Source organism: Delphinus delphis, chromosome 1 (assembly GCF_949987515.2).
Source record: "Delphinus delphis chromosome 1, mDelDel1.2, whole genome shotgun sequence".
In the NCBI taxonomy this organism is placed as follows: Eukaryota; Metazoa; Chordata; class Mammalia; order Artiodactyla; family Delphinidae; genus Delphinus; species Delphinus delphis.
This window is the reverse complement of record NC_082683.1, coordinates 97,594,546-98,171,261: the sequence shown is the minus strand read 5'-3', so window position 1 is coordinate 98,171,261 and position 576,716 is coordinate 97,594,546. Positions and strand designations below refer to the sequence as shown.

The window sequence follows — 576,716 nt, the reverse complement described above, 5'->3', positions numbered from 1 at the left end:
CCATAAGTTTATTCACCAAATATTTACTTAGCACTTACTGTATGCCAAGCACTGTTATGGCCCTTGGGGATTCAACAACGTATAAGACAAATCCATGTTCTTACAGACTTATGAGACATTGTTGTAAGACACTGACAAGAAAATATAATATATATGATAAGTCAGGTGTCAATAAGTGCTTCTAAATTATTATACCTCCAAAATATTTCTCCAGTTCTGCTGCTACTTTCCATATCCACTGCCACCCCTTCAGTCTAAACCACTTCAGACTCTTGCTTGCAGGTCTCCTAACTACAGTCTCTGTAGCCAAAGATTATTCTGTTCCAATCCTTTTTCCATGCAGCAGCCGTTGTGAGGGGAGGATTGTGTGCCTCCACTGCTGAAACATTTCAATGATTCCCACCATACTTGGAATGACCCCAGACTCCTTACCTGGAGGGACCTGTGTGAGCACTGGGCACACTCTCCTCCTCAGCTACCAATTCCCTGCCTATGCTTGGGCCCCCCTGGCCATGCAGTTCCTTACAGGGTCAGTTTCCTGCCTTAGGACCTTTATCTGTCCCTCGGCCTGGCTGACTTCTAATCACCCTTCAGATCTTAACCTAGTTAACCTTTCCCTAAAATGGCACCTCCTTGGAGAGCCCTTTCCTCATCCTTCAATCTAAATTGTGTCCCTCTCTTACTTTCCCTTACAGGAACTTCTTTTCCTTTATATAGCAAGCTACTAGTTAAAATTATTATTTTATATAATATCCAGGTGTCTAATGTCTGTTTCTCCCATTACACTTTCCCCACTACACTGCAACTTCCAAGAAGTCAGAATCTTGTCTGTTTTGCTCACCAGCGGTGTAACAGTTCCTGGCATATTGTTAGTGCTTAGCAAATGTGTAGCTGTTGAATGAATTATGAGTTACTGTACCTTTCATCTCTGACATCTGCCCCCAAACTCATCACATATTCCAGGTTCATGCTTCCTCTTTTATGCACAGGCATATTAAAAGCTCTATCTATACTTAAATTATTCCCTACCTAATCGGGTGCAGTTATTCTCAAATTCCTCCATCCATTCTTCCATTTAATCATTATTTATTGAGCACCTCCTAATTACAAGACACTGCACCAGGCAGTATGTAAGACTAAAAGATGAATAAGACATGGTCTTTTTCCTTAAGACATTTACAACTGAAAAGGGGATTTAAGAAGTTATCCAGTAGTCATAGTGGGGGAAAATGGGTGCTATGTGCCGTGATTAGCATAGTCAGTGGTGATGGAGGTGCAGAAGAGGTAGATAATATTTCCAACTAGACATTTCAGGAAAGCTTTCATGGAGAAGGTGGCATTTGAGCTGGTTCTTGAAGGGTGGGCAGGATGTAGACATCCAGAGGAGGCATGTTAGATGAAGAAATAGAGTAAACGATGTGCAGAAGCAGAAAACACAAGGAGTATAGTGGTATTCATGAGGGACCCACAACCTAGGTGATCTGTGAGGAAGCTATGGATGGCAAAGATGGGGCAGGTGATATTTTGTTCTTTATTTGATACCTACAGGGGAATCAGCAAGGATTGTTGGACAGGGGAATAAAATAACAGTTAGGAGGGAGTACTGGAAAGAACTGACTGCCCGAATGGTTTTAAGTTAAGTTGATTTTTATTATTCAACCAAGAGATAAAACAGAAGGGCAGGAAGAGTTCATGGAAAAAAGATATTTATGTGGTTGGAGTGGAGAGGGAATCTCTTGTGGAGGAAGTGGTTTATCCCTTTGCCTTCAAACTGGGACACTGACTTATGGACATAAAAGGAATGAAACTCAAAGTTATGGCAGCTACTCTAATCCTTGGACTGAGAGGCCACAAATTCTACAGCTGGACTCTATTTTGCTAAGCTGCTATAAAAATACAACAGACTGGGTGGCTTAAGCAACAGAAATTTACTTCTCACAGTTCTGGAGGCTGGGAAGTCCAAGCTCAAGATGCCAGCTGATTTGGTTCTTGGTGATCTTCCTGGCTTGCAGAAGTCTTCTTGCTGTGTCCTGACATGACTGTTCCTTGGTGTGTGCACATGGAAGAAGAGAGATCTCTCTTTCTCTTCTTACAAGGACACCAATCCTATTAGATTAGAACCTCACTCTTGTGACGTCATCTAATCTTAATTATCTTCTAAACGTCCTGTTTTTAAACATAGTCACGTTGGGGATTATGGCTTCAACATATGAATTTGTGGGTATATAGGTCCATAGCCTGGGGCAAATCAGCCTCCATTCCTTTAGAATCAACGACTATTCAGATTTCTAATTCTGTGGTTTCTAAGTTGTTTCAACGAGCATTAGGCATCCTAAGGAGAACATCCTAAGGAGAACATTCTTGGAACCTCCCTCAAGGGACAAAGTACAGGTGGACTCTATCTCTTTTCTCTATCAAGCCTTCACATAAGATTTCCTCCAAAGAAAGGATTATGCTGTTAAAAAAAAACAACTACTAAGAAACCCCTGATCTAGTTCGATCTAGTTTGATCTTGTTTTACCAGAGAAAAAGAGGGTCCTGAGATTCAGAAAGATAAAGAGACTTGCTCACAGTCACACAGCAAGGGAGGGACAGGTTCTAGTAGCAAATGAGCAGAACCAGAATCCTGTGCATGGACTGCTAGTCCAGATTTTGTCCATTGTTCCTCTTAGATTCCTCCAAGTCCAAGAGAGGAGGCCATGGATGCCCCCAGTGTGGGCATGACTAATGGAGGATCTTCCCGGCATAGAGTGGTTGCTTACTGCTGATCTCATCCAGAAGGGGAACTAGTGCCCTGGGACTCCAACAGGACGCTGGTCTTATATATGCTCTTCCTTCCCCACTTCGTCTGCATGCCCAGACTTGTATAATGAGTTGACAGGGGCTATGGACTATTAAATAATTTAGGTGTTTTTCTTAACCAAGTGTGCCCAGAAAATTGTGCTGTAGATGCCTATTTTGCTCTATTTGCTGTCTGTCAGCCACCCAGAGGAATCAGAGGAGGAATCTGGAGTGGGGAGAGACAGATACTTTCTATATAGGGAGAGGTTGATGTGCTGAGTATTTTCAGATCAGCTCTAATCCCTTTTGACGTAAAGATACAAAATGAAGACAAAGAACAAAGCTGTTGGGACAAAGGAGGAAACTGTCTGGAGCTCCTTCTGAGTTCAGAATGTCCAGACTTGCGGTGCCAAAGTTATTTTTGTGGAAAAAATTGATTTAAAAAAAATTCCATTTCCCTTCTGTCTAAAGGGGAGTGTGAGAGAGTGGCAAAGAGCTCCATGCTTGGTCATCCCTCGTCCCTGAAATAGGGGCCCCTTTATTTCCCTTCATCCATGGGGACATATCAACCAAAGCTTCACACTGCTGCTTTGAGATACTAGCCATCCAGATGACTAAATGCTTTCCCTCTGGATCATCTCTCTTTCATTATTCACTCATCATCATTCAAGTCTCAGTTTAAATGTTTTCTCTTCAGAGAGGCATTTCCTGACCACCTTGTCTCCCTCATTGTTATTCTCAACACGACACTCTTCCTTTCCTTCAGAGCACTTAACCCAGGGTATAATTATATATTTATATGTTTGACCTTTGCCTCTCCCAGACTCTAAGCTCCACTCAGGGGCGGTGATAAACACCAGTGTATTACAAGTACTTGATCAGTATCTGGTACATCATAGGTACTCAGTGAATATTTACTGAATAAATGAGTGGTCTATTTGTTTTGTTGTTTTGTTTTTTCTTGTTTTGTTGAGGATCAACTCCCTGTGTCTTTACGTTACATTCAATAATCTTAGTAGACATGGATTTTCAGCTCAGAGCCAAGAAAGTGAAGGGGTGTGAGAAATGATTTCAGTCTGTAATTGGTCAGTGAAAGATCAAATCTTGGACTGGACTTCCTGTGACAAATTCATTCATTTAATCTCTCAGCAAATGTTTATCGATCAAATACTATATTACTTGCACTGTAAGAGTGCAAGGGATATAGCATGAATAAGATAGAAATGGTCTCTGTCCTCATGGAGCAGATAGAAAAAAGTCAACCAAAATCTGCAAGCTGTTGAGAACATAAGTAGGATGATGAGCTAGAGTGGGGACAAGCTACATTGAGAGGGGGCCAAAGAATGCTGCTTTATACCAAAACCTGGGGTGGGGGGGTGGTGAGAATGCACAAGCTATGTAAAACACAGGCAGAGGAAACAACAAATGCAAGAGCCTGAAGGTGGGAATGTACTTAGCATGGTGGAGAGATAGAAAGGAGACAAGAATGGTCAGAGAAGAGTAAGCAAGGAGGAGCATGGATGGAGATGAGAATGGCCACAGAGAGCTCAGAAACCATGAGAACAATTCTGGATGTTGTTATAAGAGCAACAGTAAGCCATTGGAAGATTTTAAACAGAGGAGTGACATGATTTGCTTTATATTTTAGAAAGGTTGCTCAGTGGAGACTGGATTAGAGAAGGACAAGATAGAACCAAGGTGACAAGTGAATCTATTGCAATAGTCAATGAGAGAAGAGATAGGGGCTTGACCTTGGGTGATGGCAGTGAGAATGAAGAGAAATGGACACTTGAGATTTATTGGAGGTAGAACTGACAGGTTTTAGTGATGGATTGAATGTAGAGTGAGGGAGAGGGAGAAATCCAGATGACTCTAGTATGACAAATGGCCCTTTTCTTGAAGTCATGCATCTTTTCAATTTGCTACTGACTTGACCCACCCTGCTTTCCATCATTATAAACCATTAAGGCTTTCACTTTCCATCCTTGGCATCACTTAGGCTCCATATTTAGCATCTTAATTCAATAATGTGCAATCTGTATGGCTCATATCTTGATGTTCACAGCTCATTGAGCCTCTTTAAAGGGTCTGCAACACGCATGAATTAAACATGGTGGGCAAACTGAGAGAGGCTCTAAGTGGCAGACATCCTTACTCTCTTAGCCAAATGTTCTGAGCAGAATCCAGGTGGGGCTTATGACTGCAAGGTAATGCTGATGGCCACTGTCTCCGGAAAAATGGAGAAAGTAAAATGTCTCAAGGAGCGAAAGATATGGGGAAATGATATGGATATGGGGAAAGACAAAGTCTGAAATACCAGGGACTGACAGTCAAGCATCTTGACCAATTTTTTTATACTGGGCTGGGTGAGGTGATCAGTGTTTTATTAAGCCAGACTGTGTACATGTATAGACACAGAGCCAAAGGGAAGGGAAAGAGAGGGAGCTGGGTGGGGAGAAATGAGACTAGGAATGGGAATAAGAGTGGCCACCATTTGCTGAATTCTTACTGTTTGTCTTATGTTGAGCTAAACCCTTCAGGCAATATATACCATTTAATCCTCCCAGCACCCCTGTGAAGATTATCTCCATTTTACAGATGAGAAAACTGAGACTTAAGGAGGTTTAGAGAACTTGCTTACAGACGATCTGCTAATAACTGATAGAACAAGGAATTAAACCCAGATTAGTATGACTGCAAATCCTGTACACTTAACTGTACTACACTGCCTTCTTCAAACTGAGAAGGACTAGATGGAAGGCAGAGGAGGGGGCAGGTGGAGGGAGGGAGAAAAAGCCAAAAGAACAAATGTACTTGATCTTGCAAAAAAGTAGTTGACTAAAATGAAGGAGAATCTAACCTGAAGGAAAAAAAGTAGATTAGTATATGACATGAGAGTGGATCAAATCTTATGAAAGTTCAGATGGATGCGGTGTGTTAGCTGCCTCCCACTCTATTTCCCTGCTGGTGGTAGGCTCATAACTTCTGTCTTTATTGCCATTTCTGTTCTCAGCCATGAAACTCTCTATCTTGAGATGAGCCAATAGCCTCTGACACTTCTGACCCATGCTGGGAATGGAAGAGCTGGGGAGGAGAGCAGTCTGAATGTTGATTCCTGAGTGAAGGAAGTTCATGCTAGATGAAATATCCCAAAGGATCAGAGTTGTGCTGTAATTATCTGATATTTATAACTTGGCACAAAACTATTCATATTAGATATTCAATTTCTCTGTTCTTGCTCCACGTTTTCAAAGAAATTCCCCTGGCATCATGGTGGCTCCTGGAACCCAGAGCACATTCCAGGAAAAGGTTGTTTTACTACTCAAAGAAAGAGGACTAGACTAAATGGAGGCTCGAAACTTCTGCATCTGTGATCTGGGTTCATTGCTCTCAGTCTATTAACAAATATTTATTGAGACCCAATTTAATGGTAATTAATTGATTAGTCTATATTAGTCTATTGTATAATCACTAGTACCTTTGATATTGATGCAATGCCCTGTACTAGATAGCATAGCTACACACAGTGAACTGGACAGATACAGACCCTGTCCTCGTGAAGCTTACAGAGTACTGGGTAGATGAATATTGAATAAAAAATTACAATTGCCAAGGAGCACCGTAGTACAGAAGAAATATAAGCATTCCGACATTCTAACATCAGAAGGCCTCAGTTTGTGCCTTTAAGCAGCTCTTTGACCATGGGTAAGTAATTTTTAATCACAGTGAGCCTTAGTGTCCTCATCTGCAAAATGGAGGCCACTCATTCACGCAATGAATATTTATTGAACAGCTCTGGGATTACTTTGGCTTGAGAGACATGAGAAGGCTTCGCTGGAAATGGTCTTTGAGCTGAGACTTGACTGATGTAAAGGCATGAGTCATGTGGAGGTTGGCAGTGGGGGCAGGTATTCCAGATGAAAGGAATGGGCTTGCAAGGGCTGTGAGAAGGGAATGAACGCAACACTGTCCTCCCCAGCCCAGAGGTAGAATGCTATGAACTGCTGATCCAAGAGTGATTTATTTTTGTCTAGTCCTCAACATTTTAAGATAGGGTTTTTATTCTGAATCTCAAGCCCTATCCTCAAGGAGCTTCCTTGATAATTAGAGAGGGAACATCTAGAATCTTTAGAGAAGAATTTAAGGTGATAGATAGCAAAGTGCCAAGTGGTGGAACTGAGAGAGAATGTGTGTGAAAGGTTAAGGTTTGCTGGGGAAGGCAGGTCAGTGTGGGAAGGGATAGGTATCCCTTTGTCATGGAGGTTAACTACCCCAAATGATGACTGTGGTCTGCACCAGAAACGCCCCAAGCAGTGGAAACCGCTAATACTGCACAAACACGTGCAGCTCCACCCTCCTCTGTTACTAACCCTGCCCTTGGAGTGGAATGGTCATGTTGTTGCCATGGTTTGGGCATCCTATGGAGACACTGGCCTTGGTGAAAACCTTTATGGGGTATCAGGAAACACAGGCTGGAACCAGAAAGAAGTAGGAGGGAGAAAGAGAAGATTTGAGGGGGCCAAAGAAGCAGCATCCAATAAATAGGAGACTCACTTGGTTAGGCTCTTGTGGGTCAGAGCCCAAGTTCTCTCCTTCCTCCTGCCCTCCCCAGAGCACTCAGGACTATAGATGACATGGTTCATGGAACTGGCTTTTTAATTCTGGCTTCATTTCAACTCCGAGAGTGGATTTTTTTGCTGTAACCTGTGTGAGGGACCATATGGGCATTTCAAACATCCCATGCCCAAAACCCAATAAATACAAATGAAAACAAGTCAGCTCAAAATATGTTCTCTCTGTCTCTTGCAGGCTGGGCTCATTGGTAACAGCTGCAGGAGAGGTGAGGCGTCCCACACTGCTGCCCAATTGGGTGTCCCCCAAGCTCCTCCTGCAGTGGCAATTCTTTGATCACACTGGCACTTTCTCTGAAGGGACCTACTCCACCCAAGGTGGCCTTCTCACCTCTGGAAGGAGGCCAGGAAGGCTGCAGTCTTTGCCTCAGTGTCAGGCACTCGAGTTTTTCTCAGCGGTGTTATGATGAGTTCCCCCTCCAGTGGCTTGTGGCCCAATTGCCCAGGGAGGAAGAAGCAGACCCTTCCCATCCTCAGTAAAACAGAACCCTCTGTTGTAGATGTAATGGCTTCATGAGGAGAGTGGCCTTGTCTCTTGGTGAGTATAGTTGTCCAGGGCAGGGGGAGGGGGAAGATTTGGGTCTGATGCATAGACTGTTAGTTCTCAGTAGAGAAAATCTCAGTTCACAGATGAACCAAGGTGGGGGGGGAACCTTCCTGACATAAATTATACATAAAACCAGACAATACAGGGAAGAGTGGAATCAGCTTCCCTGTGAAACTGCAACTGGAGAACTGTTTATTTATTGGTGCTACTGCTTGGATTCAAAGAGATGGACAAATTGACCTCTAGATCAACCCACACATACTTATTGAGCACCTACTATTTGCCAAGTACTCTCCATCCTAAGTCTATTTTTCCTAGAGCTGTGCTATTCCTCTAGAGCAGGGTCTGCAAAATACAACCCCTGGGCAAAATCCAGCTACCTGTTATTGGAACACAGCCATGCCCATTCATTTACCTATTGTTTGTATCTGCTTTCACACTACACAGGCTGAGTGGAATAGTGTGACAGATACCCTATGGCCTGCAGAGCTGAAAATACTTATGATTTTGCCCTTTAAAGAAAAACTTTGCCATCTCTGCTCTCAAGTCTTATGTCCTGACAAGGAATTCACAGTGAGGTTAGCTGGGAGAGGTGGTTAGGAGGGGAGAAGGGAAGTGATATGCATTGAATGGGATATTTGCATAGTAGTTCAGCCACAAGCCCTGGAATCAAACAGACCTGGCTTCAAATCCCGGCTCCGTCACTTCCTAGCTGTGGGTTGCGGGCAAGTTATTTAGCCTAGCTTCTATGTATCTCAGATTCCGCATCTGTGAAATGGCTCTGACAACTGTACTTATCTCACAGGGTGGTCAAGAGGATTGGGGTGATTAACGTAAACACTGCCTAATAATAAATGCTCCGTAGAGAGAAGCTGTTATTTTTTATGACTGATGCAGTGTTTCAGGAAGTAGACTAAACACATCAAGTATATTAGCTCAGTTAATTCTTACATTGCCCCTATGAGGAAGGTATTACTATTTCCACTTTTCAGGCAGGGATCTGTAGCACAGAACATTGCCTTAGGTCACGGGGACCATAGGTGACAAATTGGGCAATGTGAACCTACATCCTGTGGATCCCTCAGGAGAAAAAAATGGTAGAGAAGCTCCAGGAAACACAGCAGGGGCTGGGTAGGGGCCCAGGAGAGCCAAACCTCCCCTTAGAGCTCATGTTAGCACCAGTCCCAGCTCAGAGAGGAAACTGTGATGACCTTTCCTGGCTAGGCTCTGAGGAGTGGGGTTTCTCAGAGGAGGAAGACAGGATGCGCCCACCAGCCTGTGGAGGAAATGGGCCTCTGGGTATTTCATTTTGAGAAATGGATCCGTGGTGACCCTTGTGTCAGGGAGTTGACAAGGTCTGCTTTGGGACATGGGATGGAATTGTATGGCTTCCTCTATTTCCTGTCACCCTCACCTTTAATTTCCACCCATGGTCTCTTCATGTCACCTTGGGACTGGACAGGAAGTGCCTGGGTTGAGAAGGGGAGAGTAGGGCTGAGATTAGTATGGGGTTTAATAGGCACAATGGGTGGAGAGTGAGGGAGGGGAGGGTGGTGAAGCTACCAGTTGGTGTCTTGAGGCAAAATCATGCCTATTTTAAGGCAAACTCCAGAAGCTTCATTCAGTTACCTGGGTCATTTGATGTCACCTGGACTGGATCAATATATCTTCCTGGAGAATTCAGAGGAGAAAAATCTATGTGGGACTTGCTCTGTAGGGAGATCGTGTTGGTGCCAGAGGGACAGCTCCGTGAGGAGAGTGTTAAGTGCTCAGGCACTGATGTCTCTGCTGTCTCCCTGGCCAGAGCCTGCCCCTACCAGTAAGGTGGGGCTAGTGACGTGGGGGGAGAGTGAATGAGTGGGAAACCATCATACATTCACACACAAAAGATCCAGCACTTCCTGAGCTCCTATGGTGTGCCAGGCTGCATGTTAGACACTAGTTTTAAGACTAACGGGACACCATGACTGTCCTTGAGGGACAAGCTTTGGGTTTGCTTTGCCGGCGGAGTCAGCTCTGAGGGAGATGCCAGCTTCCAGGGCCACTGGCAGAGCAGGGATGTAGACATGACTCCTTTGCCAGCTCCCTCTCTGATGCTTTATGGGATGATAAAAGGGATATATTGTTTCTCTAAAACTGGCTCACACCGCCCCAGGCCCAGCTCCTAGGGTACGACACAGCACCCAAGCCTGAAGACTGAGTCATCAGGGTTGCTTAGTCTCACATGATTTTTTTTCTGTCTCTTTGTTCCTCATCTCCTTTTTTTTTTTTTTTCACCCACAAGTTAGGGGGACTTCATTAAGCTAATCAAAAAGGCACTGGGGAAAAACGATGACAGAAAACCCCTTGGGCTTTCACAAGTGCCGCAGGGTGAGCCCTGGCTTTGCTCTCCTTTCCCACAGCCCAAGCTGCCTCTGGTCCTGTGGCTGTGATAGCGGGAGGGGTGCGGTGGGAGGAGAGGCAGCAACAAGGATGTGAGGGTGGGGAGAAAATACCCTTTCCAAGGAGCTGAGCTAAAGCCCACACTGCCAGGCCCTCAGGCCTCTCCACACCCCTACATGTCCTCCTTCTAGTTGTTCCACTCATGCTATCTTCTATTAAACTGCAAATATTACAGTCTGAAAATTGCTGGTTTGCTTTGGAAGAAGCATGCGCATATGGAGCTGTTGACTCTGGACCTTTATAAAAGGGATGCCATAGGGACTTCCCTGGTGGCGCAGTGGTTAAGAGTCTGCCTGCCAATACAGCCAAGATAAATAAATAAAATAAATTTATTAAAAAAAAAAGAATGGGACAGAAACATGAACCCTATATATATATATATATATATGGGATGCCATAGATTCCTTTTCCAGTATGTGGTCCACCCAGGCATCAGGACAGGTCTTTCTTCTATCTAGTTCAAGACTTTTTTGTTGTTGCTGCTGTCCAAAGCCACAGATCTATTGGAGGGAAGAATGGAACAGATATTTGGGATCATGATCATTAATCTTCCTTGGAAACAACTCAAGAGGGCTTCTCCAGCCTGAGAATCTGCTCCAGGCCTAATATGACAAACTTTGTTCTGCGGTGGCTCAGTTTGTAATGCAACTCATATCCTGGGTCCTGTGGGGTATGCAGAGGAAGGAGGTGCAGTCCTTGTCCTGGGACGGCTGGAGGCAGGGAGAGTGTGGGCTCAGGGCTGACGTGGAGGCTGTATCCAGCTTCTTGATGCCTGAGCACAGAACGTATTTTCTTTCTCTCCAGCCTAAGGCTCCTCCTGGGAGAGAACGACAGCTCTCTGTCTTTCAGTCCTTCCCTTCCACCCGCCCTTAGAGCACCAACTATTTGGCATTTGACCCTCGAGGCAGGCAGTTGCTGGAGTGCTTCTCTACCCATGGAGGAGCCCATACCCACTCCAGGTCTCTGCTGGCTAGGTTACCAGAAGAGAGCTGTGTTCAACATAAGAATTAATTAATGTTTGGAAAGTCCAAGACTAAACATTCTCAGCCTCCCTTAGTGGTCACTCTTTTCTAAGGAGGAAGAGAGAGAGAGAGAGAGAGAGAGAGAGAGAGAGAGAGAGAGAGAGAGAACACAGGACAAAGCTATAAATTACTATGTGTTATTTAAAGTAAGGTACTCAGACACTAGGCACTACACTGTAATTTCCCCCCAGCATTTTATTATGAAAAATTTTAAACACACATTAAAGTTGAACACCTGTATACCCACTACCCAAATTCTATTATTAGCATTGCAGTATACTTGTCCTAGCACCTAATCATTGATTTCTCCATTCATCTAGCCATACATCAAACCATCTCTGCTCCAACCCCAGACCACAGACCAAGTGAATCAGAAACTCTGGAGGTGGGCTGAACAATCTGTTTTTAACAAACCAGGTGATTCGAATCCCTGCTCAAATTTAAAAACCACTCAGATTTTTTGATGCATTTCAAGGTAAATTGGAGATACTGGTACACTTCCCCCAAATATATTTTTAATAGATTTTATTAATGAATTTATTTATCTGTTTATTTATTTATTGGCTGTGTTGGGTCTTCATTGCTGCACGAGGTCTTTCTCTAGTTGCAACGAGTGGGGGCTACTCTTCATTGCAGTGCAAGGGCTTCTCATTGCCATGGCTTCTCTTGTTGCGGAGCTTTAGTAGTTGTGGCACGCAGACTTCAGTAGTTGTGGCTCACGGGCTCTAAAGCACAGGCTCAGTAGTTGTGGCACACAGGCTTAGTTGCTCTGCGGCATGTGGGATCTTCCCGGACCAGGGATCGAACCAGTGTCCTCTGCATTGGCAGGTGGATTCTTAACCACTGTGCCACGAGGAAAGCCCCTTCCCACAAATATTTCATTCAATAAATATTTATTGAGCACTTACCAGGCGCAAGGCACTATTCTTAATGCTAGGGGCATGTTCTTTCACAGCTGATAGACTCAAGATAGCTATCATTAAGTTGAGAGAGACAGAGGAGAGTGAGAGGAAGGGAGGAAGGAAGGGAGAGGGAGAGAGGCATATGAGTAAGTAAAGCAGAGTTGAAAACTTTTCATGTGTTTATTGGCACATTCAACTGACCAGCAACGGACTAGAAGCAAATAAAACATAAGCCCATTAAGTTTTTGAGGGATTTGTACTATTAAGAGATTTCACAATGTTTGCCAAGTGGGACTTAGGAATTTGTTACATGTCAGGAACTGCTGTGTGTCTTTCATTCCTCCTTTTCACTGGGCATGATTACTGCAATTACATGGTCCTTGTTCTAGCCCTGCGTATAGCATGGAGGCTGCTCTCCAGGGTGCTGAAATCTGAGCCCATCACTCTCTGCCAAGGATGCACGCAGCACAAAGCAACCCTAGCTGTTGGGTAGACATTTGGGGCCCCAAGCAAAATTTCAAAAATGACCTTCTTGGATTTTAAAAAGAATAATTGCTCTCCAGATTCTGTCAGTACAAATAGGGAAAAGGAAAGAGAAAGGGAATGAGAGAATGAGAGACTGAAAGTGGGTTTCATTGTGCTACTTTGCTGCTTCACACCAGTTCAGGAAAATAATTAGACCTAAATAAGTAGGATGATCTGAGTCGCTGAGTGGTGTTCCCTGTAAATTTAAAGAGTTTAGCTGAATTGATTTTGATATGCAAGTGAAATGCTTTGTGACTAGAAGAGTGGTTTTTATTAAAGCGTGTTCTCTGGATAGCAGCATCATCATCACCTGAAAAGCAGTTATAAATGCAAATTCTCAGCTCCCACTCCATACCAACTGAATCAGGAACTCTGGAAGTGGGGGGGGGGGGTCCCAAACCTGTTTTAACAAGCCCTCCACGTGATTTTAGGGCTTACTAAAGTTAAAAATCTTCTGCATCTAGACCAATGGTTCTCATTTCTGGCTGCACATTAGAATCACATGGAGCTTTATAAAATATGGAGGCTAGGTTCTACTGCCTTTCCCCTCCCAAAAGAAAATTGAGGCAGAGTTTGTGGGGATGATGTTCAGTCTTTCATATGTTTTAAAATGTCCACAGGTGGTTCTAATGTACGGCCAGTATTGAATCACTGCCTTAAAATTTTAGAGAACACCTAGAAATATCCACTGAGTAATAGGAAGGTACAACTCCCAAAAACATGACCTCTAGCAATCAACCTTGGACTTCCGGTCCCTGAAACCTTTCTGGGGTTCCTTGAAGACTAACTAGACCTATCATGGCAGCATGAAGACATCTCACTGATATGAAGTAGGAGGATACTGAGGATATTTGCATAAAATTGATATAAATAAGTGGAGTTTTGCTATCATAGATTATAAGGCCTAATTTATGGCATTGTTTAGATTGACACAATCATATTACAAATCTCTGATGAGGACAACCACATTTTGGTTCCTTTCTGATTTCCCTCCCAGTCTCCCTCAGTTCCCTGATTCTGGGTGGATAGGGAGACAGAGCCATGTGGAGTAGAAGTCATGAAAAAAAAGATGTTAAAACTTTTCTAAGCTATCCTGAGGAGTGAGAATTGGGAGCTCTCAGCACATCACCTCTCCACTATTAACAGTTTATAGTTGGATCTCTAGTGGGACAGGATAAAAGGGAAAAAATATGTATGGCTGTGCTTTGTAAGGTGCAAAGTATTATAGAAATTCAAGGCAGAAATGCAATGTTTTTCTTCTTAAATTAATAATGATGCAGGTGGGCGTCCTTCAGCAGTATAGTCTGATTCTAGAGGAATGTGAATGCTGCATGTTGACTGAAGCATCTTGGCAGCGTTTCTGTTAGAGTCCTTGGGAACTGTGGACTCAGTGGAATGTTTAATATTTAAGACCAGCCAGTGTTACATCTACTGGTACTTTCTCTGAGTTTTATAAAATGATCCAGATCTGAGGTCCTGTAAAATCCTATCAGAATACATCTTTTTTTTAAGGGCACCATAAAATGGTATTTTAGAAGGAATTAGGACAGGTTTGGGCCATTTTGGGGGCAATACAGCTAAAATGCTTTTCATCTACTTTTCATCTGTCGCGCTTGTTTTTCCCTTAATTCTCAGAGACACTTTTAATCAGTGTTTTAGAAACTGGATGTCATTTAAAGAAGTTGAGATTTCAATCATAGCAGGGATGTTGGAAATTTTTTTTTAAATAAATTCATTTCATTTCACTTTGAATAGATGCCAGAAGGTATTTTTTCATTCTAGTGCAAAGCTATCTGATAGGCATTGAAAACTTCTCTCTTCCAAAGTTGTTTCTGGATCTTTCACACTATTCCCCTGCATTATTTACCATGATGGGCACCCAACATAACATTAGCCTGGCAAATATAGGGCACAGGGTGGGAGCTAGGGTTGGGGAGGTAATTACCCAGCCCATCATGAAAACTGTGCCTGAGTTAAACAGGAAAGTTGAGCTCCTTCTTTAGGCATCATTCAAATTGGAAGAGATTTCAGGTCATTTAATTTGTAAGCTTTGGATCACTCTAGGTTAGAGGTTAGCTTGGTAGTGTAACAATTTTCTCTGCACTACTACTAAATGCAATGGAGGGAAAAGGTAATGGGGTAGTATAGAGCATATCTAAGGCTGGCTCTTGGCATTATTATGAAAGAGAATTCTATCCCTCCCATCCTTGTCCTTATTCCTTGCTTGTTGGTGCCTTTCGGTATCTTCTATCTCAGGGCCAAGACTAGGGTGAGGCAAGCACTGTCCCTAGGGTAAAAATTTTAAGGAATCACTCACTCTCAGGTTGAAGTGACAACTGTGTCTTTACATGAAACTGAGAATGGCTGTCTCCTTAAATTTTGAACCCTGGGCACCATTCTTGCCTTATCCTAGTCCAGGCTCTGCTCCATCCTCTTTAAACACCCAGTGTTTACATACTAGCTAAGACAAGGAAGCAACCTAAATATCCATTGAAAGATGAATGGATAAATAAAATGTGGTATATACATACAATGGAATATCATTCAGCCTTAAAAAAGAAGGAAACCCTGCCATTTGTGACAACATGGATGAACCTGGGGGCATTATGCAAAATAAAAGAAGCCGGACACAGAAGGACAATTACTACATGATACCACTTATATGAAGAATTTAAAATAGTCAAACTCATAGAAGTAGAGACTGGAATGGTGGTTTCCAGGGGCTGGAGGGAGGGGCAAATGGGGAGGTATTAGTCAGAGGGAACCAAGTTTTAGTTATGAAAGGTGAATAAGTCCTAGAGATACACTGTACAGCATAGTGCCTGCAGTTAACAATACTGTACTGTATACTTAAAAATTTGTGGGACTTCCCTTGTGGTCCAGTTGTTAAGACTCCACCTTCCAATGCAGGGGGTGTGGGTTCAATCCCAGGTCAGGGAACTAGGAGCCGGCATGCCATGCGATGTGACCAAAAATTTTAAAAATTTGCTAAGAGGGTAGATCTTATGTGTTTTCACAAAGTACATACATAAATAAAGAGGATGGGGAAAATTTTGGGGGTGATGGATATTTTTATAGCATAGATTGTGGTGATGGTTTCATGGGTGTATACTTATCTCCAAACTCATCAAGTTTATACATTAAATATGTGCAGCTTATTGTCTGTCAATCATACCTTAATAAAGTGTGTTTTTTTTTTTAAAGAAGAAAGCACAGCGTATATATTATGGAACAAAAGATTCCATTGACTAAAGGGAAGGATTCATGGAAGTAATGGAAGATAAATTTGGAAAGAAATGTTGGGGTTATATTGTGAAGGGCTCTGAATAAAGGCTTTGAATGCCATTCTAAGAACTATGAACTTCAGGTCACAGAGAAAGATATAACTGGGTTGAGTGTATTTAATTTGAGGAACATGGAAAAGGTCCCATCTACCTATAATATCCCTCCATTTAGCCCAATAAGTTTTAATTTGAGTTTCCAATAGGGATTAATGCATTTGGAGTAACAGGTGCTGGGGATTGGACAGCTCCTGAATATAAACATTTATTCGTGCTTTAGTGTAAACTAGTAAAATTGTTCCTTGTAATAACTCACGAAAATCAGGCAATTTGTGCTATATTGGTAAAAAAATGCCACTGTCCATGGAGGGCAGACTTTGAGAGCATCCTCCAGTATGGCAATCAGGGCGACAGACTAGCACCAAGAAATGATTAACAGCACAGGAAGCAGCCATGGAATAGTATGTATCAAAGATGATAACTAATTTACAATTTAGAAATCAACTTCACCTCCATTATTTCATTTTATCCCCCCAACAGCTCCAATAGAGAGATGAGGCAGTGGTTATTTTTATCAATAAGGACACTGAACATCACAGAGCTTTATGCCCAAAGGTCACCAGGTCTCTAGAATCCAAGTGTTCTTTTCACCACTCTGCAAAGCTCACCTATTTCACATTCTTGCCAAAGCTCAGCCCTTCAGGGAATTAAACCTTTGGTTTTTCTATTAAACGCTATCATGTATCTGAGATTACAACCCTCAAAGCCATGAACAATGACAGATCTGTGCATGACAATACCAAGGCAGCTCAGCTGGTCCTCGTCTTGACCTTTTATCTTTGAACTTCTATTTATGTTCTATTTGTCAGTGGATTTTCAGAATAAATGGAGTAGAGAGAAGGGATATGGGTAGTTACAGAGATTGAAAGACTATTATTATTTTTATTAAAATGCAGACTATTTAATGTTACAATTATTGCTTAGACATGTTGCTGGCACTTTTAGGGAGAGAACTCTGAGCCAAACCATTGTTAGAGTCCTTCTTGTGTGGTTATTAATACTGCATGACTGATATGCTCATTCCCCTCAAACTCCCAGAACCTCGTTTCCTATTGAGTCTCCATTTGACTCTTCTCCCCATGGAGACCCCTGCTTCCCGAGACTGGAGCCTGGAGCCAGAAACAGATGCTTGGGGACCTCACTGCAACCCCAAGGGAGATGTCTGAAAGCTTGGGGCTGGTGTGGCCAGAAAGGAAGCCTTTTGTTAAACTTATTCTTGCTCACAGGGAGGCAGAGAAAGGGACCTGCCAAAACAGAGAGAAAACATGACTCACTCTTTTTTTTTTCATTTTTTTAACATCTTTATTGGAGTATAATTGCTTTACAATGTTGTGTTAGTTTTTGCTGTATAACAAAGTGAATCAGCTATACATATACTTATATCCCCATATCCCCTCTCTCTTACTTCTCTCTCCCACCCTCCCTATCCCACCCCTCTAGGCGGTCACAAAGCACCGAGCTGATCTCCCTGTGCTATGCAGCTGCTTCCCACTAGCTATCTACTTTACATTTGGTAGTGTATATATGTCCATGCTACTCTCTCACTTTGTCCCAGCTTACCCTTCCCCCTCCCTGCATCCTCAAGTCCATTCTCTACATCTGCATCTTTATCCCTGTCCTGCCCCTAGGTTCATCAGAACCATTTTTTTCTTAGATTCCATATATATGTGTTAGCATATGGTATTTGTTTTTCGCTTTCTGACTTACTTCACTCTGTATGACAGATTCTAGGTCCATCCACCTCACTACAAATAACTCAATTTCTTTTCTTTTTATGGCTGAGTAATATTCCAATGACTCACTTTTATAATAACAGAGTTGACAGATCATTTGCATCCGGGTTATCTCATCAAGTTTTCGGGACAACCTAAGGAGGCAGGCAGAGCAGACAGCACCTTGAGGAAACCGAGTTTGAGAGAAGCCAAGTACCTCTCCCAAAGCCATCTGGCTGGAGAATGTCGAGGCTAGTGCATGAACTTAGAGTGCGTGAGACCAGGTCCAAAGTGCTTTTTGCCACACCACCCTACTCTCTAGGGAGTGGAACACTTTCCAGACCCACAGAGCACTCTTGTCCAATTTCAAACCCCTTTGACCATTTCCTTTTTAGAACATTGGCAGGATACACGTTTAGTTCTAAGCTTAAATATCCAGTTATGGTGTCACTATTTCCAAGAAGTTCTCCTTCTTGACCTTGACCAGCTTGGGTTTATATGCTCCTTCACTGGACTCTCACCTAACCTTTACCTTGATGACATCACTTATTACTTATTCATTTATTTATCGTTTGTTTATTTACTTATCACTTGTTTGTTTACTTGGTCTCAGCTGCTAAGCTGTGAGCTGGTCTAGATCTGGGTCTTATTCATTGTCTCTCCAACATAGTTGGTGGGCAATACAATTTGAACTGAATGCCCTTGTCCAAGTCCTTTGTCCCTGCATGAAGTTAATCCCTCTCTTTTATTCTTGACACTTTTATGTCTCCTACTCCCCACTCTCAAGAAAGGATCTTATGCTCCCACTCGCCCTGAGCTTTGAGTGACTGAGAAGCTGAGTGCAGAACCCTTCCTTGAAGTGTCTGCCTTTTAAAAATCAATTCCCAGCTTTGCAGGATATCCAGAGCTGGGAATCCAGCAGGCGTTTTTTGGTGGTGGTGATGGTAGGGATGTATTGTTGAGAGAATGCTGTTGTTCTTCTGATATATCACTGCAATGCAAAGTGGCTGGGTAAAGGAGGAGCGTGTGTCTCTGAGACCATCAGTCTCTTATCTGTGAGAGTATGTGGGGTACATCTATTGGAACATGAAGTGTATGCGTGTGTGTGAGTGTGAGTAGGCCTCCGTGCACCCTTGAGCTCCTAGAACAAGAAGAAAAAAGAGAGAAGATGAATCACATATTCTATTTCTCCTCCAGAGGCAAAGCCATCAAAGAAGGGGCCCCAGAGGGAAGAAGCCTAATATAGTTGGAGCCAGTCACCTTCTCCCTTCTCTGCCTTTTCTCTCTTCTGAAACATCTGAGAAGAACCTGGCCAGCCCTCATGCCTGTCTGTAATTTAGGAATGCATAAATCAGGCCACCATCAGGCTTCTGGATGGATCCAATAAGCTTCCTCAGTGTAGAGGGCAACGTGGGCACAGAGCAGGCTGGAGGAAAGGACTGCACCAATAAGCAAGGGCAGAGAGCGCAGCATGCCGTTCATTCAGTCTCCAAAACACCATGAAAGTTTAATGCCCACAAATGTGTGCTCAGGGCACTCAGTCTCCTGTCCTTCTGGATGTACACGCTCTTTTAGTCAGAAACACACTTGTTCATTATTGGTTCAACCACCCTTTGGGGGTGTGCCTACCCCTGCCAGGATCTGGGAGGGATACTTCATGGCGGGGATTTGCTGGATAGCTCCAGGACCACCTCCGCACCCTGCTTCCTGATGCTGATCTCAACCTGGCTTAGGTTATAAGCTCCTAAGGGCAGGACCTAGGTCCTAATCATCTCTGTCTCTCTCTAAATGTCTCCAGCGATACTTTGCCCATAGGTCTTGCATACACATTTCTTGAACAAATAAATAAGTTATTAAGAGATGGAGTGCAAGCTAAGACCTCTAACTTTAAGAAGTTTAGAGTCTATTGAGGGAGAAAATACTTAAAAAGACTTCCAAGACCTCTTCCAATTTTGTGATTCTGTCTTTTATGAAATATCTACAATACAATGCAGAATGAAACACATTCCATGTGAGTATATATATTATCACAAGAGAGAAGAAACTCAGCTTAGATTCAACCAATTACTGAATATCTGCTATTTGTCCAGCTGTATTCCAGGCACTTCTGAATTATTGCCTCATTTCAATTTGACAATAATTGTCTTATTCAGAGTGCAATATAGCTTAATGATAATAGCAGGTACTGTTTATTGAGAGTTGCTCTGTGCCAGGCAAATGCTGAACACTGTGTATGAATGATCTCACTTAATTCCCAAAAACAAGTCTCTAACTAGGGTATTATTTTTCTCTTTTAGCCATGAGGAGGCAGAGGCTGAAGGAAAGTAAGTGATGTGTCCAAAAGACACGATGTTACTGGCCGCCTTGGGGCTTGAACGCCATCTGTTTGACATCAGTATCTGGGCTTTTAATCACTTTGGCTGTGATATGTATGGGCTCTGAGAACATGTCCTGTGTTTGATTCTTGGCCCATCACTTTCTGGCTTTGTGATCTTGGGAACCTCCTGCTCTCTGAGCTTCAATTCCCTGATTTGCAAAACAGGGATAGTAAACACTGCCTCAGAAGATTGTTGTAAGGATTAAATGGGATAATCTATGTACATGCCTGTCACATAGTAGGTGCCAATGTATGTTAGTTCTCTTCTATTTAAAAATAAGGTAACAAAAAAATGAACCAACAAATAAGTACTTGTCCCTCAAACCTGCCCTGTTGGATCACCCTTCCCTGCTCCGGGCCACATCCTATAGCTTTTTCCAGTCACTTTCAGATATTGGAAGTTTTATTTTCAGGTATTAAAAAGTCCAGGAGGATCTAAGTCAATACTTTCATTTCACATCTAATTTGAGCTTTTCTCTTTCTTCCCTGCCTGTGCTCAGTAGCCAGTGGAGGTGAGAGGGTGGTTGTTTATTTCTTTAAGTTCCCTGTTGCATCACATCCCACCTACTGGCTACTGCCTGCGGCTCCTCTAGGGCTGGGACTGGAGAAGAAATAAGAGGAAAGGCACATCTGACTCCATTGATGCTGCTGTATTTTGGTAGCAGGGTCCTCCACATGCTCTGTGGGCATCCAAATGCTGGCTCTTGCCCTCATGGAGTGCTTTTGAGGGTTCTTCAAAGGTTTCCCAGAAGGTGGTCCTCCTACACTGGGGTCTCTGGATGACCTCCAATGACTTCCCCTAAACTCCTTCTCCAGTGTCACCCCCCCCACCCACCCCAGTCTCTGTGCTGGAGTCACTTCACTGCAGCAAGCCATCCTCTAGGGCAGATCCCCTTCAGGACAACTCAAGTCCAGCTCCTACCGTGACATCCATTTATCCCAGGGAAGGCTCCACCAGAATCAGGACACTCAGGCTTTCATACAAGTGGCTCCAGCTTGCCCCTTGCCTTCTGACTTTGCTAGGTGAGCATCAGATGCCAGTCTCCCATCTCTATGGCCCTCAAGCTCTCCAGGTTCTCCAGAAATTCTTGCCCTGCTTTGCTCCTGTCCCATGGAGCAAAGATTCCCTTCTCCCGTTTACAGTACCTTCTAGAAGTGAGTCTCTTTAAGGCTGAGATGAGGGGGCAACAATCAGGACCCCTTCCTAGGCCAACAGCTTCCAGTGAATTCCCTGTTTGACCATTCTTAATTAACCTCCAGCCTTCTCTTCTATCTGAGATTGAGGTGGGTGATGGTGAAGGTCACAAGTTGGATTTCCCTATTTCTTGGTAAGCCCTGCAGATGATATGTGTCTAATCACCTTCTTTAGAATGTTTGGGGACTTAGTCATCATTTTTCTCAGCTTTGGGACCTCAGTCTAAATGCCAAAACAATAAAAAATATTTCTATTTAACATACAGTTGCAATTCTCTCTCCTATGTACATTGTACACAGTGTTCAAAGTCCAATGGTATTCCAAGAGTAATAACAGAAAAGAACAATTGCCTCTCCCATCCATCCTGTCTCCATGTCCCTCTTCCCAAAAGCAACCACTTCCAACATTTTCTGCAATTTATTTTGATAATTATGTCCTTATTTCTCAATAACATACATGTGTGATTATTTCTCGATTTCTGAATTTTAGGTATTATCGTTGTCTTCCTAACGTAGGAGAGGAGAATTCAGATCTTCCACTGTGCTCACTCCTTGCACCCACCCCTACCACAAATGTTTCCTTTCCCCCACCTTCCTAATACGGTTATTTGACATTTTTTGGTTTAAATAGTGTATCTGTTATTGTTGCTATGTAAATGTTAACAGTTTAAGACACATATTGTACTGATTATATTTCTGTTCTTGAATAACTTGTTTTCCCCTAGAATAAATCTTTGCTCATTTACTTCTTTGCTTAGTGTGTAATATGTAAATAATTCATTTTCAAACTCCTGACCAAACTATCAAATTCCTCTCGATAAAGTTGAACACATGAAATAATCTGTCTGTTTCATTTTTTTTTTTCTGGGAAAAAATACCTTAAAAGACTCCAGCCATCCTATTCCCTCTGGACTGGCTGCTCTCTAGGGCCTACTATACTGCTATTATCTTCGGAGTTCCTTTCAATGAGAAATCAAGCCTTTCAACTGTGTTGGAGGTTCTCTTTCCTGATTTATCTTTCTCTTTCTTGTGTTTTGTTTTTGTTTATTCATTTTGGTGGAGTGCATCCTTCAGGAGAAAATTCTTAATAAGTAAAGTTTTTCAGACCTTGTTAAAAATGTCAGATAGAATAAGAAAAAGTTTGGTTGGGTATTGAATTCTAGGTTAGAAACAATTCTTTTCCATCAGAATTTTAAAGGTGTTGGTTTACCATTTTGATATCTGACTTTTATGTTTATTTTTTCCTCCTCTTTATATTTGTCATTTTATCTTCATCTTCTCTTTATCTTTGTTATTCTGAAATTATGTGTCTTGATATGGTTCTTTTAAAATTCATTATAGTAAGCATGCTCTATGTCCTCTCATTTTTCCTCTGGAATATTTATTAGCTGGATATTGGATCTCTAACTGATCCTTCACTTTTTTTTTTCAGTCAGTTTATTAAAACTGTTATTTCTGTTCTTATATTTTTAATTTACAAAACTTCTCTTATGGTTTTTAAATTTTTTTATAGTACTCTGCTCTGTTCCGTGGATGTAATACCTTCTCTTTTAGGAAATTATAGTTAACTTTTTTTGTTGTTTTCTACATTGTCTATTTTCTTAAAGTTTACTGTTTCCATCTGTTTCTTTGGAGTCTGTCTTCTAGTGTTTAGACTCTCAGTTAATCTTCAGGTTTTCAGGAAGATGACTCAGTCCTGCCCTCAACTGTGCCTGGTGTCTCCAAATCCAAAGGCTTACTTAAACTTCTCCTTTGAATAAACTTTACTCAAGGCTTACACAGGGTGCTGGAGGTGTAGTTTCTTGGCATCTTGGACTGCGGGTAGATCTGAGGTTCTGGACTTCTTATGAACTAATTTAAATATCCTCCTGTCTTTACCCCGATCCCTCACACTTGCCTTGAGAGGTACCTGGAAGCTGCCTATTCTTGAATCTTTTTGTGGTTTTGTGTTGATGTCTCAGCTTGATTTCCTCAGAAACATTGCCTTTATGTACTGTATTCTACAGACAATACAATCCCGGGGATGCAGGAGTAAGGAAAATGGGAGGGAGGCAGAGAAGGAGGGAGAGTCAATGTAAACATGCTTTGCTGTGCTGGCCACCACTTGGTTCAAGGGCAATTGATCCCTCAGTCTTACAAGACTGACTTTTAAATATGAACGAGTACACTTTAGGACGATCTAGCTGAAGGTGGGAAGAGAGAGGAATGTATCCACTAGTCCCTTGCTCCTTCTGGTCCAAGTTTCACCCCATAGGGGGTTAAATTCCCTGCAGCTCGGAGTTGCTTCTGATGGGCCCTGAGCCAGTCCCGTAGCATGAGTGGGAAAGCTCCAGGGGGGCAGCCTGAGGAGTATAGTGCGGTCGTGAGAGGAGGTGCTGTTGGATTGTGCCTGAATGAATTTGCTTGGATCTCACGTACAGCTAGTCATGGCGCACTGGATGGTGAGGAACAGTGGTGAAAGGCAAGACCAAGACATTGAATAGGCATCTGATACAGGCGGGGACGAGCTTGCCTCTCACTATCCTCCTCACTACAGGAGTTTAGGTTTCTCTGCTCTGCTACATCAACTATCTCTTTTCCATCTGCTTTCCAGTTTCTAAAATTATGTCGATATTTCTCACTTGCTGTGCTCTCTACTTCCATGTTTTTGTCCATGTAGACTTATATTTTTAAAATAATTTTCAATAATTTTAGAAAATTTAGTTTTGAGAAGAAATAGATATAAACTTGAGTGTTTATTCTGTCACAAATCAAGGTCCATAGCCACGTATGTGGAATGATTTTTATGAGCATCTTGGCCTCCTCTACCCATCCTCCATTCATTCTGATACTTAAATTTCCATATTTTTTACTTTTTGTCCCTGATTTGAAAGTAGTCATTTTTGTCTATGTGTGGTGGGGTTCGTCACTGAGTTTTCTTGGTCACCTGCTCCATTAGAGAAGGTAACATCTCTTTCAGATATGTGGTAGGGGATTCTAAAAGGCATTCTGAGACAGTGGGACTTTAGCTATGACTCAAGGGGTGCATGTGATTTCCACAGAGGAAAATGGGATGTGGAGGCTGGTAGGACTTGCCAGCATAAAGAAGAGAAAAGTGTAAAGATGGAGAAGTAGGAAAGGGTGCAGTTTGTTCAAAGACTGGCAAGTAGCTTTGACTGACTGGTGTTTGGGGAATTGCAGGATATGCAGTTGGAGAGGTTGCTTGTGGAGGGCCTGAAATGTCAGGTAAAGGAGTTGGGACTGTTCTGTATGCAATGTGAGTTTTGGAGCAGACCCAATCCTATCAATACTTTGGGAGGATTAACCCAGCCGTCATGGGCTGGGAGCTAGAAGAGAAAGATCTGGAGGCTGTGAACATCTTGAGGAATGTGGTAAAGATTTTGAAGAGAAACTGGGAGACAGACCTGGAAGACACTCACAGAAGGCTTAAAGTTTTGCTGAGCCATTCTAAGCCCTGAGGGTCAGCTTGCGTGTGCTCTCTTCATATGACCAACTTCCTCTCATCCTTCAAGAGTCGATTCAAAGGTCACCTCCTCCAGAAAGCTTTCACTGGCACCCCTCCCTAGGCTGACTCAGGGGTCCCACCTCTGCACTGCCATGATCACCGACTGGGCTTGGATCCACTGTAACACTTCTTAGATTATACTGTAGGTGTTGAAGTTGTCTGAAAGTTCCTTGTGCACAGGGCCTCTGTTTTATTCAACTATGTGTCCCTGAAGATTAGCACAAAGTCTTGCCCATAGTAGATGCTCAATAGATGTTTGTTGAGTTAATGAATGAATAAGTCAAAGGATGCCCTGTTAAAATGTGTTTCCTGACTTTCTCTGGCAAAGGTCCAGCTTGGAGCAGCATTCAGGAGCTGGCGTGGTGGTTCTGAGGAGATCAAGGCATTGGGGCTTTAAAACGTCAGAGGGGGCAGTGTTAAAACAGACGCTCAACATCATTAATCATTAGAGAAATGCAAATCAAAACTACAATGAGATATCATCTCACACCGATCAGAATGGCCATCATAAAAAAATCTAGAAACAAATGCTGGAGAGGGTGTGGAGAAAAGGGAACACTCTTGCACTGCTGGTGGGAATGTGAATTGGTACAGCCACTGTGGAGAACAGTATGGAGGTTCCTTAAAAAACTACAAATAGAACTACCATACGACCCAGCAATCCCACTACAGGGCATATACCCTGAGAAAACCATAATTCAAAAAGAGTCATGTACCAAAACGTTCATTGCAGCTCTATTTGCAATAGCCCGGAGATGGAAACAACCTAAGCGTCCATCATCGGATGAATGGATAAAGAAGATGTGGCACATATATACAATGGAATATTACTCAGCCATAAAAAGAAATGAAATTGAGTTATTTGTAGTGAGATGGATGGACCTAGAGTCTGTCATACAGAGTGAATAAGTCAGAAAGAGAAAGACAAATACCGTATGCTAACACATTTATATGGAATCTAAGAAAAAACAATGTCATGAAGAACCTAGGGGTAAGACAGGAATAAAGACACAGACCTACTAGAGAATGGACTTGAGGATATGGGGAGGGGAAGGGTAAGCTGCGAAGAAGTGAGAGAGTGGCATGGACATATATACACTACTAAACGTAAAATAGATAGCTAGTGGGAAGCAGCCGCATAGCACAGGGAGATCAGCTCGGTGCTTTGTGATCACCTAGAGGGGTGGGATAGGGAGGGTGGGAGGGAGGGAGATGTGAGGGGGAAGGGATATGGGAACATATGTGTGTGTGTGACTGATTCACTTTGTTGTGAAGCAGAAACTAGCACACGACTGTAAAGCAATTATACTCCAATAAAGATGTAAAAAAACCCCAACAAAACAGACTCCACGGACTCAGTCTAGATCAAGAGGTACTCCTCACAGGCAAAGACGATAGTTGTAATTCTCAATAGCATTTATTGATTACAAGGGAGTATTTCTGTTCCTTGTGTCGTGAGCCTCATGACGTCCTCTGAGGTATGGAGGACGTGTATCATCATATCCACTTTACAGGTGAATCAGTTGAGACTCAGGTCACACAGGAATAATAAATATCAGAGTTAGAACTCAATCTCATGTATCCAACTTCTCATTCAAGTCTCTTTCAGCTTTGTCACACACACACCTGACACACTCACACACTTGGAAGATGCACGGGTGAGCACATACAACCCTGTACTCACAGAAGGGCACACAGATACATAGACCCTGAGACCGGGGGCTGTAACAAGTTATTGCATTCTGGATCTTCCAAAACCCCATGTCTCTCAGGCTGTCAGGCTGCATAAGCTTCCGGAGAAAGAGGGAGGAAAAATCAAATAATCTCCTTGACAGCTCCCATTATGTGAAATATGAGGTGAAACAGAATGAAATAAAATCGGGAATGAGATGACAGGGTTTTTCTATCTGACGGAAAATGTTCGAAAGCCATTGGCCAGATCGCCACCCATTCATCACCCGCCTCAGCTGGTGCAGACCCTCTCTGCAGGTCTCTTCCCCACCAGAGAGAGAGTCTTTTCAGAAAAGGGGTGCTCCTGCCAAATCAGTTCAGAAAAGCACTTGTGTCATGGGTGGGTTTCAGGCCTCCTATCCACTAGTTTTCCAACTCCACCCACTAAGTTCCCATTCCAGCATGACCCTGTTCCCAACAGCTCCTCTTACTAGTTCCTATTTCCTATACAGTCGCCACATTCCCAGAGCAACTCTGCATTTCCAGACTTTATTCTCCTATTCCCAGCAAGCCCCCCCCCCCATTCTAGAACATTCAATCATCAACAGCAGCCCATTCCTTGGATCACCCTTCATTTCTAGATCATCCCATATTCCAAGCCCTTTCTCTCATTCTTAACTCTGGCTCCCATTTTCAGGACAGCCCCCCATCCTCAAGATCTAGTACCCAGTTCAAGGAGCACAGCATAGGTTTCCCAGGTCACTCTCCCCGGCCCCGGCCCCGGCCCATCATGAGCCCAGCCCTGGTTTGTGGGAACTTTGGTGGGTTTCCTGGTCACCACAGCTTCCCTCCTGCAAGCCATCTCTTCCCTTTGCCATCATCCCCCACCCCCTGAGGGATGGAGAACCATAGAGCAGCTTGCAAGGCCTAGGGTATGGGGGGCAGTAAGCCACCGAGAATTAAAACAAGTCCAAAAAAATCAGCTCATGCCTCACGAAAAGCTCTTCTAATTTTCTAAAGCTTTGAAGAGGCTATGAAGAGGCTTGGTACTCATTTCTCCGCCTTCTCCTCCCCCTGCCAACCAGGGCAGACAGGAGTCATTGCCACTTGCCATTAGGACTAGATATGAGAATTAGCTTCCCCACCTCCAGCTTCCCTCTTTAATCCCTGTTTCTCATATCAATCCTAATCATCCTTCCTGGGGGCCATTTTTATTCCATTATTTACCAGCTAAAAAAAGTCCATACTGGTCTCTAACGCTCTCCTTCTAGATCTTTCTTCCTGTATCACAAAACATCCACTCTCCACCATCTGACTACTCTCTTCTGATGTTGGGAGGCCTGCCTCTTATCCTCATCTCTTGCACACTAGCACTGTGACTTTGGGAAAGTCACTAAGTCTCTGTGTTCTCACTTAAATTGAGAGGTAATAACCCTTGCCTTTGAGAGAGTGTGTCTGAAAGTGCTGAGCCTGCGGTGCCCAGTGACAGGCCTGTCCTCCTCTCCTTGTCTGTGCCATTCCAGCCCGGGCCAGGCAGCTCCCTGCTTCCAATACCTGGCTTGCTCTCTCCTGGCTTCATGCTTCGCCATTGAGAAAGAGGAAACTGCTCAAACCACCTCAAGAGAAACAAGGGCTTTCAGGAAGGATACGCAGGTGTCTCCGAGGGCCCAGGGGGATGAGGGAATGGCGGGGCCTGGAGGCCAGGGCCCACAAGCCCTCTCCCCATCTGTCTGTGCTCTGTGCTGTGTTGCCTCCTCTCTCCCATTCTACCCTGCCACCCCTGTCGCTCCCTGCAGACAGGCTTTCCTGGCGCAGCGTGCATGCAGCTGAAATGGCCTTCCAGGCTCGCTCCCCACGCTCCCTCAGCCCTGGTGCCGAAAACCAACGAATCCCTGAGTCTCAGCTCCAAACCTGTGGGAGAGAGAATCTGACCAATGTCACGTGTCCCGTTGGCCTCCTGTCCCTCCAGCCACTCTCCCGTCCTTTGCAGGGTTATCCGCCTTCAGCCTCTTCTGCTCTCCTCCTGTGCCATCTCCCCGGGTGACCTGGGGGGAGCATGGCCGCTCCCATATCTTCAGTGACCACACTGATGATCCCAGACCGCTCACCTGAACTCAAGACCCACAAATCTAGTGGTCTGCTTGACTGCTTCATTCTTTGTCTCAAAGGCACTTCTAATTTCATACGTGCCAAGCAAAGCTCATGTTCTTTCCACCCGCCCTGCCGCCACCCTCTCGCCATCCAGTTGGGTGCTTTTCCAGTGTTCCACACGTCATTATCCATCCAGGGTCGGCACTCTGTCATCCTTGTCACTGTCCCTTCCTTTACTCCCTATATCTAACCCACCAACAAATTTATAGATTTTACTTCCCGAATATCTCTTGATTTAGTCCTCCTCTTTCCATCTTTCTTGACACCTTCCTTGTTCAAGTTCCCATTATCTCTTGACTAGATAACTACTACAGCTTCTTGACTAGTGTCCTCAGAGCCACTTTTGGCCTTTCTCTCATATTCTGGGCATTCTCTGTATTGGGCCGGAAAGAACTTAAAAAAAAAAAAAGGAAATCTGATCAGATCCTTGCTTAGAATCCCTTAATAAATTCCTCATGAGTTTAGAATAGCTGTAATTATCCTAAATAAAATTATAATTTATCAAGTATCCTTAAATCAAAAATCTTAAATCCTTGACTTGCTGCCTTTTCTGGCCGGCCTGTCGCTCCAACTTCATCTTTTGGGGGCCTCTCTTTACTCTTTGCTCTCTTTCCATTCCTGCCACACTGGTTTTCTTTTAGTTCAGCCACTGAGAGCAAACTTGATGGGAAAAAAATTTCTGGGCAGCCACTCATGATGGTATATTTTTAAACCATCCATGCCTTGTATTGGTTTCCTCTCCTCCTTTGCCATTCCGTGGCCTTGTTTTCAATTTCTTAAAAGTGGCAAGCTCTCTCCAATGTTGGGCCTCTACTTGGAAAATTATACCCTCCTACCCCATTATGTTAATTTTTTGAATGTATGTATGTATATATGTATTTATTTATTTATTTTGTTGATTGCAGTATTTTATTTTATTGAGGTATAGTTCATTTATAATATTGTGTTAGTTTCAGGTGCATGGCAAAGTGATTCAGGTATATATATTCAATTCTTTTCCATTATTGGTTATTACAAGATATGAATATACTCCCCTGTGCTATACAGTAAGTCCTTGTTGTTTATCTATTTTATGTATAGAAGTGTATATCTGTTGATCTCAAACTCCTAATTTATCCCTCCCCCACCCCATTATGTTTAAATCCTACTCAGTCCTCTGCTTTCAGCTAAAATAGTGCTTCTTCGAGGAAAGACTTTCTCGATCCCCCCAGTCAACTTTGTCAAGCACTCTCAGCATCTTGCCCTATAACGGTCTTCCAGCGCATTCAAGTATCACAGTTGAATTTTATAATTTCATCACCATTTGATTAATATCATTCTCTACTAGAATGTAGTTTAGAGGAAAAGATGTCATGTCTATTAGTTCTCATTGTATCCTCACTGCCTAGCACTGTGTCTTGCATTACTAGGAATTCAATAAAAATGAGCTGCATGCATGAATGTCCCAGCTTGGGCTAGGTCCATGCCTGGTCTCTTCACCTGGAGCTATAGAGTTTAGAATCTACGGGACGGTGGACCGAAGTCTATCAATTTCCCATGGGCAATAGGTACTGACAAGGGCTGGGAAGTTACCCTCTAAATCATTGGATGCCATACACGTTGGGGGTTTTAAAGGTATTAGAGTCTGGGTATCTCTCTAGATTTTCAAGATGCATAAAATAGCCAATATGAGAATAAAGGGAATATGATAGAAATTGGACTTTAAGAAGAGGACTCATTATTCTTTATGTCCATTGGCACAATGAAGGTTCATTCTCTCATTCAACAAATATTTATTGAGCAGCTACTGTAACCTGGCATATAGTAGAAATCTGCAGAGACGCGCACCGCAATGAAGAATAGTCCCCGCTCGCTGCAACTAGAGAAAGCCAGTGTGCAGCAACAAAGACCCAATGTAGCCAAAAAAAGAAAAAAAATAATTAATTAAAATAAAAAGAAATCTGCAGCAAGCAGGATGCATCTAGATACTATTTGGTATAATTTTTTCCCCACAATTCTGGATCTGTCAAGATTTCCCAATTTGTCAGCCTGACAGTTAAGAATATATTTTTCTTATGAACTCATTTTCTTCTGAGAGTCACCCATCTCTCTCCAATAACACCTCCAACCCTATAAATGCACCCTGCTGCACTGCCAGGTCCCACATTCTGAGCAGCAGAGACAAGGGTGAAACTGCCACTAACTTAAATTTCAGGCTGAAAACACATCCCCTATAAGCCCTCACTCAGGGATTCTCTAGTAGTCTGGGTGGAGGGCGCTTTCCACCAGAGTCACCAAATTTGCATGCCTGAGGAAGGAAGGAAGGAAGGAAGGAAGGGAGGGAGGGAGGGAGGGAGGGAGGGAAGAGGGAAAGGAAGGCAAGAAGGCAGGTTTCTTTATTTCTGACCCAGGCTGAGCTGTCCCCACACCTCTACTCACTCTCATAATTGTGATTCCTATAATAAACCTTCCTTTAGAGTGAAGTTGCTCAGAGCGTGTGGCTTTTCTTTTCTACAGTCGTGTCTCATTTGTCTTCCCCGTCTGAGGTGAACATCTGTTGAACCAAACTGATAACAATAGGAGAGCTGTTACTGACACAGAGCAGGGGGCATCATCCATCCAGATGCTTAGGAGCTTAGTCCTGGGGATATTTCCTGGATGACGAGGAAGAAAGAGCCAAGTGGGCAGTCTGGGTGATGGGCTGGGAGGAATTCTTAGCTGCTCAGCCCATTAGCTCTTGCTGCTTCCCCTTTTGCTTGTCACCCTCCATTTGTTTTCCCTTTGTCTTTAGTCAATTCATATTACTCTGCCTTCCTATCCAGGCGTGATGTTACCTGGTACCGTTCCAATTTCGAACCTGCCTGCATATTAATCTTGACAATGCACCTGTGGTTTCACTCATTCTTACTTCAGCTGCTAATCCAAATGATCCTGTCTGAGCAATGTATTGGTTTGCACCAGGGGAGCTGACAGGGTCTTGGCACCACCTGCCCTTTGCAACTTTTCTCTTGGAAACTCTTTCTCAGTGTGGTGCCCAGACACCTAAACTGGAATCTCCTGGAAGGCGGTGGTTTGCGGAGTGTGTGGAGGTCTCCACCCCACAGACCAAGGGAATGTGAGTATCTAGGCTGGGGCTCAAGTCTCTGATTTTAACAAGCTTCCCAAGTAATTCTGATGCAGCCTAGGTTTGCCAACCACTTGGATTGAGAAAATGCTGCAGCGTGATGTAGCGAGGGTGTTGCCAACATCGTCACCCTTGACATTTTGTGCAGGATAACTCTTTGTTGTAGGGGACTGTCCTGTGCACTGTAGGATATTTAGCGGCATCCCTGGCCTCTACCCACTAGATGCCAGTAGCACCCTTTCCCACAGTTAGGACCACCAAAATTGTTTCTTGACATTGCCAAGTGTTCCCTGCAGGGCAAAATCACCCTCAGTTGAGAACCTCTGATGTAGAGGAGAGAGCAGAGGATCTGCAGTTGGACCAAAAGAGTTTGAATCCGGGCTCTACCACTGACTGGCTGAGAAGTTTTGGGCAACCTACTTTGCTTCTCTTTGTTTCTCTTACTTCGCTTCCCAGGAGCCTGGGATTCCTTATCTCCAAGAAGAGGAAGATGATAATACTGGTCTCAAAGCACTGCTGGGATTACTACTGTGAGTACACAGCAAAGATAACTTTCTATCTTTCCTCCTGGAGAGGATAGTAGCTCTAGCTGGCTGGATGTTTGGAGGTGGGTTGAGACAGGAAACCTCTCCCTTCCAGGGACAAGGAAGCATCAACTGGTGGAATAGAAGAATTACTAAGCAGACTGAAGGTAGCTGTAGTCTTGGGGGGAAGAGCAGAGATCAGAGAGGGAGACAAACGCTGAAGAAGTCCTTAGGTATGCCCAGGCACCTGGTGTTGACCTCCTGCCCCACTGGGTCTGGGGGTCAAGGCCATGATCCAAATCACTGCCTGTGTGTGCTCTGCAGCTCTGTGGCATCTTTGACCGACTCTGTGGCCTGCTGTGTGCTCCCAAGTTGCTGATGGTCTGCAGGCCCCTGGTCTCTGCCTGTGTTTCTCCCTCTCCCTCCTCCGCCTGCCCATCTGGGACCATGCAGGTGCAGACCTCAGGGCTCCTGAAGCCCCTGCCCTGCTGGCCTTCAGCCTGTGGAGCACAGGAAGGTTGCATTGTAAGAAGTGTATTTTTAGCTGCCCTGGCCCCTGATGCCTATTTTTAGCACACAGCAGAGGGCTGGACTGCTTGGCTGTGCTCAGCGGGAGGATGGCAACTGGCTCTTGACTGTCACGCTGCTCTGCCAGCCCAGCCAAGCTGGCTCAGCTTCAGACGAGATAATTACAGTAGTAAATTCTGGATTTCTCAGCTCAAGCTTCACCAAGGCGGTGGTGATTACCATTCAAGGGAGTTCATTTTCCCTGCATAGGATTTGAAACCCTCTGATACCATAGTGCTCCAAGTCTAAGGAATGGAAAAGGAGTCTAGGCTTGCAGGAAATATTGAAGAGCAAAGAAGGGAGACAGAGATAGAAATGGAGACTCAGACAGAGACCCAGGCACCCTGGAGGAGAGAGCGAGAGAGCTAAAAGCAGAGACCAACTGAGAAAGACCAAAGTAGGAGAAGGTTTAGTGATGGATCTGTGGGGACAGAGGCACAGACCAAAAGAGAAGAGAGCAACAGAAAAAGAGAGAGAAGAGAGCAAATACACAGCTGCAATGGCCAGGCTTATTGAAGGTTTCCAGCGTGCTGGGTACGGTTCTGAAATCCTTACTGCATATCTCTTGAAATGTTTACACCACAATACCTGGGTCGTCATTACTGGTTTTTCTCAGGAGCCAGTGAATGGTTAAGCATCTTGCCCAGCATGACACGGAGTGAGTTGTGGAGCCGGGATTTGAGCCCATGGCTGACCTCAGAGCCCACACTTAGCTAGCATGTTCACTGGATGGAACAGGGACATGCAGACGCGGGATAGAGGACTGGGGGCAAGATACACATCAGACTGCTACAGTCTGCTGAGCCCTTTGAGGCTAATACCTTGTCTGTTTCCCCGGGAAGACAGCTCTCCGAAATGGGTGGCGTTGATTCAGGTGTCAGGACTGAATTACAGCACTTCCCCCAAAGTGCGTGTCACGCGGATCGGGTCGCTGTGCCACTGCCGAGGCTGCCTGACAAGTTTCACATCAGCCACCAGCTGATCACAGTTCAGCCATTTCTCTGTTTGGAAATACCATCTCCCAGCATGTCATTAAGCTAATTGAACGGGTCAACTTTTCTGAGGACGGGGGTGGGGGCTGAGGGGAGGGAGAGATAATAGCTTTGGATTCGCTTATTGTCGTTAACATCCTGATCTGACACTGCGCACTGCTCTCCTTTGGAACCACCAGATCCCCCAGCCCGGGGCCAAGCGTGCAGATGATAAATACTCTGCATGGAGAGGAGTTATTCCTGCTAGTGATCTTCGCTGCAGAAAATCTCAGCCCCTGCTGGGAGACCCCCAGTTCATCTTTCTACATGTGTTGAGGCTTCAACCAACAGAGGCAACCAAAAAGCCATTTCCAACAACAAGGGCCTGCCCGACTAGACAGCAGCCCTAAGTCATTCTTCCTATTCCTGGCTCCCCCCGCCTCCTACCCCCCATAGCCATCCATCTCCTGAGCAGGTGGAGTTTTTTACAGAAGCTGTGGCTACTCCTGTCTGTGTGGCCCCTGATTGCCTCTGACCCCCTAAGGAAGAGATCCATGGGGTTATATTATGTTCTATTGTATTTCCTTATATCATATTTCTAAATCAGAATATATGAAGGGTCAGGTCGGTGCTTACGGTGCGATGTCAGGTAGGGTAGGCAGAGAATGGAGACCAGAGCCTCTACTGATCTGTAAGCGTGTTGGGAGAGGGAGAATGCGGAGATCACTTTTGAGGCCTGATGTGCTGGCAAAACAGCTGTGTCATTTGTTGCTCTTGTGGGACCCTTTGCCGACTTGGTGTCACTACCAACAAGGGCAGATGCATTCTAGAACTCCTGCCCTTAGGGACGTGACAGAGGCAGGATATGTGAAGCTGGAGTCCCATCTGCTCAAGCGATTGCCAAGGCACAGTGAACTGGTTATTGAAACATTAAACCACTTCCATACTAGTTGGTAAATAGTATAAATGGCTGAGACCATAAACCTCTATTTGCTGTTGCCCAGAGTTGGCCACAATGGTGGAGGGCAAATATGGGGGACTCCCAACAACTGCAGAGAAAACCAAAACCATGGGCTATACACAGTCTTTTCTGCCTCCTCCAGAGTGGCCCAGCGTTGATGGGACACTGGAACAGGGGCAAGGTAGGCAGGGCTGGTGGCAGCATGGTCAGTGGGACCTACAATGCATGCCAGGAACTGGGCCATGTGGGAAGCACCGGCTTCAGGCGTGCACCCAACCGTGGTGTGACTCCTGCACGAAGTTCCCAACACTGGGGACCTCCTGACTAGCAATTGAATAGGAAAATCACTGGAAGAGTTTGACGTAGTCCCTACATCTGATCATAGTCAGGGCCATCATTTAGCTAGTGACAGCTGCATCAAACAAAATATCACACCAGCAATGTTTAAAAATCAAAAAACAAATAGGATATTATTGACGTGGTCTGATGAGTGGCCTGCAGTACAACTTGCACCACTTAGTAGGTGGTTTTAATTAGAGAACAACAGGGAATAGATCTAAGATGTTTTTATTTATATACTGACATATGCATTGATTTATATTACTATACTGGCAATCCAGGTATATACACTGCAAGTCCAGGAATAGTTTCAAGGTCCAAACAGCCAACACAAACCCAGTGCCCTGAGACTGCAGCAAGCAGGAAGCAGGGCCCCAGAGAAGGCAGTCACACTCAGAGAAGGCTTCCCTCGAGTCAGGTTTGGAAGGTCAGCAAGAACTTTCTGGGGCCGAATGTTGTGTATGTGGGGACGAGGGAGCAGGCACTTGGCACAGGGCACCTCCCCCTCCTAGAGGGCAGAGCTTGGAACGTTCAGGCTTTGGGCCCAGCTAGTGACTACACTTGACCTCCAGTGGCTCTTTGAAATCGGAGAAAGAAAAGCCTCCTTTGAATCCTTGAAAAGCTGGGAACAATTAGAGCTGTTACTGCCACCGTAAAGAAGGAAATGGGAAGAGGGGGATAGTGAGAGAGTTCTTAATTAATAGTTTCTTGTGGCTTACTCCTGCTTTGATCACGAGGCTGGTATTTCCGCAGTCTATTACAAACTTCATTAAGTTTATTTGCCTGCTAGGTGCTGCCTTTCCTCCTGTCCCATCCTGTCAAAGATAAATTACTCCAGTGGCTCAGCTAAGCATTGCTACAGACTGGGTGCTGGTGGAGGACACAGGAAGGGAAGCCAGGGTGCAGCCCTGCCAGGGGAAACCAGCAAGTCAAAAGGTTCTCCCGAGTCCGCCTTTTACCACCAAGATGGTGCGACTCATTCAAAGCCAGGCTACCGAGCAGAATTGAATTCAAGGTGCTTTCACACACCCGTGAGGTTTTTCCTGTAGTTAAAAGTGAACCAGATAATGTGGGCCCAAGACTGTACCCAGGCTGGCTAGATGGTAGAGCAAGAAATTTATCATGACAATCATGGGATCTCAGCCCTGGAAAGGATCAGAAAGGTCACCTCCTCCAGCCACTCATCCGAAGAAGCTGGAGTCCCATCTGCTCAAGCGATTGCCAAGACTACACTTGAACTCCTCTCCAGTGACAGGGAGCTCGTTATTCCAGAGGTAGCTCATTCCATCCTCAGACAGCTCTTACTGAGTCCAAAATCTGTTCCCTCTAACTTCAGGCTTGTGGTCCTACTGCTCTCAATTGAGTCAATATGTTAAAAAAGATAAAAACTAAAATATCTTCCACAAACCTTATTACATTTGAAGAGAGAGAGTCTGTTGTTCCAGGAGTTTTCTCTTAAATCTGGCTAAGAAGCCCCAATTTCTTCACCAGTTCTTCACGTGATGTAAGTCATATCTCCTTAAATATGTCACTCCGAGTGTTGACAAAATACTCTGAGTGTGGCTGGACCAACACAGGGCATTGGTTTTTGTGTCAGCCGTATTATCCTGTAAATGAGCCTTCTGAGACTGACACGTGGACCAATAATACTATGCTATAAGGTGTGCTTATTTATCGGAGCCAGGAAATAGCTTAACAGCATTGGTAAGGATAGTATTGTATGTTACTGATGCTGATAGCAGATAAACAAACCTCAGAAAACTTAATGAAGTTTGTAATAGACTGTAGAAATATCAGCGTCGTGATCAAAGCAGGAATAAGCCACAAGAAACTATTAATTAAGAACTCTCTCACTATCTCCCTCTTTCCCACTTCCTTCTTTATGGTGCCAGTTTAACTAGGGGATTGTGGTATAGTAAACTGATGATCATTTTCAATGGTTTTAAATTATATTAATTAATCTATTAATTGATTATGTTTAAAAGAATGATTTTAGGAATGTGCCAAATCTGTTCAAACCAGAATTAACAGGTAACTTGTTTGCCATCAGGAAAATCACCCAAATAATAAGCTATTAAATGCATGTTAACATATAATAATTGGGTAAAGAATAACTAAGCAATTAATTAATATTTAATGAAATTCATAGCAAATTAGATAGAAAGACTTATTAAATGCCAATTAGCCATATTAGCTACTGACACCTAAGTGATTCAACATACTAATGCTAATTAATTTATTTCTTACAAGCTTAATGGCTTAACAAAAAATGTATTTATATATTTAGAGAGTCTTTTTTTTTTTAATTTTTTATTTAGAGATTCTTAAAGTCACCAGACGGCCAGCAATAAAAGTGGCTGTCTGCGTGGCCGTTTGGAAAAGGAGATCAGGGAAATCAATTAGTGTTTAATTTGGGACCTAGTCTCAGCATCGTTTTTTACTGTATTCTTCTTGGAGAATTGTTTTAGAGAGGAAGAGTGTGCAGAGAGTTTATGCGGAGGTGATCCCAGAGAGCAGTGTGAGGGAATGGGAGAGCGAGTTGGAGAAGGGACAGAGCCTATAACCATTGCCTTAATGGGCAGGTTTCTGCTGAGAGCAACCAAAGCTCACTCTGCATGGGACCCTCAGAGAGCTCATATGAAATAAGAGTCAGCGTTATATCCCTAAGGGACGAGAAAGCTCTTCTTAACGCTGACTCCCATCTTAGGTTCTGTTTGCCTGGTTCTGTCTGGTGGTTCTGTCTGTCTGACCCACTACTATTATGCTGTGTAAGTTTAATGTGAATATTCTTTGAGGGCATCCATTTATTCAGTCACTAAAATGTTTAGAACCCAGCTGCCGGGAAGCCTAGAATGTCTTGGCTACAGAACCCTCTGAACAGGAGTCCCTCAGGCTGCCAGCACTCTTCATCCTGTTCTCATTCATCCCAGAGTGGCTTTCTCCACATCAGGAACATGGCCTTGAGCTCCAACTGTGGCATGTTTGAGCTCCAAGCCACCAGGACAAAATGGTTCAGAAGTGCTCTCTGTTCTAAGTCTGAAAACCCGGGGAACTGACCCAGGACCAACTTGGGTCAAATGCCCACACCTGGACCAACCCAGGGCACCAGCACCACTGTGGCCACAGTCCCAGGAGAAGAGCAGTGGGGGCTGGCTAGTTAATACATTTGTGTAATTCTTGGCATTGAAAAAAACTGCCTTCCAGAATAAGAAATCTTTTTAGTGAGTTAATCAGTTTGGACTCTACAAATATTGTATTCCGTTGGTCTCATCATTCTTAACTCTGCATGAGTTGTTTGCACTAGTTTCTTTACTTATGTGTTGAATTCTCACAGCGACCCCATATGATGTCAGTATTTTTATTCCCAATTAACAGATAAGGATACTGAAGCTCTGAGATTGAGTAAATTGCCTAAGGTTTTCACCCAATCTGTGAATGGTAGAGTCTATCTTCAAACCCAGCTTTGCCTGACCTCAAAGTCCATATTCATTTATTCATTCATGCATTTGTTCATTCATTCATTCGACAGTACTATATAATAGGCACTGTGCTGTGACCTAAAGATACAAAAGACCTTGACACTGTCCCCGTCTTCAAGGGGTTACAGAAGAGCCCCAACAGTGGGAAAAGTGCTAGGGTAGAGATCGACATGGGGTCAATATGTGGACATAGGAAGGACACTGAAGCCAGTCAAGGGTGGAGGTCACCCAGAGGTGGTGACACCCAAGTACAGATCTAAACAATAAGGAGGTGCCCAGCAGGCAAAAGGGTGTGGTAAATGTATTTTAGGCAGAGAGAACAGCTTCAACCAAAGCCTGGGAGAGAAAGCAAGCAAGTGATCTTGTTGAGAGCTTGGAGGGAAGACGGGGGGAAGCTCAGATATTGAGAGAGGAGAATGCGGAGGTAAGATTATAAAGGGCCTTGAAGGTCTTGGTAAGGAGTTGGACCCATGTTTGTGTCACTTCATCAAAGGGCCTTTGACTCAGTTCTGGCTTCTGGCCTGAAGGATATAGTTGGTTGGTAGGATTGTAGAAGTCGACACAGGAGTAGAGGACTTCTCCCTGAATTTGTAAACCCCCTTCTTCATGTGGGAAAAATGGTCTTTAAGATGCCATCCACTGCAGATGCCCTGTATGACCACACATACGTACAGGGAAAGTATAGGGGAAAACAAGAGGGTGCTGTATAAGGGCAACAACAAACTTTGGTACAAGTCTAGGCTCTGCTATTTACCAAATGTGACATTGGGCAAATTTCTTAAGCTCTTTCTTATCCGTAAAATAGAAGACTGGGCAGGGCTATTATGAGAATTAGGTTAGAAATGTAAAAGTACCTGACCCCTGGCAATAAACTCAATAGACTTTAGTCGCCTTTTCACAACCTTTCCAGCATTCGGAAATCACGATGCGTACACACCAATGATTGTCTACATATATAACAGGAAAACTATACAACTGCATCTTTAAACATTAGAAGACAATAATTGTTTTCCTATTAAGCCTGTTCTCCGGGCTCCAGGTTAAATATTACTCCCCCCCTCACCAAGTCAGTCTTCATATGACATGCTTTCTAGACCCTTACCATGCTGAACATCTTCTGAATAATTTCTAGTTGGTAGTTGTTCCCCCCACAGGTGTCTTGGCTGCAGCTGGACCAGAGTCTGGATGTAGCTCGAGGAGAACAGAGCACAGCCAGGCCATCACAGCCCTTGTTCCGAGTTCCACATTCCTACTGGAGTGGCCTCTGCTACCTTCTCAGCAGCTACATCTAAGTGGAAGTACACGTGGAATTTGTGACCAACTCTAACTTGCTTGTCCACCTTGCCTCCCCTCCTCCCACCACCCTGGGTCTTGCTCATTTAACCTACGAAACTGCCAGGCTCTGAGGAGAGGATCAGTGTTGTTCAATGTGGCAACAGCTCCATGCCAGTGCACAGTGTTGGGCTTTAACGTAACGTGGAGCCAGTGTGGTGTTGTGGAAAGTGAATCAAACATCGAATCAGCTGGATCTGTGTTCAATGTCAGCTTTGAAATATAGGTCATAAAACCATAGGCAATTTAGTTAACATCTTTGAGGCTTAATTTTGCCATCTAAAAATAAATATAGTAGGATTGTTGTAAGAATTAAACAGGTTGTGGATGGAAAATTTCTGGCACATGTAGGCATTCAAGAAGTCTTTGCCTTTCTCTGTACTTTGCCTTAGGCTCTGGGATACAAAGCTGAGGCTCAGTTTCTCACCTAGAAGGAAAATAGACCTAAATTTAATAAAATGTACTAGGTATGGTGAAAGAGGTCAGCACAGGGAGCTGTAGGCTTGACCTGTAGCAGGTTCTTAGTAAGCTTTGGACGAACAAATAACTATTTCTGCCATCAATCCAGGTATCCCAAATATTGTACTTAAACAATTAGTTTTGAAGAAATCTAAAAGTAGGGCTTGGATTTCCCTGGCGGTCCAGGGGTTAAGACTCCTTGCTTCCATTGCAAGGGGCATGGGTTCGATACCTGGCCAGGGAACTAAGATCCTGCATGCCGCATGGTGTGGCCCAAAAAAAAAAAAAAAAAAAAAAAAAGGTAGGGCTTAAGATTTAACAGGTTAAATTGATCCAATTGGTTTTAACCATGTTCCATCCTGTTAGAATATTTTTAGAGTCATTATTCTATCATATAATACATTTCTATTGCATTCAGATTTGTGTCACCTAAAGGTCTGGCATCTCATTCAATTTATTACAAACATGTTGACCAGGATGGCACAGGAGAGAGACCTGTGGCAACCCACTAGAGACTTCCCTCCAGGATGTTTCTTTGTGCCTAGGATATCTGGGCATTGAAAAAGCTACTGGAAAAACTCTCTGCAGATGCTGTTAGAAGTCCTTTCAGGGGCCCCAGCCTGGTGTATGGCCAAGCAGCCATAACTTCTAAGCAATGGTAACCTTCAGTCAGCCTCCTGGTTAAACCGTAAGTCAAAGGGGCTGGACATGCCTCCTCCAGTTGCCATCAACTTTCAGAGAACGTTGTACACTCCATCTTTTCCTGATCCACTTGTCACACTGCTGCTAGAGGGATCCGTAATTAAACTGACTATGTCACTTACTTGCTTAAAACCCTTCTGGAGTGGATTGCCTGAAACATGAACTCCAAGCTTCTTAAACAGTACAAAAGGCCCTCCAGGGCTTAGCTCCTGTATATTTCTCTGTCGTATTTCCTGACACTCCATTCTTCATAATTTAAGCTCCTGAAATCCTTAATTAGTCACTTACCCACATACATCTCAATATTCTATTGCCACACTTTTGTTCATGCATCCTTCTGCATGGGATGCCTTCCCCTCTGCCTGCCCCCTTTGCCTTGTCTCTTCCACTCAGTTTTCCAAATCAGGGGAAAATTCCTTTGCCCACCACCTGAATCTGGGACTGCATTAGATGGCTCTTTTAGTATCTCCTATACTCCTAATAGAGCATAATCTATTATTGATGCACTTAGTACACTGATGCTAACCATTTGTCCTACTAGACTCAAAGCACCTTGCATTGAAGGACCATGTTTCAGTTATCTGAGAATTTCCAGCTACTATCTTCAGACCCAGTACATGGTCGATGTGCAATACATAATTGTTGAAGTGTACGTATGTTCTCAGAGCATTTTTACTAAGTTCTAATTATTTTTTTGAGAATTGGAATAGAGAGAATTTTTAGGTGGAAACAGGCCTAGAGAGGTTGAGTGACTTGCCCAAGTTCTCCCAGCTGGGATTAGAGTTTAACTTGACCTCCTAAGCCATAATGTCCACCAATAGCAGTACTGCCTTCTTGCCTCTGTAATATCCAGAACTTATCCAGAACCGCATGTATTTATGTCCCTGGCTTACCTGGGAATGCTCAGGTACTATTTTGGAGAGTGGAAGTGAATTTACATAAATGACGGGCCACTGAGTTTTTTTCTGGCAAGGGTGTTTTCACCCAAATGGAGTATTCCTGGAGACATTTTGCCTTATCCTACTGGAATGTGTCTTATTAGTAAGATTTTAGACACTCTGGCAACTGGCATAGGAAATACCACCAAGAAATGGATCTTTCAGTGACTGTGAAATCACACAGTATAGGTAACTGTCTTCTCCAGCTACCTGTAGAGAAATTCTAGGTAGTTTTGCGGAGCTGGAGTCATGCTAAGTCTAAAGGTTGGAGAACATGTTGGAGGACTGACAAGGGGGACGAGAAGGATGAGCTGGGGAGGAGAGAGCCCTGGTATATGGCCTTTTAGAGTGAAAGTCAAAGGTGGCACCCATTCCTCCCAAAGATTTACAGAAAAGATGGGCTACAGACGAAACCTCATACCCGTTTAATGTAGGCTGCACCACAGATCTCTTAAGGATACCGAGCACAAATGAATTGCCCTCTATGGAGCAACGGTTGCCACGCAGACAGAATATTTATGAGGTGGCCCCTTGCATCTTCAAGACAGGCTTTGAATTCAGGATTTTTTTCCATGGCAGAGCTTTTGATTACAGCCTGGGGCTGCTTCTAACTTTGTCACTGAAGGCAGCTTTAGTCCTGCTTGTCCCCTCGCTCTGATGTAAATCAGGAACAGAAGGCTGCCCTGGGAGCAGCTGGCCATCACCTTCTAGTAGGAAGCAGAGTTCAGAGCCCATGGACTCCTGGCCAGGAGAGTTCAGATGCTCAGCCTTATGTGGAGGATGCCAGGCAGAAATGAAGTCTGAAGAGAGAGTGAGGTGAAAAGAGCACAGGGCAGAGCCTGTGTCGATCACTCAAAACCAAAGGCATTATATGGGATGCTGCACTTGTATCTTCAGGCTGGCAAAGGCACCTCAGGGACTGGCTATAACATGAAGACAGATTGTTGGAGAGTAGCTTCTCTCTCTGTGTCTGCACCCTACCTCACCCACAAACCTCAGTGGTTGCCCAGTCCCCTGGTCTCCTGAGAGGTGAGTCACCCTCATGTCATAATTCAGGTGCTTATCTCCACGTCTTGTATGCTGAATTTCTCCCAGCAGGAAACGTCTCTGGGACTTACAAGTCCTGCTGGCAGTGCCCCGGGAGGCAGCTGGAGTGGGAGCTCACCCTTATTCAGCCTTGTTCCCTCCTATTTCAGCTTAGCTTCTCAGGGCTGCCTTACTTTTGTGCCCTCCAATCCCACTCCCATCCCCCCAACAAAACTTGGAAATGGATGGGGTCTTCCTGCTCAGGACCTGGGATAGCTCCAAACCCATCCAGCCTCCTTAGAAACGCAGTTACTTCCTAGGGTGGCATTCCTACTTGATGGGGCTCCTAGACTGTGTTTTAGGCACCCCCTCCCCCAATATGTGCCCTGCTTACCAAGGGCACACGGCTGGAGTCTTCCTTGCCCTGCACTCCCAAGTCTTGTCTGAACATGGCCCATGGGGCCCAGGAAGCAGTGTGATTTTATGATTAAGGAAAGAATCTTCTATCCTATCATTCCCTCTCCCCTACTATTTACTCTTTACTGCTTCACTCTGCCTCAGTTTCCCTGATAAGCTTGGCCAACAGCCTCTCACAGGCTTAGATTCTACAGATTATAGGTTGGGTGTGAAATGTACTCGTTATCGTTTTGGAAGGAGTAGGAAGAGGTGGAAAGTGCAGTCATGGCTTGACATGATTAAACACTTCCCAGGACAGGACAAATGGGCAGTCAACCCCGATGTCTTTTTTAAGGCCCCTCCTTCCCTGCCTATGGGCAGAACAGGGTTCACACATTCCAAAGGCAAAATGTGTCGCACCTCCTATGTTGGGGACACATGTGTGGAGATGGAAAGATGCTAAGGAGAGAGAAGGGCAAGTGGCAGAGTGAGAAACAGGTTTCCAGGCTCAGAACTGGTCTGCAAATGCCTTCAGGTCACAGAAGAATGAAAAGGGAATGTTGCAGGGCAGGGGGCGGGAGGGTCTGAGCCCCTAGAATCCCACTCGTGGTCTTGCCTAATGTATATTGGCTGAGCGCCCTACACATGCTGTACACACGTTGTCTCCCATGATCCTGACAAAGACTGTTGAGAAAGGCATCATCATGCCCAGGTGCTGGTGGCTTAGCAGGGAGGAGTGAGAGGTGATTTTAAGAAACATCAGTATAACGATAACAAGCCCCTCACCTTCGTAGAGCCTTTGCAATTTACAAAGCACTTTTATATCTTTTTTTCCCATCCTCATGACAGCCCTGAGAAATACTCAGGGAAGGCACGTCCATGTCCATCTTACAGATTTAACTATGCATTTCTTGAATCCCACTGTACTGGATGCAGAAGAATATTTCCTCTTCTAAGAGTCTGTGGTTTAGGTGATGTTTTCCACAGAGTAGGCAGGGTAAATCCTACAACAATGATTAATCGGGCACAATGTCCAAAACTTCAGACTGCTGTTAGGGCCTCACATCCCAAGAAAGGCTGGAAAACTGAAGTTAAATAAAGTCAAAGCATGGAAATCGGCCCCTCACATTTCTCTAAGCAATCTCAATTACAGCCTTATGCAATACTTCCCCCAAACACCTGATATAGTACGCAGACTCAGAAAGATAAAGGGCGTCACCGAAAGATGCACAGCTACTTGTGGCTGGGAGGACAAAAACGCAGGTCTTTCGTATCCTGGTGCAATCATTTTTCCGTTCTGACACTGTGTTTCCTGAATGGTCAGGGGCCCTTATACTGACCAAGGCCCAATGTCCTTAGGATAGTGACTTTTGTCCTGTTAGGGGCAGTTTTAGTTATTGTGCTTCTCCCTTTATTCCTTTCCCCGCCTTATCCACTGCTACTGCCTCCACAGATGGCCGGGGTCCTCGTGATGCCCCAGTTTGCCTTGAGCCCTTCCTAAGCTGCCTCAGCAGGCATCCTTCTCAGGCAGGCTACGGGCCCTGGGTTCGGCTCTCTGAGAATGCACAGATGTTGGTGCTGGGGTCTAGGGCCTGACCCACCGGCAGCCACAGTCAATGCTGAGGTCTGAGTTTGGGTCTTAAAGAGGCATGTACTTCTGCCAACCCTGCCTTCCTCCACTATAATTAAGCTTGGGGACCAGAGCTTTCAGGGCCTTATAGATGCATATCATCTATGGTCAGAGATTTCTAAAGGATTTTATTGCTTCGTGTTTGTTTCTGCTCATCATTACTGGGTTTTAAGACTCCAGATGTCTTTGGGGCTCAACCCTTGATTGTGAGTGGGAGCAAAGTAAAAATGAGACAGACTGCTTAGGGAGGACGGGGGGCAATTAAGGATTAAGATGAGTAAGTGGGGAAGACAGACATCTTACCCTCTTGTCAGGGCTAAATTAAACATCTGCCTTGCCTGATGACTCTTGTAGCATTCTAGAGAAGAGCGAGAGGGGTGGGAGAGAAGATGTTTTGTCATTAGTAGGACTATTGTAACAGTTTTCAGCGAATCCTCAGGCATTTTAGGAAGGCGATCATGGAATCTGCAAACTGTGATAATCATGCTCTTGCTTTTCAATATTTACTACCTTTACCTACTTTGGTAAATTATTTAACCTTTCAGTGACTTGTTTCCTTATCTGTAGAATGGGTATAATGATGGTGCCACCCCCAATGGTATCAATAACCAAAGGGTTATTGTATGAATTAAGCAAGACCGGAAAAGCACCTGAAGCAGGGCCTAAACTACAGTAAGCATACGATAAAATTTTAGTTATTTTTTTTATTATTTGCACATCATGTTTTATTTAATTAGCTAGGGCTTTCAAACAGTGATACGTAACCGTGGTGATAACAGGAATCCTTATACTGTTTCTGAAACTTAGTGGGGCTTTATCTAAGACATTATAATCAAGTATGATGTTGACTATTAGTGTGAGACGAAAAGAAAAAAGAAGCTTTCTGAATCTTCTTAGGGTGTATCTTCCATCCTTTGGAGCACATATGACTAACCAAGGCCTCCTGTATATCAGCTGCCTCTTGCTCACACAGTTTAATCAGCATGATGTCATCAATGGAATGGATCAATGTGATGTTCTGTGGCATGACCGGAATTTTCCAGATCTCCTTGGACTATATTATGACAGAAGGTAGCAGAGTAAAATAGGCCAGGGCAAAACTGAAAATTAATATGGTCTGTTCCATGGAAGTGTGAACTGTTTCTGATTCTCTTTCTTTGTTGAGGCAGACGAGAATGTATTTGCCATATACATTCATTTGTATTCTTTTTTAGATTCTACATATAAGTGATATCATACAGTATTTGTCAGACTCACAGATATAGAGAACAAGCTAGTGGCTACCAGTGGGGAGGGGGGTGGTCAGATAGGGGGAGGGGGGTGGTCAGATAGGGGTAGGGGATTAAGAGACAAAAACTACTATGTGTAAAGTAGATAAGCAACAAGGATATAATGTACAGCACAGGGAATTATAGCCATAAGCTTGTAATAATTTTAAGTGGAATATAATCTATAAAAATATCATATACCTGAAACTAATATAATATTGTAAATCAACTATACTTAAAACAGAAAGAATGCATTTGCCAAATCAGTGGGCGCATACTCCGTGCCTGAGACCTTAGTACTCTGCTCTGGTAAAGACATTTGACACAGCAGCTGGGGCTGGGTCTACCACTTGGGTGAGCCTGTGGGAGTCCACAGTCATTCTCTAGGATGCATCCAGTTTCTCCCGGGGTCAGACCGGAGAGTTAAATAGAAATATGAAAGGCACTACCATGCTTGCATCAGTTAATCTTTGCCATTCCTCCAGGGATGCTATCTTATTTCTTATTTACTATGTTGGCCAAAAGGGAGCGGTTTCAAAGACTTCCACTTGGTCCTCCCCTGATATTAGCTCTTACCTCATAGGCCAGGAACCCACTGTGGAAATTACTCCAACTGCCAGTTACATCAATCCCAATGATACACTCGGTGATCTGGGAAATGACCACCAGGTGGGCCTACGTACCTCCCAACTCATACATGATGAAGGTACGGAGCTGACTTGGCTTAGGACAGGGTTACCTCCCAATAAACCCATCATCAGTTGAAAATATCATAAGTCAAAAATGCACTTAAAACCCCTAACCTACAGAATATCATAGCTTAGCCTAGCCTACCTTAAATGTGCTCAGTCCACTTACATTAGCCCATTGTTGGGCCAAATCATCTAACACAAAGACTGTTTTATAATAGAGTGTTGAATATCTCACATACAGGCATATCTTGTTTTATTGTGCTTCACTTTAATGCACTTGGCAGATACTGTGTTTTTTACAAACTGAAGGTCTGTGGTAATCCTCCATTGGGCAAGTACCAGTGCCATTTTTCTGACAGCATTTGCTCACTCTGTGTCTCTGTGTCAGACTTTGGTAATTGTTGCAATATTTCAAACTTTATTATTATTATAATATTTGTTATGGTGATCTTTGACCAGAGATCTTTGATGTTACTTTTGCAAAAAGATAATGACTTGCTGAAGGCTCAGATGTTGGTTAGCATTATTTAGCCACAAAGTATTTTAAAATTAAAGTATGCACATTGTTTTTTTAGACATAATGCTATTGCACACTTAATAGACTACAGTATAGTATAAACATAACTTTTATGTGCACTGGAAAACCAAAAAAACTGTGATACACTTTATTGTGATACTTGCTTTATTGCAATATCTAGAACCAAACCCACAATATCACTGAGGTATGTCTGTAATCTATTGAATACTGTACTGAAAACAAAAAACAGAATGATTATAAGGGTACAGAATGGGTGCAACTGTATCATTTGTTTACCCTCATGTGGCCGACTGGGGCCTGTGTCTCACTGCTGCTGGCCAGCATCATGTGAGAATGTGGTACCATGGATCACGAGCATGGTAAAAGATCAAAATTCAAAGTGTGGTTTCTACTAAATGCGTATTGCTTTTGCACTGTTGTAAAGTCAAAAAGTTGTCAGTTGAACCATGGTAAGTCAGGGACCATCTGTATAGCTCTGGGTGTCATTGTTAACTTGGACCTAGTGTCCAGTGGTCCTCGAAGTGTCTGGGTATTTACAATTTTCCACAGTGTAGATACTCAAGTAAATGTCTATGGGTCCTTTTGGGGGAAGGACTGAGGGAGTCTTCAAGGGGCTGATTTTTTTTTTTTTTTACAGTACGCGGGGCTCTCACTGCTGTGGCCTCTGCCGTTGCAGAGCACAGGCTCCGGACGGCAGGCTCAGCGGCCATGGCTCACGGGCGCAGCCGCTCTGCGGCACAGGGGATCCTCCCGGACCGGGACACGAACCCGTGTCCCCTGCATCGGCAGGCAGACTCTCAACCACTGCGCCACTGGGGAAGCCCGAGGGAGTCTTTATGGCATATACTTACCATGTTGTTATAGGCTCCTTCATCCTGGGGTCCCGCCCACATCATCAGAGAATTTCCAGATCTGAAATTTGGCTCTGCAGGGAATCATGACATTTGACTGGAGCAACTGACCTCCTCCTCCTCCTGATAGCAGTTCTTACCTCCTTTTGATCGCGTATGTTAAGCAGAGCCCTTCTGGCTGCCCACCTGTGCTGCCTCTAGGAACACCATGTTTTGTACTCTCTACATGTAGGATGCTTTAGCTGCCACCCCGACTGTGCCAGTCATTATAGTAACTGCAACTTTCTGGCTTCTGGTGGTTAAACACTGTCACCTAATTCTATTGCTTGGACTGAGGGTACTTGGAGGACATCACCCTCACTGCTAATCAACCAAGCTCTATGACTTCTTCTCCTACCATTAGCCCTGGCCTGCAGAGGGGAGCCACAACTGAACTTTAGAGTGACGTAGGCACCCCTATCACAAGTACACCCCTGATGGCCTGAGCCCTCCCAAGTCATATAATCCTTAAGTGGGTCTTCTGGCCTCACTTCCCTAAGTCTTTTATCCTTGCTTCCATCTGCCACAGCAGATGCATTTCAACTTGCTCAGTGTGGGCCTTCACTTTTTTCTAAGCTTCTAAGAGTCCCCCTAGTAGATAGTTTGTCCTGTCCCCTGGAGTCCTCACCAGGGTGTTAAATTTCATTTCCTGAGAGAGTGCCCCAAAGTCAACATATCTTTGTGCATCCAGCCTTATGTCCCCTTGAGCATGCATCCTAAAAATTCAACCCTGTGGGTACTTCCTCGATTCCTGCCTGAACACGTTAGCTGATTCTCATGGCTCCTTCAGAGTACAATCTCTTTCCTCCCTTCTCGGGCCCATCATTTCCCCAGCTGGTCATGCTGAGATTTACCCTTAGTTATCAGAATGGCAGCCAGGAGGAAGTAGGGACAGCTCTTGAAGGGTGGCCTTGTTGCCTTGCATGAGAGAGGCCTCTGCAATATCTTCCCATGTGGGGGAAGTCCCAGCTCTAAATAGGGAAAGGGGGCCACTCTGAGGGTTAAAGGGAGGCTGCAGAGACACAGTCTTCTAAGGTGTCTACCTAAATGCCTCAGTGTCCCAGGTTTTCCCAGGAAGGGCCTTAACCTCAGCATAACAGAACTGCCTTGGCCGAGCCATTAAATTGTCTTTGAAACCACATGACCCTAACTACGAGCTCCTGAGTTGGACCCATTCTCCCACTGTAGAAGATAAGGGCCTCTACCAAAGAAACCCCTGGTTCTCAAACTGAGTTTTTAAGGGTTAACCCTCAGGTATGCCGAGTGCCTCTGTAGGACAACAATGCAGCTTTGTAATAACCAGCCGATCCCACTGATCTTGTATGCCTTGCTCCTCTGCACCCTTTAGATGCCAGGATGTTCCTCTCCCTTGAGATGTTTTCCCAGGTCAGCACTGTGAAATTTTTAACAATGGAGCCCTTACCTTGTGCGAAGAGCTATCCACGGCTCCACATACCACCCAACAGGGACCTCCCTTCTCTCTGAGTAGTGAGAGAGCCAGTTTCAAAGCCCTATCTCAGCCCATTTTCTTGGACCACTTCTGGACTCAACTGTGTCATTTGGATGCCAACATGGGTTAGAAGTGCAACAGATTAATTGAAGGAATGCTCCTGAAAGACACAGTGAAGGAAGATCTGGAGTAGGCAGGAAAAGTCTTCAAACCATGATGCAGATGGGACCCTGTGAAGGAAGAGGAAGGAACGGAGACCAGCTAGGAAGAGCCTGAGGCTGGGGCGCAGCTCCGAGAAAGTCTCCACCAGTGCAACGGGACATTTGGGGCAGATTGCTCCATACTGGGCAGAAATGGCCACGCCCTAGGATTCCCTCTGTGCTCAGTGATGGGCTGGGCACTGCCCAGGGAGAGCACAACCTTGGCTCAAACAAAGCAGGAGCCTGAAGGTGCTGGCTGGAGGCTGCGGCCAGCTCTCAGAGATGCAACTCAACTGCCACTACCATGACATGACAAAATCCCCAAGTCATATGCTTGTGACTATGTGAGTGTATATATGCATGACGATCTAGAAATATACATACCAAGTACTTAGCAGAAGTTACCTCTCAGGAAGGGAGTAAAGATAGGAGAATTGAAAGGAGGACTTACACATTTTATTCCATATATTTTTGTATTGCTTTAATTTTTGTAATAATTTATTCTCATGGCAATAATTTGTGTGGCTAAAAATAAATAAAAATATAAACTTAACCTCTGAGGCCTCTTAAATCCTTCTTTTATATCAGCTTTGACTTATATTAACATCCCACCTTTGCTTTTTGAAATTTGGCATTTATGTGATATATCTTTACTAACCCTTTTACTTTTCATCTTTCTGAGCTAGTGTGTTTTAGGTGTTTCTCTTGAGTTTAAAAATTTTAAACTTGTGGTTTTTCATCTTTTGAAAAAGATTTTAAGATCTATTTATTATTGTTTTGATAACATCTCTTTGGGTTTACTGCTATCATTTTGTTTTATGCTATAACAGTTGAGTTCCTATTTGTACACAACAGAAACCTAATCTACCTAACGTGGCAGAAAAAGTACATGTTGTGGGATGACTGGAAAGACAGAGAACCAGGCTTAGAGAATAAGCAGGAACTATGGAAGGCAAGGCAGAGCTGAGATCATGAGATCATACCCTGGGGACATGCAGGACACTGTCGCTGTATCCCTGTTACTGCCACCCCTGGACAGCACTGTTTTTGGTCACTCTTACTGCTGGACTCTTGACTTCATATGCTACCCCCAAACAATCTCTGACATTACCTGCACTTTGTGCCACTCTTCAGATTTCAGAGCAAGGGGTTGTAGCATCTGACTGCCTGAGCCCAAGATTCAAGCCTGGCCAGGTACCAGGGAAAGGATGCTCTGATCCCTTCAGCTTCCATCACAGGAACCAGAGCCCAGCCAGATGCTAAGCAGCCAGGAAAAATGAACATCCACCGCGTATGCTTAGGTTGTTTAAGACTTCCTTTCCCATCTTTTGGTATTTGTACTTTTTTTCCATTTGCTCTTAAAAAGTCATCTCCAGTGTTTGAAGGCGTAGGTACCTCATTGAATACTCTTAAATTTCTAAAATGTGCTTTTCATTTTTATGCTTTCTGTCCTTTTACTTTTATATCTCACTGAATGCTTTACATCAACTGTGGAACATTATCTTTAGGTGTCTCCCCTCTTTAAGACTAAAATTCTAACATTCTCTTATTCATTCCCCTTCCCAATTCATTTCAACTCGCCTGCCTATGGTGTTCTTTAGTCCTTTCTCATTTTCACCTCTTTTCCCTTTGCCTCTAAATTCTATGAGTGTTTCTCAAATTTGTCCTTCGCTTTTTACAATTAAAAAAAAAATCCATGTTTTTACTACCTCCAAAGTAGACTCTAATTCTTCTAGTATACATTTTTACCTTCCTTCAAATTTTCCAGATATCATTCATCTCTGGTTTAATTGTATTTTTAAATTTTTATTTCACTGTGTACTGAGTTTTGTTCATGTTTCTTAGAGGCATTGTATTCTTGCATTCTATTAAAAATGTCAGATCATTTCTGTAAATTTTCTTCTGTGTCTTGTGGTATATCGTTTTTAGAGGTGTAAGAGGCAGAGTGACTAAATGTTTGGTTGTGACACAAATTATTTGGATATGGCAGTGGTGGGTTTTAATTCTCTGTCTTGATGAAAAGATCATAAGTCTTATATGATTACAGATTAAATAGAATCATAAATCACTAATTTGATTTTTGATGTACATTTGATAATTTTATCATGTTTCTAACAGAAAAAATTTTTATCTGCTCTCCCTTTGCCCTCCTTACCTCCCACCTGGGCCCCAGAGCTCTGCACGTCTTTACCAGTAAGCCTCTCTCTGAGCCTTCTGGGTGGTATTCCTTTTCCCTTTCCCTTAAGCTCGCTATCAGCCATAGTCTTTCACTCACCTTGAGCAAAGCAAGGTCTCCCAGGCTTGGTGTATTCCCACAGGCAGGGTGTGTGGACCATCTCGGCCTCCTTTCTGTGCACTGGGGCAAGTCAGTGGACAGATCCATGTACATGATGTCCAGTTTGATTCTCAGTGACATAGCTTCTCCGCCTCCTATTTCTGGTTCTGACAGGCTGTACTAGCAGACATACTAGGTCTTGCTTCTTTACAGTTTAGGTGAGACTCCACCACGACCCCTTCCTGCCCACCAAGGTGATTTAGAATGTCTCTTTCCATAAACTCATTCATACTAGTAATTATTTGCTTCATGCTTGGTTTGTCCCCTTAGACGGGCAAGGTAGGGGGGAACTGGCAGGGTAGGGTCCTTAGCTATTTTGTTAACTACTGTATCCCCAGTTAGCACAGAGCCTGGCAATACTATACACATAATAAATATTTATCGAATGAATGACTGGATGGAAAATTGCAATTAGCGGTATGTACAGCTGCCAAGATTTTTCCTGTTGTTGCTTCCAACTACAGCTTTTTTTTTTATGTGTACTAATAGTATCAGTTAGGAAGCAGAGAATGACAAATACATCATGTTCTCCAAACTCTTGAGGTCCTCTCCGTTTTGTGAGTGTATTAGGGTAGACTATATTCTATAGCAAACAACTCAAAAATCTCAGTTTATTAATATAATATAGTTAAAGATCATTTTTCTTTCTTTCTTTTTTTTTTTTTTTTATGCGGTACACGGGCCTCTCACTGTTGTGGCCTCTCCCGTTGCAGAGCACAGTCTCCGGACGCGCAGGCCCAGCGGCCATGGCTCACAGGCCCAGCCGCTCCGCGGCATGTGGGATCCTCCCGGACCGGGGCACGAACCCGCGTCCCCTGCATCGGCAGGGGGACTCCCAGCCACTGCGCCACCAGGGAAGCCCAAGATCACTTTTCAGTCACATCCCAGTTCAATTTGCATTGGTGTCGGAAGTGGGGCAGGGGCTAGGTCTCCTACTCATAGAAGGACTTGGACGCCTTCTATCTTGTGTCTCCACCCTCTTCATTCAGTCAGAGGTTGGAGGAGAAGAGCATGGAGGACTGTGCTTGAGAGGTTTGTACGGGCCAGTCCTGAGGTGGCCCACATCACTCTGCTCTTATTCCATTGACCGGAACTCAGACATGTGGCTGCATCCATCTGCAAGGAAGGCTGGAAAATAGAGTCTATCTGTGGACCTGGAAAAAGAGGTGAGCACCAGCAGGCTCTGCCACAATGAGGCAAAACAGAGGTGTGATATGAGGTTTAACCTGGAAAGGGTTTTACATTCCAATTCTGCTTGCCTCATAGAAAGCAGGGATTCCCTCCAGATTCTGTCTTTAAGCCATCCATCAATCTTTGTTTTCAACATTGTGAATTTTTACCCTTATCTATGTTTCCATGATATTTTAGTGGGGAAGTTGATAAAGGCTTCACTGGGGAATGTTATATGCGATTTTCAACTGGAAGGTCTCTTTGAATCCTCTCCGGTAGATGTTTTATTTTATGTTATTTTGTTTTGGACCTAAATGAAAAATTGAACATTTATTTCCCCTAAGATTCATTTTGTCAGAGTCAGGCCATCATTTCAGCCTGTCAAGACTTCTTTGTATTTTTATACTATCCCCAAGGATAGTGTTGGAGTTTCTCCAGGAGGCTGCAACCCGTATAACCCAGATCATTCTTTTGGGGGCAGAGGGAGATGAGTGAGTGAGGTAGAGAGGGCTGGTCTCTCCTTTATGACTTGGTGGCTGGCTGACCAAAGTACTTGTAACAGCTCTTCCAGCCTAAAACTAAGCTGTCCACTGCCCTCTCCTGCATGGTTCATTTGATTGCTTGGTGACATTGTTAAAGGGCTGCAAGAGGGAAGGAATCCCAGGTAGGAAAAGCAGCATGAAAATATCAGTCACTGTGCCTTAAGGGCCAGCCTGTGCCCCTTCTCCCTCCTTTTTTCTACCCATGGCTGCACTAAGGTCAAGTTTCTGGGATTATTTATTTATCTCTGCTTAGATGGGGAAGACTGTGGTCCTTGCCCTGAAGGTTCTGGTTGGACAGCAAGTACATCTAAATTGGGAAATCAAAGCTAGGTGTGATGGTTACTTTTGTGTGTCAGCTTAGTGAGGCCATGGAACCCAGATATTTGGTCAAACACTAGTTTACATGTTTTTGTGAAGGTACTTTTTAGATAAGATTAACTTTTAAATGTTAGACTTTGAATAAAACAGATTATCCTCCGTAATGTGGACGAGTCTCATCCAATCAGTTGAAAGTCCTAAGAGGAAGGAGACTGACCTTCCCTAATGAAGAGGGCTTTCTGTCAGCAGATGGTCTTTGGACTCTAGCTATAACATCAAACTCTCCCCTGGGTCTCCAGCCTGCTGATCTACCCTGCAGATTTTGGAATTGCCAGCCTTCAAAATCACATAACCCAATTCCTCAAAATCTCTTCCTTTGTCTCTCTCTCTCTCTCTCAACTTCCCCCCACCCCCATTCCCTACTGGTTCTGTTTCTTGGAGAATCCTAATATACTACACAATCGCCATGACCTCTTCTCTAGAGACAGAGACAAGAGTACCATCTCAAGACATCCCTCTTACTCTTCCCCCCACCTGTTTTTCCTTAGATCCTCCACCGCCCATCCTCCTCCATTTCATCATCTTTGTCATCACCCTGACCATTTTTGAAATACCTTTGATGTGTCAGATATTGCAAGGTGTTTATATGTATTATACAATTTGTTCCTCACAATAATCTTATGAGATAGAAATTATTATTATCCTCATTCTGCAGAGGAGGAAAGCATGGTCCAGGGAAGAAAAATGATTTGCCCAAGGTCATGTAGCTACTGAGTAAAAAAAATAATTTTCAAAACCTGAAATGTTTAATGCCAAAGCCCTCATTGAATAATCACAGTACTATGATATCTATTAGAAATTCTATTGTACAGGTATTACATGAATTAAAACTTAACATGCAGTGACCTTCAGAAGCTAAGTGTCCACCAGGGCCAGGGTTTAGAGAGTATCCGAGACACAGAGAAGTTAATGCAGCCAAGGGTAAAGAGCAGTCTATGGAGTTGGTCAGATCCGGGGTCAAGTTCCTGCTCCATCACACTTACTATCTGTATGAACTTGGACAAGTTTCTTAACTTCCATGTTCTCCGTTTCCTCTTTGGTAAAATGGAAATAACACTACTTATCCATGTGGTTTGTTGAGGATTAATTGAGATAAAGTTTGCAAAATACATGTTTCTAGCAATCTTCTAATTATAGCCTCTCAATAAAAAAAAGCAAACATTTATTTAAAAAAGGAAAAAGAAATTTGGGATTGACATGTACACACTGCTATATTTAAAAAAAGATAACCAACAAAGACCTACTGTATAGCACAGGGAACTCTGCTCAATGTTATGTGGCAGCCTGGGTGGGAGGGGAGTCTGGGGGAGAATGGATACATGTATACATATGGCTGAGTCACTTTGCTCTGCACCTGAAACTATCACAACATTGTTAATCAGCTATACTCCAATATAAAATAAAAAGTTTAAAAAAAAAAGAAGGAAAAAGGACAATCGAAGAAAGAAAAGCAAAAGCCATAGATGAAAAAAACTCAATGACCAAGAGCACAATGTCTATGAGAGCTCTGCTTCTGCTTTTGAGGTTCAGGGTCAATGACTCATTCAATCACTTGCTGCCAGGAGACTTTTCAGCAGTGCCCAGATGAGCACCAAGGCAGGAGAGAGGAGGCAACAGCCAGTCGAGGTTGTTCTGACCCTTCAAGTGGTAACATTCTTGATATGATTTTGTTGTCACTTCGTCCTTGTCTCTGACTCTAAAGTCACTTTCAAGATAACTCTCTCCTTGCCCCATGCTTTATAGCTTTGACCCTCAGTAGAAGGAGGGGAGGAAAACAGCTCTGAAAACAGCATTTCCTCTGTTGCTGCAAATCATTAGAAAAATCTACAAGAGAGACAGTCAGGGAGATAGATGAATGACGGCTAAAAGACCCGGTTGCCCTTCTTTTGGTCTGAGGAAGGAAGATAATGCATTCTGGCAACATCAAAGCCCTTACTGAAGGATTCTAAGCACTTAACTTCATTAAAATCTCACCACCAATTCTATTCCATCCCGGGGCTGCTCATGAAGGGGAAGAGTCATTTACAAACCTGAGCCAGTGTGAACTACCCTGGCTCCCACTGGAGAAGATATAAGTGGCTTGTGTCAGCTGGGTGGTCTTACAGAAAACCCAATCTCATAGTCAAAGTCTCTGTAATTCAGTCCCAATTACTCCATGGTGCCTCACTGCACCAGCCAGCTGCACAGATTGTCCTGCGTTTGGTGAATTACCCATCTCCCTCCAAAGAGCCACACTAAAGGAATTTGACTCCATTTACCATATGGTGCCTCTTTTGCTGAGAAATGATTTCTAAATTGGACCCACTTATTTCTCATGCAACCTTGAGGACCCAGCCAGAGCCCAAAGAGGGAAGCACTGGCAGAAATTCTCATGCTTATAGATGAAGATCTTTGCACCTGAGCCAGTACCCCATGACCAGATTGGAGGTGCGTAAGTATGTTCACGTCACTCTGACCAACGAGCAGTCTGTTAGGTGTCTGGTGACTTTGAACTTTGGCTGATTGCCTTGGGTTGGTGGTTCTTCCAAAGGACAGGACAGTACTTTTAGCCTCAATAGGCAATGAGACAAAAGTTAAGTGTGTTTTTTGTTTGTTTGTTATTTTCTCAGAGGAGCCGGGCAGCACCCAAGCTATGCACTAGGATCTTAGGAAAACCTTGAATATTCCTTTTTCCTCTCAACCTGACTGGTTTCTCCAAAGGGTAGGATTATATCAGATTTGCAGCTGGATACAGGATACAGAAAGAAAAAAAGAAAAGAAAAAAGCTATCCACAGGATGGATCAAGTTTAGCTTAGCATGTCTTAAGGGGAAAAGCATGAAATCAGGACTCAGGACTCAGAGGTGCAGAGTGAGTTCCAGACCCACTAGTCTAATGCTGTGAGGCCTCAGACCGGATGTCTAAACTCTCTTAACCTTAGTTTCTTTATCTGTAAAATGGGGAAAACTATACTGGCTTCACAGAGTGGTGAGGAAAAAATGCACTTTGTGAAATGAGCTTTGTAAATGCTAACATGCTTTACAAATGGAAGTTATTTTTGGTTAAAAAGAAACATTAGACCAAAGCTTTATTTGCTAGATTCCTCTTATTTCTCCTGATCCCAGCTGTTTAGAGCAAATCTCTTGGTCCTGAAGTCAAATGTCAGAAAAGTTTCCCATTGTGCTCTATGACTTGCAAAACAAATTCTTCAAGTGAAAGAGGCCCATTCTTTTTTTGTCTCTAGGGTCTACATACAGAGAAGCGATAACTCCAATTAATAGGGGTGCATGAAGTTTTGCAGTTTAAGAATCAGTTTTCACAACTGATTGTGTGCCTCCTACGTGTGCCTCACAGCAATACTAGGGCAAAGCTTTTGTATGGATGCATGCCCATTTTATAAACAAAGACACTGGACTCAGAATCATACAACATTTAAATGGCAGATCCAGGACCTGAATACAAGTCTTCTTACCACAAACCCTAGTCTTCCTAGTACTGTCCTCCACACTACACTGACTCCCTGTGATCATATTTAGGTAGTAGGTCAGAGGCGGACTCGGGTGAGGGTACTGAAGGGTTTGTACAAATCAGCGGTACTGTGTTAGAAAAATCCGCCATCTTGAGGGAGCATCAGCTGCACATCCTAGTAGTTAATGTTTTACCCAACCAGGAGTCACATTAAAGGGTGAACACAGATTTTGCTCTCAGGGAACTCACATATATTACACAAGACTAAGTTCTAGTCAACAAGGGCCTCCATAAAACTATGGTCTCAGATTGTGTTTCTTGGTGGCGGCACTGATTACCATTGGGTGGGAAAAGGAGCTGGATGAATCCAGGAGTCTTCCTGGCTGAGGTAGCCCTTGAAAGAAGGGCAGGTGGAGTGACATTCTATAACTCAGGATGAGTAGGATTCAAAGAAATGGACTGGAAGTGGAGACATGACAGTATGTGTTTACCCTATCTACAGCCTCTGGATTTTTCTATTCCATTATAACTATAATATAAACTTGAAATAGACCCAGTAACTATAAGCAAATATTTATATAATGCGCTAGTACATAATGTGCTTGCAAAGCACTTTGATTTTTGTTATTTTTCAAAATTTAATCTTCACAGAAATTTTGTCAAGTAGTGTCTTCATGTGGGTTTCCCAGAGAGCAGAGCTGAGATGAAGACTCATGCAATACCTACTCATTAGGGCATCAAGCCCAGGGAGCAACAATGAGGGAAACGGGAGCTGCCAGGGAAAGAGAGAGCACCAGTATATGGATACAGTATTAGGCTGGCAGCTGTAACCTGTCACTGATGGTTCGATTTCATGGCATAGCTCTCAGGAAGCTGCATAAATTACATCTCAGAATTGTCAATCTGGGAGGAAAAAGGGAAAAGAACTTATCCACTGACTCCTTTCTCCATCTAGTCAAAGATTTGCCCCTTGGTGTATTAACTCTACCCCTAACCAATGCACTGTGTTGAGTCATCTATGAACCTGGATGAGTTTTTTCCTCCTCCATCAGTTGTCATAGGGTAACCCCCATGAGGCTATTGGTTTGAGTTGAGGAAGAGACATCAGTGCACTGGAGGTAAATGATATGGAACTCTGGGCCACATTTCCATGTGACTTTTTTAGGCCTTTTGAGCTAGCTTGATTCTAAAAATATAATTTCTATTAGACAATTGATTGTTGCTGTGTTCACCTGACCTTATGGCTTGGTGGATATGATAATTTTCAGCTCATAATGGGTAGCTCAGGTCACATAATCACTTGATAATCAAAGGTCAGGCATTTAGTTTCTGCTAGAATCCAGTTAGCATACTCGGAGCTCTTTTTCAAGTGGAAAGTAGATCTCTGCTATAGAGGTTATTGCCTTTTGTCAGAACCTTAGGTTCTGCACTTTAATTTTCCTGTTGAAGTTTGTCTATAGGAGCAACCTTGTCCACCACGGATGTCTTGAACACCATTGGATCTGCTGAGTCATACATCCCCAATGACAGGTAGGTTATTCTGCCACTGGGGCTGCTATAGAGCTCTCTTGCTCTTGGCCCCTATTTAAAACTACCAGCCTTCTGAGTCATCCAAAATTTTGGTCAGAGCATTATTCCCTAGTGTGGTATTTTATACCCTAAAATCCAAAGAAATCTACCAGCACTGGCCTTTTTCAATGGTAAGAGGTGCAAAGTGCAGCAACTTGACCTTTACCTTACAGAGAATGTCCTGGTACGCCCCAAGCCACTGGATTCATAAAACTTTACCAATACATCAGGACCTTGAATATTCCTATGGTTTACCTCTCACCTGTTAGTATGCACATGTTTTGCCAGGACATCTAGAATAGTTGCTTCTTCCTGCCCACTGAGTCCAGTTAGGAAGATCTCATTAATATTGAACCAGAATAATGTTTTGTGGAATTTTAATATAATCAAGATCTCTGTGGACTCTATTGTGATGGAGAGTTAACATAGCCCTGGAGAAAGACAATGAATGCCTATTGCTGTCTCTGTCATATGTAGATAACCACTTTGATCCTCTTATTGATGAGGATTGAGAACTATGTATTTGCCAGCTCCATAGCTGCATACCAAGTATCAAAGGCTGTGTAAGTCTGCCTCGAGAAAGATATCACATCCAGCACAGCAACTATGATTGGGATTACCCCTTACCTAGGGTAGTCCACCGTCAAATGCCTATATTCATCTGTTTTTTGCTGGGACCACCCAGGTAAACTAAATGAAGATATGATGAGACCATCACTCCTACATCTTTTAAACTTTTTTCTTTTTTTTTTTTTTTTTGTGGTACGCGGGCCTCTCACTGTTGTGACCTCTCCCGTTGCGGAGCACAGGCTCCGGACGCGCAGGCTCAGCGTCCATCGCTCACGGGTCCAGCCGCTCCGCGGCATGCGGATCTTCCCGGACCAGGGCACGAACCCGTGTCCCCTGCATCGGCAGGCGGACTCTCAAGCACTGCGCCACCAGGGAAGCCCTCTTTTAAACTTTTGATAATGACACTAACCTCTGCAATTTCTTCTGGCCTATGTTTCTGATTACTATTTTGGTCAGTGCAGAAAGTAGGGAGTTGGTCAATTTCAGAGGTTTCCCACTTGGCCATTGCTAGTATAATGATCCCTACTTCATAGGTCAGGGAACAAATGTGAGGGTTCAGCCAGCTGCTAAGTATAGCTATCCCAATTACACTCTTGGAGACCAGGGATATAACCATAGAATGGGTCTGCTGACCCAGCGGAAACATTTTGAGATGGACTAGGGCCAGGATTCTGTTTATTACCTGGCTTCCATGAGAGCTCTCTAACTTTGGGACTACAGTGGCATTTCATGTCCCATGGGTCAGTGTTAGAACCCATATAGGACAGATCTTGAAAAGTCAGGGTCTTCACTTTTCCCTAGTGTATATATACTCTAGCAAAAGGCCACATGTCCCCATGGGGAAGAATCAGAGAAATATTTACCCCATGCACTTGCAGTGGCGTTGCATGGTTCTTACTCAAGGAGACCCAGTCTTATCTTCAATCAGTTGGCTCTGTGTCTGTGTCCTGCCTTAGATCAAGAAAGTAAATAGGGACCATGATTTTCCATTTTGATGGCTTAATGACAGCTTTCTGCTCACCAGCTCTTGAACATTTTTTATACACAAGTTAAGAAATGCTCCAGAAGACTTAGGAGCACTATGATATATTAGCCACTGCCCGCTGGTACGCTGAAGCCAGTTCATATCAGTTCACAGAAACCAATTGTGCATATCTCTTCTCAACTCCATGTTCAATGAAGTCAGATTGGTAGCTTGAAAATGGCCACGATGGGAGTATTTCCCCCATGGAAATTGGCAAACGCTACAAGTAAGGTTTTTGTTTTTCTTCAGAGAGTTGGTTGTTAAACATTTACCAGCATATCACCACCATTGCCATAGATCCCTAATGTTCAAAGCACCTTGATTTCTACTCTGACCTTGCTGCCCAATACAATAATAATTATGTCCACCATGCCTCTGATGGTTAAGAGCAGCCACCTAACTTTCACCATTCCTTTATCCTATCAAATCCATTGATACTAGGAATCCAGTTCTTTGGCAGCATCTCCCACCAGCAATTTTAGTTCATAGAGGAAAACCACTGCTAAGCTCTCCAAAGATGCTAGTGTCTCCCTCATCCAAGCATTCCTTAGCACCTTAGTGAAGGGGCTGTCCTCTAGGCCATCCTGGAGGACATGGTCAGGTGGTAGTTCCTCGGGTCTTATAAAAGACATCTCTTCTAACATTCCTGCTTTCTTGATCTCTTGTGATCCTTTCTTTTCAATACCACACCAAGGGAGTTCCAAAATCTTCACCTAATTTACTGTAGGCCATTATCATGTCCAAGTTAAGGAGTCATCCCAAGAGATTGTGAGAATAGGCTCTAGGTGACCTCTTTAGAATATAGGTGAGATCCTCCAAGTCAAAAAATATTTCCTATATAGTCTTCTATTTACTCCCCTCCCACAAAGATTTATTTCTATACATGTTACTCTGGTACGTATTATCAAGGTTCTATAATTCCTTCAGCATGTAACCTGTTTCCTCCCAGATCAGAGACTGTACTTCACTCCTCAAGCTGTGCTGAGATCTGATCCTGGTTATCTTCTTGAAGGCATTGAGGGGTAGCAGAAGATTTTGAAGAAAACAGTCATCATTTTGTAAAAGAAGTACCTGCCTCCAGTGAAGTCATTACAAGATCTCCAGGCAAGAAGGGGCTGTTCTCCCCGGCAAGGGAGAAGGAACTAGTTTTGACAAATTGCAAGGTTCAGAGGAATCTGAGAGTTCAAGATTCTCAGACCTGTTCACTCAAACATCCCTAATCCAGGTTTCACAATCCCTCTCTTTTCCTACCTGAGCCCTGACTCTAATGTAGGACAGTAGAAGTTGGGCATTTATTATTGAAAGTTATAACAAGGTTTCCAGTGCAGTTAACAAAAGTCACCTCACTCCATATAATTATCAATGCTCCTACACTTTTCCAGTACCACAGCCCTCACATATTTCAATACCTCATCCTGCACTTTACCTCAATTAACATGAAGTATAAGTTTTGTATTTTTATACCATTGTACGCCACAGGTTATCACTACCCTCGCCACTATTAACAATGGGGTCTTTATTGCCATCAGACTCTGAGGAATCCACCTCCAAAATCCCATCCTGAAGGTCTAATTTCTAGAGGCAAATTTCTACTCCTGATACCAACAGTCTTAGCCTGCGTTAAGAAAACAGAAACTGAAAGTAGAAAGTAGAGATGGATGAAAAGTTTTATGTACTATTACTTTTTTAGGAAGTTCAATTCCAGGGAGCAAGAATGAGATCAAGAAGGGTGAAGCAGGGAAGAGGAGAGTTACTATGAGGATATGTTATCAACTGGCTGCTACCAAGTGTGACGAATTGACTTCACAGAATAGTCCTCTGAGAAGCCATGTAAGTGACGTCTTAACAACATTCATCCAGAGAGAACTGGGGAAGAATTTACCTACATACTCCATCTCCTAGTGGTCAAGGTTTTACCCTTTGGGGCCCTAACTCCCCTGCATTTCTGGCTTGCATCTGTGTGTGTGCCAAGCAGGGTCCTGAGATGTTCCACTCTACAATGTCAACAGGACAGCCCTAAGGTGGGTGGCAAGAGCTGTGCAGCAGGGACGTGAGGCAGGGCACTATCAGGTTGTGCCTATGTGAAGTCAGGTAGAGTCATGTAAACTTGGAAGCTTCAGTGGTACATGAGACAAGGGACAAGTGAGGCCAAGGTGATCTGAATTGGTGTGTAAGGGGGTCTGATACAATAGGTGGACTGGACTGTAAGCTCCTTAAGGGCAGAGATCATGTCTTATTCATGTTAAAATCCCTAACAGGATTCCTGGCACATAGTTTTATTAATCAATAAATATCTGTTAGTATCAGTTAAGTGAGTGACATTATAGTCTCCATTTCCCCAGTGTTATTGAGATACAATTGACGTACATCACTGTGTAACTTTAAAGTGTACAGCATAATGGTTTGACTTACACATATTGTGAAATGATTACTGCAGTGAGTTTAGTTAGCATTCATCATCTCATATAGATACCGTAAAAAGAGAAAGCAAGAAAGAGAAAAAAACATTTTGTGATGAGAATTTTCTCCATTTTACAGATGCAGAAAACTAGGCTCAGATGGGGCCACCAACTTTTCCAAATTGAAAATATTTGGTAGATAGAGGAGCAGAGGCATGAACTCCGGATTTCCTCTTAGCCACGCTGAAGTTAATCAACTCTCAATCAGCCCCTCAATGGTTATTCCTTGGGAGAATTAAAATTTCATTTGGCTTTCCCGTCAGCTCCTTCCAGAACTCAAATAAGCATTGGAAGGTAAATTGGCAACCGGCCATTATTACACATGATGTTTTCCAAAACACAAGACTCTCCCAGTCAAAGGGCCTGAGAGCAAACATAATGCACTTTAGTTCAGTCCCTACAAACCAAGAAAGACCTGGGCTGACTGCGTTTATGTGGCCTCCAAACAAGGGATTGTTCCTGCAGGGCTGACTTCGTGCCCCTCGCTGCCCTTCAGATGCCCACCTGACCGCATTTTCCTCTCTTTGTGGTGGCGGAACCACAGGCTACTCTCTCTTTTCAATGACCTCATGAGCATGCATGGACTTAAACATTTCCCAAGACCTGGCAGGGGAGAGGCAGCACCTACTTCTTAATAAACTCCAACTGTCATTGGAGATGAAAGATGAGTCTGCAAAAGCTTGGAGCATCCCAACTTCCCAGCTTGCCAAGTGCAGGGGGGGAAGAGGGCAGGAATCAGGAGGGAAGTACTCTCCAGGACAGGTTCCTGTGGACCCAGCAGGAGAGTCAGCTGCCTCTTCCTTCCTCCCTCCTCCTCCTTCCCCTAAATGCTCCCTCAGTGACATTACCGTGTCTACAATAGAGCGAGACTCTTTAGCCATCTTTTTTCCCAGCAAGACAATGTGGTGTGTGGTCTGGGGTGCAACACATTGCTCTTTGCAGCAAGTGGTAGGTGAACAGTATTTTCCAAGTCGGATGTGACAGTACCATAAGTAGGAACAGCTTTCCCAGAGCCCCCAAACACTTTGTCCTCCTGAACTGGGAGGATCAGCATCCTCCCATATAGATGTCCAGCAGATTCCATTTTACCTGCTTACTGGACCTCACCATTCATACCTGAAGCTCAGTAAAATGATGGGCTTTCATTTTTGTAACTACCATGCTGGTCACAGGTTAAGTGTTTAGGAATCTGTACATGTAACTATTTAAATGCTCAGGATACTAAGCTCTCTCTATGCCTTTTTCCTCCCTCAACCCCAAACGCCCTTACACCAAGCAGCTGGTACGAATAACTGTTGTTTCCAGAGTTTTGAAAGGATAGGGCACTCTGCTAAGCATTTTACAGATAACATTTCATTTCACCTTCACAATAATCCTATTTGGTAAATTGTTTTTGTCAGTCATAAGAAGGAGATGTTTGAAGCCCAGAGAGCTGAGTGATTTACACCATGTCATTCAGTCAGAAAGTGGCAAACTCAAGCTTCGATTCACGTCTGCAGATTCTATATCTTATTCTCTTCCCACAACCACAACTCTACCTTTTAGGCAAATTAATAAATGAATAAACGCTAACTGAACACCAAATATGTACCAAGCTCTGAGCTAGGAAGTGTCACATAGTATTCTCATCCGCCTGACAACAATCTTGTTTTACGAGGGAGGAAAATGAAATCCTGGTTTGTTAGCAATGGACAGAACTGAGATTTGGATCCTGTTTGACTAAAAGATCTTTCTTTTTCTTCCCTTTTTTCTGTTTCTTTTTTCCCTCCCTCCCTCCCTCCCTCTCTCCCTTCCTTCCTTTCCTCATTCCTCAATTAATCTTGTATCAATTTGGCTAAGATTAGAATTTTATCTTAGTATTATTAAGAGATAACTTATGCATTGTGCCTAGCACAGTATTTGGCACAAGGAGGCGCTTTAATGTTACTTCCCACCTCACCCCACCTTCACATCACCTAGAGAAGTTTTATCACTACTTTCTCTCTGGTCCCCCGCGAGTAGAAAAGGGACAGCTCTGTTCTAGCTATACAAGGGACAGAGAGCTGTCTCCCCAACTTGGCTGGTATTTCCTCTGCCTGGAGAGCTAGGCCTTGCAGATGGTATAGCTGCGCCCTTTCAGGGACACTTAGAAGAGCTGAGGCATCCTGTCAGTACCGGGCTCCTTTCTGCTACTTTCTGAATAATTAATGAAAAGGGAAACTTTGCAGGATCTCCATACACAGGCTTTGTTTTCCCTTCTTTCTTGTTTTGCAAAGAAAGGCCCCTGCTCAGCTTTTAAGCCCATGGAAAACTTAACAAACACTTGCTGCAAACCACCTTGCTTTTTACCCACATTAAATAGCCTCCCCCACTCTGGAGATTTGTGTTACAATCCCTGCAAACGAACAGCAGACGAGGCAGGATATTGCGTCTCATTAAGTTTCTTTGCTGTGTCAGTCCTCTTTCCCAGAGGGGGATGTAATACTCTCTTCATAATACGCAGCCCCTCTCACAAGTTGGTAGCTTTCTTCTCTCAACTTATATTCTTGGCTAAGAATGTGTTCACAGGGATTTCAAAAAAGCCTAACCAAATACCTGTTTACTGACTTTCTCAGAGCATTTCTGAGATGCACCAAGATGTGTCTGCTTCCTCTTGCTAATGATGTTCAGGCTGAGCACCTTCCCCAGTGCTTGGCAGTGGTGGGGGCAGTGGGGGAGTGCAGCTCTGCCCTACTTCATTTGCCCCGGCCTGACCCTCGTTCTCTGGTCTGTGTCCTGTCCCCATCAGAGCTGGTGGTGTCCGCCCAGTCTTTGGCCCAGATGCCTCCTCTGAATCTGCTCCCCAGATCAAGACCCAATGTGGGAGATAGCCTCATCCACCAGAGGGCAGACAACAGAAGCAAGAAGAACTACAATCCTGCAGCCTATGGAACGAAAACAACATTCACAGAAAGATAGACAAGATGAAAAGGCAAAGGGCTATGTACCAGATGAAGGAACAAGATAAAACCCCTGAAAAAGAGTTAAATAAAGTGGAGATAGGCAACCTTCCAGAAAAAGAATTCAGAATAATGATAGTGAAGATGATCTAGGACCTCAGAAAAAGAATGGAGGCAAAGATCGAGAAGATGCAAGAAATGTTTAACAAAGATCTAGAAGAATTAAAGAACAAACAAACAGAGATGAACAATACAATAACTGAAATGAAAACTACACTAGAAGGAATCAATAGTAGAATAACTGAGGCAGAAGAATGGATAAGTGACTTGGAAGACAGAATGGTGGAATGCACTGCTGTGGAACAGAATAAAGAAAAAAGAATGAAAAGAAATGAAGACAGCTTAAGAGACCTCTGGGACAACATTAAATGCAACAACATTCACATTATAGGGGTCCCAGAAGGAGAAGAGAGAGAGAAAGGACCCGAGAAAATATTTGAAGAGATTATAGTAGAAAACTACCCTAAAATGGGAAAGGAAATAGCCACCCAAGTCCAGGAAGAACAGAGAGTCCCGTACAGGATAAACCCAAGGAGAAACATGCGAGGCACATAGTATGCAATTGGCAAAAGTCAAAGACAAAGAAAAATTATTGAAAGAAGCAAGAGAAAAATAGCAAATAACATACAAGGGAACTCCCATAAGGTTAACAGCTGATTTCTCAGCAGAAACTCTACAAGCCAGAAGGGAGTGGCATGATATACTTAAAGTGATGAAAGGGAAGAACCTACAACCAAGATTACTCCACCCAGCAAGGATCTCATTCAGATTGAATGGAGAAATCAAAAGCTTTACAGACAAGCGAAAGCTAAGAGAATTCAGCACCACCAAACCAGCTCTACAACAAATGCTAAAGGAACTTCTCTAAGTGGGAAACACAAGAGAAGAAAAGGACCTACAAAAACAAACCCAAAACAATTAAGAAAATAGTAATAGGAACATACATATTGATAATTACCTTAAACATGAATGGATTAATTGTTCCAACCAAAAGACACAAGCTTGCTGAATGGATAATGGACAAGTCCCAAATATATGCTATCTACAAGAGACCCACTTCAGACCTAGGGACACAAACAGACTGAAAGTGAGGGGATGGAAAAAGATATTCCATGCAAATGGAAATCAAAAGACAGCTGGAGTAGCAATACATATATCAGATAAAATAGACTTTAAAATAAAGAATATTACAAGAGACAAAGAAGGACACTACATAATGATCAAGGCATCAATCCAAGAAGAAGCTATAATAATTATAAATATATATGTACCCAACAGAGGAGCACCTCAATACATAAGGCAAATGCTAACAGCTCTAAAAAAGGAAATCGACAGTAACACAATAATAGTGAGGGACTTTAACACCTCACTTACACCAATGGACAGATCATCCAAACATAAAATTAACAAAAGCTTTAAATGACACAATAGACCAGATAGATTTAATTGATATTTATAGGACATTCCATCCGAAAACAGCAGATTACATTTTTTTTCTCAAGTGCACATGGAACAGTCTACAGGATAGATCACATCTTGGGTCACAAATCAAGCCTCAGTAAATTTAACAAAATTGAAATCATATCAAGCATCTTTTCTGACCACAACGCTATGAGATTAAAAATCAATTACAGGGAAAAAACGTAAAAAACACAAACACATGGAGGCTAAACATTACTAAATAACCAAGAGATCACTGAAGAAATCAAAGAGGAAATCAAAAAATACCTAGAGACAAATGACAATGAAAACACGATGATCCAAAACCTATGGGATGCAGCAAATGGAGTTCTAAGAGGGAAGTTTATAGCAATACAAGCCTACCTTAAGAAACAAGAAAAATCTCAAATAAACAACCTAACCTTACACCTAAAGGAACTAGAGAAAGAAGAACGAACAAAACCCAAAGTTAGTAGAAGGAAAGAAATCATAAAGATCGAGCAGAAATAAATGAAAAAGAAACAAAGAAAACAATAGCAAAGACCAATAAAACTAAAAGCTGATAAAGATAAACAAAATTGATAAACCATTAGCCAGACTTATCAAGAAAAAGAGGGAGAGGACTCAAATCAAGAAAATTAGAAATGAGAAAGGAGAAGTTACAACAGACACCGCAGAAATACACAGCATCCTAAGAGACTACTACAAGCAACTCTATGCCAATAAAATGGACAACCTGGAAGAAACAGACAAATTCTTAGAAAGGTATAGAAAATATCAACAGACCAATCACAAGTAATGAAATTGAAACTGTGATTAAAAACCTTTGAACAGAGACTTCCGGGAAGATGGCGGAAGAGTAAGACTCGGAGATCACCTTCCTCTCCACAGATACATCAGAAATACATCTACGCGTGGAACAACTCCTACGGAGCACCTACTGAACGCTGGCAGAAGACCTAAGACCTCCCAAAAGGCAAGGAACCCCCCACGTACCTGGTTAGGGCAAAAGAAAAAACTAAACAGAGACAAAAGGATAGGGACGGGTCCTGCACCAGCGGGAGAGAGCTGTGAAGGAGGAAAAGTGTCCACACACTAGGAAGCCCCTTCGCGGGTGGAGACTTCGGGAGGCGGAGTGGGGGAGCTTGGGAGCCGCGGAGGAGAGCACAGCAACAGGGGTGCGGAGGGCAAAGCGGACAGATTCCAGCGCAGAGGATCGGGCCGACCGGCACTCACCAGCCGAGAGGCTTGTCTGCTCGCCCGCCGGGGCGGGCGGGACTGGGAGCTGAGGCTCCGGCTTTTGTCGGAGCGCCGGGAGAGGACTGAGGTTGGCAGCGTGAACACAGCCTGCAGGGCGTTGGTGCGCCGCGGCTGGCCGGGAGAGAGTCCGGGGAGGGGTCTGGACCTGCCGAAGAGGCAAGAGACTTTTACGTCCCTCTTTGTTTCCTGGTGCACGAGGAGAGGGGATTAAGAACGCTGCTTGAGAGAGCTCCGGGGACGGGCGCGAGCCGCGGCTAGGAGTGCGGAGCCCAGAGACGGACGTGGGACGCTAGGGCCGCTGCTGCCGCCGCCAGGAGGCCTGTGTGCGAGCACAGGTCACTAGCCACACGCCCTTCCGGGGAGCCTGTGCAGCCCGCCACTGCCAGGGTCTCGGGATCCAGGGACGGCTCCCCCGGGAGAACGCACGGCGCGCCTCAGGCTGCAACGTCACGCCGGCCTCTGCCGCTGCAGGCCCGCCCCGCACTCCGTGACCCTCCCTACCCCGCGGCCTGGGTGAGCCAGAGCCTCCGAATCAGCGGCTCCTTTAACCCCGTCCTGTCTGAGCAAAGAACAGACGGCCTCCAGCGACCTACATGCACAGGCGGGGCCAAATCCAAAGCTGAGCCCCTGGGAACTGTGAGAACAAAGAAGAGAAAGGGAAATCTCTCCCAGCAGCCTCAGAAGCAGCGGATTAAAGCTCCACAATCAACTTGATATACCCTGCATCTGTGGAATACCTGAATAGACAACGAATCATCCCAAATTAAGGAGCCCTGTGGATGAAAGGCTCTTGGTGCTGCAGCCAGGAGTCAGTGCTGTGCCTCTGAGGTGGGAGAGCCAACTTCAGGACACTGGTCCACAAGAGGCCTCCCAGCTGCACATAATATCAAACAGCAAAAATCTCCGAGAGATCTCCATCTCAACGCCAGCACCCAGCTTCACTCAACGACCAGCAAGCTACAGTGCTGGACATCCTATGCCAAACAACTAGCAAGACAGGAACACAACCCCACCCGTTAGCAGAGAGGCTGCCCAAAATCATAATAAGTCTACAGACGCCCCAAAACACACCACCAGACGTGGACCTGCCCACCAGAAAGACAAGATCCAGCCTCATCCACCAGAACACAGGCACTAGTACCCTCCACCAGGAAGCCTACACAACCCACTGAACCAACCTTAGCCACTGGGGACAGACACAAAAAATAACAGGAACTACGAACCTTCAGCCTGAAAAAAAGGAGACCCCAAACACAGTAAGATAAGCAAAATGAAAAGACAGAAAAACACACAGCAGATGAAGGAGCAAGATAAAAACCCACCAGACCTAACAAATGAAGAGGAAATAGGCAGTCTACCTGAAAGAGAATTCAGAATAATGATAGTAAGGTTGATCCGAAATCTTGGAGATAGAATGGACAATAGAATGGACAAATTGCAAGAATCAGTTAACAAGGACCTAGAAGAACTAAAGATGAAACAAGCAACGATGAACAACACAATAAATGAAATTAAAAGTACTCTAGATGGGATCAATAGCAGAATAACTGAGGCAGAAGAACGGATAAGTGACCTGGAAGATAAAACAGTGGAAATGACTACTGTAGAGCAGAATAAAGAAAAAAGAATGAAAAGAACTGAGGACAGTCTCAGAGACCTCTGGGACAACATTAAGCACACCAACATTCGAATTATAGGGGTTCCAGAAGAAGAAGAGAAAAAGAAAGGGACTGAGAAAGTATTTGAAGAGATTATAGTTGAAAACTTCCCTAATATGGGAAAGGAAATAGTTAATCAAGTCCAGGAAGCACAGAGAGTCCCATACAGGATAAATCCAAGGAGAAATACGCCAAGACACATATTAATCAAACTGTCAAAAACTAAATACAAAGAAAACATATTAAAAGCAGCAAGGGAAAAACAACAAATAACACACAAGGGAATCCCCATAAGGTTAACAGCTGATCTTTCAGCAGAAACTCTGCAAGCCAGAAGGGAGTGGCAGGACATATTGAAAGTGTTGAAGGAGAAAAACCTGCAACCAAGATTACTCTACCCAGCAAGGATCTCATTCAGATTTGATGGAGAAATTAAAACCTTTACAGACAAGCAAAAGCTGAGAGAGTTCAGCACCACCAAACCAGCTCTACAACAACTGCTAAAGGAACTTCTCTAGGCAAGAAACATAAAAGAAGGAAAGGACCTACAATAACGAACCCAAAACACTTAAGAAAATGGGAATAGGAACACACATATCGATAATTACCTTAAATGTAAATGGACTAAATGCTCCCACCAAAAGACACAGATTGGCTGAATGGATACAAAAACAAGACACATACATTTGCTGTCTACAAGAGACCCACTTCAGACCTAGAGACACATACAGACTGAAAGTAAGGGGATGGAAAAAGGTATTTCATGCAAATGGAAACCAAAAGAAAGCTGGAGTAGCAATTCTCATATCAGACAAAATAGACTTTAAAACAAAGACTATTAGAAGAGACAAAGAAGGACACTACATAATGATCAAGGGATCGATCCAAGACGAAGATATAACAATTGTAAATATTTATGCACCCAACATAGGTGCACCTCAATACATAAGGCAAATACTGACAACCATAAAAGGGGAAATCGACAGTAACACATTCATAGTAGGGGACTTTAACACCCCACTTTCACCAATGGACAGATCATCCAAAATGAAAATAAATAAGGAAACACAAGCTTTAAATGATACATTAAACGAGATGGAGTTAATTGATATTTATAGGACATTCCATCCAAAAACAACAGAATACACATTTTTCTCAAGTGCTCATGGAACATTCTCCAGGATAGATCATATCTTGGGTCACAAATCAAGCCTTGGTAAATTTAAGAAAATTGAAATTGTATCAAGTATCTTTTCTGACCACAACGCCATGAGACTAGATATCAATTACAGGAAAAGATCTGTAAAAAATACAAACACATGGAGGCTAAACAATACACTACTTAATAATGAAGTGATCACTGAAGAAATCAAAGAGGAAATCAAAAAATACCTAGAAACAAATGACAATGGAGGCACAACGACCCAAAACCTGTGGGATGCAGCAAAAGCAGTTCTAAGGGGGAAGTTTATAGCAATACAAGCCCACCTTAAGAAGCAGGAAACATCTCGAATAAACAACCTAACCTTGCACCTCAAGCAATTAGAGAAAGAAGAACAAAAAAACCCCAAAGCTAGCAGAAGGAGAGAAATCATAAAAATCAGATCAGAAATAAATGAAAAAGAAATGAAGGAAACAATAGCAAAGATCAATAAAACTAAAAGCTGGTTCTTTGAGAAGATAAACAAAATAGATAAACCACTAGCCAGACTCATCAAGAAAAAAAGGGAGAAGACTCAGATCAATAGAATTAGAAATGAAAAAGGAGAAGTAACAACTGACACTGCAGAAATAAAAGAGATCATGAGAGATTACTACAAGCAACTCTATGCCAATAAAATGGACAATCTGGAAGAAATGGACAAATTCTTAGAAATGCACAACGTGCCAAGACTGAATCAGGAAGAAATAGACAATATGAACAGACCAATCACAAGCACTGAAATTGAAACTGTGACTAAAAATCTTCCAACAAAGAAAAGCCCAGGACCAGATGGCTTCACAGGCGAATTCTATCAAACATTTAGAGAAGAGCTAACACCTATCCTTCTCAAACTCTTCCAAAATATAGCAGAGGGAGGACCACTCCCAAACTCCTTCTACGAGGCCACCATCACCTTGATACCAAAACCAGACAAGGATGTCACAAAGAAAGAAAACTACAGGCCAATATCACTGATGAACATAGATGCAAAAATCCTCAACAAAATACTAGCAAACAGAATCCAACAGCACATTAAAAGGATCATACACCATGATCAAGTGGGGTTTATTCCAGGAATGCAAGGATTCTTCAATATATGCAAATCTATCAATGTGATAAACCATATTAACAAACTGAAGGAGAAAAACCATATGATCATCTCAATAGATGCAGAGAAAGCTTTTGACAAAATTCAACACCCATTTATGATAAAAACCCTGCAGAAAGTAGGCATAGAGGGAACTTTCCTCAACATAATAAAGGCCATATATGACAAGCCCACAGCAAACATCATCCTCAATGGTGAAAAACTGAAAGCATTTCCACTAAGATCAGGAACAAGACAAGGTTGCCCACTCTCACCACTCTTATTCAACATAGTTTTGGAAGTTTTAGCCACAGCAATCAGAGAAGAAAAGGAAATAAAAGGAATCCAAATCGGAAAAGAAGAAGTAAAGCTGTCACTGTTTGCAGATGACATGATCCTATACATAGAGAACCCTGAAGATGCTACCAGAAAACTACTAGAGCTAATCAATGAATTTGGTAAAGTGGCAGGATACAAAATTAATGCACAGAAATCTCTGGCATTCCTATATACTAATGATGAAAAATCTGAACGTGAAATCAAGAAAACACTCCCATTTACCATTGCAACAAAAAGAATAAAATATCTAGGAATAAACCTACCTAAGGACACAAAAGATCTGTATGCAGAAAATTATAAGACACTGATGAAAGAAATTAAAGATGATACAAATAGATGGAGAGATATACCATGTTCTTCGATTGGAAGAATCAACATTGTGAAAATGACTCTACTACCCAAAGCAATCTATAGATTCAATGCAATCCCTATGAAACTACCACTGGCATTTTTCACAGAACTAGAACAAAAAATTTTGCAATTTGTATGGAAACACAAAAGACCCCGAATAGCCAAAGCAATCTTGAGAACGAAAGAAGGAACTGGAGGAATCAGGCTCCCTGACTTCAGACTATACTACAAAGCTACAGTTATCAAGACGGTATGGTACTAGCACAAAAACAGAAAGATAGATCAATGGAACAGGATAGAAAGCCCAGAGATAAACCCATGCACATATGGTCACCTTATCTTTGATAAAGGTGGCAGGAATGTACAGTGGAGAAAGGACAGCCTCTTCAATAAGTGGTGCTGGGAAAACTGGACAGGTACATGTAAAAGTATGAGATTAGATCACTCCCTAACACCATACACAAAAATAAGCTCAAATGGATTAAAGACCTAAATGTAAGGCCAGAAACTATCAAACTCTTAGAGGAAAACATAGGCAGAACACTCTATGACATAAATCACAGCAAGGTCCTTTTTGACCCACCTCCTAGAGAAATGGAAATAAAAACAAAAGTAAACAAATGGGACCTAATGAAACTTAAAAGCTTTTGCGCTGCAAAGGAAACCATAAAGAAGACCAAAAGACAACCCTCAGAATGGGAGAAAATATTTGCAAATGAAGCAACTGACAAAGGATTAATCTCCAAAATTTATAAGCAGCTCATGCAGCTTAATAACAAAAAAACAAACAACCCAATCCAAAAATGGGCAGAAGACCTAAATAGACATTTCTCCAAAGAAGATATACAGAGTGCCAACAAACACATGAAAGAATGCTCAACATCACTAATCATTAGAGAAATGCAAATCAAAACTACAATGAGATATCATCTCACACCAGTCAGAATGGCCATCATCAAAAAATCTAGAAACAATAAATGCTGGAGAGGGTGTGGAGAAAAGGGAACCCTCTTACACTGTTGGTGGGAATGTAAATTGATACAGCCACTGTGGAGAACAGTATGGAGGTTCCTTAAAAAGCTACAAATAGAACTACCATATGACCCAGCAATCCCACTACTGGGCATATACCCTGAGGAAACCATAATTCAAAAAGAGTCATGTACCAAAATGTTCACTACAGCTCTATTTACAATAGCCCAGAGATGGAAACAACCTAAGTGTCCATCATTGGATGAATGGATAAAGAAGATGTGGCACATATATACAATGGAATATTACTCAGCCATAAAAAGAGACGAAATTGAGCTATTTGTAATGAGGTGGATAGACCTAGAGTCTGTCATACAGAGTGAAGTAAGTCAGAAAGAGAGAGACAAATACCGTATGCTAACACATATATATGGAATTAAAAAAAAAAATGACATGAGAAACCTAGGGGTGAAACAGGAATAAAGACACAGACTTACTAGAGAATGGACTTGAGGCTATGGGGAGGGGGAAGGGTAAACGGTGACAAAGCGATAAAGAGGCATGGACATATATACACTACCAAACGTAAGGTAGATAGCTAGTGGGAAGTAGCCGCATAGCACAGGGAGATCAGCTCAGTGCTTTGTGACCGCCTGGAGGGGTGGGATAGGGAGGGTGGGAGGGAGGGAGATGCAAGCGGGAAGAGATATGGGAATATATGTATATATATAACTGATTCATTTTGTTGTGAAGCTGAAACTAACATACCATTGTAAAGCAATTATACTCCAATAAAGATGTTAAAAAAAAAAAAAATCTTTGAACAAACAAAAGTCCAGGACCAGATGGCTTCACAGGTGAATTCTATCAAACGTTTACAGAAGAGCTAACACTCATCTTTCTCAAACTCTTCCAAAAAATTGCAGAGGAAAGAACACTCCCAAACTCATTCTATGAGGCCACCATCATCCTGATACCAAAACCAGACAAAGACACTACAAAATAAGATTACAGACCAATATCACTGAAGAATAGAGATGCAAAAATCCTCAACAAAATACTAGCAAACAGAATCCAACAACACATTAAAAGGATCATACACCAGGATCAAGTGGGATTAATCTTAGGGGTGCAAGGATTCTTCAATACACGCAAATCAATCAATGTGATACACCATATTAACAAATTGAAGAATAAAAATCACATGATCATCTCAATAGATGCAGAAAAAGCTTTTGACAAAATTCAACACCAATTTATGATAAAAATTTATGAGGGAACTTACTTCAACATAATAAAGGCCATATGTGACAAACCCACAGACAACATCGTTCTCAATGGTGAAAAACTGAAACTATTTCCACTAAGATCAGGAGCAAGACAAGGTTACCCACTCTCACCACTATTATTCAATATAGTTTTGGAAGTCCTAGCCATGGCAATCAGAGAAGAAAAAGAAATAAAAAGAATACAAATTGGAAAAGAAGAAATAAAACTGGCACTGTTTGCAAATGACATGATACTATACTACAGAATCCTAAAGATGCCACCAGAAAACTACTAGAGCTAATCAGTGAATTTGGTAAAGTTGCAGGATACAAGATTAGTGCACAGAAATCTCTTGCATTCCTATACACTAATGATGAAAAATCTGAAAGAGAAATTAAGGAAACACTCCCATTTACCACTGCAACAAAAAGAGTAAAATACCTAGGAATAAACCTACCTAGAGAGACAAAAGACCTGTATACAGAAAACTATAAGACACTGATGAAAGAAATTAAAGATGATACCAACAGATGGAGAGATATACCATGTTCTTGGATTGGAAGAATCAATATTGTGAAAATGAGTATACTACCCAAAGCAATCTACAGATTCAGTGCAATCCTTATCAAATTACCAATGGCATTTTTTACAGAACTAGAAAAAAAAATCTTAAAATTTGTATGGAGACACAAGAGACCCCAAATAGCCAAAGCAGTCTTGAGGGAGAAAAACAGAGCTGGAGGAATCAGACTCCCTGACTTCAGACTATACTACAAAGCTACAGTAATCAAGACAGTATGGTACTGGCACAAAAGCAGAAATATAGATCAATGGAACAGGATAGAAAGCCCAGAGATAAACCCACGCACCTATGGTCAACTAATCTATGACAAAGGAGGCAAGGATATACAATGGAGAAAAGACAGCCTCTTCAATAAGTGGTGCTGGGAAAACTGGACAGCTACATGTAAAAGAATGAAATTAGAACACTCCCTAACGCCATACACAAAAATAAACTCAAAATGGATTAGAGACCTAAATGTAAGACTCAGACACTATAAAACTCCTAGAGGAAAACATAGGAAGAACACTCTTTGACATAAATCATAGCAAGATCTTTTTTGATCCACCTCCTATAGTAATGGAAATAAAAATAAACAAATGGGACCTAATGAAACTTAAAAGCTTTTGCACAGCAAAGGAAACTACAAACAAGACGAAAAGACAACCCTCAGAATGGGAGTAAGTATTTGCAAACGAATCAATGGACAAAGGATTAATCTCCAAAATATATAAACATCTCATGCAGCTCAATATTAAAAAAACAAACAACCCAATCCAAAAATGGGCAGAAGACCTAAACAGACATTTCTCCAAAGAAGACATACAGATGGCCAAGAAGCACATGAAAAGCTGCTCAACATCACTAATTATCAGAGAAATGCAAACCAAAAGCACAGTGAGATATCACCTCGCACCAGTTAGAATGGGCATCATCAGAAAATCTACAAACAACAAATGCTGGAGAGGGTGTGGAGAAAAGGGAACCCTCTTGCACTGTTTGTGGGAGTGTAAATTGATATAGCCACTATGGAGAACAATATGGAGGTTCCTTAAAAAACTAAAAATAGAATTACCATATGACCCAGCAATCCCACTACTGGGCACATACCCAGAGAAAACCATAATTCAAAAAGACACATGCACCCCAATGTTCATTGCAGCTCTATTTACTATAGCCAGGTCATGGAAGCAACCTAAATGCCCATCGACAGATGAGTGGATAAAGAAGTTGTGGTATATATATACAATGGAATATTACTCAGCCATAAAAAGGAACGAAATTGGGTCATTTGTAGAGACGTGGATGAATCTAGAGACTGTCATACAGAGTGAAGTAAGTCAGAAAGAGAAAAACAAATATTGTATGTTAACACATATATATGGAACCTAGAAAAATGGTACAGATGAACTGGTTTGCAGGGCAGAAATTGAGACACAGATGTAGAGAACAAACGTATGGACACCAAGGGGAGAAAGCGTTGGGGGGTGAGGGTGGTGGTGTGATGAATTGGGAGATTGGGATTGACATGTATACACTAATACGTATAAAATGGATAAATAATATGAACCTGCTGTGTAAAAAAAATAAATAAAATAAAAGTCAAAAATTGAAGAAAACAAAGACCCAATGTGGGTCTCCACACTTGACTTTGGAATCTCACCAGCTCTTTGTCCAATCCTTTGGGCATCTCTGGCCTTGCCATTCCCCCAGACTGTTCTATATGTCTTTGTTGAGAATGTAAAAAGGCCTTTTCTGATGTGGGTCTCCCAAGTTCTGAGACTGATCGGTTTTGATGAATTTTATGATGCTAATTATTGGACCCTGGTTTTGGGATGTCCCCAGGAGTAATAAAATAATTCACTTATATAGCTCAGGCACTCTTCTAAGTGCTTTATTCATTTAATCCTATAATAACCCTATAATGTAGGTAATATTATTCTCCTTATCTTAAAGATGAGGAAACTGAGACACAGAGAGATTAAATTACTTTCCCAATGCCACATAAACTAGGAAGTTATAAACCTAAGACTATAATCCAGTCACTCTCATGCTTTTTTTTTGCGGCACGCGGGCCTCTCATTGTCGTGGCCTCTCCCGTTGCGGAGCACAGGCTTCGGACGCACAGGCTCAGTGGCCATGGCTCACGGGCCCAGCTGCTCCGCGTCATGTAGGATCTTCCCAGACCGGGGCACGAACCCATGTCCCCTGCACCGGCAGGCGGACTGTCAACCACTGCGCCACCAGGGAAGCCCCCACTCTCATGCTTTTAACCATGATATCAAACGTCTCTGAGCCAGTGGGTACCTGAGGTTAAGCTGAGCAATGGGCCCTGGAGAAGGGAGTCTCTGATTTGCTTTGCCTGGCCTTTAGGGTCCATGCATGAACCCCATCCACTCTCATGTCAACATCCTCATTTTTCCTCACTCCCATTGCAGAGATTCTGCTCCAGCCAAGAGATCCTGCTCCTTGTCCACCATTACAACCACACCACTCCCTCTGCCATTCTGTGTTTGTTCAACTGCCACCTCTTTCCTTGAATGCCTTCTTCCTCTACCCCAATTGAAATCCTACCTTACTTTCCTTCGAAAATCATTTCTAAATCTTATCTGCCCCAGGAAGACATCCTTGTTTTACTCCATCCTTCCCATTTCCTGATTCAAATTCATTTGTTGCTCTTCTTGGGGGTTCAGGAGGAAAGCCAACGGAGTGTTTTCTAGGTAGATGACACTGGAGACCTCACCAGAGAGAAGCTTGATCCAAGGCGGGACATCCTCTTTAAAGGCCCAGGAGTCTATTCTTCTACCACCTTATCCACTGCTCCATTCTTCTATGAATGAGGCACTGTGTTAAGATTGGGGGGATGCTAATTTAATAAGATTCAGTCTTTTCCCTAGGCATACTTGCAGACTAGCATTGGGTTGATGTATAGATACATAAATAATTACAATGCAAGAAGCAAGTTGCCAATGTCTCAACAGAGACATCTAGTGCTTGAAGGTCCTGAGATGGAATAGATCACCTAGGTGGGAGCAAGGAAGGAAGGCCAAATGGCAGAGGTGGCATTTGAGTTTGACTTTGAGGGATGTGTTCATTTTGAAGACAAGATTTTCAAGGCTAAGGGACAATATAAAAATGGCAATGCAGAAGGAATATTTGGGATTCGATAAGGGAATCTGTGTGAATTAACATGAGAAATAAGACTGGAAGTGTAAATTGTGGTCAAAATAGAAAGAACTTTATGTATTAGATAGCATACTTTAAAATCACAGCTATTAGAGAATAAAGAGTTGGGATTTTATACTGCACACAAAGGTGGGGAGAGAAACAATCAGAAATCACCCTCTTAGCCATGTAGAAGAGTTGAGGTGTTATACAGTTATTGTGGAGACGAACAGGCCTTTGTAGAAATCTAGGAAGGGGATCATGGCCTAAGCAAAGGCAATGTCAGTGGGAATGGACAGGAAAGGATGAATGTGAGAGGCCTTTCACTGGTAGGTTAAATGAAATTTTCCATCTGAGTAGATACAGAAAGGAAAGGAGTAAAGAAGAGTCCAGGACAATAGCAGATTTAGGCAATTAGGAAGAAATGGAGATTTTGGTAGATGAGAGTGGGTTGGAAAAGACTGATAATGAGATCAGTTGGCACCTGTTGAGATCTGTGCCAAAAGAACCTCTAGTAGAGTTGCTGGCACACAATTTGGGATTGTGGCAAAAGTTGGGGCAGTGTAGTCTGGTGGTCCCTGTCAGAGAGGGGTACTTGGGGCCATTAAGGGTTTGGATCTCTGCTGCTACTTCCTACCCAAGCCAAGGACAGGTAGTTCCTGATCCACTTCTCATTCAGGTGAAAGCCCATGTGGTCCACAAGCACCACTGCCTCAGTTTAATGATTTATCTTTTTTTCCCAAGGTCAGCCTGACCTCTCTGTCAGGATTCTGGACCACAGAGGAAGATGTTCCTGGATAGAGATACTGATATGTGGTCTTTCCTCCAGCTCCCATTCACACTGTTTTTCTTAATGTTATTCACAGAGTGACTTTTCCAATGTATCAGAAAAAAGAATACCTCCCTAATTGCTCTCTGTTTTTTATTAACTAAATCCAGAACCCTGCCTCTTCACCAGAAAAGTGTAGAATTAGGAAGATCTGTTTGCCTCTCCATTGACATTGCTGATCTTGACACTGATTGGAGTGAGAGACTTCCTCTTTAAGCTATTGTCCCATAATAAGGTAAAAATGATATTGATTTTCTAAACTTGCTCTGTTGGGAATAAATTTTTGACAAATGTTCATCCTTGTTGAGCATTACTCACTCCTCTGCCTTTCTAGAAGAGTCTTTCTGTGTTTTTGGCAACTTTGGGGAGTGTCACTAAATTGTCTAGGAGTGGAGGAGAACCAGAATGGGAAAGAACGAGGAAACTAGGTGGGGGGAAACCTACCTATTTTCTTTTCAACAATAATTGTAAACATTTTAGAGTTAGCCATCATTCATGAAGAACACTCACAGATATTAGTTCTTTTGATCCTCAACCTATGAGGAGAAATGATCAGTTCAGTCCAAAAGCATTTACTGACCATCTACTATTAGAAGCCAGAAAATTAAAAGCTCAGGAAACATGAAAGCAAATAAGACACAGAATAAGACCCATAAAGAGCCCATAGCGCCAGTAGGAAAGACAGATAAGTAATAAGAAAAAAAATGCAATCCCATGAGATAAATAAAATAGTTCAAGTATGTACAAGGTTTAGAACCAGAACAAAGACTCTTCTGTCTGGTATAAGGCAGAGAGTCCACAAAGGATGGGCTTCTTAGTAAGATTTCTTTTTTTAACATCTTTATTGGAGTATAATTGCTTTACAATGGTGTGTTAGTTTCTGCTTTATAACAAAGTGAATCAGCTATACATATACATATATCCCCATATCTCTTCCCTCTTGCATCTCCCTCCCTCCCACCCTCCCTATCCCACCCCTCTAGGTGGTCACAAAGCTTCAAGCTGATCTCCCTGTGCTATGCGGCTACTTCCGACCAGCTATCTAATTTACATTTGGTAGTATATATAAGTCCATGCTACTCTCTCACTTCATCCCAGCTTACCCTTCACCCTCCCCATGTCCTCAAGTCCATTCTCTGAGTGTTTATTCCTATCCTGCCCCTAGGTTCTTTTTTTTTTTTTTAGATTCAATATGTATGTGTTAGCATACAGTATTTGTTTTTCTCTTTCTGACATACTTCACTCTGTATGACAGCTTCTAGGTCCGTCCACCTTACTGCAAATAACTCAGTTTCATTCCTTTTTATGGCTAAGTACTATTCCATTGTATATATGTGCCACATCTTCTTTATCCATTCATTTGTTGATGGACACTTAGGTTGCTTCCATGTCCTGGTTATTGTAAATAGTGCTTCAATGAACATTGCCAATAATGGAAGTGCTTCAAAAGGAAAGTACGAATGATTTTCAAATAAGAGTTAGTTTGGTAATTATTGTGTAGGTGGATGACCTTAACACTGCATCTCTTGGCTTTTCCCTAATCTCCTTCATAGCTCAGTTAAAAATTAACCCTGGTTAAATATGTTACCCCAAAAGCCAATTGAGCACAGTCTAACACTCCATGGATCGATAATTGGAAGTTTCCCTCCCAACACACACACACATTGTAGCCGTTCCCTGGCCTTCACAGATCTCCTATTCCCAGTGGAGGCTCTTTCTAGAGATCAAATCTATTTTGAACACTGAGAAATTAATTTGTCACAACCAGAGAATATCTCAATTTATATTGATTTCCTTCCCAAAGGGTTAGGGGGGGTTCTGTATCTTCCTGGAAAATGTCACCAATTCCAAGCCAGAGAGTGAAGTTAGTTTGACTTTGTTACCCTCTCTCACTCTTGTTTCTTTTTTTGGCAGCTAGATTCTCTTCTCTCCTTCAGGATGCTACCTCCTGATCTCCAACTTTCACTTGCCATGAAAACTCACTTTCAGTATAGGATCTGAAATTACATTAGTCACTTGCACCTTAATGTAAGTCTAAGGAACTGTGTTTACGCTCTAGGGGACATGGTTACATAACGACTTCCTTTTTAGTTGTAGGCCTTGATCTCTGTTAGAAGGATTGGACATTCAGAAGCAGGAGACAGTTCTGGGGACCAAAACTTTTCTTAGCACATGAGCATCTCCTCTAACTATGTTTATGGCTGATTTTGCCTGGAACTGTGGCTCCTACCTGTGATGGGGGCAAATGAAGGTCACTGGGGTCACTCACATCGCAACCGTAAAAAGGAAGACTCAGCCACTGTGAACACTTGTCCTTCCTTTATCCTGCTCTTGTTCTGACCTCCCAGATCTTCCAGAACTAGGGCAGAGCTCCCAGGCACTTTTCTGGGGTGAGAGCTCAGCAATGATCAGAACCTTTGAAGATTCCTCTCTCTGTCATCTTGCTAGTTTTCCTTCTTCACAGTTCTTTGTTAATGGAAAATGGATGTAATCTAGCATACATACATGGAAACAAATACAATTCTTTGTTAGCAGAAACATGGCCTTATTTTATTGCTTTCTCGAAAACCCTCATGAGCACCCTTTTCTTCTGTCTCCTCACTGAAGCCAGTGGCTGTTGGATGACTCTGGCCCCTTAATTGTTCCTGAGCACCTCTGGATGCCTATAATTCAGGTGTTGGGACAGTGTCTTTGTGTAGACTGTTTTATTCAAGCTTCATCTTCAGGAAAACAACTGTGTCTTGGAAAAGTCCCATATCTCTAACCTTGTTCTATGCATACTTCACCAAAGGATGAGAAATTGGAATTGGCACCACGTGGATTACGTACGTACGTAAGATCCCACCAAGCTGCTCATGCTGTACTGCAAGCACTTGCTACTCTGCTACTCTGGCCCTAGGAAAATCAATTGCACTTGACACAAGAATCAGTTGCCCCTGAGAGCACGATTTCTTTAAAAGTTTCAGAGACTCCAGTGGCAAGACCGTGGAGCTTTGAGGTCTGGGTGCAGCTCCTGGGATGTTGTGATTCAGCATTCCTCAGATAAAAACTTCACCAAATGCTAAAATCAACATTTGAAAGAGAATCTTGGTTATATTGAAACTTTACTTTGCCCTCAAATATTACTTGTCTCTGTTATTGAAGGAGACTCTAGCACTAGAGCAGCCAAAACTGAGGGAGGAGCTGCACCAAAAGGGGGGAACTTGGAGAAGCACACTCACACAGTGAAGTAAAGTTTTTTGTATATTTTTTTCCTGATTATATAAGCAGTGTATTGATATATGCCCACTGAGGAAATTTTGGAAGTAAAGAAAGGCGCGAAGAAGAAAATTAAAATTACTCATCATTCCATCTACCCAGAACATTCTGGTGTATTTCCTTTAATCCATTTGTATATTTTACAAAATGGAGGTATATCACAGGTATCGTTTTATATCCTGATTTTTGCAATTTATATTATACTATGAATGGAACCAGTTTGATGATAAAGCCTCAAGTTCATCAGGGTATAAACCTGGAATATTTTAACTTTTCCAATAATTGTTACTACCATGTTATGTCAAATTTTCTTCTCCCACTGGGGAGAAGGCAGCCGTGACAACTGCTTGATCTGACTCTATAACTTTCAGTCACATTTGGTTATTAAAACTGTTTAATTTCCACTATTAAGCCTAATATTTTACATTAAAAATTTCAATCTCATATTTGATTGATTCAAAACTCCTATCCCCAAGGGACTGGCTAGATGTGCAGTGTGTACTGGAAAGGATAGTACAGAGGGGCAGAGGGCATAGTCTGTTCCTTCCCGTATATCCCCTCCCTCTTCTCTGCCCTTACCCCTCCTGTATAGGGATATATGCAGGGGAGAAAAAGGAAAAAAACTTCCTAGGTGACTGCCTTTGGCAAGTTGCTGCCCCTTCCTACTGGTCACCACCACTATTCTAGCTCTTTGTCATTTGGTCAATATAGATGGGCAGGGAACCCAACATTCCTATGAGGGGTCTATCCCCATGGTACCCCTTTTGCCTCCAAGTTCAGCATACCTACCATGCTCATACACTTCCATGGCCCTACTGTGTGGCGTTTGAGCATAGGAGATATATGGAGGGCACTCAAGGAAGTAGTTCTTTTCCCCTCATCACTTGACAATACCACAATACTACCCCTCAACCCCCCCCTCAGTGCTCTCCTCCCGGCTATGGCAGAACCTAGGATTGAGCCCTCAGGCCCTCCTTCTCGGATATGTCCCCAATAGTTATAAACGATTCTCCTGGGACCCACTCTTTTAGCTTGAAGGTGGTGATAAGTTGCATTTTCTCCATCTCTTCTTCCATGAGGAGGAAAAGAGTGGATAAACTCTCTTGACAAACTATACTCCTTAAAAAAGGTGACTCTATTTTATTTTTCCATGATAAAAAGCCACCAAATCAGTTCAACTTTTGTCAGTTCTGTCAGTATGGGGAGTCTCAAGATTAAGGATCAGATCTCTGTTAAACTCAGCCCCTATAATATTTAATTATTTTGTTTTCAACAGTTTTCTGTCTCTGCTTTAAACTGCACTGTTCCCAAGGTAAAGTTCTCAATCAGTACCAGCCTATCATTACAACGGCACTTTGTAAACATCTTTTTATGGCTGTGTTTCCTTCCATTTTATAGATTACCACATACTTAAAACATTTAAGTTGTGTGTATATGTGTGTGTGTATGAGTGTATGTATATATATAGTCGATACTTGAATAACACAGGCTTGAACTGTGCAGGTCCACTTATACATGGATTTTTTTTTCTATAGTAAATACTACAGTACTGCAGGATTTGCGGTTGGTTGAATCTGCAATGTGGAACTGCAGATTCCAAGGAACTGCATAGAAGGAGGACTGACTACAAGTTATACATGGATTTTCAACCGTGAGGAGTAACTGCATGCCTAAACCCCCCTGCCTCCCACCCCCGTGTTGTTCAATGATCAACGTGTGTGCATGCGTGCACACACACACACACACACACACGCACACACACACACATATTTGGAATGAGGAGATTAAGGTTGTAGGCCTGGCCACATAATTTACTGGTAGACCACAGAATTTATGAACGTTCTTAGTTGTAAGCAACAGAAACTAACTCTGGCTAATTAATCTAAAAAGGTACTGAGTAATATACAACATCAAACAGTCGAACAATTAAATCATAGGAAATTAGTTTAGATGCTGGGAAGCTTCGGGTATCTGGATAGCAGAAATGAATGGAGGTACCTCTTTAGGGTACTGCCAGTACTATGACTCAGACCCAACTACTTTTAATTCATGTATTACTCAACTCAAGATTCTGATTCCTAGGAAATAGAATCTGATTGACTTCACTTGGTTTCATGTGATCAAACACAGCGAGGACGGGAGGGCCGGTGAAGGACTTTGACTCACAGTACCAAAATGACAAAGAGAAAGACGATACTGATATTAAAATCATGGAAAGAGATCCTGAACAGGCCATATTTTTATAATACAGTATTTTTATATTAAAAGCAATGCTGTAATGAACATCTTTGTTCACATTTTGTATAATTTTCTTAGGATTATAGTTAACAGTTATTAAACACACATTATATGTTGGCATTTTATTAAGCACTTTCAAAGCTTTATCTAATTTAGTTCTCATAGGATATAAGTACTATTACTATTGGTAGATTGATATACAGAGTTTATTTGTTTATTCAACAATAATATTGAGCCCCTACATATGCTAGGCACTGTTCTCAGTGTTCTTATTCATCCCTACCTGCTCTGACAGTGGTGCACTGCACCAGTACTGAAATTTGCCTTATGACAGCAGTGGCTGGCTGGAAGCAGGACAGGGCAATCTCCCCCTCTCCTTGGCAGGTTGAGCAAATCCCTAGGATGCCAATGCACTAGACTGAGGCCCCAGGTGCTCTCTTCTTTCCAGGAATAGAGTAAAAAGTTAGGCTATGCCAAAAGTTATCAGAAAAAGATCCAGGAGCCCCTTGCATTGTGTCAAGGTCCTTGAAGAGCCAGAAAAATATAAGTACTTTCCAAGGTGCTGAAAATAGCAGCAGTCACTGTGTAGGCACAAAGGATTAGTGACCCTGTATTTGATTATCACTTGATTTTCTGAAGAGTCAGCAGTATAGATGTATGATCTTCCAATCACAGTTTAATTAAAGGAGGGAACTGAGTTCCTGAATTTCCACCCTTTCTCTTGTCCCTGGGACAGGATGTTATTAAGCTGCAGAAGTAGCATTCATGTTATCTGTGGAGAGACCCATACTTCCTGGAGGAGGGGGGAGTAGAGAGTAGGAAAGGGCCCTTAGGATATCTGAATCCTTGGTTAGTATTGTGTTAGTCATAGGTGTGTTAGGGGTGAAAGAGAGTGGGAGGAATGACACAGGTACTAGATACCCTGGGTAATCTTTTCTTTCTATTTATTCAACACCAATGCTTTGTCTTCTTCTTCTAGGAAAACAGTAGGATTTGGACAAGAGACAGACATAATAGCAATTAAAAATTTGGGTATAGAGTCTTATCATCTTTAGTTTGATTTCCATAACCCATATAGGGATCACTTAGGGTTGGGTGTGGCTCTAAGCAAGAGAAAAAAAACAGTCATGGGCTAACCGGGGGGTTCATTTTTCCTCACATGAGTCTAGAGGTAGACAGTGCAGGGCTGATGATGCAGGGCTCAAGAATGTCATTTAAGGCCCAGGTTCCTTTTATCTTCCTGATATGGCTCCTTATCATATGTTTTTCATCCTTGGGGTTGCAAGATGGGTGCTGCAGCTCCAGGCTTCACATCCATGTTCCAGGCAGGAAGAATACGTGAGGGGCATGGTAGCTAAGTCTGTCTCTTAAAAAAATGTTTCCATAGATTCACCCAGGAACTTTGGCCTACATCTTTTTGAGCAGACTCTCTTACTGCAAGAGAAAGTGAAAGATGATATTTTAGTTTTCTAATCTCTATAGTCGAGGAAGGCAAGGGAGGAGCTGGATGTAAATGCCTCATTAACTGTGTGACCTATAAAATCACTTTTAAGGGCTTCCCTGGTGGCGCAGTGGTTGAGAATCCGCCTGCCGATGCAGGGGACGCGCGTTCGTGCCCCGGTCCGGGAAGATCCCACATGCCGCGGAGCGGCTGGGCCCGTGAGCCATGGCCGCTGAGCCTGCGCGTCCGGAGCCTGTGCTCCGCAACGGGAGAGGCCACAGTGGTGTGAGGCCTGCGTACCGCAAAAACAAACAAACAAACAAAAAAAATCACTTTTAAGCATGCCCGTATAAAGTGAGGGTGATGTTGCCTACCTTGTAGAGTTGTTTTGATGTTTCCTACCTTGTAGAATGGAGGTAATGTATGATAAATCCTTATCACGGTGCCTGGCATGTCATAAGCTCTCTACAAACTTTTAAGAAAGAAACAGTATGCTATATCTATGTTCATAGATATATATAGCATGGAGAGAAAGAAATATACAATTCAGAATAGGGTCACAGCCTCTCACCCTAGGATTTCTCACTTAGCTGGGAGCTCGGCTGAATTCTGGGAATTTATAATCCCTGTGGATAGCAGCTGGCAAGGATGAAGAGACTCCCAGCAATCTCAGTCCCCTCTGCAGTTTTAGCTACTCTACACAGAATATTTAAGAATGCACCCAATTTGGCATGATGTTTGTGCTGACCTGTCTCACTATCATGATCGTGACCCTGAAGAGCTTCAAGTAAATAAAAATTTGGTTAATGCCTATGGATGTGGAATTGGTGGATCTGGAGGCGTGATCTGGCTCTGCTACTGACTACCATTGTGACCTTGGGGTAAACCTCAAGGACTTCAGTTTACTTACCTGTAAATTGAGGACATAACAACTCTTACCCACTACAGAGGATTTTGGAGATCAAATGAGGCCATATATGCTAAATCGCTTGGTAAAATATAGGTGTACAAATAAAAAACGGCTTTAGAACACACGGGTGCAGCTGGAGTGTGCATGGAATAAGGCGGGGGCTTCGTGACTCTCATCTGTGAGAAGACTTTTTCCGTTGTTTTGTTTTTGTTTTTGTTTTTTTTTGCGGTATGCGGGCCTCTCACTGTTGTGGCCTCTCCCGTTACAGAGCACAGGCTCCGGACGCACAGGCTCAGCGGCCATGGCTCACGGGCCCAGCCGCTCCGCGGCATGTGGGATCCTACCGGACCGGGGCACGAACCCGTGTCCCCTGCATCGACAGGTGGACTCTCAACCACTGCGCCACCAGGGAAGCCCGAGAAGACTCTTTCTTCTGTTAGTATATTCATCAGAAGAGGCTCAACCATTCCCATCACCTCCAGACTCTGGGCACAAGGGCCCAGACTAGGCGAAAACACCAAGTGGACAGTTTGTCTTCATCCCCCTCCTCCCATTCTGGGACCACCCTTCTGCTGCTCCAGGACATCTGTGTTCTCCAACTCTCCCCAGCATATCAAACCCAGCTCCCGTGTGCTTGGCAAGAGGACAAGTATGGCTACAGGAACAGGTAAGAGAAACTGATTTTGTTGAGCCCTAACACATGCTGGGCACTCTGCTGGGTGTCTTATATATCTTAAGTTTCAGTACCCTCTTTTCAAATATATATTTATACACATATACATAATTTTTTTAAATGAGAAAAATGAAGCTCTTTTTTAAAAACGTTAAGCAACTTGCCCATGGTTACAAAGCTAGTAAGTGGCCAAGTGAGATTGAAATCTAGCTCTTCAGCTAAAAAGATCAGAAAGCATAAACTGAGGAACAGTTTCCCCAGTTTGTTATTTTAGAGCTGCCGATTCTAAGGGTTAAAAGCACTGAGGTGACTTGCCCAAGGTCACACAATGACATTAGCAGGGCTAGAACCGGATTCCAGATGTCTGAATGGCCAAACTAATAATTTTCCTACTGTGTGATCATGCAGTGCTGACATCAGCTGAGGGATGGGATTGGAGCCTCAGGGCACCAGGGCCACTTACCCGCCAGAAATCACAGGCTGGGTGGTGGTTCCTATCAGACTAAATATTGACAGAGTCTCTTTTGCTCCCTTTGAAAATACATGTCTTCAGAGAGAGCCCTACCTAGCCTTGCTTCAGCTTTCAGTGAGGGTCTGGGGCGGGGTGTATGGGAGGAGGAGGTGGAGAGAAAGGGGAATAGAAGAGAAATGAAAAGCAAGAGAGAACAAAACAAGGCAAGGGGAAAAAATCAATGTCTGCTTGTAAGCAGGTGGGAGCTGTGGTTGTGATGAATATTTACCGGGTAGCGGTCTAATGATTTTAGAAATGTTTTTCTGACTGTACTGAGTGCTTGTGGGATTGTTTTTCAAGAAATAAAATACATTAAAACTCAGTCATTAAGAGCTTAAAGGAGGAGAGAACACAGGCTCCGAACGCATTAGCACACCCTGTAGTTAAGTAAGGGCCTCATTCCTAATGCATTTCTAATTTATTCTGTTTTGTAAAATAAAACTTTAAACTGCTCCTTGTACTATCAAATTTGTAATCATCTCCAGAGCCCGTCCCTAGCCACGGTGCTCTAGCGAGCTGCGGGGTGGTCACAGCTGAGTTGAAGTCTAAGTGCCCTCCTGCCCTGAGCTTTCGGGTAGCTCTGCCCAGCTCAACTCTTTGCAGGAGCTCAGCCCAGTTTCTCCTTGCGGGGAAAGTCGTCCAGCACTGTGGGGTTGCTGCCGGAGAGGGGAGGATAGAATTTCAGGCTGAAGGTAGAGCACAGTAGCTTAGTCCATTAGAAAATCTGTGGGTATAGGGAGAAACTGAGACCCCGGGTTGAGGGACCTCTAATGTACGAATTCACCTTCTCTGAGGACTTTGGAGACCTAGGAGAGCTCCCTGCCTGAGAAGAAAGAAAGGGGGGCACAGACTCCAGAAACCTAAAATGCATTAGCTCATCTAGTCATCTCAACAGCCCTAGGAAATAGGCATTCATTTCCTTATTAGCCTGATGGGAGAACACGGCTTGGAATAGCTAAGTCACTTGTTCAAGGTCAGACTGTCTGATAGGAGGTGACAGGGTTTACCTTCTGATTCAGGTTAGGTTGACTCCTGAGCCAGGCTTGGGGTAGGAGTGGGGGGAGCAGAAGAAATAATAAGGATCAGATAAGGATCCTTTTCAGTTAATAGAGTGAATTTTGAGCTAGAGCTAAAACTTGCTTTACCTCCTAAAGAAGACAGGAAAGCTGCTTGCCTGAAGTACCCCTGACCAAGACAATTTGGACTTCTCTTCTTACCTTTCTTCCTTACCTAGTTTCTTCCTATAAATCTGCTCCCTCTTTCTTTCAAGTCTTCTCAAATGTCTCCTTGTCGGTGAGGTCTTCACTGACCACTCATACAAAAAAGCCCTCCTACCACCGCCCTCCACAGAGGGTAAACAAGTAAAGCTGAACGCCGTTGCCAATCCCGTTAAAGCAGGCCTGCTTCTTTAGCCTAAGGGAAGATGAGTCATTTCACAAAGATCCAAGTTTATTTTTCTAAATGGCCACTTGTTTTGAGCCATTAAAGACAGCCCCTTGATGCTCACTGTTCCCCAAACTGCACCCCACTCCAGACACTCGGGATTTTCTTCATCTTCATCACTGAGGTTGATGATTCTCTTGATTCTAGAGGACTTCATCATGTGGTTCTCTAAATTATGTATTCACTCAACAAACAATTACTGAGAGCCTGTCAAAAAATAAAATAAAGTAAAATAACATGTGTCTTTGTACGAAAAAAAAAAATTTACTTGTCTATTTGTTTATTTTCACTCTCCCCGTTAGACTGTGAGCTCTGTGTGGGCAAAGATTTCATCTTTTTTGTTATGTCTAGAAGAGTGTCCGGCATCTAGTAAATGCTCAATAAATAATTGCTGAATAAATAAATGAAATTCCTAACTCTTGGACCCATCTCTTTCACTACAATAACTGGTGGCCATTTGTGGGTGACAGTAACTGATCTGTACCAGCTTGAGAAGATTGTACCAGAAGTTGATACTTCAAGGACAAACACCCTCAAAGTAATCATAGGTTCTCTGAATTCACAAGATGCCTCAAGGATGAGCCAAACTAATTCTCTCATTTTAGAAAGGAGGAAGCAGCCCAGAGAGGTAAAGCGATGAGCCCAAAGTCACACAGCTTGTCCACCCAGGTCTTATGCCCACTCAGATTCTCTCTCTCAGATTCACCAAGCAAGCTGCCACTGGGGTGAGGACCCTAATCTCTGATGGCATCTGAGGCATTTTCAGAGATCTGCACATCCTCCAGTCTTTGTGGGAAGCCTGGGTCAGTTCTCCAGTTGAGATAGGTTGTCAGGTTAGGAGGGGTGAGGGGCTGAGACCCTTGCTGAACCAGGAAAAAATATCCAGGCACTGCAGCTGTATGCCTGCTCTTCATATCTGCTTGCTAACACTACCTTACAGTTCACGCTCCTGGCTGGCTGTGACCACAGGTACCTAGGAAGCTGTCTTCTTGGTATGATTTCTAAGGCTCTTGGAAAGACCCCTTACTCCATAACTGCTTTTCCATAGAGGCTGAAAATCATTCAACAGAACACAAATTCTGCTACAACCATGATGAGAGCAAGGCACCTTCTTTCCTCTGGGAGAAGGAGGAACACACTGACTTGAAGTCACTCAAAGTGATTGGAAGATCACATAGTGATTCTCTAGGAAGGGACCTGTAAGCATGTTACACTGTACAGGGACGGGAAGACACTTCTCTTCCACTGCAAACCTGCTGCTCACCCCGGGTCCCCAGTTCTCCCTCTCCTGCCTCTCCAGACAGTCTGCTGCTCTGTCTCCCCTCCCCACCTTGGGTACCCAAGACAGGGTGGTGACCCAGGTGACCCCTGGCTGTCTCAGAGGAGCCACTTCCCTGGGAAGAGATTTCTGGATTTGCAATTAACTATGAGGAAGAAACACATTCATTAAACATTTATATGTGTCCAACATTATGTTGGCTGATTCCACATAGTTTTTCAACCACAGAAGGCAAATGAGATTATTCAAATTAAAGGATGAGAAATCCTAGGCTCGGAACAGTACATAAACTTGAGCTGGTGGACTCAGACCTGGCCAATCCAGGCAGCTCTGATCCTTAAGCAAAGGGACTGCCTCTTTACCAAACTGACCACAGCGACTGGGTGGTATGGTGGCCCAGCAGAACCACTCTATCCTGGACAGTCTCCCAGGGAGTCACCCCAGTGAGCATCCTTCAAGGAGCCAACCTGCAGGCCACAGGGAGGAGCGTTGCCAAGAAAATTCTCTGAAGCAAAAGCAATGACCACCCCCAGCTTGTTGCTGTCAGGGTGATGCATGAGGACAGCTCAGGGCACTGCAAAACCACCCTCTGATCTGTGGAAGATGCATACTAATGGATCAGATTACCAGGCCTAAGCTAATTGCTGTTTTTAATCTTCATTATTAAGGAGAAAGCAGTGGGTAGACCCTCAGAGTTTCTTTTCCCCACACCAGGAGGTGAACATCAGACTCAGTGGGGCTAAGTCCAGTACTGGTGGCCTTGTCCTCTTGCTTCAGCACCACCCGGACTTTTCTCCTAGGATAAGGCAAGAAGCTTACTCCTCACTTTTCATGAAAAATATATTTTCTATTTCTCTTGATAGCCCTCCTCCTCCTGCTACCTCTTGTATTTCTCAGCTTGGCTCACACTTTATTTTCAGGATACCGTTACCAACAAATCACTTTTTGTTTCCCAGGGCAACTTGCTGAACACAAATTTGTTGATTAAATAACCCACAAGCACACGATGTTGGTCGTAATTGGGTGGGGAAAACAGCCTCCGCTAACAGTCAGCTCTGGGACCTGTGCCGGCCCGCTGGGAAATGCAGCCCGTTAGAATGTCAGGCCTCTCAGCTCAGGAGTCTAGCCTTGTGAGTTCAATTGCTCCACCAAAGGAAGAAAATCATAAATTTGGAAAAAATACAACTTATAGTAGAGACAACCAGGGAAGGATGACTAGAGGACATTGTATGGCAATGAGTAAGGAAGGTCTGGGGTGTAGTAGGAAGTAGTTATGAGAGGATGAGGGACTTAATGAGATCAAAAAGAAAGTCCTTGATGAACTCAACTCAGATTGAAAAGTAATAATAGAATACCCAGGTCAGGTGAATCTATCTGTAAATCAGCTTGTCTATTTTTCGGGCTCTGTGTAATATTACCTCTAATTCAGCACAGTCAGCCAGGATTCCCCTCTATCCTGAGACAGTATTGAGGAGGGGGATCTCCTGGAATCACAAGAGACTATCTGGTCTAATGGTCTAGTTCATCTTGAGAGAAAATGAAGGCCTATGGAGACGAAGTGAGTTGTATGTCATAGAACTATCCTGTGGCAAAGATGGAGCTGGAGTCTGCGTTTCTGAACTTTAAGTTTGGATACGTTTAATAAATGCAGCCACCTATTCACGTACTTATCCATCCATCATCCATCCATCCATCCTCCATCCATCAATCCATCCACCCATCCACCTACCCATTCATCCATTCTTCTATCCATCCTTCCATCCATCCATCCATCCGTCCATCCATTCATCTATCCAACCATCCAACAACCCAAGAATCCTTTCCTAAACTTCAAGAGCTAGAGTTCTAACGTACTCTGAATCAAGATTTATGATTGGATTGTTGTTATTTTATATTTGGCACTAAATTATGTTTATAATCTCCTGACCACTTATTCAGTGTGAACCCAGGGCACCTCCCAAAAGGAACTTCTACCCATAAAAAGATGAATGGATAAATAAGATGTGGTCTATCCATACAATGAAACATTACTTAGGCATAAAAAGAAATGAAGTTCTGGTCCATGTTATCATGTGGGTGAACCTTGAAGACATTATGCTAAGTGAAAGAAGTCAGATATGAAAGATTATATGTTGTATGATTCCACTTATATGAAATATTCAGAGTAGGTGAATCCGTAGAGATAGGATACACATTGGTCGTCGCCAGGGGATAGGGGAGGAGAGAATGAGGAGGGACTGTTGAATGGGTACAAGATTTTCTTTTGGGGTGATAAAACACATTCTGGAACTTACTGTAGCAGGTGGTTGCACAACATTGTGAAGGTACTGAATGTCACTGAAATGTACACTGTAAAATAGTTAATCTTATGTTATGTGAATTTCACCTCTAATTTTTAAAAAAGGACTTTTGATTCCTAGGCTCTGGGCTTGGGTGTGGAACGGGCACGAGAAGGCAGTACGTCCCCGAGGCTACAACGAGGAAGCGCTATGTGACCACCTCTGTACCTCACAAACAGGGTCACTGATTTTCCCACAGAAAGGGCACCCTAAAACCAAAAGGGCCTGCCTCTACAGGATCCTGACATCTGTGAGCCCTGTGGCCCAGACCCCAGCAGAGGGATTTGGTGGACTCTTCCCAGCATGTGCCCAGAGCTCCCATCATAGCCTCACCAGAGGGTAGGCTACAGTAGGCAAAGCGACGAGGGGGCCACAGACCCTGAATTTAAAACAGAAATCTGAATTTTAAGACTCTCAACAGCTTTAGTTGCTGTCACTATTTTTAATAGATTTTTATCTCTTATGTATTCAGTTATTATCATTGTCACCAGCACATGGGGGAAATTTCAACGTGCCTGTTAAAAACGTCAAGTTTATTAGATGCTCACTCAAAGCTCAGTTAATTTTGTTGTTTTGTTCTCTACTCCCCCCTACTTTTATTTAATTAATTTATTTCTTGGTGTGTGTGCATGGCTAATCTAAACATATGGCCAAATTTTCTCCACTGGTTTTAAAATACTTTAATGAATTCTGCAGTGGCTTGTAACAGGAATGAGTGCTGATGGCGGGGGAGGGGATACTGGTTAGTACTGCCCAGGATGACACCTGCTGGGCCTACCCCTGGTGAGAACAATTCTCTCCTCTCCAGTCCGTATAAACTGCAAGGCTCTTGGCTTTGAGATTTTGGTTTCCATTTTCTTTTTGTTTGGGGGAATTACTTCCTCTTCCTGACAAATTGTCTCTTCAGAGAGTTCAGATGAGTCATCATTGACCTTGGGCCTCCAGAGAGACTCTCTATTTAATCTACACACTCATCCTCTTTGGATGGTGACTTCTTCCTCATTGCTTTTCTGGTACAGGATTAAAAAAATAAATAAAAGCAAAGAAACCACTGAGAGTGAAGAGGTTCAGGAAATGCTGTTTCCCTGCTTTGGCTCAACTGCCAAAGGATGTATTAAACACTTCTGGGTGCCAAAGGATCAGCCAGCTTGTGCGGGCATGGAAAAAGATCCAGTGGTCAGCTGTCACACCTGTCACTCCTTCACCAGCCAGGGTCAGAGGGAGCTGGGGGTGCACCAGGCACCTTTCTCAAGAAGCTTCCTAAGCACTTAAGTCCACCCACTGTAAGGCTGATAGCTCTGATATCTGCTCTGCATCCTGCAAAGGCCAAGCAATCCTTAGTGCATTAGTGTGGAAGAGTGAACTCCCAAGACAAGCTCCAGGAGAGGAAGTCGGTGACTTTAAGATGATTCATCAGATGCCAATCTCTACTATAAGGTCTCCCTGGAAATCATGGTAAACACACTTATTTTATTTTATTTTTAAAGCTTTTTATTTTATATTGGAGTATAGCCGATTAACAATGTTGTGATAGTTTCAGGTGCACAGCAAAGGGACTCAGCCATGCATATACATGTATCCATTCAAACACACTTATTTTATATCCCATGTCAGATAATGGTAATGTCTGAAATATTTCAAGTTCTGACTCTGCTATCTATTGTTTATGCTGGATTTCACTCATAGTGCTCTGTTTCCTTGTGTGTTTTATAATTTTTGTTGGTAACTTCATGTTCCTTGAAACTTCATCTGGGGAAGTTCTGAAGCCTCAAGTGAAATTACATTCTTCCAGAGAAAATTTGTGTTGGTATCTGCCAGGCACTTGGGAGCTATACCAAGCCAATGACATTTGAAATTCAAATTTCTGCCTAAAGATTTGGACCACAGACTCAAATGAATAGTTATGAATCTCAGGGGAGAATTTTTTCCCTCTTATCAACATTAAGACTTACAAGTCTCCTTACTTTTCTCTTCCGTATAGTGGGTTTATTTTATGTTTAAATAATTTTTATTTTAAAGTAGTTTTATATTTACAGAATAGTTTCAAAAACAATACAGAGAGTTCTCATATACCCTGTACCCATTTTCCCTTTTCGTTAACATATTTATATGGTAGGGACATTTGTCAAAATTAATGAACCAATATTGATAGATTATTATTAACTAAAGTTCATGTTTTATTTCTACTATCTTAGTCTTTACCTATCGACCTCTTTCTGTTCCGGGATCTCATCCAGGACACCATATTACATTTAGTCATCAATGTCTCTTTAGCCTCCTTTGTCTGTGATGGTTTCTCAGATTCTCCTTGTTTTTGATGATCTTAACCTTTTTGAAGAGTACTGGTCAGGTATTTCGTAGAATGTTCCTCTACTGGGATTTGTCTGATGACTTTTTTTCATATTTAACCTGGAGTTTGGGGTTTGGAAGAGGAAGACCGTGGAATGGTCTTATTTTTCATTCATTCTTTCACTTAGGCTATAGCCCTTTGTGGTCTCACTTTTATGCGGTCTTTCTAGGTAGATTGCTCACCGTGGGTGAGCCCTAGGCTGTATGTCCTGATTGCTGAGTCCTCAGCAGCCACCAAGACAGAAGCTTAGAGTCCCCAGGGGGTGGCAGATATTCCGGCTCAGGCTCTCGCTTCCCTCCCAGGATGGTGATTTTCACTTTGGTTTTGGCCAGAGTGACCCGCAGAATCCTCACTTTTTTAAAACTAGTTCAGCAACTCGCATAGTAAAGTGCTCTTATATAATTTATCCAGGTTTTGCTGTTGTTTTCACTGGGAGAGTTATTCAGGAGCTCATACTGCTGGAAGTGAAAGTTGAGAGACGTCTGATCCTACATAAAGCTGCAGCCTCATCTCTCAGCAATCTCAGTTTCCATTTACTCAATGAACTTCTACTGAGCATGTATTAGGGGCCAGCATTTTGTTAGGCGCCAGAGAACAACTGATGTACAGCCTCTGTCTTTATGCAGCTGACAGTCTAGCAGGCAAGCAGCATGTGCTGGAGCAGCACAGTGGAGAAGCCATAGGGACAGCGTGGGTGGAGCACAGAGAGCAAGGCAGAGAATGCTGAGAGAGAGAACGCCAGAGCAGTAGGGAGGGATCAGGCCAGCAAAGCCTTGTAGGTCATGCTAGAACTGTTAGATTTGGTCCTAAGAGCACTGGGAAGCCACTGAGGATGTCTGGATCCCAAAGTGTGACAATGACCCAAGGGGCTTTTAAAAAGATCTCTCTGGGTTCTGGAGAGGGTATATTGGACTTTGGGTTGAAAAACTAGTGACAGGGCTGTTACAGCAGCCCAGATGACATAGTGAAAATGGTAAAAGTGGACTTGAAGAGAAATATTTAGGAAGTAGAATGTACAGGACTTCGTGATGGTTTGAACGTGGGGAATCAAGAACAGAGAGGATCAAGGATGATGCCCGGTCTCTGAATAGAGCAATTGGAAGGACAGTGACATCACTACTCAAGAAGAGAACTCTAGGGACAGGGGTGCAGGTTTGTTGGGGAACCAGGGTGTTCAGCTAGTAACACATTTACTCTAAGGTGCCTTTGAGGCATCTAGAAGGAGGCATGACATAGGTGGAGGTTGAGGTCAACAACGCAGAGACGAGGTCTGAGCCAGTCACAGAAATGTGAGAATCCTGCTGAGGTCCTGGGGCTGAGGGAATGGGAGGAAGAGAGACGGGTGAGTCAGAGTGAAGGACAGGGGAGGGAACACTTGCCCAGAGAGGGGGCACAGGGGACCGGGGTTCATAGGACTCTTCCTCATGGTCCCTCCAAATGCTGAGAGAGTGTGCATTTTGGTCTCAAATGTACATGACATGATATGACTTACAAAGCCCTCGCTGGGATGTGATCTTACTGGAAGCTGGTCATTTTTTCCTCCTGTTGGCACCAATCTTCTGCCTGGCTTTCTCTGTTATAGTCATGATATTTCTCCTTTTAGTCTAATGTACCATAAACCTTCTTGCCTCAGGACCTGTGCCTTAGGAAACTAAGGCCACAAGAAATTAAGAGAGCTCCTCAGGCAGAGCCATGTAGCCTGGATCTGATGCCAAACCTTCTGGCTTTTCTATTATACCTGGGAGCACCCTTGAATCCTCTTCCCTTTAGCAAGGTGAGCTGATCAACTGCTGAATTTAGACAATTGGCTCCTTCAGGGAGAGGTTGAGAACTGGTGTTGGGGGGTTGGGTGGGGGGGATGGAGTGGGACTCCTGGCATTGCCAAAGTCTGGGCAAGGTGGGAGGGGTGGTAGGAGGCCGTGGGTTGGGCCTAGGGAGGAAGAGTATGTATCTTCATGTGTGTGGGGGGTTGGGGGTAGGGGTGGAGAAGGGGTGGGGTGGGTGATTTTGGACAGATGGTCAGAGGTCTCCAGAGACAAAATTTGTCTCTCTGATCCTTTTCCATGGACAGAGTGCACCAGGTCAGAAGGTACCTATGCCATGAGTCAGTTCCAAGGACCTGGGAAGCAGCCTTGACTTGATAGGGTAGACACTCAAAGCAGGGAATCAAGGCCAAATGCCCCTCTGGAAGTGTCTCCCACATTGAATTCCACTCTGATGGAATCACATGATCTACTTGAGCATTTAGGTGTATAAAAACTGACAAAAGGCCTTCTGAGCAATTGTGGAAAGTGGGTCTGTATTCCCTGGGTGGTCCCCCTGCAGCTCACGGAAGAGGCTGGGCAGGAAGTGAGCTCTGCAAACACAGGGCAAATGCCCACCTCCATCCTATCCTCCCATCCTCACGAGACCCACCATTCTGACCCCTCAGAGTCTAGGCTGGTCCATTCACTCAAAAGATACTTGTTGAGCAGCTGTTATATGCCAGGCACTATGGGATGCAGAGGTGATCCAAACATGAGTCTTTCCCTCTAGGAGACTAGAAGAAGGAATAAGACAAGAACCCCAGTGGAGAACAGAATGTGAGAGGCACCAAAAAAGGAGATACAGAGGAGCTCCAACGAAGTTTAAGAAAATTTCAGACCCTCTCTCCCTCCCTTCTTTTGTTCAACAAATATTGCTTGCACTTTGGTGGGTGCAGATGTATGGTGAACAAAAGCGTGGGCTTGGCGTGAGCCACAACTACTGAAGGCCGCATGCCTAGAGCTCGTGCTCTGCAACAAGAGAAGCCACAACAATAAGAAGCCCATGCACCGCAACGAAGAGTAGACCCTGCTCGCTGCAGCTAGAGAAAGCCCACGCACAGAGACGAAGACCCAACACAGCCACAAATAAAAAGCAAATAAATTAAAAAAAAAAAAAAAAGTGTGAGCTTGGGCCAGACTGCCTACAATTTATTCCTGGCTCCTTCTCCCGCCACTTCTAGCTGAGTGACAACAGGTAAGTTACTTATTGTCTCCATGTCTCAGTCTTCTCATTTGGAAATTGAAGGTAATAATAGCATCGACCCTATGGGATTAATGTGGGGATTAAATGAGTTAATATATGTCAAGTGCTTAGAATGTTTCCTGGCACACAGCCACCCTCAGAGACTGATGTGAGCTAAGATGATGACAGCTGTGACTACAGTGATGCTGGTGGCGTGACAGGCACTAGGGGTGCAGCCAGGAGGACAGCGGATAGAGAGGTAAGGTCCATGTTCCCACTGTTTCCAGACTGAGGCAAAGGAAGGAGAGAGAAATGGGAACCAGGGAAAGTCTTCACGGAGAATCTGGCTTTGAACTGAACAGGCTCTGGAGCCATATGATGGAGTCCCAGCATGTTTCAAGCCAGAGCAAATGTTTGGAGGTGGAAAGGAGGAAGTAAGTGTACAGAGAGTGTTGCCTGGGATCCTGTCAAGGTATCATGCAGAAATAGGCCAAGGTGTTAGGAACTTACTCCATAGCCCAAGCCTGTCCCTTCCCTAGGCCCTTTTCACACAGCAGGGACAGACTATTAGTGATACAGTCAAAGAGCCAATTCTTCATCTGGGACAACTGGTTTAGGACTCACCCTCTTCCAAGTCAGCAAGCATCAGCTTAGCTTGGAGGTAACACACTCTGAAAGTGACTGACCCTGCACCCCACCCTGGCAAGCCCAACAAAGAAAGAGACCCGGAGCCCCTGCGGCAACTCTGCATGCCCACACCCCCTTTCCTGTGGGTTGTCTGAGGCGAGAAGTCCCTCTTCACCACGTGAACCATCCGGCTTCACCCGGGGTGCCCCATCCAGCAGGAGAAGGCCTGGATTTCTCAACATCTAAAGGCCTGTTTCTCTACTGTGGCCCGGGTTTGGGATGGCATCAGGCTGTGGGCTCACACTGGACTGTGTAGGCACCCTGGCTTCACCATGTGCTGTCTTGAGCAAGCCTCTTTGAGCTTCAGTTGCCTCCGTAGAAAGCAGAGATAATAATAACACCGCACAGGCCAGCTCTGAATGTCAAATGAACAAACACATATGGAGAACGTGGTGCTGAATAGATGCTCAGTCCATGCTGCTTTCTTTCCCTTCCTCTGGGCTCTCAGCCTCCTGGAAGGCTAAACTTGCCACCTAAATCACCCTTCACTTTCAGACCTGGACATCAGTGGGGGACAAGGGACTGTGGGCTCTCGGAAAAGAAAGAAAACAGCCAGCCATTACATCACCTCTCCTTCTCCCTCCAGGAGGCCTGCCAGGGTGGTCGCGTGAGGTGTGTCGGGGTAAGATCTACCCGGGGTGAAATGGCCGAGTGGGGAACACTGAGCCCTACCTCTCCCCTCTGGGGCCCAGGCCCAGGTTTGTTTGTTCTGCTCTTCCTTGGAATCAGGAAGAGATCTAGATGGTTATTTAACCTTGAGGATTAGCTGATTGGAGGGTTTACTCGGCTACCCCTCCCAAGGGCAGTTCTGTTCAATAGAGCAAACCATCCTAAGGTGGAGTAAACACCAGTGTGGGTTCTGAAGGCCTTCTTGTGGAAGGGCATTTGGCATCAGGAGGGCACAGAGGACTGTCCGGGTCTCCTGAGGGTCCCTGGGGTTGAGGACTTCCTACACCTGGAAAGGGGGCTGCCAAGGGTCCTGCCCTCTGACTTCCAGCCCCATCTCCTCCAGACCTACTTCCTGCCTGGAGGACCCTCCCAGACCTCCCACCACAGGGAAGAAGCTGCCGGGGGCCCAGCAGCTGCACTCTAAAATCTACAGCCAACTTTGCATCCAGGCACATTGCTCCCAGGCCGCACCTGCCCAAGGGCCAAGCCCAGCAGAGATACTGAGGCAGACCCATTGCCGGGAGCCAGGTGACTCCTTTATCAGTGGCTTCGGCTCAAGGACTCCCCAGTGGCTTTTCCAAACCATCCTTAGACTGCTTGGCCGTCCACCTGGCCAGGTGGACTCTCTCTCTCTCATTCCCTTGATGTCAGACTACATCACCACCTGACAACTCTCCCCAGTTGGCTTAGGATTCACCCTCTTCCAAGTCAGCAAGCATCAGCTTAGCTTGGAGGTAACACACTCCACTATCACCATGGCTTTCTTTCGTATAAGCATTTTCCCTAACAAAATCCTTCCACCTTTAATCTCAGGAGACCCAGACTAACACAACCCCCCATCCCTTTTCCAGCAGTGTCCTGTTAATGCTGTATATCTAAACCCAACCGTCTTTAAACATTCTCTAGTAGCTGGGCCTGATTGAAAGGCTCTGACCAGGTATAACTGGGAGGTAACATCTTCTAAAGTATTTGCAAGGGTCTCAGCCAAAAACCAGGTACAGTAGAAGAATGTTTATCCAGCATGTGCAGACCTCACCTACCTTTGATAAATAACATTCCAGCAGTTTAGAAATGTTCATTTCTACAGCACACCATGCTCTAAAAACCCAAAGAAAAATAAAACCGAACATATTTTGGCCTATGTTACCTCATTTAAGAAGTGATATAAAGTATGATGGGAAATAAAATAATTTGATGGGTGTATGTGCTTTGTCAAACCTATTACATAATATAAACATATGGTATAAGTGGATGAAACATCATTTGAGAATAATACCACGCTCCCTGTTGTGAGTCCCCAAGAGGCCTCCTGCTATATGGTTTCTTCCAAGGGAACCAGAGGTTGAGTCTAGAAGCAGTTAGAAGGTCGACATGGGTGAGGGGCGGGCTTCTAGGATGGAAGCCAGAGATGGTCTTGGGGAGGGCAGGGCTGTGGGGGGGGATGTAACTGAGCCCAGAGCAGCCCCTAGACACAGAGCTGCAGCCCCAGCCCCGTGCTCTGTGGAGCAGCCTGCAGGTGAATAGGTACATCCAGGGAACACACAGTAAAGACCGAGGCCAAAGGCCGTCTCTTCCTCAGAGCCCCCGATCTTCCAGCTCCAAGTGCTCCACGCTGCCCCCAGTTCACTACCTGGGCCTTGCATGGCAGGGGCCACTCTCTCGTGCTCTGTGGCTCTCTAGATCTGGCTTTTCTCTGATGCTCAACACCTCCTCAGGGGCCAGGACTATGACTGGGCCATCACTCAGGGCTCAGCACCGCGACTCCTGGGGAGCAGCGCACACAGCACACAGGCGAGCCCACTCCCAGCACACAATGCAAAATCCCCCTGACAGCTCTCTCCGGATTTGCACCTGCCGCCGTCGGCCCTTGTTCTGCCTTTTGGAAACCCGGAGACAACTTTAATATCATGAATGGAATGTTATTTGGTCTTATAAGTTGTATTTTTTTTCTTCCAGCTTTGTGTTGTAATATATTGTCTGGTGAATCCTTGGACGTGGATGACATTCAGACCCATTCAGACTAATGAACTGTTGTTTGCAAATGGTCCAGTTGCATCTCGTTTAGTGAGTGGGTCCTATCCTAATAGACTCTTAAGATGGACATTTGATTCTTCAGCAGGGAGAACAGTACTGACAGCCTTCCATTTCTGTTTTCTGCTTTTGCTCCTGGAGGCTTCTTGACCCTGTACCAAAGCTCAGGAAACTCAGTGATGAAATCTGGCTTGGGGTAATTGTTGGAAAAGTCTGCCCTCCAGTTAGCACCCCGGCACTTGGGAGGGAATCCTGAGAAAAGGTACTCCCTCTCTCTCTCCTGCAACAACCTGGAGATGCAGATGGGTGACGAGCTGCCTATGCTTCTAAATGTTGAGATTCCATCAAGAACTTAAGTACAAGAACCTATTACTTTATGAAACAGGACTGCTCTAAAAAGTTACATATAAATCTGATTGTGTTCAGGAGGAGAGATGGGCAGATTTGGTCAAATTGGATTTTAAATGTATTAGAGGCTCTGAGTATTTGAGAGAACCTGAGGGTGATGCTTAGAAGAGAGAGGAATCTTATGGAGAGAAAATAACCAACACTGAAAATTCTACTTGGTTCATTTGCTCATTCACTTAACCACAGAATGAACCTTTGTAGGACACCAACTGTGTCCTCGGCCTTATTCCAGTGACTAGTGAGACAAAGACAAATGAGCCACCTGCTGTATTTTTTAAGGCAGGGAATGTGCTCAAGACACAGTGGAGCCTGAGTCCCAGAATGCCTATGTTTATGCCAGGCGTGAGCATCCATTAGAACAGACCAAGGCCCTGCCCTCAAGCTTCACCAGCTGGTCCCCCTGCTAGGTAACAGCCCACCGATAAGTCCCTGAACTGGTAATTCCTGCTCCTGAGGCCTGACAGAGCCGTGTCCCTCACCTTCTGCTGACTTCACCTTGCCTTTATGATAACAGTGACATAAAAAACACATGGAGAAGAAGTACTAGGGAGGCCTTGATGCAAGAGAGACCACTGTGGCATCATTAAACGGAAAGTTATCTCAAGCACAGGACGCAGGAAGAGCTCACCTTCTTTTCAAAAGCACAGTCTTTTCTTTCATCCTCTGAAGAGGTTTGTGTCCCTCTTCCTGACCTGCCCCTTCTCCCCATCACTTCTCCACTACTTCTTCCTGCCGCCTCCAACCTGTGGCTCCGGGAAAATCAGGTGTCTCTGAGGCCAACGGTCCAGGGCCATGGAGAAAGCATATGAAAGTGAACCTACTGGGAATTACAGCCGGAGGCTGCTTGACACATGTCGGCCTCACAGCTCATGGGACATAGCTGTGTTAAGCTGTGACAACAGCGCTCCACGCCACCAGGCAGCAAATGGATTTCGGTTCCGCTTTCATTTCTAACGAACAGCCATGCTTATGCCACATGCATCAGCAGGAGACGATCCTGCCTCATTAACAGCCTTGCTTAATGGCTGCCTTCCTGCTTATCACACCTCGTCCTGATTAAACTGTTATATAAAGAGAAATGTTTTTGCAGGAAATATCTGTCGGGAATTTCAACCAGGTTCCAAGGCCACCATTGCTGAGTCATGGTTCTTGCCTTTTCAGTTAATGAGGTTTTCATAGGCCCTGGCAGGGGTGGCCTTTGGGGAGAAGAACTGATCGGTTTCAAGAGCACAGAGGGATGGGAAGAATAGAAATGTAAACACCAGTGATCAGGTGGGAGGTTTCCAGGCTTAGCTGGGAGTCTGGGAACAAGTCAGAACTCTCCTGGCCTTATTCCTGGGGCTGTGAATGAAGTCCCTTCTCTATGCTGGGAAGGGGGAGAAATATGTGAGCCATGGGGGGGCCCTGCTCTGCTCACTCTGTGTCCCCTCCAGCCTCTTCCCTTCACTGGCCGAGCCAGATGTGGGACGTTCAGAAGAAAGGCAGAGGCCCAGGGTCGGGGAGCCAGGTGCTATGTGCTTGCAGGCTTTCCAGATCTCCGTCAGCATGTATTCAGTGTTACTATGCATCGGGTCCTCTTCCAGATACTTTGAGTTGTAACCCGTGTAATCCTCACAAGGACCCAATGAGGTCGGCATCGTCATCTCCACTCTACAGACACGCAAAGGGAGGCAACAAAGGGGTGAAATGAGTTGACCGATTCACATAGCTGAGCAGGGACAGAGCTGGCATTTGCCCTGGAGCCACGCCCTGGACCTGCACAGGATACTGTCGAGTGTCATGGGGTGGCGAGCGCTTTTGAGCACCCACCTACTCAACTGTGTACTGAGTATGTTACGGGGTATTGGAAGCTGAAGGTGATAAGACGTGGTTCTTGCCTGAAAAGAATTGATGATTCTTTTCAGTTGGGGAAGGAAAACACACCTGCCAAATGGCTCAAAAACAATTAAAAAGGATAACCTTAACAGTGAAGCAAACAAGCCAAAAAAAATAAATAAATAAGAAAGAAACTATACACATATCTGAGTACCTCTGATCTCAGAAAGCAAAAAGGCATGCTCCTCTCCAGGCCGGATTTAAAGGGTGTCAAAAGCCTGTTGTTGGCCTGTGGCCAGGGAAGGGGTTTGCACCAGCTTTGTGATGAGAAGGGACGTGCAGCTAATCCAGGGTGGCTCCCTGGGTGTGCTGAGTGCCTTGTCAAGCCCTGAAGACACTGATAGATGTGGATGGGCGTAGGAAAGGGAAGCGTTAGCTCATTGTCATCTCCTTCCAACCTCTCCCGGGAGCCAGGGGAAGCAGCTATAGACCAGGCTCACTGAAGGGAGATCATCTACGCCTGGTGGAGGCTTCACGGGGAGTGTCAGTGGCAAGGCTGCAGAAGGAGGGGACCCCACCTAACTGCTCACTGGCTGTGCTGGGTTATCAAGTTGATGATGTTATATTCTGGCCACATGGAATAGAAGCTGAGCATTTTGACTCAGTATGAAACGTCCTTTGCCTTCAGAAGGGGAAGAGGAGAAATGAATAAACTTTCTAAGAAACTGATTAACCCACGGACAGTTCATACTGTTGTTCTAATCCAGATGTTGGACTTACCCGATATTGGACACCCAGTTTAGAGACAGCCCGTCAGGACACAAAGTAGACCAGTTTAATCATCTTTCTCTGGCAGATAATGAAGCTGTTTCATTTTATTTTGGTTTATATCACGTTGGGCTCTCCGGGCCCAGTGAGCAAAGGGCTGGCGTCTTGCCAGACAGAAGCGGGGTGTGGGGAATTCGTCTCTGGAAGCAAGGAGGCGTCTCACCACTCCTTGGTCATCACGGTATAAAAACTCCGTGGTAAAAATGTGTTGTAGCAGAGGGGGTGGGAGTGGGTTTACACAACCTTCAAAAGGCAAAGAGAACCTTGGGCTGAAGGGAAGCTCATGGCCTTGGTACCAGTCAGTAAGAAAGGAGATGACTTGCTGTGTCACTGGATCACAACCGCACTGGGCACAGTGTTTCCTCAGATAGCCTGACTCAACCGTTGAAGCCATTGTGGACTCTGGGAGGTTGCAGCCTCCCGCTGGGGAGGGCAAGTGGCTCTGTCTGTCCCCCAAAAGTGTCCCGAGGTCCAGAGCTCAGGACTGGCCCCTCCATCTCACACTCCTGGTCCTTGAGCTGGACAGTCCCAGCACCCCGCCTCTGCATTGTCTCTTATATACCTCACCACGGAGCCCTGCCAGGTATCTCCGGCCCCCCCGACCTGCTGTCACTTCGTAGTACCTCTGCAACCCCAGAGCTTGAAGCCTCAGTTTTCTTATCCAACAAATGGGGACGGTAAAACCTATCTCATAGGTTGCTGGGAGGATTCTGTGAGATAGTGCCCAACCTGCTTTGTAGGGAACCCACCACAAGTGCTCAGGATCGGCTGGGCTTTTAGGTAGTGACCATGGTCATGCCCAATGACATCTGCCTCCAAACTAGATCCCCTTCCTGCAAACTCCCTCATGCCGATGCCTGACTAACCTTCTCAAACCCTCACTTTTGTCGTTTGTGCTTAAGTAGCTACAACCCCTACTGAATGCCTATGAGATCAAGTCCAAATTCCCCCGCCTGGCATCCAACACTCCCACCCGTTGTCCCCACCTCACCTTGCCAGCCTCCTCTCTCACAACCACACAATTTGAGGCTGTTGCACTTATCAGCCTGGGTTGTTTACTGTTTTCCCCTCACACCAACCTATTCTTGCAGTTTAAGAGGAAAGCAATTAATGCAGTAGGCTCTCAATTTTTACTGAATACATTGATAATGATAATGGAAAAAATAGATAACATTTGTATTTGACTTTACATTTAGTAGAATATCTACATACACATATATGTATGTAGATGTCTGTATACATACGTATAACTATATACAATTTCACATCTAGGTGAAACGGTGGGTTCAAGTTAACATTTACCGAGCATCTACCAGGTGCCAGTTACTGTACCAGGCAGAATATGAATCTGAAATAGAAGGACATCAGGCTCCGTGGCAGTTCCAGATGTTCTGGGGTCAGCACTTCCTCCTGGTACCTGACATCATTTCCCACGCATGAAACCATCTACTGGTCCCATGGGTTTGGCCAGCCCTGCCTGCTCACTCAAAACACAGATGCCAAGACACACACTATTGCTCACGGAGGCCCAAGTGCACGGAGTTAATGTGGCATAAATTACTCCACAGAGGTGTGTAGCTTCCATGTGGCCTGTCCTATCCAGCCGGCTTACAACTCCTTGAAGCTTTGCATCTATTACCCTTCACAGGCTGCCGGGCAGCTTGAAATGAAACACACGGTTGCTTTCCATTTGCCCTGATTCCTTGGCCCTCGTCCCCTCCATGGCCATTGGGCTGTGCTCCTTTCAACTCAGGCCCCTCCCTTTGCCCTCCTTTTTAACCACCCCCAGGTCTCTGGCTCCTTCATCCTGGCATCACCTGCAGTCAGTGTTAGGAGGGAGCTTGGCTTGGTGTTCACAACATCTGTTTCCACCTGGCAGCACTAGTTCAGAACGGGTAGCTGTCAGGTTCAAGGGGAATTGGCCCAGTAGTCCACAGAGCGGTTCAATCTTTGGCAAGCTGGGGAGAGAGAAAAGACTGAACTACAGTGAACTGGCCTTAATGCAACAGTTCTCCTAGGTGACTCACCAGTGTGGGTAGTGGGAGAGTGAAGGCCACAGCTCCAGCAGTTGTGCAGGTGGTTCCCTGGGAGTGCCATGGTAGGAACCACCTGCACAGCACACAGAGGGTCACGACTGCTATGTCAGAGCAAGCTAGAGAACAGAGATGCCCGACATGGAGCCGGACGGACTCGAGGGTGACCTTGGACCTGTCACCTAACTTCTCTGAGCTTCTGTTGCATCTTCTGTAAAGTTAAAATGACTTCACAAGGCTGTTGTGAGGAAATGCATGTGAAAGAGCAGAGCTCAGCACTGAGTACCCAACCATTGCTCAAAAATTTTATTTGTACCTTTGACAATCCTTGCCCTGCCCATATCATGGGGATTGTTGGGAGGATTTAAAAAGTGCTGTGTAAACTGCAAAGTGTATGCAAACGGGAGGTAGTGCTGTGTCAGTATGGGGTCTGCAAACTTATTCTGTGAAGGACCAGACAATAAATATTTTAGATTTTGTGGGCCCTGTTGTCCCTGTCACAACTACTCAGCTCTGCCAGTGTAGCAAGAAAGCAGCCACAGACAATAGGTGAAAGTACCAATAAAACTTTATTTATAAAACAGGAAGCAAGACTGTGTTAGCCTTGGGCCATAGCTCAGCAGCCCTGTGTTAGAAGATGGGTTGGGGACCAGGCTCCCTTGGGCTATGTGATTGAGGCCCGCTCCTTACCTCTTTCTTTTGCTGTTCAATGTGGAGCATTTGATGTGGATCCACGGAGAACCCCAATCCTCAGGAGCCCCATCTCCCAGCAGGAAACTTGGATCTACGAAAAGAGCAAAAGAGTTACCTTCCACCTACCTCCCCTTGTCTCGTGAGTCTGGGGGAGGGACTCCAGGGTCAAATGGTCCAGTCACTTGCCCCGGCAGGAGTTCATCTGGAGCAGGGCTTGCACAGTCAAATGCCCACAAGCAAAGTGGGTAATAAAAATGAGTGAAGGCTCTGAGTGCCACTCAGTCTATCTTCTGCTTCCCCACTTCTGGTTGAGGTGTGGGTTTTAAGTGTTTCTCTGCTGTAAGAGAAAACAGCAGAGCAAGCATGATAATAAGTGGCCACTGACACTCAAGGTCAGAGACCATGGGGAGTGTTAAAAACTCAGGTGAAACTGACCAAGTAATGGTCCATGTGAAGGGCTATGGGAACTGCTGTTCAGCTCCCTCTAAATGTTGCCATTGAGGAATTGAGGGCCAGCGTTAACACATCTTCCAGTTTTCAGGACAAGCTGTAAATCCAAACTTTTCTTGCAAAATCTCCCAATTTTGAATATTGAATGTATTAAAACAGACTATAGGGCCAAAGAAAACATCTAAGGAGATCATTTTGCGCTTCTGGAACATCTAAGGAGCATCTGAAACATCTAAGGAGAACATCTAAGGAGATCAAAGAAAACATCTAAGGAGATCATTTTGCGCTTCTAAGTTTCTAGATCTGGAGAAATGACAGCTTTAAGGCCTGCTCTAGAGAATGCAGGGCTGTGCAAGGAAAGGTTTCTGGAGAAGCCTAGACATGTTCTATATCCAGTGTTTCTTAGCCTCAGCATTTGGATACTTTGGGCCAGATAATTCTTTTTTCTTGGGGACTGTCCTGTGTATTTTAGGTTATCTAGCAGCATCCCTGGCCTCTACACATTAATGCCAGTTGCACTTCCCTTTCCAAGTAATAACAACCAAAACTGCGCCCAGACTTTTGTCCCCTGAGGGGCAAAGTCACCTGGGTTGAAAACCACTCTGGAGATGGTGAACGGACAGCACTGCCAAGGGATAGCCCTTCAGCAGCGATTAGTGGGCAAATGTTTCTAAATTAGCAACTTTTAATTTAGACCTAAACCTCCATTATTGCCTGAGGCTTGAGGAAAACTGGTGACCATTTAAAATTAATTGGAACCCTCTGTGAATCAGTGGAGGGTGAAAAACAGAAAAGGTCCGAATAATGAACTGGGCTGGAGTGATGGGGCAGAGGGGCAGGGAAGGTGGGGCAACAGCTGGTGACACGAGGACAAGGAGCCACGGCTGGCTGGGAACAGGGAGTCCTGCCAGGGAATCCCACGGCCACGCTCTGTGAGCAGCAGAAGCCATGGCCTCAACACGGGACCCTGAAGGGAGACCAGTGTTCAGGCTTCGAAGGCCTGGGGCCGAAGCCCAGCCATGTACCATGGGGAGCATGACCTGGCAGGGACAGACACGGGTAGAGCAAACCCCTGAAAATAGGAAGGAATGGTTCTTGAGGTCGACGGCACTTTCCTAAAGGATTCAAACACCTTGGTGCTGTGCTTTACGAAAACCACTGGAGTGGGTGAATAAATTCTCCTTAGGCTCAGAAAACCATAATAAACGCAGATGATTCCTCGGACCAAAGACTAAAGGACAAAGTGTCATCAGGGTTAAGCTCTGGCTATAGACGATGGAGGCCTAAACAACATGGAGGAAGAAATGCAAGCATTTGAGGGAGAGACCATGCTCTGATGGAGGTGGGGAGGGGTTGAGGGGACAGGCCTGGAAGCGGAGGCAGGAGTGTCTTTGAGAAGGAGGAAGGGGCTGAGGAGGGTCCCCTGGAGAAAAAGGCAAGGGTGGAGGGAAGTCTTTAGTCAGAGGAGCAGGCCTGGGGAGTCTGGAAGGAAGGGCAGGGTTGGAGGAGGGCATTTCTGTTAGGATGAGCTGTCATCTCAAGACTCCTCTGAATTTTGATGTTAAGTGAGGCCTTAGCAAATCAGGGTTTCTTTTTTTGAGTTTTTCCATGGACACTTGAGGTCAAAAGAATACAGTCTAGTTTGCTAAACTAGAAACGTCCCTGAGATCCTGGTTGCGGGCCACCAAGGGCCCCCCCCCCAGGGAGAGGGGAGCGGTCTGAGCCCTGGCCGTGTTTCTGGGACCTCAGCAGCCAAAGCTGCCCTCAGAAGCGGGAGATGAAAACCCACATTCCAGCCCTCTTACCAGGCAGGGCAATGGTCAGCAGTCCCATTTTATGGATTAAAAAAAACTGAGGTGCTGAGAAGTACTGAGTCACTCAAAGCCACCCAACCAGGAAGTTGCAGGTCTGGAGAGGAGCCCCAGGGTCCCGACTCTTGCTCTAGGCTCCTTTGCACATTTCCTGGTGGTTGTTTCAAGAGAATAGTGCCTGTGGATGCAGAGTTAGATGAGAGGAGAGGACCTGAGTTCAGGATTCTCTGTGCGGAGTAGCTTGGACGGTATGGGGGTCCGTGGTCTGACTGGGACGCTTCAGCAGGAGGACATGAGCACTGCTCTGAACCTCGAGACAAGCCCCCACCCCCTGCCCACCTGCCCCAGCCTCCAATACTCACTTGCTGGCCTTGTTTGCTTCTGATGAGGTGGGCATGGTCTTCAATAATGCCACGGTGTGGCCACCACCTAACACAGAGGAGGCCTGTTACCCAAAAATAACCAGAAAAGCAGACAGAGGGAAGCAAATAAGCATTCAAAATCATTTATTTATAGCACGGAGCACGAAGTTGTCAGAGAGACTAGGGGCAAGCGACAGCCACAGCACCCTTTGAGGGGCAACTGGGGGCCTCTCCCATCCCGCGGGGCTGCCTCAGAACGTGTCTCTAGATCTGGCCTAGTCTGGTGGGTCTGCAGAGAAGTGGAAGACAAGAAGAGGTACCAGGGTGAGGAGGGGAGGGGAGGAGCAGACACCGTGACCTCAGTGGAGTGTTAGGTTTACAGGGCTTCAGCCGGAGCTTTTAGGGAGGTGCCAACATCCCTATCACTGGAGGGGTTTATGCAGAGCTGGAACCCCATTCTGGTTGTGCTGGTAGAATCCGTGCATGGGCCTGGGAGATTTGAGAGGATCAGTGCTTTCTAATTCCTGGCTATAGTTGAGAAAGAGACATTTTCAGCCGCCATGGCTCACGGGCCTGGCTGCTCCACGGCATGTGGGATCTTCCCAGACCGGGGCACGAACCCGTATCCCCTGCATCGGCAGGCGGACTCTCAACCACTGCGCCACCAGGGAAGCCCGAGAAAGACACATTTTTGCTGCCTCGTGCCCCATTCCTCCTGGGTGGGAGAGGTACCTGTGGCTTGAGTCCTCTTTCTGCCCACTCTTTTCTCCTTAGCTGCACCCCTTGCGTTCCACGGTGTAGAAATCAGTCTAAAGTCTGGATCAGATACTGTGCACTAGACAACCTCTAAGTCCCCTTCCAACTCTGTCTGCGATTTCGGAATGTTCCAACCTAACACTACAGTCTTTAGAAAAGAAACATCCAAAAATTGTGTTGCATAAACAATTACTTTAAAGAGACAAAGGGATGAGAAACCAGAGAATTTCAGACTTGTATAACAGAATTATTTCTGCAGGAATTTCAATAAGAAAGGTGCTTTTAGGGGCTTCTCTGGTGGCGCAGTGGTTGAGAGTCCGCCTGCCGATGCAGGGGACACGGGTTCGTGCCCCGGTCCGGGAAGATCCCACATGCCGCGGAGCGGCTGGCCCCGTGAGCCATGGCCGGTGAGCCTGCGCGTCCGGAGCCTGTGCTCCGCAGCGGGAGAGGCCACAGCGGTGAGAGGCCCGCATACCGCAAAAAAAAAAAAAAAAAAAAAAAAGAAAGGTGCTTTTATAGCTCTAAGTGTGTATTTTCTTAACTGAAAACCAAAAATAATACACTGGCTTATCAAAACTGACAGCACGAAACTTAAACATCACTGAATCCTGAACAACATGCACAATCTGACCCAAATCAGCAAGATTCTATCTAGACCACCAAAGTGAATGGCAGCCTGGTTGTCAACCACAGAAAGTCAGCAAACGCCTCCAAGGCCGGTGGACTAGCTGGCCGCTGAGACAGAACAGTCATGCAATTCTGCACTGCTCACCTCCGCTTCCTTCCCTCACTCAGGATGATTGCTCCCGATGGCACTCAAGGTAAAACCCATAGTGGTTTGGGAAGGCAGTTGCAATCCCTCATTCATCAGTCATGTTGCATCCGATTCATTCCATGAAAACTTGTAAAGTGGGAGGGCGCGAACCCTGCAAAGGCTGTGTGTTTATGCCACGGCCCGCCTGCCCACAGGTCTAGGTCACGGACTCCCTGTGTGCCTGGAGCCGTGCCAAGGGAAACAACAGACTTTGAAGACAGAGACTTCTCAAGGAGCTGAAATTGCTTTGTGGAGGAAGGGTGATTAGGTAAGTCTTTTTCTCTGCATTAAAAAATGATTTGTTAGAACTTAGGGGCAGGACAGGAATAAAGATGCAGACGTAGAGAATGGACTTGAGGACACGGGGAGGGGGAAGGGCAAGCTGGGACGAAGTGAGAGAGTGGCATGGACATATATACACTACCAAATGTAAAACAGATAGCTCTTGGGAAGCAGCCGCATAGCACAGGGAGATCAGCTCGGTGCTCTGTGACCAACTAGAGGGGTGGGATAGGGAGGGTGGGAGGGAGATGCAAGAGGGAGGAAATATGGGGATATATGTATATGTATAGCTGATTCACTTCGTTATACAGCAGAAACTAACACTGCATTGTAAAGCAATTATACTCCAATAAAGATGTTAAAAAACCCAAAAAACTAGCCCTTCATACAAAAGTGATGTCATTGGTATATTTGAATTCATGTCTTCATATATTAAATAAGAGCAAGTAAAAAAAAAAGATTTGTTTTGAAATAATTTCAAACTTACTGCAAAGCTGTAAGTACAGCAGAATGAATTCCTGTATCATACACCTTCACCCAGATTCCATCGTTAACGCTTCACTGCATTTGTTCCTGCCTCACTCCCTGATTTATGGTATGCTGATTTATTTAGGTTTATCTATACCCATTCTCACTAGTGTTTTTCCAAATCACTTGAAACTGAGCTGGAGACAGGATGTCCTATTGCTCTTAAATACCTCAGCGTGTATTTCCCAAAACCCAGGACATTCTCCACATGACCACCATACAGCCTTGCAAATCAGAAAATCAGCATTGGTACAACATCACCACCCAGTTCCCAGACTCAGTTCCGATTTCCCCGATTGTCCCAACAGCGACGCTTCACCTGCAGGTCCAGGTTGCCATCAAGGAGCAAGCAGTGCATTTGGTTGTCATTTCTCTTCGGTCTCCCCTAACTGGGACAGTTCCTCAGGCTTCCCGGCTTTCATGTCCTCGATGATTTTAAAGTACAGGCTTTACATTCTCTAGGATATCCCACCTAAGTGATTTGATGTTTCTTTCTGGCAGAGTCAGGTCAGGATTTCCCGGCAGGAATATTGCAGAAATGACACCATGCTCTTTTCAGTGCATCACATAGGGGGGCACACGATGTCCATCTGTCTCGAGACTGGTTGACTCTCTGGTCATGTTGCCAAGTTCTCCACCTTAAAGTCACCATTTTTCCCTTTGCAATTCAGTAGTATTACGTATGATGTCAATATTCTGTTCCTCATTTGACCTCTGCCCACCAGCTGTAGCCTCCATTGATGACTCCCATCTGAATCAAACATTATGGAGGTTGCCAAATGGTGATTTTCTATGTCCGTGATCCCATCCTCACTTATTTGGCATTATACTTCAAAGAGCTTTTCCTTCCCTCCCTTGTGTTTGTTTGTTTGTTTATTATTTATTTATATCTGTGTGGACATACAGACTCCTATTTTGCTCAATGGGTTGTGTCTCTTACTATTATTAATCATTTTGATGCTGGAATTGTCCCGGAATTAGCCAGTGGGCTGATTCCTGTGTCCTTTTTATGTGTTCCAATCACTCTTCGAGCATCTCTTCACTCTCTGGCATAAAATATGCTGCAGGATCATCTTGTACTTCTCCTGTCCCAGCCTAGAATCAATAGTTTCTCTAAAGAGTACTGATTCCTTTTAGTGGTGGACGGAATTTAGACACCACTAAAGATTTGACTATGTGATGTGCTCATTGCTGCTATACACACACACACATACACACACATACACACACATCTATACACACACACACATACACACACACATACACACACATCTCCTCTCATCTAACTAACTATTTGTGTATTTGTATATAAAAAACATGAGCTCATACTCATTCTTCTAATTCCAATCGAAAGCTACAGTTTATTCTAGCCTCCTCCCTTTAAATGTTTTTAGTGCCATCTCCAAAAGTGAGAAACCTGGTTCTCATTTTTCTTAATATATGCACTTATGCACTCAATCAATTTACTTATTTGCTAAATGGATCCCATCTCCCAAATATGCTGACCATCTCTTGTGCCTGTTACTCACACGCAACCTCCATTTTTACTTCACATCCTTGCATACTGAGGGGACACTGCCCAGGGTGCCTCTTCATGGCTGCTCTACCTGTCTGCCTCCACCTTCACCACCATGTGGCAGGCCCACCTCTAACTGTTCTGTGCTGCGAAGGGAAGGGACGAGGATAAAGGAAGGGAAAATGGGAAGGGCTGATTGTGCCTTTAAACTTGTCTAGTACTTGAGCTTGCAGAGCCTTGAAAACTTTACTGTTTACAAAGTCCTTTTATATACATTATGTCACCTAAACCTATTTCATGGATAAGGAGACAAAAAATTGTCTCAAAGGTTAACGACTATGTTGCACAATTTGTAAATGGCTGAACCAAACTAAAACCAGGATCTCTGATTCATCCCACCCCATAACAGAAGAGACCATGACACCAGCACGCTAACCATCGAGTCCTAGAGTGCGTGGCATTAGTTTGTGCTTGTCACCTCTTCCACAGTATGCATCGTCTGCTCCACCTGTTTGGGTTTTATTTTTTCATCACACAATCTTGGCATCCATGGGTTGTGCAGAATACTGAATGCAGGTAATGGATGTGAGTATGAAAATCATGAAAGGGAGCCAAGAAAGCTAACTGTGGCAGTAACACCTTAAGGGGATCCCCAGGGAGTTACACACCTGCACAGCCCCCTCCCCTTGAGTGCAAGCGAGATGCGTGACCTGCTTCTAGCCACTTTAATATGACAAAGGTGCTGGATGTCACTCCTGAGATTACATCATTACGTATATAAAACTTCATCTTAACAGACTGGAGTGAAGTACTCCTCTGCTGCCCTTGAGGAAGGAAGCCACCATTGTGAGAGGCTGTGAGAGGGCCATATGGCAAGGAACCAGGGGCAGCATCTACGAGCTGAGAGCTGGCCTCAGATGACAGCCAGCAAGAAAACAGGGACTTCAGTATTACATCTGTAATGCCCTGAAATCTGTCTGTCACATGAGCTTGGAAGAGGCTCCCAGCTTCAGAAAGGAACACAGCCCAGCTGATACCTTGACCGCATAACAAATTATCACAAACTGAGTGATATATATACACTGTCATTTGTTACATATATTTGTATACATCACTCAGTTTGTGGTAAGTTGTCATGCAGCAAGAGAAAACAAATACACTAACCATTTCTCACTGAATATTAATGACAAGATACGATTAGATACTTTATAGTTTCAGCGGTGAGGTTATGTGGGTTTAGGCATACATCGGTGTATAAACTTGTTCCAAATGTATCTGGTAGATAAGAATAGTTATTTGACCAGATGTGTGTCAAGGTTATCCTGGGGGGAAATCCCCTAGACTTTAGCGTGTAATCACTTAATGGGTCCTTATTATATGCATCCCATGCATTAGAGGGGTAGTATAGTATAGTGGTTAAGAGCATAGATTGTGGAAACAGCCTGGATTTAAATTCCAGCTCAGCTACTTCCTGGTGTGTTCTGGTTACCTATTGCTACAGAGAAAACTACCCTAAAACTTAATGGCTTCAAATAGCTGCTCTATTTACGGATAAGAATTTGGGTAGGGTTCAGCTTGGTGGTTATTTTATTCTGGAAAGTATTGGCTGAGGTTATATACTAAGTAGCTTGGCCAGTAGCTAAGCTGAGTCAGAAGTTCCTAGAATAATTTACTCGTATGTCTGGCTACTCAGTGCTCCTCCAGGGGTATCTCTTTCTACAGGTGGTGAGCTTGGGTTTCCTCACAGCCTGGTGATCTCAGGGTGGTTGGAATTCTACCAAGGCAGTTGGCTTCCATGAGGGAATGCTCCAAGAGGTCAAAAGTGAAAGCCCCCGATCTCTTAGAGCCTGGCCTCAGAGATTACCATTGCAGCTCATTCTATTGGTCAAAGCCACTCACAGGCTTTGGGTAGGGTGGTGGTGGGGAATAGCCTCCACCTTTCCATAGGGTGACTGGTAATGAATTTGTAGCCATCTTTAACCCAATACAATTTGGCTAAGCAAATTATTTTTCTCTTTTCCAGAAGTAATGAGTATTTACCTCATAAAGTGTGATAATTAAATGATTTAATATACACAAGTTGCTTATTAGAGTGCCTGGACATAATAACTGCTAAATAAGTGATTGTTATTATTACTAGGTTTATACCAAAAGCATAGGCAACGGTAGGAAAAATAGACAAACGGGATGACATCAAACTAAAAAGTCTCTGTGTAGCCAAGGAAACAATCAACAGGATGAAAAGGCAACCTACAAAATGCGAGAAAATATTTGCAAACCATATATCTGATAAGGGGTTAGCCTCCCAAATATACAAGGAACTCCTACAACTCGATAGCAAACACAAATAATGTGATTAAAAAGCGGGCAAAGGACTTTAACAGACATTTCTCTAAAGAAGACGTACAAATGCCAACAAATATATGAAAAGATACTCAATGCCATGAATTAGCAGGGAAACGCAAATCAAAACTACAATGTGATATCATCTCACACCTGTTAGGATGCCTATTATTTAAAAACTAAAAGGTAACAAGTGGTGGAGGTTGTAGGGAGATTGGAACTCTTGTATACTATTGACGGCAGTGTAAAATGGTGGAGCAGCTATGAAAAACAGTATGGAGATTCCTCAAAAAATTAAAAATAGAACTACCATAAGATCCAGCAATCCCACTTCGGTATATATCCAGAAGAACTGAAATCAGGATCTTGAAGAGGTAGCCGCACTCCCGTGTTCATTGCAGCACTATTCACTATAGCCAAGATAAGGAAACAACCCAAGTATCCATTGACAAATGGATAGATAAAGAAAATGTGGTGTATGCCTTGGCCAGCCTCCCTCTGCCCGCGTGAGACGTGCTGGGGGGCGGGGGAAAATCTCTGCTGGTCTCGGTCTCACCTTCCACTCGGATCTCAGATTGGTTTGTGGATGCCCTGGGTAGGTTCCGTGGCCCTTCCTGGTTTCCGCCCAAACATAATAGATTCCCTGCTGTGACAAGCTTGATGAAATTAAGACACAGAGGACATGGCAGCTGCTCTTTTTGCTTTCCCACCCCTGCAGGACTGAGTTATGTCTGGTCAAGAAAAGTCTTGAGTAAACTCGCTGAGCCCATTTAAAATGAAGGAATGGATTTATTAAAACATACAACTGTAGGTTTTTTTTTTTTTTGTCACTTTGAAGGGTCGGAATGTGTCATTTTCTAACAAAGGAAGTCGAGTCAGATGGCTGATAATTCCCATGTGATTACTCGGTACTTGGCCCAGTGATACTTGGGAGAGGGGCAATGTTAATTTAACAACTACTACACTTTGCTTCTTAAAAGTCTATTTCCTTTAACAGTGTAGACACAGCTGCGGGGTGACCTGAGGTGATGCCTGTTTGGCAAACTTTGGTTTACGCTGTTGGTAGGTCAGAGCTCCCATCCTGGCTTTTGAAGCTGGTGTGGATGCCCTGGGGTGGGCACCACCCGGCTCCCACAGGCTCCCACGTTTGAGTCTATTCATTTGGAGTGGTTTGGGGGCCCCAAAGCCTTTGCTCCTGTTGGTTTGTCCCTGACAGCAGACAAAGCCTCGTGCTGCCCTTAGTTTTCCCTCTTTATTTCTTTTGAAGGACCAATTTTTCACGGTACTTGTCCTGATTGTTTTCATAGTGTTCAAATATGTATTTTTGTATGTAGAGGGAAATAATTTTCTCAACACTAATCGCTAATAAATACTGTATTAAACTGTCAAAAAAAAAAAAAGAAAATGTGGTGTATACATGTGATGGACTATCATTCAGCCTTAAAAAAAGAAGAAAATCCTGCCTTTTATAACAGCGTGGATGAACCTGGAGGACATTATGCTAAGTGAATAAGCTAGTCACAGAGGAACAAATACTATGTGATTTCACTTAGGTAGAGGGATCTAAAATAGTCAGTCATAGAGGAAGAGAATGTAACAGTGGTTGCCAGAGGTGGGGGTGGGGATGGAAATGGGGAGTTGTCCAAGGAGTATAAAGTTCCAGTTTTGCCAGGGGAACAAGTTCTAGAGATCTGCTGTGCAACATAGCGCCTGTAGTTAACAGTACGGTAACATGCACTTCAAAATGTGTTAAGAGGATAGATCTCATGTTGAGGATAGATCTCATATTGAGTGTCCTTACAACAAACAGAAAAACAACCAAAGGGACACAGGGAAACTTTGGGAGGTGTTGCTTATGTCTGTTACCTTGATTGTGGTGATGGTATGATGGGTGTTTGCATATGTCCAGATTTGTAAAATTATACACGTTAAATATGTGCAGTTCTTTGCAAATCAATTATACCTCAAGAAAACTGCTAAAAATTGATTTACATAAAAATGCTATTTCCCAATACATCTTTATTCTTCACAGCCCTCGCTTGGCATGGCATTTTGGATAGCTTGAACTATATGAAGTTGGCTGATATTGGATCACCTTGACATACAAAGATGATACTTCATATGGCTCAACCTAATAGTATGTGCTCAATAAATGTTTATTGAATGAATAAGGACTTGTATTTATTTTTACATTTTTACTTAATCAGTTGAATCGACCAGCCTAGATCTCTCTTTGAAAACCAGACTTAAATATCCAATTCTCTTCTCAACATTTCCTCTTGGGTGTCTAATAGACTTCTCAAAGTTGACGTGCCCAAAATGAAACTCTTACCCCAGTGCCCATCTTGAACTCCTTCCTATTTCATCTCTTCTTCCTCATCTCATTGAATGATATCAGTATTCTGGTAAAAAAAAAAAAATAGAGACAGGTATTCTTTAGTTTCTCTCTTTTCCTCACAGCCAATTCACAAGCAAGTCTTGCTGGGCTTCTTCCAAAGGATTCCTCAAATCTGCCATTGCCAGTTCCACCCTGGTACAAAGCTCCATCATTTCTTACCTGTCTCCCTATTGATTCTTCCGATTCCTTTCTCTGTCCTCCAGCTCCTATAGTCTCTTCTACACTCAGAACCCCAGGTGATGTTTAAAAATGAAAACCAGGTCATGACACTGCTCTCCCACGACCTGGTCCTGACCACATTTCCAGCCCCCTTTTCTACAGGCTCCTCTCACCTACTCAAGTCTTGTCACACTGGCTTCCAGCTCCTTCCCTCTGCAGGGCTCTCCTGCCTGGGACACTCTTCCCCCATACAGTGCCATGGCAAATCACTCCCTTCATCCATGTCTCTGCTCAACTCTCAGCTCCCAGAGAGACCCCTCTGACCCTCAATAGCCTCCCTGACTACAGTGAGAGGAGACTTGCCTCTGACTTACTTATCACTTTCCCTTTGGTGTCCAGTACAGTGCCTGGCACATGGTAGACACTCAATAAAAGATGAATGAATTAATTAATAAATTGCAAATAGATGGGAGAGACAATGGGAAGCTGGGGATGGAGGAGACATTTCAAAAGCTATTAATATATGATTTCCAAATGTGACACATTGTTAACAAGGAAAAAATAGAACCAGTAAGTCCCATGACAGTACAGAGGAGGGTGTTCTTGGAAAGCTTCATGGCAGAGGTGGCATTTGAGATGGTCCCTAAAGGGCCAGGCAGGATTTCTATAGCCATGAAAGGGCAGGTCAGAAATTGGTAGGTGTGGAGGAATCCCAGAGCTTTGCTGTATGGCCTGAATACAGTGTGCCCAGTGGAAACCGGGCCAGCAGAGCATCCTGCGGCACCGGCTAAGAAGTGAGTCACTTTGCCCTTTGATCAGTGGAGACCCTCTGAAGAACTATAAATTTAGAAAGGAAACCAGCATTCATTGAGTACTTCCTAGGCAGCAGGTGCCAAGCTAGGCAATTTCACGTTTGATAGTCATCTCCTTGTATTATATTAAAAAAATGACCCAGAATCACATAAAATAGTGTCTGTGAGAGGTAACTGTAGCAGCAGTGTGCAGGATTGGTTGGTAGGGAGAGGTTTGTAAAAAGTAGACCAGTCAGGAAGCAAAAAGTGATGGGGACCCTACCAGGAAACATTACAAAGGAGGTAGTTAATATACACAATTGATTATATAAATACATTGTGTGTGTTTACACACTTGTTTTGATTATCTTTTTCATGTCCATTGACATCCAAGATGAGTAATTTAGCAAAAGTTTAGAAAATCAAACGGTATAGAAAGCTCTGAAATAAAAGTATTTTACTCCCTCGGCCCCTCCTACAATTCCTCTTCTCAAGCTAAGCACAGTTATCAGTTTCCCATGACTCTGTGATGAGAAGGAAGTGATGATATGGCTGGGACGTGGTGACAGAGAATTGGGCAGGGTGAAGCAGAGTGAAAGAAGCCTCTGACGTTTCCATCTTGAGTGACTCTGGGATGGCGTGCCTTTGTCTGAGCTAGAGAATCCATGGGCAGAGTTGCTCCCCTTGTGTGAGAGTCAGTGAAGGAACGCATTCTGCGCTGCTCATTCTTCTTTCCCTCGGCCTATGGACTCTCGCCCTGTAAAACTGGCTTGATCAGAGAAAGGGCCATTCCTTTCTCCTCGCTGTGCCCGGCCGCCACACTCTGTCTCGAGAATCAAGATGGCTTGGAATCTAGAGAAGGGACCAAGACTTCCAGGGAGCCCGTGCCCCACTGGAACCCACTCCCAACTCTCCTGCTTCCTGCATTCCTGTCCTATGGCAGCAGGAAAGCTGCTGGTAGACAAAAGGACCTCAAAAAAGTGAATGACAATGCCTTATTTCACTTCTTCTGTCTCAAGAAAGCCTCTTACATTAAGAAAGTCATAACTTCTGCCTACCCACAAATACGCCCCCAGCTATCAGCCATAGCCCCACAAATATATACAACTGACCCTTGAACAAAATGGGTTTGAACTGTGCGGGTCCACTTATATGCTAATTTTGTTCAACAGACATTAAAAATAGATGTGTAGAACATCATGTACAAGACTTGTATTGAAGTGGATAGCCTCAGCTTACAGAGACATAAGTGAATGATATTTAATATAAATTAATAATGTTAGTTATCTTACAGTTTTATAACTTTGCTTTCAAAGAATTACATTACCATGCAGTATCTCTCTCTCTCTCTCATGATTGGAGAGACTGAACATCAGCTTATCATCACAGGTAAGTGGTTTTTAAAAAAAATAATGTAACAATGTTTTCAATACTGTCTTATAAATATGACTGTAATACTGTATGCCATGAAAATTTTATATCCATTCAGTCATTAGTGTAGATGCTAGGCTACCGTGAAGCAATTTTATCGATCACACTAAAGCAATTATATCTCAGCTTCTTTATTATCAATGCATGAATTGTCTTACTTGTAAATAAATATGAATTTCTTTTTCACATTCTCTTTTCATTTTTTTTTTTTTTTTTTTTTTTTTTTTTGCGTTATGTGGGCCTCTCACTGTCGTGGCCTCTCTCGTTGCGGAGCACAGGCTCCGGACGTGCTGGCTCAGCGGCCATGGCTTATGGGCCTAGCCGCTCCGCGGCATGTGGGATCTTCCCGGAACGGGGCACGAACCCGTGTCCCCTGCATCGGCAGGTGGACTCTCAACCACTGCGCCACCAGGGAAGCCCTCTTTTTTTTTTTTTTAAACATCTTTATTGGAGTATAATTGCTTCACAATGTCGTGTCCATTTCTGCTGTATAACAAAGTGAATCAGCTATACATATACATATATATCCCCATATCCCCTCCCTCTTGCGTCTCCCTCCCATCCATCCTATCCCACCCCTCTAGGTGGACACAAAGCGCCAAGCTGATCTCCCTGTGCTATGCAGCTGCTTCCCACTAGCTAGCTATTTTACATTTGGTAGTGTACATATGTCCATGCCACTCTCTCACTTCGTCTCATCTTACCCCTCCCCCTCCCCATGTCCTCAAGTCCATTCTCTACGTCTGCGTCTTTATTCGTGTCCTGCCCGTAGGTTCTTCAGAACCATTTTTTTTTTAGATTCCATATATATGTGTTAGCATATGGTATTTGTTTTTCTCTTTCTGACTTACTTCACTCTGTATGACACACTCTAGGTCCATCCACCTCACTACAAATATCTCAGTTTCATTGCTTTTTATGGCAGAGTAATATTCCATTGTATATATGTGCCACAACTTCTTTATCCATTCATCTGTCGATGAACACTTAGGTTGCTTCCATGTCCTGGCTATTGTAAATAGCGCTGCAATGAACATTGGGGTGCATGAGTCTTTTTGAATTATGGCTTTCTCTGGGTATATGCCCAGTAGTGGGATTGCTGGGTCATATGGTAGTTCTATTTTTACTTTTTTAAGGAATCTCCATACTGTTCTCCATAATGGCTGTATCAATTTACATTCCCAATAACAGTGCAAGAGGTTTCCCTTTTCTCCACACCCTCTCCAGCATTTATTGTTTGTAGATTTTTTAACGATGGCCATTCTGACTGGTGTGAGGTGATCCCTCACTGTGCTTTTGATTTGCATTTCTCTGATGATTAGTGATGTTGAGCATCCTTTCATGTGTTTGTTGGCAATCTGTATATCTTCTTTGGAGAAATATCTGTTTAGGTCTTCTGCACATTTTTGGATTGAGTTGTTTGGTTTTTTGATATTGAGCTGCATGAGTTGCTGGTAAAATTTGGAGATTAATCCTTTGTCAGTTGCTTCATTTGTAAATATTTTCTCCCATTCTGAGGGTTGTCTTTTTGTCTTGTTTATGGTTTCGTTGCTGTACAAAAGCTTTGAAGTTTCATTAGGTCCCATTTGTTTATTTTTATTTCCATTACTCTAGGAAGTGGGTCAAAAGGATCTTGCCATGATTTATGTCAAAGAGAGTTCTTCCTATGTTTTCCTCTAAGATTTTTATAGTGTCTGGCCTTACCTTTAGGTCTTTAATCCATTATGAGTTTATTTTTGTGTATGGTGTTAGGGAGTGTTCTAATTTCATTCTTTTATATGTAGCTGACCAGTTTCCCCAGCCCCACTTATTGAAGAGGCTATCTTTTCTCCATTGTATATTCTTGCCTCCTTTATCAAAAATAAGGTGACCATATGTGCGTGGGTTTATCTCTGGGCTTTCTATCCTGTTCCATTGATCTATATTTCTATTTTTGTGTCAGTACCATACTGTCTTGATTACTGTAGCTTTGTAGTATAGTCTGAAGTCAAGGAGCCAGATTCCTCCAGCTCTGTTTTTCTTTCTCAAGATTGCTTTGCCTATTTGGGTCTTTTGGTTTCCATACAAATTGTGAAATTTTTTATTCTAGTTCTGTGAAAAATGCCATTGGTAGTTTGATAGGGATTGCATTGAATCTGTAGATTGCTTTGGGTAGTATAGTCATTTTCACAATGTTGATTCTTCCAATCCAAGGATATGGCATATCACTCCATCTGTTTGTATCATCTTTAATTTCTTTCATCAGAGTCTTATAGTTTTCTGCATACAGGTCTTTTTTCTCCTTAGGTAGGTATATTCTTAGATATTTTATTCTTTTTGTTGCAATGGTAAATAGGAGTGTTTCCTTAATTTCTCTTTCAGATTTTTCATCCTTAATATATAGGAATGCAAGACATTTCTGTGCATTGATTTTGGATCCTGCTACTTTACCAAATTCATTGATTAGCTCTAGTAGTTTTCTGGTAGCATTTTTAGGATTCTCTCTGTATACTATCATGTCATCTGCAAACAGTCACAGTTTTACTTCTTCTTTTCCAATTTGGATTCCTTTTATTTCTTTTTCTTCTCTGATTCCTGTGGCTAAAACTACCAGAACTATGTTGAATAATAGTGGTGAGAGTGGGCACCTTGTCTTGTTCCTGATCTTAGTGGAAATACTTTCAGTTTTTCATCATTGAGAATGATGCTGGCTGTGGGTTTGTCATATATGGCCTTTATTATGTTGAAGTAAGTTCCCTCTATGCCTGCTTTCTGGAGAGTTTTTATCATAAATGGGTGCTGAATTTTGTCAAAAGATTTTTCTGCATCTCTTGAGATTATCATATGGTTTTTATCCTTTAATTTGTTAATACGGTGTGTCACATTGATTGATTTGCATATATTGAAGAATCCTTGCATTCCTGGGATAAATTCCACTTGATCATGGCATATGATCCTTTAAATGTGCTGTTGGATTCTGTTTGCTAGTATTTTATTGAGGATTTTTGCATCTATGTTCATCACTGATATTGGTCTGTAGTTTTCTTTTTTTGTGACATCTTTGTCTGGTTTTGGTATCAGGGTGTTGGTGGCCTCGTAGAAGGAGTTTGGGAGTGTTCCTCCCTCTGCTATATTTTGGAAGAGTTTGAGAAGGATAGGTGTTAGCTCTTCTCTAAATGCTTGATAGAATTTTCCTGTGAAGCCATCTGGTCCTGGGCTTTTGTTTGTTGGAAGATTTTTAATCACAGTTTCAATTTCAGTGCTTGTGATTGATCTGTTTATATATTCTATTTCTCCCTGGTTCAGTCTCAGAAGGTTGTGCTTTTCTAAGAATTTGTCCATTTCTTCCAGTTTGTCCATTTTATTGGCATATAGTTCCTTGTAGTAATCTCTCATGATCCTTTGTATTTCTGCAGTGTCAGTTGTTACCTTCTCTGTTTTCATTTCTAATTCTGTTGATCTGAGTCTTCTCCCTTTTTTTCTTGATGAGTCAGGCTAATGGTTTATCAATTTTGTTTATCTCTTCAAAGAACCAGCTTTTGGTTTTATTGATCTGTGCTATTGTTTCCTTCATTTCTTTCTTTTTTTTTTTTAAATTTATTTATTTAATTTATTTATTTTTGGCTGTGTTGGGTCTTCATTGCTGCATGCAGGCTTTCTCTAATTGCGGCCAGCAGGGGCCACTCTTCATTGCAGTGCACGGGCCTCTCACTGCAGTGGCTTCTCTTGTTGCTGAGCATGGGTTCTAGGTGTGCGGCCTTCAGTAGTTGTGGCACACGGACTCAGTAGTTGTGGCTCGTGGGCTCTAGAGTGCAGGCTCAGTCATTGTGGTGCATGGGCTTAGCCACTCTGCAGCATGTGGGATCCTCCCAGACCAGGGCTCAAACCCGTGTCTCCTGTGTTAGCAGGCAGGTTCTTAACCACTGCGCCACCAGGGAAGCCCTTCATTTATTTCTGATCTGATCTTTATGATATCTTTCCTTCTGCTAACTTTGGGGGTTTTTTTTTCTTCTTTCTCTAATTGCTTTAGGTGTAAGTTTAGGTTGTTTATTTGAGATGTTTCTTGTTTCTTAAGGTAGGATTGTATTGCTGTAAACTTCCTTCTTAGAATGACTTTTTCTGCATCCCATAGGTTTTGGGTCATCGTGCTTTCATTGTCATTTGCTTCTAGGTATTTTTTGATTTCTTCTTTGATTTCTTCAGTGATCTCTTGATTATTTAGTAGCGTATTGTTTAGTCTCCATGTGTTTGTATTTTTACATTTTTCCCCCGGTAATTGATATCTAGTCTCATAGCACTGTGGTCGGAAAAGATACTTGATATGATTTCAATTTTCTTAAATTTACCAAGGCTTGATTTGTGACCCAAGATATGATCTATCCTGGAGAATGTTCCATGAGCACTTGAGAAGAAAGTGTATTCTGTTTTTTTTTTTGGATGGAATGTCCTATAAATATCAATTAAGTCCATCTTGTTTAATGTGTCATTTAAAGCTTGTGTTTCCTTATTTACTTATATTTTGGATGATCTGTCCATTGGTAAAAGTGGGGTGTTAAAGTCCTCTGCTATGATTGTCTTACTGTTGATTTCCTCTTTTATGGCTGTTAACATTTGCCTTATGTATTGTACGTATCTTGGGTGCATAAATATTTACAATTGTTATATCTTCTTCTTGGATTGTTCCCTTGATCATTATGTAGTGTCCTTCTTTGTCTCTTGTAATAGTCTTTACTTTAAAGTCTATTTTGTCTGATGTGAGAATTGCTATGCCAGCTTTCTTTTGATTTCCATTTCTATGGAATATCTTTTTCTATCCCCTCACTTTTAGTCTGAATGTATCCCTAGGTCTGAAGTGGGTCTCTTGTAGACAGCGTATATACAGGTCTTCTTTTTGTATGAATTCAGCTAGTCTATGTCTTTTGGTTGGAGCATTTAATCCATTTACATTTAAGGTAGTTATCGATCTGTATGTTCCTATTAACATTTTCTTCATTGCTTTGGGTTTGTTTTTGTAGGTCTTTTCCTCCTTTTGTGCTTCCTGCCCAGAGAAGTTCCTTTAGCATTTGTTGTAAAGCTGGTTTGGTGGTGCTGAATTCTCTTAACTTTTGCTTGTCTGTAAAGGTTTTAATTTCTCCATAGAATCTGAATGAGATCCTTGCTGGGTAGAATAATCTTGGTTGTAGGTTTTTCCCTTTTATCACTTTATTTTTTTTAATTAATTAATAATTTATTTATTTATGGCTGTCTTTGTTCTTCATTGCTGTGTGCCAGCTTTCTCTAGGTGCTGCGAGCAGGAGCTACTCTTTGTTGTGGTGCACGGGCTTGTCATTGCGGTGGCTTCTTTGTTGTGGAGCATGGGCTCTAGGTGTGCGGGCTTCAGTAGTTGCAGCACGCTGGCTCAGTAGTTGTGGCTTGTGGGCTCTAGAGCGCAGACTCAGTAGTTGTGGTGCACAGACTTAGTTGCTCCGTGGCATGTGGGAACTTCCTGGCCCAGGGCTCAAACCTGTGTCCCCTGCATTTGCAGGCAGATTCTTAACCACTGTGCCATGAGGGAAGCCCGCTTTCATCACTTTAAATATGTCCTGCCACTCCCTTCTAACTTGCAGAGTTTCTGCTGAAAGATCAGCTGTTAACCTTATGGGGATTCCCTTGTACGTTATTTGTTGCTTTTCCCTTGTTGCTTTTAATATTTTTTCTTTGTATTTAATTTTTGATAGTTTGATTAATATGTGTCTTGGCATGTTTCTCCTTGGATTTATCTTGTAGGGACTCTCTGTGCTTCCTGGACTTGATTGACTCTTTTCTTTCCCATATTAGGGAAGTTTTCAACTATAATCTCTTCAAATATTTTCTCAGTCCCTTTCTTTTTCTCTTCTTTTCTGGGACCCTTAATTTGAATGTTGGTGCATTTAATGTTGTCCCAGAGGTCTCTAAGACTGTCCTCAATTCTTTTCATTCTTTTTTCTTTATTCTTCGCTGTGGTAGTTATTTCCACTATTTTATCTTCCAGGCCACTTATCCATTCTTCTGTCTCAGTTATTCTGGTTTTGATTCCTTCTAGAAAATTTTAATTTCATTTATTGTGTTGTTCATCATAGTTTTTTGCTGTTTAATTCCTCTAGTTAAATGTTAAATGTTTAAATGTTTCTTTTATTTTCTCCATTCTATTTCCACGATTATGGATCATCTTTACTATCATTACCCTGAATTCCTTTTCAGGTAGACTGCCTATTTCCTCTTCATTTGTTTGGTCTGGTGGGTTTTTATCTTGCTCCATCATCTGCTGTGTATTTCTGCCTTCTCATTTTGCTTAACTTGCTGTGTTTGGGGTCTCCTTTTGGCAGGCTGCAGGTTCGTAGTTCCCATTGCTTTTGGTGTCTGCCCCCAGTGGGTAAGGTTGGTTCAGTGACTTGTGTTGGCTTCCTGGTGGAGGGGACTGTTGTTTGTGTTCTGGTGGATGAGGCTGGATCTTGTCTTTCTGATGGGCAGGACTGCATCCAGTGATGTGTTTTGGGGTGTCTGTGAACTTATTGTGATTTTAAGCAGCTTATCTTCTAATGGGTGGGGTTGTGTTCCTGTCTTGCAAGTTGTTTGGCATGGGGTGTCCAGCACTGGATTTTGCTGGTCGTTGAGTGGAGTTGGGTCTTAGCATTGAGACGGAGATCTCTGGGAGAGCTCTTGCTGATTGATATTACGTGGGACCAGGAGGTCTCTGGTGGTCCAATGTCTTGAACTTGGCTCTCCCACCTCAGAGGCTCAGGCCTGACACCCAGCCAGAGCACCAAGACCCTGTCAGCCACACGGCTCAGAAGAAAAGGGAGAAAAAAAAAGAAGGAAAGAAAACAATAAAATAAAATAAATAAAGTTATTAAAATAAAAAATTTAAAAGGTATTAAAAAAAAAAGAAGAGAGCAGCCAAACCAATAAACAAATCCACCAATGATAACAAGTGCTAAAAACTAAGATAAACATAAATATCAGAAACTAGTCAGTTGCATACAACAAACCCCAAGTCTACAGTTGCTCCCACAGTCCACTGCCTCAATTTTGGGATGGTTTGTTGGGTATTCCACAGATGCAGGGTACATCAAGTTGATTGTGGAGATTTAATCCGCTGCTCCTGAGCCTACACGGAGAAATTTCCCTTTCTCTTCTTTGTTCGCACAGCTCCTGGGGTTCAGCTTTGGATTTGGCCCCGCTTCTGGGTGTAGGTCTCCTGAGGGCGTCTGTTCTTCAGTCAGATAGGACAGAGTTAAAGGAGCAGCTGATTAGGGGGCTCTGGCTCACTCAGGCTGAGGAGAGGGAGGGTTACGGAATGTGGGGTGAGCTGCGACGTTGCAACAGTCTGAGGTGCGCTGTGTGTTTTCCTGGGGAAGTTGTCCCTGGATCACGTGACCCTGGCAGTGGGGGGCTGCACAGGCTCCTGGGAGGGGAGGTATGGTTAGTGACCTGTGCTTGCACACAGACTTTCTGGTGGTTGCAGCAGCAGCCTTAGCATCTCATGCCCTTCTCTGGGGTGCTCGCTGATAGCCACGGCTCGCACCCATCTCTGAAGCTCGTTTAGGTGATGCTCTGAATCTCCTCTCTTCGTGCACCCCAAAACAATGGTCTCTTGATTCTTCTGCAGGTCCAGACTTTTCCCCAGACTCCCTCCTAGCTAGCTGTGGTGCACTAGCCCCTGTCAGGCTGTGTTCACACAGCCAATCCCAGTCCTCTCCCTGGGATTTGACCTCTTAAATCTGGGCCTCAGCTCCCATCCCTCACCCGCCCTGACGGGTGAGCAGGCAAGCCTCTCGGCCTGGTGAGTGCTGGTTGGTACCAATCTTCTGTGCGGGAATCTCTCCGCTTTGCCCTCTGCACCCCTGTTGCTGCTCTGTCCTCTGTGGCTCCGAAGCTTCCCCTCTGCCCACCCCCCGTCTCCGCCAGTGAAGGGGCTTCCTAGTGTGTGGAAACTTTTCCTCCTTCACAGCTCCCTCCCAGAGGTGCAGGTCCCGTCCCTACTCTTTTGTCTCTGTTTTTTCTTTTTTCTTTTGCCTTACCCAGGTACGTGGGGATTTTCTAGCCTTTTGGGAAGTCTGAGGTCTTCTGCCAGTGTTCAGTATGCATTCTGTAGGAGTTGTTCCACATGTAGATGTATTTTTGATGTATTTATGGGGAGGCAGGTGATTTCCATGTCTTACTCCTCTGCCATTTTGAAGGTCCACTCTCTATTCCTTTCTTAATAACATTTTCTTTTCTCTAGCTTACTTTATTGTAAGAACACAGTATATAGTATATAAAACACACAAAGTATGTGTTAATCAACTGTTTATGTTATCAGTAAGGCTTCCAGTCAACAGTAGGTTAGTAGTAAAGTTTTTGGAGAGTCAAAAGTTATACGTGGGTTTTCGACTGCACATTGTTGAAGGGTCAACTGTATTTATAAAATACACACACACACACACACACACACACACACACACACACATTATATTACTCAGGGTTCTCCAGAGAAACAGAACAAATAGGATGTGTGTGCTTATTTATTTATTTACCATGAGGAATTGGCTCACTCAGTCATGGAGGCTGACAAGTCCCCGGATCTGCAGTCAGCAAGCTGGGACCCAGGAGAGTCAACGGTGTGGTTCCAGTTTGAAGGCTGGCAGACTTGAGACCCAAGGAAAGCCAATGCTTCAGCTGGCGTCTGAAGGCAGGAAAAGACTAATGTTCCAGCTTAAACATTCAGGCAGGAAAAGTTTCAACTTACTTGAGGGAGGGTCAGCCTTTTTGGTCTATTCAGGCCTTCAGCTGCTGGAATGAGACACCCCCACATTAGGAGAGCAAACTGCTTTACTCAGTCTACCAATAACATGCTAATCTCATCCAAAAACACCCTCACAGTCACACCCAGAATTATGTTTAAGTAAATATCTTGGCACCCCATGGCCCAGTCAAACTGACACATAAAATTAACCATCACACATATTCACACACACACACACACACACACACACACACACACACGTATGTATGCATTCATATTTGTACTTTCTTTTCACATGGCCCATAGCAGTGGAACATAAAAACCTTTGGTTTCTTATCAGTTCAGCCTGAAATTCTAGTTTGTCTTATGAAAACACTCTCTTATAAACACTGGTAGAATATCTTGTGTTCAGACTGGTTTCAAACTTATACCTTAAATTTTTGTTTTATCAAGGGATTCATTCTCATCAGGGATCTTAGCATGTTGAGTGGTATTTGCTCAGCTAAGCATCATTTTTCCTGATAGCAGTGAGATGCTCAGGGAACTGGAGGACCAACAGGGACCATCTGTCCAGTAGTGGGGGTCGCTCCACCTTGCTGTCATGATTCCTTTGCACAGGGATTGAGTATGTGGGCAGCATAATTCATCCAACATGTATTTATTGAGCACCTACTATGTGCCAGACATTATTCTAGGCACTAAGGGTGCATAAGTGAAAAAAACTAGGTCTCTGTCCTTGTGAAGCACGTATTCTAGCTGTGGTGGTGGTGAGGAGGTAACAATAGCAACTTAGACAAATAAATATGTAATGTTTCTAGTGGTGATAGACATAGTCAAAAATGGAGTATAAGGGGGATGGAGAGTAATGGAAGAGTGAGGGGAAGCTGATTTTCACAGGTAATCATGCTGATCTTTCTCTCATACAGAGAGAACTGAAGAAAATGAGCAAGAAAACCACGAGCTCCTCCAGGATAAGAGCTTACTAGGCAGAAGGAACAGCAAGTGCAAATGCCCTGAGGCAGAGTAATACTGGACATGTCTGAGGATCATCAAAGAGGTCTATGTGGCTGGAATGAAGTGAGTGAGAGAGTGGTAGATGTGAGATCAGAGAGATGGTGGAGGATCAGATACGTCGAGCCTTGTAAGCCTCGGTTAAAACACAGGGTTCCACGTTGAGTGAGATGGGAAACCATTGGAGAGTTTCAAGCACAGCCTAGACATAACATGATTTGGAGTTTAAAAGGATTACTGTTTGAGCGTACACTGAAGGGCAGCAAGAGTGAGAGCAGGAAGACCAGATAGGAGTCTATCTCAATGATACAGATGAGAGATGATGGAGGCTTGGAACATGGGGGAGTAGTAACTGGGTGAGAAGTCAGTGAACTGTTGGAAACCAGCTCTCCAGAAAAAGTAAAAAATAAAAGCTCTGATTTTTAGAATTGGCTGATTTCCGTGGTATAACTCTTCCCACCACGGCTGACTTCAGATTACTTATGACTTAACAGCTGGTTAAAAAATTGCACGAATATTTAGCAATCAGCTCTCGGCACATCACTATGGGAAGTGGTTGGGTATTTTGAGGGTGGATGTAACAGGGTGGATGGTAGAGTCAATGTGCGTTGTGAAAAAAAGGGAGAGGTCCAGAATGGCTTCAGGATTTGGGGCCTGAACAACTGGAGGGGTAGAGCTGTTCTTTATGGAGCGGGAGAGGAATACAGGAGATCAGGTTAAAGTAGGAATATCAGGAGATCTGTTTTGGATATGCTATGTTTAGATGCCGTCCAAATAGAGATGTGTAGCAGGCAGCATCTAGGGGAGAAGTCTGGGCAGCATATGAAGGGACATATACTCCCTTTCTTGAAAGGGCTCCCCATGCCTGGTTTCTGCACAGTGGATTCCTGTCCACAGCATATGCCTGCACTGGGAACCACCAGGTTTGGTTTGGAGTTTCCAGCTGTGGCTGGGGGTTCTATCAGTGGACCACCTGAGAGAGAAGACAGCAAAAGCAGCAAATGCCTCAGTTCAGGGAGTGCCCAACATGGGACTAGATACTATGTAAATCAGGGGTCCTCAACCCCCAGGCTGCGGACTGGTACCGGTCCTTGGCCTGCTAGGAACTAGGCCGCACAGCAGGAGGTAAGAAGTGGGCAAAGCTTCATCTACCGATCCCCACCACTCCCCACCATTCCCCACCGCTCCCCACCACTCCCCACTGCTCCCCACCGCTCCCCACCGCTCCCCATTTCTCCCCACCATTCCCCACCGCTCTCCACCACTCCCCATCACTCCCCATCGCTCCCCACCGCTCCCCATCACTCCCCACCATTCCCCACTGCTCTCCACCACTCCCCCTCGCTCCCCATCGCTCCCCATCGCTCCCCACCGCTCCCCACCACTCCCCACCACTCCCCATCACTCCCCACCACTCCCCACCGCTCCCCATCGCTCTCCACAGCTCCCCACTGCTCCCCATTGCTCCCCATTGCTCCCCACCACTCCCCAACCCTCCCCTTCGCTCCCCATTGCTCCCCGTCACTTGCATTACCACCTGAACCAACCCCCTACATCTGTGGAAAAATTGTCTTCCATGAAACCAGTCCCTGGTGCCAAAAAGGGTGGGGACCATTGATGTAAATGACACCCAGGCCCTGTCCTCACAAAGTTTAGTGTGTATTCGGGAGATAAAAAGGAGCAGGATATAAGACATTCTATAAAAGGTCTAGGTTGTGCTGAACCTACTCTTAATTTTTTACACTATTAGAGGGTGAGGAGAGAGAGAGAGAGACACTGTGTAGTCATCTGGACTCAAACTGAGCCCCAAGGGATGGGAAGCATTTTCCCAGGGAGGTGAGGAAAGAGACCCCAGGCTGTGGGTCTATAGGAGCAAAGAAGGCCAGGCCAGTGGAGAATATACATGCTCAGGGATAATGGTAATAATCATAACAACGTTTATTGAGCATTAAAAACATCCTGGGCATGTGTTTTTCTAATTACATTACATATATTAAACCATTTAATCCTCAGAATAACTTTAAAAGGTAGATACAATTATCACCCCCATTTTACAGATGAGAAAACTGAAGTATTATGATCCTAGTAAGAAATGGAGAGGGAATTCTAATCCAGGCAGCCTGACTCCACAGCCCTCGTTCTTAGCCAGTGGATAAAATGGAAAATAGAGGTGGCCTGGGTGGAGGCCCAAGTTTGGCTGTGCTCAGGAGCCAGATGGGGTGGGAGAGCAGAGGATGCTGTCCAGGGTCCCCAGGGATTCCCCTCAAGGAGATTCATCTTCTCAAATCCATTCTATGACTTTGAGCTCCGAATCATCATTTTTTAAAAACCGCCCATTTTTCAAAAGAAGAAATGAATTTGCTCAGTTTTATTCCTCATTCTTGGATAACATACAGAAGCCACTTAGAGCTTAATATTAACACTGTACATCAATGTCGGCCCTGCTCTAAGTGGCGCACGTCCCGGTTCAGCCGTCTGCAAACTCTAAATGTTAGATGAGCTTGATCCTTCCCAGCGGTGGAAGCCAGAAAAGTCAATGAGAAGCCCTTCCCTCTTCAGCTCAGAATTTCTGCAAGAGGGTGAGTGTCAGGATCGTCTAGTTGTAGGGATGGCAAAGAACCTATCCCCACCCCGTCACCCTGTGTGGCCACAAACATTAGTCCTGCAGCCTGGCAAAACCTGTCCCGTCTCTCGTGTCTCAGCTCATCCCCCAGATGTGCCAGTGCTCCCTAGAACTCTCAGTCCTTAAAAGGATGAAGGAGTGGTTTCAAGGATCTTGAGGTCGACTGACATCTCTAGTCAAGCTGCCACTCCCTACCCCCCACCGCCCCGCCCCGGCCATGCCACCGATGCTGGTTGCTATACTCCCTCTTTTATCGTGCCCTCTTATCCTGCCCTTTCCCTGTTGCTCTCTCTCTGACCTTCCAGTGGCTGCTACCTCTGGTCCATCCCTCTTATCGGTCCAGCTCCTCATTTCCCACTCTGCCCCTACTTTTCTCTGTTTCTGGCACTGCTCTCCCTGGCCTGGAACCGCTTCTTCTCTCTTCTGTTAAAGATTTTTTTTTAATTGAGGTATAATTCACATACAGTAAAATACACAGATCTTAATTAACAGCTTGATGCATTTTGATATATGTATACACCTATGTAACCACCACCCAGATCAAGATATAGAATATCTCCAGCAGCACTGCAGACTCCCCAGGACCTCTTCCATCATTGAATGGGTGACCACTGTTCTGATTCCTGTCACTTTCTTCAATTGCCTCTAAAAGGAATTGTATAACATGACGTTTCTAGCTCCTTAGCCATGGCACTGCTGAAGGGAGGAAACGTACAAGAGGGGCCCCGAGTGGGGATCCGACTCACACTGCCTCATCCTTCTTCTTGGAAGCCCTCAAGAGGGACTTGTGTGTGGAGTTGCCCTGGTCCACACTGGTCTGGCTCATGCTGAGCCAGGAAGGCTGAGCTGGGTTCCTGAGCCTCTAGATACCCACCCCTGGTCCTCTGTGGAAATGTTCCGTTACATGCCTGACAAAGCCCCATGGATCTCTGCCCATCCCAGATGGCCTCAGCTTCCCTTCTATGCCGCCATAGAGTGTTAGGTATGGAAAGCAATCTAAAAGATCTTCCTTTTTTTTTTTTTTCTTTTTCTAAAAATGAGAAATTCAGACCCACCACTGAGGCTCATCTGGGACTAGAAATCAGGTCTAAACCCATCCTATGCTCCTTCTCCTACAACATTTTGCCTCCAAGCTTCGTCACCTAGATTTTTAGGCAGTTCTGTTAAGTCCCCTCTTCCTCCCCTGGTACTTTCTGCTGATCTCCAGAGTGTATTTCCCACCATGGCCAGCTTAGCTGCTGTAGGCATACAGGTATATAGCTATACCTATTCTCAGGTAGGGCACAGGAATGATAGCTACCCCTAACGAACAATTTACTTTGCCTTTGTAGGGGAGCAATATTTACCACCCCAAAATGTGTCTCTTTGGCATGAGGATTATTTTGAGCTGAAAACAATCAAGACCAAAAGGCTCAAGAAGAACTTTGATCTTCCCCTTAACTGCCTAAAAGATTTTAGATAGAGGACAGGTTCCAGAAAGGGAGCTATCACCATAGATAACTATACAATTGACCCTTGAACAACACAGGTTTGAACTGTGTGGGCTCACTTGTATGCAGACTTCTTTCAATAGTAAAAACTACAGTGTGACATAATCCACGGTTGGTTGAATTCAAGGATGCGGAACCACTGACACAGAGGAAACACAGATGGGGAGGGCTGACTGTAAGTTATATGAAGACTTTCTACCGCAAGGAGGATCTGCACCCCTAACTCCCCTCATTGTTCAAGGGTCTACAGTAGCATGAACTAGGTGTGTAGACAGGGAAGAGCGTAGCAAGTCTGTTTGTTAGAATCCCTCTCTGTGTCCCATTGTCTCTGCAGCGCCCAGCAAACGTTTATTTACTGAACATTTGGTGCTCCATCCCCACTTGCCTTCCCCATCCTGAAGTCCCAGGCCACGAACCCCAGCATCCTTTTTTGTCTTTAGCTGAAGATGGTATTTAAGGTGAGGATTTCAGCCATTTTGGTGAGTTACTCAGTTTTCCTGGGTCTCTCCCTTGTGTACGTTATTAAACTTTTGTTTGGTTTTCTCCTGTTAATCCACCTCATATCAATTCAATTCTTAGACCAGCCAGAAGGACCTAGAAGGGCAGAGGAAACTTTCTTCCTCCCAACACCTTCTTATCATTGAAACCTGGAATTCCTTTCCTTAGGACCACGTCCTTTGCCCACAGGGAGAGAGCAGGCTCAGAGGCAAACATCCCTGGGAGGGGAAACACAGTCACTTCACAATACTTGCTAGTGATGGCCTTTCATTCACTTTCCCCCCAAAAAAAGATGTATAAGGCTTACTATTTGTTGACACAGAATCTTTACTTGGAGTGAGTTTGACAAGGAGGGGAGGGACAAGCCAGATGGCCCTGGGGTAACATCATGAAAGGGGACAGAGGCACAGGCAGCATCCAGGGAGAGTTGCTCCCAGCTCCCAGAATAGGCCCTTTGTTACAGCCTCCTTCAGACCCGGATGAACAGAGTTATTGTCCTAGAGACCTGTAGACCCAGTGATGCACCGTGAGGGCTGGGGTCCGGGGTCTGGGAACAGGCACCCCACACAGAGCTACCCTCCACCCAGCACTCCCTCCTCCCATCTGTCCTCTGGGATCTCCTGGTCTGTTGGGGAAGATGATCTTGCCACCAAGGAGTGTCCATGTGGGCGTGAGAACTCTCTTCCAAGCGTGAGCAACCTTGGGCCGTGTAGGGCAGGTGCACACAGCACAGATCAGCAGAGCCCCAAGCGCTCAAATGTGCCCAGGCGTGTGCTGGGGCCACAGGGTAGGAAAAGCCTGAAGGAGAGTTTTCTTCCACCCTCACTGGTATTCGGTCAGAGGCTGGGCTGACAAGCCCGAGGCTAATTCCGCTATCTCCCTCCCGCAGAGAAAGCCTCCAGGGAAAAGCCCTGCCATGGTCCCTGTATGGCTGCTGAGATGAGATCAGGTGTGACCCGCTCCCCCATCTCTCCAGTGGCCTCCCCATCCCCGTCCCACCCCACCTTCACCATCTGGGTCTTCCTGCTCAGCAGAAGTTTTGTCTACTCCGTCACGCCAACGCACCTCTGGCGGCCCCCAACTCCTGCAGGCACCTGCAGGCTCATCACTTGTCCCTCGCTGGCTCCTGAGACTAACTCAGTGGGAATAAAAGGTGAAACGCCCCCAGTACCTTGGGCTACCCCAGATCCCATGGTGAGGAAGAAGTGGAGCTGAGGCTCAAATCTCCATCTCTGATTCTAAGTCTCGGGATCTTTCCTGGATGAAGAAGCTGGAGCCCTGGTGAGCAGTCAGGAGTGCGGGAGGCACTCTGATCTAGGGCTTAGGGGCCCTGCAAAGGCCAGGACACTGCCCTCTGCGGGCCTCAAGGTCACGTACCTGGCTCTGGGTATCATCTTCTCTGTGGCTCCCTTTGGCCTCGCTGCGTGGGGCAGCCAAGCTGATTTAGAGAGGTTTGTGTGTGAAAGGGACTGGAGGTCTGTGGGGCTGAAGGGAGCTGTGAGAAGAGAGGTTCGAATGTAGATAAAAGTGAGCAAGGGAGAGATGAAGTAGCTCCTGCAGGGAGAGGAAACCTGGGGAAGGAGCAGAGGGAGGGGAAAGGAGGATGCCTGGGAAGTTTGGGCATATCACACGCCATGTAATCCCCTCTGTCTCCCCATCAAACCTTTGGGGAAAAACTACACTTCTCATCGTTTTTGGAGGTGCTTCTGTGGTGTGTGTGTGTGTGTGTGTGTGTGTGTGTATTGGACTCATGTAGGGGCCACAGATGAGCAGGGTGGTCAGAGCAGGTCGGTCCAGGGCCATGCAAGTTTCCACGTGAGGCGGTCAGCTTATCCTGTCCTCTGCCATAGTCCTGTCCCACACTCAGCCTCTACCCTCCTCCTGCCCAGGACTTGAGAAGACACCTGCCTGAGATCTTGTCCCTTGGGACAGCATCTGACACACGCCTCTGGAGGTTTCAAGGTGAAATGAGGCCCGGGAAGAAACCAGAAAGACGTTGCGAGGCACTTACGAGTACAGATTTTAAAGGAGGGGCAGGGCGTGCCACAGAGATGAGAAAGGAGGAAGATGCTTGAGTGCTCCTGGACTTGGCTTTGCTGATTTCTCATCAGCTTTGAAGATGGGGTGGAAGAAAAGAGGATTTCCTCCACCCTCCTTTTTCCAATAAGCACTGGAACCACTCAGAGTTTAATCCTTATTGACTCCATCTGCCAGCAGTGGGGGGAGAAAAGGGAGCAGTCCATGGGGCCAGGGCTTTAGCTTTCCATCCTCTCGAAGGCCCTAGCCTGCGTCCTCTCCCTCTGCTGCTCTCCTCTTAAACCTGGACTCCAACTGCCTGAGTTAGAGAAAGGAGTGGGAGTCAGGCTCCAGGGCCAGGCCTGAGGGGCAGTAAGTTGGAGGGACTCCCAGGTCCTTTTCGTCTTCTCTCCGCCTTGGCTGGAGGCCAGAGAGGAAGCTAGTGGGGATCGACCAACTTGAAAGAAAGCCCTGGAGCTGAGAGCGCAAACAATGGCGGAAAAAGGAAACCACAGTTTTAATTATCCCCCAAATTAGGGGGTTTCTTTGTACTTTTATGTCTATTCTTAGCTCCATTCTTTTTTTTTTTTTTTTTTTTTGCAGTATGCGGGCCTCTCATTGTTGTGGCTTCTCCCATTGCAGAGCACAGGCTCCGAACGTGCAGGCTCAGCGGCCATGGCTCACGGGCCTTAGCCGCTCCGCGGCATGTGGGATCATCCCGGACCGGGGCACAAACCCGTGTCCCCTGCATCGGCAGGCGGACTCTCAACCACTGCGCCACCAGGGAAGCCCTTAGCTCCATTCTTAGCTCCAAAAGTGTTTTAAAGTTTTGGACAAAATGCAGAAGTGAGTCAAGGCTCTGTAGAAACTGGGAGACTAGTTTCTACATGCAGAGAGCTGCCTTGCCGGGGTCATCCTCTTCTGAGAGTGGCCCCAGCCAATGACTGATGGAGTTGGACAGAAAAGCCCAGCCATTTCAGCCCAGCTGCAGGAGGTCTTATCTTCATGGCTTCCTGGGGGGTCAGCCAAGGAGATCATCAGTATGGTGTGAAGATCGACCTCTCCCTCCAGCCCCGGCCCCTTCCACTGCTGTCGATCCCAAGGGCCCTCTTCATTTCACATCCCGCACACTGAACTCCATCTCCGAGTTTGCTTCCCAGAGAGCCTAACCAGCCACATAAGATCATCGGGATTTATAATAAGTGCGAGAAAGGAAATAAACAAGGCTGTGCGATAGAGAGGGACCACCGGGGGGACTGAGTGGGGCTGGGGATCTACTGTGAGTAGGACGGCTGGGACGTGTGGATTGACACCAGAGAAGGCACTGCCCTAGCGAAGAGAAGCAGCAAAACCTTCCAGGTAGAGGAGACAGAGACTCCAGGGTATCAGGTGCACACCCGGTGTTCCCCTACGTGAGAATGTAGATGGAGGGGTTGTAGAGGGCTCCCCAGTACAGGGGATCTGTGAGTAGAGGCTTGAAGGTGAATCGGTTATTTCTGGACATAAAAGATGGGGGAAAACATGCTAGTCCAAGAAACAACATAGACAAAGCTGTGGAAAATGGGGCTGGAAAAATAGGTTGGATCCAGAGTTCCTGACAGCTACCTCAGTGTGTGTGTGTGTGTGTGTGTGTGTGTGTGTGTGTGTGCGTGCGCATGTGTATGTGTGTTGAAGGACGTGTTCTGAGCCAAAAACAGGGAGCCCTGTTGAGCTGAGATTGAGTGAAGAGAGACTGGAGCCTGGGAGACCAGTTGGAGGGCCCAGCAGGAGTTTTGGTAACATCCAATGACAGCTCGACTAGACAATGGCGTGGGCCATGGAAAAGGAAATAGATGTGAAAAGCATTTTGCGGGACTCAGATAGAAGGTGGCTGATTGGGGCCGAGGGGAGAAGTAGAAAATGAACACTGGTTTTTCTGGTTTGGGTGGTGGCTTGCCTGATGGTTGCCAAGGCCGGAGGCATGGAAAAGGCAGCAGCTTTGGGTGGCAGAGGGGAGAAAGGGATGGTTAGAGGGGAACTCTGAGCAGAAGGGAGGGCTAGAGGTAAGACCAGTGATCCTTCATCTTAGTGACACGTGAGGCAGTGAAGGGAAGTGGGGTCCCTGGAAGAACTGAGAAGAGAGAAGATCATGCAGACCTAGGGCAGGGAGCAGAGGAACCAGCTAAGCAAGTCCGATCCACGGTGGTCAGTAGTGCCACGGGGGAAGCCAGGGGAGGAAAGCCGGGAGAAGGAGGCAGGGACAGTAAAAGCAGCAGCGGCTGCAGAGGGGCAAGTGGCATCGAACAGGAAGGAAACTGCACTGGAGACAGCAAATAAGAGGTCACTGGCGACCTCAATGACAGTAGCGACAAAACAATAGGCCGGGGACGGGGGAGGCAGATTGTAAATAATTGAAGGTTGGATGGAAGGTAAAAAGTCGACATAATCAGGTAAATTACTCTTCCGATTGAACATGAATTGAGCAGCCACAAAGGGCTGGAGAATGTGTTCGGTACTTTTTACCCACATAAATTAACACATCCTCACAATAAGCCGCAAAGTAAGATTTTCATCCTCACCATTTTTCTGCTGGAAGAGACAAGCTCAGAGGGGTTAAGAAACTTGTTAAATGTCACTCAGCTCTAATACCTGGTTAAAACTCATCTCTTGACTCTCAGTCTTGCGCTCTTTTCACTGAACCAGGCTACCTTTCCTTTAAGACAAAAGGAAAGGAAGGCCATGAGTTGGTGGCTTGGGAGGAAAGCAGGGTCAAAGAATGGTATTTTGATTTTTAGGGTGGAAGATATTTAACATGTGAATAGGTTTTGGGGGAGGAGCCAGAGGTGTAGCGACAAAAGAGCAGGAAACTGTTATTATTACTATTACTATTAATATAACTCTAACTATTACTATTACAGAGGCAGGAGGGAATGGAATCCAGTGCGTGGGCATAAGCCTGGAAAAGAGTCAGGCCCATCCTTCTCCGAACTGGAGGGCAGCGGGAATGTGTGCGGGATAGACAGATGTGCTTTGAGGCCCAAAGGCTGAAATCAGGGGAAGTTTGCTTTTGACGGTCTCAGCCTCCTTAGAGAGGTAAGAGGTGAGGTCTCCTGCTGAGTCCTGGTCAGCAAATGCACTTGTTCAGGACAGGTAACTAACTATTGAGAGTAGCTTAAGCACAAGTGGGGATTTAGTGGGAGGTAAACAGGCCAGGAAAGACAGCTGGGCCTCTTGGGGAGGCTCTCACTATCTCTCCAGGGCCACATGGAGTCCTGTCTCTACTTCTCTCTGTGCACCTGCCTCTCTCTGGCTCTCTCTGCTGCTCCGCAATTGTTTAGCCCTGGAGTCCCCTGTGGACTAATCAGAGCCTCTGTGTCCTGGCTTCTAATTTTCAGGAGGTGGAATCTAATTGGTTTTCAACTTTGGACAAGTATCCTTGGTCCAATCAGAGGTGGACAGGGTTTGGGGTCTCCTGAACCCAGGAAAGTTGCTGGACTCAAAAGTGATGGAGGACAAATGTAGCCATAAAGGGCCCCAAGCTAAAAAGAAGGATTGTCAAAGAAGAAAAGGGTGTTGAAGGTCTAAAGCTGCCAACACGTTCCTCGCCAAAGTACTGCCAAGTAGCCATCCAAGCCAGCTGAAGGTGGAAAACCCTAACTCACAGCAGAGCTTGTCGGCATAGACAACTCTAGCAACTTTCAGAAGATTGGGAGCAGAAGTGGAAAAATCTTGATGCTCCGTTGTCTCACAGTTGGAGGGGACTAGGGTGGGGATGGGCAGGAAAGGCAAGATGGCAAGAGAATTGGGGCTGGTGACAGAGTAGCAGGAATGGCCTTACCAGGGCTGGCTATGGTGGGAGACAGGTGGGCTGGGGAAATAAGGGGACAGTCTATGGCCGACATCAGGGAGATGGTGAAGAACAGGTCTGAGGAGCACAGGAGGTGGGGGAGAGGTCAGCTGGGTTCTATCATCAGGTCACCCGGGGACCTTTCTCCCAGTCTTCACTCTCCATTCTTTTTTTTTTTTTTTTTTTTGCAGTACGCGGGCCTCTCACTGTTGTGGCCTCTCCGTTGCGGAGCACAGGCTCCGGATGTGCAGGCTCAGCGGCCATGGCTCACGGGTCCAGTCGCTCTGCAGCATGTGGGATCTTCCTGGACCGGGGCACGAACCCGCATCCCCTGCATCGGCAGGCGGACTCTCAACCACTGCGCCACCAGGGAAGCCCTTCTCTCTCCATTCTTACTCTCCACTCTAGACAAAAGGCTGATTTACTGGGCTCCCCTCCCTTGCTTTGAGAAGCATTGTTGATACACCACTTGGACCCAATAAAGGATTCCTCCAGGCCCTGAGAGCTATGCGACACAAGGAGAGAGGAACAAGCTCATTATCACTTTGTAATACCCTCAGCGGCACGGAGACAGTCCATCACCCAGAGAAACAGTCTCTTCCCTGCCCTCCTCCCATCAAGGGGAGTTGACACGGCTTCCTGTTCGATGTCCTTGCCTTCAGAAGAACAGCTCCAGGGCCCTGACTTTCTCCAGCTGGCTGACACAGACCATCCGATTATGTCCCTCAGAGCGTGAGAGGCTGATGGATAGAAAGTTCCGCGGTTGAGGGAAAGTCAAAAGCATGGAGGCTGTAGAGCGTGGAGCAGGAGCAGCTGAGAGCAGCTCATGGAGGGAGAGGCCTGCCCTGGGCTCCTGCCTCAGCCTCCAGGCTCCCATGGGAAGCAGGCTGATCGGCAGCAAGAGGGGATCATTAGAACCGACTGGAAGGGCAAGCACAACTAGCTCCGGAAGCCCATTCTCCAGAGATTTTGGAGGCGGGGAAAGGTCTAGACTCTCCTCTAGTAGATTCTAAGTTCCCTGAGGGCAGGGTTTGTGTCTGACACGTGCACCTCTATACCCCTGGCAGGGGGCGGGCGTCGGCCCGAGTGGTGCTTTAATGTTCACATGGGGCAAATGAATGAAGCATGGTCTCTTGGGCTGTGATGCTCTCAGTGGCAGATCTGCCTCAAAGGCAGAATAGGCTAAAGGACCTCTGAATCCTCTCCCCATCCTCTGCTTTTGGGATGAGGACCCTCATCCTGTGCTGGAGACAAGCTTCAGAGGGAAAGGATCTGTTCTGTAGGCTAGGGCCATGGGCTTAGGGCTCCCAAGGTAAAACTCCCTGTCACTGGTCCAGAGTGCTCAACCCAAAGGACACCCTCTTGGAAGGAGTATCTATGGTGAAATCGTCCTTTCTTAGGGTTAAAGGGGGAGCAATAGCCTAAGTCCAACTGGGACAAATTGGGCCTACTTTGGGAAGATGGTCCCTGACTAGGTCAAGGTTCTAGTGTTTTCCATTCATTCACTCATCATACATTCATTCATTTCAAAAATTTTACTGAAGAGGTTTCTATGTGCCAAGCACTGTTCAGGGTATCAGAAAAACAATGATGAACACGATACAAAGGGGCTCCTTTCCTCAAGGAGCTTTCAGTAAGGTCTTGAAACTTGTTTGGTTGCAAAACTAGAAACTCGCTCAAAACTACATAAAATGATAAAAGGGAATTTGTTGGAATGATGCAGGTGTAACTTATGCCAGCTAAAGTTAAGTACAACTGAGATCCGGGAAAGGCACTAGGACCTGCAGAATCAGCCCCCAGGGTTGCTCTGGAGGCTCTCAGGATGGATGAGGTCTCTTCTCTCTGTAGCCCTGCACACTCTGCTCCAGCCCTGCCCTGAAAAGGATACTCCCCTTTCAGAACCCAAAACCAGCCCCTTCAGTCTCAGTCCTAATATTTGCTCCCTTAGGTTCAGTTATCCACCTCTAGTCCAATCAGCTACGGCTGGGGAGGCAAAGGTCTGGTGGTTCCAAAGGGCAGATGGAGTGGGTGTGGATAAAGCGGGTGGGAGGATCCATCTCCCCACTAGATCTCTAATTCAATCTATGTAAGTGGTGGGAGCAACTTTGTGGAGACTTGCTCACTCTCCCTGCTCCATCAGAGTGGAAGCCCGGGACCACCTAAACCAGATAAAGACACTGAGATGGAAACCCCACCAAGGCAAAATGAGGCCTCTTTCTCCCGCGTTTCAGCCTGGGGAACTGTTCCATAATTAAGGGGAAAAAATGATAAGGGTGTCCTCATACTTCATCCTTATTGCAATTGAATTAACAGCACAACACATCATGTTTTATTATAACTTTATAATAATTACAGTTATTACTGAATTCATGTATATAGAAAAGGCAGAAATATCATCACTGTATTAATTCGTGAAGCCCTTCAGAGGGATTCATTGAGCAATAAGTGAATTCCAACCCTTGGCATGAAGCAGAAGCTTTTCCAAACACAGGACTCTATTAGCTATTGTAAAACTCAAACAGCTCACTTCACATGGGACCAGGCATTCTGCCCCGATTATTGTCTCCTCCTCCAGGCAGTCTGCCCTGATTCAGAGGTTGTATTTAGAACTTCTTTTTTCTGAGTTGAACTAACAACCACACTCCCCTAGCATGTCTCAAAGGCTGTAAATGTCAGCCTGAAGGTTGAGATAAACCTTTTCCATTTGCACAGGGCTTTATAGTTTTCCAAATATGATATAAAAGGTCATATAGATATGACCTTTCTGCTTGAAAGGTCAAACAGAAAGCTCTTTTGAAAATAGAGATATATGGGCATCAGGGTCAGCAGTAGACTTTGTCCTTGGTGACAGATTTGTGTAATGCCAAAGCCCAGGCTATTTTTAAGAAATGAATAAACCCTTGGCAATGACCACATGCAGTCCAGAGAAGCCTGTGGGCACTTGCTGGTTAAAGCTATAGAAATAAGTGGCAAAGGAGAGGCAGAGGTAGAGCTGGGGTGGTGGAAGGGGGTGGTGGTGAGGAGCCTAAAATTTGCTCAGAGGAAAGAAGACTCGGGAGAATTCAGATAACCATCAACCATCAGAAAGTCTCTTTTGTGTCAGTAGAAATGGACTAGTTCCCTGGACTCAGGAAGAAGGACCAGAGGGGCCAGAGCCGGGATCTAAAAGGAGGAGACTCAGGGCAGATTCTTTTTGCCCTAAGGCACAACTTTCTGGTGGGGAGATCAGTCCAGCAGCCAACAGGGCAGCCTCAGTAGTGATGGGCTTCCTGAAGTCTGGGAGGCTGGTTCATTAGTCTACTCAACTCATACTTATGTAGTACTTATTATGCAAAGGCAGTGAGGACAACGCAGCCCTCTGAGAGCTCACGGTCAAGGGGGGATGTTGGGTGATAAACAACAGTCCAAAGTGCAGTGACATGTTGTGAAACAGGCTACAAAAGGAGGGGAAAGGGGGACCATGGAAAGGAAGGGAGGAAAGAAGGAGGGACCTTGATACTGAGTGTCCACCAAGTGCCAGATGGGTTCAGACATCCCAGTCTAGCCTTAGGATCCTGAAGGTAGATGCTATTTCCCTCCATTTTTATAGATGAAGAAACCAAAGTTCAGTGAAGTTCAGTGGCTTATCCAAAGTCGTTGGGTCAGCACGCCCTTTTGAATGCCTGCTTTGTAAGTGATCCCACAGGGAATGGAGCCCAGTCTGGCAGATGGAAGCGGATGGAGATGGTGCAGGGCTGTGGAGGACGTTCCCCTGCTGGATGGTGTTCGGCCCACGTGGCCACTGAGGTTTCATCAGCCCTGAGATCCCACGCGTGTGTGTGCCTGGGTCAGCTCGATCGCTCATGGACTCAGGATCCCGATGGCGAGAGAATTTTAAGGTACAGAAGATCAATCACTTATCCAAAGCTGGATTCCTTCTTCAGCACCTTTGTGGAGCTGTCATGCAGCCTGCCCGTGAGCACCTTCAGCGATGGGTTTCACTGTCTCCACAGGAGTCACCTTCCCTGGGCAACCCTCACAGGAGGAAGCCCTTTCTTACATCCGACCCAACTCTCTCTCACCTCAGAACACACCCACCATGCTGGGGCCCCCTCACACATGGCCCTCTTTCCATAGGCCTTCAAAACCAGAAAGCTCTCTGAATCCAAAAGAATGACTAGACTTTGTTGGTGTAATTTCAGGCCTAAGAAGTCCCTTTCTGGTTTACTCTTCTGAAATTCAAAGATAGAGAAACAGGGAACCCCTCACCTCACCGCACTGTTCTGCTGAATGGGATCAGAAGCTGTCCCCTGTCTTCAGAGCCCAATGGACCAGCCAGTCCTAGCAGGAAACATTGGCCTCAGGGTTGCCTGTGTTCCCACAGAGGCTCTTCCCATTGCCATCATGTCTGCTGGCTACTGGGTTTCATGGTTCTGCCTGGAAGACCCGTCTGATCACAGCCCACTTATCACTAGGCTCTGGGTAATTAGCAGGTGAGTGATGGAAGGGGTCCCCCTTTCATTGTGTGTGGTGCTAGAGAGTGATACCCCCTCTCACTCCTACCCCCGCTGCACAGCTAAATGTGCTCCTGCTGTAAATCCCTCTGTCAGAACAAGGGAAATGGACCCCACACCAGCTCAGGGCATCACACTGCAGGTCTGCTAGCTCTTTCATGTGACCCCCTCCAAGGCCCTATGATCAGAGTGAAGTGGGAAGGGCACCAGTATAGGGTCCAGAGATCCGGCTTCTGTTGTTTTCTCTCATTATCAGCTGTGTGATTTGGGGCAAGTCTCTGCCCTCTCTGAGTCTCAGGTCTTTCATCTCTCAAATGAGGGTCTGGAGCGCTAAATAACCCTTAAAGTGCTTTCCGAGTCTAACGTGTGATGATTCTAGGGGTATCCCAGGATTATGCACAGATCGGGCTGAAGCTCCAGGCCTGTGTCGCAAAACCAGGGTATCACTCACACATCAGGAAGAGCTCAGACGTGATGACCTCCAGGCTTCTGCCAGTTCCAGAAGTCTGCAAAGCCCTCCCCAAGAGCACTGAGAGACTACCAGAATGGCTGGTCCCTGGGCAGAGACCTGGCTTTCACTCCCCTTGTCCGCGGCACTCAATCCAACAGCGCCAACTTTGCTGGAGGGGCAGGTCGATGTAATGGCAGTAGATGGTACCACTGGGGTGCTGGGGTGTTTGCGGATGGGGGTTGTGGTGGTGGTGGTAGAATCAGGGTGATTGGAAATGAGGGAGGGATAATAATAGCAACAATAGCAATCATCGCTAAGTATCTACGACATGTGTGATAATATTTTCCAAAAACCCTTCACAGAAATTTCTTTACTTACAGAGAGCACAAGCAGTTTCTTCCAGCTGCTTTGTTTCTTACTCTGGGTGCCATTTGCAGAAGTGTGCTCAATGTATGAAAATTCATTCAACTGAAAACTTAGGACAGTAGAATTTTCTCTCTCTATATATATTCAACTATATATATATATATATATATATATATTTCTTGGAAAACGTTACTTTATTTAATCCTCACAGTTACGTATAATACAGACGCTGCTATCCTCACTTGACAAAGGACGACCTTGAGGCAGGCACAGAACAGTTAAGGAACTTGTCCAAAGCCACACCGTAGGAATCGGCAATGCTGGGCCGATTGAGACCCACTGGCTTCAAAGCTGGTGTTCTCTCCACCATTCCACCCTGCTCCCCACTGAAGCATGTTCGGGAAGGTGATTCCCCCTCACGCTCAACTGCCCCCAGCCACACTGGCACAGGCGCCTGTGCACAAAACCAATCCTAGACCTGAGCTGCAGGGCAGGGGTGGGAGGAGGGGAGAGGGGGAGAGCTGGCTGGTTCTAAAGATCAATAAGCACAACCCCGTCCTCAAGGAAGCCTCCACGTCCCTGAGGGAGGCAGATAGGGCACAATAACAGGAAGCAGTGCGTGCAGGGGACGGGGTCAGCGTCAAGCACCAGCTGGGCACGGAACCCACCAGCCTCCGAGTTTTGGCTGCTCTGAAGGGAAGCTGCTTCCACAGCCTCCTGGTGGAGGGAGGCCAGATCTGGGGCTTGGTCTCTTTTAACCTCTTTCTGCTCAGGACTGCTGTCTAAGTGGCCGATGGGCTCTGCCTTCCTGCTGGCATCGCAGGCTGGCGTGACCGGATTAATTCGGCTTTATTAATAGGCGAGCACCTCATGAATTGTAATTAAGCAGGTGCACATCTGGTGGCAGTGGTGGCTGAGGGTGAGAAGAAGTGATTCCAAGAGGCTCTGAGGCACCGTTAAATACGAATTCCCGGCACAGGACCCTGTTCTTGTTCCTTTGTTACACAGCCTGCCCTGTTAAACAGGCGGTCCAGTGCCTGAAATCCTGATTTACTCAATAACCGTGTCTTGAGCCTGCTAGGTGCTCTCCTCTCTGAGTGACACATTCGTGGGTGAGAGTGCAGAGGGTAGGACAGCCCATTGTCCCGCTCTCCCAAGAAGCCAGGAAGCAAAAGGGTGCTGTAGGGGAAGGGACCAAAGTTTGGGGGACAATCACATAGAAAAGCTGCTTCTTGAAACAGTGAATGTCGTGCTGCAAACACACACACACAAGCACACACACTCAGCACACCCTCTCTGTCTCTGTCCCTCCCTCTGCCCCGCTCCTCGGCTGAGCCAGGCAAGAGGTCTTTTTGTACCAAGGGGCTACAGGGGCCATGCTGGCAGACAACCGACGAGCAGAACAGACACAGTCAGAGCTGGGCCAAAACCCCACGCAGGTGAGATGGAGAAGACAGGTCACTCAGCAGAGAGAGAGAGGGCTCTGGAGCCAAGTGTTTAGACAGGGGAAGGCATATTTAGCTTATGGGAAAACAGAGTGTGGAATGAAAAAGTGGATAATGGAAAAAGAGCTGAACAATGAAACCCTGCCCTGTCGCCTGCAGCCCTGAGAGCATGACAGAGGTGGAGATAAGCTCTCCTCTGGCCTTTTCTAAACCCATCCTGATTTTCCGTTTGGCCTCAAAGAAATAACCCAGAATCACTGTTTTGTCTTTTGAAATTTTAGGATGTTTTAAATTTACCTCCATCTGCCCTGTTGCGTTTCTCTGTGTACCTGCAACACAGCCTGCCTGGTGCGGCCGAGCGTGCCCTATTCTGTGCACCTCCCATCTGGGCCTTGTTAATGCCATACCTTCATCCTGAAATGCCCTTTCCTCTCTTCCACCAAGTCAACCCACTCGTCTACTAAAGCCCAATTCAACTGTAACCCCCTTGGAGAGGCCTTCTCTGAAACCGCCAGTCAGAATTAGCTACAGCCAGCTTCTTCTGCGTTCCTGGGCTGTAAAGGGAGAGAATCTGGAGTCAAAGGCATGAATTCAAGTCCCAGCCCTGCTCTCCTTGGCATCAAACCATATAACGGCTCTCAACCTTTTGCTTTTCGTACCTGTAAAATGGGCAAGATGGCGGCACCTTCCTCCTTGGGGTTTGAAGATTAAAAGAGATGAGCTTTGTGAAGATGCTTTATGAACTGCAAAATACACACAAGAGTCTACTCAGTAGTTTGTGTTTGTTGCTTCCTTGTCTGTCTCTTTGATTTGATGGAAAGTCCCAGGTCTTGTTTCTGTGTCCCCAACACCTAGTGCACTTAGGTGCTCACTGCTTGTTTGTTGAATGAATTAGTGAATGAGAGAGGTGGAAGATGAATGCTTCAGGTTAGGTGGCTGGGCCTGTGGTTTCTTTCCACAGGATCTCAGGAGCCTATGTAGCCAAGCAGTCACCCCAGGCAGAGAAAGAGTGAAGTGAAATGTTGGGGGTGGCATGAAAGTATGTGCTAACCTCAAAGGCCAGTGTATTTTAATTAGTATAATTAATGATGGCACCAAATGGCTCATTACCTGATGGAGTTAATGGGGATCATTTGTCTCCCTAAAGCAGCCTTTCCGTGCGGTGGATGCTCCCGGGGAGATGGGGAGATAGCGCACATTCTCCACCCTGGGAAGGATTTCTGAGCCTCCACTGGGGTCTGGCTGTTCTCTGGGAGTCTTCCCCCTGTCTCTCCCTCCTGCCCAGGGGTTTTACCACAATTCCGGAGCCTAGTTTCACTTCACTTCAGACTAAACAATTGATATCTAAGCACAGATATGTTCAGAGATTTAAAACATAACAGCTGTGGGACCTCTCTCTGCCCTGTCTCCCATTTCTCCCTCATTGTCACGTGACCAAAGGTCACACTGGCCCCAGCTTCAGGCTGGGCTGGTCACATCCAAACGGCACTCCAGTAGCTCTCTGGGACCCATCTTAAGAGTCTGTTGCTGCTAAGGCCAACTCAGGATTAAACTAGAGGCAAAGCAGTTAGGCTCAGTGATGTCAGATCCCACTTGGAGACGCACGGCTGTCTCTTCCCCTCCAACCTTGATGCCTCAGTCCCAAGCACATCTCCCTTTCCGCTGTAAAGCATTACCTTCTACAGCCAGAATCTGAACTCTACCTTCCTTATCTGGGAGCAGAATCAGAGTGCCTGGGCCTAGCTCCTTTCTGAGAAATCCAGAAAATACTATACTGCCTGGAATCCCTCACCTCTGGAGCTCACAGCTGTGTGCAGCCGTTCCCAGGGAGATACGGAAACTCTTGACCTCTTCCAGGGAACGTGATGGGCAGATAGGAACAGGGGCCCTGTGGGAAGGCAGGCAAAGTCTGTAAATCACCTACCAAAGCATTCAACTGGCCCTGCATATTTCAAGCCGTAAAAGGCTGGGCCACCCAGGAAGGAATGCCTACCACAGAGCTTGGCCACAAGGCTGTGGTCCTAAAATTATTCTGGCACATCGCAGGTCACATTTACAGCACAAAACATTGTCCATACGGATGGGTCTCTGGAGCTACCTTTTAGACTTTGGGACTGTATGTGTTGATTTCCATATGAATGTGTTTCGTGTGACATAATGTGTGCTTTCTGGTACTACACGAGTCTGTGCCCTGGGTACATCTGTGCACAGGGGCCAACTGTCGCTGGGAATGTGTGTGCACCTGCGGCTACTGCATGGCTTTCTGTGTTTATGGATATTTTTGTCTTATTTTGAGTCTATGTGTGTGGCTGTCTGTCTGAGTCTCTGTGTGTGACTGACTAATGCAAATAGCAAGGACAAGACATCTGATGAGTCAAGAATAAATCCCCATGTTCCTTTCACTGCATTTTAGAGTTCAGGAGATTGAACACCGATTCAATTCATCCACTAAAGGGATATCACCCGCTATGGGGTAACATACTATAGTAACATAGTAATATCCACTAATATGACAAAGTAATATGCACTGTGGAGTATCCACTAATACTCTCTAGTGCCATCATTCTGGAATCCTGGTATATCCCAGCAGCGGTATTGTGATGGCAGAGATAACCAGGGAGTACACTGTGTATGTGCTTACGATGGAGTTGGGAAGGGTATGTTGTGGGGCTTATTAGAGCAGAAGTTGTCCCTGTGGACCATTTCATGCATGAACTGCAGAGAGCCTGGGGCCCGTAAGGTCCAGAACAGCTCCGGGAGAAAGCAGAGGCACTGGGCCTATGTGTGTGTGTGTTTGTGTGTATGTGTGGGTGTTTGTATGTGTGTTACGATAATCAGGGCCAACACATTGTCCAACTCCAGGGGCACCATTTACTGTGTCTTCTATGGACTTCTGGGAGGCACCATTCATGCCACATGCAGTGCAAAAGATACCCCCTGGATCTGTGCAACCCAGAGGCCCTGGGCAGGATGGTAGGTGCAGGGTTCCTTCCCATCACACCCCTCTTCCCAGTCCTGGCATCTCAACTGGCTCAGCTCCCTCCCTGAGCTAATATTGCTGCCCCCCTCCTGCCCCCAGCCCCCAGCCCCTTCCTTGTTAGAGCTCTTTGAGCAGAAGCTGGGGCAGGAGAGGCCCAGACACATTCCCCATGGCTGGGCTCCCCGTGGTATGGGAGCACAGCCAGAAACCAAGTCTTCCTCCCTTGGAAAGTTGCAGTGACTTGTAAGAAAAAGTCTCCTGTTGCTCAGTAGGGAAAGAAATCAGATGGAAAGGAGAGGGAAGAAGTCACCAAAAAAAAAAAATTTAAGAACGGATTTTTGCTTTGAAAAGGTCAGCAGTGAAAACCTGCTTCCTTGCCAACACAAAGTGGGTGCTGGTGTTCAGCAGGCTTCTCTCAATCGATACGACACGGATCACCTCATAAAACGGTGTCCAGGCAACAGGGGCCAGGGTGAAGGCCATTGGAGAGAGGAGTGCCTGCCACCAGGTCCAAGATCCCTCAGAGCAACGTGTAGGCTGAGCCTCTGCTTCCCCAACCTGCCCCCATCCAAGCTCTTCCCCTGCCCCTTCAGAGCCAAAGGCTCCCCCACTTCTCACTTTCAGGGGCACAGCTCCATGGATAGCCATCCTTGCTTATTGCTTTGAGTTTGGGAGCATCCTTTCTTGAGCAGCCTGGGCCCCTATGGTCAGGCCACCCACCTCAGTCTCTCAAGACGCAGGCCACTGCTGAGTAGAGTGTAAGTGGCACAGTTGGCCCCCAAGAAGAACTGGAACTCCGGGAGAGAGGGGGAACGGAGCATTTCACTATTGGTCAATGGAACCACTGGCATGTTGCCTTCTTTCCATAAGACATAGAGGTGGAGCTGAGGGAGGGAGAAGTTGGGGGTGGGGGTAGCCATGACCTTCATCCCGGCATCCTCTGTGCATATGCTGGGCCTGCACACGGGCCATCTGGTAAACCCTGTGCACCCTCAGAAGATATACAGCTTAGACATCTTCAGCCAGCCTTAGCCATAGGGTACAGGGCAGATGGTCCATGGGCTAGGGGGTGTGAGGGACAGGAAAGGGAAACAACGACACTTTCAAAGATTGGAGGATGCTGTTAACATGTCAGTCCAATTATGGTAATGTGCTGGGGTAATTGGCCCTCCAAGGGTGCAGGGGATGCACATGAGTACAGTAATTGCAGGTTCACTTTGCTCTGCATTCTTCATCCTGCTTTGGTGACTAATTATTAGTATTTAGCAAGTGGATATTGTCATCTTCAAAGCAGGTGCAGCTGTGGCTGAGGCACTGGAGCTGGGGCCAGCTAAAGGTCAGCTTCTGCTTGGGGATAATTAATTTGTCTTTTATGGATCTGAAATGTGCTCCAAACTTGTCTCTTCTATTTTTGCTTCCAAACAAACAAACAAATGAACAAAGGGAAGGGGAATATACTTTGTGGTTATTTCAAATGCCCTTTCCGTTAAAAGGCCAGAATTGACAAATAGGGGTGAACAACTGGAGGGAGTCAAGTACCTCTTTCCTCTCTAGAGAAAGAGCCAGAAATTGATCCCCTAGGCAAAATCCACTTGAATAAGGAAGCCAACTGGTCTGGGGTGACCATCAAGAGGTACGTACTGTCTATAAGCTCTGATATCCTATTTGTTTTTTTGTTTATTATGGCTTATATATGGAACACTAGGACACTCTGTTCCTAAAAGGATTAATGTTTTGGAAACCCAGAAGGAAAAGGAATAAGAATAGTGAATAGCTATTGAGCACCTTCTGTATGTCAGATGCTCATTTCCCTCATGCATGTCAAATACTTTGTTTAATCTTCACAACAGCTCTAGAAAATATGTGTTATTATTATCACCATTTTACAGTTGAGAAAGTGAGGTTCAGAGAACTTAAGTATGTTACTCCAACCTAAGTATCGTCTGACACCTAATCTCTGGGCTGTCAGATGCCCAACAAAGCCCCTTTACCCAGTGTGGTGTTAGGTTTAGTTCTCTGGCCTCTGCAAGAGTAGCCCTCACTGACTTTGCTTTCTGGAGGACCAAGAGCCTAGGCGTTTTAATCTGCATCAGCAGAGCTTCTGGTATACCTCAGGAAGCCCAAAGTTTGATTGTGTTATTCCATTGATGTGATACATGGTAGAATTTCATCAGAGACAAAATAGAAATCAGGGTAGTTGGTGATGGAAAGGAAGTGATCCATCCCTAAGTCCTACCTCTTCATTGAGTCTCCTCAACAACCCTGGCCTCAGAGTCCTTTCCCTATTTCAGCTGCCTCATGTCCCACTGGGGCACTGGTTCAGTTAGATTCCCACTCATTTTCATGAGCAATCTTGCACTGTTCTCAAACAGTGTCATATCTATTTGTCTCTCCAACAAGGATCCAAATGTATTTAGGTCAGAGAACCGGCCAAATGTGCTTTTGTGCCTCCTGGGTCACTGGGCTCTGCCCTGGGCACAGGGTAGGTACTCAATAACTCCTGATTGAATCAAATTGAGAGGCAGGGGTGGACAAGGCTCCTCTGATAGTTTGGTTGGCAAAGGAAGATCCCTCATTTTTTCACATTGGTTGGACAAATCGAGGATAATTTAGGAAAGGAAGGTGTGACCCTCTCAGATGCGTATATTCTGAATTCGGAAAAGTGTATTAGATACTTTGGGAAATTTCTTTTCTTTTTAACATCTTTATTGGAGTATAATTGCTTTACATTGTTGTGTTAGTTTCTGCTGTATAACAAAGTGAATCAGCTATACGTATACTTATATCCCCATATCCCCTCCCTCTTGCTTCTCTCTCCCACCCTCCCTATCCCACCCCTCTAAGTGGTCACAAAGCACCGAGCTGATCTCCCTGTGCTGTGAGGCTGTTTCCTGCTAGCTATCTATTCTACATTTGGCAGTGTATATATGTCCATGCCACGCTCTCACTTCATCCCAGCTTACCCTTCCAACTCTCTGTGTCCTTAAGCCCACTCTCTACATCTGTGTCTTTATTCCTGTCCTGTCCCTAGGTTCAGCAGAACAATTTTTTTCTTTTAGATTCCATATATATGTGTTAGCATATGGTATTTGTTTTTCTCTTTCTGACTTACTTCACTCTGTATGACACACTCTAGGTCCATCCACCTCACTACAAATAACTCAATTTCGTTTCTTTTTATGGCTGAGTAATATTCCACTGTATATATGTGCCACATCTTCTTTATCCATTCATCTTTCAATGGACACTTAGGTTGCTTCCATGTCCTGGCTATTGTAAATAGTGCTGCAATAAACATTGTGGTACATGACTCTTTTTGAGTTATGGTTTTCTCAGGGTATATGCCCAGTAGTGGGATTGCTGGGTCATGTGATAGTTCTATTTTTTGTTTTTTGTTTTTTTTTCTGTACGCGGGCCTCTCACTGTTGTGGCCTCTCCCATTGTGGAGCACAGGCTCTGGACGCACAGGCTCAGCGGCCATGGCTCACGGGCCTAGCCGCTCTGTGGCATGTGGGATCCTCCCGGACCAGGACACGAACCCGTGTCCCCTGCATTGGCAGGCGGACTCTCAACCACTGTGCCACCAGGGAAGCCCTATTTTTAGTTTTTTAAGGAACCTCCATACTGTTCTCCATAGTGGCTGTAACAATTTACATTCCCACCAACAGTGTAGGAGGGTTCCCTTTTCTCCACACCCTCTCCAGCATTTATTGTTTGTAGATTTTTTGATGATGGCCATTCTGACTGGTGTCAGGTGATACCTCATTGTAGTTTTGATTTGCATTTCTCTAATGATTAGTGATGTTGAGCATTCTTTCATGTGTTTATTGGCCATCTGTATATCTTCTTTGGAGAAATGTGTATTTAGGGCTTCTGCCCATTTTGGGATTGGGTTTTTTGTTTTTTTGATATTGAGCTGCATGAGCTAGGAAGTTTCTTATGATTCACTTGCCTTGCAAAATGGAATTCCAATCATATCATTCTAGGAAGAGGCTGGCAAGATGAAAGAAGCATATAGGAGGACTTGCAGAACATGGGAGTAGGTACTTTAGTTCAGGTTTGTGTCCAGGGTTTGCAGCTATGACAGGGCAACACAATTTTGTTCTGTGGTTTTGCTGCAGCCTACATATTGATGCAGCCAAATGAATTTCCCTCTTTGCAACCTGACCTCCTTCTTACTGTGAAATGATCTCATTTCAAGGCTAACCACAAGAGGTTTGGCTGGGCACCCGGCATGCCGTGTGCCTGGCATTTGCAAATCTTCATGCAAAGTGCAAATTTTTTTTTTTTTAAGACAGTAAATAAATCCTGTCCAGAGAAATCTTGGAAAGGTCTGCTCCCAGCCACAAAGTGAAAAGAAAAGCAATCTCTCTCCCCACCCTCACAACCATTATCTGCCAATCTTCTCGAATGTTAAGGCTTAAGTCACTTTTAATTTTAGATCAGGAACAATCTGATTTGGGGCCAAGGTGTTTTTTCACTGTCCTTCAAAATGTATTCAGCTGTGGTGTTTTTCCACCTCTGGCTGCTCTGTTTCAGTTTCTTGAGTGCCAAACACTGAAACCCCACCAAGAATTAGCCCTACTGTCATAATTCAGTGGGACTATACTCTGTAAAGAACATCTCCCTCCTGCCTGTAGCAGGAAGCCCAGCAATTGTGAGACAGAGAGACAGAGAGAGAGAGAGACAGAAGTGTTTGTCATCTGCCCAGGTTTGGGGGATGCTCATTGCCTCCTTAGCAAAATGTGGCAATGTCCACACCACTGCCCAGGAAAATGACCAACCAGGAGGCAGAGTGCCCAGACATTCAGGTCACTACTTCCCACTTCTTCTCAGCCTAATCTTTCTGTGCCTCCTTCTCCAATTCCTACTATCACCACAGAAAAGAGCAGCCCCCCTCCTAGACTAAGCTCTTCCCTGGTCAGTTCCGTCTTGCTCCCAGCCACTGGTCCCATCAGTGGACCATGAGGCATGCGGTGGACACATTCCTTCCAAGCACTGCAAAGGGACTAGGCACGGGGCAGGGGTAGATGCTGATACCTGGACTTTAGGTTCCATTGGCAGAAACCAAGTGTCCCACTCAGCCTGGCTTGTGAAAACTTAGCTCTGTCTCCCAGGGTGTTATGCTTCCAGCCTGAAACTCCATCCAGGATGAGATGTGCAGACATGGTAGGAGGTGAGACACACAAGACCCAGTTTTCCTAAGCGGACTCTACCTTCCTGTAGACATCAACATTCAACCTACTTGACAGGACCTCGAGCCTCTGATTTTCTTCCTTCCTGGTCTTCCCCACCTCAGTGGGTGGATCTGATTCTAGACTTTGACCCATTCCACACTCCTCCATCTGCAGTTATGAGACCAGAACCCAAAATATGTTGATGGAAGGCTCTTGTTCAACAGCATGACCTGGGCACTGTCTTGGCCTCTCACACTGTTGGAGTCTTCTTGACAATAGAATTCTCTCTGGAGAAAAATGCCTAAAAGTTGGGTAAAAACTGCTGAAATGGTTGTAGGAAACCTGATTCTCACCATCAATGTGCTCTCTCTCCAAGCCTCTGATGAGGGGAATGTGTCAGGGCGGGAGCAGGAGGGTGAGGGAGTTAACAGGGAGAGGATGGAAGTGGGAAGAGCTTAATTCGAAGCCATTGGTGGGCCCCTTGGGATCCCAGTCTCTGCAAAGCCTAGCAAAGTGACAAAATATTTATGTTTTTCACTCCTCTTAGCCACAGCCTTTCCTGGGAACATCTGACAAGGTTGCTGGTGAACAGGCATATCCAACGTGCAGCCAGACAGGCTGGCAAGGTGCTAAGGAGAGCAGCGGAGCAGCTGATGGAAGAAATTTCTCTTACAGATGAAGCCCGTTCCTCCCTGCGTCCCTGCCTGGCACCACACTGCTTGCAGAAGGGAGGATCTGCCTCTGGAAAGAGAGGAATGTCTCTGGGCTACATTAATGAAATGCCCTGAACCCAGCCTGCATGCTGTTTGGGAGGTGGGGCAGTGTGGGCAGAATGGGATTATAGAGGCAGGAGACTTGCTTTCCTAAAAATCTGACCATATTTGGGTTTGAATCAATGCAGTGGAGTCTTTGGAGGAACCTCAGTAACTTGTCTTGCTTCGAAGAGGTGATTTAGGATTCAGACCACAGGGGAACCTTGCTCCAGTCCTTATTGCAGACGCACAGCCCTCTCCTCTGGAGACATTGTTGGGAGTGAAACAAAGTGATCGTCCTCAATCCTGATCTTCATTTGAACTGACATGTTATCCCACACAGGCCCCTTCCTCTTTTCCCTCATCAAACTTCATTAGACTCAACATAAAGTAGTGGAAAGGGCACAAGGACAAAAAAAGATATGGAAAGTTGCATCTGTTCTCGCCCCACAGCTGACTGTAGGCAAGTTGCCCTTCTCTGTTGGATTAGATCTCCACCTCTGTTTCATGGTTCTGTGCTTTCCAAGACTTCATGCCTAAATCTTGATTCCGGGCTCAGCGGTAGTCAATATTCTACCTTCCAGAATATCTTCCAAAGATATCTTCTCTGGCTAGACTTTGGTTAGGACACCTTACTCGCTAGTGTGGTTCCAGAGTTCTTCCATGGGCCACAAAGCTTTATCCTGAGGTTTGCCCCAATGAATCTTTGGGTTCTTCTTTCCTCCTATGCCTTAGTCCACCCCTTCCTTTCTTCTTGGATATGAGATTCCAAGATCCCCAAGATACTCTTTACATTCTCTACCTTTGGATTTTTTTTTAAAGGAAAATGTTTCTTCCATGCATTTAACAAATATTTATTTTGTGCGTTTTATACAGTAGGTCATGCAATAGTCAGCTATTATTGCAATAATGCTACGTAAGAAAGTACCCCAAGATATCAGTGGCTCTCAATAAGAAGCATTTGTTTCTCTTGCTCAAAGAGCTAAAGGTTGGCTGGGAAAGCTTTTCTTCAGGGTTCAGGGTTGGGTTCAGGTCTACTTCACAGGTCCTTATTCCAGATCTCGGGAAGAAAAACCACAGCTACATAGGGAAGCTCTCCTCATGACAGGGAAAAGTAGCTCCAAGAAATCAAGTCAAACCACGCAAGCACATTTAAATGCCCCAGTGAGACGTAGTGCACTTTATTTCCACTGTCACACCATTAGGCAAAGTGAGTCAGGGCCAAGCTGAAAATGAGTGAGCTGTGGAAGCATACCCTATTCACAGTTCAGCCATGGCAAGTGCAGGAAAAGAAGGAATAATTGTAAGCCAACAATACAATATAAGACAGAGCAGTTTCTACTTCCATAAAGCTCCCAGTCTAATGTGGCAGACAGATATTAAACATGAAAACAAGTAAATGAGTATATAATAAACTGGGATAAATGCTCTAAAGAAAATGAACAACATGAGGGGTCTACTTTTAGAGTGGGTGGCCTGGGAAGTCCTCTGTGAAGTGGTGGCCTTGAAACTGAGGTGTGAAGGAAGGACAGGAGTCTGTATGCAGAGAGGGCAAAGAGTTCTCCAGCCAGTGGGAGTGGCCTGTGCAAAGGCCCCGAGGAAGCAACCACCTGATGTGGTTGAAAAATTGGAGTTAGATCCGGTGTGGCTGGAGTGGAGGGAAGGAGGAGAAAATAGTATGAGCTAAGACTGAAGATGCCTGCAGGGGCCAGATCCCTCGGCGCCCTGACTTGTTACTGCTGTCCCTCAAATCTACCAACTATTGCCTCACCATTTCTTTAATGCTCTTAAGGTAAACAGCAACACCTCCTCCTTGAAGCCTCCTTAATTTGATCCATGTGGTGAAATCATTTTATGTTTCACTGAACAAAACCAAAAACAACACAAGACAAAAACCCTTCGGTCTGCATGTTGCAGGGGCTTGTGCTGGGCTTAGATTTGAGTCTGGGGAACTGGTGAAATCTCCTGCCCTGAACAAATGAGGATGGGTTAAGTCTCTTGGGAAAATCCTCCCCCTAGGAAGAGAGAGCGTGGCCTGACAGGTGATACCTGACAATGTTATAAGAAGGTACATTTCCAAATCCAGCTTTTTAGCTAGCCCTCTAATCTGCCCCTGGCACAAGGGAACTTTTTGGAGTGAAGGAGAAATTCTATATCATAATTAGGGTGGTATCACATAGGTTTGTCATTTGTCAAGACCCTTTGAACTATATACTTAAAACGGCTACATTTTATTGTATGTAAATTATACCGCAATAAGCAGATTTTAAAGGTAAAAAATAAAACAAAACAAAAAGGAAATAATATATAGAAAACAAAACAAAGTAGAAATCTGATCCTGGCGCACCTCCATGTTTTCCTGCAGAGATGGCAGAAATAAAAAGAGAAAAAGCTTTCAATGCACTCCATGACACTAGAGAACAAACAGATTTCTCTGCTTTGGGGCCTTTTAATAGGAACACCAGAGGGGAGGGGAGACACTCTCCCACCTTGTCACAGGGCACTGGGCTACTTTAAGACCTTGAGGACTCAAGGTGATGGCCGCCGCAGGGTGGAGGTTGGGGGCACTGCAGAGGGTCGGTGGTCCCATCTAGTAGACGTTACAGGACCTACCGGAGGAGTAGAGATTGCCCAGCCGCAGTGACAGCGACATTCAGCAGTATGGAGATGGGCATGGTGGCAAATGTGGGCCCCAACCCAGAGGCGCCCAGGAGAAAAGGCCGTATCCATGGCGGTGCTGTCCAGCAGAAGTACAACACCAGACACAAGTTTGAACCAGAGAGATAATGTTAAGTTTTCTAGTAACTACAGTTAAAAAACTAAAACAAACAACAAAAAAAGGTGAAATTAATTTATAGTTACTTTACAATTTAGTTGTAATTAATTTAACTCGGTATCTCCAAAATATGATAATTTCAACATGTAATCAGTATGAAAAAGATATTACTGAGATACTTTACATTTTATGTACTAAGTCTTTGAAATCCAGTGTGTATTTTACGCTCAGTGCACCTCAGCTGGAATTGGCTGCGTTTCAAGTGCCCAACAGCCATCTCTGGAAGGCGCTGGTCTATGTGAACAGCAGTGCCTGGGTGACTGAAGTAATCGAGAGTGTGTGAGGGCTCTCCCCACCCCGCTCCATTCAAGAAGAAAGCCGGCAATCTGAGAGACTTCAGCAATACCCGGCAGTAGGAAGCCACAGGGGCCGAGGTCCCCCAGTGAGCCTGAGAGAGCCGAGCTGTTTCTTGAAGGCGAGAGCACTTGGACCCATGGGCTTGAGAGGTTCTGGGAGCTCAGATTACAAATGTATCTTTAAAAGTCATATTCTGCTATAAGCTTAAATTTGTTTTTAACTCTGAGCATCACAAAACAATCCGTTGCATCTTGCCAATCCTCTTGACCTTCCGGCTTCTGTTTACCTGTAGTATGAATGCTGCACCTGGGGACCTCTTTTTCATTCAAGCCGCCTGTCATTCTTTCTCATTCTGTTTGCTTTTTCCTCCCATCCTAGCCCAACTAGCAGAATAGACTATTTCAAAGCTTATTGCTGTAATTTGTACTATTAAAAAAATGGGTGTGCTCTATCAGTTTCCAACTGTACGTACCCTCCCGCCTCCTTTTAGCCCCTCCCCCCTCACCTTGTCCAGGACCAAGTTTCACCTCGTTGAGAATCACTTGCAAAACCAGAAAGTAGCATTTCACAGCTTAGAGGGGATCAAAACAGTCACTTACTGTCTATTAAATGAGTTACATCTACAAAGCTTTAGAACAATGCCTGGAGCAGAATAAGTTCTCAAAAAGTGTTGGCTACTAACTACTAGTAGTATCTTAGCAAAGGAGCAGTTCTGTTCAACAGGTATTTCTTGGGTGCCTGTTCTGTTCCAGGCACTGTTCTAGGGTTCCTGGGAACAAAAGGGAACAAAATAGATCCCTACCCTCAGAGAAATGACATCCTAACTGGGAAGATAGACAATGAACAATAAACATCACAAATACGTAGATTGAATAGAACATAAGAGGGTGGTAAGTGTTGTGAATAACCAAACCAAGTAGGACAGGTTAAGGGGGTGGGAAGTACAGGGCAGGGGCAGGTGGTGTATCACATGGAGTCCATGCTAGTCAGTCCTCATAGAGAAAACATGACCTGAGCCAAGGCTTATCGTGTGGAACAGCCAATAGAAAGGCTTTAAAGCTGGGGTGTCCGATATATTTGAGGGAGAGCAAGTAGGCTGGTGTGGGTGGAGCACAGAGGGTGAGGGCAGAAGTAACGAGCAATAGAAAAAAATCAGAATTAACAAAGGGAGAAGGGGGTCCATCAGGCTGAGGGATGGGAGCCATTCCAGAGCTTGGGCTGAGGAGTGACAGGACCACATTTCCATCGAAATAGATCACCTTGGCAGCCTTTTTGAGAACAGATTGTAGGGGTGGAGGCAAGGGTAGGAGGAAGGTTACCAGTAAGGATGCTACTGCAATAATCCAGGCACGAGATGGTGGTGGCTTGGACCGAGGGCTAGTAGTGGAACAGCCAGAAGTGGTATCACATACAGACCTGGTCATCAACTCACCATGTCTGTGTTTCCCAACTCTGACTGTCACTGCCCAACAGGCACACAGGTTGTTTCCCATTGTTTGCACTCTCCTGAGCAAAAACTATTAGCCATTGGCATCTAAACCAAGTTTGAGGTGTAGCTTCAAGGAAGTCATCAAGAAAACTTATCGGTTATATTCAGATTACCAGCAAATTTCAAGCAAATGTATCTGCAATGGAAGTGTTAATGGAGCAAGTAGAAATTTTGGAGGAAAGGGAATCACAGGTTTTCAGCAGAACAATAGCATTAGGAGAGGGAGGAGAGAAGGAGGGGAAGAGGGAGAGGAGAGCAGGGGGAGGGGAGGCAGAGAGAGAAAGGCAGGGAGGGGAGAGGGGATGGGAAGAGAGATGGAGAAGGAGGAAGGAGGAAGAGACAGACTAGAGGACAAGATTCATGTAAGTGCTTCATCAGCCCAGTAGAGGAATAATCTGCTCACGCCTGAGAAATGTCTTAAGTCGGAAACTTGAATAGACATGGCAATTTTGGATCCAGTCTGGAACTGTGACTGAGAAATAATGAGTCAGGGTGAGCAGAAAGAAAGCTTTTACTCAAGCTTAAGGGAAAGAAATCCGGTTAGATGAAAATACATAGTTAAGCATTAATAAAGGTAATACATTGTACTTAGTTTACTAGTGTGGTTTTGAAGTACTAGTTGAAAGTTTAAAAGTTTACTTTTTGGGACTTCCCTGGTGGCGCAGTGGTTAAGAATCTGCCTGCCAATGCAGGGGATAGGGGTTCGATCCCTTGTCCAAGAAGATCCCACATGCTGCGGAGCAACTAAGCCCATGCGCCACAACTGGTGAGCCTGCACTCCAGAGCCCGCGAGCCATAGCTACTGAGCCCACGTGCTGCAACTACTGAAGCCCGCACGCCTAGAGCCTTGTGCTCCACATCAAGAGAAGCCACCGCAATGAGAAGCCCGTGCACCGCAACAAGAGAAGCCACCGCAATGAAAAGCCCGCGCGCCGCAACGAAGAGAGGCCCCCGCTCGCCGCAACTGGAGAAAGCCTGCGCACAGCAACGGAGACCCAATGCAATGAAAAAAAATTTTTACTTTTTAAGACACTCTCATTTCTTAATGTTATTGTTAAGCTTTTTTAAAAAAGAAGTTTTATTTCAGGGGAGGAAGAAAGAAGCATAATTGTGGCATAGTAGAAGAGCACTTGACGTCACATTTCTGGGGTTTAGCTACTTTCTGTCATTAATTATTTGTGCAACCTCAGACAAGTCATTTCTACTCTCTGAGCCTCAGTTTTCTCTTCTGTGAAATGAGACCATAGGATTAAACAGTCTCCTCTGGCTCTAAAATTGTGTGTATTTTTAATTGAGTGGAAAATGCATTCATTTCCTCCTCAGTTAACACCCTTAATGGGCTGCGTGACAGCATGAAGGCCAAGGTCAAGGTCTTAAGCAAAGCATTCTTCCTCATACTGACTGTGGGCAAACAGTCAGAGGGGCTCTTGAGGACTGGGATTGCAAACCAAACCCCAAATATGACAATGAGTGACCCAATCAGAGGCACAAGGAGTCAAACACACACCCTGCCTACCTTTCACAACTCAGGTGAGCCTGGCCATGGCCCCTCCCTGGAAAGGTGTCCATCTCTCACTTAAATACTCATATAACGATTTGTGAGATCCTACCCTGTGACACCCTGAGGAGGCCTCAGTGTGTCTTCAAGCTTTAATTTCACATTTTAAATCCCATATCTCTCAATTGTTGACTGTCACTAACAGAGCACACACGTGTGCCAAGCCATGTGCTGCGTGCCAGGACCCAGCTGTGCGCAAAGACTAGTGCAATCCCCGCCGGGTGATACTCACAGTCTCATGGGGAAAGCAGACATTAAACAACAGCTATGAATAATTTATGACAAGATTCTGAGCGTGCAAAGTGCTGCAAAAAGAAATACTGGAGATACAGAAGCATTTAGCAAGAAGCCTAATTTAGTCCCCTAGGCTGAAGAAGTGACATTTAAGTTGACCCCTCAAGGATGAGTTGGAGTTAGGTGACAAGAGAGAGGAGTATTCTGGACTGAGGGGCCAGCTGTGACAAAAGGGAACACATCCCCTCTCTCGGACTATCCCCCCATCCCACCACAGTGTTTACCTGAGGTTCCAGCTGGGATTCAGAGGAATAATGACACTCATTCATTTGCATATTCATTCATTCTTAGCTATTATGATTCTGTTATATGCTGGGAGGTAGCAATGAACAAGCAGAACCCCTCTAAAAAAGAAAAGAGCTGCTCTAATGGAACTTATATCATTTAGTGGAGCAGACAGACAAATGTATAAGTAAATTATAATGTTGATAAATGTGGAAAAGAAAACATATGGAGTGTCAGTTCTGGGGGTAGAGGTACAATGCTGTATAGGAGGTGTTCAGAGAAGGCTTTAGTGAAAAGGCCTAAAAGAGTAGAGGGGGTGAACCTTATACCCAGGGGAAAAGCATTCCTCGTGGAGAGAATAGCAATTGCAAAGGCCTTGAGGTAAGACTGTGTCTAGCAGACCTGAGGAAAAACAAGGAGGCCAGAACAGCTAGAACAAGGGACCCAAGGAAGGGGACGAGGCCAGAGAGGCCATGGGGCCAGGCTTTGTAGGGCCTTGGAGGTCACTGTGAGGATTTGGGCTTTTCCCTGTGTGAGGACTTTAGCAGGGGAGTGACACGATCTGACACACATTTCAGAAGGATCGCTCTGACTGCTGTTGAGAAAAGACTTTAGGGGCTGGTACAATGGGGACCCACTAAGAGACTGGTGGCAGGGACCAGGATAGAGGGACTGAGGTCCTGAGAAGTGTTGGGTTCTGCTTATAGGCTAGAACCAATAAGGTAGAGCCAATAATATTTGATGATGGATTGGATGCGGGGTATAAAAGAAAGAGGGAGCAAAGAGGACACCAAGGTTTTTGGTCAGGGTATGTGGCAAAATGGAGTTGCCACTTACCAAGATGGAGAAACAGTAGGAGCAGCAGGTTTAGCGGGAGAAATCAGGAGTTTGGGGACAGGTAAGTTTGCGATCTCCATTAGACATCACTGAGAGTGCAGGGAAGAGGTCTGGAAGGAAAGGAAAACAAGGTAAGAGTTGTCAGATATTTAGAGCCAGAAGACTAGCCATCACCTACAGAGTGAGGGTAGATTGGAGAAGAGAGGGGTCCCTGGAGCCCTCCAACACTGAGGAAGACCCTGCAAAGGAAAACTGTAAAAGAAGCCATGACAAAGTTACCTTGAGTGGGTCAGTCGTCGTTCTCTACCCAGCTCTTTCCCCAACAACCCCGCCCCCAGCCTCCTCTACATTCAGTGCCTGACATGTGGACACACACACATTCACATACACTAAACACAATTTCCTGTCTCATTGCATTCCGTGCCTTTGAGAAGAGCTGTGGACCGCCTTTCCCAGCTGTGCGGCATGAGGGTCAGGTTTGGACACAGGCAGGAAAGCTATCTCTCAGGAGGTCAGCACTGTGCACTGCTATTTTCAAATCCCTTTCCTATTGTTGATTCTACTGATCACTGATAACACTGCTCTGTCCACGGGAAAATTTCAAAGAGAAGACATTTCCTATGTAAACTCATAGCAATATGAACTCGAAATATAGTGTTTGATTTTGAAAAGCAGAAAAACTATGGAACCCTCACATCAAAAGGATGAGTCATCTTATCCATGCTCCCACCTCTGGGGACACCTGAGCCTATCCCAGGTGAGCAGGTTGCTGTCTACTCTGTTCTTGGGATCTCAAGGAGGGGTCAAGCAGGAAACCCCTGGTGGCCTTGATCATGCGCCATATCCCAGCCGTTGGCCACAGTCAGAGCCATCTTCAATTTCACGCAATTCTTCCTTACCTTTCAGCTAAGGTTCTTTTGCTGTGGGTTAAGGACAATTTCGCTTGCCTTGTCCTCTAATAAGAAGAACCTGTTGAATGGTGACTGGCCATTCAGTCACCTTCCCACCTGGCACGCTGGCCATCCACGGTGGGACATTATATAGGACATCACCTGCTCTCTTGTGTCCCGAGGTCCTCAGGGTCCCAGCAGCACACACAGTGGGCAGGTTAAAGGGCTGCTGACAGTTTTGTCCTCAGTGGTCTGATTTGCTGAGACGGTGAGGATTGCCCAAGGTGATAGCCAGTGGGGCCGTTCCTTGAGAAAGCTGCAAAGGACTGGGAAGGGGAGGGGGGATGCCTACCCCATTGTGGAGAAGCCACAAACACATGTGCCCCAGATGAACCCCAGAGGGTGGAGAAGCCAAGTAAATACAATCTATTATTAGATGAAAGTCAGACACAGAGAAAAAGAGCAGCCAGTTTGCTAACAAGGACTCCTCATTCTGAGATACTATTAGAGCCCCCATGTTGTATAACCACCATATGTCTCTATAAAGCAGGGGATTTGGGAAGCAGTGAACAGCTGACGGAAGTGTCAATAACCCAAGCTGTGGTGTATCAGGATGTTACACTTGTTTATCGGCATTTAATGAGACAAGACATTGATGTTAACACAGTGGGAGGGAAGTTGCCTGGACCAATAGTATCCCTTGCTGAAAATTAATTTAAACTTTCTTTTCCTTATACCAGAAACAGTAGAGGTAATTCATTTCCAAAGTGTTGAAATGCCACTGAAAATGAGCTAGGGTAATAGGGAAGAGTCATCAGCAGCGGAACAAAATCCCAATTTAGCTTTCTTTTGGTAACCTCTCGTAAATGAGACACCATGAAATAATATGCTTTACGGCAGGAAAGAAAACAACAGGGCCTATTTAATTTGGGGGATCGGGAGGGTTGCAGGGCTGGAAAGGGAAAGTTTCATAGACAGATTTTGAGAAAACCATGAGAGCTGCTGTCGCCATCGCCAAGTTCATAGCCACTCTGTGCTGGGGGAAAATGAACAGTTTGTGTTTTGGATCTGTTGGCTTGAAGAGTCCAGGGTCTTGGCAAAACCCATTGTTTTATCAAGGTTCAGTGAAATCAGTGTTCAGATCATTTACAAGATTTCTGCTCCCTGCATTGATATCTGGTTGAGGGTGGGCCCAGCGTTATTCACCTCTCTGGTTCCCACTTCCCATTTAGTAGTCACGTGGAACATATGACCTGAAATCATAGTGCTGTCCATTTTCTACTCCTTGCTGTGCGTTCCTTTGGCCTCTTTATCTTCCCAGGAAAAAATATCAGATGTGAAAACTACAACTCATGAGGACATAACCTCATGAAATTAATCATTTGGTTCAGTGCGAACTTTGTCTTTCCAATCGTTATGTGCCCACATTCCAGCCAGGGGAAGATGGAGAGGGAGTCAGGGGGCTAAGTTACTCTGGGCTGACTAGGTCCTCCTTCAGAGGGTCCCGTATCATCTTATCCATCCCCCAAATCCCAGTCAGAAGGCTCTGAACCCACCCTGAGATAGGGAGAGGGAGACATCTGCAAAAACTCCAAGGGCCAAAGCACAATTCTGGCATCTGGCTGGGTTTATGCAGGCTGGGTCACTAGCCCCTCCCTATTCAGGTGCTTTGTGACTTTTCAGTTCTTCCCATAAAGCAGTGGAGTATGTTTCCCCACTACTTAACTTTGTCTTTGGCCATGTGGCAATGTGCCAGTTCTGAGCCTAGGTTTTCAGAGGCATTGCATGTTAACACAGTGGGAGGGAAGTTGCCTCGACCAATAGTATCCCTTGCTGAAAATTAATTTAAACTTTCTTTTCTTTATGCCAGAAATGGTAGAGGTAATTCATTTCCAAAGTGTTGAAATGCCACTGAAAATGGCGCCTCTGCCATCTCCACTGGTCCAAGAAGGAGGATGAGAGATACATGTTGCAGAGCTGAATCCCACCTGCCCAGCCAAGTCTGGCCAAGATCAGCTGACTGCAGACATCCCACACATCTATGAGCTAAACAACTGCTTACTATTGTACACCGCTGAGTTTTGGAATAGCCTTTTATACAGCAATAGCAAATAATAATGTCCCATTAAACCAGAAGAGAGATTCTTATATACAAGTAGACTAATTCCCTGGAGGGAAACACTGACGTTTACATGAGGAATTATAACATGGAGAGCATCAGGGTATGTTTCCCAGGCTGATGGCCTTCTCGGAGTGGAGGGCCACTGCACGATCACCAAGGCCTATCTCGGTCTCTGGACCACTAGTCAAAAGCCTCAGCTTCAATGGAGAAGCCCTGGATGTTCCCCATACCATTCTAGGGTCCTAGTACCATTTGTCCCATCCTCCCACTATCTCAAAAGAGAGAAACAACCTTCTATCTATTAGGGACCCATTCCAAGCAATGGTTTCAGAACCTCCCTTAGACTCCTAATGACATTCATGATAGGGGCAGGCTTCCAGATTAAAACTTCCAGGACCCAAGGGCCAGAGGTATAGGAGATTCCTTGTTCAGGGACAGCCAGCTGCCCAGAGAGCCTCTTTCCATGCCATTCAACCCACTGACAAAGCTGAGAGCTCAGGCCAGCATCCCCACTGGTCTTGGAGAGGTGATATATCTCTGTCAAAGCCTTCACAATTTAAGCACAGGTGCCAGCAGCTTGGATGTGAGCTGTCTGGGGATAAAATACCTGGATTATTTATTTTTCTGCTGATTCTTACGTTTCCACTAAGCAAGGTTGGCATAGAGCACAGAGCCTCGTTTTTCCTGCTGTTTATATAAATGGACTTAACCCTGCCCAGGCTCCCTGCTGCAAATGTGTGATTAAAGGATTATAAAGGTGATGGAAATAGTAATCACATCTGTTTTCAGGCAGAGCCTTCCCCTAGGGGGTCCTAAATAGCTGTGTTCTTATTCATATCCACAAGGAAAGGGAACCTAGGGGGCACTTTCATAGATGGGGCAATAGGCCCCCAGAAAGGGTCAGATAGCAAGTTGCCTCGGGGTTACCCAGCTCATCAGCTTCCAGCTTTGATGCAGGGTGGGGGGCAGGGGAGGTCTGTCAAAACAGAGCTCAGAGCCTGTGGACAACCACATCACTGCATCACCCAGACTGGGCTTGAAATTGGGACATACCCATTGTGGGTGAACAGCTTAGGGGCAAACCTAGCTGTCGGCTACGGGAGGCGGCAGTCCAGCAGGCAGAGAATTATTTGGAAAAGATGCCATAGGAGCTAGACAGCCATCCTAACTGGTGCTTGGCATCAGAGAGGTCCAGCGGATGGTTTCTAGTTGAACAGAGCACAGCAGAGAGGACCTAGAAACAGGCAATGTGTGATGGATGGTTCAGGCTGGAAGTGCTGGGATCTCAGCCTTAGCCAGGGCTCGAGGACAGGGCTGGACCCCCAGAGAGGAAGGACCCGGAAGAGTATGGCAGGGTCCAGGCCCAGAAGACCTAGGAATGGGGCAGGGTATCACGAGAGTCGAGCCTGGAGCTCAAACTGGGCAGAAGTCCCACCACAGCTGAGTCAAAGGCTGAGCAGTCAGCTCAACTGGCACCGAGTCACCAAAACCACTCGTTAGGCTCATTCTGTGGAAATAAAGGTCTGGTTCCAGTGACCGGGGAAAGAGCGTGGATGCTGGGAGGGTAGGACAGCACCTCGAAAGGCCATTCAAGTTCAGGCTTCTGGGGGTCATGCAGACTGTAGACCAATTCCAACCAGAATTTTACCTTCCATATGGAATCACAGGATAGAACCAGTTAGGTGTCAGGACAGAAGACTGAGCAAGTTCCAGCCCAGGTTGCACCACTGCCCCACCCTGGGGCCTCCCTTGCCTGGCCTCAGTCCCCCTCCTCCAGCAGAGACTCGTACCTGCCCGACTCCCTCCCTCACAACACTGTGCTGAAGAGCATATGAAATAGTGTATAAAGTCACCTTGGAAAAATAGAATAGTAAGGGCTCGTCAGTATTATTATTAATCTGACATGTGTAGTGTCTTCTCTCAAAATCAAATTTCCCAAGGCTGATTTGCCGGTTTGAGAACTAGCCAGTCCTTTCACTCCTTTGCCCTAGACTCCCACTTCCGGATACTTCCTCATCCATCATTCCCCAGCAGAGGTTTCATCGATCTTAGAGCCATAGCACTTCAGAACGGTGGGGAGCTAGGGATCATCTGATGAACCGTTGTATTTTAGAGATGTGGGCACTAATGCACACCTGGGAGATGTCACCTGCTCCAGGGCATGTGGCTAGTTAATGGCTGAGCCAGAAAGCACAGTGTCTGGCACACAGTGGGAACTCAGTTTACAGTAGCCTTTATTGTTATTCCAGCTATATCATGCTTTCAGTAAGCAATTCATTTGCTACTCATCAATCATTTTGATGAAAATTTTGGGACGGGAAATAGTGACGGTTGAAGAAGGGGGACGTCATAATTAATATTACTGAGGAGATTTTTAGATTATTTAAGGTCACCTTGAATGCCTCCTCTTCCAGGAAGCCAAAGCTGGTCAGGGGCTCTTCCCATGTTCTCATGGTATCTCCTTACATCTTGTCCTTATTTCATATGCCTAAACCAAAAGAGCTTTTTTTTTTTTTTTTTTTTGCGGTACGCGGGCCTCTCACTGTTGTGGCCTCTCCCGTTGCGGAGCACAGGCTCCGGACGCGCAGGCTCAGCGGCCATGGCTCACGGGCCCAGCCGCTCCGTGGCACGTGGGATCCTCCCAGACTGGGGCACGAATCCGTGTCCCCTGCATCGGCAGGTGGACTCTCAACCACTGTGCCACCAGGGAAGCCCAAAAGAGCTTCTTTACTTGTCTCTATCTCCTTCTAGACTGCAGGTTCCTTGAAGGTAGGAACTGTGGCTTTCTCGAAGCTGAATCCACAATATTTAATGTATACTATGAGAAGTTGTGGATTTTATTATAGTTCAGGAGTCTGATGTTTCTTAGATGTTCCTGATTTCTCTGGGCTCATGGGTCCAGAGAGTCTTGGACCAAGAACCAAAAAAACATTGTTCTCATCTCGGTTGTTTTATTTACAATCTATATGACTTTAGTTAAGTCACGTATTCTCTTTAAGCTCCAGTTTTGTCATCTCTAAAAAAAACGGGCTATCTATGAAAAGCAATTTGTCAATAACTATCAAATTTACAAATGGATAAAGCCTTTGACCAAACAATTCATCTTCCAGAAACTTATCTTAAGATATACTCGAATATATCTTACAGATATACTTTCCTACAGGGTATTCATTCCAGCATTATTTTTAAAATTAAAGATTGGAAAGACTTAAATGGGCTTGTTAAATAAATTAATTTATAGAATAGAATACTATGCAGCCACAAAAAGAATGATGTAAGTCTAATATATACTGATATTAAGTAATCTCCAAAATATATTATTAAATGAAAAAAAAGTGCTAGGGGCTTAACAGTGTGTAAAGCAAGCTTTCCATTTGCGTAAAGGAGGGAGATTATACATGTGCATTTGCTTGTCTGTCTGTAAAATACCTCTGGTTTTTCAGAGAACCTTTTCTCTGAAGGTTCTTCAGAGAACTGGTGACCATTGGTTGTACCAGGGGAGGAATGTGGATGACTATGGACAGAGGGGAGGGGCTTCCCATTGTATAGATTTCAGGACCTTTTGAATATTGAACCATGTGAAAATAAATAATAAAATATATTTTTAAAGAACATCAAAAGAATGAAAAAAGAATAAAGGTCCCAACCAACTCACGCAACTGTTGTGAGAAGCATATGGTGGTATTCTTTCTCCCAAGCCTGGTTGACCCCTCGCCTCTGAATTTGAAATGGATCTATTTTCCAACTAAGATCTTGTGCTGATCACCCACGGCAGATTCACAGCACAGCCTTCCAGTAACATTTAGGTAAAATATTTCTACTCTGCGTTACCAGAACTCTGGTGAGGTATAGAAGGGGCAAGGCTCTCCCAGGAGGGTCTAGGACAAGAGTCTAGGAGCCCCGGCATACCAGGGTCTGAGGTCAGCTGGGCTGCAGCTCTCTCCTTCCTATCTCATAGTGAACAAACCCATATGGGCCTTATAGCCTCAACACATACACAGGTTATGGCAACCTGGAGCTCAGGAAGGACCCAGGACATATTGTTTCTGTGGCTAGAAGTTGTCTCCTTTATCTTCTTGCTGGTTCTCTTTCTAAGGTTTTATTGCTTTTAGAGTTAGGAGGGAGATTCCACCTGAGGCAAGATAACTGTGAGCTACTGACCAGAACCAGCTATATTTCTGGTAACTGACTATCTGACTATGATCAGACATATGAAGGACAGTGAAAAGAACCATGGACTCTACATCCCTTCCCCAGGGATGCCTGGAATCGCACCATTAGCCATTTACATGTTAATCGTGGTCATCAGTGTGCAGATCCTCTCTTTAAACTGAAATTTTCCTGGCAAGGGTAATATCTTTGGAAGAATTCACTTAAAAGAACATTCATTCATTGATCCAATGATTTTTGAATGTTTATTCATGCCAGACCTTCTATCAAGTACCTGGACATATAGGCAAGTAAGATAATCATTGATCTTAATCATAAACATCACAGCAATGATGATGATGACAATGATAACACTGTCTGAGTGCTTATTACATGGCAGGTGCTCTTCTAAGCTCTTTGTATGTATTTGCATTGAATTCTTGTAACAAATTTGAGGAAGGTAATGTTGTTATCTCCATTTGTTGGATGAGGAAATGGAAGAGATAAGTAACTTTTCTGAGATCCCAGAGCAGTTGAGTCAACTGGCACGTAAACTTTCTATCTAACAGACTTGTTTCTAGGGAGAGGCAATAGCTAGGAGTTGAGCTGTCTCCCTGTGGGGTGGAGGGTGAGGAGAGATGATACAGATGAGATACCTGACAATCTTCAGGCTAATTCCTTCCTGGTGATGTTGGGAAGAGCTTAAGGAGAGACTAATCAAAAGAGCAGTAAATTGCATGGACACCAGCCAGGGTGACTGGTGAATCCAGTAAAGAGAAGAGGCCAGCCTAGGGCAAGGGCCTGGGCTGAATCAAGATCCTCCGGGCTGCACCTCTGCACAAGTTTTACCTCAAACCAACGTGAGGCCTAGGGCCCAAGCATCCCAGGGACCAAGGGAAATGAGAGATATAAATCTATCTCTGGCAGCAGTGTGGAAGTTGAGAGAGCTAGCGAGGAATGACACCTGATCCAAGGGATCCAGCTACACAAGAAGTCAGCAGCATGGGCTGCAAAGTCACAACAAGATTGGCCTGCAAAATCCTGAACCGTATTCCAAAGTGGAGCTCAGCCATGCGGAGCGGCATGGGGAAGAGAAGGCCTTGGGGCCTAGCTGAGTATCCCCGGTCTCTTCCTAAGTGGCTCTGAGCTGGGTTGACTTCCAGGCCAGAGACTCACCCAGCACATTGAATTCAGGCTGGTCTTGGGGCAGGTCTCCAGACTTGCTCCCTTCTCATGCAGATTCAAGATGTGCTACGGAAGCAGCAGCGGAGAGGGTCTCTGCCTGAAGTGCTCCTGGGGACACAGAACTGAGCCCTGAATAATAACTTCAGTCACTTTCCAAATTCTCTGCCCGCCCCCCGCCCCCCAAAAGGGAAGCCGTGTGCTTACAAGGAAAGCCAGTCTCCCTCCGTCTGGACAGGATCTTCTAGGAACTGGAAGGCCGGAACCATGGAAGCGGGAAGAGGGTGGACTGCGGCTAAAACAGACTCACCTGTCACCAAGTCTCACCATCAGAACCCGACCACTCATCTAAGATCTGGGAGCGGAGGGGGAAGACGAGCTGTAGTCTGTTCTTGAGGAAGATGTAGCCTGTTTTTTTCCGCCCTGATTAGCATTTTTATTGCGTCCCTCCTCTTTGCTCTGCCTGCTTGTAATTAAATACTGCCCATGGTGTCTCGTCTATCTTGGTAATATTCTTCTGGACGCTGATGAATGGGATTTTCTTTATGGACTTGCTCCACTGATAGAAAATAAAACTTCAGTTCTGTATGTCCCTTGGCAGGATGGGTCAGCCCCAGGGGGTGCCTAGCATTGAGGTCAAGAGCCTCCTTGTAGTATCTCAGGGTCTTGGTCTGAGATCTTGGAAGGAAAATGCAAAAAGCACCAGGTGCTCTTGTCCTCAGAGCAGCCCTCATGGGAGATGACTCTGGGCATAAGGCAGCTGCTGCTGTTCTGCTTAGGAAAGCCTGAGGTCCGGAGGCTGGCAATGACTCTGGAAGGTTAGAAGGGAGGGATGGGGCAGAGGGATGAGGCTTTCTAGGAGGGAGACTAGACTTTGGCCAGGACTCCAAACAAATCCCTGAGGCTTGTTCTAATCCCCATACTCCTCTCTGCCTCATTCATCCCCTTCGTGTGACCCATAGTCTTGGCTACAGTTGTGGTCCCTCAGGCCACCCTCCTCTGTGTCATCATACCCCGAGACTTACTTGGCCTGCCCTTCTTTTGTCAGCCCTCTAGTCTCCCCCCGCTTCCCCATCCCTGTATCCTCAGTAACGTCCATCCCATTTCCAAGGAACTTCCTGACATTCTCCACTTTTTCCTCCACCTCTGTTCTTTAACCAAAGCTCTGTTTCTCCTCCTGTCCAACTGGAGCCATGATCAAGAGTGGATGAATTTGCATTTGAACCTTCTCAAGCGTAGAATTATCAATCTAGACCAGAGATTCCATGGTTCTCAAAGTGTGGTCCCCGGACCAGCAGCAGCATTTTGCTTTTTGGTTCCTGTTAGAAATGCAAATTCCCGGGGCTCAGACCTCAGACCTAGTGAATTAGAAACCCTGAGGGTGGAGCCCAGTGATCCCTGTTTTTCTTTTTTTTTAGCGGTACGCAGGCCTCTCACTGCTGTGGCCTCCGCCGTTGCGGAGCACAGGCTCCAGACGCGCAGGCTCAGCGGCCATGGCTCAAGTGCCCAGCCGCTCCGCGGCACGTGGGATCTTCCCGCACCGGGGCACGAACCCACGTCCCCTGTATCGGCAGGCGGACTCTTAACAACTGCGCCACCAGGGAAGCCCTGTTTTTGTTTTTAAACATCTTTATTGGAGTATAATTGCTTTACAATGGTGTGTTAGTTTCTGCTTTACAACAAAGTGAATCAGTTATACATATACATATGTTCCCATATCTCTTCCCTCTTGCGTCTTCCTCCCTCCCACCTTCCCTATCCCACCCCTCTAGGTGGTCACAAAGCACCGAGCTGATCTCCCTGTGCTATGCGGCTGCTTCCCACTAGCTATCTATTTTACGTTTGGTAGTGTATATATGTCCATGCCTCTCTCTCGCCCTGTCACAGCTCACCCTTCCCCCTCCCCATATCCTCACGTCCATGCTCTAGTAGGTCTGTGTCTTTATTCCCGTCTTACCCCTAGGTTCTTCACGACATTTTTTTTTCTTAGATTCCATATATATGTGTTAGCATACGGTATTTGTCTTTCTCTTTCTGTTTTAACCAGCCCTCTGCGCCACACTCAAGCTTGAGAGCCACTGCTCTAGACCAACTTTCCACAACTTTCTCTCAGCAGCGTGTTCTCTGAAACCCACGCCATCTGTGTACTTGCCTTCCACCAGCCGTGGACTCCAGGTCACTCATCCGCCGTCCCGAAGGATACCGCTGCCCTGCCTCTGACCGCGCTCCTGCGAGCTGTGTTCACCTTCTCCCACGTCCCCGCCTTCTCCCTGAGCAATGTCGTCTTCCCTCGCAACTTCAGCTGTCACCTCCGTGCTGATGATTCCCACATGCACATTTCTAATGAGTAGCTCTCTCCCAAGTGCTAGAAATATACTTCCTTTTGCCTATCGGGCATTGACCTTCACTCTACCAAACACCTTCACCACTCATCCCAGACAGAGCTCCTCCAAACTGATGTCCTGTGTTCCTTATTTCAGTCTATTCCCTACCCGACTCTACACACAGAGACGTCTCTGACTCTTCCATTTCCTTTAACACTCGCCCCTCCCTCCGACACCCCCCCACCAACCAATCAGTCACTGGGGCCCACAGGTTCTGCTGCTCCCCCTTCTTGGCTGGGTCTGTCTCCGTGGCTAGTTCAACAGCCCAGTTCAGGCTCCACCCCCCCACCAGCTCCCACTTCTACCCTCCCTTCTCACTGCTGCCAGAGCTGTTTTGCTAAAACACAAGTCTCACCATGATGGTCCCTCCTGGCCTACGGGGTGCAACCTGACTGGGCTTTCCATCACCCTCCTGCTGGGCTCCCTGCCGCTCTCCCGGCTCAGCCTGCACTCCCACCACTAGACACTGCTCATTTCCACACCTCTGTGCATTTGCTCATGCTCTTGTCTTTGCACGGAGTGACTTTCCGTCTCCAGAGCTTCTGCTCACCCCTAAACTTGCAACTCAACGCACTCACTTTGTGTGCACTCTTCCCAGACACCCCTTCCCTCTTCCCCCTGCTCTGGACTCCAGAGCACGTTACTCTTGACCTTCTGATAGCTGCACCCTTTGCACGGCTCATTTGTCATCCTCCCTGGACTGTGATCCTTTCCTCAAGTCTCTGCTGTACCTCAGTCATCATCGTCTTTTCAGTCCAGAGCATGATTCCCGGCACATAGTTGGAGCTACATAAATATTTGTTTTGCTTGCTTGGTCCAGTTATTACTTAAAAGACTGAGACCTGCAAACACACGATTACACATCACCCACTGTAACCTTTTTGCCCCACTCCCCTATCATCCAAGCAGAGTGGAGGGGTCACGGGCAGGGTCTGTCATTCCCACACACTCCCCAGGCAGCTCTGTGACATTGGTTTCTGCCCTTGTCATTTATCTTCTATGTCAAAATTTCTCCTGCATGAGAATGGTGGAGAAAGTGAGCACCATTTACCCCTCAGGTTCCACCTGAGGAACCTGAGGGATGGTCCCATTCTGCTTTCAGCTCAGTCTGATGAACTCCCTCCAGCAGAGAAAGGAGGAAATGAGTATTTCCCACAATCCTGACCTGGCTGGCCATTCTTCTGAAATCTCAGAGTGGTAGCCACATGGAAATGTGCTGTCAGGGGGCATTTCCCGCGACTCTGGATTTTGAGCTACACCCAGAAAGACCCCCATGCCAGAGACAAGCAGCAGTGCCTAGAATACAGTCAGCACTCAGGAAGTGTTTGTTGAATGAGTAATAAAAAGCGGAGGAACAGAAGATGCTCTCAGAGTCCTTCCTCCCCCCACCCCCAGGGTTGCCAGCTCCTGCCTTTGCAGCCTGTCTAATTCCAGAGTATTTATGCAGAAATGAGTGAGGTAGCAAAGAGGAAGATGGAGAGAGACTTGAAAAGAACATTTTCCCAAGATTCTCTCCTCTGTTCACCTCTGAGGAGGACCTCTGGATCAGGAAAAACACACAGGTTCCCAGGCCACCAAGCCCTCTTCATTCTCGGCCTCAGACCTGGGCTCGTGCCCTTCCAGGCTACAGGCAGAAAGAGGTAGACAGACTAGCTTGGAGACAACTTTAAGTGAATTCAATTACCATAGCAACCAAAACCACCAGAATGGAGATTAGCCTCCAGACAGCAGCGATCCAAGCATCCAACACAGGCAGCAATCCAAAGGCCATTGCTTGCGAGACCAGGGGCCAGGGTTGGGGGGAAGGGGCACCCCAGCTCCTCTACCCATACGCCCCATTCACCTGCACTTTCTGAGACTCCTCAGAGCTCTAACCTGCCTAGGAGCAGGCATTCATCCCTGCTGGGAGCTGGAGAGACCTGGAAGGGGTGTGCGGTTAGAGGAATGAGCAGGTGCTGGCCTTCTGCAAGCCTCTCATTTTCTACTGTGTCCTTCCATGGATAGGCAGGGTGCCAGCCGGACTTCTGTACTTCTCTGCAGAGTAAGATTTAAGAGTAGGAGCTCTGGAGTCAGACTATTTGGTTTTAAGTTCCAGCTCAGCTAATGATCTTGAGCAAATTGCTGAACTTTTCTGTGCCTTGTTCTTTTCATCTGATAAATGGGAACTACAGCAGCCGCTCACAGGAATGCTATAAGGACTAAAAAACAAGAATGCTTATAAAGTGTTAGCACAGTGTGTAACACACATTAAACACCAGGTAAGAGTTTGTTGTCACTGTGTCATTGCTATTGTTATCAATTTCATGATGATGATGACAACTCCAGTCCCTCCTGGCCCTTGTCTATTTTCTTGCTATGAGCGCTTTGCCAGTTCGAGGCACCAGCCTGAGGCAGGCAGAGAAGATTTCCAGGAGGCTCACAAGCTGGGTCATAGTGGTTAGTTCCCTCTTGCTCCAAAAGCCATCAGAAACCCAGAGGGATTGTATGGGCTGCCTGGCAAATGACCAAAGGCCTTGCTCTCTGGAGAATTTATCTGGGCCCATCAGCTGTGGTCAGCCAGTTGTGGTCAGCCTGGAGAATCTCGGTAAGGACAGAACTACAGATGGTCTCATTCACCTACTCGTTTTGCCCCAGAGATGTTAAACAAGTCTGTGATCTTCAGCCCCAAAGAATTTTTGCCTTTCCTGAAGGTGGAACCCTCACCTATAAAATAGGAATAAAAATAAAGGCTGATTTCAGAGAAATAGCAGACCTGTTCACAAAGAGCTGAGGGCAGCTGTAGGCACTGGCTTTATTCCCCTCACAGCATGTGTGCATGGACTTTATTTCCCATATGTCCAGAGGGCAGAGATGATCCTCTTCAGTGATGCAAAGAATTTGGGACCCGGCTGGGGAAGGTGTGTCTAGTCCACCTCCAGGGATGTGCCCGGTTCATTCCACAGCATTTTTGAGCCCTAGTGATGGTCAGACCTCGGGAAGCCAAGATGAATAAGACTCAGGAGTTCAGCTTGGTGGTGAAGAAAGACCTCCAAGAAACACAGCAGGAGGTGCTGGACAGGGGAAATGTGCTGAGGATGCTCAAGGCAGTGCGGCTGAGCATCAGAGAGGACTGGCATCTGGATTGGGCTGGAAGGAGGAATACATTTTGCCCAGTGGAGAAGGAGGAAGGACTCCGCAGGCAGAGAGAACAGCAGGTGCAAAGAGGGAGTGTGAAAGGGCCTGGTGTGTCTGGGGGAGGTGAGAAGTTTAGGGATGATAAAGCGTATGCGTGTGTGTGTGTGTGTGTGTGTGTGTGTGTGTGTGTGTGTGTGTTGCGTGCATGCGTGTTAGAAAACGATAAGGGGGTGGAAAGAAGTATGCCAGGAGATGAGACCCAAGAGTTCATCTCTCCTCTTATCTCTCAAGAGATCAGCAGTTCTATCAACCCCTAGATACTGTGGCCTGCTGTGCTGGGCTTTGTTCAGCCTTATTCTGAAAATTAATTCCCCTACAACCAAAGGAGTTGTTGAGCTTGTTTTGGGGAAACCCCAGCCTGTTTTTTAGGGTCTGCATTGCTCGAAGGTCTTCAATGGCCCCAGTTGTCAGCTTCCTCCAGCCCAGCATAAACAGCTCTGTCTGGAAAAGACCCTGAGACAGAACTCTGACCTCCCTCTCCCTCCAGGAAGGGCTGCACCTACATCCTCAGCTGGCTCTGCTTTGCATTCCCCTGCCCCAGACTGGCACAATAATCCGGCAAGGCAGCACAGCCTGTTCCGGGACCCTCTTTTGCTGCTCCACATCCAACCAATCAGAGTCCTGATAATTTTTACCTCCAGCGTATTTCTCTCATGCCCCCTCTTCTCCATCCATCCACTGATGCCCTAGCCAAGGCTCTCATCATCTCTTTCCTGGAATACTGTAATTGCCGGCTAATTGGTCCCCCTGCTTCCCATCTGGTCTTCCTCAAATCCGTCCTCCACACTGCTAGGCCAGAGTAGATTTCTCTAACATAGATCTGACTGCACCATGCCTCTGCCTGGAGCCCTTCGCTGGCTCTCTGCAGCCTGCAGGATAGAGTCCAGCTTGTTGGCTTGGCCTCCCAGCCTCAGGCCCTGCTTTGTCCTGCCTCTGTCCTCACATTCTAGGCACAACTGAGCTTGTTCACATCCTGGTGTCTTTGCTGCCTGGTGTTTGCTTCTTCCTCTTGGTCATTTGGCTAATTCCTTGTCCTCTTTCCAGACTCAGCTCAGATGTCATCTCTTCCAAAGCGTCTTCTCTGACCCCTCAGGCTGGACCAACTGCTTCCCTAGCTCTCCACGCACATCCCTGTCACACCACGTATTAGCTCACTCACTAGGCAGCTTTGTGATGTTCACCCCCAATTCTTCATCTGAGAAATGGGAATAATAATAAACTTATCGCATGAGATTGTTTGGAGAGTTTGTAAATCTAGCTACTCTTCACCCCTCAGGCTTCAGTGATCCCCACATGAGGTTTAGTAAGCCTAAATATGAGGGCAGAGCTCACACCCACTGTTCATCTTTCTCTTTAAACCATGAGCTCTGAGAAGATAGAGACTGCATATTTTGCTCACCACCATATGCCCAGATAGTAATTAGTACGTGTTAAATGAAGTGATTGTGGAGTCTGATTCCTCCAGCTCTGTTTTTTTCCTCAAGATTGCTTTGGCTATTCGGGGTCTTTTGTGTTTCCATACAAATTGTAAAATTTTTTGTTCTAATTCTGTGAAGAATGCCATCGGTAATTAGATAGCTGTTGCATTGAATCCGTAGATGGCTTTGAGTAGTATAGTCATTTTCCAATATTGATTCTTCCAATTCAAGAACATGGTATATCTCTCCATCTGCTTGTGTCATCTTTGATTTCTTTCTTCAGTGTCTTATAGTTTTCTGAGTACAGGTCTTTTGCCTCTTTAGGTAGGTTTATTCCTAGGTATTTTATTCTTTTTGTTGCGGGGGTAAATGGAATTGTTTCATTAATTTCTCTTTCTGATCTTTTGTTGTTAGTGTATAGGAATGTAAGAGGTTTCTGTGCATTACTTAATTTTGTATCCTTCAACTTTTCCAAATTCATTGATTAGCTCTAGTAGTTTTCTGGTGACATCTTTAGAATTTTCTATGTATAGTATCATGTCATCTGCAAACAGTGACAGTTTTATTTCTTCTTTTCCAATTTGTATTCCTTTTATTTATTTTTCTTCTGATTGCTGTGGCTAAGACTTCCAAAAAACTATGTTGAATGAGTGGTGAGAGTGGATATGCTTGTTTTGTTCCCGATCTTAGAGGAATTGCTTTCAGTTTTTCACCATTGAGAATGATGGTTGCTGTGGGTTTGTCATATATGGTCTTTATTATGTTGAGGTTGGTTCCCTCTATACTCATTTTCTGGAGAGTTTTTATCATAAATCGGTGTTGGATTTTGTCAAAAGCTTTTACTGCATCTATTGAGATTATCATATGGTTTTTATTCTTTAATTTGTTGATATGGTGTATCACATTGATTTCTGTATATTGAAAAATCCTCGCATTTCTGGGATAAATCCCACTTGATCATGGTGCATGATCCTTTTAATGTGCTGTTGGATTCTGTTTCCTAGTATTTTGTTGAGGATCTTTGCATCTATGTTCATCATTGATATTGGTCTGTAACTTTCTTTTTTTGTGATATCTTGGTCTGGTTTTGGTATCAGGGTGATGGTGGCCTTTTAGAATGAATTTGTGAGTGTTCCTCCCTCTGCAATTTTTTGGAAGAGTTTGAGAAGGTTGGGTGTTAGCTCTTCTCTATATGTTTGATAGAATTTACCTGTGAAGCCATCTGGTCTTGGACTTTTGTTTGTTGGAAGATTTTTAATTACAGTTTCAAATTCACTACTTGTGATTGGTCTGTTTATATTTTCTAATTCTTCCTGGTTCAGTCTTGGAAAATTGTACCTTTCCAAGAATTTGTCCATTTCTTCCAGGTTGTCCATTTTATTGGCATATGGTTGCTTGTAGTAATCTCTTCTGCAGTGTCAGTTGGCCTGGACTTCAAACTATACTACAAAGGTAGAGTAATCAAGACAGTATGGCACTGGCACAAAAACAGAAATATAGATCAACTGTACAGGATAGAAAGCCCATAGATAAACCCATGCACCTGTGGTCGCCTAATCTATGACAAAGGAGGCAAGAATATACAATGGAGAAAAGACAGCCTCTTCAATAAGTGGTGCTGGTAAAAGTTGACAGCTACATCTGAAAGAATGAAATTAGAATGCTTCCTAACACCATACACAAAAATAAACTCAAAATGAATTAAAGATCTAAATATAAGACCAAACACTAAAAAACCCTTAGAAGAAAACATAGGAAAAACACTCTTTGACATAAACCACAGCAAGATCTTTTTTGACCCACCTCCTAGAGTAATGAAAACAAAACCAAAAATAAACAAATAGGACCTAATGAAACTTAAAAGCTTTTGCACAGCAAAGGAAATCATAAATAAGATGAAAAGACAACCCTCAGAACGGGAGAAAATATTTACAAATGACGCAACGGACAAAGGATTAATCTCCAAAATATGCAAGCAGCTCATGCAGCTCAATATCAAAAAAAAACAAACAACCCAATCAAAAAATGGGCAGAAGACCTAAATAGACATTTCTTCAAAGAAGACATACAGATGGCCAAGAGGCACATGAAAGGATGCTCAACATCACTAATCATTAGAGAAATGCAAATCAAAACTATAGTGAGGTATCACCTCACACCAGTCACAATGGCCGTCATCAAAAAATCTGTAAACAATAAATGCTGGAGAGGGTGTGGAGAAAAGGGAACCCTCCTGCACTGTTGGTGGGAATGTAAATTGATACAGCTACTGTGGAGAACAGCATGGAAGTTCCTTATAAAACTAAAAATGGAACTACCATATGACACAACAATCCCACTACTGGGCATATACCTTAAGAAAACCATAATTCAAAAGGACCCATGTACCCCAATGTTCATTGCAGCACTATTTACAATAGCCAGGACATGGAAACAACCAAAATGTCTGAAGACAGATGAATGGATAAAGAAGATATGGTATATATGTACAGTGGAATATTACTCAGCCGTAAAAAGGAATGAAATTGGGTCATTTGTAGAGTTGTTGATGGACCTAGAGTCTGTCATACAGAATGAAGTAAGTCAGAAAGAGAAAAACAAATATTGTATATTAACGTATCTTTGTGGAATCTAGAAAAATGGTACAGATAAACCTATTTCCAGGGCAAGAATAGAGATGCAGATGTAGAGAATGGACATGTGGACACCGAGGGGAAGGGGAGATGGGACAAACTGGGAGATTAGGATTGACATACATACACTGCCATGCGTAAAATAGATAGCTAGTGGGAACCTGCTATAAAGCACAGGAAGCTCAGCTCGGTGCCCTGTGATGATCCAGATGGGTGGGATTGCGGGCGGGGGTGGGGGTGGGGTGGAGGGAGGTCCAAGATGGAGGGGATATAGGTATACATATAGCTGATTCACTTCATTTGTACAGCAGAAACTAACACAACATTGTAAAGCAATTATATTCCAATTAAAAAAAATTGAAGTGATTGTTGAACTAATGTTAGTGGATGAAGACCTATCAGTTCAATTTAAATGTCTATTGAAAGCCAAGCTCTGGGCTAGGGCTCCCCTCTTAATACTTAGGTGGGACGGGGGTGCAGATAAGCACACTCAACCCATGAGTCCTGGGCAAGATTGCACCTTGAGTTGGGAGTTCAACTCAACTCATTAACATTTGATGTGGGTGGAATGGGAAGTAAAAGGAATTTCCCAGGGAAAACCAGTCCGTAACTCGCATCTCCTCACTTCCCTCAACACCATCCCACCGCTGAAAGCAGCACTGTAACCCACTAAGAAGGCTGTCCTGTGTTTCCTATTTTGTCCATTTCAAGAATCTGTAGCAAACAGAGAGCCGTCTAATACTAAACCTGGACAGCAAAACTGAGGCAGGCGTGCGATGTTGGCAGCTTACCACTCTGGGGATTCCAGTCGGTCTGGATGGGAGAAGTGTCCCAGGAAGAAAGGGTGTTCACTCTTTGGTCAACAAAGGACGAGGAATTTTGTAACTTTTTAAAGCGCGCAAAGGACAAGGAATTTTGTAACTTTTTAAAGCGTGTGTGTGTGTGTGTGTGTGTGTGTGTGTGTGTGTGTGTGGCTTTCTTTGTCTTGTTTTGTTTTTTGGTTTTTTTCACCCTGAGCCCGCCCGTCTCCATTCTTTACGACTCTGGGCAGGATTTAACACATACACTTAAAAAATGGAAGAATAACTTCTTAAATTTGCAGTAAATGTATTGTTCAATAGATTTGATTTACTAGTTATGAGCCATAGAAGAGCCGCTATGGCGATTTATCGTGACGTCTCAGGAGTTGGAGTCCACTGCTTCTATCCGCTCTAATCTCCATAAAAATAATCCAGTGAAGGGAAGACCCACGGTGCATCTTGGCACCAGCTTGGATTGTAACTGCCACACCCTAGTCAGTATATCAGGGTCCCCTTCCAGACGATGAGACCATGACAGGTGGGGGAGGGGTGGGACACGTCCCATGGATTTAGTGTCATTTGTTCTGAGTCCTTAGCTGGGGTCAAGGAGCAGAGGTCTCCAGGCACTGCAGCTTGTGAGAGATTATAGGGCTCCACTTGCCTCCCTGGTGACTCTGCAGAGGAATTAAATGGAGGGAAAACCTGTGTGTGTGCGTGCGTGCACGCTGAGGGAAGGGAAGGACCAAGACTCATAATTCAGAGGGATTCAGAAGGGTCAGCCTCTTGGGCAAAACCTCTGCAAGATGGTCTCTGCTTTTGATTCCGAAAGCATCTGAAAGCATTTCCTTCCTGTTCCCCGGGGAAGACTTGGAAAGGTGGGAGGTTCTATAGCTGGTGGGGGGGGTGGGGGAGGGTTGGCCAAAGGAGAGAGACAGGGGAAGACTGTTCCAGGCTGAGGGGCAGGTAAGGCCTCCAGGGAGAAGTGTTTCCAAGCTTAGCCCTCCACGTAGGCTCAGCTAAGCATAGGTGGGGAAGCAGGATAGAGTTCCCACAGAAGGAATAGTCCGAGCAAACACTCTGGGGTTTAGAGAGCTGTCGCACTTCCCAAACAGCGGGAATACAAGTGCAAGGGGTCCAGGAGCAGAAAGTGGAAAAGCAGAAGACACGAGGACTCGACAACAACATCAGACAGACGAAGGTATGTCTGCTTAATTCAGAGGGCAATGGGGATTCCTAGAAGGATTTCAACCAAAGGGCAACATGTTTGGACTTGTGTTTCGAAGAAAATCACCCCGACTGCTGTGCGGAAAATGGATTGAAGAACTAGCCTCCTTGGTTGGGCTTCCAATTCTGGAAAACTCCCTGCCTATCCTTAGCCTAGGCCAAGAAGCACCTCCCTGGGTCGCCTGCTAGTCTCCTGGTGTCCGATGCTCAGCAGCTGCACCGGTGCTGGGGTGAGAATGAGATGCTGCCCCTACTCTCAGAAGACACAGTGCAATGAGACAGGCAGGGCTCCTCCTGTTTGAGGAAGTCAGAGCAAAGCATGTTACCAGTGAGTGCAGGAGGGTCACAGATTTAGCCGGTGGGTTAACTGCGGGGAGGCAGGAACAAACGCTCAAGGTCTGGGTGAGGGGAGAGGCCTGTCATTCCCGAGGAAACCTGATTTCTGGCTAGACCACACTCTGTCGTCTCATGAGCAGCACCCCTAGCTTTTCTGTGGGGGTCTGGGGAGAGATGCATTGTGAAAGCTGGGTCTATCCAAGACCAGAGCTTTCTGTGACGATGGAAATCTTCTCTATCTGTACTGTCCAGTGTGGTAGCCATTAGTTACATGCGGCCGTGGAGCACTTGAAATGTGACCAATACAATGAAAAAACAGATTTTTAAAGTTTAATGAATTTTAGTTTTAATTTAAATAGCCCCACATGTTTAATGGCTACCATATTAGCGATCTAAGATGTGAGATCCTTGTAGACAGTTCTACCGGACGCCGAGCACGTGAGAAAATTCTTGTAAGCGAGTCTTGTTTCTTGTGTCCGGGGGCAGTGTGGTAGAACTCAGGGCCTAGAATGCTGGCATAGTCAGACTTAATGTTTAAATCCTACCTGTGCCACTGTATCGGTCGGGGTAGGCTTACTACTTTAACATACAAACCCAAGGTTCAGTGGCTTAACATAATAAAAGTTTATTTGTTTTCACTCATTTCATAGACAAATCAAGGCTAGGAAGGCTCTCTACTCCACACAGTCAACCAGAGACCCAAGATCCTTCCTTCTTGTGGCTCCGCCCTCCTCTAGGTCCTTAACATTCTCTGCATTCAGCCAGTGGGTGGAGAAAGAAAGAGCGCACGTAGGATTATTCTGGATGTTTTTTATGGGTCTGACTTATACTACTTTGGCCAAAACTTAGTTACACAGCCAAACCTAACTTCAAGGGATCCTGGGAAATGTAAGGTAGCTACGCCTATGAAAAAGAGGAACTGAAGTTGATTAGCATCTAGTCAGTCTCTGCCACAGGTACCTACTAGCTGTGTGACCTTAGGCCTTAGTTTTCTTATCTGTAAGATGAGAGTAAAGTAAGAATTGGTGAAGGCAAAATGAAATAGTTCATGTGAAAAATGTTAAATCCAGTTGGGATTCATGACTATAATTCTTGCCTCTCAGTTTGGGTCTCATTTTAGTTATTGGGCATCAGCTCTGCTGACACCAAAAAGCTTGCACATGGAAGCCTCACTGCAAGGCATTTTATGCATGCTCCTTTCTCCTGAAGGAGCGGGTCAGACTTTGGAGAGAATTCAGTAGGCCCTTGTGCTTGTGAAACCCAAGGACTACCCCTCAGACACAGATGCAAGTACTGGCCAAACGATCTTAGCATCATGGGGGTAGGAGGAAGAGATCTTATCCCCTGGAGAGATGGATTTTGATGGCCATAGGAGGGTGCAGTTACTGAAATATTTACAGATGGAGATACATGACATCTGGAATTTGCTTCAAAATTATTAAGGAGTGGTGATGAGTAGGCGTATAGATAAAACGTGATTGGCCTTGAGTTGGTAATTATCAAAGCTAAGTGGTGGGTTCATGGGGGGTATATTATACAATTCTCTCTTCTTTTGTGTATGTTTGAAATTTTCCATAATGAAGAACATTTTAAGGGCCACGAAGATCCTTTTTTAACAGGCTTTGCAGAGAAATCCAGAAACCTCTTATGACCTTGCAGTATGGGGACAGTAGCTGGACTGTGTTTATTTACTTGTTGACTCATCAAAGCAATTAACAGTTTTGCACCTGGGTCTCCCACAAACCCAGTGAGGCAGAAACACCCAGCCCCAGCCTTGAGCTCTGAAGAAGAAATGAACTTGAGCCTGAGTATCATAGATATGCAGAGCTGCAAGGGCTTTGGCACTCATGAACTGTGTCTGTTTACCAAGAATAGGTTGGTATAAAAAACTGGTATACAGATCCCCTCATCAGAACACTTGCAAAGGCTACAGATTTGATTTTCTGGCTGCAAAGTTCAGAAACAGCCCACCTGGTTGCTTATAGTTGTATCAATGTGGCCAGTTTTATGAATGGACAGTGATTCTGTGGAGTTGGGAAGCCTCCTGTCCCCCCAAAACATACCCCGTTACTTGGATGGAGCCTCAAATCCCACTCACTCTATTTCATGACCTTGGCTTTCGTTATCCTGTTAAAATGTGAATACTGTATCTCTGGACAGGATAGTCACTTACACATTAGTTTAAATGATTTATCAGTTCTTGCTGATGAGGAGGAACGGAGAGAAATAGGCACTTGAAACTCAAGGCTGAAGAAATGGGGTGCCACAGAATGGAAGGAGGAGCCAATAGAAAAAAGTGTCTAGAGACAAATTTCTCTGATTTCACACATTTCCTGGGGTCTTGGTATGAAGAATAACCACATGGAAAGAACTTGGGTGACCTGTCTGAACGTCTTCACAAACAAGCACTGGAGAGAGCTGTACCTTAGACTTAAAAGCTCTAGTTTCAAACATGTGTAAAGTCAATTACAAGATTATGAGAACAGCCAATACTTTACTTATAAATGCATATGAAACATGTTATATGAATTATCGAACTCAATCCTCATGAATGCTGTGAGTCAAGATGATCACTATAATCCATTTTACAGGTGAGGTAACTGAGGATCAGAGAAGTAAAGTAGCTTGCCCAAGGTCACACAGCTTGTAAATTAGAGCCAAGATTTGAAGCCAGATCTATCCTGAGCCCATGTTCTCACCTCCACTGTCGTAGGTTTCCTGATGTGGTTTGCACACAATTTTATACTTAAAGTTCAGCAAGCTTTGGTCTTGGCATCTCTTTGTGCCAAGCCTAGGTTCTGGCTATCGGTTTTTTTTTTTTAACTTATTTATTTACTTATTGGCCACGTTGGGTCTTCGCTGCTGTGCGCGGAGGCTTTCTCTAGTTGTGGCAAATGGGGGCTACTCTTCGTTGCGGTGTGCGGGCTTCTCATTGCGGTGGCTTCTCTTGTTGTGGAGCACGGGCTCTAGGCACGCGGGCTTCAGTAGCTGTGGTGCACGGGCTTAGTTGCTCTGCGGCATGTGGTATCTTCCCGGACCAGGGATCGAAACTGTGTCCCCTGCATTGGCAGGTGGATTCTTAACCACTGCACCATCAGGGAAGCCCTGGCTAATGGGTTTTCGACAAGCCTTCTCGCCAGGTTTTATGGTGATCACAGTCACAGCTGCAGGCAACCCAGGTACATTTCCAACTGATGGCATCTTGGCTGTTCCCAAGGTGGTGATATTCTAGGGATGTGATTGACATTCTTCCAGAAAGGAAAGAAAAGACTTCCCAAAAAACCAATCTGGTTCAAGAGCAGAACACTGGCCTGGTCTCTGCGGACAGCATCCACTGAGGTTCTCTTTGTAGATCCGAAAAGGCTGGAGGAGGGGAGCTTTGGGGCTCTTTTCATCTAGGACCAGTCAAAAATCGAACACCCTCATGCTTTCTCTCTGTCCTCATGACAGTGCTTCAGCTCAATCACATAGAATCTGGAGACTGAGCGGTTGACAAATTTATCACATATTCTCAGTTACATACAATCAAGGGAGCCATGGGAATGAAAGTTAAAATAAATCCCTAATGCAAAGTTCTCGAGCACCTGCAATGTGCCAAGCACTGAGCTAGCACATTCAGAGATGGCTAAGATGTAGTCCTTCCTCAAACAGCTTAAAGTCAGAGAGGGAGGCCACCGTGCAAACAACCAAGGTAATAAGAGAATAAAAACTATATTTGAAGTATGCAGGAAGGACTGTGGGAGCCCAAACGGGGAATGCTTAGTTCCTCCTGAGGTGTGGAGCTGAAATTAACCAATACGTCTTATGTGACCTTTGGGCTGGGTATTGAAGGTCTGGGGCTGAGTGGAAGTTTGCTAGGAAGACAATAGGAATTAGGAAGTGGTGGAGGGCATTTATGGAAGACAGGACAGCATGTACAAAGGCACGAGAGTGTGAAAAGATGTGATTTGGTCAAGTAGCAGAGAAAAGCACTGCGTGCTGGAAAGAAAAATGAGTGTGAGCAGAAGACGGTAAGACCAGAAAGGAAGAGCAGGAGATGACAGGATCAGAACAGGGTGTTTTAGAGGAAACGATCTTTTGCAGAAGGTTGAAGGGGAGTGGTGAAATGAAGCAGAGGGGTGCCTGTGTACAAGGATGGAGATGCACAGTAGATAGTTAGGGGTCAGGGAGAGCTCAGAAAGCAACGGTCAGCACCTGAATGGCCTTGAAACTAGGGGCTCCTGTCAACTCTCCAGGGAAATGGGCAGATGGAGATGCAGGGAAGATGAAGGACAGAACTGTGGGAACATCAGCACACAAGCAAAAGGAGCCACCAGGGAAGAAGAGAACAGTCCCTGCACCCCTGATCTGCACCTTCAGCCTCTACCAAACCTCCTCCAAATTGTCACCAGCAAGAAACTGAACGGATGAGTAGTATTTTTTTCCTTCCAGTGCCTGTGTCCCCTTCTCCTATTTGCTTTTCTTCTCCCCTCCCTTCCTCTCCCTTCGCCTAGCATCTCCCTCTGAGGGAGGTCCTGATGAGCAGAAGCCCTCCCCGCTGGGCTATGCCCCACCACGATCTGCCTGGGTTGGAGCTGGTCCCCTGGAAGGACTGACTTGTCGAGCCAACTTTGACGACTAAACTCAGAGGGTACAACCCTAGCCTGGACACACTGAGCCCCTACCCCATACCCAACCTACAGAGGAGACGATGGAAGAGGCCAACAGAGCCGGGTCAAGGGCGTCCTCTTAAGGCAGACCCTCTATCTGACTGAGGGGGCCACTCTGCTCTCAGAAGAGCAAAAATGCAGCAGGCTGGGGAGTGGCAAGAGGGAGGGTTCAGAGCTTCACGCTAGGTGTGCGGCCTGAGATACATCAAACACCTTCAGTTTTCCCACCTATAAAATGGCGATAGTATCTACGGTACCGGATTATTGGAGAACTAGCAAGGAGTCCAGAATATGGCGGCTCCTCAACTTAAGGCTGATATGTTAAGCCTGATACGATCCAAGGACTTGCAATGCTGCTTTGGATCCCTTGGACAGCCTTCCTATGCTTGGTCCTTTAGAACTACCTCTGCTGTTAGTGGCTTCCTGAATCCCCAGCTGTGGGACCTCGAGGAAGCCACTTAACCTCTCTGTACCTTGATTAGCTGCTCAGGGACTGAGGCAAAATAAACTCTGATGGCCACTGAGTAAATGCTCATATGCCCAGCTGTGGGAATAAGGGGTAGGAGGCAATGACAGAATCAAAGCCAGAGGACCCCAAGCCCATGAATGGCCGCCCCTACTAAGTCCCTCACTGCAGCTCTGCTTTCATAAAGCCTTGCTTTACATAGTTAGGTAAATAAGGGAGGCTGCATCCGTATGGGTATCTAGGGTCCTTACTTACTTCTCCAGCATAAAATTTCCCCCGGGAAATGCCCCATGGGCTTCTGACGTGATCCAGCCCCTTCCTTATTCCCACTCCTGTGGTTCTTCCTCTATTCCTCATCAGAGGTCTCCCTCTTTGGGGCTGGGAATCAACTACCTCAACCAGGCGAACTTGACCCATCTTGGGCTGTGGCCTGGCATCGTTATTATTATATGCACGGAGGTGTGTGTCTTCCTGTGTCTGTGTGTCCGGTCCAGCAGTTCTACCTTCCTCTCCAGGCAGATTTCTTCACACTTCCTGTTGGCACCACTCCTGCCTTAAACAGCAACAACAACCAACAGTTATATTGTACTTCCTATGTTCTGGGCACCGTTCTAAGTGCTTTACCCGTGATAATTATTTACCTTCACCAGACCCTATCATGTAGATAGTACTATTTATTGCTATTTTAGAGATGAGGAAATCAAGGCACAGAGAGGTTAAGTAGCTTCCCCAAGATCACACAGCTAGTAAAGAACAGAGGCAGGTTCAAACCCAGGCAGTCTGACTTCAAAGTCTGTTTTTTACCTCCAAGATGCACAGCACCCTGAATATAGAAAGCCGGCAACCCTCAGAGGTGCAGTCCCACCCTCCAAATTCCTGCCTCGTCATGGGGCACATTGGTGAAGTAGTCTAGCCACAAGCAGTGAGGGTAGGAGCAACCCTTATGGACACTCTGGGGCATAGCTTCTAAGAGCGAGCCTGAGCAGAGCAGCCCTGGGAAATCCCCGAACAGACACACCAGCCCCAGCAAGTCAGCAAACTCGGAGGCTGCGGACTTGACATTGGGCTACCTCTTACCCCCACAGTCCACACGGTGACAAGCTCTGCAAATAGCGGCCAGAGCCACGGGACTAAAGAAGAATCTTCATGTGTGCACAGCTTGGAAAGGACACACACGCAGAGCACAGTCATCCATAGGAGCACCATCTTTAAATAGAAAAGATAGCCTGAAATACACCCTGAGCTCACGTGTGCGCTCTCTCCTCTCTCTCTCTCTCTTTCTCTCTCTCTCGCTCTCTCTCTCTCCAACACACACACGGCCAGGGCCAGCAGATCAACTGAACAAATGCCTTAGCTGTACCGGTGGCAAGGGAAGGAATTCTAGTGCCCTGGCAGCTCCTAACTTTCAGTTCCTATTTAAAATATCTGAATTGGGAGCATCGACAAGCTCCCAAATTAGCTTTTTAAATAGAAGCTGAGAGTTAAAGGAAAAGCGGCCGTGTCATGGGGGAAAAGCAATTGAGAATCCTGGCCAGGCTGGGCCAGAGGCAGAGAGGGGAAAGGCGATGCTGGAAAGATGCAATGGAGGGCAGGGAGCCCATGGGAGGGCAGCATCTCCAGGCAGTGGCTCCTTCAGCCGCCAGAGTCAAGGGGCCTCCCTTCTGCCCATCACTTGCTCTCTCTCTTATTTTCCAGGTCACCTGGTTGTGAGAGGAGATGGTAAATAAAAACCACACTGGCCTAGACTAGAAATTTAAATCTTTCATATTTTCCTTCTAGATCTTCTCAACAGAAAGGAGAGTATAGTCTATAGCTACTTTACTTAAATGATGAGATGTGAGCCTGGGAGGAATGGGGCCAGGTGTGTTTGTGTTGGGGGAGGGGGAGGGGGAGGGGGGATTCTGAACCAATGCCCTGTCTTCAAACAGGGCTGACCAGGCACAGGAGAGAGCACAATTGTCCTGTAAGTATACCTCTCTGGAGGAGGACGATGCTCCCAATCTAACTGTTCTAGGAAACCTCCAAGCTTTGGGGCAGACTCAGCCCTTGAGCTACCCGCAAGATGCAAAACAAAGATGGGAACGCACAAGAGTTCAAACCTGGGCAGAAATAAAGTACCAGGTTTTAACTCTCCCAAGTTGGACATGGGGGTGTTGGACTGAAGGAACCTGCCCTTCCGTGGACCTGCTCACCCAGAGTCTGGGGAACTCCCAGGGGTCAGAGCAGTTGTGAGAAAATTAGCTCTTCCCCGAGGGATGGGAGGAGGGAGGTGGGAGCAGTGCCAAGGCCTTCCCTGAATTCTTCCCCTGTCTGCCAGGGAGCGGCACTGTTGTTAATCATTATTACTGTATGCAAATCAGTATGCAAATCTCACACCGCTCCGGGACTTCTGGCAAATGCTAATAGAGCCCACGCCCAGCTCTTGAAGGGCCAGTGTACACCTTTCAGAACGACTAGCTGAAGGGGGTTTTGGGGAGAGTGGGTGAATGAGGGGCTCCGAGTCGCCAGGGGCCCACTGGGGCTCAGGCCACAGTGACTCACCCCCCACCCCTTAATCTAGAAAAGGGCCAAGGGTTCTCACAAGCCAGAAGCCCCGTCTGGACTCGGAGATGTTCTTTCCCAGCCCGCTTCAAGAACACCCTTCCCTTCACCGCACACTTTGCTTTTCCCTCGGTCTCTGTCTCACACCCAGAACTGTGGTCGCTCAAGCCCTGCGTTCCGGTCCCTGCTGAGGCACAGAGCCGCCTCGCCTCCGGAGCGCCAGGCGATTCCGGGTACCCAGGCCGAGATCTCTGGATTCCGGATACAGGGAAAGCTGGAGCCACGCGGATTGGCAAGGTTCGAGGGGACTGAACCCTCTGCGCACATTGGCCGAGAGTGTAGGAGTCTGGGCCGTATACCACTCTCTCCGGATGCTCCAGGGCTCCATCCGCCCGGCCCTCTGGGCACGTGCCGACTGTCGGCTCCCCCTCCTGGACCAAGGCATCGGGCAGTGGGAATCCATGGGTTTCGGAGAGGGACCGAGGCACTGGGCGGACTTGGGTTGAGAGTTCACGCTCCCAAGACCAGACTTTTGGGTCTGGGTACTGAGTACACGTGGAAGCATAAGAGGGCAAATCCCTACCTTCGGGTCGTGCCCCTCGCGCTCTGGAAGGAAAGCGGCTCTTACATGGGGCAAGGGCATTGTGTGTCCCCCCCGAGACCTCTCCAGCTCCGGCCACAGAGCTCAGAGCCGCGGCGAGCCACGAAGCTTGCGCGGTGTCGGGCTCCACCTCCCCAGGTGGCAGGGCTCGGCCGCAAGCAAGTGCTGGTGTCGCGTGGACAGTCGGTGAGAGACACCCAGCTGGGTCCACACACACCCCACGCGCGCACACACTGGAGCTCCCTTCCACCTCTCCCCGGGTCGCCAGCACACACGCCCCCGAGCTCACGCTCACGCCTACTCCCCGCTCCGCCCCCACTCCCAGGCCGCGCTCACCTTGCCACGCTCACCCCCGGCCCACCCTCGCTGGCACACGCGCTCACACCCGCGTAGGCACACTCCACCACCTCCAGGCACACCCTAGGATTCCTCCACTGGCCTGGGGAGACGCACCAGGCTCTGCCTCGTCTCCCTGCCCCCCACCCTCGCTCACGCGCGCGCCCCTCTACACACACACACACACACACACACACACACACACACACACACACACACACACACACACACACACACACACACACACACACACACACACACACACACACACACACACACCCCCTCTCACGGGGAGTCACTCCCCCTAGCACGCCCTCGCCCTGGGCACCCTCCCGCGGCGAGCCTCCGGGTCCTCCTCATCTCTCCCTCCGCTGCCTGGCGGCCCCGCGCTCTCGAGCCCGGCCTGGAGCCGCTCGGCCGCCGGGAATCGGTAGGGAGACGAGGGCGCAGCCTCGCCGCCTCCCCCGGACTCTCCTCTCCGCCCCGCCCGCGCCGCGCCCCCATCGCCTCCCCCCTCGGGAGAGGGCCCTCGTCAGGCAGCCGGTGGCCCGCCGGGCTCCTCTCCGCGCGGCGCCAGCGGCGGCGGGGGCAGGGCGCGAGCGAGGGAGCCCGCGAGCCCGCGAGCCCGAGAGCGGAGCGGCGAAGCGGGGAGGGAACGCGCTGCTGAGCCGGGGCTGGAGCGGCGGCGGCAGCGGCGGAGGGAGGGCCCCACGGACAGACAGACGCACGAACGGACCGAGCCAGGGAGGGAGCGAGAGAGACTTCGCCGGCGAGGAGGAGCGGCGCGAGCCGCGGCTGCTGGGCGCTTCCCCGCGCTGCTGGGTGCTCGGCGCCTCCGCGGCCCCCGGCTCCCGGCCTCAGCTTCCTCACGCGCGCGAGGCGCGGGGTGCGGGGCCCGGGGCTCGCTTCGCCGAAGGTAAGAGGGACGCGACCGAGCCTTCAGGAGCCAGGAAGTGCGAGGAGCGCTGCTCCCACGCCTGTTGCTCCGGCTGCCCACTCGGCACCCTCCCACTCCTGCACCCGGGTGGGTGGGCGCTGGGGCGCCGGAAGGATTGGGGGTGGGGCTGGCGCCGTGGGGGAGCAGGCAGCCGGCCCGGGGGCGTCGGTTCCCTTGGGCTGCGGAGCCACCTCCGGGGCAGCTAGGCGCTGTGAGGTTTGGAGGTGGGGTTGTGAACCTCTGCCCTCCTTCCATTGGCCTGCCTTCCCTCGGGGGTGCCAGAGGCAGCGCCACTGGATCCGGCGGCAGGTGGCGACGGCTCGCTCGGTCCCTCGCTCCTTGTGAGGGGAGAAGGAGAGAAATGGTTGAGGGTGGAAGCAGGGAGCAGTTTGGGGCGCTTCAGAAAGTTCTCCAGCCGGGCGATCCGTCGGTGTGCCTACCAGAGCCTGGGGGCCCGCACATCTGGTCCTGTCCGACGCCGCTTCCACCCTGCGAGCTCGGGGAAGGGTCTCTGAGTGACACCGTGGGCCAACGCGGCCCGGGGGAGGCCGTTCCGAAAGACTCACTTTGCGAGATGTTTACACTGGGGATGAGGCGCTGAAGGGACTGGGCAGAGAAGTTACCTGGAATCAACTAAATTCCTGCACTTGCTTAGTGTTGACATTTGAATCGAGTCCAAGATGTTCTGCTTTTATCCCGGGCAGCCGTGATATGTCAGCAACAGGCTGAGGTTCCGGACCTGGAATCTGATAGCAAAGAGAAGGCTCGGTTGTATTTCTTAGGAGAGGGTGCCTGAACTTTCTCGCGATCCTAGGTACAATGCGATCTATTTAAGACCTGGTTGCTATGTGGTGCATGGTGTATTTTGCATGAATTCACAGCGATGGTTAGGTTTACGCGTTTTTTTACCATTACTTCAAGGGAACCTGGATATTAAATGTCTGTAGAAAGGCAGCCTGGGCCAGTAGGAATTCAGTGCAGAACATGTGTATCTTTCCCCATGTGGACATGTTGGCAGAGGGGTGGGAATAGATGTGTTTATTTTTCCTTGTCTCTACTTGAATGCAATAAAATGCAAGTACACAAGGGACCCCCAGAGGAAGAAAGATTAGTGGCTTGTTCCCTTTCGCTGTTGAAGAGGCTGGAGGAGAAAACAAGAGTTCAGGAAAGTGCCCTGGCCAGCCTGGGAGTGGCAGTGCAGGAGAAGAGGAGCTCTGTGTGTGTCCCAGGCCTGTACCCCAAGATCCCCAGCTTGCCACTCTGTCAGTTTCATGCCTGCTTATGCAAACCCTGTGGGCACAGGAGAATGCCCCCTGGGTTGTCAGGACCTTCTCCTCCCCCAGACTGGCCCTATTCTGGGCTGAGCAATGTGTCGTAAAATCGTGGAAAGTAAGTTTCCAGAGCCTCTCCATACCCAGCTCTCTGCGGAGGTCACTGAAGGGCAGACCTTGGTGACATGACATTTTGGTTGCCTTGCGCCTGTGCTCAGGTTAGGTATCAATCCCCAGGACAGGCTGCCTGGTCACTTTGCCCACGTTTGCCCTCTGCCTCCTCCGGAGAAGTTGGTTAACAGGGCTGCCTTTTTACAGCAGGCGAATGTGTTTCCCTTTTCCAGGAGTTTTTTTTTTTTTTTCCCCTGTGTCATTTCAGCACTCACCTGTTTTAAATGTCTCTTCCCCATCCTCCCCCACCCCCATCTTTCCCACTGTCAAACTCTTCTGCCAAAAACAAAAATAGCTTCAGATTTTTCATTTGTAAGGCGTCCACGTCCTAGTAAAACCTTGGCATTTGAGGCCTGTGCAGTGCCATTGGCTGGAAATGGGGCCGCACGGTTGTGCCTGTTGCAGGAATTCATACCCAGGTCGGCTCCAGGAAGTGTTGGTGCCCATCACGGGGTGAGCGCTGTGGTGATGGCCTTGGAGAAGCCCTGCTTGAGCCGGGTCATGCCGACAGGGTTTGTGTGGAGGGTATGGCTGGTATGGCCGTAGGCATGGTATCTGGTGGCGACACTTTTCCTCCCCTTCAAAACTCACACACACACACACACATACACACACACACACACACACATACACACTCACACAGAAAGTAGCAATGGGGTAATTCCTCCCTTTTTGGTACCTTTTACCAGGGGAACAGGGCTCGAAGCTCTGGAGACAGCCTAGCTCTTGCCTGGCCTTCTTTGGGAAGATTGTCCTGGATTAATGCATGGCGTCAAAGTTTGGCCTTGGGGCCAGAGGCTTTTATGATAGATAGAGAGGGACTGTTCCTCCTACCCCAGCTCTCAGTTATTCATCTGAGAGCAGTTTGTAAAATACCCAGGGCCCTTGGAGAAGAGGAGATTGGCATAGGGTGGAGAGCATAAGGTGATGGGGCTCACCTTGGTAGAGGAAGGTAGCAGGCAGTGAGGTTTGGGAGTCAGGGTGAAACAGCACTGACTCTCAGGGTGCACAGCTGCATACCTGGCCCAAGCAGGGTGCTGCAGGGTACCTCTTGGCTCAGTGGTCTCTTACTCTTTGCCACTGGAACCCCTCAAGTTCCTGCCTTTCTGAGCTCCATTCTGGGATAAAGCAGGAATGTTAAGAGTCAGAGGTCCAGGGCCCAGGGTCAGGAGCCTGGCTCTCTTTACCCTCCAGGGGGGTGGCCAGGGGTTCTGTGGATGAACTGGGCCTTTGATTGCCTTGAGTTCTAAGCGGTGCAGGTTGTGTGCCCTTTTCTGGGCACTAGCCTCAGCAGGCATTCCCAGAACTGCCCTCTAAAAGGAGGCTCAGACTAACTCTGTCCCCACAGCAACAAACCCAGATCGTCTGCTTCCTGCTTTGCAGGGGCGACTGCCATGGAGGGGTCTCAGCGAGACCTGAGCTACAGGCTTGATGTCCCGGATCCAGTAGAATCAAGGATTATTCGAGCTAAAGATCTCCTTGTCGCTTTCTCGTCCAGTTATCTCATTTGACAGATGAGGGCTGTGAGGCCCAGAGGGTAATGGTGGCTTGCTTCCACAAGTTCAGGAGAGAATTGGAACTGGAGTGCAGGGCATCCAGACCCCATGCTTTCTGCCGCCTGGGGACAGGGTGAGGGGAGTATACATCCTGCTGTCTTCCATGGGGAACATCAGTATCTGACTACACCTAGGTCAAGAAAGCCATGTGGCAGTGAGCTGATCGGTGGCCTATTGGAAGATCGTCAACTCCCATATACGTAGAGCACAGTCATTTTGAAGGAGTCTCAGCTCCTTTTCTGAAACTTGTCAGCATAAATGACCATGTCATAGGATTTGGGGGGGATTAATTAACTGTTGCTGTAAAAGTGCTTAAACTGGTGCCCACTGCATGGTCAGTGCTCAGTAAATGTTGGCTAAATCTGAATTGGGATTATTTTGTCACCAATGTTTAAATTGTAGTCTTGCTTCCCAAACTTCCCTTGCCCCTTAGAAAGCCTAGCTAAGTGTGTGCTTAGGGACTACAGATTCTCCTAGTAACCTAAAGGCAATACAGGGAGTTATAAGGGTACATTTCTTGAAGAAAGATATCAAATGCACAGGATGTGTTCCCAAGTCCTCTATCGGCAGCGTCAGTGGCATGCGGATTACTCACTGCCGTGGATGAATGACCCCCTGTTCTTTCCTCAGTTCCCGTAATCAAGAACTCATCAGGCCTGTGCTGTTTTACTCTTCTCTGAGTGGTGACATTCAGAGGAATGTCATTGTCATTCCTGATGTCTACTGTGACACCTGAATCAACCTCCCTCTATGAGGAAGCAGAGGGACCTGTGAATACGCTCCTTAGCGTGAAGAGGGGGAAACTGAGGCAGAGATTGGCTCCTTGGGAAAACCCCACTGAGAGCCACAGGGAGTCAGAGGCACTTAAATTGGGTTCATTTTATTCAGCTCTATCTTCAGAGTTTACTGAGTGTTTGGAGAGAGAATGCCCACCCTTGAAAACCCCTGATAGGCATGGCATGGAGTAAAATCGATGGACTGCAAATGACATCTATATAATCTGGGTTCCCACCTACCAAAAGTAGGTTGAGCACGGACTACACTACCTCCTAAGTTGTCATGTAAGTGTTGAGGTGTCATGGCCTTTACCGTTAAGGAGCTTAGTGTGGGATGGGGAAAACAGGGAAGAGACATGGCTATACCCTTGAACTCCACGTTGAAACTGCCTGGGTTTAAATCTCTCTGCCTAATTATTACATCCTTTAGCCAGTTATACCTCCTCATACTTCATCTTCCTCACCTGCAAAATGAGGACGACAGTGGTGTCTGCCCCTTAGGGGTGTTGGTGGGGTGGGCTGAGGTGATCCGTGTAAGCATGCAGTACTGGGCTGGCTGGCAGGGAGCCTTCAGTAACATCAGCTGCTATTCTTCTTACAGGAAGACCTTGAGAAGCAGTGTAGCACCTCAGGGCACGTGGCGTGGGGTGGGATCCCCATTCTGCCCCTTTCCAGCTGGCAGACTGCTGAATTTCAGACTTCTTCCTGGGGTTGCTGTGAGGATTACATGAGATGATCCACAGGAGACAGTGCAGTGCCTGGCATAGAGTCAGTGCTCAATTATTGTTGGCCATGATGATTAATAAGAGAGAGGGCTTCCCTGGTGGCGCAGTGGTTGAGAGTCCGCCTGCCGATGCAGGGGACACGGGTTCGTGCCCCGGTCCGGGAAGATCCCACATGCTGCGGAGCAGCTGGGCCCGTGAGCCATGGCCGCTGAGCCTGCGCGTCCGGAGCCTGTGCTCCGCAACGGGAGAGGCCACAGCAGTGAGAGGCCCGCGTACCGCAAAAAAAATAAATAAATAAAATAAGACAGAGAGTGTCTGTAATCCAGGCAAGAGGGTGATAGGTGCTAGGGAAGAGGGGCAAACAAAGTGCCGAGAGCCCAAAGGAGGAGAGAATTTCAGAGCGGGGAGAGGAAGGCGCATCACAGAGAGTGAGGCACAGGTGGGATTCTAACAGGAGGGCTGGGTGAAGGGGAAGGATATTCCCAACAGAAAGGAAGAGTGCCCACAGACAGAACCCACAAGGGCTGCGCCTGAGCCCGTCTGTGGTCTAGGGGGCGTGCATGGGACATGGGGCTAGAATGATAAACCAGGATCGGTTTATGGAAATGCCAGAATGCCGCCAAAGAGTTCGGACTTGATTTTGTAGGCTGTGGGGGAATCTTGCTTAGGGAGATTACCCTGAGCAGAATGGATTTACTGGGAACGGGAGAAACAGGGTCGGGGAGGGGGGGAGTTGAGAGACAAGCAGGCCAGCGGGAAGGAGGCCTGAGGGAAGTGAGGCCTTAATGAGGGCAGTAGAGCTCCTGTCTCATTATTTGGCAACTCTTTGGGTGGAGCAGTGAGGAAGGCGGCCAAGGCGACAGGCCCGGGGTCAGGGATGCTGTGAACAAAAGGTAAAGAGCAGCTTTTTTGCAGGGAGGTAGACTCAGCTGACACCTGTCCAGTTTCAGAGGCATCCAGGTGGGAAAGTCCGTGGTGGCTCAGGAATGAGAGGGGGTAGAGATCTGGAAAACCTAGAAGAGTTGGGAGTCAAGAGGAGCAAGCAGGGTTACAAGGAAAGATGAAGATCAAATCCCATTACAAGACTCACCCTCTGCCTCCTTTCTTTAAACCAGCTGAATTCCAGAGGGTCCAAATAATTCTGAGTCAGGATTGGTTCTGCGTGATCAGTTTAGGATTTGGGAAAACGAGTGTCAACCCCAAACAATTTCCCGTTGCTGTTACGTGTGTTTCTGTGTCACCACATGTCTCCCCACAGATGGTATACATTTGGGATTGCAGAGTCATTTCACTATCATCTTTAAAAAGCCAGATTTGGGTAGGTAAATCTGTTTCCCAAAGCCAAATATAATTCTCCGCGCCACTGTTCCCTCCATCCACGCAGGTGATGGGGAAGTGTGTACTCAGCGTGGCTCAGAGAGCGGTGAGTGAAGGGCCGAGGTGGCCCAGCTCTGGAGGAATCTCTGAGGGTGGAGAGAGGCCAGGTGAAAGAGGCTGGCTTGGGAAAGAGTATTGTTATATAACCCGAGGGAGTTGTGGATGGTGGGCAGATGGAGACGGGAGGCGAGGAGCCTGGAGATGGCAATAAGCGTGGATCAGCTTCCTCTGGGAGGGAGAGGGACAATGCGTGAAAGACAGGTGAACCAAGAATCCAAGAGCCCTTTGCAAGGTGGGGGAGGAACCCCAGCCTCACAGCCTCTGCCACATCTTTCTATTATGGCCCTGAGGGCGCGATTGGACACGAGGTTGCTGGATGTCCCAGAGTAGCGCTCCACCAGAGTCAGCCTTCTCCATGGGACTCGGGGACAGAACTCCACCAAATCCTGGGTCTATTGTGGTCACCTGCCATCTCAGAGAATTGTCCAGACCTGGGCAACCCCAGCCTCCTCACCCGTGAAGAGTGGAAAGAATGTCTTTACCTGATCTCCCTCACCCGCATGCCGTTCCTGATTACCCTAGTGGGTGAAGAGAGAAATAAAAATTAGCATGTTTATCCCACTTTTAAATTCATTTAATGAGAACTCATTCTCCCAATTTAAATTCGTAGTAATGCCATAACCTTTCGGAGCTGATTATTACCCACGTCTTCCCAGATCTTTCTGCTAAGGAGGCTTTCCCTCCAAATGCTTCTGAGCCCCCTTGGAACTTGACAATGTGTCAGGCAGTCAACAAATTCCGGTGATGCCGCACTGCTGCACGGGCCCGGTGGGTGCTAGGTGCTCTCCCGGCGAAGGGAGGGGAAAGAATCAAGTCTCCTCTCTTCGGTGGTGTCTTCAGTTCCATTAATTTGCCTTCCAGACTTTTGCTCTTTCACTTACCGATGCCCCTTCCCTGTGTCCCATTTCCCACCCGGGGGGGCCAATCAGGGACTCACTGGTTCTCCGCTCTCTCCTCCTGTCTCCAGGGGTCGCTGAACTAACTCTCAAGCTGGTGTGCGCGGTGGCGGAGCAGTGGCCGCCCAAGAGCTGGAGTCACCATGGCGGCCGGAGTCGCAGCCTGGCTGCCTTTCGCGCGGGCTGCGGCCATCGGGTGGATGCCGGTGGCCAACTGCCCCATGCCCCTTGCCCCGGCAGACAAGAACAAGCGGCAGGATGAACTGATCGTCCTCAATGTGAGCGGGCGGAGGTTCCAGACGTGGCGGACCACGCTGGAGCGCTACCCGGACACACTGCTGGGCAGCACGGAGAAGGAGTTCTTCTTCAACGAGGACACCAAGGAGTACTTCTTCGACCGGGACCCAGAAGTGTTCCGCTGCGTCCTCAACTTCTATCGCACAGGCAAGCTGCACTACCCCCGCTACGAGTGCATCTCCGCCTACGATGACGAGCTGGCTTTCTATGGCATCCTGCCCGAGATCATTGGCGACTGCTGTTACGAGGAGTACAAGGACCGCAAGAGGGAGAACGCCGAGCGGCTCATGGACGACAACGACTCGGAGAACAACCAGGAGTCCATGCCCTCCCTCAGCTTCCGCCAGACCATGTGGCGGGCCTTCGAGAACCCGCACACCAGCACACTGGCCTTGGTCTTCTACTACGTGACTGGCTTCTTCATTGCCGTCTCGGTCATCACCAACGTGGTGGAGACGGTGCCGTGTGGCACGGTGCCTGGCAGCAAGGAGCTGCCATGTGGCGAGCGCTACTCGGTGGCCTTCTTTTGTCTGGACACCGCCTGTGTCATGATCTTCACGGTGGAGTACCTCCTCCGGCTCTTCGCGGCGCCCAGCCGCTACCGCTTCATCCGCAGCGTGATGAGCATCATCGACGTGGTGGCCATCATGCCCTACTACATCGGCCTGGTAATGACCAACAATGAGGACGTGTCGGGCGCCTTCGTCACCCTTCGGGTCTTCCGCGTCTTCAGGATCTTCAAGTTCTCCCGCCACTCCCAGGGCTTGCGGATCCTGGGCTACACCCTGAAGAGCTGTGCCTCTGAGCTCGGCTTCCTCCTCTTCTCCCTCACCATGGCCATCATCATCTTTGCCACTGTGATGTTTTATGCCGAGAAGGGCTCCTCCGCCAGCAAGTTCACGAGCATCCCCGCCTCTTTTTGGTACACCATCGTCACCATGACCACACTGGGGTAAGTCCTGCTCTGTTGGACTGGAGAAGGGCGGAGGTTGGATTGACGATGATGCTTTGGATGGTATCAGGATTGGGCAGAGGAGGATGGAGTCGCTTCTCCAAGTTGTAGGAGCCAGGGAAGCCCCCTCATCAGAAGAGGAAGGCACGTGAATGATTGGTTTGGGGAGGACAGAAGTCTCGGAATTGAGTTTTCTTTTCGCGGGGGGCATGTATTTTACAAAACATGGAAAATTAAATCCCCGTTTATGTTTTTCAGCCATGCCTTCTGTGTATGTGTGTGTGGTGAGGGAGAGGTGAGTGGTGATGCTGCATGCTCATATGCATCTTGTGCTTGCAAGGGCTGCCTTGAGGAGAAAAACAGCGTAGCAGGAAGGAGGAAGTCAGTGAGAAGTTCAGCGAGTGTTGTCAGGAGGGTACAGATTTCCATTAACAGAAGACACCTAGAACACTCTTTGGGGATCCTTCCTGCATTTCTCCTTTGTTGTGTATTTGCAGGCTGTCTTCTCTTTTGCCTTACTTTTCTTCTCTGCTGCCACAGATGCTCAAGGGTTCAGTAGCTCTGAACAGACTTTCTCTAAGGGACTCTGAACTTGGGTTTTCTGCAAAGTGGGGCACATGGTTTGTTTTTTTCTCACTGAAGGAACAGCAGTCTTGCTTTCTCAGCCTGACTCTGTGATGGAATGATCTGGCCTTCCTGGGCAATTGTGAGGTGGTCTGAATGGATCATGTGGTCAGACACAGTGGCAGCGATATCATCAGAGGGAGGGAGAGGCGCTCAGCGAGGTCACAGGTGACTGTCTCTTCCATCTCCCCGAGGTCCCCTCTGCAGCTGAGGTCACCAAAATGTATTTGCGGTACTGGGATGTGAAGATTTCCATCAGAGGATGGGGGGTGAGGAAGCAGATTACAATCTTCGCCCTAACGGGATTAGGGCCAATGAAGGCAGCTTTACGGAGACGTGTATTTCTTAGGGGTTGCTGCTTCAGCCGTTGCAACTCGTTGAGGCTAATGCAGAACCCCTTCATTATTCACGTGCTGGGTCTATATTTGCTTAGGCCAGGAAGCGTTATATTGCTGATGGAGAATTCATGAAGCTTTTTATTTGGTGTTTGACAATTCGGTTCGTGGCGTCCTGGTGATTTGATTTTGTTTTTTCCTGGCTGAAACCCTGTGGCACTGGTATCGGTTTTTCCATAGTGCTGCATGTGCTTGTTGGGAATGACTGAGCAGGTGATGGGACCTTTTCAAACGATTACATTTGTCATTCTGCCACATGGGAGGGAGTAGCAAGGGGGAGGGCGTGGGGTGTCACTGTCCACGATGGGGGCATTCCATTCACCTCTGTCTGTCTGACAGAGGCCACCCTGCCCCTTCCTCCCTTTCCAACACACACGCAGCCTCCAAATAGCTGCTCCCACCCAGATGGGCAAGAAAGTCTGGTCCTTTGACCTTGCCTCTCTTGGCTCAGGGGGCGGATGTGGCTTCCTGGCACAGTGGAATATTTAGGGATTAAAATGGGCTAGAGAGCTGGCCACGTGTCAGGAGAAGGAGGCACATTTGCTGCTTCTGTGCTAACCTGGCCATCCCTTCGCTTTCCTGAAAGGGACCGCTCCCACGGCCAGGACCTCCATGGCCGCGCTCTGACATGGCTCTGACTGTCCAGCGCCCTCAAGTGCCCCTTGGTGGGACTCGTGACACCAGAGTGATGCCTCAGGACCACCGTGGGGAGAAAACAGGACAGATGGATGGGTGTCATCCATGGGATGGGGGATGTGGGACCGTTTCAGAGGAGATCAGTGGAAACTTCAGTGACCACCTGCCCATTACATTTTATTAGTATAACAGCGTATGTGTGTCTACTGTGTGTCAGCAGTGTGCTGAGCACTTTGCATATGTTATCTCTTTAAGTCTTCACAATAGCCTTGCAAGGTAGGAAAAACTCTGTACAACTTCGAAGATGCAGCAGGCGAGGCTCAGAGAGGTTAAGTAAATGCCTGTAGTCACATAGCTGCTAAGGGGCGGTGCTGCTTTGCAAATACCAGTCTGGCTGTCTCCAGGACCCTTTCCGTTCTCCTTCCCCCCTCTACTTGTTTCCGTACCATCAGGGCCCGTAGGTGGAAATCAGCCCTTCAGAGTTATTTTTTTTTATTATGGCCTCAGGGTGTCATAGTCTATTCTAGTCATATCACTATTGAAGAAAGAAAGCATCAGTGCAGTGAGTACTACAGACACCTCACTAGGCACACAGGGAATTTATAAATAAAACATTTCCTTCTGGCCAGTTTAAGTTCTGCCTTGGAAATCCATGACTGCTTTCATGGCAAAATCCAGTGTTTTAATGTCATTGAGGAGACCAGTGATTTCCTTTAGCCTTCACTCTGTAGAATCAAGGTCGAGTCCAATGTCAGGGGGTGGACAGTCATGGCCTCACATTTATTTTCGGGAATGCGGGAGGGGCAAAGCAAGAAGACTCTGCCAGAGACTGAGACAAAGAGGAAGGGCAGGACACCTGCGTGGGAAGAAGCACGCTCCCCCTGACTGTGGGCACCGTGGACTCCTCACCCTTCCCTTCCCCGTGCATCAAGACGTCTAGCCTCGGCGAGGAAAGACTCATGGGCCAGAACAAGAAAAGAAGCCTTTTAGTTATACCTTCCTTAACCTCAGTTAAGTAACGGGAATGCAGGCTTTTTCTTCCCTTCCACCCTGGCTGGTGTCACCCAGTGCTGGATTGGGCTGCTTTGACTTTGACCTGAGCTGGCAGTGGGAACCATCACCAGGCTCACTGCTCGGCTATACACAGCAGGTGTTTGGCAAAACACTGTTAAATGGGTGGGTCAATGCGAATGGGGCTCCTTTTCCATTTGCTTGGTCTGATACTGTTCTCAGTTCCTTCCAGACCCACCTGTCCTCTCTCTAGGGTGGACCCAAGATTTGGGTCTGCCCCAGCCCTGGCCCCAGGGAGAGAGGATGGCAGCCTTCACCTGGTGTGTGGTCCCCCCGACTGGGGTGCTCTGCTGCATTGTGGGGGTCTTCTTGCCCTTACTGGAGGTCTTACCCACCAGACCCTGGAAACCTTTCCTCTCCTCGGCTGGTTTCCTTCCTGAGCTCATTTACTGGCTAGTTGTAAGCTTGTTTGACCACTCCAGAAAGCCTGTCTTTTGCTTACTCTTCACTGGCATTTGAGCCCCAAGTGGCTGTGCAATGCCAAGGGCCAGTGTTCTGCCACATTCCGTGTTCTGTCTGATTGCTTCCAAAAATTCCCAGCAGACTTCTAGTTCTTCCAGGCTCCAGACCCTCCCCGCCCAAACCTCCCCTTGCTTCCTATTTCCAGTCTGGAGAGACTGTCTTGAGTTCCTTTGCAGAGCAGGGCTGACTGACTGGCCGAGGGCTGATGTGCCGAGTGAAGGAGTTCGCTCTTCCTGGCTCTGGTTGCCATCTCTGCCTGCTTTCCCAGAATCCGCTGATGAGTTACTCAGGTGTCCTCCAGGGAGGGATCTCCTGGAGCCAATTATTCCTATTTATTTAATTTCTCAAAATATCTTAAGCACACAGAACAATAACAGCCCAGCTGCCATCAACGCTTGAGGATGGCTTTCCTTTGCCACCTCCTTTGCTGGTGGGAAAGACACCTGTGCCCAGCCCAGGGTTCCCTTGTGCCCCCTTGACAGCTGAGCTCCCAAATTCACCATTAAAGGATTAATTTCCGTGCTCATAATGGATGCTATAAATAAAATAAATCGTCAGTTATCTCAGTTAACAGAGGGAAGGGATAATACAGAACTCCCAATATTAAATAAGACCAGCACATCTAGTTTGGGAATGTATTATATGGCATAGACTTCTTCAAAGCAGATCTCCCCTCTTCATTTTATTTGACTTTGGTTGGCATCACCATTGGGTGGACTGCCTGAGCCGGTCCATGGGTGAAGCTCACGTGGGGCATGGGGAAGAGGGGAGGAAAGCTTTGTGAGCAAGCATCTGCAGGGCCATGGAGGACCAGCTCCAGGCCTGGATGGGGTGAGGCCGCTCTTGGATAGCTTAGCGAGGGGGAGTTGGACCTGGGAAGGGCAGGGAGCGGCAGAGCAGCAGAGCAGCATCGCTCCTGATGAGGTGGCCCGCTGCTGCCCAAGTTGGCTTGGCTATGTAATTGAGACCGGCAGCCTGTCTTCACCCCGTGTCCTGAGATGAGAGAGCTTTTGACAGTGTCCAAAAATCACTTTAACGGGCTTCCCTGGTGGCGCAGTGGTTGAGAGTCCGCCTGCCGATGCAGGGGGCATGGGTTCGTGCCCCGGTCCGGGAAGATCCCACATGCCGCGGAGCTGCTGGGCCCATGAGCCATGGCCGCTGAGCCTGCGGGTCTGGAGCCTGTGCTCCGCAACGGGAGAGGCCACAAAAGTGAGAGGCCCGCGTACCACACACACACACACACACACACACACACACAAAAATCACTTTAACGAAAACAATCGATTTTTACTTCTTCCAAGCAAAAGCAGCCTCCAGGTTTTTTTTGCTCCAGGGATTTGCATTTCCCTTTAAAGCCTAATCCTGGAAGGGTCCTGCCTGAGGTTTCCGGAGACTGGGAGCCGGGCCTTGGAGAGCAATACAGGCACTCCACAGAGTGGGGTACTTGGTCAGGCTTCCCCAGTGGAGACAACCAGAGGTGTGGTTTTGTTAACCCGGTGTGGTTTTGTTAACCCTTCAGTTCCTGAAATTCTGGCTGCACCCTCATCCACAGCCTCTGGGGGGCCCACCAACCCTCCTCCCACCTTCCAAATGCCTTGGTGCGGGACACTGGCCAAACGGTGCCCACCTTTGATGGTGGTGGGTCCCTGCCCAGGGAGATCTGATCAGAGTGCACTTACTGGGAATAAATGACCTCAGGGTCTTTTCTTGGTTTGACATTTCTTAACCAACAGTTTTCTGGTGCTGAAATTCCTGAGTAGAAACCTGCATCACAACAAGGAATCTTTCATTCATTCAACATTTACCGAGTGCCTACTGTGTACCGGGCAGCATGGTAGGCTCTGAGAATACACAGGCACTATGATGGCATGTCAGCCCTACATAAGGTACAGACAAAATGAACTGAATGAGACTCAGTTCTCTTCCTTTGAACCAAAACAAGAGAGGGTGGGGAGAGCAGTAGACCAAGGATCAGAAAAGAGGCTTTTACTCACACTCTTCCTGTCTCCCAGAGGCTACCCCTCACTCTGCTCTGTGTGTAGCTAACCCCCGTCATCCTTCAAGACAGCCCACATCGTCTCCTCCAGGAGACCTTCCCAGCCCTCCGGGAGCTCCGTGCCCCTCCTCCCGCCTCCCACTGCAGCCTCTGCATACCTCTGTCTTGCCGGTTGCCACATTTTATTAACTTTATTTGTTTATGTGTCTTTCCCCCAGGATATGAGCTCCTCAAGGGCAGGTCTCTATTCCAAAGATCATGGTATGATCCATGCCTAGCACAGGGTCTGATATGTATTGGGCCTCAATATATATCTGTTCAACCAAACAGGTTTGTACCCCAGCTTACCCGTCTTCAATTTTCTCACCTGTTAACCATCTCCTGCCCATTGTGAGAACCAATGAAAGTGCTATCTGAATGTTGGTTATATGGTCATGTCCGACAGGATATTTGTGGGTGGGTGGTGATGGGGAGACCAAGCAGAGCGTTCTCTGGTTCTGACGTCAGCCTAGCAGAGTTGGGGCTTTCTTGCAAGGGAAGTTTAAGCCTTTGTCTTTCACTGTTGGCTACTTGGCCAGGCTTCCCACTGCAGACTCTGGAGCAGGGAGGAGCACAAAGAGAGCCATAGATAAGCCCCCCTACCCATGACGTATCCCTCCATTCGATTATTTGAGTAGCTACTGGGCTCTGGGGATACAGCATCAAAGAAAACAACCCCTGATCCAGTGGAGCTTACATTCTAGTGGAGGAAAACAGACAGTAAATAGAAAAATACATACATACATACATGTATCCTATCAGACCGCAATTCATGCTGCAGAGAAAAACAAAGCATGATGTGAGAAATAGGGGGTGCTGAGTGTGAGACGGGGTAGAGCAAGGGAGAGTTGCTATTTTAGATGAGGAGGTTAAGACAGGCCTCTCAGATAAGGTTACATTTGAGCAGAGATCTGAAGGAATGTGGGTTTCTTGGGGAAGAGCATTGCAGGCAGAGGGAACAGCAAATGCAAAGGCCATTAGGCAGGAGGGGCCTTGGAGCACTATTCTTGGAAGGGCAAGAAGGCACTTATGGTCCAGCCCCAAGAGCAGGTAGCGGGAAGCAGCTCATGCAGGGCCCTCATGATCACCTCAAGGACTTGGCCCTTTGCCTTTCACTAATCTGCTTAGAATGGGAAGCCACTGGAGAGTTTTGAGTAGACCTGACTCATGTCTTAAAAGGATCACTCTGGGTACTGGGTAGTGAATATATTGTACGGGAGAAGCTACCACAATAATCCGGGCAGGAGATGACGGTGGCTGGGATCTAGGGTGGTGGTGGCAGTGGAGAGGGGAGAAGGGAGGGATTCCGCATTTATTTGAAGGTAGAGGCCACAGGACACACATGCTGGTCCTGCTGTCAGCCTGCCAGCTGAAAGCTTCACCAGCTCCCATGGCAGAGAACTGGCCTGAAGACACATTCCTAAAGACCTCCACTGCTGGGAGAAACATTTCACAAGAAGAGGCCTCAAGGGCCTGCAGGATAGCTCCCAGACTCTGGCACAGAACGGACAAGCCCCATAGGCCGAGCTGGAGCATGGCCAGCTGAGAGCAGGGCTGGGCTGGACTGGCGGTCAGTGGGAGCATCTGCACCTGATTGAGGTTGTCTCCAACCCAGGCAGAATTTCCCTATAGCACCTGCCAAGGGCTGGGCACCACCATGCGGGGACGATCTTGGCTCAGAAACTGAAAGGGAGAGGCCAGTCTCAGAGTCAGCGGCTGCGGTAGCTGCCGGCACAGAGGGGCAAGCAGAGGGCTTCAGGGCTACGGAGGAGGGAGAGATGAATTCCCACGGGTGGGATGTGAGCTTTGACGTTCTTCACGCCAGAGTCACCACATTAGATTGCTCTTCCGATCCAACAGTTCAAACTACTGCAATTTTCGGAAAGGGATTTCCACGCTGATGCCCATTTCACAGCTCTCTTCAGAATCTTTGAAAATCAATCTCTCTCTCTCTCTCTGTTTGGTTTTGTTTGGGTTTCCCTCTTTAAACATACCCATAAACACAAACATGATCCTTCCTAAGGAGCAGCAATTATTCTGCCTGAAAATAGTGTAAATAAAAGGCATCCTGGCCCTCCATCTCCCCAGGGGAGGGGCAGAACCCCTTGGTAACTACATGAGGATTTTTGTCTCTCTCGCCCAGGTGGGAGCGCCTGTCCCAGGCCATGCAGGGCCCTTGGCCACATGCCATCATGGCTGGGAGCTACTCCCAGGCAAGGAGAGGAGCAGAGACTTCTCTGTGAGTCCCCCCATGCCCTGTCCTCAGACAGGTGGTCCCCTCCAGGAAGCTGACACTCTAGTCACATCTTAAGTGTTCATCCTTTGTGATGACCAAGTCAGTTTTTCTTTCCTGGGAAGTGGGGACCAGGCCCTTAGCAATCTCTTTTGGAAGGAGTGTATAGTAGTGAATTCAAACCAACCTTGAATGGGGACTTGTTTGTGACGAGGAGGAAGGGGTTACCACGATGCCTTCGAGAACCCATGGTTCTCGACCAAAAGGCTCATGTACTGTGGCCTCCAGGTCAAGGCCAGTGCGCCTGCCTCTGTCCAGACTGCTTTTCTCAGACCAGAACGTAGACCTCTTCTCCCCAGCCCCAGCTCTCTCCACCCAGCTCAATGCAAATGATGGGTTGGTGGGAAGGGGCTTGCTGGGGAGGGAAGATAACTCAGCCTTTGCTGACCATGGTTGGATAGAGGGAGATTGCATCTAGCTCACGTAATCATATTCTGGGTGTCAGGACTCGAATGAATGTCATTAAACTGAATCAGAAAAATCGTTTTAATATAAGTGCCACCTCACACACAAGCTAGTTGATGGAGAAATGGATGGGGCTGGGGACGCCTCCTTTGTAATGTGATGCCGTAAAATCCCATCACCTTCATTATTTCCCACCGAGCCAACACATCATAATGCCCATGAGCGGCAGAACAGCTTGAATTTAATATACAGAAAGTCCAATCAAACAATAAATGGATGGAACTATATAAAGAAACCATTTTCTGGGAGGCTGGCTCCATTCTCTGGGATTCAGCTCCCTGACACATGAAATGTGCATCAATTTTCCCCAACTAATGCAGCTGCTGAATCACCACATTTGATATTTGTTTGCTTCAGAAGGAGAAGAGGGGAACTTTCTCCCCTGCATTATCTAGCTATCAATGCAAAATTGCATATCTCATTTTCTTTGATTTGCATCCAGTGGTTCCCGGTGGCACAGCAAGGCACCCTCCTGTTACCAGCAAGACTGGAAGCACAGCCCTCCCTCCATCCCAGAACCTTACTCGGTCCCAGGGGCACTTTGTCATCATCTTTAAACAAAATCCAACTCTGGACCCAGAGTGGGCTGTTAGGGGGCTGGGACGTCTCTACCCTTGCAATCATCTGACAGAAACTGGCCAAACCCTGGGCCATGCTGACAAACCCAAGTTCCTGTGATGCCCTAATCGTCCAGTCTTGCCTTCAAGGTTGTATAGAGCAGATGTTTCCTTCTGGAAACATCTCCCACCAGCACAGTCCTCCATCTCCCCTTCCATCCCTGTTACCCGGCCAGTTATTGAGAGGCTGTAAACGCAAATAGCAACCCGATCAGCCAAACAAAATTAAAAAGGCAAATCAGCTCCTTAAAAATCATCCAGTACATGTCAAAGACTGATGGAAATCATGTTTTTATGCTTCTGGTGTGGGATTCTCTCCAACGCTGTTTTTCCAACGGGATGGATAACTGAGAGTTAACCATAATTACAGACTTATAGCTGCTGAGAAGTATCATTAGTTTATTTTTACTTCTTCCTGGTCACGCATATTTAAACAGGAAAATAAAAAAAAGGACCTTAGGAGGATTCAACTAAACGGAATGATATCAAAACCATGGACAGCATAAATCTCGATTCAGTTCAACAAACATTACTGAGCACCTAGTATCTGTGAAGCACCCTATTAGGCAGTGTTGAGGAAACCAAAATAAATGAGACCGAGACCGAGTTGTAAACTCCCAAGAAGTTTACAATATAGCAGGGGATTGGAGCGTGTTTCTGACTGTACAGGGGAGAATGGGGCATGTGTTGAAATGATCAAGAAGTGTTCGGCACAGAAGAAAAGTTTAATAAGTATTTGTTGATGAACAAATGATTGGCTTCATGGAAAGGTGAAGTTTCAGCTGGACTGACAGCAGTGGGCAAGACAATGAGCTTGCCTGTGGGTCTGTGGTGTTTGCAGGTAACCCTGGGTGTCCTTGAAGTGGCCGGCAGGCAGGTGGAAATGTGGGTCTGAAGCTGAGCAAGGGAGAAGGGGGCTAAAGCCGCAGGTTTCGAAATCATCAGCTGAAGCGGGAGAAATAGATGCGATTGCCCAGGAAAACATGAAAGGAAGGAAGAGGAGAGGGCCTGGGGCACACTTCCGGCCCCAGGCCCTGCTTCTCTGGCACCTGCCCCCTTTAGGAGTGGCGGTGCCACCTGTGAGCAGTTTTGCCGATGCTTCCGTTCAGCCTCTCTCTTTGGCCCATGGAAGTTCCCTTTCACACTGGGTTTCTGCTGGAGCTAAAAGGTCATATTGGTTTCCTGAGTAAAACAAGGTTTTCTTTTTAGTCTCCTACCATGATAATTAAATAAACAGCACCAACCCAGGAAATCGAAATTGGTTTATGGGCTTTGCTAAAAAATAATAAGAACAGGATCCTTACATTGGCATGTGGATGGGAGATGGGGTCTAAATGGTCACAGACCAACAAACGTCCCTTACCTGGCCAAGGGGGATGTTGACTCCGAGTGGTGCAGCCTCCATGGGTGACACTGTCTGGCCTTGCAGTGCCAGACCCCCAGGGCAGAGTTTCCAGGCACTGCAGACACTGCTTGTCCCACCCATTCCCTCCTTCTTCTTAGAGAGAAACATCAGATGCACTCCTGGCGTCACTGGGTGTGTCCTCTGGCCTGCCGCCTCTTGGAGACATCTCTCTTGGGCCCTTGGTAAGCACCCGGGGAAAGCGATGGTTCAATAATTCAGCAAATTTGCATTGGGCTGTCTTTGTGAGCACGGCATAGTCCTGGTTGTGAGGAGGGGCTACAAAAAAAGAAAGGGGACGAGGACTAAATCCTAGGAGGTGGGAGTTAGGTTCCCTTCCTATATATGAGAGGACTGAGACGTTGAGAGTGTAGGCCACTGGCCCGAGCTCCCACGGTATAGTAGCATTACTAGATTCAAACCAAGGTCTTCTGACTCCTTTGGAGCCCGCTGCTTCATAAGAAGCTTCAGTCTAGTAACAGGAGTGACTTGTGTGCGCACAGAGCTATATTTCTGGGTTCAACAAGGTGAGAGGTATGAGTAAAGGGCAGAAAAGTGTGAGGGAAAGGTGGAGGAGGCAGGAACCAGGGAAGGCTTCTTGGAGGAGGTGGCATTTCAGCTGGTCCTTGGAAGCTTGTGGTGGAAAAGTTCAGTGCGTTCCTTCATTTGATCATTTACTGAACAAATATTGTGAGTCTCCACATGCCAGGCAGTGTGCTGGGGCTGAGGCTGTATTCACGAACAGAACAGGCAAGTTCTCAGGAGCAGCAAACAATAGTCAAGTGAATGTATAAAGTGAGAATGAAACGTTGAAGTAAAAACCAGGAAAAAAAGAGATGAGCCTGGTAAGGGGAGAGAGAAGGAGGCCATCAGCCTGACCCCAGGGAGAGGTGAGGGGTCCCAACACGAGGGTAGAGGAGCAGTGACTCTAGCCTCTCCTGAAGTGAAAGCTGCGTCCACAGTTGATTAGGGGTCGGTGAGAGGCTGGCCCCAGGACAGAAATGATGATTCAAGAGCTGTGTTTGAGTCCCTTTAGGGTTGTTATCCAGAAGGTGAGGAGACGAAAATGAGTAGCAATAGATTCACCCTGACACGTGAGAGACCACTGTCCCTCATCATCAACAACAATAACAATAATCATAGCTAATATTATCAAGCTTTATGATGCTCCAGGTATGGTGCTAACTATAAGTCATTTACATGGGCTTCCTCATTTAACCCTCCTGATAACCTCCCCTTAACCACAGGAAAGCGAGATTACTGTTATCTGTGTTCTGTCCCTGAGAAAATCGAGGCCTGCTCTCTGGTGAACGGAGAAGCTGGGTTTCAGACCTAAGCTGCTCTGACCAGCGTCTGCTCTTAACCTATCACTAACCACCCAGATTTCCATCGGAGAGGCGTTCGAGACCTCTCCCTCCCCAGGCTCTGTCTTGGGCAGCGGGAGGAAGACACAGAGTTCCCAGCGTCCTAATGTCCCAGCACCAAAGAGCCTTGGGCCTGCTGGCAAAGGTCATAAGGGTGAAGAGTGGACACAGGATGGTGACGAAGGAGAGATGAGAGTCGCAGAGATGGGGCCAGCGGGATCGAGGGGATCCAGGCTGGTCTGAACCAACAGAGACAGGAACAGCGCATGCACGGGCAGGGGGTGAGTTCATCAACAGGCAAGGAGCATACTGGTGGAAAGGAGGGAAGACAAAAAAAGAAGGAGGTGGGAAATTTTAGTGTTGCAGCAGAGTCTGTGCAAAAGAAGAAATATGTAAGGGAGAGGGAAAGTTGTAAATATGCATACTGTGTAAATTTCCTATGTGAGTATCTCAGAATAAAAGTCTAAAAGTTTTGGGGCTTCCCTGGTGGCGCAGTGGTTGAGAGTCCGCCTGCTGATGCAGGGGACACGGGTTCGTGCCCCAGTCCGCGAAGATCCCACATGCCGCGGAGCGGCTAGGCCCGTGAGCCATGGCCGCTGGGCCTGCATGTCTGGAGCCTGTGCTCCGCAACGGGAGAGGCCACAACAGTGAGAGGCCCGCGTACCGCAAAAAAAAAAAAAAGTCTAAAAGTCTCACGCCATCTCCCTCTCTGTGGAGATTCTGGTGCCTGGTGCCTTTGTTGACCATGTCCTACGTCTGGAAGTTGGCATTATTCCCTCTCTCCCACCGCAGACCTTGGGGCATAACTCAGCCTTTCAGCTGGCCACCTCCGCAGCCCGCTAGAGAGATCACAGCTCAGCGCAGCAGGGAGCTGGGGTCCAGTCCTCACAGTTTTGGAATGGAGGGAATCAGCGCTGTTAGGGGAACCTGTCAGAACCCGGTGACAGAGCGCAGGCTGCCCTGTCCTCCCGGCCCCTCACAATGATCTGTGGCCGGAGCTAGGGCAGGTGGGGGATCGGATGAGGAGCCTCCGGGGGCCCATCATCCCTGGGGGGTCATGGGCGCTCCCTCGCCCCCGCCGACCCTGAGGAATCACAGTACCAGGTGTGACTCTTTCTTTGTCATCTCTGACCCTCCCTACCCCCTCTGCTGGCTCATCTGATGTTGTGGTGTTGCACTCCTTCAGCCTTTTTCATGCCTTCTCTGCACCAGAGAGGGAGAAGAGCAGTTTGCCATATGTGACCCTACGTTTGTTTTTTGTTTTTTTTTCTCTTCATCCCCGGCCTGTTTCTCTTCTGCCTCTAGAAGCTGCTGGACGTTTTCCCGAGATTTCTGTACCCGAGGGCTTGCATCTCTGTCTTCTGAACCAAAGCCCCCTCCCCTCTCCAGCAGAAGCGTCTCTCCAGGCTGGCAAAAGGCCATTGTGTTGATTAATAAAACATTTTCCTGCAGGCTGACAAGCAGGCTCTGAGTTTCGGCAGGGCTTAGAGAGAGATGATGAAGAGTTATACCCACCGCCAACTCCGCATACTGTGTTTGACTTTCTTAATATTTCCATATAAGGTCAGCTTCTCATCTGAGGAGCAGAGGCTGCTGTGTCCAGGCTCTGATTTAGGTGTTTATGCTGGTTCACGTGGGTTAACCGGACCCTCCTGCTGGGATTGGGCTGTATAGAGCAATAGGACTACCATTGAACTAGGAGTCAGGAGATGTGGGTTTTGGGGCCAGCTTCAGCAGGCTGTGTGATCTTGGGCAAGTCTCTCCCAGATCAAAGGAAAACTGATTGTTAGCCCAGGGGCCTGGATGATCCACAGCCTGGAGAACCAGCCCCTAGATGCTAGGGCACTGGGGACCTTCCCATTTCCATTTCTTCATCTCCAAAGAGGGCGAAGTGAAAAGAGTCCTTGGCCAGAGTGACCACCAGAAATGCAAGTCTGCAGAGGGACCTGGGAGGTTCTGCTTGGAGACTCCCCCAGAGGGCTCCACGGTTCCCGATGAGAAGCACAGATCCAGGTCAGCAGCCCTCGGCCACACAGCATTGTGTTTAGAGAGAGCAGGGAATCGTGGATTCAGATCCCTGGATAGGCTCGATAAGCTGAATGAGGGGAAGGTATAAGACATTAACCCTGGGACGTCAGAGAGCTACGTAAGCCCCACGAATCCTAGTTTGCTGTCCCTCTTCAGAGCTGGATTCCCTTCAACAGCCTCCCCAGCAGATGGCAACGAATCTGCCTGAACATTCAGGGATGGGAGTTTACCCTTTTGACTGGTGCGCATTCAGTTTTGGAGAGGGTCAGTGATCACAGCCCTCCTCTGTGTATTAAACCCGAGACTACTTCCTCTATGCCCCAAAATGATGACGGCTTTTGAGAACCCAGAAGATTCTGTTAGGAAATAGTTCTGGAAGGCAAGTATAATTATGATCAGGGAAGCCACTAGGGGACTTGGTGGCAAGAAGACCCTGGGCCATCTGTCCTGGCACAGACTTAGGATGACTCAGGCATAGCCCTGGCAGCTCCAAGCCCTTGGGGAGGGGTGGAGGCTTCCTGGGTGAGTCAGCTCCTTACCAGCCCCTTGGAGAGCCTGCACAGCATGGAGGGGCAGGTTTTGGAGCAAATAGAGTCCCCATCCCTTCTCTGGTCTCCCACCACCCCATCCCTACTGACACTCCACCAGGGGCTGGTTTCCTACGTGCCCCACCTCATCCCCAACTTCTTTCTTCCCTGTTATCCCGTTGGCCCGTAAATGGTCCTTCCCTTCTCCACTCCCATTATTTCATAATATGAGTTCCCCAGAGGAATGCAGGGGAACCTCAATATTGCTATTAGCATCCGTGTGGGCAGCGTGGCTTGCATTACTTTGAGTTATTTGAGTGAAACCAACCATTAAGTGATCACAGAGGACTGGGGAGAGGGTGAGCCTGTGGACTCTCTCCGGCTGTGGGCATCTCACTGGCTGGCTTTCCAATGTGCAGAGAGGACGAGGATGGAAGGGCCGACCGGCGGCAGGGTGCTGGCCCTGAAGGGAAGTTTGGTTGGAAATGGGCCAGGTTAGTGAGTCCTCTCCTAGGGAGGCTTCCTCACTTCTGTCACCACCATCTGAAAGCATAGGCAGCCCTTGCTCGTCAGAGTTAAGTGCCGTGGTCCCGGTCCCAGCTCCCAGCAGAGTGCCAGGGACACAGAAGGGGCTCAGCTGTCAGGTTCTGGCCCATTGCTGTCCCTTCACGTCCTGCCCGTTCACTCAGAGTGAGAAGTACCCGCACACGTGTGGCTCAAACAACCTGAAGGACTAGACAGTGAGTCAGGTGCAGGGGTTGTGTGTTTCACGGCATGTAGTGAGAGAGGATGTGCTCAAACTTGGGGTGGGGTCTGTAGCTCTGGGACATTTCCTATCCGGATAGGGCAGAGCCGAGGGGATCATCAGATCTGTTTGACCTGGAGACATCACGGAAGAGATAGAACTTCCAGGAGTGTGTAAATCACGTGAGAAAGTTGGCTTGGACGCCTGGAAAGGGAAAGCATTCCAGGCAAACAGTGAAAGTTGGAGGAGAGACTCAGAAACAGGCTCTATGCTCATGCTGTGTGTGTGTGTGTGTGTGTGTGTGTGTGTGTATTGTGCGTGTGAGTGCACGCTTGTGTGCCTGAAAGCCTGCTGGCAGTGAGGGGTGGGGAGGGAGGAGGGAGTTCTCAGTGTAACCCTGGGCCATTGTAGACATGGGGGAACCTCCAGGTCCTTGTTCTCTGTTTGCCATCCAGAATCCCTCCATTTTTAGAAAGTTTGCCTGCTGAAAGGTGACCCTTTCCCGCACATCAGAAGCATCATCCTGGACCAGGACTGGGGCTTCTGGTCCTTAGATGAGGCCCTCACCCACCCACAGCTTTTCCCCCAAAAGCAACTCTGTACCTGGAGAAATCCAGAGACAATTGATGGAGTTCTTGTCTCAATGAATTTGACTACCCTGGGGACCTCATATAATAGTGAAGACGTTTGATCATTAACTTTAAAAAATTGCGAAATACATCAAACATGAAAAGAAAAAAAATCTTGTCATCTTTCAAGCAGCATCTATAAAACTTCCTTATGCCCATCGATGCGAGTGCCTCTCATTGGTATGGCAGCATTATTTAATGAAACTTAAGTTATAAGGGTAACTTTATTTTAAAGGGGGAGGGTTGTGTCTTCACATAGGTATATATATATTCATTGTAAAAAAAACGAGTTTAAAATCTTTTTTCTTCATGTTAATTATTTAAAACTAAACCAGAGACCAGAGACCCGTTTGTTTAAAATTAAACCTGAACCAGAGCGAGTCAGCAGTCCTTGGATTTATAGTTCTGTTTACACAAAAATGTGTTGGAGGCAGTGGGGAGCACAAGCCTCCAACTGCAGATGCCAGTTTGAATCTGCTATTGCCCATTTCCTTTATTCATTCAACAAATGTTCCTGTTGTGCTGACCGTGTGTGCCTGTTCTCGGGGTGATGAAAAGCTCACCAGGCATGGTCACCAGGCACAGAAAATGAATCAGACGGACTGCAATGGCACCTATAATTATGCTCCTTGGCAGAGTTAAGGCCCATGCACTTTGGGCAATGGGGGGAACTGTGAAGGAAGCAGCCGTCTCCAGGACTTGGCACAGGGGGCTCCTCTCTCAGTAGTGGCAGTCCCACCCCATCCCAGAGAATCAGGGATGGGGTGGGACTTTTCCCAACTTTGCAAGAGCAAGAGTCTGTCCTGTTCTCAATCCTAGCCCTGTGTCCTCCTCCTAATGACAGCTAGAATTTTTTTTTAATTTAATTTACTTTTTTATGCATCAGGTTCTCATTAGTTATCCATTTTATACATATTAGTGCATATATGCCAAGCCTAATCTCCCAATTCATCACACCACCATCACCACCCCCTGCCACTTTCCCCCCTTGGTGTCCATATGTTTGCTCTCTACATCTGTGTGTCAATTTCTGCCCTGCAAACTGGTTCATCTGTACCATTTTTCTAGGTCCCACATATATGCGTTAATATATGGTATTTGTTTTTCTCTTTCTGACTTACTTCACTCTGTATGATAGTCTCTAGATCCATCCACATCTCTACAAATGACCCAGTTTCATTCCTTTTTATGGCTGAGTAATATTCCATTGTATATATGTACCACATCTTCTTTATCCATTCGTCTCTTGATGGGCATTTAGGTTGCTTCCACGTCCTGGCTGTTGTAAATAATGCTGCAATGAACATTGGGGTGCATGTGTCTTTTTGAATTATGGTTTTCTCTGGGTATATGCCCAGTAGTGGGATTGCTGGGTCATATGGTAATTCTATTTTTAGTATCTTAAGGAACCTCCATACTGTTCTCCATAGTGGCTGTATCAATTTACATTCCCACCAACAGTGCAAAAGGGTTCCCTTTTCTCCACACCCTCTCCAGCATTTGTTATTTGTAGATTTTCTGATGATGCCCATTCTAACCGGTGTGAGGTGATACCTCATTGTAGTTTTGATTTGCATTTCTCTAATAATTAGTGATGTTGAGCAGCTTATCATGTGCTTTTGGCCATCTGTATATCTTCTTTGGAGAAATGTCTGTTTAGGTCTTCTGCCCGTTTTTGGGTTGGGTTGTTTGTTTTTTTTAATATTGACCTGCATGAGCTGTTTATATATTTTAGATATTAATCCTTTATCCATTGATTCGTTTGCAAATATTTTCTCCCATTCTGAGGGTTGCCTTTTCATCTTATTTATGGTTTCCTTTGCTGTGCAAAAGGTTTGAAGTTTCATTACGTCCCATTTGTTTATTTTTGTTTTTATTTCCATTACTCTAGGAGGTGGATCAAAAAAGACGTTGCTGTGATTTATGTCAAATAGTGTTCTTCCTATGTTTTCCTCTAAGAGTTTGATAGTGTCTGGTGTACATTTAGGTATTTAATCCATTTTGAGTTTATTTCTGTCTATGGTGTTAGGGAGTGTTCTAATTTCATTCTTTTACATGTAGCTGTCCAGTTTTCCCAGCACCACTTATTGAAGAGACTGTCATTTCTCCATTGTATATCCTTACCTCCTTTGTCATAGATTAGTTGACCATATGTGCGTGCGTTTATCTCTGGGCTTTCTATCCAGTTCCATTGATCTATAATTCTGTTCTTGTGCCAGTGCCATATTGTCTTGATTACTGTAGCTTTGTAATATAGTCTGAAGTCAGGGAGTCTGATTCCTCCAGCTCCGTTTTTATCACTCAAGACTGCTTTGGCTGTTCAGGGTCTTTTGTGTCTCCAATCAAATTTTAAGAATTTTTGTTCTAGTTCTGTAAAAAATGCCATTGGTAATTTGATAGGGATTGCACTGAATCTGTAGATTGCTTTGGGTAGTATAATCATTTTCACAATATTGATTCTTCCATTCCAAGAACATGGTATATCTCTCCATCTGTTTGTATCATCTTTAATTTCTTTCATCAGGGTCTTTTAGTTTTCTGCACACAGGTCTTTTGTCTCCCTAGGTAGGCTAATTCCTAGGTATTTTATTCTTTTTGTTGCAGTGGTAAATGGGAGTGTTTCCTTAATTTCTCTTTCAGATTTTTCATCATTAGTGTCTAGGAATGCAAGAGACTTCTGGGCATTAATTTTGTATCCTTCAACTTTACCAAATTCATTGATTAGCTCTAGTAGTTTTCTGGTGGCATCTTTAGGGTTCTTGATGTATAGTATCATGTCATCTGCAAACAGTGACAGTTTTACTTCTTCTTTTCCAATTTGTATTCCTTTCATTTCTTTTTCTTCTCTGATTGCCATGGCTAGGATTTCCAAAATTATGTTGAATAATAGTAGTGAGAGTGGACATCCTTGTCTTCTTCCTGATCTTAGAGGGAGTGCATTCAGTTTTTCACCATTGAGAATGATATTAGCTGTGGGTTTGTCGTATATGGCCTTTATTATGTTGAGGTAGTTTCCCTCTCTGCCTACTTTCTCGAGAGTTTTTATCATAAATGGGTGTTGAATTTTGTCAAAAGCTTTTTCTGCATCTATTGAGATGATCATATGGTTTTTATTCTTCAATTTGTTAATATGGTGTATCACATTGATTGATTTGCATATCTTGAAGAATCCTTGCATCCCTGGGATAAATCCCACTTGATCCTGGTATATGAGCCTTTTAATGTGTTGTTGGATTCTGTTTGCTAGTATTTTGTTGAGGATTTTTGCATCTATATTCATGAGGGGTATTGGTCTGTAATTTTCTTTTTTTTTTTTTTGTAGTATCTTTGTCTGGTTTTGGTATCAGGGTGATGTTGACCTCATAGAATGAGTTGGGAGTCTTACTTCCTCTGCAATTTTTTGGAAGAGTTTGAGAAGGATGGGTGTTAGCTCTTCTCTAAATGTTTGATAGGATTCACCTGTGAAGCCATCTCGTCCTGGACTTTTGTTTGTTGGAAGATTTTTAATCACAATTTCAATTTCATTACTTGTGACTGGTCTGTTTATATTTTCTATTTCTTCCTGGTTCAGTCTTGGAAGGTTACACCTTTCTAAGAATTTGTCCATTTCTTCCAGGTTGTCCATTTTAGTGGCGTAGAGCTGCTTGTAGTAGTCTCTTAGGATGCTGTGTATTTCTGCGGTGTCTGTTGTAACTTCTTCTTTCTCCTTTCTAATTTTCTTGATTTGAGTCCTCTCCCTCTTTTTCTTGATAAGTCTGGCTAATGGTTTATCAATTTTGTTTATCTTCTCAAAGAACAAGCTTTTAGTTTTATTGATCTTTGCTATTGTTTTCTTTGTTTCTATTTCATTTATTTCTGCTCTGATCTTTATGATTTCTTTCCTTCTACTAACTTTGGGGGTTTTTGTTCTTCTTTCTCTAGTTCCTTTAGGTGTAAGGCTAGCTTGTTTATTTGAGATTTTTCTTGTTTCTTGAGGTAGGCTTGTATTGCTATAAACTTCCCTCTTAGAACTGCTTTTGCTGCATCCCATAGGTTTTGGATCGTTGTGTTTTCATTGTCATTTGTCTCTAGGTATTTTTTGATTTCCTCTTTGATTTCTTCAGTGATCTCTTGGTTATTTAGTAATGTATTGTTTAGCCTCCATGTGTTTGTGTTTTATACGTTTTTTTTTCCCTGTAATTGATTTCTAATCTCATAGTGTTGTGGTCAGAAAAGATGCTTGATATGATTTCAATTTTGTTAAATTTACTGAGGCTTGATTTGTGACCCAAGATGTGATCTATCCTGGAGAATGTTCCGTGTGCACTTGAGAAGAAAGTGTAATCTGCTGTTTTTGGATGGAATGTCCTATAAATATCAATTAAATCTCTGTGGTCTATTGTGTCATTTAAAGCTTATGTTAATTTTTTGTTTGGATGATCTATCCATTGGTGTAAGTGAGGTGTTAAAGTGCCCCATTATCATTGTGTTACTGTCTATTTCCTCTTTTATAGCTGTTAGCCATTGCCTTATGTATTGGGCTGCTCCTATGTTGGGTGCATATATATTTATAATTGTTATGTCTTCTTGGATTGATCCCTTGATCATTATGCAGTGTCCTTCCTTGTCTCTTGTAACATTATTTATTTTAAAGTCTATTTTATCTGATATGAGTATTGCTACCCCAGCTTTCTTTCGATTTCCATTTGCATGGAATATCTTTTTCCATCCCCTCACTTTGAGTCTGTATGAAACGCCCTAGGTCTGAAATGGGTCTCTTGTAGACAGCATATATATGGGTCTTGTTTTTGTATCCATTTAGCGAGCCTGTGTCTTTTGGTTGGAACAGTTAATCCATTCACGTTTAAGGTAATTATTGATATGTATGTTCCTAATACCATTTTCTTCATTGTTTTGGGTTTGTTTTTGTAGGTCCTTTTCTTCTTTTGTGTTTCCCTATTAGAGAAGTTCCTTTAGCATTTGTTGTAGACCTGGTTTAGTGGTGCTGAATTCTCTTAGTTTTTGCTTGTCTGTAAAGCTTTGATTTCTCCATCAAATCTGAATGAGATCTTTGCCTGGTAGAGTAATCTTGGTTGTAGGTTCTTCCCTTTCATCACTTTAAATATGTCATGCCACTCCCTTCTGACTTGTAGAGTTTCTGCCAAGAAATCAGCTGTTAACCTTATGGGAGTTCCCTTGTATGTTATTTTCCCCTTGCTGCTTTCAATAATATTTCTCTGTCTTTAATTTTTGCCAATTTGATTACTATGTGTCTTGGCGTGTTTCTCCTTGGATTTATCCTGTATGGGACTCTCTGCACTTCCTGGACTTGGGTGGCTATTTCCTTTCCCATGTTAGGGAAGTTTTCGACTATAATCTCTTCAAATATTTTCTCAGGTCCTTTCTCTCTCTCGTCTCCTTTTGGGACCTCTATAATTCGAATGTTGTTGAGTTCAATGTTGTCCTAGAGGTCTCTTAGGCTGTCTTTATTTCTTTTCATTCTTTTTTCTGTATTCTGCTTTGCAGCAGTTATTTCCACCATTCTGTCTTCCAGGTCACTTATCCATTCTTCTGCCTCAGTTATTCTACTATTGATTCCTTCTAGTGTAGTTTTCATTTCAGTTATTGTATTGCTCATCTCTGTTTGTTTGTTCTTTAATTCTTCTAGGTCTTTGTTAAACATTTCTTGCATCTTCTCGATCTTTGCCTCCATTCTTTTTCTGAGGTCCTAGATCATCTTCACTATCATTATTCTGAATTCTTTTTCTGGAAGGTTGCCTATCTCCACTTGATTTAGTTGTTTTTCTGGGGTTTTATCTTGTTCCTTCATCTGGTACATAGCCCTCTGCCTTTTCATCTCGTCTATCTTTCTGTGAATGTGGTTTTAGCTCCACAGGCTGCAGCATTGTAGTTCTTCTTGCTTCTGCTGTCTGCCCTCTGGTGGATGAGGCTATCTAAGAGGCTTGTGCAAGTTTCCTGATGGGAGGGACTGGTGGTGGGTAGAGCTGGCTGTTGCTCTGGTGGGCAGAGCTCAGTAAAACTTTAATCCACTTGTCTTCTGATGGGTGTGGCTGGGTTTCCTTCGCGTTGGTTGTTTGGCCTGAGGTGACCCAACTTTGGAGCCTACAGGCTCTTTGGTGGGGCTAATGCTGGACTCTGAGATGGCTCACACCAAGAAGTACTTCCCAGAACTTCTGCTTCCAGTGTCCTTGTCCTCATGGTGAGACACAGCCACTCCCCTGCACCGCAGGAGACACTCTAACATTAGCAGGTAGGTCTGGTTCAGTCTTCCCTGGGGTCACTGCTCCTTAGCCTGGGTCCCGATGCACACACTACTTTGTGTGTGCCCTCCAAGAGTGGAGTCTCTGTTTCCCCCAGTCCTGTCAGAGTCCTGCAGTCAAATCCCACCAGCCTTCAAAGTCTGATTCTCTAGGAATTCCTCCTCCCATTGCCGACACCCAGGTTGGGAAGCCTGATGTGGGGCTCAGAGCCTTCACTCCAGTGGGTGGACTTCTGTGGTATAAGTGTTCTCCAGTTTGTGAGTCACCCACCCAGCAGTTATGAGATTTGATTTTATTGTGATTGCGCCCCTCCTACGGTCTCATTGTGGCTTCTCCTTTGTCTTTGGATGTGGGGTATCTTTTTTGGTGAGTTCCAGTGTCTTCCTGTCAATGACTGTTCAGCAGTTAACTGTGCTCAACAGCTAGAATTTTGACAATATAATCTTTAATTCTGTCTCAGAAAAAACCCTCTCAATTTGTGCCTCCTTCCTTGCTCCAGGTTTTAGATTCTTTTCCTTTAGATCTGTTCTTCCCAGTGTGCTCACCTGGCCGTGCCTTTGACCTTGCTCCACTGGGGCTGGCCAGGTTGCTTCAGAAAGGAGGTTACTCATCAGCGGCTCTGCTCCCCCCCGCCCACCTCACCTGAACGCCCTGGGGGCTGAGGAGATCTGCACCTGCCTGCGTGCAGGTAACCCATTCTTTCCCACCTGTGTACCCTGGCGCCCAGGCTGGGAAACTCTACTCTAGCATCCTTAGTTTCACCTCTCTCCACCTGGGGCCGTTGGGGTCCCAGCTGCGCCCAACACCAGTGAGGCCTTTGTGCTCTGAGCAGCCCTGTCACCCCCATCAGTCTCAACTGGCATGATGTTTCCTGGTCTTTGTTGAATGTGTCCCTAGCTCGGCCACTTTCTTAGGGTGTGACCAAACAGCAGTCTGCCTGTGAACCTCAATGTCTTGTTTTGACAAATGAGGATTGCTCTGAGGTTGAAAACCAGTGACATTTATGCAGTACCTAGGTCAGTGCCTGACATGTGTAGTGCCCAGTATTAACCATCAGCAGGGCTTGGAGGGGCTCTTCTGCACTTGCTCCTGGGCAGGGATGGCCAGATGAACAGAGCTGTCACTGGTAAACAGCGCTTGGCTCGCCGAGGAATACCAGATGGTACGCCAGCAACTCTAGCCAGGGAAACTCAGGGCAGAAGCTGCAGGGAGAATAGAAGTGGGACTGTAGCTGCCCAAGGGTTCGGCTCTGTGGGCACCACCCACACAGGCAAGGAGGGCTCTATGGACCCCAGTGTCTTAGAAACAAGAAAGCTGAGATCACAGCCCCAGTATCGGCCAAGCAGCAGCCAAAGGGGGCCTGGAACCCGGATCACTTTCTTTCCCGGCCGATGCCCTTCCCTTCATGCCATGAGGGCTTTAGTGTCTCCCTCTGACTTCCCTTCAAATACCCATTTCCCTAGATCAGCACCCTAGCAGATTCCTGTCTGGTCTCCATGCCGAGATGCAGAGTTTCCGCGTAAGGGAGGGGGAGAGAAGATGCAGAGGAGGTGCCCAAGGCGGCAGCAAGGAGGGAGCTCGGCCGCTGCTGGCCGCTGCTGAGGCTGAGACAGGCCTTTGCAGAGCAGCCCGTGCCCCCTGCTCTAAGCAGAGTTCCACCCTGGCTCTCAGACACCAACGAAACAAAAGAAAGAGTGTCTCCATCAAGACAGCCTCTGCCCTTCGCTCGCTTGGAGCTGCCTGGAGTGAACGAGGAAATGATTATTTATCAGGGAGTTGGTCAGGAAATTGGACACATTCAACAAAGACCAGGAAACATTGTGCCAACTGAGTCTGATGGGGGTAACGGGGCTGCTCGGAGTACGATGGCCTCGCTGGCGTGAGTGTTTGCTTTTGGAGGGGCAGCTGAGGACGCCCACTGTGTGTGTGACGAGTGCAGGTGGACAGGCCCTCTGTGGCTAGCCGAGATCCTGGCTGCCGGCCCCTGGCAGGTGGGCCAGGAAGCAGCAAAGTAGGCCGGGCTGTAGCCCAGGTCCCCGGGCAGAGCGAGCATCGCCCTCCACAGGACCTCCCTCCTCCCCAGGACAAGGCACAGGGTCCAGGCTGCCTTATCTGTGCCCCCTCCCCAGGCTCCCAGGCTAACGCCCCATTACTCTGGCGGGAAGGGGGAGGCAAGGCATGACCTGGGGGGCTTCCCTAGAGAGGGAAGCAGGAGTTTGGATGGGGTTCCCCCAATCACTCACTAACGTGCTCCACCGCTGAGGCCCCAGGCTCCCCTCGGGCTCCTCATTAAGATATAGAGAGATGAGTGCTGATGGGAAAGTGCTCTGGAAACAGTCTGTTCTGTTCTCTCCCCGTCCGTCCCCAGGGATGTAAGCTCGTTCCCATCTTCATATGAGAAGGGGTTTGAGAGCCCGTGTCTCCCCTGGAATTGAGACAGTGTTGCATACGTGACTGTAGCACTGATGCTTCAAGCTTCTCCCCCGTCTCAGCCTGTCAACATGGGATTTCTCCCCCCACCCCACCTCTGGCCCCAGGTTTCCCCAAGGATCTTCCAGTGTTTCTACCTGACAACTTTCTGGGCTAAGGGAGGGAGCTACAGAGGTCCGTGTTCTGACCAGTCCTCTGGGGAGGGGAGGAAGCAGTGCCTAGCCTTGGCTGGTCTTTGCCTCCTGTGGTGTCCCCACGCCATGGGGGATCCTGTTTCTCTGTTTGGAAGGTAACTGAGGACCATGAACTATCCCCTTCAAGGTTGCTAAGTGGGGCTTCTTCAAGCACCGTGAGGGTCAGCATCCTTAGCAAGAAAGGATCTTTGGCTTTGGGATATTTTCTTTATTTTCTCTGGGCTCAGATTTTAAGCCCTAAATAGCTATGGACTGCAGGGTACTGGAGAATTTGTTTGGGGTCTGCTGAGAAGCCAGCTCGGGAAGAGGATGCAGGTCCTAGCAGTGGGGCATGGAGGGGTTTGGTCCAAGGTGGGTAAGGGAGACACTGCTAGGACTGTGAGACCGTTTGACCGCGGGGACCTCACACCCAACCATTTCTACCCCTCGGGGCTCTCTGTGTTCTACTTCGTACCTGCCACAGAGCACCTGGCGGGGACAGTGTTGGCCCAGAGGATGCTCTGGTTCGTTTGTCACAGCTGCCGTCTCTTGGGTTTACCCACCTTCCCAGCAGTGGGCAGGGAGAGAATATAGATATTCCCACCCCCACTGGCCCCAGAACACAGGAGTCAGTAAGTGAAGTTAGCATGTCTGCAGCTCAGTTTTCGGAGGCCCCTGGGAGCTTCCCACCCTTGTGACCTTTGGGAATGACGGAGGCCCCACCTGCTGAGGGTGGGAAGTGGTGGATGGAGTGAGCCTCCTGGAGCAATGGGAGTCACAAGAAGACCCGGGGTGGCAGGAATGGAGGGCTGTTCACCTTAGGGTGCTCGAGGTGGTGTGTTTAAATACAGAGGAATAACTAGGGTGCTCGAGGTGGAGTGTTTAAATACAGAAGAATAACTATCTCTCCCTCTCTGTTTATAGTTGTCTTTTGCTCCTGGAAAGAAATCTTCATCCCTTGGGTAATTATAGCCAAGAAGGCTGAGGGTTTTGTGGAAAGTTTAGAGGGAGCGGGGTTAGCATGGGAACGTGCTTCTAGAAACATGGGCCAGGCAGTCCACCACTGGCTGCCTCGCCTCGCTTTGATACGCGAAAGCAATCACAGCGAATGCAACACATTCTCTACTGAGGCAAGAGGACAGAGTCTAGCTCTTGGAATTTCGGAACAATCACTCTGCCTAACCGTTATGCAGTCTGGCTTCATCTATGAGTGTGTGTGTGTGAGTGTGTTTCCCTTCCCCTCTGTGGATCTGTCATTGGGTGATAAAATAGAACCTGATGAGTGTCATTCTAAAGCAATTACAAGCAACATGCATGATGGCAGAGCTGAAGAACACAGCGTATGGCCTCGGGCGGCCGCGTGTGAAAACTAATCGGGAGATTTTGTTTGCCTGCCATTACCCTGGAAAACCAGATCAGCTTCATGTTGAGGAAGAGAAGACCATCAAAGCCCCCCACAGCCTGCCAGATGGATGCTGGAGGCTCTGGGGTGGAGATCAAGGGCTGCTGTGAAATGCTGGCCGCCAGGACAGGGCTAGACAGAGGGGGCCTGCCAGCTCCAGAGGGTAGAGAAGAATGGGGAGCACCCCAAACCCCAAGCTGAGCAGCCCAAGCCTGGACCGTTTTGGGGAGCACAGAGTACAGGCTAACCGGCAGCGTGTTTTTATTTCATCAGTGCTGATTTTACTCAATGTCTCTGCCCGCCCTCCAGCCGCTTCCTGCTCCCCAGTTCCCTGGCAGCTCGCTGTCTGTTCATACGTCATATTGCTAAGTGAAGCTCATAGGGCCTCCAGTCTGCTCTGTTCGTTGGTGACCAACTTTTCCCACTCTTCCCAGGGAACGGCTCTGCTCCTGGGCACTGCCGATTAGGCCCCAGGTTCTCTCCTACTCCAGCCTCAGCTCGGGACTCTGCAGGGGATTGGAGAGGTTTCTGGAGCAGATTAGCCATGGGACGCTGGCAGGGATGAGCACAGCCTGGTCAGGTTGGATGCCTGTATACAAGATGGATTAGGACCCTTTCTCTGTCACATGCTCAGGATGAAAGTATCTGCCCCAACCTAGCTACCCCAGCCACGTGTGTGTGTGTGTGTGTGCAGGTGCGTACACCTATGCACACACCTGCACAACTGGGTATCTCTGTGTGTATGTGTATTGGGTGGTTTGGGGACAGCCTATCTCCAGGCTACCAGGTCACGGGGCAGGGACTCAAGGGTCCTTATCCATGTGCCCTGCTAAAACTTGATTCGCAGGACAGTGGGGAGTAGGCAGCCTGCACTGCCCAGGATCTCCCCAGGTTTGTATTCCTGACCTCCACTGAGCGAGTCCTTTTCTCCCTCCTCCCCACTCACTGACATGCCCTAGCAGAAATCGACAAATTTATTTTGTAAAGAGCCAGAAAATAAATATTTTAGGCTTTGTGGGCCATACTTTCTCTGTTCCAGTTACTCAGCTCTGCAGTTGTAGCACAAAACCAGCCCTAGACAATAGGTAAACGAATGAGCATGGTTGTGTGCCAATTTTATTTATAAAAACAGGAGATGGGAGAGATTTGGTCCAAGAGCTGTGGTTTGCCGTAAAGAGTGGAGGACAGGAGCCTGACACCAGCACTGGCCCTCCGCAGATGCTCTCACTGGGGACCTAAGCAACATCTTGCTTTAGAATGAAAACTTAGCATCAGCACTTCCACGCTCCTTTCCTGGTGCATGTGTGTACATACCCTGTTTGTACTTAGAATTATACTTTATAGAACTGACATGTGCACACTGCAATATTTAAAGTGGATAACCAACAAGGACCTACTGTATAGGACAGGGAACTCTGCTCAATATTATGTAACAACATAAATGGGAAAAGAATTTGAAAAAGAATAGGTACATGTACATGTATAACTGAATCACTTTGCTGTACACCTGAAACTATCACAACATTGTTAATCAACCATACTCCAATGTAACATAAAAAGTAAGAAGAAAAAAGAACTGGGAGTTGAAAGGTCATTTCATTCTACCCACTTATTTTCTAGATGACCATAGCACTAGTTGGTGGCAGAGGTGGGATCATGCAAATCCTGGCAATTTCAGCCAGACCTTTCCTCTCTACCGTACTGTCTCATCCCTAGCCCATTATGTCCCTAGAGTGGGGCAGAACAAAACAGGGCTAGGCAGCAGCGCTGTGTGTGTGTTTAGTGATTGCGGGGGCATCTAGGGTGTTGGCAGAAGTCCTGGAGAAAGAACCTTGTTGCTTTCTGGGAAGTGACTCTGGTGGGCATCTAGTTGGGGACAAGGAGAGATTTCCACTGGCACTTTGAGTGGGATCTTCCCTTGTCTGGGCCTCAGTTTCCCTGTTGGTATAATAGGGAGGTGTCCAGGCAGGGCAGAGAGGGCCAGGGATATGGTCCCCATTGCTGAGAGAGGGGAAAGCCCAGGTCCTGAGGGGCCAGGAGGAGACGTCAGGTGTCCTGCTCACTGAGGTCTCTGTCTAGGAAGCCAAGTAACCCAATGAGTCAACCCTGGCTTCAGCTGGAATGCCAGTGGAGGGTAGAGGAGGGTTGAAAAAATGAGCCGAACTCAAGCCTGGTATCTGGCTGCACCTGCCCTTGAATTTAGGAATGCTGCGTGTCAGGAAGAGAAAAGTGGGACTCGAGAGCCCAGGCCAAGCCTGGAAAGGCTCCCGGAGGATGCTGAGCTCACAGCCCAGACCCTCCAATCAATAGGGCATGGCTATTTATAGCATCAGCCGGAGAGAAACTTAATTATGATCAAAAGGAGCTATTTAATACCGTGCTTGCAGAAGACGCAACCTCTTGTCAGTGGAAATTAATCAGCAGCTGCTGTGGGTTCCTGCCCCCTCGGGCTCCAGAGCTGGGGAGGCGCCTGGCAGGAGCTGGGGCACCGGCCACCCCGGGAGTGCTAATGATATCAGTGCCCTCACAGAGTCATCTAACGTTCAGTGGTCTCCCGCAGGGCTCCAGATGCGTGGGGATGAGGGTCCTGGACCCCGGCAGGGTGGGAAAAAAGGTTTGGGGGATGGGGATTCATGACTCAGCTCAGATCCTGCGTCTCCCTCAAAGCGTTTCCTGACTACTCCTGCCCACAAGCATCTCCCTCTTCCCTTTATTCCTGCAACCTTTGCGGTCTGTCCTACACGTGTGGAACTCAGTATGGCCCCTCCTAGCTGGTGGAGGGGAGGGGGCTATAGTTTAGCTGTAGTTTACTCATGCATAAATTAGAGATAATAACAGCCCCTTCTTCATAGATTATGAGGGTTAAGATGAGTTACCACCTGATGACTCACTTAGAAGAGCCTGGCACAGGGCAAGCACTCCATAAGTGCCAGTTGTTGTTACTACCACGCTACTACTATGTGTGTGTTAATTACCTTTGTCTCCCTGGCCAGATTGTTTCTCAAGGGCAGAAATGGTTCCTTTATCCTTGAGGTGACCTCCCCCAGTGCCTAGCACAGTGATGGCCATGTAGAGGGTGTTTAATAAACATTGCCTGTTTAGTTCATTTGATTCAAAAGCTAAAGGAATTCATTCTCTCACTGATTGATTCATTCATTTATTCTCAAAACCTTTATTGAGCCTTCACATGTCAGACCTCATACTGGACACCGAAGATGTGAAAACTGTTAAATACAGATGAACTTTCTGTTGAGCCGCTCACTGCCTAGTGAGGGAGACGGGCGTGTAGATGGACCATTGCGACACAGTGTGAGAGTGGTAATAGGAGTGTGGCTGAGATCTGCAGAGGAGATCCCAGAGGAGGGGGTGAGTTACCCTTCCACGGATGCCGTGGAGGATTCTTGGAGTGGATGGTATTTAGGGAAGGCCCTGGAGGGTCACAACAGGACATGAAGGGAATATAGAGAGTCTAGGTAGAGGGAAGAAAGGCCTGGAGTTGGGAAAGCTGGCCCAATCATTCAGGAGCATCTTGACCAAGCTGAGGATAACCCCAGGGCCATCGCCAGACACTGCTCTCCAGGTTGACATCAAAGGCAGAACTGCTGGTATTAAGCTGTGCGAGAGGAGGGCCCATCTCACAAACACTCTATACAAGTACTTTGGCTCAAAGCCTTTGGCTCAAAGGTCAGTTTCCTCCCTAGAGAAACCAAAGGAAATGCCCCCAAAAGATGGGCTTAGATTAGAAATCCAGAAGCGAGGGATGGAATTCTGAAGGAAGGAGCTGGAGATGTCTAGGTGTCTAGGTCTCCTGCGTGGGGTAGTCATTGAAAATTAAAGAAATTCTCACATCTACGAGGACCAGCCCTGCAGGAAACTGTACAGGAGTTAGGACACAGGCTCTGGAGTCGGACCGCCTGGGCTGGAATTCCCAGCTCCAGCGCTTGTGAGAATAGCTGGGCCTTGACCAAGTGCAACCCCCGGTGCGATGAGAAAGCAGCTTTACTTTGTCTCCACTGTCCCTGTGAATTTATTCAGTGGAGCTGATTCTTCTGCTGCCCTGGATGAAATCTGGGCCAGATCCCATGACTTTCCAGGTCATGTTTAGGTAACACAAACAGCCTCAGTTCCATCATTACTGTGTCCAGCCCAGTCCAATCATCACAACTTTAAAGCCCACCCAGTGACATCACCTCCCGTCCCCGATCTGAGTGCCGCTGGTAGAAATAGGGTGGTGGATGTGACTGGCTTTTTTCTCTTTCCCTCTGTCAGTCCAGGTCTGACAGGCTCTCAAAAGCAGGAAAGTTGAGGGGAGTTTCATAAGGGACTATTTCCAAAGGCGTCGGCGGGGCCTGCAGGTGCCAGGGGAAGGAGGAGTTACCGGAACTAAGGGAAGGAGCCATATGGATAGGGCCACTCGAGGGGAGGGGCACCGGTGAGCAGAGGCAGAGGGCCTGGCATCCTCCAGGCTTGTTAGTCCACAGTGCCTCCTGCTGGAAAGCATGGAGCCTGCTGGTTCAGTCCACAGAGGTCGGCTCCAGCTGGAGCCAGGAAAGGGTAGACGGTGGGTCTGGGGGGCAGAGGAAACCCCCTCCTGGGTCCTCTCCTTCTCTCTTCCCAGGTTAGGGCAGTTGGAAAGGGAGGTCCGGAGGGCTGGGCATGGAAGTTCTTATGAGTTCTTTGGGCCCAGGAGATGTGTAAAGCTGACTTTTCTCTTCTGAGGAGCACTTTCAAGGTTCTTTGGAGACCCTTGCCCCACCCAGTCACTAGGAAGCACCCTCAGTTCCCCTCTTGTATGTGATGCCCTCTCCCTGATGGGCGCTCAACGCCTTTCTCAACATTGAGTGTTGGGGGCCCCACCACGTCCCTGCGGGGCCCACCGCCCTCTAGGCAGGCTCTCTCCCTGCTGATGTCCACCCCCGACCACAGGAAGTGCTCCTTTGCCTGGAAACCTGGGATATCTGTGAGGCCACTTTCCTTTGCTCCACCGTCCAAGCTACCAGTGAGCACGTCCATCACTTTCCCTGTAGATTATTCAGGCATGAATTAGACGTCAGTGTTCCGTGTCTCCCAAGTTCAGAGGACCCATGTAAAACTCCCTGAGAGGTTCCCTTCAAGCCCCTCACTCTTGGCTTGACCTGAACGGGGAGCAGGCAGAATACACCACCTCCCCTCTTCAGCGCCCCTCTTCCGTCTCCAACAGCCCCATTGTTCTTACTCTCCCTGACTCGCTGATGGCCGGGGTGGGTGGACAGCCTGGATCCTGCATGCTCGTCTTGCACTTCACTGGAGATGTAGAGTTACATCTGAAGCCGAGATTAAAGAAGTCCACCATACTGTTACACCAGATTTGAGTAAGTTAATTAGCCTCTCTGTTCCCTCTTGTATACAGTGGGGATAGGGTACCTTATCAGGTTTCCTAAGGATTTAATGAGTTTGTTCCTATAAAGCATTTAGAATAATGCCTGGAATGTAGTAAGTGCTCAATAAAGTGCTCTTGTTGCTATCGTTATTATTATTTTCTTTTTCATTGGAACATGGCTTAAGGGGAGGATCTCCTTCTAAAAGAAGAGCTGAGGGGAGGGAACCAGACTTCTCTCTCTGTCTCTCTGTCTCTGTGTCCCTGTCTGTCTGTCTGTCTCTCTCCCATTGGCCTTTTAACCCTCCCGAGGGTGGTTAGGAGGCACTGGTTGCCAAGAGAAGGAGGCAAGCGTGGAAGTTTCTGGGTTCTCTTAGCATTAAGCATGGCCTCGGGCAGGCTTCGATCCCGCATTCAGCATCTCCCTCTGGGAAGGAGGGACGTGTGGATGGGAGAAGCCAAGTGGGATGTTCCCTCCTTTTCCAGCCACCTTGGCTGTGAGGGGAGAAGGAAGGCAAGGAAGTGGTAGCCAAGCTCCAGAAACGTCTTACCCTCATCGGGATGCCAGGAGCTGCAAACTCTGATGCGAGATGGTGGAGCATGGGCTCGGGTGGGATGAGTCACCCTGTCGGCCAGCCCCAGGGTTTCCTTCTCCTCTTCTTAGACCCTACATGGGAGAGTGAGAGGCAGAGGAAAGGGGAGAGGACACCCAGGTTTGTGGAAGAGGCTTCAAAGTCAGCCCTGCCCTTGCAAGGGTGCGGTGGGACCCTTTTGAAAGCAGAGATTCCCAGACACACCACAAGCAGCCTCCTCCTAAGAGGCTTCAAGAGGGCAGTGATGCCCCAGTTCAGGCTGAGAACAGCTCTCTCCTCCTCGCCGTGACTCCTGACCCCTGTGACCGATTCCCAGAGGCTGGAGACAGTGGCTGTGCCCTGCAGATGGACCAGGCGTGCTCCTGGAAGATCCCACAATTCCCAGGGCCGGGGCTGTGGGCCTGGATGCAGGTGTGCCCTGGCCGATTGCTGCACTGGCTTGGCAGTGTTTTGTCAATAATCTCAGTGTTCCACTGAGGACACTCACGTCTTCCCTGCTGTTCCTGGCTCCCGAAACCTTCTCTCCTCTCTACCAAACCCCCTGCTGTCTTTCTGGAGGCTCCCCTGCTCTTTCATGGGTTTTCTTTGACTCTCCTTGCTGTTGCTTCTTCATTTTCCCTCCCTGCAACTGTGCATGTTCCTGTGGAGCTTTTCCCTGGGTCTCTGTTCAAATGTCACCTCCTCACGAGACCTCCCCAGACTGCCCTGTGGGCAGTGGCCTAATTCCAACCCTGCTTCACCTGTCTCTCAGCACCCATTGTCTCCTGGCACAATTTCCTATATCTATTTGATAGTCATCTGGCTCCCCGCTTCTCTAGAATGTGAACTCCACAAGAGCAGGGACTCCATTCTCCATCGTACCTTTAGCCCCTTGGCCAGTGCCAGGCACATAGTAGGCACTCAATAAATGTTTGTTGAAAGAGTGAAAGAATGAATGTGTGAATGCCCTGCTGTCATCCCTTGGACGTTCCCACACTTAAGGTGGTCAACCCAGAGACCATCTCCACCACACCTGCCCCATCCAACCCTCCGCCATACACCTATCTACTGCCCTCCTGCTTACACGTGATTCCCAATTTTGAAGAAATCAAGGGCTCCTAGACTGTGTCAGCCATAGAAACTGATGAACAGGAGGCAGAGGTGAGGACTGGGGTGTGGACAAGGTGGTGCATGGGAAAGCGTATGCACCGTGGACTCGGACTGATCCCCCTTGAGTCCTGGCTGGGCCGCTCACCAGCTGTGTGACCTTGGGCAGGTTACTCGGGTCTGTGGTTGTAAATAGTGGGCGTACGCAAAGCATCTGGTACAGTGCCTGCACATGGCCCAGAAACATAAGCTGCGACTGTGGGTCTTTACCGAGCTGCAGTGATCGGGCAGGACAGCTATCGCAAGGCGTCTTGCCTCCAGGCTAGAGACTTGGGGTCCTCTTTGCCACTTCTTCTCGGCCACACCTAGAGCTCTCTGCCTTAAAGCCTTGTCACCTCTCCCTTCAAATGGCTGCAAGAATGAGCCCTTCCTCGTGGCCCCTGCAGCCAGCGCCCTCCTCCTCTCCAGCCTGCGACTGCTGCCCTGCTGCCCTCACATGTTCTCTTAAAATTCACCTTCATTTGCCCACTTTTCAAGGCCCTCATTCTGTTCCACTCTTATTTTATTCTCTTCTGCTCCAGCCAGATATCCCTCCATTCAATAACTAATCCATTCAGTGTTTTTAAAGCACCTCCTGGGCATCAGGCATGGAGCTGCGGCTGGGTCCAGGAGAGAGCATGAGGAAATGCCTATCCTCGGGGGCGTTGCAGTCAGGCGGGGGCTGCAGATGTGCGTGGTGATCCAGGGCATGAATGTGGTACGGGAGAGAAGGAGAAAGGCAGTGTTGTCAAACAGCGGGTGACCAGCCCGTTAGTGGGTCATGAAATTAACTTAGTGGGTCACAACCATCATTTTTTTAAAAATTAAATAGAGCAGAAGAAAAATATCACAGAATGATATTATGGGATCACAGCCATAATGAGGGGAAAATGTTTCTTTAAAACTTTGTTTCCATTTTATATATTGATATGTGTGTGTGTCTGGTAATGTAAAATATATTTTTTATTTTGGGTCATAGTAAAAATGTTTAGAACTAAACACTAACTTAAGGTATATTGGAGCACCCGTCCTTGGGAATCAGGAAGACCTTTTTGGAGAATGACATCTTAAAAAAACCTGAAATCGTAGTAAAAGTTCATCAAAAAGAAGGGTAGGAGGATAGAAGCCTATTCAAGGCAGAAAGGGTCACCTAAAATGACCAGGGTGGGAGAAGGAGGGCAGAGAAAGCAAGCAAAAGAACCAGAGAACTATTTGGTAATTGCCCCACAAATACAAGTATATTCCCACCTCATGCCTTTCATCTAGTGTCCTCTCCCCTGCCTTCACCAGCCTCCCTTTTCTCTTCTAAAACTGGTTGATTCTCTTTCCCAGCTCAGCCCAATGCTCTGGCCCCCAGGAGTCTGACCACCCTCTGAGTGGCCTCAGTGCCTCGGTATCCAGCCCTTAATTGCTCTGTGTTTCCTGCATTTCAGTCCAGCTTTAGAATTTACTTTAGAATTTATTTTCACCCACAGGGTCTCCTTTGAGGGGTCCCATGGCCATGTAAGGGCATCAAGACATGTATCGTCTCCACTTTACAGAAGGGAAACTGAGGCACAGGGAGGTCCAGTGCAGGCCCAGACTCACCCCAAGGTGGGCGATGGTGACTCCGGTTCTGACTGTCACCAGATTTTCCAGCTTTCCGATGAAAACGTTTTTATTTGTATCAAGTTGGACCTTGAACATGTGATGCTCAGACCAACCCTTCCGCCTGATCTTAAACCCCTCTGGGGTGTAGGCTGCGTTTCACACTTGTGCATCTCCCACAGTGCTGGATGCCCAGAATGAGGCTCAGAAATGCTTGTTGTGATGTTCTGCCTACATTGCAATATGACAGTAAGGCCCCAAGGCACAGATCACCGAAATAGCACAAACCCTTCTCCTTTTTGTTTTCTTCTCCACGTGTACTTGCCTTTCTTCTCTGTTTTCTCCTCTCCTCCTCCTCTTGCCTTCCAGAAGCCCTTTCCCTCATCTCTTCCCCCTTTCCCTTCCTCACACCCCATGCTTCCCCTCTCCTGCATGCACAGTAAACCTAGACTGGCCGTAGGGAGGCCCGTTCCCAGAGGGGAGAAGTCTGCTTGCTGAGAAGGGAGAGTAAAAAAGACCCTGGTTACAGACTTCCAGCTAATTGGTCTGAGGGTCTTTAAGCCTCTCTGGGGAAATGCCCTGCAGAGCTGGGATGGAAACTCTCTCCAACCCTGGGGAAAAAAAAATAAAATAAGTGGAAGAACTAGCAGAATAGCCCGACAGGCTATGCAGAGGAGAAGAAATAAATTCTATCCTAAGTGTGGGCCAGAGCTCCGTGCCCCTCCCTGGCACCTCCCAGGGCTGCTGCCTCCCTGCCCCTGGGAGGCTGGCTCTCTGCCCTGGTGAATCACAGGCTCGGTGGGGAGTGATCTGTTTGCCGCTAAGCTCTCGTCTGTGGCTGCTTTTCCAGAAGCTGGAGCCATTTACAAATGGGAACAACACTCATCTCTGGCACGGGAGCCCCATGCCCAGCACCAGGCCAGTGCCTTGAAATAGATCTTTCTGTAGAGGCTGAGCAGGTGCCCTCAGCCTCTGCCCTTACCTGCCCTCACCTCAGCAGGTGTCTGAGGGCACCTGCTCAGCCACCAGACATGTGGCAGGGGCACAGGCAAACCCATGTGTACAGCGGGCCTGGTGGGCCGCCTCCTCAGAGCAGGCGGACAAGCCTTGCCTTGTGCTTTCTCGACACCAGGGCGCACTGGGAACTTGCTCGATGTTAGTGGAAGGAGTGAGTGGTGGCTGAACAAGGTTCCTCGGAGGTCAGGCCATTACCCTCTGTCTTTCCTCACTTCTCCCTGTCTGCTTACCTGCCTCTCCCATACATACATACACAGTCTCCACTGGAGAAATGTCATTGTATACAAAACAAGGATTGTCATAACAAAATAATACAAGCAAATAAATAAAAAACGAATCAAACAACAAGTATTATTCCAGCCCAGGATTTCACAGGTCCCTGTGATTTCTTAGCCATCTGGTCTACCATAGGTCATTTGTCAGCCATTATGAGAATAAGCAAAGTTTTTCCAAACCTCAGTATCCTCCTTGGAAGTCCCAGATAGATGAAGGAAAGCCCCCACTATAAATACCCCTTCTCCCTTTAGCTCTTCTGGTAACACCATTGTCCTGCCAGAGTATTGCCTAAAGAACACATGATCTCCGGTGTCTGAAAACTGGGGTTTGAGCCCTGCTCTCACTGATTATTACCTGTGTGATTTAGGGTGAGTCACTTAACCTCTCTGAGTCTTCATTTCTTCATCTATTAAAAGAGAATAACAAAAATACAATTATCACAGAACTGAAGCAAGAACTGGGATGAGGTTGGAGAAAGTGTGTTATAAACTTTAAAGTGTTGGACAAATGTTTTGTTTATGCATTGCTTGTCCCCCCTGCTGGAATGTAAGCTCCATGAGGGCAGGAACCTTGTTTTTTTCACTGCTGAACCCCCAGCACCTAGAACAGCTCATGACACATGGCAATCACTCACATGTTGAATGAATTAACAAATGATTATCCAGAACACAGAAATTGGGCAAGTCATGTCATTCATCTGCAATACAGCCTCAGTGCCTCTGGGAGAAAGGGATTGTCCTCAGTTTGCCATTGTATCCATGGAGCCTAACAGAGTTCCTGACTCATACAGCCCTATCTTACGTATTTGTTATCGATTGGTTAAGTAAATTATGCATCTACCAGTAAACAGCTGTCTCCTCGGCCTTGCCTGTCCACTGGGGTCCCCGTGGCTTATTTCCCGTGCAGGGTGGGGTGTAGGGACAAACAACAGCTCTGCCAGGGTGTGGATAAGCCCTTTACAAATACAAAGAGCAGCATAACCTTCTGAATTCTCACTTCTTGGTATTTAATAATGATCTACCAGTCTATGGAGGAGTATTACAAGGAAGTTAGATAAGGAGGAAACAGGCATGCGCTAAACCAGAGGGTCCTGGAGACTGGAGGGTGAGTCCCAGCAGGCCTGGACTGGGGACCTCTACCGGTCGTCAGTGAGAGTCTGGCTGCCTTCATCCATTGAGGGCGAGAAGGATGCAGACAGCATCTCTCCCATCTTGTTTACATAGTAAGTACCACGGAGAGCACCAACCTGCTCCCGGCCCTGGGCTCAGTGCCACGGGATATACAGAATGGTGGTTCTCTACCCTGTTCAGTTTCTGTCTGGAAACACCTTGCCCCTGTCCACCACCTGAACACCATCTCACACCAGGGGTTTGGGAGCCCTTCTTGACCCTCCCCAAGACTCCCCGCCGTTTCTCTCTCACACATATACATTACCATTCCCTTCGTCCTTGGTGTCCCCACTGCACCGGGCATGGGTCCACCATTGCCCCATAGCACTTTGCTGCTATTTGTGTCTGTTCTTTCACTGCTGTGCCTAGAGCTGTGCCTGCCACATAGTAGACACTCAATAAATATGTGTTTGAATGAATGAGCAGATTAAAAAGAATAATGCACATAACATTCTTAGCCTAGGAGCCAACTTGTGGTAAGCATCCAGTCAACATTCATTGTTTCCATGATCAAGTTAAGTGAGCCTGACTTTTGCTCTCTGCGATCCAGGTGGGCAGAGGGCAGAGGCATTTTTCTCTCACACTTCCGAGCCCCCAGGGCAGATGAGCTGACAGATGCAGGGGCTTGTGAAGAGCATCAGGCCGATGCCAGGCAAGGTGAGCTGATGACTCCTGGTAGTAGGTCAAGGCTCTGGTCAGGACGACCCCCCATCCACATGACCCCTGATGGGCTGACTGATGGAGCTTTTGGGTCCAGCCCCGGGGAACACTTGTCATTGCTAACTGTGTGTCAGAGGAAATCTGCTTCCTGTGTCAGAGGCAGTTTCTGTTCTGCTGTCAGAACTCAAAGACCATATTCCACTGGCAGGCAGGGGAGGTTCCCATTTCCGGAACTGGGGTTGGGGTCTCCCAGGCTGGCTCCCTCCGGCTCGGGCTGTCAGAGACGGCCTGCCCCTGGCTGCCTGTCATCTGCTGGGGATTACGATGCCATTTGTTCTAATTCTTGTTGACATTTCATTTCCCACACTATTAAATGAACCTCTCCAGAAGGGATGGGAGAGAAATTTGCTTTAGCGGGAGAGGAAAAGTAATGTGTACTCTGGTGTTAAACAAGGTCCTGATTCTTTCCATGCAGAAACCTGAGTGAATCTGGAGCCAGGATCCCAGCCCTTGGGAGCTGGGTCGAAGGTTTGGGCCCAGGTGCATCCCAAGCCATCTTATGTAGAGGACCTGTGTCACATCACTGTGTGCAGGGAGTGGTTAGGACAGAAAGGGGCCTCGAAGGGAACCCTACAGACAGCAGGCACCAGGCCTCCTTGTTCCCCTCTCCACGCTGAGAGTCTTCATCCTTAGCCGCTCCCTCTGGTGAGAGGCAGAGCCGACACCCAGCTGGGCTATTTGCTTTCCTGGGCGCCTGTAGTGAGTGAGAAGGGGCGGCACATGGTCGGCTGTTACGAGAAGTTGGTCAGCATCTGGGCAGCGACTCTGCTCTTCTTTTATCCCAGAAATAGCGGCAGCTGCTGCTCTTCCGAGATAAGTTTGTCAGAGGAGGATACCCTTCCCTCCTACTCCCCCTCCTCCTTCCTGCTTTCCTTTGAGAAGTTTTCGTTGAGCACCTCCTTTGTGCCAGGTACTGTTCCAGAAGCTGAGAACAGCAGTAAATGGGGCAGATGTAATCCCTGCTCTCCTGGGACTTTTCTCAAAGGAGAGAGACATGAAATATTTGGTTACATCAAGGGTTCGAAGACTTGATCGTACAATGGAAACACTGAGGCCTTGGGGGTGAGGGGACATTAAAAAACCTACTACCTCAGTTCTGATCTCATTGTCCAGGGGGGCAGCTGACCCTCCGGGTATTTCACTCTCCCCAGGTAATTACGATGTACAGCGACTTTGAGAACAATTGAATGACAATGTGGTCCGTGCTATGAAGGAGGGTTTGAAGCTGCTTTGAGAGAATAAAATTGTAGGTTGAGATCTTGTGGGCTGGGGGACCATCAGAGCAGGATTTCTTGAAATCATGTGTGGCCTGAGACCAGAGCAGGGCTTCACAAATTTTAATGGGTCTACAAGAAATCTCCTGAGGATCTTGCTGAAATGCAGATCCTGAATCAGGAGGTCTGGGCAAGGGCCTGATGTTCTGCTCACCAGGTGAGCTCCCTGTTGATGCTAACTCTGCATGTCTGGGGGCCACACTTTAAGTAGTCAAGATCTAAAGGCAATTGGGGTGTAGGTGCAGCTGGGAGCCCCTTCAGGCTCTAAGCCCCCTGGGGCTGAGATGTGACCTCATCCACTCACACACAGCACCTCTCTGACCCTGCCCTGGCCTGGGCTTCCTTAACTCTAGGATGCTGTGCAAAGGAAGGGAAAGTGCCAAAGCCCTCCTGGCTCCAGATGCCTGACCAGCACCCCGCCTATTCGCCTTGCCCCTCTCATTTCCACCTGGAACACTTTCTACGCTGTGACATCCTGTGGTGGTTAGAAATGCAGGCTCTATAGCCAGACTGCCTGGGTTTATGTGCCACTCGATCATTACTCATAGCATGGTCTCGAACAAATTCATCTCTCTTTGCCTCCATTTTGTCATCTGTAAAATGGGGGAATGGAATATTAGATGAATTAATACTTAACATGGTTCCTGGCATATACTGAGTCCTTAATAAATCTTGGGTATTATTTTTCGCTATTATTCTCTTTCCTTCTCCCCTACTAAACATACACACACACACACACACACACACACACACACACACACACTCACACACACTTCTCTTGCCTAAACACCTGACCATCCTGCTTTGCGAAGCTAGCTGGGGAAACTTCCCTGACCCTGTCCCAGTGCTGCTGTGCTCTTGTCGCTCTGCATGTGTCTGTCTGACTCTTCCCTCCTTCACCCAAGTCAGCGTACATCCCTCCACTGCTCAGAACCTCATCTCACTTAGAGTAAGCGCCGACGTCCTTACCTTGGCTGGAGTACTCCACACTTCTTCTCTGAGGTCGTTGGTGGCGTTATTCTTCATTTCGCGCCTCCCTCCCAGCTCACCAAGGCTCTGCTGCTTCAGGGCCTTTGTGATTACTGCTCCCTCCCCCTGAACCACGCTTCCTCCAGGGGAACCTCACTTCCTTCAGGTGTCTGCTCAAACAGCCACTTCCGTTAGCATCTTCAATGAAATGTGCCTCTCTGCCATCGCTTTCCGTCCCCTTCCCTTCGTTGTTCTTTTTCACAGCACCCATCACCGCCTGTCTTATATCTGTATGGATTGTGTAGCTCCCCAACTCTCCAAGGATGCAGGACTTCTCCGTTTTGTTTGCGGTTGCATCTTGCGCCCAGCCTGGCACATAGAAGGTGCCTAATAAACACTTGCTAAATAAATGACTAAAGGTGGGTTCCACGTTCTTACGTGAACGAGAATAGTGTCTGGCAGGGAATGGGCATTTAGTACACGTTGAATGAATGAATGAACAAGCATCCTTAGACTCGGCTCTGACCCTGGCCCGAGGCAAATCACTTACCTTCTCTGGGCCTTGCCCTAACTGTCCACGATTCTGTCTTTTTCTGAGACCTCGAGTCAGTGAGGAGACCGTCTGGGCTGCCGCGAAGTGCCCTCATGCGGGGAGGGAGAGAGTGAGTTGAAATGTCGGGAAGGTGGGTTGAGGTCAGACTAAAGGGGTCTTTGAACCCTGGGCTTTGGACTTCAGCTTCATCCCAAAGGCAACGAGGAGCCACTGAAGGTTGTTGAGTAGGAGAGTGGCGAGATCAACTGTGGAACTTCAGAAAGACTGACCCAGCGGGATGAGCAGGCTGGATGGGGACAGGGCGATCACTCTAGACCCCGTCCGCCCTCCATCGCAGCTCCTCTGCTGTACGCACGCACGTGTGTGTGTGTGTGTGTGTGTGTGTGTGTGTGTGTGTGTGTGTGTGTTCAGGCCGGCCCAGGGCATGGAAGACGAGTCTGACGGACCCATTTCCAGGCTGGGAGCCGCACCCCAGGTTTTAGAAGCCAATCCCCTCCTCCTTCACTATTCCTGGGAATAAAGCTGGATCCCTGCCCTGCTGTTGCCTCTTGCCGTGTCCCTCAGATGGTTGCACTGTCACTCCCATCTCCTGCCTCTAGGCACAGACTGGTTATAATGAAGGAGAAAGTTTCTAAATGAGCACCAGTGTGGAACAGCCAGCCGGCCTGTCCAGGGAGTCTGCTTGAATTCCATTTATACAGCAGACGTCTTTTTCATCCTCCTCTTAAGACCAGCAGTCTTTGTCGGCTAGGTCTGCACCCGCCTTCCCCCGGGGAGTCTGGTGCCCCCGGGTGGGGCTGGTGGAATAGAAAAGCACAGGGGCTGGTCTGGCTTCAGCAGGGTCAGCATGGATGCTAATGCTGCCTGAGGAGGGGGTGCCAGACATGGCCAGAGGGGTCAGAGGGTCTGCTTCCAGGAAACGGATGCCCTGGATGTCTGGGAACTCAGGCTCACCATGAAAGTGATGTACTCATCCCACCCCTTCTCTCCCCGAGCCCTGCTCCTTCGCCCTTCTTTCTCACTTCGGCAGATGGCCCAGCACTTGTCCTATCCAGGAAGTAAGCCCAACCTGGGGCTTATCCAGACAACTTCTCCCTCCCCCCACACCTAGATCCAGCAACACCGGCCTGCTGTTCTGCCTTCCCACCAGGTTGACGTGCTTCAGACCCTTATCATCTTTCAGGCAAAGTTATGCCACTAGCCTTCCAGCTGGTCTCCAGTTTCGCCCCCTCCCGACCATCCCACGATGAGTTAATGAGAACCATTCATTAGCCATTCATTCATTTAGTAAGCATTTATTGAGTGACTCATATATACCAGGAACAGTGCAAGGCACTGGGTGAAGAGAAAACCCACAGTGTCTAGTCGGGGAGACCCCAAATCACAGGATAATTCTATAATTCCAGTTGGAGCTAGAAGCACCATGACGGAAAGGCAAGGAGGGCTGAGAGTGCTGGCGAGGGCTCTAATCTAGTCGAGGCAGGGAGTAGGGAAGGTCTCCTTGAGTAGGTGACACTTGAGCAGAACTTAGGCAGTGGCCAAGTGGTAATGTCACTTGGCAAGGTGGCTGGGGCCTTCTCTTCCTTTCTGGCTCCCTCTTAGCGCTCCAGCCCCAGCTCTTGCCTGCCCTACTGTGTGCCTTGGTGGTGCCAAACTAACGGTCCACCCTCCATTTCCTGGTGCCCAGAGCCTTTGCTCTGGGTGTTCCCTCTACCAAGAATGCCACCCTCACTCTCCTACCCTGGCCACCATGCTCATCCTTCAAGACTCAGACTCCTCCTCCAAGGAGCCCACCTGATCCACCAGTTCAGCATCACAATCATACCTACCTGGTCCTGTTTTTATCTGTCCAGGGGTCTGCTTCCTCCATGGGACTCTCACTGCTCTCTGTGACCCCTTTGCTCCCCAGGTATGGGCATGTAACAGCGACTTGCTAAAGATTATGGAGCTGAACAGTCTGAACTGGAAGACAAGCCCATGCTGCCAGAAAGTGGTCTCCAGTCCAGCCACTCAGGTTCCCAGTCCTCAGCTGACAGCTGCCCCAGGGCACAGCTAGTCTTCAGACTTGGGCTCTCCTCATCTCCTTATCAAAATACAAGCCATACAGAGGCACTCTGTGCATGCGTGCGAGCATGCATGTGTGTGTGTGTGTGTGTGTGTGTGTGTGTGTATAATCAGCAAATTCACAGAAAGCACAATTTTATCAGGATAAGTTGTTTCCCTGTTTCCTGCATGAATTATACAGAGAAGGCCTTTGCTGTGCATTTTGCTATTTTTATAAGACAGTCTTGCAGCGTTTATTTTCCTTTAGCACATTTGTTGGGATAATTACATAGGGGGCATGTGTGTGTCTGGATGATTGAAAAGTGGATTGGGGGTGTTCCATGCCAAGGGCAGGCTCACCGCTCTCCCCGTGGATTGGAATGAGGTTGGGATTCCAGGAGGCTGTGCTCTCTGGATCTGCAGCCGGGGCTTCTGGACACACCTCTTACATCTGAATGGGCAGTTTGCCCGTTTGCAAAGTTTGCTCAGTTTGCAGCAAAGAGGCAGTTCTGCTCCTGTGCCCAAATTAGATGAGCTAATGCCAGTGAAGGATGGAGCCTAGTGTCTGGCATATGTAAGTGTCCAGCAAAAGACAGAGGCTGTCCCAGCTTCCTCATTATCGTCAATAGTATTGTTGCCGATGTAATTATTATTTAGTATTTCATTATTCTTATCACCAAAATCCTCTGCTCATTGTACCCATCATTCTAAAGATTTGCATCTCCCAGGAGGAAAGGACATGTTTTTCTCTCTCTGAGCGATTACAACCAAATAAAGAGAAGATATTAAAATGATTTCATTTATGTAGATATCTCTCTACCTAAATGAGTGAAAACAGGCAATTCAATTATCTGGGAGTAAGGGAAACAGGTGGTTGCAAAAATAATCCAAAAGCTAAAGCTGTGGGCTCTACAATCGACTCAACCATCTACCTGCAGACAAGCCGTGGAGAGCGTGAGATGGGTCGGTTGGACCAGTTTTAAAGGTTTGGGCTGATGATGTATCTGAAGGACCTTGTTATAAGGTGGTTGAATGTATAAAAGGGTCCCACTGACACGGACTCTAGGAATGGCGTGTCATTGAAGGTCCTTCTTGTGCACTTGAGAATGGACCTAAAGGCACAGGTCTTGTGTACATGCTCTGTATTAAATACATACTGAATGTATGGATGGATTTGGTTTAAGTCTGGTGACCTTCAGGGCTTCCTGCTTCCCTCGATCTGAAGTCAAGAAGAGGTGACCTTTTTCAGCCAACTGACCTGGATAAATAAACAAAAATGAGAAGAGTAGCTAACAGTTATTGAGTGAAACTCATATACCAAGCATTATGTGTTCTCTACCTATTAACTCATTTAATAAACAGTTGCATGAGTTATATACTATTAGCATCTGCATCTTATGACTGAGGAAGCTAAGGTAGAGCAGGTTGTGGCACTTGCCCAAGTTCATCAGCGTTGATGAACCAAGTTCATCAAAGGGGACCAAACAAGGACAGAGACTCTGAGTCCAGAGCCCATGCATCCAGCCGCATCCTTGCCTGCGGTGCTCACACACAGGCCCAGGGCAGGCACACACACACACACGTTCATGCATACATGCATGCATACACACATACTCATACACACACACACACACGTGCCCACTTTTGGGCAGATTTACATTCCTTTTTCTTTCTTTCTAAGAATGATATTGGCATTTCCAGAACACACACGAGTCTGGTAGGGTAGCAGTCTGGGATTAATTTACAGACTCCCTGTGGTTTAGACAACTGCATTCACCAGGTCTGTCCAGGCCTCCCATGCCCAAGGCTGACGTTCCTTGTCGTGGGCAGCACCTCCCAGGTCTGGTTTCCCTGATATTGTTGGTCATCAGCTGTCCTGATCCCTTGGCAGCCCATGGCTTTTAAGGAACATAAAACATGTGCTTGGGCCAAGCCTTTGACTCAGATGCCCCTCACCGGACCAGAGACGGATGGAATGGGCTTGGGGGCTGGGGAGTCATGCGGGATGGGTGGGAGTCAGCCTTGCAATGCCGGGAAAATAGCCCTCCCTCTTGTGTTCCTCGAGTCACTTCCAAATTGTCCTCTCTTCCCAGCAGTGGCCCAATTGCAGGGCTGGAAAGCACTGGTTACTTGGGAAGATAGCTGTGATTATAGCATGTTCTCACCAGGATAAAAGATGATTCCACCTGGGGAAAGTGGTCCAGGGCACCACCACACTGTTCTCACAGCTCCCCAGCCTTGTCGGTCTCTCTGAGTAGCAGGGAGGGGTGTGAGTAGAGACGGAGGACCTTTCCACCTACTCTCGTCCCACCCAGGGCCACCTGGCCAGTCCGCACCAGCCAGCTTCCAGGACCAGCCAGGGCAGCCTTGACCTCAGAACCTGTTCTCCCTCCTCCCATTGACGCTGGTGTCGCTAACTCTCCACTGCCGTGGGAGGATATTCTGTAACCTCTTTGGTCCTGACCAGCTCCCCACATGCCCAGGGGAGCGTGGTCTAGAATAAAAATTCATCTTAGTAGCTGCCTTCAGAAGTGTATAATCAAAAGGGTAAATCTGCCTGTAAAAAATCATACATGCATCATAAACATCAGCGCCAAACAGAAAGAGATCTGGGTGATTCACACCTCTCCAACGACATGATGACTGTCATTGTTGACTGTGATTTTTGGAACTGGGGCTCCTTAGTCTTGGGTGGTCAGGGCAGCTGCCTCTTGCTCTATGGAGGGGAAGTCTAGTAAAAGTGACTAGAGTTCTGTGGGTTTAATCCTGGAAGGCTTCCTGGAAGAGGAGATTTTTAAAAAAAAACAGGATTGGGAAAGCCCATCAGCTTTAAAAGGTGAACCTTGGCCTCCCTGCCTCCTTTCCCACATGCATGTCACTCTTGACTTGATCCTGCTTCCTGGCCTACCTTTAAAGGTTCATCCCCAGAGCAGCCTCTCCTGACGTCTTAGGAAACACTGCTATAATTTTGTGTATGCTCTTCTGCCAGGATTCAGAGCAAATCCCGACAACAGCTCCCTGAGGCTCCTAACGGAAAGCTCATGTGGAACGCTAGGGGTTCTCCACTCGACTCTGCTCCTACCTCAACCACCCTTTTGAACTAGCATTCACTGAGCACTTACTCTGTGGTTGGCACTGTGCTGGGCAGCTTCTGTGCCCCATGTGTCTCCACGATGACTGGCACATCATAGGTGCTCCCTGAGTGCTGGCTGGTGATTGGAAGTCACGTAGCCAACAAATAGCTGGGCATGGATTGGAGCCCAGTGCCCAGTGACCCCAGAGCAGCACTCTGAACTATATCAACGCCATCACACCACACTGCACTGTGTTCTTTTTAAATCTCTAGGCCACCTGTTTGCAAACTTTTAGCCTGAAATTCCACTCCTATTGGGTACCTCCTGCCGGGCCAACCTTGCGGTGGATGAGTAGAACCAGGAGCATGGCATTGTCACAAAACCAAGAGACCAACATGCGACAACATAGATGAACTTTGCGCACGTGTGCTAAATGAAATAAGTCAGTACCTAAAGTTGTCAAATTCACAGAGACAAAAAGTAGAATGGTGGGCAGTTATTGTTTAATGGTTACAGAGTTTCAGTTTTGCAAGAAGAAAAATGTTCTGGAGAATGGATGGTGGTGATGGCTGTACAACCACGTGGATGTACTTAATGCCACTGAACTGTACACTTAAAAATGGTGAAAAATCAAAAACAAACCCGAGACCAAGCCCTGAGCACAGGTGAAGAGGGTGAAGCAGATCAGGAGTTGGTCCTTTTGCCGTAGACAAAATAATGGCCCAATGATGTCCATGTCCTAATCCCCAGAACCTGTGAATATGTTGCAAAGCGAATTAAGGCAGCAGGTGGGATATAATTGCTTTACAATGGTGTGTTAGTTTCTGCTTTATAACAAAGTGAATCAGCTATACGTACACATATATCCCCATATCTCTTCCCTCTTGCATCTCCCTCCCTCCCACCCTCCCTATCCCACCCCTCTAGGTGGTCACAAAGCACCGAGCTGATCTCCCTGTGCTATGTGGCTGCTTCCCACTAGCTGTCTATTTTACATTTGTGCTATTTTACATATATGTCCATGCCACTCTCTCACTTCATCCCAGCCTTTTAACTTGGCAGTATGTTCAGGAGGAAGCTGGAAAACTCAGTAACAATATGCTGGGCTCAGCCTCCTTCATCACAAAGACAGGGGTGGGGGTGGGCCCTGGATAAAGAGGCCACTCTCCCCAACACACTCACACTTTGGTTAAAACAAAACAAACCCATAGTGTCACGACCTTTCTTGCCTGGGTATGTGCCCTGCCGTGGCCCTCTCCCTGACACGTCCAGCTTGGCACACCCAGGTTTTGCCAGACCTTTGTCATCCTAATAAATGAAGGGAGAGACCTGAATCCTCGTGTTGCTGGTGGAGAAATTGAGGCTCAGAGGAGTTTTTGCATCATTTACTCGATCGCATGATGATTCAGCACGGAGTCAAGCCAAGACTCCTAGTTCTTTATTATACTTGTGCGCAGTCAGTGATGCTTTGTAGAGATCAGTTTACTGGGTGAGGGTGGAGCCTCAACCAACACCCGAGAACTAGAGGAGGTAGGCCAGGGCCCCAGGGAAAGGGTGGGCAGAAGCCTGATGCCCCTCACCCAGGTCTGGGGCTGGCAGGTTTCAAGGTTCATCTGCTTGGTCACTGATTCAGTTATCCATGCCACCAGCACTCACTGAGCTGCTAACACCATGTGCCTTCCTGCAGAGAGACCTGAGTGAACGCTTCCCGTCCAAGGATGGAGAGCGCCAGTTTAGGTGCCCTGTTAAACAGTGAAGGCCCTCTGCCCCTGGTGGGTTTGGGTCCAGCATTCAGTGGAGTTAGAAAGTGGACGAGACCTTCTTTCAGGGTCCCCTCCAGCCCCAGGAATCATCGACTACCAACACGGGGAGATTTTCTGTTCGTTGTCACCTCGGTTTTCAAGCCTATTTGCTGTGAATCCAAAACCCAAGCCCAACACAACTTACTGTTTAAAAAAAAAAAAAAAACATCAAAACGCATCAAATCACCTCTCTTTGTCCCGCATTCCGGCAGCCTTTCTAAATCTGCCTACCTAATTAGCTTCTTCTCCTAACCCAAAATATGATTAAATCTGTATTAAAAATATCTGTGCAGAGTAGGATCAGACACACCTGAGCATTTTCTAAATTTAGCAAAGGACAATAGGCTCTGGGTTACTTTAATTGGGTGCGGGATTGCTGCAGGAATACATTTTAATTTGGATTTCCAGAGCATTTCTCTCTGTCTCCTGCCTTTAAATTGCGTAGCAGGGGAAGGGGGAGCATAATGGGGCCCGTTCATAACTGCCCTCCCTCCCGACTTATCTCGGAGCTGAATGAACAGTGCGCGGCTGGTGGAGGAGGGGACAGGTGGGAAAGGGGTATTCCTGTCTGCTTAGCATGGCTTTGACAAGTATCCAGGCACAAGCGGGATGGGCCGAGCTCTGCAGAGAGAGGCAGCTGTGGGATGCTAGCAGCATCTTCCTTGTCACCCCGCTTTCCCTGGGAGCCCCCAGTAGTTCCCTGTGCTTTCTGGTGCTGGTGGGAGGAGGCGCTTGCTCAGAGCTAGGTAGCCATGCAGTTGGGACAAGCGCTAGACATGAACGATTTCAACCAGATGTGCATCTCCAAGGCACCTGCCCATTCCTTTGCTGAAAGATGAAATAATGCCACTATGGTATCATATGATGGCATCCCGCCTCCCCTCCCCCAGGAGATGCCAAGGCAGGCTTCTTACAGTGGGCTTGAATGACTTCCCTGATTGTACCTATCACCCCCCCATTGCTGGCAAAAGAAAGAAGCCTGGGAGTCCCAGCATCTGGAAACCACTGGGGTGCAGTCAGTCTTGCTTCGTGAGAGCCCTTTACTGAGGAGGTGGGGGGTGGAACCCAGCACGGTGGAGGAGGCCTGGCTGCCCAGGAACCAGAGGTGGGCAAGGTTGGGGACTGGCTGGCTTCCTCTCAGCGTTCTCTACTCCCTGCTGGAATTCTTACACCAGGTGCTTGCCACTGATTTTCAATTTGCAAAGCAAAACAAATTTGCATTAATCGGAAAAATCCACAGGAAAGACTGTTTAGATTTTAATGCAGCTGCCAGGAACCTGTTGGATTCCAAGTTTGCAGGAGGCTCTGTTAACCCTGATGCCATCAGAGGCTTGTTATCTCTCCTCTGAAACAGTCCCGTCTTCGAGCAGAGCTTTCCTCCCCTGGCCCCAGGCTGTGTGGCCTTTTCCCACACACTGGAAGCCAGGGAGGGAAAGCTGCCACGCCACACATCCCATAGCCCACTGTGACATTGCTCCCAGGAAGAGTTGTGAAGGGAGCATTATGAGGTCTATGTGGCACTGCCCTGAGCCCTGGGGCCAGGACACTTGGCGGGGTGGGGGGGGCCTGTGAGCTAGACTCAGCCCCTCTTCTGCGATGTCATTCCCGGCTGGCCCCTGCCTGCTGCCCGCTCTGCCTGGGGGCTTCCTGCTCCCTGTCTGCACATGGCATTCAGACAGTGAGAACTCATCTGAACCTCAACTTCCACAGGTGCAGTCAGGGTGGTGAATTTTTCCCCAAAGCAACTGTGCGATGCCTTCTCTAGCCATACAGGAGTGGACCCCACAGCCTGCTGCCCTGCTTGCGTGCGGCTTCGCTACTGCTTCTCTCTGTGGAGGCTGAGCATTAGGCACTGACGATTCCATGTGTCTGTGCAAAGGAGAGAAGGCACTTAGACAGGAGCTGTCCTGGAGCTCTTTAAGGGCAGGGAGATCCCAGCCAGCTGAGCGTCAGGGGCAGGAGGTGAGCCTCATTCCGGGGCCCCTTCTCCTTCCTGGGCATCATACCCCCCTCCCTCTGGGCCATTCATTCAGTTAACAGATATTTCTTAAGCTCCTATGTGACAGGCACTATTCTAATCATGAACATAGTAGAATAAAGTCCTTACCTTCATGGAGCTTATATCCTAGTGGGGGTTGATAACCTAGAGATACATAAACCAAAAAAAAAAAGAATCCATCGTCAGGTGGTTGTCAGAGCTGGATGAAGGAAAGTAAGTAGAGTTGGAGGGCAGAGCCTGGTAGGCGTCTACCATGCGGCAGGCAGGAAAGACCCCTTGAGAGGAAGCAGTAATTAGTAGTAGTGAGGGAGTGAGCCATGCAGGTGTCTGGGAGGAGGAAATTTCCAGGAGCAGAAGTGCAAGCAGGACCACTCTTTGGGCTCAAAATACCTGGCTGTTTGCTTTGGCTTCCTAGCAAAGAAAAATGCAATGCCAGCCTGGCAGCCAGCAGGTTGATATTAAGAAGGATTATGCTGTGCGTTGACCTAAGAGGGGAGGCTTTGGAATCGGATATACCTAGCCCTGGATCTGTGCACTGACATTGCCAGCTGTGTGACTCTGAGCACATCACTTAACCTCTCTGGGCCTCAGAGTCCTTAGCTGGAAAATAGGGAGATCATGATAGTTTCTATCCCAGAGAGGTATTGTGACAATTAAATAGGAAAAGAGACGTAGAGCACTTAGTGTCATAACCAGCCCATTTAGTAACTCACTAAATGCTATTTGTTGCCTTTGAGGAAAGATAAATGGAGTGAAGGGAGATGCATGTTTAGAAAAGAAAGGATGGAAGGGGAAGAGACCAGGCATCTTCCAAAGGGAACACTTCCTAAAACAGGTCAGCTCTTAAGAATCAGAGCAAATGAACGCCGTTCCTCACCCGGCTGATGATCCAGCGGTGGGGAGCGCATCGCTGCCTGCGTCAGCCCCAAGTGATGAGCGGGATTCAGGGATGCCGATTCTGTTCCCAGGACAGCTTCCTCCTAGAGCAGCAGAGGGAAAGCCAAGCGCCAGGAGAACTGGACCTTGTCCAGGTCTAGCCTGGCTGGCCAAGCCACTTACCCACTCTGGCCTCAGTTTTCTCTTCGGGAGAACGAGGGGAGTGGGATGGCCTCCCAGGGCTCTCCCTGGACCTTTCCAGGGGACAGGCACCTGTGAAGTGGTAAAAGGGTCAGGCTCTGGACCACACACGTCTGATTTTGAGCACAGACCTGCCAGTTCCCAGCTGTGTGACCTTGAATGTATTACTTGCCTCATCTTTAAAAATAGGAGAGCCTTGAAGTTTAAATGATACAATGTGTATCAAGTGCTAACAGTGTCTGGTGTCTGGCACATAATGGCTCAGTAAATTGTAACTGTTACAACTATTCCTTCTCCTGCTACTCTTGTTATTGTTCTTATGCACCATCACAGAGCAGTGGGGCCCACCCTAATGTTCTCCCGGCCCCAACTCACTTTAGGGAACTTTCTGCTATGGGAACCACAAACTGTGGAGGTTAGTTGCACATGAACCATTGGGTACTGACATTAAATAAAATTCAGTGCAAAGTTACCCTGATACATTGTTAATGTTATGCGTAATTGTTTCAGAGCTGCACAATAATTAGGCATAAATGGTAAGCTAGGCATGTAAATGAAAATAATTAGTATATGTAACAATTAGGCAAAGAAGGCATTTTTTGTGATCAGCTGGGAGAAGGGAAGATACTAGGGCTGGGGAAGAGAATAGGATGGGGGAAGGATGCCCAGGCCCCATCCTTTTGTCCCAAATGGGAGGGCTGGTTCCTTTTCAGGTCATATCTGGGCCAAACCCCATCAGCCACCGCTGCCTGCCCCAGGTTCCAATATTAGGCCCTGACCAACCACTTAGCCAGGCACTCTTCAAACCCCGGACTTGTGACAAGCGAAGAAAGAGCACAACGCATTGCCCCTGGGAGTTTCTGGGTGCCCAGGTGGGAAGGGACTCCTTTCTCTATTAGGAGAGTCAGTGCCTAAAACAATACCTGGCGCTTCCAACACATCTGTTGAATGAATGAATGCGTGCTTAGACACGCCTTTGGGGGAAATGTTTGCAACTGAGAACATTGCAAACATGTTTGCAACTGAGAAGTAATGGGAAGAAAGGGAATTGGGGGCTGGGGGAGAAGAAGAGAGGAGGCTAGCGGTGAAACTTTGGGAGGCCCAAGGGCAAAGCGGTTAGGAGTGTGGGTTATGAAGCTAAACCTCGTGGGCTTCATTCCCCGTGCAATTAGCTGTTCTGTGCCTTGCTTTTCTGCCCTGTAAGCTGGAGACAGACTGTGATACAGATTAAATGAGTTAAAGTAGTTAATACATGTAAAGTGCTCAGCCCAGGGCAGGGTACACCATCAGAGCTAAATAAAGCCATTTATTAGCCATTTTTATGTACTTTTCTGTAAATATGGGTGTCTTCCCTGCAACTTAGCGGCAGAGAGGTGGGCGGTTCTGACACATGGGGCCCTTGGAGGAGAGAAAGGACAGGGAGTTGCACGCCTCCCATTAGCCTTCCCTTCGCTGAGCACATATTTACATTACCAAGCACCACGTGCCGGGCCCTATCCCAGGAGCTAGCAATCCAGCAGGGAACAAGACAGGCAAGGTCCCTGCCCTCTTGGAGCTTACGGTATAGGAGGGGCAGGTGGTTCGTAAACGTGAATAAAATACACAGTGTGTCACTTAGTGCTAAGTGCTATGGAGAGAAATTAGCAGGGAGAGGGATTAAAAGGAGCCGAGCGTGGGCGTTGGAACCAAATTGGCTAAAAACAGTGGAAAGGCCACAATCTTTATGCATCTGCATAAGCGTGTGTGTGTACGTTTACTATGTGGATTTTCTGTGAGGATGTTTTAAATCCCAGGCCAGCCGGAAGCCTCTTTCTCCCCACCGCCCAGCCTGGGTTTGCTGGGGAATGCATTATACCGTTCCAGTGTCTTACAGATGGAAAACCAGTGCCAAGTGACCTGCCCAAGGTCACACAGCTTGTTATTAAGTACTGGGCAGATCTCCTTTGTCAATCTAAGAAAACACATTTGTAAAATGATACTTGTTGAGTGTTTACTGGTGAATGGCCCTATGCTAAGTGCATTATTACATTTTTACTTCCTTCAAGGCAGGGGTTCCTATCCCTTTCGCAGATGGAGAAACTGAGGCCCAGAGAGGTTTCGTCACCTTCCAAAGTTCACACAGTTAGAACCCAGGTCTGCTTGCGTCTGACTCCAGAGCCAGACCCTGTCCACCACTAAAACTGTTAGTAAGAATAACCACTGTGATCCCTCCAGGGTTAAATGAGGAATTTGAGTGAGTAATATAGTGGGTAAGAACACAGGGTCTAAATTCATATTCCTGGGATTTAAATCCTGGCCTATCCACTTAGCGGCTGTGTGACCTTGAGCAAGCCTCAGAGCCTCTCGGTGCCTCGTCTGTGCAGTAGGGGTGGTAATAGTAACCTGTCATACTGCTGTGTGAGCATTGAATGAGTTAACCCCTGTAAAAGCACTTAGCACTGTGCCCCGCACAGTGAACACGGCATGCGTCAGCTGTTATTATCAAGAAATGTAGTCACGTCTTCCTGGTGCCCAGCCCCTCCTGCTGGTGGCATAGCCAGCTGACCTGTTTATGGAGTGTGTGGTGAGCCCAGGCAGGGGAGGTGTGGCTTAGCTGGGGTTTTCTCTGATGGGGGCCCCTTACACAGGCAGGACCCGGGGCTGCGATCCTGTCTGTGGACTGCAGCTGACAGCACCCCCTCTGGATCATCTGGGTCCTCTTGCCTCTCCCTCTCAGCACCAGAACATCACTCAGACCCCCAGTTCGAAGCCTGCCACTGTGAAGGGAGAGACAACTTCATGCCCCAGAGAAACCTATCAGTACTGCCAGGACAGAGACCCTGTTTGCAACTGCTCTTGTTCTGCATGTTTCAGTATCGGGCATGATGTGGGCATACATTCTGGAGGTGCTGAATGCCAGCCTATGCCAGTGGCAAGGGGCATGGGCAGCCCTGGAAGGGAGGAGTGAGGCTGGCCAGTGCCTTCCTTGCTCCACCCAATTCCCCACCGGTCGGCCAACTACAGAATCAAGGGGGCATTTGATGTGAGGTCTGAAGCACCACCTGAACATTTCATGCTGGCCCCTGGACATGTGGGGTAGCCCAGGATGTGGAGACAAGATCAGTGAAGGCCTCGGTTTCAAGAGGCTTCACTCATCTCTGCCTCAGAAGCGTTCAGGTACCAAGTGCATCTGCGTGTCAGGTCTGGCTCCTCTGCCAGTAGGAGACAGCGGTCAGGAAGGAGGATGCTGCTGTCCCTCTCCGGGTCATAGCCCGAAGCGATGATTTTTCCTCGAGGGAGATTAAAGAGTCAGGTGCAAGGGAGCCTGTGTCTGGAGGGAAGACAGGTCAGCCTGTTATTTCTCAAGTACATCGTGTCCGGAAATAGCCCAGAGCTGTGGCAGCCCCAACTTTTCCTCCTAAACTAAGATGGTCCAAGGGCACCCTTGCCCTGGCCCTCCAGGTTGGCAAAGTCCTCACGGGGAGGCATTTTCTAAACACAAGGGCCCTCGGTTGCTCTGCTGGGATGGCTGGGCCACTGGGCAGCAGCCCCAGAGCTGAGCTTCCAGCCAAAGGCTTGGTTTCCTACGCACATGTTAACAGGCAGAAAAGAAAAACTCTGGTGCTGAAGTGTGAACTGGAAATGCTTTTGAACAATCTGTTCGGGCCTGATTGAACCCTGGTCTCTGCCTCTCTTAAGTGAGTGATCTGCAGACTCTAATGTTCCCCGGAATCTTCCATGCTCCCTGAGCACCACGTTTATTGCTTTATTATAGCACTTAGCACGCGCTATTGTAATTATTTGTTTGTATGTCCATAATCATCTCTTCTAGGCTGTCAGCTCTGCAGAGGGACAGCTTGCATTACTCACCTCTGTTTCTGCAGCCCCACGGTCACGGCCTGGCACTTGGGGCTCGGTGACTGTTTGTGGAATGGGAAGGAGGCAGAGAGGGAGGGAGATGGGATGCACAGCCCTCCGTGGTCGGGAGCCACTTCCTGTGACCACTCACCGGCCAAGGGAAGCCTGCTTAGGGCTGTGCTAGTGGTCCTTGCCTATGGGAATGTCCCTTGCCCAAGCGACAGCTCGTGAATCCCTCCACGGTTTGAAATCCCAAACCCTGAGCATCTGCCTGGCAGCCTCCCACACCTCTGACCAGCTGCCTCTGGCCAGTGGTGCTCATAGCAGCACTTCTGCCCCCCACTGCCTTCAGGAGGATCAAAGTAAGAAGGGGGCAGGTACCCACCTGTGCAACAAGCCCTGCATCTCTACTGAGGGGCTTGGCGCTTCCGAGGAGGTATTAAGGCCCCCACTGGTTTTTCATTGACACAGAAACATGTGCCGCCTCCTTCGCTGGAGATACAGAAATATATTTCCAAGTTGTTGACCCAGGTGTTATAACGCCGGAGATTAGAATCCTGGAGATGAAAGCGGAAAGGTCACACACACACATACACCACACACACACACACTCACTCCTGTGAGGCTGGCGCTCACTCCCCTCCCTCCCACCAGCCCAGGTTGGATCCCAGCTGAGGACCAACTATACATCAAGGTCCTGGCCTGGAAGCCTCAGTGGGACAGCCACCTGGAGCTTGTCGGAGAACCAGAGGAAGGCGGTTTGGGTAAGCAGGGCACAGAAAGGAGGAGGAATATGCAACGATCTGGGGGCTCATCCTAGCTTTAAAGGACTCAGCCCTTTATTGTGGAATCAGACGGTGATGCCTGTGCTGGGCCAGGAAGCAGACAGGAAACCACCTTGGAATACACGCTGGGTGTTTGACGCCAGGCTAGACCTTCATGCACCCTCGTCTACCCCCATGAGCCCACCCTCTCCACTCTACCGCGTTGATTCTCGAGACTGGGCCTGGGCCAGAGGTCTAAGGGAGTCCTGGAGAAGGTGCCTTGACTCTTGGGATAGTTGAGCTGTAAGGAGCCCTAGAGGCCATACATTCCAACCCCTTATCCTGCTGGTGGGAGGTTGAGAGGTCAGGCAATTTGAACGTGGTCACCCAGCTAGTGTGGGCAGAGCCAGGACAGAACCAGGCCTGTTGACTTTTGGTCCAGAGTCCATTTGGAGTTTTGTGGGGATGATCAGACCTGAGTGTGTGTACCTGGCTTATCCCCAGACATAGGCCTTAAAGGCCAGGCCCATTATTTCTGTTTCTATTTCTTGCAGAGGAGACACTCAATAAACATTGATTGGATACTTTACATCACTATCTCATTGAACCTTCACAACTTCCATATAAAACAGGGATTGTGCTTCTCTATAGATGAGACATTTGTAGCTCAGAGAGGTCAGGTAACTTGCCTGAAGTCACATAGCTACCAACAGCTAAAAACAGAACTTAGAGCCAGATCTGACTTCAGAGCCAAAATATATCTAGCAAATCCTTCCTATATGCCGGATACTGTTCTGATTCCTTGTATGTTCCAACTTAACTCATGCTCCTAATGTCTTATGAGATAAATGCTGTTACTCTCACCCTTTAAAGGCACAGAGAGGTTAAGTATCTTTGCCAAAGTCACATAGCCAGTAATCTTTCTGACTCAGAAGAACTCACTATTAGTAGTGTTCTACATATACTCAGTAAACATTTGTTGGATGAATGAATAGAAGTACAGGAGTAACTGCCGGGGGATCTTCAGCTATGCTCTTAGCACTTGGGGGGCTGGTTCATCAGAAGAATCTCTCCTCTCCCAACCATGACCAGCACCATATCACCTCTCCTCAAAACACAAATTGAAAGCCACTTAGCTGTGCTGGAACTGGGTGGAATCTAAATTTTACCTGACCTCAAGGCAGAGACTCAAGGCAGTTCTTCCTTTCCTCCTGCCAATGCCACCCTGCTCATGAATTAAAGATGCTGCCTGTGGCCATGGCTTCGTAATGGCATCACCTCCTCTGTGTTCATCTCCAACAAATTAGGGCTGCCTAGAAGCACTCTTGGGCTTCAAGGCAACAAATAGTTGGAGACAGAAATGTCTACAGAGTGAGTTTTTCAGCTGCCTTGAGAACAGAACACCCATGACTGTTGCAGTAACTTCGAATTGTTTTAAATCATTGTTTACCCACAGCACTTTCCTGCTATCATTACCACCATAAAGCCTTATATTTAGGCATCTCCGTTATCTCCGTGGGAGCTCAGAGCCCTGGTTTATCCTGTTTATCTTCCTAACAGCTCTGGGAGAGGAGAGGCCAGTATGCTCTTTCAGCTCTTACACGAGAAGGAAAAGTCAGCTCTGAAAATAAGCAGTAACTCCTCCTATCCAAGGCCTCAGACACATTAGGGGGTTGATGGTGCTGTAGAGGGAAAATATCACTGGGAACAGTTGAGAGACAAGTACTCCTCTCAACCTTCGCTCTGCCATTAACTAGCTATGTTACCTTGGGCAAGTCACTCACTGTCTCTGGGCTTCAGTGTAGTGAGAAGTTAGGACTAAAGTGAGTTCTGAATTAAGATGCGGCAGGTGTGAATGCAATCCCTATCAAACTACCACTGGCATTTTTCACAGAACTAGAACAAAAAATTTCACAATTTGTATGGAAACACAAAAGACCCCGAATAGCCAAAGCAATCTTGAGAACGAAAAACAGAGCTGGAGGAATCAGGCTCCCTGACTTCAGACTATACTACAAAGCTACAGTAATCAAGACAGTATGGTACTGGCACAAAAACAGAAAGAGATCAATGGAACAGGATAGAAAGCCCAGAGATAAACCCACGCACATATGGTCACCTTATCTTTGATAAAGGTGGCAGGAATGTACAGTGGAGAAAGGACAGCCTCTTCAATAAGTGGTGCTGGGAAAACTGGACAGGTACATGTAAAAGTATGAGATTAGATCACTCCCTAACACCATACACAAAAATAAGCTCAAAATGGATTAAAGACCTAAATGTAAGGCCAGAAACTATCAAACTCTTAGAGGAAAACATAGGCAGAACACTCTATGACATAAATCACAGCAAGATCCTTTTTGACCCACCTCCTAGAGAAATGGAAATAAAAACAAAAATAAACAAATGGGACCTAATGAAACTTCAAAGCTTTTGCACAGCAAAGGAAACCATAAACAAGACCAAAAGACAACCCTCAGAATGGGAGAAAATGTTTGCAAATGAAGCAACTGACAAAGGATTAATCTCCAAAATTTATAAGCAGCTCATGCAGCTCAATAACAAAAAAAAAAACAACCCAATCCAAAAATGCGCAGAAGACCTAAATAGACATTTCTCCAAAGAAGATATACAGACTGCCAGCAAACACATGAAAGAATGCTCAACATCACTAATCATTAGAGAAATGCAAATCAAAACTACAATGAGATATCATCTCACACCGGTCAGAATGGCCATCATCAAAAACTCTAGAAACAATAAATGCTGGAGAGGGTGTGGAGAAAAGGAAACCCTCTTGCACTGCTGGTGGGAATGTGAATTGGTTCAGCCACTATGGAGAACAGTATGGAGGTTCCTTAAAATACTACAAATAGAACTACCATATGACCCAGCAATCCCACTACTGGGCATATACCCTGAGAAAACCATCATTCAAAAAGAGTCATGTACCAAAATGTTCATTGCAGCTCTATTTACAATAGCCCGGAGATGGAAACAACCTAAGTGCCCATCATCGGATGAATGGATAAAGAAGATGTGGCACATATATACAATGGAATATTACTCAGCCATAAAAAGAAACGAAATTGAGCTATTTGTAATGAGGTGGATAGACCTAGAGTCTGTCATACAGAGTGAAGTAAGTCAGAAAGAGAAAGACAAATACCGTATGCTAACACATATATATGGAATTTAAGGGGAAAAAAATGTCATGAAGAACCTAGGGGTAAGACAGGAATAAAGACACAGACCTACTAGAGAATGGACTTGAGGATATGGGGAGGGGGAAGGGTAAGCTGTGACAAAGCGAGAGAGAGTCATGGACATATATACACTACCAAACGTAAGGTAGATAGCTAGTGGGAAGCGGCCGCATAGCACAGGGAGATCAGCTCGGTGCTTTGTGACAGCCTGGAGGGGTGGGATAGGGAGGGTGGGAGGGAGGGAGACGCAAGAGGGAAGAGATATGGGAACATGTGTATATGTATGGCTGATTTGCTTTGTTATGGAGCAGAAACTAACACACCATTGTAAAGCAATTATACTCCAATAAAGATGTAAAAAAAAAAAAAAGATGTGGCAGATGTGGGTGGTTAGGAGCACTTTATTCAGAAACTGGGGCTTGAATTGTAACTGTGCCGTCTCCTACCTGTGTGGCCTTGGGCAGCGTTCTACATCTGGCTTATCAAAGCCCAAATTCAAACCAGGGAAACAGGGGGGGAATTTAATGCAGAGAATTGGTGACCAGGTGATGAAGAGTGAAGAGCCAGACTGGGGGTGGAGAGGTAACCAGAGATTAGCAGGAAGCCACCCCTCTTAGGGAGAGGCTGTATCACAGGAGGTCTCCCCTTGGCATCACTCAGCAGAAGGGGAAATTATGGTGCCCTGTCTGGAGGGAGACATCACACACAGCAGAGAAAGAAGAGAGAAATACCCTGACTCTGGCTTCCTCTCACCCTTCAATTTTCTGCCAGGGCCTCCCTTTGGCTGAATCCAGCTGGAAACCAATTGGTACAGGAACCCAAGAAATGTAGCTTATGAGGGAATGCAAGGCATGGATCTGAGGACCAAAAGGTGCAGGGCCAGCGCACTCTCCTTGCCTGAGTTTCTTCACCTGTAAAATGGCCTATCTCACTGTGTTGTTGGGAGGACTACATGAGATAATGCATGTAAAGTCCTGGGTGATTTCTCTTAACAATCAGTTGATGAGAACTCTGAGTTCATGCCTTTGTAATTGACTAGGTTTGTATGTGTGTGTTGAGTGCTGCACTTACCATGGGTAGAGGTTGTATTTTCAGAACCAGATGACAAGGGGATACATGGGGAAAGATCTCACTCATTCAACAAACTGAATAACAGAGACTGTGCTAGGCCCAAGGGATACAGGATTCATAAATAAATAAATAAGATCCAGGCATAAACTGTGGGTTAAATGGTAGTTTTTGCAGTCAAATGATTTTTAAAATAAGTTTTAAGTCATTTGCAAAATGAAGGGTTTGGTCCAAAGAGCTCCGGACGAGAGCTCCTGTTTCCCAGATCTCCTGTTTATCCTTCTCTTCATTCTTCTCCTTTTAGAGTCCACACAGTCCCTAACTTCCCTGCCTTATCTGCACTCTGGCTTAATGAGCCCTGAGCATCAAGGATGAGTTTGTTCTTTCATGGACAGGTCATTCTGTTTGTTCCCTGCAGATCCATTTGTATGCTTTGCAGCCTGCCCTGTGCCCTGGGCTGCATCCCTAGTGCTCCCTTGACATGTGGCATCCAGGTGAGTTACTGCAGGTGGGAGGACAGAGAGGCTGGGGTAGTTCCTCCGCTTCCTCACTGCTCTGGGCACCACTCCACAATTAGTGCACGAGCCCGGCAGCCCCTCCTCCCTGGCTCAGCTCTCCATGCTTGCTCCTCTGTTCCTTTGGCCTGGCAATAGTGACAGCCTCTGGCCATTGCTAGTCCCCTGGTATCTCAGCAGCCCTTTTTGGTCCCAGTAATTCTGCCCTCACCTCTGTAAATGGTTTTTTCATCAGAGCCTCTGGAACCAGGTGAAATGGAGTCTGTTAACTGCTTGGCCCTCACTGAGCTCCTCTGAGCTTCTTGAAGCTATGCTGTGGTTTAATGGCAGGTATGAAGGCCTTTATGCCATAGGGCTGGAATACAAAATAGATCTTTAAAACATTTAAACAATAAAAAATAAAAGCAAATTCCAGGGAAACTTTTTTTAGCTGTAGCCTTGGGCAACTTACTCAACCCATCTGAGCTTCTTTCTTCAATTGGTTCACAGAGTTAAGAATAAGCATCGTGATAAAAAGATGATGAGAGATAAGACTCCTTACACTGTGGGGTCATTATAGAGGCTGAATGAGAAATAAATGAGACAACTTGTGAACAGCACTTAAGCAGAGTGGCAGAGAGTAGGAGCCTAGTCGTGCTCGTTTTCCTTGCTCCTGGGGGCATGGATCCTGTCTTTTCCCTCCTGGAATCCCCACTGCTGGGTATGCCAATGCAGAACCTGGCACCGAGTCAGCATCACCAACATGCAGGGTTTGGGGAATGAAGGAGCTTAGATAGGAAGATGCTTTACAGTCTCCTTCCTGGGGCCAGAAGAGGAATGGGGTCAAAGTGAGAAGTGTCTGGACTGTGACCTTTCCCCCAGGGGAGGAGCCCCAGGGCAGGAATGCCGGGGCAGCTGCATGTGGTCACAAAGAGGGAAGCGGTCTGCTGCCCCGGAAGGGGTCAGGGCACACACACAGCTGCGGGTGGCAACGGGGTGGACCTTCCGTGTGAGTGCGGCGTGGTGGAGGGCACAGGTGTACGTGACTGAAGTAGCAGGAGCCCAGCAGAACACACCAGCCCTGAGCAGGACCCGCTCTAGGGGCTCCAGGGGGCCCCTCCAGCTCACACTTGGGCTGGGGTGTTCAGCAACCAGAGACTGTTTCAGAAACAGGAGAGGGAAGAGGAGGGAGCGCCCAGCACGGGTAGGCTTAGGTGCTGCCAAGCAAGCTGGTACTGGAATTATTTGCAGTCCATATGCCAATTTGCTTTGTCATTGCCTGCCTATCTTTAGAAGCCGCTGGCGTATCTAGGAAACCAGAATCTGTTGACTGTGTTTCTTCGGCGTGGAGAGTGTGATTATTTCCCAGAGATGCTGAAGGAATGTGTGAGGTCGGGCGGTGGGAAGACGACCTCTCCTTGCCCCCCACCCGCTCCCCTGTCCACCCACCCCACCCCGGTCAGGACGCACGTGAGGATCGTGCCCACGCGGCTGCACACACTGCCCTTTCACAGGCTTTTTTTTTTGCGCACGGTTGTGAGTCCAGGGTCTGGGTGACCTTTCCCAGATGGAACATCGGCAGGGAGTGGAGGCCTCCGTTTTGGCTCCCAGCTGTCGGGCGGTGGGGTCCTCTGCTCCCTCATGCTCCCCAGGGCATCAGGTAGGCACTGGTCCGGTGGCCTGGGGGCAGAGCTGTCCTTGGCTCCCTATTCCCCAGGAGGAGTAGGAAGCAGAGAGAGGGGATGATGGTACAGCACCAACCTGAGCTCCTAACTAGAACCTTGGAACATTCTCCATCGCCCTCCATCTAGGCTGGCTCCTTCAAGGACAGTGTCATTCGTTCAGACACTGCCTAGGGTCCAGAGCAAAGAGTGGCACTTGTTTCAAATCAAGTCCTAGCAGTCCAAAGATGCCATCTCAGGAGGAAGAGGGCACCAACTAGGCGGGGTTAATCCTTTCATAAGACTCTGGTTGAGGGGACTCCAGCATAGGTTTGACCAGAAGAACTTTAAACTGTGGGACTTTGATTTGATAATGTGTGAATTTGCCCAGCTTGCTGCAGGGACATCATCTAATCAGGATTAGGACCACTTTGGTGAGTGACAAAATGAGGCGCTTAGAATAAAATCCAAACCTTTACAGTTGCTTTCCAGACCTTATCTGATGAGACCCCTGTCTTCTCTCCTAACCCATCCCCTGCCACGCCCCCTTGTCCTCAAGGCTTTAGCCCCTCTGACCTCTTTCCTGTCCTTGCACATGCCGTGCCGATCTCATTCTTGCCTCAGGACCTTTGCACTGGTCGTTGCTTCTGTTTCCCCCAGATCTTCACAGGACTGCCTCTTCTCATCATTCAGGTCTTGTCCATCATTCAGGCAGATAGCATGTCCTTGGAGAGGCCTTCCCTGAACACCACCCAGCTGTGAGCCCACCATCAGCCTCTATTTGGTCCCATTACCCTCTTTTACCTCATTCGTAGCACCTATCATTACCTACATTTATCTTATTCATTATTCGTATACTCATCTACTGTCTGTCTCCCCCATCTAGAATGTAAGCATATTGAGGGCAAGGAATCTGTTTTGTTTACTGCTCCCTCCCCTGCGTCTGGAACAGTGCCTGGCACTTAGTGGGGGCTCAAGAGATTTTTGCTGAATGAATTAATGAATGAATGGGGCCTTATGGTCCAATGATGCCCTGAGCTCAGGCTCTGAGGCTAGTACTGCTCAACACTAGGTGCTCCCATTTGATTTATCATCTCTGCTACCTTGCACAACTTCCCTTTTCATCCCGCAGCTGCTTCTCCCCTGCAGTGCCTTCTACACACACAGCCACTTAAAATGCAGAAACCATTTTAACATTAGGTGGCAAAATCTTGAGGGTGTAACCCATACACAGAGGAATAATCTCAGGGCTCTGATAAACCTGTTCCCCCGTCGCTAGTTGTGTTTCCTGGTTTGTCATTCACTGCCTGCCGCCTGCAAAAGTACCTCCCATTAGTTCCTTTTGCCAGCAAGGGAGCTTAAGTTTTTGTTTTTGTTTCGTTTTTGCCTGGGCCCCATTCAGCCCCCCAGTTTCCTAGTAAAATGACTCTTTCTGTCTCCACTCTTCCCTGATCTCAGGAGCAGCTTCCCTCGGCCCCTCCCAGAGTTCCTGTGCTCCCCGCACCCCACTGCCCAGCACCGTGCGGGCCCCAGCACTTAGTGTAATGTATACAGAGTGTTGCGTGCCTGTCCCCCTACCCTGTAAGACCACGCGCTCTTCAGTGGTGAGGGCTGTGTCTTTTATCTCAGTCTGCCCAACACTGAGTACAGTGTCTCTAAGTCCCCAAGAGATGCCAAGGAAACTTCTTCTCTCCCCAAGCCCCATTCCCATCATTCCTTTTACAACATGCTCTTTGAACCCTATATTTCTCAACGGTTCCAAATCTCTTCCCAGCTCTACTCCCACACTCACCCAAATGACAGTTTACTCAGGTCTTCGTTTTTGGTCTCATCGTCTTCTCAGACAGTTGCTAGCATTGACATCAGCATTTGCACAGCACTTTACAGTTTACAAAGTGGTTTCCTGGTGCAGGATAATTTTGTCATATCCAAGCCGCTTGTATCTCCTCTGGGCTCCTGTCCGGTCAGAGTCTCTAAGTAAACATTTACTGAGCGCTGATTACATGTCATGATTGGATTGGGGTATTTTTTGAGCCTCCTTGTGGGAACCTGCCAACTGTTCAGAGTAGGACAACCTCACAAAAGCAGGGAAAACTATACTCAAGGCCCCTTATTCCTGAGGCCTCAGCGCACCATACCATATTAAGGCCCACTTGCTTCCCGGGCCAGCCTTCTCATAAATGTGCCCACCCAAGATTGTTAACATTCAGACCCCTTCTGTAGCAGCAGAAAGCACCCTGTGTTGTGACCTGTCAGGCAGGAAGGAAGGATGGTACTGTGGGAGGTCCAGTGGTCTGGGTCTGTGCTTTCTCCACCTTAGCTCCCTCATCCTTTGGATGAAGAGAATTCACCTGCCCTGTCCCTTCCCAAGGTCATTAAAGGATATATAAGACTTTGTATCCCAGAGGCCTTTATGAAGAGAAATACCAGTAGGAGGGCTCCTTTTCTCCCTCTCCTGCAGGGACCTCCCCAACCCTCCACCTGTGTGAGTGTCTGCTGCCTCAGAGGCAAGCAGGTATTTTCTCACAACCCCTCCTCCAACCAGGCTAGACCCCATCACACGGCCTCAGTTCTGCTCTGTCATCGTTTGAATTAACAATAACAGTGAACATTTACTGAGCATTTCTTAGGTGCCAGGAGCTATTCTAAGCACTCTGCATGGATTAACTCAATCATGACAACTTCCCTAGGAAGTGGGTACTTTTATGTAGATGAGTGTGCAGTCTGTGAATAAAGACAGTGTTGCTTCTTCATTTCCAGTCTAGATGCTTTTATGTTTCTTGTTCTTGCCTTATTGTACCAGCTTGGACTTTCAGTACAATGTTGAATGAAATGTTGAATAGAAATGGTGAAAGCAGACATCCTTGCCTTGTTACCAGTCTAAGGACATCCAGTCTTCCACAATAAGACCAGGATCTGGTCTTTTCACCAATAGGTATGATGTTACTGTAGGTTTTTTATAGATGCCTTTTTTCCAGTTGAGGACATCTGCTGAGAGTTTTTTAAAAATCATAAGTTGGTATTATATTATGTTAAAAGTTCTTTATGTATCTATTGAGATGATCATATGGGCTTCCTTTTTTGTATATTGATATGGTGAATTATACACTGAAGAGTTTGTATAGAATTGATATTATTTCTTTCCTAAATGTTTGGTAGAATTTATCAGTGAAGCCATCTGTACCTGAAATTTTATTTGTGGAAATATTTTAAACTAATAATTCAATTTATTTAATAGATATAAGGCTATTCAGGTTATCTGTTTCTTTTTGAGCACATTTTGGGAGTTTGATAGTTGATGTCTTTCAAGGAATTTCTCCATTTCATCTAAATTTTTGAATTTTTTGCCATGAAGTCATTTATAATATTATCTTTTTGAAGTGTATAGGATCCATAGTAAAATTCAATCTTTTGTGCCTGACCTTGGTGATTTCTTTTTTTTCTTGATCAGAATGATAGTTTTTCAATTATATTCATCTTTATAAAGAAAGAGCTTTTGGTTTCATTGAATCTATTTTTGCTTTTGTTTTGTATTTTATTGATTTATGTTCTTTTCTTTTTTGTTTCTTTCCTTCTGTTTACTGTGGTTTTAATTGTCTTTTGTTCCCTAGTTTCTTACGTGGAAACTTAGATTATTGATTTGAGACTTTTCTCTTTTTTTTTAGTATAAACATTTAATGCTATAAATTTCCCTTTAAGCACTGCTTTCGCTACTACACACCACTAAGTTTGGTATGTTGTGTTCATTTTTATTCAGTTCAAAATTTTCTAATTTCCCTTGTGATTTTTTTTCCTTTGGCCTATGGGTTATTTAGAAATGCACTGTTTAATCTCCTAATATTTGAAGATTTTTCAGATATCTTTTTTAAAGTTTCTAGTTTAATTCTATTATGGCCAAAGAAAAGACTTTATATGATTTCAATCCATTACAATATACTGAGACTTGTTTTGTGGCCCAGAATATGGTCTATCTTGGTAAGTTATTTATATGCCCCTGAAGGCAGTGTATATTGTGCTGTTGTTGGCTGGAGTGTTCTAATTATGTCAGGTCAAGAAGGTTGATGGGATTGAGTGTTTTAAATCCCTACTGATTTTGTCTATTTTTTCTATCAATTGCTGAGAAAAGAATGTTTGAACTTCCAATTATAGTTGTGGATTTGTCTATTTCTCCTTTTACATATCAAGTTTTGCTTACATCATATATTTTGAAGCTCTATTAATAGGTGCATATACATTTAGGGTGGTTATATCCTTTTGATGAGTTTACTCCTTTATCATTATAAAGTATCCGTCTTTATCTCTGGTAAGAGTCCTTGTTCTAAAGTCTACTTTAGGTGATGTCATCACCCCAGTTTGTTTTGATCAGTGTTTGCTTGGTATATCTTTTTCTATCCTTTTACCTTTAACCTACCTGTGTCTTCATATTTAAAGTTTGTTTCTTATAGATAGCATACAGTTAAGTCTCGCTTTTTTAAATCCAATATGACAATCTCTGCTTTTTAATAAAAGTTTGTAGGTCCTTTTTATTTAATTTAATTATTGATTTTGTTGAATTTAAATCTACTATCTTGCTATTTATTTTCTAATTGTCCCATCGGTACTTTGTTTCTGTTTTCTTCTTTCTCTGCCTTATTATGTATTAATCGAGTATTTTTATGATTCCATTTCATCTCCATTGTTGGCTTACTAGCCATATCTCTGTTTTATTTTTAGTGATTGCTCTATGATTTACAATGTATTTTATTGTAAATGTAAATATATTTTATTGATTTTAACATATCAAAGTCTATCTTCAAATAATATACCACTTCACATATAGTGTAAAGAATTTTATGGCTACGTATTCTATTTTCTGATTCTTGTCCTTTGTGATATCATCGCCATACATTTTATTTCTACATTATATAAACCCCATAATACGGTGAAAAATGTTTGCTCTAAACAGTCAATATTTTTTTTAACATCTTTATTGGGGTATAATTGCTTTACAATGGTGTGTTAGTTTCTGCTTTATAACAAAGTGAATCAGTTATACATATACATATGTTCCCATATCTCTTCCCTCTTGCATCTCCCTCCCTCCCACCCTCCCTATCCCACCCCTCTAGGTGGTCACAAAGCACCGAGCTGATCTCCCTGTGCTATGCGGCTGCTTCCCACTAGCTGTCTACCTTACGTTTGGTAGTGTATATATGTCCATGCCTCTCTCTCACTTTGTCACAGCTTACCCTTCCCCCTCCCCATATCCTCAAGTCCATTCTCTAGTAGGTCTGTGTCTTTATTCCTGTCTTACCCCTAGGTTCTTCATGACATTTTTTTTTCTTAAATTCCATGTATATGTGCTAGCATACGGTATTTGTCTTTCTCTTTCTGACTTACTTCACTCTGTATGACAGACTCTAGGTCTATCCACCTCATTACAGATAGCTCAATTTCGTTTCTTTTTATGGCTGAGTAATATTCCATTGTATATATGTGCCACATCTTCTTTATCCATTCATCCGATGATGGGCACTTAGGTTGTTTCCATCTCCGGGCTATTGTAAATAGAGCTGCAATGAATATTTTGGTACATGACTCTTTTTGAATTATGGTTTTCTCAGGGTATATGCCCAGTAGTGGGATTGCTGGGTCATATGGTAGTTCTATTTGTAGTTTTTTAAGGAACCTCCATACTGTTCTCCATAGTGGCTGAACCAATTCACATTCCCACCAGCAGTGCAAGAGTGTTCCCTTTTCTCCACACCCTCTCCAGCATTTATTGTTTCTAGAGTTTTTGATGATGGCCATTCTGACTGGTGTGAGATGATATCTCATTGTAGTTTTGATTTGCATTTCTCTAATGATTAATGATGTTGAGCATTCTTTCATGTGTTTGCTGGCAGTCTGTATATCTTCTTTGGAGAAATGTCTATTTAGGTCTTCTTCGCATTTTTGGATTGGGTTGTTTGTTTTTTTGTTATTGAGCTGCATGAGCTGCTTGTAAATTTTGGAAATTAATCCTTTGTCAGTTGCTTCATTTGCAAACATTTTCTCCCATTCTGAGGGTTGTCTTTTGGTCTTGTTTATGGTTTCCTTTGCTGTGCAAAAGCTTTGAAGTTTCATTAGGTCCCATTTGTTTATTTTTGTTTTTATTTCCATTTCTCTAGGAGGTGGGTCAAAAAGGATCTTGCTGTGATTTATGTCATAGAGTGTTCTGCCTATGTTTTCCTCTAAGAGTTTGATAGTTTCAAACAGTCAATATTTTTAAAGAGATTTCAAAATGAGTAAAAATGTATTTCAGTTTACTCACATATCTGCTATTCTCAGTGCTTTTCATTCCCTTGGGCAGATCCAGATTTCCATGTAGTATCATTTTCTTTTATCCTGGGGAGCTTCCTTTAACATTTCTTCTAGGCAGGACTGCTGGCAATGAATTATCTCAGCTTTAATCTGAAAAAGTATTCTGCTTTCATTTTTGAAAGATATTTTTGCTGAATATAGAATTCTAGGTTGACAGTTTTTCCTTTCCGTGCTCACAGCTGTCACTGTCTTCCGGTTTGCATCTTTATGACAAGAGGTCTGCCACTTTGCCTTTGTTCTTCCGTGTAGAATGTCCTTTTCCCATTGGCTGCTTTTAGGGTTTTCTCTTTATCACTGGTTTTTAGCAATTTGGTGTCTTTTTTTGTTTGTTTATTGGTTTATTACATTTACTCTGCTTTGAGTTCAGTGAGCCTCTTGGATCTGTGGCTTTATAGGTTTCATGAAATTTTGAAAATTTTTAACCGTTTCTTCAAATATTTTTTCTGTGCTCCCTTTCTTTTTGGAGGGATTCCATTTACACATATGTTAGGTCACTGGATGCTGTCCTATAGGTCACTGATGCTATGTTCATTTATTTTTCAGTCCTTTTTCTCTTTCTGCTTTATTTTGGATATTTTCTATTGCTATATCTTCAAATTCACTGACTTTCTGATGTGTCTGGTTGGCTGTTAATCTCATTCATTATATTTTTCATTTCAGTATTGTATGTTTTCATTTCTAGAACTTTCATTTGGGTCATTTTTATATCTTCCAATTCTATCCTCAACACATTCATATTTTCTCATACACTCCTAAGCGTATGTAGTATATTTGTTAGAGTAGTTTTAATATTCTTCTATACTATTTCATCATCTCTGTCATTTCTGAGTCATTTTCTACTGATCAGTTTTTCTCCTGTTTTTTCTGTCTTTTTGGTTGCCTTGGGTGTTTTTGTTTGTTTGTTTAATTAGATGCCAAACATTGTGAACTTTACTTTGTTGGGTGATGATTTTTTTTTTCTTTTTGCATCCTTTAAATAGTGTTGGACTTTGTTCTGGCCTAAAGTTTAGTTACTTGGGATCAGTTTGACCCTTCCAAGGCTTGTTTTTTAAGCTCTCTTAGGATGAGTCTGGAGCTCACTACTTTCTGTCAGGACATTGCCTGACACCTGTGCATTTATTATAAGGTCTGTCCACTCTGGCTTATGGGAACATGAACACTACCCAGCCCCATTTAGCTCTGGAAATTGTTTGGCCCGATTCTTCATGATGGTTCTTTCCCCAGCCTCATGGAGTTTCATACCTTGCACGTGCAAATTAGTATTTAGCCAAAGATTTAAGAGGATCCTTTTCAGCTCTCCAGAAGTCTTTCTGATATTCTGCTCTGAACATTCTAGCTGCCTCAGTCTCCTCGGAGTCTAAGAGACTGGCCTGTGTTTGGATTCCCATTCCCTGGGCTGCAGTCTAGGAACTGAGTTCAGGAAGTGAGGTGGGGAAATTGTAGCCCTCTCCCCGCCCCCATTTGGTTCCTTTCTCTCAGGGAATCCTGTACTGCTTGTTGTCCAATGTCTGGAATTATTTGCTTCATACATTTTATATGATGTTCTAGTTGTTTAAAACCGGAAGGTAAATCCAGTCGCAGTTACTGTATCATGGCTGGAAGCACAAGTGGCAGTATGTAACTTCATTATGCTTATTTTAAAGACAAGGACTGTGGTTACCGAAGGGGAAAGGTGGAGGGAAGGGATAAATTAGGAGTTTGGGATTAACATACACACACTACTATACATAAAATAGATAATCACAGCAAGGGCCTACTGTACAGCACAGGAAACTCTACTCAGTATTCTGTAATAACCAATATGGGGAAAGAATGGATATATGTATATGTATAACCAAATCACTTTGCTGCATACCTGAAACTAACACAACGCTGTAAATCAGCTATACTCCAATATAAAATAAAAATTAAATTTAAAAAAAGATAAGGAAACTGAGGCACAGAGATATTTAACAACTTGCCCAAGATAACATTATTCTTAGGTGGCAGAGTCCAGATTTGAGTCCTGGTCAGCAGTCTCCACTAAACTATCAGCTCCTTGGGGGTCAGGGACCTTGGCTGTCTTGTTCACTGCTGTGTACTAGGCACCTAGCACAGCACCCGGTACACAGTGTTGCTACTCAGTAGATGCTGTTAAATAAAATGAATAATTGACTGACCAATCTGGGACTGAATGAAGCATTTCCCAGGAAGGAGAGAGAAGTTACTTTCTCTTATAATATACCCAGGTTGTGTTTATTTAATACCACCTGAATGGGCCACGCTGATGATCGTGTCCTGAGGTCTCCAAGCCTTAGCAGGTACTTCTTCACCTACCCTTGCATGCACCTTGCATATACTCCTGTGTGTAAGCAGCAGCTGCTGCTCAAATCTTCTGTCTAGCTTCTGCATTGAAACATACCATTTTAATCATGCACTTTCAAGCCAGAAAGCCGATCTGCATTTTAAAAAATCAAATTCCCTTCCCCCGTGGCGGCCATGCACAAGAGTTGGCCTCTTTTTTGCTGTTGTCCAGCGTGGAAATCCTGGACACGTAGGAGCCCATCTTGGTCTGAGTTAGGCCACATAAAGAGAAAAGAAGTTCATCTGGCGTAGCATACCTTCCTCCAAATACCCTGTTCCTTACCCTACATATTTGGGGAAAGTGGAAGAAAGAGAGCCAGAATTCTCTCTCAGTGGTCCCCTTATCCAGACTGAGGTCTGTTTCGGATGACGGCAGAGCAATTGATTGAAAATTATATGCCCATTTCTACATCTGCATAATTTTGCATATTTATTTTATGGCCAAATAAACTCATTTGGATTATCTCTCTCCCTCTCTCTCCCTCCTGCTTTTGCTTTTGTTGTGTCATAAAAGTCTGGCTCAGCCTGGAAAGATGACCAGTTCTTCTGGTCTTTGTTTCTACAGGGCAAATGGGTTCTTCTCAGAAGACCCCTAGGCTGGTCCCGATTCAACCTCCTAGAATTCACTCTTTTGCTCCATAACCCCAGCACTGGGGCCTGGGTGATGTCCTGGTCAGCTGAGGTCTGTGCCCAGCTGGGGCATGTGGAGGAAGCGGAAGGGGTGGGAGACTGCTCGTCAGGAAGTTTTCAAGTGGGCAGGTTGTCGGTCTGCCCTGCAGACGAGTGTCTCCCTGGGGACCAAGCTGCTGTCACTGTGGGTAATTGGATTCCTGCTCCCCGGCAGGACAGGCTCCAGTAACCTTTAGGATTAATTGCTCCAGTCGACCTCAGCTGCCTCCTCCGACTGGCTGTCTTTGCCAGTCTTGATCAGAAAGCCCCAGGGACTCAGTGTTGGGCCCTGGGCATTGGGACAGGAGTATGAGCCAGACACTTCTTGATCTGAGGCTTGAGAGATTTCCCTTGAGCACTAACAGTGGCAACCATGGAGGACGCTGTGCTAAACCCTTAAAGCAAGGTCCGTTCCTTATCATAGGCCTTCCCAAGGTGGAGTTAAAGGAACTCTTCAGTTGGCGGTGTGAAGTCAACAATCATTCTAAAGAGGAACGCCCAGGGCTTCCCTGGTGGCGCAGTGGTTGAGAGTCCACCTGCCGATGCAGGGGACGCGGGTTCGTGCCCCGGTCCGGGAAGATCCCACATGCCGCGGAGCGGCTGGGCCCGTGAGCCATGGCCGCTGAGCCTGCGCGTCCGGAGCCTGTGCTCCACAACGGGAGAGGCCACAACAGTGAGAGGCCCGCGTACCGCAAAGAAAATAAATAAATAAAAAATAAAAAAAAATAAAGAGGAAGCCAAGCTGTCAGCCTCCTCTCTTCCCAGGAGAAAATGACAATGGCTCTCTCCCCCCTAGGGGGCTAAAGAGGGTTTGGAAGCTTCTTTGAAAGCCTAGCCTAGTGAAAAGCTATGGCTGTGGTTCGTGGGTCACTGAAAATTCATCCTGCTGTGCTTATTCACCAGAACCTAGAACCTAAGGTAGAGAGACGGGAGACACTGCAGTGGCCGCATCTTTGACAGCACTGAGCATCTGTGAGTACTCATAAAAACAATGGCTAACATATATTGGGTACTTAGCCCTGCATTACCGCATTTAATCCTCACAACGACTCTGTTTCTCCCCATCTGGTAAAGGAGAAAACAAGGCTGAGAGATGTTAACAGCAGAGAGGCCACACAGCTGCTCACTGGCAGATCCTTCAGAGCAGTGTGTCTGTTACCGCAGCCAGCGCTTCACCCACTCTCGTCTTTGGAGGTCTTGACAATAGGACTTTTCCTTTTCTTTCTGGGGTTGGTGGTGGTAGTTGGCAGTGACCATGGTGTCACTAAGGTTCTGTAATCTTCCACGCACCTTGGTGCAGAAAAGATTTTGTCTCCATGTATTTTTCATACAAACACGGGACAGTTACATTGAAGGGCCTTTTGCTTTTCTCAGTACTGTTCGCTAGTTCTATCTCCCTTCTCACACTGATCAATAATCCATCAATCGGCAAATGCACATTAACATGGACGCAACGTGCCTCAGTCGACGGGGCAGGGTCCAGCACTGTGCCCCACCAATAGGGTCCTCGTACACTAACCTTTTCCCGCGAGGCTCCTGCAGTTGGCAATGACAGTGTGTCATTATGAGACTTTCCTGGAAAGCCTGATTGGCCAGTCATTTGTTTCCACTGCCACCTCCCCACCCCCAGATGGCAATGGATGTTGCCATGACAACATAATGGGAAGCAATCATGCCTATTGTGGGGCAGGAATGTTGACTTGCATGAAAGAGCATGTGTGGGGCTGGGGAGAAGATAAGAGAAACATAGACCTGCTTGTGCCCAGAAAAAAAGAAGTTAATTCAGAATTGAGGTGCCTGCCTTCCGAATGTTCAGTCCCCACCTGATGCCTGTGGAAACTTTATTACTTGCCAGGTCACAGTATTTGCCTACTGACAGAGTCTTACCCGAAAAAGACATAGGACCAGTGCTTTAGATTCATTTGGAACCAAAACTTCACCTCAGGGATGAGAAACTCCTTGTTGCTCTAGTTTTTGAAAAAATTCCTTTCTTGTTTTTCCTGCTTCCTTTCCTTTTCTGCACACACAACAACACAACCTCCAAAAAGCTGGGAAAGCAATGGGTGGCATTTCCATCACATAGGAGAAGAGCTCTGATTTCTTTATTTTTGAGGCAAAAAAAAAAAAAAGGTTTTGAATTAAGTCAAAGACTCGAGCAAAACCACTGTCAAATCAGAGAGTCACTGGAAGAAGGGAGCGAGCTGAAGTTGGGTCGGTGCTGGGAAGCCTGGGCAGGAGGCAGGAAAGAGCAAGTGGGAGGGGTCAGTGGAGACAACGGGAGCTGGACTCGGCGCCAGAAGACCTAACTTGGAGTTTCAGTTCTGCTGCGACCGTTAGTGTGGTTAAGAGTAAGTGTTCTAGAGTCTAACTCCCAGGTTCCATCCCTGGCTCTGACACTTACCAGCTTACCAGTGTAAACTTGGGCAGGTTAACCTAATACTTACTTGTGTCAGTCTGGGCTGAAAGAGGATAGATGAGCTAACTAGGGACACGCCATGAGTGGTAGCTGTTAATTTTACTGTGCAATGTGAACAAGTTATCTTACCTCTCTGAGCCTTGATTTACTCGTTAGTAAAATGGGAATTATTTTTGCCTCACAGGCAAATATTCGTGAGGATTAAGTAAGTTAATATGTCAGAGAGTGCCTAGCCGCTGCTTTCCCCACGTGCAGGAGGTGCTAAATAAATGTCAGTCAAACCTTGATCTATTATTCTAAAGGAGGAAGGGAGGAGACAAGACCTTAAAACTGTCCACCATGCATTCTTCTGTCCCATCTCACGCAAACGTATGCCTTTCAAATGCCTGTGGCAGGCAGTTCTTCATTTTCTCCTCCTGAATCATCAAATATTTGCAGAGTGCTGAACTGGGCTGGGGGCTGTGGAGAGTTTGAAAGTGCAGAGAGAGCGTGCTGCCTCAAGGTGCTTCACCCTTGAGGGAGGAAAAGAAACAGTGCAGGTAAGAAAGTGCCATGTGCACTGCGAGCTGCAGAACCCCCTGCACGGTGAGCAGGGCGCAGTCCATGGTAGGCATTCTATGTGCGGAATAAATGAACGAGTGAATTTTAAGTAAAATGACAATGAAATACTAAGACAGGCAGTGTGTGCTGGAGACATTACAGAGGGGCGGAATCCAGTGAGTGCTAGAGTGGTTAGTAAGGTGGGTAGAGGAGCTAGCATGTGAGCAGGGTGGACAGAACACCTCCGCTTGCTTGTCTCCATCAGGGCCCGGCGTCTGAGCTCTGGGGCCCCGGAGGGCAGGGATCCGAAGCTCTCCCGCCCGCCACTGCCCACCCACCCCAGTCCACTGGCCTGCCCTGAGCCCCGTTGGGTGCCGCTTACCCTTGCCGTGCCCATGCATATGTGCACATTGGAGGAATACAAAGGACATGTACTGGTTATCTACTGCGGCAGATCAAAGGACCCTAAAATTTAGAACAACAAACATTTATCATCTCACACGCTCTGTGGGCTGAGGATCCAGGTATGGCTTCGCTGGGTGCCTGTGGCTCCAGGACTCACGGGGTGACAGTCACGATGTCAGCCAGGGCTGCAGGCATCTGAAGGCTGACTCCGGCGGTTACTGGCCCATCTCAGTCCCTCACCATGGCTGCTGACTTCCCCCAGAACAAATGATCTAAGAGATGGAGAGAGCCCAAGATGGACACCACAGTCTTCCTCTAATCTTGGAAGTGAGACCCCATCACTTCTGCCACATTCTCTTAGGTAGAAGCAGGTCATGAAGTCTAGCCCATGCACAAAGGAGGTACACAGGGTGTGAATACCAGGAGGCAGGGATACTGCGACCATCTTAAAGGCTGCCAACCATAGGACATAGGATGCTTTTTCTTCTAAGCCCAACAACCAGAAAGGAGAACCCCAGCATGCTGAACCAAAGGGCCTTTTCTCATGTGTTTTGTTTGTTACTTTGCACGTGCATAAAGGAGATGCCGTCTTCTAGGTCTTCTGGGTCTGAGAACAACATCTGGGACTTCCCCAGCACACCCCAGTGACAAGTCCCTTCCCCTGTGGAGAAAAGTTCAGTGCATCAGTCTTTACTGCCCACTTGTGCGCTATGTGGTGGGTACCATGACAGATGGCTGAACACTGGGGCACAGGAGCCAGTGGGGGGTGGGGGGGAGGTGGAGAGCAGAGAGGGAACGAGGTCAGGGAGGTCACCCCATAGATGAGCCTAAACTGCCCTGAAGGACAGGGGGTGTTAGCCAGGAGTGGGGAGTGGGTGTTTCAGTCGGAAGCAGGAGTTCAGAGGGAAGAAAGGCGTCACGGGTGGGGGGCTGTTAGAGAGTATGGCAGAGTTGGGGGCACGTGGGAAGCTTTGGAAGCACAGCTTCCAAAGGCCCAGCAGTTAAGCAGGCAGCTGATTCTCTAGTTCCCTTTGGACCCATCTTGATAGCCTTGGTCAGACTGGGTTAAGGAGTGGATGCCCTGAGCACAGGTAGATCTGGAATAAGGAAGGAAGGAATGATCACAAGATCCAATGCCCTAAGCCCAGCAGCTCGGCTTGAGGGGCTGTCCCTGAGCCCTGGGCAGAGCAGAGAAGCAAGGTGTGGGAAGCAGCATCCTGAGAGAGAACCAGGTCAAGGCCGGGGCCACATTCACAAACCAAGTTTCGTTCGCTAAGACAGGAAAAGAGTTACGTTTGTTCGGGTTTTTTTAAAAAAAATACAGTGATACGCCAGGTGTCACAAGCCACAAGCAGATGACCAACCTCCAAATAAGGGATGCTGACACTAAGTCGGGTAAGGTCAGACAGGCTGAAGCTCCCTCTTGCAGAGCAGTCTGGACAGGGTGGTACTGCGTGGCGGGATGCCTGCTGGGTGACGTGCTGTGCCGTGCCCCAGGCAGGGCGAGCAACACAGGTATTTAGGCGTGCCCACCGTCACAGGTGCTGGGCCAGGGGAACTGATAGGGCGGGCTCCTGAGCCCCACCGGGCACTTCAGAGCAGGGACTTCCGTGTCTGTCACCACCTGCTTGTCTAGCTTGATAGCTCTTTTTTCAAACTAATGAGTCTAGGAAAGGAAAAGTAGCATACTCCCCAGGCACGGCCACTTGAGTACGGGACTCCCATGGCCACTTCTGGGCTCACAGCCCCAAGAACACAGAGAACACAGGAGTGCAGAGGAACCCGTTTCTCCTGGTTCTCTACCCATCTAGTAACGACTGCCGACAGCTCACACCAGAGCTGTGGGGTCCTCATCTGTAAAACCAAGGGGCCTCAAGAACGGTTCTCCGCCCTGGCTGTTCATTAGCACCGGCCAGGGAGCTTTCTGAAGTGGGTGACACCCCGGCCTCACCATGAGTGATTCGAATTGAAGGGCCTGGGCCGAGGCTAGGGCATTACTGTTCCATTCAACAGACCTGGAGTCTGACTCGAGGCTGGGGCTCTTGCTGTACCAGTTTCCTGTGTGACTCCCAGCGGGCTGTGCTCCACAGTCACCTGGGGACTGATTCACACTCCCTGTGCCTCCTGACGCAGGATCTCTAGGTCAGGGGGAGGCCCAGGAGTCTGCATTGAAGGATGTCCCCTGGTGTCTCTCGTGCTGCGGGCTCACAGGTACCGTGGGGTGTCTTTACTGAGCACTGGAGAGCGAAAACTCGAGGGTGTCCATTCTGTCACTACTGGGAGTCCTTCTGAAAGGTACCGATCTGTCATCGCGTCAAATAGGCTTATAGCAATACTTCACAGGGCTCTGATGAGCAGCGGAGATGCTGGTACGAATGCTACTGCTGTTTTTCAGATTTTCCTGCTGCCTGAGTGTCCTGGGTATGGGTTTCTACGTTGGTGTGTCCTGCTCCAGCCCCCAGCGCCATGCGGCCACAGATGCTAAATCAGAGGGCGTGGATGGGGAGAATGAAGGCCCGGGCCTGCTCTGGAGTGTGCCTGCCTCAGAACTCCACCGAAAGCACGATACCATGCAGTTTCTAAATCAGTCATTTGGGCTAGTTTAGCGTGAAAGGCCCCAACGAGCCGGGACTGATTCATCCATTCTCAGTGTTCTGGGGAGGCATGCGGCACAGGTCCCTGAGAAGCGGTGGGCTTCCACATGGACAATGCTGTCTGCTTCCCCTCCGTCGCCAGCAGGGCAGCCCTCTCTACAGGTGGCCCGGACAGAAAACCGCCAGCCTATGTGGCCAGGGCAGAGGGACCAGACCACGAGGTTGGGCCGAGTGTGGGTCCCGAGTCTGCCTTCCACAGCCAAGCTCCCCCCACCCCGCCACTGCCCAGGCTGTGCGAGGTCGCCATGGTGACTTCCTGTCCCCAGTATATCCGGGCTCTCTGAGAGCCACTGGGCAGCGGTGGCAGGTGCAGATAAGGGTCTCTAAGCAGCGGCGGCTGTCGCGCAGCCTGCAGCGGCCAAGCACAGCATCGATTCTCGCCTGTGCCGCTGCCCACAGAGGATAAGGGAGGCTGGGGGAGGAGGGAGCCCTTTCTATATTTAGCTCCCACAGTGGTACATCCCGGCGGACAGCTTTGAAAGAGGCTGACTTCCAGTCCAGCATGGGAAGGTTTAACGTTCCTCAGTTAGGCACACTCTATGGAGGGCTGTGTTTCGCCCATTGAGAGGGTTTTTTAAAAATAAGGAAAAAGGAAATCAAGAGGGAATAGAACAACAAAGCTAAGCTGATTTAGAGCAATGAGGGAAACTGCCCCTAAACACCTCCTCCGCCCAGCCATCCACAACTCCATCCCTGGACCTGCTGGACATGGAGGGGGGCTGGCTGGGGCGGGCGTTGGAACAGGAGCGTCGGAGAACAGGATTCTCTGGACTGCTGAGCAGTTTGGCCCCTGAGATGCTGCCCAGAGCAGAGGCATAGCAACTGAGTATGTGCCCAGGGCCTTAGATCGTGACCCTTTGGAGGGGCTCCTGTTTGGGAGGGGGCACAGGAGAGACTTGGGTCATTGGAAATTTCAGTTAATGGCCTGATGACCTGGGGATTTGCTCTAAGCTCCCCCTCTCTCCTCCAAAGCCCTCCAAGACGCATGAAAGGGAGGCAGCACACCGGGGGAGCCAGAGCGCTGACAAATTTTTATTTGCCTGAATTCACCAGGTAATTGCATGTCCCTCACTTTGCTTCGGCTGCTCAGGCCGTGGCCCATTCAGTGGCCTGGATTGAGCTCCCTCAGCCCGGGGCCTTGTAGAGAGATAAGCACAAGAAAGATTGAGGCTCTGGTCCCCTGAGGTCCCTGAGCCCCCAGGAACGCAGGAATGAAAAGGAAACTGGAGAACAGACCCAGAGGACAGATGCTGGTGCAAATGAGCGTAATGTGAACTGGTGCAGGGCCTGTGGGAGGAGCAGTCGGGGGTCTGGGGAGCGGGGACTAAAGGCAGGAGACCCACCTGGCTTGGGCCTTGTGCCTTTCCCAGCCAGTCTTGTGTGGAGAGTATCTAGCCAACCTGGCATCTTCAGGGATGTTAGTGATGCCAGGTGAAGAGTTCCACGCCAAGTTCATTATCATTGTTCAAGTTATTTACAAATGACCCTGCTGCTTAATGAGCAAGTTAAAAGACGGATCAGAAATCCATGGCTTCTTCACTTGGCAGAAGTGAATCTTCACTCTGGAATCTTGGAATCTTTACTCTGTCACTCTGAGCCTTGGAGAGAAGGGCCTTCAGAGCCCGGAACCACAGTTGGCCAGGGATGCACTGAATGGGTGCCGTCTCCAGGCAGCTGGGCTTTAAATGAACTGGGACGTTTGGACTATCTTTCCTCCCCCACTGCATTCATGTTGAATGTTGCATGACCCTCCCCTTCCCATCTACTCCCTACTCAGCTTTTCCTGCCCTAACTCTTACCTGGTGGTAATAAGTAGGCAACAAGGAAGGCCACAGAAACTAGCACTTCCCTTCTGCTCACCCTGATCTCATGGCCAGCAGACTCCCAGGGACAGTGAACCAGGCTGAGTGTATGGCACAATCCGAAGTCAGAGAAAGGGTCCCACCTTCCTCACTGGACAGCCCAGCCCAGCCCCAAAGCACACTGCGTGGAAGAATTCCTTCTGACTTTCAGGGTCTGTTTCTGAGCTTCTGCAGCCTGTACTTCTGTATGTATATAAGCATTTATATGTATACGTGAATATATCTATTATGAATCCTTATTTCTGTATACAAGTAAATATGTACCTTTAACAAATTTATTGAGCACTGTAGGGAAGCAATATGCTACTCTCTGAAGCGTGTTGAAAAGGCGCAGGGGAATACGTGAAGATTATATGAAAATAATTATATTATCTGCTGAGAGCTAGTATAGTCCGGGCACTGTATTAGGTGCTTGACACCAGTGCCTTTCATCTATGCCTCACGACATCCTTGAAGTGTTAACCCCAGATTGCAGATGAGAAAACTAAGGACCAGAGAGGTTAAACTCACCCAGGGGCACAACACAGGAAAGCAGCTGGCAAACCTCAGGCTTGAGTCCAGAGGATCTGCTGGCCCCCGAGCTCTGAACCACTAGACGTGAATTACACATGGCCCTGCCTTCGGGAGCCATCACCCTGGTGCTCCGTGAGCACAGGCAGGCCCACCTACAAACCGCTGTAATTACAAAGCAGGGAACAGGCAGAGAGGAGTGCAGTCAGCTTGTGTCTGAACAGGAGTGCAATGCTAAGTCCAGGGTCCTGCCCAGGAGCTGTGAAGTTTAGCCACACTTTATTGTCTCCTGTCCATACTTACCTTTGTCCCATGGTGCCTTTTCTCCCACCAAATTGTCCTCAGTTGCTACAGGGCCCCGTCGAAGCGCAGGGCAGGTGCTGTTGGAAACAGGTGTTTTATTAAGTCACTCGCCCCTCATCTGCTCTTTCCTCCACCCCTTTATTCCCTGCACCCTAGATTCATTGACTTGCAGTACAAGGTGCCCACTTATTAGATACCCAGAGGCCCGGGCCCGCTCTGGGACTGGCCTCCGCCTCACTGCTAATGTGTGCCCCATGCCTGCCTCAGGTGCACTGGCGAGGCACTGGGAGCAGCGCCACTCCTCTGTCACCTGCTGCACCTGACAGGTGCCATGGGACATCTCAGCCTCCTGAGTAAGGCTAGGCGGGGACTCTGGGAGATTCTGAATCCTCAAGCATCTTAGTGCTTTAGAAGCTCAAGCACTGGCCAGGGCATCAGGACACGTGGAATCTTACTCGGCTTTGTCACTGCCTAACGGAGTGGTTTGGGGTCCTCATCTCCTGTGGGGCTCCACCTTCATTTGGATGGTCTCTAAGTTCCCTTACAGTGCTGATACTCTGGGGTTCTCGAAGGGCACAGAACCCCTGGGAACCCGAGGGGTAAGGGCCATAGTGGGAGATGCTGCTCTCGGGGTCCAAATGGGGTGCCTGGATGGAGAGCCTGGTTCTCCAGCCTCCAATCAAGATGAGCTCAGACTGGGGCTTTGGGGCCCCAGGCAGGAGGTTTAGCCTGGGTCTGCAAAAGCATGTCTCCCAAGAAAAAGAAAGCATTCTTCGTAACCCCTTCCCTGGAAGTATTGGGAATGAGCATCTTCCCCCCTCTCCCCGCGCTACACACACACACACACACACACACACACACACACACACACACACACACACACACACACACACACAGAGAAGTTCTGTGCTCTGGTTTAGCATTTATTGTCCTGACCTATTTCTATTAGATCTCGTTCTCTAGTCTGGGAGCCGCTCCTCTAATTCAGTGTATTTATTTCAGTGTCCCCAGTGCCTAGCTAGGGGCCTGCCGCTGCATAGCGAGTGAGCTATGAATATTTGTGGTAGAAATAAAGTTTGGCACTGGCCTTTAGAACGCAGTCTGAGTCTTTGGCTCCAGCTGGAAGGCATTTATGCTAATGAGTGTTGATCTTGCCTCTCCAACCAGAAGGTAACTCCTGGATGAGGGGAGCTTGACTTAATTCTGTATCTTGCAAAGGAGCTCACCCATTCTGGGCTCATATAAACTTGTTCAAATAAATGGGTTGGAAGACAGCGTATCACCCTTTGGACTCCAGGGGCAGCTGCTGAGATTCTTTGGGGCGTGTCACTATTTAGCTTTAATTACCTGATTTTATATTAGCTCTGGGAACCGGTCTGACTGAATGATAAGATTTGGCTCCGGGATAATAGCTAACAATAATAACAATCTTATATCGCATGCTTAATAGGTGACATCGCTGTGATAAATGCTTTACTACCCTCATCTCATTGAATCCCAGTAACGATCCTTCTGTATTCATTATTCATCTATTCGGCCAGTCCTTTTTGAACGCTCACTGTTTGCAAGGCACTGGGCATATAGTGGTGTACAAGATAAACATGGTTTTGTTTTCCCCATTTTACAGATGAGGATGTGGGTTCAGGGACTCTCAAGTGACTTGCCTGCGACCACCAGGCTCATAAGTGGCAAAACTGCGTCTAAATCGCCTTTTTCCTTCACTGCGTCAGGGGAATTATGCCCCTGGTGGAAACTCAAGTTTGTAGCCCTTTGCAGGATGGAGGTTGCTGTCTGGTTCCTCTAGAAACTGACATCACCTTACGCAAATGGATGTTTAGCTGGTAAAACACTTGCCAGGAGTCCCTGAGATGCTCTCTGCGGTGGGGAGGGGTGAAGGTATTGGGGAAATGTCCCGGCATTCTCCTCTGGACACAACATCATCGGGCTTTCAAGGAGACATAAAGAGGTTCTCTTTCCTGCCACAGGTGACCCAGACAAATGGGAGAAGGCCTGGGGTGAAGACCTGGGTGGAGGGGTCTCAGGGGAGGCATGGGTGAGGTGACCAGAAGTACTGCTGGTGGCCCTCATCATTCCCTGCTCCAGGCCACACTGGATGGTGTCCCTGGGAGGCATTGCCTGGGTGTGGGGGTTCCCCCTGGGACTCCTATGGAGGCCGTGAAGGAGTCCCAGACTCTCTTTCATAAGCACTCCTTCTCTTCCTCATCCCCAGGGCACGCCCACACCTAAGTGCCCACTCACACATACACCCACGTGGGCAGGTGGTTCCCATGGGAGTGTCCAGCTCCTCCAGTTTCTCTGTTCCCTTTTGCCACCACCCTACACTCATACGTGCACATGCGTGTCCACACCCTTCCCAGGTCGGTACAGCTAATGGAGTTCAATCTTCTGCCATGGTGGACCCACTGTGCCACCCAGTCATCCCCGACCCCAGTCCCAGCCTCAGGCCAAGAAACAGAACATAAAAGCCTTTTCAAATGGTTGTTGATCAGAAAGTAAGGAAGGCAGGTAAAAGATGGAAGGGAAAGGGGCTGACATTTGCAGAGGGCTTCCTGTGGACTAGACCTTGGCCTTTATCCTCATGCTTTATTTCATCCTCACAAGAAGGAGTATCCCTCTTCTACAGATGGGGCAGGCAGGGCTCAGTGGAGTAGTTGCTGGAGCAGTGATAAGCTAGGGATTGGGCCAAGAGCAGGGGAGAGACTGAACAAAGGTTTGATGCTGACCTCTGTGGGGCAAGTCAGCAGCTAGACGCCCTTTGGGATGAGAATGGAGCACTCAGCCCCTAATGCTGGGAGGCTTGGAGAGGGGAAAAGACAGCACCCCTGCCACAGCTACCAGGAGGGAGACACTGATCGTGCCACCCCTTCTGGCACCGGTGTGACCACAGAGAAGGGAGTGGCGGATATGGTGTGGCGCCCCAGGCAAGTCCTGGCGCTCATCAGAGGAGCCAGGGCAATGCTATATCCGGCTGGTGATGGAGGGTTGGAGGCTGCTGTGGTGGCACGAGGGGGACTGTGTCTCCTGGGAGGCCTGGAGCATGTCCCTACCCGAACCTGTGCTTCCTGCTCTCTGCTCCTGTGGCCTCAGCTTGGCCCTGCTTCCTCTGCAAAGCTGTCTCCAATCCCACACTGTGTGACTTCTGCTCTTTCCCTGTCTTCCCCTTTTTGCCCCTCCCCTGGGACTCTGAGCTCCTGGAGGGCAAGGCCTGTGCTTTGTTTATGGTTAAAGCCCCACACTCAGTAAAGAACTAAGTACAAAACACATGTACTGGGCTTCCCTGGTGGCGCAGTGGTTGAGAGTCCGCCTGCCGATGCGGGGGACACGGGTTCGTGCCCCGGTCCGGGAAGATCCCACATGCCGCGGATCGGCTGGGCCCATGAGCCATGGCCGCTGAGCCTGCGCGTCCGGAGCCTGTGCTTCGCAACGGGAGAGGCCACAGCAGTGAGAGGCCCGTGTACCCCAAAAAAAAAAAAAAAACACCACATGTACTGTTCACAGTGCCACTCACTTCTCTTACTGAAAGTCACCTTGTGCCCGTCCCCAGAGGCCCAGTCCTGGCCCTCAGGAAGCTCACAGTCTCCCAGGGTAGAGGGCCACACACTCCCCAACTGCAGTCCTGTGTAGCCAATGTCAGACAGCAATCATAATAATAGCCACACTCTTCACGTAGTTCCTAGGTGCCAGGCGCGTGGAGGGGCTGGCTCTGAGCTGTGAGAAAGCCACTGAAGGAGCCATTAACCCTGCTGGTGGATTCAAGGAAGGCTTCTCGGAGCAGATGGCTGGGCTTTTTTTAAATTCATTTTTGCTTCCCACCCCAGGGGTATAATCAAGGTAAAGACCAAGAAAATAAGAGTTAAAACAAGTACGGTCCTTCACTGTGTAAGCGCTCCACGTGGATTAATTTATTCCTCCCCACAAGCCCCTGAGGAGGGCTATCGGGATCCTATTTAACAGATGAGGAAACAGAGCCAGGGAGGGTAAAGAAGACGCCGAGGGCCACAGGTAAAGCACGGGGCTGGGATACAAACCCGGGCAGTCCTGTTTCGCGGCTGATCTAAGGATGCCCAAGGACTGGTGAGGCTGGGTCCGGAGAGAGATTATGTTTTGGAAGGAGGGCTGCATCTGGAGATGGGAGACCTCCGATGTCCCAAAGTATTTGGCAGTCTAAGGAAGTGTTTTCTCCTTTACAGCTCACCTGTATTTATCCATCCTTCACATTCCTTATGGAAATAAAATACTAGGTGCATTTCTCTGTCTTCAGACCCGGTTCTGGCGACCAGGACCCAATGCCCTTTTCACTCCTATCCCCTCCTCTCCGTATATATACCTAAACCCACAAGCCTGCACCTACATCTGACCTCCCTCAACTACATATAGATGGTGGACCCAGACACCTACACGTGGGCCCATCTGCCTTTGTCCCATCCCAGTGCACACCTCCCAGACCTGCGTGCCCAGCCCCACGATTCCACATCTGCGGGCCCCCCTGTACCTGGACGCACCCTCTCCCACCCCTCTGCTCCCAGATAGGCCCTCACATTCACATAGGCACGTACACAAGCCACACACCACACACCCACCCGCCTGTACACACACAGATGAGGTCTGTGTGCCCGACTGCCCCACGCGCAGCACCCAGGGACTCCCACCACTACGGAGGAGGAAGCCACAGAAGCAGGGGCAAAGTCCAAAAGGACATTTGGGACTGATGTCCAGGCACCCTGCCGGGGACTCAGGGTCAGCAGTGTTCTGGGGTGAGGAGAATAAGGAGAGAGCAAATCACCTGTCTGGGCTGTGAGGACCACAAGGGAACAGGCAGGCAGACCCTAGTGCTGGGGGCTTTGGTGTAGTGGAGCTGTTTGATCATCACAGCTGAGAAGGTGGAGGTCCAAGGAAACCCCACAAATACCAGATGCTGGCAAGGACTTAATAAAGTCTCCCAGAGTTGGAGGACAGGTCAAAGGGCGAAGAAGGGCTGATGCTGTGCGCATGCCTTCATGCTTTCACTTAACCGGTGTGCATGGAGCCCCTGCCCTGGGACTGCCAGCGTGCTCGGCTTTGCGGCTGAAACAGTAGATGAGACAGACCTGCCCCTCTTCGTGGAGCGTAGTCTGGTCATAGTAGCAGTCTGGTGATGAGGGTAATAAGAGCAGTTACTAGACCTCACTGTGTGTCAGAATCCCCTTACCACTGATACGTGTTAATGCATTGACGTCCTATAACAACCCATAAGGAAGCTGCTGACAGCATGCCCACTTTACAGATGGTGAGACTGAGGCACAGAGAGGTTAAGTAACTTGTCCAAGATTTCACAGCTTATAAATGAAGGAGCCAGTACTGGAACCCAGGCAGTCTAGAGCCCATGCTGGGAGCCAGGGTTTGATGATGATCCCCAGGAGGGAGAAGGGTGCTGCCTCCCATCTGATGGGACACTTAGAGTTTATAAAGCCGTTTACACATACTTTATTTACCCCATTGAACCTCTCAGCCGGCCTCTGAGGTGGATCTCCTTACTCCCACTGTACAGATGAGGGAAATGGAGGTCAAATATTCCAATAATGAGATATTTTCCAGACAGCTAGTAGGTAAGAGGTAGGACTCCAGCCCAGCTGCGTCGGGTCCAGGTGGCACTGTACAGTTTCTGTCAGAACCAGGCCCACTCACCTCCTCAGTCTGGGCCTCAGTTTCCCCATGTGTAAAACAAGGAAGAACGAACGCCTGCTGCCCCCTGATTTCCAGGGAATATGTTCGTGTGGTATTAAGTGAACAGAATTAAAAATAAAATAGTAGCTAGAGAGAGTGGAGATCTTCTGGGTGAAGCACCAGGAATAGGTCCCCTTCTCGTGTCCCTCTCATGGACTTTCCCCACATCCACTCAGAGGAGGAGTGAGCTCTTGACCACCCCGCCGTGCAGGCAAGCAGCTGGACTCCGGAATCCCGCAGATCTGGGTTCAAGCTCTGCCCTGACGAGGAGCAGCTACCCTCTTGGAGAAGTCCCTTTACCTCCTGTCTGCCCCCGGGTCCTGGGGGTGGAAGCATCTGTCTCCAGGGCTGTGGTGAGGAGGACCGAGACACGGGAGGCGTGTTGCCTGCAGTCAGCGCTCACATCCCAGTGGCAGTCACTTAAAATTATCCTCCTTATTTTTATCTATCGTCCTGGAAGTGCTCGTGCCTGAGGGGATGGCAGCTCTGTTTCCTGAACTCCTTCCTCCTGGCACTTAACCAAGCTGCCTTCGAAGAAATCCTTTTTCAGCCTTGCTGTGACCCCAGGTGGGGGACCAGTCACATCCTCATCCCTGGGAGTTCTCGGGAGGTGCGGTGGGGAGCGGGCAGGTTCTCCTCCCAAGCTTCCTGCCCACCCACCGGCCCGGCCGGCTCCCCATTCAGCCGCCCCCCAAGGAGGACAGCTAGCACATCCTGAGCATATGGCAAAGGGGTTACTCCGCAGCCCCCTGACTCATCGAACTGCTGAATAATCCAGGAGGGGAGGTGACTGATTTAGGGAACATGCCAATTTGATATCAGGGCCTGATCGCTGGAACGCGGCTCCCCGGGGAAGAGAAAATGAAAAATATGACTAAACTGTCCTCCCACACGGGCTGTCATTAAAACAGTGCTTGGTGTGTCACAGATATTTTTTGCTTCATCTCCAACTAATTTGTGCTTCCAACTTTAAAAAACTTAAAAAATTTTTATTACCCCTTCTCCCACCTCCCCATTTGGTGTGGACTTTGCTCTGCAAGGCCAAGGGAAGGTCAAAGGTGTGTCCTCCCAGCTGCCGTGACCCTCAAAGGAAAGGCAGAGAAGCCCACAGGCAGCCTGGTCTACAGCCTGTCTCACAGCTGAGGCAGAACCCTCCCTCGTGCACCTCCTCCTTTCTCCCCGTCCTCCCATCCCCCCTCTTTTTCTTCCTTCTCCTTCTGCCCCCTCTTCCCTCTCCCTCCCCCCTTCTTCCTCCTCTCCCTCCCCCCTTCTTCCTCCTCTCCCTCCCCCCTTCCTCTCCCACCTTTCCTTCCTCTCCAGCCCCCACCAGCTGCTGTGCCTCTCTGACAAGGAACACATCACGAACTGAGGTCTCCAAGGCCCCCCATGGCCTGTGCAGGCCCCGCTGCTCTGCTGTGTTTTGGAGGAGGAGCTTCTGGGAATTGTTTAGGAGAAAGAAACCCTCAGGAAGGTCGGGCCGGACCAGGCCCAGAGCCCTGCCCTGCAGGCTCAGTGTCAGCCAGAGAACGTTTCCCTCCCCACACTCTCAGGCCAGGTGGCTCCTGGCCTGGTGACCCCGGGCCAGCCCTTTGCCAGGACCTCCACCAACCCCAGCTGGGAGCTTCCTGCGTTGCCACAGTGCAGCCCAGTCTGGTAACATTCATTCCTGCCATCTTTAGCCCCCGGGGAGAGAGTCGGTCAGTGCTTACTACGTGCCAGCTACTGTGCTGGCGTCTGGGGGCAGAGCCGTAAATGAGGCCTATTTCCTGGCCCTGCATTCTGGTGATGGGTAGGTAGGTAGAGGGAGGGGAACGTGTAAACAGATAAACTCACAAATGACTAAGACGACCTCCAACAGAGTGTGGTGGAGGAGATGGAACAGGGTAGCGTGAGAGAGACAGCTTTAGTATCCAGATGCCCCAGCTGAGGGCTGCGGCCCTGAGGCGCAGGACGTCGCTCATGCAAAGATCCAGGGAAGAAGCTTCCAGGTGGGAAGCGAACACACAGCCCAGCAAAGGCCAGTATCAGAACGGTCTTGGCATATCTGAGAGGCGGGGGGCAGGCGTATGGCCGGCGCGGGGGCAGGCAGTGAACAAGCTGGGCTGTTGGGAGGCAGCCAGCCACCGAGCACAGGCCCTCACTCACCCTAGGCCAACGGAAGATTTGGAACGCATTTTAGGTGTTAGGGAAAGCCTTTGGAGGGTTTGAAGCAGTGGGTGATGTGATCTGGTTTATGCTTTAAAAGCTAACTCTGATGGATGTGTGAAGGATAGATTGTGAGCAGCAAGAGGGACCCAGGTGCCGAGTGAGAAGGCCGATGGCAGAGGCCAGCGATGGGGGCTTAGACCTAGCTGGTCTGCCCTGTCCCCTTGCCTGAGCTGCAGACTCCTCACACCTCGCATGTCCAGATCCTCCCTGTACTTGCCTGCCTGTCACAGCCCTCATCACACTGCACAGTAATTATTTATTTGCCTGCCTGTCTTTGAGCAGGACCGTGAGCCCCCAGAGGGCTGGGACCGCCTTCTTTCGCCATCTTCCTGTCCTCAGGCAGCTCGGCCCAGAGCAGCTACTCACCAAGCATCTGTTGACACAGAACCCTCCTTTTCGGTCATCCTTTCAGCCCAAAGTCAAGCTGTCCCATCACGTTTGCAGATCTAATGCTCACCACTCACGCTAAGTCCTGAGTAAAACTCACCTCCTCCAGGAAGTCTTCTTTGATTTTAGAGGATACTTTGCCATATCCTCTGAACCTGTGGGCTCCCTGATTCAAATCCATACCTCCCTAGAATGTGGTTTTCAGAAAGCCCTCCTGCCTGTTCTGCTTCTCTTCAGTAGTTGGTTCAGTAGATAATTATCATTCAGTCTTGGCTTAAATGTCAGAGACACCTTTCCTGATGATGGTGTGGAGGATCCCCCGCCCACTACCCACTGTTATTCTCTTTGTGATACTCTATTATCTTTCACTTACATGCTTGTTTATTTATTTATTGTATAATCTTCCCAAATACAATGTAAGTTCCAGGAAGCAGGACCTTGTCTATCCCGCTCACAGCTGCATCCCAAGTGCCCAGAACAGTGCCTGGCATGTGGCAGGCGCTCGGGAATTCTTTTGTGAGCAGATGACTCCTGAGCTCTTCCTATGTATAAACTGTTGCTATAGGCACCATGGCCCTTCCCTCCAAGGGCAAACCATCTGCCTGAGGTCCTGAGACTCACACCTTGGATGGTTGGCTCACATCGGAGCAATGCCCAAGAAATGATACAACAGGTGCTGTCAGGGTGGGAGCAGAGGGGAGTCAGGGGGCCAGGTGAGCTTCCTGGAGGGCATGAGGGCTGAGACGAGCTTTGGACACTCATTCCCAGCGCCAGACCCTTGCTGGTGGGTGTTTCTTCTCCACCTGAAACACTGGACCCTACCCGCTTTGTCCCACTTTGCTGACTCTGGTTCGTACTTCCTGTTTGAAGCCCCTTCTCCAGGAAGCTTTTCCTGTCTCACATGCCCAAGGCAGCGGGAGCCTGGATATCCCTCTCTTGTAAGGCTTCTCACACAGCTTCGGAATGGCCTTTTATTTCTTAGGCTCCCCCAACATAACACCCACACACACCCATGCACATGCACAAGGAAGCTGACTCAGTGTGGGCAAGGCGGGCGTTTGATTCCCTTCTGATTCCCTAGAACCTAATACAATTCCCAGAATGTAGTAGATGTTCAGAAAGGATGTGTGAAATAAATGAAGAAGGGAGTTTATTCTCTTCCCTGATGGGTAAGGAGCTTCCAAAATACTGGTACCAATTCATCTGTTTCTTCAGCAAATATTTAAGGAGCGCTTACTCTGTACCAGGCACTGTTCTAGGCTCTGGAGATACAACTGTCAACAAGACAGACAAGACTGCCTGCATTCAGGGAGCTTACACACTAGCTGAGGGACAGGCAAAACAGGAGAAGTAACCGAGCTAGTAAGTTAGATGGTGACCAATGCCATGGGGAACAGTAAAACAGAGAAGGGGGCAGGGAGTGTTGGGGATGCGATACTGAGCAGATTAGTCAGGAATGGTCCCTGAGGAAGTGTCGGTGGGGATGCCTGCAGGGAGGTGAGGGGTGCCACACTCGGTCCCATCCCTCCTGCAGCACATCCCTCCAACAAGTCTCCCCTCTTTCTTCTGAATCACTGAATTCTCCTCTCTAGTGGACCATTCTTATCGGCATTCAGACCTCCTGTTATTTCTTCCTTCTTAAAAATACCTTCCTTTCCTCCCCCCACCTCCCTGCTAACAAGCCCTCTCCATTTCTTTGCTTCTCTTTGCAGCAAAACTCCCTGAAGGAATGTTCGGATTCATCTCTTCCCATTCTCTTTTTTTCTTTTCCTTTTAACTTGATAAACATTCATTGTGCTGCCCCTGTGCCTGGCACTGTACAAATACTAACTGATTTAATCCTCCTAACAGCCCTTTGAAGTAGGTGGTCTCAGATTAGGAAATGGAGGCAAAGAGAGGTTCAATCATTTGCCTAAAGTCACACAGCCAAAAAGAGGCAGAGCTGGGACTTGAACCCCGGGAGGCTGGGGCCCAGATCTGTGCTATTAATCACTCTGCTACACAAGCCCCTGTGTCACGTCTCCTGAAACCCACCTCATTCGGGATTCTCAAGCCCCACTCTCTTGAAACTCTTCCTGTCTGGGTCACCCGTGACCTCCATGTTGCTAGATGCCACGGTCATTTCTCACCCTTCATCTTTCCTGACGTCTCGAGACAGCAGTATTTAACACAGTTGGTCATTCTTCTCCTTCTCACAGTTTCTTCTCCAGGCTTCTTGGACCCCACCCTCGCCTGGTCCTGCCACCTTGCTTTCACTCCCCAACAGTCTCCTTTGCCTGCTTCTCTGCTTCTCCCTAACCTGTGGATTTGGAAGAGCCCACAACTGGGTCCTTCATCCTTTTCTCCATCTATATTCACTCTCTGGTCATCTCGTCTTATCTCCTGGCTTTAAAAACTACATGCTAAGGCTCCTGTATTTATAATTCCAGTGCATACCTTTTCCCTAACTCCAGACTTATTTATCCACCTGAGTTCTTCACATCTCCACTCAGGTATATAATAGATAATTCAAATTCAACCTGTCCAGCTGAACTGATTTCTTCCCCCCTCCCTCCCCAAACCTGCTCCACCCATGTATCTTTGTTGATGGAAATCTCCGTCCTTGCAGGTGCTCAAGCCAAAAGCCTTAGCATCCTCCTTGACTCCTCTGTTTATCTCACACCCCACATTCCATCTGTCAAGAAATCTTGCTGACTCTTCTTCCTTCGAGCCCACACAGGACCTGACCGCTTCTCACCATCTCCCCTCCCGCCGTGCCGGCGCATGCCACCATCATCTCTGGATTACATAATGTCTTCCTAGCTGGTCCCCCACTTGCATCCCTGACCCCCTATCTACTCTCATCACAGTGGCCAATGCAACCCTTTTAAGACTTAAGTCAGAGCATGTTTTCCTCTGCTCACAATCCTCTGATGGCTTCCCATTTCATCCAGAGGCAGAGCCTTTATGGTGTCCTCCACGACCTTCTACCATCCAGTGCCCATAGCCTCTCGGAGTTCATATTGCTCCCCTTCTGGGACGCTCCGTACCCGCCATTCTGTTTGCTGTCCCTCAACTTCTCGGGAACACTCCCACCTTAGGACTTTGCCCTTGGCTGTTTCCATCGCCTGAGATGCTCACCCCCCAGGTGCCCTCACAGCCAACTCCCTCAGAGTCACCTTTTGGATGGAACTTGCCCTGACTTCCCCAGGCTCCCCACTTCCTCTTCCTCTGCTCTGTTTTTTCCTCCATAGAACTTTTCACCTTCTAACATATGCTAAGCTTTACTTATGCAGGTAAACCTCCCCTCACTGCAGTATGAGCTCCAGGGGAGCGGGAATCTTTGCCTTGTTCAGGGATATTCTAAGCAACTAGGACAGAACCTGACAGAACCATGCTCTGTAGACACCTATTCAGTGATGATCTGGATGAAGGCCTTCCAGGCTGGGAACCGATGGTTGCCAGGGGCCTGCTGTGTCCTCCCTCCCTGCTAGAGCAGGGTTAGGGACCATCAGTCTGTCCACGGGGCAGACCCCCTGGCAAGACTGCGGCAACTGCCCCGCACTTCCGAGCAGACCCCCGTTCCTGTGTGGGGTGACGTTTGTGGCCCCGGTGGAGGAGCAGGGCGCTACGCACAGCCCAGCAAACTCCAGCGCAGCGACCACATCACCTCCGTTTACCCAGACAGACCTGTTACATGGAGAAAAACACACAGCCCTGGTCTAAAGAGTGATAAACTGACCTCTGCACGCCTCCCGCTTCCCTCGCAGACACAACCAGAGAAGAGGCCCTTGCCAGCAAGGCTGCTGCCAGCCGGTGATGGGAAACGGGGTGCGATGGGACCTGAGACAGCGGACGGGCTTGGCTTCTGCCGCCTGCAGCCCCCAGGGTTCTTCGGTCTATCTGCTGGTTTCTTTTCTTCTTTCTCTAAATGTGTGTTTGCCCTCTTTCTCTTCTGCTTCTCCCTGTCCCTTCTCTCTTTAGCCCCTGCACAGGTTTCTGTCTGTGGCTTTGAGTTTCTCTCTATCTGGGTCTCTGCCTCATCGTCTGTGTTTTTCTCTCTGTGTGTCCGTTGCCTCTGTCTCTCTCTAATCTTTGCCCTACTGCATTCCACCTTTCTTTTGCACAACCTTTCTGTTTTCCTCTCCATCCGAATCCTCACCCCATTCTGCCTCTTCTCTTGGCTTCTGGCCTTTGGGGGGCAGTGCTCTGCCTCCTCTCACCAGTTCCACTGGGAATTCCTGCATCCCTTCCCTCCTAACCCTACCCTTAGGATTTCCGTCCATGACCTTGGTATGTAATCTGAGCAGAGCCTACGGTCAGCCCCTGCCCTCCCAGCTCCTCTGCTTTCTTTGCCAAAGCTCTGGTCCACCTACCAGGGGTGACCTTATCTCAGCTGCACTGCGTTGGCTTGTCTGGTCGCCCACGGCCTTTGCCAGGACCTGAGATTTTTCCCCTTTCACCGGGATTACCCTGCAGTTGGGTCTTAGGCACGAGGTTGGTTCTCTGGGAAAGCTCCCTCCAGATTACAAATCCTTCTCTGCATCTCCTTCCCACTGACCATGAATTTTCCATCCCTGGCACTCCAAAGTGATTCCTTGTCAGGTTTAAGTCCTACCCATCTTTCTCTTTTACAGACGGCATGTCGGATAACTTCATAAAACTTAGCACCAGCCTCTGGTTTATTTGCTGCGATTCGGCCAATTTTAAATCTGGCTTCCTGCTGGCTCTTCCTTTTCCCAGCCAGTGAATGTTCACCCCTGCTACTCCACGATAGAGAAATCATGGGGCACTTGAGCGGTCCTTTGCCTTTGGGGGTTTTGTTTCAGTTGGAAATATTAAGTACTTGAAGGCAGCAAGCAGGTCTGCCTGGGCCCCAGATGAGGTTGGGAAGATGTATTTTTTTCCTCTCCTCTCTCCCCTTCCTCTCTAATTCCTTCTCTAGCATGACCACCACTATGTTCTGTTCTCTCTTTTTGTCATTCTCCCCTTCTGTCTCTGGAGACAGCCTTCCCGACCCTCCTCACACCCACCTTCCAGAAGGGTATTTTCATAGAAAGTTGTGGAATACTGCAATGGCCTCATGTCCATGAAGGGACCTTGTAAAATGGAAAGCATAATAACTCATGTTTGATAAGTGCTTCCCGGCCTCCTTGCACAGAAGAAGCAGCTCTTGAGTGCCCAGGGAGTGTTTCTCCTTGTCTCTTACCTCTGAGTCGTAACTGACACCACCCCCACTAAAAACTCCAATTACCCCCCCCCCAGACAGATGTGAACAGGAGCCTGCTGGCCTCTCTTCCCACATGCCTCCCCATCCCTGGCTTTGTCACACGTGCAGAACTTTCTTCTTAGTGGACTGTAGTTCATTAGGCATGGAACAGGCCTCTGCTGAACGCTGCAGGAATCCTCACAGCACCAGGCCCAGGCAGCATTTACATCTCTTTTGAATGCTGGTTGTGATGGACAGCTCACTACCCTTAGGTCGTAGGCTTAGTGGTCAATAATACGTGTGTTGGGGGTCACACTGATCCACCATCTACTGGTTGTGTCACATGAGGCACATTTACTTAACCTGTCAGTTTTCTCCTTTGTTAAAATGACAACAAAAAAAATCTTTGTCAGGGTGTTGTGTAATGCAGGGAAAGTGCTTATCACAGGGTGATGCTTTGTACATGCTCAGTGAGCGTTAGCTATTTTATTATTAACTCACAAGGCGGCCTTTGCACGTTCTGAACTGAAATGGCCTCCCAATAAATGGAAGAAGGCCTGGTTCTGCAGTCTGGAGCTACACAAAAGGCACCTAATCCCTCTTGCATGGGATAACCCTTCAAATGTTTGCAGACAGCTTTCATGTTCCTTCTGAATCTTTTCTCCACTTTAGGTATCCTTAGTTTCGTCACCTATTCCTCATATTTTTTTCATGCTTTCCAGGCCCCTTGCCATCTGGGTCACTGTCCTTTGTACACACTTGTCAATGCTCTTCCAAAAATACACCACATAGAAGTGAAGGTATGACTACAAATTTGTCCTGACCTGCCACGGGTGCAAATGGGACTGTATTGCCCTTGACCTGGATGCCATAAACAGTCAAAGCCGTATTAGTGTATGTTGGTATGTCTCTTTGTTGATTGGTTGACTTGGCGACCTGTGACCAACTAAAAACTCATGATTTTCACATGAACCTCTCAAGCCCGCACTCATCATACTTGCCACGCTAATTTCTTTTCTGAATTTTAGAATTGTATTTATTTTTTTATACAGCAGGTTCTTATTAGTTATCCATTTTATACATATTAGTGTATACATGTCAATCCTAATCTCCCAATTCATCACACCACACCAACCCCCGCCCTGACACTGTCCCCCCTTGGTGTCCGTATGTTTGTTCTCTACATATGTGTCTCTATTTCTGCCCTGCAAACTGGTTCATCAGTACCATTTTTCTAGGTTCCACATATATGCGTTAATATATGATATTTGTTTTTCTCTTTCTGACTTACTTCACTCTGTATGACAGTCTCTAGATCCATCCACATCTCTACAAATGACCCAATTTTGTTTCTTTTTATGGCTGAGTAATATTCCATTGTATATATGTACTACATCTTCTTTATGCATTCATCTGCTGATGGGCATTTAGGTTGCCCAAATACTAGCAAACAGAATCCAACAAAACATTAAAAGGATCATATACCATGATCAAGTGGGATTTATCCCAGGGATGCAAGGATTCTTCAATATATGCAAATCAATCAATGTGATAGACCATATTAACAAATGGAAGAATAAAAACCATATGATCATCTCAATAAATGCAGAAAAAGCTTTTGACAAAATTCAACACCCATTTATGATAAAAACTCTCCAGAAAGTGGGCATAGAGGGAACCTACCTCTACATAATAAAGGCCATATATGACAAACTCACAGCAAACATCATTCTCAATGGTGAAAAACTGAAAGCATTTCCTCTGAGATCAGGAACAAGCCAAGGATGTCCACTCTCGCCACTATTACTCAACATAGTTTTGGAAGTCCTAGCCACGGCAATCAGAGAAGAAAAAGAAATAAAAGGAATACAAATTGGAAAAGAAGAAGTAAAACTGTCACTGTTTGCTGATGACATGATACTATACATAGAGAATCCTAAAGATGCCACCAGAAAACTACTAGAGCTAATCAATGAATTTGGTAAAGTTGCAGGATACAAAATTAATGCACAGAAATCTCTTGAATTCCTACACACTAATGATGAAAAACCTGAAAGAGAAATTAAGGAAACACTCCCATTTACCACTGCCACAAAAAGAATAAAATACCTAGGAATAAACCTACTTAGGGAGACAAAAGACCTGTATGCAGAAAACTATAAGACACTGATGAAAGAATTAAAGATGATACCAACAGATGGAGAGATATACCACGTTCTTGGATTGGAAGAATCAATATTGTGAAAATGACTATATTAGCCACATTAATTTTTGAACTAATGCAGGATCGATGTTGTGTCTGTTCACTTGCATTGTATTTATTTTGACCCCTACTGTAGGTTGAAGTTCTATTTTTAATTTCATTATTTGAATAGATAATAGACTTCCATATTAAAAAATCAAAAAATAGGGCTTCCCTGGTGGCGCAGTGGTTGAGAGTCCGCCTGCCGATGCAGGGGATGCGGGTGCATGCCCCGGTCCGGGAGGATCCCGCATGCCGCGGAGCGGCTGGGCCCGTGAGCCATGGCCGCTGAGCCTGCACGTCCGGAGCCTGTGCTCCGCAACGGGAGAGGCCACAACAGTGAGAGGCCCGCGTACCGCAAAAAAAAAAAAAAAAAAAAAAATCAAAAAATATAACAGGGTAAACTGTGAAAAGTTTCCAGGCCACCCTATCTGCCCAAACTTCTTTATCCCCACATAGATGGTGAGCACGTTCTTAGTTTTTTATGTATCCATCTGGAGTTTCTTTATGCAGCTACAAGCCAATACCAATATTGGTTCTTATATTTCACCTGCTTTTTACACAAACAGAAGCATATGGAACACACCACTCTAAAGCTTGGTTTTTTTCACCTGACTATGTCTGGGATCCTTTTGAATCTTCAGTCTTTCATCTGACATAATGTCATATCTACCAGACTTGTGACATCTGTACACAAAGTAAGCATGTCATCAATGTCTTTATCCAAGCTGTTGATAGAAATGTGTGGAGCCCGGAAGCCTGTCATCATGGACGTGCCCCAAGCTGATACCCATCCATAAACCAACACTGCCATGCACAGTCTTCCAGTGGTACAACTAACTGGGCTGATTCTCAACCCATTTTCTCCTTCTTCTTCTCAAGGAATGTGCACAGACATATCAAATACCTCACTAAAGAACTGGGTATATAGAAGCTTCCTGATTTATCAGTCTAGAGCAGTGGTTCTTAACTAGGGAAGATTTTTCCCTAGGGGACATGTGGCAATGTCTGGAGACATTCTTGGTTGGCACGACCAAATGTATGAACTGGGGGAGAAGGGCCTTCTACTGTCATCCAGTGGGTAGAGGCCAGGGTGCAGCTAAACGTCCTACAATGGACAGAGCAATCCCCTTCCCCTACTCCTACACACAGCAAAGAATTGTCAGGTCTATATGTCAAAGTTGAGAAACCCTAATCTAGAACGTTACCAAAATTAAAAAAAAAAAATTTGAAGATTGATTTGACATCTCTTGGTTTTGATAAATCCTTGTTGGTTCTTAATAATCACCACTTTCCAAAAGTTACATTAACATAAATTTATTTTTGGCAAGAGAGAATCCTCTGATTGAATGAAAAGTCGTCTAGACTCTCCAGTCTCATGTAGAGAGTCCCCAGATTTGGGGGGCTGCTCCTCTCGTGGGCAGTAAGTTCCTCCAGGGATGCCCTGCTCCATGGAGATAGTGAAGGAGTTTCCTCTCTAGTGATTTCTGTCCAGTTTCCCAGGACTGCTCACGTTCCTAGTGATGACTTCAGTTCTGCCTTCTCACCCTCCATGCCTCTTGTCCCAGCCAGGAATGGTAGAGAATCTATGGAAAGTTAGGAAGTCTTGTGGAAATGTCTTTCCCTCTTTAAATGTGCCCATTTCCCACTTAGGGAGGTATCAGTGTCCCAAAAAGAACAACTCAAAAGCCTTGACAAATGGAAAAGTAAATAAATAAAACAATTTCCCACACCTCTTTAGAGGACTAAATCTAACGAGGGTTGAGCTGAGGCATTAAAGGAGTTGTTGGTGTCCAGCAGGGCTGCCAGCCAGGAATGATCTATCTCCATATTCACTGAGCTCCTACTGTATCCAAACTGCTGTTAGGGCCCTATCTGTTCAGGGATAAAGAAATCATGGACCCAGCTCTTGAAGACCTGATGCCTGTGTAATGCAAAACAAGAACTTGAAACAGATCTGCATCCGAATCCCACAGAGGTAGTGAGATTGTGTTCATTAGACATAGTCCTTAATGCCTTGAAGTATCCGTTTCTCCTCTGTAAGAATGGAGATAGCAATAGCTGTCTCATGGTCGTGAACACAAAATGAGAACAAGCATCTGAAATGCCTTGTGCACCTAGTAAGAAGCCAATATTGTAGTTACTATTAAATACTCTAATATCCTAGTACAGATATGCGACATGCAGAATTTGATAAGCACTAAAAAATGGCATAAAGGACTGGACACGTAAAGAAAGAGCGATTGATGTCACTGAAAGTGTTGTGAAGGACACTGAACTTGGGATCACTGGAAGACCTGGCTTTGAATCCCTCCTCCGTCACTCAGGAGTTGTGTAAACGTGGAGGCTTTGCTTAATTTCTCTAAGCTTCTGTTTTTTCATCTAAAAAAATGGATATAATAGGACCTACCTAAACCTCTCAGATGCTTGTTGAATCCATGGTTACGTTTTAACCTAGGAGACTTCTTGAAATAGATGGCATTTGAGCCAAGCCCTGAGGAACGAAGAGGATGTTCGTAAGGGCAAAAAGGACCAAGAGGACCTCTCAGGGTGAGATAAGAGCTGAGCTAGGAAGGGAATAATGAATATTTGTGAAACTCTCCAGGAAGTTAAGAACATAAGCTTGGGGTATCAGACAGACCTTGGTCAAGTCATGTATGCTCTCTAAGCCTCAGTTTCTTCATCTGTAAAAATATAACCTGCGAGGTCGGTGTGAGTGTTCAGTGAGTAACATACGAAAGCATTTAGCTCAGTGCCAGGCGCGTGGTAAGTGCTTAATGGACCATCACTGTTGGACCTGTGGCTCGGGGCTTGATCTTGGGGCTGGAATGTCTGGAGGGGCCAGTCCTCAAGGGCCTTGTATACCAGGTCAAGGAGGAGGCCAGTTGTTTGGACACCAGGAAGCCATTCCCAGCTTTGGAGAGTGACAGGACAGAGTTTTAGGCTAACTCTGGGCAACGCTGTGGAGGGTAGGCTGGCGAGGAGGGTGCGTAGAGGCAGGGAGACCAGTTGGCCCAGAAAGCTGGGCTGCAGTTTCGTTTTTCCCATGTCTTTACTTTGGACTCTGGAGCAAGCCCCAGAGATTCAGCAAAGCCCCAGGCTTACAGCTGGGCTGGGCCGAGGTCCTGGGGGGAGTGCAGAGTTCGGGCCCCTCCCCGCCGGACCCTCTTCCACCACCCTCACCAGCCTCCCTGTGACAGCTGCCGCTCCCACCCCCAGTCCCTGTTTGGAGCAGTGATTAATACAGGTTTAAAATAATCTTTGTCTTCTCCCTTTGTCCGCCCCCAGCACAGCCGCTGCTCTCCTCCCATCCCCCCACCCCTGGCCGGCCACACCTCAGAAACCAGCCTCAGGGCAGCTTGGGCCTGGGGCCCGGCCTGGGCTCCTTCCCACACTGTCATCCCCACGCACACTCGAGACCCAGAGCAGACAACATACCTTTCCTTCCGGGCTCCTCCTTGGCCCTGGACCCCGCAGTGCTCTGCCCCAGTGTTCTGGGCTGGGGCAGGGAGAGGCCCAGTGAACTGCAAATTGGAGGCAGCAGGCCCTGGCTCACTCCGGTGTGGAATGCTGGTCACTTCTTCCAGACATGTGTGGAGCTCTCCATGCCTCGATTTCGCCATTGGTCCTCTGACTTCTTTTCCTCCCCAAAGAACTTTTTTTTTTCATTTCCTCATTGATGCTCCTAAATTGGGGGCATGGATAATGCCATCCCATTAAACCGATGTGGAAAACCAAAGCTCAGAGAGGCTAAGTGGCTTCCCCAAATGTCAGAGTGGGCTCCAAAGCACACCTCGTCTGTCCTGAAGAGGCCATCCGCCTGCCTCGCTCCGAAGCTACCGGGTCTCCATTCCTAGTCCTTCAGTCCACCAGGGCACCAGTGACAGTCCTCACGTTCCTCCTCTCCCTGGAATAAATCTGTAATTAACAGACACTTGCCCCTCGAAGCCAGGCAACTCGAGGCTAGCACAGCACTTCTGTCTGGCTCCAGCCCTGGAAGTTGAGGCTCAGGGGAGGACACGTGGGCATGGATAAGGCAAAACAGCAGAGAGTGGATCGAAATGGATAAGACTGAAATGTCAAATCGTGGGGTATTATAGTTCAAAGAGATGCAAAGATATCTAGTCTACCTCTCTTATTTTCAAGAGAGGGAAACTGAGGCCCAGAAAGGGGAAGGGGGCACTCAGAGCCACACAGCTGCAGGACGATGGGCTGACCTCTGAGGCCCTGCCCTCTGCCCTGCCGTGGAGGCCACTCTGGACTGCCACTGTGTCACGTGAGGTGTAGAGCCTGCCCGCACCATTTCTCCCCTCTGTGACGTCAGAGGTGATGGCATAAAGAGAATTTGTTTTCCCAGCACAAGTAGCCAGAGTCAGAAGGGGTTAGGAAAGAAAGAAACGTGTCAGATGACAGGGAAGCCGACCTGGAGTTAAACCTGAGAAAGCAGAGGAGAGAAGCCACGTGGGGGCAACTGGTGGGGACTTGAGCCGCCGCAGCCTTGGGCAGGTGCTCACTTGGCTGCCACGCTAAACTGTGCATCTGAGAGCACAAAAGGCACTTTCTCTGCTCTGTCTGGTGGGAGAGCCAAAGACCTCACGCCTGTGCTCAGACAGCTGACAAATGCCGAGTTAATCCCAGATCACTTGCTTAGTATTAAAAAAAAAAGATGGGATGGAGATGGGGAAATGTGTCACTTTGGGTAGGAAAGGACTATGTTTGATGGTCTGGATGGAGTCAGGCTAAATATTTAATGTTCTTGACAGAGACCTGGAGGGGGCTGTTTCTTTCTCTAAACAGTGACGCGTAAGGCTCCCGGGCTGGGAGACAGAGGCGCCGGCAGGCAGCTGGACAGCTGCTTCCAGCTGCCTCTTAGGGGAAAGGCGGGAGAGAGAGGAGGCCAAGTGAAGGATGCAACAGAGGATGTGGGAGCAAAGGGCCAGTGCAGCCGGAGGCTGGGGGGCAGAGGTGGCCGGGACCAACCGAGAGCTCCCGTTATTACAAAAATAACAGTTCCTTACGTTTGGAATACAAACCTGTTGAAACTACCTAGCAGTGGGAAAGCAATTTCCAAGCAGCTTTATTTTTCTGCTCCCCAACCAAATGTGCAACGAAACATGCAGCCGGGAATAGCAGGAGTGAAGACACACGGCGGTAACTATGATATTGAAATGTTTCCGCAGTAGAAATTTCAGTAAGGTTTAAATGAACCATAAGCTGATTTCTTTCTGGATTAGTTTTTTTCCCCTCCTCCTTTATTACTTAGGACATTGTGCTCCTACACCGTATTTCTATGGCACTAGCAAAGAAGTCCCAGCAGGAAACTTCAAAACTTTGTTACCATTCTGAGCACCTCTCTCCCAATCCATTCCCCAGAGGAGATAGGCACCCCTCCATCCACCCAAGACATTAGCTGGGTGAGCCTGAGGCCACAGGGTCTCACCTCAGACCCCAAAGCTGCCCTGGGTAGATTCCACCCAGGCTGGCAAACGCTCTTCGGCCCCCACGTCCTTAGTTGCACCTCCTGCAGCAGTGGTTGCCAATATTGAACCTGGTGAGAGTAGATAAGCTTGATCAAAGCCTTGTCTCAAGTATCCCTCTGCTGAGTCTAGGCTGAGCTGGGGTCCTGGCAATGGATAATGTCTAAAATCAGAAAGTTGAGCATCTTCCTATATTACGGTCATATGTATGGTTCTTTGAATACTGGGCAAGTTCTAGGCTTAGAGGGGGATACAAGGAAGGGTAAATTATTGCACCAACCTATAAACATCTAATGATAGCTAAAATGTATATAGTGCTACTACAGGCAGCTAATTTACTAAAAGTTACACATACACACCTATATATATGTATATGTATATATTAGTTCATTTAAACCTATGTGTGTATATATATATATATATATATATATATGTATATATTAGTTCATTTAATCCTCACAACAGCCTTGAGTGGTTGCCACTATCATCATCCCAGGTTTCAGATGAGGAAACTGAGGTACAAGGAGCTTAAATAACTCACCCAAGATCTCATAGGCGGTAACATCAGAGCTGTGATTGACCCAGAGGATCTAGCTCCAGCATAAGTGGTGACCCTTCACTATACCCTGCCTCGCCAGCCTGCCCCCAGATTCACCTCCTTGGGTCTGCATGGCAGAAACATTGACCTCTCTTGGAATTAAAGTATTTGAAATATTCTGGATCAGTCAACACTGGAATGAGTGGTGAAGCTTATGGTGGTGCCTTCCTCGGAGACCTTGAAGAACTGCAGAGACCACACGTCTGGATGAGAGCCCTTCCTTTTGGAGGCAGGAGACTGGAAAAGACCACCCCCTTGAATTCAGTCATTGTCTTCCCAAGACAATACTTGCATGTGGACACCCAAGCAAGCTTCTCTTTGCAAGGCTGAGATAAAGCACGTTCAAACTCTCACACCACGTGGTTCTTTTCAGCCCTGTAGCACATACAGAGCTGGGGAAGAATGAAAAGTTCTGCGTATGGACTTTTAATTTCAAGCTATGAAAAACAGGCCATATCTAGGAATATTTGGCCAGAGAAGTGCCTTCATGCTGAGTTTCCTACTCAAGGTGGCATTTCAGGGGCCATTAGAGTATCCCCTGGAAGCTAAGAGGCCAGCATGCAAATGCATTGACTCAGAACCTTCCCGCACAGGCAGAAGCCCAGCCCACCACATTCCAAGCCAGGTCCCCACCAATGAATATTTATGGTGCTGGTATAGTCAGGGTTCTCCAGAGAAACAGAACCAATAGGAGATACATATTCCGTATAAGGAATTGGCTTACACTGTTATAGAGGCCGAGAAGTCCCAAGACTGCAGCTGGTGAGCTGGAGACCCAGGAGAGCCGATGTGTAGTTCCAGTATGAGTCCGAAGGCCCAAGGACCAGGACAGCCAACGGTACAAGTTCAAGGAGTAGACCTGATGTTTCGGTGGGAGTCCAAAAGCTGAAGAAGACCCATGTCCCAGCTCAAGCCGTCAGGCAGGAGTTTCCCCATGATTTGTGGAAGGGTCGACTTTTGCTTCTATTCAGGTCTTCAGCTGATTGGATGAGGCCCACCCAAATCAGGGAGGGCGATGTGCTTTTCTCAGTCTACCAACCACATATTAATCTCAACCAAGGACACCCCACAGACTTACCCAGAAGAGCGTTTGACCAAATAGCTGGGCACCCCACGGCCCAGTCAAATCGACACACAAAATTAGCCATCACTGCACTGCTGCATTCTCTACCCCTTGCCCTCCAACTATCGTTCTAGGAGGCGGGAATGCGGGGAGAGTGCTTAGAACACCCTAGTAGCTCCACTAGTGGGGCTGCCCTTTCTGCTGGCCTCCTACATCCGTGGCCTTTGGCAGCCAGCTGTGCGGGTTAAAGTACCAATACCTGACAATGGGAGTGCCTCTCTTCACTCCTTACCCACTTCGTTTCCTCCCAGGACCCCATACGACCAGAGAAATGGAGCAGAGAAGCCAGAGATGGGGAGAGAGGTCCACATATGGGTCCTGTCTTGTCTGTGACCTTGGGCCTCAGACCCAGGCACCCTGGATGGGCAGATGGTAGAGTGGAAGCAGAGTCCCTGTATCTCGCCTTTGCTCATCATCTGAGCTCATGCCGGCTAGCAAGCCTCCTCTCTTATTAGGAATAATAAGGCCATATTGTGGCTGACAGGAGGGAAGCTCATTTCACACTCTGGGAAGCGGGATTCGGCAAAGAGACATGAAGAGGTTTCACGTACATGCTTCTCTGCCTGCTAATCTGAAAGCTGGCAGTGGCAACAGGCCAGAGGAGATGAGTACAGACTTCCCTTTCCAGTAACCCAGAGGTGAGATAGCACTGAGGTTCACGTGGGGGCTTTGGTCCCCGGTATACCTCATCCTCCATCTACCAGCTGAGTGACCTTGGGCAAGTCACTTAACCTTCCCATGCCTCAGCTTCCTCACTTGAAAGAAAAAAAAAGAGAATAATAACACCCACTCCATATGATTGTTTTTGTGAGGATTACATGAATTCATCTATTTATAGATGAATATATATATATATGGCTTTAAAAATGCCTGGCTTTTTTGCAGCAACGTGGATGGCCCTAGAGATTATCATACTAAGTGAAGTAAGTCAGACAGAGAAAGGCAAATATCATATGATATCACTTATATGTGGAATCTAAAAAAAAAAAATGAAACAAATGAACTTACATACAAAACAAAAACAGACTCACAGATATAGTAAACAAACTTATGGTTACCAAAGATGAAAGGAGGGGAGGGATAAATTAGGAGTTTGGGATTAGCAGATACAAACTACTATATACAAAAGAGATAAACAACAAGGACCTACTGTAGAGCACAGGAAACTATATTCAATATCTTGTAATAAACTATAATGGAAAAGAAGCTGAAAAAGAATATATGTGTGTGTGTGTGTGTGTGTGTGTGTGTGTGTGTGTGTATGTAATTGAATCACTTTGCTGTACACCAGAAACTAACACAACACTGTCAATCAGCTATACTTCCATGAAAAATAAAGCCTGGCTCTAGGTAGGGCCCCAGTACATGTTAGCTTTTATTAATACCCATCAGCCTCCTTTTGCTTCCTGAGATTTGGAGAATCAGTTTTGTCCTAGTGGAATATCCACAGCAGATTTAAAGTTCTAGCTGGCTCCCTGCACAGCTAAATGTGTGCCCTGGGGGAAGGAACTTACTCTAATTCTTAAAGGTCAAGAACTCTTTCCCACTGCTCCACTACACGTCATGAGGCTGAGGGTCAACGGCCACGGGCTTAGTGAGTTTGGGAATAATCCGTAAGATCCTCCATTATCACGCTTCTCTCCTGGTGTGGATAATTGAAGGATGGTTGTGGATCTCTGATACACAAGATAGAACTACATCTGTATCCTCCTCATAGTTTCCCACTTCCTCCACGCCCCTCCCAGCCCTGAAGCCCTGCATAGTCTTCTGGGGCCTTCGTCACTGGTTATGATCATGTCAGAAGTGAATGATCTACTCTCCTCCTGCAGGCAACTCAGAGTGTCTTCTCCCTGCTTCCCCATCCCCAGGCTCCACCCCCACTTCTCCAGTGTGTGCACGTAGGTGTACAAGAGCTGAAAGTGTTAGGGACACTGGTTTGATGCCGTTTCAAGCATTTTTTGGATATAGGCAAAGCTGAGATTTAAGGAAACCTCTTCTCTAGATCTCCACTAGAGATTGGTAATACTCTAAACAAAGACAAGTTGTCAGCCGAGCATACTGCCTGGCACATAGTAGGTGCTTTTCTAAATGCATTTGAATGAGACAGGATCCCAATCAGTCCATGTAGATGTGGAGCCGTCCTACCTGGAGACAGAAAGACGTCAAGGAGCCTTGGGAGCCAGGCTTGCTGGGGGAGTCAGGACCAGGGAATGGCTCTCCTCATCTTTATCTCCTCCCCGACTTCCAGGCAGTAAACACACCTCCAGATCCTCTTCCCTCTTCCTCCCCTTTTCTTGCCTCTTCTGCCTTGGGAAGAGCATGGTCGGAAGAGGGAGAACAAACTCTATCTCTTTCTCTACCCCTAGGTTGTCTGAAGATAGTAACATTTCCAAAAATCACCTTCTTTGACCTCAGAATAAGTCCAGTGAGTGTTCTGAAGCAGATTGAACCTGCTTGGTTTTGTTTTGCTAGAGCTGCAATTAAAAGCCACTCAGAGCTCCTGGGGCTCCTCCAGGTAAAATCAGGGCAGGTAGCCTGGGGTCAGAGGTGCCAGATAGAGTGGGGTTGCATCATGGGATTAAAATCTGTCTAAAGAGGGCCTAGGAGGTGGATTAGCCACACACTGAGCCAGGGCCAGAGAAGCAGCGTGGAGTACTCCACAGGCACTCAGCAAATACACAGTGTGATTGCTTTGGACCTCTGCCCACTCATGCAGCTTGTCTTGAATCAATTCCATGTAGTGGCTCCTGGAATTATGGAATGTCCTAGCTGAAAAGGACCATTTTACAGGTATGGAAACTGAGGCCCAGACTGGTGAAGGGACTTGTCCAAGGACACAGAACAAGTCAGGGGAAGGACAACTGGTGCACTTGGAAATGTCAGCTTAGTGGATTTAGCTCATGGGCTATCAATTTGACCTAAGGAAGAACCAGCACTTGGGGGCTAGTTTCCCTGCTGGCTGAATAGTGAACTGCCTGAGTCTGTGTGTTCCTGAGCTTTTCTGCCACCTCTGGTACCAACATCCTGAACAGAGAAGGCGAACAGCAGACAAGCCCTCCGGCCCTGTTTCTCTGCTCCCTCCATGAGCATCCATTAGCCACAGTTTCATGTTGAATGGGGCTGTAAGGAATTTCAAGGCCGAGATGATTACATTTTGTACATTACCCTTCTGCCAGAGAGCTAAAAATACCCTCCTGGTGGTTGCTAAGTGCAGGTCTAATGGTTTTCCTTAGAGGAAAGAATGGGATTCTAGTTTCTCAGAATCTGGAGGCTCCGTGTCCAGGGAATGAAGACGTGGAAATTGTTGTAGCTGGTTGTAGAGCATCCCTGAGGGAGGAGAAGCTAGGGACAGCCCCAGAATTCACTGCTCCCTGGTATCAGGGAGAATCTCCAGGGACTGGTGCTGGCAAAGTTTGTGGATCCCTGGAAGCAATACAGCAGGGGCTGTAGCTTCCATGGAGAATTCTCCCAGATCTGTGGGCTCCCCTCCCCTTGGGGTCTGGCTTTCTGAATTTTCATTCCTGGAAACCCACTCTTTCACCAGTACAGAATGGTCAGTCCCTAAAGTAGCACCTACAATCTAGATATTTTAAAGGTAAAGAGATTGATGTAGGGATATGGAACAGGGTCTTGGGAACAGCTCACCTGCCTTGCCAGAGACCTGATGATGGATCTAGGGTGTCTCTCACTTGATAAGTTAAAAACAGATTTACAAGCATATAGTCACCCCAAGACAGTCCACCTCCTCTCACCTGGCCTAGCACTCCCTCTGACTACAAACATAAACATTTGATTTTTTTAAAATAAATTTATTTATTTTATTTATTTTTGGCTGCGTTGGGTCTTCGTTGCTGCTCACTGGCTTTCTCTAGTTGCGGCGAGCAGGGGCTACTCTTCATTGCAGTGCGCGGGCTTCTCATTGCGGTGGCTTCTCTTGTCATGGAGCACGGGCTCTAGGCACGCGGGCTTCAGTAGTTGCAGCACACGGGCTCAGTAGTTGTGGCACACGGGCTTAGTTGCTCCGCGGCATGTGGGATCTTCCTGGACCAAGGATCGAACCCGTATCCCCTGCATTGGCAGGTGGATTTTCAACCACTGCACCACCAGGGAAGCCCTTGAATTTATTTTTTTAACCAATATGTCAGAAGTCCTAAATTCAACTAGGAGGCTTGATCTCCCTTAAGAGGTCCCCTTGGGAACCTGTGCATTAGAGCCACATCTCCTGGGACAGCTTGAACGCTTTCCTTCGGAAAGGTATCCAGCCCCAGGTCACTGCAAGCCCACATTGCCCCTCTGGAATCAGAATGTCTCCTCGGGGCATTTGGTTCATTCTCTGGAGGCTGTTGCCATGGTTTCATCCTCCTGATTACCTTGGACATTGACATTCACATGAATGTGCCTTTCCCGGCACAGGCTGATGAGTGGCCCTGGGCGGTGGGAAGCCAGTGTTTCAGCAGCTCAAGAAGGAGAGGCCCTGGGGGCTAGTTAGGTGGTGGTGTGCCGCGTCTGGCTGAGGGCTGTGTGCTCAGGAGAAGAAAAGGTCCCCGTGTCATTGTTGGGGGCAGGGGGTGGCTTCTCATGCTCCTTTTGCTCAGGGGAACACTGTTGCGCTCACCCCTTGCTTAGGCAATGCTCACAGAGGCAAAGTTCACCTTAAACTACTTTCCCGGAAAAAAAAAAAAGGAAGTGGGAAAACAAATCTTTATAAGACGGTAATTGACTCACTACACTTCGCTCCAGAATACTTTCTGCTGTCACTAAAAATCAGCCCTGCCCTCCCAAGATGGATATCTGCCCCTCGGTAGAAGACAGGCACTTTAAAGAATGGGCAAGGAGCTGCAAAGGCAATTCCCCTCCCAAAGAAGAACTTCCAGAAGTGTCTTAAGTAAGGCAGCAACTCAGTCCCCAAGTGACGATTTTGAAAGAACAACACAGTTGAATGTGTATGTTATCAGACGTTTGTTAAAACAGCCTTGTGGGGCTTCCCTGGTAGCTCAGTGGTTGAGAGTCCGCCTGCCGATGCAGGGGGCACGGGTTCGTGCCCCAGTCCGGGAGGATCCCACATGCCGCGGAGCGGCTGGGCCCGTGAGCCATGACCGCTGAGCCTGCGCGTCCGGAGCCTGTGCTCCGCAGCGGGAGAGGCCGCGGCAGTGAGAGGCCCGCGTACCGCAAAAAAAAAAAAAAAAAAGCCTTGTTGCCTGCAGCTCCTCCTCATTGGTTCACGCTGACGGAGCGGGGAGAGCAGTGGGGTAATTAACTCAAAACGATGATAACCGAAGACTCACTGTTGTTTGACTTCAAATGTGTGGTATGATATATGGACAGTGTACATATCTTACAGCGTGTTTGCCTTCCTAATTATGTTTTGCTTCAAACAATATGGAAATGAGTTGGCTGGCTGTGAGTGCACACCAATTAATGGCTGGGTCGGGCTGCTTGGAAGCTTTTTGGGTGTGTGGAGCAATGACAAAACTCTCAAGGGATTTAACATTTTCTACAGACAACTTGCCCAGTGTGTAATCCACCTGGGAATAATTGAGTGTTGGCTGCAATCAGATTCATTAGTAGCTCAAGAATTAAACCTACCCTCCCATCCCCACCCCCGTCCAGTCCTTCTCCATTTTCCCCTGCTCCTGCCGGATAGTTCATGAATCTTGAGTACCAGAGACTGCCAAGCAGGCAGCTTTGCATCAGTGGCAAGGGGGCTAATCTATATTCTCATGTTAACCATACTTCCCAGTGAATTTCGATAACTTGGAAATGGGCGTTTGGCAGCTGGGAAAGACAAGGCATGGTAGGTGCTTAGAACAAGTCCATAATAAGCATCTGTTTAAAAGAGACCTCTCCAGCCGGATGCCTTGGGCCTGATGGGGGCCCGCAGGCTAGGGCTGCAGCTGCACATTAAAATACACCTAGTCTGTCTTCCCAGGTGGAGGGAGCAGCATTTCTTTCCCTGTGGAATGGATCTAGCCCAAACAGGCAGTTTCTTATTCATAAAGCAGAATTTCCAGGCCAAACTTCCTTCTGCCCACAATCCCCTGCCCCCAAGTGGGGCCACTGGTTTAAGATGCTTTCTTCCAGGGGCTTCCCTGGTGGCGCAGTGGTTGAGAGTCCACCTGCCGATGCAGGGGACGCGGGTTCATGCCCCGGTCCGGGAAGATCCCACATGCCGCGGAGCGGCTGGGCCCGTGAGCCATGGCCGCAGAGTCTGTGCTCCGCAACGGGAGAGGCCACAACAGTGAGAGGCCTGCGTACTGCAAAAAAAAAAAAAAAGTAAGATGCTTTCTTCCAGACATCTTTACCCAGTAATTGCTACCACCTGTCATATCATGCATGCCTGCTTTATACGCTACTGGCAGGTCCTCCTTAGGAGAGCATTGCCACCTCTGCCCTGGCTAGGCTTGTGTCTCCTTGAAGACAGGCTCCATTCTTATCTGAGTGCTCTCATCCTTTGCACCCCTAGCCCACCCTCTAATGCACACAGCAGAGGGCAGGGACAGTTCGAGGCAGGACAAGCTGGGACACTGCACAAGGGGACAGTGTCAGGGGTGGATGGCCCAGGACCGGATCAGCGTTCTTACCTGAAGCTTCATGGGACACTGGGACCCAAAGAGAGATAAGCCAGAGACTAGTGGGAAAAGTGGGAAAACCAAGCACAGCTTCAAGTCCAAAGGCTCAGAGGCAGGACCAAAATCCAGGATGCAGAACGAAGAGCTGAGAGTTCGGAAGAGATAGCATCAGAGGAAGAGCAATGCCTACCACTGCTCCTGGCCCAGAGGAAGTCCAGTCTGTATTTTTTGAATGAATTAATGAAACAATGAATGGGGAAGAGGATTCAGAATAATCTGATTGCCCCCTAAAACTATAGGAGCATCTCCCCGTATGAAGCTGGTGAGCGTGCTCAGTGGATCCATGGGACTGGACAGGCCAATTTTCTGAAGTGCAATTGGTCATAATGTGCTCTCTTGCGGTCTCTTTTCCAAGAATCCCAGCTCAAAGCTCTATAAATGTGTTGTTGATTCATTGTCCAACACTAAGATTCCTTGTTTCCCATGATCTCTCACCCTCACTTCCTTTACTCTCCCTAAAATTTTGCTCCCCTATCATAAAAAACAAACAACCTTCCCTCTCAAAAAAGAAGAATAGGACTCCACAGCCTCCTGGAGTTTCTGTCCATAATGTTATAAAAGACTCTTCACACCAGCACTTTCCAAAGTGTGCCTTGTAGAACATTGTCCCATAGAATGGTAATGGTAAGAGGTTTATAGGTCAAATAAATCTAGAAAACATTGGATTTCACAAAAGTAAACCAGTTTCTTCAGTGCAGGGCTTCTCAGTCTTTAATATACTCATCTGCATTCCTAAAAGAGGAAATGCCAAATTTACTTAACCTCAGAGCCCTTCTATGCAGTGCTTCCTGCAAGACTGGGGCTCTGCACTTTGGAGATCTACAGTCTTTTCCTTTCTTCTTCTTTTCTTCAGTTCCCTGGTTCCCTTGTCTGTAAACTGGGAGGTAATAATAGTACTCACCTCATGGAGTAGTTGTGAAGATGAAATGAATTCATTCATGTAAAGTGTTTACAAAGTGCTTGGCCCTTAGTAAGCATCAAATGCAAGGTTTCGTTGTTTTTACTAGTGTTTATATGATGACTGTTTCTGGCTCTTTATAACCTAGCTCTTGCCTTCACACTCTACCCAACTCGCTCCCCTGATCGTCACTGATCACTTCTCAGCCCCCCAAGCCCAGTGGCCTTTTCCTGTTCCTCCTCTCCTGGCCTTTGGGAGCATTTGGCGTTCTATTCTCCTTTCCCTAATGGTTCACCCTCCTCCTTGTGTTTCTTTCCAGCCTCTCTCTCCTGTTGTCCTTCTGCTGTTCTGGCCATCGATCCTTTGATTCCTCCTTCCTTCCACTTTACAAACTTAGGTTTTACTCAAGAATGGCTCCTTTTTGCTCTTTCTCAATACTCTGTCCTTAGGAGATCACATCCAATGACAGAGCTTCATCTGCTAACCTTGGTGAAGGCAGATGGTACTCCAACTGATTTCCCATCCATCCCCACCTTCTCTCCTGAACTCCATGCTGTCCATCTTTTCCAACTATGTGCTGGACATCTCAGCCTTAATTTCCTCCAAACCCTCAAACTCAGTGTGTTCAGAGCCAAACTCATAGACTGAGACCTGTAACATTGGTCTTTCTTTCATGCTCCCTGTTTCTCTTAGTGACACAGTTGTCCTCTTCACCACCCAAGCTTGACTCCTCCCTACCTCTTGCCAGGTCCTACCAAGTGGGTTACCATCTTGCTCTGAACTCCATTTCCTTGTCTGTATTTTCTCTACCTCTCCTACGATTCACTCATTCATTATGTCTTCAGTGCCTTGACCATCATGACAACTTCTTAACTGGTGTCTCAATCACAGTCCATTTTACACTGTGCTTCTAGAATACTCTTCTATGAACCGATTTTCATCATCTCATATCCTGCTTTAAAACACTCAGTTCCTCCCTACTACCAACAGAAAAAAGTCGAGATCCAAAGCCTTTTATGATATAGTCTCAGCTCTCTTTCTGATCTTGCTGCCATGACATCTCTTCACAAAACCTTCACTATATAACCTACCAGATTTCTCAACATGCTCACATGTGCCCCGCACTTTCCTCCCCATCTCAGTTGCTACTTCCTTCGTGAAGCCACAGTTACTCCTGCTAGATGGTACCTTTTCTTCTTCTGCTGTCCCCTACTGGAGGTTATATTCCTTCAGGATGGGATCTATGTCTGACTCATCTCTGCCTTCCATCCCACATACACTTTGCATAGGATAGTAGCCCAACAGATGTTTGTTAAATGAATGAATAAATTGGTGCATTGATGATTGGATGGATGGTTAAGTGGTTGGATAGAGGCCACCTCTTTCCTCTTTTTGTGTCCTTTTTTTTCTTTCACTAAGTGCAATTCTGTGTACCATCTTACACAAGAGACCCTGTAGCACCATAATCATTGGCTTACACGACTGCCACTCCAAATCTTTGATGTGGTGCCCCTCCCTGCCCCATCCCCTGATCAAAGTCCTCTTAACAAGGTGCCCTAGCTGAAAGCTCTCCAGGTAGTGTGCCTTTGAATGCCTGATACCCATGTCTTCAAAATGGTACTGACGCCAGCTGGCCCTCTAATTAAAGCCATAAGCTTTTATTATCCCCAGTAATTTCCTTCAGTGTCAAAGTGACCATCTCTCCTCTTAATTCCATCTCAGTCTGACTCTGGCAGGATGACATTAGTGCCCAGCATCAGAATGAGGGGAGTCAAAATCAGGCTGGCAGTTCTCAGTATCCACCTTGCCCAGGGTCCCTCAACCAGGATTCCCATAGCTGAGAATCTTCACAGTGAAATCTGTGACCATAGTCTGCTAGGCATTTGTAAATGTTTGTTTCTGAGAAGTGAATTTAGCGTCTGGTAAAAAATATGAAATCATAAAAGTGACTTCTGTGATCCTGCCAGTTGGGGTTTGAAATTCCCACAGCTACCAAGAGGCAGGTAAGACACTAGTACTTAAGAGAACATGCTCTGGAAACAAGCTACCAGATCCAAGTACTATAGTAGTCAGGGTCCAGTCAGAAAAAAAATAAGCCACCCTAGGTATTTCAAACAGAATAGGTTTAATACAGGGAGTTGGTGGGAGAGCTGGAAGAACAAAAAGGGGACACTGAAGTGACCCAGAGGTAATGAAGGCAAGAAACAGCTGCCATCTCTAGGACTGGGAGGGCAAGAGGGAAGAGTTACCAGAACCTGGAGCTCAGAGGAGCTGGTGTTCCAACCTCTGAGTTGAGGGTGCCCGCTGGTTGCTGCTGGTCCCTAAGGGAGCAATAAAGGCTGGTTCTGAAATACCCGAAAGAGTTAGTGACTGGAGCCAAGAGCCACTGCTAAGGCTACACTAACAGGAGCAGGAAAAATCAGGAAATAAGTCCCCTCCTCCTTTCCTCCTTCTTTCCAGTCTCCTTCTAAACGCCTGCTATCAGTAAGCCTCATAGCGAGCCACTTATCAAGGGAGGCCATGGAGTCCAGCTTAGAAGCAAGAAGAGGAAATGGCTGAAGGTGTAGCAGTAGGTAAATCACTGGCACAACTCTTTGCCGGTTCGGTAACCTTGACCAAATGGCTTATCTTCTCTGTGCTTCAGTTTTCTCATGTTTAAAATGGGAATAACAGTCATACCTCCTTCACAGGACGTTTGTGAGGTTTACATGAGCTAACACATAGAAAGCACTTAGAATAGGGCTTAGCACAGAGCAAGTGCTCAAATTTTTTACCTGTTATTATTCTGCCAGTATGTATCTCGGTTAATCCCTTTGCTTCTCATCCTCCTTGCCCCAATAACACATATTATACAGTTATCCTTGATGTTGATTTGATACAAGCACTTTATTTCAGTGCCTGACTCGTGTGTGTGTGTGTGTGTGTGTGTGTGTGTGTGTGTGTGTGTTTAAAGAGAGAAAGTTTTTAAGGGAGAAAGTTTTAAAGTTTTAAAGGGAGAAAGTTTCAAAAAAGAAAAAAAAGTACAGACTTCGTCAGATGTGAATTCCAAAGTTCTGGAATTTAGCAAGTTCTGCTTTTCAGTATGACAAGAAATAGCATTGCTCAGCTTCTCAGCCACAGTGTGTGTGTGTGTGTGTGTGTGTGTGTGTGTGTGTGTGTGTGTTTAAAGAAACAAACAAAATTAGAGAAACAACATAGAAAAATAAAATGGTATCCTCTCAATTTTGCCATGAACCTAAAACTGCTCTAAAAAATAAAATCTATTTTAAAATTTTCAAACAAAAATAAAATGGTCAAAAGTATTTTATTCAAAAAATAATTTTCACCCACAAAATGAAGAATTTTTACAGTTGAAAGCATATAAATAATGTCTTTAGAAAACCTCCAAGAAAAGAGCCCAAAACTCTTTTGAATAATAGCAACATAATTAGAATGGGTCAGAGCTGCTAGAATCTCTACTATGAAAGAATCTTTTTTGGATACATCATTTCTATGTTATTTTAAAGATACTCATTTACAATAGCACCTAAAATTCCCTAGGACCCTGCCACTGTTAGCACAGACAGGCAGTGTTCTAGTGTGACACATCCTTGACAAAACCCACGCTGGCTCTCTCTCTTTGTGTAACTCTGACCCCTTTGGTTATCAGTGAAATGTAACCAGAGACCAGCTCTCTCCCTTCCTCCCTTGCCTTTCTTCAAGGTCCTTATAACAAAGTAAGATATTCTTAATCAGTACCCACTCCCAACTATGGCTTGGTTTGAATAACTTAAGGCAAGACTTTGGCAGTTCTTTGAATTATTGTGTTAGGAAGTTATGTGATTAAATGAGATAATATGTATGAAAGCAAGGGGCAGAGTATCTGGCATACAGTGGGAACTCAATAACAAATTGAGTTTATTTTTCCTGTAATAAGGAATTTGTGTCTATAACAGCTTAAAGTCATAGCATGGTTCACTGGTGTCTACCTGTTAGGGCCTTAGAATTCAGCACCGTGGCCAAGGACGCTTTAAGATCAAGATGAGGGCACCTTAAGACCAAGAGGATTGTTGAATTTCTGGCTGTCCCTGACACATCATCACTACCACCCCATATCTGTCTCCTATTTCTCCTACTTCCTGCCCCCTATTTCCTCCTCTTTTCGCCACTCCCTATCTGTCTACAATTTCACATGCTTCTATTGCATGTGAGCATTCTCTCTGACCATATTTGTCTCCTACGTCTTTCTCTGCTTTCCCGTCCCTTTCCCCCTCTCCTCCCCACAAACACACAGACAAACATGCACACTATTCTATTACTCCTTGGAAAATCCTTGCCCTTCCTCCTGATGAGCCCTTCTCTGAGGTCCGGGCTGGGGACGACAGTGAGTCATTCTGAAGGTCACGGTTTGGGCAACTGCCTGAACTTGCTGAGTCAGCAGTTCCTCCTGAGATGCCTCCCGTGGTCCCGGGAGCTGTCCTAGCAGAGGCAAATGCTGCAGCAGGCAAGGAGGATTTGGGCCTGGGGGGATGGGGAGAGTTAGGCAAATACTTGCAAACCACATGAAAGGAACTCTGGGAACAAGGAAGGTCTCCATTTGTTCATATTTGCTAAGCCCTTAAAAAGCCAGATAACTGGGTCCTACCGTGACAACAGAATTTACATTTTACTGAAATACAAACAAGTGAAAAAGAAAAAAGAAAAGAAAGTTGTCTACACCAAACCAGTTTCCTAAGAAAGGAGGATTCCCACCTGTGGTTTCTCCCACTAAAAGACCCTTCCCGAAAGCAACAGGTAGAGAATACCCCACAGAAACTTTGAGGTACCCTCCACTGAGCCCCTAAAGTTGGTTATCTGGGCCTGATGAAAGTGCTGTTTCTCAGCTCTTATCAGTGAGTCCCGCATGGCATTGAAAGAAGGATGCGTGTCCTCTTCCCCCCAGTCCAGCCGTCCGACACCCACACCCTCCACCACAACTAACTCCCACGCTACCCATCCTCAGCTTGTCTAAAGTGGGCCTCTTTCTGTAAAGTCCTTTTTTCCTTCGGTTCCCCAGAGCAGTCAAGGTGGTACCCATTCCTCTCATCACCCACAGCTCCAAGTCACCCTAGACTCCATTCTTTCTTCCCCACCTCACCCCTAATTTCAATCATCATCAAATCCCACCAACCTCAACTCCTCGATATCTTCCAAACCAGACTTACCCTCCCTAGACACACTGCCACTTTTTAGCTAACCCCCTCATCATTTTTCCCCTGGATTATTTTGGTTGTCTTTCAGACGTTCTTCCTGTTTCCTGCCCCATTCACCTTCCAGACCAACCTTCATTATTTATTTCTAAAACATAATTGGGTTCTGTTGCTGCCCTGCTTAAAACCCTTTAGATGCCCCCCACCCCCCACATTGCATGAAGACCAAGTTCAAACTCTTCCTCATGACCCACAAGGGCTTCCCTGAACACCTTGGGACCTGCCTCTCCAACCTCCTTGCCCACTGCTTGCCCTGGCAACCCTCCAGAGCAATGAATGTCTGTTCTCCAAAGAACCATGTTACTTAATGCCTGTGTGTTTGCATATGATGTTATTTCTCCTTGTCCTCCCACTAGACTCCCATTCATCCTTCAAGACTCAGTTTGAGTACCTCCTCCTTGGTGAAGACGTTCTGTTTCCCCAAACTTTCCTTTGTAATCAAATCCACCTTCATGATTGATTTAAATTCTCATCTCCCCCATCTCGACCATAAGCTGGTTTTATCTATCTCTGTTTCACAAATTATGTCTGTCTGACATATAGTTGCTGAAAAAGCAATATTTGATGAAAGAATGAACTTGTAATTAGGCAGTCTGCGTGACCTTGACCATGTCACATAACCTTCTGAGACTTAATTTTCTTTGTCTATATAACAAGGACACAAATGTCTACCTTGCAGGGTTATGTGGATTTTATGGAATAAAACGTGTAAAGCACTTAACCCTGCCCAGCCCACTGTAGCAACTCAATAAATGAGTTTCCATGTCCTTTTTCTTCTTCTCCTTGTTATAATTCTATTCTAATAAAAACAGGCAAAGGCAAAAGAGAAATCCCAATGCCCAATGCCAAGGTACCTGGATGAGGACGGTCACCTATTGCCCGTCTAACAGGAACAGTGTCCTCACACCTCAACCTCTCACATCACTGAAGATTAGCCAGCCCTGGGCAGTGTTTAGTGAAGGATCTGGGTCAGTTCTAGGATCCGGCAACATCTGAGGACTGACCGTGAGCCAGGCATAGTGCATTACCTGTAATAACTCATTCAGCTCCGCCATGATCCTGAGAGGGTGAATAGTTACTGTCCCCATTGTACAGAAGAGGAAACTGAGACAATTGGGGTTAAGGTCATACAGTTAGTAGTAGAATAAGGACTGATAGACTGCAGAGCCTGTTCTCTGAACTCCTACACACTCCTGTCCAACACTGATTAAAGATGTTGCAAGAGATAATAGCTCCAAATCCACGAAAGAGCAGACCCCTTGGTTTCTGAGGCTTGGTGAGGCAACGCATAGGCTCCCTGTATTAGAATTTAGGGTAAACCCCAGTGGCCTCCTTTCTTGATTTCCGGATTTTCATTGTAAAATTTATCATGATAATTATTAGTTGATATGTCTTACTAAGAAGGGGAAGGCTCTCCAAATTCCTAAGAGTTTGAGACATTTGCGTATGGCCAGTCACCTGTTTTTTATACATAAAGTTTTATTGGAATGTGGCTACTTGATTTATTTATATATTGTCTGTGGCTGCTTTTGCACTACAGTGGCAGAGCTGAGAGGTTGTGACAGAGGCCTTATGGTCTGCAAGCTTAAAATATTCACTGTCTGGCCCTTTATAGGAAAAGTTTGCCAACCCCTTCAGCTAACAGTACTTTCATCCAACACCCTCTTGTCAAAGCAGGCTGGGAAAATCCCAATGAGCCCAGACACCTGGGCAGAGTCTCCAGGTGCTGCTTCCTTCCCAGCCAGTGCAGTGCACTAAGAGAAGCCCCTTGTTCCCTGCAGGCCCCAAGGAAATACATCATGTCCTTCGGGGAGTCTGTGCAGCCCAGGGTGGGAGCAGACAGGTGCAGTTTATAAGGTACTAGCTTTGTGGACAATCTTTGGGTTTGATTCCTTCTGCTGGTTTGGGGGTCTCTGTCATGGCTTGAGCCACGGGAGCACAAGGAAAGTGGCAGAGCAGTGCAGTCAAGACAAATGTCCTGACCCCACGGAGGCCACCGGAGGTGGCCAGCTGATGGATGGCAGAGGGAGAATTTCTCAGTTGCCGTCTAATCTGTGTGCCCAGGAAATAAATAGCTCGTGTCACTGGTGTCTGCCCTGGCCCTGCAGGCCCCCCTTCCCTGCAGAGCCTGCTCTGCACCCCACCCTGCTCTGCCAGCCTGGAAATACTGTCTCAGGAAGCGGGGAAGGAGAGGACAGGGGAGGAATGAGAGGCACGACGCGTTCTGTCCTGTCCCTGAGGCCCCTTCCTGCTGCCAGCCTCCTCCACGAACATGGGGAGGCGTGAGCTGCCTACAAGGAGGAACCCACTGCGGGCCTGAAGCAACACTTGGGGCCTCGGTTTTCTAATCTGTAAAATGAGAAGGCTTTTAACGTGATCTCAAAAACTCATTATTCCACGTTCCCGAGACTGCGCTGAGGTGGGGAAAGGGCACAGCTGAAGTCTGGAAGAATCCCAAAATCTAAACATAAAGTGCCTCTGTGTGCCGGAATCTCTGGAGTTACGGCACGTCTTCATCGGAACCCGGGGTGCAGACTCTGGTTGTTTTGGGTTATCCAGTGACCCTCAGCAGAACTTCCCCTAGGAAACGTTCCCTCTCTCCTTTTAAAGGAAGCTTTTATGCCCAAAATTCTTTGTCTCTCTGTCTCTCTCTCTCCTCCCCGCTCCCTTCTGCCCCTTCACTTTGTACAAAACACCCTCGACTACTGGGTTTACCCCATGAGGCCCTTTGGAAATGGGAGCTGGTGAATTAGGCTGTGCCAGACAGCTCCTGCTTGAAAGAGGGCTTCGCTCGGGATCAATAGGGAGACTTCCTTGCTGGGAGCTAAACCTTCCCAGAGATGTCCCGTCAATAATCCAAAAAGACAGGGACAGACTCCGGCTGACATCTGGGTCCAAAGATTTCTCTGGGTGGATGGAAGGACTTCTGTCAGCTGACAACCGACATTTAGTCAAGCCAGGAAGGCTTGATGGAGGAGGTGGTGTGTTGGAATTACCTGAATGAGAACAAGAGCTCATTTGTCCCAGGGCAAGGATGGAGAAGGGGTCACCTCCCTGCTGAGGCAGACATAATCACAGGCTCATCCTGGGAACTAAACCGGATCTGTCACTACGATTTCACAGCTGCAGCTCAGGGATGGGCAAGGCTTGGGGGGAAGTTGGGAGCGTGGGTCATCCATTAGCAGAGTGGATAGGGCTAAATCGAAAGCCAGGGGGCTGGGGGTGGGGAAATCTAAGAAACCAAGCAGTAGCCATGTTCCAGATCCTCTCCCACCGCCAGAACGCATCTTCCCAAGGGGCTGGATGCACGATGTTGGTGTTTTTATCCCAGGCAGAGCTGTCAGTGGCCCAGTTTTCATTTGCCACCTAACAAGTATTAATCAAGCACCTAAGCTGTTAGAGGCAAGTCAAACAGTCCTAGGGACAAATCTCAGCTTCAACATTTATTAGTTGTTTGGCTTCAGTTAAGCTACTTATTCTCTCTGAGCTGCTATTTCCTCATCTTTTAAATAGAATTCACAATAGCTACTTAAGGGTTTGTGTGTGGCTTAAATGAGACAAGGTGTGCAAATTATCTTCTCGAGCACTGCACTAAGTAGATGCTCAATAAATTCACTTATTCACCGCATAGTTTTTAAATGCCCACCATACTCCAGGCACTATTCTGATAGCTACTGTTGGTCATACCTAAGATTGTGGAACTTGTGTCAACTCCAGCTGTATCTATAGCAGAATAGCACCGAAGAGGTGGTCTCTGCAGGATTGCCCCTGATTGTCTTTAGGGTGCTTTCCTGGAGAATGCAGACGCTTCCGCTCCAAAAGGGGTTAGAGGTAGGGAAAGGCTTTCCCACACCTCCCGCCACCCTGGCAGAGCAGGGTCAGGGAGATAGGCGCTCCAAACCCTCAACTCATCAAATAATACCCTCTCCAAGGACTATTGTGAACAATAAATTACTTTAGGCATTAAAGCTCTGAGGATGGTTGGTACACGATAAAGGCTCATTTGTATTGTTTTCGTAGGGCTCAGCTCTCACGAGCACAGAGCGCTTTGTGGTGGGAGGATCTCCAGGTTCTCCATTTCCACGGAGGAGGGAAATTGTAGCATGCAGCATGTAGGGAAGGCACAAGGCTTCCTAACTGTAGCCTGTAAATTCCCTATTCTGTGGCTTCTGGAAAGCACTGTCCAGCCTCAAACAATGCCCAGAAGTAAAAGAAGATGAAAATGTCCAAACAAAATCCTCTCCCTGCTTCCCTTGCCAAGTGGAGCCCAGTGTCCTTCAGCAACTCCCCAGAGATTCTAGCTGGGCTGGGGAGAGAGTAATACCCCAGGCTTGCCACCTCTTGGAGTCATCCTATCCATCTATTTCCTTCCCATCTGCACCAATCCCAAGCTTTCCCTTGACACACTGAGGTGTCCTCTCTTCTCAGATGAGGTAATGCTGAGGCTCAGGTGCCCCAGAGAGCTTCTTACAAGGCGATCAGCACAGGCCGTGCACTGGGAGGGCCGTGGGAGAAGAACTTCAAAAGAGTCAGCACTACAGCTCCTGACTGGAATATCTCCCCGCAGAAGCCTGGAGTGTAGCATCAGCTCATCAGGGTCTTGTAGGTCAGGCGAGGGAGTTTGGATTTTCTAAATGCAACGAGAACCAAAAAACTTTTTTTTTTTTTTTTGGTCAGGAGACAGACATGATCAATTTTCCTTATTGAAAGGTCACTCTGCTGTGTGGAGAAAAAAGTGGACATGAGTAGGAGGGAGGAAGGGAGACCATGAGAGGGCTACTGTCCTGGTGGTCACAGAGGGCTACCCTGACAAGGTGACACTTGAGCACAGATCTTAATGAAGTTAGCCAAATATTTATGACATGCAGAGGGAGGGGTAAGTGCAAAGGCCCTGAGACAGGAGTATGCCCAGTTTGTTCAAGGACCAGCAGAGGAGCCAGTATGTCTGGAGTAGAACTAGCCAAGGAAGTAGGCATTGAGGTCAGAGAGGCAATGGGGAACCGGATCATGGTGGGCCTCATGGTAGAGTGATCAACGGTCCCAGTTTGCCCAGGACTGAGGGGTTTCCTGTGATGTGGAACTTTTGGTGCTAAAAACAACAGAACCAACCTATCCATAAGGCACAACAGACACAGTGCCTAGGCCACACCATACTGTTAGGGGCCCATGAAAATGTTTTAATTTTATTTTTTTTTAAATCAGGAGAAAAAAAGAATATAATGAAAATGAATATATAATAATAAATCCAGCCTGAATTGTCTTTGTCTTTATATACCAATGTAAAGGATAATTTTTAGGTTTCAGTTTTTTTGTTTTTTTTTTTTAATGGAGGAAGAAGCCAAGGTCAAAGCCTATAAAAGCAAAGGGCCCACAAATATCATAAAACAGGACATAAACTAGGACAGTTAGTCATCCTACTTGGGAGGCCTTTGGAGGGACTTTGGCCCAGAGTTGGTTGAACTTACCCCCATTTTACAGAGAAAAACACTGAGACCTTGAAGGGTCAAGGTAAGGCAGCCCCAAGAAATGATGGTGGGTTGGCCTGGGCAAACGGCGAGGGAGAGAGGATTAGATGGAGTCAAGAAATAGTCCAGTGATGGAGCTGACAAGACTTGAGGATTGTGTGTATGTGTGTTGTGGGGTGGGGAAGGGTGAGGAGGTGAAGGAGGTGTGACTCTGGTTCACTAACTTGGGCAGCAGCGTGTTCGATGGTACTTTTTGCTGTGATGAGGACCAGGGCAGCCAGAGTGTGACCCTGGGCAAGTCATGGAGCCCTTCGGGTCATCAGTTTCCTTATCTCCAAAACAGCGGTACCAAAAACGATCTCCTGGCATCACTGTAAGAATCAAAAAATTAAAAATAAATAACCCAAATAAAAGTGCCTGGTGCGTAGTAGGTGCTCATAAATATGAACTGAACCTTCCCAAAGGTCCAGTATAATTCTTTCATTCATTTACATATTCAGTCACCTAATATTTAGTACTCTTCCCTCAGGAAACTTGTATTCTAGTGGGGGCAACAGAGAGTAAAGAAATGAAAGTCCTATATTGTCAGGGTGAATATGTGCTGTTAAGAAGAACTGTGTGAGAAGGTGGGGCGTCAGGGAGGGGCTCTTTAGATAGGGTGGTCAGAGAAAGCCTTTCCAGAAAAGGCACCTGTGAACAAGTGAGTTCCCCTGGAGCCAGGGTGGCCCTTCCCCTGAGAAAGGGGGCATGCTCTGGGTACTCTGAATGGAGCAGAGCAGAGAAGGCAGCTGGAGTGCCCCGGAGCCCGGGTCCAAGCAGCTGTCAGAGGTGTAGGTTTGCTGAGGCGGCAACAATTACCACGCTGTTCAGCCAGCAGAGGGTTGCCGCATCTCCCCATCCCCCCCCCCCCCCCCCCCCCCCCGGCAATAAGCGATGGGTATTTACTTTTCCCTGCTGCACGGTTGGCAAAGGAGCCCCTGGAGCTCAGCCAGGAGAGGGGAGGATGGCGGTCCCCGCATCAGCCCTCAGGAACACTTCGTTTCACATCTGCACTACCTGGGTGAGCAAAACCGGCCGAGGCACCCAGTGAGCAAGTGAAGAATAGAGCATTCAGCCCTCTTCTCCTCCTGGGCGCCTGCAGAGACCCCATGGAGACCCAGGGCTGTGCCGGCAGACTGCCTCCCATCTCTGCTGGGGGCGTGGAGCCCCAGGCAGGGCGGAGCATCTGTAAAATGGGGATGGTGGTAATAACAGAAACTGTGCAGGGCTGCTGTGAGACTTACACAGAGTAATGGATGTCGAAAGTGCTTTGTAAACTGTAAGACATTATACAGATGTTCATTTACAGTTTGTAAATGAGTTGATGAGAGCAGGCACAGGATGCTTGCCCAGGAACTAGGTGGAGGCAGAGAAAGTTAAAGAAGGGGGAGTGACCACAAAGTGCCCCTGGAACTGTGACCGACGCAGAAAGACAGCGTGTGAAAGGTACATGAATAAACATGAGACATCCTCTGACTCCTAACTGCCTTAATTGTGCTCCAGTTAACAAGGTAGACAGGCAGCTGCTGGTTTCTCCCAGGCAGGGAGGGCCCTCCCCTCTCTTCCCGCCCTGCTTAGCTGCCCCCCCAGAGTCCTGGGGACCGGAGACTGCAGGGAGGATCTCCCCTCCTTCCTGTGCCCCAGCCTGGTCCCCTGCCCCTTCCTGCTCACCTCTGTGCACAGCTGCACAGTGCAGTCCCTTGGGGCATGGAGCCAATACTCACAACCAAACAGGGACGGGTGCTGGCGAGTGTCGCCGTGGAAACTGGCAGGTGGGGCTGGCAGCCGGCTTCCTGGAGCTGACCCCAGGCTGGGCAGAGCCTCGGGATCCACACGTGCGAGGGGGGCCTGCACGGAGGGAGGCTGGGAGAGATGACAGGCAGGAGGCCCGGGAATGGAGGAGAAGCACAAGGCATCAGGCAACCTTCCGCAGATATTTAGATTCAGTTTTGCTTATTGTACACCTACTATAGGCCTGTACCGCGCTGAGAGTTTTCGCTCACGTTATCCTGTGTAAACCTCACAACAGGCCTGGGGGGTCAGTATTATACTTTACAGATAAGACGCAGACTCGAAGAAGGTAAGTGACTACACCAAGGACACACACACAGTTCAAGGTCCTGAGGCTTCTGAGAGCACCTTGTGTGTTCCTTTTCCTGAAACTTCTAAACGCATCTAACCACACCACATCAGTGCCCTCACAGACTCTAAGGTGGGGAGCAGGCACCCTCTGCCCTGCCCCTCCTGTTTCTCCTCCTGGGTGGCGTGGAGAGAGAAGAAACATCTCCTTAGTTATTCTTCCTGAGGGGGTGGGACAGCATTCTCCCTCCATCTGCTTCCATCCTCTCCTCCCTGCTCTCTGCTTCCGGCTGGGTTTGCCAACGGGGAGTCCTGGCAACAGCTTGGAGAGAAGGAGGAGAGTAAAGTGGAGATGCCCTCCGCAGGTCCCAACTGAAAGCCAGAGCTCCTCTCAAGGGGGCCCTTTCTACATGCCTCTCTTTCCCGGTGTTGGTACCACTTTGTCCCTTCATCCCTTCAGTTGGTAACAGCCCTGCTTTACTTGCTCTGGCTATACTGTGCCGTCCCCCGTGGTTTCGGCAGACCCAGCACACGCCTCTGTGGGAAGGAGCTTTAGCGACCTTCCCGGTTACCCTCATTTGAGTGTGCCGTCTATCAGCAGTGGGGGTGTGGAAGGAGGTCAGGAGAGGTCTAAGGTGAGATATATGGTCCTCCTGGAGCCAGCTGGATAGAAGGATGCTGACTCTGGCTCATTCCACAGGGTTACGTAGCTCAAAGCTTCCCCAGATTCCAGCAGTGTGGAAGAAGGTCCAGACAGCCTCCTTGATCTTGTAGGATCCCTCCTCGGCTCTCCTTCACTTGCCTGGTATGTGATCATTAGCGTAAGACACAGACTCTTTGCTCAAAGAGGATCGTTGAGACGCAGCTCTGGTGTGAAACGTAATTATAGGCTGGTGATGAGTCACCCCTCGGTCTCACTTGCTGGAACATGCTTCTCTGACCCTGGCAGGGTGGGTGAGGTTAGTTAGCTTTTGTCTAGCAGGCACCAGGAACTCTAACCCTCGTGAGGGAGACCGGCGGACTTGCCCTGATAAGAGGGATGGAGTGGACTGGGGAGGTCTGGAGGCTGCCCAATCGGACATCCTGGGGCCCCAAAGGATGAGAAGCAGCCCAGACCTTGGAACTCCAGAACACAGTGGGGGGCGAGGGGGAGGCAGTGGGGGGCTGTATCTCTGGTTCTGAGGTTTCAGTCTGGGTTTGACCTCAGCCTACCTTCCCCCATGGACCTCAGCTTCACACAGTGGCCCCCGGAGGTAATGAGAGCAGCCCACCAGGCCAGCATGGACACTCGGCACAGTGGGGTGGGAACCACGGCTCTAGGACTGACCCCACCACAGAGTTGCAAGCGCCTAACTCTGCTTATGACGTGGTGTTGGGTACATAACAGGCTCCCGAGAAATGTTGGTGGGATACTCCAGGTGCTTCAGAGCTCAGTCAGGGCACAAACTAGGCAATGTGATGCAGCTTCATCCCTTCTCAAACAGGACGCCAGCATCAGGAGGCCAGGGTCCGAGCACAGCTCAGCAGCTAACTAGCTGGCTCACATAGGCAGTGCTCCTGGTGGCCCGAGGCCTTAATGACCTCATCTGTGAAGTGGAGGAGACACCTACTCTGAGATTAACGGGTGGAGGCATTTGCAAATGGGGGAGGCGTTTTTGTAGCCAACAGCAGCTAAGAGCAGGGATGTCTGTGTCCCAAGGGAGATCCCTGTATTCTCTCACCCTTTCACACCCACTCCCCAGAGAACCGGCCTCTGCCCAATGGCAGAGGTCAGCATCTCACCCTTTCCATGCCCCTCCGGCCCCTTCTCCTGCCTCTCTCTCTGCCTCTGAGCTCATAAAGCTCCTATCTAAGCACCCCAGACACAGCCTAGGAGGAGATATGGTTGTGGCCGAGGGGAATCTTCCTGACACCTCCATCTTCTCAGGGGGCCTCGAAAACACATCCTCCAGCTAAGGATGCCAGATTTAGCAAATGAAAATAAAGTACGATGCGTAATTGTCTTCAGTACAAGTGTGTCCCAAATATCGCATGGGACATACCTATACTAAAAAGTTATCTGTGTTATATATGGAATTTAAGAAAAAAAATGTCATGAAGAACCTAGGGGTACGACAGGAATAAAGACAGAGACCTACTAGAGAATGGACTTGAGGATATGGGGAAGGGGAGGGGTGAGCTGTGACAAAGAGAGAGAGAGGCATGGACATATATACACTACCAAATGTAAGGTAGATAGCTAGTGGGAAGCAGCCGCATAGCACAGGGAGATCAGCTCGGTGCTTTGTGACCACCCGGAGGGGTGGGATAGGGAGGGTGGGAGGGAGGGAGACGCAAGAGGGAAGAGATATGGGGACATATGTATATGTATAGCTGATTCACTTTGTTATAAAGCAGAAACTAACACACCATTGTAAAGCAATTATACTCCAATAAAGATGTAAAAAAAAATTATCTGTGTTTATCTGACATTCACATTTAACTGGGCATCCTGTATTTTATCTGGCAACCCTACCCCCAGCCAGCAAGGCTCCCAAATAGAGTCAGCTGCCTGGTGCCTGCTCTAGTGAGTGGCCATGCTCTGAGCAATACCCCATCCTCAGCTATGAGCCTCTGGGAGCCATAAGCTGTCCTTTCGTGCAGGGGACATCAGGGGACCTCATGCTCTAACAGACCTCCTATATCTTTTCAGATTCAAAGAACTTTCAAAAAATAAGAATCCATTCAACAGATGTTTAGTGAACATCTATCCTGTACCAATTGCCCTCTTGAGCACTGAGGTTACAGTGGTGAATGGAAAATAAACATAACCATCATGTCTGGAGAAGGTACCAAATGTCAGGCTCTGTGTTAAGCACTCTGGAAGCTATGTCAGGTCATCCTCACAAAAACTTAAGAGTGTGGTAGTTTACAGATGAGGAAACTGAGGATTATTGAAGTTAATCATTTGTTCATCCATTCACCAAATATTTATTGAGCCCCTACTGAGTGTCAGGCACTGTTCTTGGTGCTGGGAATACAACAATGAGCAAAACAGATAAAACACCACTGCCCTCGTGGAGCTTGCACTCTAGTGGGGAGCAGGGGTAGGGGAGACGGGAATAAAGACTATATAAAGTGTAGTATGTGGAAAAGTGGCAAGTGTTATGAGAAAAATACAGCAGAGAATGAGGTTATGGAATGTCCGTGGTGGGAGCTGTAACTCAAATTCGGGTGGTCAGGGAAAGCCCCGGACACGGACCCATTTGAGCAAAGCCATGAAGGAAGTGAGGATAATTTAGAAAGAAACGGAGAAGAAATTCATCTCCCGCACCCCGCAGCCCAGAGCGCTGATTCTTGCTGCCGGGTTCCTAATCACTGTGCATTCCTGCCCACCAGCCCTTGATCGAGGCTTCCTGCCTATCCCTTTCACATACATGATTTCCTTTAATCCCCACATCAGAACAACCCTGAAGGTAAGTTGTATTATCACACGTTTCCAGAGAGGAAAGATGAAATGACTCAAAAAGATGAAATGACTCGCCTGAAGTGTGGATGCTGAGATCCAAGCCTGGTTCTTCCAAGTCCATCACCGAGCAGAATGGGAAGCACTCGGGTCACAGCTGATTTCACTTCCTAAGCCTCAATTTCCCCATCTGAAAAGTGGGGTTAATATTATCTACCTCATAGCATTGCTGGGAGGATTAGTAGGTAATACATGTTAAGTGCCAGACTCAGCACATTCATGCTGTTACTGTCGTCCCAAGAATCATGCCCTACTCGTCGGATCCCCCTGGAGGACCCGAGTTAAGCCATGTGGTTCGCAGGACTTGGGGAAGGAAAGAATGCCTTGGGAGAGCAGAGGACGCGCAAACGGAGGCAGCGCCAGGCAGGACGAAGGTGGACAGAGAACCAGCGCAGGCAAGCTCACCTGTGTGGGAGCGGATGAGTAAACGTTGCTTAAACATAAGTGGCGCGACTCAGTGATTGTCATCACAGTGGTTTGAGGTTATGACTTAAGCGATTTTATTTTTCTTTCGGAGGCGCCGGCTCATTTTTTATGCGTGCGCAGAAACTAACTGCGTCCCAGAGAGCGCTCTTCGCCTGCTGGTCTGGAGGTGCGCTGCCCGCCATATGCCCGGTGCGAGCGTAATTAACCCGCTGCAGCTGCACTCTCCTCTGTCTGGATTATGCATTCGATTTCAGTTTCACTCGCAGGCAAGAGGCCCACAGTTCATATCTATTAAAATGATTACCCTAAAGCGAGGTGCTGAGGACAGAGCCCAGCACCAGGCTGGAAGCAGAGGCCGGACGCCCAGTGCGGACCGAGCGCGGCCCCGTCCTTGCCAGCTCCCAGGAAGGGCTCCCAGCAGCCTCGCCGAGAGCTTTGGGCCGCCCTGCAGGTGTTGAAGCTCTTTTTCTGGCATCTGAAATTTATTGTTCCTGGACTTTCCTTGCTGGTCTAGCCCTCACCCCATCTTCTCCCTGCCAGCCTTCCTCCATCTATGACAGCCACTGGCCACTCAGGCTTTCTTTCCAGAAGTGCTTTCAGCACCTGGAACAGGGACTCGGACAGAGTGGGCACCTGATTAATATTGAGCATGAGATAGTTCCAATGGGAAGAGGACAAAGGGATGCTCCGTTAATCCTCCAGGATGGAAACCTGAGCCTGGGCCCACGTTCCCCGGCCTCCACAAATAGTCACTTATCCAGACGCAACAGCTATAAAGACTGATGGAACAGGTGCTCTTGGGGACTTAGGGGCAGGGACGAGAGCCAAACCAAGGAACTGGCCATCTTTCTAAGCTTCCCTCGCACTTTACTGCCCTCAGCTAAGAGCAGTGTCTCTTGGCAAGGCTGTCTCATTCCAGGGTCTCCAGCAAGCTGGGAGCCACTCTTGCTTCCACAGCTACAGCCCCCCTCACAGTGGTGATTCACTCTGTGTGCAGGCACTGAGCATCCGCAGCGCCAGACTTCCTGCTAGGTGCTGGGTGAGGGAATATAAAGAAAACTGAGAAACACATTTAGTCCCCAGGGAACTCATGTCTAGTGGGGAAGACAGATATGTAAACAAATGGTCGCAATACAGGGGAATAAATACCGTAATGCAGGCGTGTTTACAGAGGTTTGAACACAGAGAAGGGAGTGACTAAGTTTGCCAGGAGTTGGTGATGAGATTGTTGAGATTTTCGCTGAGTACAGATGAGTTTGGGGGCAGAACCAGAGCAATAACATTTCCTTTGTTCCAGGGAGGTATGTGTATACTTCTGCACTAAGCATTATGCTGGCTTGTAGAAGATGTATGGTTCCTAGACTCAAAGAGCCTGCACTGCAGGTGGGAAGACTCACACTGCATTCATGTACTCAACAGCATTTACTGAGCACTTACTGTATACCAGAGCCTGTACTAAGCTCAAGATACAAAGATGATTAGACACCGTCGCTGCCCTGTTTTAGAGGGAAACAGACAAACAAAATTCCAATTCTGGTGCTCCATAGCTGTGTGATTTCGGGCAAATCTTTTTTGTGTGTTTTCCCATCACAGCCTCAGTTTCCTTATCTGTAAACTGGGGATAAAAGAACCTATTTTTCAAGCCACTATGAAGAATAAATGAAACATGACAAATGAAACAACAACAACAACAAAATATGTGCTGTGCTCAAGATTGGGTATGCAAGGGGTATGAATTGAAATTTTGTACAGCATAGGTAAAATAATGCCCTATTTAATTTTTCCATTATTCATAAATTACCAACGGGGATGAATTTTTTAAAAATACGTCATAAGTCAATGGAGTATGTCCATCATGAGAAGAGTCTTTTCAAGGTATAGAGACAAAGGGACAATTACTTATGTGGAGTGGAGGGAATAGCAGCTCAGGGAAGACTTTCTAGGAATGGTTATGTACAAGTTGGGTTTTGAAGAGTGATTAGGAGTTTCCAGGTTAAAAGCAGCAGGTTATAAAGTCAGTGGGGATGATTATAAGGACGTAAACAGTGGGCAATATAAGAGCTCAACAGTAATACAAATGAGAGGTAACGCAGGCATCCCAACATTGAAGACTAGATGACTATCATGGAGAATAAACCCTATGCAGGCTTCTTTGCATGTGAGAAATACGCGCAGTGGCTTGAGCCTTACATGGACGTGCCATGGGGGCATTTGAACAGGGAGCCAGCCTTCTTCTGCCCCCAGTGACGTCACTGGTCATTGTCGCATCCCTGGGCTTCCTATTATTTGAAAACAAACATGGAAAAGTCACCTGGTGCGGTGACTCTCAGTGGCCAGTGACTGCCAGCTCCCAGGAAGGGCTCCCAGCAGCCTCACCGAGAGCTTTGGGCCGCCCTGCAGGTGTTGAAGCTCTTTTTCTGGCATCTGAAATTTACTGTTCCTGGACTTTCCTTGCTGGTCCAGCCTGCACCCCATCTTCTCCCTGCCAGCCCTCCTCCATCTATGAGGAAGCCACGTCAGAATCTGGGCACCCAGGCTGCGACCCACGGCCTGTGCATTTTAAGCTCCCCAGAGGGATTGGGATGAGACCCACTGATCACGTTTCCCTCCCTTCGTTATCCTCCTTTTCACAAGGAGGGGTATGTTCCAAGGGGAAGTGATGCCTGTGAATTTGCTGCAAGGGGTCCCGACGTAGTGCTGCAGCCTCCAAGGATTCCCGAGGGAGCAGAAGCCCAGGAGGCGTGTCCCCAAGCACATTGGACAGGGGAGAGTGCGGGTTGCTGTTTGTCAGGTTGTTTAGTCACTGATGAAGATGCTATTCTTAGCACTCAGGCAACTGGGGCTTCCCTAATCAGGGAGCAGGGAACAGGTCAACTGAGGGTGCCAGGGGATTTGAAATTCCATGCAGAGCCTGTTAGGACCAGACCAGGAAAGATGACAGTCTTGGGCAGGGATTGATTGGAGGAGAATCAGATACTTTCCAGCCCCACAAAGAAAAGGACAAGAGGAAAAGGTGCTAAGATTGAGCAGGAAGGAACATGAGAAGATGGCCAACGAGTTACAGGGGGGTAACGGGTGGGTTCCCTAGGAGAGAAGGTGGACTCTCGTTTGCCTTCAACGAGGCAAGTGCAATCAGCCAGGAAGTTCTGATGGCAACTACAAGCCAGGTCTGATGGAAAATAGGAAGGCCCAGGATGAGGAGACTGGGGCAGGATCAGGAATCCTGTAATGAGGAGGCTGGAGCACCCGATAGGAAATCTGGTCCCTAAAAGAACGGACAGGGGGACCAAAGAAGGAGCTTAGTCACAGAAGAAATGAGTCCAAGCAAGGAAGCAGGCCACCAAGCTCTGAGGAGAGCCAACAGAGAGCCTCTGGGTTGAGCAGGGCCCAACCAGGCTAAATGGCATCTTCTCATGAATGAGGAAAAGTGCCTCCTGCCACCCGCCCCACTCCCCGCAGATGCAGCACGCAGATGGCTGCCCCTCGGCCATGAGCTGCGCAGTGGAACGCATGGCCTTGAGGCTGAGCTCCTAAATGGTGTGCCTTGGACTCCTCCACTGCCCCACCTAGAAATAGGATAGTTCCCAGAGCTTGGCCTGGACTGCCCTTACAGATGGTACCACGCGCAAGAGGAGAGGGTCTCAGGGGCTCCTTGCCAGGCCTAAAGCCAGGGGTTCCTTGCTGAGAAGTGGGGTTCCATGAGTTCTCAAGGAGCAGAAGCCCCCCGTCAGGGGTGATGAGAGAAAGACAGGCTGGGATGGGGACCCTGGGCCAGGTGCTCACTGCTCGCCCCGCCACTACACACACACACACAAACACACACACACACACACACACACACACACACACACACACACACGCTCTGGTAGCTGGAGGCTGCGTGCTGCCGTGTGTGCAGCACAGCAGGTGACTTGCCAGCTCACATCCTCAGTCTTCTGCTAGGCCCGCCAAGGGCAAGGGAAGTACGTGTCGAGAGGAGTTTTTGGTGCTATTGTAGCAAGCGTCCACTTCAAGAGGTTTGCCCCGTCTAGACGGTGTTCTGACCCGATCAATAGGACGTCAGTCTCTGAGGGCCGCCTGTGCCTGGCCAGGAATAGACACAGGCAGGAGCGCAAGTGTGCGTCTGTCCTTCCTACGGCCTCTGCTCGAGAAGCAGGGAGCCTGCAGAGGCGAGGGTGAGGGGGTGGGCAGGGAGCGGAGAGTAGGGAAGGAGACGGAGCGAGGGGTGCAGACCAGAACTGGAGGCTCGACTCAGGGCACAGGAAGGAGCGGAGCGTGCGGGAGAGCCACTGGCAGCCTCTCCGGATAGGGCAGCCGGCACCTCCTGTGGGAAGTGCTTCCTGTGTCCCTGGCATCATTGTACGCGTACATGTGTTTCCCTCATCTCATTCTCACCCTCACCCCACCAGGTAGGACTCATTATCCACGTCTTACAGACAGAAGCTGAGGCATGAGAGGCACAGTAATCCCCCCACAAGTTCTCAGAACTAAGAAGGGGATGCCAGGCCGGTCCCAGGGCCACACCTGGTGACCGAGCATATGTGGCAGTTTGGGCACAGGCCTCCTGGGCTGGTGCAGGGCCCAGGGAACGGAAGCCAGGGTTCTTGAAGCCTCTGGGTTGGGTCTGAGACCGTGTGAGCCTATTTCTCACAGGGAAATACACACACACACACACACACACACACACACACACAATCTTCATTGTTGCTGAATTACTGTCTATGCTCATCTAAGACCCATGGTGTTCTGGGCTGCCTTCCTGCAGCTTTTTCCAAGAAAAGAAGATGGAAATGGTTGAAGGAGTTTTATTTTCTTTTGGCAAGGAGAAGCAGGCAACTCGCAAAGTCCTTACTCTGCAAAGTTTCCACTGGACCACCACTCCCACCCACAACTGCGCCCCTCTGAGGGCACGCGGGGCCCCGGGTCAGGAACCCCGGCAGTCTACAGGGCAGACTGCGCCAGCCCGAGCTGTGACCTCGGTGCTGAGACTCCGACAGCTTCTGCCTGCCAAGGACCTGTAGGACATAGCCCCCTACCCCTGGCGGAGTGCCCTCTGCCAGGAGATACAATCACAGAGGACCGGGCTGCTTGAGGCCAGGAGTGCCTCAGTCTGTAACCTGCACCCTCATGCAGCACGTGAGGGGTGTCGGACGGAGCAGGGCAGCTGCTGGCCCCTGGTGCCTCAGCCTCGCGGGGCCTGAGGAGGGCGTCACGGGAGGGAGGAGGGCTGGGCAAGGACTCTCAAGGCAGAGCGGGGCCGTGGGGACACCACTCCATGCCAGCGGCTCAGGGCATCCGGTGCGAAGCATGTGAGCTTCTCCTGGCCTCTCTCTACCTCCACTTTCCCTCCACGGGCCCTGGGGGGCCTACCCACAGCTCCGGGACACCCCGCCCTGCTAGAGGGAAGCGGGAGGACTCTCCCACTCGTGCCCCTCCCCAGCTGCTACTAGCGAACAGTTAAGCCCAGGACAGCCATTAGCTAGTGCTGAAGGGTCTATATTGATTAAGGATAATTATGTTTACTCTTTAGCAGTGTGGGGCCTGGTAGGAATATTTTTTGATAATTTGCTGCTGCTTAGCTTCAGGAACGGGGACTGATATGCCAACCTCCACCTGGATCACCCACTACACACGCACGTGCGTGCGCACTCACACACACACACACACACACACACACACACACACATCTCCATTGTTGCTGAATTGCTGTCTATGCTCATCTAAGACCCATGGTGTTCTGGGCTGCCTTCCTGCAGCTTTTTCCAAGAAAAGAAGATGGAAATGGTTGAAGGAGTTTTATTTTCTTTGGGCAGTTTTTACCTCGGATGAGCGGCACAGAGGAGCCCAAATTGCAGCAGAGCACAAATACACACACAAACACACTTATACACTCTTTTCCTCCCGACTCGGAATAAACATATTTTTAAAACCTAAATTCTTGGAGGAAAGGAGAGACAGAGGGGTCTCTTCTCTCTGCCTCTGAGATATAAAACCCAAATCCCATGAGAAGATGGCCCCGTGCCGCCCCATCACCTGGTGGAAGGCATCCTTCCCACCTCAGCTCTTCTGACCCCTTGACCCCATCTCCCTGACTACACACCTCACCCTTGGTGTTTCCTTTCGGCAGGATCACGCCTTCTCCTGGTCGCCTGTAAGTGCGCTGCTCCCTTCCTTCAGGAAGCGCTTACGGGATTGGGCCAGGCCCCTTGCCTGGGCTGAGGATCCAGGGGCCGCAGGTCCCACCTCTGCCCTCAGGTGGCTCACAGTCAGTCTAGTGAGGAATGCACAGGTGCCACCTGGGCTGCGGGTTCAGAGAGCCTGGGTACAAACCTGGAGGCCAGCACTTGCCAGACCTGCTTTATTACCTCGGGCAAGGAACTTCTTTAAGACTCAGTTTCCCTGGTTGTAAAATTAAGATGATAATAATACCTACTTCACAAAACCGTTGACACTCAGGAAATGCTGCAGGTGAAGCGCTCGCCCACGCCTGGCGCACAGCAAATGCTCAGTAAGCAATAGTAGCCGTGCTCAGTGGGCGCTTACTGCATACGGGGCAGATTTCCTGTGCACTGTCTCCTACAAGCCTCACGAGAGCCTCCCGAGGAGACGGAGCTGTGGAGGGGCTCGATAACTTAATAGGGGTCGCGCTGTGAGCTGAGATTCGACCCCCGGCTGTCCGGCTCCCTTGCCCAGATGCTTAACCACTGTGCTACTGTGTTCCTCACCCGACTCCTCAGCCCAGGTAACACTGGCTCCCATTCTTTTACTGGCGGCAGCCACAGCAGCAGAGAGCATGATGGGCGCACGGAGGAAAGCTGCCTTACGTAACCTGGAGAAGTGACATCGGGGAAGAGCTCCTGAAAGAGGATAAATGGCCTTTTTCTGGGAGAGGGAACTGTGTGTTCTGAGACCCAGAGATGAAAGAACACAGTGTGTTCAGAGAACAGAAAATATTTCCATCTAAGTGGGTGGTAGTTAGGGCGACCATATATTCTAGTGTGCCTGGGACTGTCCCGGTTTACACCTGTTGGCCCAGCTTCATTATAAATAGTCCCTGTTCCCTCTCAGACAACCTCAGTTAGGATGATAAATTACACGGTCACCATAATTCTAGCGTGTGGGTCCTGGAGGAGTGAAAACAGGGCTTGGCGAGCCCGCACTCAAGGACTCGGATTTTTATCCTGAAGGATGTGGAGACCCGCTGGGGCCTGAATCATAGGGAGCAAGCCCGAGGCCAACCAGACCTTTAGGATGCAGTGGTCCAGACGGACAGTGATATTGGATTATTAAGGAAGTAGAATCCACAGACTTTGGTTACAGAGAGGCCATGGGGTTAGTGGGTAAGGGCATAGGAACTCCGGCACCCGGCTCTCTGGGTTCAAATCCCAGGTCGGCCACTTATTAACTACGAGACCTTGGGTAAATTATTTAATCTCTCCATAGCTCACTTTCTTTGTCTCTGAATGAAGTATCATAATGGCATCACCTCCCAGGGTGGTTGTGAGCATTACATAGAGTCAATATATAAGGCAGTGGTAAGCAGTAACGAGTCAGGAATGACTCGGTCTCTGGCATCGGTCACTGGAACAGAAGCGTTCCTTGAGCTTGAGAACAAGAGGAGATGCAGCGGGGGAAGACACAGAGGTGGCGAGGCCTGTTTGGGATATGCTGGGTTTGACGTGTCAGAGGTGAGGAGATACCACATAGGTAGCTGGGCATGCCACGTCTAGCGTGCAAGGAAGATCTGGGCTGAGGATTCCAACCTTGGTATCATCTGCACCTCACCAGGAGGGGATGGAGTAGAAGACAAGCGTCCAGAAAACCCTGCGAGCACCAGCCTTTAAGTTGCTGGCGGAGGAGAGGAACCCGGGAAGGCACCCGAGGCGTGATCAGAAAGGCAGGAGAAAAACCAGGCGAGGATTATTTCCCAGAAGCCAAGGGAGAACTGAATTTCAACAAGGAGGGAGTTTTCAACAGCGGCAGATGCTACAGCGAGGCGGGGCAGTTCAGAGAGGAAGAAAGCCTGCTGGATTTAGCTGTGGAGGCCATGGGTGGCCTTGGTGGGCGTGTTTCACCATACATGGCAAGGATTATAGTGTGAATGGAAGACAAGGATATGGAGAGAACATGTGTGGACCGCTTTTAAGAAGCTGGACTGCAAAGGAAAGGGACAATGGCCACAGCGGAGTGCAGGGTCAGGAGAGGTGTGTTTGTCTTTAGGAGAAGAGCCTTGAACTCGGGAGAGAACAGTAGAGATGGAGAGGTTGAAGCAGTTGTCAGATAAAGGCATAAGTGATGGAACAAAGTCCTTGAGTAGGCAGGAGGGGATGAGGTGCTGGGCGTACCAGCAGGATTAGCTCTGACAGCAGGAAGGCTGCCTTCTATCGAGAGATGAGGGGAGAGGTAAGGATACGGATAACTTACCAGCCGAGGGGGCAGCCGGCACCATTTTCTCTGGGCCATTGGAGGCAAGACCTCCTATGAAGGGAAGAAATGGGGTAAGGAGGCTTGAAGAAAGGGTGATCATGTGAGAAAGCTGTGTGGGGAATGAAACAAGTGTTTCCTGTGGGCAGATAGAGGACAGTTAGGGACCGAGAGGGGCACTGCTGTTGAGGTGCCACAGGGATCCTGTGGGCACCTGGGATGGTGGCCGGGCTTGGACTGGAGAGAGAGTCGATGCCATGGTTTTCAGTGAGCAGAAGGCTGATAAATGATAGAGACCAACAAAAGGATGGAAGAAGTGTGTAGCTAGCATCAAAGAAGCAGGATGCTTTTTTAAAAATTTGACAACAGAAAAGAGAGGAATAATCTTGAAGTGGCATCAGTTACAAGGCAAGGGGACCCCACCTCCTGGAAAAATGAGCATCTCTTTTCAGAGAGGTCTGCAGGGATATGGTGAACGTGAAGGCAGAATCTGTGCCCAATTTGCCTTCGTCCCATTTTCCTACCCACCTGGCTTAGTTAATAGGTCGTTTAAAAATGTTGGCTCGTTGAGAGTGAATGAATGAATGAATGAATGAATACCTGAATGCCTTGCTCCCATCCTGAGAGATGCTTCCACCTGTACCCGTGTTTCTTGCTCTGGACATTGCCTCTTCCTGTCCCTGAGAAGCGCCTGCCCAGCCTACGTGTGCCAGTTGCTCCCCTCTCAGGGGCCATATGGGGGACTGGAAGGTGGAGAAAGGGGAGAAAGGGGTGTTTGCTGTCATTCACAGAGTCAGCTGTAGTCCCTGAGAGTGTGAGACCTGCCCCCCAATCATTTTATGCCAACGTGGAATGATTGCTACCTGATCTACCAGGTAACTCTTGGGTTTTCAGTAACTCTGATACTGCAGTGTGTAGCCAAAGGAGCAGTGGTGACACGGTGTGGGGAGAAACACAGCATCAAATGCGAGGGGCCTTGTTTTTTGGCAACCATCGTTCTAGTTTTTCGATGGGACTTATTTTGTCCCCATCGCTACCTTCTTCCTTGCTTCCCAGCCTGGCACTAATGGCTTGATCAGAGAACCCTGAAATGCAGGGCAGAAGGTGCTTCACTGGCTCCCGAGGGCAAAATGAAGCAAGGTGTCACCAAGGCGGGAGGACCACAGCTCATCCAACCCCAGTGGCCACCCAGACTCCCACCGAGGGAGCAGAAACAGACTGGCTTTATTTTTAGCCCCCTTGTGGGCCCCCAAGCCCTGCCCCACTTTCTGAAAGCAGAGGGCTTGGGGCCTACACCATCTGGCCTTGGTGGGAGGATGGGGCAGACCGTGCCTTCTCCTGCCACTCATGAGGAAAAGCTCGGGGAACACAGCCCTCTCCGTGTCCACATTTTCCAGGCCAGGAAATCCACACAGTGGGACCTCCAATGGAACTGGAGTCTCCTGGAACCACAGTGGTCAGTCCTGTGCCCAGGGCTGTGGCAGGGCCTCCAAGGGCCTTGCTCTGGGAACCCCAGACTCTAGGCGCTGTTCTGACTCTGCAGAACAGAACCCTCCCCAGACCCCTGCTAGCATTTTTCTGAGCTCAGCTTGAGCTTCCTGTAGGACTGAGAGCAAATCTGTAACTCGGAGGGTAAAGGACAATGAAAGCAATAAAGGGCTCCCAGTTGAGCTCAACACAAACAATGTACTAGAGAGCGTCCTTTATTCATTCACTCAGCCACGGGTGGACCGCGCGCCTGTAAAGGTGCTAAGGAGGCCAGAAATGAACAGAACATAATCTTTGCCCTCAAGATGCGATACTGTGTTCTCTAGCCCATAACTGATCACAGGAGCTGCCAGGATCCAGGGACCAAAAGCAGAGGAGTCGGGGCATGGGGCTGGGAGACCTGGCATCTCTTCTTCCTGAGCTGAATCCCAGGGCTTGCAGTTTCTCCCCACTTTTTCTCTTCTCTGGCAATTCCCCTTGGTTCATTGCGTCTGCCACATGGGCTCAGCCCCTGCATCCAACTGAATGGTGAGGACACCTGCCAGACAGACCCAGTCCTACAGATGGAGGGAGGCAGCTGTCACTCATCTTGGCAGAGATTTGCGGCTTTAACTGGCTGCTCCGTGGAGCCCCTGATCGTTACTGTCCAGAGTGAAGACCCTTCTTGGAATCATTTTCTGCTCGTGCTCTCTTGTTGTCCAGACCTAGGCTGAAATCTTTTTTCCAGACTCAGCTGGGTCTTTTGCAGCCTGAACACCTCTCAGTGGCATTTGCTCCCTGGTCAGAGCCTTGCTAGACCTCTCTCCATGGATAATGGTACCCGGTTTCCCACTCTTGATGCCTAGCATCTGTAGAGTCCCTCCTGCCCCCCAGACCTACTCCTCAGAGGGACACTAAAATGGGGCAGCTGAACCAAAGGACAGGCAGTCATCTGGCCAGGAGGGCTACTGGGGGCGGGTGGAGAGTCTGGACAGCTGAGGCCTAATCGGAGCTCAGCACTGGCTCACCATGGCACCTCTGCCTGGAGTTCTGCCGAGCCCCGAGCCCCCATGAGTGCCCAGCTTAGTGGGAGCAATCTCGAACCCAGGATACCTGGGCCCCTTCCTGGCTGGCATTTGGGACCCAGACTGATGCCTCTGTAGCCTGTCAGGTGCTTCACTTCCCAGCTGCCCTCCCTCTCTCCGGATGTGTTTCCACACTGCAAAGCCCCAACGTGCACTGGCCTAGCCCCAGGGGCTGGGAATCAGGAACTGTTGGAAATGGCGTATCTGAGCCAAGAGTTATCCCCTGGCTCCCAGGGCACTTTGGGCATAACCCACTGCCACCCTGACCATTTTAGGGTAAACTTCTCCGTTCTTTCTTCTCTCCTAAAGAGAGTCCCAAACAAGCAGACACTGAAATAAGGCTCTAAGGTGAAAACAGAGGGAGCAAAATGCCCAGAAATGGACAAATACCCTGAAGGAAGTCAGGCATGACAGATCCGGACCAGCAAGGGAGCAGACGTGCGTTGTGCCCGTACGTAGGGGCCTCATTTTGCCACTGGTACCACAGCTGCTTACCGCTGTCTCACTCACGCTTCACGTCAGCCCCATGAGATAGGTATTATCATCCTTGCTATAGAAACGGAGACACCTCAGAGAATTTAACCTGCCCAAAGTTGCACGGAGAGGAAGTTGAGCCCGCTGATTCTAGAGAAAGAAGAACTTTTCTGGAAGAGGGGCCCAGGAAGCCTCAGGAAGTAGCAGCTGAAGAGTCAGGAGCAAGGAGGTTCTCTGACATCTATGTCGTAACACACAGAGTGGGGGGACGAGTTAACTTGTAGTCTAGAGGCCCTGCAGCCTGTTGGACGGAACTCATGCCTGGAGTGTAGAGCAAGGTAAGTTGTGACAACAGGGGGAGAAGGAAACACTACGTGCCAGGAAGGTACCTGCATATCTGAAACCTGTGAGCCAGAGGGGGCAGCCCAGGTGAGAGGATTTCAGTGGGAATAGGCCACTAACTCCCTGCCAGATGTGAACCTGGCACGATTCTCCAATAGCACAGGACAGAAAGAAATAGTGGTGGCGCTTCTGACTAATTAGACGACTGCGAGTATCATTCTGCTAAAGGCAGAAGAGCTGATAAATTTTTTACTTGACTTGCTAATAATTTTATCCCTTAAAAGGTAGAACAGGCAAATAGGGGAACTGAGTCTAGACTGAACTGTGATCCACAGAAAAGATGTATTTGTTGCTGTGAAGAGTACTGGTTCCCCAGGGACAAGGACTTTGTTTTGTCCCCTCTGCCTAGAACAGTGCCTGGCACATCGTAGTTGAGGAATTATTTGTTTGGTGAACAAAGAGAACAGGGATGGGAACCTGGAGGAGATGGCCACGCGATCTCAGCACGATGGATTCCCGGGGAAGGGAACGCTGGCGTTTTCCAACATGAGCCTGAGGTTTTATAAAGGGTGAGTCTAGGGAGTGCAATGGAGCAGTCAGTTCAGTTCCGTGGCCAGGGATGCCAAAGGGAACACAGCTTAGGATGGTTGGGGAGATATAAAAATGGAATGTCTATGTTACAGTCACAAACCATCTCTAGGAAAAAAGAGAGACATCAAAAGCAATGACATACATTTTTGAATGAAGGGATGGAAAATAAGTCACTCTGAGAATCTAATGAGAACTATAGACCTTTCTCACAGAAGAAAAAAAAGAAAACACTTCTATACACCATTTTGTGTATAACTTTAGGAGACGATGGAGACCTCATGTTAAGATCTACTTATGTAAGATTATTAAACTGATCATTTTGGTGATTTCTAGTTTTTAGCTATTAAAAATATCTCTGTTATGACCATTCTTCCACACACACACAAAAAAGATCTAACATACAGGAACCAATGAAAATGCAGAGAATACTTCTGAGGAGTTCTGGCTTGGCAAGAGTGTAGGGCACGTTGGAAGGTGGGAGGGCTGCATAACAAGGAAGGGTACCAGAGGGCCCTACACCCTGCAAGAGCTGTGTAGGGACGTCTAAGCTCAGAATAAATCATTTTTTAAAATCCGGTCAATACAAAGGCACTTTGGATATTTCTGTAGTTATTGTGCCAAGAGCAAGCGTTCAGGAATCAGACCCACCTCTTTTAAATCTCAGCTTTGTGACCTTGGACAAGCCCTTTAACCTCACCAAGCCTCCGTTTCCTTATCTGTAAAGTGGGGGTGATATCTATTCCCAAAGGCTTATGATAACTAATAAATTCGATAATACCCATTAAGTACTTGGCCTGGTGCCGGGCAGATTTTGTTCAATACATCTTTACCATCATTATTATTATCATTATTCTCTGCTTGTAATGCCCTTGCTCTCCTTTTCTGACTATCAAACCCTTCAATGAAGATTAGCTTTTAGTGGGTTTTGTTATTTTTAAGTAATGCCTGAAGCAGGAAAATGAACAAGATAAAGGACTGCTCCTTGGGGAAGATGATGTCATATTAACTTTGTTGGAAAGAAATATCTAACAAAAGGGAATCGGGCTAGCATGGAAGGGAAAGAAAGGAATACAACATACATGCCTGCGTGACCCCTGGAGAAGACAGAAAAATAGAACTGCCTACCTCTTGTTTTGCTTCCATCTTCGTCACCAAAGGGAACAAGTTTTGATCTGGTGTGTCAGGAAGAGCATCTATCATCCTTACATGAGGCCAAGACTCCAGACCCAGATGCTCGATGTCCCGGGACTGAAATAATTTGCAGATACAATGGCAGAAACGTTGCTGGTAATTGTTGAAGAACCACATAGAACAGAGAAGATGCTCAAAGACTGGGCATAGCTCACTTTTCTAAAATCAAGATTCTAGAAGTTCTGGATTGATCAGCCTGATATCAAACTGGTGATATTCTACAAAGATAGCGTGGTAAGCGGATTGTTTGTGTGCACTTAGAAAAGAAATAGAGACCCAGGAGCCAGCATGGGATTACTATAAATAAATCATGCGAAATTAAAATGATGTTTTTAGTAGGTGCTTTTTCTAGACTATCAGAGGAAGACGATTGTCATATAGTTTGATTTCAGGAAAACATTTAATGAAGTTGCTCCTTATCACATTGTGGATAAAATGGAGAATGTGATCTGAACAATAGTGCAATGATATGACTTCAAAAATATCCTCCCTGGGCTTCCCTGGTGGCGCAGTGGTTGAGAGTCCGCCTGCCGATGCAGGGGACACGGGTTCGTGCCCCGGTCCGGGAAGATCCCACATGCCGCAGTGCAGCTGGGCCCGTGAGCCATGCCTGCTGAGCCTGCGCGTCCGGAGCCTGTGCTCTGCAACGGGAGAGGCCACAACAGTGAGAGGCCTGCGTACCGCCAAAAAAAAAAAAAAATCCCCCCTCAGGACTTGCTGGCGGTCCAGTGGTTAAGTCTCCACACTCCCAATGCAGGGGGCACGGGCTCAATCCCGGGTTAGGGAACTAAGATTCCGCATGCTGCAAGGCATGGCCAAGAAAAAAAGTTCCCCTACTATGCCAGCTGTTCTCCCCAAGTGTCAAGAGAATCTCTTAAAAAGTGGTCTGTTCAATGTTTGTACAAGTGATCCAGAAATCATACTAATAGATACATAGATACCACCTACAGGGGAAGTTAAATTACCAGATAGATATGGTGCCAGGATCCAAAGAGATCTCCACCACCCGAAATGATGAGCTTACACTGAACAAAATGTAATGGAAAATTAAAAATAGAGTTACCCTATGATGCAGCAATCCCACTCCTGGGCATATATCTGGAAAAGATGAAAACTCTAATTCGAAAAGATACATGCACTCCAGCGTCCACAGCAGCACTATTTACATTAACCAAGATGTGGAAGCAGCCTAAAAGTTCATCAACAGATGAATGGGTAAAGAAGATGTGGTGTATATATATACAATGGAATAGTACTCAGCCATAAAAAGGATGAAATGATGGCGTTTGCAACAACATGGATGGACTTAGAGATTATTATACTAAGTGAAATAAGTCAGACAAATATCCGATGACATCACTTATATGTGGAATCTAAGAAAGATGATAAAAATGAGCTTAATTTACAAAACAGAAATAGACTCACAGACATAGAAAACAAACTTTTGGTTACCAAAGGGGAAGGGGGGAGGGAGGAATAAATTAGGAGTTTGGGATTAATAGATATACACCACTATATATAAAATAGATAGGCAACAAGGATTTACTTAGCACAGGGAACTATATTCAATATCTTGTAATAACCTATAATGGAAAAGAATCTGAAAAAGAATATACATGTGTATATATATGTGTGTGTATATATATATATATATATATATATATATATATATATATATATAAAAAATACTGAACCATTTTGCTGTGCACCTGAAACTAACACAACATTGTAAATCAACTACACTTCAATAAAATAAATAAATAAAATAAAAGCACAAAAAATATAATGGAGACATGCAGAAGAATAGCAAGTAGTTTCTGCAGATACTCTGCCTTCAAGGAGGTGAGACATCACTCTCCACTCCTTCAGTGTCGGCTGTGCATGATGACCTTCCAAAAGTACAGTAGGAAGGGGGTGTGGAGAATACTTTAACTTTACAGCAGAGAAACCTGGCAAACACTACCTCAACCAGGTGATCAAGGTCAACAGCAACAGCGGTAAGTCACGTTGATAGCATGATAGGATACCTTGATGTGATGTGATGAGAATGACACTTTACCTCTGTGGTCTTCCTCCCAAAAACCTATAGCCTGAATCTCATTATGAGAAAAATAGTAGGCAAATCTCAGTTGAGGGACATTCTGCAAAATACCTGGACAGTACTCTTCAAAACTGTCAAGATTGTCAAAAACAAAGAAATTCTAAGAAACTTTCATGGTCTAGAGGAGCCTAAGGAGACTTGAGAACTAAATGTAATGTGATATCCTAGATGGGATCCTAAGCAAAAACTAAGGAAATCTGAGTGCAAGGTGGACTTTAGATAATAATATTTCAATAATGATTCATTAATCATGGGAAAATCTACCATATTAACACGTGAGCTGCTAATAATAGAGGAAACTGGATGTGAATATATGGACACTCTCTGTGCTAACTTCACCATTTTTCTGTAAATCTATTCCAAAAATTTTTAAGTTTATTTAAAATATATAGTGGATATGAGTATAAACTCCTGCATTTAGGATAAAAATAACTTATTATGTAAGTGTGTCTTGGGGACATCCAAATTAAATACAGCTTATAGGAAAGACATCTCCGGCTTTTAATGGACCAAATCTGAATGCATGGCACTGGGCAATGTGGCTGTGGAACGAAGAGCAATCCTCTGTTGCTCCAACAGCATGTCAGCCTTCAGGCCCGGCATCCTGGCAGGATTCCACTGCTCGGACCACATGAGGAGTCTCAACTTGGAGCTCAGACTTCCTGGGTTCAAGCCCAGGCTCTGCCTAACCTAGTCAAGTCATTTAACCTCTCCAGTCCTTGGTTTTCTCATCTGCAAAGTGGGCAAATAACAGTAACAGCCTGATAGAGCCATTGGGTGGCGCAAAGCCCCGGCCCATGATAACTACTTAGGAAATGGGTCTTTGTGGGCAAAGGGTCTGATGGGGGGAGCATGGGCCCCACACCTTAATTTTTAGAGTAAGTTCTATTTCAAAGGGGTCTTCAGCATCTCAGAGAATAGCATTAGATGAGGGAGTCATGGGGAACTCATGATGTTTACCTTGGAGGAAAGACTGGACCCAGGAGCTATTGCTTCAATTCAGAGAGAGAGCCAGCAGGTAGAAGTGATAATCTTTGTCATTCATTTACCAAAGCCCTGAGTAAGTCCCAAAGCCTGTCTGGGTTTTTCCTTCCTTATCCCCAAAATACAGATAAGGACACTTTTTGGTCAATCTTGCAGGGAGACTGAGAGGATCAATGAGTTAATAAATATGGAAGTGCACTGAAAAAAACGAAACTGTTGTTAATAAGCCTGTGCTGTTATTAAAACTACCTTGATACCTAGACATTTGTATATTTCCTACTGTGCTGGTTCACAGGGGGTGGGGAAAGCACGAGAAAGTGCTGTTGGAAATGTTTCCCTTTTTCAACTGCAGAGCTATCAGGGGCAAATCAAGGACACAGACCTCTCTTCAGGGATGGAGTCTGATGTCATGAGCTCACAGAGAAGTAGGGGCTGGACTTTAGAGAATGCACAGGCTTTGGAAATTTACCCAAATCCTGTGAACCACACTGTCCTCCTCTGTAAAATGGAGATCATCGTATGAACCTCACGGGGTTGCTGTGGGATTGCGTGCACGAATGGGTCGGCATACAGTCAGCATTTAGCCAGTGGTGGCTGCTATGGTAATCTGCCCCTCCAGCAGTTCTGCGGAAGTGGTCGTGTTCTGAGTACCCCATCCATAGGGCCTGTCAGGTGGAATGATCACTGCCCTTGGAGGCTCTGGGTTGGGGGGGTTGGTCAGTGGGGAAGAGCCACTCTCATGGGAGCCAAGTCGAGAACAGCAATGGAGTCCACGTCAATGGATGGCAGACTGAGAATCATAATCTATCCCAGACATTTTAGAACCAATTTTTGTGGAGCTCTGAACAGTCAAGGAGGTTCCAGGTAAAATCAGAGCCCGGAGGGTGTCAGATTACTGGGAAAGAGGGGAATTGGATTGGTGAGAGAGATAGGAAGTCATTACAGAACTACCCAGCAGTAACTATGGATTAGAAGGAAAAAAGGGAGAAGGCAAGAGGCGCAGACAGGCAGTGCCCAGTCTCAGAGGCAGCACGGTGACAGGAACACAGCAGAGGGAGTATGAGTGACTTGGTCCCTCAGGATTCCTGTTGACTTGTCACATGTCTCGGATGACCAGAAGTCTTGTCCAGCATCCACCATGTGAATTTCAACACTTTCAGGGCCTGAAGCCATGCCTTATGCCAAAATTTCCTTATCACCAGAGATTTCTAAAGATGTTACCACACGCCTTTGGAGAAAAACAACAATGTATTAAAAAAAATTTTTTACGCTGCCTGGAGGTACAATAGACAGTGACAGATGGATCTGGATTTACATAAAATGACACAGACACTGATTTTCTGAATATTTTCTGATAAGATCAACAACTAAAATGCATCACCCACACACACAGCGCCCCACCACTGCTCCCAGGAGGGGCCAAACCAAAGATGTGAACGCAGAGCGCCCAAAGGTCAGGAGTTAACCTCCCACCGGGCTTGGCCGATTCCCTGGCAGACCTCCTGCCAGCACAGCCTCCACCTCTGCGGGTTGCTTTGGAGGATGGTCAGCCTAGAGTTTCTCCAAAAAACAGCTCGAGCTTAACTCTTAGATGGACTGAGAACCCTCCAAGCCACCATCCAGGTTGCCGTCTGTCCCTCCAAATTGGTTCGAACCCACTGGATGCAGACGAGTCGAATTATCTGTACTCAGAACAAGGCCTCACATTTTAAGAAAGATATTGACAGACGAAAGCATGTCCACGGTTGGGCAATCTGGCTGGTGGGGGACCTGAGCCACGTCCTGCTGGGGACGTTGAACGAAGACGCAGAGGGGTCTGCTGGTTGCCTTCAAATACCTGCAGAGTTGTCATGTAAAAGATATAATAAACTTCCTCTGTGTATTCTCAGAAAGCAGAATTAGGACCCAGGTATGCAAGTTAGAGGGAAGCAGATGGTGGCTCCGTCTTGAAAAAGACTCTCTCGCGGTTGGGGTCTGTGATAATCTGATTGCATGGAAAAGTAATCAAGTGCTTCCTTGTGGCCAGAGTTCAAAGCCTGGATGGCCTCCCGTCAAGGTTGCTGTTGAGGGGTTCTACTTTGCCTGAAAGCTTGGATGAGAAGATCTCTAAGTTCTTTTCCAAGCTGCAGATTATGTTCTCATTCCGTAGAGAGAGCAGAAACTGAGGGTCATGACAACTTAGCCAGAAAGAGCTGAGATGAGTACGTAAAGCTGGGAGAAAATCTTTAAGTTTGGTAAGTCTCAAGTTCTGATTTTAACCTCTTGGGTTTTGTTTTTCAAGCTCTTTTTAACAGAAGGAGCAATACATCTGAGTCTGAGCTCCAGGACCAAGACTCACTTCTGTTGGGGTATTCAAAGCTATCTGCTCCCCATAGGAATGGTGTCTCCAAGAGTGGGCATCAGTAGCTACTTTTGTTCCCCAGGCCTTTTCCTCTTTTCTGACTTTCAGGGGGTCACAGAAACAGGGAGAGAGCTGCATGAAGATACCTAAACCCCTCCATGGCTTAAATTCTTCATCTGATCCCATGTGAAACAGCAGAGTAGATAAGTGGAATTAGACCCACCCAAGTGGCTATCTCAGATAACGCAGAGCCGTAGTTCCTGTGTTGTCAAGGATGCATCTGTGGGTAACCAGTCTTCTTCCCACTCCTAGCCTGTGTGTCTGGCCCTTCACCCATACCCTGGACAGTCCATTTCCCTCCTGAAATAAGCCCTGGTCAGTGCCACTTCTTGTTGGGTTTTCTTCACTCTTTCTGTTTCAGCTTAGTCAGATTAGTTTGTTCTTAAAGGTTTTCAGCTACCACTGCTCACCACCACCTTCCCTGAATACCTATGGATATACCATTTATCAGCTCTATATTTGGGGAAATGTTCCCCTGGATTAAGAAACTGACATTAAGAGACTCTGTTTTTGACTCCTGGCCTTCGTGTATGGGCAGCAGAAGGCAGAGTAATTATGCCAGAAATCAGCACCACCAACATTTGGACAACGATCCCCTTAATTTGTTCTCATCCTCATCCAAAAATTTCTGGCTGTCTTGCTGCTCTTGCCTCAACCTGTCTGAATTTCTTATTTTGAGCATGATTCCTAAGGAACTGAGGACTTATTACAGGCTTGAGAAATAATTTCAGGCAAGTCACCTTTCCTTTCTGGGCCTCAGGCTCCTTGTCATTGAGCCTTTGACTGCCCCTCTGGGCCACCTTGGGGAAGGCCACTTATTAAGGATGCATTGGATGCCGACAAAACAGGTGCAAGTGTTCCAAGCTGCTTGCAAGCAAGGGAAAGGTCTGCACTAATCATCCCAGAGCCTAAAAGGTTTCCAGCGTCTGTTAAGATCCAAGTGTAAATGGGGCACCATAATTGGGGTTTAGTATCTCCGGCAAGTTTGCTTGACACCTCCACGGAGCAGTGGATGGATCAGACGTGGTGTCAAATGGCGAGCCTCTTAATGTGCAAAGCAGAGAGGTGTCAAAACTGGCAAAAAAAAGAAGCCTCCATTTCTTCTCAATCTCCATAAAAATGAGTGAACGTGGAAGCTCAGCTGTCACCAGGAACCAGGGACCAAGGCCAACTTGACAACCCTGCCAATGTTTGGTCCTACTGCTTTCCTGGCTCTCTCCCCTCTTGCCTCCCACCTGCCCCTGAAACTTTAATTATTTTCTGGACCCAGAAAATGTCTGTTTGCTGGTGGTGAGCTGGAGGAGGGAAGAGAGATGGCTCCCATAGAAATACAAAAGCCCGTTAGCCTTCACAGAAACCATGGGGAACAGAGTGGCTGTGTTTAGTTATGAAGACATCTTGGGAATGTCTTTACTTGTGACATCTTGGGACATCTTTACTTGTGAGTCTAAGTAAAGCAGAATTTGAGAACCCCTCCAAGGTCACCTTTCCCGGCAGTGATCTTGGAAATAGTTATAGCTGCCCTAACCTTTAGGGAAGGGAGATAAGTTTGGAGACATTTTCAGAAAAGAGGAAAAGGGTTCAGAGAGTGGAGAGATATAAAATTATAGAAGAGATGATTGGAGAATTGCATTAATGTTACCTCTGATTGACAAAACCCTCCCTGGAAGCTTTTCTGGAACTTAGAAAGTCTCCGGAAAAAGAACAAAAAAAAAAGAATTTTCAGATCCGAGCTGCATTGTCGCTCAGCATCCCAAGCTAGTCTCAGAGTTAAAAGCCTCTTTACGTCTGTGAGCTTTGCACATGCGCATGCTTGAGACTACATGTGCTTGTCATCGGCCCTTGACCATTAGCCAGGGAGGTATAGAGCCTGTGTACATGAAGGTAGAGCTTGCTGAGTCTGTGCCTTTGGTTCCCTGATACCTCCCGAGGAAGGGGAGACCGGCGGTGTGGGCTTCAGGATAGGAGGTGAGGTTAGGGGGGTGTAGTCACTGTGTTGACAATCCCGGCTCAGTGGGATTCCGTCACCACACCCTGAGCTCTGTGCACAGCTCTATGCTCATTGCTCTGGGGATACAAAGGGAGGAGACACTCTGACCCCTGCACTCCTGGAGATTACAGCCTATTGAAGGAAGAACTTTTTGAGATAGTGCCACTTACATACTCAGTGGTTCCCACCCCTGGCTACAGGGGTCTCCTACAGAGAATTTTTAAAAATACTTATCCCTGGAGCCTGTAAATCAGTATCTCTGGGAGTGGGCTGGACTTATGGGGGTTTTTTTTTGTTTTGTTTCGTTTTGTTTTTTGTGTTTTTTTTGTGGTACGCAGGCCTCTCACTGTTGTGGCCTCTCCCGTTGCGGAGCACAGGCTCCGGACGCTCAGGGCCCAGCACAGGCTCAGCGGCCATGGCTCACGGGCCCAGCCGCTCCGCGGCATGTGGGATCTTCCCGGGCCGGGGCACGAACCTGTGTCCCCTGCATCGGCAGGCGGACTCTCAACCACTGCGCCACCAGGGAAGCCCCCTGGACTTATGGGTTTTAATTGCTTCCCAGGTGATCCTCATGGGGCCAGCCTGGCACAGATCTGCCGACACACATTTGGGAACTTTGGGACTATGGCAACCAGGGACATCCTGGAGTAGGTGAGACCTGAGTTGTACCTTGAAGGGAAAAATACAGTGGGCGGCAGGCAATGTACAGGATGAGCAAAAATGAGGAAGTATGAGTGAATTGGGGCAAGAGATTTCCACCTGGCATAAGGGAGAAACTTACCCCATCACTTTCCTTCTTCTCTGAGGATGAAAAGGGGAGTTAGCACAGCCCACCTTTAAAAAAAAAAAGGATTGCAAACCTTGAGGCCAGCAGGGGTGCTGCCTGAATTGATCTGCCTCAATTTGTCTGAAGTCCTATTTAATTATAAAATTCATGCAAACCATGTTTACTTTTAACATTAAAAGAGTGTTTTCCCACATCTTCTAGTTTAACAGAGCAGTGCTCAACCTTTCTGATCTCAGAAAAATGATTGAGGACACTAAAGAGCTTTATTTTTGTGAGATGTGTGTGTGGTATTAGAAATTAAAACTGTGGAATTTTCTGAGTATTTAAAAATATGTATTTATTAATTTATTTTAAAATAAATCCATTGCATGTTAACGTAATGTTATAAAAATAACTATATTTTCTAGAATAAAACTAGTGAGGAGAGTAGCGTTATTTTATATTTTTGCAAATCTCTTTAAGGTCTGGCTTAATAGAAAACAGCTGGATTCTCACATCTACATCTGCTTTCAATCTGTTTTTCTGTGTGGTTTTAGCTGAGGTATCTGAAGAAAACCCAGACCCACACAGCAAGGCCAGGACTGAGGTGGGACAAGCAAGGCACTTAGGACACAGAATTTAAGGAGGCACCCTCACTCAGCGTCATGCCATCACAGGGTTGGCCCTGAGAGTGTGGGCCTCCTTAAATTTGGCATTCTAGGAACTTCACTTGCCTCACTTTAGTCCCAGCCCTGTCACGCAGATAAGGAGTTGGAAAGGCAAGAAGTACTTTGATAGCCTTGTCAGGTAATGGTGGATATTTTTTTGATACCACACCAGAACACAAGTAGTGGGTGAGTTGCACTGTGGGATCTGAACCATACAATGCACTTTTTCATACCACGTTGACATTAAAATCTATTGGTCATTCTTGCACTCTGAATGGACCTTTACCCATATTCACTGACTCTTTGAAAGGGTTTAAGACTCCCAGGGCTCTGCAGACCATACTTTGAAAATCGCTGGCTTCAGAGATGCTCCAGGAACTGCAGGGACGTGGTCATAGCTGGAACGTAGGCAGATACTAAGAGTCATGCATGAGTACAAGAGGCTTAAGAACCGAGGTAGGGCCAGACCTGAGCGAGGAAGCTGGCTTGTATCTTGAGGGCTCTAAGGAACCATACAAGGTCTTAAGCAGGGGAGTGATGGGATGAGATTTGCATTTTTAGATTCATTTATTCAACTGATATTTATTGAGCTCCTGTTGTGTGCCGGGCACTGGGAATAACAGTGAACAGAGAAGGTTTCTGCCTTCATGGAGCTTATATTCTAGTCGGGAAGCAGAAAATAAATAAATATAAGACCGAGATCCACCCTGCTGGCAATAGAGGATGGACTGGTAGAGAACTAGACTGAGGGGAGAAGAGTGCAGACAGTTGTAATGCTAGTCGCTAGTCGGAAGACATGATGGGGACCAGGGCAGCGGCAGCAGAGATGGGGGAGGGAGCATTAGCGAGCAGGAGAGGCATTAAGGATGTGCTAAGCCGTGTTCCTGTGGGGAGAGGCTAGGATGGTGCCCCGCGTGCTAACTCAGGCCGTGGGATGCACTGCCCCTGAGCTGGCGCATCCACGAGGAGAAGCATTTGGCTTTGGGTAATCAGCTCGGTTCGCAGCATGCTGAGTCTGAGGTGCCTGGGAGAGGGGGGTCATTCAGATGGAGATGTCCAGTGAGATGTTGTATGATATGGGTCTGATCTCAGAACGGAGGACTCGATTGGAATTGAGATGTAAGTGCTGTCGCTTATTCCGGTGGTGAACGGATAATGTCACCCAGGGACAGTGCTCAAAGCTAGGAGAGGGCTTCCCTGGTGGTGCAGTGGTTGGGAGTCCACCTGCCGATGCAGGGGACACGGGTTCGTGCCCTGGTCCGGGAAGATCCCACGTGCCGCGGAGCGGCTGGGCCCGTGAGCCATGGCTGCTGAGCCTGCGCGTCCGGAGCCTGTGCTCCAAAACGTGAGAGGCCACAACAGTGAGAGGCCCGCGTACCACCAAAAAAAAAAAAAAAAAAAAAAAAAAAAAAACCTAGGAGAGAAGACAGCCAAGGGACGCCAACATATCCACCTGTTCCTGCCACCTGCCTCAAATTTCACATGTCTCAAGGCAGATATGTCGTCTCCCCACCCCTGAAGACTGTTCTCTTCATTAACGATGCTGATGACCTTGTCGTTCTCAGAAGCTCCCTCTTGCTCAGCCCTCACCTACCATGGCTTCATGATCTGCCCGGCTCTCCCTCGCTTACCCTCTGCACCCCTAAATTGCTTCTTTACTCTTCCATTCTGTTCCATCTGGAAAGCCCAATTGCATTGCCCCCTCCCACGCTCATCAGAAGCTTGTCCTACTAGAGAATTCCTACTCATCCTTCAAGACCTGCTCAAGCGTCCTCTTTCATTTCAGGTCTTCCCTCCCACTCCACCTCAGACGACACACAACCACATACCATCAGACAGAGCTGGTTACCTTCTCCCTTAGTTTCCAATCTGTCTCACCATGGCTGTTCTAGTACTCATAACACAGTTGTGCAACTATTTGTTCACATGACTTTCTCCCCACTGAAGTGGAAGCCACATGACAGCAGGAAATATGCTGACTTGTCTTTTTCGTCTTGGTTTCTGGGGTAGTTCCCGAATGAATGCTGAGACCTCAGCCTAACGGGTTTAATGCTGAAGAAACACTGGCGAGCACCAGGGCTAGGGAAGTGGCTTCACCAGCCAGTGGAACCCGCATCAAGCCAAAGGGAATACTCTCTGGGGTATGAGCAAGGCTGCAGAGGGCTGTAAGCATCACGAAACTGAAGGGCAGCTGGGGGGTAGTGCCTTAGTTCCAGGTGCCTCATTTGTTCAGAGAAAGACCCCAGCAGTGGCTGGTGTGGTGAAGGGGGTTGACAACAGCAAAGAGCAAAGCCAGGTGTCCAGACGAGAGGACGGAAAGCTGAGCAGAGTTTGTGGGTGGGCTCCCTCCAGACCCCAGCCCACCAGGTTTGTGGCACCTGAGAGATCTCAGGGCTCACCCAGAGGTAACAGTGATGACCCATCCTCTCAGGACACACCTAGGAACTGAGGATTACTGAGCGTCCTCGGGACCTAAATAAATACCTCCGAGCATTCCCACCAGAGGGCTTATCGAGGCAGCCGCGGACAGCAGCTGAGGCACACAGATGACATCTGTTGCTTGAGCAGATGGTGAGAGAGCTGGCCCAGCCAGGATAGAGAGCTCGCATTGTGACTAATAGGAGACGAAGCTGAAGAGAATAAGCGCACTCTCCTTTGTCTATTCAAACAAGAGCAGTAACAAGCTAAAAGCTGAGACAGAAGCCCATGAAGCGAGGCAATTATTATGAGACAGCCGCAGGTACATGGAAGGAAAAGCTGGGTCCCATCTTTGTTCACAAAGCCACAAAACATTGTGTGAATGCCAAGCTCTGTAAGGGAAGGGAAAAGCCTTTGTCACATCTTGCTGCCGGCCCCAGACACAGCCCTGACCCAGTGAATGTGGCTGGAACCATGGTCACTGGGCTTTCCATGCCCAGATGTGCCCCATCAGGACACGCTGCTTGTGGCAGAGGGGTGGAGGGATGAGCCTCAGGCTCCACTCTGCTCCTTTAAAGAAGCCGCTTCCAGTGCCCCTGAGCAGAGGGGGAAGGAGATGGAATAGAACAACCTGGAAACTGCAAATCTTCTATCTTTCTTTAAGATTTTTTTGATGTGTACCATTTTTAAAGTCTTGATTGAATTCGTTACAATATTGCTTCTGTTTTATGTTTTGGTTTTTTGGCCGCGAAGCATGTGAGATCTTAGCTCCCCAACCAGGGATCGAACCCATACCCCCTGCATTGGAAGGTGAAGTCTTAACCACTGGACCACCAGGGAAGTCCCTGCAAATCTTATTTCTTACTTGCTGTCTATCCCAGAGCTCTAGAGAAAGAATGGTAAGGTCCTCTGCTGGATTCCGTGGAGCTCCATTTCTTCTTCCTCTGCGCAGCCCTCGCTGATCATCAGGGTGTCCAGAGAAGGAGGGAGGGAGGAGCTAGACGGTACCGGTGCCACCTACCTGGCGAAGAGGGTGGCAGAGGGGAGTGGAGACAATATATAGACTTTGGAGCCATGCAGGCTCTGCCAATTAGAGTTTTGTTATCTCTCTGAACCTCAGTTTCCTCATATATAAAATGGGTATAATAGCTCCAGCCTCATAGGATTGGTATCAGGAGTGCATAAGCAAATGCATGTATAGTTCTTAGCTCGGTGCTTGGCATGTTCTAAGTGCTCACTGCAAGTTAGCTATTGCCACTGTGATTATCTGTCCCCGGCCCTCATTGGGCTTAGGAATCCCAGTACTTGACTTGCAATGTCAACAGGTATCAAAATTCTGCCTTCTCAGTGTCCTGGGGCCCCTGGGGAGTACTGTGATTCCTGTGCAAGAGTGAACCTACGGAGGGTCAAGGAGTGCAGTGGGGGTCACAGGGTGCAGTGAGCTCTCACTCCGTTTCTTCCCGGCCAGCACAGCCCCTGCTGCCTTCCCTCTCGTCCTGGTGCTTCCCACTTCCTGCCTCACTTCTCTCCCACTCCACACAGGGAAATTCACACTGTCATCTGCATGCACATCTGCTCTCTTAGGAACGCATACTACGTGCACATCTTCCCATTCTGCTACGCATCTGGGCAAATTATTCAACTGCTCTGGGCCTTAGTTTTCTCATCTGAAAACTGGCAATAATAATAGTGCCAGCCTCATAGTGTTGTTGGAGATTAAACCAGGTAATTCATGTGAAACGCTTAGAATAATGATTGGCCTATTTGAAGTGATCATTCAGTGTTAGCTGTCATTATTATTATTATTATAGAAAGTGCATGTCTCCCATGAATAAGGATTTTGCTCTGAGATGCCGCTGTCCTACGAAAACCCTGAATGAATTCTTCAGCCTTAGGAACCTTTCAGAAACCATGAATTCATGAACATAATAACCCACCTGTGAGCAACCTTCTGACTCAAACAAGCATTAACAATAGAGTGAAAACCCTGAATCACACCTGAGGGCCCGAGACCCAAATGTCTCTATATGTCCCTAATAAGGGATGGGGTTGGGGGCGAGGGTTGAGCCTGCAGTGGATGAGAGTGTTGGATGACAGCAGACACTATCCTAGACTTTGAAATTAGAAGTAAAGTTATTATGGTCCCTTGGCTGCTAAAAGAAAACAGAGCTCACAAGGAGAGAGAGACTCCTAAAATGGAATTATAACAATAAAAATCACGTATAATTCCAACAAGGAAGAAAACAGGTTCTCTAAAGAAATCGATGTGGCTGCATGAGAAACCTCTAATGAACCTAGAGTTTAAAAGTCAAAGTGGGAGGGACTTCCCTGGTGGCACAGTGGTTAAGAGTCCGCCTGCCAGTGCAGGGGACACGGATTCAATCCCTGGTCCAGGAAGATCCCACATGCCACAGAGCGGCCAGACCCACATGCCACAACTACTGAGCCTGCACGTCACAACTACTGAAGCCTGCGCACCTAGAGCCCATGCTCCACAGCAAGAGAAGCCACCGCAATGAGAAGCCTGCGTGCTGCAACAAACAGTAACCCCACTTGCCACAACTAGAGAAAGCCTGCGTGCAGCAATGAAGGCCCAACGCAGCCAAAAGTGAATAAATAAACAAATTTATTTTTTTAAAAAATGAGCTCGCTTTAAAAAAAAAAGTCAAACTGGGAAAAATATATTTGCAGCAAATATTGGATAAATGGTTAATATCTTTAACATATAAAGAGCTCACACAAATCAATAATAAAACCCCTAAGGCACAATGGGGACCTGAGCCAAAGATGTGATAATTCACTAAAGAAGAAAGAAAGCCAGCTTTCCAAAAGATGGAAATTCTTCAATCTTACTAGTAATCAAAATGAAAATTCAGACAACAAGATAGCTACTTTTGCCTTGTACATTTGCAAAGATTTCTATTTTTTTAATGAATAACCAAAACTGGTAAGAGGGCAGCAAATAGTCCCATTCGAATACTGCAGGTGGGATATGGTACCCAGGAGAGTCACTCCTTAGATCTATCCTATGGAAATAGCTCTAGTTCAGAAGTCTTGTCATTAATAGTGTTATTTATACGAGCAAAAATTAGAAGTAATTGAAATTCAACCATGTAGAATGATGTTTATGATGAGTTCATGGTAGTATGGGAAAATGCAGGAGACAAGATTGCACAGATATTATGTTAACAACTATGATTTTTAAAACAACAGCAACAAAGACTGGTAGAAAACAAAATACTAATGATGGTACCTCTGGGTGTTGGAAGAATGGACGATTAGTTCTCTCTGCATTTCTGCTTGGTGATTAGATTTTCCACAATGACCATGCATTACTTTTATTATGGAAAAAAAAGAAATGTTATTTAAAAGTTCAGAAGGTACAAAAAGACTGGAAGAAAGTTGCAAGATTAAAGATAAATCCAACAGACGAGTGCGACCATGTGGCCGATGTCACCTTAGCTTCAAGTAGGACTGGCTTGTGGGAAGTGCTATGATCCACTGGAGGAACTTGTACTGTGTTCTCTCAAGAACATGTACACGGCGAGGAAGCGTGTACAGAGTTAACAGGAAAAACTGAGCAAAATGGGCTGTTGTGCTAGAAAGTGAAGAGGATCCTGGACCACAGACCTATGGGTCAAAAAATCCTAAGAGTATTGGGACTTCAGTGATCCCCAGTGTAGTGTACTGCTTCCCATTGTGTGGCCCCTGGACCACTGGGGGTCCTCAAAATGAGTCTAAATGAAGCTTGAGGCAATTTAGGTGGTATATGGATATGGAATTATTTTTTTAAGCTTTTTCTTTTCAATTTTCTTTCCATTTTCCAATTATACCAAGGAGAAAGTCTTAGTTTGATGACTTGGATTAGCCTTGTTAGATCAGCATTGCGAGTCTCTCTCCCTAACAGAGCATGAGCAAGCTGTGGGCTCTGTACCTTAAGCAGCCAACAGCATCTGGCTGGCATTTAATAACGCAGGTGGTGTGTGGACAAGGCAGAATGGCCAGGAGAAGGAGTGAAGTGTAGTAAACACTTGGGCATCTGGAACATGAGGGGGCAGGAAAGCGGGGTGCCTTGCTGTGAGTCACCCAGCTGGCCAACGGCAGCCCAAGCCTGATCACGCCCCACTTCCCCTACACTCCCACCCCCTTCAGCTAGGAACTCTCCCCCCACGCCCACCTGCCTCCCAAGGAGCTGTCTCGTCTAGGTCAGTATTTCTCCACTTTCCTCTAAGCAGCAGATTTACCCTGTCTTGTTCTTTGCTGTGATAGTCATTTCTTGTTCGGTTTTGTGATGTTTGTTGTTGAGTTTTATTTTTTTTCTTCGAGTTGGGGAGGGCATCAGATCATGCTATCAGCATAACTAAAAAAGTTTTTACTTTGCCTCTGTACTTTTCCTAAAGAGCCAGCATCTTCCACATCCACCTCTGGGAGCCACGCTGCTCCCCAGCGCTGGACTTTCTCTATTGACAACTAAAGCAGTCTTTTTCTTTTATTTTCGGTTTTGGTTTTCAAATGTGAATTTGTCTGAGAGTCCCCAGCGTGGCCACATTAGTGGCTTTAGATGCTTCCTGATTGGGATTATTTGTGCTTGTGTAGTCAATTTCCTCTAAGATCTCTGGCCATGGGTTGGTACCTCCCGGTCTTGCTTGGGCTGGTAACTAGCTGAGGGACCTTGTGCGAGTCATTCAGCCTCGCTGACTGGGTAATAACACTGCCCCACTTCGCCGTCAGGGTCGCACAGGAGGACCAAGTGAGCTGCTAGTCACGAAGTGCTTTGTAGGGCAAAATGCACCCCAATGAAATGCACTATTCAGCTCCTAATTTTCTTTTGCTTTTCCCATCAAGGAAAATGTTCTTCAGACTGGAAAGCATAAAACCAACACCATTAAAAAGAGAACCAAAGCTCAAATTAGGAGCAAAGAGAGAGAGTAGTTCAGTCTTTTTTTTTTTTTTTTTTTTTGCGGTACGCGGGCCTCTCACTGTTGTGGCCTCTCCCGTTGCGGAGCACAGGCTCCAGACGCTCAGGCTCAGCAGCCATGGCTCACGGGCCTAGCCGCTCCGCGGCATGTGGGATCTTCCCGGGCCGGGGCACGAACCCGTGTCCCTTGCATCGGCAGGCGGACTCCCAACCATTGCACCACCAGGGAAGCCCAGCAGTTCAGTCTTTAAATGAGCTCCATCCCTAGATGCCTTAGAACCATCAGGCCTGATCTGCAGCCTGGGATGATGTGACACGCAGGCCATGTTGTGCTGGTGACCAGAGTATGTTCAACGGAGGGAGAATAGGAGGGACAGTGGGGACTTCAGCCACTGTCCCATATGAGAAACCATTGAAAGAAACTGGGAGAGGTAGACAAGAAAAAAACCTGAAGGATGACACACACACCACTGCTTGTTTAGAAAAGGGATTCCTCCAACAACCTCAATTACCCTGCCGAGCTCCCCCCACCCCACCGGACACTCTTTGGGATCTTTGAGGGAAGTTCATCACCTCCCCAGCAGCCCCCTTGGCAGTACTCAGGAGAAAGTGGAGAGACCATGGAACAGTAAGACCGCCGACTTCTGTGATTCCACCCACAGCTCAGCCACCGAGTCTGGGTGCAGATTGTGGCTGCACACTTATAAACCATATGACCTTGTGTCTTGGCTTTCCCATCTATAAAATGGACATGGTATCTCACTCATAGGCTTGTTGTGAAGTTGAGAAAAGATGACGTGAAATTCTTAGCACAAAGTGTGTTCAAGAGATATTAGTTCTTTTCCCTTCTCCACTCCTCATATCCTTATTTCTGATTATAAAGAGAATTGCTTCTACAAAAAAATTCAACATAGACTTCCATATGATCCAGCAATTCCGTTTCTGGGTATATACTCAAAAGAATTGGAAGTGGGGACTCATACAAATATTTGTACACCCTACTCATAGCAGCATTATTCACAACAGCCAAAAGGTGAAAGCAACCCAAATATCCATCCACAGATGAATGGGTAGACGAAATGCAGCACACACCTACCATGGAATATTATTCAGCCTTTTTTTTAAATTTAATTTTATTTTTTTATACAACAGGTTCTTATTAGTTATCTATTTTATACATATTAGTGTACATACGCAAATCCCAATCTCCCAATTCATCCCACCACACCACCCCACCCCCGCTTCCCCCCTTGGTGTCCATATGTTTGTTCTCTACATCTGCATCTCTCTTTCTGCCTTGCAAACCAGTTCATCTGTACCATATTTCTAGATTCCACATATATGCGTTAATATACGATATTTGTTTTTCTCTTTCTGACTTACTTCACTTTGTTTCACAGTCTCTAGGTCCATCCACGTCTCTGCAAAATGTCCCAATTTCGTTTCTTTTTATGGCTGAGTAATAGTCCATTGTATATATGTACCACATCTTCTTTATCTATTCATCTGTCGATGGGCATTTAGGTTGCTTCCATGACCTGTCTATTGTAAATAGTGCTGCAATGGACATTGGGGTGCATGTGTCTTTTTGTATTATGGTTTTCTCTGGTTATATGCCCAGTAGTGGGATTTCTAGTTTTTTAAGGAACCTCCATATTGTTCTCCATAGTGGCTGTATCAGTTTACATTCCCACCAACAGTGCAGGAGGGTTCCCTTTCCTCCACACCCTCTCCAGCATTTATTGTTTGTAGATTTTCTAATGATGCCTTATTCTAACTGGTGTGAGGAGATACCTCGCTGTAGTTTTGGTTTCCATTTCTGTAATAATTAGTGATGTTGAGCAGCTTTTCATGTGCTTCTTGGCCATCTGTATGTCTTCTTTGGAGAAATGTCTATTTAGCTCTTCTGCCTACTTTTTGATTGGATTGTTTGTTTTTTTAATGTTGAGCTGCCTGAGCTGTTTATATATTTTGGAGATTAATCCTTTGTTGATTCGTTTGCAAATAATTTCTCCCATTCTGAAGGCTGTCTTTTTGTCTTGTTTATAGTTTCCTTTGCTGTGCAAAAGCTTTTAAGTTTCATTAGGTCCCATTTGTTTATTTTTGTTTTAATTTCCATTACTCTAGGAGGTGGGTCAGAAAAGATCTTGCTATGATTTATGCCGAGGAGTGTTCTTCCTATGTTTTCCTCTAAGAGTTTTGTAGTATCTGGTCTTACATTTAGGTCTTTAATCCATTTTGAGTTTATTTTTGTGTATGGTGTTAGGGAGTGTTCTAATTTCATTCTTTTACATGTAGCTGTCCAGTTTTACCAGTACCACTTATTGAAGAGGGTGTCTTTTCTCCATTGCATATCTTGCCTCCTTTGTCATAGATTAGTTGACCATAGGTGCATGGGTTTACCTCTGGGCTTTCTATCCTGTTCCACTGATCTATATTTCTGTTTTTATGCCAGTACCATATTGTCTTGATTACTGTAGTTTTGTAGTATAGTCTGAAGTCAGGGAGTCTGATTCCTCCAGCTCTGGTTTTTTCCCTCAAGATTACATTGACTATTTGGGGTCTTTTTTGTCTCCATACAGATTTTTTGTTCTAGTTCTGTAAAAAATGCCACTGGTAATTTGATAGAGGTTGCATTGAATCTGTAGATTGCTTTGGGTAGTATAGTCATTTTCACAATATTGATTCTTCCAATCCAAGAACATGGTATATCTCTCCATCTGTTTGTGTCATCTTTGATTTCTTTCATCAGTGTCTTATAGTTTTCTGCATACAGGTCTTTTGTCTCCTTAGGTCTGTTTATTCCTAGGTATTTTATTTTTGTTGTTGCAATGGTAAATGAGATTGTTTCCTTAATTTCTCTTTCTGATCTTTTGTTGTTAGTGTATAGGAATGCAAGGGATTTCTGTGCATTAATTTTGTATCCTGCAACCTTACCAAATTCATTGATCAGGTCTAGTAATTTTCTGGTGGCATTAGTAGGATTCTCTATGTATAGTATCATGTCATCTGCAAACAATGACAGTTTTACTTCTTCTTTTTCCAATTTGTATTCCTTTTTCTTCTCTGATTGCCATGGCTGGGACTTCCAAAACTATGTTGAATAATAGTGGCAAGAGTGGACATCCTCATCCTGTTCCTGATCTTGAGGAAATGCTTTCAGTCTTTCACCATTGAGAATGATGTTTGCTGTGGGTTTGTCGTATATGGCCTTATTATGTTGAGGTAGGTTACCTCTCTGCCCACTTTCTGGAGACTTTTTATCATAATGGGTGTTGAATTTTATCAAAAGCTTTTTTGCATCTATTGAGATGATCATATGGTTTTTATTCTTCAGTTTGTTAATTTGGTGTATCACATTGGGTAATTTGCATATATTGAAGAATCCTTGCATCCTTGGGATAAATCCCACTTGATCCTGGTGTAGGATCCTTTTAATGTGTTGTTGGATTCTGTTTGCTAGTATTTTGTTGAGGATTTTTGCACCTATGCTCATCAGTGATATTCGTCTGTAATTTTCTTTTTTTTTTTTTAGTATCTTTGTCTGGTTTTGGTATCAGGGTGATGGTGGCCTCATAGAATGAGTCTGGGATTGTTCCTTCCTCTGCAAATTTTTGGAAGAGTTTGAGAAGAATGGGTGTTAGCTCTTCTCAAAATGTTTGATAGAATTCATCTGTGAAGCCATCTGGTCCCAGGCTTTTGTTTGTTGGAAGATTTTTATCACAGTTTCAATTTCATGACTTGTGATTGGTCTGTTCATATTTTCTATTTCTTCCTGGTTCAGTCTTAGAAGGTTATACCTTTCTAAGAATTTGTCCATTTCTTCCAGGTTGTCCATTTTATTGGCATAGATTTGCTTGTAGTAGTCTCTTAGGATGCTTTGTATTTCTGCGGTGTCTGTTGTAACTTCTTTTTCATTTCTAATTTTATGGATTTGAGTCCTCTCCCTCTTTTTCTTAATGAGTCTGGATAATGATTTATCAATTTTGTTTATCTTCTCAAAGAACCAGCTTTTAGTTTTATTGATCTTTGCTATTGTTTTCTTTGTTTCTATTTCATTTATTTCTGCTCTGATCTTTATGATTTCTTTCCTTCTGCTAACTTTGGGTTTTGTTTGTTCTTCTTTCTCTAGTTCCTTAGGTGTAAGGTTAGATTGTTTATTTGAGACTTTTCTTGTTTCTTAAGGTAGCCTTGTGTTGCTATAAACTTCCCTCTTAGAACTGCTTTTGCTGAATCCCATAGGTTTTGGATTGTCGTGTTTTCATTGTCATTTGTCTCTAGGTAATTTTTTATTTCCTCTTTGATTTCTTCAGTGATCTCTTGGTTATTTAGTAACGTATTGTTTACCCTCCATGTGGTTGTGTTTTTTATGTTTTTTCCCCTGTAATTTATTTCTAATCTCATAGCATTGTGGTAGGAAAAGATGCTTGATATGATTTCAATTTTCTTAAATTTGCTGAAGCTTGATTTGTGATCCAAGATGTGATCTACCCTGGAGAATGTTCCATGTGCACTTGAGAATAAAGTGTAATCTGCTGTTTTCAGATGGAATGTCTTATAAATATCAATTAAATCTATCTGATCTGTTGTGTCATTTAAAGCTTGTGTTTCCTTATTAATTTGCTGTCTGGATGATCTGTGCATTGGTGTAAGTGAGGTGTTAAATTCCCTCACTAATATTGTGTTACTGTTGATTTCCTCTTTCATAGCTGTTAACATTTGCCTTATGAATTGAGGTGCTCCTATGTTGGGTGCATATATATTTATAATTGTTATAGATTCTTCTTGGATTGATCCCTTGATCATTATGTAGTGTCCTTCCTTGTCTCTTGTAACATTCTTCATTTTAAAGCCTATTTTATCTGATATGAATATTGCTACTCCAGCTTTCTTTTGATTTCCATTTGCATGGAATATCTTTTTCCATCCCCTCACTTTCAGTCTGTATGTGTCCCGAGGTCTGAAGTGGGTCTCTAGTAGGCAACATATATATGGGTCTTGTTTTTGTACCTATTCAGCGAGCCTGTGTCTTTTGGATGGAGCATTTAATCCATTCACGTTTAAGGTAATTATCGATATATTTGTTCCTGTTAACATTTTCTTAATTGTTTTGGGTTTGTTTTTGTACGTCTTTTTCTTCTGTTTCCCCTTAGAGAAGTTCCTCTAGCATTTGTTGTAGAGCTGGTTTGGTGGTGCTGAATTCTCTTAGCTTTTGCTTGTCTGTAAAGCTTTTGATTTCTCCATCGAACCTGAATGAGATCCTTTCTGGGTAGAGTAATCTTGGTTGTAGGTTCTTCCCTTTCATCACTTTAAGCATGTCATGCCACTCCCTTCTAGCTTGTAGAGTTTCTGCTGAGAAATCAGCTGTTAACCTTATGGGAGTTTCCTTGTATGTTATTTGCCATTTTTCCCTTGTTGCTTTTAATAATTTTTCTTTGTCTTTAATTTTTGTCAGTTTGATTACTGTCTGTCTCGGCATGTTTCTCCTTGAGTTTATCCTGCCTGGGACTCTCTGCACTTCCTGGACTTGGGTGGCTATTTCCTTTCCCATGTTAGGGAAGTTTTCGACTATAATCTCTTCAAATATTTTCTCTCTTCTCCTTTTGGGACCCCTATAATGTGAAAGTTGGTGCATTTAATGTTGTCCCAGAGGTCTCTTAGTCTGTCTTAATTTCTTTTCATTCTTTTTTCTTTATTTGTTCCACAGCAGTGAATTCTACCATTCTGTCTTCCAGGTCACTTGTCTGTTATTCTGCCTCAGTTATTCTGCTTTTGATTTTTCTAGTGTATTTTTCATTTCAGTTGTTGTATTGTTCATCTCTGTTTGTTTGTTCTTTAAATATTCTAGGTGTTTGTTCTTTAATTCTTCTAGGTCTTTGTTAAACATTTCTTGCATCTTCTTGATCTTTGCCTCCATTTTTTTTCTGAGGTCCTGGATCATGTTTACTATCATTATTCTGAATTCTTTTTCTGGAAGGTTGCCTATCTCTACTTTATTTAACTCTTTTTCAGGGGTTTTATCTTGTTCCTTCATCTGATACATAGTCCTCTTTGTCTTCATTTTTTCTGTCTTTCTGTGAATGTGGTTTTCATTCCACAGGCTGCAGAATTGTAGTTCTTCTTTCTTCTGCTGTCTATGGATGAGGCTGTCTAGGAGGCTTGTGCAAGTTTCCTGATGGGAGGGACTGGTGGTGGGTAGAGCTGGCTGCTGCTCTGATGGGCAGAACTCAGTAAAACTTTAATCTGCTTGCCTGCTGATGGGTGGGACTGAGTTCCCTCCCTATTGGTTGTTTGACTTGAGGCGGCCCAGCACTGGAGCCTACCCGGCTCTTTGGTGGGACTAATGGTGGACTCTGGGAGGGCTTACACCATGGAGTACTTCCCAGAATTTCTGCTGCCAGTGTCTTTGTCCTCATGGTGAGCCACAGCCACCCCCTTTCTCTGCTGGAGACCCTCCAACACTAGCAGGTCAGTCTGGTTCAGTCTCCTATGGGGTCACTGCTCCTCCCCCTGGGTCCCGATTTACACACTACTTTGTGTGTGCCCTCCAAACGTGGAGTCTCTGCTTCCCCCAGTCCTGTCTAAGTTCTGCAATCAAATTCTGCTAACCTTCAAAGTCTGACTCTCTGAGAATTCCTCCTCCCATTGCCGGACCCCCAGGTTGGGAAGCCTGATGTGGGGCTCAGAACCTTCACTCCAGTGGGTTGACTTTTGTGGTATAATTGTTCTCCAGTTTGTGAGTCACCCACCCAGTGGTTATGGGATTTGATTTTATTGTGATTGCACCCCTCCTACTGTCTCATTGTGGCTTCTCCTTTGTCTTTGGATGTGGGGTATGTTTTTTGGTGAGTTCCAGTGTCTTCCTGTCGATGATTGTTCAGCAGTTAGTTCTATTCAGCCCTAAAAAGGAAGGAAATACTGGCACATGCTGCAGCATTGATGAATCTTGAGGACATTATGCCAAGTGAAATAAGCCAGTCACAGAAGGACAAATACTGTACGATTCCACTCATATGAGGTACTTAGAGTTTCAGATTCATAGAGACAGAAAGTGGAATGGTGGTTGCCAGGGACTGGGGGCAGGGGCAAATGGGGAATTAGTGTTTAATAGGCATAAAGTCTCAGTTTGGGAAGACTAGAAAGTTCTGGAGATGGATGGTGGTGATGCTTGCACTGTATAAATGCATTTAATGCCACTGAACTGTACACACCTAAAAATGGTCAAAATGGTGAATTTTATGTTATTTATATTTTACTCCAATAAGAAAAATGCTTACATAACAACAAAAAATTATGCCTTAATTTTAGTCCATGACACTATTTCAGAAATATTAAAATGTAAAAATCATATAAATCTTAGAATAAAGAGAATATGATTTTTAATACCAAAAAAAAGAGAAGAAGATGAAGAAAAAGAAGACACACGAAGAAGGGAGTAGAAGTACCATCCATCATGGCACCTTGTCAAGGGCACAGAGAAACCAGGTCTTAGCAGGGGAAATCTCAGAGTGTGGCTTACAATTCCTGAAAAATATCTGAACTGCCACCACTCACAGCTCCGGAGGGTGGGGCAAACAACACAGGAGATGAAGCCCACTTCCTGCCTTCTGTGACCTCAGCACACACGCACCCCTCAGAGCCAGCTATGCTCACCACCACCCTTCCAAACAGCAGTGGTGCTGCAGGATGCTCCCTGGCCCAGTGACCGCTCCCAGTCCCCCACCCAGAAGCCCACTGTCTGCTAATAGAGATCACAGGAGCCCAGGGTGAGGGGCCACCTGGGGTACCTGACTGCTGGCACTGCAGGGGGAGAGGACGCTGGCTGGACTTCCAGTCGGCTTGCCATTGGATGCCTCCAGGTGTCCGGAGCCCCACAGCCTTCAGGCTGCCCCCTGGAAAACCTGAATCCCAGAATGACCCTGAGGCCCAGGACCAGAGCTGGCCAACCTGGGCTTCCTGAGCAGACAGGTAACCAGGCCTCCCCGAGTCCTCTCTCCAGCACCACCATGGACCCAGGACATTTTAAATGGCCCATAGATGAGGGCATCAAAGAAACCCATATGCACTTTCAGGCCCTGGGCTGGGCTGACCTCACACTTGGATACAAGTCACACCAGGTGCCACATTGCCTAGCTGCTGAGACCCAAGGGCTCCTGTCCAGGAGCAGCTCCACTGCCAGCTAGCTGTAAGGTAACTGACCTCTCCGGACCTCTAACACCCGTCAATGAAATGCTGAGTCTGTTCCCAGCCCTGGGACCTCTGCAGACAGGGAAGGGGAATCTCCATTCCACTCCATAGGCCTTCCTGGGCACCTGTCACAGGAAGACAGGATGCCAGTCTAAAAGGACAATGAGGAGGATAACAGATCCTGCCCTTGGGGAAGGTATTCATTTCCTAGGGCTGCTGTAACAAAGTACCACCAACTCGGTGCTTAGGACAGCAGAAAGGTATTCTCTCGCAGCTCTGGAGGCTGGAAGTCAGAAATCAAGGTGTCAGCAAGCTGTTCCTTTTCAGAGGCTCTGAGGGAGAACCTGCTCCCTACCTCTCTGCTGGCTTCTCTGGTTGCCGGCAGTCCTTGACTTGTAGCTGCGTTACTGCAATCTCTGCCTCCATCTTCACGTGTGTGTACACTTCTCCCTCTTCTTCTAAGGACACCAGTCATTGGATTAAGGGCCAGTCCAATGGAGTATGTTCCCATCTTAACTTGATTAAGTTAATCAAGTGGATTACATCCACAAAGACCCTCTTCCAAATAAGGGCATATTCACAGGTTCCAGGGGTTAGGACTTGTATATGTTAGGAAGACAATTCAACACAGGGAGCTTCCAACAGTAATAGTGAAACAATGTAGCAAAAAAGATAGAGCAAGAACTTTGGAGCCAGTTAGAGTTGGTCGTCTTACCCTCCCAGAGCCTCAGTGTACTCAACTGTAAAATGGGATAACAGTATCTATCTTGCAAGATATAATATGTGCAAGGCAACTGGCACATGGTAGGTACTCAGTAAACAGTAACAATATTGTTATAACAATTATTATCAGTACTATTATTAGCTGAACTGCAGAGATGTAGGCAACTGTAGCATACGAGAGGTTCAAGCAAAATACCCTGGAGGGAGACTAGATCAGATTGTGGGAAACAGGATTAGTTTAATAGAAGAGATGATATGAAACAGACCCGGGAAAGATGGCTAGGATTTTGGCAGTGCAACCTGCACGGGAGGGAAATCCAGGAAGTAGGAGCTACACAAACAAGCCTTGGAAGCAGGAAAGTATAAAGCATGTTTGAAGAAGAGTTCCAAGTTCATTTGGCTGGAACATTGGGAAATGAATGAAGAGTAATGGTAATTAAGGTTGTGAAGGAGGATTTGGACCACAGAACATGAGGAGTTTGCACTTAATTCGTAGTCAATGGGGAGTCCATGAATGTTTTTTGGAAGGAGTGAGGCAATTAAACCTGCATTTAAGAAAATTAATCTGGCTGCAGTGTGCAGAATCAGAAAGCCCTGGAGCAGGGAGAGATCAGGGCGGAACCCAGAAGAGATCCCCGTGGGAGGTGAGATCTTTCCTTATCCTGGCTAAAGGTTGAAGGTACGTTGTAAAAAATGCCTGGGGACTCAGTCACGGCTTGGAGTGGCCATCTTAGACAGGTCACACACCCACTCTGGGTACCTCATTATGAGCTGGGTGACCGAGTGAAATAAGCCAGACAGAGAAAGACAAGTCCTGCATGGTATCACTTATAAGTGGAATCTAAAAAAAAAAAAAAAAAATACTCAAAGAAACAGAGAGTAGAATGGTGGTTGCCAGGTTGTGTGGTGGGGGAAATAGGGAGAGGTTGGTAAAAGGGTACAAACCTTCAGTTGTAAAGTAAATGAGGTCTGAGGATCGAATATAGCACATGGTGGCTGTAGTTGATAACACTGTATTGTACAATTGAAATTTGCTGAGAGAGTAGAACTCAAATGTTCTCACTAAAAAAGAAAAGATAAATAGATGAGGTAATGAATATGTTAATTAACTAGATGGGGGGAATCCTTTCACAGTGTATATGTATATCAAATCATCATGATATACACTTTAAATGTCTTACAATTTTATTTGTCCCTTATACCTCAATAAAGCTGAAATTAAAAAAAAGGAACAGATAGGGTGGCCAGTGATGGGCGTTCTGCGATCTCTAAGACCCTCCCACAGGTAGGGCGCTCTCAGACTAAGAAGACACCAGCAGGGCCTTCAGGTGAGCTGCATTCACAAGGGCACCTGGAGGCGGCAGTGGGGACAGCCTCTGCCCCAGCCCCGCCCCCTCTCCTGCCCTGCTGGGAGACCGGCAGCTTGCCTGATCTCTGGCGGCTTTGGGGAGGCCAGAGCCCCGTCAGGCTGCTCGAGAGCTGTGAGCCGGCTTAATTGTTGCCCATTAACTTTCACCTCGGTCTTACTTTAGAAGTCTGTGAATATTTATGAGTGCGCTCTTGCTTAATGAGGAGGGGAACAGAGACATTAATGAGCTTCTTTTCCTGGTTGGGCTTGGGGATTTTTTTTGTTTCATATCTCTAATCTGAATTCCAGCTCTTCTGTACCTCTTTTCCTCTTGGATCATCAGAGGTGAGACCTGCGGGACACTTTTCACAGCCACCATCCAGGCAGAATCTAAGCACACAGAGGTGGAGGGGGTGTGTGCGTGTGTACCTGTGTGTGCACACTTGAGAATGTGTGCAAGTGAGAGGCTGTGTGTGCACACGTATGGCCACACATGGGGATGTGTGAGCTCTCCAGGAAGCAAAGAAAGCCTGTCCGGGTTCAAATGGAACCAGAAGTTGCTTCTCCTCTTGAGTTGGGCCTCACAGAGATGAGAGGAAAAGTAAGGCAGGGGATGCTTTCCTTGGGTCTTCTTTGCAGGAGCTGAGGTGTGGGGCTAGGCCTCCCCCTGGGCCCAGCATCTCAGGGGCCTGCCCCGGGACCTCCTCAAGATGGGACAGAGCCTGAGGCCTGTGCACCAGCCCGTGTGAGCCTGGAAGGCTCTGCAGAGAGCGTGGCCCAGACCTGCCCTGCAGACCCAGGGGAGGGAGCAAGGAGGCTGCTTGGAACAGCCAGCCCGGGGCTTGGAGCCAGAAGGCAAACAGGGGGACAATACACATTCTCACCTGCACCTAGGAAGTTTGGAGAACATCAGTCCCGTTCCCCTGGGGTCTTAGCCCAGTCTCTAAGGGATGTGAAAAGCCTGGCCATTGCATATTTGATAAATCAGCAGGAGAAAAGCAGAGGAGGCCCCAGAATGGTGAAAACCCCTTCCTGCTAAAACGTCAGGCTGTTTCTCCCTGGCCTTCCCTTGGCCTTTCAGCCGCTGGGGACCCTCCACCTCTCTCTCTCTGCGTGAGAAGAAAGATGATGGATAGAGTAGGAGGAAGAAAGTAACCATAACTTCTGATCACTGAAACCCAACCACTCTTAACATTTCTGTATTTTTACCTATGGCTTCCTTTGTTCCCTTTGCCTAGCTTAACGGGCTAACCCGCTAGTGTAAGTCATTGGGTCAGTATCAAGTTTGCGCTATGATGAACGATGCTGAGTTGAACATTTTTATGCATTTACTTCTGAATGATGCTCAGGTCAAATTATTGGACCAATGGTCTTGGACACTTTTACATCTCTTGGTGGATACTGCCAAGTCATTTTCCAAAAGAGTTGTACCAATCAGCGGTATATGAAAGTGCCCATTTCAATGCGTCCTTATCAGGACTATTTTCTCATTTGCTTTTTCTAACTTTTGCTAATTTGATGGGCTAAAATGACAGGACTTCCTTGCTGCCTTAATTCACATTTTTTAGTATATAGTGAGGTTGGATATTTTCTGTGTGCTTATTGACTAGTTGCAGTGTTCACAACATTCAAAAGTAAGGAAAAAAACATTGATTTGTGCATGAACTGTGCACATGGGCATGGGGAATGCACCGTGTGTGTGTGTGTGTGCACGTGTGTGTGTGTGAGAGAGAGAGAGACGTTGCAGGCTATATGAGCATCTCAGAGACCAGATGCTTCCATTTGTACGTTTGTAAGTGTGAGTGCATGTAGTTGATGTATGGTTATTTTCACCTTCTATGAGAGAGACAGGGAAGTGAAGAGGGAAGATTGCAAGCTTTGGAATCTTTCAGGCTCAGGTTCAGTGTTACCAAGTGGGTAGTTGTATGAGTTGGGGCCAGTTACTTGGCCTTTTGCTTTTAAGTCTTTGTTTTCTCATCTGTAAAATGGGGCTAATAATTTCTATGACATAGAATTGTGGACACTAGTACATGAACCAATGAAGGTACAATGGAAGCCCTCCCGCCCAGAGTTCCCCTTGTCTGTCCTCAGTTTGGGGTGTAAAGTTGGGCACGTTTGGACGCTGGCCTAGACCCATGAGGTGACAACGTCCTGGGGAGCCATGCCAGCCTCTTCTCTGTCCTGCAGTCATTAGCAAAGAGCCCAAGTCACTCTTCAGGTTCTGCAAATGTTTGTGTGGAATGAAGGGATGAACCTCTATATGAGCGCATGTGGGCCTTTATCGGAAGAAACAATAGGATCTGAGTTAATTCTACCCCAATCATCCTTCTCTTCCCCAAGTTCTTGAGGTCACGCCAGGTCTGGGCGTGGCCCTTTTCAACCTGACATGTTCCATGAATAAGACACATATGCCCGAGAGAGAGGGAAGAGGCTGAGTGCTAACAGGAGGGCATGTGGGAAACCCCCTCAGAGTCAGCGTGGCCGGCAGACAGCTGGAGAGGACACCCAAAGGGTGTCCTCAGGAGAGAGGCTGGAGCACTTGGACTCACCCCCTTCCCGGGGAGGCGGCGGCGGCCGAGTGCAGGCCGTTCATATCCTAGCCCCACCCTCCTGAGCTATGGGGCTGGGACAAGTCATTCAAGCTCTCTCTGCCTCAGCTTCTTCATCTATAGAATGGGTGTATGATAATACCTGCCTCATAGACTGTCGTGAGGATTAAGGGAGATCATTCATGAAAACACAGGAAGGTGAGCTGCTATTGTTTCCACTATAACCCCAGCCTCCCTTGTTTCCCCTCACTTTCTCTCCGGGTCCTGGGAGGCGCGGCTGGCAGGAGAGGAGGGGGCTGGGCAGTATTCCAGAGAGGAAGACTTTTCTGTGTGCCAATATTCAGGAGAGCGCGGAAATTTCTTCCCACCTTCTGTCGGAACTCTCTGAAGAATGGAGCTTATGAACTGATCAAAATGACTGACCAAAGAGAGAAGAGGAAGGAAGGGGAGGGAAAGAGGGGAAGGGAGGGAAGCCAGGGAACATCACTGTGCTATTTGGTGACTGAAATTTACCAGGGTACGCAGGGGCTGGTCTGAAAGTGAGCTTGGCCCACAGAGAGCTGGAGATGGTACACCGAGCGCAGGACCGTTTCCCTGAATGCAGTCTGGACACCCCACCCCCTCAGACTCTAGTCCAGGTTCTGCCACCAAGGCCCTGAGGGTTCAGATGCATCCCTGGGCCTCCGCAGCCCCTTCTGCCAAAGAGAGAAAATCGATTGTTCCTCTCAGAAGCAGGAGGAAGCTAAACTGACCAAAAGTCTGCCCGTTGCTTTGTGTTCTTTGGAATAAAGACACCACATGAGTCAGGGTACAAATATAGCCAGGTACTACGCTATTCGATAAAATACTAGGACACTGGGCCTTCCTCATATGGCTGAGCAGGCAAATCCTAGGGACTCAGGCAGAGAAGATGAATATGCATGTGGCTCAGACAGCAAAGCCACGGGCTGCAGAGGTAGATAAACACAAGGGGAAAGTCAGCCAGCATCTTGGCAACTGGGCCTGGGTCCCCTCCACCAGGAGGACATCCAAAGAAACGGGGGCCTGGATGTTAGCATCCGTTCTCTGGCAATTCCTCCCAGCTCCCAAAGCAGATCTTTATCCTGGCAATAGGGGTTTCTCTAGTAATAAGTTCTCTGCTCTGAGCATTTGCTAAAGCCAGATTAATCGGAGAGATAAGAAAATAAGAAGATGACAGAAGCACCTCAATTACTCATTACTCAGCTAATCTCTCATGCAGCACCCGCTGTATGCAGAACTCAGGCTCCATCAAGTCAAACACAATTCTTGTCCTCAAGACACACTCACGTCTGGTTCCCATGGATGTTCATAGTGGAGGCCCAATACATGTTGTTTTCTCTTATCACAGTGTGGAGTCTGCAGTGTTCTCCAGGGTGGAGGTTGCTACCTCCAGGCCCCGTTTTTGTTTGTGGGACCTTTATTTTGGACATTACCCTGCTGCAGCATAATGGATCAGGTGATAGGTTGGGCTCTTCCGCTAGTCAGCACCTTCCTAGGATGAGCACCATGCTTACTGCTCCGTCTTTCTGTGCCCAGCATCTAGACAACGCCTGGCATGAGGCAAGTATGGATAAAGGCCTATTCGTGTCACGTGGCTACAGATCTGTCTCATAGAGTGGACTCCCCGTGGGCAGGCCCATTTCCTTTGTTTACCTCTGTACTGGAGACCTACCCCAGGACCCAGCACATCATCAGTGCTCTTCATCTGATGAGTGACTGGTACATTCAGCAAATTCTGTAAGCTCAGCTCACCAGCATGGAGGTGGGGTAGGGCCCCTCAACAGAGGGAGGTGACGTGTACCAGGCATTCAGCACAGAGCCTGATAAGGCATAAGCACTCGCCAAATACTGTTACTGTTCCCTGGAGCAAGTCACCGAATGTCTCTGAGCCTCAGTTTCCTCATCTATAAAGTGGGAGAGGAATCCCAGCTGCCACCAGTGGGTGAATCCTAACAGGCGCTAGTCAGTGTCAGCTGAACCCACCTGCACCCTTTGACCCAGCTACAGAGCCAGAACCTGGCTGGAGGAGACGCCCATAACAGAGAGCCCCTTCACCTGGTACAGGTGTGTGAGACATGGGCCCCTCTGCCCTTGCGGGCTGCTCACCCCAGCTACAGACAGCCGCCCCTGCTGACTCCAGTGACCTGGACAAATACTACTGCTTTGCATTGTGCCATGATGTGAAGACAGTCGAGAGGTTCTGTCCTGGAAGGTCAGGTGCCCCAGCGGAGGGAAAAAAGCATGGCCTCGGCTCTGATGCTCAGCTGCATCGTTGCCATGGCTCCTTTCCGACTCTTCATGTATTTTTTAAAAATACGTAATTTCCTAAAGGGAAACTAAATTGGATTGTGCATTAATTTGAGAGACTGTAGTCTGATACGGCTGGCATCAGAACTGCTGGCTTCTCATCCTTGCTAGGATTCAGAGGGTGGTCTGGGGACCCCCAGGGACCCGGTGTGACCCCTTCCCCACACCTACCCCACGCAGAGGGCACTCCCACCTGGCAGGCCTGCAGCTGAGATTCCCAGGAGCCTGAGGTTACTTCACCTGACTGGGGGGGCACCCTCTCCTCCCCGCTTCTTCACCTGGGAACCTGAACCAGCTGCCCCTGCCTCCGTGGATCTAGATGGCAGGCCCTGTCCTGGTGGGGCCTGAGGGACAGAAGATGCTGTGAGAACACGTGTCTCAATGCCCCGGAGGCCAAGCCAGAGAAATCCGAAGGGTGGGAGTGCAGGCGTGTGTTCCGCAGGGTATCAGGCTCGCCTCCTGCCAGCCTGTGCAGCCAGCGTGTTGGGGGTTTGGTTCAGACAGTGGTGTGAAGCAGGACCGGGTTTGAGACCTGGTTCTACTGCTTACGAGCTGGGTGACCTCAGTGAAGTTGTTAAATGAGTCCTAGTTTCAACACCTGTGAAATGGGGATGATAAGAAAACCTACTTCACTGAGCCCTTGTGCAGATTAAAATGTAAAGTGTCCAAGGGGAGAAAGTGCTGGCACAGTGCTAGCATACACTAAGCACTCAATAAATGTGCACTGCTGTTATTTTTATAGCTTGCCTATTTCATGCAGGGATCCTGCCCCGCCTCACCCTGGAGGAAAGCCACATTGCGGTCTGATGGCTCCTGAACTCAGACCCTCAGCACTTAAGCCCTCCGGCTGCTCCGTGTGGGGCAGTGGTGGGTGCCCAGGGACCCCAAAGTCATTTCTGCATTTTCCAGAATGCCCGCTGCAGGGTGTGCGTAGGGACAAAACCAACTGAGTAGCTGACCTTAGGGGTGTGAAAAACAGCTCCCCCAGCGCTCCCAGCAGAGCCAGGGAGCCGGTCCTGACACCCTCTGCCCTCCTCTGCCCTCCCCGGCCAGCACAGCTCTGCTCAGGGAGCATTTTACCAGGCGCCAGGACTGCAGGAACATCACCCTGCCCAGGAATTAACATCATACCCAGTTGTCAGACGAGGAGACTGGAACTCAAAGAGACTGGCCCAAGTGACACTGCAGGTAAAAGCCAGAGCCGTTCCTACCTGTTCTTAATCACCACGCTGCACTGCACTGCCTCTCAGTCTCTTGGAATCCCTCTGTGTTGGACCCGGGAGGCAGGCAGGCGGGAGAAAGGAAAAGGGGTGTCCAAGTCCAAATTCTCTAGACCCCAAACTCTCAAGGAAAAATGCCAGTGTTATTCACCTATTCCCGGTGAGTAATGTCTCTCCAGGGGAAGTTTAAAATAGAAACTTTAGTCATACCTTAATAGAGCCGAATGATTTCTAAAAACAATCAAGCCTTAGTCCTTTGCTTCCAAAACTGACGGCTGGGAGGTAACGGAGTGGACAGAGGCACGTCAGTCCCCAAAGAGGATGGTCCTAAGAGTGCATTTGGCTCGGGAGTTCCATTATGGCATTTACCCAGGGACGCAGAAACATATACCCAAACCCTGAGGATCTGTTCACCCTCCCGTCCTTCCATCTCCCATCACTCAGTCAGTCCCCCTTAGCTGAGCTCAGTAGGCAGATAAGGCAAAGATGGACACCTCCCAGATAAACCAGGGTTCTTTCATTCAGCATGTTTCCTGAGCACCTATTATATGCCAGGTACAGTCAGGGTTGCCCGGGTCAAGGCAGCAAACAGGAAAAATATATTGCTCCCGTGTTTGTATAGCATTTTCTGGTTTTGTCCAAAGTCCTTGACATCTCTTATCCCTTTGATCCTCACCACAACGTTGGCAATGGAACAAGGTGTATAAAACATGTGGCCCTGGATCCAGCACATTGTTGTCCCACTCCATGAGCACGAATCCTCTTTATTTCCTGTGTACAGGTAACAAAAGGGTCACCAGGGCTTCCCTGGTGGCGCAGTGGTTGAGAGTCCGCCTGCCGATGCAGGGAACACGGGTTCGTGCCCCGGTCTGGGAAGATCCCACATGCCGTGGAGCGGCTGGGCCCGTGAGCCATGGCCGCTGAGCCTGCGTGTCCGGGAGCCTGTGCTCCGCGATGGGAGAGGCCACAACAGTGAGAGGCCCGTGTACCGCAAAAAAAAAAAAAAAGGGGGTCACCAAACTTATTGAGCAAAGGAGGAGAAGTAAAGCACAGAGAGGAAGAGGACGTGCTGAAATACAAGTCACAGAACAGTGAGAGAACCAGGACCACCTCCCCCATGAATTATGCTGTCCAGAGGCCCTCTCTTCTTATGCGACCGTTTTATACAGATAAAATCTGCTTAAATTGAATATTGATTGTGGTGTCAGGAAGGTGTGTGTCAGCCTGCCTGAGGCCCATGCAGGTGCACGCTGGAGGGAGAGCACATACTGAGACCAATTATTTTAGCCCCCGTCATTAGCTTGACTGCTTTTACAGCTGCCAAACCCCATCACAGCAAAGACCCCAATTTGTTAGACCCAGGGAGAGTCCCTGCTCTTTGCACACACACACACAAAAAACCCAGACACAGTCTGGAAAAGATATGGCCAAGTTTTACTATTTTTTTTAAGCTACTCAGTGGAGTGTTCCTTTGCCTTTTCTGTTATTAAAACCTTGGGCTGACAGCCACAGACCATCCCCCTATGGTCCTGGGGGGTTACCCCAACCTTGCCCTTCACAGAGATGTCTGCAAGAAACATTGGATTTTCTGTTAGCTCTGAGGCTGGAAAGAGGCATTTTCCACCTTCCTGGGCACAGCTAATTGGCTGCAGATCATCAGTGAGAAGAGAAGGAACAGTTCTCAAACACCTGCTTTCTCTCCAGCCAGGATGGATGCTTGGAGAGAAATTCAGGGCATGTCAGCCTGTGCCCAGTGTGGACCATTGGGTGCCGCCTTGGGGCAAAGTGGGTGGTTGGAGCCCCAGAGCACGGCTTCTTCCTCTGGCCCCCATGGGTCTCAGGACAGTTAGGAGCTGCTCCTTTCAAGGTGTTTGGTCTCAGCATGAGGGGGCTGCCTTCCTCCAGCAAGGTAAAGCCCATTTTGGACAGAGAATGAGAAGAGACTAAACAGTCACTGAGTCCAGGCACCTAACCCAACCTTGAATCAGAAGTAGGAAATAAAAGCTAGAGGGGGGAGCTAAAGACACACCACTCACCCAGTTTATTCAAGATAGAGCCACGAATCAATTCAGGAGGCCCCTCCCATGCTGACCTCCAGGTTATCTCCTGCTCCATGATCCAGGGCAGAAAGGCAGACAAGAACCCCGGCAGCTCATCCATCCTCGATCTCAGTAATATCCTGTCGACACTGGGTGATGGTGGACCAGGAAGCGACTTCTTGCTTGAAATTTCCGGTGCTGCCTTTGGAGCCCAGGATGGGCTTGAAAAAGCATTTTGGCTGGACCAGATACCAATCAGTGAATAAATAGAGCCCTAGAGCAGGCTGCGCACAGCAAGGCACCATCTAGAGTGCCTGTGTCTCCCTGGAGCCCATAAACAACCCAAGTGCAGGGCAAGGACCCTGTCTTGATCAGTTTTGAGTTCCCAGCACTCAGGCCAGTGCCTGACACACAAAGGCCATCAATCAATATTGTTTTAACGGAGACATGGGCCCTTATTCTTGGAGAACCCTTGGTCAAATGAGTAGGTCAGTACATGTGTGTGCAGCACACACACACACCCCACACAACCACATAGAGGAAGTGTGACACAATTTTTTCTAACTCTAGAAAAATAATTTTCTGCTGTTGAAACAGAACAGGTGAGGCCAAGACATTGGATTCAGTATTCCCCTTGGACTCTTACTAATCAAAGCACAATGTTCCTCCTCGGCACCTACACAAAGCACTTCCCTGGCCTCCCACCCCAAGGCCCCTGCATAGCTCCTCCACCAACCTCCCTCAAACCCAGCATAGCCCAGCGGCCAAGCCCCCAAAGTCTCCCTCTTGTCTTTCTCTCCCAGAGACTTTCCAGTCCTTCTCCCTTATGTTACAGCCTGTTGAGGGAGAAACAGGACTTTGGCCCTGCTTCTACCTCCGTTCTATATGCTTGTGCTTTGAGGTTTGGGGTTATTCAATGCATCTCTGTCCTTGTTGCTCCAGTGAAGAGCAGCCACTTTAAGTCAACATGCAGGGGGCACCTCTGGTGAGGCCCACTTGTGATTTTCAAAATTCCCTGAAAGCCAGGGGTTGCAGAACAGAAATATTGTTTGCAGAGTTGACAAGGTCCTCTTAGGGCTGGTGATTTTGTTGGTCTTATTAATGGCAACCTATAGCCACTCCCACTCACTGACTTTGGTCATTGGAAATTCCAGAATGAGCTTAGACCAGAAGCTATGCCGGAAGAGGAAAGAAGGGCCCAAGAGACCATGTGCATATTCCCTGTTGACCCTGAACCTGGGAGCATTAATGGCTGCTCGTGGGTCAGCAGGTGCCTTGACACAGCATTGATTGGGGAACGGGGTCAGGAAGCAGATCATACTCTGGAATTCAACTGACTCCTTTTCCTTGGAGCAGTACCTCTAATAAGGAAGCCCTTGTATTCATACAGCATCATGGCAAAGAGGCAGAAGAGGTTTATGGACCAGGAAACATTGGACCAAGGGACACAAGTTTTGGGTGTCTCTTAGTTCTTATATTCATTGATCTCAAGAAATGAGTTCCTGTCAATTTGAATAAACAAGTACAAAGATGCTGAGAAAATTCAGAATAATGGACTGATGGATGTCAGGTCAAATGAATCAGAAAAGGTTTCCTGGAGACCTTCAAGATGGCGAAGGAGTAAGATGTGGAGATTGCCTTCTTCCCCACAAATACATCAGAAATACAACTACATGTGGAACAACTCCTCCAGAACACCTACTGAACACTGGCAGAAGACCTCAGACTTCCCAAAAGGCAAGAAAATCCCCACATACCTGGCAGTGTGGCTGACAGGGTCTTGGTGCTCTGGCCAGGGATCAGACCTGTGCCTCTGACGTGGGAGAGCCAAGTTTAGGACATTAGTCCACCAGAGACATCCCGGCTCCATGTAATGTCAAACGGTGAAAGGTCTCCCAGAGATCTCCATCACAACATTAAGACCCAGCTCCACTCAACAACCAGCAAGCTCCAGTGCTGGATACCCTATGCCAAACAACTTGCAAGACAGGAACACAACACCCACCCATTAGCAGAGAGGCTCCCTAAAATAATCATAAGGTCACAGACACCCAAAACACACCACCGGGTGCGGTCCTGCCCACCAGAAAGACAAGATCCAGTCTCATCCACCATGACACAGGCACCAGTCCCTTCCACCAGGAAGCCTACACAACCCACTGAACCAACCATAGCCACTGGGGGCAGACACCAAAACAAAACAGGAACTAGGAACATGCAGCCTGTGAAAAGGAGATCCCAAACACAGTAAGTTAAGCAAAATGAGAAGACCGAGAAACACACAGCAGATGAAGGAGCCAGGTAAACACCCACCAGACCAAACAAATGAAGAGAAAATAGGAAGCCTACCTGAAGGAGAATTCAGAGTAATGATAGTAAAGATGATCCAAAATCTTGGAAATAGAATGGAGAAAATACAAGAAACCTTGTATCTAGAAGAACTAAAGAGCAAACAAATAATGATGAACACCACAATAAATGAAATTAAAAATTCTCTAGAAGGAATCAATAGCAGAATAACTGAGACAGAAGAATGGATAAGTGACCTGGAAGATAAAATAGTGGAAATAACTACTGCAGAGCAGAATAAAGAAAAAAGAATGAAAATAATTGAGAACAGTCTCAGAGACCTCTGGGACAACACTAAATGCACCAACTTTTGAATTATAGGGGTCCCAGGAGAAGAATAGAAAAAGAAAGGGACTGAGAAAATATTTGAAGAGATTATAGTTGAAAACTTCCCTAATGTGGGAAAGGAAATAGTCAATCAAGTCCAGGAAGTGCAGAGAATCCCATACAGCAAATATCCAAAGAGAAACATGCCAAGACATGTATTAATCAAACTATCAAAAATTAAATACAAAGAAAAAATATTAAAAGCAACAAGGGAAAAGCAACAAATAACATACAAGGGAATTCCCCATAAGGTTAACAGCTGATCTTTCAGCAGAAACTCTGCAAACCAGAAGAGAGTGGCAGGACATATTTAAAGTGCTAAAAGGAAAAAATCTACAACAAAGATTACTCTACCCAGCAAGGATCTCATTCAGATTCGATGGAGAAATTAAAACTTTACAGACAAGCAAAAGCTAAGAGAATTCAGCACCACCAAACAAGCTTTACAACAAATGCTAAAGGAACTTTAGGCAGGAAACACAAGAGAAGAAAGAGACCTACAGTAACAAACCCAAAACAATTAAGAAAATAGTAATAGGAACATACGTATCCATAACTATCTTAAATGTAAATGGATTAAAAGCTCCAACCAAAATACATAGACTGGCTGAATGGATACAAACACAAGACCTGTATATATGCTGTCAACAAGAGACTCACTTCAGACCTAGGGACACATACAGACTGAAAGTGAGGGGATGGAAAAAGATATTCCATGCAAATGGAAATCAAAGGAAAGATGGAGTAGCAATTCTCATATCAGACAAAATCGACTTTGAAATAGACTATTACAAGAGACAAAGAAGGATACTACATAATGATCAAGGGATCAATCCAAGAAGAAGATATAAAAATTGTAAATATTTATGCATCCAACATAGGAGCACCTCAATACATAAGGCAAATGCTAACAGCCATAAAAGGGGAAAATGACAGTAAACAATCACAGTAGGGTGCTTTAACACCCCACTTTCACCAATGGACAGATCATCCAAAATGAAAATAAATAAGGAAACACAAGCTTTAAATGATACATTAAACAAGATGGACTTAATTGATATTTAAAGGATATTCCATCCAAAAACCATAGAATACACTTTCTTCTCAAGTGCTCATGGAACATTCTCCAGGATAGATCACATCTTGGGTCACAAATCAACCCTTGGTAAATTTAAGAAAATTGAAATCATATCAAGTATCTTTTCTGACCACAACACTATGAGACTAGATATCAATTACATGAAAAAATACGAACACATGGAAGCTAAACAATACACTACTAAATAACCAAGAGATCACTGAAAAAATCAAAGAGGAAATCAAAAAATACCTAGAAACAAATGACAATGAAAACATGACAACCCAAACCTATGGGATGCAGCAAAAGTAGTTCTAAGAGGGAATTTTATAGCAATACAATCCTACCTCAAGAAACAAGAAAGATCTCAAATAAACAACCTAAACTTACACCTAAGGAAGTAGAGAAAGAATAACAAAAAAACCCCCAAATTTAGCAGAAGGAAAGAAATCATAAAGATCAGAACAGAAAGAAATGAAAAAGAAATTAAGGAAACAATAGCAAAGATCAATAAAACTAAAAGCTCGTTCTTTGAGAAGGTAAACAAAATTGATAAACCATTAGCCAGACTCATCAAGAAAAAAAGGGAGTAGACTCAAATCAATAGAATTAGAAATGAAAAAGAATAAGCAACAACTGACCCTGCAGATATACAACGAATCATGAGGGATTACTACAAGAAACTCTATGCCAATAAAATGGACTACCTGGAAGTAATGGACAAATTCTTAGAAAAGCACAATCTTCTGAGACTGAACCAGGAAGAAATAGAAAATATAAACAGACCAATCACAAGTAATAAAATTGAAACTGTGATTAAAAATCTTCCAACAAAAAAAGACCAGGGCCAGATGGCTTCACAAGTGAATTCTATCAAACATTTAGAGAAGAGCTAACATCTATCCTTCTCAAGCTCTTCCAAACTACAGCAGAGGGAGGAACACTCCCAAACTCATTCTATGAGGCCACCATCACCCTGTTACCTAAACAACACAAAGATGTCACAAAGAAAGAAAACTATAGGCTGATATCACTGATGAACATAGATGCAAAAATCCTCAACAAAATATTAGCAAAAAGAAACCAACAGCACATTAAAAGGTTAATGTATCAGGATCAAGTGGGGTTTATCCCAGGAATGCAAGGATTCTTCAATATACACAAATCAATTAATGTGCTAAACCATATTAACAAATTGAAGAAGAAAAACCATACGATCATCTCAATAGATGCAGAAAAAGCTTTTGACAAAATTCAACACCGATTTATGATAAAAACCATCTGGAAAGTAGGCATAGAGGGAACTTACCTCAAGATAATAAAGGCCATATATGACAAACCCACAGCCAACATATTTCTCACGGTGAAAAACTGAAACCATTCCCTCTAAGATCAGGAGCAAGACAAGGTTGTCCCCTCTCACCACTATTATTCAACTTAGTTTTGGAAGTCCTAGCTACAGCAATCAGAGAAGAAAAAGAAATAAAAAGAATCCAAATTGGAAAAGAAGAAGTAAATTTGTCACTGTTTGCAAATGACATGATATTATACATAGAGAATCCTAAAGATTCTACCAGAAAACTATTAGAGCTAATCAATGAATTTCATAAAGTAGCAGGATACAAAATTAATGCACAGAAGTCTCTTGCATTCTGATACACTAATGATTAAAAATATGAAAGAGAAATTAAGGAAACACTCCCATTTACCATTGCAAAAAAAAAAAAAGAGTAAAACACCTAGGAATAAACCTACCTAAGGAGAAAAAACCTGTATGTAGAAAACTATAAGATACTGATGAAAGAAATTAAAGATGATAAAAACAAATGGAGAGATATATCATGTTCTTGGATTGGAAGAATCAACATTGTGAAAATGACTACACTACCCAAAGCAATCTACAGATTCAATGCAATCCCTATCAAACTAGGGATTTGTCATTTTTCACAGAACTAGAACAAAAAATTTCACAATTTGTATGAAAACACAAAAGACCCTGAATAGCCAAAGCAATCTTGAGAAAGAAAAATGGAGCTGGAGGAATCAGGCTTCCAGACTTCAGACTATACTACAAAGCTACAGTAATCAAGAGAGTATGGTGCTGGCACAAAAACAGACATATAGATCAATGAAACAGGATAGAAAGCCCAGAGATAAACCCATGCACATATGGTCACCTTATTTTTGATAAAGGAGGCAAGAATATACAATGGAAAAAAGACAGCCACTTCAATAAGTGGTGCTGGCAAAACTGGATAGCTACATGTAAAAGAATGAAATCGGAACACTCCCTAACACTATACACAATAATAAACTCAAAATGGATTAAAGACCTAAATGTAAAACCAGACACTATGAAACTCTTAGAGGAAAACATAGGCAGAACACTCTATGACATAAATCACAGCAAGATCCTTTTGACCCACCTCCTAGAGTAATGGAAATAAAACCCAAAAATAAACAAATGGGACCTAATGAAGCAAAAGCTTTTGCACAGCAAAGGAAACCGTAAACAAGACGAAAAGAAACCCTCAGAATGGGAGAAAATATTTGCAAATGAAACAACTGACAAAGGATTAATCTCCAAAATTTACAAGCAGCTCATGCAGCTCAATATCAAAAAACAAACAACCAAATCCAAAAATGGGCAGAAGACCTAAATAGACATTTCTCCAAAGAAGATATACAGATTGCCAACAAACACATGAAAGGATGCTCAACATCACTAATCATTAGAGAAATGCAAATCAAAACTACAATGAGGTGGGCTTCCCTGGTGGCACAGTGGTTGAGAGTCCGCCTGCCAATGCAGGGGACACAGGTTCGTGCCCCGGTCTGGGAAGATCTCACATGCCGCGGAGCGGCTAGGCCCGTGAGCCGTGGCCGCTGAGCCTGCACGTCCAGAGCCTGTGCTCCGCAACGGGAGAGGCCACAACAGTGAGAGGACCGCATACCGAAAAAAAAAAAAAAAAAAAAACTACAATGAGTTATCACCTCACCCCTGTCAGAATGGCCATCATCAAAAAATCTACGAACAATAAATGCTGGAGAGGGTGTGGAGAAAAGGGAACCCTCCTGCACTGTTGGTGGGAATGTAAATTGATACAGCCACTATGGAGAACAGTATGGAGGTTCCTTAAAAAACTAAAAGTAGAACTACTTTTACTTCCTAAAGAAAAAGTAGAACTACTCTACTACGACCCAGCAATCCCTCTACTGGGCATATACCCTGAGAAAACCATAATTCAAAAGGAGTCATGTACCACAATGTTCATGGCAGCTCTATTTACAGTAGCCAGGATGTGGAAGCAACATAAGTGTCCATCAACAGATGAATGGATAAAGAAGATGTGGCACATATATACAATGGAATATTACTCAGCCATAAAAAGAAACAAAATTGAGTTATTTGTAGTGAGGTGGCTGGACCTAGAGTCTGTTATACAGAGTGAAGTAAATCAGAAAGAGAAAAACAAATGCCATATGCTAACACATATATATGGAATCTAAAAAAGAAAAAATGGTTCTGAAGAACCTAGGGGCAGGACAGGAATAAAGACACAGACGTAGAGAATGGACTTGAGGACACAGGGAGGGGGAAGAGTAAGCTGGAACGAAGTGAGATAGTGGCATGGACACATATACACTACCAAATGTAAAATAGATAGATGTGGGAAACAGCCGCATAGCACAGGGAGATCAGCTCGGTGCTTTGTGACCACATAGAGGGGTGGGATAGGGAGGGTGAGAGGGAGACGCAAGAGGGAGGAGATATGGGGATATATGTGTATGTATAGCTGATTCACTTTGTTATAAAGCAGAAACTAACACACCATTGTAAAGCAATTATACTCCAATAAAGATGTTTAAAAAAAAAGACAAAAAAGGTTTCCTGAAACAAGAAATATTTTTTAGTACCTGAAAGAGGAAAAGGGATGAAAATAACATTTATTGAATTCCCACTTTTATATGTGAGGCATTCAACAAGGCACATGTACTTTCTCATGTGTTTCTATGGGCTACATTCTGGATAGTTCCTTCCAACTTGCAGTGCATTAATTTTCTCTTCAGCTATGTTTAATATACATGCAAATCTGTCGATCAAGTACTTCGTTTTGGTTGTTGTGGGTTTGTTTTTTTTTTTATGTTTTTTGCGGTACGCGGGCCTCTTAGTGTTGGGGCTTCTCCCGTTGCGGAGCACAGGCTCCGGATGCGCAGGCTCAGCAGCCGTGGCTCACGGGCCAGCCGCTCTGTGGCATGTGGGATCTTCTCGGACTGGGACAAGAACCCGTGTCCCCTGCATCGGCAGGCAGACTCTCAACCACTGCACCACCAGGGAAGCCCCGTTGTTGTGTATTTTTTAGTTCTAGAATTTCTATTTGGCTTTCTTCAAAGTAACTAGATCACTTTTTAGTTTCCATTCCCTTACAGAATTTTCAATCTCGCCTTTTACTTCTTTTAATTGTAAGCATAGCTGTCTGAGGGTGATAATTCCAATATTTCAAGCATTTGTGAATCTCTTTGTTATGTTGTTTCTTCTGGTTCTCATTCATAATGTTTTCTTTCCTTGTGTACTTGGTTATCTTTAACTCTCGCTACTCAATGTATTTGAACAGTATTTGAAGGAATAATCTGAGATTTAGGGTGATAGTATTTTTCCTCCAGAGAAGATTTTAGTTTGCTTAGTGAGCTTTTGCCAGACACCTGGGAACACTGCCAGTCCAGAACTACCTTCATCTGAATTCCTTAGCCAGAATTCAAGGCTGCACATCCATGAGAGAGAATGTTTACTTCCAGTTCATCTTTACCCTGAGGGTGGAGCCCTTCAGGATCCCAACTCTGAGAGAAGTGGAGAGTGTTTATTCATGCCTCCCACCCTGGGATGAGGGTGGGAACTGCAAAAATCAGAGATCCTTTTTTTTAAAAAAAAAAAAGTCCAGTGTTCTTTTTTTTAAAAGGAACATATATTTATTTATTTATTTATTTAGCTTGCGTTGGGTCTTCATTGCTCTGTGCAGGCTTTCTCTAGTTGCGGTGAGTGGGGGCTACTCTTCATTGTGGTGCGTGGGCTTCTTATTGCGGTGGCTTCTCTTGTTGTGGAGCATGGGCTCTAGGTGCACGGGCTTCAGTAGTTGTGGCTCATGGGCTCTAGAACTCAGGCTAAATAGTTGTGGCGCACGGGCTTAGTTGCTCCGCAGCATATGGGATGTTCCCGGGCCAGGGCTCGAACCTGTTTCCCTGCATCGGCAGGTGGATTCTTAACCACTGCACCACCAGGGAAGTCCCCAGAGATCCTTTTTGTCATTGTTACTTCTGGATTAATTTATTTTTCAAAAGCAAGTGTATACTGGGCTATACCTGTCTGAGCTCTCACTTCCTCAGAGATTATGGCCAAATGATCCCTCATTATGTTGTTACCTCTCTGATGATCCTAAGAAAATGTTGTTGTATTTCATCCAGCTTTTTATTTGTCCTCAGCAGAAGGGTTTATTCAAATTGATTTGCTTTTCATTACTGCAAGTAGATGTCCTTCTCTCATTTTTCCTTACAATGATTCAGCAAGGTGAGTAGATATGAATATTCCCATTTTACAGATGAGAAAGTGAGTGTTAGAAACTTTGCCTAAGTCAGTGGTCCCCAAGTGGAGGACTCAAAGGTTGAATCAAGACTGTTCCAAGCCCAAGGTCCATTGTTTTCCCACTACACCATGCTTAGGAATGGAAAGAGGAGCAGGAAGCTATTTAAATTGTCCGTGAGGGACTGCCCTGGTGGTCCAGTGGTTAAGACTTCGCCTTCCAGTGCAGGAGTGCGGGTTCGATCCCTGGTCAGACTAAGATCCAACATGCCTCACGGCCAAAAAACCAAAACATAAAACAGAAGCAATATTGTAACAAATTCAATAAAGACTTAAAAATGGTCCACATCAAAAAAAAAATCTTTTAAAGCCACCAAGGGAGTGGTACAACTTGGGAGACTCTGGGACTTCCCTTACTCATCAATGTCCGATATTTCAAACTTAGAGATTCTTGTCTCAGAAAGGCGTGTACTCCGGCTAGAGTGTAAATACCCCTGGGGAAATAAAAAAAGTAAAAAAATAAATCTTTTAATGAATAAATAAATAAAGTGTCCGTGAAAGGCCTGTGCAAGAAGTCAGAGGAAAATGGGAGATCTGGGCAGTGAGTTTCACGAGCAGAGACATCCACAGAGCAGAGCTTCTGTGTCAAAAGAAAAATTCTCAAAGGCAAAGGGCAGGCCAGGCTGTGCAGGTGCCCTGCACTGGAACGGGAGTCCCTGTTGAAACAGATGTGCCCCCTCGAGTGGCCCTGATCTTGGGGACACAGATGCTCCCCACTGGAGCTGGAGTGTACAGAGGGCAGGGGAGTGTCCCAGCAGCTGGGAGCCCAGGTTGGAACAGATGTGCTCCACAGAGCCGCGTGCCCAGTGGGAGCCACAAGATTGCCACTAGGTGGAAGGGCCTGGGAGGAAGGCCAGCCCGGGGCTTTAGGATTCGACTTGACCTGACGGGAACTACACATTGCTTGCTAACTAACACTCCTCTCTCGTCTCTTCCTGCTCTCCTTGTCTTCTTCCTGCCACTGGGAAGCCACCCTGCAGCCTCTCTGGAACACCTTGGTCCCGGACCTCTGAGTTTAGGAAAACATACACACATTCTGGAATTACTTTTCCGCCACAAGCCGGTCGCTGCATCTCTGACTGTGGCAGCAGGGGAATTTTCTTCGGGCACTTTCCCCCAGCCAAGCGAACAGCGGGCTCAAGCCCTCCACATCCCTACCCTCCTGGCTCTGATCTTGTTCTCAAGTAAAGTTTACTTCTTCCCTAAAGTTTAGGGCCTCTGCTGAACCAAGCTCTTTAACGGGGGTGGCAGGATTGGGGCGGGGGGGACTTATGCCCCTCCAGGACTTTCGTTTTTCACTCGGCAATATTTCTCAGCTTAATCGTCACACCATCCACACAGGAGGCTCATGAACACACACAGGTATGCAGGCTCAGCGGCGATCCCACCAGCCGGGAGCCAGTGAGGGTGGACCTCTTTGTCGGGACCTCGAAAATGTGCTCCTGCAGTGTCCCCACGGTCCCCTCTCCAGTGGACTGAGGCTGAGACATATGCCTTCTCCTCTTGCAGACTTTCTAACTCTTTTTCTCCCTGTTGGGGTTGATGTTTCACCAAGATTAATAGTCGATTGAGTCATTTTTAAAGGGGCCCTGTGATGAAGAGAAATCACATAAATAAGCCCTACCTGTCAGCTCAGGCCACCCTTTCCTCATGCCACCGCTTCTGCTTTGTAGCCAAGAGGCCCTCTGCCCTTACTTGGATACACCATCCCCCTGCAGCAGGCTCACCCGCCAGCCAGCCATGTGCACAGGGCCCTGGAGGGGCCAAGGGGGCAGCTCGGTGCAGGGAGGTGGGGGAGGGGAAGGCAGGGGAGCTTCTCAGCCTGGACAGCCGTGCCTGATTGCTCTGGACCCAGCCTCTTCCCTCACTGAACGGTCGTGGTCAAGAGCGTAGGCTCTGGAGGGAGACCACCTGGGCTCAAACACTAGCTCGACTGTTTACTACTTATATGATTGGGGATTATTACTCAACCTCTCTGAGCCTTAGTTTCCTAGTCTGCAAAATGGGGATAATCATAGATCCTGTGTCCTGGGGTTGTTGGGAGAATTAAATAGACAAATACTTGAAAATTACTTGGGCCAGTGCCTGGCACATACTAAGCATTCATATGTTAGAGTTAGTCACGTTACGTTACGTTAGTTAGTCACGTTACGTCACCTTCCCTTGGAGCTGCAGTTGTGTTTCCCGCAGAGACTGCCGGTGTCGTGGAGGCCGGTGTCGGGGAGGCCACGCGGAGCCATGGGACTGACCTGGCATGTTCCCTTCCCCGCATGCAGTAGTCACATCGGGCCGCAGCTCTGGAGGTTAACTGAACGGCAGAGGGCAGAAATGTTACAAAGGAGGGCTCAGAGTACAGAGGCTCGGTTACAATGTAATGTGTGTGGTCACGTCGGAATTTGGGGGAGCCTGGGAGACGGGCCCTGCCAGCCTTGTAGCAACCCCCAAGCCCACCTCCCTTCCTCCGTTTAGATTTTATTAAATTAGATATTGACAACGAGAAGGGCGTGCTGCCGGGGCTGAAGGAAGGCTCTGATTAAGAAGGAAACTGGGCCGCCCTTGACCAAAGCATCCCCTGTCACCTTGACAAAAGCCAGAGAGGAGCTGGGAATGGGGTGAGGGTGGAGAAGGAGTGAAATGCCATGGACATGGGGATATGAAAGGAGATCTTGGTCTAAGGGGCAAGGGCCAGGCAGCTCCCCTCACCGAGTATTCATTGAGTACTTTCCCATACGCCCAGCCCTATTTTAAGCTCTATAGGAGGATAAAAAATAGCAAAGGACACAGCCTTGCCCTCAAGAAGCAAGAATCTAGTTGGCAACGTGAGCCTCACACAAATGAAACATTAAATAAGCACAAGGGATTTTGCACTGGTTGTTGTACGTGAAAAATGAGCAGTGGTTTCAGACGACTCTGAAAATGAGGGGGTTGAAGTAGATGGTTCTTCTTTTAACTTAGTCGGTGCCCCCCTCTACCCTCAGCTTTTTATTCTGGAAAATTTCAAGAGTATACAGAAAGGGAGAGAGTGGTAACTGAAACTTCATGCACCTACCTACCTGGCTTTATCTTTTTTCTCCTCACTCGCCCTTTTTTCCTGGAGTATTTTAAAGCACATTCCAGATATGTGTCATTTCACCCATAAATATTTCAGTATGCATGAAACAGATGGTTTCTAAGGTTTCTTCCATCACTGACCTGGTGTGAGTGTATGTGTGCTTGTGAATGTCAGAGGAGCTCTCTGATGGGATGAGGAGGAAGTGATACGTCTATTTGGGGTTTGGTGTATGTGGGTAATGCTATTTTACACACACACACACACACACACACACATACACACACACACACACACACACACACACACACACACAAGCAGCTGCCCTAAGGACCACCTCTAATCATTTCAAAACTATCTTTACTGATCCTAGCAGATCTCAGCCCAGAAAAGGCTGGCCAGAACAGCTTGGACATAAGGATCCAAAAGAGGTAGAGACTGAAAGAGAATCAGCTAAATGTCCATTTCTCCATAAAAATACGTAATGAACCCTATTACCTGGCAGGCAATGTGCTCACTAAACACTGACGAAGCGGTGGTGACCCAGGCAGGCAAAGCCCCTTCTGTCACCAGCTTACATGGGGGTGTGGGGTTTGGGGGCAGAGAGCAAATGGGCCAGTGTGTACTGTAGGAGAGCTGTTCTGGGGTGTCACACCTCAGAGGCCTCTCACAGAAGCGAGCGTAAGACACAGAGAGAGAGAGGCAAAGGCTCAGAGACCCAGAGATTAAAGATCGAGGCCAAAGGGGTCAGGCTCCAGGCAGGCTTCAGAGACCAGGTGCCTGACGAGGGCCAGGTGAGGCAGAGTCCAGCCCGCGGCTCATTTCCACCTTCCAAAGCAAAAGAAACCCTACAGGGGGATGATCAAGGCTCAGCGAATGCACCGAGCTGAACCAGACCAAACCCAGAAGCTCTGAGCCCAGGGCTCGCAGCAGGTAAGATGCAGAAGGATGCTTCTGGGTTTTCCATAGCTCAGCGGAAACTGAAATTGCCCTCAGGCCCTGGAGCAGGATTTCAAGTGCCTGAGATGAGGTTAGAGGTAATAGTTAAGTGTCTTGGGGACCCAGGAATTTAGTCCTGGTACAGGCTCAAGGCGAAACCTGCCTAAAGAATGATGAGTGAATTTAGTCCACCACGCCTAAAAGTACCTTTGAACAGCCCACCGTGTGTCCGCTATGGCAGAAGTGCTGCAGTAACACAGAAGTAAAACCCTACCTTCAAGATGGTGATGTTAGGCTTGCGAGGCACCTACTGTGTGCCCAGCACTGTGCCAGCCCTGCTGTCATGGAGTTTCCCATCTAATGAGTAGAAAGATGTGCAGTTCAGATAAGGCTTAATGGGAGAGAGAGAATGTCTTCTGGCCCTTAGAGGGTGGGGATGGGTGAGGAGGGGCAGGGAGAACACACAAGACGAGGGAGGGTGGCACTAGACAGTACAGGGTGGAGGGGAGGAGGGCCAGGAAAGACTCGGGAAGGACAGTTGGAATAGACTGGACTTAGCCGATGGGCCGTGGAGGGCAGGGCGCTGTGATGAGTAGGGATGCCCGGTGACCGTATGTAGGGTCAAGCGGCCAAATCACTCAGCACCTCAATCTGTCCTGGCCTGGGGCTAAGATTCCTCTCAGCACTGAGGTCCTTGCCTCTTGCCCACTCCTTCCCCTGCCACCGTGCCAGCCGGAGCTACAGGAGAAAGAATCAGAGGTGTGCTGGCAGAGACAAGACTGGACCTTCCGAGCAGGTCTGCACAACCACAGACACCCTGTGCACAAGAATTTGTCTGCTTTACCGCGAGCCCACCCCAGCTTCTGCGTCCTAGTGCCCCATCACCTCCGCGGACTTTGACCTCAATGCTCATGCCCTTTGGGAGTGCCATCTGGTGTCCGACCTGGCCACAACCCCACCTCTGCTGTACACTTTGTGGCCCTTCCCCCTTCCTCCCAAGGTCAGACCGAATTTCTGCCATAAAGGCCCACCCTGGTGCCAACCAAAGCTTACTGTGCTAGGGGTCCCCTTTGTAGGGGAGACAGCTCATCCCTTCCTGAGAAACGCTTGCCAGCCCAGGCTGGCAGAAGGCCGAGAAGCCGCCCCGGGGAGAAGGGCTGTTTGATGGCCATGTGGAGAAAGAGAAGCAGATGGTGCAGGCCTGCGGGACAGGGTCTCTGAGGGAGCACTGTGGCTTGACGAGACGCATGTGCTACTCTTTCTTGTCAACCTCTGCTCCCAAGGGTGCAGAGGGGGTAAACAGGGACAAGTCTCTGGGGCGCTGAGACTGCGAAGAATGGATGAGCAAGGCCTGATTTCCAGAAGAGCGTGCCCGTCAAGATTGGGGCTAATCGGACATGGAAGCAACCTAAGTGCCCATCATCGGATGAATGGATAAAGAAGATGTGGCACATGTATACAATGGAATATTACTCAGCCATAAAAAGAAACGAAATTGAATTATTTGTAGTGAGGTGGATGGACCTAGAGTCTGTCGTACAGAGTGAAGTAAGTCAGAAAAAGAAAAACAAATACCGTATGCTAACACATATATATGGAATCTAAGACAAAAAAATGTCATGAAGAACCTAGGGGTAAGACGGGAATAAAGACACAGACCTACTAGAGCCTAGACTTGAGGATATGGGGAGGGGGAAGTGTAAGCTGTGACAAAGCGAAAGAGTGGCATGGACATATATACACTACCAAACATAAAATAGATAGCTAGTGGCAAGCAGCCGCATAGCACAGGGAGATCAGCTCGGTGCTTTGTGACCGCCTGGAGGGGTGGGATAGGGAGGGTGGGAGGGAGGGAGACACAAGAGGGAAGAGATATGGAAACATATGTATATGCATAACTGATTCGCTTTGTTATAAAGCAGAAACTAACACACCATTGTAAACCAATTATACTCCAATAAAGATGTAAAAAAAAATAATAATAAAAATAAAGTTACTGAAGACCAAAGAAATAGATTGGGGCTAGTACTTTGACTGTGCCAAGGTGACTCCTGGCCCACAGGCGCCCTGAGTCAGGGCACGGGCCCCCTCCAGGTCTGATGAGGCTCGTCCCCAGAGCTGGGTCCAGTCAGGACAGGGTGGTCCCTCGACTTCTTCCTTCCAAAGGATAAATGTCCTTGCAGAACACGCTCAGAGCAAGCCCACTCAGAGAGCAGGGAACCACTGACTGGGTATTTAGGAAATGCCACCAGAAATAACCAAATTCCGATTTTCATTTGACTGTTTTCTCATTGACAGGAGACCAGTAGTGAACGTGATTACATCTCCTTCCCTGGTTTTTATACGAAGGTGGCTGGCACCATTCCTGTCTGGTTATAGCACTGGTTTGCTGTCTGCTTATCCTCTGTATTTTCATCCGTGTTAGTGTCTCTTTCCCGGGAGCTGTGTGAGCTAAAGGCATTGTGTCTTTACAGGAATCAACACCATGATGTGACTACAGCGACCACCTCTTTTGGTGACATGGCTGCTGCAGGCCGCTCCTTGGTCTTTACTGTCCTCCTACTAGTCATGATAGGAACAGACTCAGCGAGGAGGACTATTTGGACCCAGTGACAACATGAGGGTACTTAAGGATTAGGTAGGGGAGACGAGGTCTACTCCAGAAGCTGAACTCGTTAGGGATAACCAGTCTGTTTAAGGCATTATGTTCAGTCATAGTTAATTTTAGCATTTCACTTTTTCAGTTCTAGACGCTCCATTTGATTCTTTTTCATATCTGCTTGGTGGTTCCTGATACTGGTCTATTGTAGTTCATCTTTGTGATGCCATCCTTTATTTTGAAAAAAAAAAAAAAATTATTTCCATAGGTAACTCTTCTGCATCTACCAATTCCAGTATCTGAAGTTCTTTAGTTGGGGCCGGGGGAGTCTAAACCTACTCTTTGTTTTTTTTCTGTTGACTCTCACTCATGGTTGCTTGCTTCCTTGTGATTTTTTTTAAGCAAACTCACATTTACATGATTTTAATCTGTAGGAATCCCGAAGGCCCCAGTTAAAGGTGTTTTCCTCCGGACAGGATTTAAATCGGGTTTGCCCATAAGCTAGGTAGTACTACCATCTTGGGAGCACTTCAGCCCATGTGCTGGGCCTGGCTTCAGTGGAAAACTCTGAGAAAGTTCCTTTTTGCCATTGGGCCAAGGTTCAGCTTCCCAGTGACGGGTCCCAGGTCACCGGGCTGTCGTTGGCACATGCCCTCAGAGCAACAGTGTCCCTTCCTCTGTTTACTGCACCCTCCTCCCAGCTGTGATTTTCCCTTGTGGTTTGTTCCTTTTTCATAGGGGTAAATTACATTTCCCCTACTTCGAGTGAACTCAACAATGCCTCAAAAAGTGTATTTGATTCAGGATTTAGATGTTTTGCAGCCGAAGGGCTCCCTGATGGTCTGATCTGCTGGGGTCAGCAGTTCCACTGCTAATCTGTTCATAGTTCATCCACTCATTCAGCAAATACCCTGAGTGCCTACCATGTGCCAGGCATGGTTCCAGGTACGGGGGGTACAGCCTCCACCCTCCTGGAGCCTGCAGTCTGATCCCAGGAGTCAGTCCCGGAGGCCCCTACAGTCCATGGAACACATACCAGAGTTGCTGCTTTCTCTCTTATTCACTCTGAGTGTTGAGTCCCTATTGTGCACATTGCAACATGCCAGCCTCCGGGGATGCAGAGATAGAGAGCCCTGTGCTCAGATTACACTTCTGCCAATGGCAAAAACAGTCATTCCGAAAGGTATAGCAAGGCATAAAGGCGTAAGGGGTCTGATGGAGATGGAAAGACACAGGAATGAGTGAAACTTGAGAGCCTGAGGGAGGTGACATTTGAACAGCATCTGGAAAGATGGGTAGCTGTTGCCTGGGAAAGAGAAAGAGTTCCCAGGAGAGAGGAGGGCCTGGCTAAAGGCTTGAAGTCAAGGAGAAGCCTGATGCCTCTGGGAGCAGAGATAAGTTCAGTGTGCAGAGTGTAGACAGCAAGGGAGGGTGGGAGCTTGGCTGAGATGTACACAGGATTTGCCCCAACCTCCAAGCCTGAGTGCCCCCCGGGGTCCCTCCCTTCCCTTCACCCTCACACTGAGTCACTTACCAAGTCCCCCAGGTTCTGCTTCCTAAATGATCCGTGTCTATCTCCTCCGTCCCATCCCCACTGCCATTGCCTTGGTTCCGGCATCATTATTTCCTGCCTGGACTGGTGCAGCGGCCTCTTAACTGGTTTCCCTTCATCCCCATCCAACCCATCCTCCACTCTGCTTCAGAGTGCTCTTTCAAAGATGAATATTTAATCATCTTACTTTAGGAGAAAGTTCAGATTCCTCAGATTAACCCAGGAGAAAGTTCATGTGACCACCTCTCCAGCCTAACTTCCTCATCTTCCTCCAGCCAGTAATTCCTTACAGTTCCAGTAATTCCTTATCGTAGGCAAGCCCTACTGGTTTACGGTTCAGGAAACTGGCCTGTGCCACTGCCTCTGGGAGGTCCTCAGCTTGATTTAGAGGTCCCTCCTTAGTGCCCACACAGGACCCTGTGTACAACCTTCCTGCAGTGTAAGGACACTGAACCATCATCATGATTTGCTTGTCTATCTTCCCTATGAGATCATAAGCTCCTTAAGGGCAAGGGACATGTCTATCTGGCTTTGTATCCCCAGCACCTAGCAGAGTGACAGACACAAGGCAGACACCCAGCAGGGGTTTGATGAATCGACCAATCCAGAGGGATGGGATAGAAGCTGTGGGCCCATGCAGGTTGGTGTGTGTGGAGTACACACGATGGGCGGGGCATTCCTCCAGTGATCAGGCCGGCTCTCAACTGATTTATGACCTTGGGCTCTCAGTTTCCTCCTAGGTGCAGTGACTGGTCTGAGTCTGGTTGCTGCCACCATTTTCTGGCTCTGACATTCTGTGCGTCTGAAGATCTGCGACCTCCGGAGAGAGGATGGTTGAGAGCGGTGGTCCTCAAAGTGTGGTCCCAGCTCACCAGCATCAGTGTCACTTAGGTACTTGGTTAGAATGCAGATTCTCAGGTCTTCTCCAGACCTACACAATCAGAAGTCTGAGGTTGGGGCCTAGCAGTCTATGTTTTGACAAGCCTTCCACGCAATTCCGATGCACGCTAAATTCTGAGAAGGCTGGATTAGAAGAACAGCTTTGTCATCCAGCACAACTGGCAAAATAAGGAGGTTATCGCCACAGACTCCCAGTGGCCAAGAGCCTGCAGCTGTGACCGGCTGTGCCCCTGAGGGCAGGCCAACCACAGCAAAGTCCTGGAGAGGTCACACATGCCCCTTGCCCAGGATTCTTCGCTGGCAGAACCCAGAACTCCTCCCTTAGCAGCTGAGGGCTTCCCAGCAGGGTGTCTGGGCTCACACCGCTTTGAAAGTGTCTCCATTTTCTTGAAGCTGTTTTCTCCTGTGGACTAGCCAGGTCCTCTGGCTCGTCTCTCTCCTCCTGCAGTAGGGCATGGTAAGAAAGAGGGTGCTCTGTAGTCAGACAAGCCCAATTCGGAATACTGGCTTGGATTGGCCGATGATCCTGAGCATGTTAACTTCTCAGAACTTCGGTTTCCTCATCTCAAAAAGGGGGCTGATTATACCTCATAAGGTTGTTATGAAGATTGAATGGCACACATTGATGCTAAGTAAAAATAAACTATTCCTGAATTGTCACTGTGATGGTTAATAAAGTCCCCTGCTCTGAGCCTCAGCTCTCCTCTCTGGGTCCAGCCCCCCAAGGTCTTCAGAGGAACCTCAAGGTTCCAAAATGCCAACCCATCCTTTGGGCTCCAGGCTTGCTGCTGGGGCTCACTTTGCAGGTGAGCCCAGGAGACTGTCTAGCTGTAGGGTGGTGATCGGAGATGTGGTGGTTTTATTTCGGGGGAGGAGGGACGTGCTGTAGGAAGGAAGAGTAATACACGGCTTTCATTTCATTCCCCAAGTCCCCCTCCTCGAGAATCAGCAGCGCAGGGGCGTGGTTAGGCGGCTGCCCTAGATCCAGACACCTCTGAAGTACCCCCTTGCTCTTTAACCAGACTGCTGCCCACCACGTTGGCTCCTCGGGGACCATGGCTTTGGGCTGTCGTAACTAGTAGTGTGTGTAGGGGCTTTGAAATCTGCGAGGCTTGATCCACGTCCCGGGTCTGCAGCGGGCTAGCCCAGTTACTTAATTACTCTGTGCCTCAGTTTCCTCACCTGTAAAATGAAGGTAATCATTGCATCTATTGCTTAGGGTTGCTGGGAGGAACATGCATTCCTCCAAATCATGTATTTGCAGTACCTGACATGATTTAAGAGCTCAAAAAAAAAAAAATATTACAGCAGTGCGGCTTTGTAGGAAGGGATTTGGACATGAAAAGGGGCTGACCAGATGTTCCTCACGGGGTGAACTTATCAGCCAGGCTGGTGTCTTTTGTGTTCTCCGGGGTGGTCTACCATTGTCCTTTGCCCCCGGACAAGGAGGCAGCCCCAGCGTTCTGAGTACTGGAACCGCTGTGGTGCCTAGGCTGCCCTAACTCCCCTGCTCACCCTGACCCCAGCCACGAGGACAGCTTTCATCCTCATCTGCATCTCCAACACCGGAGGTTCTAGGAGCAAAGGCGGAAGCCAAGTTCAGGGGCATCTCAGTGGAGAAGGTGGGTAGAGAAGTGGGTGTAGCAGTGAGGCGGAGACTGCAGAAACTCATCGAGGACGTGCCTCCGTGTCAGAGCTCCCAGCAGCTGGACCCCGAATGGGTGGTGGCCGGGCCTCCGGTAAAGAATGCACTCCCCACCAGCTGGGCAGCCTTACCCCTACCTGAGAGGAAGACAGAATCAGACGGGGGAGCTTGGCTTGCACTTATCTCTCAGCCCCTGGAGGAGGGAACGAAGGCAGCAATTAATTGTACAAAGCCGGTGGTTTGCGCAGCTTAAGTTCAGATAAAAAGTTTAATTATCCCTAAGCCCTAATACAAATTAATTAGCTTTCCATATTAGGAGGGTGAGCTTCCCTGCTCTTGCCACAGCCCAGACTTCACTGAGGGTTACCGAGGATGTGCTGGGAGAGAAGCAGGGAGCCCCCGAGCCCCACCCAGTCAGGAGCAGACAGCTGGCTCCACGCTGGCCCCAGTTAAGGGCTGCGTGTGAGTCCTAGGTCTGGACTGAGCGCCACAGCTCCCCTATACGTGGCATGTCACCTCCAGGAGAAGCTTTCTTGTACCTTACGTTTCTCCACCCTCAGAGCCAGGATGGGAGGTGGGGGAGGGGAGTCCTTATTTGCCTGAAACGAGGAAGACAGAAAGGAAATAAGGCTATGGCTTAAAAAATTTTTTTTCTAGGCCACGACATTTTCTGTTTTTTCTTTCCTCACCCCTTTCCTTCCTCAAAATTCCACGGAGAAAATAGGCCAGAGAGGCCACGAGGACTTAGAGAATCACTGTCAGCTCCAGCACTTCAGTATTCCTGCCCAGGTGGGCCCAGAAGGGGCCGTGGGACAAAGGGCACTGCCCATCACAGTCATTACAATCCTAACAGCTGCTGTCTAATGAGCGTTTACCGTGTAACGGGAATTTAGTCTTTGCAAAAACATTACGAAAAGGTATGTTTTCTTCATTAACTCACACCTTCGACCAACATTTATTGAAGTGATTTAGCAAGGGAATGATGTGCTTGGATTTGCACTCTAAGACTATGGTTCTTTGTGAATTAAAGGGAAACAAAAATGCAAGTGATGTGTCTGGTTAAGGGGCTTTTGCAGAAGTCCAGTCGAGAAACGACAGTGGTCTGGGCCTAGGATTTATTTAATAAACGTTTATAACAAGTTCTTAATATGTGCCAGAATTGAGCCTTTGACAAATGGTAACTCATCTTATCCCTCACAACAACTCTGTGATGTAGGTACTATTATTTTATCGGTCCCAGGAAACTGAGGACAAAGAAGTAACTTGCACAAGTGTCACCCAGCTAACAAGTGGCAGAGCCAGGACTTGCCCCAGATAGTCTGCTGCCCAGAGTGCACACTCTTACCCGCTATGCTGTACTGCTACCACTGAGTGGGCAGAGACGCTGAGAAGGGGGTGAGCGCCAGCTGACTCCTCTGAGCCCTCTCCCATGACCACCCACTCCTCTGGAGAAGCGGGATGTGAGGGACAGAGCAGGACAATGGAAACAGACTGACCTGGGTTTTAACCCATTCAGTTCCGCCTCTTACTACTTGAGGACCTTGAACAAGTCGCTGTCCTCTCAGGACCGGCTCCTCAGCCCTACTTGACAGGGCTTTTGTGAGACCCAGTGACGCCAAATTTCCTAGCGCAGTCTCCAGTACACTGTTCCCTTTCATGCTTCCCTTCTCCATCCCCTCTTCTTAGGCCAAACGATCCTGTCCCTTTGATCGTTTCCCCTGTGAGAGGATTTCCAGACAATTCCACCTCCCACCCTCCCTTCTCTGGACGTGACCCAGTTAATCATATCCTATACAATATGTAGAGCCCGGAACTCCACACAGTGGCCTAGAAGTGGTCTGCACCGAGAAGCACAATCTGAACACCCGCCCCCTTTTTCTGGGCTGTGTACTCCTATCAGTCCAGCCTAAGGCGGCATTAGGTCTTTAGCAGCTGCGTTACACTGGTGGCTATGTTAAACTTAATTCCCCCCAGTGATTTTTTTTTTTTTTTTTTTGCGGTACGCGGGCCTCTCCCGTTGCGGAGCACAGGCTCCGGACGCACAGGCTCAGCGGCCATGGCTCACGGGCCCAGCCGCTCCGCGGCATGTGGGATCTTCCCAGACCGGGGCACGAACCCATGTCCCCTGCATCGGCAGGCGGACTCTCAACCACTGCGCCACCAGGGAAGCCCCCCCCGCCCCCAGTGATTTTTAACTTGGATGGCTTTTAAGCTGGTCTCTCTCATCAGCTATACAAGTCATTGATTATTTGAATCAAAATGCTGGTGTTGTCATTTATCTTTGTTAAAATTAATCTGGTTGATTTCACCCACGATTACAACCTGTTAAAAATCCTTTTGACTTCAAAGGACGTCAATTCATAGTAGCGCTGTCACTTAGAAATCTGAAGAGCTTGATTAAAAATAATCAGTCATAGCCTCATCATCACCAGCATCATCACCATCGTTATCATCATTGTCATTGTCATAGGAACCAAATGGAAGAAGGTTAAACAAAAGCAATAATTCATTAGTATGCAGAGTCAAAAGAAGGCTTGCACAACCAAGCCACAGGAAAGTCAAAAGTAAAGCTGGTCATCAGTAAGAATTAGGACAGGAACTCGAACCTCCATCAGATTTCCCTTTTCACCTCTCATCTCTTTCTACTGTCAGCCTGCTCCCTTTCTAGCTACAATCTGGCTTTTCCCAGTGGCAGAAAGCATGGCTGCCAACAGCTCCAGAGCTTTATTAGTTGCAGTTTCCACTTCTGTGAAAGAGATTGGGACTTCCCTGGTGGCGCAGTGGTTAAGAATCCACCTGCCAATGCAGGCAACATGGGTTCGAGCCCTGGTCCGGGAAGATATCACATGCCACGGAGCAACTAAGCCCGTGCACCACAACTTCTGAGCCTGCACTCTAGAGCCCGGGAGCAACAACTACTGAGCTCGCGTGTCACAACTACTGAAGCCCACACGCCTAGAGTCCGTGCTCTGCAACAAGAGAAGCTACTGCAATGAGAAGCCTGCGCACCGCAACGAAGAGTAGCCCCCGCTCGCCGCAACTAGAGAAAGCCTGCGCCCAGCAACGAAGACCCAATGCAGCCAAAAAATAAATTAAATTAATTAATTAATTTTTAAAAAAGAAAGAAAGAGATTGATCTGATCTCAAGGGTAAAAATCCAGGGGAGGAGAAAATAATTGACCAACATCATTAGCCAACAGTGTAAATGCAAATCAAACCCACAATGAGAAATTCAAACTAGAGTTACCATATGATCCTGCAATTCCACTCCTGGGCATATATCTGGAGAAAATTCTAATTCAAAAAGATACATGCACCCCAGTCACTATTCACAATAGCCAAGACATGGAAGCAACCTAAATGTCCATTGACAGATGAGTGGGTAAAGAAGATGTGGTACATATATACAATGAAATATTACTCAGCCATAAAAGTGAATGAAATAATGCCATTTGCAGCAACACAGATGGACCCAGAAATTATCATATTAAGTGAAGTAAGACAGACAAAGACAAATATCATATGATGTCACTTATATGTAGAATCTAAAAAAAATGATACAAAAGAACTTATTAACAAAACAGAAATAGACTCACAGACATAGAAGACAAACTTATGATTACCAAAGGGGATAGTGGAGGTGGGAGGGAGAGAGACAATTTAGGGATTTGGGATTAGATCCACACTACTATATATAAAATAGATAAACAACAAGGACCTACTATATAGCACAGGGAACTATATTCAATATCTTGTAATAACCTTTAAGGGAAAAGAATCTGAAAAATAATATACATATTAAATATAATATATATTATATATATAACTGAATCACTTTGCTGTACACCTGAAATTCACACAACATTCTAAATTAACTATACTTCAGTTTTTAAAAACATGTTAAAAAAACCAACACAGGGCTTCCCTGGTGGTGCAGTGGTTGAGAGTCTGCCTGACGATGCAGGGGACACGGGTTCGTGCCCCAGTCCGGGAGGATCCCACATGCCACGGAGCGGCTGGGCCCGTGAGCCATGGCCTCTGAGCTTGCGCGTCCGGAGCCTGTGCTCCGCAACGGGAGAGGCCGCAAGAGTGAGAGGCCCGCGTGCCGCAAAAACAAAAAACAAAAACAAATAAAACACACAATGAGATACCATGTCACACCCACTAGGACAGCTGGGATCAAAAGACAAATGGTAACAAGTGTTGGTGAAGATATGGAGAAATTGGAACCCTAATTTATAGCTAGTGGGATTGTAAAGTGACACAGCCACTTTAGAAAACAGTTCACCAGTTCCTCAAACTGGTAAACATAGAGTTACCACATGAGTCCCAGAGAAATGAAAACATATATCCCCACCAAAATTTGTACACAAATTTTCATAGCGGAGTTTATTCATAATAGCCAAAAAGTAGAAACAATCCAAATGTCTCTCAACTGATGAATGAGTGAACAAAATGTGGTCTGTCCATACGATGAGATATTAGTCAGCCATAAGAAGGGAATGAAGTACTGATACATGCTACAACATGGGCGAACCTTGAACCCTTAGCACATTATGCTAAGTGAAAGAAGTCGGGCGCAAGGGGCCACATACTGTATGATTCCATTTATATTAAATGTCCAAAAGAAGGAAATCCATAGAGACAGAAAGTAGATTAGTGGTTGCCTAGGGCTGAAGGGTGAGGTGTACAATGGTCACTGACTGTTCATGGGTGCTAGGTTTCTACTGGGGGTGATGACAATGCTCTAAGTTAGACTCCGGTGATGGTAAAACAACTTTGTAAATACACTAAGAACCATTGAATTTTACGATTTAAGTGGATGAATTTTATGGTATTTAAATTGTATCTCCATAAAGCTGTTTAAAAACAAATCCAGGAAAGAACTCATTGACCCAGCTTGAGTCAGATGCCTATTCTGAATTTACTACCTGTGGCCAGTTGGAGCAGAGGCGTCGGGGAAAGCTTGTTAAGAATAGGGCAGCTCCTCTGAGACCCAGCGCCTCTGGACAGAGTTTATGTTGTAATGGGGAGGGGAGGGGTTCGGTTCCTAGGAGGGTGTAGGTTATTAGCAGACAAAACAATCGATGCCTACCACACTGGCTATTTTTGTAGAGAATTTACATTTACCCAGATACAGCATCAAGTGGTGCTTCTGAATTATCTCATTAATTATCACAACAACCTTGTAAGTTAGGTTTGTAAAACCCATTTATATTGGTAGAGGCTCAGGTTACATAACTTCCCTAAGGACACTTAACTATTTAGTAAGTAACGTTGGACTCGGGTTCAACCCAGATCTGATTCCTCTCTCAATCATTAGGCCACACTGCCTCCTTCTGGCCTTACATGAGTTGTTAAAAAAATTCTGAAATGCACCACTGGAGACCTAACTTTAGATCCCTTCTTTATTTCGTTTGCTCATTTACTCTTTCATTGAAGGAGATCCTTCTAACATGAAAACCAGGAACTTCCTTTGCTGTCCTGGGACCATTTCTGTTTATCTTTGAGAAGGGCCGGAAGACTCGAGATGGCTGTTCAGCCCCTGCCAGCCACACTGCAGTCCCCTCCACATTCCTCCAGCTTGTCCAGGGTACAGAGAACGGGGGCAAGCACACACCTTGCTGCAACGATGATGCAGTAGGTCTGTAGCGGTCTCCTGATCCACCAGCCAGTTAACCCTCTCCAAACAGGAAATAAGGGTCATCTGGCAAGATGTGTTTAATGAACCAGTGCAGCTTATTTTCCAAGTGTTCTCACGCTGTCCGCTTCACGATCCACTCTCAAATTCTGCCCGCAACTGAATGGCAGAATTGATGGAGGCCAAGCCTGCTGGTCTGTGGTTCCTCAGGCCTCCTTTCCTTTTCTTTAAATATATTGATACAGTAGTTTTCCATCTAGTCTCCTGATATTTCTCTGCTGCATCATGATTTCCCAGCCATCATGGGAAGTGGTTCTCTAATGCCATCTGCACATTCCTCCTGTCTCCTGGGGTAGGATCCAGGTGGGCCTGTGATGGGAATCCACTGAAGACAGCTGGCCACTCACCTGCTCTCCCCTCCCCTCCCTTAAGCTCTGGATCTTTGTTTTTCTACATTTGTCCTGGCCTTCCCAAGATAAAGCGTGCTCTTCTCCGTGGAGAAGGCAGAGAGCGCATGGGAGATGCGTTGTTCAGCTTTCTCTCTGTCAACTGTTTCCAGCAGACCATCTGCCTAGCAGAAGGCACAGCTTTCCTTCCAGTGGATGAAACAACATTCCTGTTGTCCTTAGCATTTTTCACCACCTCAGTCACTGAAATGTAGCCTTCCTGACGCTATTCTTACATACTCCCGCCACACTTTGTTTTCACCTACGGTCACGTACCCAATGTCCACCTTTCAATCATGTCATCTGAAAACCCCAGCTAACATGATTCACTTCCAGGGCAGCCCCCTTTTCTTCATCACTGGGATGATTTGAACTTGGAATAATCAGCTTCTCGGCAACAGAGACCATGGTTTGCAGACTGTCTAGGTAAAAGTAATAGTATTTATTGTTTGTAGAGCTGTATACGTCACAATAGGATTATGACCTAGGTTACTCTTATTATCTTCATTTTCGAGACAAAGAAACTGAGGCCTAAAGGTCACAGTTATTTTAGGGTGGAGCTGGGTGAGTCTTGAACCCATATTGTCCAACTTCGGAAGCCGAATTCTCGACCACTTCACCGGAAGCCCCTCCTGAGCATCATGGCAGAGAAGGCAAACCTAGCATCAAAGTTCCCAGAAGGAGCTCTCGCAGGCCTTACTGTCAGTGGTGTGACTGAGACAGCTTGAGCCAGAACAAAGGGCCTGGACACAAGGAGAAGGAAGATGGTCCTCAAAACAGGAGCCAACTTCATAGGGTGTTGAGAGGCTTAAATGAGATCATTCATCCACTCGCCAAGTATGTGTCAATCACTGCACATCCTCCACAAAGCCCTCAGTGTTAGGAGGTGAGGACTTCATAGTTCTGAAATGGCTCCCCCATCCCTTTCCACAGCCTCTCTGGACCCCAGGACACCTGGGCCCCTCAGGACAAGTGACTTGGAGCCTGACAATTTCAGTAGCAACAATTCCTGGTCGCCCTAAGCCAGTTTCTGCTCCAGACACCCAGAGGGCACAGAGGCGGGGGAGATGGTGTTTCTGGCTTTGGCCAAAGGAGTCATCACAGCTTTTCTTAACTTGGCCTTTAAATTATCTCAATAAAGAAGAGGCTAAACACTTAATGCTGTGGAGCGTATCTTATTGATTGGAGGAGAGAGGCTCTGGCCTGCTTACCTGGGGCTGAGCAGGAACCAGGGCAGGCTGGTCCCAGGGGGCAGTTGCCAAGGTGTGAAGTTTCTCTGAGCTCTAAGAGTAGCCGGCACTGTCCCAAAGTGGCTTCACGGCTTAAGGGGCTGCGATTTGGAGCTCATGGTCCCCTCTAAGACAGCATGGCTAGTAGAAAAGAGATGAGAGTAAGAGGAGTGTGTTTTACTCCCAGGCGTACCCAAACATGGACAACCCACTTCATGCCTCTGAGCCTCGGTTCCTTCATCTGTACAATGGGGATCGGGGTTCCAAGCTCACAGGGTTCATGGAGCTTATGTGAGGCAAATGTGTAAAAGTGTTTTGGAAATTATAAACCTCCACATGAATAGAAGGCGGTTTATTATTCATCGTTTTGTTATCAAAAATGAAATTGTGTTCTTCTTCTGCTTCAAAATCATCTACGGCTCCTCTTTGCACTTGGATGAAACCCACGCTCCTCGTCGTGGCCCACTAGACCCCGCATGGTCTGGCCCCCCACCTGCCGCCTCAGTTTCCTCTTGTAGAACCCGCCACCCGCCCTGTGCGCCAGCCCCGCTAGCCCTTTCACTGTTCCTAGAACAGGCCGAACCCCTTCCTACCTCAGGGCCTCCGTCCTTTCTGTTCCTGCTACCTGGCACACTCTTCCCCAAGGCTGTTGCCTGGCTGGATTCTTTACCTTCAAATCTTAGCTTAAATGTTACCTCCTCAGAGAGGCCTTTCCTGACCACACTCCCCCAACCTGGCACAGCACCCATCTCTGTTCTCTTCATAGAAATAGCCAGAAGTCACAATGTTTTTATATATTCACTTTACCGTCTTCCCCTGGTAGGATGTTGGCTCCGTGAACATAAGGATCTTGTCTATTTTGTTCACTCCTGGGTCCTATCACAGTACCTGGCACACAGTAGGCACTCTAAACAATTGTTGAGTGAAGGAGTGAATGATTGGCCCGGAAGCCTGACTTGTTTCCCAAATGGCCCTTCTTCCTTACACCCATTTCTCTTTCTGTCTCTCAGATATGGAGACATGGTGCCCAAGACGATCGCAGGGAAGATCTTCGGCTCCATCTGTTCCCTGAGCGGTGTCCTCGTCATTGCCCTGCCGGTCCCTGTGATCGTTTCCAACTTCAGCCGGATTTACCACCAGAATCAGAGAGCTGATAAACGCAGGGCACAAAAGGTAAGCCTCAGACCCGAGAAGGGGGCAGGCAGCACCAGGGAGGGTGCTCTTGGCCTTGTGCTGTTGTCACAAGGAGCTCCTGGGAGAATCACTGCGCAGATAGCCTCTGGCTTGGAAGGTAAAGCAGCGCCAAGTGCCTTCCTACCTACCAGTAAGCTGCATTCCAGCCCCAGACAGTTGCACAAGAGAGCAAACCCTCGATTATCCACAAGCTGCTGTTCTCCCTTTCGGAAGATATTCTGTGCAGTTTCCTTGGGCCCTGGCTCCTCTTCCAAGATCTCAGCCATCAACTCTGGGTAGTGCCCGGACTTTTCCCTTTCCCAGCCAAGAGCTTACTGGGGAACATAATTGCTTTTCAGTACTCTGTAATAGCCTATACGAAACAAAGTGACAAAAATAAATTTGCTAAAAAGAAAAATGAATACTCTGAAAGGAGAACATTCTGAGGCCATTGAGTTCAGGGACAAATGGCACAGCAGGCTTTAGTCACCTCATGATATCATAGGATAAGGCACGGAACTGCAGTTGACGGTCAGGAGATTAATCATGGGTCCTGGAAAAGTTTTCAGTGATGTCCAGTGAACACAGCTTAGGAAGGCAGGGCAGGATGAGTGCCCTCTCACCACAGGATGACGGAAGATGTCTGAAGGCTTTGGTGCCAAGACAGAAGCCTCCTTTCATGACTGGCCGCCACCTTCTACCCAAAATACCTCACCTTCTCAGCCAAATGTCATTTCTCTGCATTTTTAGGGCATCTGGCTGGTGAAGGTTCTTGGACCCAGGGGGCAGATTTTCCTTTTACTCCTTTTTTTTTTTTTTTTTTATGTATTCAGCCTTTTTTTTTTAATTTTTGAATTCTATTTTATTTATTTTTTTATACAGTAGGTTCTTATTAGTCATCAATTTTATACACATCAGTGTATACATGTCAATCCCAATCTCCCAATTCATCCCACCACCACACACCATCCCCCCAGCCGCTTTCCCCCCTTGGTGTCCATACGTTTGTTCTCTACATCTGTGTCTCAATTTCTGCCCTGCAAACTGGTTCATCTGTACCATTTTTCTAGGTTCCACATATATGCGTTAATATATGATATTTGTTTTTCTCTTTCTGACTTACTTCACTCTGTATGACAGTCTCTAGATCCATCCACATCTCAACAAATGACCCAATTTCGTTCCTTTTTATGGCTGAGTAATATTCCATTGTATATATGTACCACAACTTCTTTATCCATTCGTCTGTCAATGGGCATTTAGGTTGCTTCCATGACCTGGCTATTGTAAATAGAGCTGCAATAAACATTGGGGTGCATGTGTCTTTTTGAATTATGCTTTTCTCTGGGTATATGTCCAGTAGTGGGATTGCTGGATCACATGGTAATTTTATTTTTAGTTTTTTAAGGAACCTCCATACTGTTCTCCATAGTGGCTGTATCAATTTACATTCCCACAAACAGTGCAAGAGGGTTCCCTTTTCTCCATACCCTTTCTAGCATTTGTTGTTTGTAGATTTTCTGGTGATGCCCATTCTAACTGGTGTGAAGTGATACCTCATTGTAATATTGATTTGCATTTCTCTAATAATTAGTGATGTTGAGCAGCTTTTCATGTGCTTCTTGGCCATCTGTATGTCTTCTTTGGAGATATGTCTATTTAGGTCTTCTGCCCATTTTTGGATTGGGTTGTTTGTTTTATTAATATTGAGCTGCATGAGCTGTATATATTTTGGAGATTAATCCTTTGTCCATTGATTTGTTTGCAAATATTTTCTCCCATTCTGAGGGTTGTCTTTTTGTCTTGTTAATGGTTTCCTTTGCTGTGCAAAAGCTTTTAAGTTTCATTAGGTCCCATTTGTTTATTTTTGTTTTTATTTCCATTACTCTAAGAGGTGGATGAAAAATCTTGCTGTGATTTATGTCAAAGAGTGTTCTTCCTATGTTTTCCTCTAAGAGTTTTATAGTGTATGGTCTTACATTAAGGTCTCTAATCCATTTTGAGTTTATTTTTGTGTATGGTGTTAGGGAGTGTTCTAATTTCATTCTTTTACATGTAGCTGTCCAGTTTTCCCAGCACCACTTATTGAAGAGACTGTCTTTTCTCCATTGTATATCCTGCCTCCTTTGTCATAGATTAGTTGACCATAGGTGCATGTGTTTATCTCTGGACTTTCTATCTTGTTCCATTGATCTATGTTTCTGTTTTTGTGCCAGTACCATATTGTCTTGATTACTGTAGCTTTGTAGTATAGTCTAAAGTCAGGGAGTCTGATTCCTCCAGCTCCATTTTTTTCCCTCAAGACTGCTTTGGCTATTCAGGGTCTCTTGTGTCTCCACACAAATTTTAAGATTTTTTGTTCTAGTTCCATGAAAAATGCCATTGGTAGTTTGATAGGGATTGCATTGAATCTGTAGAATGCTTTGGGTAGTATAGTCATTTTCACAGTATTGATTCTTCCATCCAAGAACATGGTATATCTCTCCATCTGTTGGTATCACCTTTAATTTCTTTAATCAATGTCTTATAGTTTTCTGCATACAGGTCTTTTTTCTCCCTAGGCAGGTTTATTCCTAGGTATTTTACTCTTTTTGTTGCAATGGTAAATGGGAGTGTTTCCTTAATTTCTCTCTCAGATTTTTCATCATTAGTGTATAGGAATGCAAGAGACTTCTGGGCATTAATTTTGTAACCTTCAACTTTACCAAATTCACTGATTAGCTCTCGTAGTTTTCTGGTGGCATCTTTAGTATTCTCTATGTATAGTATCATGTCATCGACAAAGAGTGACAGTTTTACTTCTTTTCCAATTTGTATTCCTTTTATTTCTCTTTCTTGTCTGATTGCTGTGGCTAGGACTGCCTAAACTATGTTGAATAATAGTAGTGAGAGTGTATATCCTTGTCTTGCTCCTGATCTTAGAGGAAATGCTTTCAGTTTTTCACCATTGAGAATGATGTTTGCTGTGGGTTCGTCATATATGGCCTTTAGTATGTAAAGGTAGGTTCCCTCTCTGCCCACTTTCTGGAGAGTTTTTATCATAAATGGGTGTTGAATTTTGTCAAAAGTTTTTTTGCATCCATTGAGATGATCATATGGTTTTTATTCTTCAGTTTGTTAATTTGGTATATCACATTGGTTGATTTGCATATATTGAAGAATCCTTGCAATCCTGGGATAAATCCCACTTGATCATGGTGTATGATCCTTTTAATGTGTTCTTGGATTCTGTTTGCTAGTATTTTGTTGAGGATTTTTGCATCTATAGTCATCAGTGATATTGGTCTGTAATTTTTTCTTTTTTGTAGTATCTTTGTCTGGTTTTGATATCAGGGTGGTGGTGGCCTCATAGAATGAGTTTGGGAGTGCTCCTTCCTCTGCAATTTTTTGGAAGAGTTTGAGAAGGATGGTTGTTAGCTCTTCTCTAAATGTTTGATAGAATTCACCAGTGAAGCCATCTGGTCCTGGACTTTTGTTTGTTGGAAGATTTTTTCTTTTTTTTTTTTGCGGTACACGGACCTCTCACTGTTGTGGCCTCTCCCATTGTGGAGCACAGGCTCCGGACGCACAGGCTCAGCATCCATGGCTCACGGGCCCAGCCACTCCGCGGCATGTGGGATCTTCCCGGACCAGGGCACAAACCCGTGTCCCCTGCATCAGCAGGCGGACTCTCAACCACTGCACCACCAGGGAAGCCCTTTTGGAAGATTTTTAATCACAGTTTTGATTTCATTACTTGTGATTAGTCTGTTCATATTTTCTATTTCTTCCTGGTTCAGTCTTGGAAGGTTATACCTTTCTAAGAATTTGGTCATTTCTTCCAGGTTGTCCATTTTATTGGCATAGAGTTGCTTGTAATAGTCTCTTAGGATGCTTTGTATTTGTGTGGTGTCTGTTGTAACTTCTCCGTTTTCATTTCTAATTTTATGGATTTGAGTCCTCTCCCTCTTTTTCTTGATGAGTCTGGCTAATGGTTTATCAATTTTGTTTATCTTCTCAAAGAACCAGCTTTTAGTTTTATTGATCTTTGCTATTGTTTTCTTTGTTTCCATTTCATTTATTTCTGCTCTGATCTTTATGATTTCTTTCCTTCTGCTAACTTTGCATTTTGTTCTTCTTTCTCTACTTCCTTCAGGTGTAAGGTTAGATTGTTTATTTGAGATTTTTCTTATTTCTTGAGGTAGTCTTCTATAGCTATAAACTTCCATCTTAGATCTGCTTTTGCTGCATCCCATAAGTTTTGGATCGTCGTGTTTTCATCGTCATTTGTCTCTAGGTATTTTTTGATTTCTTCAGTGATCTCTTGGTTATTTAGTAATGTATTGTTTAGCCTCCATGTGTTTGTGTTTTTTACATTTTTTTCCCTGTAATTGATTTCTAATCTCCTAGTGTTGTGGTCAAAAAGAGGCTTGATATGATTTCAATTTTCTTAAATTTACTGAGGCTTGATTTGTGACCCAAGATGTGATCTATCCTGGAGAATGTTCCATGCACACTTGAGAAGAAAGTGTAATCTGCTGTTTTTGGATGGAATGTCCTATATATATCAATTAAATCTCTGTGGTCTATTGTGTCATTTAAATCTTGTGTTTCCTTATTTATTTTCATTTTGGATGATCTGTCCATTGGTATAAGTGAGATGTTAAAGTCCTCCACTATTATTGTGTTACTGTCAATTTCCTCTTTTATAGCTGTTAGCAGTTGCCTTATGTATTGAGGTCTTCCTATGTTGGCTGCATATATATTTATAATTGTTATAGATTATTCTTGGATTGATCTGTTGATCATTATGTAGTGTCCTTCCATGTCTCTTGTAACATTCTTTATTTTAAAGTCTATTTTATCTGATATGGGTATTGCTACTCCAGCTTTCTTTTGATTTCCATTTGCATGGAATATCTTTTTCCATCCCCTCACTTTCAGTCTGTATGTGTCCCTAGGTCTGAAGTGGGTCTCTTGTAGACAGCATATATATGGATCTTGTTTTTGTATCCATTCAGCAAGCTTGTGTCTTTTGGCTGGAGCATTTAATCCATTCACGTTTAAGGTAATTATTGATATGTATGTTCCTATGACCATTTTCTTAATTGTTTTGGGTTTGTTTTTGTAGTCTTTTTCTTTTCTTGTGTTTCGCACTTAGAGAAGTTCCTTTAGCATTTGTTTGGAGCTGGTTTGGTGTTGGTTTGGTGGTGCTAAATTCTCTTAGCTTTTGCTTGTCTGTAAAGCTTTTGTTTCCTCCATCGAATCTGAATGAGATCCTTGCTGGGTAGAGTAATCTTTGTTGTAGGTTCTTCCCTTTCTTCACTTTAAGTATATCATGCCACTCCCTTCTGGCTTGTAGAATTTCTGCTGAGAAATCAGCTGTTAACCTTATGGGAGTTCCCTTGTATGTTATTTGTCATTTTTCCCTTGCTGCTTTCAATAATTTTTCTTTGTCTTTAATTTTTGTCAATTTGATTACTATCTCTCTCGGCATGTTTCTCCTTGGATTTATCCTGCCTGGGACTCTCTGCACTTCCTGGACTTGGGTGGCTATTTCCTTTCCCATGTTAGGGAAGTTTTCAACTATAATCTCTTCAAATATTTTCTCAGGTCCTTTCTCTCTCTCTTCTCCTTCTGGGACCTCTATAAAGTGAATGTTGTTGCATTTAATGTTGTCCCAGAGGTCTCTTAGGCGGTCCTCATTTCTTTTCATTCTTTTTTCTTTATTTTGTTTTGCAGCAGTGAATTCCACCATTCTGTCTTCCAGGTCACTTATCTGTTCTTCCGCTTCAGTTATTCTGCTATTGATTCTTCTAGGGTATTTTTCATTTCAGGTATTGTGTTGTTCATCTCTGTTTGTTTGTTCTTTAATTCTTCTAGGTCTTTGTTAAACATTTCTTGCATCTTCTCCATCTTTGCCTCCATTCCTTTTCCGAGGTCCTGGATCATCTTCACTATCATTATTGTGAATTCTTTTTCTGGAAGCTTGCCTATCTCCACTCCATTTAGTTGTTTTTCTGGGGTTTTATCTTGTTCCTTCATCTGGTACATAGCCCTCTGCCTTTTCATCTTGTCTTTCTATGAATGTGGTTTTTGTTCCGCAGGCTGCAGGATTGTAGCTCTTCTTGCTTCTGCTGTCTGCCCTCTGGTGGATGAGGCTATCTAAGAGGCCTGTTCAAGTTTCCTGATGGGAGGGACTGGTGGTGGGTAGAGCTGACTGTTGCTCTGGTGGGCAGAACTCAGTAAAACTTTAATCTGCTTGACTGCTGATGCGTGGGTCTGCCTTCCCTCCCTGTTTGTTGTTTGGCCTGAGGCAACCCAACACTGGAGGCTACCTGGGCTCTTTGATGGGGCTAATGGCGGACTCTGGGAGGGCTCACGCCAAGGAGTACTTCCCAGAACTTCTGCTGCCAGTTTCCTTGTCCCCACAGTGAGACACAGCCACCCCCTGCCTCTGCAGGAGACCTTCTAACACTAGCTGGTAGGTCTGGTTCAGTCTCCCCTGGGATCACTGTTGCTTCTCCTTGGTCCCAATACACACACTACTTTGTGTGTGCCCTCCAAGAGTGAAGTCTCTGTTTCGCCCAGTCCTGTCGAAGTCCTGCAATCAAATCCCACTAGCCTTCGAAGTCTGATTCTCTAGGAATTCCTCCTTCCGTTGCTGGACCCCCAGGTTGGGAAGCCTGACATTGGGCTCAGAACCTTCACTCCAGTGGGTGGGCTTCTGTGTTATAAGTGTTCTCCAGTCTGTGAGTCACCCACCCAGCAGTTATGGGATTTGATTTTACTGTGATTGCACCCCTCCTATGGTCTCATTGTGGCTTCTCCTTTGTCTTTGGATGTGGGGCATCTTTTTTGGTGAGTTCCAGTGTCCTCCTGTCGATGATTGTCCAGCAGCTAGTTGTGATTCTGGTGTTCTCACAAGAGGGAGTGAGAGCACGTCCTTCTACTCCGCCATCTTGGTTCAGGGCCCTGCCATCCTTTCTCTTCTGTTCTGGGCTGAAATACTCCCCCTTCAGCAGCATCTCAACCTCCATGGGGTACGATCAAAGCCTTTCTGGGTACAGGGGACAGGGGGACCTGAAAGAGTCACTTATGGAGGCCTGAAACATTATGTCCTTATTTTATTCTTTCTTTTATTCATTCATTCCACACACATTTACTGAACACCAACTATGTGCCAGGCCCTATGCATTGCAGCTGGGTTACTTCCTCACCGCATGATCCTCTCTCCTGACCTTCCATTCACAGGGATAACTCCCAAGTGGCAGGGCTTCCATGACATATCAGAGGAATCCAGGATTCCAGAACAAATCTGTGTATGCTGACTGAAACAAAGTCTCAAAGTTCATGAAAGTTAGCTCTGAAATGTATAATAATTTACATGTAAAAATACTTAATAATATAATATATATCACATAGTTATATAATAAATCCAGTTGGTCCCCACTTCCAGCATCTCCCCTTTTGTGTGCCTTTGTCACTTCCTTGCCCTGCTGTCTCCTTCCGCCTGTGTGGAAATATATTTTGACTTATCTTGACCTGGGTTTTTAATGTTGTCAGCCTGCCTTGGATTGATCTGCTGTCCTCTCCATCCCCTCCAGAACCATTTCCTACCTCTTCACCCAAGGTCAGGTTTCCCCACCCCCATCCCCTGCTAGCCAGCTCAGAAATAGAAGTCTTATCTCTTTCCCTGTTCAAGTCACCTGGCAAATGTGAACAATATATAAATTCATTATGCTGTCCTAAAGAAAGGGGCAGAAAGAAACGGGGATCGCCTTTCCAAATCAAGGAGCCTAAAGCCCTGAAGGGTCAAGGGTCCTATAGCAACCTCAACCTCCCCCTCCCCCAACCCCCCAGCACTGGGCAAGGGCTGACACAGGGTTTGCTTTGGTTTGGGGTTTTTTTTTAACATCTCTATTGGAGTATAATTGCTTTACAATGGTGTGTTAGTTTCTGCTGTATAACAAAGTGAATCAGCTATCCGTATACATATATCCCCATATCCCCTCCTTCTTGCATCTCCCTCCCTCCCACCCTCCCTATCCCACCCCTCTAAGTGGTCACAAAGCACTGAGCTGATCTCCCTGTGCTATGCGGCTGCTTCCCACTAGCTATCTATTTTACATTTGGCAGTATATATATGTCCATGCCACTCTCTCACTTCATCCCAGCTTACCCTTCCCCCTCCCCGTGTCCTCAAGTCCATCCTCTACGTCTGCGTCTTTATTCCTGTCAGATTCCATATATATGTGTTAGCATACGGTATTTGTTTTTCTCTTTCTGACTTACTTCACTCTGGAGAGGGTGTGGAGAAAAGGGAACCCTCTTGCACTGTGGGTGGGAATGTAAATTGATACAGCCACTATGGAGAACAGTATGGAGGTTCCTTAAAAAACTAAAAGTAGAACTACCATATGACCCAGCAATCCCACTACTGGGCATATACCCGGAGAAAACCACCACAATGTTCATTGCAGTTCTATTTACAATAGCCATGACATGACACAGGGTTTTTGTAGAGCAGTGGGAACCCAAGGTATCCTCAGCTCACACACTAGCCCACAACAGCCCCACTCAAACTGTGCTTCAGCCACTCCTGTGCTCCCTTCCCCTCCGGGCTCACACCCTTACCTACTTCTTAGAGCATCGCATCTGCTGTCGTTTTGCCCCTGCAAAGAATACGACAGGGACCATTTCTCTGCAGAACTTTACAAAGCTCATCCTGTGTAATTAAGATCCAGAAGGAATCAGCTTAGGCTTCTTCCTCCCTCTAGCCCCTCAGGATGAGACTCCCTCCCTTCTGCCTCCTTTCCCACCCTTCTCCCTCTCCCTCTTTTCTCTTCCTTGAAATCAGAGTAAATATTTGCAGTGTTTTCACCTCCTCTGGATACTGTCTCTCCTCACAGTAGGCTCAGTTCTGCCTCTTTTCACCTTAGGCTTCCTGTGAGAGGAAAAGAAAAAGAACACAAGAATACTGCCTGCTTCCAGCACTGGGTCTGTCACAGCGAGGCAAGGAAGCCAGGTTGGGGAACTTAGTGGGGAATGGAGAGATGGGACAGGAAGGGGGTTAGGGGTGCTGATGACAGTTCTCAGCCCAGACCACATACTCAGGAGCTGTGAAAGTAAGCTCCAGCCCACATGCCTCAGGTGGAGAGGAAAGGCTCCAAATGTTGTCATCCTTTCCCATCGTGACTGACTGGCTTGGGATTATTACTGAAAGAATTCCACGACTCTTTGCTGCAGAGACTGGGTTTTCTAAGCCAAGTGAACTGGAGATCAAGTAAGGAGGTCTAGCAGTGGACAGAGGGGGGGAACGTTTTTAATGGAAATTTTAATTGGAATAATTGTAATTCACATGTAGTTATAAAATTTCATGTCCAGCGTATGGACATTGCTGCAATCCACCAATCCTATTCAGACTTCCCCAGTTTTACTTGTACCCATGTGTGTGTGTGTGTGTGTGTGTGTGTGTGTGTGTGTGTGTGTGAAGTTTTATACAGTTTTATTACCTATGCAGGTTCACATCCCCCATCTCAGTCAAGGTACTACACAGTTCCAACACCATAAGGGTCCCTCCCACTATTTCTTTTATAACCATACCCCCCTCACTCTATGTCTACCCCGTCTCTAACCTCTGGCAACTATTTATCTGTCCTCCCTTTATAAAAACGTTTTTTTTTTTAAATGGTATATCAATGGTATATCAATGGTATATCAAATACAGTAGGCAACCTTTGGAGATTGGCTTTTTTCATTTCATATAATTCCTGGAGATTCATCTAAGTCATGTGTATCAGTAGTCCGTTCCTTTTCCTTGCTGAGCAGTATTCCCTGGTATGGATGCATCCCAGTTATGGTTAACAGTTTGCCTGTTGAGGGACATTGGGCTATTATAAATAAAGTTGCTGTTAACAGCCATGTGCAGGTTTTTGTGTGAACATAAGTTTTCATTTCTCTGGGATAAATGCCTAAAAGTGCAATTGCCCATGTTCTCTTTTGGCTTTTCCATTTCTCCCTCTTTTTCCTTCTTCTGCCTCTCCCAGGGTAGAGATGTCAATACTCATGGTCCAAGGGCACCTGCCAGCCAGATAGCTAGGAAGTGCTTCATCGTGAAACCCTTCTCGGGGCTGACAGAGTTCTTGAGCTTATTAGCCTGAACTTGGAACTGTGCCCAGGGTGGCAGAATCCTCTATCCAAACCTCTCCTCCAGCCCTGGAATGTCTACAGCTGTTGAAAATGCAACTTTCTGGGCTTTGCTCATCAAGTTGAAAACTTGTCTGAGGGGAAGGAGGGAAGGAGGGAAGGAGGTGTTATGGAAGCAGCGTTGGGAGGTTGGAAGACCTGAGCTGAAACCTTGCCCTGAACAAGTCACTTCCTCTCACATCCTCCATTTCCTCGTCTGTAAAATAGCCTAGATGATCCCTACATTCTCCGAACTCTTACACTGTACTCATGTTCATGGAAGAGAAGGAGGCTGGCCAGTACACACAAGGACTGTGCCCACCACAACGGCTTTATTAACATGGATTTCTGACCGACTGTGTAGGATCATCTTCCTTCCTGGGCCATCACAAGCCTTGCTTGAGCAAATACTCAGTGCGAAGCTCTGTGCTAGGTGCTGAAGATAAAAATATGCATAAGTCACAGGCTCTGGCCCTCAGGGGCTCAAAGTCAAGCCAAAAGTCCTCACCAAATTACATATGCTGGGTATAGTTCTATAAATATATTGCAAACCTCTTTATCCTGTGTGGGAAATGATTAAATGATATAGTGCATTTGTTATGACAATCTGTTGCTTTAATAGCGCCCAGGGTAAGATAAGATTAAAAGGAGTGCCACAAAGGAGAGCAGGAGAATCTTTCATCTCTAGAAAGTAATGAAGACAGACCCCAGATACAAGAATGGTCTGGTTGTAAGTGGTGCCATCAAATTATATAAGGCTAAAATGAGCTGACGCAACTGGATTTCCATACGCAGCTCTCAACACCCAGTGCTCACCCAAAGCAATAGTAGCCACATCCTCAAATGATGAAGAACTTGCTTGAATGTAGACATTGAGCTGAGGGGAGGGCTGGAGTGGGATCCCCAGGAACGAGAACTGTCCTGCACCTGGAATGCATGTTCTTTGCTCAGAGAGAAGAGGAATGGTAGGGCTTACTTACCACCCTTTCTCTCCCTGCTTCCTCTTTTTATTCTCTGTCTAGAGGAGAGTTCTTCCTCAGTTTTACAGGCAGATCTTCTAGGCTCAAGTGCTGACCTCTTCGCCATATTTAGAAACCAGGGGAAGTCGTTGAATTGTTCCTGCAAGGACACAGTGGTCACAGGGGGACTTCCCAGGGAACAATAGCTATCGTGTGTTCTTTGTGCTTCTGTTGACAGCCTAAATCCAAGTCCCTGGCCTCCTTTTAGCAGATGAGCCAGCCCAGTAGGACACTTGGAGGGGACACTTCCCCATGCTGGGGAGAAAGTCACAAGAAGTGAAAATTGCCACAATTTTCCAAGGACTCCTCTGTTCAGAGTCCATGCTGACGTTAAATGTATATTTTCCCAGAGGCAGAAGGAAGGACCCCTCTGCCCCAGAATAGGTTTGTGAGGCCTTGTGGGCTCTTCTTCCTGCAGCTGGGTCTAGATCCACAAGAGCCCAAACGTGAAGCTGCATTTTTTTTAAACCAGCAGGAAGCCCTCTACCCGTCCCTTCTCCCTCCCTCCCAGAGCCTCTTTCCTCTTAGGCCTCACACTGTGGCTGTGCTGCTGTCATAGTGACACTGATTATGGTTATTAGGAAGGAGAAGAGAAGTCAGCCTGTGCAGTGTGTCCGGCCTCTCCCACTGCCTCTGCAAGCAAGAGAGATGAGTTTGTGTGGTTGAGGTACCACGCGACCCTTGCACAGGATACTGCCGAAGGCTTCCAAGGATGGAGCTGGGAGATTCTCAGTCGCCGCAGCTAAAGCCAGGGTGGTGTATGGAAATGTGCTCCATCCTCTCCTCTCTCACACCCACATTGGGCCCCTTGTCACACGCACATGCACCGACACTCGTTCCCATAGACATGCACAGCAAAATATACACGTATAGACACATCCCAAAGACAGACATGCAATTGTAAATTCTTCTGTTGATTTACAAGTTATCAAGCACTGGGGATATATCAGTGAACAAAACAAAAACCGCTGCCCTCAAGGAGTTTACATTCCTGTGGGGAAAGAGAGACAATAGCGAGATAAATATGTAAAACATATACTACCTTAGTAATGAATGCTAAGGAAAAAATAGAAAGAGGGGAAGGAGTTGAGGGGCACGTATACACACTCCTTGCTTTTCTTATAATTAACTGGTATTTGGGCACCTGCTGTATGCAGGGAATTGCACTGGACCCTAGGAGAGAATCAGGAGAGCTATAACATGGGCTCCTTTAAAGAACTTGCAGTCTGAGATGAGAAATACCCCAATGCAATACTGAATGGATAAAGGTCATGAAATTTGAGGAAGGAGGGAGGAATTTGATGAGTGATATTTCCCTGGCCAGGATCACACCCAGGCTGGAGAGACAAGTGGAAACCCCTAGGCACTCTGACCATGACCATGCTCACTCTGTACAGGGGGGTCACAGCCTCTCTGACCCAGTCCCAGGTCTATAAACAGAGATCTCTGCGGCGGGGAAGAAGCAGCTTCCTCCCCTTCATCAGACATCACCTGGGAACCCAACCTTGCTGGAACAGCCCACTGTCACTGGCTTGGCCAGGCTCACTGTCTTTTTGTCTCTCAGTCTTGCTCACTCTTTTATTCTCTCTGCCAATCACAGAAGGCCCGCCTTGCCAGGATCCGTGTGGCCAAAACAGGGAGCTCCAATGCCTACCTGCACAGCAAGCGCAACGGACTCCTCAACGAGGCACTGGAGCTGATGGTAGGTGCCTGGGGGACTTGGGTTGGGGAGATGGAGGGGAGGACGGACTTGCTTTTTCTTCCTGGGGGCATCAGCACTCCCACCCCAAAGCCCCAAAGTTTCCCCAGGTAGCAGCCACCCTCCACATACATCTTCCATAGGGTTCTCATCATCACCCCTAAACCCCCTTTAGCTCAAGGGCTCCCAGCCAAAGGCTAGCATGGTCTAGGGTGACCCTAAAATTTGGTTCATCCAGATTTTTCCAGTCCCCCCCTCCCTTCTGTGGAGAGATGAAGGAGATGGAGAGAAGGAGAGCCAGCAGCTTTATACCCAGCCTCTCCTCTTCTCCTCCTAGGGCACCCCGGAAGAGGAGCACATGGGCAAGACCACCTCACTCATCGAGAGCCAGCACCACCACCTGCTGCACTGCTTGGAGAAAACCACTGTGAGTCCCAGCCCAGTGCCACCTCCCTTCTCATCCCTGACCCTTGACCCTTTTCTGAGGTCAGAACTTACAGAGTGAGAACTCTGTCCTCACGTTCTCACCCCAGGCTTCAGAAGTCAAAGTTTGTCCCCTTAGATCCAAAGAGTAGCAATGAGGTCTCTATCAGCCCTCAGGAGGAAGACCCCAAGGAGTGGGGCAAAGCCACCAGGGTCAGGAGGCCCGCAGCACAGAGGAGGCCATTCCCCCAGTCTTTCCACACACACCCTACATCCGTCCTCACAGCCCATTTCTTAGATACTGAGGCCTAGGGGCTCTGCCAATCAGTTTCTCAGCTCTGATGAGCACCCCTCTTCAGAGCTAGGGCTGAATTTATACTAGGTTACTACAGGACAGCAGAGAAGAATGTCAGTTTTTGTCCTATCCCTGGGGCTAGGTTGATACAATCTGTGGGTCCCTTTTCTCCTTCCATTCCACTTGGAACAGGAGAGAGCGAATGAACGAAGCAGTGCATATATTTCTCTAGCCACGGATTTTACCAGTACCACTCCATCTCAGTCACCCTGCAATTCCCAGGGAATTCAGATTCTGAAAGGCTGATTGCTAAAAATGAGTCATGGCTTAGGGTGCCCCAGCTGGAATGTGGAATGATGCTTGTGCCTCTCCAACAGACTGAAAGGAAGGGCAGTGGGGTCAACCCTGGAGCCTTGGCAAAAGTGTTAGGAATAGTAGGGAGGGAGGAGAAGTTAGGCTGGACAACCAAAGAGAGACAAAGAGAAACTCCTTCTTGTTCTTTTCTAGGACCTCCTTCCCCAAAAAGGCTATGGTCAGGGCTCAGCACACTAAGGAAGGAACTTTCTAATTTTCAGTGTTCCATATCCTGGCCTCCCAAATGTGGGGGAAGTAGATGTTAGGTGACTCTTAGTATGGACAGCTGTGGACGCTGCGGATGGCAGCTGAGCCCAGTGAGGGCTTCCACTGTGGGAAGGTACTCTGAAAACCCTAGTTTCCAGGACTTAGCCAATGTTTCTTAGTGTCAAGAACCGTACAGGTGTATCTAGAATTTCTCTCAAAGACTCAGAGCTTGCCAAAGAAATAGGCCTGGACCCAACTGCCCTTTCCAAGTTGCATGTGCTGGGTGGAATGTGTAAGTTGAAAGGATATGGGTGAAAATGTTTGGGTTTGAAGAGATGGAATGTTGGCACTGAAGGGGTGGAATGCTGAATTTGAAGGAAAGAATGTCGGATTGTGGGGATATTGGGATTAAAGAGATGGAATGCTGCATTTTAGGCAAGGAATGTTGGACTCAAGGGATGGAATGTTGGGACAAAGGAGGAAGAATGCTGGAAGCAAGGGATGGAATGTTGGACTGGAAGGGTGGAATGCTGGGATTGAGAGATCGAATGTCAAAACTGAGCCTGGGAATGCTGGAATGTACAATCAATGGTGTTTTTATCTTCTGTTGGCATGTTGTCCTGTAGGGGTTGTCCTATCTTGTGGATGATCCCCTGTTATCTGTACGAACCTCCACCATCAAGGTATAACTTTTTAAAATTTCAATTGATGTTTTTCTCTCTGATTCTTCTGAGTCTGTGGAGTCTCCTCTTCTTACCCCCGGTCTGGTTCTCTGCATGTGCTGTTGATTCTTCGTGGGCTTATCCTAACTCTGCTTATCCTACCCAGTACCAGCTCAGGCTTCCAGTTTTTTTGTGCCTTTCTGATTCCCTTTTTTGACCTCCCCAGGAGCTTGGAGGGGTGGTGGAACATGGAACCAATGTTGGTACCTTGTGAGTGTCCATGTGCCACATCTGTCTGTGCCACCCGCCCAGCTCTATGGGGACTCCTGGTATCGGCTGTCAGGGCTGGTCTCTCTCTGAACTCTGTTCTCATGCTACTTCTCCTCAGACCTTCTCCTCACTCTGGCAGCCTTGGCCAGACCATTCATGGCATAGATGTTTAGTCACCTTGGCTAAACAGCCATATGTTAGTTATCCTGGGCTCCACTCCACCCCATCCTGGTGGCCTCCATCAGGAGTCTGTTAGCATCCCCTTCCCACGCTTACACTTGACTTAGGGAATCCTGTGCCTTTAGGTATATTAAGGAGCCATACCCCATAACCAGGTGGAAAAAACCCAGTACTCAAAAGCAATCATAACCCTGAGTGTGTGACCGCATTGGCCTTCCAGAGCAAAGCTCTCCCAATACTGTGAAGAATCCAGTGCCTTTAAAAGCTTATGTCTCACACTTGCCCAGGATTCATAAGGATCTCACCCAGTAAATCCAGAAAAGACAACCCAGCGTACCCACTACCCATTGTTAGTGACTCCTTACCTGCCGCTCCCTGCCCCCCGCCACCAGAAGATCCTGTCAAAGCCTGCAAAGTCCGTCAAGTCTTTGCTTCTAGCTCTGAGGATGCCACTAAGTCCCTCCATGTCCTCCGTATCCCTTCAGCCAAAGCTGTAGACGAAGTGAATGTCACATCATGATTTCACAACCGCAGTCTCCGCCCTCCAGTCTGATGACCAGGGCTGTCAATGGTAATCTCCTCCTTCCTTCATTTGATGCCTGTAGGATATCCCCCATGTCCTGAATGCTTATCTGTGCTCCAGGCAGCTGGGAGCCCTTCTCCCAAGGCCCAGAACAGAGACAGGCAGCTATACAGGGTACGGGGGCTTATCCCCACCCCCGCTCCTCCTATCTCCTTCTCCTACCTCTTCTCCCTCTGCTTCCCACAGAACCACGAGTTTATAGATGAACAGATGTTTGAGCAGAACTGCATGGAGAGTTCAATGCAGAACTACCCATCCACACGGAGTCCCTCACTGTCCAGCCACCCGGGCCTCACGACCACCTGCTGCTCCCGTCGTAGTAAGAAAACCACACACCTGCCCAACTCCAACCTGCCGGCCACCCGCCTGCGCAGCATGCAAGAGCTCAGCACGATCCACATCCAGGGCAGCGAGCAGCCCTCCCTCACTACCAGGTGGGTGGCTCCCATCTCCATCACTCCCTAAGGTCTGCAACGCTCCCTTCCCAGAGTGAAAGGCTCTCAGCATTAGGAGACCCCTGGGGGTCCTCAGCCTTCCCTCCTCCCTGTCTAATGCATGAGCCCCTCACCTCACCTTCCTCCCCCCACCTTCCTTCTCATCCTTGCAAGTTAACCCACAGGCCTCTCATATGCTTTGGAGGATACTCTAGCAGGTGTAGGCCCAAGGTGGGGTTAGATCCCAGAAAAAATAAGAACAACAAAAATCCATAAATGACCTACCCGAGTGCGAAGAATGGACTGTTTTCTCGGGACAATAATTTTCACAATTGTGAAATTATATGAAATTTCGGCTTATCCCAGGCTGATTTTGAATCACAGACTGACTCTCTGCTTACATGTAGGCAACTTCCCACTACCTCCAATGAGTGGCAAGGAATTCAGGGAAACCAAAATCAAATGCCACAAGGGATGGGAAAAAAATCCACTGGAGGGAAAAACGTATACTCTGAATTCCAAAGCCCAGTATCCATGACTTTTACAATTCGGGGTAGTTTAGGAATAATAATCAGAATGGTAATTACAGGCCGATTACCAAAAGCAGAGATGGAGGGACACCCAAATCACCTCCCAGTTACTGTGAGCTGGACAGGTAGAGGGTCAAGGAAGCTTTGGGACACTAGCAAGACGAACCATCATCAACTCACTCTTTTTTTATCCCAGTCGTTCCAGCCTTAATTTGAAAGCAGACGACGGACTGAGACCAAACTGCAAAACATCCCAGATCACCACAGCCATCATCAGCATTCCTACTCCCCCAGCGCTAACCCCAGAGGGGGAAGGTCGGCCACCCCCTGCCAGCCCAGGCTCCAACACGAACATTCCTGCCATGGCCAGCAATGTTGTCAAGGTCTCCGCCTTGTAAAACCACTGGACAGAGGGCCAGTGCGGGTAGTGGGAGTGAAGGGGGCTGGCATGTTGGTGGGTGGCCACTGTGACCACTCCCTCCCCCTCCCCCACTATTTCTGCCCACCCTGTTGCACCCCCAACACTGAAACCTGTGCCTGGAAGGAGAAAGAGGCAGCAAAGGGGCACCTGAGGTTCACTGCTGCTAGCGTGGACATAGCCCTGTGCCACTGCATCTCACAGGGGCCAGAGGAAAGGGAGGGCGGGGCGGGTAGGGATGGGACTGTGCGGGTATAAGCTGCGAGCCAGGACAGGGCCCGGAGTGGGGAGCCTCAGACCAAATAACCATTGTTTCTGGAGACCCCAGTGAGGAAAATACAAGACCAAGAGCAGCACAGAGGCCGAGTTGTCACATGCAAAACAGGAAGAAAATATAACACTGTGTATTTAAGCACCTTTTTCAAGGCTCTTAATGGATAATATTTATTCATGGGAAAAGGTGGAAAACAAAAACACCCACGGAGTTTTGTGAAATGTTTTTCTCCATGGACCCAATACCTTTGAACCAAAACAATGCATTTTGTGAGGGGGTTTGTTTTTTTTTTTTTCTCCTTTTATAGCAAAAGCTTTTAGGCTAAGAAGTCAGTTACTGCTGAGTTCTCGCTTCGTTCCCCCAGGTAGGTGAGGTCGACTGAGCCTGGGCCCCACTGCCCAGCTGACCTGCACAGAGCTGCCACGTGACCACACAGCAACATTCACCCTCTGTCTGCCCCTGTCTCCTTTGTCTCTGTACCTCTCTGCTTCACCCCCTGGCTGTTTTTCTCTGTGTCCAGCCATCTGTCTCCACATGGACCCCAGTGATACTGAGACATGTTAGTAAAGCCTTCTCCACTGCCAAGCACCTGCAGACTCGTGCCAAGGACATGAATGCAGTGGTGGAAGAGAAAAGAATAAAGCAAAAATGGGCATTTAGGGATGAGGGAAGTCCACCTTAAAGAACAGAGTGCTTCCCTTGTGGTTGGAACCACTGGTGTTGAAGTTTCCATTTCTGGGGAAGAATGGGAATGACCACATTTATCTCACTGGGATCTTGGAAAAGGAAATCGCTAGCACCTGAGAGGCACAGGCAATGCCAGTGTGTGCCAGTGAAGAGAGAAGAGAAGAACCCAGGGCTCCCAGCTGCAGTCAGCCCCTGTGGCACCTTGCTCTGTACCCTTCTTTCAGGACCCACCGTAAAGCCCATTCAGAGCTCTGACAAGAAGCCCCAGGAGCAGTTTCCCGCAGAGAAGGCAGCAGTACGGGGACCAAGCTTCTGACTTATCTCACACCTGAGGCAACTCCCACGGAGGCTGCAGAAGGTTAGGCCTGTGTGCCTCACGAAGGATGCTCCAAAGAGTGAAGTCAAGAAAGAGATTAGAGATGATTCTTATCTGGTCTGAATGATGCCTTGAGATCTGAAGAGTCTTCAGGCCTGATGTCCCTGAAGATAACTGAAATGGGGGAGAAGCCTGATCACCTCCCTGCAAGTGAGGAAGTGAATATTATTTTTGGAAAACCTGGACACATTTCTGTGCAAGTGGTTTGCATCCTGATGGGGCTGGGAACAGCATTTCCGGAATCCAATCAATTTTCACTGCTTTTAGCAGAGCAGGTGGGCCTCGGGGTTAGTGACCAGGCCCTTTCCGCCTTCCCCAATCTCCAACTACCCTATTGCAGTCTCTCTAGCCTGGACTCTGAGACACAGGAGCTCCTTGGGAACTCTTTATCCATTCAACAGCTTAGTGGTTAGCTGTTTAATGCTAGGCCAAGAATTTTTCTGCCCACCTCAGCCATCCAGAAGAGTTTCACTAGCTGGGAACCTAAAAACACCTTCAACGGGCTTCCCTATGACCCCAGCTCTACTGACCCTGTAGAAGGAGAAAGTCAAAGGGATGTGAGGTGGCACCTAACCAGAAGGTGAGCAGAAGGGCAGAGGAGACGGAGCCTTCTCCTTTACGCTATCCTCGCTGACCACCAACTGCGTCCCTTCTCTGGGTCTGGCCTCAAGGATTTCCCCCTAACCCGAGAATGGGGTGGTCTGGCCCTCTGAGCTTATGGTGTAAGTAGGCAAAAAGCTTTACAATTACAGAGGAATACGTGTGTACACACAAACACACAACAACCTAAACACACTTGCGTACTTAATCCCATTCACGTCATCCACATATCTCATTAGGGAAGGCAGAGGACTGGGCTGGACCCCATTTAGGGGGCAGGCAAAGGACTAGAAAAGGAATTTTTCTTTTGAAAGAATGGGTAATGGAACAAAGTTAAACAAGGTTTAAGTTTCTAAGTATACATCATAGGAACCGAATTGGGTAAAGGATAAAGAGGTAAATAGGAACATGGCTACACACACATACGAACTGCCTGTGTTTAAGAACAGGTCATCACAGAGTTAGAATAATGACTGCTCCAACCCAGGACCTGTTTAGTAGTGTACCAGGGGAGCTTACTAGTGGTTCCCACAAAAATTAATGAAATTTTAAAAAATCATGTCCCAAATAATTTCCCACTTTTTTGACCCTAATGAACTGCATGTTTTGTATTTCTTCAATTTCATTTCCAAATCCCACATTATGCCAGTTCCTAAACCACCATTATTAGACTAACCCCTTCATCTCCATCCCCCAGTGTAGCCTTAGCCAAAGATGAGAGACCCTGTTCACACAAGAAAATGGCTCATCCACACAACAGAATAGAGCAAGACTACACTGCTAAAGGGCATTTGTGAGTAAAAAGAAGGTCCAAAGTGTGCCAAATCAGTTGAATGTCTAACTCATTGGCCAGGGGCTGAAGAACCAGGATATTATCAGGGTTTTCAGGGGGCAATGGCTTTCTGGTGAAATGACTCGAGCTTTCATAGTTCATGAACAACTTCAGCATAATAGATTTACAAAACTACCTATCCCATTCAATCCTACTCAACATTAGGGAGGGTTAAAAACCAACCAACCAACCAACCAATAAGCTATATTGAAATGAATGGAAACTTAGAAAACATGGAATAGAGTGAATCAGAACTAGAAGAGATTAAAGAATATCTTAGTCATTTTACAGTCTAGAAGGCTGAGGCCCAGAGAAATTAAGTGACCTACTCAAGGTCATGCAGTTATTTAATGACACGACTGGGACCAGAACCCAAGTCCCTTGGCTATTAGTCTAATGCTTTTCCCTACACCCACTGCCTCTCAGAGCAACGATGCTTTAGAGAAGACCCATCAGAGATTACTTGTTGTATCTAGAGACATAGTCTTATGTGAAAGTCAATTATTACTTGGACACAGCCCTTGGAAACCACTGACTGTACTAATCCAAACCATACTTTGGAAACCACCATCCACTAGATACAACTAGCTACGGACTATCAATTCTGTCAAAAATAGGTAAGTGAATAGTCAGGTTTTTTCAGTCAAATCCTGTCTCTCCTCGAAGAGCGGGCTAGGACAACGTTTTGAAGCATACCTTCTATAGTCCTTTTAATCCTTTCCACCACCTCTGGTGGTAGTAGATCAAGTACCTAAATCCTTGATTCACAGAGAAGAAAACAGGCAGAAAGAAGCTGAGTGACATCCAAGTTCACATGGCAGGTTAGTGGCAGAACTATGTTTGCAATCCAGGGCTTAGACATCTTGTCCCGGGACCTTTTCCTCTACATCATGTAGCATAACTCTGAGGATTGCTTATATATTTTAATATCTGGATTTCAAGGCTAGTGATTAGGGAGAGGAAGCACTATACTCAAAACCACCCTGAACCAGGACCTCCAGAAGCAAACTCTGTATTACTTCTCCTTCATCCCCTTTTCGTAACTAGTGTCAAGCTCAAGACTAACTGCATAGAATCCTGTTCAAAAGACTAGATAGTCTCAATGATAGTTGAACACATGAGTCTACAGTCATACAGGAGTATGAAGTCAGCAAGTAGAAAAGTGAAATTAAGAAAAATAGTTTGAACAGAAATTAAAGTGGATAGTTAATGCTGATCGACAATTAACAAAAAAGTCAACTCGTGGATATGTTGAGGACCTTACCCAGTTTTCAAACTATGATTCCTGCAGTTCGGGATCATGTCACTTGTTAGAATATTGGCAGGGAAAGTACATTGAAAGATGTACCTAGATTTTTTTCCTTATCTTTGTTTTTTTTTTTTTTTAACTTTGCAGAGGTAGTGGTTGAAATTTATCTAAACCTAGATGTTTAGGTTATTAATGAATTCTAGTGATCCAGGTTCCCTCATTTCAATTACCAGGTAACTACAAGGCAGAAAGATCCTAATGCTGTTAATCTAAGGCAATATTTGTTTCCCTTTTAATCTAGTTGGCATGGTAACCATGACAAACAGGAACCAAAAAGACTTTTATTTTCCCTTTCTGATGTCCTTATGAAATCTCAGCATTTGCAACGCTTTAAAATGATTGAAGGAAAAGCGTTGTTATGACCCATCACCCTCGGAGCCCAAAGAGCATCATGAGGAGCATCATTAGAACTAAGAGAAAGTGGATCAGAAAAAGAAACAGCTTTAAAGGGGTTCCTTTTGAGTCTTGTTTTCTACTCAGAATGTTCTATGTTTTTCTCATCAAGTGTGGGAATGAATTTATCTTAGCAGGTTACTTAACTACACTGGATAATGTCACACTAACCAGTGTAGGGCACTGACCCAAGTCCTGGGGGGGCTCCTTGGACCAACAGACTATTTTACAAACCTGGGTGGTGGGAGGGATGGTATATTTTTGATAATCAGACATTCCAATGTAATGTTTTCCTTAGAGGTCACCCTCCCCCATCAATGTTATCGTGAAAAACATCAAGTGTGTTCTTTTCTATTTTCATATAATAAATGGGCTTTGCTTACCAACAACACAATGGCAAAGAAGAAATACTGTACAAAACTGCAGGAAGATAAACATGTGAAAACTTTCTATGGGGAAAAAAAAACTCTTGAGTTTCCTGTCGTCTTCTTTTGAAACTGTAGTGCATATGTTAAAATGTATATCATTTACGGTATTGAGTCATGTGCCACTGCTGTACCTGATGTATCCAATCTGGATTAAACAAACTATGTGCCGCAAACCCTAACATGATTACGATTGTTTATTTTAATACCAGTTCTCCTGCTATACATTAGAAAATAGGGTAATTTTGTTTTGGGGGAAGTTTTGTTTTTTTTTTAAACATCTTTATTGGAGTATAATTTTTTTACGAGGTGTGTTAGTCTCTGCTGTATAACAAGGTGAATCAGCTATACATATACATATATCCCCATATCTCCTCCCTCTTGCATCTCCCTCCCACCCTCCATATCGCACCCTTCTAGGTGGTCACAAAGCACCGAGCTGATCTCCCTGTGCCATGTGGCTGCTTCCCACTAGCTATCTCTTTTACATTTGGTAGTGTATATATGTCCAAGCCACTCTCTCACTTCGTCCCAGCTTCCCCTTCCTCCTCCCAGTGTCCTCAAGTCCATTCTCTATGTCTGTCTTTATTCCTGCCCTGCCACTAGGTTTATCAGTAGCTTTTTTTTTTTTTAAGATGCCATATATTTGAACAGAGACTTTCTTCCTTGCCAGAAGACTCATAGAATCTCAGAAGGGTACTTAAGGTCTAGTCTCATCTTCCCTTCCCCGCCCTCCCTCAATGCAAGCAGCTCCTCTGTGACATCTGAGATGGTTCTTGCCTGCTTGTATGCTTTAGTCATGGATGTTCACTAACAGGGAAAGCATTTGGCATTTGCCAACAGCTCTATTTTGAGACACAGCCCTGTATTACTGAAAGAAAATATGCTTTTAATCTGCACTGGTTCTGCTGAGAATACACTGAATATCCACTCTTTCATCTAAACCAACGTCTCAAACTAAAAACTCAAAATTAAATGCTATACAGGGTATAGCAGAAAGCTTGGAAATCAGATGACAGAGGCCCTTAGGTTCTATCACTTACTTATATGGCTTCACATCAGTCTCTTCTCTCTTGGCTTCAGTTTGTTTCCTCCTCTTAAAAATGAGGGGATTGGATTAGATATCCTGAAGATCTGTTCTAACCTTAATAATTCTGGTTTAGGTAGTGAGAGCAAAAGGCATTTTCATATTTCACCGTAATGTGGCAAGAACAACGGGGATTCTTTTGATTTCCCCACAACCAGATCCCAATAAATGAAAACTGAAATAGAAATGGAAGGTTAAGGCCAATCCGTGATGCCAGAAGGCCCTAGAAGTTGGCTGTGAAATTCATTTCAATCACTAATGTTCATATCCTTATCACCCACTAGGTGTCACTACAGATTCACAGCTCAAATAATCTGGAGCAAAGTAACCGGAAACCAGATGTGGTGAGCAATACGTGCTTTTTCATTAAAAAGCACTAAATGTTAACTGGGATATATGTGCTTGTTCACAGCGGCACAAAACAATAAACATATTCTGCCAAAATAAGAGAATAACCTTGTCAGAGTTCCAATGTCAGCTATGACTATCAAAAATATAATTTTATCTTTTAAGATTAACATAGCTTTATTTATATTTGCGGGAGAAAAAAAACCCTAAAACTTCAAACTACTCCCTTGTCTCATGAGTTGATCTGTAACTACTATAATTTCTGTTCAATTATTTTTAGTATTCAGGGGCTGAAGTTTACCTTTAAAGCTTTTTTTTTTTTAAGGTTAGGTTATGTTTAAAAGGTTAGCAATTATTATTGCAATACTTAAGCTACTTTAGAAAATATTACTTTTAATTACCCCAAATAACTTGTATCCTCTAAGTCAGAATTATCCAAAGCAACAGGTTTCTCAAACATTTCTCTACATGTTAATACTGCTAGCCTAATTTAAGTTAAAGCCTAACTTGAACAGCTGTTAATAAGTGTATTTAGTATTCTAGAATTCAGACATTAAACCAATTCACACTAGCCCTCATCCAAATTAAGTGAATGTATAAAGGCTCTCTATACTCATAAAAAGATTATTCTTTTCTCTAACTAGAAATTATCTTCTCTTACTAGTCATGTATTAGTTAAATCTTAGAACTAGAAGGGACCCTAAAAATCTAGTCCAACTGCCTCCTTTTATTGATGAGAAAATTGGACCCCGTGAGGCTAAATGACTAGTACAAAGTAAAAAATAGGTAGTAACAGAGTCAACCAAGACAACTGCTCCTTCTACTACACAACATTCTCAAGTGCGTTTGCCTAAAACCTATCTATAGTCCCCAAAAGATTAAGGGGTTATGCACCTAGAATGACAATTCCAAATTAAAATTCCACACACAGTAACATACAAATGCCAGCAGATTCCTTCCACAGCCACAATAACTACATCCCTTATTTGGGAAGGTAACTGCTGAAATTTTCCTAGCAAATGCTTATGAAAAATAAAACAGTATTATTTTCATGTTATGTATATGCTTACCTCCAGCTTACTTTTATATTAAAAAAGAGATCACAAGACAATCCTAAAAGAGAATCCAATTAATTTCAAGACTAATGGGTACCCACATCTCTAATTAAGATGCAGGAGTATCCTGATTAAAATTCCCTAGCAATGACAAACTGTGAACTTGGCTGTATTGTGGGGGAAAGGGTAGAAAAAAAAAAGAGGAAAGTTCAATTATATAGCAGTGACAAGATCTTATTTAAACATGTAATTAAAGTCTTTTTAATGACATTCTGGACCTAATTATGGATTTGCTATTTACAGTGTTAATTAATTCACTCTAACTTGGCAATACACGTACAGTACTGATACATATAAATAAAGCATATCATTGCCCAACCCAAATGACAGGAATCTAAGTTAAACAGTTTAGGGCTGTGTTATGTGAGTGTCAGACAGTAAATGACAATGGCTGTGGATGTTTGCTGACAGCCATGGGGGAACGTGTTTATATTGCCTAGACAAGTATGCACACAGGAAAGGAGAGCTTCCCATCACTTTTAAAAAGTAAATACATATCTCTATTCATACTCGGTTCTCTCACCACAAATCCGTTCACAGAGAAGTTTGGGAACCAATCGTATATTCATAAAAGAACTGCTACAGGGAAGAAATTAAAGAATATGTAACTTCCAATTACATTTATCTAAATCATAATTTACAGATACAGCATCTCAGAAAAATGCTAGAAACTTCCCTTAGCCTACCAGCAGAGTACAGCAGTTCTTAACCTGGGTTCCACAGATGGGCTTCAAAGGGTCTATGAACCCTTTGAAATTACATATACAATTCTTGTTTATAGAATGAAATTTTCTGGGACAAATCTATAGCTTTCATCAGATTCATAAAAGGATCCAAAAATCAACAAAGATTAAGAGCTGCTCCTTTTCCTGAGAAACAAAGACAGCCACTACTGATGATCCTTAGCTATTTAATGCACATCAACCACAGCTTCCACAATTATAAAGACAAAAGATATTCAAAAGATGAACAATAAACATGTCAACACACTTGGCTAAGTTTCTACTTTTACTGGTAATAAATATTTTTACTGGAAGCAAACAAGGACCTTCAGGAAAGTCTGAAGCAATGTTTATTCCTTCCTGCCTAAACCTAAAAGGAGAGGGGGCTTTCTGTTCTACCATGCTACAAATTTCTACAAGAACACACCTCTATGGAAATGTAGCCCAAGACTTTTGGAAAGAACTCCACAGCATAAACTAGCATTATTTTCCAAATCTCAACTGTTTTTATTTCTTTTAAGCAAGCAGTGGTATATAAGTCTTTTTAAGTGTTTCTTTTTGGAACAGCTTATAGAAAATGGCACCCTGGGACCTTTAGCTCTATGTCCCCCCAAATTTTCTTTCAAGAATCTCATCCAAGAAGTTTCTTTAAAGAAGATAATTCATCTGACCTGAATCAGGTTGATTTAGGTCAAAACAATCTGAAAACTAGATGTGTCCCAGTGGAAAGCCTCAAAGTTGCTCAAAAATGCCACTATATGCCACTCTACTACAGGTCAAGGATGGCAATCCAAAGGTATCACTTGTTGATATCCCCAGATGGCGTGACGTACAGCCTATAATCACTGGTTGCCACGCATCATTTCTTGTAGATAAACGGTATTCATGTGATAGGCTGCCATCCAGCTTGGATGCCTCTGAGCGTTCCAATAATACGACTGAGAAGCAGAAGCATAGTATTCCTGCCACGCCCTGTAGTAAGCTCTCCAGTACTCCTCATAGTCCTGATAGGTGTCAGAAAAACTCGGATGTGTTTCCCTATGGCGGTCATACCAACCATCTTCCTGGGGTTCTGCCTGCAATCGATAGGAAGACCGCATGGGAAGGCTTCTCTGGCTCTGCTTAGCTCTCTGGTTATGGTTAGCTCCCTCTTTATGCCTTGTCTTTATTTTGATTTCAGGTGATTCTTGATACTCTACTAGATGAGGGGGGTCATTTCCATTCAGAGGTTGTTCCAAAGAGATATGGCCACCCACAGGAATAGATTCCAAGTCTTTCAGCTGAGTATCAGAAGAACCTTCCAAGTATGACTTACTTCCTTTGCTCTGGGAAGAACTCCTTGAACTGTAAGAATCACTGTCACTCTCAGAGTCTCCAGATTGGCTACTACTTGCCAATATCTGCACTCTCTCTTCAGTAATTCTATTTCTCACAAAACCATTTTGAGGATTCACAGTCTGATCCCCAGGACCTGTGTAGTGTCTGATGACTTCCACAGGTTTCTCTAACCCCTCTTTAATATAGTGTTCGTAATCCTCCATCAATTCTGCAAAAGTCAAAGTACATGGCAGATGGGTTTTAAAGGAAGACAGACAGGGAATTTTGGGGAGTGACACAGAAGCTTCTTTGACTTGGTGCTGACTGTTAGTAGAGTTTTCAACAGAGGACTGAATAGAATTCTTCATTTGCTCTTCCAATTGTACGGCACAGCCCAGTTCTTTTGGTGACATGGCTTTTTCTACAATTCCACACTCTGAGTGGCTTTTCACAGGAAGCTTTTGTTTGGTATTATTTTTTGATTTGACTGATAGTGCAGATACAGAAGTATTTCTAGATGAAGCCATGTGGTTACCATGAGCTTTCTGAGTTTGAAAGGTGCTCTCTATTTTTTGAATTTGTTTTAGGGTCTGTGTAGGTATACTTGCTAAGCCATATGTATGCATGGCAGCTTCAACCTCCACATCCCAATCCAAACATTCTTCCATCAGACCAGGAGGAATAGGATCTACGTAAAAGGAATAAAAAAAGTATTAAATTCTCGAGCTGTTCTAGACCAGCATTTTCTGAATGGATTAATAAAGCTTTCCACAGTCAAATAAGATTAAGAAACAAAATACACTAACACTATACTAAGAAGCTTAATATATTAGATTTTAAAAGACCTAAGCAAAACTTGCAGTAAAGAAATTTGCCCAAAAATATAAAAGACCCATCCCATACCCCCTCACTCGAAAAGAGCTTATTCTAGGAGTGAGGTATGCCTCTACAGCGATTCTCCCATCCTTCCTCGTCTCCCTCTCCCCAACTCCTCCCCATTATCTCACTACTGATAACAGCAAAACAAGATATTAGAAAATGGATTGTGCTCCCCAAAGCTTACCAACTGGGAAATATTACAACTGCAACCCTGTACCCAAGTAAATCTGCCACCCTATATTCTACCAGGGAGAAATCACTGCCCTCAACGGTGGAGGAAAAAAACCTCCACGGGGAAAAAAGCCAGATGACTGTGAAAAGATCTGTGGTACCAATGGCACTTGTAAGTTTAAAAAAATTTGCTGGCTCTAACTCTATAAATTTCCTATCCCATCCAGGCATGACAATTTGCTTCCACCTGCACTCAGATCTTTCCAAAGTGTGACCAATTTTCATCTTAGGCAGACTAAGTACACAGAGGCCCTGCTTTACAAAGACCTCCCCTGTCTGTTGCTGCTAGTGGTGTTCCATGTATGTGTACCCACTACTCATTCCCTCAGATCTGGATTCTTCAGCTGGGGCTCTTGATCCTTCACTGCACAGACCCTCTAACTAAACATGGATTCCTACTAAGGTGCCATCCCTTGCTTGCGGAGACCTATCATTCAGGCCAATTCCCTCCTAATCCTGCTCCAGGCAACTCACCCGAACAGTCTGTTGTCACACAAGTGCCTAGTCCAGTATAGATCTAACACTATAAATATCATTTTCTCATCATTTCGGGGCTCTGTTAACTTTTCATAAAGATCCAAATATGTCACTTTCTGGTAACCAAAGGCAAATCTTATTTTTATCACTAGATGTTATGATACTGAGTCCTACCACAAGTCCTAACTCTCTTGTACCAATTTTCAATTTACTTTTTCCATTATTTATAACTATAAAGATCACCAATAGACTTATACATAGAGAGAATTAACAAAATATAGTCTTAGAACTGACAGAGAACCTAAAGACCATCTACTCTAAAAACAAATATTTTGTAAATCAGGACATAAGCTTAGAGCAATTTAAAAAATGTGTGAAAATGAGTTATCACAAAGCCAAAACTACTAAAATTCATAGTACTCCCAAACCTGTGTTTCATCTAGCTTTGTAAAAATCACTAAAGGAGTTAATATAAATTGGTAAAATATTCATTGTTATATTTATTCAATAACTACATAGTCCATCTTCTAGAAGGTCATGTATACACTATATAAGTATACATTTATGTATCTATACAACGTATATATATACACACACTAACATGCATACATTAACATATACAGTTGACCTTTGAATAACACGGGTTTGAACTGCAGGTATGAACTGCGCAGGTCCACTTATACGCAGATTTTTTCCAATATGTACAATAGTACTACACAATCTGCTGTTGGCTGAATCAGTGGATGTGGAAAGGCAGATATGGAGGGCTGACTATAAGCTATACAGCGATTTATGCTGCATGGAGGCTCAGCGCCTCTAACCACCCCCATTGTTGTTCAAGGGTCAGTTGTATAGCAAATAAACCATATTTCCACCCAGGAGTTTGGTGTTTTTTTTAGTAAGTTTGTTTGTTTGTGTATTGATTGATCGATTGACTGGTTGCATTGGGCTCTATCGATTGACTGCATTGCTCATGGGCTCTAGAGCGCAGGCTCATTAGTTGTGGTGCATGGGCTTAGTTGCTCTGCAGCACGTGGGATCTTCCCGGACCAGGGATCGAACCCGTGTCCCCTGCACAGGCAGGTGGATTCCTAACCAGTGCGCCACCAGGGAAGCCCCAAGCTGCTTTTTAAAACTGCTGTCTTGGAAACAATGCATGTTTGAAACTATTAATGATCTCTTGAAAACTTTTTTAGAAACCCTAAAAAACTGGGTGGAGACTTCCAGGAGGCACAACTACTGAGCCCACGTGTCACAACTACTGAAGCCCGCGTGCCTAGAGCCCGTGTTCCGTAACAAGAGAAGCCACTGCAATGAGAGGCCTGCGCACCACAACGAAGAGTAGCCCCAGCTCGCCGCAACTAGAGAAAGCCCGCACGCAGCAACGAAGACCCAACAAAGACCCAACACAGCCAAAAATAAATAAATTAATTTAAAAAAATAGCAGCTTGATAAATGATTCATTAAAATCAAAAGAAAACACTTCAACATTTTCAGAACAGTGTCCAAATTAAAGACACTATTCCTTCCCCATGGTGACAAAGGGGAGTATGGCAAGAATTACCTTCATAGCAACATAAGAGGTAAAATACATCCCTTGATATAAAAGAATAAAATCAAATTGCAGGGCTACAAAGTAAAATATGGAGTTAATACAGTAGGAAAATATTTTTCATTTTTCATGTGTCATTAGTTAGCTTGCAATCTTCTCCCTGTTACTTATTAGCTGTAAGACCTTAGACAAATATTTAACCTCTCTATGCCTCAATATCCTCATCTACAAAAGGCAGATAATAATAGCGCATACCTCACGTAATTGTGGTGTGAATTAAATGAGTTAACATATATACTTAGAACAGTATCCAACACATCATAAGTACTCTATGTTAGCTATTATTTTTATTAGGCCTATCATTATTATTTTGACAGCAAAATGAAACAGACAAAATATACCTGGTAAAGGCTGAAGATTGATCTTACATTTCTGGGCAATTTTCATCATCATATTTTCTTCTTCTCCCCTACAGCAGTAGGTCACTGTCAGTCCCAAAGTACCTAAAGCACAGAAGGAATGTTAAGTAGTAAATCATTTTCACATAAATGACACTTCAAGTCCACCTGTCACATTATAGCTTCCTCCCCTTAAAGAAAGCACCCAAACTTTTTTCTTTTCTTTCTTTTTTTTTTTACCAAAACGGCCAGCTCTGCCAATCCGATGCATATATGTCTCCCAATTCAATGGAACATCCAGGTTTACAACCAGATTCACGTTCTCAGCATCAATTCCACGGGAAGTCTTGAAGAAGAGAACAGTTGTTTGTGTGCATTAGCCATTGCATGGCACACTATATTATTCAGTATAACCAAGAGCCCAATTAAGAATAGGAGGATATTTAAGAGCAAGGAGGATATTTAGGAGCAAAGGAAAAGAAAATTAATTTCTAATGACTAATTTCAACAATAAAGATAAAAATACAGAAGACATTTTTAGGAAGAAATCATATTCCCCAGCACTGGAAAGACAATTATCTTCTGGTATTCTTGTCAGATACACCCACCTAAAATAATAGATGAAATCTGTACATTTGATAACAGAACATATGTCCAGATGGATTAATCAACCAAACTGAACAGGAAATTTACCAAATCTGTGGAAACGAGGACTCTGCAATGAAACTGCTTCAGTTTAGCCATAGCATCAAGACGCTGATTCTGATTCATGTTGCCTAAAAAGACCCAGAAAGAAAGTCATATAAAAACAAGTGAACAGGGCTTCCCTGGTGGCGCAGTGGTTGAGAGTCCGCCTGCCGATGCAGAGGACACGGGTTCGTGCCTGCGCGTCCGGAACCTGTGCTCCGCAACGGGAGAGGCCACAGCAGTGAGAGGCCCACATACCGCAAAAAAAACCAAAACAAGTGAACATACATTTATCAAATCCACAAAAATCAGAAATCATAATTGCCAGTCTTAACACTTTAACAACCAAAGTTAATTCTGTCCTTATATGCAAATCTAGGTTAAGAACTAACGTCAGAAACAAAAACCTAAAGTCAGAATCTTCTAAAATATGGTTAGGCAATCAACTAGAAATTCAATTTTAAATGGTGACTAGGCTATGCCTGCAGATATAACATTATATCTACAAAGTGCCATATGAGGTTTAACAATTCTTAGGAAAATAATATTGATTTAACCAGCTGTTTACCAATTTGGTGTTGAAGTGTGATCTATCATCCAAATACTGGTCCATCAGAAAACAATCTCCCCAGTATCTCATAATATACCACGACTAAATGAGCTTACGCTAACAGGTTAAAAACTAAGCTGAGATAGCAATCAAAACTCTAAAAAGGATCTCACTTATCAAAAATTCCTTTAAATCTTTCACTCCTAGGTCAACAGTAATAATTTAGCTTTGTGTCAAAAATGAATCAGTTTTGCCTTCCACAAGACTGTAAAAGTCAATTTAGTTAGCAATTCTTTGTATTTTTTACAATGTTTATCTTAAGATAACAAAGACAGACTCTATTTTGTAAAGTTATTACGTTCTTTGTGGCTATGACTCCAGTTTTCTAGTTTATTAGTACATACCACGTTACTTCTTAAAGAGACAAATCCCAGTGAAAAATAAACCTGAAATTCCTTTTACTCTGAAGACTCAGTCTAACCTCACACTCACAAGACAAGTCAGGAAGTGGTATCTCTTCCTCCTGACTTTGGAGAAGCTTCAAGTCAGGATACTAAACAAAGATTAAAGTTAAGAGATGAACTTACCTGAAATGCACTCTGCAGGAAAGCCTTTAGAAGAAAGGATATCAGCCAAGTGTTGTGCTCTATGAAAAATAACACAGAGGGTTATAATTTTACAAATACTGCCCCACACCTATCCTTTTATTTCACAAGTTCCCCAGATGACTTTTTTTTTTTTTTTTTGCGGTACGCGGGCCTCTCCCATTGCGAAGCACAGGCTCCAGATGCGCAGGCTCAGCGGCCGTGGCTCACAGGCCTAGCTGCTCCGCGGCATGTGGGATCTTCCCGGATCGGGGCACGAACCCGTGTCCCCTGCATCGGCAGGCGGACTCCCAACCACTGCGCCACCAGGGAAGCCCCCCAGATGACTTTTTAAGGTACATTACCTGCTGTGTAAATTAGAAAAGACTAAGGCCTGATTAAATGGAATTTTGCTGAACAATTCTTGTAAATGCTGAGTCTTTTCCTCAAAAATCTTATGGGCCAAAGGGTATGAACTGACAACTTTGTAGTACTGCTTCAAACCTACAAAGAAGAGTCTTCTGTTAAAATGAACATATTTTCTATAGCAAATATGAAAGCAAAAGCCAACTTAGCAAAGGAAAGCTCCAGAATATCACAAACCAACCCACTAAATATCCAGTATCTGTACACACCTATGAGACTCGGATCACTGGAGTTTAGTCTTACAAAAGTGGGCTCTCTCATGTACTTTGTCAAAGCATTAGCCAAAAATTCAGGGTAAGTAGCTGACACTGCCAACATCTGCTTACTGGCAGGCAAGGAAGAATAAATCCAACTGCAAAATAAAAGAAAAACACACACACCATGGAAACTATTCAGATGATAATCACCACCTAGAAAAGCAAAAGATAGATACTTTGGGGCACCATTTCAATAGTCAAGTTAGTTATTTTTCTTACTTTATTTGCTCCTGGAAGCTGCCTTCTTCTAAAAGCTTATCTGCTTCATCAAGAATAAAGAGACGTATACTGCCTGGATTCAAGTAGTCAAGTTCTATCAGTTGTTTAATTCTGCCTAAAGTCCAGAAAAAAAATATTCAAATATTCATATGCACCAAATCCGTGCAAATTTCAGCCAATGTTGTTATTCTACTTACAGGTTGAATTGCTAACTTTCCTGACCCAACCCTCATTATTCTTTACACACTAAACCACAAATTAGAAATCCTGAGTTGTGATCTTCCCTAAATCCATTATTTTTTCCCTCACATTTCATCACCAATACGTATGGAAAATAAACACTTCCTGTCAAAAGACTTGTAAGGCACTGAATGCTAGATTATGATTCTGAGTGACTCATGACCGAAGGACTAACACTGAAGCAAAGAATAATCCCAATCCATGGCTTAGAAGGGCTTTCTGAAATCATCTCATTCCTCTTCTGCTCAGAAGCCTATCCCATACTTGTTCTTAAACATCCTTAGAAACAGAAATTTCATAAATCCTGTTGGTAATCCAGTCATGTGTTTATATGTCACTAATCTAATGCTCTTCATTTTTAATCCTCAAAATAATTACCATAATTATCAAAGATTGCCATATTCTTATTGCTGTATAGAAGTGTTCAGTTACTTAAAAGCCCCAGTTATTAACAAGCATTGATATCTTACCAGGAGAACCAACAGCAATATGACACTTTTTAAGTCTGGTTTTGTCTTGTGATAATGGAGTCCCTCCGATAAACACATGACACTCTAAGCCTTCCATTTTTATTCCAATGGCTGTGATAACAGAATGTATCTGTACAGCAATTTCTCTTGTAGGAGCCAAGATCAAAATCTAAAAAACACATAAAATATACCTTTAACAAGTCGGTAGAATAAATACATAAGGCAGGACTCAAAAAGCTTTACAGTGTTTTTTAACCCAGATACTCATATCTGGGTTAAAAAACACTGTTGAAGAGTCATCATCAGATATACATGACTGAGAACTTGAAATACAGCCTGCTGTAACTACTAAACCACAAAGTAAGACTATGAGGGTCATACCTGATTCATCTTTATATCCCCAATGCCTGGCATACTGTTTAAACATAACATGGGCTCAACAAATCTTTGCTGAAGAAATGATCTCCAAACCCAAATCTCCTGTTAATTTGGGTAAGGCCCTCTTAGACCCTACTCTGAGAGAACCCAGAAGGTGGGAGATCAGTATAATACATTCACTGTAAGAACCACATGCAGTTACCTACCATAGCCAAACACCTCATTACCACGAATCAGGTCAAATGCTAAACCTCACCACAATCTAGTGAGCAAATAAAAGAATAAAAAATCCCTATCTGTATTCTCAAGTAATGACAAAATTGACACACATGGCAGACTTATTTTATTTAACACGCAGTAATAACAGAAATCTCTAAACTTCTAACACTAATAATGTGTATTTGGTCACTAACCACACCAACACCACTCATCAGCCTAAGTATCTACTTTACTTGTATACTTTTCATATGTCTTAACACAATCATTCACTTCTACCTCTGAGGAGCTACTGGTATTTCATCTGACCTGTAGGAAATCCACATAACATACCCTCCTTGGGTCCTCTGAGCTAAACTCACCTGGGTACTTAGGTTTTCAAGAACAAGAGAGTCCAAAGCAATGGTGGAGAATACACAGGTTTTCCCAGTGCCAGACTTAGCTTGAACAATTAAATCTGGAGAGGAAAAAAAAAATTATCATTAGCCAGGACTGACTGAAGAAGCTTAGGTACCAACATGAAATTCCAGAACTAGACAGGCCTCCAGAGATCACATCCTTAACCACCTTCGTTTTTAAGTTAACTCTAAAACAAGCATGCGGCCATATCCAGAAACAGGCCTCCTCCCTGAACCTCCACCGTTTCTCTTCTTTTTTTGGCTTAGAAAGCAGAAATTTATTTTCTCAAAGTTTTGGAGGCCAGAAATATGAAATCAAGGTATCAGCCGGGCCACATTCCCTCCTACGGCTCTATGGTACAATCCTTCCCGTCTCTTCCAGCTTCTGACGGCTGAGACATTTCTTGGCTTGGAGTTGTGTAATTCCAATCTCTGCCTCCATTTTCACATGGCTTTCTTCTCTGCCTTTCTCCCTGCTCTTATAAGGACTCTTGTCACTGGATTTAGGGCCTACCCTAATCCAGGCTGATCTCATCTGAGATCTTTCCTGCCGTTTATATTCCCAAACGTAGAACCACTTGACAGCGTGGAATGGACCTCAACTATCTCCAAATTCAATACTGCGCCTCCGTTTGACAGAGGAGGAAACTGAGGCTCGCGTGCGTGCGGCGTCTTGCCCCGGGCCGAGCCCTGCAAGACGGCCGCTCTGGGCCCTTCCCGGCCCTCGCCACGGGCTTGGCCGCCGCCGCCGCCGCCGCCGCCCCCTCCTGTGGCCCTCCCGGCCCCTCCAGGGCCCCAGCCCTCACCAAGTCCGCACCGCCCCAGCGGTATGGCCTTGAGCTGCACGGGCGACGGCCGCTCGAAGCCAACCGCCCGCAGCCCCTCCACCACCGGCCGCGACAGCAGCAGCGACTCGAAGTCCCCCGGCTCCGCCAGCAGCACGTCCCCGGTGCGGGTCCGCGGACTGTTGATGTCATGAGCCGTCCGCAGACTCCGCACTGGCCGGGTGGCTGGCTCCGGGGCCGCGAACTGCGCAGCCACGCGCTCCGCCGGCATAGTGCTCTCCACGGTCTTTAAGGCCGCCGAGCCTTCAAAAGCCGTCGCCATGCTAGCCGCGCCGCCGGATCTCGCGGTACTTGGGGAGAGGCGTGGAGCCTGAGAACAAGAAGAGGAAAAACTTTATTGGCAGTCTTCCTGCGAAGACACTGACACTCCCGGCCTCGAAGAGGAGGGGTAAGGGACGGAAGTCGGAGGCTTAGAAGGACTCGGAAACAGCTATAACAACAAAAAAAACGTGGCCTGAGGAAGGCGGGAAAAGGGAGGGGAGGAAAGCTGAGGCTACCGGTGTGTCGCCGCCTGCGGCCTACAGAGGGCGCCGCGCGCTCACGGTGGGAGCACTGCCCCGCCCTGCGCCCGCGTTGCTGACCTCACAATGCTGCCTTTGTGAAGAGCCCAGTGCGTCACGCTCCCAGCCTCCGGGCTTCGGCTCGGCGGTCAACTCCTCCGGCTCCCCACCGTGTCCCGCCCCAACTCGCTGCCTCCTCCTGTGCTCGCAGAGAGCGCCCGAAGTACAGCGAGATTTAGGATTGACCACGTTGCCAGGTATATATCTGTGTGCTTTCATCTCTGCGTTCCCAGCCCCTAGCACAGTACCTGGCACACGCTGAGCTCTGATAAAAGCAAATCGAATTGGAACCAGCAACTGAACTGACAACTCCCACATTAGTATCTACACCTCCGACCCTCCTCTGAACTCCAGACTTGTACATCCATCTCCCTTTTCAACACTTCCACTTTATGTCTAATAGCTCAAATTTAACATTTTCTATGTGTTGCTCCTATCCCTCCCCACCACCATCTCATGGATGACAGCAGTCTTTACCACTTTATTTTAGGTCTCTGCTCAAATACGACCTTTTCAAAGAGGACTTTCCTGAACACTCTGAGATAGCTCCCCCATCCTGGCAGCTCCCCAGCCTTTCCCATCACTCTCTATTCCCTTATTCTGCTTTATTTTTCTGCTTATCACTAGATGAAATCATATGTTTATTGTCTGTCTCCCCCACTCTCTGAGGACAGGGACCTATTCTCTTTTGTTCTCTGCAGTATGCCTAATCGGAAAAAACAATCTAACACAGAGTAAGTGCTCAATATTTATTGAATAAATGAGCTCCTATAAAAAGTCTGAGTCGTAACTCCAAATTAAGTATTTTTGGAACCTAATATTCACAATTACAAATCTAAAGATTATATCATAATTCTGGTCGTTATCTCTCACCAGCCTCACACTTCCCTACACACACACACACACACACACACACACACACACACACACACACGGTGATGATGCAGATTCCAAAGGAGGTAGGAGGACTTTGGCAAGGTAATCCCACTGGAAAGGTATTCTCAGATGCATTTTTCTTATAAATTTACAAAACATTGAGAAAATGTCAACTGTTCATATGAAAGAAGGGGGCCTGTTGGGAGTGGGCAGTAAAGGTTCCAGACTTCCTCTTAGTACCTACCCCACCTCTTTCATCCACTTAATCCCTAAATCCCAAACCTGGGAATTAATTATTCTTGATTCCACCTTCCATTATCCCTCTCCCCTTTCTTTTTTTTGGGGGAGGGGGGGATTTGGATTGACCAGGGATTGAATCCGGGGCCATGGCAGACAGTGAAAGCACTGACCTAACCACTGGACCGCCAGGGAAATCCTTCCCCTTTCTAACAATTACTTGAGGGCAAGTAATTTTGCTTCCAAATATTGCATCCATATTTCTTCTCCAGTCTCCATAGCATCTGTCCTATTTTAGGTCCCTTTTAAGGGTCCTATTTTAGGACCTTTTAGGTCCTAACTATCACAACAACCTCCTGAATGGTTCCCCTGCCCAAATATTGCAGTTATGTTACTAGTCATAAATTATATTGCTATAGCTAAAAACAAATCAATACAATTTTTTTCCTCAGTAGTTAAAAAGTGTAATAATGCTTGCTGTTGGTCGTAATTTTTAGTGCCATAAAAATAAAACATAAAGGTAAGAGATCATTTAATAACCAGGTAAGGTATGAGAGTAACATACGCAGAAACCAGTTGGACTGTTGTCTGCCTGCTGGCCTCCTTCAGGATAAAATCACAATGGGACCCCAGCCTCTTTGTATGCTGTTCTGTCTACTTGGAAAATCTTTCCTCACCTTATGTACCTGGAAGGTAGAGGGGGGAAGGATTCCTGTGAATTGAAGAAGTGGGAGTAAAAGGTAGACTCGGAATGGATTTTCAGGTTCAAATGGTCCCAGGCAATGATTTCACAATGGAAGTTTCTGCACCCAGAGGAAAGGAAAATAATGTAAACAAAAACATAGACGTAAGGTGGCCCCCCTCGAATGTGAGGATCCGTGGGACTATGTGGAAAGAAGGGAAGGCACTAAGATTTTTATAGCCACTTTTTCTCATTTGATCCTCAAAGCAACAAAGGGTAGGCAACCTTATTATTTGCATTCAATCTGCAAACATCTCTTCATTCATTCTTTCAGCAGAAATCTTCTAAACGCCTAATACGAATCAGCCAGATGCTGGAGATGCAAAACTGGGACAAAATAAGCAGAGCACTTGCCCTCAAGAAGAAAGATACATGCAGACGGATAGCTCTGGCCAAGGAGGAAATATTCAAATAGCACAAGGTGGTGTAAAAGTACATGCAGTACTGACATTTTTCAGGGCCTTAGCGGCTCAAAGTGTGGCTGTCATGTGGGAGAGCGTGAGAACATCTGAAAAATTGAGAAAAACAGCTTTTGGTATTCAGAGGCCAATAGCTTTCTTCTCTATGCTCTTCTCTCCCCATCCCAAATCAGAGTGGTTTAAAGCATGCATGGAACTATAAGAAAACCTCCATGCCCGGGTCACTCCTTTCGTAATCCCTGGAGTCTAGCACTTCTGCCAAGATAGCTGCACCAGGAGACAATGCTCAAGTCCCTTGAAGCACTGGGGTGGGGGTGGGGGGTGATGTTCTGAGCTGATCCTGAAGGATAGATGTGGAGTTCATCAGGCAGTGGGGGTGGAAGGAAAGCTCACCAGGCAGACAAGTTAGAAAGATATTCTGGGCAAAAGGAACAGTTTGTGCAAAGGCGTGGAAGCATGAGAAACTATAGTAGATACGGTAAGGTATGAGCTTTAGCATGAACGGAGGCAAGTATGGCAGCGCTTACCAGGAAACAAGGTTGCAGAGATATATTGGTCCCATAGTATGGAGGACCTTGTCTGCCACCATAAGGAACATAAAATTAATGTGTTATGCTCGCCCAAAGGAGGATAGTGTTATGTAGCAATAGAGAGAAATACAATTGGAAGTATAGACGAAGGCTTGATCGGTGACAAAGCTGAGGAGTTTGGATTGTAACTTGCAGAGCATCGAGCATCATCTCAGTTTGGGATCTAGTATGAGGTAGTAACTGCAAGGCCCACTTTATAACGCTGTTTCTCACACCTAACAACCCCTGGGTCTTTTGGGTGTTGTCCACTGCTTTCTGAGTGTCAGTGCTTAACCTGTGTGCTGCTTAGCCAGCAAGCAGTGACTGAGCACATGTTTCCTAGTTCTCTCTCCCAGGCAAGGGGAACATTCCCTCCTATATTCTTCAGTTCATCTGCTCAGTGGACTATAGCACCATCAATAAACTTAAGTTACATCAAGTTTATTAAGTAACAATATCTGGCCTTCTGGACAGAATTTTTCACGACCCTGCTCAGTCCTATGCAGCTACCTTTCAACGTGGAGAATAACTATTTTCATATGTGCCCCTTGGCCTATGGGGTGACTATGTCTTCAGTACCTTTTCAAACAGGAATGAGGAGAGGGGAAGAAGCAGGAAAGGCCCAGGTTCCTATACTCTGCGCGGCCACCTCTCACCCGGCCACCTCTCACCGTGGGGACTTGCTTAGCTGGCTTTCAGTAAAGGACCCCAGGCCATCCTCCCTCTCTCTAGACCAGACTCCCCTCTGCCCAAGGCCCACGTTGATTAATTGCCCCATTTAATACCACAGTCTCAGTCTTTAGGGAGGAAGGCGTCACGTTTGCTCTTCTGCTGAGAACGGGGCCCAATTCATTCTTGTCCAGGCAGCATAATAAATAACCTGCCCCTGTTGGCAGGGAGTTTATTAGAGACTGATGGGACATTTAACAATAACTGGGGGCCTGTGATTTATTAGGTAGGGAGGTTTGTGGCGTCTCCGAAGACGGGGAATGTGGAATTTAATTGATAAAGCGGCTGTCAGCAACAATGAGATGCACTCAATAGAATACGCATTTGAGGGCTTCTCTTTGGAGCTGTCAGGAAGGGTTTCTGCTAATCATACGCAGCTCTGGTGGATGGTGGTGTCTGCTGGTTATTTGGGTGAGACACAAATGGCAGGGAGGGGACTCTGAAAGGGGCCCGGGGAAGGGTGCACCTGTCAGTTGCCCGGCCTGATGGAAGAATGTGACACAAATGAGCAAAAGGAAAGATTTCCATCACGCCAAGAGAGGGCTCCCCTTCAAGAGGACTTTGTTTCTCTCCTGTGAGCTGCTCAAGAGAACAAGAGGTGCCGAGCACCCACTTCCTGGAGAAGGAGGGAAAGGAAAGAGTTAAGTGGCAAGAGAGATTTGTTCTGGAATTCGAAACTCCCTAAGCCTGACCTGTCTGCACCAGAGACCCCCCTGCCTGGCTCCCCAGACACAGACACTCACATACACATCACACCCACACACACACCACCGTTACCTGCCTCCCCGCAACACCATAGTTACCCACATCCACACAGCCTCCTCCTGTCACTGCTGCTTTCATGCCGAGAACAGAGCCACAGAGACTCAGATGGATGGAGCCTCACCTTTTTTCTATTGTTGTCTGCCGGCTCTGGAGACCCCAGAATCCAGGCTGAGAAACTGGAAATAAATTCCTGTCTGGAGCGTGCAGAGCATACCGCACCTTACCTCCTCGGCCCGCCCTCCACCCAGCTTCCCGACAGCAAGGGAGCTTGGTTTTCTCTCTGAGGCCATCCACGATGGCACTGGTGATGGCACAGCTCTGTCCTCAGGCAGCCCTGAGCCTTTCCGGGCGGCTCTGTTCAAATTTGCTGCTCCCCTCATCCCTCAGGCGGTTGCTCAGACTTAAACAAGGCCACGTAAGGCACGAGAGAGGGGCTTTCTGAGGCCAGTCTGCTTCCCTCCTGTGATCCTCCCACATCTATTCTTAGGTCCCAGGAGACTGATCTGCCTCCGTGTTCCCTCCAGGGAGAGAAAGGGAGGGGGAGGCAAAGTCAGGGAAGAAGAAGTCATTGTCACTGTCTAATCTGAGCCTCAGTGGTGACACTGAGGGACCTCTGAGCAGAATGGATACAGCAACTGGTTTGATTAAATCAAACCTCTCCCTCAACCTTGTTAAATTAAACTGACAGGCCGGGAGCAGATGAGGGAGCGCAGAGGGCTCATCACCTGCGGTGGAGGCAGGGGAGGCCGGGAGCTGGGGCCTCCCTCCCAGGAAGATCAGATGGTAGCAGAGCAGCGGCCTGTCCTTCCCCTTATTTGCTGACTATAGATAGGAGATGAGATTTATGGATGTGAGATGCCTAAGTACCTGTCTGAGCACAGGCTGTGAAAGTGATGCAGAGGCAGACTGCCGCCACTCAGTAGGCTCTGCAAATTCCCTTGGCACTGTCCAGTGACAGTGTTCTTGACATTTCAAAGGGCCTTTACACTTTACCTTCACAGCAGGCAGGTAGCAGTGAGATTGTTTTCCTCACTTTACAGTCAGAGAAATTGAGGCACGGGGGTGGATTACAGGGCCAACTAGCAGGCAGAGATGGGCAGCGGAGCCAGTCTAAGACCCCCAGGTCTCCCTCACTTCTCCCTCCACCGTCCTGGCTCACTTCACCTCCAGCTTATGTCATTTGGCGGAACTCCCCAGGACTTAGTCCCTGGACTGCCATCTCTTCTCCCACCCACCAGAGAAATGTAAACCACACAGCTTGCTTCGTGGGCCATCAGGAAAATGCCAGTTCCCACCTGGCTTGGGGCAGCCCACCTGCAAAGCACACGGCTGGCTTCCAAAGGTCACGAGGCCATTCTAATGTACTCATATCACTCTCCCACCTGCCCAAGCCCTCCCGAGTGATTTCCACTCCACCTAATTACAAGTTAGGGGAGGGGAAGGGGGTGGGCGAGATATTGTTAGCAACACCAGCAAACAGCAATAGGAGACAGATAACACCGATACCCTGCTGGCTTCCTCACCTGTCACCCAGTTCCTCACCTGCCAAAGCTAATTTTCCACTCACCAGTGGGTGAGAGCTCATTTCAGAGTGTGTGAGCCACACACACACTCACACACATGCATGGGTACCCAGTGCCATTGTGAATAGAGTAATGCCTCACCCAGGATTCCCTTGTTCTCACTTTCCATGCACTCCAATGATTTGTTTATTGACACCTCCACCCTTTTCCAATCTGTTTTCCGTAGGAAAGACACTGGGATGGGGAGGCTGGCAAAGACAGTGCATAGTGATTATTGGAGACCCTGTTGACCCCTACCTCCTCCAAGGCACACTCATCACACGCCAATTAATGATCAGAACCTGGGACAGGGAGAACAAAGGACAGAGGGAAGGGGAAAGAGGAGCAGACTTTCAACCACTGCCACCATGAAGGAAGCTGGGAGGGAGAGCCGGCACAAGGTGGTAACATTTGCCTGATGAGGACAAACAGCTGGAAACAGCACCCACCAGGGGAGAGTATGTATGGGCCACACCAGACATGGCATTGCCGTGCTCTTCCCTCATGGTTTTCGTCACCACTCTTGACCTGAAAAAGATAGCAAAGAGCAGGCAGGCAGATAGGTCGAAGGTACTTGGACAAATATCACCAGCTTCCTGAACTCACCGTTGGTGTTGTGACTGGCCGCACGCAAACCCAACACGTCCAACCTATCGATCTGAAATCATAGAAGAGCTCTCTAAGGCAAGGAGTTGGATTCCTCTAGAAACACCTACCAAAGTGTGATGGAGGGGAAAGAGGTCTCGGTGGGGAGTAGGGGGAGGGTGGGAGGGACAGGGGAGGGAAGATCACTGGATCTGAATTCCTTTGCTGATTCTGCCATTAGCGACCTGGGTGACTTAGGGCAAATCACTTAACATTTCTGGGCTGCACTCTCGTAACTTGTAAAGTCATATGCTTGGGTGTGAAATGCAGACTGTCAGACTTAGAGATCACAGAGGAGAAAACTGAGACACAACGAGGTTAAATTACGTGTTCAAGTCCACATGGTGAGGCCTTGGAGTGACAGAAGGCATGGGTTCTGAAGCCAGAGCCTCTGGGTGAACCGAGGGGAGTTCCGGTTCCTCATCCCTTCCTCACCTGCAGAACAGAGGCAATAGGAGCCCTGCCTCCGAGGGTCTGGGAAGAATAGATGCGTGCCTGACACAAGGAAAGCCCTCAATAAATGTTAGCTAGCTCTATTTCCAGTGACAGACTGGAGGTTCAGACCCGCAGAGCTTGACTTCTAGTCTCTCCATGAGGTCACAATTCCCTGATTATAAGGTCCTTTACAGCTCCCAAATTCTATGATTCTAAGTCCGAGAGATGAAAATGCAAGTGATTTCGAAAACCCTCCAGGCAGAGACACAAAAGGCCATTTGGGGGATTCATTATTCACTCTCCATTGCCTCAGTCGCTTTCTATGGATGACGATTCATGAGGAATAATCACAGCAGGGAAAACCTGTCCAAATGCAGGGAGGAGGGAGGGCAGTAAAAAACCCAAACTCCTTTGCGTGTTCAGCTCCTGTTCTGCAATGTGCATCTTCATTTGTTAAATGACGGCAGTGTTTCTTGGCCTCATTGCCTTTCCGCTCTGGGAACCGGAGGCTGTCTCCTGGTACAGACTGCTGCTGCTGTGAGTCACTGCCCACCCCACTCACACCCCACAAAACCCCAGGACTCTGGTCAAGCAGAAGCCCTCACAGAAGCAGCTGTCACCCTCAAGCATTGGCTCCCCTCAGGGTCTCCAGGCTGAAACCTCAACTGTACCCCAGGGCTGGTGTCTGATCAAGGTAAGGACAGTTCTCTGCCACCTGCAAAAGACCAGGCTTAGGAGCCAGCCTGCTGGAAGCAAATATGCACAGTAAGCCAAACCTGAAACTGACCTCTTTTTCTACTTACCCCATGGCCTCAGTGGGAGAAGCAGGTCGCCTTCTTTCTCTCTTGCTGACAACTCTCCCCCTGGCAGGCTGCCAATGCCTGGTACTTGTTTACAGCTACCAGAAGCTGGTGGAGATGACCAAATAGTGTGTAATAAAATCAGCTTTTGCCCTGAGTTGCAGGCCACGGTGATGTTACAGGCAAGTCAGCGCTGGGCCTCCAGGGAGCCAGATGTGGCAGGATATCCCCAGGAGAGTGCAGGGAGCAAGTCTCTTTCCTTCTCAGTGCTGTTTGCATCAACCAGCATCAATCTGCACAAATTCCATAAGTATATCCCCTAGCTGTGCCCTGACATTCTTCAGGTGTTCTTTGCAGTTGAAAAATACTTGCTTTTCCAGCAAATGTTTGCAAAATGGAAATGTTTACTTCCCAGTAGCAATGAGACCATCGCTTAGGCACCATAAGCACAGGCCCATAGCTGCAAATAATTCCAAATAGGGGTTGGTAGCAGCCCATAGACTTAACTGTTCATTATTCAGACTCGTCTAATTTTGCACTTACAATTCCTCTGAATGAAGGAAGGAATGAATGAAGTTTTCTCAGACAACTATCCTTCATGCATGAAGTTTTCTCAGACGACTATCCTGCTACTGCTTCCTCCAACACCTTCCTTCTGTCCCTCTCCAAAAAGTTTTAGCACCTGCATAACTGGTCTTGCAGCCCAGGAACTTTGTAAAGAAGTGACGACTGTGACCGTGGCGTCTAAGTTAACACAGTATGCAAGAGCGATGGCCATTCTGCGGATGGGGAAGTATTCCGCAGAGGAGGGCAGTAGAAAGAGGTTACCTTGGAAACAGGGAGACTATTATATCACCTTTCAGACCCATCTCTTTGGACCTCAGTTGCTCTATCTGAAAGTGAGGAGAATGTTACTCTATGTTTGAGGACACCAAAAGCTAACAAGCTTCCAATGACTGAGTCTTTGATTCCACCACCCAGTCAGAAGAGTTTTCCCTTAAACACCAAAGTGAATCTTTCTTTTGGAACCGAGAGGGCTCCCAACATGTAGACCACTTCGTCTCTCTGCTGTCTTTCCTGGTGTTGGGATTGTAAGAAGCAGAGGAGCCCAGGCCTCTGTCTAAGGTGGACAGAGGAAGATATCATGGAAACTGAGAGTTAGGTTATTCTAAGAAGAGTTAGGCTTCTGTCCAATTCCTCCCCCACCATCCCAGTGTTTCACACCAGCCACGCAGTCTCTGCTCAGCACCTCTGGGCCTGCCTGCCAGGAGAGGTCCTCTGCCTGGAGAGAAACAGTTCTGCAGTGATATCTGAACACATTCCAACAGCACGTGTTTATCTCTAGGGTCAGCCTTTCCTGTTGATGCTCAGGAGGTGTGGGGGGAGTGGGGACAGGGATTGGGATAAGGGCTGTTGGCAGCCACAAGGGGGGGAGGCATGAGGGCAATGGGGACATGGACCCACCCTTGGGAGGGTGATGTTATGATGAGGTTTCCAGACTGTGTGTGGCCACATATCTCTTTCCTCACATCAGGTTATCAGGATGAGCTCCTCAGCTCTTCTGTTGCCAGTGGAGACGAGATGGCCATTGCCTTAGCCAGGGGTGCCTCATCCAGGGCAGGCTAAGACTTGGTGGGTTGGGACGTCCAGGTGAGAACCATAGGATCTGGAGCTAGGAGAATGGCAGTGTTTCCATTGTTTAGTTTAGGATCCGAGTTCCGTTGGGATATACCTGGTTCTGCCTCTCCCTTTGAGCTCAGTCATCGGTGCCAGGACCTTCAGGCTCTGGCAGTAGAGCAGAGGGGACCACCTTCCCTGACTAGGCTGGGCAAACCACAAGAGTCTGACACCTTTAGGCACCGTTTCCGGGAGCTGCACCTCAAGAAAAGTACCCACAATACACTTATCCCCACCAGCAAGGGGCAAAGCTGAGATGCTTCTGAGGGTTCCACTCCAGCTCTGGACGGCTTTGAGAAAGTAAGTTCACATCCAATCTCAAGACCTTTGATTTATTCTTTATTTTCAAATGAGGTAATCTCATCTTCCCCCCAGGCTGAGTGTTGCCGGGGGGCGGGCAGGAGGGAGGAGGCTGAACCATTTGATTCCTCTTCAGCAAAAATGAATCGTCCTCTAACCCCCACCCCCATCCTCAGCCCAAGGATATTTATCCCTGTTTATACAACCATGGCAATAGGCTTTATTCTCTACCACTTAAGAAAAAGAAAAAGAAAAGGTGGAAGACAGAGCTACCTCTTCAGAAACCAGGTAAGAGAGAGGGCTCCACACACCCTGGTGTAATGTTGACCTTCTCAGAGGCAGGGGAGCAAGAAAGTTGTAGTGGCCCAGCATCATAAAAGCACCCCAGAGTTTGACAGTAATTGTCCTCCAAAGTTCTGGGGGAACCACACGGTAATAGCACTTCTGACTTGGCTGGGACCTGTCTCTTTTGAGCACTGCACTGAGTTTATGGTCATCAGTTTTTTTTCTTGCCATATCCTTGACCTTAAAAGTGGGTAGAGGGCTTCCCTGGTGGCACAGTGGTTGGGAGTCCGCCTGCCGATGCAGGGGACACGGTTCGTGCCCCGGTCTGGGAAGATCCCACATGCCGCGGAGCAGCTGGGCCTGTGAGCCATGGCCACTGGGCCTGCGCGTCAGGAGCCTGTGCTTTGCAACGGGAGAGACCACAACAGTGAGAGGCCCGCGTACCGCAAAAAAAAAAAAAAAAAAAAAAAAAAAGTGGGTAGAATGCAATCTTTGGCTTTGCTAACAATATATTCTTCATCTCTAAGATGGATTCCCCTTGTCCTGACTACTTCACAGATCATTGTCAAAATAGAGTTTTGTAAGGCATATAAAAGTGTTAAGATTCACATAGGTTTAAACTATAGCAAGGGAAAACTGAGGCCAGTAAAAGGAAAGCATCTGTGCAAGGTCATACTGTGTTGTCAATACTCTAGAAGGCCTAAACACCCAGTCCTAAATTCTTGTGAAGAGATCAGCCTGCATCTCCGGGAGTTTTAACCATAGCTGCTCTCCCACTAACTTCCAAGAGGATTCCAGTCCTTGAGCTCGAAGGCATGGAGAAAATTAGGCCTGAAACTTGACTCCCAATACTATTTCAGCCACACACCCGCAGACTCAGTGCCTCGTATACCCGCCGCTGCTGCTGGGTGCTGCGCAGCAAAGCACCGGCCCTCCGGGTTGAGGAGCTCTTTTGTGGTGTTTCTCCCCACATAAAACTTCCTCCGTGAACTATATGTTAACGGGCAGTCCCAGAGGATTCAACTCAAAAACTGGTCCACCTGGGCTGGAGACCTTAGCCCCATACTTGGGAATGGCTCCCACTCTGAACTCTCCTGGTGTCCTACCCAAAGGGGCCCCTTGGGGATCTCGATTCACAACTTCCAGGAAGCCGGCGGCTGGGCTCTGCAACGCTGAGTGGACCAGCGGGCCGGACTCGCCACGGGCGGCGGTGGCCGGCCTGGGAGAGCAGCAGGAAATGCATTTTCGGGCTCTCCCAGCGGGCGTTGGAAACTTGGGGGCAGAATCTCAGCTCCATTCCGCGGCCGTCGGCTTTTCTGACCCACGCGGGATCCTGTGCCGCGATCTCGAAGGGAGCGAGGCCACTTGAGTTGGCGAGCGGCCACCGAGACACAGGCTTCGGACTGGGTTCTGACCCACTTGTGTGCCTTTTCCTTTTCTCTATCCAGCGGCTTCCGCTGCCCAGCTTCATCCAAAGGGGGCAGTCAGGGCTAGGCCGAGAGCCCTAGGCAAGGTCCACTATAATTGAGAACCCGGGGCTAAGTGGAGGCCATCCGACGGGACTCTGCAAAGTCTTCATTTCTGAAGACGTTCATTTTTATCCTCCCTCCCTCCTTCGCTCTCACCTCTCCATGGTAAACAGAGGTGGCGCTCTTTGCTGACACGGATCGGAATGGCCGAAGTTTCTGCCTCCTTTCTTTGCCCCTTCTCTCGCGTCTTCAAGGTTGACTCATTCGGAGATCCCTAAACTCTGCGTGGGGCAAACTTTCCCCCATTAATTACCTTGAAACAACAAGTCGCTAATTGCGCTAATTATTCTCGGGCCCTGCAACACCGCCCCCCCGCGGGCCAGGCCGTATTGCAGGGAGCCCGGGCACCGGGTGGGAACCTCAGCCCCGACTCACGCGGAGGCCGGCGTTGCGGGTCCTGGGTTCGGCTGGGAGGAGTGCCCCGGGCAGGCCTGCGGCTTCTCTCGGGTCCATCGCCCAGGACCTGGCTGGAGCTCGCACACCTCCGGCGCATGGGCCGCGTCTGCTGAATAGAATGTTAGCATCTTTGAGTCCTTTCTCCCTCCCCCGACCTTACAGAGAGCTTCGCAAGTGGCCAGAGCAAGAATTAGGATAACTGACGCCGCCGGAGTACTGCGGGAGAGAAAGGCCTGCCCCTCCACCCCTGCCCACCCTACTGAAGGCAGCCCCCATCCCATTACCCTATTTTATGTTTTCATGAAGAGTCATTACCTGAAATTATGGTGTCTAATTTTTATTTTTTTACCTGTCTGTCTTATCCCCTTCCCTTCCGCCGCGCCTTGTACGTTCTTGAGACCAGAGACCTAGCCTGTCTTATTCAGTAACCGCAGACCTATAACCCTGCAGGGAGTACAGTAGAGCCTCCATTGCTTCGTGATAAATACGTGAACGGACCGAGCGGCGGCTCCTCCGCTCCAGGGGTGAGGAGTAGACTGGAAGGTGAGGTAGACCCACACTTCCGGAGTCCACTTTTTTGAACACTTCAGAATTCAAAAGAGCTGCCAAGTGGCATTTGGGGTGGAGGGTGTTCCTTTTCTGATCGGAGTTTGGGAAACAGTGTTGACACTGAGGTACTCAGCTTCTTCCGAGACCGCTACCCAGTTCCCATCCGTAAGACGGGCTCTCTCTGGGGGGTCACGTGCTTTGTTGGGGGACGTCGGTACAGTCTGGCGTCACGATATACCCCGCCGCACCGGCCAGGACCAGGTAGGTGTCCCCCATGTCAGCCCCCCAGGAGCGGAGGCCCTCGCCTGGTGCACCCACCCACTCCAGGGCCCATCCACTGCAGCCCAGCCCGCGCCCCCCGTGCGTTCTTCTCATTGGCTGAAGGCATCCCTCCTGCATTCTCATAGGCTGTCCCACTTTTCCCTCCGCCCCCAGCACGGACTGCGCGCCGCGAGTAGCCGGGAAGCGGCTCCAAGTCCGGACCTGGGAGCAGAGGCTCGGCTCGGCGCTGCGAGAAGCGCGGGGGCCGCGAGCCGGCCGAGCGCGGTTTCGGTGGGACCGGTGTTCCCATCCTGGGACTCTCTCGTGGAGCCGAGCCCGGCCAATAGGCGCATGAGGAAGAAGAGCAGGGAAATGGACTGCTATTTGCGCCGCCTCAAACAGGAGCTGGTAAGAGCGGAGCGGGAGCCGGGGGCTGGGAGGGCTGCTCCGCCACGACGGGTACCTGGCCTCCGCCAGGACCCCGGGACCGCGACGCGCGCGGGGCCGAGGCCCAGAGAGGAGAGGAGGGCACACGGCGAGCAGGCGGAGGACAGGGCCTGTCCTGAGGAAAAGGGGCCCCGTGGAAACTTGGAGCAGAGACTTGTGTGAGAGGGAGGCAGGCACGAACGAGTGAGAGAGACGGAGGGAGCCAAGCAAGTCCAGACCGAAATGTGCCCAGAGACCCGAGGGAGCAAAGAGGGCTCACCCGAGACGCGGTGGGACCCGGGCGCCCGCACGGAAAGAGCGGAACGCGGCTGCCGGGCAGCTGGGGCTGCGCGGGGCGCCGGGAGGAGGGTGCGTGGCCCCAGCCCTGCGCGGGGCAGGAGGTCGGCCAGGGACTGCTCGTTCGAGGGGAGCTGGCACCTCCGGGCACCCCCCCAGCTGTGGCGGCCGGGCTTGGCAGGGCTGGCGCGGCTGCAGGGGCAGGCCCTGCCGGCTGTCTGCCCGGACTTGCCTGCCAGCGGGGAGGGGGCTGGCAGCTGGACCGGCGGGGGCGGGCCCGGCGCGGGAGGACGGGCGCCGCCTGGCAGCTCGCGAGCGGGAGTGCGGAGGCCCAGCCAGATGTCAGGGGTCTGGGCTGGGGGAAAGAGGAGGGAACGTGCAGAGGCCGGGGTGCGGGGGCCGGGAGAAGTGGCACAGTCTCGGGGTCGGGGGGTGGGCGGCGGGGCGTGGAAATCGCCCAAGTAGGGAGAGCGGCTTCTGCCGAAACTCTGTTGTGGGAGGCGCATTGCTTCTTACTGACTTAATATCCCTCCCCCTCCCACCTGCCACCTCTCTTGTTCTACCCACCACGAGAATTCAGACAGATATTATGCACGTCCCCCACCTGGGCCGCCACAGCCGTCTCTGTCAACCAGGCTCTCCTGGGGCTTTGCCTCCGCCTCCTTTTGTCCCTTTTAGTTTGTTTCTCTTGGAGTCGACCTCTTTTCGGTCTCACTTTTCTCCCCTCTTTCTTCTTGCTTTTCAGGGCCAGGGGCACCCAGGCTGACAACAGCAGACCTGGATCCAAAAAGTGCCAGCCCATGGCTCTCCAGATTCCATGACAGCCTCTCCCACTCCTGCCTGCAAACTGTCCACTCTTCCCGCTGGGGAGGGAGCTTGGCAGCTTTAACAGGGGCCAGCTTGAGGGGGAGGGGGAGCTTGTAGCAGCAGGTGTTCTCATTGATGTTTCCTGGTCAAGTGGCCCAGGCACTCTTTCTGTCTGTCCCACTCCGGGGCCTGCCTTCTCAGGTCAATGGTCACTTCTCTGGGACTTCCTCCCCAAGCCCTTTTGGTGGTGACACTCAGATGGGAACATTACCCAGAGGAATGCTTCTTAGATGAGGGACAGAAGAGTCTCCATCATGTCCTTTCCCATACTCATTTTCTCATGCTTTCCATGTCAGTTTGGGATGGCTGGCTCCAGCCCACACATAATTCTGACTTGTCCCATTCACTTGTCCAATACCAGAAGGAAAGGTCAAGGTCGCCACAGATAACGTCTGAAGTCCAAGGGCCATGTTGAGAAAAGAATCTAACAGAATCCTCTTTTTTTTGCTTGGAATCTGGGACCACACCACCCACCTCCGGATCTGCCTTAATAGAGGGTTTGTGGGTGTTCCTGGCACGGGCTTGAATTTTAAAATCCTACTGATTTGCATTTTTTACAGCACCTTAGGTGGGAGGTGGTGAGGGGGGGCGAAGACAGTCTGTGGACGCCGGGAGAATAAAAAAGGCAATAGGAATCTGCACGGAGCTGAGCTCCAGGTCTTGATTTGCACACTCTCCTGCCAAGGACTTGAGCCCCAGTCCCCGGAAGGAGGAAGGGGAGAGGCTGAAGTCACCCAGCTCCCCATTAGCTTTCATTTGGCCCTTTGTCTGAACAGCTTCAGCCTTTGACTCTCTTGGAGAGGAAGCCAAATGCCTGGCCTGGGGCCCAGAATGACACTCAGATGGGAGAGCTCTGCACCCTCCCTCCACCCATGGTGTTCCGCCCCCTCCCCAGTGCCAGTCTGCCCAGAAAGGAGACAGAGCAGAGTGACAGGCAGAGCTATTAGAGTCTTGTTCACTCCCTGACGCCTCAGCCCAGGGCTTAGGCAGAGCCAGATCTCAGTGACTCTGTTTTCCCAATGGAGTGAAGGAGAAGGTGGAGCTGAGTTAGCTCAGGCTCAGCCTTTTGGCTCCTCTAAGGACTTTGGGGTTTGAAGTCACCGCAGCTTGGTTGTGCCTGGGTTAGGAAGGTGTTGGCTTGTTTATCCCCTGGGTCTGCAATGGGGTGGGAAAGGCTTATAGTCAGTATGTGTCATGAGCTTGAAGTGTGTGTGTGTGTGTGTGTGTGTGTGTTCATCCCAGGCAGAATCTTCCCTGCCACCCAGGAGGACTGTGTGGTGCTTGGCTTTGCCCTAAGTTAGTGTGTGCCCAGGAATGGCACTCATGTAATACTAGTCAAGTTCTACATTCATTTATGCCGTTAAATTCCCTTCAAGAAGCATACGTCCTACAGACACTGTGGTTTAAGGCTGCTGGAAAAAGAAACATCAAGGAGTTGTGAAATTTTCTTTGTCGAGGGTGTTGTGCACTCCTCTCCTGCCTCCTGGTCCTGCCCTTGGCCCAGAAAATCTAGACAAGAAGAGTCTGATCTTGAAAACCAAAGTAGCAGATTTCCCAATTTCCTGAAGCAGAAAATTTGCATTGTAACAAGTGAGCACTGGAGGGACGCTGAGAATTTGGGGATCCTGGCTCAATTAGGTTGATGTCTGGAGAACTGGCCCTTCTCCCCTGTTTGGAAGAGGACAGGGATCTGGTTTCAGGGCTGAAATGTAGCAGGAGAGTAGCAGCAGCTGACACACTTCTTCCTAAGGATGAGGGGATCAGGGCTGCAACTACTCAGTAGGGAATATATCTCTCCCCCCTCCAGCAGCCAAAGAGGGGCCCTGCCTGAACACAGGCCTTGGGACCAGCTGTTCCTTATACACTGCTCCCTTGAGGGCTTCCAACAAATGGGGTAGACATAGGCACACAGAGGAAGCAGATGTAAGATGCTCACAGGGTGTTGCTCATGAGTTCAGATCAGTGTAGAGCAAACAGAGTGCATAAAGGCTGAGTAAAGTACAGCCAGGGTGGGAAGGCTTCCTGGAGGAGGAAGAGGTTGATGGAACCAGCTCCTTTAATGTCGATCCTAGCTGAGGCCTGGTGAAGCAGCAGAGAGACTTCTCTCAGGCTGGGGAAGGTCCTTCTAGAACAACTTGGTGTTCCTAGAAGGCAATTATCTAGCCACTAGTGGCCACAAGTTCAGGAGATTCTGGTACATGGAGGAGGACCAGAGCATAAAGACAAAATAAGGAGGAAATAAGAAGGTGATAGAGGAGGTACATTAGGAACAGCCTTCAGCTCTTGGGGCAAAAGAGCAAGTTTCCTGAGGCAAAAAAAAGCTTCTGCAAAGGATCTCATAATGTGGTCTCCCTTGATGTTTAGAGCTAGAGTGAAGAGGACTTTGCTGGGGTGTGCTGTAGTCAGTGGGAAGAGCATGGAGCACAGGATTTGGGGTCAGACCAACCTGAACTCAAAACCTGGCTCTGTGTGACCCTGGCAGATTATTTGACGTCTCTGTTCCTTAGCTTTCTCATCCGTAAAATGGGCTTTTAAAAGTACCTACTTTATACAGCTACTGTGAAGATTATGTCAAGTGCCTCCCCAGCTGTACGTCCCTAGCACATAACACAGTACCTAATGTGTTGTAAACACTTGGTAAACTCACAGTGATGAACTGATCAGACTGGTGTGCATGTGTCATTCGTTCACAGAACACACTTATTGAGTTCGTACTATGTTTAAAGCACTTTGCCAGGCACTAGTACTTTGGTTACAAATATAAACAGACACCGATCCTGCTTTCAGGAAACTTAGAGTTTAATGGGAGTGATAATAATAACAACATATATTGATGTTAACAGTTACTGATATGCCAGATATCTCAGGTATTATGTCAGTTGCCAAAGCAACACTAAGAAGTTGCACTTCCATTATTCCCGTTTTATAAATGGGACATGGGGAGGTTAAGTGGCTTGGCCAAGGTATAGAGCTGATAAGTGGCAGAACTACGATTCAAACCCAGCCAGTCTGACTGCAGATCTCACACTCTTCGCCAGTATATGCATGCGAATGTCTTGTATAGAAACGGAGGATACGTACTAGATGAGAGGCACACATTCAGTGCTCTGAGAGGGAGGAATTACCTCCAGCTAGGGGATCAGGGAAGGCCTCATGGAAGTGGTAGCATTTGAACCACACCTCGAGGGATAAATAGGGATGGGAGCAGGAGAAAAAGAGCATTTCAGGCAGATGATGAAACGACATGACCAAAACGTGCAGAGATGGAAGTAATGGGGGTGTTTGAAGACTGTCTAGAGGGGACATTTGAAGACTCACTGGATTATGGCTAGAACACAGGGTATATGCAGAAAAAGAGTGGGCAACAGGGCTGAAAGAGCTGTTGAGAGCAGAAGGGGGGGCGGGGTTGAATGCCATGCTGAAGAGTCTGACCTTTTCCATATGCATTTCCGAGCAGCGTGGTTAGAGACGTGCCCTGGGATCTAGGAGGTGGTTGGGGTGGGGATGGGGGGAGGGAGGAAATTGAGGCAGGAAGATGAGGTAGAAGGTTATTACAAGAGTCCACACAGGAGAGTATGAAGGCCTGAATCAGAAAGGAGAAAAAGAAGGTAACCCTTTGAGGTCCCTTGGATGCCCAAGGAACTTGGTTCACTGGCTGCCTTGGAGAGGGGCTAAAGCTGGACAGGGGAGAGCTGAGGCTGAGAGGCAAGCCCCCTGCAGGGGCGAGACTGGGCCCCTCTCTCCGTCTGTCTCCCTCTTGCCCAAGCACATGGTCCCCCGTAGACTGTTCAGTTGGGAGAGTGGGCTCATCCGTCTCACACTCCCTCCTTTCTTTACCCTCCTCCCTCCTCCGGCTCTTGGCACAGTTTCTACCTTACCTTCCTGTTGAGAGTTCCAGCCAAGAGCAGGGGGCTGTGAAGGTCCCTATTCACGGAGCTGGAGAATGGGCCACTTGGCAAAAGCTGGGCTTTTCCCATTTCCGGCCCTGAACCTCCTTCTAGCTTCCAGTGGGGCTGAAAGGAACTGTGTGGGGATCTTGTGAGTAATGGGGGTGGGGGGAGCGAGGCAGGGCACACTGCCAGGTCCATGGGCAAAGCTGGAGCCTGTGTCAAAGGATTCTGGCTGAGCTGGGAGAGGGCGTGAGATGGATGGATGGAGGGCACAGCTGTGGGATCAGTCAGGGGCCTAGGAGAGGGCTTGGGAAGGTTGCCGAGGATGCTGGTGTCACATTTTCCCATCCTTACTCCTCCCAAACCACAAAGGGCCCAGCGAGTGCCATGGAGGGGAGCTGTCCATGGGCAGCTGAGCCCTCACCACCCCGCGGAGGGCTCAGGGCTGGAGGGCCAGGATGGTGGGGTTTGGCTTCCCAGCAAGCATCTTCCCCCTTCAGATGAGTCAGTGAAGAAACACCTTCAGTGGAAGTGAACCGAATTGGGTCTTGGAGTCCCTCCACGACTTCATGTTCTTCCTCCCTATGTGATGATAATTGCCCTCGCACGTCCCACTGACTATCCTGGTTTCTTCTCACAACAATCCCATGAGGCTGAAGAGTCAGGGATTATGATGACATGGAAAGCTCACTGGCCTGGAGTCAGAGGGCCAGGCATGGGGTCCCAGTCCTGCCACTAATCTACCTCGGAACCTCAGGCAATAGATCTGTGTTTCCACTGGCGGTGCTCAAGATGACATCAGGTGATACTCAGACGAAAAGCTTAGTTTCGATGGATAGATGGATAGATAGATAGGAAGCGTTACCATCTGTTTATGGCAAGTGATATACATTTCATATAAGTTTCCATATAAATCCATTAATTTATATAAACAGATTTAAGTAAAATATTAAGTAGGAGACTAGGTCATATATAGATATGGTGAAATCATCAAGGAAAGTCTAGGGAAGTGTGTTTAGGAAACACTGAGGGAGAAAACGAACCTCTCAGCTCCCTAGCTTCCTAATCCATTAAGTGGGGTAACTCCAACTGCCTCGTCAGACTCCCGGAGCAATTGTGGGCATCAGACGAGGTCATGTAGAAGACAGAGCCAGTGCTACACACGTGTGAGGGGTTATCATTTCACAGTCAGAATCCGAAGCACAAAAGGCTGGTGAATCTGCCCCATGTGGAGTGGCCGAGTTAGTCAGCTGGAGGGGGCCAGGTCTCCACAGGACGGCATGGGGCACTTCACAAACCCGAGGAGGGTGCCCGGGGGCATCCAGCTCCACCACAGGGAGGAAGCCAGGGGCTGGTTTAGATTGCAGTGGGAGAGATTAAAGTTTGACAGGAAGAAAATGTTTAGAATGAGACATTTGGAGGCCCAGAAGATGCTGGGCGTGGGAGATGGGCTGTGGGGTGGGGTGGATGCAAGGAGGGTGGTGAGACCTTTCTCAGAAAGGGTTCGCACAGCCGTCTCTAGGATACGCTTATCACGGGTGTTGTGCTTGGCGGTGGAGCAGGCTAGCTCTGTGCCTGTGTGCACACGTGTGTGTACAAGCGTGTGTGAGTGTGTGTGAGCTGGGGTGGAGGAAGACGGTAGTGCCTGTTAGAGCCATTCCCACTCAAACGAATCAGAACTAATTAGGCCTTCTTGTGACTTTTCCACCTGAGCCCTGAGGGCAGGTTGGGTATGACTTGGCACCGTCCCGAGGCACTGGGAGGCCAGAGAGGAGCTCATCACCTACAGCATGGGACTTAGTGTTCGTTTCTAGCTCGGGACTTTCTCAGGTTTGGCGCCTCTCCTTTACGCCCACCCCACGTTGCTCTCTCTTCTCCCTCTCGGCCAGAGAAACCTTGGGATCTGAGCGGGTCCCACGCTCTGGGGAAGACAGCAGCCTGCCCTCTGGCTCTTTCTCCTTGGGTGACATCACTCCCCCCGGGCTGGGAAAGGCAGCTCGCTTCTCCGTCAGGCGCCCCAGCCGATGCTCCTGCCTCCCCACTCCCTGGCCTCCCTGTTTCCCACACTCGGGCTTCCTTCTTCCATCCTCAGCCCCCTCACAGCTGCCTTCTTGTCCTCCAAGGTCAGCGCTCTGTGGCTGGCTGACCGAATCTGGCTGGACCGTGGGCAGGAGGATGCGAGGCTTCCCTTTTCCTCCCTCTGTGTGGTGCCAGGGTGGGAAAAGGGACCAGACGAGACGTTTCTCCTCAATCAGACCAGACAGGTGAACGGAATCCTATCACTACTGCGTGTTCAGGTTCACTGAGGAAGAAATGTTCTGGAAGTTCTCAGGAAGTCTTAAGATAACAGCCAAACTCCACCTGTAGGCCACGCATAAACACACATTACCTCATCTCGTCTGTCCAAAGTTGGACCAGGCAGGAACTCTTATTCCCATTTTAAAGAATGGAGAAATTGGAGTTCCCTGGCGGTCTAGTGGTTCGTAGGATGCAGCACGTTCACTGAAGTGGCCCAGATTCAATCCCTGGTGGGGGAACTAAGATCCCGCAAGCCGCGCAAGGTGGCCAAAAAAAGCAAGAATGGAGAAATTAAAAAACAGAAAATTTAAATAGCTTGCTCAGATCACACAGCTATTACATGGCAGAGCTGGGATTTGAACCCTGTTCCGTTTGTCTCCAGAACCCAAGATCTTAACCAATGCACTGTCATTTTCCATAGGCCTGCAACTTCAGCTCTTATTTACTTAAATGGGGCCTCTGTTTTACGGGCATCCCTGAATTCATACATACCCACACATTCGTTCTCACTTTAAAAAGGTAGAAAATGTCAGCATTATTTCTTAAGGATTTTTCCATACTGGAAGGGATTGAATGGGGTCATTTCATTCCTCCCACCGCCTCTGACCTGGACTGTGTTTAGCCTTCTGGAAGGAAGCTGGCAAGCTCCGACTCTGTGCCTCTTGGTGAAATGAAACCTTGAGAAAGGTTCCTGACCCTTCCTCCCTGGGTAGTGACTTACTGAGGGCAGCAAGCAATTTGGGGTGCTCAGTGGTACTCAGTGTATGTTTTATGGATATGTAGTAAGTGCAGAGGTGCTAGCTGGGCTCTGGGGCAACACAATCATGTGTAGATCTCAGTCCCTGCCCCCAAGAAGTAGATGCTCAATGAATGTTTCATCAGTGACCCAGCACTTAAATGCACAGCGGAGCTGTGAGTAGCAGGACGACAGGGAAGAGCGTTTTAAGTATCACAGAAGAGGTTCTGATGGGAGTGTGGGCTGTATATGGGAGTGGATTATGCTTCTGAGTGGCGAGTGACAGGGTCGGAGGTGTGTGTCGGGAAGCCTGATTTGGTGGCCTGCAAGGAGGCTTCTGCAGCGTTGCAGGGGGTAGAAGGGCAGATGTGCAGCATCTGGGGACAAGAACGGCCAGTGGGGTGGGAAAGCCAATTATGACCCTGAGGTTCCAGGTTGGGGTGAGTGGTATGAGGCAGGGGGCAGAAATAGGAGAGTCGGTGCAGCAGTTTGCCGGGAAGGGACCTTGAGGAGTTTGGTTTGGGGCTCAGAGTCTCCTGACTCTGCTCTGGGTCTTCCAGTTGTGGCTGAGCTGCCTCCAGAAGGAAGGGGTCAGGAAGGTAGACGCCAAAGAGGCCAGAGCAGGGGGCCGTCAGCAAGCGTGGCCACGCCACAGGCTGTGTCTCCTGCTGCTGCTGCTGCCACTCAAATGGAGCATGTTTGCCCAGCAGCCTGGCAAACCCCAGGCCGTGAGGCCCCGAGCCACCACTTCTTCTTGCTCTTTCTTGGGGAAGGTGCAGAGTGGGGGCAATCCTACACTCAGCAACGGCTTCCTTGCCCTCAGCGACAGTCAGTCCACTGTCTGTTAGCACTGCTGGCTCAGGAGAGCCTGGGCTGGCCCCTAACCCCCACCAAAGCCCGAGCTGGCAGGGGAGGGTGTGACCCTAAAGCCTGAGAGGGTCAGCTGCCAGCACAGCGCTGCAGAGCCTCTGCGCCTGCCCTCCCAGGCCCTGCACCCCTCCACCCTGTGGGCTTAGCTCTGTGCGTTAGGACAAGGCTGGGAGGTAAGATGATCCCGGTGGGTCTCTGGGGGGCTTAAGAAACAGATGGTCCCCTTGCCTGAGGTTTGCCGTTGTAACATGAGCAGATCTGGGGAGGGAGCTGGCGGAACCAAGGCAGCTTGGGCCCGGGGACGGGAACCTCGTGAATGTTATCAGACAAAGCATCCCCTGCCCAGCCTCCAAACTCGGCCCTCACCCAAGTCAATCTCTTAGCCCCTTCCAGCTGGCACCTGGGACTCGGGCCTTAGACACCCACAGAGGGGCTGGGGAACTGGCCCCCAGTGTCCCCACTCTTGGCTAGGACAGCGGAGCCAACTGGGCCAAGAAGGCAGGAAGAGCACTGGAGCCAAGTTTGAGAGCAGCTGAGAGGGGACAGGTGTTGGGAAGGGAGAGAAGGGCTGGGCAGAGCTGGGCAGGGGTCTCAGCAAACAGGAGCTTCGTGGCTCCTTATCTGTCTCCTGACCTGCCAGATGTGAACAGCAGTGAAAGGAAACCCCAGGCCTACCCTTCCTTTCTCTTAGGGAATCTGAGCCCCTCCTCTTCCCTAGCGTCCCTCTCAGCCCTCCTCCACTGCCCAGCCATCCTGAGGCAGTGCTTGGTGGTTAGGACGCTAGCATTGGGAGTGAGACGTCCTGTGTTTGAGTCCCAGCAGCGTGAGCCATGTGACCTTGGGCAAGTTACTTCACCCTCACCGTGGTTAACTCATACGTTAACATGAGAATTATAATACCAACCTCCTAGGGTTTATATAAGGATGCAATGAGATGATGTGCACAGAATACTTAGCTCAACTCCTGTTACACGGTAACTGCTCACAAATTGTTATTGTCTTCATCATCCTCATCTCAGGGAGGCTCAGGAGAAGAGGGCACAGACACGAAGGACACAGGTGGCCACCGGAACTTTCTGTACCGTCAAACTGATCTCAGTGCCACCTCTTACCTTCTATGTAATCTTGAGCTAGTTCCTTATGTGCCTCAGTTTCCTCATCTGTAAAATAGGAACAATAATACTACCTCACAGAGTAGTTGGGGAGATTAAATATAGATTAATTACACATATGCATATATGTATACATATATGTAGCTCAGGACGGTGCTGTCTTAGCAAGTCAGCTGCCATTAATAGTATTTCCTTTATCCAGCCATATCCGTGTCAAAATTCCTCCTCTCCCAGCCCTGATTTGCACTGTACTAGGCTGTACAGAGATGGGGTCAGTGGCAGGCCGGAATGACCCTGGAGGTGTGTGTTTGGGGAACAGCCCTTCCCCCTGGCTCACAGGCCCTGTGCTCTCTCCCCTGCAGATGTCCATGAAGGAAGTGGGCGATGGCTTGCAGGATCAGATGAACTGCATGATGGGGGCGCTGCAAGAACTGAAGCTCCTGCAGGTACAGACAGCACTGGAGCAGCTGGAGATCTCTGGAGGGGGTCCTGCCCCAGGCTGCCCTGAAAGCCCCCGGACGCAGCTGGAGCCCCCTCAGTGGGAGGCTGGCAGCGGTCCTGCCAGGCATGCGGGCTGCTCCCCCTCCAGCCAGCCCGCTCTGGGCAGCAGCGCCAAGCTTCCATCTCCTAGGAGTGTGTGTGGGAGGGATCTAGCTCCCCCGCCCAGGACACGGCTGCCAGAGCACCAAAGCTGTGCCCAGCGGGGGCCAGAGCTGGTGGAACCGGATGACTGGACCTCCACGTTGATGTCCCGGGGCCGGAATCGACAGCCTCTGGTGTTAGGTGACAACGTTTTTGCGGACCTGGTGGGCAACTGGCTGGACTTGCCGGAACTGGAGAAGGGTGGGGAGAAGGGTGAGACCCGGGAGGCAGGAGCCCCCAAAGGAGGGAGGGGCCCGCCGCGGGAGCTGGGCCGCAGGTTTGCCCTAACAGCAAACATCTTTAGGAAGTTCTTGCGTAGTGTGCGGCCTGACCGTGACCGGCTGCTGAAGGAGAAACCAGGCTGGGTGACACCCACGGCCTCTGAGCCCAGAGCCGGACGCTTGCAGAAGGGCAAGAAGCGGGGCCATTCCAAGGGCTCTGGACATTGCCCCTTCCCAGGTGCCTCGGAGCCCAGACGAGGGGAGAATCCTTCCACCAGCTGCCCCAAGGCCCTGGAATCCTCACCCTCTGGCTTTGATGTTAACACAGCGGTTTGGGTCTGAATCCTAGAGGTAGAAATTTGACTGACCCAAAAGGGCCAGGTCCCAGTGCTGGGCCCCTGGGAAAGAGGCCAGGTGGTATGGCTTTCAAAAGCCTAACTCCAAGTCCCTTCCGCCGAGAAGGGAGGGAGAAGCAGCAGAAGGTCTGGAGCAGAGCTGTCAGGCCTGTAGTTGGGCGAGGCTGTACTAGGGGCTGGCTGGTGGGGGAGGCAAGAGTCCCTGGACAGAGAGAGAGAGAGAGAGAGAATGTGTGTGTGTGTTGCTTTGGGGCTGGAGGTGACAGCAGGAGAGGGGCAGGGGGAGAAGACCAGGAAATCCTTCTGACATGCCTTCACTGCCCCCAAAGACCTCAGTGTAACATTCTGCATGGATCGGGCACTGGGGCCACAGGTTCCCCAGAGACGTCGCCAATAAAGACCTTGTTTCTCGTGTCCCCAGCCTCTTAACTGTTTGCTTCCTTGGCAAAGCGCTGCTCCAGGCACAGGTAGTAAAGCCTGGCCCTCCTGGGAGTGGGAGCAGAGAGGCAAATTCCCACCCCCTTCTGTTGCCCTTGAGATTTCAGCCCATCCCTGAACCCTGAGAAACGGCTGACTAAGGAGTGTGTATAAGGAGTGCTTGGGGAAGCCCCAAGCCTTTCCAGAAGCACAGGAAAGGAAAGCTACTATTTGTATAGCACGTTAAACGTCTGAAAGCCTTTTCATATCCATCATCTCCTTCGTAAATGGGCGAGAAAGGCAGGTATTATCCCCATTTTCCAGATGAGGAAGTAAGCCTGGATGTGCTACCTGTCCAAGTACAGGCCGCAGGCAGGGGCTGACTGAAGAACAGACGCCGGGCCCTGGAATCACACACACTCCTTCCCCAACACCCTGTCTCCAGCTCAGAACCTCCACCCAGGGCACAAGAACATGTGAATTCACCAGTGAGGCAAGGTGAGCCAAGAAGAAATACGCACTCATTTTAAAATGCCTTTGGCCTCATCTTCCCACCTTGTCCAGGACAACCCAGGGTGGAGGGGCAGCAGCTCAGCTCCGGCACCCGTGGCTACACCTAAAGCCGTGCTGGGCACGTGGCCCGGAGAGCAACGCTGCCAGATCCAGGGCCCGCCTGCCTGTCCCGCCCACCCTGGCAGGGAACGCCCACTGGCTGGGAAAAGACAATGCGGGTCCCTGTTTGGGCCGAGCCTGACCAGCAGGGCAATCCGTTTCTCCTCCCTCACCTCCTCCTGGCTGAACTCCCCTCTGCCTGATGGGGAGTGACAGCTGCAATTAGAGGCAAGCCGCCTTCCCGCCCTCAGAGCATTTAATACCAAATTGTAGAGGAAAAAATAACAAGAAAGGCTCTTCCTGCATCCTGGACCCCTGGGGGCAGAGATGGAGGGAGGGGGCTTAGAGTGAACAGCCCCACAGCTCTAGTTGGGAAGCGATTAGGGTCACCCTCAAATTCCCACACAGTCAAATGGTGGACGTGTAGTTTTCGGTGGCAGAAGCTACAAGAGGAAAGGTGCTTATTAATTTTTGTGTGTGTGTGTGCGTGCACAATGGCTATTGGCCAGGCAGTGTGCACACGTCTTTCAAACTTCAAAATGACCCTAGAAGGTATTGTTAATACCTGGTAATTCAGTGGAGGCTCTTAGGGGTCCTGTAAGCTGCCCATATGAGGTTACTAGCAAATGAAAGAAACAGGATTTGAAACAGAGGGATGTCTGGCTCCAAAGCCTGTACTTTCCTCGTGTCTCCCTGGAGTTTACCAACCGAACTAGCCCTTTCTGGAGGAGGAAGCCCCTGCCCATCCTTCCTGTCTCCCCACAGAAATCTGAAATCCATCCTGGGTGAAGGCCCATCGGCTGTGGCTGCCTTGGGTGGTGGAGTGATGTGTGTGTGTGTGTGCACACGTGTAGAATGTGTGTGTGTGAAGATCCCACCTACTGAATCACCGAGTCCGGAAAGGAGGGAGCCATGGGCTGCTGGATGGGGGAGAAGCTACCCAGCAGTTATTCAAGAAGGCACCAGCTCCGAGTCAGGAATGATCCTACAGGAAACCAGGTCACCTCCTGGCCATTCATCTGTGACGCATCAGTTTTGTGGACAGTCATTGCGATTCAGACCAACTGAACAAAACTTTCTGAACACTTCCCAGTGCCAGGCGTTGTGATAGGAACTAAGAACAGAGCAATGACAAGGACCCAGTTCCTGACTCAAGGGGTCCAGTAGGAAGAAAGAAGAAACTCTTAACCCAAAGGTTAGCCAGAAGGGATCCAAGGGAATGAAAACTCACTGCAACTTGGGCCAGAACAAAACAATGAGTGACACATGCTGCCACAAAATTCACAGGTGTTGGGCACTGCCTGCTTCGTGCTCTTATTTCCTTCTTACCACATTCGGGAAATAGCTGCTGTTACTCCTATTTCACATGGAGAGGCTCAGAGAAGTTTAGCAACTTGCCGAGGGTCCCAGTGCCAGAGCTGGGATTGAAATAGTTCCAGCTGACTTGCAGGCTTGCGCTTTTCACACCGCCCCACAAACTGTCCATATTTACTCCAAAGCCAAGTCAAGAGGAACAACAACAAAACCCATCCTCCCCGCATTATCCACGCATGGAGAATAAATGGAATGCTGGCTGCCAGTGGCGGAATTTTGCCCGGGTCTTGACAGGGCTGATGTAGTGCCCCGTCCCGTGCTTTGATGATGAAGGATTAGGGCCAATTCATGTGTGTCCCCCCACCCCCATTATTTTTCCTTCTCCGTCCCCTTTTGGGCTCCTGCCGGGAAAATGATGGAGACTATTTTACTGACGCTGAGGGGAGAGGTGAATGGGAATGCGTGCGGCCTAAGTGATACAGGAATGTGGGGGGGGGGAGCCATGTGTGAGGGGAAGTAGTGGAAGGAAGCTGAGAGAAATTGACAGCTTAATGCTGCCCCTGGGGCTCATTTTATGGTTAATTAGGACATGCAAATAAGCTGGAAGTTCATTTGATACCCTCCCTGGCATGGGGTCCGCCTCACACCTGGCCCACTTCCCTGGCAGGTACCGGGGTCCCCTGATTGGCTCAGGCATCTGCTCAGGACCCCACCTGCTTCTCTGTGGTCCTGAGACCAGAGTGTGTCTGTAGGTGATCCCTGGCCACAAGCAGGAACTAGAAGAGTCCCTGTGGCCGGAGGGCCTGCCTAGTCCCCTTCCTTTCTCTTCCCATCCCTTCAGCCCTGGGACCCCTCTTTCCCAGAGGGTCCCTCTTCCTCAAGCACTTCCGCTGCACCACCCCTCAGGTGGAGAGCCGAACTCAAACTTGCCCCGAGGACCAGAGACCTGGCTCAGCTCTGTCCCCGCCACGTGGCCCTGTTCCGCAGAGCGCTGTGGCAAGCGGGGGCGCCCCCATCTTTCCCGAGTCACAGCAACACTTCCTACAGGGCCTCCCTAAAGCGGGAGCACAGCCTGTCTCTCGGCGGGTATCTGGCTCTCAGTGCCCGCCAGGTGCCTTCCCCAGCCAGGGCAGTCACGGCACTTCTGCCGGCACCCGGGCATGGGCACTGGATTCCGGAGCCAAACAGGATAGGAGACCCACTTGCCCGTCACTGTGTAAGCTAGAGTGGGTGGCTTAACCTCCCTGAGCCTCACTGTTCTTGGCGTGAAACGGTGAAAACACAGGGCTGCTGTGAGATGTGAAGGACGTGAGGCACCTCGGCCTCTAGAACCCAGCAGAAGCTCAGTATGTATCAGGTGAGCGACCATCCCTTCAGGCGCGGACCAAGTGACCCAGGGCCAAAAACACTGAAAGATCAAGAACAGCTTTCTCAGAGCCTTGGTCTCCTCTTCTGGCCCTATTACCTCACAGAACTGTAACCAGGATCAGAGAAGACAATAAGTGTGAACATGTTTTTGTACATTGTAAAAATATTACCCGGATGGGCTATTTGCCAAACGGCAAACAATTTACACTTTTCCGTGGAAGGATATGTGTGTGCACGTGTGTAGGGGGCTGGGCACGGAGGGGCAGCAGCATAGGCTGAGCTCAGGAATGGTGCTTGAAGACCCCCCACTGCCTGAGGATGTGCTCTAGGGAGCACCCCCACCCCCGCCCGCTCCCTCACAGTAAACCCTCAGGGCCCGCGCATTCCTGGCAAGGACTAGAGAGGTGGACGAGCCAAGTTCTGATAGTTTTGAGGAGTCAGTGTCGCCACCCCACGCTCTCACCCGCATCGCTCTCTGAAATCATCTTTTTACTGGTCAGAGAGAGGCCTCCAAGGAACAAAGAGGGAGGGAGCCCTTCTCGGGCACCTACTCCTCAACACAACACTTGGGGCAAAAATAATCTGGCAGGGAGCCATGACTGCACCTCACACTCCGCCTTTTCCCTGTATCTTGGCCAGGCTGGGCCCTGGGTCCGGGAGGGAGCAGGGTCTCTGACTCTCCACCAGGTCTCAGGCCACAGCTGCCGCGCTTCTGCTCCCTGGCTTCCACTCCACTGAATCCATTCCCTGTACGCCCCTCTGGACCCACCCCTCAAGACAGCCACCCTGTTCCGGGGGCACAGGAATCACTGCCAAAAATGCCCTCCTGCGTGCTCTGCACCTCCGGCAGAAGCCCACCACGACCCAGCTCTGGGCTCTCCGCCCTGCCCCCTAGTTCTTCCCACTGGCCGTGGTGGGGTGGGGGGCGGGTTCAGGCACAGCAGATGCCACCTGGTTTTGGGGGAGGTGCCCCCATCCAAGGGAAGAATCAGGTTTTGTTTCCCTGTTTCCCCCGCTCTGCACATGTTACTCCCCTGGCTGCTTTCCCTTTCCTCCTGTGCCTCCCCCTCAGGCCCCTTCCTCACCTCCCCCTGCCGACTGGAGGGCCCGCAGCTGCAAGGAAATGCTGCCTGGGCTCTGGGAGGACAGAGGAGGTGAAGGAAGTGTCTTCAAGATCCTGTGACTTCATCCTCATTGGGCCTGTCTTCCGTGGGTGTCTGGAGGCCCAGTCCTTCCCAACAGACCCCAATGGACTTTCTCAGCCTTACTTCTGGGCACTTCCCACCCCCCAACTTGACGCTCCAGGGAGGTGAGCACTTTGCTCCAAGCTTGGGGTTTTTATGCCTCTAGGTCTTTGCATTGCTGTTTCCCCACTGCCTCTGCCCGGCTGACCTGTTAACGCACCTTTCACTCTGCAGTTCAGAGGGCATCTCCTCTGCGAAGCCCTCTCCAGGGGCTTTATCTGTGCCTGTACCCAACCACAGGACTTACTTTGTAAGTCACCCTAGCAACTCCTCTCCCACCACTCCTGTACCTCCAGCACCGCGGAGCACAGGGCTCTCGACGTGACCGCCACTCCTCAGAGTGAACCCTCTGCTGAGCCCGGCTCCTGCATCTCCTGCTTTAGGCAAGACCAGCAGTCAAGGCCCCTCAGCTGCCTCCCCAGGCCCACTTCTCACTCAACTCCTCAGTCCACTCCCCTGGAGAGGGGAGCTGGGGCCAACATCACTTTCGAGAGAGTAAACTCCCCAACCTGAGCCCCCCTCCCCAAGCTGTTGTGTGTTGCCCTCTGTCTCTGGCCCGTTGCTTTGGCGTCTCCACCCTAGCTTTCCAGGCCAATCCTACTGTAACACGGGCTGTCTGAGGAGCCCTGGCCCTCCCCTCCCACCCAGCTCCCTGCCCCTGGCATGCTGTCATCCGGCCGCCCAGAGCTCAGGTCCTGCAGATGACCGCAGCCACTTGTCTTCCATGCCTGCTCAATCCCAGTGGCTCCCTCTTTCCATCCTGGAGGACATCGCTTTTACCCCAGCCTCCAAGTTTTATCCCCTTCTACTTGCTCCCTCCCAACAGGTCGTCCTGACCTGGCTCATCCCCTTGTCCTTTTTGGCAACAACATCTGGCCCCAGCCTTACCCTACCATAGGAGTTTTTCTTAACCTGCTTTGCCAGGGATCCCCGCCCCTGCTGGGGACATCGAGTCTGCTAGACTCTGCTTCCCCCATTGTGATTGTGGAGGGTCAGGGTGGGGCAAGGGGGAAGGAAGTTGAGAGCTGGGTGCTCAGCGCCTTCCCTCCCTCCAGCCCCACTACTGGCCACACTCCAGACATTGTCTCCCAGCAAGGCAGCATGCGTATCAGTCGTTTGTGTAGAAGTGGTGGGAAAGGGGAGGGTATCAGGCATAAAAAGTTTTCTAAAAGCAAGAAGTAGCAACATTTGGAGGTTCCTCCAAATGGTGTTCAAGTACAGCAACTGAAATCCCTGCGTAGACTCTGCTCCTCAGGCAGAAGTGCCAAGGCTGGTGACTTCATCCCGGACGGCCACCAAGTAGTCACTCAAAGCCTCCTACGTGCACTGCCTAGGGACGGGCCTAGGGAGCTTCCTCCTCATCACAGGGAGCACCGGGCAGACTGACTCAAGCAGGTGTTAGAATCCCCGATCTGAGGTTCCAAGCATCTGTTCAAATAAGTCAATTTATATTCCAGAAAATACGGGGTTAGGGGACTGTATCAGTGATTTCAAAGGCCCGAAGAATTCCAAAGCTCCTGGTCTTGGCTTCGGGACCCTACAGGGAACACAGGGATCAAATATCTTCTTTAAACTTCTCCATTAAATGTATCCCCTCCCAGGCAAGGCAGACAGGGCCCAGTGCCTAATCCCACAATTCCAAGTCCTACTCTCCATAATGGGAAGACTGCATGCCTAGCATCACTTAACGCCGCTCCTTCAAACTCCCCAACCCACCCACCTAGAGATACTAGTGATGCAAAGGGCAAGGGAGACAGGGGCTACAGAAGTGTGGCTTGGCTTTCACCCGCAAGGGAAGGCCTGAATGATGGGGTCTTGGTGGGAAAGTTGGCACCTACCCAATAGGAGTGGATTAAGGAAAAGAGCCTTCTTAATCAAAATGGTAGATCCCCAGGGAAAGGAAGGGGCTGAAGGGCCAGAGGGGCTGCTGTCTCCTGCTGTGAAGTAACAGTAAAGAAAGGAAAACTTGGGAGGGTGTGAAGGTGGGAACTAATTACCCACCCTGTAGGTACCAAAGGGTCTGAGGGGAGAATTATGTCAAGTGAAGCAGAGGAATACAGAGCAAAAAAAAAAGCCTTTTCTCTTAAATCCTCCCTAACATCTTGGAGTGCCAAAGTGTTAATGCTGGTTCCCTTCTAAACGGAGCGTGTGTTTGGGAATGATCACAACGATAAGCCTCAGAGATCATCGTCATTAGAGACAGAGGGAAAATGGAGTGCGATATGAAGCCCGGGAAGACCACTAGAATCCGTGAGGAGTAGACCTTATGACCTCGTAATCGCCAATCCTCCTCACTTCTGAAATCCCCCCAGCCCTGTCCTCTCCAAGTCTCACCCAGATGATGCTATGCGCTTGTTATTTGCTTAGCTCAACCTACTAGTTGCTGACTTCTTGTTTCAAGGCCTGTCATGATAGGGCTCCAGCCTCTTCTCTCCACATTAACACCAACTGAAACTAGATCACTCCTGGTTCCTGTTTCCTGCGCTTGCTTTTTCCTGCAATCTGCCTGTAACACCTGTTGAAAATTCCACCCTTTAAAGCCTGGTTCAACTCCCCTCTCTGGAAGCATTTCAGATCTCCCAGAACAGAAAGCATCTGTCTCTTCTGTCTCATGCTACTTTGCTTAAAACTTCTTCATGGTACCTTTTATTAGTTCTTTGTAACCTACCAGTTTCTATCCCACATACTGTTTGCCTTCTGCCACTGTAGCCGCCCATGCTCCTATCTGGGTCAGCTTCTTCCCTTACACGCCTCCTCAGTGGACCACTCCTATTAGCACACAAACATGCACTGTTTCATCCGGCTCAACAGTAATCCATGCCTGACATCTCCACTGTCTTTCTTTCTGTTTTCTCCTACACCTACTCCAGACACTGTCCCCTACCACTCCACTGACAGCCCGTCAAGGTCACCAGTGACCTCCGTGTTCTCCTTTGCTAATTCTTCGTCTCCCAACCTCATGACAGAATCCTTGGATCGCTTCTGTCTATACTCAACCCTGGTGATCCTATTCAGCTTCATGTTCTTAAATATTAAATGTAAGCCTCCTGTCCAGACCTCTTCCTCTGAATTCCAGACTCATATCCAACCACCTATTGTACAACTCTAGAATGTGACACACTTTTCACACTTAGTATGTTCAAAGTCGAATTCCTGACCCCCTCCCTCTGCCCCTTCCAAACCCGCTCCTGTCATAATCTTCACTACCTTACTGGCCAAAAATCTTGGAGTCATCTTTGACTCTCTCTCTCTCTCTCTCTCTCTCTCTCTCACTCACGCACACACACACTCACTCTCTCTCTCTCTCTCCATGTGTCAGCATTTCCTGTTGGCTCCACTTTCCTACCTGATTATTCAGTACCCTAACTGGCCTCTCTGCTTCCATCCTGGGCCCTCTATAGGCTATTCCTAAATAGTATTCTTTATGGTAGGCCGAGTCAGACCATGTTTTATCCTCTGCCAAAAGCTCTTTCGTGGACTCCACTCAGTAAATGCGGAAGGAAGTGTCTTCCCCCATCCCACTACCTCTCTGTTACCTCCTATTACTCTCCTCCTTGATCCCTCTGCTCCAGCCACACTGGCCTCCTTGCTGATCCTTCAACACACCAGGCATATGTCCACCTTATGGCATCTGCAGACCCTTCCCACTGCATGGAAGGCTGTGCTTTCCCCCAGGCAGGTGTATGGGCTACATATTTCCAATATTTATGCAAGAGCAACTTCAGTGAAACCTAAACCTGTGACCCACTACCACCACATTCCTTCTGCCCAGCACTCTTGCCCCTTTACACTGCTTAACTCTTCTGCATAGTACACACACACACACACACACACACACACACACACACAGCTTTTGCCACTTGCCAGAAACTCCACGAGGGAAGGGATGAAGGGATTTTGGTTTGTATTATTCCCCGATGTAGCCCCAACATGCAGACCAGCACCTGGCATACAGTAGAGGCACAATAACTATTTGCTGGTAGGCCTAGAAGGATCATGCCTTGTTCTGCTTTGTAAGCCCTACAAGAACTTTTACATGGTTAAAAGTAGGCACAAGAACTTGCATTTGGTTAAGTTTAAAAAAATGCACTGAAAACAACAGCTCAAAATAAGAGTCACATCACTGCTTAAAATGGGAAGGTTTATTAAGGTTTTTCCTCCAAACGAACAGCCAAGCCCATGCTTCTTAAGAGAAGCGATTAGCAGGAAATGTATGTCACACCTTGGGCCCAGAACCACAGGAAGCTTCTTAACAAGCCAAAGAACTTGCATCCCCAATTCACTTTTAAAGCTCTTGTTGATGTCTGCAAAACAGAATCCATGTTGCCTCCCAGAAAACAGAACTAGGCACCCAGTTCAAAGTCTCCAGCTGTTCTCAACAAGAGTATTGAAGCAAGATATGGCATTAAATAAGTGCACTACACATTCAACACATTCAACAAACCCAAGATGAGGTTATAGTAAGAAAAATCCATGTTCAATGCAATGTCTATGCTACATTTTCAAGAATAACTTGCATGTTTTTACATTTTTGGGGAATAGAAATGCTAAAAGCTGGGTGGTTAGACTGCCTCAAAGCTCACATTCATTTCCTCCCCGGCAAGATGGGCTCCTTCCAGATCCTGGACAAGCACCCAAACCACTCTGCCCTTTTAAGTTTGGAGCTGAGTCAAGAGGGGCTATTTTAACACACATTTAAGTAGCACCTTAAATAAGTACAAGACCCAAACAAAACAAAAGGTTATTTTACAAGTTATTTTCCTCCTCCGAATACCTGACAATTTCTTCACACTTTGGTTTCACTACACACATATTTATGAGTGTATTTTACGCCCTCTAACATTCTACTATGATTGCTTACAAAGGAAAATACTGAGGTAATCTTTGTATCTTTCTGTCCCTCAGTCCTGAAAACAAAAATCGGATACGTGAACTGACAAATATATGTGTACCTATGAGGCTAATGAGGCAAACTATTTGAAATTGGGCAGGTCCAGAAAATGCAGAATGTTCATATGTGGAGAAAAGCAGCCTCAGACCAAGTAACCTATGTTCATAAAATTGGTAATAAAGATCAGTATCTTCCCAAGGATTGACTTTTTCCAAGTACATTCTAACTCCAAAGATGCACACGGTTTCACCAAGGAGTAAAAGGCAGCCGGCTATGATGGCAAACCAAGCTGCCAAATACAGGTTCGTTCAAAGTTGTAGGGAAGAGAAAAATACACCAATATCCATCTCTCTCTAAACATTCCTAAGAGAATTTGCCCTGTGGCCACAGTTCAATGAATTACAATGCTATTCATATCTCTGACGAATTTCTTATATCTTCTCTGCCCAATTAAACTGCAAACTCTTGAGGGAGGGCCTTCACACCTCTTTGTGAGGCACACAGTATTTATAGAATAGATGGCTTGAATATCTACTTTTAATTCAATGGTAGAAGTGTTAACTGATACTGAAGCTCCCCCTGGTGGAGGGTAAAATTATAGATTATGTATTAACTTAGTTTCTAAAACTAAGATTGTTTGGGGACACTATGAAGCCATTAAAGTTGTTCGTATTCTAGTGGAAAAAAGCAAACTACCGACTGTGACATCAAGCCTCCTTTAAATTAGATATTACTCATATAACCAAAGTTAATATACTTTAAATAGCCATAAATACTGATATGGTGTCAGTTCTTGAATATTCACCATATGAGATTCATATAATATCCTTGAGGACTTTTTGATTTTTCTGCTATAAAAATATATCGTATTTTCAGGCACCCTCCCCTCTGGAACCAAGACTAAGGACTTCACATAGGGACAATATAAAAGCACACCTATCTCACTTTCTGACAGGATACCTTTCCATCTTGCTCAGCAATGGCAGACTTCTTTGAGATAACAATGCATGTCTCTGAATTCAGCTGGTCCTGCTCTGCACACTATTGTGTGCCACAAGGGCATTTTTCTTCACAGTTCTACCTTTATCCCAAGTAGACTGTGTAAGATGTAACAAAGAAATCCAGTACCTGTCGTCTTTTCCTACCATGTCCTAAAACAGAGGACATCAAGTTATGCTCCTAGTCAAGCAGACTGTAACTTGGGAGTTCTTCTTACTTAAAATAATTCCTACTTAATCTGGCAAATAACGACACAATCTATGTAACAGGTAATATTTAGAAATGTTTGCTCGCTTATGAGATGGTTATCTATGATTTTAAGTCCAAAGGAATGTTTGAGAGGTGAGTTTCAAAGCAGAATGACTTTAGAGGACCTTAAAATATGCTACACTGACCTGGACAGACTGGCCCTAATGCTTCACTTATTTATTTTTTTTAATTTATTGCATTTATGAGATTTTTGGCCCCTCAGTCCCAGACATATGTATAACTGAATCAGTAGAAGGTAAGTATTAGGTAACTAAGTTTATTAGAAACTTAAAAGAATACAATTTCCAAATTTTCTTTTTACAATATTTTAACATTTTCTCAGGTTGGTCAGAGATTACATTTGAAATCTGATCTTTAAATTTCAATTTAGTAACTGATGGGGCTGACCACACTCCTAGGAAGTCTCAACAAGGCATGAACACTACTTCACACCTAGTTGCAACGAGACAGCATCTAGATCCCTGAGCAATGATTTAGACTTTCTAGGACTGGTTTCCTCCTCAACATTCAGGGACAAGGCACAGGGTTTCCTAAGCTTGTTTCTTTCCTTCTCTAGCACTTAAGTGGCTAACAAGCTGTTTTGCTCTACCTCTATGGTGTACATAAGTCATATCACCCTAGGTCCATGTCCTACTTAAGCCCCACTTTTTGTAAAAAACAGAAAAAAAAACTGGGAAGGAAAGGAAAAGCACCACTATATAGCCAGCTAAAAATTTAACTTAGCAATATTTTCCATATGACTACCACTATACTACTTCATATACAGTTGAAGAAAAAGCAACTGACACATCCTTTATATGCTTTTTCACTTTTACCCACTTCTCTTAGATTCTTCGATCTATTATAAAGCAAACTTGAAAATATTTACATAACATTTCATTGGTGGACTTATACTCAACAAATTAACAATGGCAAAATGATTCCCTTGAAATTACAACCTGTGGAAGATTTGAAGTAGTAAAAGTTAAACCCTGATACAGTATTAAACTTATCTTTTTACATATAAAAATAATACACAGTGGGATATTTTATTCAATAAGATACAATCTTTAAGATCAAGAGAGAATATACAAAACTATTGTATGTAGTCTGATGTATTTTACTGTATAATAGGAATAAATATATATAGAACAGAAAGTGCGAGGTCTGTTTGTAGAGAAATCACCATTTACTTAGGGGTTTAAAGCCAAGTGTTCTGCAGGTACCAGCCAGGAAGGAGCTACTGCTGCATTTAAAACAATGTGATCATTATAAAATAAAGGCCTTAAATCTATAAACAATAACAAAAACACACAAACCAAATGAAAATGTACTAAAATTTAATCATCCATAAAAGCTGTAATTTAATCTGACAGTAAAACACAAGAAGCAATATTAGAGGTGGTTTAGTATATTATATATTTTAGCTTTGAAAGCCATAGAAATCAGTTATCCCAGTTTTTTTCTCTATAAAAGACCCATTTTTCCAAAGCATTATGCACAAACAATTTTAATTAGAATATAATGACAGAATGATATTTCATAATTTTTTAAATATAAAATGAAGTCAATGACTCAAAAAAGTTATCTGCTGCAATGAGTCTGAGGGGAAATTTTCATAATCTATACCATTACAGATATAAAGTATAATGGTTCAACTTTTTAGTGCTTGACAGGGAGGAAACATGATAAAAAGGTCAATATGAAATCATTTGATTATAGTAGCAATATCTAACATTTGAAATGCATCCATGCTCTTTTGTATAATCATATTAGAGTCAAGTATATTTATTTTCACATCTGTTATAACTGCTATTGCAAAGGAGAAATACTATTGTCTTATTTTCCAAGAGATATACACAGAGCAATTCTTTTCTCCAGGGAACTTGTGCAAACCAATATAAGATCTAAACTCTTCACATAATATATAAAACAGGAGAAGCCTCTTCAGATTTATTTTTTGAAGTCTGGAATGCTGGCACTTTCCAATTAGGCAACAGTTCTTCATTCCTGTAATCTAGAACATTGAATAGATACAGATATATATATACTGATATATATGGTTAACCTTGATGTCAGAAGATGATAGTAAATAAGTAGATACATAATAATACAGAGAGAAATAATGATTTTGGCTGATCATTATTAGATAACTAAATTATATTAAACATATATAGTAACAAGGCTATTTTAAACTCCCTTTAAAAATGTTTAAAAAATAGTTTTATTGTACTTAGTGTTTCACAATATATCTGGCAGTCCTGTCTGTAAAGAGGAAAACAGTGATTATTTCATTTCTACCCCAGTATCATCTTATTTTTAAAGGTTCCTTTTCCACTAAGGAAACAACTCATGCCTGCATCAACTTCCCAATGGAAATTCTTTATTCAACCATTTTATGATTATTTATATTAGGGTTACCTATTCCAATTCAGGCTAGGACAAGAAGAAACGATACAGAAAGAGCTGATGCCCATTTTCAAGGGCAGAAGACTCAAAGTTAGGTTTACTGCTCAGCAGAAAAGAATTAGGTTAAAGGAATAATTTCCTGAAGATGAATTTCTTTCCTCAGTTTAAAAAAGTAGGACATATTAGAAAGAGACTAACACGCTTCAGTATGATTTTGCCTAACGGCTAGGGCTAGGTAAGCTGCCCTTAAGGTTCACATACCCTTACTAAAACCATTTATAGTGGCTATTTAAATTTATTCCATATCTCAGTACTTCTTAAATGGGATCAACATAGCACTTCAAGTCTATAATCACAGCAAAATGCTCTGCAAAGTATTCTGATTACTAAGTGACCTATTATTTGGTATTATCAAATATGCACAGAGATCTCAGGTAACATTAAATATATTGTAAGCTGAATTACCTATCAGAGCCTAAGAATTTATGCAACCAGGATGAAAGTCTTATTTCTAGATTTAGGTCAAGATTTCTTTCCTCTAAGGTAACACTCATAGTAGTACACTGTAGGGTGTACGTGAATGAATCTGCCCAATAGGCCAGGAGACGGCACCTCTTCCTTTAGACATAAGCTAAAAGGACATTTTCTGAGAACTGGACATTAAACGAGGGTCAGCTAAGATAATGATAAAAATGAGCCAGTCAGGGGCTTCCCTGGTAGTGCACTGGTTAAGAATCCGCCTGCCAATGCAGGGGACACGGGTTCAAGCCCTGGTCCGGGAAGATCCTACATGCCATGGAGCAACGAAGCCTGTGCGCCACAACTACTGAGCCCCGCACTCTAGAGCCTGCAAGCCACAACTACTGAGCCCATGTGCCACAACTACTGAAGCCCACGCTCCACAACAAGAGAAGCCACCACAATGAGAGGCCTGCACACCACAACGAAGAGTAGCCCCCGCTCGCCGCAACTAGAGAAAGCCCATGCACAGCAACGAAGAACCAAAGCAGCCCCCCCAAAAAAAAAAAGCCAGACAACTAACTGTAGAAGAGTTAAATACATTTCAGAACAGGAACTGGAGTTCTCATTTTTTTCTACCTTTGTACCCTTACCTAAAGAAACACAAATACTATCAACTTTAACAATAATCACCTTCAAGGAGCTGATGATTTATAGTTACTGACTCAAGATTTCACTAAAAGCCTAAGCAAGCATTTGGCCAGAAGCTGTTTTTCCAAAATCTCACTATCCAGAGGCAATCTGTGACCTTTACTCCTTTCTGTCTATTTTCCCTCTACTTCATTTCAAAAAGGGGTACAATTACTCAGTTGTTTCCCCTAAGAGAGTTTCATTCATATCTCTAAGGAAGCACATATTAGTTAATTTGATGCTCCAGAAGATGTAATCTACTAAACAGACCCAAGAGACCTACAAGAGTTTTAGCACAACCAACTCTCCTCTAAGCGGACGCAGTTTAGTAACAGTCCCATAATTAGCATCAAATTACATCATAAATCCACTCCATGAAAGTATTCTTTTATGGTAATGTTTACAGAGTTGATGAACATAAGTAAAAATTGTTCAGGGGATTTAAATATATAATTAAGGGAAAACAAATGGTCCCACATGGCCTGGTTGCTTACGTGATAGGCAGCGATAGGCAGCTTCAATGCGGCCACTAATTTCTCTCCAATGGGTTCACTTAATGAAAACTTAAGTGGTACTTAAAGTTGACTACTACCTACAGACCTATAGAAGAAACATTTGAAAGACGTCAACCCACACCTGAGAGGAAATGACTTCTAAAACTACACTGACATACCAACACACATCCAGCAGAATGGCTCAAGTTACAAAGACTGACAATACCAAATTTGGGGAGGATGTGGAACTCGTAAACTGCTAGTAGGTGTGTAAACTGGTACAACTACTTGGAAAAATTTCTTAGCAGTATCCACCAAAGCTACCACATATATAGTGTATAGTCTGGCCATTTCATTCATACACACACACACACACACATACACACACACACACCAAACAGAAATGCATGCACATGTACATAAAGACTTGTACAAGAAAGTGCACAGGACAGCTTCATCTACCACAGGGCAGACAGCAGAAGCAAGAAGAACTACAATCCTGAAGCCTGTGGAACAAAACCCACATTCACAGAAAGACAGACAAGATGAATAGGCAGAGGGCTATGTACCAGATGAAGGAACAAGATAAAACCCCAGAAAAACAACTAAATGAAGTGGAGATAGGCAACCTTCCAGAAAAAGAATTCAGAATAATGATAGTGAAGATGATCCAGGACCTCAGAAAAAGAACGGAGGCAAAGATCGAGAAGATGCAAGAAATGTTTAACAAAGACCTAGAAGAATTAAAGAACAAACAGACGAACAATACAATAACTGAAACGAAAACTACACTAGAAGGAATCAATAACTGAGGCAGAAGAACGGTAAGTGCCTGGAAGATAGAATGGTGGAATTCACTGCTGTGGAACAGAATAAAGAAAAAAGAATGAAAAGAAATGAAGACAGCCTAAGAGGCCTCTGGGACAACATTAAACGCAACAACATTCGCTTTATAGGGAGGGGTCCCAGAAGGAGAAGAGAGAGAGAAAGGACCAGAGAAAATATTTGAAGAGATTATAGTCAAAAACTTCCCTAACATGGGAAAGGAAATAGCCAACCAAGTCCAGAAAGCACAGCGACTCCCATACAGGATAAACCCAAGGAGAAACATGACGAGACACACAGTAATCAAATTGGCAAAAATTAAAGACAAAGAAAAATTATTGAAAGCAGCAGGGGAAAAATGACAAATAACATACAAGGGAACTCCCATAAAGTTCACAGCTGATTTCTCAGCAGACACTCTACAAGCCAGAAGGGAGTGGCATGATATACGTAAAGTGATGAAAGGGAAGAACCTACAACCAAGATTACTCTACCCGGCAAGGATCTCATTCAAATTCGATAGAGAAATCAAAAGCTTTACAGACAAGCAAAAGCTAAGAGAATTCAGCACCACCAAACCAGCTCTACAACAAATGCTAAAGGAACTTCTGTAAGTGGGAAACACAAGAGAAGAAAAGGACCTACAAAAACAAACCCAAAACAATTAAGAAGATGGTCATAGTAACATACATATTGATAATTACCGTAAACGTGAATGGATTAAATGCTCCAACCAAAGGAGACAGGCTTGCTGAATGGATACAAAAACAAGACCCATATATATGCTGTCTACAAGAGACCCACTTCAGACCTAGGGACTGAAAGTGAGGGGATGGAAAAAGATATTCCATGCAAATGGAAATCAAAAGAAAGCTGGAGTAGCAACACTCATTATCAGATACAATAGACTTTAAAATAAAGAATGTTACAAGAGACAAGGAAGGACACTACATAATGATCAAGGGATCAATCCAAGAAGAATCTATAACAATTATAAATATATATGCACCCAACATAGAGCACCTCAATACATAAGGCAACTGCTAACAGCTATAAAAGAGGAAATTGACAGTAACACAATAATAGTGGGGGACTTTTAACACCTCACTTACACCAATGGACAGATCATTCAAACAGAAAATTAATAAGGAAACAGAAGCTTTAAATGACACAACAGACCAGATAGATTTAATTGATATTTATAGGACATTCCATTCCAAAACAGCAAATTACACTTTCTTCTCAAGTGTGCATGGAACATTCTCCAGGATAGATCACATCTTGGCTCACAAAATCAAGCCTCAGTAAATTTAAGAAAATTGAAATCATATCAAGCATCTTTTCTGACCACAACACTATGAGATTAGAAATCAATTACAGGGAAAAAAACGTAAAAAATACAAACACACGGAGGCTAAACAATACGTTACTAAATAACCAAGAGATCACTGAAGAAATCAAAGAGGAAATCAAAATATACCTAGAAACAAATGATAATGAAAATACGACAATCCAAAACCTATGGGATGCAGCAAAAGCAGTTCTAAGAGGGAAGTTTATAGCTATACAAGCCTACCTCAAGAAACAAGAGGAGTCTCAAATAAACAATCTTACCTTACACCTATCTAACCTTACATCTAAAGGAACTAGAGAAAGAAGAACAAACAGAACCCAAAGTTAGCAGAAGGAAAGAAATCATAAAGATTCAGAGCAGAAATAAATGAAATAGAAACAAAGAAAAAAATAGCAAAGATCAATAAAACTAAAAGCTGGTTCTCTGAGAAGATAAACAAAATTGATAAGCCATTAGCCAGACTCATCAAGAAAAAGAGGGAGAGGACTCAAGTCAATAAACTTAGAAATGAAAAAGAAGTTACAACAGACACCACAGAAATACAAAGCATCCTAAGGGACTACTTACTACAAGCAACTCTATGCCAATAAAATGGACAACCTGGAAGAAATGGACAAATTCTTAGAAAGCAATAGAAAATATGAACAGACCAATCAGAAGAAGTGAAATTGAAACTGTGATTAAAAATATTCCAACAGGGGCTTCCCTGGTGGCACAGTGGTTGAGAGTCCGCCTGCCGATGCAGGGGACACGGGTTCGTGCCCCGGTCCGGGAAGATCCCACATGCCGTGGAGCGGCTAGGCCCGTGAGCCATGGCTTCTGAGCCTGCGCGTCCGGAGCCTGTGCTCTGCAACGGGAGAGGCCACAACAGTGAGAGGCCCGCGTACCGTGCAAAAAAAAAAGAAAAAAAAAAAATTCCAACAAACAAAAGCTCAGGACCATATGGCTTCACAGGGGAATTCTATCAAACATTTAAAGAAGAGCTAACAACCATCCTTCTCAAACTCTCCCAAAACATTGCAGAGGAAGGCACACTCCCAAACCCATTCTATGAGGCCACCATCACCCTGATATCAAAACCAGACAAAGATACTACAAAAAGAGAAAATTACAGACCAATATCAATGATGAATATAGATGCAAAAATCCTCAACAAAATACTAGCAAACAGAATCCAACAGCACATTAAAAGGATCATACACCAGGATCAAGTGGGATATATCCCAGGGATGCAAGGATTCTTCAATATATGCAAATAAATCAATGTGATACACCATATTAACAAATTGAAGAATTAAAAACCATATGATCATCTCAAAAAAAAAAAAGAAAAAATAGAAAGTGCACAGGCACCATACTTGTTCCTGGAAAGAACCCAAATGTCCATCAACAGTAGAATACATATATATTGCTAGTATAGTCATACAATAAAAATAAACTACTGCTGTATGCAACAAGGATTATTCTCAAAAACATTTTTGAGTGAAAGAAGCCACACATAAAATAACACATTAAGTGTTTTTGTTTCTGTTAAGTTCAGAGAGGCAAAACTAATCCATTGTGTCAGGAATCAGGGCTGGGATTACATCTGAGGAGGAATGACTATTACTGATATATATGTGTGCTCACTTTGAAATATTTCATCAAAAAAAATTTATTTTCAGATAAACCACTGTTCCACTTCAATTCAGCTTGAATTTCGGTGTGACCTTGGAAGGCTTTCTATTCATTGAACCACTATTGTTTGGACACCCATTCTGTACCAGGCACTGGGGATGTACTGGTGAGTAAAACAGACATGATCCTTGCCCTCCCTCAGACAGCTTAGAATCTCATGGAGAAAAAGACAAATTATCCAGTAGATGAACATATCTATAAGTTATATAAAACATTTACAAATTACAGAAGCCTGGAAATACCCTAAGAGGTGAAATGGGAAGTGGTTACTGTTGGGGAAAGCCCCAAATAAGAGGATGAGAAAGGTATCTGCTCTGCTTTTAGCATCTTACCTGGCTCAGAGCTGCTGCTTATTGTGGGTCTAAAGCAGCAGACATGATTTCTTTTTAGGCTTCTTCTTTTCCACTGGTGTTTTTCTATTTATCTGTCTGACCAGGTCATAAAATATCTAAATAAAAACAAGAAAAAGTACTTATTTAACCAATATTTGAGACCTTGTTCCACAAAACAATCTTGATTGTGTGAAATATTATTCTGCTCTTGGATCTGTATTTTGCTGCTTCTTAGAAACAGCAGGTTTCTAAGAAGCCTCAGCTGATTTTCAGTCAGGGTAAAGCACAACTTACCTACTTACAATGAGGGAAATACACTTGCTCTTAGAGATATTCAATAACAAATTAGTAAAAAGAATTAGTAGTGAAAAAAACAAGATAGTGAAGTGGAATCTTTGATGCTTCAAAAACCTAATTATTAAGAGAACAGTTAATGCTTCACTTATATCTTTATACTTGCTTTATTTTTTAAAAAGTTCAAACTTACAGAAAAGTTGCAGGTACCAAGAACTTATGTATTTTCTTCACCCATATTCACCAGTTAGTAATATTTTGCCAAATGTACATTTTTCCAAAGAAGAAATGCAGATGGCCAACAGGCACATAAAAAGATGCTCAACATCGCTCATCATCAGGGAAATGCAAATCAAAACCACAATGAGATATCACCTCACACCTGTTAGAATGGCAATTATCAAAAAGAACACAAATAACAAATGTTGATGAAGATGTGAAGAAAAGGGAACCCTCCTACACTGTTGGTGGGAATGTAAATTGGGGCAGCCACTGTGGAAAACAGTATGGAGGTTTCTCAAGAAAACGAAAAATAGAGCTACCATATGACCCAGCAATTCCACTCCTGGGTATATATCCAAAAAAACCCAAAAACACTAATTTGAAAAGATACATGCACCCCATGGGACTTCCCTGGTGGTCCAGTGGGTAACACTCCATGCTCCCAATTCAGGGGGCCCGGGTTCGATCCCTAGTCAGGAACTAGATCCCACACGCATGCTGCAACTAAGAGGTCCGCATGACGCAACTAAAAAAAAAGATCCCTAGTGCCACAACTAAGACCTGGCGCAGCCAAAGTAAGTAAGTAAGTAAGTAAAGAAGTAAATAAATAAATATTTTTTAAAAAGATACATGCACCCCAATGTTCATAGCAGCATTATTTGCAACTGCCAAGATATGGAAGTGTCCATCAACAGATGAATGAATAAAGAAGATGTGGTGTATATATACAATGGAATACTACTCTGCTATAAAGAACGAAATTTTGCCATTTGCAGCAACATGGATGGACTTAGAAGGCATTATGCTAAGTGAAGTAAGTCAGACAAAGACAAATATTGTGTGATATCATTTATATGTGCAATCTAAAAAATACAACAAACTAGTGAATATAACAAAAAAGAAGCAGACTCACAGATACAAAGAACAAACTAGTGGTTACCAGTGGGGAGAGGAAGGGGGGAGGGGCAATATAGGGGTAGGGGTTAAGAGGTACAAACTATTAGGTATAAAATAAGCTACAAGGATATATGGGGAATATATGGGGAATAGCAACATGGGGAATATAACCAATATTTTATAATAACTATAAATGGAGTAAAACCTTTAAAAATTATGAATCACTACACTGTACACCTATAACATATAATATTGTACAGCAAACTATACTTCAATTTAAAAAATAATGGTCCTAAGATTACAAGCCTAAATTAATTGTTGAAGGGGGGACCCCTTCATTTACCCCCCTTTGGGATAAACAGATTTATCCCAAAGCTATTGATTCATTTATATTCTTTTCTTTCTGGTCCATCCTACCCACTCTCCCATTTTCTTTCAACCATTTAATTCTATTATCTTATTTCTAAGAAAGTTGAAAACTTAAGAGTTTATGAACAAAATGGTAGTTTCTGTTTCACAGCTCCAAAGCCCTTCAAGAACTTAATGTTCATAAGCCATAAACAAAATCTCATTAGTTCCCCAGCCTCAGTGCATAATCTATAAGTGAAAAATAACAAAAGGATAAACTAAAATAGTAAATTAATCAAAACAGCATGTTTCTTCATGGTAGCCATGGGTTTCTGGTACTAAACAAAATGGTAACTGGTTTTGTGGTATTACCCTTAAGGATTTCCTTGGCAAACGGTGCCTACCTCACAGCAGCAATGATGAGGGCAAGTTCGAACTATAGTTATTTGGTTAGATATGCTGAAAGCCCTCAGTCTAGGTTCTTCCTCATCCTTCTGAAAAATCTAAAAGGAACACAGAATAATTTCTCAATCCCTCTATCACTCCTTAATTGGGATGTTTTGATTCCAATTATTATTCCAGCATCAGCAAAGAACAATTAATTCTTGATTAAGACTGATGTGATTCTGATACAACTATGTACTACTTTCAAAACACAACAAAAATGATGAGTTTTTAAAAAAAATATTTATTTATTTTTACTTATTTATTTATTTTGGCTGTGCCGTGTCTTAGCTGTGGCACGTGGGATCTTCGTTGCAGCATGCGGGACCTTTTTTTTTTTTTTTTAAGTTGAGGCATGCAGACTTCTTACTTGCGGCGTGCATGCGGGATCTAGTTCCCCGACCAGGAATCAAACCTGAGCCCCCTGCATTGGGAGAATGGAGTCTTACCCACTGGACCTCCAGCGAAGTCCCAAGAGTTTTTTTTAAAAAAATTATATATTCTCTGATATAGATAGTAGAGAATTAGAGGGCAATTTAGTTAAGCAGGATGTTCCTGTATGATTTCAAACTTGAGTCCAAGAGTTCAATCATGTGAAAGTATGATCTCTCTATCTTCAGGCACTCAGAAATCACACACATATTTTCAAGGCATTAGCTGTCTGAGGAACTATTAACTACCCCCAAAACTCCACAGTTGGATTATTAGGCTATCAAGAGAGAAATATTAAAAGAAAGAAATTATTACACTCTCAAGAATTTCTAGCATAAAGTTTGTATGTTTTCCAAAAGAGTAAAGAACCTTAAGTAGCTAATGTATTTCATTTTGTTGTATTTTTTTTCTATTTTTGTTTTATAAACCTTCATGTCAACGGTTGATTTCAACGAGGCTACTGTGAAAAAGCACCTCTGCTGCATGGGAAACTGAAACCCAGAGGAGGGAGATCTAGTAGCATGTAAGTTCCCACAAACAGGTAATGCTTGAAAGGTAAGGAATACCTCTGGTCCACTGTGCTCACTGGACCCTGGCCCAACTCAACCTCGGCCGAGTCCTATGAACTTGGTGGTCGGGTACCAGTGAGGGTGATCACAGGACAGCAGGAACTATATCTCTAAGGCCAATCATCCTGCAGATGGTGACCGTGCACTACTACTCCCCTAGCCAAGCTCATTGTTTTACCTCATGTGTTTATGTGTTTTACCTTAACGTTCTCTCTCTTTTCTTTTTTGGTGGTGGTGTGGGGGAAACTAAACCAAAAATCAACATTTTATGATCAGCCATGTTTTTCAGGATAACATCTATGAAACTGTAATTCCACAACAGAGAAAGTTGAAACTAGAAGCATTTCATACTTCCTTTCATTTACTTGGCAGTGAATTACAAATAACTGTTGTTGAAGATCTCAGCAGGACTTGTTCCCCATTAGGATGTAAACTTCTTGAGGGCAAGAATAGTCTCTGTCTAAATGACTGTTACCCTGGTGCCTAACACAGTGGAACATAGGAACACAATGAATATTTGCTGAATAAATAAAATTTATGAATTTCTTATTTTTATGTATTTATTAAAACTGGTTTTATCTGAAAGACAAGCTTTGACTTATTATTTGTAAAACTTATTTATTTATTTATGGCTGCGTTGGGTCTTCATCGTGGTGCGCGGGTTTCTCATTGCGGTGGCTTCTCTTTGCTGTGGAGCACGGGCTTTAGGGCGTGGGCACGTGGGCTCAGCTGCTCCGCGGCATGTGGGATCTTCCCTGACTGAGGCTCAAACCCGTGTCCCCTGCATTGGCCGGCGGATTCTTAACCACCTCGCCACCAGCGAAGTCCCACAACCTTAAATTTTCTTCGTGCCACACGTTTAAAGTAATTTGGTCATTTAAAAAGTCAAATAATAGTCTACAACCATAATATCAGTGAAGGAAAAGTGACCAAAAGAACCAAAGGCCAGAGAGGAATCATAAGCAAAAACACACCAGAGGACTCTGATAACCTAAACCAGTCTTAACTCTCATCTATGTTGTAAGTGTGCTGAACTCTGACTGACTACCTGTGATGCTACAAATGGCAAGCACACTGGCAAATGAACACTTCTGTACTACTGGGAAAGCAAAGAAGCCTATTCTGCTTTTTTTTTTAAGAAAAAAAAGGCTTATGTTAAAATTAACAAAAAGCAAAGGAACCTCTTAAGATTTTGCTTGGATGTAGTGGTTGCAGTTGGGGATTGCACTAATCTTTTAGGGATCCAGTAAACTATTGGCCCTTTACATCCAGGCAGGCAAGCTTACTTGTTAAGCATTCCTGTCCCCAGCTATGTTCTCAGGATAGTGGAGTAGTTAAGTCATGGACAAAAAAAGCCTTGTGCACCTGCTGTTATCAGGCCTAAAAGACCGAGTGAATCATAGTTCTGTATCCATCCACACTCACACAGATTCTTCCCTTTGAGTCATGCACCAAAGGGAAGCAGGACTCAAAACACCAAATTCCATGATATCTTTCTGTACAACATAAGTTCAGTACAGTAACTACTTTGATTTTTTTATTTTTCTACTTGACTTTACAACCTTTTTACACACATCTGTATAGGTAATTGTTATAATACAAGGGTGATGTGACAATTTTCACACACCACTTTCTGGCTTATCATTTAGAGGCTTAGCAGGACTTTAAAAAACATATTCTTTAACTTAAACCATCTCTTTGCCAACAAGGTAAATATAAGTGTCCTCATCACAGCCAACAAAGTGATTTCATATAAGAGAAGGAATAAGGTTTCTAGGAATTACTTAGTGTTTTCCATAAATTGATAGATAAATACTTAAAAGAACACCACTTTTTCTTTTTTAAAAAATGTTTTTGGCTGTTAACTTGAAAGAAAGGAAACTAAAAAGGCACTTATTTGTGCTGCCTAGCAGCTGTAGTTTACCTCATTAACGTTGATCTTCGACTTTGCAGAAGATTCTAAAAAGGCACAGTTACACCACTGTCTTGCTAAATTCTGACCCTGTTCTTTGCCAACTACTCGCTCATCTTCCAGGTCACATTTATTACCAACCAAAATCATTGGAACCTGCGAGAAGGAAAAAATCATATAATAAGCCCTAACATACTTGTTACTCAGCCTTTTATAAGTAAGCAACTACCAGTCACCAACTGAAATGTGTTAGTTAGGACTATAATCTTCATCAAGTGCTTAAAAAAAGGTGTATGTACGTGTGTTGGGGGGAAAATGGAGGGGGAAGAGACAGAAAAAATATGGACAAGATTCTACAACACTGATCTGCTAAATTATTTTAAGACTATAATCCCAAAATGCTCAGGTGGACTAATGCTAATGGCTGAATTCCAAGTAGAAAAATCTGAAGGAAAAGGAACCTCCTGCAATACTCATTGTCTTGGTGTGTTTTAAGTGCCTCATCTCACAGGACCAAAAAATGCCAATAGTAGCGGCAAGACCAACACGTTAATAAGTTTTACTTCTACAACTGACATCTAGATCTGAAGACTAGCTTAGGTGAGATATTAAGGAAAAGAATAAAAATACAGCCACTGAGTAGCTATGTCTTCATCTACAACTCAATCTTTAGTTTATTACATGGGATAAAGAGATTAACATTACCAGAATTCAGTGATTTGCATGTAATTGCCTATGAAAAGAGAACTCTCTTAGATGAATTAGTCATGGGAAGAAAGAGAACTATTCATTAGGTTATGGTTGGTCATGAGTCATATGGTGCAAATTCCTCCCGCCTACAGTATTACCCAAAGTTGAGGTCTTAAGCAGGTGCCTATGTTCCCATTAATAATGAGAGAGAACACACAAAAACAGAAAAGAAGGTACAAATGAAATTTTATATCCTAATTTATACAACTTTTGAAAAAGGAACTTTCTGTAGCTCAAAACTGAGACAAACGTAAAATATACATTTAATCTTTGCGAAAAGGCAAAACAACAATGATGCTATTCATCAAATAAGACAAGAATTCTAAAACAGTATATTTTACCACAATAAAATATTAACATTAAAAAAAGAATTCTAAAACAAAAACAAAAAAAATATATAAAAATGTAAGTTAATTAAAATCTTTAACATAATTCAAAGGAAAAAACTAAGTAAAAACTGTACCAACAGAATTTTAGAAATAGGAACACAGCATTACGGTTCTTAATAATGTTCTCTGAACACTGTTTCTGACATAACTACCAACTTTCCAAGCCCAACTGGAGTCCCCCTTCTTCTACCAAGTACTCTTTGATTCTTCTTTCTCCACTCATGACCCACATAGCACCACGTAGGTCATAAGTGCAGTAGAGAAAGAAGAACTTTACATACGTGTCCTTCTTTTCTAATCATCTCAGCATATTATCTGTAGGTAAATTTAGAAAGCTTAAAAACGTTTTTGGTCACCAGGGCTCTTAGGCGCATGGTAAATACCCTCTAAATCCTCTACTGATAGAGAAAATGGACACTTTTTATTTGGCCATAGAGAGATGGCAGTATGCTATATATATAGAGAAATACTTACATCTTCTGTGTCCTTAACCCGTAAAATCTGTTCCCTCAGGTCTTGTAAGTCATTAAATGTGGACTGAGCTGTAATAGAATATACTAGTGCAAACCCTTGGCCATTCTTCATATACAAATCTCTCATCGCTGTAAATTGCTCCTATAATAAAAAATATGCAATTATAAATATGACTTCTTAAATGTATATTGAAACAATTTAAATCAGAATAATCACAAGTGAGCTACTGAATTTTTTTTTTAATGTATGTATGTATGTATATATAAATATTTTTTGGCTGCATTAGGTCTTCGTTGCTGCACGCGGGCTTTCTTTAGTTGCGAGCGGGGGCTGCTCTTTGTTGCGGTGCACAGGCTTCTTATTGCGGTGGCTTCTCTTGTTGTGGAGCACGGGCTCTAGGCACACGGGCTTCAGTAGTTGCAGTACGCAGGCTCAGTAGTTGTGGCTCGCGGGCTCCAGAAAGCAGGCTCAGTAGTTGTAGTGCACGGGCTTAGTTGCTCCGCGGCATGTGGGATCTTCCTGGACCAGGGCTCAAACCTGTGTCCCCTGCATTGGCAGGCAGATTCGTAACCACTGCACCATCAGGGAAGCCCTGAATTCTTTATTACATGTTATCATGACAGGAAACATAAGACGTGATACACGGTTTCTGGAAAATTTGACATGAATGTCCCTGTCCCCTACGTACATGACTAGAAACAGCTACAGAATTAGAACGGAAATCTTAACCACTTTAATTTGTTTCTGTGTGATTTAGAAAAACTGCATATAGTTCCTTTTTATATACAGATTTTAATTATTTTGGTGCTACAAAAGATGATGTCCAAGGTAGTGGTTTTGGAAAAGAGAAGTCCAAGTACTGAACTCTGAGGCCCTCCAACATTAAGAGGTTGGGGAAATGAAGACAAATCAGGAAAGGAGACTTAGGAGTAACAAATCATACAGGGAGAAAAGCAAGCAAGTGTTGTTTCCTAGAAGTCAAATGAATAAAATTTTTACAGATAAGGATAATGATCTACTGAGTCAAAGGTTGCTGAAAAGTCAAGAAGGTTGAGGATATATCCGAGGGATTGATTATGAATGACAGACCATGGACTTGAAGCTGTATAAAGAGGGGGTTGAGGATATGATAGATAATCAAAGATGTTAGATTTAACAGACTGCAGACTACAGTCAGGTTGAAAGGTATGAAAGGAAGTGAGATGGAGAAACAAGAGATGGTTAGTAGAGAGTAGGACACTTGAAAATGAGATTTAAGATGGTATTATGTTACTGGTAATCATATAGTCTAGGGTAAAGACCACGGGCATGAATGACTGAAGCAGGGTGGAGGTCAAGGACCTGAGAGGCCAAGCTACTGGATCATCTATATTACCCGTAAAGATTCTATTTGGATACTAAAATCACCAAGAATTCGGACTAAAGCAGTGTTGGAGAAAGTAAGCAAAAATCCTTAAGGAGTAAGGAGTGATCTAGAACAAGATCAAAGAGCATCAACTACTTTCCAAACGTTATGCAAGGCACTGGGGACAGAGAAGTAAACAGAAAATTACAACACAGCATGCTGAGTGCTAGGATGGTATAAATACAAGATATTTGAGAGCACAAGCGGAAGATCTCTGCAGAAGGGGAAAATTTTAATTTGGACAAGAGGAGGAAGAAACAATGCCCTCACACTTGTGGAGGCTGTGAAAGGAAGAAATAGAAAGTATTTTTTTTTTTTTAACTGTTGGGGTTTTTGGGAACAAAGGAGAATTATTGCTGATTCAGAAGCTAGGAAATTTGGGGGTTGGACGAAGTGGCAAGAGGGGGAGGTCTCAATTCAGCTGATATAAGAAAGAAGGAGTTCCAGTGATCCAAAGCTTCCTGTTGGAATCAAGATCCATTTTCCCACAAAAGAATAGAAAAATATGGTATAATTCGTACTCTAATTGCTCCAGTCTGCTTAAGTTTTTTTTTGATCTGAAGCTTTCTTACCATTTATAAAATTATAGTGGGAATATTTGTGCTGAATTTTAAAACAACTTAAAACATTTAAGAATACCATCCATGGGCTTCCCTGGTGGCGCAGTGGTTGAGAGTCCGCCTGCCTATGCAGGGGACACGGGATCGTGCCCCGGTCCGGGAAGATCCCACATGCCGCAGAGCGGCTGGGCCCATGAGCCATGGCCGCTGAGCCTGTACGTCCGGAGCCTGTGCTCCGCAAGGGAAGAGGCCACAACAGTGAGAGGCCTGCATACTGCCAAAAAAAAAAAAAAAAAAAAAAAAAAAAGAATACCATCCATTTTAAAGCTAGGAATTGCCTAATAGGTAAAGTCTACGTATATGGAGAAAAAAAAAAGAAAAGAAAATCATTTAATGTGTGCATTTTTTGTGGTAGTATAATTGTGGCAGAATAAAACCATCATTAATTAATTAAACAATTAAAAAGGTGAGGACAAATGAAGACAATGAAAATAAAAGCAAATACACATATACACAAATACACAAATACACAAATATAAAAGACATTTTGTGCCAAGTGATTTATAATCACTATCTCATTTGATCATTATAAGCACCCTATAATGTACTAAACGTCACTATACTCATTTAAGCATGTGAAAAATGAGGCTCAAAATAATCCTAAAGATTTTTGTCAGAACACACGTATCTGTCACCAGTCCCTTGAGATGTTAAAATGCTAATAAAAAGCAAAAAAAGTTTTTTAAATAAATGAATGACCATGGTGTTAAGAGTTAGTCTTATTTAAACCCAGAGAAATACCTATTTTAACTAAAATTCCGTATTTAAAATACTTTCCTTTTGTTTGTTCGTTTAAAGCACTAAGAGCATAATCCTTACCTCAATACAGGGAAAAGAAACTCAACACACAGATTCTGTAGGTGAGCGCAACATACAATTTAATAGTGATATGTGGGCATTAAGTACATCATAGATAGTTTCACACACATAAGAAAATTTAGGAAGCCCTACGTTTAGAGACTTAACGTTCTTAATCAGAACAAATGCTTTTACTCACAGAAATCATTCAGGTGACCATATACTGTTCACAAATGAAAATCTGTCCACCCACCCTACCCCCGCCAAAAAAAAAGAGAAAACATGCTTACTGTTCCTGCTGTATCCAGGATTTCGAGCATACACTGTTGGCAGTCTACTTCAACTTGCTGTTAGGGTCAGGGCAGGGGGGTGGGGGGTGGAGGGGGATGAAAAAGTAACATCAAAATGTCAGTCTGTTTTCCTCCCACCTCTTCACTCAAAGTCCTTATTAACAACTACAAAGCCTTTCTCTAGCAGTTTGCTGTATTGGTGGAGACCAAGTTGGTACTACAGTAAAGAACAGGAGGTCTCAAACACATTCTATTAATAATACAGAAGCTAGGACTGTTAATCCTGAGTTTAGATATTTTTCTGACCACTATAAACTCTGAGTAATGATTGTTGTTATTATTAGAAGCCAATGGTCATATTCTGCAATTTAAGAAAAACTGCAACAAACAGGTATAGTTCTAACAGGGAAAAAAAATGTATAAAGTATGTATATTTATATTATCTTCAAAACAAAGCACAAAAGCAGCTCAAAACAGCCAATATCTGGGGGTAAAGAAAACTTTGCCAACTTACCAGATTCAAGTTGTCAAAGTTTTACTAAAATATGCCCAAATTTAATACAAAGGAAATTCTTAAGAGATAAAGGGAACACAATAACACTGAACCTATAGAGTTCTCAAGACTTTAAAAAAAGGTACTTCTTTGGAAAAGCTGTGTGTATAAGGTGAAATTTCATATACTGAATTCTACTTTCCCAGGGCTTTACAGAAGAGAAGGTTGTCCTAAAGAAAGTATCAACTATTAGCTGTGAGGAAAATGTTCAATAAAGAAGGGATTAAGAAAAGTGCTTCAGCATTCAAGGTACATATCTCCGTTTGTAGTTAAAGCTTTAACCAGCAACTTATTTGGGGGAAATTTCAGTAATGCAACATGGTCTTCTAAAAATAAACATATTAACCTAAGGACTATTTTAAACTCTGCTTCTCTGTCAGATCAGGAATTGATGAGGAGCACCACAGGTGGATCTACAAACTCACTGTCTACCACTTACGGGACAAATATGATAACAACCTGCACAATCTGTGAATGGGCATGTTCAATGAACAATGAATTAGGTCTGTAGTTTCTCAATATATATCACAATTTTGTTTCCAATTTACAGATAATGAAACTGCTCTGCCAGTAGGCTTGATGAACTTAATTCAGCAAAAGTTATAGCACTATTTAAAGGTAAATTCTAAAACATCTACCAAAGCAACCCTTTCTTATTTGTTGAAAGGCAGGTTAATCTTTTTGGGGGGCAGTGGGGTATATCGTTGGTTACTAGGCTTTCTTACAACACTGTCTCTTCCCCCCCATAACATACTTGGGAAATAAAATCATGAAAATTCTCCACAATTCTAGCTAGTCTTATAGTTAAATAAAATAGTATTTTTTGTCAAGACCAACTATTAAAATTTTTTTTCCTTTTAAATAAGCTTTATTTTTTAGAAAGCAGCTTTTGGTTCACAGCAACACTGAGCAGAAAGTACAGAGTTCCGATACACCCTTTTCCTGCTCCCTGCTAGCCTCCCCCACTATCAGCATCCTGCATCAGAGTGGTACATTTGTGAGAATCAATGAACCTTCCTGTATCAACACATCATTATCATGCAAAGTCCACAGTTAGCAATTTTGCTCTTGGTGTTCTGGTGTTACAGAATCCAACTCTTTAACTTTTTACAGTTTAAAGGAGAAATATTTTTTAAGTTATTATACAACTAAACAAAAATAACTTTCAGTTACTGTATAACTTCAAGCATAAAGTGTTCTTAATTTTAGTTCACAAAAAGAGTAATCAAAAATATACCTATTTATATGCAATTTTTCTACATTAAAAGAATTCCCACCAGGAAAATGTGTACATTAAAGAACAGATTACTAATCAGTAACAGAACATGGAGCTCTCTATAGCTAATAAGCAGTGTTCTACGAAAAGTATTTTGTCTTGGTGAAACTTTTAAAAACAAATACAGAACATCTGTATCATTTCTCAAAACTATTTTCAAAAAAGCAATTCCATGGATCAAGTTTTAAAGTCATAAGAAACTACTTGTAAGCATGTGTATACAAGTTTCATATTTTACCTTTCTGTAGGAATCTTCTATCGTTGGGTCATATTTTTCAACAAAAATTCCCTGAACAAATTGAACTGTCTAGAAATTTAAAAAAAGCAGACAAAAGTTAAGTACTTAAAAGAAAAATCAGCCCCTCTTAAATGTTACTTAACTTCGCAAAGTGGTAAAGGTTAAATGTAATTATATGAAAACTCTGCGTAAACATGCAAATGTGAAGTGTCATTATTTTTCAATATAAGGATACATTCATAATTAAGAGTACACTTATGAAAGGAGGTGGTCATGTTAAAAACTGTCATCAATGCTGCTGCTGACATTACACTGTTAAATAATTACTATATTAAGTTTTAAAATACTACCAGGATACAAATAAGGACATGGATTCTAATTTACTAAAACGTGAAAATTTATCAGTATTTAAACTCCTATTACCCCTCTATGTATCTATAGCAAGTTTTATCTCATACCCTCAAAGGAGAGAGACAAAACATTGTAAATTTTAAAAAGTCTTGAACAGTCTTTCTAATTGTGGGGGAAAACAGAAGAGGGAATTAAAATTTATTGAGTTTATTAAATTTATAATTACATTCAAATTTCACATTCACCCCAGAAGTAGTTATTTTTCTGATTTGCCAGCTGAGATTCAAACATATACCTTCCTGATTCCAAAGCCTTACTCTTTGCATAGGAAATCATTACCTACTCATCTTTTTCAGATTATCTACTTTTATCTCTAAAATTTCTATAAACAAAGATGGGAAACTAGGTATTTTACCATTCAGTAAATGAAAAGAAGTACAGAAGATGGTTGTGAAATATTTCCTAGATAGCTTTAGAACGGGGTCTGGTACATCACTGCCTAAAAGCAAGGGTAAGAATGTGGACTGAGGTCATTCACACTTCAATTAGCCAGAGGAATATTTTATATACTATTTTAGCTTGAATTAAATAGATTAATTTGAATACAGTAAACTTCTTCAGCTATCTATAATGGTGGTTCCATTTCCTCAGCTCTCATTTACTCTTCAACCCACCCCAGGATGGTTATGGCATCACCTTACTGTAGCCGCTTTTATCACATCCAGCTACTATGCTATGACTTCTGAGCAGTCAAGTAAAGGTACATTATTTACATTCAAGTACAAGATACATTCTTCTATGCTGGATCCTCCAATCCTACCTACTCTTTAAATGTTGAGAGCTACTCAAGAGCCCAGTCCTGAGTTCTCTTCTCTCTCTAGTCTCTCCCTAGACAACCTCATTAATTCCTATGGATTTTAAATTAATTTATTTATTTTAAAAAGGTAATTCATGGACGTAGGACAAAATGCAAAAGACACAAAAACATATGTAATGGTAACTAATTCTATTTACCATCTTTTCCAATTCCACTCCCAAGGAAGTAATTGATATGTTATCTGCAGCTTATTGAACCTTGCAAAAATAGCCTCTGTTCTTTTATAATATCTCCCCCCCTCATTCTTCCTTTCTTATAAAACACATATGGTACTCTACACTGCTTAGTATCTTTTTCCTCCTAAGTAATACAGCTTAGATATCATTAATTATCAGTATATACAGAGCTGCTGCATTCTTTTTAATGGTTTATAGGATTCTACTCAAAATACATATTAAAAACTTATTTAGCCCCTACTGGTAGACATTTAGGTTGTTTCCAAACTCTTGCCACTGTAAAGAATGTTGTAATAGACATCCTTGACCATGTCATTTTGTATATGTGAACTTATGTGTGGGATACATTTCCAGAAAGGGACTTGCTGAATTGAAAGTTACATGCATTTAAAATAACGGATACCAAGAGGGAAGAGATATGGGGATATATGTATAACTGATTCACTTTGTTATAAAGCAGAAACTGACACACCATTGTAAAGCAATTATACTTTAATAAAGATGTTAAAAATTAAAAAAAATTAAAAAAATAATAAAATAACAGATACTCACAAACATTCACCACAGAGGTACTAAATTACACTCCTAACAGTAACATAATTCCCATAAAATAAATACCATAGATATATTCATGGCAACCCAAATCATACCACAAGTCTCTCTTTTAAGCTATTGTCTTGAGGATGTGATGTTTATTTGATGTATTTACTTGAACATCTCACAAGCACATGACGTTTGACATGACTCTTGATTTTCACTCTCAAATCTGCTCATTCTCCAGTGCTTTCCTTCTACTTCTTTAATGGTCCATTCATAAAATCAGTAGCTTGACTGTGAAATTTGGGAGTCACCCTCAACAGCTCCTTCTCTCCTAGTCCCCATATCAATCTAGCACTAAGTTAATTGCCAATTCTGCCTCCTATTTAACTCTCAAAACATCTACTTTTCTCTTCTTCACTGCTAATATAAGCTTCCACAAACAATAATGTGGTGTATTGCATTAACTCCCAACTTGTTTCCCACATCTTCTCTGCCTGTCTTCTAAATTACTCTTGATAGAACAAAGTGCTCTCTTTAAAACATATATCCAATTCTGTCACCACCACCACCCTCCCAAAACCCTACTTCAACAGCTTCTCATTGTCATTAGGAATAAATTCCAAGTTCTTACATGGTCTTCAAGTCATGATCTGGCCCCTGCTTATCTCTCACCTCATTTCCCTCTACTTTCTTCCCGGTTCACTCCTATCCCAGCAACTGTGACCCTTCTCAGTTGTTCAAATGCTAATTTAGGTTCCCTTGTCATAGAGGTCTCTTAACAATATATACTTTTCTTTCAAAGTATCTCTCTCACAATTATAATCAAGTAGTTCTTTGATTAATTGTGTATCTATTACATCTCCTCCACTATAATGTAAGCTCTGTGAGGGAGACTGTGACTGTTTTTGTTCACTGTTGTAACTTTAGAGTCTGACGTTATAGAAGCTCAATGAACACTTCCTAAATAAATACAGCATGTGTACAAAAAAATGACCTTTATTCCACTTAAGTCTGGGATGGGGGTAGGGTAGGATTTACTCCACTGGTACTTGTAATAATCAGTCTCCCACACTAGAATGTAAGTTCCTTAACAATGAAAACAATTTTTATTCCTCTTTGAATCACAAACACTAGTGCTTAACATAAAATAGGTAGCCAATAAATATTTGATAAATGAAAGAATGAATGAGCCACCATTATAAAACTACACATCCATGGTTACTGAATGAGTCCTTGTACCCTGGTAGGCCAGATATTAGGCATATAAAACATACTGCCACCTTTTCTCTTGAGCGACTAGAAGTTGTAAAGCAAGAAAATATCACCGTTCTTCTTGCATTATATTAATTAATTATAGTTAGGTGGCTAACTTACCAGAGCAGACTTCCCCACGCCTCCTGAACCAAGGACCACTAGCTTGTACTCACGCATGATGTGGTCTTTTTAAATACTGACAATCTGGGGGAAAAAAAAAATCAAAGATTAATAAACATGCTAAGAATAGCCTAAGAATGTACAACTGTTACATGAAATAACATGACATTTTGTTTTTTGTTTGTTTTTTCCCTTAAAACTATCAAGAGGAAGACAGAGGCTATACAACAAAACCATGAATATTTTAACACAAATTTATAGGACCACTGCCAGGCATTTTAGTTCATTACAGATTATCTTTGACTAGTCATCAATCATTAGCCTGTTCATGTTACTTCGTATTTGATCAGAAAATAAGATGATTAAAACTAGTAGTTATAGCTACAATCACGAGCCCAACTCTTTACGAAGCTATCACTTAAACTTACATACTTTTTTGAAAAGTTCACTCATGAGCTTGAATATAATGAAAATGCTATTTTATTTGCTTAAAATATCATATGTAATTCTATACTGTTTTGTTCATTATTGTATTATTGGTGAACCACATAAACTGTTACCTCAAATATTATTATGATACAAATGGGAAAATGTAGATGAAATTGTTGAAACTCTGTAGGTAGGTACTGCTGGTTTATTTCATAAGGCCCAAATTGCTGGGATGGGGGGAGGGGAATAAATATAAACTTTATTTTTTATCTCCATGATTATCTTAAAAAGATACAAAAGAATTTCCAATGACCATGATGGTGTAAATAGGAATGAACTTTCCATCCCACAATAAACAGCTAAAACACCAAACAAAATATATGAAACAACTGTTTGCAAGACATGGTTGGACAATAAGCAGTAAAGCACTGTGATCTCTGAGAGGTGGGAAGGAAATGAAGTGAGACCTACACCTGCCCTGGCTTTCTGCCTAGAGGTACTTTTCAGATTGTGATGCAGGGAGAAAAAACTCAAGCAGAGAAGTTACCAGAGAAGTGGGAGTTATGCACAGAAAACTCCAGAAATCTGCACAGGGGTCCACCTGAGTCTGCGGCCAAACACTAAGCCAGGCATGCAGGATGAAACTCCATGAGGTAAGGCAAAGAATAAATAGGAATCTGTAAGCTGAGCAATTCCCAGAGTGCTGGGAAGTATTGACATTCTGACCAGAAGAGTCTTCTTTGTTGAAAAATAGGCAATTCACTTGAAACCCCAGAATATTCATACTTAGTACAGGAGTAAACAAACCCTAGAGTAAAAAATACTCTACATGCTTCCTAAAAAGGCTTAAAAATAAGCCTCAAAAGGATTGAGTCAATCCATAGATAACAACTGCCTGTCAGAAGAAGTCCAAGATTTTTTTAAAGAAAAAAAAATCCACGATTCAACAATATAAAATTTTCAATGTCCACAGCATCCAATAAAAATTAATAGACACATAAGAAAGAAAGAAAATATGACCTGAAACTAGGGTGGGATGAGTCAACTGAAACAGACCCAGAAGTGAGATAATGGAATTAGCCAATGAGGACTCTAAAACTGCTATGATAAATATGCTCAAGGATTTAATGAAAATATGAGGAGAGAAACGGTAGACATAAAAGGACCAAAATGAACTTCTAGTGTTCAAAAACAGTATGTGAAATGGAAATATAACGATAGGATTAACATTATATTAAATACTGCAGAAGGAAATTTCAGAGGAACTGAGATGAAGACAGAAAAAAGTTGATGAGGAGGGTAAAGAGTGGGGAGATGGAAGGAGAGGGAGAGAGAAAAGAAAAGGAAGAAGAAAAATAAAAGAAGAAAGGAAAACCACAGCTATCAAGTATATGTGTGTAACTGGAATGGGGTGGGGGTGGGGTTGAATAATAAAATACTTTCAAAATTTGATAAAAACTATAAATCCATAGATCCAAGAAACTCAATGAGCCCTCTCCTTAGTATAAATACAAAGAAAAGCACAAGGCACAATAATCAAATTCCTGAAAAACTGTCAAAGAGAGAAAATCTTACAAGAAGCTAAAGGAAAAAGTTTAGCCACAGAGGAACAAAGTTAAGAAAATATATAGACTTTCTCGAGAAGCTATGCAAGACAGAAGAAAATACATCTTCCAAATGCTTAAAGAAAAATATGGTCAACCTAGAATGCTAAATACAATGAATGTATCCTTCAAAAATGAAAGTGAAATAATTTTTTTTTTCAGATCCAAAAAAAGAGAGAAAAGCTGGGGGAAGAAATAAGTTCACCAACCTGCACTTAAAAAAAAGCAAAAAAAATTCTTCAGGTGGAAGAAAATGATAACAGATGGAAATGTGGATCTACATAAAGAAATGACAATTGGGGCTTCCCTGGTGGCACAGTGGTTAAGAATCCACCTGCCTATGCAGGGGACATGGGTTCGAGCTCTGGTCCGGGAAGACCCCACATGCCACGGAGCAACTAAGCCCGTGCACCACAACTACTGAGCCTGTGTGCCACAACTACTGAAGCCCGCGTGCCTAGAGCCTGTGCTCCACACAAGAGAAGCCACCACAATGAGAAGTCAGTATACAACGAAGAGTAGCCCCCGCATGCCACAACTAGAGAAAGCCCGTGCGCAGCAACAAACACCCAATGCAGCCAAAAATAAATAAATAATTAATTAATTTAAAAAAAGAAAAAGAAATGACATTACTAAAGAAATAGAAAGTACCAGAAATGGTGAGAGTAAATCTACAAGACTTTTTTGGCCTCTTAAAGCAAAAATAACAATGTACCACAGGGTTTACAACATACATAGAAGTAAAATATATTACAATAATAGCACAAGAAAGGGAAGGGAACTGGAAGTATAATGTTCAAGGTTCTTTCAACCAGACAGATCCTCATATCCTTAACCCCCTTTCAAGGCCCCCAGTGATTCTTAGTCTGAGGACTGCTGTCATTTTAACAAGATATGAATTCATCACCTCTCTCATCCAAAAATGTGTACCTTTCGAGAGGGAATCCTAATATAGTAAGGCTTATTTATGCTCCCCAAATTGCCTCCTAGGGCAATAGAATTTGGGGAAAAGCACTCAGAGATTGCCAAATTATTTTGGGTACTCTGTAAGAACAAGATATTTGTCCCGTTACTCAACTCGAGGGGTAAGAGAGTCGACTTCCAAAATCATTTTTCATACATACTGTATGCATAGAAAATTATTTTCTTTACACCTAACAAGTACCATGGATTATAAATGTATATACATATGCACAAATGCAGATACAAGAATAATATAGCTCAGATAAGAAAACACATACAAATACCCAATGAGGAATAATGTAGATTAGTATTTTCTTTTTAAAGGGGGTTAGTTCTAACTCATTACTGCCAAGTTAGAAAACTACTATGTTCTTCCAAGCAAATCCCATGCCTTTTTATGGAAATCTCTTGTGCCGTGCACTCCCAACACAGCACCAGAAAATTTCTCACTCTGGTTAAGATTCCCTGACAAATAAGGAGGACAAGAATAAACATTACACTATGTTTACATTTTAAGTCAATCTTGAATCCCTAACACTACGGTCTAAGTTATAACATTTTTTCACTCTTCGAACTTCAGCAAAACTACTTCTAAATTTCATAAAGTAACAATTTGATTTCTTTGTGATGCAAATAGACCCCAACTTTGTTGTTTCTGTTTTTAAATATTTAAACTAATTAAAAGATGAAATAGTTTCTCCTGCACAACTGAACCTATGAAACAAAATTCATTAAAGGAAATTTAGTTGTGACAAGAAATTTTGGAGAAAAAATTTTTTACATTAAGGAACACTGAAGCTTAACAAGCAGTTATACTGTTGGTTATATTTAAATATTTACAGAAGCTGTGAATATTTTAAACGTGACAACTGACCACAACATGTTGGGGATGGGTGGGGATGGTGGTGAATAAATATGGAAATGATGGTAAGACTTAAGTTTCTAAAATAAAGAACAAAGTTCCTCATAGTACATCATAATGCAACATCAACTGTTTTTGTAACATAAAATCACATTATCTCATTGAGAGAATATCTTCCTTGATACCTTCTCCTCTTATTCTTCTCAAGATTAGTATTTTGGGGAGAGGATGTACATAGGGATAAAGTGATCAGACATAATGTACTTATAAATGAAGTTTATAAATTAGTCTTCACACTCTAAAACCAGGTATACTCAGCCCAATAGCACTTCCTACCCCTTCCCAAATGAAAGAAGGTAAGCTCCTGTAAATAGAAGAGGCCAGTAGGGATTCTCAAAAAGAGCAGACAATTAATCACAGATTTGAGGAAAACACCTTGACAGAGGCAATAAATTCAACAAACAGAAGAACAAAAACCAAAGAAAACAGAGTTAAGAGGGCCTATAAAACGCTATAAAATAAATGTAATATCCTTAAAGAAACCTGTGAAGTTATTACATCTATGTAAAAGACACTTTGGAAACCTAGAAAATAAAAATATGAGCATCAAAAAAAAGTTCAGTAGATGGGCTGAAGAGAAAAATGGATATAGCTGAAAAAAGCAGGTTAGTGAACCAATATACTGAACCCACCCAAACAGAGAAGAACAAAAGGATGGGGAGATGGAAAGTGTGAAAGAGGTAAGAAGGATAAATCTCACCCTAAAAAACTTCTAGAGAAAAACATATTCCTCTCCCCTTGAATATGGGAAGATTTAATAAAATATAGCAGAAGTGGTGTTGTCTGACTTCTGAAGCTAGAAAGGGTGCCAGAATTTCCTCCTGGATCTTTCTCTTTGCAGCCATGTCTTCGGGCCCAGGCTGTAAGGCTGCCCTGAAGCTGCCACTTTGGAGAGACCACAGAGATGGGACAAATTTGCTGGAGGAACCCCAGCTGTGAGTCCTCCCAGACCTGTGAGTGTAGAAGATGATCCCAGACAGCCACCATTTGACTGCAACACCCAGAGGAGAGACCTTAGGCCAGATCTACCTAGCTGAGCCACTCCCTAATTCCATACTCAAGAAACAACGGGTTGTTTTAAGCCACTACATTTTGAATGGTTTGATAACTAAAAACAGAAGGAATAAAGGGAAAAAAGGAAGGAACAAAGAAGAGATGGACAAATTGAAAATAATGGATAATCCAAATATCACTAATTACGTGAGTAAATGTTCAATAGGAAAAATTAAAATACAAGACAAAATACATACAGCAGAAGTTGACAGAACTAAAGGAAAAACTAGTCAAACACACAATCATGATTAGATTTTAACATAACAGTATCTGATAGAAAAGGAAGATAAAAATCAGTACGGATATGTAAAAGATTTGACCAAATAACAAATCAACTTACTCCAGTAGACATATATAGAACACCACACCCAACAACTGCAAATTACACATTTTTCTAAATTGCCACATGGATTATTTACTGGAACAGACAATGCTGAGCCATAAATCAGGTCTCAACAAATTTCAAAGGACTGAAATCATACAAAGCGTACATTCTAACTACAATTAAACTAGGAACCAATACAAAAATATACATAATCTCAAAATGTAAGTTAAACAACATAATTCTAAATAATACATGGGTCAAAGAAGAAATCAAGATGGAAAGTAAATAATTAGAACTAAATGATAATAAAAATACATATCAAAAATTACTAGAAAAACAAATACCATATGCTAACACATATATGTGTAATAAAAAAAAATGGTTCTGAAGAACCTAGGGGCAGGACAGGAATAAAGATGCAGATGTAGAGAATGGACTTGAGGATATGGGGAGGGGGAAGGGTAAGCTGGGATGAAGTGAGAGAGTGACATGGACATAGATACACTACCAAATGTAAAATAGATAGCTAGTGGGAAGCAGCTGCATAGCACAGGGAGATCAGCTCTGCTCTGTGACCACCTAGAGGGGTGGGTTAGGGAGGGTGGGAAGGAGACACAAGAGGGAGGGGATATGGGGATATATGTATACATATAGCTGATTCACTTTGTGATACAGCAGAAACTAACACACCATTGTAAAGCAATTATACTCCAATAAAGATGTTAAAAAATTACTGGAGTTGTTGGTACTCCAACACAAAAAAGGAAAATGATTCAAGAAACAGAAAGGTGTAAGAACAAGAAATATGTCAAGCAAATAAAGCAAACAAATAAATAAATCAGGAAAAATTATAGTTAGGTATCTAATTATCACTGTAAAATATGTATAAAAATCTGGAAATAAAACTGATTATCTCAACCTTTTTGTTTGGGAGGAGACAGGAAGAAAGGCATGTTAAAGGTTTTCTCTTCTTGGGAAAAGGATAAAGATACTGAATCTCTCTTTTTCTATACATTAAAAAAAATATAAATCTAAACATGTGAAAAATGTAATGTCAACAACTAAATAATATAACTTAAAAATCACTAGAGGAAAAACGAGCAAAGAAAACTTGACCAACTCAACCAGAGTCAGAATATGAAAAATAAACAACAGGAAAGAAAGGTATCATTTGCAAACCACAAATGATAAAAGCTTATTCTATGAAGACTGTGATGACAAACTTAGAAAATAATACATTTAATTTACATGTAGCAAATCCTATAACATGTTATATGAATAGCTGGTTTTGTCTTTTCTTGTTTAAAATACTGAAGTCAGTATTTAACAACAGAATGCCTGAACCATAGTAAGTGTTTCTTTTGTGGTAATTCACTCTAAAAACATCTCCAGATATGGTCATCTAACTCTTTGAATTCTATGCTCACAAAACAGTTCATTCCATTTCTGGATAACCTAATTGTTAGAACGTTCTTTACATTGCTGTTTCTTTGTAGTGGCCACTTACTGGGTCTCTGTCTCTGATGCCAAACAGAAAAAAGAGAATTCCTCTTCCAGTCTATGCTCCTTCAAATATTTGAAAACAGTTATTCCACCTGCCATATCTTCTTTTTCAATAAGCAATCCTATTTCATTTTTCAGATGATAGTTTCAAATTCTGTAATCGTTCTGTCTCCTACCCAAAAGCTTTAGGTCTTACACTCTCTTAAACTAAAAGTAATATATGCTAATTAGTACTACTAGCAGGCATTACAAAAAAAGGCTTATAACAAAAAAGAGCAGTAACTATATCCCCTTAACCTACTTCAAACTTCTAGCTCTTTCTTTGAGTGCTCTCCATACTTCTAAATAAGATATTTATACTCCTATCTCTTGGTTTTTAGTTTTACATATTGCTATTATGGTAGATGAGAATTTTAGCTCTCTTAAATAACACATAGCAAAGTAATATATTAAGATTACATTTCCTTTTTCATATAACTTGTGTTTATTCTGGAATTGTCTACCAACATATTTTCCACCCAAACCTGCCAGATAATCTATGAATTTCATTCCCTTCTCCCCACCCTCCACCCCGCAAAAAAAAAATCCTTCCTGTAGCTTGCTGTTATCTGTACCAGTTGCTCTCCAGGCCCACAGATGTCTGTCAGCCTAGGACTTTCTTACGTACTGGTGTGCTTCAGAGTGCCTATCCACAGAGGTTACCACTACTATTTCTACTGCTCCTCCAGAAAATAAGGCACTTGTCCCCATAAGTCAACATCTTCTCTAAGCACACTGTTTAAATCAATAGAACAGTGTGAATATGAACTATTGGGCTGGTGACAATATTTTTTTAAAAGAGAAAGAAAAGAAAACACTAAATTATAGATCATTTTCAGTATTGTGCCATCACTTTTTGGTACAAGTATCTAAAACTTAAAAAAAAAAAAACTTTTAAAAGCACAAGGTTTCCACAATTTCTTAGGTTCTTACATTTCCTTTTTGACCCACCTCCTAGAGAAATGGAAACAAAAACAAAAATAAACAAATGGGACCTAATGAAACTTCAAAGCTTTTGCACAGCAAAGGAAACCATAAACAAGACCAAAAGACAGTCCTCAGAATGGGAGAAAATATTTGCAAATGAAGCAACTGACAAAGGATTAATTTCCAAAATTTACAAGCAGCTCATGCAGCTCAATAACAAAACAAACAACCCAATCCAAAAATGGGCAGAAGACCTAAATAGACATTTCTCCAAAGAAGATATACAGACTGCCAACAAACACATGAAAGAATGCTCAACATCATTAATCATTAGAGAAATGCAAATCAAAACTACAATGAGATATCATCTCACACCAGTCAGAATGGCCATCATCAAAAAATCTAGAAACAATAAATGCTGGAGAGGGTGTGGAGAAAAGGGAACACTCTTGCACTGCTGGTGGGAATGTGAATTGGTTCAGTCACTATGGAGAACAGTAGGGAGGCTCCTTAAAAAACTACAAATAGAACTACCATATGACCCAGCAATCCCACTACTGGGCATATACTCTGAGAAAACCAAAATTCAAAAAGAGTCATGTACCAAAATGTTCATTGCAGCTCTATTTACAATAGCCTGGAGATGGAAACAACCTAAGTGCCCATCATCGGATGAATGGATAAAGAAGATGTGGCACATATATACAATGGAATATTACTCAGCCATAAAAAGAAACGAAATTGAGCTATTTGTAATGAGGTGGATAGACCTAGAGTCTGTCATACAGAGTGAAGTAAGTCAGAAAGAGAAAGACAAATACCGTATGCTAACACATATATATGGAATTTAAGGGAAAAAAAAGTCATGAAGAACCTAGTGGTAAGACAGGAATAAAGACACAGACCTACTGGAGAACGGACTTGAGGATATGGGGAGGGGGAAGGGTGAGCTGTGACAGGGCAAGAGAGAGGCATGGACCAAATGTAAGGTAGATAGCTAGTGGGAAGCAGCCGCGTGGCACAGGGATATCGGCTTGGTGCTTTGTGACCGCCTGGAGGGGTGGGATAGGGAGGGTGGGAGGGAGGGAGACGCAAGAGGGAAGAGATATGGGAACATATGTATATGTATAACTGATTCACTTTGTTATAAAGCAGAAACTAACACACCATTGTAAAGCAATTATACCCCAATAAAGATGTTAAAAAAAAAAAAAAGAATATATCCATGTAGACTTGAAGTTAGGGACCAGCTGGTGTAAATTTGTGTGGTTATCTCCTGACCTAACCTTTTAGCTTCTTTTTGTTCCTTGATTGTAGTTAAGCTTCATCTTGCCTCAGGGCCCTTGTATTTGTTTCTCCCATGTTTTGGAAATATTATTTCCAGAAAAATTGTCCATAAATGATTCCTTTCTATTCTTTGGCACTCATCTCTTAAAGATATTTTTTCCTTGATTGTCCTACCAGCCTAACTTAGGCTGCCATTTGAAATAACCTGCCATTTGAAATTATTCCTTAAAAAATGTATTAGTGAGTACATTTTTCTTTTATAATAATCTCTGTAGCATCTGTAGTTACATCTCCTTTTTCATACTTATTGTTTATTATGGCTTCTCTCTCTTTTGATCAATCTTACCAGATTTGTTAACTCTATTAGTCTTTTTCTAAGAATCAGCTTCAGCTATGTTGATCCTTCATTGTTCACTTGTTTTATATTTCTTTATTTCTACTTTTATCTCTATTATTTCCTTCCTTTCTTTATTCTGTCCTGTTTCTAATTTAGATTGAATTCCTGGCTCGTTAATTTTCAGTCTTTCTTCCTTTCCAACAAATATCTCAGAGCCTCCATCAGTGATCTTTTTCCTTCTACCTAAAGTGTATCTTTCTGAATTTGTCTTAATGATATTCTACTGGAGATAAAAATCTCTGTTTTAATTTTTCTGAAAACTTTATTATGTACCTACACTCTTGAAAGGTATTTTAGCTTTAATAGTTATTTCTTTTCAGCACACGGTAGTTATTCTTTTCTTCTGATTTCAAGTTTTTCCTTTCAATAAACCAGTCTAATAGTAGATATTTTGAAGGTAATCCATCTTCTCCCTCTGGCTATTTATTTATTTATTTTATTCATTTAATTTTTGTCTGTGTTGGGTCTTTGTTGCTGTGTGCAGGCTTTCTCTAGTTGCAGCGAGCGGGGGCTTCTCTTTGTTGCGGTGCATGGGCTTCTCATTGCGGTGCACGGGCTTCTCATTGCGGTGGCTTCTCTTATTGTGAAGCACGGGCTCTAGGCATGCGGGCTTCAGTAGTTGTGGCTCGTGGGCTCTAGAGCGCAGGCTCAGTAGTTGTGGTGCATGGGCTTAGTTGTTCCGCAGCATGTGGGATCTTCCCTGACCAGGGCTCGAACCCGTGTCCCCTGCATTGGCAGGTGGATTCTTAACCACTGCGCCACCAGAAGTCCAGCCCTTTGGCTATTTTTAAGGTCCCTGACTATATGCAAATTTAACTATGAAGTGTTTAGGTTTAGTTTTTTCTCTCCTGTTTAGGATTTGACTTCTTGAATTTGTGCCATTTGCAATTTTAGAAATTCTTAATTATAAACTCCTCAAATATTATTTTTACTTGACTTTTCTTCACATCTATATTCTGCTTTGATAACTGGTAGATCTTCTCATGCTCTTCTTGTATTAGTTAAGACTAATACAAGACTAGGCTGATGCAATAAGAGACTCTACAATTGCCTGAGCAAAATTCAAGGTTTTTTTCTCTCCCACATGACAGTAGAAAGGGACAGTCCAGGGCTGGTTTGGCAGCTTAGCAGTCTGAGAGAGCTAAGCTCTTACATCTTGTTGCTGCTCTGTCATCCTTATAGTATTGCCCTCTTCTACCTAGCTAAAAATAGTTCATCACTGAGTCCACATTCCAGTCTATGGGAAGAAGGAGGTGGGAAATGGAGTATCTCATTCCTCTTATAGGCATAAACCGTAAGGCTAAAACCTATGCACACATAACTTCCACTTGCATCCAAATTGCTGAAACTTTGACACAGAGTCAAATCTCACTATCAGAAAGGCAGTGAAATGGAAGCTGTAGCTGGATAGCAAAGCATCCAACTAATACAGTTATTGCTAAAAAGGAGAAAGAAATCAAGGAAATCTAGCAATTTCTGCCCCAATTTTCTAATTCTCATTTCTTCTCTTACATGTTGTCCATCTGTGTCTCTTTATTTTGGTTAATTTATTTTTCAGGTCATCTTCCAGCTCATGAATTCTAATCTATTGTTAAACCTATCTATTGAATTAAAAAATTTTTATTATTTATTTTTCATTTCCAGAAGTTCTTTTATTATTTTGTCAAAGCTATTGGTAATTGTTCATAGTCTCATTCTGTTTCTCACAACATTATAGTGAAATGTTTAAACGCTTGAACTTATGATCCATACTGCCTGACTAGAATCCTGCTCTACCACTTACTAACCTCTGTCTACAACTTTTCCTCCTAAATGCTGAATATTGGGAATGCCTCTATTAAATAGAAGACGGGAGACTATCACATTATCCAAAAGTATTCCTTACTCTGTGCCTTTGAGCAGGACATGTGCTCCATGAGTTGTAAAAAAAAAAAAAAAAAAAAAGTGAGCACCTTTTCTTTTTTAGCAACAGAGTAAATCATCAAAAACTACATCAAAGGGCTTCCCTGGTGGCGCAGTGGTTGAGAGTCTGCCTGCCGATGCAGGGGACACGGGTTCGTGCCCCGGTCCGCGAGGATCCCACATGCCGCGGAGCGGCTGGGCGCGTGAGCCATGGCCGCTGAGCCTGCGCGTCCGGAGCCTGTGCTCCGCAGCAGGAGAGGCCACAGCACTGAGAGGCCCGCGTACCGCAAAACAAAAAAAAAACTACATCAAAGCAGACTGCTTTTTATATGTAGTACAATCTACTTAGTAAGATGAATATTCTTTAGCAATCTTTATCATCGCAGGCAAATAAAACATTTGTAAACCATGAAGAAAATTTTATAGGCTGTGACTAATACTTTCTATGTTGACAAAAAAATTTTTTTCCTTAAAAGGCTTACTAAATTAATAAGTTTACTAATTTATGCAAAGTATATCAATTCTAGAATCCTGATCGATACATTTCCATAAAAAGAGGTATTTAACTTTATCCCCTTAAGGGCATTGCCACATAAATTATATAATCATAATTTTAAAATTTAAGACTAACACTAAAGCAAGCCATAGCTAATGAAAAAGTATGAATCTAAAATAATTTCTAAAGCAAAACAGCATACCTGTCACAAATTTCTGAAATCTTTATTCTTAAAGACTACTTCACTTCTTATAACCAACTGAAATGCTGAGATCCTTCCTGGAAGGAAAAGTAAAATGATGTGACCAATAGCAACTAACCTCTATATAGCATTTTATCATGTACAAAGCTCTTTCCTTTATATTTTTTAGTTCACCAAAATCAAAACTGTATATGATTTCCCCCACTATAAAGATAAGGAAACCATCCAAGGTTTAACTTGAGTTAAATGACTTAGGGGCAAAGTAACTAGGCAGCTATACTCAAACCTATCCTGATATTAAATGCCATTCTCTTTCAATGTATTATGCTTTGTTACATAACAATAACAAACAATATTAATAGCATACATTTACTGAGAGCTTACCACATGCCAGGCACTGCTGTGAGAAATCCTCACAAAAATCTTATGAGGTAGGTACTAGCAATTTGCCCAAACCACACATCTAGGAAGAGAATCCACAATTCAAACTTCGGCAGCCTGGTTCCTGAGTTCACACTCTTAACATGCTAACTTGCCTCTACTCATATATGTGCATAGAAACTTGAATACACATAGAATACCTTTGCAAGGAAACTGAGGAATGAGGGGACAAGGAAAGAAGGGAGATTTTTCACCGTATGCCTTACATATATTTCTTGAAGGTCAGGCAGAGGAAGGGGAGTGGGGTAGGAGTATTACAGACATGGAATTCCATGGAAAAAATGCACAGATTCAAGAGAATGAAAAGTCTAATTAAAAAAAAAAACTATTAAGAAAAAGTCTAGGTGGCTTGAGAATTTACAGTGAAAGCTTGGGGGAAAGGTAGGGGGAAAGGAATGAGTACAGATGTGGTTTAAACAGTAAGCAGGCTAGCAAGCTACCAAAGTCCCTGTATGACAGCCAAAGAACTTGAAACTTCCCTATCAGAGAAGGAAAGTCACCTAAGGTTTTTGAATAGATAATTTGAGGGAAAAAAAAAGAAAAAAACCCACAAACTTTTATGAGAACTGTGGATGTAGGAACAAAGGGAATGAGAAACTGGAGCAGGGAGTCCAGTTAGGAGAGCAAGGAATGGGGCTTGGGACTTGAGACATAGAGAGGATTAGTCTTAAAGTAAGGGACATAGTTCAGCAACTTTGCTGTGAACACCAAGTGAGATAATGCATATACAGCTCTTAGCACAGTGCCTGGCTAAAAAACAACTACTACTACTATCACTGCTTTACTACTGTAACTACAGTGTTACTGATATCAATATTTTGAGAAGAATTGTGGAAAGGTAATGTAAGACAAGAGTGGATAGTACTGTCAGATTAGGAACCCCAAATCAGGAGGCAGCGTAATAAAATTTATTGATTCTGAACCTTATTGAATTGAAGGGTCGTCAGTTCTTTGAAAATGTAAACACATAGGGAGAAGTGGAGACCAAGGAACCCAAACTAACAACCCCTGATCGAAAGGAACCCCTGGCATACCTGGATCCCTGTGTGAGCCTGGGCAAGTTATTTGTGAATATGTAATTTCCTTATTAACGAAACAAAGCTGGATTAAGATACCTCACTGGTTCCTGATAATTAAACAATATAACATATTTTAGGTACCTATAAAATGCTTAAAACATGGGAGAAGTTAAATGCTTTCCCCTCCTAAAGTGAAAACAGAGGATCAATATTTTGGTTTGATGAAAACACTGCCACATTAGAAAACTACTACTAGGACCCTAGTTTATTAACCTGTTTGCTTTACGAACTTCAAATCTATCTTAGCATGGCCAGATAGTCATGAGTTTCTGATTCTCAAAAACTCTGAAGGTTCCTGTTGCCAGAGGTTACTGGCTTTGTGAAAAGAAATAATACAGGCATAGACACCTTTGTCTTTAAAATATCCTGTTCAGGACAATCTTAGTTCTAATCAAGTTCTTAATATTTGAGATGAGAGGAGGTCAGAAAAACGTAATAAGAAAATTATTTAAAGCTTGCTTTCATGAGACAAATCAATTTGATCAGGTCTAAAAATTGGCCATTAAATGAAAATTAAACTTAATCAGGGATCTTGGATTCTGTGCCTAATGCTAAGAAATATACCAAAAAAAAATGTGACTATTGATTTATAGAATTTCTAGGATTTATTTTCAAGAAGAGTAACACTGGGTGAGAGATTTTTATTTTCTCATAATGGAACTAAATGGAGATTCTATAAATGGAAGATCTTAATTTAGCAATTAAGAGTTATGAATTACTGACCACATATGTTTATAAATGGATTTCTTGATAAGAATCAGTTCCAAACATTCTTTTTTGGATGGACATCAACCCCCCCCCCCGCCCCGCCCAGTAGACTAAGCTATCATAAGTTTATACCTAGATCACTGCAATAGCCTCTCATCGGGTCCCTTCACATCTAATTCCCTCACCCTCCCAATCTTTTTCCCATAGTGAAGCTAGAATGATCTTTATAAAAATACTTATTTAATCATGATAGTGACCCTCTTCCCAAATCCCTCCAGTTAAGATACTTCAGTGATTTGCCACTACCCTTAAGGATAAAGCCAGAGAATGTTAACATGGCCTACAAGAGTCGGCACAGTTGGGTCCCTAATTCCCACTCTAGCTTCATTTCACAATGTTCTCTCTCTCGCTCTCAATGCTCCAGCCAAACTGCCTTTATTCCATTTTCTCCACTGTGCCATACTCTCTCCTGCCAGACACAGGTCAGTTGGTAAAGTGTTCTGGAGAAAAGTAAAGCAGGAAAGGGGGTATAGGGAGTTCAAAGGGCAGGAAGATTTGTAGTTTGAAACAAAGTGATACTCAAGTAAAGACCTAAAGGCAATGGTAAGTAAGAGAACAGAGTCATGCAGACATCTAAAGGAAATCGAAAAACCTTGAGATGTCTAGTGACTTCTATAAAGAGAAAGGATGGCACCCTAATTGGAGGGAAGTAATGAGATGGTTAGTAGGAGGTAAGGTAAGTGATGAAACAGACAGCTTAAAGATGGCTTTTAGCTCATAGTAAGGACTTTGGCTTTTACTTGGTATGAGATGGGAACTCACTGAACGGTTCTGATCAAAGGATGACAAGTTCCCACTGAACTTTTAGACAGATCTCTCTAGCTGTCGTGTGGTGAAAGGAAGGAGGAGGTCAAGGGCAGAGGCAGGGAGAACTATTTGAAGGCAAATGAAACCCAAAAGATGGCAATATGGACCAAAGCAGTAGCAGTGGAAGTGGTAAGAATTAGTTACCTTCCAGATATATTTAAAGATAGGGCCAAAAGGAGTGAAGAGTTGGGAGAAAAAAGGCTACTAAATAATAAACAGAAGACAGACGCCAAACAGAGAACACTGAGCAGGATAAATACCAAAAAATCTACACCTAGGAATATATTCAAACTGCAGAAAATCAAAGACAAATATTGAAAGAAGCTGGAGGGGGAAAAAAAACACCCAACTTCTAGAGGGGCAAGAATGAGAATTACCTGAGACTTCTCTTCAGAAATTACACAAAAATAAGAGAATGAAGTGAAATATTTAACTGTTGAAAGAAAAAACCCCACCACGCTACAATTCTGCAAATCCAGCAAAGTTAGCCTTCAGATGACAGAGAAATACAGACTTTCTCAAACAAAAATTCAGTGGAATTTTTTGCCATAGATCTGCTCTGCAAGAAATATTAAAAGAAGTTCTTTAAAAGAAGGGAAATGATTTAAGTCAGAAACTTGGACCTAAATATGAATATATGAAGGTAAAATAAAATCTTTTATTTTTCTTATTCTTAATTGATCTAACAGACAACAATTTTAAATAATAGCAATAATGTATTAGATGATTATAGTTTATGGGTAAGTAAAATGAATGACAGCACATTATAAGGGATTTTAGGAATTGGAAACTGTTATAAAGTACTTGTATTATCTGTGAAGTGGTATAGTGTTATATGACACTGGGCTTGGATTAGTGGTAAATGTATATTTCAAATTCAAGTGCAACCACTAAAAAAAAAAAGTATAATTGATATGGTAAGAGAAAAGAAAAAATGAAATAATATAAAATGCTCAGTTAAAACCAGAAGGTAGCAGAAAAAGAGCAGAAGACAAAAAGGAAACAAGGGCAATGAACAGAAAACAGTAACACCTATGGGAGCTATTAATCCAACTACATTAAAAATCGCTAGTCAAAAATCAACTCTAAATACACCAATTAAAAGAAAGAGACTGTCAGAGTGGATCAAGAAACACACTTTGGGGACTTCCCTGGTGGCGCAGTGGTTAAGAATCCGCCTGCCAACGCAGGGGACATGGGTTCGATCCCTGGTCCGGGAAGATCCCACATGCCGCAGAGCAACTAAGCCCATGTGCCACAATTACTGAGCCTGCGCTCTAGAGCCCAGCTCTAGAACAACAAGAAAACAGATGAACAACAAGGAGAAACGGATGAATCTACCATTTTACCCAGAGACTCCAACACCCCTTTATCAGTAATTGATAGATACAGCAGGCAGAAAATCAGAAAGGACATAGCTGAACTGAATACCACCAATCAGTTGGACCTAACTGATACTTTTACAATATTTCATGAATAACAACAAAATATATATTATTTTTAAGGGCATATGGAACATTTAAAAAGACAGACCATAATCTGGACTATAAATAAGTCTCAGTAAATTTAAAGAAATTTAAATCATACGAGTATGTTTTCTGATCACGCTGGAATCAATAATAGAAAGACATCAAGAAAATCCCCAAGTATCTGGAAACTATAATAACATACCTCTAAATAATCCTTGATTCAAGGGAAAAAATCAAAAGGGAAGTTACTATTTTCAATAGAATGAAAATAAACACACCATATCAAAATTTGTAGAATTAAGAGCCCAGAAATAAACCTTTTCATAAATGGTAAAATGATTTCTGACCAGGGTATTAACACCATTCAATGAGGAAAGGGCAGTCTTTTCAACATATGTTATTGGGAAAACTGGATATTCACATGCAAAAGAATTAAGCTGGACCCTGACCTTACGCTATATACAAAAATTAATTCAAAATGGATCAAAGACATAAACGTTAAGAGCAAAACTATAGAACTCTTAGAAGAAAACATAGGGAAAAGTTTCATGACATTGGATTTGGCAATGATTTCTTGGATATTACATAAAAAGTACAGGCAACAAAAGCAAAAATAGATGAACTGGACTACATCAAAATTTAAAACTTCTGTGCATCAAAGGACACAACCAATGGTGTAAAATGGCAACAGATGGAATGGGAGAAAATATTTGTAAATCATATATCTGATAAGGGGTTAATATTCAGAATAAAGAACTGTTAAACCTCAACGACAACAAAAAAAAACCCCAAACAAAATGAGCAAAGGACTTGAATAGACACTTCTCCAAAGAAGATACACGAATGGCCAATAAGCACATGAAAAGATACTCGACATCACTAATCATTAGGGAAATGTAAATCAAAACCACAATGAAATACCACTTTACATCCATTAGGATGGCTATTAACAAAAGAAAACAAAACAAAACAAATTTAGAAACCAGAAAATAACAAGTGTTGGTGAGGACGTGGAAAAATTAGAACCTTTGTGCACTGCTGGTGGGAATGTGGAAAAACGTATGGCAATTCCTCAAAAAAATTAAAAATACGATTACCATATAATCTAGCAATTCCACTTCTGGGCATATACCCAAGAGAGCTGAAAGCAGGGATTCAACCACATATTTGTAGTACACCCATGTTCACAGCAGCATTATTCACGATAGGCCAAAAGTGGAAGCAACCCAAGTGTCCATCAACAGATGAATGGATAAACAAAGTGTAAGTATGTACATACAATGGAGTATTATTCAGCTTTAAATGGAAATTGTGATACCTGCTACAACAAGCATCAACTTCGAGGACATAATAAGTGAAATAAGCCAGTCACAAAAGGACAAATACTGTATGATTCCACATTCATGAAGTACATACAGTAGTTAATAATTAAATTCATAGACAGAAAGTAGAATGGTGGTTGCCAGGGGCGGGGAGATTGGGAGTTAGTGTTTAACAGGTATGGAGTTTCAGTTTGGGAAGATGAAAAAAAATTCTGGAGATGGATGGTGTTAACAGTTTCACAAAAATGTAAATGTACTTAATGCCACTAAACTGTACACTTAAAAATGGTTACAATGGTAAGTTTTATGTTATGTGTATTTTATCACAAGTTTTAAAATAATGTAATTCACCATACTAACTTAAAGTAAATCACAGGCAGAGGTGCCAGCAAAGGAAGATCAGACGCAGCAGCCAGTAAGGTAAGGGTAAAACCAAATATGTGGCTTCTTGGAACAAAGAGAAGAAGACATTTCAAAGAAAAGGAAGTGATTAACTGTTAATGCTGCTGACAAGTCAAGTAAGATGAAGACTGAGAACTGACCACTGGAGGTCACTGGAGACTTGATGAATTCATTTCAGTGGAATAACCTAGGTCCAAAAGACTGACCGGGTTCAAGAATGACTGAGAGATGACAAACTGGAAATAGCATTAGACGATTTTTTCTGAGGAGTTTACTTAAAGAATAGAAAAATGGGGTGGTCACTAAGACAAGGCAAAGAGGATTTGGGTTCAAAAGGGGTTTTCTTTATACTATTTCCACAGCAGGTAGAAGTTCAGTACATCAAACATTCAAGAGTTACTCAGTAAATCTTTGTCCACAATGAACTATCCTCAAGACTAGGTTTACTGCTTGACACTAGAGGGCACAGGGCTGCAATTTTGAATCCTTCTTCCCTCCACCTCCCAAACATACGTTATCTCATCATCTTTTTCCAAGGTCATTGAAATTTTTAATAACTCTTTATCAAATAATATTGCAATAAGTGTACAATAATTTAACTATCTTTTTGTTGGATATGTCCAAACATTCTGTTATAATAGATAACCCTGCAATGAATCTATGCATACATTTTTATCCAGAATTATTATTTTTTCTTTGGGTTACATTTGCAGATGGATCATTACTAGATTTAAGGTTAGGAACTTTTTGAACGTTCTTCATGGAGATTAATAGTTTTATCAATTTACATTCCCATATCAAGAATATGTGGGTCTCGGGAATTCCCTGGTGGTCCAGTGGTTAGGACTCGGAGCTTCCACTGCAGGGGGTATGGATGGGTTCAATCCCTGGTTGGGGAACTAAGATCCCACATGGTCAAAAAAAGAAAAAAAGAGGGGCGTCCCTGGTGGCGCAGTGGTTGAGAGTCCGCCTGCCGATGCAAGGGACACGGGTTCGTGCCCCGGTCTGGGAAGATCCCACATGCCATGGAGCGGCTGGGCCCGTGAGCCATGGCCGCTGAGCCTGCACGTCTGGAGCCTGTGCTCCGCAATGGGAGAGGCCACAACAGTGAGAGGCCCGCGTACCGCAAAAAAAAAAAAACCACAAAAAAAACAAAAAAAGAATATGTGGGTCCCATTTTACCACATCCCTAATAACAGTTTCAACTTAAATTTGCTTATTACAATTTAAATGTTCTTATTTTGTTAATCATATCATCAGAGGTGTATTACCCTGCTTTAGTTTAAATTTCTTTGATTAACTGATGAGGTTAAACTGTTTTCCAAATACTTGTCAGTCACATCTTCTTTCTTTTGCAAACTGCCTATTCTTTTCTCATTTGTTTTGAAAAAAGTTATTTTCCCTATCAGTCTAGTATGTTTATTAATTAAGGACAGTCACCCTTGTGATTACTGCAAGTTTTCCCTGCAGGTGTTACTTACTTTTAATTGTTTATTTTATCATATTCAAGTGAATTTTTGTTAATTATGTTAAATCTGTATTTTCCTTTGTCATTTTCCCTTTTCATAATTTGGTTTATAACTACTAAGGAGTGGCTATCAGCAGACTGAAGCAAAAGACTTGGTTTAGGAATTAAAGTTCTGTTGTAAGGAAGTTAGAAAGTTTCTTGTGCTATTAATATCTGGTTTATTATCTAGTCACCATTTAAATGAAGGTTTATAAATGTATGAACAATACATAAGTAAGTATATAATAAAATCTGGTAAAAGCAACTAGAAAAATGGTACTTGAATCTAGAACACCTGTAATTAGGTGTTGGCTCTACCACTTACCAGCTACAAGACTTTGGACTTCTTAACCTCATTCAACTCTCATGATCTATAAATAACAGTATTTTTGAGGGCTTACTATGTGCCAAGCATGACTCTAGGAATTTTACTTTTGTCACTTATTTAAATATAACTCTATGATATTATAATTACCACTTTACACAAGAGAAAACATATAACCTAGAGAGGTTATATAACTCATCAAAATTCAAACACAATTAGTAAACAGCAGAACCAGGATTTGAATCTAGGCTTTCTGACTCCAGTGCCTCCATCCCGGCTCCTAATCACTCTATTATATGGTCTCTTTCATATTTAAAATGGGAATGATACCATTTATCTCATAGGTGTGGTGAGAGGATTAAATGAGGCAATACACATGAATGACTTTTATAGTGTAAAGTGGCAAGCATAGGAACAGTTATTATCAAAGATTTTTGTTCTGAATAACAACAAAAATATCAGATAGATACTTTGTATGACTTAATAAAACAAAGCAAAAGAGATGATGGCAAATTCTTCAAAACATATACTGGGAACTAAAATCCTTACAGTAACCTGTTAAAAGTACCATGGAGACAGCCCTTAGGCTTTTGCTTTCCGGCTGGAAAAAAAAAGTCTGTCTCAGGCTAGAAGAATATACAATTTATTCCATGAAAATGACAGCACAAAGCATGATCCCAAATCAGTTAAATATGCACGTTTAGAAGCCCCATGAAAACAAGAGACTCAGTTTGTCTTTTTCCCTCTTAGTCTAGCCACTTCTTCCTCTTCTGTGTAACACAAATACCTTGGTTTATACCCCTTACGGTGTTATGCCATACCCACTTCCTCTTTTTCTATCCAAATCCTCCAAGCTCTTCAGGGTGCATTTCAAGCCCCGACTTCAAAGTTATATCCATTAACTCATGCCTGTAGCCTTCTTTACCTGACCTCTCATTACTTCTTTTATAAAAACTACTTAGTCTCTGGTTACATTTTCTTTTGTTGAGATAAAATTCACATACCATAAAATTTACCATTTTAAAGTATATAATTCAGTGGTTTAAATTACATTCACAAGGTTGTACAACAATCACCACTATCTAATTCCAGAACATTTTTACCACTCTAAAAAGAAACCCCCATATCCATTAGCAGTCACTTTCCCATTTCCCCCTCCCCCTAGCCTTTGGGCAACCACTAATCTACTTTCTGTCTCTATGGATTTGACTATTCTAGTCATATCTATAAATGAAGTAACAGAATATGTGACCTTTTGTGTCTGACTTCTTTCACTTATAATGTTTTTCAAGGTTCATCCATGTTGTAGCATGTACCAGTACTCCATTTCTTTTTAAGGCTGAATATTACACTATACGGCTATACCACATTTTGTTTATCCATTCAATGGATATTTGAGTTGTTTTCACTTTTTGGCTATTATGACCAGTAATGTTATGAACATACTGCACAAGTTTTAATTGTGAACCTGTTTACAATTCTCTTGGGTGTATACCTAGAAGGGAATTGCTTGGGTCATCTGGTAACTCTATGTTTAACTTACTGAGGAACTGCCAAACCGTTTTCTACAGTGGCTGTACCATTTTACATTCTCACCACATCCTTGTCAACAGTTGCTATCGCCCGTTTTTTGATTACAGCTATCCTAGTGGGTGTGAAATGGTATCTCACTGTGGTTTTGATTTGCATCCCTTAATGTCTCTGGTTATATTTTATTTTATGTGACATATTCCTCTAATTCATCGTCACCAAGCTTTTTCTGTAAAGGGCCAGACAGTAATGTTTTATGCTTTGAGGGCCAGGGATGGTCTATGTTACATATTCTCCTCTGGTTTTTGTTTTTTAAACAACAAAAGCAAAAGCCATTCTTAACTTGAGGGCCAAACAAAAATGGGCCTCAGACTATAGTTTGGCAACCTCTACTCAGATTGTTTCATAATTAGCCTGGCCTTCCCTATCAATGTCAACTTCGTTGAAAGCAAGGTAAGGACTATTTTATATTCCTTCACAGTGATATGCACAGAGCCCATAAATACAAAAGCAGAGGTTTTAAAAATACTTGAACTGAACATCTTGCACAAAGAATGTCCCCAATTAAAAAAATACATATGCATCTTCCCATAGGTATTTACACAATATAAATAAAGCATGCTAGTTTTTAAAATGAGTACTAAAAGTAAAACATAGTTTTTCTTTTGAAATTGGGCAGCTTGACTATGAATATCCTAAGAATCAGCGAAAAAAATTTTATAAATGCCCTTTGAATCAAAATTATATTTAGAGGCAATTAACTTTCTAGCATCAAATGTATTTTAAGGGCATACTTTTGACTCAACTACCTCTAAATCCTAAAGCTACAAATAACATTAAAGTTATACTAATATACTATGGCAGAACTTGATAGCTGTTCCTCTAACTTGATTACTGGCCAAAAAACAAACGAGCAAACAAACCAAACCAAAACAAAAGGTATATACTTCTGGCAAATGTGAAAATCCGGTAATTTCAACAATTTGAGTTTTACATTCTGGAAATTATAAGTTGATCTCAAAGAAGGAATTGATTCTACATAGAAACTCTCAGACACAGAATGAAAACTAAAGTATCAGAGAGCAGACAACTAGCTATTTATCTCTGGAAGTCACTGAACTTCTTCCAAGTACAGATTTCTCATCTTTAAAAGTAGGAGTGATTCCATCTGTCCTACCTTTTCCACAGAATTGTGATGATCAAATGAGACAAAGTTTATAAAATTTTATAAAAAGCACCCTACAAATAATATGACTCATATATCGTTAGAAGAATTCTAAGCCAAAACCAAGTTTTCACTACTAAAATAAGCATAAACAAGAGTTCTCTGGGTCTTTAGAGGTATAATAAGTACTTTTCCTAATCGTCCAAATGACATCAATGAATACTATGGTCATTCTTTTTTTTAAGTCTTTCTAAAAGAAGAATGGAAATCAGCACAAACTGGTCTTACATTCTGAATGGCACAAAGGTTAACCAAGTGCGTAAAAGCATTCAGACCAGTTCCCCAGGTCTTAGGAATTTAAGACAACATTCATTCTTTTGCATCTTTAGCTTATTCTAGCTAAAAGGAATAGTGTACTAAATATTCCTTTAAATACCAAGCTGCCTGCTAAAAATTCAATGGGAACCAAACAGTAACCTCAAAGATGAAGCCAGAATCAGCAGTAAAGTTTTGATCAGCAGAAAAGAAGGAATAATAAAGCAATGATAATATATAATATTCCATGCTAAGTACTTTATACAGACCATACCATTTGATTTTTATGACCATAAAGTAGGGCTACTATTATTATTCATATTATAGCTAAAGAAAGTGAGGCTAAGAAAAATATTTTACCAAAGCTCACAGTAATCTGCATAGTAGGGATTAGAATTCAGACAACCTGACTCTAGCGCCCACATTCTTAACCTAAAGTAAGATAAACTGTGTTTAACAGACTTCATTTTCTATAGCAAAAGCAAACCAAAAACGAAACCCAAGAAAAAGGCAAAACTTCCAAATGTGTGCTTGAACTCATTTTCTCTCCAAATCCAAGTACTCAAAATTGATAAAAAGTAGTTAACGACCAAAAGACCACATAACAAAATAATGTGATGGGTGAAGGGTTGAGATAACATATTCTACACATACTCATTCTAACATTGGCTTCTAATTTTTTTAAGTTCAAAATTAAGCCTTGTTTCAGTAGGTTTAGTCCCTCACAATGGCTGAATTCTTTTAAGAAAGCCCATTCCAAGGACTTTAAATCTGTAGTCACTGTGGTTGAAAATGCACTGGATTACTTGCTACAGAGGAGTACATTAAATATTTGAAATTCTGTTGGCAGAAATGATCACCAGGAAATATTTGTAACCCAAGTCCACCCACTGTCCATCAGCATAACCAACTAACTTTACCTCCACTTTCCCTAAGCCCATTTTTACTTCTATGTACATCATGTAAGGTCTGGTACACACTGAGGTTACATGTTTGCAGAAACCAATATATTACGAGTCTCCTTGAAAATGCAATTCTGATCAAAATTTTTTTAAGTTATTAATTCTGATCAATTTTTTTAAAGTCATATCTGAATGAATTTTATTTTTCTTTTATCTAAAGAACATAGTATGGGGGGGAAAAAACCCCAAATCTTGCACCTGACATCAGTATGTTGAAGGGCAATGATGAAGGGTCACAAACATGGAAACATTTAAGGATATTAAAAGAGTTGCCAAAGAAATAACATTTAATAAAATAAAATTACAAAAACAAAATGTAGGGGTATGGGAACAATCTTTAAATTGTCAAAAAAAGAAATATTCCCATTATATATGATAAAATTTCTAAGCAACCACACACACAAAATACCACAAGAGAAATTATATCACAGCTGAACAGTGATTTTGCTATATATACCTGAAAATATAATGATTATACAGCAATTTCTACGTAGAATTAGTTCTAGACACCTAGTATACCAGCAATTTTCACTGAACAATAGAATTCTCAATACAGTACAGACTAAAAGACTAATAATGTTATCTACAACATCCGTACACATTCACATTGATAAGGAGAAATTTCTCAGTATCTAGACCTATCTTAATCCTTTGCCATATATGAAAGTGTCAGAACATATACAAGTTGTGAAATTTGAAAAATGCTACATACAAATAAATGACGAAATCACCAACTCCTAACACTGTGTTTGAGTCTAATACTTTTGGACTCACATGATTCTCAAGGGTCTTCAAAAATGAATTACTACAATCTTTTGTTGTTATAGTATAATAAAAAAAACAATTTAAATAACTTCATATTAGTTAAAAGATATCAATCAATAAGAAATAAGTATTAAAATTCTCTCTACAAGCATATAAAGGGCTAACTTTGAGGCCTATCTCTGGACTAAGCTTGTTACCTGGGAGAAAGTATTTACAGTCAAATCAAAAACTACCTGAATACGGAGACACCTTAAGTATTACTAAAGCCTTGAGGGGCAGGGTTCAAAGGGAGACACTACAATTAAATATCTATAATTAAATTTTCCAGAAGTTACAATCTTAGATCTAGAGCCCTGTTTCTAACAACGCCTTTCACTGGCTGGAAGCGAATAATTTAAATATTAGCCTGAATCAATCTGTAAGGCACACCAAGCAGAGCAAACCTCAAACTTACCTCACTATCTAGATTGATACAGAAAAAAACAATACTACAATGGTCGCTAATGCCACAAATACCTATTATGTTTATCTGCTAAAAATGAGACAATGAAAGATAAAGGAAGATAAAGCCAGTTCCCAAATTTAACAAGAAAAAAATACTATAATCCCATTTCTCAAAGTGTTGGCTTGATTAACTTATCAATTATATAGTCTGTAGGTAACAAAAACTGTTGGAAAAAGCCAAACACTTATCAAAAAAGCAAACTGGTTCTGTGTTGAGAAGATGCTCCACTCTAAGGGATGCATTCATTTTTTAATTCTATAAGTCTACATTTGCTGAAATTTATTTACAAATTAGGCACCAAGTTAAAAAAAAAAAAGGAAATATCATGGAGAACTTAAAAGACAGAGACACATGCTGTCTTTCCAAATTAGAAAAAACCACCTCTAGCTCTAACTGGCAGAGCTCCCCTACTAAGTAGGCAGAAGTATACTAGTGGATACAAACAGACAAAAATGAAAAAGTCTGCCAAGTTAATGTTATGAGAGGAAAGAGAAAGAGTAGAAAAAATCTGGTCATTTACTAGGGTTCTGTCAAAACTAGGTGGTGGAGCATACAAAAGGAAACAGAGAGGCTGACTTTTACAAGAATACCTTACTATTAGCACACAAAAATGGAGCAAAAACTATTGTGCAGTCCAAATATGACTCATGAAAAAAGCTACTCATCATTAAGAATTATTGGTAACTGTCTAAATAAATATCCTTTTTTTCAATACCTGGCCTGGTATAATCATACGTGCGTGTGCATGTGTGTGTGTGTGCATGTATGTGTGTGCATGTATGTGTGTGTGTGTGTTTTGAGGAAACCCCCACAGCATTTTTTCCACTTCACTGGAACTTCTGACACTGTGATCCCTTTGTCATCTCACACACTATCATCTTTCCTTCCCTCCTAAACCTGGATTCCAAGAGTGATCATCAGTGTAACTTAATAGCAGCTAAGCACAGACTTTGAACCTAAGTTCCTGGGTTTGAAGTCCAGCTCTGACACTTGCACTGTCATATCAGGAATAGTAGCTAAGCACAGACTTTGAACCTGTGAACACTGTCATATCAGGCAATGTCTTAACCTCTCTGTGCCTCAGTTTCATCACGGGGAAAACAGTGCCTACTTCACAGGGTTATTCTGAGTAAATGAGTTAGCATCTTTAAAGCAAACTTATAACTGAGCCTAGTACAGAGTAAGGACTCTAGAAGTGTTTGCTCTTTATCATCATCACCATTTTTGTCTGAGTTATTCTTTGCCCAGCACCCTCTGTGTCATGTATTCCTCTTTCCCCCCAAATCAGCCGGTAACATCAACCATGAATGAATCTTAAAATCTCTCTTCATTGCTGGAGAAAATACCACCATGTAAGTGATGTCACTACTACAAATTTCTGATATGAAATCTCACCTGGGCCCTCAGTACCGCATATCAATCCTTTTACCAATCTCTGCTCTACTTCCTCTCTCATTCCCTCCCCTCACTGATAAACTTACCAAGTCCAGTCACTATCATCTTTTCCCCTCAAGTCCCACTCAGTGGATAAAGTTGTCCCTCCTCACATTTAAGGTTATTTTTGCATGTCTAGTATCCCTTCCTCCTCTTTTTGGTTATCCTGACACTCTGTGGGGAAATAACCTGTTTCCCGCACAGTAGTTTTGGTGGGAACGTCAATCAAAGTATTCCACCCCCCACTAGGCAAGGGAGATTTCGTACCAAGGGATGTCGAGGGATGCCAATTAGGCTGAATTTCTTATGATGCTGAATCTTGAGCACAATGATGTGAATATGGAAAATGGTTAGAGCTGATTCATTCTGACTGTGGTACACTACTAAAGATACTGTTGTTCATTGCTGCTACCTAGGTCCTGATCCCTGCAAACTGTCCTGGTTCTTCTTGGGGTTTCCTGAGGCCTGCATACTTTTTTCTTATGTAAATTCTGTTATTCAACATCCACCATATAAATATCTTTTTTTCTGCTTAAATTAACCATTTCAGCCATTTGTTCATCCTTTTATTGGAAAAGTATTTGTTGAACTATGTGATGGTTAGCTGTATGTGTCAACCTGGTTAGGCTACAGTAGCCAGTTATTCAAACAAACACTAATCTAGGTGCTGCTGTGAAGGTATTATGTAACTGTTGTTAACATCAAGTAAAGGAGATTACTAATAATGTGAGGAGGCCTCCTTTAACCAACTGAAAGCCCATAAGGGCAAAAATGAGGTTTCACTAAAGAAGAAATTCCGTCGTGAGAATTTCTGCCAAAGCTTCCAGCTGGTCTGCCCTATAGATTTGGACTTGCCAGCCCCCACAACCATAGACGCCAGTTCCTTGAAATAAACCTCTTTATTTTTACACACACACACACAAAATGTATGTGTATATGTATAATGCGTGTGTGCGCACGCACACGTTGTAATCCTACTGGTCTGTTTCTCTGGAGAAACCTGACTAATACAAACATCTGCTGTATACTGGTGCTGAGAACAAGACAAAGTCTGTTTCTGTTGCTTGCAACCAAAGAAAGCCCAGTACAGTTATATATGTCACTGTTTGAGAAAGAGAGTCCACAAAGATTTCACTGTTTGACACATGCGCTAATAGTTTAAGATCAAAGCTGTGAGTAGAATTTTTAAATTCTAAACCTACTGGCAATAAAACTAATTTTCTAGATTCCTCCAAAGTACAGGGAAATTAAAGAATGATGGCATCCTTAAGAAAGAAAGGGTGTCTAAAACAGCTGTCAGAATGTTCAGGTTCCTTTACTCTAGTTCAGGGATCAGGAAACTATGACCCATAGGCCAAATCCAGTCCACTGCCTGTTTTTGTGTGGCCTATAAACTAAGAATGTTTTTCAAATTCTTAAATAATTTTTTTTAAATCAAAAGAAAAACAATACTTTGTGATATGTGAAAATTATATGAAATTCAAATTTCAATGCTCATAAATAAAGTGGACACAGCCATGCACATCTGTTTACATATGGTCTATGGCTGATTTTGCCCTACAACAGTAGAACTGAATATTGCAACACAGACAACATGACCCTAAAAACCTAAAATATTTATCATCTGTCTCTTTAGAGAAAAGTTTGCTGACCCCAATCTAGTTTATCAAAGAAAAGCATTAACCTATCTTCAGGAGGAATGGGTAACAAAAGGGAGGAAATGTTAGAAAGGAGGATACAAGAAAAGGAATAAATTAATTGTAGCTATTATTCTTTGAATCCTCACCATGTATGTACAAAACACTGTTTGGAGCACTTTACACATATTAATATTTTTAATCCTTACAACATTCTTATGAGGTGGAGACCATTATCTTGATTTTATAGATGAGGCAGAGAGGCTAAAACAAACCTGCCCAAGTGCAACAGACATAAATGACAGAACCAGGATTACAACCCAGGCTGTTTGCCTCTAGCATCTGTGTGGTTAACCACAACATCATACTGCTTTATCACTCATCTTCTTGTCTATCTAATCTGCACAGCATTAATGATGTTGATTTTCCTTAAAGTATTACAAGCTTTGTAGATGAACAAACAATGGAATAAATGAAGAAGTTTGTGGCAGTGTATTCCTCAGAGAACTTGAGGGATGACAAAGACCTTTGCCTCTCTTCCTGCTTGAAGACAGGAAACTCAGGAAGATGCCCCATTGGATTCAATCAGCGCCTCCCCCAAACCATACTTGAACTCAGAAGCTCAGGCAAGCTTCAATATGAAGGCTAAGATACAGCATGTTCTCCTTCCACATGTCTTGCCTCATCATGATCAATTAAATAAGAATCTGGATGGTGGAGCTGTGATGTGGATATTTCTTAAAACTCCTCAGTTAATTCTAATATACAGCCAATCCTGGGTTGAGACCTACCACAGTATATTCCTCTCCTTTCAAGGAGAGTGTGATGAAAAGAAAAGAATACAGGTGAGGGGAGGGGCAAAGGTAGAGATGGGGAAACTTGACAAACTTATCTTCCAAGAATGGAATTTTCATTTAGTACCACAGCATGCTAGTAAAGTGCATTTCTAGTCTTCATGTCTCAACTCTACATCTAAAAACTTAAAAAAAAAAAGCAGGTATAAAAACAAAACTAAATATTTTTACATATACATGTATACATGTTTACACAAGAAATTTCTGTAAGATACATAGCGAATGATAACTATTATTTTTGCCTTATCTGTATTTTTTACTCAATCTGTATTTTTGTCACTTGTATTTCTTTTTATAATGTATTACTTGTTTAATTAAAAATAATTTTTTAAAAACAGTATGGCTAAAAGGATGTTCAAGGATTACTTTAATTATACTTTGAATACCAAAATAATTACGTAAAAAGCTAGTAAAAATTACTTGATACCTTCCTAGAAAGCAGTTTACTTTTTGTCAGAGCGCAAGACATAAAATCTCCCCAACCTTTATGTGCAGCAGAGATGTATATTCTAACAAATCTATTAAAGAATCTTTTCTACCAGATGACTATTACTAACTGAAGTTTTACTGGTACTAATCTATCAAAATACTTAAACATGAGGGGAAATATTTTAAATAATAAAAAATAAAATGGAAATATTTCAAAGTTTTACAAACACAAATGTCTATTATACATTCTAATTTTTATAATCATTTATAATGATCTCACATTATGTTTAGCTAAAATCAAATATCCTCCTTATATGGACAATTCATTTAAATGAATCTGAAGTTTTTAATATGGCTTCAGGCTTCAGAAAAGAAAGTAGGCAATGGGGGTGGTTAAGACAGTATCCAAGCAATCACACAAGCTCGGGCAAATGTGTAAAGTCATAGTGAGTTAATGCTCAAGCATGGCTTGTCATTTGCTTGCTACTGTGAGTCTGAGTAAAAGATTCAGCTTCGCGTACATTAACAAAGTGTTTAAGTTAAAGTTTGCACCAAAGAATAAAATCTCAAACCTGGTTAAACGGTAAGCCTCAAGAGACAAAAATCACATTTGAGATGTCAATTTTTTAAACATAACTCGCAAGAAAGACCATACCACAAGGGAAGATGGTTGGTTTTTCACTTGGCTAGATGAAGAACCATGACCCAAAGCAATGTGAGCCTCTGTAATGAGCCTAAGCTAGCTGTGGTAACAACTCAACTCCAAGAGAGTCTACTCGTAGAAAACAGTCCTATCCGAATTGCCTAGGTACTGAGTATCATTTATTCTATTTATTATGATTAGTTTTTAATCTGGGTGAACATAGTACTCTCAGGAGAGATTTTTCATTACAAAGGTAAATTAAGTCTTCCAGAACACTAAGAGCATTTGAAAGTCTCACTCAAAAGTGTGTCTTAGGGAGTTCCCTGGCGATCCAGTGGTTAGACCCCACGCTTTCACTGCCAAGGGCACGGGTTCAATCCCTGGTCCAGGAACTAAGATCTCACAAGCCATGCAGTACAGCCAAAAACAAATAAATAAATACATAAATAAAATTAAAAACAAAAGTGTCTTAAGAAAAAAGTTAGGTCATAGATAGAATCATAGTAAGTAGGGTCAGAATAAACATTTAAAGATTTTAGTAATGGTGTGAGCAGTTAAGTTTAAATTTAAAGGAGAAACTGTCTCAGAAAAAAATTAGTGCCTTAAAAAAAAAGCCTAGGGGCTTCCCTGGTGGTGCAGTGGTTGAGAGTCCGCCTGCCGATGCAGGGGACACGGGTTTGTGCCCTGGTCCAGGAGGATCCCACATGCCGCGGAGTGGCTGGGCCCGTGAGCCATGGCCGCTGAACCTGTGCATCTGGAGCCTGTGCTCCGCAACGGGAGAGGCCACAGCAGTGAGAGGCCCACGTACCGCAAAAGAAAAAAAAAAGCCTAAAAACACTTCTACTTTGAAAACCAAAGCATAGGGGCTTCCCTGGTGGCACAGTGGTTAAGAATCTGCCTGCCAATGCAGGGGACACGGGTTCAAGCCCTGGTACGGAAAGATCTCACATGCTGCGGAGCAACTAAGCCCGTGCACCACAACTACTGAGCCTGCGTGCCACAACTACTGAAGCCTGCATGCCTAGAGCCCATGCTCCACAACAAGAGAAGCCATCGCAATGAGAAGCCCACGCGCCACAAGGAAGAGTAGCCCCCATCTGCCGCAACTAAAGAAAGCCCGCGCGCAGCAACAAAGACCCAACGCAGCCAAAAATAAATAAATAAAATAAATTTATTTAAAAAAAGAAAACCAAAGCATAATTCTTCTGCAACGTTTAATAGATCTATTCTCATATATTTTGAACTTTATGAACTCTAAACCTCAGAAAAATGTATGAATAACTCTGAAGACAATAATATAAAGGAACTCTGTAAAAATAAGCAGAAAAAACATGAGATATCTAAAATAAGTACATTACCAAAAATGTACAAAGAGAGAGAGAATATATCTCCTTTTAAAAGGAATAAAAGTTAGATAGCAAAGAGTATATATTCAAGATACTTCAATCAAAAAACCAAAGATTAAAAGGCATACTGGACAGAAATGTTCTGCTTCCAAGTATTTCCATAGAACTCACAGCTCAACAACTTGTTTGTCTACTTTGCAACTCAGAGGTACTTTTAGAGTTCTGAATTACTGCCAGGCACTAAAAGTTCTCAAGCCTAAAAATGTCAATCCTCAAAAATTTGTATTATTCCAATCTAGTTAAAATACATATATCAATACTTGTGTCTTAAAAAAACAAAGAAACAAAATCTAGCCAAACTTAAACTGTAACTTGTAATCTGAAAAATATACAAAAGCACATCTGCCTACTTAACAGAACTTTTTATATTTCCAGATATAAAAGTACAACACTATAAAGTACAGTCATGAAAATCTAGTACCAACATCAGAGCAGGCATGTAAAGGAATGAAAAAGAAGTGAAAGCCTAAAAAGAGACTCAAGCATATAATGCAATTTCAATTCTTAAATGACCCGGCAATTCCACCATAAATGGGAATTTATGATACAGAAAAACACAAGCAAACAAAGATGTATGCCAAAAACAAAAAGAAAAAAAACCCAGGAAACAAAAGGCCCTCCAGTAAAAGAATGGATAAATGTACCTCAGTTCAGTAGAACACTGCTAAAAAGAAATGGGTTAAATTACATATAGTGATATGAAAAGACGACCAAAATGCCTTGGGCAAAAAAGCAATTTGCCATAGTTAAAGTTCAGTCTATTATTCTTTTTTAAAAGATAGATAGGGACTTCCCTGGTGGTCTAGTGTTGGGACTCTATGCTTCCAATGCAGGGGGCACGGGTTCAATCCCTGGTGGGGGAACTAGGATCCCAAACATGGTATGGTGCAGCCAAAAATAAATACATCTTTAAAAATAAAATAAATTAAAAAAAAACATAGATACAGGTTTATAAAACTACTTATGTTAGAATATACACAGGAAAACGCTGGACAAATATTCACATTAATAGTGGTTGTCCTTGGGGAAAAGGACTTTCGATAATTTATACATATCGAAATATTAAGATATACAGAATAAAATAATTCTGCTTCTTGGAATTCATCCTAAGGAAATAATTTAGAATGCCTGGAAAAATTCAACTACAATGATATTCATAGCAGAGCTTTTATAAAAAAAAATTGAGGGACTTCCCTGGTGGCACAGTGGTTAAGACTGCGCTCCAGATGCAGGGGGCCCAGGTTCGATCCCTGGCCAGGGAACTAGATCCCACATGCCGCAACTAAGGAGCCCATGTGCCACAACTAAGGAGCCCTTGAGCCTTAACTAAGGAGCCCACCTGTCGCAACTAAGACCTGGTGCAACCAAAAAAAAAAAAAAATTGAAAACTATAGGGAATAATTTTTAAAAGTGACTGCAAATTCACATAACAGAATACACCTATTATTATTTATCCATTAGATATAATATAAAATATATTCATTTTCACAATATTTTTTTTAAAGGGGGCATGAACTATTATGCATCCAATCTCATTTTCTGAAGGAAAATAGATATGCATTGAAAACCACTGGGCAAGAAGTATACCAAAATGTTAACAGACTGGGAGGTAAAACTAAGAGTGATTTTTCTTTTAGCTTATTGTATTCATTCTCAACAGGGGCAATATTGCTCCTAAGGAGGTAAAAAAAATCTTAACTCTTTTAGTGTACAAAGCACAGATTAATGTACAATAAATAAACAAATATACAGGATAATACCTGTGGTATTAAAATTTCATTGGGGGACGATTAGAAAAATATATATATAAAGACTGGAGTGAGGGGAGCAAGTGATAATAATAAAAAGGCTGAGAAACACTGCCTCATTGGTACTCTCATTTTTTCTACAATGAACTTGGTATTACTTGGGTCTGAATAAGTAATATATGCACACTGAACTACTTAAAGTTAAGACATAACATTAATTTTCATTATTAAATATAAAGTTTATTCCTATAGTCCTAAGGCTTTAAAAATACAATACAGATTTAAAAACAATAATACTAAAATGAAAACATAGAGTAAGAAATTGAAAAAGTACTGCGTCAGAATTATCTGGGATCCACTGGCAGAGTTAACTACAGATTCCTTGGTCCTACTGCAGATAATAAAATCAACATATCTATGGATGGGATTAGTAGCTTTTATTAAATGAGGCACACTTATATCATCATACCACTCCATGGAAATATGAAATCCAGACAGATATATATTTTAATCTGGTCTAAGAAACTTTTTAAATTATGTACTTAAGTGATAAAAATAAAAATAACCTAAAAGCCCGGAAATCTAGGAATTCCTGCTAACCTCCTCCCTTTCCTTTAAGGAACCTGGAGATTCAAATTTCTTCACAAACTATCAAACACACCCTATTATCCATTATTTCTACTGGGTACAAGGCACTGTGAAGAATATAAAAGAAATAAGCAAAATTCATAAATTTTGCCACTAAAATAAACTCACTTCAGTTATATCTGCAAAATCCAGTATTAACTACTGGCCTTCTCAAGGCATCATTCACGAAGAAACACAAGTTTTTAATCCCATGATGAAAATTAAACAAGTAGGGAAGAAAAGTCACTGTTAGGTAATAATAACTGGGATGCTGTCAGCTACATTCAATTTGCTAGTTAATAAACGTGTTTGTCATGTCAGCCTTGAAATATGCAAGATTCAAAATTCTGCCTACCCCAAATTACAAACCTCCCATGTTAAAGACTCTGGGTTTAAAATGTTAAACCACAAATGCCAAGATTTACTGTGTACATAAATAATGAATCTACCTAAGTGTACAGGTAGTAGTCCCACTTAACTAAAAGAGAATACACTGGGTTAGTCAAAATGGATACAAAGGATTAAGACGTTGCTTCAGTTCCTAGTGATCTTCTCCAGTTTCTTATAGACATTGATGCCAACTTTTGGTGGTAGTAATAATAGCGGCAGCAGTGATATTTAAGTGCTTTTTGTACGCCAGGCATACTTATTCAATCCTCAAACATGTCTTTTTCCATTTTACAGATGAAAACAACTGGGAAATAAAGAGGTGAAGTAACAGCTGGTAGATACTATATACAAACTTTCATAGTGTTTTGTCTGCTGACCACAAATACAGTATCAAATAACCAAATATTCAATGTGAGATTTGGCATATCATTTATATAAATACATTTATATCTTGTAATTAAACAATTATCTATAAAACAGTATACAAATGAATGTAACTGAGGCAAACCTGAGTTAGAAGAATCAGAAGTTTTCCAAGTCATCATAACAATAGTACACTTTTCCCATTTCTCTCACTTGCTACACCAAGAAAACGAACTTAATTTTGCTTGTTTTTGTTTTAAAGTACAGATTTTGTCATTATATATAATTCCATCTCAGGAATGCATTTGTTTAATTCATCTGTAAAGCCTTTAACTCATTTTATCCCCAAAGAATCTTCATCTGTAAAAGCTTTATTAAATTTAATTTCATATTCCATAATGAACTCATCTTAGAACCTTCATTTTCTAATTATAATATATATATGAACAGTGTATAAAATTCAGAAAAAAGTTTAAATTTAAAAAGGAAAATAAAAATCACCTGTAATCCCAACTTCACGATAACAACTTTGATCCTACTGATGTTTCCTTTTTGCCTATATTCTACATACGAATAGAAACTTGTAAAAAATAAGAATTGAAATCATACTATATAAACATTGTTAATCAACTTTTTCTCTCTTAACAATAGAGCATTTCTTTAAATGGTGCAGACAAAAGCGATTACATGATTGATTTTCTACAAAACATTTTGGCTTACAGGACTAAAAAAAATAGTTTCTTATACTGTGAAAATTAACCACAAGGTGGAGAGAGGATGGTTGGTCCTTCATATAGAGCCATCTCTCTTTTTCAAGTATTTGAATGCTTTAAAAAAAAAATCATTGAAAAATTTTACTGATTAAATAGGCATTCTCTTTGTACTACTAAAAAACTTCACATGTCCATCTTCAGCACATCAACACACAGAAGACATTAAATACATGGTTATGGAAATGTTATAGCTGCAAAAGATCAAAAATGTGACAATTCACTATAGACACAAGCTCAACCCAGTACCGTTGAACCTAAGCAGAGCCAGTTTGGAACACCACAAAGCAATGATTCTTTATACCCAGTATTAAGGCCTACTGCTTACATACACACACAAGCAGATAGCACTGAGTGGTGACACAATCTCAAGCCTGTTCTATTGATGACAGTAGTACAAGTCTAAAGCATAACGGAAATAAGAGAATGACTACATCACCTAAAACCCTCCTACCCATAGTTTCAACTGTACTTGAGTTATAATGCTGTCATATTTTAAAGTAAAAATTATGACATTTGACTACTAGTGAGAAGTTACCAAACATTTATTTAAAATTCAAAAGAATGTCTTACAATGGAGTTTGTCCCAAGTGTGAAACTCAATATTCAAAAGGCACAGGAACTTTTTTTTAAGTTCCAGACTTATCATCTGGATGTAAAAGACACAACATCAAAATAACCTAATATCTGAAGATTTAAACAAATAAAGGTGGGTCTGAAGACATTAAGATTCACCTTCCAACTGACTTGTCCATGGTTTTTCTTAAATTAATCTAATATTCTTAAATAATTAAATTTATAAAAGTGTCACTTACATCAACTTTTAGATATACACATCAACAGGGCAAATTGATACTTGTACTTTATATGCAAAACAATTTTCTGAAGCATGAAAATCTCATGTCAGGGGGTTACGTATGTCATTACTAAACTGATTATATGATTAGAATAAAGAGCAGCAGCATACAACAGTTGAGCAGTTGAAAGCTGTCATACAGAAATCTAGCCCAAAACCCCAAAAAACAAAAAAAGCACTTTGAGGATACCAAGAACCAAATATCACCTGAAGTTATCTTTTATAGACCCATCATATTATAACCTTAGTCTCAGACAGCTAGAGACAAATTTAAAAACATGTTCCTTCTTCACAAAAACAACGCTCTTCATTCTGTCTAGGTTTATTGTACTTTGAACACAAATCAACAAGACAGATCCCATCCTTCATGAAGTAGTGATACTGCCACAAATGATGAGATTCATCATATCCTGTCAGAAGGTCCCTGTAGGCCACCATATCTAACCTAAAGTGTTCTTTCTACTCTTCAATGTTATTTATCTCCTTTTAGCCCTCATTTCATCAATTTCATTTCTCTTTTGGTGAAGATAAGTTTCTTTTCACAGTCTAGCATAGCAACTTCCACGTGTCATCCATTTCCTTATGGTAAATCCTGTATTATAATCCCTTCCCTTTTGCAACCTTCCACTAAAAGAGTTTCTTTCAATCTCTCGATTATCTGCATCTATTTTCATCTCTTAGGTATCCATTCATATTAAGTATTCATTTAAAAGTACTCTAAACTTAATTTATTAAGATATTAATTCATTTGGGGCCTTCCCTAGTGGTGCAGTGGTTAAGAATCTGCCTGCCAATGCAGGTAACACTGGTTCGAGCCCTGGTCCGGGAAGATCCCACATGCCGCAGAGCAACTAAGCCCGTGCGCCACAACTACTGAGCCTGTGCTCTAGAGCCTGCAAGCCACAACTACTGAAGCCCTCACGCCACAACTACTGAAGCCCGTGTGCCTAGAGCCCGTGCTCTGCAACAAGAGAAGCCACCGCAATGAGAAGCCTGCACACTGTGATGAAGAGTAGCCCCCACTCGCCACAACTAGAGAAAGCCCGCGTGCAGCAACAAAGACCCAACTCAACCAAAAAAAAAAAAATAAATTTATATATAAAAAAGATGTTAATTCATTTGAAGGATTAGAAACTATAAATATGAAGTTTAGAGAGATCTCATACTGCTATTCTGCCTGAGTATTAACATCAGTCGAGGAAAAAAAATCCCCATTATGTATGTTTTTAACCCTACTAACCATTAAATGCCCCAGAATTATCAGTTCATATTTCTGAACAATAAATCACACACTACGGTGTACTAATAGAAGACAGAAATAAACACCCCCCCCCCCACTGAAACAGTTAGAGATTACGTGGACAACTAATGTTGGCTGCATAAACATTTTGATTACTGTTGTTCCGCCACCTTACTTCAAAAATCTACAGTAAATTTTTAAACAATTATAAACTATTTAAGAGATAGAAGCAGAACCAAAAGAAGATGATATCTCGAATGTGAATGCAAGGGTCTAAAGCAGATTTCTTTTAAAGCTGAAAACATTAGGGACTACTCAGGTAGTTAAAATCTTAGTGAAAATTATACTTTCTGAGTTTCTGGTCTTTATTTCCCTCCTTAGAATTTTTACTGTGTGATTTATTTTAAGTAATTTAAGCTACATGGGGGGAGGAATTTTGCAGAGAAAAAAGATAGGTGAAGTCAATTATTTCTGAAGAGTTTTTGAGACTCATCTAATAGAAGAAAAAGGGTGTGCTGCACTGAAGAAAAGATTAGAGGGATAGAGGCAGTCTTCCGTCATTCACCTACTCATTCATTCATTCACTCATTCATTCATTCATGTTTGCATGCAAGCAAAACACAAATATTTACTGATCATTTATTTTGTGCTTTGTACTGCAGCAGTCCTTTCCTCTAAAAGTTTGCAGTCAGCATTAACCTCTACAATTAAGAGTCTGTGGACTTCCCTGGTGGTGCAGTGGTTAAGAATCCGCCTGCCAACGCGGGGGACACGGGTTCAAGCCCTCGTCCGGAAGATCCCACACGCCGCAGAGCAACTAAGCCCGTGCGCCACAACTACCGGACCCGTGCACCACAACTACTGAAGTCCGTGCACTCTAGGGCCTGCGTGCCACTACTACTGAGCCTGTGTGTTGCAACTACCGAAGCCCGAGCACCTAGAGCCCATGCTCTGCAACAAGAGAAGCCACCGCAATGAGAAGCCCGCGCACCACAACAAAGAGTAGCTCCTGCTCGTCACAACGAGAGAAAGCCCATGAGCAGCAACGAAGACCCAGCACAGCCAAAAATAAAAGAAAAAAAGACTTAATAAAAAAAGTTTGTGAATTTTCATAAATTATATAATTACCTTGGGTTTCATCATCTACAAAAAATGAACTATACCTATTTCACAGATTTGCTGTGCAGATGAAATGTGATGTAAGGGTTTTACCTTCCCCCCCAAAAATACTAGTTCCTTTTCCCCTATAAGTCCCTCTAGAGATTGGGACATTTATCTGTGGTTCTCAACCTAACTATGAAAAATCCTTTATTCTCCACAGATTCCATGTCTTTAAAGACTTTTGTGTATCAAATGCACTCACATTTTATTAATCAGTTATAATGGCTAATTAGAACTCTCAAATTGTCAGACATAAAAACTAATGAAACTCAATGCTGGGTTTCTGAGGTGTAAGCACAATGTTTTATTTCATTAACAGCCTGCAAATCACCACAATGTAGGATAATGATAATGTGGTAATTAGCCTCAAAGATTTGAGTCAATATAATTATTGGTCAAAGCAAATATACATAATATTTCACCTGTATAAATCTATTGAGAGCAAACATAAAATTTTCATTAGGCTCTTTGCAATACTAAAAAGAATTCACTCTTATTTCTGCAGACCCCTGGAAAAACATAATTTATGTACCATAAATTGGTGATTTTCTATGTCTGGAAAAACTACTGGTTACCCTACAGATTTGTTTTAAGCCAGTATCATTAGTAACACCATCTTCAAATTCAAAAGTTACACATATTTATCCATAAAGGTAGGTAGTGATATCCTGCAAGAGTCTTCCCTTTGTATTTATAAGAACAAAATCCAAACCCTTCACCATAGACTTCTGTGATCTGTCCCTTGCTAACTTCATCTACCAGTCTCCCCTCAGCTTACCACAACAGCCTTTTCAATCATGACTAGCTGCTTCCCAGTTTAGGGCTTTTGCACCAACTGGCCCTCTTGTCTGGTTCACTCTTCTTGCAGATTGTCACATGTCTGGCTTTTTGTCATTCAGGTGTCAGATTAATATCATCAGGGAATTTTTCCTCAACACTCATTCTAAACCCTTCCATCACTATCATTTCTTCCTGTTACAGCTTCTTCATAGCATTTGTGACCTCTGAAATTATCTGTTCCCTTATTTGTTTGTTTACTGTTTCTCTCCACAATCACCAAACCCCACAGGTATAAAGAACTGCAGAGAGCAGTCTATTCACTGCCCTATCTTCAGTTCCTAAAATAGCACCAGGTAACCAATAATCACTCAATAAATATTTGTTGGCTAACTAGCCAAACTGCTTAAGATTATTTTGGGGAAGGACTGATTTCTTAGTCAAGAACTTACATTTAGCATTCAAAATTGCTTATTCAAAAGGAGTAAGAAAAAATGTTCTTTCAATGAAAAAAGAGTAAGAAAAATGTACACAATAATCTATTCAACCAATGGGCTTTATTTTCTTTTATTTCAATCTTTTGGGATAGAAAAATATGGAAGTCTACTCATGTTTCACATACCTCATATGTCGCCTCATGTAAAAATTGAATAAATTTTCTTTTTTTAATTTTAGCTTTATTGAGGTCTAACTGACATTTAAAATTGTGAATTTTCTTATAATAGTATACCATAAGCTGCTAGCCACTCAATCTAATAACTTATTTTTGCTGCCAAGAAGCAAGTAGGCTTCGAAGAATGTAAGAAGTACAGACTGGGAAGGCTATATCTGACATCATAGTGACAGTGCCAGCATGGCCCAAATCAGGGAAGATTCTGTTCTCAGCTATGCTTGGGGAGAAGGAGGGAAGGGTTAAGAGTCATCAGTCCTAGGGAATGAATTGTAGTTCTGATTTCTGTTGGTCAACAGGAATATCTTCAAATCAATTCAAATAGACTTAACTGGAATCTCATAGTTTGAGACATTAAATCCCTGTTTTGAATATCTGAGGTCTCTAGTAAATGAAATAACACTCAGTTGACCAGATTTGGCTTTTGCAGTTTCACATTAAAAAAAGTGTTTGTAAAAAAAATTAACACATATACAGTCCTCAATACTATGTGCTACATTTGCTTATTAATTTAAAATATTTTCAAGGATACTCTTAAAGGGGAGGGATGTGAATAAAATTAATAATAAAGACTTTATTTCTGAGTTTAGAAAATATTTGAAAACTAAAAGAAACATTAAGAAAGGTATAAAACTCAATGGTTTAAAAAATGCAAACACCTTACATGTGTCACAAAGCTGTATTTATTTTTTAAAAATTGGGGGTTGCTTCTTTTTTCAACTGGTAACATAAAAGGAAGACAGCAAGCAGATAATTCACAGCTCATGTGAGTTTACTTATCAGTCAAAAAGAAATATTAATATAAATCTTTAGGCTAACTTGCTTACATATTATTCAGCCAAGTGGAAAGTACAATTAGCGTGGAGCTAGAACCAGTACCAGAATGACTAAGAATGGCATTTGCTAACTCATTTTATTTTAACTTAAGAAATTAAGAGAGAAGTACTGAAAGTGATATTTTTTCTAAAGAGCACATCCTCAGTTTCCTATTTTTTATTGCTCCATATTTTACTGCCTTCAACATGCTAAGCTGCTTAACAAGAAGTCTATACTGCACTTTTCATCACTTCTGCTCACAAAACTGATGTTTCTAAAGTCCAGTTGCATTCACAGAAGCTGGAAAAACCACACAGAGAAGAATTTCACCTTATAGTGAAGTATTTTAAGATAATACCTTCAGAAATACAATGTCTAAAAGTGAGATTCCCTGTTAGCTAAGAACTCAAAATGTTAGATAAGTAAATTTCTACAGGAGACTATACATTTGTCAAAGAAATAGCATAAACATATGATTTTTATTGATGAAAAACAGGAATCTTTTACCCTTCAATTTTTTTAAAAAAGGTAGCAACAACCAAAGTGTATACACACTGAGTCTTATCTTCTCTCAGAGGTTACCTAATTCCATGTAACCTATTCAATAGACTCAGACTCTTTCTTTTGAACTTCATCTCCAAACTGGGTATACTTGAAGATCCAGAGATCTTCACAACAGTGACTCCTAGCAACTCCCCCCAAAACCTTCCCTCTTGTTTTCCGTTAAACCCTCAGATCTTGCCTTACCTATGTGTTTAAACCAGTCTCCTTATCTTCAGTCTCTTTCTTCCTCAATTCATTCTGTACTCTGTAGCTAGATTCATCTTCCAAAAGATGAATGCTCTGATCGGATCATTTTCCTCATATCAAAACTTCTTGTGCTCCCACATAAAGCCTATACTTCTCAACCTAGCATTCAATGGCTTCCAAAGTCTAGTCCCAATCAATCTCTATGCCCTTATTGCCATTATTTTCTAACTATACAAGCCTAGGCTTCTGTCAAATCAATCTCCTGTCCTCCAACTTGTCCTCAACTTTCTATCTTGGCTCATGCCACTCCTACCACAAAGAATGTCTACCACTCCCTTCCAGCTGCCACTGCTCAAGGCCCCTTTGCATCTCTGCATTTATTTATGTAAATAAGGACACACGAAAGATATGTCCTGCCCCACCCTACAAAACTGGCCCAAAACTTCCAAACCCAACAACTGCCAGCTTTTATTAAACGCCTACTACGTGCTCAGTAGTCTTAAACAGTATTTCTAATCCTCTCAACAATCCTATAAAGTAGGTATTATTATTTATTCTCCTATTAAAGATGAGAAACCCAAAGCTCAGAAACATCAAATTATATATTTAGTAGGTTACCTTAAATTGTACACTCAGTAAGTTGCCTCAAATGATATACTTAGTAAGTGGGAAAGCAAGGATTTGAACACAGGCTACTTAACTCTACAGCCATTGCTCTAAACACTAAGTTGTGTGGTTTTTTTTAAGTCTGAATCATGTGACTATCCCTCTCATCTATCTGAAACAATTTAGTTTTACATTATAGTTCTACTTATTACATACTATAAAATAAGCTTTCTCATGTTTGTTATTTTAGTAAAGAGAGAAGACTAAAATGCTATTTCTTTCCAATATAAGAACAATACTCAACTTGCAATGTCAAGGAATATCTTTTTTGTTACAAAGATTACTTTTACCTAAAATATTTTCAAAGAAAATCATTCCAACCAACTTTTTCAAAGACGACTGCAAATTAATAATCATACACGCTGATGGTTTTACAGATTATTAATAATATGAGGATTTTGTGATTACCACCCAAGAATTGTAACAGATATCTATCAAATTGGCAAAGATTGTAAAAACTGACCTACTCAATGCCATTGAAGGTGCAGTGAGACACACACTCTTATACACAGGGTAACCACCCTCTGATCCAGTTATCCCACTTCTGGGAATCTACCCTAAAGGAAGAAAAAAAAAAACAGAGATGCAATCAAAGATAAATGTACAAAAATGTTTGCCCAGTGTTATCTAAAAGAGTAGTATTATAAAGATCAACCTAAGGGTCCCACACTAGGAGAACAATACCCTGTTCAGAGAAAAAAGTAGGAGCGAAACTGTATGTATAGAAATATAATTCCAATTTTTTTAAAAATTAAAAGAATCTGTACACGTGAGGAAAGAACTAGAAAAATGTACATTAAAATGTTAGTAGAAATTATCTCTGGGCGATAGCTTTATGAGTAATCTTCAATTTCCTCTTTACATTTATGTTCTTTTCAAAATTTGCCACAATGCAGCATGAATTAGTTTAAACAAGAAAAAAATGTTCAAACAGTTATAACCCCTGAAAATGGTCCTGAACCTAACAAGGGCATATTTCTTGTACTAGAAACTACACTTCCTACTGCAAAGAAAACATCAAATTTGTTTTGTTTCCAGCTTCTATTAGGCTCAGGGGTACTTTCAGATTGTGTAAAGAATGTCATCCAAAACTCAGTAGTACTCATGAAACTGCACAAGGCTCACTATCTAAAAGTCAGCCAATACTCCAATAGAAAGCACCACAGTTAAACGAACTGTTTTACCGTATGCCTGTTGAGAATAATAAATGTCCAATTAATCCTAACTCAAAACATGCAAAATGGAAAAACCAGAAAAAGTATTCTCATTTTGCAAATTAACTAAATATACCGTTGTTGCCTTATAAGCACATCACAGGTCTGGGAGGAACTTGAAAATAAAGCTGGCAAGCTACCAACAACATTCACTAAAAACGCACACAAATGCATTTTCTCTATATGCACGTTTCTGTTCTATTGGATAGTTAACTTTAGTGGCACAGGTTGATTTCAACCAGTGTAGAAAAAATATTAAGCTGTTCTTCAAAAGAAAAAAAAATCCAAAACTTCTCACATTAAACATAGAATTAAAACTGTTAGCTGAACCGGGAAAAAACTTCCCTACAATGTGGCATATATGCGGAAAAGCAATTTGGAAAAAAAAAAAAAAGGAAAGAAAAGACCTTTGACGGAAGTAAAATAGGTGGTTGAGCAAGCAATTCTTATTTTACTGCACTTTAACCAATGGGAAACTGGTTTGCTCTAATTTTTTTCTTCATTTTTTTCTTGTTTAAAACATTTTTTTCTTGTTTAAACTAATTCATGTTCCATTGTGGCAAATTTTGAAAAGAACATAAATGTAAAGAAGAAGTTGAAGATTACCCATAAACCTATCACCCAGAGATAATTTCTACTAAAAAGCTGTTAGAAAATAAGACCACAGAAATAGTTGTTCAGAAACTAAGAGAGAATTAAAATATCACATAGCTTTTACTTACAAAATGAGTATCATTCTATTTTTACTCAACCATGAAAATACAACATTTATTTAAAAGACATATGTCAGGTTCTGGGAAACAAAATAAATTACTAGACTATATATATAGACTATATACTTAGAGTAGAAACTACAGACTCACATCTCAGTTTCTGTCAAACTGCCAAATACTGGGTCACCCAAACTTCTGTTCAATGACTGAATCTGAAATCTAATAATCAAGTTATGCAATATTTTCACAGCTAGAGTTTAAAAGGTAGTTCAGGGGGCTTCCCTGGTGGCACAGTGGTTAAGAATCCGCCTGCCAATGCAGGGGACATGGGTTCGAGCCCTTGTCCGGGAAGATCCCACATGCCACAGAGCAATTAAGCCCATGCGCCACAACTACTGAGCCTGCGCTCTAGAGGCCGCGAGCCACAACTGCTGAGCCCGCATGCCACAAGTACTGAAGCCCGGGCGCCTAGAGCCTGTGCTCCACAACAAGAGAAGCCACCGCAATGAGAAGACCACGCACTGCAACGAAGAGCAGCCCCCGCTCACCGCAACTAGAAAAATCTCATCCATAGCAACAAAGACCTGACGCAGCCAAAATTAAATAAATAAATGCATTAAAAATAAATAAATAAATAAAAGGTAGTTCAGGGGGCTTCCCTGGTGGCACAGTGGTTAAGAATCCACCTGCCAATGCAGGGGACATGGGTTCGAGCCCTTGTCCGGGAAGATCCCACATGCCACGGAGCAACTAAGCCCGTGCGCCACAACTACTGAGCCTGCGCTCTAGAGCCCATGAGCCACAACTACTGAGCCCGCATGCCACAGCTACTGAAGCCCCCGCGCCTAGAGCCTGTGCTCCGCAACGAGAAGCCACCGCAATGAGAAGCCCGCGCACCGCAACGAAGAGCAGCCCCCGCTCACCACAACTAGAGAAAGCCTGCACACAGCAACAAAGACCCAATGCAGCCAAAAATAAATAATTTAAAAAATAAATTTAAAAAAAGGTAGTGCAGGAACTTCCCTGGTGGTCCAGTAGTTAAGACTGTGAGCTCCCGGGCTTCCCTGGTGGCGCAGTGGTTGAGAGTCCGCCTGCGAATGCAGGGGACACGGGTTCGTGCCCCGGTCTGGGAGGATCCCGCATGCCGCGGAGCGGCTGGGCCCGTGAGCCATGGCCGCTGAGCCTGCGCGTCCGGAGCCTGTGCTCCGCAACGGGAGAGGCCACAGCAGTGAGAGGCCCGCGTACCGCAAAAAAAAAAAAAAAAAAAAAAAAGACTGTGAGCTCCCAATGCAGGGGGTCCGGGTTCAATCCCTGGTCAGGGAACTAGATCCCACATGACGCAACTAAGAGCCTGCATACTGCAACTAAAAGAGCCCACATGCCGCAACTAAGACCCGGTTCAGCCAAATAAATGAATAAATAAGGTAGTTCAAAAGACATCAATGATTTGGAATAGATACTGAAAACTACATAAAACCCAAAGATTAGTGTTAAATGTCAGCTGCTAAAATAATTAAGTTATGGTTGCTTGCTTAATGTCCTATAAAACAGCCAACATGTCTAGAACAGAATGATCCTATTTATAAATGAATTTAAAAATATCACTGAAAACAGAGTGAATGAATTTACTCTCCGGATCACACATCTGACAGATCTGAAATGTTCAGTCTGCAATAAGAGAGAATTCTTACTACTACTAACTTAGAATCTTACAAGCGGCATTTGGGCTTTGTCCAAAGAAACAGTTGTACTCAGTTCTTTGTGTCTCTCCAACTTTACACTTTTGTCATTGATAACTAAGCCACAGTTCTAGCCTAAGCAAAGTTATTTCTTACAACCAAAATGAGTGAGTATAACACAGCATTGCAAACAACCATGCGTGTTATAGGTATACATGTATACTTGTGAATTTGAAGTAAATCAACTTAAGTTTTAATTAATCCAACAGTGTCTTTTATCAGTTATGTGTTTAGTACATTCCTATCCTTATGAGATATGGCCTAATATAAATATATTCTGAAACCAAACACAGAATTACATATTTAATTCCAAATTTGGTTAGTTTTACCATTCTACACTTTGAACCACTCTCTATCAATGTGAACTAAATAAATACGCTGAAGATAGGAAACTTATCTCTATCTCTGGGAAAACTGGATATGCAAAGAAATCTTTTCCAGATTTATCTAACCTAAATTTATATAGCCTAAGTAAGTCATCTGAACTGAAAAAAAAAAAGCCATTAGTCTAATGATTGAAATTAATTTCATAGAACATATTTAATCCTGAGATATTCCACTTATAAAAGTATACTATTTCTTATTTCAATTCCACCTTAATCATCATACACAATTTCCTTTTTCTATTGGTGCATACCTGTACCTTCTACCTCTAAAAGGCCTATTTTCAAGCAAAAATGACAGAATGGCATAGTTCTCTGTTGAACTGCTTAACTGATCAGAACATCATGGTAAGTTTATAGGTTCAAATTTCACACACAGAAAAAAGGGGAAAAAATGGATGTTTCATCTGTTTCAGTAACATAAGAAAGCTTAAATATCTTTATTTTTAACATTAATCATTTCCATAAGATATGAATTTGGCATTAAGTCATGCAGCAGTATATGACATCGGAACGAGCAGAAAATACTTGGCAATATGCCATAACTCTTTTTAAAACTGATGGGTTCAATCTGAAAGGAACATTAGGAGGAAGTAAGTTTATGTTCACAATTTTAAACTCACCACAACATTAAGATATAAATGCTTTATACAAGATATTTTTATTGACCTTCTAAAATAAGAGAATTTTAGAACTGGGAGCTTAGAGGTTATCCGAGGTTCAATGAACATTTGCTGAGTCCCTAGCTCGTGTCAGACACAGTGCTAGGTGCTTGCAGGTAACTCTATTAGTTCAACCCACTCAATTCATAGATATTGGAGTTTCCGCTCATGCCAAATCAAGCCATGTAGACGCCCAGTGGTATGACTCTATCAAAACAGACTGGTATCATCCTCCTTTATAATCTAAAAAAATTTCAAAGATGCAGTGCTGACCTTATTTAACAGAAACAACAGTCTCTGTGTTTTGAATAACTTATAAAGAATTACAACAATTTAAAAATTCAACTGTGAAAGTCCTCAACCAAGTACTATCTGCGTAAATTTACTGCAAAGAACAAAACGTGGGGCTATCAGAGATGTATGATTCTAAAGACATACAAAACAGAAATTAAACAAATTGCAGATGCCATTTAGAAATCCCTTTGCAAAAAAAAAAAAGAATTATCAATATGAAAAATTAGGTGCTTGATTGGAATGTCCATTCTATATAAAAGATCATCAACCATATACTAACAAAGTTCTTGAGTATCAGTAAACACTGGCAAGATCTGAAGTTATTTAACTATCACATTATGTAAAACTCCCTGAGGGCAGAGGCCCTTTCTAATTCAACGATGTATCCCCAACAGTTAGCACCAACAGCTGGCACGCTGCTGTCAAATGTTAAAGAGAGAGGTGAGCTAACTAATGAACTCACGTGAGCTACTGGAAAATTCACTCTAACAATCTAAAAGGTCTCTTTTTTATAACTCAAATTATTTTTTAAAGTATTAAATAATAATATTCAATGCAAGTGACACTGCATGAAACTTAAGATCAACAACTGTCACTTTTAACTAGTACAATCTACTCTCTGAAGGAATTAATAGACACACCAAGAAGACAAGTATATTTATATACTTTGATTCAGCAGTACTTCTGGAAATCAATTCCAAGGAAATATTCGAAAAGAAAGAAAATGTTGCATACACAAAAGTGTTCATTTCATTGTTATTTTCAATAGGGGGAAAAGGAAACTACCTATACGCCCAAGAGCAGGTAGATGGACTATTTTGCAACCACGGAAAAAGGTTTAAAATGAAGATTAACCTCCTAAGGTCTTCCTGCTTCTACTCCCACCCCCCTCTCCCAGTTGATTTCCACACAGCAGCCAGAACATTTCCCACAAACGTAAGTCAGAACAGGTCTCTGTTCTACTCAAAACCCTCCAGTGGTTTCCCATCTCATTCAAAGTAAAATCCAAAGTTCTGACCATTGCCTAAAAGGCTTTATAGTGGCCTCGGCTACTTCTTTAACCTCAAGCTCTCTCACTTTCCCTCTTGCTTACTGGCCTTCTCCAAAAGGTCAAGGCAAAGACTGAGCAGTCTTTGCACTTAACAGTCCTCTCTGCCTGTAACCTTCTTCCCCAAGAGAGCATATATCCCTCACTCATGTCTTCCCTGACTACCCTTCCCTGCTACTGTTTCTCTTTATCCTCTTACCCTACTTTACTCTTCTGCATACCTCTTATCATCTGACTTATTCTATATTTATCTGGTTATGGCCCACCTCTCCTGATTAGTATATAAGCTCTATGACAGCAAGGACTTTGTTTTAATAGGCATTTAAAAAGCACTTGTTAGATTAATACTGGATGTTGATAATTGTACAATAATTATTGACTACATGAAAAACCATGCATATAAACAAGCTTGGAAGAGAACAGGAAAAATGATCTATGAACATTTTCAAGTGCTGATCATATTGCTAAGGAGTTTGCACAATAAAAATCATAAGTCAGTCGTGATTATGATTTTAAGCTGTCAAAAGTGACTATAACTATCTTATTTCCTTCAAAGCCGTTTGTTTAGAATTACTAGTTCAGGGGCTTCCCTGGTGGCGCAGTGGTTGAGAGTCCGCCTGCCGATGCAGGGGACACGGGTTCGTGCCCCGGTCTGGGAAGATCCCACATGCCGCGGAGCGGCTGGGCCCGTGAGCCATGGCCACTGAGCCTGCGCGTCCGGAGCCTGTGCTCCGCAACGGGAGAGGCCACAGCAGTCAGAGGCCCGCGTACCACAAAAAAAAAAAAAAAAAAAAAAATTTAAAATTACTAGTTCAAAATTATTGGTAAAAGTTATTAATGAGAACTTTTCCACATAAAATTGTAATAACAATCACTCTTAAATCTTGTTTCCAAAGACCCAAAGTTTAGTCTGTAAGGGCAGACACTGTCATTCCTGAGGTCACACAGAAGGTGAACAAAGGTATTTGAACAGTTTTAATATGGAACTGAATAATACTCAGGATTCCAGTTTACATTTAAGACAAGCACCCATGGTTGGTTTCAGAGGGTCCCTGAAACTGAATGTGAAATTTTGTGCATAAATGTCTATTGCTTCTTTCCTGAGGAGAGAGTCTATACGTATATTTCACTATATTCTCAAAGGTGTCAGTGGCCCAAAAAACGTTAATAATTAGTATTTTGTATATTGGAAGTGAAATGCAATCTTCTAATTTGAGCTACCTCTCAAAAAGATAGATGATATGTAAAACTTAGACACATCTTTGTAATCAAACAATTCATTCAAGAAATACCAAGTGCCTACCATGTGCCAGTGGGCATGGTGTGATCCTCAGTACCTTACACCTAAGTATATTTTGTAGTACATAATTCAAAATGCGGAGTAAACAAGATTCACTGAAACACCAGACTAAAAAGAATTTCAACCAACACAAATATAATTTCAAACAGAAAGTGTTATAGGAAATCATAATAAAGACAGACAGGGGATCAGGGCCTGATTTAGTGCTTATTATGGCAAAATATCACAGGTATCAGTTACATCAAAAGAAAAGAAAAACTACACACACGTGTGCCCACCCCCACACACTCTGACGGGAAACCAAAATAAAGTTTCCAAATCCTGTTTCCAGCAGCATCCCTTCTGAGACTGCCCTTTCAGCATGCTTTTGAAGGTAGCAGCCCCACGTTAAAACTAAGAGCTGATCCTTCATTTTTACTGTGATTAAAAACAGGAAAAATCATCATCTCACACCCAGGAAGCAGAAAACTGTGGCCACCTGTACGACTGTGACCCAATAACCTCCTGCCCTGTTATTCCCTTCCTTCTTAAAACCACCTCCCTTCAAAGCAGTGACAAAACGATCTTCCCTCCCAAAACGGAATACATTAACTCCTCAATGCTAGTTCTTTTTCCAAGAGGTCAAATGGTCCCCTAAACTGGTTCTTAGCCCTGTGAGTTGATGTCTTCCCCTCATCTTTCCCCTATAGCAGTAAATTACACAATTTATCTAAGACACTGTCCTTAACTTCCTGAACGAGGGGGCAAAAGACACTCCTACCAGTCCCCGTTTGAAGGAAGACAAGAAGAATCACACAGTGACCTCTTCCCTAACAAAATTCAGGGAAAAAGCAGAGATCCAAGAAAGGCAACGCTGAAAAAGCGAACACATGGCATGCTACGGAAGACGTGGGGGAGAGAGGGCGGGAAAGGAGCTGAGAGGTGGAGTGGGGTGTAGAGATGTCAGCCCTGTGCACCGGGGGAATGAAGGAAGGAACGGGAGACCCCGAACCCTAACAAGGGAACACAGAAAGGACACCGCTCCCGTCTACCCGCACCTCTCCAAGGAGCCGAGGGAGGACAGAAAATTCACCCAACCCTGCAACCCCCTTCTACGCGTGCCCCCCAAAGGGTGAGCTGCGTTTGAAAGAAGATCTGACCCTAGTCTGGGGACAAGCAAGAAGAAAAAAAATGCAGCGATGTCTAATCTTCTACCTCTCTCAGGCAGCGAGGGGCGAGGGCACTATGTCCGGGGAGATGGCGAGGGAAATGGGCTTGTGCCATGACACCTCAGGGAGTTGGAGGGTGGGGGACACAATGTCCTCTTTCTCTCCCACACCCGGCCCGGGCCCCTCCCGTCCCTCTCCCGCAGGCCCAACCACAGTCGACCGGCTCGGTCCGCGGGCGTGGTTGGCTCTGGCCCCGGGCGGCAGCGGCCGGGCCTCCCCGAGCCCTGGCCCCTCCCGCCGGCCAGGCCCCCGGGCCGCCGCCCCGGACACCGAGGGAACGCGGAGAAAGAAGGGGGAGCCAGGGGACTGACCGGCGACAGGAGCCGCCTCAGCCCGGGCTCGGCCGACCCGCGCCCCCTGCTCCCTCTGGGGCCGGCTCCGGCTCCCCGCCCCTCACTCACCCCCACGGTCCGGCGCCTCCTCCACCTCCTCCTCCTCCTCCTCCCTCCTCTCGGCCGTGGCTCCTGCTCCGGCTCTGCGCGGCGACGGCGGCGGCGGCGGCGGCGGCCTCGAGAGCGGCGGCGGCGGCGCCTCCAGAACGCGCACGCACGCAGCACGCAGGCCCCGCCCCCTTAGTTCCGCCCCGCCCCTTCGAGTCAGCATCGGCGAGGTTTCGGCCCCGCCTTCCCCGCGGCTTTCCGGAGTCCGCTTAAAGGGGCCGCGCTGGAAGGCGGTGGAAGAGCTAAGAACGCAGAGGAAAGAGCGGGGAGTTGCAGCTTTGCCTTGCGTGGGGTGGTGGTGTGGGAGGCTGGAAAGGAAATGAGGAAGGGTCTGAAGATTCAGGAGAATAGAATTTTGGAGGGAATGCAACCATTTGATAAGTACTAATTGAGCATCTAGTAGGTGCTAGGCACTGTCCTAGGTTCAGGGAATGCCGTTGGCAAGCAAAGGCCCCGTGGAGCTTGCATTCTAGTGGGAGAGAGGAGACACAACAAACAAGTAAACAAAAATTTCGGGAAGTGATGTTGTGTGAAGAAATATAAAGCCAGGAATGGGATGACTTTATAGATGGCCAGGTATTGCCCCTCAGAGGAGACCTTTGAGCACATACATGTATGATATGAAGGGGTGAGCCTAGCAAATACCTCGGAAGGAGAGGGGTAGGGGGGGTCTTTCCAAGCTGAAAGAACATCAGCCATAAACTCAGAAGTGGGAATAGCCTGGCATGTTGCAGGACCAACAAAAGGCCAGTATGGCTGAGCGTAGTCAGTTAGCCAGAGAGCAGTAGTAGTTAGGCTGAGAGGTGGGGAAGAGGTCAGATCCTATGGCGCCTTATGGGCTGTTAATAAGAGCAACAGAAAGCCATGGGAGGGTGAGCAGAGGAGTGACCGCATCTGATTCACATTTGAAAAAGTTACTCTTGCTAATGTGTGTAAAATACACAACAGGAAAGCACAGATGTCCTCAGGGAGACCAGTAAGGAAGCTGTTTATGGTAGCTTGGACTAGGATGGCAGCAGAAAAGGGGTGAGAAGGGATGTTTCGGGATGTATTCAGATACATATAGATTTGGAATGGATTTGGCAGAGAGTGTGTGAAGGAACAAAAAATCATGAATGATACTTAGGTTCAGGGCGTAAAGGATAGGTTAATGGTGATACTATTTAATGAGATGGGGAAGATTTAAAAAGGAAAAAAATCTGAGGTGGGGGAAATCAGGAATTCTGTTTTGCACATGTTGCATAAGGTGCTTGTTCTACATCCAAGTAGAGATGCAAACAGTTGGATGGATATATGAGTCTGAACATATGAATTTGGGAGTCATCGGCACATAGATGCTTTTTAAAGCCTTAGGTCTACGTAAAATCACTTAGGAGGGAGAGTAGCTAGAGGGGAGGAGGAAGGTAAACTTCAACCTTTGGAAATTCTGTAGAAGAGCAGAAGGAGCTATGAGGTAGGAGGAACACCAGGAGAGGGTGGAGTGTTGGAAGATAAGAGAATTGTTTCAGGAAGGTGGGAGTGACCAGTCTTATCAAATACCGTTGAAATAAGTAAGATGAGGACTGAGAGTTTGAACACTGCATTTGACCTGATGAAGGTTGCTGATGTCCTTGACGAAAGCAGTTTCAACAGAGTCATTGGGCAGAAAGTCTGATTAGTGTGAACAAGAGATGGAAGGTGAGGAAGAGAAAGTGTTTATAGCAAGTCTAAACAGCTCTTGAGGAGCTTTGCTGTAAAGAAAGAGGGAGAGAGAGGAGTACTTGGGATTAAGGGAAGGTATTTTAAAGATGGGGGATGTTTCCTTATGTTGGTATTCTGGAATGAACCTTTAGAGAGGTAAAGGTGATGACGCAGAAGATAAGAGGAGACAGCTGGAGAAAGCTTGTCCTCCAGTAGGTGAGAAACGATGAGACCTAGTGTAGAAGTGGAGGAGTTGGCCTTGGATAGGAGCAAGGACAGTATGTTCACACACTCTTTTTGGAGAGGAGGCAAAGTCCGTGGGTGCAAATGCAGGTAGGTCAGGTAGTACATTTGGTAGCCTGTTCAGGCCACTGACATGCAGGAGGCAGGTGGGAGCTGAAATCCAGCCCCTGTTCTGCCAACCAAGTTTGAGGCCAAATCAACCTGCAGGAAGGAGCACCTTTTCTAATTGCTCCAACTGCAGAGGTGGTGCCTTTTAGCAAATCCTCCACATCTCTCACACACACACACACACACACACACACACACACACACACACACACACACACACACACACACACACACGTGCACGCGCACACGCAGTCTGTGTGCACCTTTTCCCAGTTTGCACGGAATATTCTTTGTTGTGCGGTTGCTTCAGTGGGTTTGATGAGATAGATTAGGGCTGTGAGCTTTCTTTTATTCTAAGCAATAGAAAGCTGTGAGTGGGGTGGGGCTGTTGGCTATTTAAGGAGATAGAAGAAGGTGAGAAGGAATTCCCTCAGAGTGGAAGAGTTACTGGAGAAGTGTAGTACGGACAAGGCTGAGGGCCCTCTTGAGTCAGTGGTCCTGTATCTAAAGTGAGACCACTCAGCAAGGTTGTGTGGTTTTTATCCAGCCACATTCCTTTGCTTATGGGGTTGAAGGAGAGGTGGATTTGGCCAGGGCTGGGTTTTGCTGATGAAAGTCATTAGAGGGGGGAGGGGTACAAGCCAGGGAGTGGTTATAGTGATAAACCTTAGAATCTAAGCTGAGAGGGAAGAGAGGGCAAGTAAAAAAGCGGCGGGGTCAATGGTGTCGTGGTTCTTGTAGGAGAGAAGAGTTCAAGAGGAAGCAGTCAAATAAGTGGGATCAAGGGGACTTTCCAAGGATTGAGCATAGGGAAGGGTGAGTGAGGCAGTTGGGAGAGAGGAAGCGAAGGTATCTGTGAGAAATGAGGATCCAGGCAGGTGCCTCTGAGCGGAGGAAACAGTAGGCTCTCGGGCTCCTGCCTTGTCACAGTTCTTGTGAGCCGCTGATCTGGGGGAGGTTGAGGGAGCCGCCCTAGCTGGGGAGAAACTGAGCCGGATAGAGGATAAGCCAACTCAATACTGCAGGGAAGGGGAAGTTGGAGGACGGGGAATCATGTGGCTTGACAAGGCTTGGGAGAGCCCACTCATGCCCTGCTCTACCCACCTGAGCATTTGTGTAGATGCTTTGTCCTGCCTGGTGTTTGACAGAAACTAAACGACATCTTTCCTCCTTACTTCCCCTTTCCTGCTCTTGGCACTGTCTTTCTCAGTTACTCATCCACCAAAGCTCAGCCACATTTAATCCATCTTCCCCATTCCTGTACCCAATTGGTCCTCAAAGTATATCGATCAGCACCGTCCAACAGAACATTCTGCTGTGATGGTAATGTTTAGCTGTATATTTAATACAATAGTCACATGTGGCTATCAAGCATTGATTGAGGAACTAGATTTTAAATTTTATTTAACTTTAGGGTATTTAAATTAGATTTAAATAGCCACATGTGGCTGGGGGCTACCATATTGGACAGACACGTATAGACCTTTCCTACCCAATGTCTCTTCCATCTGCCCCCTCCTCTCTATCACCATTGCCACTGCCCTAGGTCAGGTACTGATTACCTCTTCTCTAGACTTTTGTTGTAGTTTCCTATTTGGTCTCCTGCTTAGTTGCTTTCCCTTCAATACATTTTGTGTTCTTTCCAGAGCCATCTCCCTAAAGCAGTGGCCAGATCACAGCTCCAACCCTATTTTAAAAATTATTTTCCCTGTCAAATTAGGTAAAACTGCTTAATCTGGCATTTGTCCAGTTATATGTCTCCATTCCCCTTTTCCAGCCTTACCCTGCACTGCCCCTTTACATAATATAGAGTTGGTTCTCAAGCAAAATTGAACTGCTTGCCATAATTTCTACCAACTTTTTACAAAGCAGTCAACGCGTTTGTCTAAATTGTCTTTGCTTGGAACAGAGACAATTGCCTCTAGGCCCCAAATTTGTTGAAATTCTCGAAGGCCTGTCTTGCATAGCAGTTTATATCTGGAAACTTTTCTTTTTTGGCAGGATGGGGGTGGGTGCCGCATGTGACATGTGGGATCTTGGTTCCCGGACCAGGGGTCACACCCGCGTCCCCTGCAGTGGAAGCGTGGAGTCTTAACCACTGTACCGACAGGGAATCCCCCCTGGAAACTTTTCTGATTTTTCATCTCCTCTGAAATACAGTTTCTGTGGGGTTTTTTGTTTGTTTTGGTTTGGTTTTTTTTTGGCTGTGCTGCACGGCTTGTGGAGATCCTAGTTCCCTGACCAGGGATTGAACCTGGACCCCAGCAGTGAAAGCACCGAGTCCTAACCACTGGACTGCCAGGGAATTCCCTACAGTTTCTGTTTTTACATTACCTGTGGCACTTATATGTTGCCTTGTTATGTATTTTATGTATTCATGGCATTTCCGTTACAAAATATTCCTCCTTGCAGATCACTCTAATTGTGTTAGTGCCCCTTCAGTGTCAGTCTTGCACCTTATATATATGAGGTACTCCTCAACTAGCCACTGCATTGAGTTCTACAAGAGAATTTGTGCCTCTCTCTGCCTCCAAGAGTAATATCTCTAACCCTGAAAGAGCATGTCTGTATACCCTGGGAGAAACAAAAAGAAAAAGAAGCAGAAGAAGCCAAGAAGTACTCCTGTTACACTTGAGAATTTCTTCAGTTGGAAGGCCAAGTTTGATGCAGAATTCTTGGAAATTAAAAAGCAATGAATGAAAGAGGAAGAACAAGCAGGAAAAAGTAAAGTGGGAAACAGCCATTTGAAATAGAGCATAATTTTGACACATCTGATATCCGGTTCCTGGAGGATGCTAGAAACAATGTGGAGGTAGATGATTCTTTGTTCCAGGATCTGGAGGAGAGTGAGGATGATCCAGACTACAGCCCTGCTGACCCTGAGAGTGACTTGACCAACTGATGGGCTACCGCCATCCACAGAGAGGTCTGACTGCCACAGCATCTGTGGCTATGCTGAGAGGGTGGTCATTTTCCTTTCTCTTTTTCTAAGAAAAAATCATTTTCAGGAAAATATTCTTCTGATAGCTTTCATCATTGAACTTAATAAGCTGACCTTAAAATTAAAAACAAAACTAATATGAGATTCCAATTTTTGAAAAGAAGCAACCTGACTATATTTCTTTTCATGTTACCATTTGCTGAGAGTTTCTTCCAAACGCTTCCCAACTTTTACAGGGTACTTTGACAACTCAGTTCTAGCTCATAACCCTAGAGAGCAAGGGCATGCTTAGAACTGGCAGGACCAGCATAGCTACTCCTAGGGTCAATTTATGGAAAAGACCTTTAAGAAGCGTTCAGATGGTGATACAAATCCATAAAAAGAGGTTTCCATCTAATAAGTGTTCAGAATATATATTTTTAGGCCTCGGACTCTTAGAAACCTGTAACCCAAGAATAGAATTACACGTGCCATGCTCTGCAGTGCCAAATATACTTTTCCTGTTGGTGCAGTGGTTTTAAGGATTTGAAGAGCAGTTATAACATTTTACACAAAAAACATAACTCAGATGTATAGGACCTTAACATCTATTTATTCAGCAAACCTTAACCGAGTGCTTGTTACTTGCCAAGCAGTTATGCTTGTTGCCCTGGATACAAAGACAGGAAAGATATGGTCCTTGGCTTCAAGAAGGACACATGGTAAAACTGACCTGATGTTGGTATATAACTTTAAAGTTTTCAAAATATTTCCACAGTACCTAATTTAATCCTACCAACAATGTCATTAAGGTAGGTATCAGGCTTATTTTGCACTAGGGAAAACTTGTTCAGGGGGATTACATGAATTGTACAGAAGCACAGAGCTGTTAACTGGCAAGATCTTGAGCTGGAACCCAGAACTTTTGGTGTCAAAACATTCGTTGGATTAGAACATAAGTTCTCTGAGGACAGGCACTCGATCTGTTTTGTTCATTGCTGTATTCCCAGAGCCTAGAAAAGTACCAGGCATATAGTAGGTTCTCAATAAATATTTCAGGAGTGTGTGTGTGTGTGTGTGTGTGTGTGTGAGTGTGTGTGTGTGTGTGTGTGTGTGTGCGCGTGTCGTTGAGGGGGGGGGCAGTGGGTGAGGGAGGGAGAGAGAGTATAGCCAACCATCTAAATCATTAGCATATTTGTATATTTTAGTTATGTGCTAAGCTGATCTTTTCTATATTAGTGCTGTTCAAAGTGTGGTCCACATACTGGTTCTGGTCCATAGAATTGTTTAATACCAATTGCTGTAGTTCGTTGGGGCTGCTATAACAAAATCTCACAGACTGGGTAGCTTATAAACAACAGAAATGTATTTCTCACAGTTCTGGAGGCTGAAACTGAGATCACAATGCCAGCATGCTCATGTTCTGGTTAGGGCCTTCTTTCTGATTCGTAGCAGCACCTTCTTGCTGTGTCCTCACCTGGTGAGAGGGGCTAGGGATCTCTCTGGCATGTGTTTTATAAGCGCACTAATCCCATTCATGAGGGCTCTATCCTCATGACATAAGTACCTCCCAGGTGCCCACCTCCTTATATCATCTTCGGGAGTTAGGATTTCAACATATGAATGCAGGGGTGGACACAAACATTCAGACTATAGCCCCAGTTGACCTTAAGATAAGTACAGAAAATGACAGTAAGAATTTAGAATCTTTTGTGGCTACTTATATTGCTGTGACTTACAAGTGAGTGGTCAGTAGACCTGTCTACTTGAGCAGGGCATAGACCAGTGCAGGTGTTGCCCAGCTTGTATAGTGAGTCACATGAGGTATAAGCTGTATAGTAGTCAGACAATATCTAATTTTTTTTAACCTTTTGACCCCCTTCACCCATTTCTCTCACCCCCTCCATCTCCCACATCTGGCAATCACCAATCTGTTCTAGATTCTATGAGCTTGTTTGTTTTTTTAGATTCCAAGTATAAGAGAGATCATACAGTATTTGCCTTTCCCTCGCATATCTCACATAGCATAATGCCCTCAAGGTCCATCCACATGTCACAAATGGCAAGATTTCCTTTTTATAGCTGAATAATGTTCCATTTTATATACATGCACCAGATTTTCTTTATCGATTCATCCATCGGTGGACACTTAGGATGCTTCCATGTCTTGGCTATTGTAAATAATGCTGCAACAAACATGGGGGTGCATAAATATTTTCAAGTTAGTTTTTCATTTTCTTCGAATATATATCAAGAAGTGGAATTGCTGGATCATATGGTAGTTCTATTTTTAATTTTTTGAGGAACCTCCATACCGTCTTCCATAGTGGCTTCACCAATTTATAACCCTACCAACTGTGCATGAGGGTTCCCTTTTCTCCACAACACTTGTTATTTGTTGTCTTTAATAGCTATTCTAACAGGTGTGAGGTGATAGCTCATTGTAGTTTTGATTTGCTTAATTACTGTTGTTGAACACCTTTTCATGTTTGTGTTGGCCATCTGTTTATCTTTGGGAAAATGTCTATTCAGATCTTCCGCCCATTTTTTATTCAGGTTGTTGGTTTTTTGCTATTAAGTTGTTTGAGTTCTTTATATATTTTAGATACTAACCCCTTACCAGATATATAATTTGCAAATATTTTCTTCCATTCAATGGGTTCCCTTTTTATTTTGTTGAAGGATTGGTTCTTCTTCGAATGTTTGGTAGAATTCACCAGTGAAGCCATCTGGTCCTGGACTTTTGTTTGTTGGAGGCTTTTGATTACTGATTTGATTTCATTACTGGTAATTGGTCTGTTCAGATTTTCTGTTTCTTCATGATTCAGTCTTGGTAGGTTGCGTTTCTAGGAATTTAATCATCTAAATTAATACTAACCACTTTGGCTATTTGCCACCCACCTTCTTTTCCGCCTGGATATTCCTTACTTTTTCAGAAAGAAAGCACTTCATGCCTTTGGAGTGAAAGGGTCAGCAACAGATTGGAAATTTTTTAAAAACTTCTTTTTCACCACAGAAGCTGTATCTACCGATCTTATGCTGTGGAGGCATTATTGCTCAGTAATTAAGCATATGGTCTTTGGAGTGAGACTATGTAGGTTTATTTTTAAATTTTTTATTATTATTAGTTTTTAATGCCTAACTTACTTTTTTACTTTTTATTTTTCTGGCTGTGTTGGGTCTGTTGCTGTGCGCGGGCATTCTCTAGTTGCGGCGGGTGGGGGCTACTCTTTGTTGCAGTGCACGGTCTTCTCATTGCGTTGGCTTCTCTTGTTGCGGAGCACGGGCTTTAGGCATGCGGGCTTCAGTAGTTGTGGCATGTGGGCTCAGTAGTTGTGGCTCGCGGGACCTAGAGTGCATGCTCAGTAGTTGTGGCACACGGGCTTAGTTGCTCCGCGGCATGTGGGATCTTCCCGGACCAGGGTTCAAACCCATGTCTCCTGTGCTGGCAGGTGGATTCTTAACCACTGCGTCACCAGGGAAGTCCTATATAGGTTTAAATGCAGGTTTAGCCACTTACCAACTGTGCCACCTTGGGCAAACTACTTAACCCCTTTCACCCTCAGTGTTCTTTTTTGTGATATCGTACTACTAAAAGTACAAAATATCATAGGGTTTTGGTAAAAATTTTAGCAATCAGGCATATAAAATACTGTTTTTAGGGCTTCCCTGGTGGCGCAGTGGTTGAGAGTCCGCCTGCCGATGCAGGGGACACGGGTTCGTGCCCCGGTCCGGGAAGATCCCACATGCCGCAGAGCGGCTGCGCCCGTGAGCCATGGCCAGTGAGCCTGCGCGTCCGGAGCCTCCGCTCCGCAACGGGAGAGGCCACAACAGTAGAGGCCCGTGTACTGCAAAAAGAAAAAATACTGTTTTTAGAACCTGGCACATAATGGCAAAATGTTGGTTTTATGTTATCATAAATATTATCTATCATTATTATTTTATTTTAAGTTCATAAAAATTCATGCTGTTTAAAAGATTTAAAAAAATCTTGACTATAGAGGTAACTCTGTAACCATCCAAGCCTGTAAATGGATGGTCACTTTTCAATTATCCACATTATTGAAAGATAATAAAGATAAGCTAATTCCAAAGTCCTTTATTTTTTTAATGCGTTGTGTGATCTAGGGACAATATATTTGTCTTCTAAGTGGCCGTTAAAAACAGTTTCTATTTCCAAGGAGAACTTTTTTTTGTTTGTTTGTTTGGCTGCACAGCATGCAGGATCTTAGTTCCCTGACCAGGGATCAAACCTGTGCCCCCTGCAGTGGAAGCCTGGAGTCTTAACCACTGGACCGCCAGGGAAGTCCCTGCATGATGTACATTAGAGTGGAGAGTACACACACTGATAAACATGAGTGCTTGTTTGGTGGTGTGTAGATTGCCTATTTATATGTTTTATACAGCAGACTTTATATGCAAGGTCCCTTTCTGCTAAGCCAGCTCATTCTTTTCCATTTCTTTCTGTGAACATTGTCATTTGGGAGGAAGCAGCTACTCAACCATGCAGCTCTGAAACTCCAAGAAAGAATCAAAGATTTCTGCAGCAAGGAAGTTGGATAAGGATGAGTACCAGGGAGAAAACTTCTGGCCACTGAAGAGAGAGCTCAATATAGGCAGGAGGCCAGAACGTGCCAACAGTAAGCAAAGTCTTCTCTTATCAAAAGAGAAAAGCTTGCACTTAACTGCCATATCAAGGATAAGACTGGCCCCAGACCAACCCAGCCTTCAATAAATGGAGGGTAAAGGAATCCAAGAGGGCTTGCTCTAACTTTGTGGCTATGAGTTAACATCATTTCCTATTCTGTAACAAAACTCAAGCATATGTAAACCACAAATTAAGCAACCCGCATAGATACAGACATATGTATGCATTTTTAGAAGGCAGAATAGTGTGGTTAGGGTTGCTAGGTTTAGCAAATAAAAATACAAGATGTCCAGTTAAATCTGAATTTCAGATAAACAATGAATATATTTTTAGTATAAATATGTTCCACACAATACTTGGGCTTTGTTTATCTGAAATTCAGACTTAACTTGGCATCCTGTATTTTATCTGGCAACCCTAAGTGTGATTAAACATGTAGGCGCTGGAGTCACACAGTGTGACTTCAAATTCTGACCCTGCCACTGTGGGACCTTAGACGTATTAGTTAACCCGTTGGAGCCTCAGTTTCTGTATATGTAAAATGAGGATAGCATTTACCTCATAGAGTTGTTGTGAAGATTGAATCATACATAAAATTTATAATGGTAACTAACATATAGTGAATGCTGAAAAAATACTAGTTGTCTGTATAGGAAAGGTAAATGGTTATTTGATAACCAAACATCTTCAAAAACCTGGCATTATGATTTCAAGTACCTTTTAAAATATTTATTTATTTATTTATAGCTGTGCTGGGTCTTTTTTGCTTTCTCTAGTTGCGGCTAGCGGAGCTACTCTTCGTTGCGGTGCGCGGGCGTCTCATTGTGGTGGCTTCTCTTGTTGTGGAGCATAGGCTCTAGGTGTGCAGGCTTCAGTAGTTGTGGCGTGTGGGCTCAGTAGTTGTGGCTTGCAGGCTCAGTAGTTGTGGCGCACAGGTTTTTTTGCTCCGCGGCATGTGGGATTTTCCCGGACCAGGGCTCGAACCCACGTCCCCTGCATTGGCAGGGGGATTCCTAACCACTGCTCCACCAGGGAAGTCCTCAAGTGCCTTTTTAAAAAAAAAATTTAGGCAGAGATTTTTTTCCCCCTATTTTCATCCTACTTTCAATTTTGTCTACAACAAATTAATACAACTTTTAGACCCATTATCTATGGCATAAAGGAACACACAACCAGCGTCTTACAGTATCATCAGGCTTTCTGTTCCTTCCCTTGATGCATAACGCTTGGACCCAATCTTGGAGATGTCCTAAGCTCCAAATTTCCAGTGAGAAATTTGTGTAGATCTTTATAAAGTATTACTTGAGTATTTACTAGATGGGTATTTACCCAGAAGCCAATGCCAGCTCTAGAATGGGGTTTCATCAGAATGGTACATACTCTTAAGTAACATACATGTCCATGCTCTGTATGTTACATAAGAGCAACTACTTTATACAGAAAGTTCCACTTCTTACACATAGGATTTTATTAGCACAAAGTTAAAAAATCAGACAAGAGAAAACATGGTGAAATGTGAAGAACAGTAGACCTGGAATCCAAAATTCTGGTTCTACCATTCAGCAAAAGCCACCTAATATTTTTAAACATTTGCTTCCGCATTTATGAAATGAAAATATCATTAAAGGGCAAGAATTAAGTTAAATGAGCTAGTATAATGAACAATACAGTACTGGGAACAAAATAAGTACTTGGTAAATATTTGTTAACATGAATCTGCTTATTCACTAGAAAGAAGACCATATCCCAGAGCAGCCTCACAGAAAGATTAAAGCCTGGGGTACGTGCTACTTTATATGGCTAAGCTAAAACAGTAACTCCTTACTCTGTCTCTGTCTGCTTCTGGATGAGAACCAATTATTTCCAAACAGTGATACAACCTAAGGGGAATTCAAGAAAGGACTCCATCTTCCCCATCTCCAGTGACTTGTATGTCTGTGTGTGTGTGTGTGTGTGTGTGTGTGTGTGTATGTTGGTGGCAGGCAGTGGTGAAATAGAAGAGAGGCCAGAAAAGGAGTTGGAAATTTCCTTTCCATTTTCATAATTAGTTGAGCCAGATCCTAAACTGTGTGTGTAAAAAACATAACTTTGAGGCCAGAAAGTGGAAAACACTTCTAGTACATTTAAAATATTAATTTTGAGTTGAGGGAGCAAATCCCAAATTCAAACCAGATTCAGAAATTATGACCTCAGCTTTTCCAGAGTTTATACTGATTAGGCTTGTTACAGATTAACCAGAGGTAGACTGTATTAAGGGGAAAACATAGGAGAAAAAAATAGAATTCATGAGATTACTCAAACTCATAGAATGAAATTTCCTGTCTTAGTGCTTGCTGCTAATAAATGAGATTCAAGCAAAGGAGTGTAGTATTTTCTAAGGAGGACTGAAGGGGTGAGGTTTAGGGTTTTGCCAAGGGGATTACCAAGGCCGTCAGTTGTTTGGGGCTGGAAGGTCATGGGGAATGCATAGTTGTGCAGGGTAATACAGAGATGATGGTAAACTAGGGAAACAGAGCTGGTAGTTGTAGAATGAGCCATATATGACTCTTTTGAAAATCAGTTAATTACCATTTATATACTGAGTATCAACTATGTACTCAAGAGCTTAATAAACATTCAGGGGATCCAATGGCACAGAAAGCAGAGCATCAGCACCCAGTATGCCTAGTTTAGGGGAAAGTAGCCTATGAGCCTAGGGAAACAGAAGAACAAGATAAATGGAAAGCCCTGGAAGCAGAGGGTTAAGAGATCTTGAATCACTAACAATTTGAATTTCAAAAGTAAAGGCTAGATTCTGAAACAAAGAATAGAAATAGATTTCCTACCAAAGAGGAGCACTCTTGACAAAAAAAGATTCATTAAGGGTAAGATATGCTGGGGACATGATTAAAGGCCTCGGCCTGGGCTTTGAACTTGGCAAAGGATAGAGGGGAAGGATTTCCCAAGCCCTTCCCTTGTCTCTTGCAGAACCGAGGTGCGTGGTATAAAGGAAGAAAAGGCAGGGCATGTGCATCACTGGACAGGCACCTGAAATGCATCATAATCTTCCTGCTGGGAGCCCTAGGGTTTCTCACCTCCCCTCTCTTCACCCTTGGTGAATGGACAGATTATCACAATTTCAGCCTATGCAACTATCTCACTAATGCTCATTTGCTGACTTTAAGGAGTTCCAGAACCAATTTGTGTGATCTTACAATCAGCTCAGGTTTATCACTGAAAGAAAGCACTGTAAGTCTTGGTAGAGAGGTCAGCTTTGCAGAACGCAGATCTACTGATAGGAAAATGAACTCAAATGAATTATTGCAGCATTGTAAGGCATCAAAGTTCCCCAACACCATTAAACACAGAAATGTTAGATGCTCCCTGTCCTGATGAGCTGCCTTTTGTCCAATACCTGTCTTGCAAACTACATTCAAGTATGCTTTTGTTCTCTCTTCAAATTTCACAGCTTCCTCTGCTCTGCCTAAAAAGGAAAACGCATATCTTCAAGCTGTTACAATAAAACTATTGGCAGCGTGTAAAGTGAGAACAGATCCTTGCCTTAATTTATTGCACCATGCAGATTTATTACACATCAGGGTAATAATAACAATACCTAACAACACTGTGACTTGCTGCCTGATAATCTCTTCCCCTGCTCCAGTAGGAGTGCGGTGGAGGGAGCTTGGAGGGCCCCCATAGACTCCCTGTATGGTGCTAAGCGCTGCTGGGCACACTCTTGGCTCAGTGCCAAGCGATGATGTGGTACTAGTGGGCCGCGCAGTGCCAAGATGTAATGCAGACCTGGCGGGGGGACGCAGTGTTTGGACAGAAAACACTGAAATCCATCTGCCGGGTCTAGAGAGGAGTGCTTCCACAATTGCTCATTGCTGGGGGAATAAGCATTCTCCTTCTTCCCATAAGAGATTCCTCTACCTGAAGTATAATGAGAACACAGTTTGAGAATCGTAGAGGTGAGGGAGTCCTGCACAGGGCATTTGACCTGCCTTTAGGCAGCACCACACTTAAAAGAGTCTGGGACCTTCAAAGTGAAATCTGCTCAGAGTTTCTGAGGAGCAACTAACAAAATGTGAGGTTAAAGATAGTCACCCCTCAGGCCCAGGGTCTCCTTCAGGACGCCAGTGTCACTTCCGGGCTGCTTCTCTGTCCCTTCCTCGTGGCTTCTGAGTCCTGGGGTGCCCCGTCAGTCTCGGCTGCTTCCAGGGAAACTGCTCTGATGCACGTGGGCACTCAGCTTGCCCATGGCGACAGTGACATCCTCACAGAAGACAGCATGCATCAGACGTGCCCTCCTGCTGTGCTGCTCACTCTGGAAGCCTCTCATTAGGGTTTCTAAGTTTTAAGATAATAGGAACTTAATGGGGATTATTTTGATTTTCTCTCACCAGGGCTTTGTATCCAAAGCCCTGCTGCCCGCAGCTGCACTGCTTGAGCAAACTGCCTTGTGAGCAAGCAAAAGCAGTGGCCCAGGAGACTGCTGACGTGACCTCAGAAACACACAGTCTAATCCTATTGCCCAATTTTCTTTTCTCTTATGCCAAGAATTTTGCCTGTCATAGCATTTGGATTTCTGGCCACCTCGGTGACCACGTTGGACCCTCCTTCTTCCCCCAACCAAGTTTTAGAGAGAAACATCTTTAACAGATAATCAATGACCGATCAGTTAATTCTAAGCATTTGGGAGGTTCAGGCTGCTGCTCCTCTCCTCTTTACCACGTTTTATAAAACTTAAGAAATTAGTCTGGCCACAATCCATTACCTGATTGTACTCTAAGACAAAGATTTACCTTCCAAGGGTAGTTTCAAGACTGGAATGATTGGAAAATTATGTATGACTAACCCTCACAGGAATCAAATGACCTCAGTAAATATCTTTTGAGACCATTAGGCCCTGGGGATCCAAAGACATTATCCCTGTCTTCTCTCCAAAGCTTTGATTTTCTTCTCGATAAACAAACCTAAGTTTTGTTGTTTGTTTTTTTGTTTTGTCTTGTTTGTTTGTTTTTTAACTGTTAAGTGGCGGTCAGTGGGGTAAATTAGCCCTTGGGGGCTTGCATCCTGCCAAAATAATGGCAAAACACAAAGATGGGCAAACCACCATCTTTAGTGGAATGACTGTGCCCAACAGTTCACAGGGTAGGCTGGCTGGGTTTGGACATCCCCTTCCTCTGTTGGCTGTTAGCAATTAGGAGCACTCAGCAAATCCTGAATCTTGAAAATCACTTCAGTCCTGGGGTTGCTTATTCCTGGCAGGTAAGAAACCATGTCAATCTTCTGTCTGAGGTTCAGTGTAGTATTATGACTACCAACTTGAATTTTGCAGTAGGTCTTCACCTCACAACTAACCCCAAAGCAATCTAATAGTATGGAAACCGGAGAGTCAGAGAGGTTGATGGGTCATAGAAATGGAGAGAACATGGCCCTGGGTATGTTCAGACATGAGACGGGCTTAGACGTTTCAAAGAACATTGCTGATCTTTTTTGATGGAGGGCCCAAGAGTATTTTAACTGAACAATTGTTTTGAGGATGAATTTGTAAGACAGGCAATTCACCGTCCAGCCATTTTGTGGGATGGTTGTCAATGGGTTGGCCCAAAGGGAGGAAGAAGGAAAAGGGCACAAAAGAAGGCAAATGACGAGGCAAGATGGGAAGTAGGTAGAAATTGTCACATGGTAAACAAATGAAACTATCAAAATTGTCAGAAAGTGGAGACTCGTTTTTATTTATTTTAGTGATGATTATTTTTTTCACTTTTGTTTTGAAGGCTATAAGCTAAACTGTGGACATCCTGGCCACCAGGGATTGATTTCAAGTAGAACCAGCATGTAATAGGGACCCTGAGAAGAATTTGGATCAAAGCGTGGTGGTGAAGGGGGCACACGTAGGAGATGAGAATGAGGCAGAGGGTTCAGCTCCACAAGAAACTGTCTGTCGACTCCACAGGGTGCCTGTGTTACTGACAGCATGTAGGAGTGCAGACGGTGTGCAGAAACTCGGCTCGACAGCCCCTGATGTGGCCCGATAGGGCAGTTACATGGTGGGGCACCAGGCACAGACCTGTTTGCTACCTCTGTCAGCCTGTAGGTGCTGACTTTGCTGATAGAGTCTCCACCGCAGCCCCGGGGCCTCTTCCCACTTCCTCCTCTTCTGGCTGCTCTTCTGTCAGAGAAGCCAAGGCCCACTCTAGCCTGCTTTGCATCTCTTACATCAGAGGTTTGGGATGGCAAGTTGCACATGATCACTGCAATCTTTTCCTTTTGTGCTCTTGACATTTGAACAGAGAGGCAAAGAGTAAGTGGCCTAGGAGCAAATAAATGTCTACATTTCCAAAATGAGTCTGAAATGAAGCTCATCTGAAAATGTAGGGGGAGGCAAAGACAGCTGTCAGGGCAGAAGCTGAACAGGATCTCATAGACTCTCAATCTTAGAAATTTTACTTGTTTTGTTGGAAAGAGAAAAAAGAAAACCAAAAAGCTAGCCCCTTTGCGTGGCATGGTATGAAGAAGAATCTAAAAGATGTTCAACTATTTTTTAAATTGCAGTCCTGAGCAGTTCAACTGGGAGGAGTGGTTTTGTATTCCAACACAACTCTTTTTTTTTTTTTTTTTTTTTTTTGCGGTACGCGGGCCTCTCACTGCTGTGGCCTCTCCCGTTGCGGAGCACAGGCTCCGGACGCGCAGGCTGACCGGCCATGGCTCACGGGCCCAGACACTCCACGGCATGTGGGATCTTCCCTGACCGGGGCACGAGCCCGTGTCCCCTGCATCGGCAGGTGAACTCTCAACCACTGCACCACCAGGGAAGCCCCTCCAACACAACTCTTCATGCCTCAGACTTGGAAGGAGAAATGTAAAAGTATTTTGCAAAGGAAAAAATAAAATAATTCTTACCGAAAAATTTCTACCACGGCAAAAATTAAAGTTCAGTCTACAAGCCAAGGGAACATGCTGTCAAAGCTTCACTGCATCCCAGCTGACACCCTACTGCTTGACTCAGCTCTGCCTAATTCTGGCACCTTTCATCTCAGAAAACACAGTAAATACTAATTACTTTTCACAGCATTCTGAAGTCGGTTGAGTCATTCAAACTTGTAGTGATGACAACTTGGGCAGTAGGTAGCAATTTTCCTTTGTTGTCATTACCCTTCCCACATGCTGGAAAACTGAGGCATGGAAGGTTTCAAGTTTCTGGACCTCATCAGTGGTGTTCCAGGAACCAAGCCTTGAGGACTTCCGCCATCTCTAGGAAGTGGCTTTTTGATTCAGCAGTGGTACTTTCCAATGTCAGCACTTGTGTGTGTCAGCAGCTAAGATGACTCCTGTCCAAGGGGCCCCAGATTCTTGGCCTCTGCTTCATCTTAGAAAAGTTCTCTGGCAGTTGAAGAAAACAGAGTGGGTGGGGAATTACAGCGAAGCCTTGGTGAGTTTGATGGTTGGGTGCTTGAATGGATGTTAGCAGGGAAGAGAAGGGCTCTGTGACTATGAATTGGTATAACTGGAGGGGATTGGACTGGACACTCAGCTTTGTCCTTAGAACTCCGATAAGAAGCTGGCAGGACTTGTACTACCTCCTCTATTGAAGCATCTCAATGCTGTGGCCACTTGTCTTGCCCCCTTGGGTGTTGCATGCATCCTGTAAACTCTGGAAAGGGGCCATATTGGGATGGATTTGCTTGAGGCCTTACTTGTTTCCACCTTCAATAGCGATCAACAGGACACTTACTCCTTGGTTGACCGAGGCAGTCTTAGAGTCGCTAGATCTTTCAGTATCAGCTGGACTTTGATCATTGTTCTAAAGTGCTAGAGGAGAAAAATGGGCAATTTCCACTGGGTAGAAAAGATTAGACCAATCTTTTCTTGATGGGTGATTGTTTCTTCCCGTCTTCATGATCCCTTGCCTCAAAAAATTGGGAGAAAAATAAACGGACACATCATTTGATGAATGCCCCCTTCCCACAGAGTAGTCCAACTCTGTATCTCAGCAGGAAAGGGGGAAAGAGGAAGCAGGAGCTGACATTTGAGTGCCTTCTTTATACTGGTCACTTTAATTTAATTTAATCCTCCCTCACAAGACCCTACTCTATAGGTATTATCTTCATTTTTAGAAACGGCTCCCTTAGGCTCTCACAGTTAGGAAGCTAGGAGGTCAAAATGGAAAACCCAGGACTTCCTAACTCCACATTCTTTCTATGAGTATTGTTTTCATGCTGAAGTGCCCATTTTTTTGTTTGTTTGTTTGTTTTGCAGTACGCGGGCCTCTCACTGTTGTAGCCTCTCCCGCTGCGGAGCAACAGGCTCCGGACGCGCAGGCTGAGCGGCCATGGCTCACGGGCCCAGCCGCTCCGCGGCACGTGGGATCTTCCCGGACCGGGGCACGAACCCGTGTCCCCTGCATCGGCAGGCGGACTCTCAACCACTGCGCCACCAGGGAAGCCCTGAAGTGCCCCTTTTGAATGAAGGCTGACTTGATCTTGAACTCAGCCTATGGGAGGAAAAGGACAGTAGTTGGGTACTGACTGTCTTCTTATATAACATGGTTATCAGAACATCCTTAATGATAGGAAGTGTCAGGATGTCAGTCTTGTTTCAAAATCCTATTTGGCTGAAGGCTGATTCATTGAATGAATACGTTTCTTTCCAGGGTGTAGGGTACAGTTCCTTGCAAAAGGTGATTGACCTATGGAGGGAGAGACTCTATGACTTTGTTGAAAAATTCAATTAGAGTTTATCCTTAATCACTTGTCAGTAAATTTAAGGATACCTTAAACTAGAAAGACCTTCAAAATCATACTGCTCTTACCCTTGTCATAAAAGTAATTATAGCCAAATTTATTGAGGGCTTATTATGTACCAGGAACTGTTCTTTAGGCTTTACATATGTTATTTAATCCTCCAACAATCCTTTGAGGAAGGTATTATTATTTTCTCCATTTGACAGATGAAAGGCACAGAGAGGTTAAGTAACGTGCCCAAGGTTACACAGGAAAGAAGTGGCACAGCTGGGATTTGAACTTCCAAACCTGGGCACCTATCAAGTACACTTTTTGCTGCTTGTCATCAGGGAAGATTGTACATATATAAGGGTCAGTTCTGTACTTGGAAAAGAGTCTTTTCTCATTTTCTGTTTCTAGAGGAAAAGGAACCTTCTGCCACATGAAGCGCTAGGTCCCTCTACCCACATTCATGTTAACCTGCTGGAGAAGCCTGCTGAGTTCAGCTCCTCACCTTTCATTGCAGAGCTTGGCTCCTATTTTTCTTCTCCTCAGCTGGTCTTCAGCATCTTCCTGATGTGATGGGAGTGAGGGGCGACTGCAGACGAGGATCTTCTTTCTCAGCTGTGGGTTACCACCCTCTGATGTGGTCATTGTCCTGGACACCCACAGGCAGTAAAAAGTGGCCGACATCCCACTCCTTGGACGTGAAGGATCCCACCATCATCGTGGGCCTCAGCAGAGAGAGATCGGCAGTTTACCCGCACTGAACATTGTGGGTGAGGTTCATGAACACGTCCTCATGTTGTCTAAATATAAGCACGTGGACCTCACTGGGGAGGGAACAGGTCTTCAGAGAAAGGTCTTGGGGATCCCACCCCTGCTGCTGTGGAGAGGGAGTGAGGGGGACTGCAGCGGCCTCAGCTCTGATTCTGACTACTGAAACTCATACCCGCCTCCCCTTTCCCGTGTAAACCAGGATTGTAAAATTACTCACTCCACTCAGATGTGTAAAGAAAACACAGTTTCTTTTTTCTCTAAGTCACTCTGCTCTCCCTGTGAGCCTCCACTTGCTGGGTAGCAAGAGGGAAAAAACTAACTTTAGTTCCATAAGTTTTAAAATTTCGTCATTCAATTATTGAAACACTTTCTTTAGGCTTAACTCTGTGTCTTTGGGTTAAGGCTCTGTCTTTCAGATTCTTCTCTTCTGCTTGCTTCTCTGTAAATGGTACTACTCATGCTTCTAAGACCAGGCCCCTGACTCCCTCCCCACATTGCTATGCCTTCTTAAACATGGTGCCTTAACAAAAGCATTTACAGGAAAGGGAAACAGCTCTCCTGCCCTGGATGTTCTTTTCATTTATTTCATTCTCTTCAGGCAGAGACCTGGAGAGGAGGGAGAGGAGGGGACAGGGGGACCCGGGCCTGGCGTGCGGCCATCCACTCCGTCTCCTTCTAGCATCAGGCTGCACGGGGAGGCCCGCTAACCTTTATCGCAAGCAGAAGAGTATTTTCTTTATACTAAGGGGGAAACTCTAAACTGCTTGGTTCTTGAGCTTCTAAAGAGTATATATCCAACTCGTTTTTCCAAGCTTGTTGCAAGTGACTGTCCTGACCTGCCTGAGGCATTACCCCTCCAGGCTAGGACCCTGAGATGTGGGCTGCAAGAAGAGAGATTTTGAGAGGAATTGAAATACAGTCTTTCCTCAATAACAACAGGGGATTTGTTCCAGGACCCCCTACAGATACCAAACTCCAGGGATGCTCAAGTCCCGTATATAAAATGGTGTCATATTTGCGTAAAACCTATGCGCCTCCTCCTGTATACTTTAAACCATCCCTAGATTTCTTAATACCTAGTACAATGTAAATGCTATGTAAACAGTTGCCAGGGCTGCAAACTCGTTTTTGCTTTTTGGAACTTTCTGTTTGTTTGGTTCTTCCTGAATATTTTCCATCCACGGTTGGTTGTATGCCTGAATGTGGAAGCTGCGGATATGGCGGACTTACTGTACTGTGTTTACTGAATATTGTCCCCGTTAAATCGACGTAGGCTTGGGGTGGCTGAAGGGGAGGCGGGATTCTGAAATGCGTTTAAAAGCGCTCCTCAGAGGAGAGGCAGTGTGGTGCAGTGCTTAGAAGCATGGCTTCCGGATCCAGACTGGGCTCTGCTCTTTCTTTGTGATTTGGACAACTTTATTTATACATAAACTCAATTTCTCCATCCTTAAAATGGGATAAGGGTAGTATCCACCTCCTAGAGTGATTACAAAGTTTAAATCTGTTAACATATATAAAGAACTTAAACTTTGGCCTATCTCATAAACACTCAACCAATGTTAGCTATTTGTTTATTTTATTTTTTTATTATTTTGCCACGCCACTCGATTTGTGGGATCTTAGTTCCCCGACCAGGGATTGAACCCAGGCCCAGCAGTGACAGCGCCGAGTCTTAACCACTAGACTGCCAGGGAACTCCCTGATGTTAGCTATTTAGATTCCGAGCACATATAACATTGGATTTTAAGCCTTAGAAGCTCCTTATGTATGATATAGGGGGAAAAGCATGGATTTTCGAAATAGACAGCCTAAGTTATATGATGTTGCACAAGTTATACGGCTACCATGAGGCTGGGTCTGAAGGACGAGGATGACAGTATCATAGGAGAGCTGTCAGAATTAAATACTGAAGTACTGTGTGTGAAACACTCAGCAAAAAGTTAAGCGGATAGTTGAGGCTCAACCAATGTTTCTTCCCTTTTCTCCTTAGGTCAGTAACATGCTCTTTTATAATTGTTTACTGTTATATCCTTAACCAGGAATCTTAAGCTTTTATAATTCCTTAACTGGCTAGTACACAGGAGAAGCCCAACAGATTCACTGACAGATGAAAATAAGCCTCCAAATCTGGAGCTCAAGACCCAGAACTTCTCCCTGTCAAATGCAGCTGGTCAGAGGACAGTTTCTGTCTTCTGCTTTTCAGATCTTATAAGGTAGATATACGTATTTCTCCCTTCTCTTTATTACAGTTTCACTGAGGTCCGCTGGAGGCATTTGCATCTGCTTTCCTCATATTGCTCAACCCACACTTGGAGAGGATTGTGTTTGCATAAATACTAGCAGATGAATTTTTTAAATATCCCTTTTTCTCTCCTGGCACTCTGTGAGAGAAATGAGCAAATATAAACAGAAGAGTATCAGACTAGAAATATAGCAGATGGGTTCCTACTGGGGATCTGGACTTTCCTGGAGTTTACACATTTGGGAGATACAGGATTATGACAAAAACCACTTGTAATGCTCTTGCTTTTTGTTTCTTGAATACAATATTAATTGCTTAATATTAACGCACACTTAATTAACTGGGCTTAATGTACACTTTCCCCCTGACTTTTCCCTTTGGGGAACAAGCCGGATGCTGTAAGCACTCTCTGTAGGAGGGATTCTCTTTGTAAGCCTAGCATAAATCCAACTTGATTGAGGAATCAAGGAGACAAGGAAAGAAAGTTTATCTTCAGTCCACGATGGAAGGGCAGGGGAAAAAAGGAAACACTTCATTTCCCATGTCAAATGGCCTCATGCTTGTGACCAAGAGTTTACCACGGGCATTAAAAAATGGAAACAGATTGCACAGGCTTTCTGACCAATCCTGATTTGGGCCACCTCAGTTTAGACTACACATCCTGAGAAACACATCTATATCCGGGGAGCTGATCATTTGCCATCCTTAACTGCAGCCTACACCTTTGGCCCACACTTGATTAGATATTATTTTCATTCATTCATTCAACAAATTTTATTGAGCATCTATTATTGACTAAGCACTGCATTATGGGTGGGAATATAGCAATGAAGAAAATAAGTATAGTCCCCTACTTCACAAAATTCAAGTCTAGTGGGAACACAGACATTTTTCTTATGATAAAGTCATTCTA

The 576,716-nt window shown here is 45.4% G+C and overlaps 4 protein-coding genes and 1 long non-coding RNA gene across 7 annotated transcripts; 2 read left to right on the top strand and 3 right to left on the bottom strand.

The window, feature by feature from the left end:
• Nucleotides 1-203,311: 203,311 nt before the first annotated feature.
• KCND3 (potassium voltage-gated channel subfamily D member 3) lies at nt 203,312-424,896 on the top strand. Of its 2 annotated transcripts, XM_060006841.1 has the most exons (7): nt 203,312-204,417; nt 407,513-407,675; nt 420,462-420,563; nt 420,898-420,987; nt 422,466-422,522; nt 423,721-423,968; nt 424,695-424,896. In XM_060006841.1, exons 1-7 carry the CDS (start codon nt 203,312-203,314, stop codon nt 424,894-424,896), a joined length of 1,968 nt encoding a protein of 655 aa, XP_059862824.1. The 2 variants fall into 2 exon arrangements, with proteins under 2 accessions (XP_059862824.1, XP_059862827.1); XM_060006844.1 differs by lacking the exon at nt 422,466-422,522.
• LOC132435203 (uncharacterized) lies at nt 250,711-267,572 on the bottom strand. Its single transcript, XR_009521501.1, has 5 exons — nt 267,432-267,572; nt 258,832-259,003; nt 254,410-254,512; nt 253,641-253,676; nt 250,711-253,402 (listed from the first exon to the last, which is right to left on the bottom strand). It is a non-coding gene; the product is annotated as an uncharacterized lncRNA (long non-coding RNA).
• Nucleotides 424,897-432,542: 7,646 nt separating the features above from the next.
• DDX20 (DEAD-box helicase 20) lies at nt 432,543-443,509 on the bottom strand. Its single transcript, XM_060027294.1, has 11 exons — nt 443,170-443,509; nt 442,328-442,422; nt 441,372-441,540; nt 440,662-440,776; nt 440,395-440,537; nt 440,125-440,263; nt 439,763-439,821; nt 438,632-438,714; nt 438,179-438,284; nt 437,942-438,043; nt 432,543-435,089 (listed from the first exon to the last, which is right to left on the bottom strand). The coding sequence occupies exons 1-11, from the start codon at nt 443,468-443,470 to the stop codon at nt 433,927-433,929; spliced, it is 2,475 nt and encodes an 824-aa protein (XP_059883277.1). The 5' UTR covers nt 443,471-443,509; the 3' UTR covers nt 432,543-433,926.
• A 13,239-nt stretch (nt 443,510-456,748) lies between these two features.
• On the top strand, nt 456,749-468,691 carry INKA2 (inka box actin regulator 2). Its single transcript, XM_060006834.1, has 2 exons — nt 456,749-456,952; nt 467,403-468,691. The coding sequence occupies exons 1-2, from the start codon at nt 456,896-456,898 to the stop codon at nt 468,243-468,245; spliced, it is 900 nt and encodes a 299-aa protein (XP_059862817.1). The 5' UTR covers nt 456,749-456,895; the 3' UTR covers nt 468,246-468,691.
• An 11,985-nt stretch (nt 468,692-480,676) lies between these two features.
• RAP1A (RAP1A, member of RAS oncogene family) lies at nt 480,677-554,545 on the bottom strand. Of its 2 annotated transcripts, none has more exons than XM_060027271.1 (8): nt 554,433-554,545; nt 502,823-502,906; nt 499,505-499,573; nt 497,438-497,494; nt 494,325-494,465; nt 492,724-492,867; nt 487,594-487,709; nt 480,677-481,370 (listed from the first exon to the last, which is right to left on the bottom strand). In XM_060027271.1, exons 2-7 carry the CDS (start codon nt 502,877-502,879, stop codon nt 487,623-487,625), a joined length of 555 nt encoding a protein of 184 aa, XP_059883254.1. In that variant the 5' UTR covers nt 502,880-502,906; nt 554,433-554,545; the 3' UTR covers nt 480,677-481,370; nt 487,594-487,622. The 2 variants fall into 2 exon arrangements, with proteins under 2 accessions (XP_059883254.1, XP_059883263.1); XM_060027280.1 differs by lacking the exon at nt 554,433-554,545 and adding an exon at nt 545,934-546,004.
• Between the last annotated feature and the right edge of the window lie 22,171 nt (nt 554,546-576,716).

Coding starts and splice junctions, on each gene's coding strand:
- KCND3 (XM_060006841.1), top strand. CDS start 203,312: ATGGCGGCCGGAGTCGCAGCCTGGCTGCCTTTCGCGCGGGCTGCGGCC. Junction 407,676..420,461: donor ATAAACGCAGGGCACAAAAG/GTAAGCCTCAGA, acceptor TGCCAATCACAG/AAGGCCCGCCTTGCCAGGAT. Junction 422,523..423,720: donor TACGAACCTCCACCATCAAG/GTATAACTTTTT, acceptor TGCTTCCCACAG/AACCACGAGTTTATAGATGA.
- DDX20 (XM_060027294.1), bottom strand. CDS start 443,470: ATGGCGACGGCTTTTGAAGGCTCGGCGGCCTTAAAGACCGTGGAGAGC. Junction 441,541..442,327: donor TTGAAAACCTAAGTACCCAG/GTGAGTTTAGCT, acceptor TGTGTTTTTTAG/ATTTTGATCTTGGCTCCTAC. Junction 440,538..440,661: donor AGCTTCCAGGAGCAAATAAA/GTAAGAAAAATA, acceptor TTTATTTTGCAG/TTGGATTTATTCTTCCTTGC.
- INKA2 (XM_060006834.1), top strand. CDS start 456,896: ATGAGGAAGAAGAGCAGGGAAATGGACTGCTATTTGCGCCGCCTCAAA. Junction 456,953..467,402: donor GCCGCCTCAAACAGGAGCTG/GTAAGAGCGGAG, acceptor TCTCCCCTGCAG/ATGTCCATGAAGGAAGTGGG.
- RAP1A (XM_060027271.1), bottom strand. CDS start 502,879: ATGCGTGAGTACAAGCTAGTGGTCCTTGGTTCAGGAGGCGTGGGGAAG. Junction 499,574..502,822: donor GCGTGGGGAAGTCTGCTCTG/GTAAGTTAGCCA, acceptor TTAAATTTCTAG/ACAGTTCAATTTGTTCAGGG. Junction 494,466..497,437: donor TCCTGGATACAGCAGGAACA/GTAAGCATGTTT, acceptor TTTTTATTATAG/GAGCAATTTACAGCGATGAG.